General features: G+C 46.4%; 1 protein-coding gene and 1 pseudogene across 5 annotated transcripts; both read right to left on the bottom strand.

Annotated features, from left to right (window-relative positions):
* Positions 1 to 9,904: 9,904 nt before the first annotated feature.
* LOC147706527 (serine/threonine-protein phosphatase 2A 55 kDa regulatory subunit B alpha isoform pseudogene) lies at positions 9,905 to 12,073 on the bottom strand (annotated as a pseudogene). The gene has a single exon (XR_015297662.1). The product of XR_015297662.1 is annotated as a serine/threonine-protein phosphatase 2A 55 kDa regulatory subunit B alpha isoform pseudogene (transcript).
* Positions 12,074 to 123,723: 111,650 nt separating this feature from the next.
* LOC147706526 (alpha-2-macroglobulin-like protein 1) lies at positions 123,724 to 483,962 on the bottom strand. 4 transcript variants are annotated; one of them, XM_086932994.1, is made up of 36 exons: positions 483,807 to 483,962; positions 445,407 to 445,590; positions 440,516 to 440,678; positions 439,682 to 439,734; positions 437,550 to 437,570; positions 406,582 to 406,738; positions 404,043 to 404,127; positions 386,094 to 386,214; positions 371,519 to 371,633; positions 370,581 to 370,690; positions 368,786 to 368,950; positions 361,761 to 361,991; positions 360,973 to 361,036; positions 360,609 to 360,754; positions 351,351 to 351,500; positions 348,353 to 348,559; positions 326,069 to 326,165; positions 272,008 to 272,046; positions 227,184 to 227,304; positions 216,256 to 216,481; positions 215,239 to 215,365; positions 211,834 to 211,955; positions 204,940 to 204,991; positions 203,342 to 203,428; positions 202,324 to 202,500; positions 187,976 to 188,057; positions 184,920 to 185,076; positions 157,093 to 157,167; positions 154,155 to 154,317; positions 147,613 to 147,830; positions 146,374 to 146,589; positions 135,764 to 135,888; positions 131,449 to 131,539; positions 128,460 to 128,528; positions 127,047 to 127,149; positions 123,724 to 123,973 (listed from the first exon to the last, which is right to left on the bottom strand). In XM_086932994.1, exons 1-36 carry the CDS (start codon positions 483,878 to 483,880, stop codon positions 123,945 to 123,947), a joined length of 4,422 nt encoding a protein of 1,473 aa, XP_086789120.1. In that variant the 5' UTR covers positions 483,881 to 483,962; the 3' UTR covers positions 123,724 to 123,944. The 4 variants fall into 4 exon arrangements, with proteins under 4 accessions (XP_086789120.1, XP_086789121.1, XP_086789118.1 ...); XM_086932992.1 differs by lacking the exon at positions 123,724 to 123,973 and adding an exon at positions 125,600 to 125,910; XM_086932995.1 differs by lacking the exon at positions 272,008 to 272,046.
* Between the last annotated feature and the right edge of the window lie 92,754 nt (positions 483,963 to 576,716).

The raw sequence follows: 576,716 nt of genomic DNA, 5'->3' as shown, positions 1-576,716 counted from the left end.
GTCCCAGAGTGTTCTAAAGAACAACTAGAGCGCTAACAGTCTTACTTATGACAAAAGTATGGCACACCAGAAGCCATCTTGATTGGAATGAAGTGGTAAGTCTGAAAACACTCAATTTAAAAAGGAACAACATGAGGGGGTTAATTTTGCCATAGAAAGTATGATTAGTGCTTCAGAAAGAAAAATTAGGGATCATTTTGAGTGACTTCTCAAATCCTCTTCTATTTCATTAAAAAAATTCTGACATGCAGACTGAAACATGCACTTTGAATACCAGCAGCAGACGTCCCTGGTGAGCAGTAGCTTTACTACAGTGATCTAATGTGCAACTAGAGTGCTAACATTCAGAATTTATGGCAAATGTGTGACACATCTGAATGCCTTCTTGATGGAACCAAAGTAAACAATCATTGAAAATGCAATAGATCTCGCCCTCGTTTAAGTTAAAGCCATTCTGTTTGTAATGAGGTGGCTTTTTAGCTTTGCTTTTATTAGTGTTTTTTCAACTTTCATGTAAATAACATGCATCTGTATGCATATAAGTATATGTATGCATGCATTTATGTTTGTATTTATATAGATATACAGATGATATATGTTTATATATGTATGTATATATATATATATTCACTGAAAAAACCATAGGCTATAGACCATATATAGTTAGGAATTAGCATTTACAAAACCTTGAAAATTCACTGAAAAAACCATAGGTTATAGACCATATATAGTTAGGAATTAGCATTTACAAAACCTTGAAAATTCACTAAAAAAACCATAGGTTATAGACCATATGTAGTTAGGAATTCGCATTTACAAAAACGTATTTTACTCACACAAAACCATTTAAATTCCATATATAGTTAGTTGCACTAACTATATATCGCGCACCCGCAATCCACTGCTGATGATGTCACATATTACATCATTCATGACATGGTCAGTGACATCACTGATGACATCACTGATGACATCTCAAATGACATCACTGATGACATCACTGATGACAACATCCAGTGACTGTATGTTTCTGTAAAGTTAAAATATGTCTTACATATTGAAGAATGAGTGGATGTATAAGTGTCTGGATGAAGGATTTAGTAGGTGCATGACTGACTGTATGAGTGAGTGATTAAATGTGTCTCACTGAGTGCATGGGTTAGTGACTAAACTGTCTTAATTTGTGCATCATTATGTCTGTTGTTCTGTAAACTGTTGCATGTGTTGATAAGTAGCTATATGAGTAACTATATGGGTTATTGATTGGTTGCCCAAGTATTTGTATGGGAGACTGAGTGTGTGTGTGGGTGGCTGGGAGGTGTATGACTCTGTGCATAGATGTGTGAGCAGTTGATTCACTAGATGTATGGTTTCAAAAGTGCATGTGGAAACAGCTGTATAGGCGGTTGACTGTGTGCATGAGTGTATTGGTGAGTGAATGGATATCTCAGTGCTACATGTCAAAGTAAGTACATATGTAAAACACAGTACATGTGAGAGTTGACATATATAAATAACTGTGCATAAGAGCCAGTGAATGTGTGAGTGGCTGTATGGATCATTGTGAACTTGTATCAGGGATTGTATAAGAGAGTAAATATGTGTTAGTATATGTTTGAATAAGTAAAGTTTGTATAACTGTATAGTTGAGGAAATGGAGGTGTGATTGATTCTTTGCATGACTGACTAGGTGTGTGAGTAACTCCATGGATAAGTGACAGTCTGTGAGTGTCTGTTTACACTGATTGTATCTAAGGTTATATTAGAGTCTGAAGAGGTTCATCGTATTATCACATGAATTATATCATCAGTGATGTGATCAGTAATGTCAAATGAGATGTCATCAGTGATGTCATCAGTGATGTCATTTGAGATGTCATCAGTGATGTCATTTGAGATGTCATCAGTGATGTCATCAGTGATGTCACTGACCATGTCATGAATGATGTAATATGTGACATCATCAGCAGTGGATTGCGGGTGCGCGATATATAGTTAGTGCAACTAACTATATATGGAATTTAAATGGTTTTGTGTGAGTAAAATACATTTTTGTAAATGCGAATTCCTAACTATATATGGTCTATAACCTATGGTTTTTTCAGTGAATATATATATATATATATAATCCTACTGGCGGTCGCCAGTAGGTGGTTATAGTTAGGACCTATTTTCCATAGGAAATCCGCAACATTCTATTTGGAATAACTTTGGCGCTGGTTGATGAATCTTCGCTAAACTTTCAAAACTAATGGCCAACTCCGTTCCGCTCCTTTCCTGAAAGTCTCGAAATGATTTGTATTGCGGGGGCCGAGAAAAAAGGAGGTCCCAAAATGTGTTTTCCCCATGCAATTTCCCATAGGACCTTTAGCCGCAGCTACAGTCCGAACTCCTGAACGGAATTACGCAAAATTTGGCAGAGATGTAGTCCTCAGTTCAGACTCATACCTTTTTTTTTAAATGGTGTCAATCTGCTCAGTAGTTCCTGAGAAAATTACAGTTAAAATCATATATATATATCTATGGGCGTGGTGGATCCGCGGACTCTGAGCGCACCGTGAGTGCACCATAAGCACACCCTTTCGATCAAGCACTCAATGGTAATTGGCTGTCAAGTGGTTGACAACATTTGCAACCAGGAACTGTTGGCAGCCATTTTGTGCCTCGGTAGAAGCGAGGCTGAAGAAGTCAGTGGAACAAGTGGGCAAAACGTATAAAAGGGACAGGGTAGAAATATCCTGATCCTCTAGACATGTTTAGGGGACACCCAGGGCTCAAAATTGTATTTTTATTTTTTTAAACCCGGCAGGTGTTTCCCAATGGGGCTTCTTTTGTAATTAGCCCTCGGGGGGCCAAGTCCCGGGGGCAAATACATTTTTTTTATGGGGGGCCCATAAGGGCCCCCTAGCCCCAGGGACCGCCACCCACCCTGCTCTCTCTTTCAAAATTCAAACCAAGTTTGCTATGGGAAGGCAGGAGCCGCGAGACTCCCGCCCTCTCATAGCAAACAGCAGTGTGCCCGGGACACTGGAGGAGCCGGACCTGGGTGTTGGGGTCCCCAGGGCCCTCTAGGGCTCCAGGCGGGGGACCATGTAGCCCCCTCCCACAATACAGAAAGCCCCGGGGGTGGTGGTCTCCGGGGCTTGGGGGGGTCGTTAGGGGCCTCCACCTCTAATTTTGCAGGGGGGCGGGCCTTGGAGCCGCAACCCAACCATTTATTTTATAGCCCCGGGGGGTGGCTCTCACTCTTGCATAGCAAACAACCATGTTGAAAAAATCTTTCGGTAAGATAACAGAGGATTTTGAAGTCCATTTTCACAGTTTTTGTTGTAGTTTGCTGCCATTAAAGTGGCAACAATTTTAACGTCGTCTTTGTAAACATGCCCCAAAGTTTTGTAATGTCGACAATCCCATCTCCCATTTAAATAGGCACAAAATATTTATTGAAGTGCATTGTGAATCGTGAAGCAACACTGTCTAATTGTGATCGATAAAGAATTGAAAGAGTTGTGTACTTCTTGTGCTCGAAATGTGCATAGGGGCAGATTTACAAGTTCATTGCATTACTATTGCATCACTTTTAAGATGGGAAAAGTGACGCAAAAGTGGCGCAAGAGGCTTGTAAATCTGCTACACAGTGTTTTGTCTTACTTTGCTTTCCTTTCTGTCATGTAGAGGATCCTGAGTAAATATAACGGTTTCTGTACAGCCAGTACCTTTCAACCCTACCCCCAAACTGCTTACAGCCTGTTACCATAGTAACAGTTCATGGAACACTTAAGTGAGCACAGAGGTTAGAACTTCACCACAGAATGTTGCTAATCGAAACAGTTACTGTGCTGGAGTTGTAAAAGTTTTCCATAGGAAGCGTTAGTCGTAGCTATAGACTCTGGTAAAGAGCTGGTAAAGAGTTAGCCTCAGTATTATACTTCTACTTATAAATATCATTTCTATTTTTAAATATTTTCTAACTATATGAGTATCACACTAAATAATAGTGAAATGTTGCCAGAAGAAGATGTATGTACTTTTTTAAATCAACTTTTATTAGAACAACAAAAAATAACTAGAAACGTAACTTTAAGATAATAATATAATAAATAACTAGAAACATAACTTTAACAAAACAATATAATAAACAAAATGTGATATGGACTCCAATAGAAGTAGGGTGGGTAATCTTCAAAACAAAAATGAAAATAAGTGTTTAAAATTAGATCGATGTGACTGAAGGAGGTCAAAGATTACAAGTTAAGGTAATACTTGGCAATATTTCTTAATTTGCAGGTCTGCATTGTGCCTGATACATTCCACCTCTCTTATAGGCCCGCGTTCAAGAGGTGCCTACTTCATCAGATTTACAGTATGGACGAACAGGTCTTTAAAATGATTCAGAGATGAGATAGAATTAGGTTGAGAGCAAATCATTATGCAGGACAATATTCTTTGGGGCTTATTTACAAGCCCCTTGTGCCACTTTTGCGTTACTTTTCCCATGTTAAAAGTGATGTAAAAGTGGCGCAAGGGGCTTGTAAATAAGCCTCTTTATTTCTATCGCATTTAATCGGAGGCATTGTGTATCTAGGCCACTCTGCTTACCTTCTGTAAACACTGTGGTGAACAGAGTTCACAACTTGAACTCAGCTTTGGTTGTACACTGCAGACTGTCTTACATTCAGCCTTGATTTTTTTTTATCGGCAGAGTGGACAGCAGCGTCCATAACTTTTAAAAGAGAAACGATGTGAGAGAGAAAGAGAGAAAAAACGACATTAAAACTGTGAGAGAGAGAAAGTTATAGATGGAGGAGTTAATACTGGAGAAAATCTTCGTAACTCACCTTTTTGCCTCCGTTGTATGTCCAAGCACGTGCCGGTTCATAGTGCACCCTCTAGTTTAGTGATCTGAAAGATAGTATAGAGTTAGTAATAGCAGAGTATATACAATTGCACAAGTATATTGTTACTTTATGTCTTTGTAAAGACAGGATACTGTATTTCATCAACTTCCACTGTAAGAAGGTGTCTGTGAGCTGTTTTTTTCTCCAAAGTACTATACTCCCACTGCATAGCAGTCAGTTCTCAATACTGCGTACCCAGAGTGTTGCACCCCATTGACTCCCAGAGTCCGGAGGTGAGTGCTTTTTTTTGCGCACTCAGGGACAGATTTACAAGCTCCTTGCGCCACTTTTCCCATGTTAAAAGTGTCACAAAAGTGGCACAAGGGGTTTGTAAATCTGCCCCTCAGACTGTTGTAACCTATCTATTCTCACTGCTTGGAGGTAAATGTATATTCCTACGCAGTCAAGCTGCTGCACACTACCCCCTCTCTCTGTCCACAGATGACTTGTCGTTGTTTCGGAAACAAGCTTCTTTGCTCACCTTGTGCCATTGGCTTGATTCAAAGAGGGTGCACCACGTGTCGAAGCAGCCTTCTCAGACGTTGTTACGATGGCCACGCATCATTGCAGAATGCACGAACGTTGAGCTTTGGAGGTGTTTGGGGGGACGCCAATTTGTGAAACACAACCTGTAAGATAAAAAGGAAGTTAACATTGTGTGTCGTTTCTTTATGAAAGGTCGAGAGGAAGTGAGAGAGTGACTGAAAGAATATTTGCAGCTCACCTTTCTGTCTTCGATGTGTCTTTCACCAAGTGCCGGGACATAATGCACCCTGAAGCTCTACATCTAAATCACAGTAAAAGAAAGATATTTTATTGTTAATTGTTACTATCTTAATGGGGAGTAGAATTACATCGCCCTTTCACACACCTCCCCTCCCGCATTTAAAAACAACTATCTGTACAGTTCCAACTTGTTAAATAGGCTTTGATTTTTGAAAAATTACTATATAAGTAATCTTTTTATTCGGTTGTGAAAGCAAGTGGTGCGAAGTGATACACGTGGTTTCGATCATCACAAGCGTCGAACATTTGATTATAAAAACGTTCCTGCTATTGGGAAAAAATATATAAATGCAATAAGATACGGTATATTGGACTGCGTACGCCTAAATCTCTGCGTTGCCTTTTTGTATCCAGTCAGCTGCACCCCATCAATTCCCTCCGATGCGCACCCAGGTCTCCTTGCTCACCTTTTGGTGGACAGGACACCTTCTACATGCAGTCCCCCTCTGCCACCAAGAAGTCTGACATATGGTGCCGAGTCTTGATATAGTTATGGGAAAGGACATACTCGTGCACCTATCTTCAACGCAGGTTCCTCACCCGCTCGGTCCTTGCGGTACCACTAACTCAGTGACCTAAGAGGCCACGCACGTAGTGGTGGACCGTTGTACTCAGTGGTTCGGGCGTAGTTCATATATATTTCACAGGATGTAGGGATTAAAGGTTCTTGCGCATACTAGCAGTGCCACAGGAGTATTTTTTGTGTATGCCTTAAATAAATCAAGGCTAAATTCCCTACTGTCTGTAGTGTAGATACAAAGCTAAATTCAAGTTGTGAATCCTACTGTCCGCAGTGTACATCGAAGCCACTATTCAGCACAGTTATAGAAGAATGCTTTTTTCCACTTATTTTAAGAAAATCTGAATACATACAGTATAATTGTCTCTGCATTAAGTAAATCAAGGCTGAAGTCCCTACTGTCTATTGTGTAGATGCAAAGCTGAATTGAAGTTGTAAACCCTGCTGTCTGCAGTGTAGATCGTAGGGCGGACTGCATCATCTGTAATCATGATTGAAGTGGAAGATAGAACATGTATGCAGCGTAAATTTTATTATTCAACTAAATCTATAAGTGACATAAAAGAAGGTTTTGAAGGAAGCATACTAAAGGGATATTGTGTAGGGTTTGATAAGTGTTAGACTTAGTTTGGTTTGCACTGAGTTAGTGGTATCTGTAATAACAAGGTTCTGTGGAGCCTGCGATGATGCGCGGTCCGGGCAGGCCGTAATGATAGTAATGTTTTTTGTCTTGTGAATTCTGCCTTAGTAAGGCCACGTGATAATGATTTTTAGTACAGTAATTGTACTAATATGTTTTGTCGATTGAATTTTGCATGAATTCCATTTAAAAGGGACAGTATGTCTCACTGTGACATAAAACTGTTCACTTTTCTTTGCGATGATTTATGGTGCACTGAGTTAGTAGTATCTTTGGCGCTGAGCTTCTACGTATCCTGCAATTATGCATAGTGCAGGCGGGCCGCACTGGGAGGAATGTTTTTTGCCTAGTGAATTCTGCTTTAATAAGGCTAAGGAAGATGACTTGTGATGGTGAGTTAGTGGTACCGAAAGACCTCAGCGTGTGCGTACCTTGCTATGATTCATTATTCTGGGGGGTTGCAGTGGTATAATATCTCTTGTCTACTGGAATGCGTCATTTGAGATGTCATCAGTGATGTCATCAGTGATGTTACTGACCATGTCATGAATGATGTAACATGTGACATCATCACCAGAGGATTGTGGGCGCGAGAGATACAATTAGTACAACTAACTATAACGGAGGAATTTCAATGGTTTTGTATGAGTGACATGTCCAGCTAACTATAACACCCCTGAAGCCTATGGATTTTTCAATTAATTTCTAAGGTTTATTAAATGATCATTTCTAACTATAACCTGCCTGAAACCTATGATTTTTTCAGTGAATTATATATATATCACGGTCGGAGAACCTATCCCCCTGGCCTGGTCTGACCACTTTGCCCTCCCTTTTGACTTTTTGACATCAGGGTGGCCCTCTCCTGGTCCCTGGAAAGTGGAGGTGAAGAGGAACCTTAGCCTCATTAGCAAACATTTGTTTTTGAACTTTTTCAAACACTTTGAACTGGCTAGGTCTCTTGATGTTAATCTAGTAGCTGCTGAGATCTCACGACACTTGTTAGCAGCAATGGACTCCCTTGTCCCTGTTAGCAGTCATTATTCAGCTAGAAAAAAAACCTCTGCCCCCTGGTTTACAGAAAGACTCAGAAAAATTAGACAGGACTGCCGTAGACAGGAGAGACGTTGGCATGCTAATCTTGAGCCATCAGGCAGGAAGCTGCATAAACATTGCCTTAAGGAATATAAGGCAGCCATCATGGAGGAAAAAGGAAAAAAAACTCAAAGATCACAGGGTCCCTGAAATCTTCTAGGGATCTGTTTCAAATAATTAACTCCCTTAATTCTCCTTATGTGGCAGATCCCTCTGAATTCTCCCAAGAGTTCTGCAATAAATGATCTGATTTCTTCCTATATAAGATCACAGACATCTATTCGCTGTTGGAAGCCTCTAACCCTAGGGTTGGTCCTTCTGTTCAGATCGCCCTTCATTCTAGCAATGTCTGGCGGTCAGAAGATTCTCCTAGGCTCCTTACTTTTCCTAGTTTGCTGCTGGACGAGACGGACCGCCTCCTAGACTTAGTCAAATCAGGCTCTCCATTGGATCCTTGCCCCCTTAAGGTGCTAAAAATCGTCCGCAGAGTCAATCTTCCACACCTTACGGCTGTTCTTAATATAGCCATCTCCGAAGTGCGGTATCCCACCATATGGAAGATGGCGTTAGTAAAGCCATTGCTAAAAAAGCCTTCCTTGGACCCGGGAGAATTGAAAAATTATCGACCGATTTCTCTCCTGCCAGTCCCTGCTATGATGTTGGAGATTCATTTAAACGCACATCTTAGTACTTTTCTTAAGGATCATTCTTAGCTGGATGTCTCTCAGCACGGATTTAGAAGCCATCACAGTACGGAAGTCTTCAATACTATCCGTACTAAAGTGGATGAAGGGCACACAAACTTGCTTGTTCTTCTTGACCTCACTGCAGCCTTTGATATCCTGTCTCCCCAGAGGATGGTTCAATGCCTCAGGGAGATTGGGATCGGAGTCTCGGCTTTGAGGTTGCTTTCTTCCTTTCTCAGTGACAGGGCCCAAACCGTGAAATTTGGCCCTTTCTACTCCGCCTCTAAATCCCTGTCTTGTGGTGTGCCTCAGGGCTCTTCTCTGAGCCCAACCCTTTTTAACATTTATGTGCCACACCTGGCAAAGGTTGTAAGATCATTTGGACTTGAGTGTTCTCCTATGCCGATGACACCCAAATCATGGTCTCCATATCCCATAACATCAGGGACTCTGCCCTTAATTTCAAACTCTGCATGCAGGCCGTTTCCTCCTGGATAATGGAAAATTACATGAAACTAAACAGAGACAAGACAGAAGTACTTGTCTTCGGTAGTAATCAGGACATATGGTCTATGGACTGGTGGCCTGTTAGCCTAGGTGCCTGCCCTTGTCCTGTTTCTCATGGAAAAAACCTAGGTGTCATTGTTGACAATTCTCTCTCCATGGAGCACCAGGTTAGTAAGACCATCTCCACTTGCTTTGGCATTATTAGGGTTCTTCGGAAAATTGTTCACTTTCTCTCCTTTGAAGCACGCAAGCAGGCTGTGGTAGCATTGGTAACATCCAGATTGAACTATTGTAATGCCCTATATTTGGGCATTAACAAGGGTCTTGTGCAACGGCTGTATTTGGTGCAGAGGGCTGCAGCCAGACTGGTGATGAATCTTCCAAAATTTCATCCATTCAGTGCCGCAATGAGGTCACTGCACTGGTTGCCTCTTGATCAAAGGATCCTTTTCAAGTCCTTCTGTCTGACTCATAAGGCCTAGGTCCTGATGGCATCAAGTCGATGTTTCAGCGATATGTTCCTAGTAGGCCTCTCCGCTCCTCCAATATTTCAGTAGTTTTTTCTTTTTCTTTCTATTTTTATTGTTTTGTGCCAGATATGGCAAGGAGTGATTACAGTCAGTTGTCATTAAAACATTTGTTCGCAATACAGACCCCCACCGACTCCGAACTGACCCATTTTATGTGCTTTCAGCTGGTTATTCTATTCACCACCACCAGGACTGGGTGGATTGGGAGCTTGAGAAAAGGAAGGAGTCCAGGAGAGGAATGCTACAAGCCACAGCAAGGATGAGCTGTATTTAATAAAAAAAAGGGCGGCCACAAATGATACAGTAATGAGGTTACACAATTAAATCCCATAGCATGACTGAAGGCTTTCACTGGATTTGACGTCATCACAATGGAAGGCATTAAAAAAGTGGAGTAAACCAACGTTGATACAGTCCAATCTAGTCCATTAGGCAAGATGGTGCAAGTAGTCATTAAATTAAAAAGTGCCCTACCCTTACCTAAATGGCTAGCAGACATGGAGAACAGCACAACTGATGGATCATCGGAGCTTTCTCCATGTAGCTATAAAAATGTGTTGTCACATGGCACATTTTTAAACACTGGAAAGGGGTGCCACTATGGACCTCTCTCGCTTTCTTTTACAGGTACAAATTCTAGATTCAACTATCTCAACTATGCAGGAAATGGACCCTCCTGCAAGGATTGCCGCCCCTAATTCACTTTGTCTTGAAATATATACAAGTTGTTTGTAGTAGCAACAGCAATGATGTTTTCCTTGGGATGCCAAGCTGTGTGAAGAATCTTCTTGTTGAAGTCTAAACTGTCAACGCTTATTTCGTCCTTCTTCCTTTTGCCACTTGCACAAACTTTACGTGGTTTCAAAACTGTACGTGGTTTGTTGTTTTCTCGAGATGCTTCCAGGGTAATGTCTCGTTTCGTATTTCGATCAAACATTCTAAAGAAGTTATTGTAAGATCCAGTCATGACAACACTATCTAATCCGTTCCAACAGCACTCAAATTTATCGAAGATACAGTCATTTTCATAAAGTGAGCAAAGTTTACTTCTGAGGTATTCATGCACCTGATAGGTTTCCACAGGCCTGCTCTCCATATTTAAATCCCATATTTTTACTGAAAGGTAATCTCGAGTCATCATATATCGACCGCTGTGACTAAATTTGACATCTGATATGGAGGAGATTATTTCGGAGAAAAAGGATCTGTTGCTGGGATCTTCAGGCTCTTCAAACAGTTTCGAATGCCTGTCGCAGAGTGCTGCTGCCCTCATGTCACACAGTCGAATAGTCCCTTTGCTGCTGCTGTAAACAAAGGTGTTACAATGGTGTGGATGAAACTCAGCAGCAGTAATTACTTCTGTCAGTTCTTCCATGTTGGCAGGCTTAATATCTACAATGTTAAAACTTCTATTGGTAATCTCTAAATGCCACAGATTAATCCGCAAGTCATCTGCAGACAGATATGTTTCATAGTCGCTATTGACAGATATAGAGTTGATGTGATACGTGTGAGCATTAGCAAATATTCTTCGTGGGCTCGCTTCAACCATTAGATCCATAGGCCTCAACACGGGTACACGAAGTGTTGTAACTGTTGAAGGATCCCTGTATCTTCCATCTTCCTCCTTTAAATTGTATCCTTCTGGTCTCTTGTCCCTTTCACTGATTTTCCACAACTTTATTGTTTTATCGTTTGTTGACAATAAAAACTGAGCAGCGTTTTTTTGTGGCAACCACCTAATTTTATTTATTTTTTCTTCAATTTCTAAGCTTTTCAAATAGTCGAATTCTGGTTCGTGACTCTGAAAAGTGCTGTAAACATTGTATTCCCCTCTGCTGTGAGACTGTGTTTTGTTCTCTTGCTCCTGCTGGAAAATGACAACTCTACCTCCCTTGTCTCCTGTTGCTAGTAATTCTCCAGAATGATTAAATTCTACTGTTGAGATAATATCAGCTTCTGCGACATCATCATCTACTGCCCCTTTAACCTGAGAAAAACACCACTGGATATCGTTCCCTCCTCCAGCACCTGCCATGCTGCTGCTGCTGCACGGTGACCCCGCACCAGGGGCGGGGCTGAGGGTGACGGTGCCCGGCCTCCTCCTCTTTCTGCAGCTGATCCTCGGGCCTAGGATGAGCAGGGACCGGGGGGCGCAGGGGTGCGAGGATGCAGCGGGCACTCCCGTCCCTGCTTCCTTAGGAGTGTCTCCTCCGGGTGACTCCTTTCCTGGCTGTCCCTCTGTCAGAATGCGTCCCTTTAAAGGTGCCTGAAAAGGATAGCAGGCAATCTCTTCTCCCGCTCTCCAAAGCTCTTTCCTCGCCGTCTCTCGTAGGACGCCCCACCTAGATGTCCTATCTTCGGCCACCCAGCAGCAGCAGCACCTCCTCCACCACAACTTTCAAAATGGCGCCCGCTCTGTTAGTGCTCCCTAAATTTAGAAAATCCAGGTGGGGAGGTAGAGCCTTCTCATCTCTGGTCAACCCTCTCACACCTGGCTTTTTTCACATAATTCAGTATGAGTGTGTTGTCTACTCTGCTGCCTCCTTTTAGCTGCATTAGCGCCTTGACACCCTTGGGCTTAGTTCGTGCTTTATAAGTCCAATACTTACTTACTTACATATACATATGTATATATATATATATACATATGTATATATATATATATATATATATCACCTACTGGCAGTCGCCAGTAGGTATATATAGTTAGGACCTAGTTACCATAGGAATAACTTTAGCGCCGATTGAGGAATCTGCGTGTAATTTTCCTTAAATGTGCTCATCTATGTTCCGCTCCTTCCCTGAAAGTTTCGGGGGGATTCGTCAAGCGGGGGCCGAGAAAAAAGGGGGGTCCCAAACGTGTTTTCCCCATGTTCATTTCCATAGGGACCTTTAGACACGGCTACAGCCCGAACGGCTGAATGGAATTACACCAAATTTGACAAAATGGTAGGGCATGGTATGCAGATGCGCCTTTGCTATGTTTGGTGAAAATCCCTCCAGTAGTTCTTGAGAAAATTGAATTTGAAATTTTTCAAATGGCATTTTCTATGGGACCTTTAGACACGGCTACAGCCCGAACGGCTGAACGGAATTACACCAAACTTGGCAAAATGGTAGGGACAGGTATGCAGTAGTGCCTTTTCTTTATTTGGTGAAAATACCTCCAGTAGTTGTTGAGAAAATTGAATTTGAGCAAATTATATATCTATATGCGCTCAACATTCTATTGGGAATAACTTTGGCGCCGATTGAGGATGCGTGTAATTTTCCAGAATTTTGGCCAGCTCCGCCCCGCTCCTTCCCTGAAAGTTTCGGGGGGATTCGTCAAGCGGGGGCCGAAAGGGGGGTCCCAAAACGTGTTTTCCCCATGTTAATTTCCATAGGGACCTTTAGACACGGCTACAGCCCGAACGGCTGAACGGAATTACACCAAACTTGGCAAAATGGTAGGGACAGGTATGCAGTAGTGCCTTTTCTATATTTGGTGAAAATCCCTCCAGTAGTTGTTGAGAAAATTGAATTTGAGCAAATTATATATCTATATGCGCTCACCGTACGCGTACGTGCGTGTACCCTTACGTGCGCGAGCGAGTTTCTGATTGGCTGGCAGTCGACTGTCAACATTCCAAACTGTCCAAACCAGGAAGTGTTGGCCACCATCTTGTTTTTCAGGAGAACTGAGGCACAAGAGAGCCCAAAACAAGAGTGGAAAACACTAAAAGGGGGCAGGGTAGAGACTCCCCAACCCTCTAGCCCTTCTCAAGGGGTCCCAGAAGGACCCCCAAGGGCAAAAAAAAAAAATTGAATAAATCGAGGGGTACGCACATCGTACGCGTACCGTGCGCGTACCCCGCGATTTAAAATAATTTTTTTTGCACTTGGTGGTCCTTCTGGGACCCCCTGAGAAGGGCTAGGGGGTCAGGGGGTCTCTATCCTGCCCCCTTTTCGCGTTTTCGCGTTTTCCACTCTTGTTTTGTGCTCTCTTGTGCCTCACTTCTCCTGAGAAACAAGATGGCTGCTCAGGCGGTCCCAGAAGGATAATAACATATATAAACGTTATCCGCTAATAGAATTAGCATTTAAAAAACCTTTGAAATTTATTGAAAAAAATATAGGTTTCATGCCTGATATAGTTGGGAATTAGCATTTAAAAAACCTTGCAAATTCACTGAAAAAACCATAGGTTTCAGGCCTTATATAGTTAGGAATTAGAATTTTAAAAACCTTGCAAATTCACTCAAAAAACCATAGGTTTCAGGCCTTATATAGTTAGGAATTAGCATTTAAAAAACCATTGAAATTGCTCCTATATAGTTAGTTGTACTAACTATATTTCGCGCACCCGCAATCCACTGCTGATGATGTCACATATTACATCATTCATGACATGGTCAGTGACATTACTGATGACATCACTGATGGCATCTCAAATGACATCACTGATGACATCACTGATGACATGCCTTATCTTAAGTGTGTACTACACTTAACCTTAGCGCACTGTTGCTTTATAGCGGGAACCCGCTAAAAATTATAGACACTCTTAATATTGTTTTCAAAAAGAGTCTTTAGTATTTTTTCCACATCAACTAATTATTTCACTTCAACATAAACACAATCATATTTTGTTATAAGTTCAACACAAAAAATGTTAACAACATAACATTTCAAAAGACTTCAATATCAGTTTCTTGAGACTTTTTACATGTTCTCTGTATATGCCCAATGCATTTCGAGCTGTATGCAGCTCTTCGTCGGGGGCCTGTAGAAATGAGATACAATACAATCACTTCAAATCTTTCTAATGCATGACGGAAACTATATATACAATCAAACCGGTTTGTAAAAAAGCAGTCATGGTACTACCAGATAAAGCCATCACCAACACCTCAGTGCATGAAAAAATGCAAATCCACAATGAACTTACTATATCCGCGCTCCTCAAGAGCTCAATCCTTCTGCAAAATTAAAACAAACCAATCTAGCTGATCTTAATAATGAGAATGCTTTCACACCCAAAACAAGAACCAGTGTACCAAACTTATCTTACCTTGAACACCTACTAGTGTTCAAACAACGATATCTTGTCCCCAGCTGTTCGCTGTTCAGCCTGCAAATAACACGAAAACCATGCCTTGTCAGCCGGGATAGATAACCCTGACACAAATGTTAAACTAGCGGAAACTATAAACACCGCTGCCTCGCGCAGCGCGCTCACCTGATTCTTACAAAAACAACGTCCACAATGACCGGAACTCTCTCTTCTCTACGCTCGTCACTCTAAGGGAACAGTGAATGCGGGGCATGTCCGCCTCGCCTGGCTCTATACACGAACAGGCTATCGATAAACATAAAGGGAGGACTAGCGAATCTCACCTCATACCATAAACCAGCGCCATCTTGTAATGGCAAAATAATGACAACCAAGAGTTAGGTGAAAAGAAGAAAATAGAAAAAGAAAAAATGAAAGCAGTGATAGTACCAAAGATGAAATCATTTGCTTTGCATATACCATGTTACAATATCAATTACAAGCATCATACTCTAATGCAGAAACAGAGTTAAGGGTAATTATAAAAAACATGAAAGATCGACTTTTTCATTGAGACCCTTCGGTTCTTGTGATGCTAAAAATGTAATCCAGTGAATTTCTCTCTGGAGGAGGGATCTAGTGAGATCAACCCCCTCATGAATTTTAACAACCTCTAGAATGGAAAACCTTAGCTGGGCTATGCTGTGATTGTTATCATTCCAATGTTTGGCTAAGTTACTTTTAGTGTTTTTGTTCCTAATCGTGCTTTTGTGTTCTGAGATCCTCGTTTTCAGTTTTCTTTCCGTTTTGCCCGTATAAATTTTTCCACTGGGACATTTGATGTAATAAATCAGGTTTTTTGAGTTGCAGTCACCATTATAGTGTAATTTTATCTCTCTGCCAGTTTGTGGATGATGTAGCGATATGCCTACAATTACATTGGAGCAATGTACACAGTTTTGACATTTTTTCATGCCTCTGTTTGTTTCTTCTATCGCCCTTGTTGGGGTCATTAAGAGTTCTTTTAAATTTTTTGATCGTTTGTATGCAAAAATAGGCTTGTTGTCAAATATCCCATTAAAATCCACTTCATTTTTTAAGAGATCCCAATGTTTGTGTATTATTGTTTTGAGCTTCTTGGATGTGGTTGAAAATTTAGAGACAAAAACTTGTCTGTCCTGAAGTTTTTTGGGTTTTTGAATCAGCAGGTTTTCTCTGCTATACGTTTCAATGCGATCTTTAGCTTTCTTCAGCACTTCATCAGGGTATCCTCTGTCTTTGTAACGTCGGTGTTGCAGGTCTAAGTTCTTTTTATATTCATCCTCTTTGGAGCAGATCCTCTTAATTCTCATATATTGAGATACTGGAAGATTGTCTTTGAGATGTTGAGTATGGAAACTTTGATAAAGTAGTGAATTGTTAACGTCCGTTTGTTTCCTGTATATGGTGGTGTGAATTTGTAGGTTATCAATGTTCACTAGAACGTCCAGGAAAGGAAGTTCATTTTCACTGATGGCATAAGTGAATTCAATGTGCTCGGAGCAATGATTTAGCCTCTCAATTTCCAGTTCCAAACTTTGTCTGTTGCCTGACCATAACAGAAAAATGTCGTCAATAAACCTCCTATACAGAGTTGTGTGATCATTCCATATTTTGTTGTTGAAGATGTGATCTGCCTCAAATTTCGCCATAAAAGTATTGGCATATGCCGGAGCCCCGGCAAATCCCATGGATGTTCCATGCTGTTGAAGATAGAACTCAAAAGACCATTGAAAATAGCTGTGGTGTAAACAAAAGTGTAACAGTTCTAAAATAAACACTTTGTTAGCTCTTATAGGGTTTTGTTGTAACAGAGCCCATTCTACGGCTTCCAGTCCAGCCAGGTGGGGAATAGAAGTGTACAATGACTTGACGTCAATTGTACATAAAAGTGTAGGACTCGTCAAGGTAACGTTTTTCAATGTCAGGAGAAAATCATTGGTGTCTTTAGTATAAGATGGCCATTGTTGGACAAATGGTTGCAAAAATGTGTCAATATACTGACCGAGTGGTTCAAAAATAGTGCCACACCCGGTCACAATAGGACGCATGGGGGGGTCTAAAAGATTCTTATGCACCTTCGGGAGCATATAGAGGGATGGTCTCCTAGGATTAGATACTGTGAGAAATTGTTTAGTGGTGGTAGTTATGTGACCTAGATCAAAAGCTTTGGTCAGGATTTCATTGAGGGTTAGTTGTAATTCGTCTGTAGGATCTCTATCCAGTTTTAGGTACGTCGTAGTGTCCTCTACGTGTTCATTCACTTTACGGTGGTACATTGATTTGTCCATAATTACTATGGCACCTCCTTTGTCTGCCTTTTGTATGTGGATATTTTCATTTTCCTGAAGACCCTTTATGATGGATCTGTCATAAATAGAAAAATTTTTCCTTTTCGACTTCTTCAGGTTCATGCTCTCCATTTCATTCAAAACTGAGTTTTCAAAAGCATCCAGAATCTTATGAGATACTGGAGCTTGGAATTTCGATTTCGGTTTAAACTCAAGGAATTCTGGTTCTTCTTTGGCAGTTTGTTCAGGTACCACATTCGTGAAAAAATGTCTGAGTTTGAGGACCCTCATGAATTTGTAGAACGCAACTTCATTTTCCAATTTGTTGGTGTCATACGTTGGAACAAATCCTAAACCTTTGTTCATCAGTCTCATTTCATCATTGGTCAGTTCAGTTTTTGAGATATTTAGAACCAGATTTACCTCGTGCTTCTTGTTCGAACTCCTTCTACCTCCTCTCCTTGTTTTGATTGTTTTTTCTGTTGTTTCCCTGGTGGTTGACTTGCATCCCCTCCCTGGGCTAAAAAAGGCTGGCTTGGAGTGGTAGTTTTAACAGTATCAGTTGACGTTTGTCCAGAGCTTGTTTCTGCAATTTGGGTTTGGGCTGCCGGTCTATTTGCGCTCAATTCACTTTCGGATACTAAGCTCTCTTCTGAAGTTACCACTGTCTTTTTCTTCTGGAATGTTCTGCGTTGGGCATAAACTTCAGCCCATGTGTACACTTCATTTAATTTATAGTCCAAAGTGTCACGTTTAAACTTTCTCGGTTTGCCCTCTTGAAGCTCCTTTTGGTATCTCTCTAGCTTAGAATTTAAATCCTCCAGTGATTTATCCAAGTCTGTTTTATCCATCCGAGACTCCAGATTGTGTTTTATTTCGTCAATTTCATTTGAGAGTTCATGGATAACTTTTGCCAGCTCTTCAATCAATAAAAGAATAAGGTCCAGCGAACATTTGTTTAAGATTGAGAACCATTTCTCCATAAACTCCTTATTCAGGTGGAATCTGTGCAACATTGGTTTTATAGACATCCTTAGGCCACGTGGAATCCTCTTCACCCTGTGGTACTGCACCAGGGTTGATGCGTGTAACTTTTGATTTACCTCACGTTTAGCAAGAAATTCAAGTTGCTTCAATTGTTGAATAATAGTATTGCCTTGCACATTTGAAGATTTGACATCCTGTATCAAAGTATAAATGCTATCTGCTTGTTCAGATGTGTAAGCTAAAGTTTTAGCTCTGTTGTCTGTCATGCTTGAATGCTGAAGAAAGCTAAAGATCGCATTGAAACGTATAGCAGAGAAAACCTGCTGATTCAAAAACCCAAAAAACTTCAGGACAGACAAGTTTTTGTCTCTAAATTTTCAACCACATCCAAGAAGCTCAAAACAATAATACACAAACATTGGGATCTCTTAAAAAATGAAGTGGATTTTAATGGGATATTTGACAACAAGCCTATTTTTGCATACAAACGATCAAAAAATTTAAAAGAACTCTTAATGACCCCAACAAGGGCGATAGAAGAAACAAACAGAGGCATGAAAAAATGTCAAAACTGTGTACATTGCTCCAATGTAATTGTAGGCATATCGCTACATCATCCACAAACTGGCAGAGAGATAAAATTACACTATAATGGTGACTGCAACTCAAAAAACCTGATTTATTACATCAAATGTCCCTGTGGAAAAATTTATACGGGCAAAACGGAAAGAAAACTGAAAACGAGGATCTCAGAACACAAAAGCACGATTAGGAACAAAAACACTAAAAGTAACTTAGCCAAACATTGGAATGATAACAATCACAGCATAGCCCAGCTAAGGTTTTCCATTCTAGAGGTTGTTAAAATTCATGAGGGGGTTGATCTCACTAGATCCCTCCTCCAGAGAGAAATTCACTGGATTAAATTTTTAGCATCACAAGAACCGAAGGGTCTCAATGAAAAAGTCGATCTTTCATGTTTTTTATAATTACCCTTAACTCTGTTTCTGCATTAGAGTATGATGCTTGTAATTGATATTGTAACATGGTATATGCAAAGCAAATGATTTCATCTTTGGTACTATCACTGCTTTCATTTTTTCTTTTTCTATTTTCTTCTTTTCACCTAACTCTTGGTTGTCATTATTTTGCCATTACAAGATGGCGCTGGTTTATGGTATGAGGTGAGATTCGCTAGTCCTCCCTTTATGTTTATCGATAGCCTGTTCGTGTATAGAGCCAGGCGAGGCGGACATGCCCCGCATTCACTGTTCCCTTAGAGTGACGAGCGTAGAGAAGAGAGAGTTCCGGTCATTGTGGACGTTGTTTTTGTAAGAATCAGGTGAGCGCGCTGCGCGAGGCAGCGGTGTTTATAGTTTCCGCTAGTTTAACATTTGTGTCAGGGTTATCTATCCCGGCTGACAAGGCATGGTTTTCGTGTTATTTGCAGGCTGAACAGCGAACAGCTGGGGACAAGATATCGTTGTTTGAACACTAGTAGGTGTTCAAGGTAAGATAAGTTTGGTACACTGGTTCTTGTTTTGGGTGTGAAAGCATTCTCATTATTAAGATCAGCTAGATTGGTTTGTTTTAATTTTGCAGAAGGATTGAGCTCTTGAGGAGCGCGGATATAGTAAGTTCATTGTGGATTTGCATTTTTTCATGCACTGAGGTGTTGGTGATGGCTTTATCTGGTAGTACCATGACTGCTTTTTTACAAACCGGTTTGATTGTATATATAGTTTCCGTCATGCATTAGAAAGATTTGAAGTGATTGTATTGTATCTCATTTCTACAGGCCCCCGACGAAGAGCTGCATACAGCTCGAAATGCATTGGGCATATACAGAGAACATGTAAAAAGTCTCAAGAAACTGATATTGAAGTCTTTTGAAATGTTATGTTGTTAACATTTTTTGTGTTGAACTTATAACAAAATATGATTGTGTTTATGTTGAAGTGAAATAATTAGTTGATGTGGAAAAAATACTAAAGACTCTTTTTGAAAACAATATTAAGAGTGTCTATAATTTTTAGCGGGTTCCCGCTATAAAGCAACAGTGCGCTAAGGTTAAGTGTAGTACACACTTAAGATAAGGCTGGTTATTGTTAGGCACGTTTTAGGGCAGACGTGCCACCTCAGCTGCACGCTTATGTTAAAATTTCTAAACAGCAGAATTAAATAAAATATAAACAAGGAAAACACTAAGTGAGTGCTCCTCTCATCATACAAATATACATTTTGTGAATCTGTCTACAAGGAGTGAGCACCATGGCCTATGACCAAATTTCAAGCATGACAGACAACAGAGCTAAAACTTTAGCTTACACATCTGAACAAGCAGATAGCATTTATACTTTGATACAGGATGTCAAATCTTCAAATGTGCAAGGCAATACTATTATTCAACAATTGAAGCAACTTGAATTTCTTGCTAAACGTGAGGTAAATCAAAAGTTACACGCATCAACCCTGGTGCAGTACCACAGGGTGAAGAGGATTCCACGTGGCCTAAGGATGTCTATAAAACCAATGTTGCACAGATTCCACCTGAATAAGGAGTTTATGGAGAAATGGTTCTCAATCTTAAACAAATGTTCGCTGGACCTTATTCTTTTATTGATTGAAGAGCTGGCAAAAGTTATCCATGAACTCTCAAATGAAATTGACGAAATAAAACACAATCTGGAGTCTCGGATGGATAAAACAGACTTGGATAAATCACTGGAGGATTTAAATTCTAAGCTAGAGAGATACCAAAAGGAGCTTCAAGAGGGCAAACTGAGAAAGTTTAAACGTGACACTTTGGACTATAAATTAAATGAAGTGTACACATGGGCTGAAGTTTATGCCCAACGCAGAACATTCCAGAAGAAAAAGACAGTGGTAACTTCAGAAGAGAGCTTAGTATCCGAAAGTGAATTGAGCGCAAATAGACCGGCAGCCCAAACCCAAATTGCAGAAACAAGCTCTGGACAAACGTCAACTGATACTGTTAAAACTACCACTCCAAGCCAGCCTTTTTTAGCCCAGGGAGGGGATGCAAGTCAACCACCAGGGAAACAACAGAAAAAACAATCAAAACAAGGAGAGGAGGTAGAAGGAGTTCGAACAAGAAGCACGAGGTAAATCTGGTTCTAAATATCTCAAAAACTGAACTGACCAATGATGAAATGAGACTGATGAACAAAGGTTTAGGATTTGTTCCAACGTATGACACCAACAAATTGGAAAATGAAGTTGCGTTCTACAAATTCATGAGGGTCCTCAAACTCAGACATTTTTTCACGAATGTGGTACCTGAACAAACTGCCAAAGAAGAACCAGAATTCCTTGAGTTTAAACCGAAATCGAAATTCCAAGCTCCAGTATCTCATAAGATTCTGGATGCTTTTGAAAACTCAGTTTTGAATGAAATGGAGAGCATGAACCTGAAGAAGTCGAAAAGGAAAAATGTTTCTATTTATGACAGATCCATCATAAAGGGTCTTCAGGAAAATGAAAATATCCACATACAAAAGGCAGACAAAGGAGGTGCCATAGTAATTATGGACAAATCAATGTACCACCGTAAAGTGAATGAACACGTAGAGGACACTACGACGTACCTAAAACTGGATAGAGATCCTACAGACGAATTACAACTAACCCTCAATGAAATCCTGACCAAAGCTTTTGATCTAGGTCACATAACTACCACCACTAAACAATTTCTCACAGTATCTAATCCTAGGAGACCATCCCTCTATATGCTCCCGAAGGTGCATAAGAATCTTTTAGACCCCCCCATGCGTCCTATTGTGACCGGGTGTGGCACTATTTTTGAACCACTCGGTCAGTATATTGACACATTTTTGCAACCATTTGTCCAACAATGGCCATCTTATACTAAAGACACCAATGATTTTCTCCTGACATTGAAAAACGTTACCTTGACGAGTCCTACACTTTTATGTACAATTGACGTCAAGTCATTGTACACTTCTATTCCCCACCTGGCTGGACTGGAAGCCGTAGAATGGGCTCTGTTACAACAAAACCCTATAAGAGCTAACAAAGTGTTTATTTTAGAACTGTTACACTTTTGTTTACACCACAGCTATTTTCAATGGTCTTTTGAGTTCTATCTTCAACAGCATGGAACATCCATGGGATTTGCCGGGGCTCCGGCATATGCCAATACTTTTATGGCGAAATTTGAGGCAGATCACATCTTCAACAACAAAATATGGAATGATCACACAACTCTGTATAGGAGGTTTATTGACGACATTTTTCTGTTATGGTCAGGCAACAGACAAAGTTTGGAACTGGAAATTGAGAGGCTAAATCATTGCTCCGAGCACATTGAATTCACTTATGCCATCAGTGAAAATGAACTTCCTTTCCTGGACGTTCTAGTGAACATTGATAACCTACAAATTCACACCACCATATACAGGAAACAAACGGACGTTAACAATTCACTACTTTATCAAAGTTTCCATACTCAACATCTCAAAGACAATCTTCCAGTATCTCAATATATGAGCATTAAGAGGATCTGCTCCAAAGAGGATGAATATAAAAAGAACTTAGACCTGCAACACCGACGTTACAAAGACAGAGGATACCCTGATGAAGTGCTGAAGAAAGCTAAAGATCGCATTGAAACGTATAGCAGAGAAAACCTGCTGATTTAAAAACCCAAAAAACTTCAGGACAGACAAGTTTTTGTCTCTAAATTTTCAACCACATCCAAGAAGCTCAAAACAATAATACACAAACATTGGGATCTCTTAAAAAATGAAGTGGATTTTAATGGGATATTTGACAACAAGCCTATTTTTGCATACAAACGATCAAAAAATTTAAAAGAACTCTTAATGACCCCAACAAGGGCGATAGAAGAAACAAACAGAGGCATGAAAAAATGTCAAAACTGTGTACATTGCTCCAATGTAATTGTAGGCATATCGCTACATCATCCACAAACTGGCAGAGAGATAAAATTACACTATAATGGTGACTGCAACTCAAAAAACCTGATTTATTACATCAAATGTCCCTGTGGAAAAATTTATACGGGCAAAACGGAAAGAAAACTGAAAACGAGGATCTCAGAACACAAAAGCACGATTAGGAACAAAAACACTAAAAGTAACTTAGCCAAACATTGGAATGATAACAATCACAGCATAGCCCAGCTAAGGTTTTCCATTCTAGAGGTTGTTAAAATTCATGAGGGGGTTGATCTCACTAGATCCCTCCTCCAGAGAGAAATTCACTGGATTAAATTTTTAGCATCACAAGAACCGAAGGGTCTCAATGAAAAAGTCGATCTTTCATGTTTTTTATAATTACCCTTAACTCTGTTTCTGCATTAGAGTATGATGCTTGTAATTGATATTGTAACATGGTATATGCAAAGCAAATGATTTCATCTTTGGTACTATCACTGCTTTCATTTTTTCTTTTTCTATTTTCTTCTTTTCACCTAACTCTTGGTTGTCATTATTTTGCCATTACAAGATGGCGCTGGTTTATGGTATGAGGTGAGATTTGCTAGTCCTCCCTTTATGTTTATCGATAGCCTGTTCATGTATAGAGCCAGGCGAGGCGGACATGCCCCGCATTCACTGTTCCCTTAGAGTGACGAGCGTAGAGAAGAGAGAGTTCCGGTCATTGTGGACGTTGTTTTTGTAAGAATCAGGTGAGCGCGCTGCGCGAGGCAGCGGTGTTTATAGTTTCCGCTAGTTTAACATTTGTGTCAGGGTTATCTATCCCGGCTGACAAGGCATGGTTTTCGTGTTATTTGCAGGCTGAACAGCGAACAGCTGGGGACAAGATATCGTTGTTTGAACACTAGTAGGTGTTCAAGGTAAGATAAGTTTGGTACACTGGTTCTTGTTTTGGGTGTGAAAGCATTCTCATTATTAAGATCAGCTAGATTGGTTTGTTTTAATTTTGCAGAAGGATTGAGCTCTTGAGGAGCGCGGATATAGTAAGTTCATTGTGGATTTGCATTTTTTCATGCACTGAGGTGTTGGTGATGGCTTTATCTGGTAGTACCATGACTGCTTTTTTACAAACCGGTTTGATTGTATATATAGTTTCCGTCATGCATTAGAAAGATTTGAAGTGATTGTATTGTATCTCATTTCTACAGGCCCCCGACGAAGAGCTGCATACAGCTCGAAATGCATTGGGCATATACAGAGAACATGTAAAAAGTCTCAAGAAACTGATATTGAAGTCTTTTGAAATGTTATGTTGTTAACATTTTTTGTGTTGAACTTATAACAAAATATGATTGTGTTTATGTTGAAGTGAAATAATTAGTTGATGTGGAAAAAATACTAAAGACTCTTTTTGAAAACAATATTAAGAGTGTCTATAATTTTTAGCGGGCTCCCGCTATAAAGCAACAGTGCGCTAAGGTTAAGTGTAGTACACACTTAAGATAAGGCTGGTTATTGTTAGGCACGTTTTAGGGCAGACGTGCCACCTCAGCTGCACGCTTATGTTAAAATTTCTAAACAACAGAATTAAATAAAATATAAACAAGGAAAACACTAAGTGAGTGCTCCTCTCATCATACAAATATACATCACTGATGACATCTCAAATGACATCACTGATGACATCTCATTTGACATCACTGATCACATCACTTATGATATCATTCATGTGATAATATGATGCACCTCCTCACACTCTAATATAACACCCAGTGTTAAATACCTAATTCCTAACTATATAAGGCCTGAAACCTATGTTTTTTTAAGTGAATATATATATATATATATATATATATATATATATATATATATATATATACTAGCAGCCCGCCCCAGCGTTGCCCGGGGCAGAAGGGGGCTCGGGGCAGCATTCCAGGCTTGCGTGCACCTTACCTCAGCGCTTGCTCCCAGTCGCTCCAGTCCGCCTCACTTCACCGCCCCCCACTACTCTCACTTAAATGTCTGCACCCTCCAGTCCGCGTCACTTCACCGCCCCCCCACTACACCAAGCCAGTCTACACGCCCCGCTGCAGTCCGCTATCCCGCTCCATTCCGCCTCACTTACCGCTCCTCCCCGCGTACTTCACCGCTTCTCCCCGCGTTTCACATACCTTATGGCGCTGCAGTCTTGCTACGTTCTCCGCTCCTCCATGCGCTGTTGTCCTCCATTCCGCTCCAGTCCGCCTTACGTCACCGCTCTTCCCCGCGGTCCGCGTACCTCATTCCCTCCAGTCTGGCTTAGTTTTCCGCTCCTCCCCGCGCTGTTGTCCGCTCCTCCTCGCATTCCTGTCCTCCGATGATGTCAGCACGCACGTTGTTAGCACACACGGCCGGCGCTACTTCTTAGGGACTACTTTTTTTTTATTGTTTATCGATTAAGTAAAGTTTTTTTTTATATATAGCCTATGTCCATCTACTCGACCCCCCCTTTCCAACGCTGTATTGGGTGTTGCGATTGGTGGTGTACTTATCGAGTTTACCTGGCTCAAAGGACACAGTTCTCTCTTTATAATAGTAGTATAGATATAGATATAGATTCCTGTTTGCCCGTGTTTTATATGTTGTCCGTGAAAGATGTATTTTCCTTTTGACCATATTTAAATGTATGTGTTGTTAAGGTGGCCAAAAGAGACAGGATTGTACTTTTTTTGATGTTTAGTGTTGTTTTTTGTTTTAGTTTTCGTACTAATGTGTGTTGAATTGCTCCTCAGCCTTTCATTGAGCCACACATAATTTTTTTAAGCTGTACTTGTTGAGTGTTCCCCCTTTGTGCGTTATTTATTTTAGTAGAACTGTTGTAATTATTGCAGCACATGTTCTCTTTCCTACATTGGAAGCACCAAGTTGCAAGCGTATCAACGAATTTTGAAACACATCCGGGCCATAGTCAATTCAGACATGAATTATCCTGTGGCACGCCACTTTAAAGCAGTGCATGACAAAAAACTGAAAAATCTGAAGTATACTTTGTTGTGCTCTGTAGCTAATCCAGGCAGGGGTGGTGACCGTGAGAAACTTCTTCGCCAAAGAGAAGCTTTCTTTATTTTATTGCTTGATACCAGATCCCCCAATGGGTTAAATGCGTTTGATGAATTACACCACTATCTGTAATGGCTGTAGTTTTCCTTAACTTTGATCAATGAAATGTGTTCCCTTTGATTATGATTACTCATTTATATATATTATTGTTTTTTTCCCATGTGATATTTTATTTTCACTTGGATGATGAATTACTGCTAAATGGTATATATTGGTGTATATATATATATATATATTTTTTAAACTGTTGGTGCAGGTTTTCACATGAGTTTTCTGTCGCCTATTATATTCCATGCATTTAACATCCTATTATATGGTCTATCTAAGCATTTGCACTTTAGCATTCAAGCATCTCTGAGATAAGGAATTTTGTATTAGGCCAATGATTTTGAATTTGTTTTAGGAACCTCATTTTGCACTAGCAATTGATATTTCTTTTTCTTTGATGTAGTCCTTCTGTTGCAATTATGTGAGATGGAATGGATTTATGTTGGGGTTCCTAAGCGCTAATAACGAGTCGGTTAGGTTTTATTTATATCTTATTGCACTCGTTTGTTCATCTGATTATTTACACTATTGACCACTTGGCCTGTTTCATCATATTAGAGCACTATGCTTTAATTTTGTCTCTGTGTAATCTGCACATTTATGTATCAATGGTGAATATGATATTCAATTTAATGCTTGTTTGCTTCTTTGTAAACCCATGCGGCCTGTTTTCTTAGGCGCTTGGGCTTTTAATCACCATTTATTTCACTGCCTACTCCTGACGCGTCATGTGACCAAGCTCCGTTCGCGGAGCGAAACGCGTCAGGGAGGGCACTTGCTCTTTCATTTTTGCTAAATAAAAAATGCACTGCTGACACCTTATTCGGCGTGATGGCTTGATGATTTAACATCTTGAAACTCATCTTGTGGAGTGGAGGCCTGCGCCCCCTCGAGCCGCTACTTGGAGCGGTTGGGATTTTGCTTGTTCATGTATATATATATATATATATATATATATATATATATATATATATACTAGCAGCCCGCCTGTAATGGCTGGATTTTCTGCTTAGATGAGATCAGCCCCCAGGGGCCCCTATGACCCAGCCAAAACGTACTCACCTTCCCTCCTTAGATCGTATTCACAATGGATAGATATACAGATATATATATATATAGGTCGCACCTAAGGATGGGGAATGACAATATACATGTACGGATTTTCTACAATATCTTATTCACATCAGTTGGTCTCGCGGCCACCCTGACCCAGACCGCTCTACCCTAGGGCAGATATGACACACAATCCGGTGTGTCTACACATGGGCCTGCAGAACCCGATGCTCCCTTTTCCAAACGGCTCGCAATCCGGCAAACCTACACGCTAGTCCTCCCTCCTAGCGCTCTCACTTATTTAAGCCACAATCCTGTGGGTATCCGCGCTGGTAATCCCCCCCAGCGTTCTCACTAACGCCGTATATCAACGACAACCACATTCCTATGAACAGTCATCAAGATAATATTTCAGTTACCTACTCGGGATAAAACTATAATAATGACATTGGAGACGGGTCCCAAATTATATAGTGTACCTCCTGCTCTTGACATCAAAGGTCCACTCACTCCCTCTTTGTTCGATCACCATTTACCTGATCGGGATTTCACATCCGTTCACATAAACAATTTTCAACTAGGAGATACATTTACCAGGATTGAACAGGAACACGAGGCACATGATAATTCCATAAGAATTAGGATATTTATTAACAGTAGACACAAATCACATTACTATGCAACATAACTTCTGCAAAGAAAAGGTAAAGATTAGAGTGCACGCTCTATGAGAAATGGACGGACATCACCTGGTTAATATGAAGTCTGGGCTCGGCAGTCATCTAGGTTCCCTTCTCGTCTCTGTGTCCTGGCTCGCCTTGCAGTCACACCCCAGCCGTCACAAGTACACGTCTGCACCGCTAGGCTCAACCTCGTCTGCTTCCCTCCAGGGCACCGGAACCTTGCTGGTTATTAGCTACCGTCTCTCTCTCTCTCTGTATCAGTGCGCTCCGCGCTAATTCTCGTTCAGTCTTTCTCAGAGAGTTTCGGTCTTAAATCTTTCTCGGACTTCAAAGATGGCGACTGTCCGCCATGAGATAATTAATGGCAGAGATGCTAACGGCTAGATGCCGCCTACGGATTAACTGACCAAACTGACTAACACCTTCGCTAATATCAAAGCCCGTTCCTTCATGGAAATCTACGGCCAGTAACCTGCCGCCCACCAAATTCTTGTACCTCCCCGTACCAAGGACACGTTCCCAGCCGGCCGGCCTGAAGTTGTGTCTTCGGAGTGGAGAAAAATACATTCCTTCGATAAGGGCCAGCCTGAGCCGGTTCTCTCCAAGCGAACAACAGCTTAAAACTAAACATTACACTTCACCTAGAAAGCCTTCTCGAGCTACCGGGCAGAAAGCAAAATGGAGTCTGTCTCGTTTAAGGCCTACGGAGCCCACAATATGCATAACTCCATGGAAAACATCCTAATATGTTAGCAAATGGGCAAATCATGTCTAATACTCATATATCTATCCCCTAACTTAAATTCATAAGCCCTATATTAAGGAAAGTGATACGAAAATGCCCTAATATATGTAAGACAGGGGCCCTGTCTATAGTCCTAATCCCTATGCTATGGGGGTGATAGGCTGGAGTCACTCTCCATCATTCTCCCTCTCAAAAAGAGCCAGAAAAGGGCAGCCATTACACCGCCCCAGCGTTGCCCGGGGCAGAAGGGGGCTCGGGCAGCATTCCAGGCTTGCGTGCACCTTACCTCAGCGCTTGCTCCCAGTCGCACAAACCCAGGCCCCGCTCCAGTCCGCCTCACTTCACCACCCCCCACTACTCTCACTTAAATGTCTGCACCCTCCAGTACGCGTCACTTCACCGCCCCCCCCCACTACACCAAGCCAGTCTACACGCCCCGCTGCAGTCCGCTATCCCGCTCCATTCCGCCTCACTTACCGCTCCTCCCCGCGTACTTCACCGCTTCTCCCCGCGTTTCACATACCTTATGGCGCTGCAGTCTTGCTACGTTCTCCGCTCCTCCATGCGCTGGTGTCCTCCATTCCGCTCCAGTCCGCCTTACTTTACCGCTCTTCCCTGCGGTTCACGTACCTCATTCCCTCCAGTCTGGCTAAGTTTTCCGCTCCTCCCCGCGATGTTGTCCGCTCCTCCTCGCGTTCCTGTCCTCCGATGATGTCAGCACGCACGTTGTTAGCACACACAGCCGGCGCTACTTCTTAGGGACTACTTTTTTTTTATTGTTTATGTATTAAATAAAGTTTTTTTTTTATATATAGCCTATGTCCATCTACTCGACCCCCCCTTTCCAACGCTGTATTGGGTGTTGCGATTGGTGGTGTACTTTTCGAGTTTACCTGGCTCAAAGGACACAGTTCTCTCTTTATAATAGTAGTATAGATATAGACATAGATTCCTGTTTGCCCGTGTTTTATATGTTGTCCGTGAAAGATGTGTTTTCCTTTTGACCATATTTTAATGTATATGCTGTTAAGGTGGCCAAAAGAGACAGGATTGTACTTTTTTTGATGTTTAGTGTTGTTTTTTGTTTTAGTTTTCGTACTAATGTGTGTTGAATTGCTCCTCAGCCTTTCATTGAGCCACACATAATTTTTTTAAGCTGTACTTGTTGAGTGTTCCCCCTTTGTGCGTTATTTATTTTAGTAGAACTGTTGTAATTATTGCAGCAAGTCTAGCAAGTGTTACAGTGTGATTAGATTTTTGTTTTTATGTGAATTTGTAGTTTGTGAAAGCTTTTTCCCTTCTTGAACGTTTTTGAGTCCTTTAATAATATCTCCTTTTAGTATTTGTAATGATGGGTGAAAGTAGTGGCAGTGGTCCACTGATAATGCACAGCATTTGTAAATGTGCAAATGTGAATTGTGTAATGAAAATGGTATTTTGCAAAAGTGTCTTTCAGATGCCTTTAATAATGATATATTTGTTCTTTGGTTCTTATGTGCGCAAGTAGTGGCACTGTTCCACTGGTAATTGCGCGTGAAATTTGTATTTTGTGAAATGTTTTTTCCTTCTAGAAAGTTTTGTACCCTTTTACTAATGTGTGTTTTTGTATTTAGTATGGCCACAAGTAGTTGTTGCAGTGAAAAGTGTTTGCGTTTCAAAATCGGCAAATGTGACATGTGTAATGAAGATGGTAGTTTGTGAAAGTGTCTTTCCTTCTTTTACGTTTTTGATCCTTCGAATAATGTTTCTGTTTAGTTTTTGTGATTATCTGGGCAAGTATTGGCACTGTTGCAGTGATAACGCCCAGTTTAGTAAATTGTGCAATTCTGCAATGTTGTAGTAAGTATTAATTATTGTTCGCACCAGCCGTAATTAGTGAGAAAAGCCTTGTGAATCTTCTCTCGATTTGCTTTCTGTGTTAAGAAATGGCCGTTTTTGTAGTTCCGGTTCATCCCCCTGTGACCAAGTTGCTGTTTGAGGAATGGTTATAGATTTGTTATATTTTTTCGCTGAAGACGTGTGTGTGTGTGTTAATGATTGTGCGTCGTGATTGGTGTGCTGTGTGAATGAGCGCGATGATAGGCAGCCGTCATTTGTAACCCTGCCCCCTGTGTGACATCATTTGTATTGAATGTGCTACGATGGAAGCCACGCCCCTTTTTCTATTTCATCCGACGAAGGCGTCAATGTTGTCAGGGTTAGGCCGAGAAATCTGCAAACGATTTGTGATAGAGCGCACCTCTGTTGTTCGATTTGCATATGCGCGTTATGAAGTCAGTGAAATCGCATTTACGCTATTTATGCAGCTCGAAGGTTCTTTTGAAGTGTATTGGCTTTCTGTGTTAATAAATGTCCGTTTTTAGGTTTCGGCTACCGTCCCACTGCGTTAGCAGTGGGTGGGCGGAGCCGAAATCTTTTGTTAGTAGTACGGGGGCCTGAACATGCCCCTCTTCTCCATTGGCTGGCCTCGTAAATGCTGGCCAGCCATTGGAGGAGAGGAGCGTCACTGAATTCAGGGCCCGCCTTGACGCGATTGGGGGGCGTTTTTCTCTCTTTTTTTAAGTCCCGCCCCTTTGTCCTGGGCCGCGCTGTCATTGGCTGCCGGCCCGGGACACCCCTGTGACGTCATTCCCCGGGCCGCGCTGTGATTGGCTGGCCGGCCCGGGATACCCCGTGACGTCATTTCCCAGGCCGCGCCGTGATTGGCTGCCAGCCCGGGACCTGACTTGTTTTAAAGGCGATGGTTGGTGCTGCAAGACTGGTTAGGTAGAGTTATGTTTCTGCTACATTGGCAGACCACGTTAAAAATGTGTCTCCTGGCAAAAGCAGCAACACTAACAAAATGCCTGAACATAAACAAACTGAAATTGCAATACCGGTTACTTGCATTCACGCACATAAGGAGCAAATACAATTTTGAATGCGATCGGAGTAGACCTTCTTATTCCCATTCTAACTGCAGAATGTGTTTATTTTCACCTAGAGGTTCACTGTCCACTGCTATTTTGTGATAATCCTGGCTCGTACATGCATTTATTTTACTTATGCAAATGAAGCTCTGGTTTGCACTTTCAATTGAATAATCTGATTCGTTTTCATATTGTGGCTGCTGTGTTTACTGAGCTGTTCGTTTTCACATTGGAGATTTGTAAATCTGCATTTTTAGGGGTTTCTCAGAACGGGAAGATTCTGGAGTAGGTACATATTTGAGACTCCAGACTTGTGGTTTGAGAGCTGTTGAACAGGCTACTTTCTGAACGGAACATGGCACTTTGTTGGTCAATGTACATTCACACCGTATACATTTTTAGTTTTTTTTCTGAAGTCAATTATAGCATCTGAGCGCTTGTGGTCCAACAAAGTACTGGGTGGGTGGATTTCAATTAAAGAAACTGTATGCAGGTCCGCCTGCTTTGGCGTAATACACGTTTGCCCGCTCACTTAAGATATGGTAGAAATATTGTGTGTGTGTGAAATTTACTATTCCCGCATTTGCATTTAATATTTAATTTATCACGGAAAATAAAGAACATCTTATTCTGTTTAAAAAATAAAAAAAAAAATGTGTCTCCTGTGTCAAATAATAACCCTTTTAAAATGGCAGTAAAAACCAGAGATTTGATTGGTTTAAGAATTGGAGAAGTGTGCTCCTGCCATGGCAACCCATGCTTGCTGCAGGATGTCGGTGTTTGTGCTGTGATCATGTGGGCTTCTTGAAACTCGACGACTCGACACAGAGGAGTTCTTGAAAAGTAGAGGCTTGCTAACATTGTGTGTCCTCAGTGGGAGTGAAGCCGTTGTCGGTATTGCATTTATTTAAGCGTGTGGGGTGCAGTGCTCGGTCGAGGCAGTCACTTTTCTTTCAGAGAGGACATGGTATACGGGATCGCTTGTGCCCTGTGTTTATTTATGGAAGGATGTGTGACTTCTGGCTAACAATGGCTCATGTTCGTGTTGAGAATCTCATCCACACATGGCACGTCCTACAAGCTAGCGGGGCTCGTCGTGTACATTTTTCGTTATCTCGTGATTTTTGGTTTGGGAACAAGCGTCCAGCGAGGCTTAGGAATTTGCCTGTGTCTTGTGTTCCAAATTTCAGAAGCACAACAGCCCACACACAGTTGCATATGTAAAGTTGTCACGTGCACATCCGGCAGCCATCTACTTTAGTATATACAGTGCAGTAATAGCACCACTGTACATTTTATTGACACTTCAAATAAAGCACAGAGGGTCGCGCCTGCGGCGTTCGTGCAGTTCCATTGTAGGGTAAGAGACTTCCACAGACCAGGATCTCCTGTTTGTATCCGCCTGTGCTGCATAACTAAAAGCCAGCGGCGGATTTAGCTCAGATGCTTGCCAGCTCAGAGCTCTTTGTGATCGGAATTCCCCCTTTTTTGCTCACAGCTTTCAAACTATTCACAAGCTGACCACCGATACAAAGGGTCTCCCGTGCTTAGAATAATATAATACAGAGCATGCACAAATGCAAGGACTCTCAATGTCCACATTCCTGTACAATTATTATTTATTTCTTCGGTCCTTTGGTTTGACCCGCCAATTATCCCTTTTATCTCGTTTAATCCCCTGTCCGTTAGCAGTGGATTGTGGAGTTCATAATTTGTCAGCTGTGCATTAAAGGAAACATAAACACAGATCCTACAGGGGCGTCGAGGTTTCTGGCTTGCTCCTGCAGAATGTGAGTAATTGGGCGCATGATGCCTTTGATGTTGTTCAAGAGAATGGAAATTCCTGATAAACAATGCAAGTGTTAAATTTGAAAGCTTGCAACGTAGGGGCTTGTGGCTTATGGAAATCTGAAATATCTAGTAGCCTCCTAGTGTGCATTTTGGTGTGTGATAAACCAGTTATGTAGGTGCCTGCTCTGAGTTTTTCCCTTTCGTACATAATTGCATACCGACTTGACGTCTTGGCTCCAGTGGCCAGACCGTGAATGCACAGCTTGACACATCCTTTATTAACTGTCTCATCTTAGTGCTTCAAGCGTTGTAAGGTCAGTGGCCTCATTCTTGGTTAGAATGAGCACAAGTGCCTCCCCAAGTAAGCTTGTTTTATACTTCAAAAAGTTAACTTTCAGTAATCAAAATCCACAGGTAATTAAAACTAGTCTTTTTCCACCAGATGGGGTAAAATATTAGGAACACGTCACATTGGAACCAGGTTTTCATACAAGCTCTCACAAGTAAGTTTGAATCCAGAACATCTCTAATGCATAACAAGCCAAATGCCTTCCGTTCGACAAAACAGGGACAAACAGTGTCTATTTTTATGACTATAGGTTCGAAAAATCTACAAACCGAATAAACAGGACTTCACCGCGCAGGAACAAAAAGGTAATCCTATGTTCCTCACAGTGAGAAGCAGAAGTCAAAACAATACAGGAGTAGGCACTAAATGAAGTCTATTTTTATGTTTCACAACACCAGGTACCCAGGTTGCCCTGAGGAAAAACCCGATACACTTAGGACCGGGTTTGGAAACGCGTCGGCTTTCCTAAAGGAGTCATCCCTTTACTTCTTTCACCAAAGGCATATAACAACAGTCCTAGGCCATTGGACATTATTAATATCAAACAATGCCTATGGTGTCTCACAGTCCGAAATAGCCAAAGAAATAGGCACACAGGACTGTCTTTATTATTTCTGGTGTACCTATGAATTGATTGATTGTTTTTGTACATATGAATTTTGCATGTAATTCTTTTTTTGCACTGAACAATTGTTTCACATTTCTCAGAAATATTCTTTTCATGTTTTCACAATAAGTGCATGATGTTTGTGTAAAGGTTATGTTTTAACCTCGTTTTCAACAAAAAATGATTCTAACAATGTAAAAATAACAATGTAAAAATGTGAAAATACACAAAAGCTTAATAATTTAATTAAAAGCTTTGTTGCTGGTAATTAAAAAACAGCATCCAAGTTCGAGACCAGGCACATTTGTCTTTTTCCCAGTTTACAGTGTCCAGCCTGGCCCCGTAGGACAAAAACCCCTGTATTCACAGTACTGAAGCATTGGACGGCGTTTGCTACCATCCGGTTATTTTTGCCTTTAACAGCTCACATTTTCCTTCCCCATTTAATTTTTCCATGTTGCCGACGCGTTTCAAGGCATGTCCGCCTCTTCTTCACGCCTCACCTTCACTTCAACATACATATATGTGTGTGTGTAAGTCCAATTCCTCCAATGCCCATGGAGAAAGAAGGCTGCACTCAGCTGCAGGCATATTTCATCAAATTTATTCAGCCAGAACGTGACAACAAGGAGTGCCACCCCCGATGCGTTTTGGCAAGTCCTTACTCATGGGGTATGTCTGGCAAACCTTTAATCACATGACTGTTTCCTGTTAATTATGCCAAAGGCACTTGTGATAGGCCAACCACTCGGACTCAAAAATGATGCATTATGGTAAATGTTCCAATCTCAAAATCATTATATCTCCAAATGGACATCCGAGAGGCATATATCTGCTGGCATAAAAAACACAGTCCATATTATTAAACCCTTCAATGGGTGCTCTTTGGTCACGTTTCATTAATTACAAACCATGCAGTCCCATATGTTGCCCAAATCACAAGCAAAACATAGGCCCTTTAGGCAGAAATCTGCGGCATCACAGGCCATCCGTGAATGTCCTGGTGGCGCTGTGCTGACATTGACAAGGTGGTGCAGTCCGGTACGTGCGTCAGGCTACGCGGTCAAACATAAATCCAATTCCTCCAATGTTCATGGAGAAAGAAGGGTGCACTCAGCTGTAGGCAAATTTTCATCAAATTTATTCTGCCAGAACGTGACAACAAGGAGTGCCACCCCCCAACGCGCTTCAGCAAATCCTTACTCATGGGGTATGGCCAACAAACCATTAATCACATGACTGTTTCCTTTTAATTATGCCGGAGGGAGGGCAAGGGAGAGGTTTTGGGAGGGGCATACATACACCCACAAAAGAGTAGGCGCCTTGCTAATAACAAGCAACACGTCTAAAGTTGCTACAGCGAAAAAGGACCCACAAGAGGACTAAATGTACTCCAGCTCAGACCTATAGTAAATCTAGCACAACCCATTGGCACTCACATTCTGCAACATCCGCGCATAGCAAATAATGAACTTAAAATAAAACCCATATGAAGCATAGGATTTTAATCTTCACCTCCTGGGCACCACAAGCGATGACGACTTGCTATGCGACCTAACTGAGGAATGGAAAGTTCCAAACCAGAGCCCAAGCCACCCAAACAAACAAACCAGGCTATCCACACACCTTCTTTAAGAACTCAAACATCTCAACTTGTGGGCCCTGAATGAACACTTCCAAAAGGATAACCCCCCAGCGCCTACGATTTACTCATCAACAACTACCTCACACCTTGACTATACATTTGTCACACACCCCTTGTTCCACAACAATTATTCCTGGGAGAAATTGAACTGAGCAATCACCTACCACAAGAAGTCACATTAAAAGCCACAGCTATATATTTAAATCCAGCTATAAAAACAATTGGTACAGAATACACCACCAACTACAAACAAATTAAGTGCAGCTCCACTTCAGCAGAAAAGCTTCAATAATCCACTAAAAACCTCCTTCTCCAAGACCAGAATTCAACAACAAACCCCTTAATTGTATTGGAGAATTTCACTAAGACTTTCAAAGATACATTTGCCATGAGGCTGGAACCAAAATTGGGACACTAGCAAGGAGATCTTTAGTAAACACTAACACTCCTCAAGTCAAAAGACTCAAACGCTCCATAAATCAAACCTTAAGTAAACTCAGCAGAAACCAACAAGAGCCAACCCTGCAGGGAGAAATGAGAAAACTTACGGCTACCCTAAAAAGGATAAAATGGAATAAAATGAGGCAAGAAAATGAAACACTGTGGGCTACTTCATGATTCAAAGAGCAAGAACACCGCACTGTTCTGGCGAACAATTAACACCCTACAGCGCCCACTCCATCAAGGAATAAACTCCCTCATATCATAGGAAGAATGGGCAAAATTTCTGCACTACTACTTCAACAGCCTAGACCCAGAGGGAAAAGAATATGAGAAAGAGATCTGTGTTACATCAGGGGACGATGCACTTCCAGGTACTACAAACAGCAAACTAATGTGGAAAAAGAAATAGTGGGAACCGGAGAACCTCAAACCAGTGGGGAGGAACCTGTCAGCATCACACCACAGCAAATCAGGGGGCAAATAGCCAAAGGGAGGATAGAGGAGGTCCAAGGCCCCAATGGGATTCCACCCATTCTGTACAAGCAAGACCCCCTGTATTAGAGCAAAACACTGTCGCGGTCCACAAATAGATACTCAAGAAAGAAACTATCCCGGAATCCTGAAATGGATCTACAATCTCCCCATCTCTAAACAGGGCAAAAAGGGCAATGCAAACACCTACTGCCTTGTCACCCTGATCGACAACGAGGCCAAATACTACACAGGAATAATCCTGGAAAAACTCAATACCTGGGCTTCAACTAAATCCATTATATGATATAGATTTATGTATTTTAATACATTTAACATTCTAGTATAAGGACTTCTATGTGAATACTGATAATTCAACAGTTTACATATTTATATAGGTATTTTTTATAATATGTGATGCCATTTATATTTGTATATACAGACTAGCAGCCCGTCCCAACGTTGTCCGTGTATGAATTGCTGCCGGCCAGTAGTATATTGTTTTGTAGGATTTCGTTTTGATAGCATTTCTTATCTGTGACAGGCCTGTGAAACGCTCCGATTCACAGTTCACTGCTGATGCGCTTAAGAGTGCGCGTTCAGTAGTGTGTGAACTCGAGTTTCCCTACTTTATTTTTCCTTGCAATATTATATAGCGCGAACTCGACAACATGGCATGAGCACAATTCACCTTACAGAAGAACACATTCATTTGTGGTAGGCATGGGGAGACAAAGCGATTTGCCTGGAATCACAGGATGTTGAGCTGATGCCGAGATTCGAACGTAGCTCCCTAGCTCTAAAGTTCGCAATTCTAGAACTTGTGGCGGGAGGTGTGTCTAAAAGTGTATGTCGGCGCTGGCCATCAATGAGAGAGACCTGTGTATATTTCAAATGGGTGGTGAAAAAATATGAGTATGTTGCTGGAGATGTGGGCCGCCGTGCCACCAATGTACTTACCGGGGGAGGGTAAACACCCATTATTCCGCAACTTTCTTTCCGCATACCATCACTCCGCATACTTTCATTACGAAAGTACCATGACTCCGCAATGCCATTATAACGCATGGCATTACATTTTATATGCTTTTACCACGCATACATTTACAACGAAATTAGTTGTAAATGCATGAATGGTAAAAGCATGTTTTTTTAGAATGTTTGGATAAGGTAAGTATGGGTATAGGGGTATATGTTTTGGGGTACTGAGGTATATGTTTTGGGGTGTTTGGGTATTTTAAGGGTTCAGATATAGTTTTGGGTTATGGGGTACAGGGGTAGTTTTAGGGTTTAGGGATAGGTATGGGTTTTGGGGTACAGGGGTATTTTTAGGGTTCAGGGCTAGGTTTGGGTTTTGGGGTACAGGGGTATTTTAAGGGTTCAGGGCTAGGTTTGAGCTTTGGGGTACAGGGGTATTTTTAGGGTTCAGGGCTAGGTTTGGGTTTTGGGGTACAGGGGTATTTTAGGGATCAGGGGTAGGTTTGGGTTTTGGGGTACAGAGTGATTTTTAGGGTGCAGGGCTAGGTTTGGGTTTTGGGGTAGAGGGGTATTTTAAGGGTTCAGGGGTAGGTTTGGGTTTTGGGGTACAGGGGTATTTTAAGGGTTCAGGGGTAGGTTTGGGTTTTGGGGTACAGGATTATTTTAGGATTCAGGGGTAGGTTTGGGTTTTGGGGTACAGTGGTATTTTGTAGGGTTCAGGGCTAGGTTTGGGTTTTGGGGTACAGGGGTATTTTTAGGGTTCAGGGGTAGGTTTGGGTTTTGAGGTACAGGGGTATTTGTAGGGTTCAGGGCTAGGTTTGGGTTTTGGGGTACAGGGGTAATTTTAGGGTTTAGGGATAGGTTTGGGTTTTGGGGTACAGGGTATATTTATAGGGTTAAGATGGGTTAGTGTTTGAGGGTGTTGGGGTACTTTAAGGAGTAAGGGTGTGTTATGATTATGGGGTGAAGGGGTATTTAAAGGGAGCAGGGTGGGATTAGCACACAATATGAGACATGGCATGAAGGGCGGAACATACCACACGCCCCCAGCGTTTGTCACGCCCCCAGCACACGGCCACAGCACAACGCAGACACGCCCAAAGGGGCTACTTTGCTGGCACGGTTCTTTTACCTTTTACCTTTTAATTGTATATGGTGGGCGTCTGCATAACCTATGTCCTTCTGCTGCAACTGCCCTTTCCAACGCTGTATTGGGTGTTGTGATTGGTGCTTTGGTTCCTGAGATTACCCGCCTCAAAAGTTTGTGCTCTCTCTTTATTATATTAGTATGATAGTATAGATACATGCATATTGGAGATGACCGCCATCACGATTACCATCAAGCCTTTTATAAATATCCGCATTACTCTATTGTTGCCATGACTCAGGGGGACTGTTGCCCATTACTGTATTCAAACCAACATTGAAATTGATAGCACTGACACAGCCCCATACCCAGCACCGCACGAAGAAAGTAAAATTGCATAAATTGGTTAAAAATATCACTCATATCTAGCACATAGCACTTTAAATCGTATTATATTGCACATTTGCACATAGCACTATTACACTTTAATTTTAACAATATTGATATATATGGACAAGGAATACAGACAAAGTGTCTCAGGCTTGGAACACATATAAATTTGTACAACAGGTATATATTGTACTAAACAACAATATTAATTGTGAAGACGTATATATAGGATGGAATACCTATACTAAGATGAATAGATACGCTTGCATATGGAACACAATATGACTATAGTAGGTTAGGCAAGGGTCCCAAGCATTCACAACAGTGTTAAAACAATTTTGAAAAAAACGCACTCCAATATTAGTCCAATTTGAACAAATCTTAACTTGAGGCAAATATATCACGAGTGGAACTCGTAAAAACGATTATGTTACAATTGTATATATATATATATGTATATTATTACTCTCCTCTTTTAAATCCTGTTTTTACCTGTGTTTTCTATGTCTATTGTTGAAGTCAGAATGTGGTATTTCCACACCAGCACCAGTCACTTTAAAAAGATTGCAACAATGTGACCATGTCATGTGATCAAGGCTTTTCTGAAGCCGAAACGCGTTATGACGACTACATTGGAATAAAACTATTTTGAAGCACTGAATCTGTGGTCCGTAGCCATCTGTGGAGAAAATCTACGTATCAACGGAATCAAAGGATATATATATGTATATATATATATATATATATATATATATATATATATATATATATATATATATATATATATACTGAAAGAAACAACATTTAAAGTAATCCATACTTAATATAATAAAGAGAGAGCACAAACCTTTGAGGCGGGTAATCTCAGGAACCACAGCACCAATCACAACACCCAATACAGCGTTGGAAAGGGCAGTTGCAGCAGAAGGACATAGGTTATGCAGACGCCCACCATATACATTTAAAAGGTAAAAGAAACGTGCCAGCAAAGTAGTCCTTTGTGGGCGTGTCAGCATTGTGCTGTGGGCGTGTGCTGGGGGCGTGACAAACGCTGGGGGCATGTGGTACGTTCCGCCCTTCATGCCATGTCTCATATCGTGTGCTAATCCCACCCTGCTCCCTTTAAATACCCCTGCACCCCATAATCATAACCCACCCTTACTCCTTAAAATACCCCAACTCCCTCAAACACTAACCCATCTTAACCCTATAAATATACCCTGTACCCCAAAAGCCAAACCTATCCCTAAACCCTAAAAATATCCCTGTACCCCAAAACCCAAACCTACCCCTGAACCCTAAAAATACCCCTGTACCCCGAAACCCAAACCTAGCCCTGAACCCTAAAAATGCCACTGTACCCCAAAACCCAAACCTACCCCTGAACCCTAAAATACCCATGTACCCCAAAAGCCAAACCTACCCCTCAACCCTTAAAATACCCCTGTACCCCAAAACCCAAACCTACCACGAACCCTAAAAATACCCCTGTACCTCAAAACCCAAACCTAGCCCTGAACCCTCAAAATAACTCTGTACCCCAAAACCCAAACCTCCCCTGAATCCTAAAATACCCCTGTACCCCAAAACCCAAACCTAGCCCTGAACTCTAAAAATACCCCTGTACCCCAAAACCCAAACCTAGCCCTGAACCCTTAAAATACCCCTGTACCCCAAAACCCAAACCTACCCCTGAACCCTAAAAATACCCCTATACCCCAAAACCCAAACCTAGCCCTGAACCCTAAAAATATCCCTGTACCCCAAAACCCATACCTATCCCTAAACGCTAAAACTACCCCTGTACCCCATAACCCAAAACTATATCTGAACCCTTAAAATACCCAAACACCCCAAAACAAATACCTCAGTACCCCAAAACATATACCCCTATACCCATACTTACCTTATCCAAACATTTAAAAAAAACCATGCTTTTACCATTCATGCATTTACAACGAATTTCGTTGTAAATGTATGCGTGGTAAAAGCATATAAAATGTAATGCCATGCGTTATAATGGCATTGCGGAGTCATGGTACTTTCGTAATGAAAGTATGCGGAGTGATGGTATGCGAAAGAAAGTTGCGGAATAATGGGTGTTTACCCTCCCCGGTAAGTACATTGGTGGCACAGCGGCCCACATCTCCAGCAACATACTCATATTTTTTCACCACCCATTTGAAAAATGCACAGGTCTCTCTCATTGATGGCCAGCACCGACATACACTTTTAGACACACCTCCAGCCACAAGTTCTAGAATTGCAAACTTTAGAGCTGGGGAGCTACGTTCGAATCTCGGCATCAGCTCAACATCCTGTGATTCCAGGCGAATCGCTTTGTCTCCCCGTGCCTACCACAAATGAATGTGTTCTTCTGTAAGGTAAATTGTGCTCATGCCATGTTGTCGAGTTCGCGCTATATAATATTGCAAGGAAAAATAAAGTAGGCAAACTCGAGTTCACACACTACTGAACGCGCACTCTTAAGTGCATCAGCAATGCACTGTGAATCGGAGCGTTTCACAGGCCTGTCACAGATAAGAAATGCTATCAAAACGAAATCCTACAAAACAATATACTACTGGCCGGCAGCAATTCATACCCGGACAACGTCGGGACGGGCTGCTAGTGTTATAATAAAGTGAATGTCAGTGACAACAATAATGTTGTGAACTTTAAAAAACACATAGAAATAAACCAGTTATTGTTAGCAGAGCTAACTATAACTTGCACCACCACCATGCATTGCTTATGCGCTGCTTTTGACCTCACATATTACATCAATCATGACATGCTCCATGACATCATTTGTTACATCACTTGCGACATCTCAAATGACAGGCAGCAGACACATGGGAAGAAGTCTTGGTCAGTTGTCTGCTCCTTCCTTGTCTTCACAGCACAGGAGACTCTGTCTCCTCCACTTCAGCTAAGGCATGTCAAATGTCGGAATTAACTGTCCCAGGATGGTTGCCCTTAACATATAGGTGGGGAACAATTTCTGTCAAATTAAAAATGCATGGGAACGTCCTGCCCCTCCGATCCTACCCGCTTAGAACTCTAGATTGGTGCCTTAAATAGCTGAACAGCAGGATCTGAGGCATGCTACCACCTTAAAAAGAAGCACGTGGCTGTTTGTCACTGGGACTGTCCCCCCAACCCCCAGGATATTGTGGCATAGATTAGCAAATTTAGTGCCACAAAAATGGGAATTTAGTGGCACAAAGATAGAAATGTAACAGCATTTTACCTGCAATTTATTATGCTACAGTTAACAATTGCCTCTAAATGAAAACTGTCTGCTCTGTGCCATTGCTACAAGAGGGTGAGTTCAGGTTCAATTGGTTAATGTAGAGGTTCTCCTTGACAAAGATTGTGATTATTATTCGAGGTCGGTCCTAACCCCACCCCCACACCCCCAGATAATGCTCAAATTTCTCAAAGTCGTGTTTTGGCTGTAGGGTGGCAGGATGGGGAATATGGTTTTGGGTAGTGGGGGTGGGGTGGGCTGGCAAGAGCTCTGCTGCCTGAGAGGGTCTTGGATGGGGGAATGGGACTGGGACACTCTCCGGCCCATTTTACGTTTGGGCAGATTGTAGTGGGTGGGATGGAAGGGGCACAAGTGCCTTGGGTGGGGTGATGGTGGGGTGGAGTGCTTTTTAGAAAATACACACACACACACACACACACACACACACAACCACACACACACACACACACACACACACACAGACACACACAGACACACACACACATATATATATATATATATATATATATATATATATATATATATATTTAATCTTGCAGCTAATTGCACTTTTTCTTATTGACGAAAATAAGCCAATTTTCTTGTGATAAGGATTAAAGTTAACAAGCATTGGTAAAAACGTTAGGTTTCGCCTATGTACTTAATAATAAACTGTGCAGGCGAAACCTAAAAACAAATATATCCGACTTCATACCCGAGTTGACTACCGGTACACGGTTCAGTAACCGACCAACATAAAACCTGAAGAGAAATCGTACGAAAGAGCAATTTTTTATATTCAATTACAAAAATAAGCAGTAGATGGCAGTCTTGCCCAGTTCCTCCAATATGGGGTGAGTGTGACGTGAGATCTTCATATGGGCTAGTGAAGGCACACTAAAATAACTGCCCAAAACAAAATCCTAAAATAGAGTTCAAGGACTTAAGCTCACATAAAATGTAGAGTGAGATCAAAGCAATACTCCTTTATAGCGTTACGAAAAGACCAGGAATGTAACACAGCTGTTTCAGTGTGTGCAGCCAGGGAAAGTAAACAAAAAAAATCACTCGAATATCAGCTGTAAATATATTTTGAAAATTCAGCCATTTTTCTCCAATCATCAGTTTATGATTTCTGAAAATATACACATTTTAGTCTGGAATACACAATGTAAGAATACACGTATATTAATTCAACGAATACAAATCTTCAATTTAGTATATTACTTACAGATAGCTGGAGAGCTATCAATAGCTAGCTCACAAGCTACTCATTGGAGAAGCCTGCTATAGCTGCTTCCTGACTCACCATTTCATTTGCTTGCCTTGGGCTCCCTCTCCTGGTGGAATGTGGAACCAGGCCAGCATAAATGACTATTTGTCGGCAGAGAAAGTTGCAGTGGGATCACCGTTCAGCTCCCGAAAGTCACCTTGGCTGGAGACCACAGGCCTCATTTACAAGAAAGTGCAGCACCGCCGGCCCTTTGGCTGCACCACGCTGTGGTACTTTCAAAGCACAGGGATGCAACATATTTACAATAATATGTTGCATTCCTGTGCTCTCCCCTTGCGCTGGTGCACAATGGGCTGCCCTGCGCCGACTCAGGCACACTTGCACCATGATGCAAGGATGATTCAGTCATGGGGATGATTGTTTATGTGCAGGATGGGACACCTTCCTGTACATAAACAATCACCAAAGACGATCTCCTCGTTGTATGTGTGCTGCAGAATGCAGTACACATAGAAAGAGGAAAAAAACAAGGAGAAATGAATACATTTCTCCTCGTTGCGCCTCCACATAGCATTCAGATGCATTTCCAGGTGTACGATTTCTCATAAATCTGAAAGTGTGTCAGGTTCCATGGGTGTTGCGTGGAAACACCCACAGCAACACGCAAAGTGCTGCGTTTAAAGGGGCCATATTTACAAGGACAGGAAAAGCCACACAGGAGCGGTAAAATGCGCCGCTGGTGCGTCACAAAAAGTGACCCACCGGTGGTGCAAGGGACTTGTAAATAAGCTCCCACATAGGCTTAGACGTACGTATCTTGCCTTATCTTTGAAAAGCACTGCTTCATGTGCCAATGTTACATGTGCCATTGTTACATGTGTTTGCTTAAAGAGTGGTTTAGGAATACCTCAGATAGAATTGATTATCAAGAAGAAATGACTTCTAAAAGTATCTGGAGTTTGTAGATCAAAGGAAGAAAATCATTGCCATTTTTTAATCGCCCCTATTTATTTTTTATCAATGTTGATATAATTTATAAGCTGTGCCCCCTCCCTCCTCTTGTCATCACTCATGCCTTCCTGCCCCCACCTCCTTTCCAACCTCAAGTTTGAAAGGAGGATTTTTTTGCTCTTTGGAGCTAAGAGCTAAATAAAAAATCTAAATCTCTGAGCTACAAGAATTTTTTTTTGCTTTTCATAAAAAGTATAACAAGATTATTTCTTGCAGAGAGAATACATTTCTTGAATTCCTATTTTGCTGCTGGCTTTCAAGCGCAGTGAAATCTTTTTCCTGGGGACCTGGCATGCACATGGAGCAGACCTTTCCTTTGATGGAAAGAGCAAATTCTGTTTTACATGAATAGCAGGTAATTATGTCTGCTAAAACTCAGAAAAGACACACCTCTTTCTATTTGATGTATTTGTGCTGATTACTCAATACGGTTTGTGAAAGGAAAGTCATTTCTTAGAAAACAGAAATCGTTCATCCACAATTATTGCATTTTTTGCATTTATTACAATTAGCATTGTACACGCAATAGTTGCACCAGGTTTTTCTTGACAACAATTACCTAAGCTGAAGTAGCTTTATGCAAATGCACACATTGTGAACACTCATATCATTTACTGAGAGGAAGAATCGATATGGGCCTGTAAAACGTTCAGCAACTAGAATAACTGGTTAGACAAACATCTTGAGGCAGATATTAGAAGTTGGAAAAGCCCAGATGTTTGCATCATGTTTAATTCAAATGTTCTCATGTTGTTGCTGAGGTTTCAAGTGGCCTTTAACACTCTGGTGCAGAGGGGTAGACGCTCACATCCTTAGCACTATATAGTGTAGAGGATGTGAGGGTCTCATCCCAGCCTGGGCCATGGACGTCATTTAGGGGTCGCAGCAGCGACCCCTGGCTTGTGCCTTGCTACCTGGCACTGTCTTTGAGCCCTCTGTCTCAGAGGTGGCAAAATCAGTGCCTGGAACACAGGGGCAGCTCGTCCTTATGGACGTCAGTAGGGGCTGCACTGTCTTTGTCTTATGTCAGTTACATTAATACACTAATAGTGTGTGTGTATATATATATATATATTTATATGTATGGTATGTTAAAATGTTTTTAAATGTATGTTGTGTGCGTGCTTGTGGGTAACAGTGTGTTTATGTGAGTGTGTGTGTCCGTGTGAATGTGTGTGTATATGTAAGCATGTTTGTGTGAGCAAAAGTGAAGGTCAAAGGGCGTGTGATGTCACTTCCACTCCCCCAGGCATTTTGGTGAACTGATGTGCATGCTCTGGGGGTCGTTGAAAAACCGCTGGTGCTTGCATCAGAGGCTTCCCCCCACTTTGGGCATGAAAAGGGGTGGAAGTGGTGGCACTTTCATTCGAGCCCGGGTCCTTTGGCATCACGTGATCAAAAATGACAATATATGAGGGGCGCACTTACGCCATTGATGCTCTGGACTCCTGGTTTGAGCAGACAGGGAAGTCTTGCAGCAGGTTGTAGGTCCCCCCACGTAGTCAGATACTATCTGAGTCAGGAGAGTTAACGCTAGAAAGGGGAGACTCTGGGTCTCATTTATGAGGCCTTGCGTCACTTTTACGCCGCTGGTGCGTCACTTTTTGTGACGCACCAGCAGCGTAAAAAATGTGCCTTGTTGCACCATATTACAAAGTGACGCATCTAGGTAAATGCGTCACTTTGTAAACCCCTGCGCTACATTATCCCTACGCAAGGTATGTATGCAGAGGGGCGTTCTGACGCAAGAAAGGGTCATAGAAGTGACTCCGTGAAATCTATAAGATTTCACTGCGCCACTTCTAGGACACAAATGCGTCAATTTCTTACGCCTGCCTCACAGCAGGCGTAAGACTGACGCAGGCCCTTTCACCTGGAGCTTGCCCCATGTAAAAGCAGACATTACTGGAGTTGCGTCCCTTTTGTGACACACTCCAGCAATGCGTCACTTTTGTGCCATACAGATACGTCAGAAATACTGACGTATCTGTAACTCCTTGCGCCATGATGCGTCATACTGTAAATATGACGCATCATTGGTCTCGCAAGGAGGGCGCAGTGAAAAGTGACGCACCGCTGTTTTCACGCAGCGATGCATCACTTTTCATAAATGAGGCCCTCTATTTTTACCAATGGTGTCTCCCCCTGGTGGGTTCCTGCTTGTAGATCGTGGCTGCGATGCCATCCCTGGGCAAAAATCCACAAAAATCAACACTAAGGTGTTAGCCCCCCTCGCAAAGCAGCACAAAGACCGACATGATCGAGTTGGTAATGTTCAATGCATACGTTGTCTATTGTCACACTACCAAGGAAAGACTGATGTCCTTCCCTGAAATTGATTTCAGGGAAGTATCGCGACCAGCGCCAGCCACGTTGCCCGTTTGCTTAAAAATGAGGTTACCCAGTGGTCTAGACACAAGCTCCTGGCCCTGAACGTTAAAATCTGTACCAAGGCACATGGCTGTAATCTGGCATTTGATGTGCCCCCCAGCATGTGCACTGAGTGTAATTGGGTGCTGGGAGTTGCGGGAGATCACACGGGCTCAATGGATGCCAAAAGAAAGCCGAGTGTGTCAGCTGAACAGATTTGAACATGCCTAATAAACTGCAGATCCCTGCCAAAGCATGCAGAGGATTTGGGGTTACTTCTGGCAGATATGGAGTATGAGATCATGTTTTTGACAGAAACATGGCCGAAGGACGATATCCTAGCAGCCGTGGCATTAGCTATTCCATCTGGTTTTAAAATATGCTGCACGAACAGGGAAGGAGATAAAAGAGGAGGAGGAGTAGCGATTATTTTAAAGGATGACTTGGAGATAGCTTCGTCAGCATTGGTGAATATGGATGTGATTGACGGCCTTAATTTTTGCATCAAGACTAACCCTACTATTTCCTTCGCAGACCTGTTAATATATAGACATCCAGACTGCCTGCCAAACATTCACCTAGAACTCTGCAATTACATTGCGCAGAAATCTCTTTTATTGTCCAATTTTACAGTACTAGGGGACTTCAATCTACACGTAATGACCCGTCGTGCGATACAGCTATGCAGGTAGTTTCCTCTCTTGAAGGTGCCAATCTGCCCCAACTTGTCAATCATCCCACTCACAAAGCAGGGCATACCCCGGATCTGTTTTTTCCCCAATATCCTGTCTCTGAAAACCGAAGCCCCGAGCCAGTTGGTATGGTCTGACCATTGCCTAGTTCCTTTCTCCTTTAACCTGACTAAAACCCATCTGCCAGATAGCTCTTGATATTTCTTGAAAAGAAGAGTCCACTGCTCCAGCCAAAGTCACAAAATCCCTGATTTATGGAAGCACGCCACTCTCCTTCCCCTCAAGAAGAAACCCAATGGTGATTCCGGAGAACTGAATAATTACAGACCTATCTCTCTGCTGCCAGCACCAGCAAAGATGCTTGAAAAGGTGGTGCAGATACAACTGGCCAATTTCATCGAGAGCCACGGTATCCTGCACAATACCCAATTGGGCTTCCCTGCTGGTTTCAGCTTAGAGACAGCCTGATAGGGGCGGCGGATTCAGTCAGGATGGCGCTGGATTCAGGGGTATCGGCTATGCTGCTGCGCATGGATCTTTCAGCGGCATTTGAAACGGGGGACCATTGCATACAAGCTCAACGCCTCTTGGACATCGGGATAGAGGGTACAGTCCTGGCCAAGGATTAGTGGTGGATTAGTATTCTCCTATCATCTCAGTAGCGGGATTGTTGTGCTTTTATTTGCCTCATATATTTGAAAGCTGTCAGTGCAAGTACTGTTACATATATTACTGTTCTTTTTGTAGGGCACATTGTACCGTCGGAGTTCAGAGTGTGATACACCATACTGACTGTCCTTATTGATTCGTACCTTGCAACCAACAGTTTAGATGGTTGAGCAAACCAGTTCAAATTCAGGACCAATCAGTTTACGAGTTAGTAGCGACTTTAATGGCCATACATAACACCATTGCTTCGAATGGGCCTTTGTTGATTTGCATGTGCAGCGTTTGAAATTGTTCCATCTAACTTAGAATCTATTTCTTCTATTTCCCACCCAAATTATTGGCTTACTCCATACCTGTTTTTCTTCATAAATTAAATGTGAGACTCTTTTTCTTCACTGACTCCAGTAGATACACATTGCTTATATGTTGCCTGCTTGCTTCCTTTATCCTCTGTTACAATATGTTCCTTTTGCCTCATTATAAGCGCATTACACTCAATGCACTGTATGTGACGGAGGACTGCACATCCACCTCTATCTGCCAAACCCTAAGGTCCTATGTCATTCTGGAAATGATTTTTAGAGATTTTAGGAGAATCTGCCCCTGGATATTTACCAGTTTTCAAGTTTAGACATGCTCACGCTTTCCGAGGCATGAATCACCAACATACCCTCCAACTTACTACATGCAGTAGAAGGAACTGCATTTAGTGCAGTGAGTGCACTAAAGATGCAAGAAAGAGAAGTTCTCCAGCAGCTCAGCTGGCTGCCACTGGGAGGCATTAGTAGAGGTTCATGGGGCTAATTTTCAATATCACTCAAGAATCTGAGTGAAACAGAGACAAGAAGAGAGAGCCTAAGACCAGCCTTGAATTGTTTTCATAGGAATCTCATACAGGTAGAAGAGAAATTGTCTAGGTAGGAGGGACACACACATCTCTGTGACCACCGCCAGTCACGGGATCCTACTTGTGGGCTGTGTGCTACCTTCATCCTCAGCCAAAGCTTTGTAGATAATCCATCTGCCATATTTCAAGTGTGTTTAATCCCATAGCATTGCACAAAACGACGACCAGGACAGACATACGTTTTAACAGAGTACCCTGTCTGCCAAGCCCTCGTATTCCTCAGTCTTTCTGAAAATGCATTTTAGGGATCTTAGGAGAGTTTGCCCCTGAATTTTTACCACAGTTTTTAGATGTAGATATGCTCATCGCAGCTGGGAAATGAGCTTACAACCCATGCTTGGACACCCCCCAAACTTACTACCTGCAGTGAAAGGAGTTAGATGTGGCAGCTAATGACTGCATTTTTGGCAGCAATGTTGCTGCTCAGGGGCCAAATTCGACCTAAAGGAGGTACCTACGAAGCATCGAAAGCCTGCTATGGGGGCAAGGAAGACTAGTCCTCTTGAGCCTAAGCAGGCTGCCATGGCGCGGGTCTATTAAAGGTTCAGTTGGTCACCCACACAATATTAGTTAGTACTTGGATTGAGAAAGAGACCTCAAGAGATAATCAATTATAATTATTTGTGCCTATTCTAGGCGGATGGTCTAGGTAGGATGACACAGAGTTCACTACATCCACCTCTACTCACATACGTCATATAACTTCGGAGCCATAAGAATGCCACACATCAGAAAAAGAAGTTTGCCAGTGCTAGTTAACAGGGTACCATGATGACTCATGCCACACTATGTGGGTGAGAGTCTACCCTCAACGTAATTTTTATCCCATAGTCAATAGAAAAAAAAGCACCACACAAGAGGGAAGTGGGGAAATGTGGTCAACACACCACTAGCGGAAGTTAGTGTCTGTGCTGGAAGTCTCATGTTACCTACCATTGAGTAATGTTACACTATTCAACCTGCTCACAGTTCTTCAGACCATAATAATTCTGTCAGGTATGCGGGTCCTTTCTCTATGGGACATAAAAAGGTTTGGCACTGCACCCAAAGGCAGACAATAGTGACTCCACATTGGGTGTGGCTGGAGTATTTGGGCCCAGGGTGTGCCACAAGCGGCAGAAAACTACCAACATCAGATATTTCTGACAAGTAAGCACTCTGGGTAGTTTAAGTGGCGTGCCTTGCATAGTACACACATGCACATTCCCTTATCAAGATTACACTGCAAACATCAAATGTTGACAAAAATCCCAATTTTCCTCCCATTTCCGTCATTTTCGGTGATCCACAAATTCCTTAAGGCAGCATTCCCGCTCTTCTCATGATGAGGCCGGCCTATGGCCTGTGAGGACTTGACCAGCCCATGAACATCCACATTGAGAGCACATTCACTTCACATGTTTCATCTGTTTCTATCATGTGTGAGAGGTCCAGCCACACACGTCGGATGCCAGAGAAGTGAGGGATGCAGAGTAGTAGATGGTTTCTGGCTTTCCACGAACCTATGCCCCTCTTTCCGTGTCTTACTGATGCATCCTGCTGTCTTTCTTTCTACAAATGTTTGTATCGCTAAACGATCTTCTGTTCTATATACTATGGGGCAGATTTACAAGCCCCTTGCACCACGTTTACGCCGCTTTGCGTGACACAACAGCGGCGTAAACGTGGCGCATCCCTGCGAGGCATTTACAACGTGACGCATCTAGGGAGATGCGTCACATTATAAAGCCCAGCGCCACAATGGGGGCGTTCCGGCGCCTGTGCGCCTCGCAAAAGTGCCTGCGTGAAATCTACAAGATTTCACACAGGCACTTCCGGAACGCTGCTACGTCAATTCCTTACGCCTGCTTGAAGCAGGCGTAAGGACTGACGCAGCATGTTAAGTACTGAGCAGCCCTGAGCATTGCTGGAGCTGCTTCGCGCTTGCAACGTGACTCCAGCGATGCGCCGCCCTTACGTCACGAGATGCGTCACGCATCTGCCTACCCTTGCGCCACGGCGCGCCGCATTCTAAATGCGGCGCATCTGCCGTGACGCAAGAGTAGTTTTGCGTGACGCATTTGTTCTGGCGTATCTCTGCTGATATGCAGAGATGCGCCAGAACTTTGGGTTTAAGTGGCGCTCTTTGTAAAACTAATACATAGATATTGAGCAGACTAAGGGAAATGTAACAATATTTACCAAAAGAGGTGCAGGTGCGGGTTGGTATAAACTGTGCATGTTTCGTTACAGTCACTGTGGGTGCATTATACTGAACGAGGAATTAATCACACTCTGCTGTCCTTCTGAAGGGTTGATGCTGGTGTAGAGAACATCCCATGTGTGGTAGAATTATTCTATGTAACCCCCACTCCCCCCCCCCCACCCCAAATTGATGACTAAGAAAGCATGTCTGTGCAAGTTCATGTAGGGAGAATTCAAGTTAATATGTTAATGTGCGTCTACGCAAATAAAAAGTGTGCTCTGTTTGTGGGGATGTGATTGGCTAGCTTAGCAATTTGTGTGACAATAACAAGAACTGGTGGTTGTTCGCAATGAAACTACATCCCAAGACGTCATCAGACCCTTACCTCGAAAGCCAAAGAGTGAGATGACCTGCATTAACGGTGGACTGGTCGCTCACTTGGGAGAAAATGTATTTTAAAACACTGTTCTCTTCTTTTCTTTCTCTAAGAAGAGGAGTCATTCAGGTGTATATTATGTTCTCTGCTAAAGTCACAAGCATTGTACAGTCTCGAAATATGTGCAGTGATGTGGAAGGGAGAGCGTGAAGTGCTCTGATTTGTGAGGTCTGGCCTAGAGGTAGCTTTAGCTGTTTCACCGGACTCATGTTTTCGGTAAAGTTCCTGATAAAAGTATGTACACATTTACATACCCTAAAGGGCTTTTGCTCAGCTTTCTTCTTCCTTTGATCTGTCCAACTATGCTTTACATTTCGCTTCTGTCCGCCATAGCATATGGCTCTGGCCAATGGTTAAACTCACTTCACCCATTATCTCTCTTTGCACTGTGAAGAACAGTATTTTGCCTAATCACATGTGCACAGTCGTCTGAAGATGAGCGTTCTTGAGTGCCAACGCTTGTGTGTCTAGGCTGTTGGGCTACGCCTTTATTTTTATATTGTATTGTATTGTATTGTAATGTAATTGCATTTATATAGCGCTAACTACCCCTGACGAGGCGTCGAAGCGCTTTTTTGGCGGGTAGCACGCTACTCCGGGACCCATAGAGGATTAGTGTTGAATTAGTATAGTGAAACATGCAAGTACATTTTAAGTGGTGTAAAGGTTAGTCAGTTCTTTGGATTTGGAATGAAAGCAGAAGGATAGAGGAGGACAACGATTTGTATTTATTTATCACTTGTTGACACATTCAGGAAGCCTATAAAGGATTAGTGGTGAACTCATAAGGTGAAATATGAGGTAATTTTAGTGGTGGATATTAGTCTGTTACTTGGAGTGAGAAGGATAGCGGAGGGATAAAAGGGGAAGAAAGATTTGCATTCATATAACACTTGTTACCCCTGATGGGTTTTGAAGCGCTTTTCTGGCGAGTAGCACGCCACTGCGGAACCCATAAAGGATTAGTGTTGAAAATTAGTATAGTATAAATATGAAGTAATTTGAGTAGTAGATATGCTATTCAGTTATTTGGGCAGTATATTAGTATAGTTGAATATGGAATTTGAGAAGTGAACATGTTAGTCTTTTAATTTTGATTGAAAAGGATAGTGGAGAGATAAAAGAGTTTTTATTTTTTTTAGGTCTTAGCAGTAGGAAGAGGCTTTTGGATGAGTGAAAAGGAGTTTTGGAGGGGAGGAGTCAGAGGGGAGAGTTTAGAAATGTTTGTTTTAGGGGATCGGTATAGTAAAAAGAGGTGTCAGATGATGCACGGAGGGGTAGAGCAGGAGAGAGTCTAGAAAGGGTTATTTTGGCGATCATAGTAGTGGTATGGTAAGGCAGCTGAGAGGTCCAAGAGGAGCAGCGGTGCAACCCCGTTGCGGTCCACTGTATTCTTTAGGTCATCCCAGATGGCAAGGAGGGCAGATTCAGTGCCTTTTCCCGGACTGAATCCTGTTTGGAAATCTGAAAGTATGTCATTCTCTTCAATGAATTGTGACATCTGGGCGAACGCTGCTCTTTCTATCAGTTTGCCCAGGAAAGGTCCATCTGTAATGGGTCTGTAGTTGTCAGGGTTCAGGGGGTCCAAGTTTGTTTTCTTCAGTAAAGGTCGTATGTATGACTTTTTGAGTTCTTCTGGAAATATTCCAGTAGTTAAGGAATCGTTGATGATTCTTCTTACTGGAATGGTGCTTGTTTATGCTGTTGGAGTAGGAGCATGTTCTGTTTTGTTGTTGTTTTTGAAGGCATAGGATGAAACAGGCATTATGAAAGGTGGCAAGAGTGGCCCTTGCTTACCAGTTCCACCTGACTCCCTTCATTGGTATTCATTGTAGTTAATACAAAGTCTAGCATGCAGACAAAGCCACACGTATTGGCTTTGCCAGTGATTTTTGTGTTTCAAGGGAGCAGGAAAAAACACAACCCTCAAAATTAAAGCCAGATTCAATTTTTTGCACATTTTTCGGATACTTGTTTTAATAATTCTGTTGATTCTCCAGATATAGTGTAATCTTCAATCAATATGATATGACTATTCATTAATCAAGCCTTTACTAATGCAAAGTAGTGCAGACTGGTGAGGAGTGTACACATGATGGCTCAATCCGGCAAGAGGGGAGGAAACAGTAAGCAGGGGCAGCAGGGGTACTTTTTCAGATCAAGAGATGGGCAGATGGCTCAATAAGGGAAGGACCAGGAGACAGGCGGGGCAGGAGTGGCAGATTTGCTGTGATTGGAGGAGACAAAGAGGCAGTGAGCTACGGTGGAGGTGAGACCACAGAGGTTTGACTACATCCCTCTTGAAAATTTATATAGCGTTTGCTTCTCCTGATGAGGCCTTAGGGCACTGCTCAAGCATTTATCATGCTACTCACAGAATTAGTTTGAATTGCAAATTAGAACTGTTACAGTTAGGTTATTCAATGCCAGTCAGGCTACGTGAGCTCGCTCGCTTCAAAAATAGACAATTATGTTATTCTCCAACAAGCACAAGACACAGAAACTAAGAGTGGAAGTAAGGTGGGTTTGGAGATCTCTTGACATCTGCCTGCAATGGCAAATCTTCTCAAGAGTTGCTTGGGCAAAAGTACTGCACTCCTGCCCGGCAACATTAAAACCCACACACTCTAAGGCGGATGCACTCGCAGATTCACTTAAGACAAGCACTCTTTAAACCAGGCAACACATTATTTGTTCATTATCGTTTTATCAAGAAACTTGTCCGTACAATTGTATATGTTATTTCAACAGAGATGAATAAGCCAAGTTTGGCCACCTCATCACCATTGCAGCATGGCGGGTTGCGTAAGTTTGTCAGTATACAAAGTGTGTTGGGGCTCTATATGTTTTGGGTATCTCTGAGTTACAGCACATGGGCTGCAATTCACTGGTCATGTGGCAGGCCCACAATTAAAGAAAGGGTAGGGGTGGTACAATTGTTCTCACCATCCCAGTAGCTTCATGAAAAATGTGCTGTCCTTCAACAGTGTGGTAAGATGTCGTTGGAGCACAAATGCTGACAATGACCAGTACATTTGGTATTCTTGTTTCAGATGGGGCAGGTATATTTGCTCACGTTTTACTTCCTGTCCTCATATCCAAAAACATTGGCTCACCTTTTGGCACCCTGGTATACCTGAACAAAAGTTATTGGACACAAGCGCTGGGGTGGGGGACACCAGCATGTTGACACAGCATCCGTCATTGCAGTTGGACGGATGGGTTTGCAGGCAATAAGGACAGGGTGATCCACTTTGGTTTAGGTGAGGTGGCTCACTGAGTGTCCTTGTAGGGCATGAGTCAGTGTAAATTCACTCCAGGTCTACATGTTCACTGGCTGGTGCAGCACTTGTAATGGGGATCATCCTAGTAAGGGGGCATACTAGGGCTTAGTCACCCCCGAAAGGACATGCACCAGCTTGCAAATGGTGAGTTAGGGTTTGTAGCACACAACTGGGGTTTCTCATTGGGCACACTGCCTGTGCCTTGTGTCTTCGGCCAGTTTGTTTTATCTTTTCATAGGGAAGAGATATGTGGGGTACCTAATTGCTCACAGCATGGCACATTAAGGTGGGCACAAACCGGGATGTTACCCATTAATGTCGCACACTGTGCTAGCAGTTAAGCAAACTGGAAGTATCCACAGATGGAGCTAAACAGGCGTAATTTATGTAAGAAAGAAGGGATTCATGGCAAATACATGAGGACACACTTGCTTGTTGTCGCTTAGTCCTAGTTCATCAGATAGTTTAGTCTCCCAGGTGTCTCTCAGGGACACACAAGGGCAGCAAGTAACTTGCAGTGAGGCAGTGTGGTTCCAGCAGACCCTCAAATGGGGGCTGTGGCAAAAATCGAAACTGGGACTCTTAGATTCTAACAGTATCATTGTTAAGATACACATGACTTCCTGGACATGCGGTATGTATGTCCCACCCTGAATTTCAAGGTGACTAGAAGGTAAGCTGAAGGCGGCTGTGATTTTGTGGAGGGCAATCATTCCAGGGATAACAAAGTGAGCTAGATTCTACAGCTGGATTGAGCACCAAGGGTCACATGTTCGAGCTTTAGTTCAGAAAGCCTGGCAGGCAGAGGAAGTTGTCACTCCGAACAGAGTGCTGTGACTGCAATAGGGTGTGCTATACGAGCATTGTTGGTTGCCATGATTTAGAAATCAAAAAGGCCGTGCAAATGTCTGGTAAACTGGACCGAAGTATGTGCACGCTGCTCCGAGTGCAGGTTACGGGTTGCTTCAGTTAAGCAAAAAATTCCCGCCCTGATAGCCATAATAGGTAGGCTGGCTGGGGAAGCGGTCACCTAACAAGGGTGCTGTGGCCCATAAATTGGGGAATCAAGATTAAGGCACATGAAGGGCTAGAAGGATTGCAACTACAGGTTGCAGGAGGTGGGAGCCTACATTAGCTTGAAGGGTAATATAGCTATGGCAAGAGTAGAGCTCTGGAGGGAGTTTTGGCTTCATCAGGTACTGACCAATCCAGGCGAACACCAAAGGTTATTTGGACAAAGATGGGGTTCACGTGTCACAGGTTGGAATGGACCTGTTCCACTTGGACATGCCGGAGGCCCTGGAAATGGCAGGGTACAGGTGAGAATATAGCTGTGTTGGTGGGGGGCTCTGGAGGCAACGGGGCCGCCTCCAGAGCTGTGGCGGAGTTACAGGGCAATCTGGAAGCAGATGAGTACAGAAGGGTACCTCTGCGGGAGCACAATAGGGGTGCCAGAGCGAAATCCCAGGAGTCCTCATGCAGGTTCCTGGAAGAAGTCCGTCAGCGCCCCGCTAGTCCTTCGGGCGTTTGTGGGCCTGAACAACCAGGGGCTTGCCTTGCTACGCTCCACCCCGAAAGGGGCGTGAGTAATAAGGGACCAATGTGTCAAGTGATCCGGCAAAGAGGATCACCCCAGAATGTGTAGCAGTGATTGGGTTCGCCACAGTGCAAGTTGGCTCATCAGGCGGGCATTACTGCTGCCTGCCCTTGGATCGCCCGTAAGATAACCCACCATATTGCATACATTTGAATGGAATAAACCTGCAGCAATATTATTCCCAAACAAAAGTTGTGTTCTGTATTCATTTATATCGTCACGCATGCTGGGGGGGGGGGGGGGGGGTGTTGCCTATAAAGGTACTAAGAACTCCCAAGTCCCCAAAAACAAGGCCCGGTGCCAGCGCTCCTCCGCACTGACCTTTTAGCCCCGCCCCCAAACAGTCAGCTGCAGGACAGGGTCAGTAAACTTGCTGTTTGTTGTACCTCCGGCACACTTTGAGCCCTCTCACCACTGGCCCGGCCATAGTAGTTGCATCGGTACACCTCACCCCACAACCCTCACCACCCAAATGATACACAGACACGAAGTTTGGGAGTAAGAAGTTGCAGGTTTATTTGTGGTCCAAATAACAGAGTGGGTTAACTGACAGGCGACCCCCCCTAGGCCCCGCAACCCCTTGTTGCAGGGCGCCTGAAGATGAGCCAATAACGCGGACTCCTGGCCCTGGCCAGGTGTCGATTCCGGGAGGCACCAGCCTCCCACCGGTGGACCTACCGTCCACCTGCCCCGCCCTCCAGACAAGGGAGAGTCAACTCACACCTTGCCCATCCAGGCGGGGCGTTTATTAGCAAACCCCCGGTTGTTCAGGCTTACAACCGCCCTAAGGACTAACGGGGTGCCGTTGAACCAAGTCCCCGAGAAGGGCCCCTCGGCTTACATATGACTCAGTTGTGCCTTGCACTGGGGCTTCAGGTCCTGTTCCTGCGCCTGTTCTGCATGTGTGGGGGGGATCCCTTGTAACACCTCCTGCACCCTAGAAAACATAAATACAACATTAATATGTTCCCCTCCCCACTTCCCCCCTTCCAGCGGGTGAGCGGTAGGGAGGGGAGCTGGAATCCGCGGGCCTCGAGTCCGACGTAGATGGGGGGAGAGGGAGCAGGCCTAGGGGGGGGGGCTAACGGGCCTGAGGCTGGCGAGCGGCAGCCTGGCGACCGTGGTGGAGCAGGGGGCAGCAGAAAAGAGGACGCCGGGAAGGAGGAGCTCCCTTAAAACCTCCCAGGGAAGGGGGTGGGGGCTTGACGTAGCATGACCCGCCTTCCCCGCCCCTTCCCGCCCACGGGCCGTCCTCGGTTCCCTGCGCCCTACTACGGGGTTTGCCCTCCCATGGGGGTCCCTTGCAGGGACCTCGGGCCTCCCTCATAGTAGTTGCATCGGTACACCTCACCCCACAACCCTCACCACCCAAATGATACACAGACACGAAGTTTGGGAGTAAGAAGTTGCAGGTTTATTTGTGGTCCAAATAACAGAGTGGGTTAACTGACAGGCGACCCCCCCTAGGCCCCGCAACCCCTTGTTGCAGGGCGCCTGAAGATGAGCCAATAACGCGGACTCCTGGCCCTGGCCAGGTGTCGATTCCGGGAGGCACCAGCCTCCCACCGGTGGACCTACCGTCCACCTGCCCCGCCCTCCAGACAAGGGAGAGTCAACTCACACCTTGCCCATCCAGGCGGGGCGTTTATTAGCAAACCCCCGGTTGTTCAGGCTTACAACCGCCCTAAGGACTAACGGGGTGCCGTTGAACCAAGTCCCCGAGAAGGGCCCCTCGGCTTACATATGACTCAGTTGTGCCTTGCACTGGGGCTTCAGGTCCTGTTCCTGCGCCTGTTCTGCATGTGTGGGGGAGTCGCCTTGCACTTTATCCACAGCCTTGGGCGTGGCAACCGCTGCGCCCAGGGCCCCCCACTACTTAGCCTTAGTCTTCCTCTATCTACACCCGGCTGACTCTAGCGCTTCGCCCAGGTCTAATAGGAAGATCGCCATACCCACTTTGGACAGATGGACCCCATCAGATTCCCAGCACCCAATGGACTTGGCGTGCAGCAAGCCATGCCTAATGAAACCCACCCCTATTTGTTCGCTGAATTTCCGCATTGCTGCATTGACTCGCCTGCGAGTGACTTCTAACGCCCCTTGCGATACTGCCCCGTGCCAGATAGGCCTGGGTGATATTTCTGACCAGTATATGCTCCCACCTCCATGCGGGAGAGGCGAAGCTACATAAGGGCACCCTCTCCCGGTCCAGCCAAGGGCTCTCGGACCTGCCGCAACTCCCTCGGCGCCATGAAGCCCTCTCTGCTGCTAGCCTGGGCGCTTCTTCTCCTGGCCCCCACAGAAGCCTCCACAGAACCGTAAGACTCGCCACTTATCACTGCAATACAAGGGCTCTATCCAGACATTCAAGGGCGGGTCAGAGAGAAGGGCTGCATCTGTGCCCATTCAGAACTTGGCCTCTCGGAATTCTCCATTTTCAGGACTGGTGTTTCTTTTCATCTAAACTCCGTTAACCCCCACCCCGCCCGGCCTCTTTGAAAGCGCTCTCTAGGATGTGTCAGAGGGAGCTGCAGCCTCCTTGCCAATAAATCGGTTACCCCTCAGCTGAGAGAACACCTTCTGGAGTCGTAAAAGTGATGTTCAGACCACATGCCCATTTAATCTCTGGACTCTCAGCTGAGATATCACTGCAAGGGTGGATAAAAGGGAAGATCCGTCTTGTTATTTCCAGGTGGTTCTCGTGTGGGTCTGAGGTGTGAGTCCTTTCTCCAGCCCCATGAAACCCCCAGACCCCGGCCTAGATTTGCTGGGAGCGTGAACACACGGAACTATTTAACTGCGCATGAATCTGCTCTCCGATAGCATCGCGTGTGTGTAGGGTGGGGACCGCACACAGCCTGTCCTGGCCCCTTACCTACCGTCCCTACCCAGAAGCGTCGTGGGGGCTGTTTTTAAACTTTTGATTTTAACTTTACCAATTTTTCGAGAAAACCCCACATTTCTTCTGCCAGTTTGAAGGGACTCCATACGTGCGGTGTGGGGTGTTTGTTGACTACTGAGCCAATGGAGAAACTGGATTGTGAGCATTAATGAAAACGTAGGCTTCAATGTAGTTAAAATAAACTTGAATATATGGACAATGTAGTGTCACGCCATAAAAGGTGCTGGTGTTTTAGGCAGTAAAATAGAAATGTACAAGTCGATGTGGCTGGGGAATTTGATCAAATGTAAAGCATGTTCTAGCAAACACTGAAATTTGAAAAGAAAAGATGCTTGCAAGCTTGAAAAGCTCACAGGTGTGGGGACGCATGGGCAGCCGGCATGGCCTCTCCTTTCCCTCTCGCTGGGATTCCTGCCCTGCCGCTGCAGATGCTGCCCCAGGCCTGTAGGGGGCGCGCGCTGACTGTCGTGTACTTCTGCCTCGTGCCACGGAAGCCAGCTACGCTGCTGCACGTGCGCATCTGTGTGCAGATGTTTGTTAGCGAAGAGCCTCCCTGCAGTGGGATGGGGGACAGATAGTGCCAGGGGTGGGGGGACAGGATGGAAGGGGCGAGGCGAGGATGCGAGGGGTGTACACTTGCTTCACACACACAGAAAGGGTCCAGTGCAGGCAGCGTCTGTGTGTGACCCCCAACCCTCGCTGACGCTGACCGCATACCACAATAGAATCAATCAACATTTGCATGCTAGTCCCTATGCAAGGGCGCCTGGTGGGTGTTAATCTGTGTGCACATGTGAAACTGCCTTACTGTGTATCTCTGTACAACATGTGCATGTTTATGTGTCTATTTTTTGGAAAAACATGGGGACCCCTACTAAACAAATGAAGTTGCCATGCGTAGGGATAGAAGACTAATTATATAAAACAGAAATAGCAAACATATATGTTTTCAATTAAGAGTACATGTATGTTCTAGGTGCAAAAATCGTCTACCATATAATATAAAAATATATATATTTATTTTATTTACATTTCTTTTTTATACTGATTCATGATTTAGCTCATTCTTTTCTTTTTCAACTGTGTAAATTCAACAATTCTTTAACATTTTTCCTGTATATTTACATTTTATATTCACAGATTGTATACATGTATATTTAGCTCAAATCAGAGAAATATGATGATTGGTAAACAATAATTTTATAAGAACAACTGATAAGTTGATGTCGGCAAGCGGCAGAATAGGAACTAAACTGTTTATGTGTCTATAGCAGTGGGCTCCAAAGTGTAGACCTCGACCTCTGCTGTCCAAGAACAACCCCCACTTTAACAAGCATTTGCAATGCAATTGGTCTTGGCTTTTGGACCTTACAAGCAGTGCTCAGTCTGAGCCTGTGATTTCTAATGCTGAGCAGCTGCACTTAATCATTAGCACCGGCGCTTGAGCACCAGTTAAGGTGACATTCATTTTGGGTAGGCAGAGGTCAATTAAGTGATTCGTCTGGAATCACAGTATGTTGAGCAGACGCCGCGACTCGAACTTGGGGGCATATTAACAAGGAACAGGGAAAATTAACGCTAAGGGCGCTTAGCATTAATTTTGTTAACGCCCGCTATTGCTGGATAATATCGCCTGGTTATCGCGTTATTAACAACGGTAACTGCCTAGGCGATAAAAAATCCAGCGATAGCAGCATTTTGGGAGGTTATCACTGGTAATGCAGCGATAAAACTACAAGGATAGGGATATCCTTGTTGATAGCCCATGGTGGATTTAGCCATGTAATCCACCTCCCATTGGATTACATGGCTAAGTCTGAAAATTAGCAGACGTAAAAAAGCAGCTTTAACCGTGGTTAGCGCAGCTTTTTTTGTCTCTAACAGGATTAGGGTGAAGCTTGATAATAGGAGAAATGTCACTTAGTGACGTTTCTCCTATTATTGTGCTCTGGAACGCCCACTTTGCATCTCATTAGAGATGAAAAATGAAGCGTAGTGAAAAAGGGCGCTAACATGCGATTTTGCATTTTAGCTCCCTGTTGTTGATAGGGCAATATTTTTATATCCGCTTCTTTGGCTTTTAAGGCCAAAAAAGCGGAGATAAAGCCCTTGTTCATATAAGCCCCTAGGTTCGCTAGCCCGTAGGTCATCAGCTCTGGCCATTATGCAACATTCTCTCCCTGCTTGTAGGTTTTGTTGGTTCTGTGGAGAAATGGACTGGTCGAAGCTGCTTCCCGATGAGAGCCCCGGCACTAATGTTTACAAATTAACCACTGCTTATAAGTGTTCGCCAATTCAACACATAACATTTTACGAACAACTTTGGTGTAGTGGGTGTAGTGTCTTTAATGATAAATGATGTCTCTCCAAAGGAGACGCATGTTTCCAATATTTTAGAAGAAAATAAAATGCCAAATTATTTTAAATTTAACTTAATTTGTTTTATTTATTACTAGCAGCCCGTCCCGACGTTGTCCGGGTAGGCTTTGCGAGATGAAAGGTACTCACCAGCATCGCACACCCCGGACACGGGCACTCCAGCAGCATTGTTGCACCTCTGGGCATGTCGATGTCGGGTGTCGGTTCCGCGCTCCTGGCCGCTCCTCCCCGCTCACCAGCATCGCGCACCCCGGACACGGGCACTCCAGCAGCATTCTTGCACCCCTGGGCATGTCGATGTTGGGTATCGGTTCTGCACTCCTGGCCTCTCCTCCCCGCGCTCCTGGCCGCTCCTACCTCTGGGCATGTCCGACCTCGCAGGGTGCCGGTTCCGCGCTCCTGGCCGCTCCTCCCCGCGCTCCTGGCCGCTCTTTCCTCTGGGCATGTCCGACCTCGCAGGGTGTCGTTTCGGCGCTCCTGGCCGCTCCTCCTCGCACTCCTGTCCGCTCTTGGCCGACCTGTTTACTTTACCAAAATGTCCGACCCGTGATGTCAGCACGCACGTCGTTAGCGAACACGCCCACCTCAGAGATGGCGCTACTTCCAAGGGACTACTTTGGCAAAGAACGTACTTTGCCCTTTGTAATGGCAGAGTTTTTGGCTTTATTTAGCAGTGATATAGATCATTAGTCTTGCTCGCATCTAGTATAGGTACTCTTAGCCTGTGTTGGCCCTTTTAAGCCCTTTTTTCCAGATCTAGAAGAGGATAGCTGCTTAATATGCCTTTATTCTTGACTTTAACCTGTCTATTGCCTATTGGCTTTGACATATTAGACACATTGGTATGGTTTATGTAGGTATTCTGACAGAGCTAAGGAGCATTTCACCCCTTTCAGGCCTACAGGCCTAGAGCTAGAGGGAATCCATTTTGATGAAACTGGGAGGCTTTTTAGGGCAAAGGCAATGTTTATAGTTAAGGCTGTTTTGTGCTAGAGGAAAATCCAGTTAGGACTGCTTCTTATCCGAGAAATGTGTTTTTCTCTTGGGCCCAGACGTAACAAGCAGATGGCCACTGCGGTTGCGTGGAAGCCTGGGAGCTGGCACAGGAATTCGGTAGGAGACAGCCCTCCGGTGGAAATTTCCATGAGGGGAGAGGAATCCATAATAGCGAGCTACAGGAGAGGAGGAGTGTTCAGTTCAGTTTTGGAAGTCAGAGCAGCGTGGTGTGCAGTTCAGCGTGGTGCTCAGAACAGCTTGGAGCACAGGACTGCTGGGAGCTCAGAACAGCTTGGAGCTCAGACCAGCTTGCAGAGAGAGAGAGGATGTCTGCTGGGAGCTGCAGAATAGAGTGCAGTTCTTGAATGGAGAAAGAAGGCAGACGATTGCTGAAGATGAGGAGAGAGAAAGCAGTGCAGAGAGCATCAAAGAAGGCTGTCAGCTGGAGCAACTGAACCAGAGGCGTGGTGATGTGGTGAAGGAGGGAGAGACAGAGAGAGCCCTAATCCCACCAGAGGCAGAGAGAGAGCCCTAATCCCACCAGAGGCAGAGAGAGAAATCTTCCTTCTAATAGGTGAGGTAGTCTGAATTAGTTACATTTACACTTTATGTCCAATCTTTTCCCTTTCAGCGGAGTGTTCCTGTTATGTTTAATCTTTTCTCTTTCAAGCGGTTTGTTCTACCTATAGTTTTTGTCATATCTGTGTAAATGTTCATATTATTATAATAAAACAACCCCCAGTTTATAACAAACTGGTGTGTAGCCCCTATTCTTGTTCACTGAAGGTAAATATAGCTCCTAGGTGTTTGCTAGGCACGTGAATGGATGAGTTATCCCAATCAGGTAAGTGGTGATCACATAAATAGGGAGTGAGTGGACCTTTGATGCCAAGAGCAGGGAGTACACTATAATCTGGAACTATATTCAAAGTTATTATTGTAGTTTCATCCCGAGTAGACAGCTGAGATAATATCCCAATATATATATATATATGTATAGGTGTTCATAGGAATGTGGTCGTCGTTGATATGCGGCGTTAATGAGAGCGTTGGGAGGGAGACCAACGTGTATACCCACTGGATTGTGGCTTGAATAAGTGAGAACGCCAGGGAGGATACTGGCGCTTAGTTTCGCAGGATTGCGAACAGTTTGGAAAAGGGAGCATTGGGTTCTGCAGGCCCATGTGTAGTCGCACCGGATTGTGCGCAATATCTGCCCTAGGGTAGAACGGTCTGGGTCAGGGTGGCCGCGAGACCAACTGATGTGAATAAGTGTGGTGTAGGGTATGGATATCCCTAGTAATCAGTGAGTATTCTTAGTATCCCTATAGATTTAGTGGTGTTTTTAATAATATGAGCTTGTATATTGCGAGTTCCCCATCCTCAGGTAGGTACCAGGTGCCTGGATATAGGTGGTCCTGGGGAGGGAAGGTGAGTACGTTCTGGCTGGGTTGGAGGGGCCCCTGGGGGCTGATCCCACCTACTCAGAAAATCCAGCCATAACATCTGGCGTAGTCGAACAGTTTACGAAACCTGTGTGCCTGGCCATGTGTTTAGAGAGTTGCCCATGTGTTGTGTGGGAGTGCCCTGAGCGCCAGACATTACATCTGGCGTAGTCGTCATCTTACGAATCCTGTGTGTCCTTGCCATGTGCTTAGAGAGTTTCCCATGTGTTCTGAGGGAGTGCCCTGAACGCCGGTTCCATCTGGCGTAATGTTGCAGTTTATGTAGCCTGTTAGACCTATTGGCTTGAACAGTTGCAGCGTGAGGAGAGTGCATTACATCATGGCATTTGGTTTATTCAGGGTGGAAGGAATGGTTTTCATCTTGGTGTTTAAACTGTCAGAGTTGAAGGATGGCATTACATGAGGAAGCCAGTTACATCTATGTGATGGTCCAATTGTATAAATGTGTGTAAAAATGCTTTTAAATTGCCCATTCAATTGCTTGCTGCATCTGCTTATGCTGTGCAATGTGAAATGTGTTCATTGTATTATGATCTGTGGAGTTCTTTGAATATAGCTCCTTGTAAATATGACTTGTGAATAGCGCCATATTATTGTGATTTGTGAGGTGCATGTTCTCATGTTGATCTATTGTGTTCCTTGTGCATTGCGCCTTGGAAATGTTGTTTGTGAAAAGTTTGTCTTGTAAATATGGCTTGTGAATAGCGCCATGTGGTCATGGCTTGGACAGGGCATGTTATCATTACGTTTGGCAGGAGGGAGCTGGATCTCTCTCGGGTGCTTGGGGATAACGTTTTGAAAATATGTGTACGTGTCATCTGTGAACGTGAAGAAATGTGCTAATGATTTTCCCATGTATCCATGGATGTTGGGAAATGATTCTGCTTGAGCTGCCAAAGGGTTAATATCTTGAGTTGAGATGGCAGTCTTTATTTTTTACATGCTGTCAACATGCATGGTTATCTGACCTGACTATAAAAGTCAGTGGATTATTTGATGGTTTGATTTTGACTTTTTTTGATTCCTTGGTCAGCCTACGTGCTTTGTCAGTTTCTTGACGGGAAGGTAACATCTTGTGTTTTGAGAAGGGTTCTGTTCATTTCACATTCCTTTTGAAATGCGTCTACGTATTTGTGTGGGTTCACCTTGGAACTGATGTGGTTATAAATCAACCTTACGGAGAAAGCTGTGTTCTTTTAAAATGAGTGAAATGTTAAAAAAAAAATAGCCCGTTAGAATGCATGCTACGAGCTGTTTTCATTAATTATTTCTGTGAGGGGTTTCCATCTAGACAGGAATGTGCTGGTTGCAATAATGACGGGTTCAGTATAATGAATCTTGCCCGATAGTGCATGATAACATGTGCTTTTAATTAGTGGATGGCAACCATGTGCCTTTGAAAGACAAAAAAAAAAATGTTAAAATGTAACATTATTATTTTCCCAAATATGAATTAAAATGTATGCTTTTATAAATGTGTCACCAAAACGTTAAATTAAATCTAATGTTGAAATGTATCTGCATTTTATGTTGTTTTACAAATTTTTTCTCTTTGACAAATGGACCATGTTACTTCGTTTTTTTTTCCCAAATGCAGAATGTATAATCTTGTGTGCAAAAGGTAGTTTCCCCTTTCTAAATAAGTGCCCATATTTTAAATGTCTTGCCTTTAGCTGAATTAGTTGGACAAAAGTCTTTTTCAAAACTGGAGCTTTTTTAATCGGCAGTACACTGTAACAGAATTGTTTTTTGTTAAATTCTAGCTTCCGTTAGTTAGAAAATAAGGCATGAGAAATTTGTTTTTCGACCTTGGCAGACCATCTGGTCTGTGCAGACGAGTTTTTTCATTCTGCAAGTTTCGATCACGTCCCAGTTTGTTATGATTGGCTACAGTTCAATTTTCTTCCGCGAACGGCTTGTTTATTTAAGGGCGGGGTGACCTGGCTCTTCCCTTGGAGTTAGTTAGTCGTGATGGGCCTGGGCGGGCTTCTCTGACTAGGGGAATGGGAGGCTTGCAGTGCCCTGCTGATGCTGTGAGCTCATCATTGGGCGGTAATCCAATTTTTTTTTTTTTCACACTGTAGCCTGGCTCCTGCTCTGAAGGGAGGGGTTGGTTTAGAGAGGCTCATCATATTGCAGTGTTTAAAGTAGCTTCCCACTGTAGCATGGCTCCTGCCCTGAAGGGTGGGACTGGCTTAGTAAGGATTAGGGTATGTTAGGCCCCACACAATGTTATTAAAAGTTAAATTTTGAATGTTTTTAATTAATTAGGATATTTTCTTTTCAATAATGAAAGGCACCCGGGGTGCTTTTTAAATGGAAAATTTTATTTTACAAGAATAATGATACTTGTTCTCTTGTTCCTAGGTTGCTGGGATGTGGTGCGTGCGTGCGTCTGCCCACTCCCCTCCCACTCCTTTTATTGTTTTAGCTTTTTACTTTCATGTTTTTATTTTAGTTTATTATTTTTGGATGATGAAACCAGACCAGACCAGACCAGACCGGAAGGGTGATGGATGGCCGCATTGGAGGAAGTGTCCGGATACCGAGGATGCAGGGTGGTGGCCTACACTGAAGAATTTGGACATTGAATAATCTCTTGGACAATCAGGCCCCACTTTTAAAGCAAAAAATAACATGTCACCTATTATAGTTTTTCTGTTTTCTTCAAAACAGTTTTTGCCAATGAAGGACTTTTTTTCAATGATGGTGCGCACATGTGTTCCACCGTGTGATTTAAAATGTTTTTTGTTGTTCTAAGCTTGATGTTACATCAGCTATCTTGTAGACATGGGGTTTTTTACTGTTCTTACATTTTCACCTTGATTGATCAAAGGGTGGTTACCTTAAAATTTGGATTGTTCTGGGTGGTGTGTCTTTTAGTATGATTATGTATTAATGTTTGCCCAAACTTTGACACAGTTTATCATGTTTATTTCTCAGATCTCACTTTAAATTGACAAATGTCAGCAGGTAGGCCTCATTTAGGCCTATTGTTATTTTCATCTCACATATTAGCCCCTACACCAATAGTTTCATGAGTCATCATTAGCTTAAGTTGCCTATAGTACGTAGGGCTCATTTAGGGCCTTTCTTGTTTTCTCATTAGGAGTTGAAACACATTTAGTTCTTAAGTTGACAATAGTAGGTAGGCCTCATTTAGCCTTAAGTTGTCCGAAGTAGGCCCCATTTAGGCCCCTTGCTGTTTTCATTCAACACATAAGTCCCTACATCACTAGATTTCACCAGTTATCATTAGAAGTTGAGGCACATTTAGTTTGAGGATGCTTTGGTTAGTTTCTGTTGTTATCAGATCCAATCTCAGATATGTTTCAGCATTCAAGTCAAGGGTGCTTTGATTTGTTTTCAGGTTTCTATTCCCTACAATTAAGTTTCAGGTGGAATTTCCTTGAGTTGTCATTGTTTTTAGGGAGTTTTTTAGGTTTTGATTTGTTGATAGATTGTGTTGATGTTTGTTTATTTAGATGTTATTGTTTGTCAGATGTTCGCAAGATAAGGATCTAAGGGTGGATGGCAGAGATATTTAGCAGTGATATAGATCTTAATCTTGCTCACATCTAGGATAGGTATTCTTAGCCTATGTTGGATAGATTATGTTGATGTTTGTTTAGATGGTTGTTGTTGTTTATAAGATGCTCGCAAGATAAGGATCTAGGGTGCAATGTAATGGCAGAGTTTTTGGCTTTATTTAGCAGTGATATAGATCATTAGTCTTGCTCGCATCTAGTATAGGTACTCTTAGCCTGTGTTGGCCCTTTTAAGCCCTTTTTTCCAGATCTAGAAGAGGATAGCTGCTTAATATGCCTTTATTCTTGACTTTAACCTGTCTATTGCCTATTGGCTTTGACATATTAGACACATTGGTATGGTTTATGTAGGTATTCTGACAGAGCTAAGGAGCATTTCACCCCTTTCAGGCCTACAGGCCTAGAGCTAGAGGGAATCCATTTTGATGAAACTGGGAGGCTTTTTAGGGCAAAGGCAATGTTTATAGTTAAGGCTGTTTTGTGCTAGAGGAAAATCCAGTTAGGACTGCTTCTTATCCGAGAAATGTGTTTTTCTCTTGGGCCCAGACGTAACAAGCAGATGGCCACTGCGGTTGCGTGGAAGCCTGGGAGCTGGCACAGGAATTCGGTAGGAGACAGCCCTCCGGTGGAAATTTCCATGAGGGGAGAGGAATCCATAATAGCGAGCTACAGGAGAGGAGGAGTGTTCAGTTCAGTTTTGGAAGTCAGAGCAGCGTGGTGTGCAGTTCAGCGTGGTGCTCAGAACAGCTTGGAGCACAGGACTGCTGGGAGCTCAGAACAGCTTGGAGCTCAGACCAGCTTGCAGAGAGAGAGAGGATGTCTGCTGGGAGCTGCAGAATAGAGTGCAGTTCTTGAATGGAGAAAGAAGGCAGACGATTTCTGAAGATGAGGAGAGAGAAAGCAGTGCAGAGAGCATCAAAGAAGGCTGTCAGCTGGAGCAACTGAACCAGAGGCGTGGTGATGTGGTGAAGGAGGGAGAGACAGAGAGAGCCCTAATCCCACCAGAGGCAGAGAGAGAGCCCTAATCCCACCAGAGGCAGAGAGAGAAATCTTCCTTCTAATAGGTGAGGTAGTCTGAATTAGTTACATTTACACTTTATGTCCAATCTTTTCCCTTTCAGCGGAGTGTTCCTGTTATGTTTAATCTTTTCTCTTTCAAGCGGTGTGTTCTACCTATAGTTTTTGTCATATCTGTGTAAATGTTCATATTATTATAATAAAACAACCCCCAGTTTATAACAAACTGGTGTGTAGCCCCTATTCTTGTTCACTGAAGGTAAATATAGCTCCTAGGTGTTTGCTAGGCACGTGAATGGATGAGTAATCCCAATCAGGTAAGTGGTGATCACATAAATAGGGAGTGAGTGGACCTTTGATGCCAAGAGCAGGGAGTACACTATAATCTGGAACTATATTCAAAGTTATTATTGTAGTTTCATCCCGAGTAGACAGCTGAGATAATATCCCAATATATATATATATATGTATAGGTGTTCATAGGAATGTGGTCGTCGTTGATATGCGGCGTTAATGAGAGCGTTGGGAGGGAGACCAACGTGTATACCCACTGGATTGTGGCTTGAATAAGTGAGAACGCCAGGGAGGATACTGGCGCTTAGTTTCGCAGGATTGCGAACAGTTTGGAAAAGGGAGCATTGGGTTCTGCAGGCCCATGTGTAGTCGCACCGGATTGTGCGCAATATCTGCCCTAGGGTAGAACGGTCTGGGTCAGGGTGGCCGCGAGACCAACTGATGTGAATAAGTGTGGTGTAGGGTATGGATATCCCTAGTAATCAGTGAGTATTCTTAGTATCCCTATAGATTTAGTGGTGTTTTTAATAATATGAGCTTGTATATTGCGAGTTCCCCATCCTCAGGTAGGTACCAGGTGCCTGGATATAGGTGGTCCTGGGGAGGGAAGGTGAGTACGTTCTGGCTGGGTTGGAGGGGCCCCTGGGGGCTGATCCCACCTACTCAGAAAATCCAGCCATAACACCCTTCTAACATATATATTTTTTTGGTATATAGCCTATGTCCATCTGCTTACCCTGACAATTCCAATGATGTATTGGGTGTGTGGATTGGCGCTGTGGTTCCAGAGTTAACCGCCTCAAAGGTTCCCAGTTCTCTCTTTATAATAGTAGTATAGATTATAAAGAGAGAACTGTGAAACTTTGTCCTCCGAACAACGTTTGTACGGGCTATAACAATAGCAAAGCTCTCGCACACAACAAGCAAGGTATAACAATGGTAGTTAAACAGTTAAAAGCATTGTAAGTCTAGAGCCAAATAACAAGACAGTTGTAATTTCGTAAAGTTTCTTGAAGATGGGTATATATTTAATGGTTCCACGACCAGCCGACACGTGTTTCGTCGTGTGGGAACAACTCACAACGACTCTTCAGGGCTGAAGACGCAACCTACACTCATGTAGGTCTGGAGGGGAAATTATCGAATGAATTTGATATCGTCAAATCAGAATAACAATTGTAGAGGCTTGATTAAAATATTCCATTTGGTAGTATAGCGATGATAAGCACATAGAGTAAAAGTGCTGTGCAGGCCGTGCTTAATAAGTGTGCATATTAAGCCCAAAACCGGGAGGGGATCCACCGACAGGTTCCTTATCATGCGGGTACGGCTTGAATCAGGAAATATCAGCAGAGTGGCATCCCTCCTCCTTAGGTTCCCGGTCGCCGTTTTCCAACAACGTTTGTACGGGCTGCTAGTGTTTTAACGAAATAATGCCCCTGAATTATTTATAGTTATATTTGTGAGCATGAGGAAGTGTGATTTTGTGACTGTAGTTAATGGTGCTTTACATTGTTAATGCTTAACTGTCTTGCATAAGGCAGTATTGTCTTGTGAGTGTGAAAGTGGAAGAGAATGCCAAAGATTGTTGTATTTGAAAATGTGCAAGAGAGCTTGAATTTGTGGTGCTATTATTTGTAGTGTGTGCCCCTATGTATGCCTTTAAAAATAGGAAGTGTAATGAATGTTCTTGAACTTGTTTAATTTTGTATTGTGAAGTTTATGTATTGTGTGAATAGTATTTTGCTTCAGAGCAAAGCACCATGAGGATAGCATACAGCAGCTGGTATTGTGAAAGGATATTTTTAATTTGTGAAATTGCAATGTGTGTTATGATGTGACAACCTGTGATGTAGGGCTAAGTGTGAAAGGGTGTTTGTGTTTGTGCTGCAATTACACAGATGAGTGCGAGAAGTGTTTATAGTTGAGTGTTGAAGTAATGTGCGCACGCAGTAACCAAAACATTGTGTTTAGAGAAGCAAATTTTATAGAGGTTTTGACAGAGCAGTGCGAATAGGGAAAGGTGGCTGAATTATCTATCATCCAGCATGTCTGTTTCCTGAAGTGCAATGAGGCTTATTTAATTCGGCATGTTTTTCTTTCAATGTCAGCCCCCTTCTTTGAACCTTTGATGTAGTGGAAATGCTGAAAGTGTGTGTCCGCCTTTGCTTAGCAATTAGAGCGATTCCTCCAGAACGCCTTTGTCCAGCCCCCTGCAAGAACCTTTGATGTATGTTTAAATGTGAAAAGGGTTTGTTTAGTTTGTGCTGCACTTACACTGATGAGTGGGAGAAGGTTTTAGTGTTGCGTCTTTAAATGAGGTGCGCATTTAGAAAAGCAATACTTGTTGTTTTGCAAGCAGCTTTTAAGGTTGTTGCCACGTTAGTGTGCGAAAACGGTACTCGTGAGAGAGCGCAAACTGACCAAAATGTATAAGTACATCACACTTACACGTAGCAAGCACAAGTCATGAAGAGAAATGCCATGAGTGCTGATAGTACATGCATCTATATTCTGAAATGTGTAGTTAACTTAGAGATTTAAGTAGAAGTGGAACTAATGCAGAAAGGTGTGGAACTATATGACTTTATTAGGCATGATTATTCCTGAATCCATGTCGTGTAGCTGCTAAAATGTAAGATGGCATACGGTTAAACGTAGAACGTGGTAGGCCTCAGGGCCGGAGCTGGAAGGGATGGGGAAGGTGGTTCATTTCACGACATGGATTGCACTAATGTTTTAGTAATAATGTTAATGGGCCATGATTTATAGATGTGTTTACTGAATAATAGAATAAGAGTACTAACATGCTATTAATTAATGGAGTAGTTGAATGTTATAATCATTATGAGAAATGCTGTAGGCCTGAAATGTTTTAGTCATTGATTTACACATATTGGTCTGGGCCGAGAAATGTTGCAAGTCTTTGTTGGAAGTCTATGAGAATTGGGATCTTGGCTGTAAAGTCTGTCTGCAAGAGAAAGGGGGGATCCAATTATAAATGAAATGAATAGAGGTCTGTTCAGGAGACGGCCCAGACATGGAGGAGGGTTCCGGAATGTTTTAAGGGGTATCAGCGGGCCAGAGAAGAATCTGAGAAGCAAGGTCAACTCTAACGCACGAGGCCTCATCATGGAAAAAGCCAGAAGCTACACCACGTGAGGGGCGTCTCACGAGGGGCGTCCCAAATATTGTTGTGTGTTTTTGTATTAGGGACAGCACCCCTGGGTGGAGTTAGAGCAGATGCCTGAGGACCCTTTAGAGAGCGGATGGGTAGGCAGAGAGGGGTCATGACTGGAGAACTATAGGTTTTCACCAAGAAACTGAGAGTGGGTGACTTCCCTTGGGGGTCATTCACTGCTGACACCTTTTGTTAGGTTGAGACCTGGTTAAGTAGGGATACCATCTAGAGCAGGGTAGGGACAGCCTATCTTGTGTTTTTCCTCCAACTTAAATGACGGAGAGATCTCAGTATGTGTCGATGCTGATAGCTTTATTATTCTTAGAACTTGTACTCGTAGTCTTCGTTGCTCGTCTGAGGGCTTTCAGAGAGCACATGTATGTAGTTGGGCCTGTGTATCTTGTGAATCTCATTCTGAGATGCCTGTATCTGCAGCTTATTCTGACTATATAATAAATCTTTGAAAGCTAGAAGTTGTTTGTGATCTTTTGGAGCGGAGTCCTTTATTGGGTGAACTAACTTGGTAAGAGATGCACTTTCTTCCCTCAATGACAGGCAACAAAGGTTCAGTCGACCAGATCGGGGTTTTAGATCAATAGTGATAAGGTATCGATCAAAATCTCGCCCTTCCAGTTGGTAGCTATAGAGGATGGTTGCCTTCTTGAGGAAGGTGATCTAGGCCAGGTTAGATTACCCCAAGGCCCCTAGAGATCGATGATCGGAAGAACCGCCCGCCGAAGAAGGTCCGGATGATGTGAGACAGAAAAGCAGCAGTATCGGTCGAGAGTGAGTATAAAGGGTCATGCGTGCTAGATTGCGGTGTTTTTGTGTTGTATCTATGTTGTAATGTCTGGCGGAGTTGAATGCCTGTAGAGAGACTGTGGAACAGGTTGTGAGCGCGCACAACCGGTGGAAATCTTAAGTTCAAAGAGAGCTTAAGTGGGTCGGGTGTGCCGGACACCCAGAGTAATTGTCAACTAGAGTGAAGGGGGTCATGAGGTACCATTGATCACCCGAAAGACCAAGATAGGGGGAACGTAAGAGTGAGTGCGTGAGTAACGGACGCTGGTCGGAGGTTACTGTGTGTGTAAGAAACCTATCAGAGAGACGATAGACATTTCGTCAGTTGTGTTGACAATTACAGATAGGCTGTGGACGTACAGTCGAGGGAAGTGACTGCTTGGTCGGAAGTAGTCATTTTTCAAGGTATGAATGGGACGCATGCATGACCGGGAGGAGAGCTGAGAAAGGAGGGGTGCTGCTGCGAAGCGGAGACAAGTGACGTCAGAAAGTGCCGCGCTGGGATAAGCATGAGCGAATTTTGCGGATCTCGCGTTCGCGAATTTTGCGGATTTGCGGATTCGCAATCCGCAAAATCCGCGAATTCCCGCGAATTTGCGGATTTTTTTTTTTTTTGTGTTCGCCCGTGTTTCTGCCAGTTCGCGAGGGTTTCGTACACTTTTGCAAATTGCGAACTTACCTGTCGGGTCGCAAGTTTCGCGAACTTGTTGTTTCTACGTGTCCAGCCTGTTTGGGACACTCTTCTTCATCACTGCCACTCTCTGTCACCACTGCCACTCTCTGACTACTCATGCCACCCTCTGGCCCACCCATGCCACCCTCTGTTTCATCACCACACCCTCTGGTTGTCCAGTGTACATTATTTTCGGCAAAGCAAAGCACACCTTCCCTGCCTCAAGTGACCTGAATTAATTTGGGGCTGATTCATGTGTCACAGAATATTTTTTTAGCTGGCACCTGCTTCCTTAGTGCGCCCTGATTAGTGATCTTTTGCACTTGCTAAGTGCTTTCATTGTTGCAAAATTAGTTACAACACCTGCCCTGCCCCAACTGACAATAATGAATTAGGGGCTGATTAATGGATTTTAACTTCCAGCCTGGCTCCTGCTTGTCTCCCTTAGCTGTAATTCAGGACCTTTGTGGCATATGTGTAACTATTCTGAGGTTCAGAGCAGGGTCACATAATAGTTTCAACTGGCAACTGAACTCTGGAGGGGCCCCTCAGGAAGCACTCCAGGAAATGGCTACTAATGATGAGCCTGAACTTTTGAACCTGGTAAGTAGTTACTTTCAGTTTTGCTAAAATCGTATTTCTGCAATTTTGCACTTATTCGCGGGGCGCGAACTCACGCGAACAGTGCGAGCAGTGCGAGCAAAATCCGCTGCTCGCGGATTTGCGGATTTTGCGGGAAATTCGCAAATCTCGCGGATTGCGGATTTCCCGAAAATCCGCAAAATCCGCGAGCGGAACGGATTTTCCGCCCACGCCTACGCTGGGATTGGCCGGCCGGAGAAAGACCGCGCTGCGATAGGCCAGCTAGTAAAGCCACGCTAGGATTGGTGGATTGTCATCAGGAAGTAAACAGAGTATTGAGGCTGGAAATTGTGCGTATAATCATGAAGTGTTTTAAATGGTTAAGAGCGGTGTTTAAAAGAGAGAGGCGGAGATCTTATGAAGGGGAAGAAGCCCCGCCGGAGGGTACGCCTGCTTATTATATGGCGGCAAATGTTGGGCTCCATACGATAATGTGGATATCAGAGTGGAGTAAGATTACAGAAGGAAATGAGGAACTGACGTTTCCAAAGTATGGGACGTTCAGATTAGAGGTGCTACATAGATTGAAAGCAGTCATGACCTCAATAAGACCCATGCCTAGACCAACTCAGTTTGAAGCTCTCAATGCATGGATGAGGGCAGCGCACGAGAGGAACCTGAATAGACGACAAGAAAGGGTGAAACGATCGGTAAGGGTAGTGCAGGATGCCAAGTGGGATGCGGATGCTAAAAGATGGAGAGTGCATAACATGGAAGTAAATAAATTGTATCCAGTGTTAGAGATGCCCGGGAACAAAAGCCCCCTAGAGGAAGATGACGAGAGCGAGACCGAGGACAGCCTGATAAACAGATTATTGACAGACAGGCCACCCCCGTATAACAGAGCAGGGGGAGATGTCGAGAATAGTGAGAAAGGGGGGGGCAATGCAGGAGAGCATGGGCCGCTTCCCAGTTCCGATTGGGATCCCGCCGCGAAGAAAGAACTGTCCCAGCCTAGCCAGGTGCAGCAGGTAGTCGGGAGGTTTGTGGTGCAAAGGGCGCCAGAAACGGAGTGTGCCACATCCTACGCATTACCCGATGCACTACAGGTACCTGTTACCATAGGTCCTATAGTATCGATATATGACCCGGAGAGAGCTAGAGGGGAGGAACGGGTACGGAGGGACAGAGAAAGAGGAGAAATGGCAAGGAGGAATGATACGATCAATTCCCCAAGCCAGCCGCCGATACCAAGAGAGTGGAGCACCCCAGTACACACAGCAGGGGATCTGGGGGACCTTAGATGGCCGGTGGATATGAGGGGATCAGGACGGAAATCCTTTCAGGAATTAAACGAGTACATGAAGAAGTGGGATGAGGCAGTAGAGGCTCACAAGAGCATCATAGCTGCAGAAGCCAGAAGAGAAAATCAGGAACAGGATAGCAGAGCCCGGACTCACTGCGGGGCTGAGGAGAGTGGCCCGGAGTGGGACGGGAGGGAGAGGGATAGTAGGGGAGTCACCCATTGGGCCCGGAGCGGAGGTAGATCAGACCTGGAAAACGGGGGCCCAGAGAGCGGGGGGGTGTCTCGCCCAATACATAGTGAAGAGGACAGGAGGACTCGGGAGTACAGAGACAGCTTTAAGTGTATCCACTGTGTTCCCGGCAACAGAGAACAGAATGGAAGTTGCGAGAGGTCGCACCACAGTCCCTGCGATGATGGACATGAGCGCAGTCCAGGGAATATGGGGAACCAGGAAGGATCGTATCAGATACTGAGTGATACTAGGCCGAGAGAGAATGGAGATCGAAGGGAGAATAGCAGAGAGTCCTACTGTGAAAAGAGAGGAGAGAGAGAGAATGGACAAAGTAAGATAGGGGGTAACAGGCCCGTGTTCCATCACCTTCCAAGATCGGATGGCCGAGCATGGGACCTGGAAAGATGGGAGCAAGGGAGAGCACTCCTTAACTCTCCCGAACCCAAACGGAGGGCCCGGAGTTGGGATGGGAGAGAAACCTGTGAACCTCCTTCGAAAGAGATATTGCGAGCCGAGATAAAAGCCAAAAGACTCGATGTCGCCAGCTTAAGGTCAGACCTGGATGACATGGTCGATGGTACCCTGCCCTTAGAAAGAATGGAAATGTATGAGCAGGATGAAATTCTGTTCATGGCAAAGGACGTAACTCGAAAGGCGAGAGCAATCCATGAGAAGTTAGTCGAACTAGCAGGCAAATATATGGTGGACCTGTCAAGGACCAAAGCATTACAGGGTAACCACAGGCTGCATTACTCAGATCGAGACCTAGATGAGAGGAGAACCATAGGACTGAAAACGCACATAAGGGAACTGATCACTGGAATAAGGACGTGGAGGGCATTAGATAAGTGGGAAGAGAGGTGGTCCAAGAAAGGGACCGGCAGGAAAAGCACACTTGGTATGACACCAGGAAGGCCGCAGGGAATAGAGGCATACCCTTTGCGGGAAGTCGCAAATGGGAACTATGTGCATGTCCCTTGGAGTAGGGGAGATTTAGCTGCTTTTACCACTTCCTTCCCCAAATTGCGGGAGAACCCAGTGGAGTGGTACAAGCAAGTTGAGAGATTCGTAAAAATCTCAAAGGTCCTATGGATAGATTTGAACACGCTGTTTGACATTGTAGTGCCAGGAGATTTGTGGACCGCATGCAAGGTTAGCGCTGAGTGGCCCACCACAGAGCCAGAGAGAGATGCTAAGACCAATGGGCCGTCCGAGAGTGTGATGGCAAAATTCGAGAGAGTGATGACATGGCTGAAAGAGAAGGTGCCAATGCAAGACATAGATTGGGTCAAAATAGATCGAACTAGACAGGAACCCAAAGAGACTGTTCATGAATTTTATGAGAGATTGCTGAAGGCGTTTAAACAGTATAGCGGTCTGGATGTAATGGATCCAAAGGACATAGGGCAATTTGTGTCCAAGTTCGTCCTGGGCCTGAGACCGGATATTAGTTTAATGATACAGCAACACTTGATTTGTTGGCAAAATAAACCCCTAGACGAAATACTGAGGTATGCCAGGTACTGCTGTGATGAGATAGACTCCAAGGCAAAGAAGCTAAAGGAGAAACTGATGGTGGTACAGATGCAGGCAGCCGGAAAGGGGGGACAGCAGCAACAGCCGCAAGGAACAGGGACTGGGGGAAAGAAGCAGTATAGTCAGAACAAGGGCAATGAGGAGAATTCCACCTTTAGACCCCGAATAGACATAGCTGCCTTGAAGAAAACGACTCGGTGCCATCAGTGTAACGAGGTGGGGCATTGGAAACGCGAGTGTCCCTACAATGTCGAGATAGGAGAACAGGAGGTAGAGGAGGAGGAGGTCCAGAGTGCGCCTACCAGAGGGGTAACGCAATACCAGGGAAAGGTGCTCAAAGGGGGGGGCCCTCCTCCCCGAGCCCAGTTCCCTCAGCCTCCCAGAGTAGGGACTATGGGTAAGACATATAGACAAATGCCCCTGTTTGTCGGAGGAGAGGAATGCTATTATGTGGACCCACTAACTGGGCAGAGAGTGGAAAGGGAGGACTGCACCCTCGGGGCAGTCTTGGAGGTGGACCAAAGGGGACCCTATGTGGAGGCCGAAGTGGCGGGATTCCCCACGACATTTTTAGTGGACACAGGAGCCACTAGATCCACGATCAGATCCGCCGCAGTTCCAGGCCTGCCCATGTCTGGAGAGACCATACAAGTGGTGGGGGTCGCTAACAGGAGAATGACCAGCCCACTGACCGAACCCGTGCAGGTGAAGATAGGGAAGTACAGTGATGAGCACCAGTTTGTGGTTTGCAATTCTAGTCCTGTATGTCTGCTAGGAAGAGACCTCTTGTGCAAACTAAATTGCACCATATACTGCACACCACAGGGAGTGGAGGTACTGACTAATGATGATGATGCTGACTTCAAAGTCGCAAATTCCAGAATATGTGTGGAATTGTATCCCACCCTGACAGTAGATGAGCTCCCCTGGGATCTGAGAGAGACAGTAGCTCCAGAAGTGTGGGATTTCACTGGGGAAGAGATTGGGTTGGTGAAAGGGGTGGACCCAGTGAAAATTGTAGTGAAACTGCATGCTGAGTTTCCAAGAACACCTCAATATAAATTGACTCCGGAAACGATTGCAGGCATAAAACCCGTGATCGAGTCCATGATTAAGCAGGGAATACTGAAAGAAATCGTGGGTAGTCCATGTAACTCCCCGATTATGGGTTTGCAGAAACCAAATGGGAAATTCCGGATAGTGCAGGACCTCAGAAAGATTAATAACATAGTCGTTTCGTGTTGTCCAGTGGTACCGAATCCATCAGTGATACTGTTTCAGATACCGTTCCAAGCAGAATGGTTCACGGTAATTGATCTTTGCCAGGCTTTCTTTTCGATCCCTTTGGACGAAGAGAGCCATTTTCTTTTCGCATTTAAGCTGGAAGGTCGCGTCCTAACATGGTGTCGTATTCCTCAGGGGTATACAGAGAGCCCATCGATCTTCAACCAGCTTCTGAAGAAAAATCTTGAAAGTCTAGTGCTGCCCCAGAGGTCAGTTCTAGTCCAGTACATAGACGACCTCCTTGTGGCGTCAGAAACAGAGGAGGCTTGCAGGGAGGACTCTATTGCTTTGTTAAATCACCTAGCTGAGAATGGGCACAAGGTGTCCCCGGGAAAATTGCAGTACTGCCTGACAGAAGTGCAGTACTTGGGACACAGAATTGAGAAAGGTAAACGAAAAGTGTCACCAGACCGGATAGAGGCCATCATGAAGATGAATGCGCCCAAGACACAGAGAGAAGTCAGGATGTTCCTAGGGATGGTGGGATATTGCCGACAGTGGATTGCAAACTTTTCACTGAAAGCAAAGCCCTTGCAAAAACTGACGCACAAGGAGGTGAGCGATCCGGTACCATGGGACAAGGACTGTTTGATGGCGTTCCTACAGCTGAGAGAGGACCTGTGTCGTGCTCCGGCTTTGGGAATGCCTGATTACGATAAACCATTCTTGCTTTACTGTTGTGAGAGAGAGGGTTGCGCGCTGTCTGTGTTAGTCCAAATTCATGGGAATGCCCGTAGACCAGTCGCCTATTTCTCGGCTACTTTAGACCCAGTAGCCGCAGCGTTGCCCGGATGTCTCAAATCCGTTGCCGCAACAGGTGTCAGCATTGAGAGGTGTGAGAACATTGTCATGGGGCATCCGTTAGAGGTACACGTGCCCCATTCTGTTGAATTGTTAATGACCAGGACCAAAACACAGCATCTGACCAACAGTAGGCTCACGCGCTATGAGCAAGTTATTCTTGCTGCAGAGAACGTGACCCTCAGGAGATGCTCTGTTTTAAATCCTGCCACCTTGATGCCACTCCCAAACGATATTGAGGATGATGGTGAATGTACAGACCATGATTGCCTCGATGTGACTGAACTATGCACCAAACCAAGACCCGACATCGTGGATGAGCCACTGACTGACCCAGACGAAATTTTTTTTGTCGATGGCTCATGTGTAAGAGACGAAGTTGGGCAGTTGAGAGCAGCTTACGCTGTTTGTACAATTACTGGAGTTGTAGAAGCTGGATGCCTGGAAGGAGTACACTCCGCTCAGGTAGCCGAGATTATTGCCCTGACGCGTGCCTGTCTGGCAAGCAATCAAATCCGAGTCACCATATACACCGACAGCCAATATGGTTACGGGGTAGTTCATGATTACGGGCAGTTGTGGTCTCAAAGAGGTTTCATGACCTCTTCAGGCTCTCCCATTCGCAATGGAGAGTTTGTGCGCCTGTTGTTAGAGGCGTTGCAATGTCCAGCAGGTATCGCAGTTGTGAAGTGCACCGCACATACCAGAAATATGGACTTCGTGTCACAAGGCAATAGATATGCCGACGAAGTCGCGCGGTATTGCGCGGAACAAGGGTACTCCTTCACAGAGGTGGAAGTGGGTGGAATAAATGTAAGAACTGAATTAGCTATGATACTAGAAACTGTTGATACTTGGGACGAACTGAAATGCATGCAAGAAAATGCTCCTGATTTTGAAAAAGAAACATGGCAAAAGGCAGGATGTGTGGTGGGTGAGGCCCATTTCTGGGTCTCACCAGATGGCAGAGCAGTGTTGCCCAATGAGATGGTGAGCCCAATGGCCAGACAAATACATGGTCCCGTACACTTAGGAAGAGACACTATGCTGAGGGTGTTTAGACAGACCTGGTACAACCCTAAGTTCAGAATAGCAGCCGAAGCAGTGTGCCAGCGTTGTGTGACTTGTCAGCAGTTGAATGTAGGGAAAAAGACACCAGTTACACTGAGCCACATTGGGAGGTCAGGGGGTCCCTTCAACCGCATGCAGTTGGATTTTATCGAACTGCCAAGGTGCAACCGCCTCCGTTATATTCTGGTGGTTGTTTGCGTATTCTCCAGATGGGTTGAGGCATACCCTACACGTAGGTGCGACACCCTTACAGTAGCCAAGTTACTGCTTAGGGAGCTCATCCCGCGCTTCGGGGTGCCGGCCTCTTTGGAATCAGATAGGGGAACGCATTTCAACAGCGAGCTTGTGAAGATGATTTGTGCGGCTTTGAACATAGATCAGAAATTACATTGCAGTTATCGACCAGAGGCTTCAGGAATTGTGGAGCAGATAAATGGCACTATCAAGGCCAGAATTGCAAAAGTGTGTTCATCAACATCCTTGAGTTGGCCTGACGCTTTGCCATTGGTCCTTATGAGCCTCCGTAGTACCCCTGATAGAAGAACGGGGCTGTCTCCCCATGAGGTGTTGATGGGGAGAGCAATGAGGTTGCCTTCTGTTCCAACTGCTGCACTGATTAACATCACAGATGATATGATCCTGGACTATTGTAAGGGGCTGTCTGACGCCATTCATTCTGTGTCCCTTCAGGTGCAGGCTGCCGAGGTTCCATCGTGCCCGGTCCCGTGTCATGACCTGTACCCTGGGGACTGGGTCCTGGTGAAAAAACACGTGAGAAGAAGCTGCCTGGATGTTCGTTGGCGTGGGCCCTTCCAGATCATCCTGATCACGAACACGGCTGTGAAGGTGGGAGGCCTGCCCAATTGGATCCACGCGTCACACACGCGGAGGGTTCCAGCACCTCTGGAAGAAACAGCTCCTCTCTCGGATAGACGTCCAGCTGCGGACCGAGAAGCCATAGAGGGGGCCAGCCAAGCTGTAGAGGTGCCAGCGGAAGCAGGGAACGAGTCTGACCAAGCTGAGGACGGTCAGTACAACAGCGAAACCGACGACGCTACTGAAGGAGAAAGTAGCTGGGAGTACGAGTCAGACACTGACAGGTCTGACAGAGAGCGTGAACCGACAAGAAGGAGAAGGAGTAGAAGGGTACGTGGAGAAGCTGATTGGCCGCAAAGAAGGAGCTCTAGTCTGAGGTCAACTCCAGAGAGAACCCTTCCTCCGATATCAGAGGACTCAGACCCGGAAGAAGGTGCTCAGGGCGCTGAAGCACCGGACTTGAGAAGGTCAAGAAGAGTGCGTGTGCCTAGCAGAAGATACTCCACCCCTGAGTGGACATATCTGGCGACAAATGTCTTTGAAACCGGAGACAGGGAGGATCCGAGCGGTGGTGGTGTCCAGTTCTGAGCCCATCGTCACAGTGGAAATACGACTGTTAGTACCCGGAGTCGAACAAGAAGGGTCACTAACTTTCATGCTCCCCAGACCTCCCCGCCTCAGCAAGTTAAAGCACATGTTTCTCACAGAATTGCAATTCCCCGATTTTGGTACAAGGATAACAGACCACGAGGAGCATAATCTTCGTTTGGAAATATTGAACTTTGCTGTCGAAGCTGCAGGCACAAGCCTGATAGTGGATGCTTAAAAGACTTTGTAAATAAGCGAGAAGAAAAGAAGATTACCTAGCGCCCAGGAAGCAGAGAATCTTAGGGACCTTCCCTTGAGTTGATGGAGAAGGGCTAGGGTTGTCTGTATTGAACTGTTAAAGGATTTTTGCGAAGAAGGTTGTCAGCTTCCAGTTGTGTGGTTCTAAGGACAAAAGGAGTAAAAGAGACTGTAAAGGAACGAAAAGAAAACCTTTGTGCTGTGATACGAGAGAGCCATATGGTCTGACGAAATGGAAGCCGGCACCCAGAACCGCAGAGCTAAATGTATAATAGGCACACTAATAGTAGGAGTGATAATATTAATAGCTTTAGTAGTAACCGTTTCCTATGTAAAGGGACATGAGGAAGAGGCAAGGGTAACTGATGTGAAATCTGTAGAGACGCTTACACCTACCGTTGCTGGTGAGAAAGGGGAAAACACTCAAGAGAAAGCGTTATTAGCTGCAGAAGCCCGCAGGTTACACGTAGATGAGTCCCAAGGCGACTTTTGGGCGAATTTTGCGAATCTCGCGTTCGCGAATTTTGCGGATTTGCGAACTCGCAATCCGCAAAATCCGCGAATTCTCGCGAATTTGCGGATTTTTTTTTTTTGTGTTTGCGCGGGTTTCTGCCAGTTCGCGAGGGTTTTGTACACTTTCGCAAATTGCGAACTTACCTGTCGGGTCGCAAGTTTCGCGAACTTGTTGTTTCTACGTGTCCAGCCTGTTTGGGACACTCTTCTTCATCACTGCCACTCTCTGTCACCACTGCCACTCTTGACTACTCATGCCACCCTCTGGCCCACCCATGCCACCCTCTGTTTCATCACCACACCCTCTGGTTGTCCAGTGTACATTATTTTCGGCAAAGCAAAGCACACCTTCCCTGCCTCAAGTGACCTGAATTAATTTGGGGCTGATTAATGTGTCACAGAATATTTTTTTAGCTGGCACCTGCTTCCTTAGTGCGCCCTGATTAGTGATCTTTTGCACTTGCTAAGTGCTTTCATTGTTGCAAAATTAGTTACAACACCTGCCCTGCCCCAACTGACAATAATGAATTAGGGGCTGATTAATGGATTTTAACTTCCAGCCTGGCTCCTGCTTGTCTCCCTTAGCTGTAATTCAGGACCTTTGTGGCATATGTGTAACTATTCTGAGGTTCAGAGCAGGGTCACATAATAGTTGCAACTGGCAACTGAACTCTGGAGGGGCCCCTCAGGAAGCACTACAGGAAATGGCTACTAATGATGAGCCTGAACTTTTGAACCTGGTAAGTAGTTTCAGTTTTGCTAAGATCGTATTTCTGCAATTTAGCACTTATTCGCGGGGCGCGAAGTTGTACTGGGAAGCCGCGAACTCACGCGAACAGTGCGAGCAGTGCGAGCAAAATCCGCTGCTCGCGGATTTGCGGATTTTGCGGGAGATTCGCGAATCTCGCGGATTGCGAATTTCCCGAAAATCCGCAAAATCCGCGAGCGAAACGGATTTTCCGCCCATGCTTACTTTAGGTCAAATGCTTATGCTAAACTTTTATATGAATACGTGGATGCCATGGAGGTTAAGGACTGCTATGTCTGCATGCAGTTGCCGGCGTCTGTAGATGAAGGCATTCGATATCATCACCTCCCGCTGACATATGGCATTACATGTAGCTTGTTGCTTAGTATATTTTATGGGAGAGATAGTTTTGAATACTATTTCTCCAACTATGACTCAGTGTTACCAGAAGTCCCAAATTATAAGCAGATGAATAAATGGGACTACTGGAAGAGTGAAGACAGGTTGGCAAAGTTTTTCATTCCTTGGATTACTTTAGACACTTCACATGCCCGTAGAAACAATCTGACATGTAAGGTGTCAGAAGTCGAGAAGAAATTCATAGGGCAGGTGGATGATCGGAACAGGAGACAAAAGATTTTGAAAAAATCAGGACAATGGAAAACAGATTGGACCGAGGAAGAGAAGGCACACAAGAGAAAGGGTAGTAGTGGTCCAATAGCTTTAGATAGAACGCAGAGAGGAAAGTTATGTCTTCATAGAGCCAAAACGTATTATGAAAACGTATACGTGGGAGAAGTTAGCTGTGAACATGCTTTCAATCTAGAATACTACACTAAGGACTTCCTGAAGGGAATGCAAGTGATTCCAAATGTGTATTTTGTATGTGGAAGAAATGCCTACGTGAGACTACCTGACAATTGGTATGGATCATGTTACTTGGCAATTATCTTCCCCAAAATATATCATGCCCAAGACTTAGAGATCATCGAGGGCAAGGCATCATCGAGAGGAAGGAGAGATGTAGGAGATGCAGAAATGGTTGGAGATGTCTTTGGAGCTGTGTTCCCTCTTTTGGGACTAATCCTGAATGATGTTAAAATTAGACGACTGGCAACAGTCGTAGATAGGTTGTCTGCCAGCACTGCTCAGTCCTTAATGCTGGTAGAAGGAGAGATGCAATCGATAAGGGCTATGGTTCTCCAGAACCGTCTTGCATTAGACGTCCTATTAGCAAAAGAGGGCGGAGTCTGTAAGGCTTTGAAGGTTCAGGAATGTTGCACTTACATTCCAGACAATTCGAAGCCCCTTGAGAAAGTTATTAGGAACATAACTGATATTCACAAGGAGATCGAAGACCTGAGTAGAGAAAATGTCTGGGAAAAGGTGGGCCATGGAATGAGTGAAGCTGGAGGTTGGCTCACCACCTTAGGCAAAAGCTTTGTGTGGTATATACTGAAACCTATCATCATAATATTGATCTGTGGGATCATATTGTGGGGATTGGTGAGGGTATTCAAATGGTACAGAGCAAGAAGGTCAGAGAGGGCACAGAGAGAACAGCTGCAGAGATTGGCTGCCATACAAGATAGTCAGTACAGAAGTCTGAGGGCTCTGGAAACGCAAAAACGAGTTATGCTAGCAATCACTGCAGTTTAAATGTTAATGATGACCCCGAGAGGTCATCAAAGGGGGGAACTGAGAGAGCGCAAACTGACCAAAATGTATAAGTACATCACACTTACACGTAGCAAGCACAAGTCATGAAGAGAAATGCCATGAGTGCTGATAGTACATGCATCTATATTCTGAAATGTGTAGTTAACTTAGAGATTTAAGTAGAAGTGGAACTAATGCAGAAAGGTGTGGAACTATATGACTTTATTAGGCATGATTATTCCTGAATCCATGTCGTGTAGCTGCTAAAATGTAAGATGGCATACGGTTAAACGTAGAACGTGGTAGGCCTCAGGGCCGGAGCTGGAAGGGATGGGGAAGGTGGTTCATTTCACGACATGGATTGCACTAATGTTTTAGTAATAATGTTAATGGGCCATGATTTATAGATGTGTTTACTGAATAATAGAATAAGAGTACTAACATGCTATTAATTAATGGAGTAGTTGAATGTTATAATCATTATGAGAAATGCTGTAGGCCTGAAATGTTTTAGTCATTGATTTACACATATTGGTCTGGGCCGAGAAATGTTGCAAGTCTTTGTTGGAAGTCTATGAGAATTGGGATCTTGGCTGTAAAGTCTGTCTGCAAGAGAAAGGGGGGATCCAATTATAAATGAAATGAATAGAGGTCTGTTCAGGAGACGGCCCAGACATGGAGGAGGGTTCCGGAATGTTTTAAGGGGTATCAGCGGGCCGGAGAAGAGTCTGAGAAGCAAGGTCAACTCTAACGCACGAGGCCTCATCATGGAAAAAGCCAGAAGCTACACCACGTGAGGGGCGTCTCACGAGGGGCGTCCCAAATATTGTTGTGTGTTTTTGTATTAGGGACAGCACCCCTGGGTGGAGTTAGAGCAGATGCCTGAGGACCCTTTAGAGAGCGGATGGGTAGGCAGAGAGGGGTCATGACTGGAGAACTATAGGTTTTCACCAAGAAACTGAGAGTGGGTGACTTCCCTTGGGGGTCATTCACTGCTGACACCTTTTGTTAGGTTGAGACCTGGTTAAGTAGGGATACCATCTAGAGCAGGGTAGGGACAGCCTATCTTGTGTTTTTCCTCCAACTTAAATGACGGAGAGATCTCAGTATGTGTCGATGCTGATAGCTTTATTATTCTTAGAACTTGTACTCGTAGTCTTCGTTGCTCGTCTGAGGGCTTTCAGAGAGCACATGTATGTAGTTGGGCCTGTGTATCTTGTGAATCTCATTCTGAGATGCCTGTATCTGCAGCTTATTCTGACTATATAATAAATCTTTGAAAGCTAGAAGTTGTTTGTGATCTTTTGGAGCGGAGTCCTTTATTGGGTGAACTAACTTGGTAAGAGATGCACTTTCTTCCCTCAATGACAGGCAACAAAGGTTCAGTCGACCAGATCGGGGTTTTAGATCAATAGTGATAAGGTATCGATCAAAATCTCGCCCTTCCACTCGCAGTCAATTACCATACATCATGGCTGTTTCCTCATAGTAAATGCGGCTTTTTCAATTCGGCATGTTTTTCTTTTCATGTCCGCCCCCTGTGCAAACGTTTTATGTAGAGGAAATTGTGCATTTCTCTCCGCTTTGGTGCCTAAATTTCAGTGAGCCCTCCGTCAACGTTTTTTTCCTTTTGATGGTGATAATGTTTTCCCTGCGCGAACGTTTTATGTTGTGCAAAGCCTGAAAGTGTGTCCGCTATGGCGCAGCCAATCTAGTGCTCTTTTCCTCGGACGCGTTTGTGCGTACGACCGCAATAATGGGCAGACTGCGTGAAGCAATGATTGTGGTATTTGTTTTTGTAACATGCGTGTCGGACCAATGTTTAAAAGCTTAGCATACTTTTCGGTGCAAGTACTGTGATATTTTTAGTTAATGGAGTGTGATTGGCTAATTGGGTAAGGCTTTTTTATGCGTGCTCTGACTTGACTGAAAATGATCGCGTTGTGAAGTGGGCTGTGACGTCTGTTACCGCGTCCCTCTGTCCGCGCCCCTTTTTCTTACGAAGCCGCGCCCCTTTGTTTATGTTTGCTCCGAACCCTGCTTTCCGGAAGTCATGAATGCATGGCGTAATGTGTTTGCGAGGTTGTGACTGAAGTGAATACCCAGCCCATGGCACAGATTGAACTTGTAATGTTATTATTTTTATGCATGCCCCTATTACAATGTTACCGGCGAGATGTTTACTTACACATAATGAGGCTCCTCAGTAACACGCTGTTTATGACACCACTGAAGGTTTGTTCATGAAGTCGCCGTGTAAAAACGCTGTTTATGTGTCCACTGGCACCTGTATAAAGGCTTGAAGGTTTCGGTGTGCTTAAAGGTCGCAGCCCCTGTTTGATGCATGGGACATGCCCCTCTGCCAATGTTGCCGCCCACAGGTTTAGTTTGACACGCCCAGCTACTCCCTAACAGCAGAACAACGCCCACAAGGAACTACTTTAGCCCGAATGTAGTTTGCCCTTTGCAATGTATATGTTGGAGAAATGTATAGCCTATGTCCATCTCCTGGAACTCCCCTTTCCAACGCTGTATTGGGTGTCGTGATTGGTGGTGTACTTCTGGAGTTTACCCGCCTCAAAGGTTCCCAGTTCTCTCTTTATAATAGTAGTATAGAGATATATATATATATATATATGATCAAGTAACACAAGGAACACATGATTGATGCACTTATTACCCGGTTTGAGAGATTTGTTTGTGATTCGACGTGCTACAACTTTGTCACATCACTCCATTCTGGCTGCCACTCAACAGTACAAATCCAGTCAATTTAAAACTCTAAAATTATTTGTCAATATACTATGAACTTGGACTTCTGTTTAGAATAACATCTGGCAGAGATTATTTGCGATACAGCCCAGTGTTGCTTCCCTATCGTGCATCACCACACAATAAAGTATACAAAAAAGTGATGGATGGAATGTTTGGATTAATCTCAGCCACAGGTCATTACTCGTGCTGCATCTCAATCAATCGTTATTTTGCAAATCACGCCACCTCAGTTTGTAACCAGTTATTTGCAAATCAGACATGATCCTGCTACAATGGAATTAGCCAATCAGAACTGCCAAGCTAGATCTTTCCTGAACCAGAACACCAACAACTCAGGACCGATTTCACCGTCGTTATGGCTGGGTGCAAAGTGAGGTGGCATGGTGTGTAAAATAACAATGGACGGTAATGTGGCCCGAGTATTTTTGCAGAGGGTGAGATTAATTCAAGCATTTCATCCATCACTTTTTGTTTACCTTAGCATCACTACACATGCCATAAGATTTCATGAAATGGTAATAAATCCTGGAGTTAGAGCAACTACATTTCTACTGTAGTTAATTAGTACTCCAAAAAAGCATTCATAAATCGCTGTAGTTACTCTAAGAATGGCTTCTGGTTTATCCACTGGCAAGGAACATTGATAAAATATGTGGATACATGTGACAATGACAATTTTGAAGAATATGAGATGATATTGTTGATCTGATTAGGAAGACTACCAAAATCCATTTAACATCGAAATCATATTTGACTCTTAACTTTCAGACAACAACATTTTGCAAATACATAAGGTTTTCCATCAATATTATTTTAAACCTGTAGGACTTAACAAGATTGATTGAACCTGAACAGAAATCCTACACAGCTGATAGCGAGAAGCAGATGACATACCACGTTTTCAAGGTACACTAAATGAAATTACCAATATGTTTTTCTTTTTTCAGATTGTATTATCTCCTTCTAAAGTGAATTCCATATTTGTCTTGTTCTTGTACTTATTTAAATAATATAATATATAACTGAATGACACACTTTTCTTATTCCAGAAGTATGTATGACACAATGGCCCCTATTATGCTTTCAGTCAGAGTTGCTTCCGACTAACATCGTCTTGGTATGGGAACCAACCGACCGAAGGTTGGCGGTTCCGAACACCGTATTTTGGTGCAACTGCACCTGCTGCAGCCAAAAACTCCCATTTCTCTAAGGAAGCTTGTGCGGTGGGCAGAAACTTGCAGGGGTTTACAGGGGGGGGGGCACCATGATGCCCCTCTGCCCCTAGCCGGAGGCTGCAGGTAGAAGGGGGCCCTGACATGGAAAGCCTGTCAGAAACCAATATCATAATCTTGACTGCAGAAATGCCGTCCGCACTGGATTTTGGCGGGTTTCCCTCTGGCAGATGGGCTCCATGAGCCCGTCAGAAGCCAGCTGGAATGAGTGAATATGGCGGTCAGAAGTCAAACCAAGGATCTCCGACCGACATCCTAATGAGGGCCAATGTTGTGGGTTTACTATCGGCTAGCCAAAATATTATCTTAATCATATTGACTACTGACATATTATCAAGTATATGTAGGAATATATATGTTTCACTACTCAGTCCAAATCTCTTACCATGAAGATATGTTGGTAGTTGATACCTTGGGCTTAATATTTTGGCATGTTTTTTTTAAAATGGCAATCTTGTGCCATAACACTGAGTTTTGCAATTTCACTTTATTTTTATTCCTTGAGATGTGTTTGTATTAATAACAAAGGAAACAGAAAAAAATCAATGATATTTGACAAAATTTAGGTTCATGGCCCTTGCCATTTGCCCCTCAAAAGCGCATGTTTTTCTAGTTTCAAGTCATGTACTCACAAAAGAGACAATTATTAACTGACTATAAATTTGTAAAACCCTTTGACCATTCTACAACTTGGTTAAGAAAACTTTCATCAATACTTTAATTAAGCATAATTATATTTGCCATATCAAACCGGGGTGAAAAATTATTAAAGATTTCCAGAGTGCTTAAAATGTAGATGTATGGGCCTCCTGCTAATAAATTCTGAAGGCATGATAGAGAGCAAAAAGAGAGGGGTGAAAAAGTTTGAATCAATCAGAATCATTTGTAATTACTCTAGGTGCATTCCAGTCCATCAATTTTAGCTTGACTCCGCCACAGTAAACAGGATCACCCATATGAAAAGAGGGGAAGGGACACCACATATAGGGTTGCCGTTGTATAGATGAGTGACCCTGAACTAAAGCGGTAGTGACCTGCAACTGAAATCGAAATAAAAATTCACTAAATGAGGGGAACCCCTTGAAATATAAAAGGGAATGTACCTTGTACCTTGCAGTAAAATGTGGAAAAAACATTCAGCTAAAGGTATGAAACATTTTTAATCAAAGGGGAAGAGAAACTGAACTGAAGAAAAGAGTGTCCTTAAATCAAAAATGAAGATTCACTGAACTAAAGGGGAAGACAGACCTGTGATTAAACTTGAAGATGTCTTAAAAATTTCAAAAAAGTATAGAATTAATATGAATGAGTGTAATGATTTCTTTAAACATAAGTTACATTTATTCAGAAAATAAAAACCTGTGATTAAAATATTTTTTCACAGCATCATATTTATTTTGTATTGTGTATATATATTGTGTGTATATATATATATATTGTGTATATATATATATATATATATATAATATATATATATATATATATATATATAATATATATATATATATATATATATACACACGTGTGTTTTAACATTACATTACATTGGTATATATTATTAAAAGTTGAAAGAATTCATTCATTTTAACAGCATTTCCAATGGGGTTCTGTTTTTAAAACTCTGCCACCATTATTCTCCATCGAAGGATGTTGCAGTACTAGTGGCTGGACAGGAGTGATGCTAAATGTACTCCAGGTGTGAGCTTCAGTATATTTACTACTTTGATGGGTCTCGTTTGGATGCACTAACTAAACCTCCCATTTAGTAGTGAGCATTTCCTTTTTCCCTGGCACTGGCTCTCACTGTCCCTTTCATATTTAATACTAAATAGTAATCTTATGTGTGGGTGAATCTCCCATTATAAAAGACAGGAGTGGAGGGGATAGAGATATACACTTGTAGGTTTGTGAATTGCATTTTGTAGTACTTAGTACCACTGTAGTACTACTGTACGTACTACAAAATGAAGATTCTGAATTGGGCTCAATGTGTTCCTAACCCACCATGAACTAAGTAAAGTGTTGGTGGGACAGCAAAACTGGTATATAAAACTTCAAGTCCTCTAAGTCCAAAGACAGCATTTAGTCCACTGGATCCTGGCTAGCTATGATGATAGCAAATTAAAGTGACAATGGTAGTAATAGGAGTGGTAATATTGGTAATCAGGTTCATAGTAATGTTGGTGGAGATAATGTTAGTGGTAATTGTTGGAGGCAATGGTGGTGGTAATGCAAACAATATTGGTAGTACTAATAGTGGTGGTGATGGTTGTGGTGGTGTAACCAATGGTGATAATGGTAATAAAAGTGATGATAGGGTAATAATTGGAGTGGTAATGGTGTGATGGCAATTATGTTATTTGTGGTATTAAGGGTGTGTTGGTATGATGATAACAGAACTAGTGGAAGCTAGCTCATGCTTAATAACCAGGACTGTTGCAGCATACAGGCAGGAGTCCTGTATATTCTGTCTGTTTCCCATAAAGTAACTTGCTGTTTACCAACGTCCTGTGTCCCCCTCCACAAGGAATTGTAGATAGCTCACTGTGGCCTTCCATTCCAACTTTGAAGGCAGATTTCAACAAGCTAAGCAGACTTCAAGCTCTTACATATGCCTGCAAGGCCTTCGATTTGCAGTTGGCTAGAAAAACTGTTGAATTAAAGTTCTAGTTAAATACAACCCCCCCCCCTGCATTTCAATGAATTGATGTCACATTTTTAATGCCTGTGATACAGCGGGTGTAGCCCACTTTTTTAAACTAGTAGGCCTCATGACTTCTTTTCAAACTGTTTTGGAATAATTCCTGCTTTTATACACTCTATTTTTTCGAGCATTTTCAGGTGTTTCCCGTTATTGCTGTTCATTGTTTGTGGCATTCTCATCCTAGTACTGCTATTCCGCAATGGATGTTCCCTCTGCGCTCCCTCCCCCGGACCTGGCATTGCTCCAGCACAATCGTTCGCAAATGCAGCTCGTGGAATGGTTCCACTGCTGGCATTGAATGTAGATTGGTTCTCAATAGTCCGTTGTGCCTGCTTAAACTGTATGCAACCTGTATTTCACGGCATCTGGTGCCCCTTTCAATAGGCACTGGACATATGCCTGGCTGTACAGACTCCCGATGCCCTGTATCTTGAACTGCTGATGAGTTCCTTAGTGGCCCATTATCCGGCCTGTCTTTGGGTTTGTGGCCTCGGTCGAATTCGAGTATGGAGCACATGGCCAATGGGAGTTCCTGTGTATCGGCACAGCAATTAGTAGAGCATCGTTTTGTTGAAGTCAACACAGGTTACCCGGTAACAGCGCCTGCATGGGTTGGTGGTAAGGATCTTGTCTGCTCTTTGGAGCTTCTGAGCTGGGCCGCAGACTTGCCTATCTACACGGAGTCAGACCCCATTATGGGGTCCTTTGCTTCTACAATGGCAGATTACATACTGGATTCCTCCAACACGCATTAATTAGATTTTTTCTATTTTCAAATTGCAGTTTGTTAGTTTCCAAAATCGAGTAACTCTTGGTAATTGCTTTGAATTTGTTTATCTTCAGATCTCTTTACATGCTTCCTTTCTGACCAAGGGGAGGTATATGACCCATTGTAGTTTTCCCTATGTTAGCCTAACTGTGCTCATCACAGGCCGCATTTGCTTCGCACAAGTTACTATATAAACATGTTTGCTTTTGTGCCACGTTGTATTTTCACACAGAACTGGCAATTGTTTTCTCATTCTGTTCTTTCCTGGGATTTAGTCTAAACACTGCAGTTAAGGTCCCTTGTTATTTCGTTTTCCTCAGGCACAAGCATCTAGACACAACACAACAATGCAGCTGCTGTTTATGAGCATGAACGCCTTGTCATATAGGTACGCACAGTAATGTATCACACAGAGAGATTCTCTGAGAGATAATTATGGCTTCATCTGTGTTGTAGAACGTCCACCTGTGTACGCTAAGGTAGGGGCCGCTAGAGATCTTTGCTATATAATCATTTTGCTGCTGTAGAAGGAGAAGGGTTGTTGGGCTAACCTGTCTTATAATTTGACACAGCTTTTCATAATATACATTATTCTGACTATGCTGATGGTATTTTTCCTTGCCAGTTGTTTTCTGATTGTGGCACCTATACTGCATTTTAGAGCACAATAGTTTTAATAAATAATATAAACTTCGTTCATGTCTCTGCTATATCTTATTGTGGAGGAGTACAAGTATGAGAACAAAAGGAGGTGTCCTGTCACCACTAGCCCTGAGAGGGTCTGGAGGTTTGTGTTCTGGGGTGTCAATTCGCTTATCTCTCTGGGTATGAGTAGAAGGGCAAGTGAGATACTATAGCTAGTCGGACTCTGGCAGGTTGGCAGATGTATCAACATAGAGATTTGCGAATCTCCAATCGCTATTTGAGATTTGCAAACTGGTATGTATGTAGAAAATCGCATTTTTTTTGGCGATTTCTTAAAATTCCTTAATTGCGATTAGCAAAATGCGAATCACAATTAAGGAATCATTTCCCATTAATTTCTATGGGCCAGGAGGCCCATAGGAATGAATGTGAAGTTATTCTCAATTTACGATGCGCAATTTGAGAATCGCAAATTGAGAATAATTTCAAGGGTGCAAGGGTGTCATGAGGACACCCTGATGCACCCCTGAAATTCACATGTGTGGGCATATGGCGCACATACATGCCCCAAGGGCATCTATGTGCGCCACATGGCACCTTAACAAATGCAAAAAAGTGCTTTTGTGAAAGAAATCGCAAATTACCACCAACTTCAAGTTGGTGGTAATTTGCGATTTCTTAATAAGAAAGCGCACAACTTCGGTGCCTGATACATTGCATTTAAGGAATCGCAACATTTGTGATTCCCTAATTGCAATCGCAAAATAATGAATCACAAACTTGCGATTCCTTATTTTGCCCTCAAATTTGCTACATACATAACATTTAGCAAAAATGAGTTTGCAAACGCCGAAATTCTGCGAATTTTGGCGTTTGTGAACCCATTTGAGCTTCATACATCTGCCCCCTAGTCCCTATCTACTGATGTTCTATGGTCCCAAGCATAGTACACTTCTTCTCTCTGTAGCCATAGCCAACACGTTTTGTCCCATACATTTTTCTTTATTCTGTGTGTACGTAGTGGCAAGTACAGTTGTCTCTATACATCTCCTTATGGAACTGGAGTAAAAATACTTTAATCCTATGTAGGATGTGGCCCTTAAGAGTCCTGTGTGTTGGGTTCCTCTCATGTAGCGTTTTATGCAGCATCTGCAAAATTTTGAAACCTCCACAACACTTTATGGCACTCTACTCAACTCTGACACTGTGATCCATTCTATGCCAATCAACTGTACGCCCTTCCATGCTATCACATTTGACTCCCTCCACGACACTGTACGCTTCTCCATGATACTCCACTTCACTCCTCTCCATGCAGCTCCACTGTATGCGCCTCCACGCCACTCCATAACATGCCACTCTACTCCCTTTATAACACTCCACACTACTCTCCTTTACCTTGCTAACTTTTAGCCAGGCTGAACAGCTGCTATTCCAACATTGCTATAACATATTGGTCAATAATTCAATAGCTCTTGCATAAGTGAGACCGATTGGCTTTGCCAATGCTTGTTGGTTTCACAAGTCTTCCAACAGAAAATGTAATTACATGTTTGTGATAACTAACTTCTGCCTTAAATATCACTAATTGTAATTGTACCTTCTGTTTCCCTTATATGTACACTTTCATGGAATATTCTAGGATATCCCAGGTTATTTGGCCTACCTCCAATATGTTAGTGAAATGTTTAAAAAAATATATATTTGTATTGTTTTTCCGCACATCATATGAAACACATTAACAGTGCACACACAGTCAACCCCCAGTTGTCCTTCCAGTCCATGTTTGTCAACTTGTTGTTTCATACCTATTTACTTTCAGATGTTCACTTGCCTTGCCTAGTAGGATGCACCCTTGGCTTTTATTGTCAAGGCTAGTGTGGGATTTTATTCACAGTTAAAGAGTGCAGGCTTAAGCCAAATAGTGCATCTCCTTTTACAAGATTTTAAACTAAAATCAGATCAACAAAGCTGATGAAAGCTGCCAGCTTAGCGAATACATTATTGTATCTCTGACACTTCTTCATCCGTCCACACCGCTATGTGCTGCATTGTTCAATAACTGCAACTGGGTGGTCATTAAAAACAACATGGAAACACTGCCCACATAGGTTCAAAACAAAGACAACACCCTTTTAACAACTCACCCTACAAGGTGTAGCATACTAGCTATGTAGGATATCTGTTTAGTGCCCTGCGCAGGTGTAGTAAGCCCTATATGAATGATAGAGTACATTACTAAATGAGGACTGGTCTAGTAGTGAAGATAGTAGGGCACAGCTCAGGCACTGCTGGAAGGCTCATAGGAGAAGGAGGACAGATGTATACAATATAATTCAGCTTGAAAATTACAGGACTTGAGGACATGTCATTCATGGTGTCTGTGATGATTGAATAGATAAAATGGTTGGTGTGAAAAGCCTTCAATGAAAGATTAATAAAAGGGCTTGTTGATTACAAATGGTTTTGTTTTTCATGTCTATAAATATAATTCTGGTACATTTCTTGGGGCGCCTGACAGCTGCCATTTGATGCCTGGCCATTTCAGGCACTAGACCTCTATAGGACTACATCAAAGGTGTAATACCAGCAATGAACAAGGTATCACGCAGCCTCTGTGTTCGACTCACTCAATGGAGCACCCTGAAGGCGTCTGACCACCCAGTTCTGGCGACAGGGGTAGGTCACAAGACGCAAATTCCAAGGATTGCTGGACGCTAAAGTGTATTGTCTATGGTCCTGCCGGATACTGATGAGGCATATCCTAAAAAGCATGTAGGTTCCTCAAACTCATAGGTATTGACCTAGGGCCCGATGTAGGTAATACGCATTTTCCGATTTTAAAATACCGAATCGCACCGAATCGGTATTTTGAAATCGGAAAACGAGATGTAGATAAAAAAAAATCGGAAAAATACCTATTCGGTAGGAATCGGTATTGTGATTCGATACGTACCGAATCGGCATTCACCGAATCGGAATTTACCGAATCGGCTACAACCAATTCGGCAAATACCGAATCAGTAATCGCAATACACCCCCATGGCCAAAAGGCCCATAGGAACGCATTGTAAATACCGAATCGGTATTTACCGAATCGGTAAAATCCGATTCGGTAAATACCGAATCGGTGAATGCCGATTCGGCAAGCAAGTCAAACTGAAACCAAAGACAACAGCCAATGAGGTGGAACCACCCTCCCCCACCCTAGCAGGGAGTGGCTACCCAGGCAGGTGCAGCTCATTAAGAACTTTCTGGAGAGGCAGCCTGAGCTGAGCATTCACAGTGAGCAGCAGTGGAAGAAGGATCCAGAGCACTGTGAAACATGGCTAGCAGCACTGAGAGCCAGAAGGCTGGGCACAAGAGGAAACCAAAATTCAGCACCATGGAGCTGCAAGTGTTGGTGGAGGAGGTGGTGAGGGTACACAGGCAGCTGTTTGGGAGGCTGTCCCTCACTGTACCTGAGAGCACGAAGAGGAGTCTGTGGAGCGACATAGGGGAGAAAGTCAACGCTGTCGGTGTCACCCCCAGGAGCCTTGCCGACCTCAAGAAGAGGTTCTATGATATCCGCAGCCTCACAAAGCGCAAAATGGCAGAGCTGCAGAGGCAAGCCGGACTTACTGGTGGAGGCAGGAACCCGGCGCCTCCCCTCACTGACCTGGAGGAACTAGTGGCGACTACCATCGAGAGGGAGAGTGTGGTTGGAGTTGGGGACCTGGATAGCTCAGCCAGAGCTACAGCTAAAGGTAAGAAGCATGTGCATCATGACACACTGTGAGAAGTTGGCCTGGTATATAATGCTCACTAATTCTAGTGATCACTTTGTACCATGCCAAGCAACCCTTATGATGATTGGTTGTAATTCAACCTTGTAGACCAGTTATCCTAATGGTAACGTGGACAAAGCAGTCTTAGGCTAAACTCTGAAAGGCATGTGAAGCCAGCTGTTATACCATACACAACCCCCTTGAATACCAAATGAAAGGGACACCACACAGATATATATTGAAAATATATATTGATTTATTAACTATAAAATCCCCTGGACTCTTTATGAGCACAGAAGCACAAGCGTAAAATCACAAGACAGTTTAAAATACACAAAAGTTGCACAATATGGATGAGCCCTAGGGGCCACCTAAACCATATACTAAATAAGTGGTATAAGAGATACCAGGAGGAAAGTGAAGAGGCCTAGGGCCTTGGGAATCGCTGGAGCTATTCGAGACTGGAAATAACTAAGTCGGGAAAGGCCCACGGGACTCGGGTGCAGTGTTCAAAGTGCACGCACTTCTCAATACAAAGTCTATGGTGCGTAAAAAGCACAAAGTTAGAAAGTTAGGAACCTTCCGAGTGACCTACGGAGCTGAAACTTAAAACACAGGCCCTTGGGATGTGTACCAGTGCAGGAGCACCGGCGGAGCTGAGTTACCTCACCCACAGGAAGCGGGTGCACAGGGTCGAAGATGTGTCGGGTTTCGTCACGCTGGTCGATGGTGCTTGGAGCAGGAGATGCTGCAGGCGGCTCGATGAGAAGAGTTCCGGTGGATCCAAGGGTGGATCTGTAGATGTGAAGACCTGAAAGCAGAGGGGACAGTGTTCAAAGTCACTAGCCAGTGACTGCCGTGGAACCAGAGTGGAACCAGGTGATGTCGGGTGCAAACAGGCGTTGTCGGGTAGCTTCTTTCTGCAGCCACGTGGATACCCGGGGTCGAGGACGTCCAGGAGTCGGTCACGAGCTGTCCCACGTAGGCTTCTCGCTGTTGGCGGTGTCGGCGACCTGATCGGAGCAAACAGGCCTTGGCAAATGCAAGCCACGCAGAAGTTGAAAGATGCTGTTCACTCGGACCAGCAAGGTCAGAGCGGGTGCTCCTTTTCACAGGAGCTTGGGTAGGTCTGGAGCAACCAGACCTGCTGTTTAAATCTTCGGGTTCGTCGCCAAGATGGCCGCTGGCCGCGTGGCTAGTGGCCGGGATGGCGCGTCGAGTGGCACAGTGCAAAAGGGCCCCACGCAGATCGTGGAGATGCTGGGGGGCTGATCTTCGGTGCAAGGGCTGCTCGGTGGTGGGGGTTCTCAGTCCCCAAAGCACAACGTCGAGGATGCCTCAGAAGCTGCGCAGTCAGCTTTACGAGTGTCTTCCAAGAGGTCCGGTCCCACGTCACTCGGTGCCTCCACGGGTCCCTTCTTTGCAGGGACTGTGGATCGGGCTCTGAGAGGTCTGGGAATCTGGTTCTTGTCGGGCTCTGGGCTCGGGCTCCGGCGGGAGGCGGCGGCAAAGCAGACGTCGAGTTGCTGGTTGGTACCTGTGTTCACAGGGTGGTCACTCCTTGGCCACAAGGGAGATTCTTCTTCAGTCTTCTGTGCAGCAGAATGTCGAAGTCCAGTCTTCTTCTTAGTTTAAGTTGATTTCGGGATGATCTGCTGTGCAATGGCACTGCTCCCCCTCTTATTCCAATCTAGGGGGTGGATCACCTACTAGGTCCCTCCTCTGGGAGGAACCAGGAAGGGGGGCGGTTACACCCCCTTTCCTTTGTCCAGCTCCGCGCCAGGACTGGGGCTGGAAGGCCCCAGAACCGGTTTGGGCTGGCCTATGCACGGGGACACCTTGTGTGCCCCGGGCATGTCTGAATCTATTCAGCCCTGTCCTACCCAATACACAAAACCCTGTCTGGGGTGGTACTCGCACCTCCCCAGGCAGGAAACCCTTTGTCCAGGCCCTCCTCGCTGGAAGGACTCCCAGCAGCAGGAGGTCAGACATGTGTCTGTGGTGGCAGCATCCATTTTGTGATGCTGAGGCTCTGTTTAACTTTAACCAGGGTTAAGGCTACACACATGTCGTGTCCCTCTAGAAGGGTGGAATGCTATCCCCGTCGCCAGAACTGGCGAGGGGATAGTATTCCAATTCGTATGACACCTTACTCGACATGTTTTGATAAAGCCAAACCAAAGATAGCATTTAACCGCAAGGATTATAATGCACTTAAGAGTATATGGTATGGCAATATCCCGGAACAGCTTAGGGAGTGGTTCCCGACAGCTGCAGACAGGCTCAGCTCATGCTAGAGCACCATCTCACATATTTCCAAGCACTCTGCCTCCAGGATTGATGAGGCCTTCCATAGGAGTGGCTGATAGGAACATATGTGTCCAGTTTAGGGTTAGGCACAGACATACTGCACCTAAGTAAGAGGTGATTACACCAACTTACCCCAGCTGAGTGATCAGCCAGTTGTGTCAAATATGGAGGCCAGGCCAGGGGTGGCACAATACATGCTGCAGCCCCTGGCAGGCCTTGGCTACACCTATGCCCTGGGTACCTATGGTACACTGTTACAGGGGCCTATAAGGTGAACCAATTCCAATTGTGTTATGCACCTAAGGTACATGGAGTCCATTTTAAGGAGAGAGCAATCAGCCTGGGGCCCTGAATAGCAGAATCCCAGGCCAACTAAGTCAAAAACCAGCTAAACACCAGGCAAAAAGTTTGGGGGTAACCATAGTCAGATATCCACCTTCCTACATAACCCCCCCCAAACGAAAGGAGATAAGGCTATCCTTGACCAGGTAAGCCTATATTGCCTAAGTGGCCATATAAGGAAGTACCAGCTCTGGCTTGGTAACCCCCTGTCTCATGGTCCACTAAGCAATCCCTCACCCTAAGGGTATCGGAGGGTCTCCACCATAGGGAATCTCTACCTGTGGTGTGTCTTTGCAAAGTCAAAGGCTGGTGTTGAGATGGAGTACTGAAGTGAGTTTCCTCTGTAGGGCTCAGCTTCCTCCAATCACTCTCCACCATGTGTGCCTTTCTTTCTCTGACTGAGTTGCACTGTGCTCTCAGGGTCAACCTCTGGTTACCTAAAGCTGGAGGCTGGGTCCCTCTGTTTGGCTTACTGGAGGGACAGGTCAGGTTTGGGCCCTTAGGGTCCCAGGTTTGGCTGTGCCCAACAATATCCATCTGGGGGAGGTCCCTAACTACTTTTAAGGGGGATCCCTCAGGAGTTTTTAAAGCTTGCACCTCACTAGGGCTACTAGTTTCGGTGCCCCTAATCTGCTGATGGGGGTGCTTTATTTGACAGGGGGCCCTTTGGGTCTCACTGTCCTTCTTGTCCTCTGCAGCCCTGGGCTGAGTAAGGCAAGGTAGAGAGGGGCAGGTTACCTGCTCCAGACTGGGTCCCACCTGAGAAGGGTCCACTGCCATCAGAGGCTCTGTTAGGCCAGGCCTAACAACCTCTGGGACAGTTCCTTCATCAGGGGTAAGATCAGTTCCCTGAGGAGGCTGATCCTTTCCTAAAGTCTGGTGGGAGGGAGATTTCTCTTCCTCCTCAATGCTCTCTGTTTGGGTGGAGTGATCCATCATTTCAGGCTTCACTACCCATGTATCAGTTTGAGTTTGGGCTGTGGCCATCACAGCCCCACCAACCTTTTCAGGAGGAGACTCAGTTTGGGTATGGGCTGTTATCAGTACAGCCCTGCTACTCTCTTCAGGAGGGAAGTTATCTAAAGATGGGGCTGAGGTTTGCTCAGCCCTCCCAACCTTTTCAGGAAGGACATCTTGAATTGGGGCTGTAGCCATTACAGCCCCACTAACCTTTCCATGGAGATTTACCATTCTAGAATGGGTTTGCTGTTCAACCTCAGCCCAGGCTGAGATTTCCAAATCATTACCCAGTAGGCAATCTACAGGCAAGTTTGCTGACACTGCCACTCTCTTTGGGCCAGTGACACCTCCCCAGCTAAGATTGACTACTGCCATGGGATGATTGGATTCTATGCCATCAATGTTTGTCACCTGATATTTGGCATCAGGTAAAAGTTGCCTTGAGGGGACTAGACATTCAGCCACCATGGTGATGCTAGCCCCTGTGTCTCTGAAGGCCTCAACTTTCAAGCCATTGATGAGGGGCTCCTGTCTATACTTGCTCAAAGTGTTTGGGCAAGCTGTGAAATTGGCAAACCCCATGCCAGTCTCATAGACAAGAGTATCTGAGTTAGGGGACCTGGATAGGCCAGAGTCCACCTGTCCTCCAAAAGTAAACCCACCCAAATTCATGGGGGTGCTCCCACCACCTGGGGGACCACTGCTAACAGTGACAGGAGGTGTTGGAGCCTTACCTGGAGGTATATTCTCCTTATTGCCATTCTTGGGACAACAGCTATCTGTTTTGTAATGCCCCACCTGTTTACAGGTATGACAATAAGGCTTTTTCTGGGATGTAGAAGTGTCTTGGGACCCACCCCCATTCTTGGAGTTTTGGGGCCCTGGGGAAGTCTTTTCCTTACTTTTATCCCCACCCTTCTCTTGAGGCTTGGTAGTCTCTTTCTTTTGGTCACCACCCTGGTTCTTAGGCCTGATCCTGGTTCTGACCCATTTGTCTGCCCTCCTACCCAATTCTTGTGGGGAGGTCAGATCAGAGTCAACCAGGTGCTGATGTAGAAGCTGATTTTGACAATTACTTAAGATTTGCTCTCTCATAATTAAATTATACAATCCTGTATAGTCAGTAACCTTACTTCCCAGCAACCAGCCCTCCAGAGCCTTAGTGGCACACTCAACAAATTCAGACCAGTCCTGAGTCTGTGTCTTCTGGGTGTCTCTGAACATTAACCTGTACTGTTCAGTGGTTAAGCCTAACCCATCAATCAGAGCACTCTTCAGGACCATGTAGTTTCTAGAATCCTCATCACTAACTGTGAGGAGTCTGTCTCTGCCTCTACCTTCAAAGGAGAGCCACAAGATTGCTGCCCACTGCTCCTGAGGGATCTGCTGTACCATGCAGGCTCTCTCAAGTGCAGTCATCCATTTGTGGATATCATCCCCAGCTTTGTAGGGGGGCACAATCTTACTCAGGTTTCTTGTATCAAAGGACCTGTCTTTATCCTTCTGGATATTGCTGCCACCAGTGGATCCTAATCCACTCTCTCTAGGCTGTCTTGCTCTAGCAAGTTTCTCCTTGGCCAGGGCAACCTCTAACTCTTGCCTCTGGATCCTAAGCTCAGCCTCTCTCATCTTGGCCTCATGTTCCCTTCTCTGAGGGCTAGTCATCTCCTTTCTGGAGTGACCATGAGAGCCTCTAGAGACATGGGAGGTGTTGGATTCACCTGAGTGATGCCTTCTCCTCCTATGGCCCTGGTTAAGTCCACCTGGGGGTCTGAATGGGTTGTTACCTGATTCATTCCCAAGTTGACTTAAGTTAGCCTGGTTCAGTCTACTGACCAGCACCTGACTATCTCTGTCATCATCTGACTCACTGCTTTCCACCTCCTCCTCCTCTTCTTCTTCTTCCTCTTCATCTACCTGAGGAGCTCCAGTGGTGGAGGCTTCCTCATCTACTAGGATGATAGGGGTAGGGGTGTCTACAGTGTCATCCTCTGAAGGATGGCCTCCTTCAGCATTCCCTGTGGGGTTTGCTTTAGAGGTCTTTAGAGCCTCAGACTGATCCAAGAGCTCTCTTAGGTGGTCTGTAGTAGGGGTAGGCCCTGTCTTCAGACCCCTTAAGACACAAAGCTGTCTTAATTCCTTAAAGGGAAAAATAGCAAACTGGGATGGTGCCCTTGGAGGGTCACTCTCAACAGGAGTAAGTCCACTGGACCCCTCTGTTCCAGACATTGCTCTAGTGTGGGTGGATGTGTTGCAATCTACCTACACTGGTGTTTTCCTACTAAACCTATCTAGTAGTTGTAGCTAGGGTGTGCTACTCCCTTTGCTCTACAACAACTAAGTTCAGTAGAACTTAAGTATACTAGTCTTGTTTTATATGTACCTAGCAGGTACCTGTATGATCTTTCAAATGATAATCTCAAAGATTGTAATGGTAAAACAACAGCAAGCTCAGATCCCAATCCGCTGCTCACCAATGTGAGAAGTTGGCCTGGTATATAATGCTCACTAATTCTAGTGATCACTTTGTACCATGCCAAGCAACCCTTATGATGATTGGTTGTAATTCAACCTTGTAGACCAGTTATCCTAATGGTAACGTGGACAAAGCAGTCTTAGGCTAAACTCTGAAAGGCATGTGAAGCCAGCTGTTATACCATACACAACCCCCTTGAATACCAAATGAAAGGGACACCACACAGATATATATTGAAAATATATATTGATTTATTAACTATAAAATCCCCTGGACTCTTTATGAGCACAGAAGCACAAGCGTAAAATCACAAGACAGTTTAAAATACACAAAAGTTGCACAATATGGATGAGCCCTAGGGGCCACCTAAACCATATACTAAATAAGTGGTATAAGAGATACCAGGAGGAAAGTGAAGAGGCCTAGGGCCTTGGGAATCGCTGGAGCTATTCGAGACTGGAAATAACTAAGTCGGGAAAGGCCCACGGGACTCGGGTGCAGTGTTCAAAGTGCACGCACTTCTCAATACAAAGTCTATGGTGCGTAAAAAGCACAAAGTTAGAAAGTTAGGAACCTTCCGAGTGACCTACGGAGCTGAAACTTAAAACACAGGCCCTTGGGATGTGTACCAGTGCAGGAGCACCGGCGGAGCTGAGTTACCTCACCCACAGGAAGCGGGTGCACAGGGTCGAAGATGTGTCGGGTTTCGTCACGCTGGTCGATGGTGCTTGGAGCAGGAGATGCTGCAGGCGGCTCGATGAGAAGAGTTCCGGTGGATCCAAGGGTGGATCTGTAGATGTGAAGACCTGAAAGCAGAGGGGACAGTGTTCAAAGTCACTAGCCAGTGACTGCCGTGGAACCAGAGTGGAACCAGGTGATGTCGGGTGCAAACAGGCGTTGTCGGGTAGCTTCTTTCTGCAGCCACGTGGATACCCGGGGTCGAGGACGTCCAGGAGTCGGTCACGAGCTGTCCCACGTAGGCTTCTCGCTGTTGGCGGTGTCGGCGACCTGATCGGAGCAAACAGGCCTTGGCAAATGCAAGCCACGCAGAAGTTGAAAGATGCTGTTCACTCGGACCAGCAAGGTCAGAGCGGGTGCTCCTTTTCACAGGAGCTTGGGTAGGTCTGGAGCAACCAGACCTGCTGTTTAAATCTTCGGGTTCGTCGCCAAGATGGCCGCTGGCCGCGTGGCTAGTGGCCGGGATGGCGCGTCGAGTGGCACAGTGCAAAAGGGCCCCACGCAGATCGTGGAGATGCTGGGGGGCTGATCTTCGGTGCAAGGGCTGCTCGGTGGTGGGGGTTCTCAGTCCCCAAAGCACAACGTCGAGGATGCCTCAGAAGCTGCGCAGTCAGCTTTACGAGTGTCTTCCAAGAGGTCCGGTCCCACGTCACTCGGTGCCTCCACGGGTCCCTTCTTTGCAGGGACTGTGGATCGGGCTCTGAGAGGTCTGGGAATCTGGTTCTTGTCGGGCTCTGGGCTCGGGCTCCGGCGGGAGGCGGCGGCAAAGCAGACGTCGAGTTGCTGGTTGGTACCTGTGTTCACAGGGTGGTCACTCCTTGGCCACAAGGGAGATTCTTCTTCAGTCTTCTGTGCAGCAGAATGTCGAAGTCCAGTCTTCTTCTTAGTTTAAGTTGATTTCGGGATGATCTGCTGTGCAATGGCACTGCTCCCCCTCTTATTCCAATCTAGGGGGTGGATCACCTACTAGGTCCCTCCTCTGGGAGGAACCAGGAAGGGGGGCGGTTACACCCCCTTTCCTTTGTCCAGCTCCGCGCCAGGACTGGGGCTGGAAGGCCCCAGAACCGGTTTGGGCTGGCCTATGCACGGGGACACCTTGTGTGCCCCGGGCATGTCTGAATCTATTCAGCCCTGTCCTACCCAATACACAAAACCCTGTCTGGGGTGGTACTCGCACCTCCCCAGGCAGGAAACCCTTTGTCCAGGCCCTCCTCGCTGGAAGGACTCCCAGCAGCAGGAGGTCAGACATGTGTCTGTGGTGGCAGCATCCATTTTGTGATGCTGAGGCTCTGTTTAACTTTAACCAGGGTTAAGGCTACACACATGTCGTGTCCCTCTAGAAGGGTGGAATGCTATCCCCGTCGCCAGAACTGGCGAGGGGATAGTATTCCAATTCGTATGACACCTTACTCGACATGTTTTGATAAAGCCAAACCAAAGATAGCATTTAACCGCAAGGATTATAATGCACTTAAGAGTATATGGTATGGCAATATCCCGGAACAGCTTAGGGAGTGGTTCCCGACAGCTGCAGACAGGCTCAGCTCATGCTAGAGCACCATCTCACATATTTCCAAGCACTCTGCCTCCAGGATTGATGAGGCCTTCCATAGGAGTGGCTGATAGGAACATATGTGTCCAGTTTAGGGTTAGGCACAGACATACTGCACCTAAGTAAGAGGTGATTACACCAACTTACCCCAGCTGAGTGATCAGCCAGTTGTGTCAAATATGGAGGCCAGGCCAGGGGTGGCACAATACATGCTGCAGCCCCTGGCAGGCCTTGGCTACACCTATGCCCTGGGTACCTATGGTACACTGTTACAGGGGCCTATAAGGTGAACCAATTCCAATTGTGTTATGCACCTAAGGTACATGGAGTCCATTTTAAGGAGAGAGCAATCAGCCTGGGGCCCTGAATAGCAGAATCCCAGGCCAACTAAGTCAAAAACCAGCTAAACACCAGGCAAAAAGTTTGGGGGTAACCATAGTCAGATATCCACCTTCCTACACACACCCTACCAGACACCTCCCCTTTAGACCCAATGCACAGCCAAACCCCAGCCCAGTACTGCTTCCAACAGACATGAGAAATGCATCATGGTAAATGTAGTCAGCAGAACTAGGCACAAATGCCAGTGCAGAAGCATAATTAAAAGAACTGTGAAACGGAATCAAAGTATTTGAAATGATATGTGCAATGCTTTAATTGTAGTGACTGTAATACATCAGCACTCAATTCACAAATGCTTCTTTATACCTAGGGGCACCATCAGGCGGAGGAGCAGGAGATAGTCAAGCACCAGCACCAGCACCATCTGCCAGTGCGGTGGCAGGGCCAAGCACCAGTCAAGCAGCACAGGAGGAGGAGGCGGATGAGAACACCAGTGCCCTGGAAAATGAGGAGGACCTAGGACATTCCCTCACATTTCTACACTCCCCCGACTATCCGGCACGCCCCCATTGCAGTTCTCCCCAGATAACTCTCCACCACAGAGCCACCCTGCACCTGCCACATCTCCTGCCACGAGTATTATTGTAGCTCCATTGAACCCCATCGAGGGAGCAGCGGGTCAGGCCCCAGCTAGCAACACAGTTACACCTGTGGCACCCCAGCCCACACAGCAGGGCAGCAGCAATCCCCGGAGGCGAACAACATCCAGCAGTGCTCTTCCAGCACGGGAGGGCAGCGTGTTTCAGGGGCTGGAGGGCAGCATGGTAAAGATCCAGCGCATGCAGGCGAAATCCTTCTTGGCCTGCCAGCGCCAGTTGCGGCTGCATAACCTGCAGATGGGAGAGATGGCGCAGGGGTTTAAGACATTTGTAGACAGCAATAAGGAAATTGCTACAGGTCTTGGCCGGATGACCACTGCCATCACGCAGCTCTGTACCAAACTTGATGACCACGAGCACTCTCGCCGCAGGGATGCACGGATGCATAATAGGTCAATCAACCACCTTGCTGCTGCTACCGCCCAGCTATGCCAACGTGGGGCAAATATGGAGGCCAGCCTGACCCAGAACACGGCTGAGGTCACTAGGGGCATGGCCCGCATTACGACCGCCATGGAGGCACTTATAATTTCAAACACTGTTGGCAATCCAGCCCTGGACCTGGGCGAGGCTGGGGACAGCAGCAGCCGCAGCAGCCCGGCCAGCGCAGTGTCAGAGCCGCGCCGGAGCAGCAGGCGCTCTGCTGAGGCTGCTGGACATGCGGAAGGGGGAGAGGCTCATCCCAGTGGGGCTGCTAAGCGCAGCAAAAAATAAGCTTGCCAGGGCGGGTGAGGCAACCCGAACAATTGACATTTAACAACTTTTTGTTTACATTTTCTTTTGTTGCACATCAGTGCAGTAACGTTGTTGCAACATTATTAAATATTTATTTTCCTAACATCCATTGACCTGTCTGTGCATCTGTACTCACAATAGTTTTCTGTAATCTCCTCATGTCTGTATCTGCCATCACTTGGCGTAGACACCCCAGCAGGTTGTGTTTGTGGCACAGCAACGTCGTCGTCATGGTCCTCGTAGTCTGACAACTCCACCTCAGTGCCCTTCTTCACCGCAAGGTTGTGCAACATTGCACAGACAGCTATGATCTTGCAGCAGGTGATGGGGGTATACTGCCTTGCACCTCCACTCTTGTGCAAGCATCTGAATCTGCTTTTCCAGATGCCAAAGGTCCGTTCAACTACATTCCTTGTGCTTTTGTGAGCCCGGTTATACTTCCTTTGGCTGGGTGTAGAGGGGTTGAGGTAGGGGGTGAGTATGAATGAGCGGAGGGCATATGCACTGTTGCCTAGAAGGAAAAGGGGTAACATTACTCACATGCATACATGTATTTCACTTAGCTACTTTGTGTTATGGGGGTCTGATGATGTGTCTCACCTAGGAGGTATATGAAAATCAAATGAGGGAGGTAGAGCTGGTCGTTGGATTCATGCTCCACAGGAATAGTTACATAAACAAAGTGAATCGACTGTGTCAATGATTTGAAATGGACGGTCATAGAACAACTACCCTCAGAGACCGGCCTCTTCCAGAAGGAACAACGTTGGGTGTTCAGATTGGGGACCCATCTGAACGGACTTAATGATGATGTACCCTGGAGTCAATTATCATCATAAAGGACCAACAGTTCTGACAAGGAGTGAATCATGGACACCACGCATGCGCGTGAAACACTCACTACCTTCAGGCATGTACACATGCAGTAACACAACTGCACATGCGCCGTCTATACTGGATCTCTGATGCAGACACTAACCTCAGGCCGGCGCAGGCCGAAACATACACATGAGCCCTGTATGGTCAGGAAGCGGATGCTCCATACATGGTCATACAATCAGTGGCAGGTAACACCCCTAATTAACACACCCTTACATGCACCAATCAGGATGAAAAGGTATAAATACTCAGAACCACATCCTAACTCCACATCAGCGGAGCAGCGTGCGGGGTAAGACGGCGACCAAGGAGTCCTGTGCTTGTGAGTATGATACAGAACATACGACCTAAGATAATCGTCCACAAACGTAAGTGTGACAGACTGAACGATTACAGCTACATTATTATCCACCACAGATAGCCATTGAAGCAACACCCCGGCGTCCTAACTATGCTCATGAAGCCTACAAGAAAGCTTCACAAGTAGGAATACCTCTTACAGTACACCCTAGTACTATATGTGTTTAATGTTGTATGTGTTGTGAGTCCGTTTTTTACAAAGCTTATAAAATAAGCACATGGTATGGTTCCTGGTGACTGCACCTGTTTGAACTACCCGCTACATGGGTAACCATTAGTTGTAATTTTTTGTCTTTCTACAGGTCATTGTGCTTGTAGCAGACCGCTGTAGGCACACTTAGCCTAATATTAAATTTAATATTTCACTTTTCTGTAAATACACAATTTTTAAACAAGACGTGAGTAGGGAGGGGAGGTTGTGCCCCCGTCCTGAGGAAGGAGCTTGTCTCCGAAACATGTCGACAACAACGCACACCAGAGGTCTTGTTCATTATACAACTTAGACCTCAATCTGCACTTCTTTTAACAGTACCAGCCAGAGTCCAGAATAAATTTTTCTTTCACACTCTAGTGCCAGGTACTTTTTAACTATTTTTCTCACTACACACCCCCCACTCACTCTTTGTATACCCCACACACTGGACACCACACATAGTCAACACTGCAAGTGCTCCCGCGTAGTCGTAGGTCGCAGCACGCCGCATCCCGATAGAGGGGTGCGAAGACCCCGATGATGAACCATGACACCAAGGGGCCTTTTGGTGTGTGAGGGGTATTTTTCAAAACTCTGAGTGCTTCAATCACCTTTGATCACCTAGGAGGTATCCTTCACCAAATTCGCCTGCCGTCAGCCGTGCATAGATGCCGCTCTGTTGAAAAATGTAGGAGTTGTGGGTACTCCCTGGGAATTTTGCAACCAGGTCTGTGATGGTGCACTTCGCATTGCAGATCACCTGAACATTGATGGTGTGAGTAGACTTCCTATTGCGGTATATGTATTCTGTGTCAGCAGGGGGGCAAATCGGAATGTGCGTGCCATCTATACAGCCGATGATTTGGGGAAATTGTGCCATCTGGTAAAAGTCCGCTTTTGTTTGTACCAGTTCTGCGTGGGTTGCAGGGAAAGAGATGTATTGGTCCATCCTGTGTATCATGGCGTCAAGGAATTTGTGGAAAAACCTTGACAGGCTGCTCTGGGTCACCCCTCCTACCGCAGCTACTCCACTTTGATAGCTGCCAGACGCAAGCAGGTGTAGGCTGCATAGCACCTGCACGTGCGCTGGGATGGCGTGTGCCCTTGGGGTGGGGTGGTCCAACAGTGGTTTGAGGTCCCTGATGAGCTCCAGAATGGTGTCTGAGTCCAGCCTGTACCTCTGTAGGATCTCTGCCTCTGTGAGCATGAACAGGGTGATCCTCTGTCTGTAGATCTGTTCCTCTCTTTGCCATTCCCTCTCTCCTTCCTGCTGTAGCCGTAGCCGCCTTGCAATGACATAAAAAGCAGCCATCCTGCAAGTTGCAATGCATTTTGGGTCAATTTTTATAGGTTGGAGTTGGTTACCACCTGATTGTAATCCATGGTAAATACCGATTTTGAAATACCGATTTTGAGCCAAAATCGGTATTTCTGTGCTTCCCTACATCTCTCTCTCTGTCCGATTCGGAGATTTACCGATTCGGTTACTCTACCGAATCGGTAGGTTATCCGATTCGGAATTTTTCCGATTCGCTGTCTCTACCGATTCGATACATGGACCGAATCGGTATTTTTTCCGATTCGGTGTCACTACCGATTTGGTACATGTACCGATTCGGTATTTTTATCGAATCGGTATGTTACCGATTCCTTCTGTTACCGATTCGGGGTATTTCCGAATCGGATTATGTCCGATTCGGTAGCCATTCCGAATCGGTATATTTACCGATTTGGACGATTTTCATTGCCCTACATCTCGATGGCTGGATACCGATCGGTAAGGGCCGAAAATCGGTATTTTCGGCCGTTACCGATCGGTAACGGCCTACCTACATCGGGCCCCTAGAGTGTTGCGACGTGGGAGGTACGTTTCACCTCACCAAGGTGTGCAGATATTTTTATTTTCACTCTGGTCCTGAAGAATTGCTGCAGATCCTCCTGACTCCCAAGGCAAGAAACATGTTAACCTATTGAGAGTAGTGGTCTTACATCTAGACACATGGGGCCTCATTTATGAGGCCTTGCTCCAGTTTTGCGCTGCTAATGCGTCACTTTTTGTGACGCATCGGCGGCGTAAAACATGCCTCCTGTTGTGCACTATTTACAAAGTGACGCATCTAAGCAGATGCGTCAATTTGTAAACCCCTGCGCTACATTATACTTGCGTCAAGTATAATGTATGCAGGGGGGGGGGGTTACACCGCAAAAAGTCTCGTAGAAGTGACGCAATGAAATCTATGAGATTTCACTGCGTCACTTCTAGGACGCTGTTGCACCAAAATCTTGCGCCTGCCTCACAGCAGGCATAAGACTGACGCAGGCCCTTTTACACATTGCTGGAGTTGCGTCACTTTTGTGACACTCCAGCAATGCGGCACTTTTTCGCTTACAGATAAATCAGAAATACTGACGTATCTAACTCCTTGCGACATGATGCGCCATACATTAAATATGAAGCATCAGGTATGTCGCAAGGAGTGCGCACTGAGAAGTGACACATCGCTGCTTTCACGCAGCGATGCGTCATTTCTCATAAATGAGGCCCCAAGTCCCTAGACATCCCCTACTCAACAGTTTTTAATCAGGCAGATTACCTACCAGAATAAAATTACTATAGGATTAACTGACCTGTTTTAATCAATGTTCTCACCCCTGCTCTACATCTACACGAGTTCGGCCCCTCACTCATACAGCACCAAACGGCAGGAACAAAAGATCTCTGCAAAAGAGCCCCTCATTGGGTGCCCGTCGGGTATTGCAGCGCCGACCCGACGAGGAGCAGGCCCAATGATGAAGCATGACACCTAGCTGGCTGGGTGTTTGAGGGCCCTAGTTCCGAAAGGAGAAATTCCCCTCCCCTTCCCACCTCCGAGGGTTACCCCCACGAGGTAGTTAGACGTATTTCCCCCTCTGTGTCCTACTCCACTTTAGGAACAGCATACCCTTTCTTTCTACATCTAAAGAGAGGCGTCAGCTGATGATGCAGGAGGTATTCTACTGACATGCAAATGTGTCTTTGTGATGCAACTTTGTCTACTAAATTGTTTTCCTAGTGCAACGACAAGGGAGGAAATGCAAATAAACAATCCTAATATGCCATCCTGTCACTTTCATGTGTGCTGCATCATGCAGCACACATGAAAGTGACAAAATTGCATTAAAAAAATATATATTGTTTATGTACAGGAATGGACACCTTCCTGGACATAAACAAGCCATGGCAATTTGCTTTTTCTATGTGTACATCACAAGGCAGCACACATGAAAAAGCAAAAACAAGGAGAAATAACGCATTTCTCCTCGTTTCGCCGACTTAAGACCAGAATTTACCTGCTCTTAATTTTGGCGCTGCCTCCTATGTGCGCCACCCTTGTACATAGGGGGCAGCGTCAAAATGAATGGTTGTTGCAGTGAAACGCCCACCATAATGCCCCTTTCACGCTAACCATAGCGTGAATGGGGCCTTATGTACAAGGCAGCATTAAGCCACGCTAAGTGGCTTAAAGCAGCATTGTACATAAGGCGCAGCCCCTATCGCCACCACAACGTCAGAAGTGACAACATGGTGGCGAAACAGGCTTGTACATATGCCCCACTTTACCTTTGTGAATCGGACCCATGGAGTACAGCAATGAAATGTAATGTTTCCTTTTTTAGGCATGACCCTGATTGATTCTTCTTTTGTTCTATTAATAATAATCAATAAAAAGCAACTTGGGGAAAAAAAGATCCATGGGGTCTATCCCAGGGACACAGATAGCACACCCACCAGGATGGAAAACATGGATAAACTGAAGAGAGAAGGTGGGTGGAATACACTTAAGGTGCAGAACAAAAGAATGGGAGGATTGGGGTGGTTTCCTGTTGATTCTGGCATAGAGAGCATTGTTGTAATCCAGTCTGCTGCAGACGAGCGTTTGAGTGACAGTTTTTATGGATTTGGGTGGGATCCATCTGAACATCTTTTGCAGCATGCAGAGGGTATTGAAGCAGGACGAGGATACAGTGTTGATCTAGAGGTTCATTGTGAGCTATGAGTCTATTACGATACCGAGGTTTCGTGCGTGGTCCCTCCGGGTGGGGGGCCACCAGGAGTCATCCCAATCTGAGGGGGGAGGAGCCAAGGATGAGGACTTCTGTTTTCTTGCAGTTGAGTTTCAGGCAGCTGTTCTTCATCCAAGTGGCGACAGTTTTCATCCCTTCTTGCAAGATGTGTTTGGTGATGTTGGGTTCATGTTAAGGGAGAGAATCAACTAGGTGTCATCGGCGTAGGAGACACTGTTAAGCCTGTGGTTCCTGACAATGGTTGCGAGGGGAGCATGTAGACATTGTGGAGGGTTGGGCTGAGAGAGGAGACCTGGGGCACACCACAGTTGGTCTCGGTCGGTTCCAAGAGGTAACAAGCATTTGCAATGCAATAGGTCTCGCATTAGGAAAGTTTGAGCTATTGGTATTGTAAATGACAATTTTTGTATTTATGTGTTGGTTTTGAAAACAGCGAAATTAATAGCTTTGTCATTTACAATGCCAATAGTTATAACTTTCGCAAATGTGACACCTATAGCATTTGTAATGCAATATGTGTTGTATTTACTTTACTTTGATGTATTGATATTACAAATAACAATGGCTTTTAATTTTTTTAAATAATTAATACTTAAATAAAAGTTATTGTAATTTATAATGGCAATAGCTTAAACTTTTGTAAATAACTTTTGTGAAGATTATGTTCAGTGTATTTTATTGTGACAAAAATCCAAGAACAGAAGTGAAATATTAACATCTTTTTGTGACATTTGTAATAAAGCTTGAAACATTGAGACAACATATTTGAACCAGTTGTTGTTGAATAGTTGCACAGATTGATGATGTGGTGGCGCTGAGTGATGCTGTGGTGGTGCTGAGTGATGCTGTGGTGATGCGATAGATAGAGTGAGTGCGATAGATAGAGGGAGGGTGATAGATAGAGGGAGGGCGATAGATAGACATATAGAGTGAGGGTGATAGAGTGAGTGTGATAGATAGATAAATATATAGATAGATGGATGGATGGATGGATGGATGGATAAATAGGTAGATAGTTGTGTGTGTGGTTGTGGTTGTGTGTGGATGTGATTGTGGATGTGATTGTGTTTGTGATTGTGTGTGGTTGTGTGTGTGGGGTTTGTGTGTGGGGTTGTGTGTGGTTGTGTTTGTTATGTTTGGGGTTGTGTGTGTGGTTATGTGTGTTGTGTTTGGGGTTGTGTGTGTGGTTGTGGGGCTGTGTGTGTGGTTGTGTGGTTGAGTGTGGTTGTTTGTGTGTGTGTAGTTGTGTATGTGTGTGGGGGGTTGTGCGTGGGGGTTTGTGCGTGGGGGTTGTGTGTGGGGGGTTGTGTGTGGGGGGGTTGTGTGTGTGGGGCGTTGTGTGTGTGGGGGGTTGTGTGTATGGGGTTGTGTGTATGGGGTTGTGTGAGTGTGGGGTTGTGTGAGTGTGGGGTTGTGTGAGTGTGGGGTTGTGTGAGTGTGGGGCTGTGTGTGTGTGGGGTTGTGTGTGTGGGGTTGTGTGTGGGGGGTTGTGTGTGTGGGGGGTTGTGTGTGTGGGGGGTTGTATGTGTGGGGGGGTTGTGTGTGTGGGGTTGTGTGTGTGGGGTTGTGTGTGTGGGGTTGTGTGTGTTTGGGGTTGTGTGTGTGGGGGTGGGGTGTGTGTGTGTGTGTGTGGGTGGGGGGGTCCAGTGAGTAAGTGATTTGAATCATGATCCCATGCTGAAGGCTCTGTGCAGCAAATGGATGACTGTGCAACATCGGGTCACCTGAATGGTCACCGGCGACGCTAGTATGGTTGTGGCACCAACTAAACTGGTGGGCGAACACAGGCAGTCAAGCGGGCACGGCGGGAAACTAAAGAAACATAACTGCCCACCTCATTCAGATACACTGACTTTCTGCCAACAGGCTGTCAGCAATTGGACACAAGAGTCTTTCATTATTGATGCGCAGTCATGTGATGCCACATGAATGATACTGTGGCCGGCCCGGGAGTCTCTGCAGCAACTGTGTAAATGAGCCCCAGGTCGGCTTGACCCACTCGCCTGGCATATAATTCTGCTATGAACTACTGTCTTCTCAAAGTGTACAGGGCAGCACTGTACACTCGCGAGACAGCCAAAATAAAGCCATTTCAGCTTTAAACCAGTCAAGCCCAAGAGACCCAGTCATGAGAGGGGACATGAAGCAATGGTCACCAAAGATGATCGTTTCAGATGGACTCGAGGATGGTAACCTCCATTTTGACTCTAGGCTTCAGAAGGGGTGACTTCCTATGTCTCATAGTGCCAGACAAATAGATTATTTTTACTAAGAGCTGATGTAACCCAGTAAAACACTGCTGTGCACCAGTAGTGAGCTGTACAGGTTGCGTCAAAGGCATAATTATGTGGACAAGTTAGGGCACTCTATAGGAAGGCCAGAAAAAATAATCGGATCTGAAACCTATTCCTTCTGTCTCAAGCCGTGGAAGTGAGAAAAAATAATCGGATCTGAAACTTAGTCCTTCGGTCTCAAGCCGTGGAAGTGAGTCTGTCGAGTGCTACCACTGCTAATAAATGTTATTGTAAGCCTAATAGGTAGATCCGGTGCAAATACGCTTAGAAGTAAATTTTCAAAGAAAATAGACTACACAAGAAATAATGCGATGTTAAGCACTGCACAGACGGGAAAAAATGTGGGAAAAATGTGTTATGCACAGATGGGCGGGAAAGTGAAACAAGCATTTGCCCGCGAAATGAAAAGAAAACAAAAAAGCATTAGACATAGCGTAGAACTTAGGGTAGTAAAACTGCCTCACGCGTTATCCACTGGGTGTATTACGTGTTCTGTGACGAGACCTGGGAGGGCGGGGGCTGCCCGCGCATGCGCGGCATTTCTAACTTTCATTCTGAGAGCCCAGGCCCCGGTTAGAAATGCCGCGCATGCGCATGCAGCCCCCGCTCTACCAGGTCCGGCAGCTCCCGTCGTGAAGAACATCGGCGGGCAGCCCCCGCTCTACCAGGTCCGGCAGCTCCCGTCGTGAAGAACATCGGAAAGGGGCGAACATGCCTAAGGGGAGAGGAGCCCGGTAAGTGGGGGTGTACGCGCGTGTGTCTGCGTGTGTCTGTTGAGTGTGTCTGTGCGTGCGTCTGTCTGTGTGCGCGTGTGTCTGTTTAAGGGGGGGTGCATGTGTGTATGCAGTGTGTGTGTGTCTGTGTATGCGTGTGGCTGTGTATGTGCGCATGCGTGAGTGTAGCGCGCGCACCGCGATGCACGTTACAAGCAGCCAAGACGCCAAAGCGCGCCCACGAGGTCAAATCTCCGGCAGGAGAAGCGCACGCCAGTCTGCTGTCCACATTACCCCCAGAGTGATAACATAAGTTGTCGAGCCGTAGACAGCAAAAGCTTCGCTTTTGCTTTCGTCTAGGCTCGACCTAAAAAGGGAGTCTGACCTGCTGAGTTCTGCTGGTGAGGAAGGAGCGTATCCAGATGAGCCTTACTTCGGATGCCGGCATCGTGGAGTCTGGTGTCTAGGGTGCAGTGGGAGATGGTGTCGAACGCAGCAGAGAGGTCCAGGAGGATGAGGGCTGACGTTTTGCTCAGGTCGAGGAGGGAGCGGATGTCATCGGTGGCGGCAAGTAAGGCAGTCTCAGTGCTGTGGTTGCTGCGTAATCCGGATTGGGAGATGTCCTGGATGTTAGCTTCGATGAAGTTAGCTAGCTGGCTGTTGAAGGCCTTTTCGAGGACCTTGGCTGCGAATGGGAGCAGAGGGATGGGCCTGAAGTTCTTAAGGTTAGTCAGGTTCTTCGAGGGTTTCTTCAGGAGGGGGTTGACTTCGGCAGGGGGTGGCACTCCGGAAGGTGGCGGTCTGAAAGGAGCAGTTGATTGTGCATCGTAGTTCGGGTGCAATGACGGAGGTGGCTCTTTGGAACACCTGCGGTCCCCTGCCCACACCACATCTTCCAGAGTGGATGCTTTTCATGGTCTTCAAGGTGTCTTCTGTCGTGATAGGGGTTCATTTTACCAGGGTCTGTTGGGTGGCGTCGCATTGAGGGGGGGCTGAAGTGGTGAGGAAGCCTTTGTTTTCAAAGTTGTTGTAGATATTGGAATCTTATAGTGGAAGAGGTTGCTGGGTCTGTTGCAGAGATCTTGGAAGGGTAGGTAGTCGGTTTTGCTGCAGGGTTTGGCGAATTACCTGATGGAGAAGAGTTCTTTGGTGCTGTGAGCATTGGTGAGGATTCTGTCTTGGAGAGATTCCTTCCTTGTTGATATGTTGAGCTGGCGCTGTGCAGTGGTGGCTGCTATGTAGACGGCGGGTGTTTCCGAGGTTTTGTTGTTCCTCCTCGTCTTTGAGCCATCTGCAGGAGTGTCTGGATTCTTGGAGTGCAGGGGTGAATGAGCTTGCTTTCTTGAAATGTCAGTGGATAACTTGAGGGAGGAGAGTCTGTCTCTGGAGTGGGAATAGTAATTTTTACCCCTACGCTATCCAACACGTTCCCTACTGTTGCACTCTCTGGAGTTCGAATAGTAATTTTTACCCCTATGCTATCCAACAATTTACCTACTGTTTTTTTTGGGATTTGAATATTAGTTTTATTCCCTCTGATATTTAATATTTGTTGTATTATTTTAGCTAATGTAGTATATAATTAATTGTAAAAATATTACAAGTTTTTTTATTTGTTAAACATAAATATTTAATTTTTATTTATGTTATTGTTTTATGTGTATAGATGTATTAGTAATTTATAATATTTTGTAATACTTGATAATGTATTAAAATAATTATTAAAACGGATTATATGCATATGTTTAATACATGTTTTATTAAATTATATATATTACTTATTAATTTTAATCATAAAATATTTTAACTGTCTTTTATGTATAAGTATTATTTAGTTTATTTTACATATTTTTTTTAACTTAAAAAAATGTTTTAAAAACTATATTTTTGACATTGATATTTTCCCCCCGATATTTTTGTACATATCATGTTGTAGATAGGATGTCTATATTCTTGACATCGATATTCTTGCTCCCATATTTTTGTAGGTCGATTTTTTGACCTTCGACATTTTGTCAGTGATCCATTCCAGGTATCTGTGAGGAAGGCAACGTCGGGCGAGTAGGTGTTAAGAAGTCCAAGATTTCTACGGCATGCTTGTGTAGGGAGCATATGTTGAGGCGGTTGCAGTTGAGTGGTTTGTGAGCGTTGAAGACCGGTAGGCTGGGAGATGTTGCTGGGATACAGAGGTGGGTCATGTTGCGGCAGCAATGAAGACAGGAGAGATGGCCTAGGGTGTTTTTCGGCATCAAGAGCAGGCAGTTGTTGCGCCCGGGGTTGAGATCATGGAGGATGCTGGAGTTGTAGCCGAGGCGGGTCAGAGGACCAGGGTCCCTGGCACTGGTTGTGGTCAGGTTGCAGACGGGCTTGCCTTTGGGGTGCCTGCAGCGCATCACCTGCACGCATCCACTGCGCAGCTGCACAGCAGCCACAATTAAGTAGGGATCGGGGGAGGGGGGAGTTAGCTGGGAGGCGGAAAGGACACACTGGAGGAGGGAAGGGCTGGAGCGACAGGGAGAATACACTGGATAAAAGGAAAGAGAGAGAAAGAGGGTACAGAGAAAGAAGGCAAGCGAGGCAGAACAGCAGAAGAAGCAGCAGAGAAAAAAGGAAAGAGAAGGAAAAAGAGAGAAAAGGAGGGCACAGAGAAAATTTACAATAGAGGCAGAACAGCTGAAGAGCAGAGTCCTCTCCCACTGGATAACCAGGGATGAGGTGCAGGCATGAGCCTGAAGGTTGAGGCGGGCCTTGAACACCCAGCAGTAGTGCGCTCAGGGCTCAGCACTCAGTGGTGAAGCTGCGGGGGGAGTGCGGTCAAACTGAGTAGGTCAGTGGTCTTGCCCAAACAATGAAGACACCACAAGAAGGCACCATGGAATGGTACGAGAATATTGAGGCCTAAATATGATCTGATGAAAAAAATGTGCCCTAAATATGTTTTTCATTAATTTCAACAACTTTATTACTATCACACAGATCCTAAAAAGTATACAGCACAATTTCCTAAAAAACATACACTGAAATGTAGATAGAATAGTGAATAAAAATGCTTAAACACATTAGTACAAATTCAAATTTACAGGCCCCCTGGACAATTATAAAATGCATATGTGCAAAGCTGCAAATTTTATGGCACAAATTGAAGTGCTTAGAATTCCTACAAATACATGCTAAATTTTTTTTAAAAAAAGTTAGATAACAATCTGGTCTAACAAGGCTTTCCAAAACGCAGTGTCTCCGCTAGATAATTTTCTACGCCTAATCCAAAGGGCATGCCAGAATCTAGCAAGACCAAATACAGTAGGTTGTCTAGTATCAGTACACAAAAGTCTTAAGACCACTAGTGATGCCCCCGGCCCACTAAGGAGCATAACGGAAAAATCAATTTTTTACTGAGCGACTGATGGGTCGGGCAAAAGAACAGTAAATGGACTATGGATTCAGAACTAACTTGGCAAGTAGGACACAATTCAACCAAATCGTTATTGCTGGACCATTTTGAACAAAAAAAATTGGTAGGAAGTGTTTTTCAAAAATATCACCATACTGGAGTTAATAGAAAATCTCCATCCAATGGAGCAATACTTTAGGTTTAGCCTTTGAGACCAAAAAGTTTTCCAAAAACTTCACACATAATATACATACCGTTAGCTGGTTTTGGTCCAGCAGGTTTCATCTATTGGTCTGCTGAATTGTCATTTACATGTTGTTTCCACCAATCACAGCATAAAGCACAGTAGATCGGCCCACTTTGACTGCACAAAGCTTATGCACATTGTTCACCTCCGCTTAAAAACAGTTTGTTTCTCTTCAGTGAAAAAGCTCTTTCAAAGTGTTGTATATTATTATCGTAAAAAAAATCATTCTTTTTCTAGCACTTCATGTGCACAGCTAAATGGCAATTTGCTGAGTGATTCTTTCTTATTGTCACCTTCAAAACGAAACTGTGAAATGCATGGCAACACAAAGCATTTTTTAAAAAAAAAGATAATTCATAAAACAGTCACATCAGTAATGTTTTTGTAAAATTATATTGCAAGCATGTGGTGCCACATTTAGGTGACTGTCAGTTTTCTTTTCTTTTAGGACATACGCCTGAAATAAAAAATGTAAACAAAATTACCACTGCTCCAGGATGTCAGGGGGCCAGACCTATTGGCTTTGCCAATGCTTTTTGTAATTGATATTTTGGCCAAAATATTTATGCCATAAAGTACTTTTGTTATCAATATATTCTTGCTTTAATACTGATGTTATTAACCACTCCACAAGTCAAATTACATCTGGCTGGATGCGCTCAGAGCAACGAAAACAACCATTCCAATATGACTGCCACACCTTTGTGAGCATGCGCAGCTGCCATCTCCAAAAAAAACACAAGCACTGGTAAATTCTGCAAGTCTGCACAGCTATGTTATGGGCTAACTCTGTGGGCTTTGACAATGCTACGGGTTAGAACTATTGCCTTGGACGATGCTTCTTTATAATTGTTCTCTTTCCTCCACTAGTGTGTGGATCTGCCCCCTTCGAACCCCTGCGCCCTGGCTGAACCTTCAACGGACCCCAGAATGTAGTTCGTTTTATAGACAACCTGTAAAGTGTCAAAGTAAAGTGCCAGAAAATGAGATGCCGGGAGCCTCACTTCTAGGTGTGATGTAAATATACACTGACAGGGGACAGGCCAGGGTGTACATTTACAGAAATAATTATGTTTCTGTAACACCTGCGATGGTGCTTGGAGAGTCACGCGGTGTTTTCATTATAGGCATTATGCCTATAATGATATTGTAGCACTAAAGCCCACCTTTCTACCCTGCCATTATAGTTTTACCCCAGAGGCTTTTCTTTGCTCGCCTTTATGCTACTGTTACACTGTTCATATAGAGCCCTCTCTTCCTGATCCCCCTAAAAGGCAGACCTCGGCTAAAACATCTACTACGCCTACCGCTTATACGGAAGGGGGCTCTCTCATCAACGCCAGATCATTGATTAAAAACAATATCGCATTTCAAGATTTCGTTACAGCCAGGAACCCTTCGTAGGTTTTTGTTACTGAAACCTGGGCTTCTGAAGCCTCTGGCCCTCACCTTCTGAATGCTATCCCCGAGGGCTATGCGTTAGCCAGACTGGATTCCTCACCGCCCCTCGGCCTCACTAACAAAGAACTTAGGCGGAGTTATAGGGATATCACGAATGCCTCTCTTGTCCCCCTTACGACACGTCACTATCTCTTCTGTGAAGGATGCCAGTGATGCTGCACTGGAACTCTCCAACTCTATCTCCAGAGCAGTAGATCTTTTAGCCCCTGCCTCTTATCGCTATTCAGCGAGGCGGAAACCTTGAGCCCCCTGGTTTATAGAGCCTCTTAGGCTCTAAAGGCAGAGTTGCAGGAAACAGGAGAGACTATGGCGAAAAACTTGGGATCCCACAGATGAGAGAAAAATATAAGTCTTTGCTTGGAGACTATAAGACTAGGGTCATTAAAGAAAAGCAGGCCTATTTCTCTAAGCTAACTATGTCCCTTACCTCTTCTAGGGAACTATTTAAGATCGTCGATTCTCTGTGCTCTCTACAAATTCCTGATCCCATCATAGGTTCTCAAGAGCTGTGTGACAAGATTTCGCAGTTTTTCCTCACTAAAATCGCTAATATCTACTCTACTCTTGAAGTTCAGAGAGATCTAATGAGTTCTCATCCTGTCCCTGCTCAGCCGGCTTTAGAGTGCTGGGCTAAGGATCCCTCCAAGAATCTGACCAACTTCCCTCCCCTTACTCTCGATCAACTTGACTCGCTTTTGAATAGAACTAAATCAGGATCTCCACTGGACCCTTGTCCTTTGAGGGTCCTGAAAGAGTGTAGGGAGACTCTGCTGCCCCCTCTTCTTGAGGTGATGAATCGTGCCATGTCTGAGGGCCTGTTTCCAGCAGTCTGGAAAAAGGCTATAGTCAAGCCTCTACTTAAAAATCCGACTCTGGATCCGGAAACCCTCAAAAATTTTCGACCCATATTTCTGCTGCCTGCCCCAGCAAAAATGCTTGAATCCCATCTTAATCAGCATTTGACTACCTTCCTTGATGCGTCTGGGTTCCTGGATCAATCTCAGCATGGGTTCCGGAAATTTCACAGCACCGAGTCGGCTCTTACGGTAGTGGTAGACAACATCCAATCAAAGGTCGACCGAGGCCAGACTACATTTCTGGTCCTGCTCGATCTGACCGCAGCCTTGATACCCTATCTCCCTCGACTTACAGCTCGTCTGAGGGAGATGGGGGTGGAGGGCCTAGCATTGAGCCTTCTGACCTCCTTCCTTAACCAGAGAGAGCAGAGGGTCAAGCTAGGAGAGTACCTCTCCCCTGCCACACCTGTGCAATGTGGGGTCCCACAGGGGTCGGCCTTGAGTCCGACCCTTTTTAACATCTATGTGGCCCCACTTGCCAAGCTAGTAATATCGCATGGGATGGAGGTGGTGTCATACGCCAATGACACCCAGATCATGGTGTCCCTCTCCCACTCGGTGAGTACCTCTGCGTTCAGCTCCAGGAACTGCATGCAAGCAGTCTCAGATTGGATGATCTTAAACTCACTGAAGCTTAACGGAGAGAAAACCGAGGTCCTGATCTTCGGTAAGGATCAAGACACATGGTCAAGCGACTGGTGGCCCCCTTCTCTTGGAGCCTGTCCTCTGCCTTCAAAATCCGCCCGAAATCTGGGTGTGATTATCGACACCTCGCTTGCCATGACACAGCAGGTCAATAGAACTGTGTCCACCTGCTGGGGAGTTATTAAGATTCTTAGAAAAATCGCAAACAGACTGTGGTTGCTTTAGTTGCATCACGGCTGGATTACTGCAACGCGCTTTATGCAGACATCAATAAAGGCCTTATCCAACGTCTTCAGACCGTCCAGAACACGGCTGCTAGATTTGTCCTGGATGTCCCTAACATCTCCTCAGCCACTCTTGCCAGGAAGAGTCTGCATTGGCTCCCGATCCAGGCCAGGATTTCTTTTAAAATCTTGTGCCTGGTTTTCAGGGCTCTGTCTGGTGGCTGTGCTGAAGCTATAACTTCCCTTCTGGTTCCTTACACCCCCAGTAGAAACTTACGCTCTGCTAGCAAGAACCTTCTATCCATCCCTCGGACAAACCGAGTCAGATGGGGTGGAGGGGCCTTTTTCTCTGTGGCCCCTAAACTGTGGAATGCCCTCCCCTCCGAGCTAAAAACACAATCTTCTTTAGCACTTTTTAAGAAATCCTTAAAGACGTGGCTCTTCGAGGCCTACCCAAAGACACGCTCTCGGACCTAGGATTATGTTTTTGGTTAGGCGTCTTGACGCCCGATGGGCTAAGTTGCGCTATATAAGTTTATTTTCATTCATTCATTAATTTTCACTAAAGTGCATAGACCACATCCTTGCCCAAAAGTGCAAGAGACCTTACCACAGTCAAGATCCCCTTCCCCCACACATCCCCTTCCGAATAGAATCATGAGGCACCACACACACGCTTTTAGAGCGAAACTGGTTTATTTCTTTTTTGAGTTTAAAATGCTTTATTAAAAGGATAAGAACAATGTAAAACAGAAGTACAAAATAGTAGCAGGCAATAGGAAAAAATAACCTGGAATGTAGAACAAAATGCAAAGAACTACAATATCCTATTAATTAAAAAAAAAAAACTGTACTTAGTAACAGGAGCATTTTGGAGAAAACTGGTTTATTTCAAAGTGCATGATTTCCGCTCGGATCATCTCCAGTTTCACTGGAGAGGGAGATTGATGTTATCGAGTAGACAAGGGAAAGGGAGGGGACTGTACAGAGAGGGTGAGGGGGTGAGGTGATGCAACAGGAAGGCTGGGGCTGGGTGGGGCCAGAGGAGAAGAGGCCCAAGTCCACTATTCGGCGGTTTTGCTCGTGGATTCACCTGTAAGGGAGAGACAAAATACAGATCAGAAACTTAGCTCCCAGACGCTACTAGGCACTGCTGGAGAGGTGATGTAAAGGTTCAGTTACAGGAAACCAAGTATAAGCGTGCATCGTCATAAAACCTTCTGTGACCTTACAGTGCTAAATGACATGATGTAAATATTACTGCCAAAAGAACCGTCGTTAAAATGCACAAGAAGCACACCTGTGTTTCAAACATACAGCGCCCCATAGAGGCCACACATGAGACCTGCAGTGAGTGTTATGCTACCTGTGCATCAGTAGCAACTTACACCGTCAAGAGAACTAGTGTAACTTTACACTGCCAGGATACCGCACGTAACTTTACACTGCCAGGATACCGCACGTAACTTTACGCTGCCAGAACACCGCACGTAACTTTAAACTGTCAGGTGAACTAGTCTAACTTTACACTGCCAGTATACCGCATGTAACTTACACTGCTAGCAGAACTGGTGTAGCTTTACACTGCCAGTAGCAGAGCTGGTTTAGCTTTACACTGCCAACAGCAGAACTGGTGTAGCTTTACACTGCCAGCAGCAGAACTGGTGTAGCTTTACACTGCCAGCAGCAGAACTGGTGTAGCTTTACACTGCCTGCAGCAGAACTGGTGTAGCTTTACACTGCCAGCAGCACTGGTGTAGCTTTACACTGTCAGCAGCACTACTGGTGTAGCTTTACACTGCCAGGACACCAGATGTAACTTTACACTGCCAGGACACCAGATGTAACTTTACACTGCCAGGACATCAGATGTAACTTTACACTGCCAGGACATCAGATGTAACTTTACACTGCCAGGACACCAGATGTAACTTTACACTGCCAGCAGAATTGGTGTAACTTTACACTGTTGGACACCAGATGTAACTTTACACTGGCAGGAACCAGATGCAACTTAATACGGTCATGACAACTGGCGTAATTTTACACTGTTGGACACCGGATGTAACTTTACACTGTCCGTAGAAGTGGTGGAACTTAACACTGCAAGGAGAACTAGGGAGAACTGGTGTAGCTTTAAACTTCCAAGATACCTGCTCTACATCATCACTGACAGGGGACCTGATGTTCAATTACAGTGGCCAAAGACCTGCAGTAAAGTCACCTTGCCAGAAGGTGTGACCGAAGTGTACACTACTGTGGTCCCTGGTGCGAGACCTGCTGTGAATGTACAGTGGAAAGAGGCTGACCATACAGTTACACTGGCAGGACATCTGATGCAGTTACACTGCCAGAGACCCGTTGTAAAGGTACTTAACCAAGAGAGCTGGTGTAAGTGACAGTGTCAAGAGACCAGGTGTAGAGATAGGAAACCAGTGTGGAACATACACTGCCATTAGATCTGCTGTAAAACTGCACTTACAGAGACCTCATGTAAATGTTCATTGCCAAGAAACGTGGGGGCATATTAGCAAGAACCTCGTTAAAATTATAGACGTTTAAGCGGCAGGAAACTGCAGGTAAAACAGCGATAATGGGCTTGCTAATATGCATTATAAAATGCCAATAGAAATCCAGGTTAGATGTGCAGGACACCTAACCTGGGCTTCTATTGGAATTCCATTGAACATATTATCAAGCCCATTAGCGCAGTTTTAGCGGCAGTTTTCTGCCGCTAAAGCGGCGATAATTTTATCGCCTGTCTTGATAATATGCCTGTGGTGTACATGTGCAGAGCTAAAAGACTAGTGATTCTAATATACACTGCTGGGGGCTCAAGTATACATGCACTGTGCACAGTGAACTGCTGATGGGGACACTGGAGCAAGTACGGTAGGGAGAGATGGGGCAGGGAAGGGAAAGAAGAACCAGGAGAGGGAGTGAGTAAAACAGTCAAGAGCAGGACCACTGAGGGGGGGGGGGCGTGTTCGACAAGCTGCTGCAGAGAGGACTCTGTTACTGCATTGTCACCTGCAAGGGAAGGAGAAACAATGGTCAGAACAGGCTCAATTAATGGCTGGTCTCATTTCTCAGGGAGAGGTAGATTTGTCAACACTGTCCTGCAAACACAACAAAATCAATGTACCCCCATTACAATTTAGGGGGGGGGATAACACAAAGCAGGGATTACACAGCAAAATGGGCCTGCTTTCCCTAAGGAAAGCTAGCGCCTAGTAAGTACAGCTGCCCCGTGGTAAGTGGGAACGCCTGCCTTATGGGAGGCATTATTTACTTGAAGGGCTCCCCGTCTGCTGGAAGTAGTCATTTCAAAGCATTCTTGGGGAGATATCTATTGTCTAACGCAGTGCACAATTTCACAATGATGATTTATAAAGACATAGGGAGACAGTTACAGGTTGGTAAAGCATAAGCACCTGCGTAAATCAGGGGTGCTTCTTCCAGGCCTAACCCATGGTTCCCCAACTATATAGCGACGGAGAAAGTGCTGGGTTTAGACAGCAGAACCTGAGCTAGCTCCACTATCGGAAACAGCCTTTTCCCACAGGGTTCTCGCGTCGTGGTAACAGGCGGCCATTATTTAAGTGGGGCGGGTTAAGGACCACTAAATCTGCCTGCTTGGGTCAGCCATGGAGGGCAGGTCAGGTATCTAAAACATGGCCGTCCCTGGCAGAGAATTCATTCAAAGGCCTTGCATGAAGGGAGAAATATCTTGTCCATCAGAATAACTGATTTTAGTTTCTGAAGAATCAGCTCCCTTTTGGAGATCAATCTTTAAAAACAATAACTGTTGCAGGCAGGCGTGGACCTGATACTCCGCGTCTTCCCAGAAAGGAGTGAAGCTCACATGGTCTCCTACTATTTAAAAGAACGTAGATCCAGGGTTAGCAGAAGTGGCTTCAACCACTCTTTGACTCACGCCTGACCCTTTGTCCCAACCTCAGTCATGCAGCTGCCTCCTGTTTGCTACTGACGGGCTATGAGGAGTGAAAGGTCTTGAAAGTAGAAAGAACAAACATTGGTTTACATTTCATTTACTTCCTGTTCTTACTGCTGCCTTCATGAACCCCAAGACCAAGGTACCAAGAGCTGTGACCAGGACAGCAGCTCCTACCATTCGCTTTCGCTCATTGACTTCGAGGTCTCACCTTTCTCGTAGTAGTCGTAGACCATCACCGTGGCTGGCTTCATGTCCTTCACCTCATTGTCCTGCTCCAGTGAGAAGCTAAACTGATGAGGGGTCTTGTCAAGCTAACAGAGAAAACACACAAAAAATGTGAGGAACACGTTTACCACAGAAAACCTGCAAGATATTTAATGGCTACAGAGATCCACCCGCACCAACAATTGGGAAAATAAAAGTATTCAGACACCGCTGGTCAACAAGGGAAGGGTATTTGTTAGGCGCATAAGTCGTAGGCATTTTAGCTTGACTTTAGGAGATTCAAATTATATGAGGTGGAAAAAGCCACCTAATAGACCTTTGGATTAAAACTACTTTTAACGCTTTCTCCCTGTAATCAGGAGTCACAGGCTACACTCCGGACTCGTCTTTATAAGCAAAGGCTACTTCTCTCACAGTATTCACCACAGGATGCACCTCACAATGTTTCCCTTGACAACAAGTTTCCATGTAGCAGTAAAATTGAAGATGGACCATTGTGCTAAATCTTGAGGTGACTGAGTCCCCCAGAACTTCACAGCCTCCTGAATTCTAGTATTAAGGCAAACACTCATGATGATGACACTATCTTAAGTCAATACACACTGGACTCATGGCCTGACTTAGAGTTTTTTTGATAAGTAAGTGCAAAATCTGGAAGAGCGTCCACTGGTGGAGTCTACTCCCATCTTCCTGGTGGATAAAAGTCTATTAGTAGAGTCTCTGCAACATTTCGCATGGTCTACAGAAATCAGATGATTTCCCATTGCCTTCAAACTCTAAATCAGGCTGCCAATCAATCCATAATGTCACTGAAATAGTTAATGAGAATGGGAAATGGATTCTGGGAGATGTAAATAATGTTGATACAGTGTAGGTCCTCTCATGTAAACCCTCCTGTTCAGTGTTCCTATAATGTCAAGGCCTTTTAGATTTAGGGCCGATTAACAAAGGTAAACTTAGACCAAAAGTCTAAGTTTATAATTTTCTGTATTCACAAAGGTAAGTCAAGAGTCCACACTCGGGCAGACTTTACGCACCTGGGGCAGAATCTCCACCCAAGTGCGGAAATTCCTCTCCGCACCCAGAGTGGAATCTCCGCACTCGGGGGGGGAAATATCTCTCGGGCAGATCTCCGCCCCGGGGGCGGCGATTCCATCCCGAGTGCTGGCGTCAAGATACTAATCTAAGCTGTTTTGCTTTTTATGTGAATGATCATAATATGATCGAATACATTGCTACAACTACTACTACTCACAACTTACCTTTGTGAATACTGAAAAGTAGTAAAGATAGACTTTTGGTCTAAACTTAGACCAAAACACAAACTTTACCTTTGTGTATAAGGCTCTCAATGTCCAACTGTATATAATAAATAGAAGAAAAGTGCAGCTCTCACCTGATCCAGGTAGATGGTTACTTGATCTGGTCTGATTTCCAATTTCTTAACATCCTTCTTGTCCTTCAGCTGCGAACAAAAAAGCACAGTTGAGTGTATGCATCCCAGGGTCCTTGAGCCCCTCCTATTACTATGCATCTTTTTCACCCACCTGTTTATGTGCACGTCACTACTCCAGGGTGCTGCCACTCTTTCACACTCAATGCTTCCATGCATCAGTCACCTTTGTGGCTATGCTTTTTGTCTCCCTCTCCCCCCTGTTACTTGCTCTCTCGTGTCTTGCTGTCATCTTTCTCTGTCCCATTCTGTCTCACTTTGTGTATCTGTCACTGACTAGATGCGTCTTATATCAATCTGAGACTCTCTCCTCTTTGCTTTCAACACAAACTCAACCATACCCAGCTCTTCCTTTATCAGGAACTAATGTGACATCATACTTTAAATATTGTTTTGGCTCATACACGTATAGTGGCCAAATTTGAATAATAGTGATACATGTGTAAATTCTTCAACAACTTCAGAATATTACTATAGTTATCAGAATGTTTTGGAAATATAGAAGCAAGTTGGATGGTGGAACCTTTCTTTAAGAAGCACCTGACCAAAATAGCCCAATTAATATTTCCCCTCTAAATATCAACGAGGGAGTAGTGTGCACACTGACAACCACCCACCATCACAATGGCAGTTCTATATAGAACTTCGGGATACAGACGTAATTTTAAGCAAAGGTGCACCACAACAGGGACATGTGAAAACTAAGGTCTTCTAGTTTGCACAAAAGATATATACAAAAGAAATTTCTCATATGAAACCGGACAAATCTTTTCTCAAAAAAGATTTTTCTTTATTTATTCCAAATGTTAAAGGACACAGCCGACGCGTTTCGTCCCTACGGGGACTTCTTCAGGGCGAGATAAGTAGAGGAATCTCCTTTAGCGCGACGATGTTGTGTTGGAGAAGTCCAGATGTGACTTTTATGGTCAAATTGAGTGTGGTGGCTGGAACACTGGTTCAAAGACGTCCAGAGTTTCGTATGGTTCAATAAATAGCAAAATATTCTCCTAAAATTCGATAGGGGACCTGCGGTTCCTGGAACTAGCATTCATATGTAGTTTGGAGGAAAAGGGATGTGTGTTGAATAATGGGACATCCCATGGGGTCAATATTTTCAAAGATTGCAGCAAGTCAAAAGGAGTGCTTGGCCATTGATTCAGTGGCTTCAAGCAACATGACCCCTTTCTTGTATTGTTTTAGTTTATGGTATGATGTACAAATATCCGTACTCATTCGAATTCCGCTACAGATTAGTAAAAACAACGCTGTTCCAGACACGTCCGTGGTAGTGTGTCGTCCCCTTCCCGTCTGAACCAGTTCGTATAGAGCCAGGTCCCCTATCGAATTTTAGGAGAATATTTTGCTATTTATTGAACCATACGAAACTCTGGACGTCTTTGAACCAGTGTTCCAGCCACCACACTCAATTTGACCATAGAAGTCACATCTGGACTTCTCCAACACAACATTGTCGCGCTAAAGGAGATTCCTCTACTTTCAACTTCAATGTGTGCCTCATTAGCACACATGAACTTGTAAAACTTAATTTTGTTAAATGATTGCTTATGTGCAGGAAGAACACCAATCTGGAAATAATCATAAGAGGTGATTTACTTGTTCTATTTGTGCTGCAGAATGCAGCATGCATAGAAAGAGGAAAAAAGAACCTCGTTGCGCCTCCCTACCCCTCCCCTGGGAAGTCGAAGCATTCAGACGCATTTCCAGGTTTACGATATCTCGTAAATCTGAAAATGTGTCAGGTTCCATGGGTGTTGTGTGGGCCGTATTTACAAGGCCAGGAAAAGCCACAAAGCTTGGCTTTTCCTGTCCTTATAAATATGGGGCAGCAAAATGCGCTGCCAGTGCGGCACAACAAGTGCCCTTTTACCCCGCAGCAGAATATAATCTCACATTGGTAGGCAAGCGTCTCAGTGAACGGTAAGGATGCATTTGGTTCTACACCAAACTATCATTAACAAATATCATCTTTGTCTTCTACCCTTAGCAGATCCCACAGCTAGTGCTTGAAGAAGTGAAATGATGAAAGATTGCATATAGAAAGCATGTGGAAGGGGGACAACCATTTCTAATTCCACTTGTGATGGAAATAGGTAGAGAAGAGGGAATATTTATAGATATTACCACCCAAGTGCATAGATCTACAGAGCTTATACTTTTTAGGAATACATTAACAAACTATCGCTGACCAAAGGAAGGCCCTTAAACCTAATTTCTTTTGGTGGCAAATATTTTTAAATTGTTTTGGGAAAAACACCGACCACTTTTGCACCAAATAAATCAGTTGAGAAAGAAAATAATTACGAATTTTAATGGAAACGGAAACGGTTACATTTGGGAATACTGCTGCCAATCTCTATGTCTCCCCCCCCCCCCCCCCCCCCCCCCCCCAAGCAGTAAATCTGCATGAAATTCAGGTGCATGATTTTGGGAAATATTGGAATGGCTGGCCAAGCAAATTTAGTTTTTCTGGAAAATTCGCAACATGTTGCATTGATGTGTTAAGGTCAGTGACATGAAAGAGGGCATTATATGTGTGGTGGCCCTGCAAGGAACAGGTTGGAAAGGAAGTTAAATCTCTCATATTTCATGGTGTGTAGAGTAGATGTGTCCACATGATAAAAATAAGAACCAAGCTACAAAATAAAATGTGACAAATGTGACCATGCACTTTTCGGTATCATAATTTTCCACTAGGTGAAAAGCCTGCATGATTACTGTGTGCTCATTGGAGAATCTACCACGGTCATATTTTCAGAATTACTCCCGAGTATTTTTGTGAATGTTGTGACAGTCAGAAATGTGCTCCATTCAGGAAAGGAAATCCAGAGGAAATAGCAAATTTACAACCCAGATTCCGGGAGGAACATCCCCCCACTACCTTTCACCTTGAGCCGTAATTGCCCCATCTCACCTCTCGCACAGAGCTCTTCACGGGAATAAATCCGGACACCATGTCCACCACGATGAGGGCCATGTTCGAAGTCTCCCGGGTTCCGATGTAGCTGTGGAAGCAGAAAGAGGAGTGAGACATTTGTAATGCCATCCTGTTTGGACTCAATCATGGGTCAAGAGTAGACCAGATTAAAATGGTCCTCAAAAATCAAATCTCCCCCACCCTTGCACAATGCAAATATTGGATGAAGGTCTAAGGGGGTTTGGAGCAACACCGACAATCCAACATCTGGCCACTCACAGGAGAGGATTTGTTATGTTATAATTTGTATATATACGCAAGGGGTATTGCATTTACTTTGGAGGAGTCTGCTCTAAATTAACATTGAGTGATTTGTAACTTTGTGTGACAAAAGAGAGCTAAAGAAAAGGGGCTTTTGCCTCAGTGCACACTTTTGACTACCTCGGAGTGTATCACCTAGACTTAATGGGTGAACACTAGATTTAAAGAGAACACTTTAGGGTATTGGCAACGTAGAGTTGTTTTCAGTATTGTTTGGTATGTATATATTTTATGTTTTTCTGTATGGTTTTGTGCAAATTTATTTGTTTGAAGATCGGCCCCACAGTGTATGTGTGCCTTAAATCTACTTAGGTAAAAAAATCTTTGAAGTACTGAAGACTGGAGCTAGGGTAATGAAATGTTCCCGATGTTAAAATAAAAATTGAATATTAATCCCCCCATACCAATCGTTTTTGTACATGATTATTATAATTTGTATAGCGCACTAATACTTATGGGTGTCTAGTTGCTTCCGGTTCAGCATACTGTGTAAGGAAAAACTAGTTTCTAAAAAGCCATGTCTTGAGTAGATAAAGTGGAAGGGAGTTCCATTCCTTGATGGTATTGTAACTGAAACTCCTCCCACCCCAGTTCGTCCTTTCAAATCTAGAGGTGGGCATCAATTTGGCATTGGCCGAGCATAACAGTCATCCAGGATAATTTAATTAGTGCTGTTGATTTCAATACAACATTTAAATCTTTTGACAATGACACTAATACCATCCTTGAAACTGAAGATGAGACCTAGGGTGTTCCATCATTAACTGCCCCCAATAAAAAGCTGGACAGATGCAGTGCACCAGCTATTGACACTCACACTAACATTGGGGCTGAGGGCCTGTGATGGGTGCACCCCCTTTGCTTCTACTGTCCTTTACACTTTAATAGTCCAGGTGCCTTTAGCAGGATCGACTATGTACTGATTGCTCTTCCCCTCTGGAACTTTGGTATAGACAAGAAAGTCATACCTGGGGTAGCTATCGATCATAATGCCCTGCACTGCACATTGAATATACAGCTGCGGCCCGTGCAGGTAAGAGCAGTGGGGCCCGGTTGCGGGATTCCGACGAACGAAGACGAGGGGAAATTAAATAAATCATCAATTTCCCTCATCGTCCGTAAAAATCCCCCCTCCTGGCGCTCCACCGCCTCGCTGCTATTACCTGCACGGACCGCGGCCGATAATATATTCAGGCACTTTGTAAGCATTCCCTTTCACATAGAGTGGATTTTATCCCTTCTAATACCAGGCGTAGAGTGAATGGCTCATTGTTGCCGCTAAGCCCGTTTTAATAGGGCCTTGGATAACGCTCTTACGCATCTTACCAGCTCTATTTGCTCACAACACGCTAACTATGATGCCCTTGATCTTTATGTTTCTGATCCAAACAACTGTTCTGCCTATATGAATATGCGAAGCAACTTAATTGCAAAAGGGATGGCCACCCCTCTAGTTGGAAAGCGGCTGCGATTGTTCCTGTGCATAAAAAGGTCCCTAGGGATTCCCCCAATTAATTAAGTCCTATTAGTCTAATTGGTGAGACCAAAAGATCTTTTGCAGCAGATATTGTATCATCTCGACCACTGGATAGAGGAACACAGTGCTTTGTCGAATCTCCAAGAGGGCTTCAAAAGCCAGGTTAGATTTATTACCATCTACTGGAAAACTGTTCTACTTGAAAAGTGACACTCATACCTGGTGTTTGTGGACTTCAAATCCGCGTTCGACCTAGCCCCCCATTCTAAACTATGGGAGACGCTGAAGAACAATAAGATCCTGTTAGACTTTTGGGCTATATTTATTCATCAGGATATGTACGCCCAAGTCCGCTGGGGGTGAACTGACTGAGAAGGTTTAGGTCCATAAAGGTGTCTGCGAGGGAAGCATTTTTGTGCCCACATTGTTTTCTTTATTGTTTGCGGATGACCCTTTACTTATATCTAAGACACCATCAGGCCTATAAATCTTGATAGATAGATTCCTGTCTTTACGCAATGACCGTGGGTTGGTGATCAATCACCCAAAAACTAAATTCATGGCCATTAGCCCATATCGGTCTTACATAGGTTCCATCATGTTAGAGGGAAAACCTTTGGATAAGGTAAATGAGTTCAATTACATGAGTTTAACATTGTCCAAAGATATATCTTGGTCTTGCCATTTGGACAACAGCTATTTGAAATGAACCCATCAAGCCATAGCTATCATAAGGCTATACAAATCCTCTATATGTAGATACATTTCTCTTGCCCTAAAAATTTGTAGACATCATGCCCCTATAGTTTTAGAGAGACCATTCAACTTTACCAAGTGTTTTAGTTGTGGCTTAGGGATATGGTGGAGGGAGCAACTGTATTGCGTCTCCTCACTGACGAGTAACTTTGGTTCTCCGAGGCAAAATGGTCAACTTAGGGCTTGTGGAGGTGAATCACATCTCGCACTGCGACCCACCCATCCACGATAACTTACCCCCAATCATTTTAACAGAGAACTTCACTTTCTCTCTGCATGAGATTATAGGGAAGGTGTACTACAGCTATGAGCTCAGGTTTTCAGATAAAAACGTTTGTTGGATAATTTTCCAACAGAAACACTTTTTTTTCAATAGTTTTCCACTAAAACATTTAATACTGTGAAATGTATCTGCTAAAGGTAAGGTTTGCTGGGTTGTTTATTGACAAAATCCTAGCTGCGCTCTGTTCTGCCCCACTCTTTTTTAAAAGAGTCCAAATATATAGAAGTAGGCCCATTTCCACATTGGAATCCATCAGATTCATCTTCTCTGTCACTTATTTAATCCAAATTTATGATTTTAACATTTCCTAACCATCAAAGAATCATTGTGCTGTGGACACATGGAAGCGTGGATCCATTGGTGGCAACAGTGAGCGGGAACCCCAACACTACAACAGCCATGAGTATGGTGGAAACTGCTACTACACTGAAAAGATGTTTACTCTGTGGCAAAGAAATGTAGTTTTGTAATACAAAGCTATTTGGTGACTGTTACTGTTAAGTAATGATTAATTTCATCCTAATTATTATAACCTTCTCATTTTAATCTATGTGTCATCACAGTTTCTATTGTAAAGGGTTTCTGAACCAATAGTGATGCTATTGTCAAATGGATATGCAAGGTTCACCAAGCACAGATATATCACCTTGCTGGAGACTGCCTTTAAGGGCCTCTACTAAAAGTAAGCTCAATGTTACTAACCAAAGCAAAACATATGAGGAAGCAGGAGTACTTCTTTCAGTAGTAAAATCCGTCCTCCAAGAATCTTACTCTCAGATTTTAGGATAGAAAACATGAGGTAACATTGGGGCAACCTGCCATCTTTTCCGAACATGGAAGAAACCCCAAGTGAGGCAGGAAGCGTGGGAGATGAACATTCTGCAGGTAGTTTCCACATTAGAATTACAGATCCACCAGGCCTGTCCTCTCCATTTTCTCTATTAAGGTAGCTTTCTAATGCCTCCAGAGAGTCAATGGTGGTTACTAATGTTGCTAAGGCTCTCGAATTGGCACCCACCTCAATAACACTTCACTGGTAACCAGGTGCAGCATTACCTGCACTCTCAGTAACAGTTCATGAATGTGGGTGGGTTTTTGACATTTAACTGTTTTCTAAATGTTCAATTGTTTAGTTATTAGACATAAAAATGATATATATTATAAAGTTTTTCTTCCCCAAGACAAAATGCAGATCTATTTAATTTCTTAAGCAGTTTTACTTATTTCCCTGAGAATAAAGACAAATACAACTATATTTTGCTTACATTTTTTAAACTATTGAAATAAGGGCTTGTAGGGTGGTTGCACCCACAAAAACCATGAAAATTTAAAATTTTACACAATTGCCCAAGTACATTTCAAATTGAAGCTTTACTTAATTCCCCATTTAGATACTTCCTCGACTGCTGGACATTTTCACGATGACTGGAAACCTGGTAAGTATGTGGTATAATCATGATGTAAGAGATTCTCACCTGGCAGTGACTGTGACCCCGAACTTTGATTTTGCTGCTTCTGTGCAACTCTCCGGATCTGTCCTTACAGCCAGCTTGAAAGTGGCATCACTCTTCGGAGGCGGAATGTTGTACCTCAAAGTTGTCTGCCAGGAAAAAAATTTAAATAAGCAAATTGAGTAAATCTGACAGAGCCCCAGATAAAAAAGGGAGGTAGTTTTCAGATTTGCTGCTATTGAGAAGCCTTTTAAAAATATTTTATTAATGTAACTTAAAAGAATCATTGAGTAGTGCGGTCTCATCTCCTTGGCCTTAGATACAGAACAACTTGGAAAATCAAGGTCTACTGTCCACAGAACACCAACCGGCCCATTCAGGAGAACCATTCAGGTCAAGGGTTTTTCTGCTCATGGAAACACTTATTGGTATATTTTATTCTAAATTGATCGAGGTACTACCTGATGATGTAGAGGCATGTCAACACAAGTGGGCTTTGTGTTTCAATTTGTTATTGAAATTTATACATAAAAACACATATTATATTAACTGTATGCATAGTCATACAATAAATATAGAAGAAATCTTTTTATATAAGCATATAGTAAAACTTTCTAAATGATTAATCATGCTATATAAATTAATACATAACAAACATAGATGCAAAGACAAATATGTGGATTTATATTGAGGCCATAAAAGATGGAATTAAGGGAAGGGGGAAGAGAAAGGGAAAGAAAGAAGGGATCACAAAAGAAAGCGATAAAGGGAAAATGTACAAATATGAAGCATAATGCATTGTGAGTATGTTCCAAGGAAAAGAAGGAGACACTCATAACAAAGTAATTATGCTGATTCAAAGAAAGATAAAAAGTAATATTCTTTGCTAAAACAAAATTAAATAAATTACATTATACCATATGTATGTGGATATATTGTTACAGAGCCAAGGGAGATGAAGTAGGAAAAGGAGTTACAAGATAAGAATAGAGAAAGATAATGAAATGGACAATATAGAGAAATGTGCAAACAATAAATGAAAACAAGGTATATTGTGGAGAATGAAAGTGTAAGCAGAGAAACACACATGTATAAATATATATATTAAAAGATACAGAATTCCATATAAATGCTCTGGTGAGTAGCTATTAAAAACAACAACAAATAGTAGATAAATACAATGTATTAGGATTTATAACCACCAATAATGAATAATGAGTGAGAGTAAGAGGAAAGAGACCTTAAATTACTGCATAGATGGGTTATTAACATTAGCATCAGTATTTGAAGTTAGAAAAGGTGACCATACTCAAAGAAAGAGATCAGATTGTTCTCTTCCAGGGGATCCTCATCAATAGTCATAAGCACTGAATATTCCCGCCCATGTGCGGGACCCCGGAAACAATATAAAAATATATATGTAACAAACACATGTCTCGCTCCAAATATATGTAAATACATATATCATTTTTCTCAAACCAATGCAGCTCTAAAACCAACGCTAGACAATGTAAACATTTGTATATGTACAGCAATTAGAAAGGAAACAAAAAACACATTAGGTCAAATAGTCCTTGAACTTTGTGTTTTAATGAGTAAAGACACTCATAATCTCGAAAATTGCTCATAAAAGACATTGTCAGCCATAGGCTGCATTGAAAAGTATTAACACAGAAACTGAAAGCATTTTCAGTTAAAACTGGCACTGTGCCTTTAAGGCAGCCATGACCCCAGGCTTCCCATCATGCCTCAGGGGTGACAGTTAGGCCAGTTGTTCTTTCCGGCTCTTTCAGTCAGGACCCTGGTTAAACAGCTCCCACCTTTTTTTGACTTTGTCAAAAATATTTGGTGTTATCCTTCAATTTTTGTATTCAGTCGACGGCTTTTAGCCTTAGCGAGCTAGTGCTACCTTTTTTGGGCTCAAAAAAGGTAAATTTTTTGTCAAAAATGCCTTCGCTTTTTGATACCTGCCCTTCCTGTGGGAAGAAGAAAGCTAAGACTGATACACATCCTGTGTGTATTCTCTGTCTTCCTGACTCCCATTCTGCAGAAAAATGTGATCACTGCAAGTCCTTGTCAAGTAAAACTCTCAAGGGCAGAGAAAAAAAAATCTGAATTTATGGGCCTTCTGAGAGAGGTAGGTCTCCAAAGAGACAGAAAAAGCGGAGGGCGCGGTCGACGTCGAGAGATGTCCCGATTTGCTCCCCTTCGGCGTCGAAGGTTCCACCGACGACTAGTCAACTCCCCTCGACGGTGAAGACTTCAGCGTCAAGAGTCAAGGTAACTCCGCTGCCGTCAACCGGGCGACGTGCAGCGTCGAGAGAGTTTGCCTTCGAAGCATGGCAGCTCGAGGTCGAAACCTCCGCCGTCGAAGCCTCAGGTCCAGTCTTCGGCGTCGAAGCCTCCATCAAAGCCTAGTCATTGGCGTTCGACGTCGAGGCATCCTCCATCGGCGTCCCATCATCGACGCTAGACGTAGAGGCACCCTCCGTCGGCGTCCCATCATCGACGCTAGACGTCGACGCACCCTCCGTCGGCGTCCCATCATCGACGCTCGACGTTGAGGCACCCTCAGTCGCCGTCCAGCCATCGGCGGTCGACGTCGAGACATCCTCCGTCGGCGTCTCACCATCAACCCTCGACGTTGAGGCACCCTCCGTCGTCGCCAGCACATTGGCGTTCGATGTCGAGACATCCATCGAAGTCCAGTCGAGGGCATTCAGCTTCCAAGCATTCTCCGTTGGCGTCCAGTCTTAGGCGCTCGACGTCAAGAAGGCCTCCGTCGGCGTCACCTCACCAGCGTTCGACGTCGAGACATGGAACTCCAGTGCAGTCTCCTCAGATTCACCATTCATCGGCACAGCCTCAGCCAGTGGTGGCACAACACACCGAGACGCTGAGCCGGCCAGGTCAGTCTTCGAGTCATGGGCCTATATCTCAGAGGTCCTCAAGAACAGCTTCAGCTGCGGAAGGTGACCAGGGCTCTCCAGTGAGCATCAGTCACTCTGCCAAGAGGAAGAGAACTCCAGAACATCGTGGTTCTCACAGTCGCACAACTTCTCCCGTGAGCCTGTCTTCCTCATCATGTGCATCTTCCGGCCCTGATGTGATCATTTATACATCGGGCGGCGAAGGATCTAGGCATTCTCCTTCACCTACTCCACATGGGCGAAAGGATGTAACACCTGCAAGCTCTCCAGTGAGGGACGCCGCACAGCAGACTCCTGCTGTCAGACTTTCTCTGCGATGGTATGCACCGCTACATAACTGGGCTACAGACAAGGAGACAGCGTCTTGATTGCAGCAGCCGATCTCTAGGCCTAGAGAATGGTCTCGCTCTTCGGTGAGGTCCAAAGGAAGATCACGCTCCCCAGTTCGCCGTAGGGAAAGATCACGCTCCAGGATTCGATCCTTCAGGCGTAGATCAAGATCTAGGAGCAGGAGGAGAGAACAAAGATCACCTACTACCTCTTCTCCGACACACTCCCATAGAGACTACTCGCCCACTCTGACGGATTCCCTGCCATCAAGGGTATCTCCGATTGATGAGATCTTCACCTTTCAGGACATACTGGGTAGAGGGGCTCTAAAACTGGGAGTTCCCTTACCAACTCCGCAGGTCAACACCTCCGTGATTTTTGAAACGCTGCATCAAAGGTGGGCACCTAAACCCCTTTTGCCGTTAGTGCCTGGTATTATAGATCGGTAATGGAGGTATTCCTCATTCCAGCAACGGTCAAAGCGGCTCCGGCGAGGATCCTGAAGAAATACAGATCTCCAGAGGAGGACCCTCTTTTTCTAAGAGATGATCCGCCCCCGGACTCAGTAATCATCGCAGCAGCGAAAAAGTCTAGTGTGGTTTCCTCTTCTGCCACTGTACCTCCGGACAAGGACAGCAAGACTCAAAAATTCGTGGGGGAGACGAGTCTGTAGTACTTCGGTGTCTTTTCTTAAGGTTTCCAACGCAGAGGCCCTTTTGGGGCGTTACGAAAGGTCCCTGTGGGATTCTCTACAGCGTTTTGTGGACAAGCTCCCTCAAGAAGACCGTAAGGATTTTGAGGAGATCCTTCTGGAAGGCAGTCAAGTCTCCAACAAAATAATAAGTGCCGCAGCAGACGGGGCTACCCTTGCGGAGCATGGATATGCCCATGGAATTTCGGCAAGGAGATCATCCTGGTTGCGCCTAACGGATTTAAAACCAGAAGCCCAGCGCGCATTCTGAACTTGCCTTTTTCAGGGACTTCACTGTTTGGAGCGAGCACGGACGAAGAGATGCAGCGCATGAGAGCAGAACTGGACACTGAAGGCGGTAGGGCTCGAAAAGAAAAAAGAATTCAAAAAGAATACAGCTCCTACAACAAGGGCTCTTCAAAACAGCGGGTTCAAACCCCTAACTGGCAGAAGAGTCAAGACCAGCAGGGTCAGCAAAAGTCCCAGTATAGAGGAAAGTGTAATTCCAGAGGAGGAGGGAATCAACGCCAGGGCAACAATACCGGCAAAGCCCAGTCAAAGCAATGACTCTTTCCCTCCCCCAGTGCCGTGGACCACTCCAGTGGGGGGAAGCCTTGCGGGTCATTTGGAAGAGTGTCGAAACATCACAAACGACAGATGGGTGTTATCTACATTCTAGAATGGATACCGTCTTCGTTTCAGTCATAAGCCTCCACTTGTTCACCCGATGGCAACATTGAATCATCAGTTATACCTTCTGCAAAAAGAAGTGGCCACTCTTCGAGAAGTCAGCCATCGAGAGAGTGCCAGTGTCTCAAATGGGAAAGGGAGTGTACTCCCGATATTTTCTGGTCAGAAAAAAGGGACAAAAGGCAGAATACAGACCCATTCTGGACTTGCGAACTCTCAAACTGCCCGTCAAAAAAGTTTGCATGTTGGCGCTTCACCAAATATATCCCATCTCAGGAGGGGAGATGGGATGTGCTCGCTGGACCTCCAAGATGCCTACTTTCATGTTCCAATACACCCCAGTCACAGAAGATTTCTTGGGTTCCGGATGGGGACCTCCCACTATCAGTTCAAAGTCCTGCCGTTTGGGTTGAGGTCGGCTCCCCGGGTGTTCACGAAGTGTGTTGCAGTGGTAGCAGCCGCTCTATGCCGCAGAGGGGTCTTCGTATACCCATACCTGGACGATTGGCTGTTGAAAGATCCTTCCCCAGACAGTGTAAGAAGTCAGTTCCAGACTTGCATAGAGCTCTGCCAGTGACTAGGGCTACATGTAAACTTCGGAAAATCAGTCTCAACCCACCCAGAAGATTCACTTCCTAGGAGCTCTGCTAAACTCCGAAGTAGGAAAAGTGTTTCCTTTGGAGGAGAGACAGTTTGATAACCCAGAAATGTCAGCTGGTACTTCGCAGCAAGGCTCAGAAAGTGCGCCGGATTGCCTCCCTGCTAGGGTCGATGGCATTATGCATATTCCTGGTCCCGAATGCCAGACTTCGAATGCGTCCTCTTCAGCAGTATCTGGAGGACAAGTGGGACCAACAATCGGCTCGCTGGGACGATCACATTACTCCGACGCAGCTCGAGCTTCCATTCCATGGTGGACCAAAAGACAAAATATGCAGGTGGGGGTTCTGTTCCATCAACCTCCCCCTGTACAGACACTGATCACGGAGGCTTCCCTTCTAGGTTGGGGAGCGCACATGGGTCAACTACAGATGCAAGGTCTGTGGTCTCACAAGGAAAGTACCTACCACATCAACATGCTGGAGCTGAGAGCAGTCCACCTGGCTCTCAAGGCGTTCCTTTCCTCGATTCACGAAGCTTCAGTTCTAGTACAGACGGACAACACCACCACAATGTACTACTTGAACAAGCAGGGGGAACTCGCTCACGAACTCTATCGTTGGAAGCACAACAGATCTGGCATTGGCTTCTGACTCGCAAGTTGTCCATCACAGCAGTCCACCTCCCAGGAGAGCAGAATGTGAGGGTGGACGCTCTAAGCCGTCATTTCGACAAAAGGGAGGATTGGGTCTTGCATGACGCAGTGGTAGAAGAAATTTTCCAATCCTGGGGTCGTCCCACCATAGACCTGTTCGCGGATGACCAAACCACAAAATGCCAAGACTTCGCCTCCAGGTTCTACCGGCCAGGATTGAGAGGGAATGCTCTTTTGATCGACTGGTCAGGGGAATTGGTGTATGCTTTTCCGCCCCTTCCATTGATCCCGAAGGTGGTGAGCAAGTTAACACACTCGTGCACAACGATGATTCTCATCGCCCCGGCCTGGCCGAGGCAATGGTGGTACACGGACCTGCTTCACCCGTCAGTGACTCCTCACAAGAGGCTACCATGCAGGCCGGACCTGTTGTCCAAGATGGGCGGGAGGATTCACCATCCCAACCTTCCGCCACTGAGCTTGGCAGCATGGCTCCTGAGGTCATACAGTACGGACATCTAGGGCTGCCAGAGGACTGCATGTTCATCCTAAAAGAGGCAAGGTGGCCCTCCACAAGACATTCTTATGCATGTAAGTGGAAGCGATTCTATATGTGGTGTATACAGAATGATCATAATCCAGTTCAATGTCAGGAAGAAGCAGTTCTTCCTTTTTTGTTATATCTGGCTAAAGCGGGTTTAAAGTTTAATTCCATCAAGGTGCACCTAGCTGCTATAACAGCATATAGGAGGTCACCTTCTCAAACCTCTTTTTTCCAGTTGCCATCGGTCAAGGACTTCATGCAAGGGTTGAAAAAAGTATACCCTCCAGTGAGTCCTCCTTCTCCACCCTGGGAGTTGAACCTGGTGCTATCCCACCTTTTGAACCCATTCATAAAGCTACTTTACAACATCTTTCCTGGAAAGCAGCTTTTTTGGTGGCAATCACGTCAGCTCGTAGGCTGAGCGAAATTCAAGCTCTCTGTTCCTCTGAACCCTATATGGTGTTCCATTTGACTAGAATGGTGCTACGGACGCATCCATCTTTTCTTCCTAAAGTGATGTCAGATTTTCATGTAAATCAGACCATTTCTCTGCCCACTTTCTTTCCCAATTTCTCTACTCCAGCTGAGAGGGCTCTACATTCTCTAGACCTGAAAAGAGTTTTAAAATTCTATCTAGATAGGTCTAAGGGTATTCGTCACTCTGATCATCTCTTTGTTAACTATGGATCGATCAGGACAGGTCATTCTGCCTCGAAACGTTCTATTTCTAGATGGATCGTTTCATGTATTAAGCTTGCTTACCAGCTAGCGCAGAAGCCCCTGGGTTTTCCTCCCAAAGCGCATTCCACCAGAGGGAGAGCTGAGACTGCGGCTTTCCTCAATAATGTACCCATGTCTGAGATCTGTAAGGCGGCGACCTGGAGGTCCGTCCATACATTTACCAGACATTACTGTCTTGATTCTGACACAAGAGCAGATACCCAGGTCGGCCAGGCCTCCTTGCGGAATCTGTTTAACAGCTAATTCGGGCTGTTATGATTGGTCTTTTTAAGTTGGGTCATGTACTTCTCATTTACCTGCAGGTGTTTGATGGGTTTGCTATTCTATTCAGTGCTTATGACTATTGATGAGGATCCCCTGGAAGAAAAGGATAAGTTACTTACCTGTAATCCTAGCTCTCTTCCAGGGGTATCCTCATCAAAGTCATAAGCACACCCACCCGCCTCCCCAGGTAATTGAGAGATGTACGTATCTAACTTGACTTCAGGGTTATGCAAAGAACTGACCTAACTGCCACCCCTGAGGCATTATGGGAAGCCTGGGGTCATGGCTGCCTTAAAGGCACGGTGCCAGTTTTAACTGAAATGGCTTTCAGTTTCTGTGCTATTCACTTTTCAATGCAGCCTATGGCGGACAATGTCTTTTATGAGCAATTTGAGATTTATGAGTGTTTTTACTCATTAAAACACAAAGTTCAAGGACTATTTGACCTAATGTGTTTTTTGTTTCCTTTCCTAATTGCTGTACATATACAAATGTTTACATTGTCTAGCCTTGGTTTTAGAGCTGTATTGGTGTGAGAAAATGATATATCTCGCTCCAAATATATGTAAATACATATATGTGTTTTTTACATATATATTTTTATATTGTTTCCGGGGTCCCGCACATGGGCGAGAATATTCAGTGCTTTTGACGATGATGAGGATACCCCTGGAAGAGAACTAGGATTACAGGTAAGTAACTTATCGATCCTGTATGTTGTATATAATACGTTCCTAGGAAGCGGTTTGCATCATGGTCACCATCCATGTTTCTTATGATGGTGGTTGAGACTATTTCCATTGCCGTAATATACAAATTTTGGCTGTAGCTAAGGCTGTGTGTAATAGTCGGGCTTGTGGTTTAGAAAGGGATTGTGATTGACGTGTATCATGCAGATGAATGGTAGCATGCGAAAGTTGAATTTGTAGACAAGTGGGCTTTGAAGCTAGGGCAAAAAGAAATCTATATTATAGATTCCTTAAGTCTTGCGAATCAAGTCCTGATGACGGGGAGGATGCGTACCCATGGCTATTTATGACTTGTATTATACTCCAAGAAAGATCTCCAAATGGGCTACATCTGCGGGGACTAAATGTAACAGATGCAGTTAGTTTGCTGCGAATGCAATCCATATGTTTTTTTCTTGCCCAAAATTAGCTGAATTTTTTTTTGTCTATTGAACGTTTTTTGGGATCAATAATGGGACCAACAGTATGTATAACTGGGGAATTGGTGCTGATTGGGCTTAATTCAGATACCAATGCTCATACAAGATCTAATGCAATTAAGTATTTTTTGTTTATTTGTATGGCAACGGTGTGTGCTAGTATTACAAAGGAGTGGATCAACCTTGAACCTCCGTCTTTTTTGAGTTGGCGGGCAAGATTATTGTCTATATACAACTTGGAAATAGCCATTTATAAGGTTAAGGGGAGAAGAAAGAGCGGAATGGGAGCTAAGATCTGGGCCCCCGTCACTGACTGGATTTAAAGCGCAACTGAGTAGAAGTCAAATTTTTTTTTGTAGTGGATATGGCGTCTTTTCTTGTATTAATTTGGGCTATTATATGTTGAGCTATGCTTATTGGCTCTTTTTTTGACTCTTGTTGCTGCTGCTTCCCTCCTTTTTAGATGCCTTTATATGTGTTGTATTATGTGATGTACTTATTCCTTGCATAAAAAGGGGAAAACCAATAAAAAAAATGTTTTTAAAAAAAGAAAATGCCTGGTGCAGTCCAGGAATCTGACCCATTAAAAAATGGAAACATCAAGTAGCAGATTATGCTGAATCAATAGATTTAACCCAGGAAAAGCCTTGATGAGTCTGTGCTTCTGGGCTTTGATACTCTAGAATCTTACAAAAGAAAGGTTTTGTACATTGTCAGCTCTTATACTTGAAAATGCAGAGCACCAAAGGGAAAACCTAGACCCGCAGATGAATAACGTTCATGGAAATTAACTGAGGGTTTCAAGCTGAGGGTGTTGCAATCCATTGTAGGAAATCTGATGGATCTCATCAAGGAAATCCTGGAAAAATCCAGGACAAGAATCGGACAATAGGAGGTTGTGGTAGAGGGACTCCCTGCAGTACAGGTCTGGATTATTATCCCATTGTGTTTTAAACTTTAGAAAAATCTCAAGAATATAAATGCCAATGAATTGCAGAGAAGTAAATTGTTAAGGATTCATGTACTGCATTTTTGATAAATGGGATTTAATAATTTTCCACAAAAAATGCCCTACAGTGATGCGGGCTCCTAGCGCGTGAAGATCCAGGCTTCATTGCAAGTTTATATCCATATATTTGCATAAACACAGTGCTGAATTTGTAACCAAATAAGTGTTGGGGACTAAACATTCAGCTCAGAAGCCCATGGCTAATGCTACAAAAAGTGGGGGTTCAGAATCCCGAGACATGTTAGTCCTGATTCCACCCCTTGTTTTTTCTATCCTCCATCAGAGAGTCCCTGCTCCTTTATCTCACTATTTCAGGTTCTGTCATCCCTGCTTTCTTTGTCACTGTTTTACTGTCTTTCTCTTCTTCCTTTTCTCCTTTTGTGTTTTCTCTCTCTTGCACTGGGTAAAGGTGTGATGAGGAAAAATGAGCCGGGCCCCAAAACTGAATGTTGGTGGGCCCCATCTGCAACCACCGGCTGAAATTAAGTACTGCATAAACCATAATGGATTCAACATGAAATGTTGACAATTTGTAACCAGAACAATCATCTACAAGAGCGGCTTTTATTCAGGACATGCCTGTAGCCTCATTCAGTAAACAAAACGCCCTATTTGGGAGTGCGGCTGTCTACATAACTTAGCATGTCGCATGCCAACTAATGCTCATCGGCTGGGCTAGTCTACAGAGAGAAGGAGGATTACAGTCTAACCATCAAGAAATATTAGGCCTTCCTTCCTAGGAATCCTTGCACCTCACACTGATAAAATAAACCTATGCTTGAACCTTCTATCTCTTGTCTACAAAAATCTGAGGCTTTTATTCTACAAATGCCTGACATTTCGGGGACTTCTTTCTTCTCCCTGAAGAAGCCTGGGGTGACAGCAGTCCTTCAGCCACATTCCAGAGATCCCAAACTATTCCTCATTCAGAGCTCCTGTGTGGAAATTCCCAAGTTCTCCGGCAGGATACGGTTTATAACAAAACGATCCCAAAATTTGAGTTCTCACTTACCTGCACATACACACAGCCCTTCCCTCCTGCCGATATAGTGTATTCTCCTGGAACCTTTGCGAGTGGTGCTTGCTGCATCAGAAGCCGATTCTTGTTGTCCACATGGAACTGCTGTTGGATCTCGCCCCCACATTTGACAGTCACAGTGACATCTCCCTTTTCGCTGAAGGTGGCCCCGGCATATCTGGCCAGAGCCATGAGAGCTACCACTGTATCCTAGGAACATAGAGGCAACATGGTTACTGGAAAGTGCCCATACACAAGCAGAATTGTTGTAACAGTGACCACGCACCTGGAGTGCAACAGCGCTACCACACTCGCACCTACAGAATAGCGGATCATCGGATGCACTCACACAGATCAGGTCTATTCACCTGTGCAAACACTAACAAGACAATCATTGCTGCAAGCCTCTGCCCACACAATGACTGAGTGGTAGTTCACAATTCTCCTACATCCCCATTAACACATCTTTAAGAACCTGAAAGTGGCAACGCACCAGCACCTACCCACTGGCAGGAAAATGAAAGATTACACATTGTCAGAATGGTGGGAACTGACTAGTACATGCAATATTCTGTGACAAGTGACATCACATTTCTTTTTGGGGCAGCTTTTGTTTATTCTGTGAAACCATCCATGAAGACACAGGTCTCTGCATCAACCACCCATATCTCAGAAAACGAATCCCAAAAGAACTAGACGTAGTCTGTGAGGTAGGGCCACCATTCACTATTAGCTTAGACTAGCATGTAAGCAGTTCATGAATCAGGTAGCTCTCTCCTCTGGAAGACCAACATGACCTACCTATTAACCTGAGCATGGAAAACCATTGCCATCCCATCCTTCAATGCCTTAAAGTGTCATATAGCCAAGACAAACCACTCTTTGCCCGTGAATGATCAGAAGTGTTCAAATAATCCTGCGAGATCACTGTCAGGGTTTAATGGCATGACATTGGTCACAGATCATGTTATGCATTAGTGAGAACATTCATGTTTCGATGGAAGGGAAATTAAACCTTCACCTCTGTGATTGGGAGACCTTTTGAAGAACCAGAGAATTAAAAAGGCAACGTGGGAGCAGAGCATGATATTTAGAGGAAGATGTCTTTGTCCCATTAACAGACCTGCCCTCTATGAAATGTGGTTCAACAACACAAAAGACATCTTATAGATGTGATATTTGGACATTGTTATTTAACGGGGCACTTCTGTTGTCACTGTTTGTGCCTTTTACCTGGGTTGAAGAGAAGCCCCCGTATGGGTTCTGCTGCTTGGAGAGCCAGCTCATGATCTGTGACGCTGTGCCAAGGTCTTCTGTGGACACATGGGATTGGGACATGTACGCCAAGAGCACGTAGGATGTCATCTCCACCTCCGCAGAGGGTGCTTGATACCAATAGGGCACATCTTCTTGCTTGGGTTTGTCTTTGCGCTCCCAGTGGATCTGTCCCTCTGTAAAAATACAAGTTAGAATGCAGGGATTAGGGAGCCCTAACAGTGAACACTACGCACATCATTGACGAAAATTACCATCAAAGAGAGAAGGTGAAGTTTAATTAATTATCAAAGTTGTCACCAAATATGTAGGTTTTTACTTTTTTACATTTTTAATCAACTGAAGAAGTTTCTTTTGATTGGATGCAGTGATTCCAAGGACATCTGTTGGGGAAGATGTGATGTTCTGAGTGTTCCAATCTAGAACTTCTAACCTCTTAGGCACCTCTGTGCCTCCTTATATTGAACACTGAACTGGCATTGTTCACAATCAGCTTGAGAGGCTGAGGGGGAAGAGGGAGGGCTCTTCCTAAATGGCACCATTCTTCATATGGTCCAGTCTTTCATCCTTTGGATATTTGGGTTACATGTACAACAATGCCCCAGACTGAAAAAAATATACTTGGCTCTAAATAATAAACTTGAATCATACTTTCCAATATAAAGTGATTGGTCATCAGGCATCACCAGTATTTGTCTATACCAGCAGTGTGGCACAGGGCCGTATTACAGTTCAGCAGATGAGTTACGCTGTCACACTTGCTGTATTACAAGCGCAGTATATCCAACAATACGGAGCATGGGATATCTGTCATGTCTGTGATAGAGTAACCCTTTCACCAAACTCTGCCACTGCCACCCTAAGAGACTGATTTAGATATCCTGCCCACTGAAATATGAATCCCATAACATATAATGGGATTTATATTTCAACGGACAGGATATCAGTCAATGTTGTGACGGAGTAACCTGTCGGCTGAGATCTACATTAGGCCCTTAGTCTCAATGTTTTGCCCACAATCAATTTAGAAGAACAGAATATAATGTAATAAATAACTTGACAATAAAATGAATTAAAACCAATCAGTAGCACAGGAGTCATGAATTTGTAAACCTTTTAATGAAAAATAGCACCTAAAAATCAAAGCGCCAATAGTCACAGGAACTAGGACAAAGTCAAAAGATATGGCCGACCGTGGTGGAACGTGGATTTGGCTACACAAGGTAGATTGGGTCTGATCTTGGCATAGCTTTGGACTTAGAAGAAAATTTTAATGAAAAATTCCTGAGAAGGTAAAATTCAGCAAGGCAAGGTAGCTGCCAGTGTCTGTTGAAGAGTCATTTTTGGGGAGCCATTGGACGAAGGCACATTAAAAATTCCTACATTCAGACCACGTCACTTTTTGTATGCTGAATATCTCCAGTGGGACAAAGCTGTATACTGTAGCCGATGAGAGTTCCATGAGGTACGATACCCTTCCTGAGAGTAGAAGCTGAACAGAATTTGCTGCTGAACTACTGAGCAGTCAGGTGGACCAACCATGCCACTTTGGTGGATCAGCAAGCAGATCTCCTGTCGGTTCTCAGGCCACTTTTTGTGGAAGATTTTCCATGTCAAAAGGTACATTTTTTGGCTGCTTGGGCATCTTTCCCACCAATTCCTGGGGTCTTGGACTGGATGGATACCACTTGGAGGGCAGGACTCATTTCAGGCAAATTCCAGGTGTGGGTTCAAGATTGTTGGAGCTTGTTGAGTCACTGTAGCTCAGAACAGGAAGCAAGCCAACTACCCCTTGGAATCACTCTGGTATTCCTGTGATCAAGCAGCAAGGTAGGTTACATGTAACAGGGCAGTCCTCCGAGGGTACAAGGTAGGCTTCAAGCAGTCACGCAGTCCTCAGCTAGAAGCAGGGCTGTCCTCTGAACTACAAAGCAAGCCTTCTGGTGGGTGGGGATCCTCCACAGGTCCTGGAGTGAACTGAAGAGTTAGTCTGAGCATCTAATATTTATACGTGTTGCCAGCCTTTGAAGTGGGAGAAACTTCTAGGCCTTTCTAAATCTGATTCCCCCCCCCCCTTCCCCTGCCCAGGCTCCAAGAGGTCAGGGTGGCAAAAGGCTGGTGTCCGCTTTAAAATGTAATTAGGGCAGAGGACAGCTCCACTCCTCCCATCCTGCAGGATGTCCCATTCTGACGTCTAGTCCCCCTCTGCCTCAGTGTTTGGGAGAAATACACAATTGTCAACTGCCTATTCACAAAAGGTTGCAGGCACCAAATGGTTAGGAGAAGAAAATGCCAACCTTCTAAAAGTGGTGTTTTCAGAATTGTGACTTAAACGATCTTTACTGTTAAAGATGATTTTAAAATATACTTCTTTTGAGACCAACTAGGATATTTCTACCTGTTCCCAGTGCAAAGTTGGCACTTACTTAATGTAATAAGGTAACCAAATGATATCCTATGGGAGGGGTATGCCTCATAGGAGTGAAAAACAGATTTAGGAGTTTCTCTACCAGGACACATGAAAACTCAAAGGTACATGTGCACGTTTTTAAATACACTGCCCCCTGCTCTCTGGGCTGTTTTGGGTATACCTTATGGGTGACATATGTTTTAAAAATAAATATTTGGGGCTGGCAAGAGGTTTATCTTGCCAGGTCAAAATTACATTTTTAAACAGCACACACAGGGTTCAATGGCAGGCCTGAGTCATGTTTAAAGGTCCTTGTGCCATCTACCCCTGCGTTAGTTCACCTGTCCAGATTCACCTGCCAGATTGCCCACAGTCCACCACCCTCGGCTGCCTTTGGTTTGTGCCTCCTCTGCTCGTTTTCTGCTAATTATTGTGCCTCTTCACTGCTCGCTCCTGCCCCCCATTAGTCTGCCAATTTCTGCTTGTTTGACCTTTATCTTGCCTCTTTCTGCTAGTTTCTGACCTTTATTTTGCCTCTTTATGAGCATTTCCTACCTCTTCCTGCCATTTCCCCTCTCCCCACCTTGGGCCCCACCATCCTCCTAGGACCTACTTACTGGAGGCCGTAGCATGAACCCATTGAGCAGGTCCCCGCGCAATCTCTTCCTGCGACAATTTTCCTGTACAGCATGCCCACAGTCCGCTACCCTCTGCTGCCTTCAGCTTGTGCTCCTCTGCTTGCTTTTTCCTGCTAATTTCTCTGCCTCACTTCTGCTCATTTATTGCTTGTTTTTTTACCTCTTCTCTGCCCAATCCTGCACTCTATTTTTCGTCCATCAAGAACTTTAAGTCTCCAAGCATTGGAGAATGGCTGATGGCAGGTTGTCGATTTAGTGCTGGAGAAACCAGTTTCCTCTTTGCAACCAAGATGGGGTCCATAAAAGCTTTGGTCAAGGGAAGCAAGTGTGCCACAGGATTTCCATGAGAAGGCTATCTTTGTTCTCCTCCACAGATACAGGCAATTGTAGAACTTCCACAGTTTTGTGCAAAATGGCCATTAAAGGGGCCACCTACTCAGTGAGAGGCCCTGAGAGGCACTTCAGATCGACATTTAGGGACGTTTGTAAGCCTCTGGCACTCTGCAGAGGTAAATAATCACGCGTATCCATACATTATTAGAGACAAGATCAGAATCAGAGCCAGAGAGTTCCTCAAGATACTCAAAGTACTTATCATGGGGCAATAGGCATGGACGGATTTCCCTCCTCAAGCAGTTGATGCCCTTTGTGTCTAAATCTGATCAAAAGGCAATAGTCTTTGGAAACTTCATCGATTTCAGTAAAAAATTCATGCCCAGTGCAGGATGCAGCAAGGATAGGCCTAGAAATTATGCTGATGTCGGAGCAATCGCCCAAACTTTTGGCATCTGAAGAACCAGGGCCAGAACCGGAACCTTATTTAACGGAGGCAGGGAGGGTTGATGGCTGCCGGAGATGGAGCTACCACCAGAAGCTTGGTTCGACTTCCTGAAGACTCCATAGGATTGGAAGGCACACCATAGAGTCAGAACAGGGCAGAATATTGCCACAGTAGCATGTGTGACAGATGTGACCTAAGCTGATCAGCACTGAAACTTCAGAAAAGGGGCTACAAGGCTGGAGTGAAGTCTGGCACCAAATACACTACTACCAATGCAGGCTTTGAGGACTATGTTAAGGCTTGGGTCTGGGAACCCTGCATCTTAACGGAAAACCTCCCCTTCGAACTGGAACAATGTCTAAAAGTGAAACAATCCCTGTTGTGGTGCTTCTTGAGAGATGACTTGTCTTTGTTCTTGGAAGCAGGCCACTTTGAAAACTTAGCTGTCATAAGCAAGCTAGAGAGAGATTTTGAGCAAAACCTGTAGTAGAGTCGGGTTGGGTGTTTTTTGAAGGCCTGCACCATGAAGAGTTTCACCCAGTACTACTTAATGACTTTGCCGGTCATGCGGCCTACTTTTCACATGAACCAGCTATGTGTTTTTGGATGCAAGTACCAGAGAAAGATGTCATGAGGGTCAAACATCAACATCTGATTGTGGAAAGAAGGAGTTGTACCATATAAACCCTGAAATCTTTTTGCATGAAAACATTTGAGGAGTGCAACTCCGGATCCACATCGAAGGTGGTGGAAAAAAAGTAAATGACTTCAGCACACTGGAGTGGTGCAATATACAGCTCTGTGATATCATGTCCTGAGAGGATCTCACAGTAAAGTCGGAGCGATGCTGCTACCTGCCTGCTTGTGAGAGCTACTTCAATGTTTCCAGGTACAGTCTGATTCCTGGGGGATTCAGGAGATGAGAAACCTGCAGGTAGACCTATCTATCATAACTCACATGAAGAGCTTTTAACTTTTACATCTGATGCTGAAAAAGCATTACATCTGATACAATAGATGTATCCCTGGTTAGGTCTAAAAGGATGTGATCATGCTGGCCAATTTACCCGTAGTGTAGAGTCATGGTGTATGGATTCACAAGCCCTGACTGCATAAAACCAGCCACAACCAACTCATTGTACAAAACACATATTGCTTCTGTTATATACAAGAACATCTTGTGCAATTGCAGGGTTTCCTTTATATTCCTTTTCTGGTATGCTAGATTCCATTATATCATTATTTTAATGTAGTTCTTTAATCTACCTTTTACATTCTTGGATGTCAGACCAACACCCTTCTTTCTGTATCTTGTCTTTTCTTGTATGTCTTAGTACATTCAGTGTTATTCGTAACCTGTTGGGTTCCCCTGCTTGTTAAGAATATTGTAAGATCCTTATTTATTTTTCTGCTATTGTTATAAGTTACTTAATAAATATTTGTCACAAAAGATCAATAGGGCAAATTTCTCATGGTATATCAAAACCCCTGTTGCTTTACGCAGCTGTTTGAAAGTATAGTTATTATTCAATAAGGACTGAACTCTCTTGATCATTACTAGTTCCCATTAGGGTCAGCACTCCATAGAACACAGTAGTTCCAGTAGGAGTTTATAATGAGTGCATACATTTCATAGTAAATCCCAGTACACATTTTGCTAGCAAAAACCACCTGGAATTAGTGCAGGAAATATTGCAGGACTGTCAGTCAGTCAAATCACTTTATTTGATACTTAAAAATTTTTCATCATAAAAGCACAAAGATGCACAGTGTGAAATTAAGAGGATACAGCTTTCACAATAAGAAATAGTAAAAGTAATTTGATGACAGACCTTATATTTAAAAACCGGACTAAAATATATATTTCCTAATTCATGAAACAGAGTGGTCCCGCCGCCTAGTCTTCCATGAGAGAAGTAGATATGAGGCCACAGTATAACATACTAGTTCATTAGGAAATGATTGTAAAAAATACAAAGCTGGACGGCGTTGAGTAAAATGGTATTTACTGCAGTACTGAAGAGTTTTGAAGCACAGAAAGGACTTGGGGAGAGGAGAACCTGCGTTTTTTCTGGTTTATTCCCTATTCGGACGTACAAAGCTCAGATTGGAGAGTTAATACCACACCCAGTAAACGCTGTCCTCTAATGGATCGGTATTTAGTGTGTGCAATAAATACCATGACCGAGCCACTTGAAATGAGTCCCTGAATGAGACCATGTTTGACATGGCTAGCCCTTTCAGCTGTTTGGCTGGATCCATTATCAGCAATGGAAAGACAGAAGTGTTCATTTTAATTTCAGTTATAATATGCAATGTTTTTCATTCAAAAAATATGCTACAAAGGCAAATGTAAAACAGATTAATCAAGCATTTTTTTTGGGGGGGGGACCTTATTGAAAGTGTTAATTGAAGAACAAAATAGCGTTTTCCCCATTTAGGCAAAAATCTTTGTCATCTCTAGGACAGGGAAGTGTTATTTCTCTTTTCAGAATTGAGTGTCCAATTTTTAATACATCATTTCAAGCAAAATGAAAAGTCAAATAATAAGAATTTATTGCACAAGTTAAATATATATTTAGGACGCATCGCTCATAAAACCTGCTGTTCTGCTACCTTAAAATGGTTGCGATCTTAATAACTTTTGTGGGAATATACTTCTCCTTCTTACCTGATTTGACGGCTTGCTCATTCAGCTCTGCTATCACTTTATCACGCGCCTCCTTGTAGTCAGCGAGGGTGAAGGTGTAGGCCATCAGAGCTAGTGTGTAGGTATTGGTAACAGTGGACAAAGACTCTTTCAGGTAGGCCAGAGCATTCTTCACAGTGCTGTCCTGCAGGGAAGTAATTGAAGTGGAGGTTGGTCACTTGGACCTAGTGATGCCATCATAGGCTTCCAAATATTTCACCCCAAAACACATCGCCAGCCAGATTATGAATGGGAGATTGCAGAATATGAGTGTCTAGTCTCCTTACCCATTCAGTCTAGGGTCCCACTATATGGAGACTATCTTTGAGGGGGCTGGATTGCGTGTTATATTTCCAGTTACACTCAAATTGTAACCTCTTGATTGACTCAAAAAGATGAAGGGTGGAAGTTCCCTCTCCATCTCCCAACCATTCTTGGCCGCTCTTCACCATGACCACCTCTAGAAGTTAGACGATGCTCAATTACTGAGCTACCCATTTATCTCTTTTCAATAAGTGTGGATCGGTTTAGAGCAGTGTTTCCCAAACTGTGGTCCGCGGACCCCCAGGGGTCCGTGAGACATTCCCAGGGGGTCCGCAGGACTCGAGTGCCTATCGTCGTAGTGAAAAATGAAACGCCCATGTGTCTTCACAGCACACAAGTGCTGTGAATGTTGGCGCAGGGGCGGCGAGACCACAACAATACAATTGGGAGGCGGGGGCAGCGAATTGGCAGTCGGCAGTCAGGGGGTGGGGCCTCAGGGGCACAGCGGCTGGGGAAACAAGTGGAACAGAAGGCAAAAGGGGCATAAAAACAAGGAAAAACGAGTGGAACCGAGGGCAGAAAGGCACAAAAAACAAGGGAAAAACAAGTGGAACAGAGGGCAGAAAGGCACAAAAAACGAGTGGAACAGAGGCAAAATACAAAATACAGAAATATAGGGGCAGCTAAGAACAGAAGGGAAAACTGGGCAAAGACACGGGGGCAGTGAGGGGTACAGAAGGAAAGACCGGGCAGAGAGAGCACGGGGACAATGAGGGGAGCAGAGGGAAGAAAAAGGGGCACGGACCACGTAGAGGCAGCGGGGGAAGACAGACAACAGCAGTCACAGACACAACAATGAAAATACAGGCAATACAATAAAAGCAATAAAGCGTTGAAAGGCACATGTGTATAGGATACCGTTACTTGGCAGGCAGGTAAAAATAGATGCAGCAGGATTTTTGTGCTTTTGTCTGACTGCTCACTTTCCACAAGACCTTGGGTGAATTATGTGTGCTGTAAAGCTTTCATATTCAGACATATCGAGCTCTTATTCGGTGTAGCCTTTGCAGTTTTTTGTTGGCAAGGGACGGGGCAGTGGGCATCCTAACAGGAGAGGGTCATGCCAGGTGCCACGCAAGGCCTCTCTGAAATATGCCTTAACTGCACTGCTCACCCCTTGGTGGTAAAATGTTGTTCTGCTGTCTGTGACTAAAGATTATGTCTAATAGGGGTTTATGGTAATTGGCATAGCATTGTTCCATGATCTCGCTGAAACAATATGCCTCCTGTGCAGATACCTTCCTGCCATCTCTTGCACTTCCTTGATGAACTCCTAATGTAGACCTTGAATTTGCTCTGTACACTGGATTCATCGCTTTGTGCAATATCTTGTTAGAATTTTCACAATATTCGTTGCTCCTTGAGGCATGTCTTTATTATAAAATGCTTCATAATTTTATAATATTTTAGACCTTCTTAAACTGTGAATAGTTAAAAATGCTAATAATTCACAATCTTTCAACCTGTTGCTGTAAGGAAGGGTCACCACTCCAAGGCTCTGGAATGAGAATGTAGAGGTGCTGCTATGGCTGAGAGCAGGAGACTTGTATGCATACAGCAGTGTATTATTTAGTGGTACGTGTCCATGCCAATAGACCCAATTCAGGCTGTCTCCCTCTTGAAATTGCCTCTGCTTCAAAAGGCTTTTTAAAAAGAAATTTAAATTGTACAAATTGCTTGGGGTCCCCGGCTTCCAGTAGTGATTCAGTGGGGGTCCTCTGGAGTCAAAAGTTTGGGAACCACTGGTTTAGAGGAAAATATCATATCCCGAATATTGACCAATATCATGAAGGTATATTTACGGTTAAATATATATATATGATTCCAAACGCTACATATATGTAAACATGAAGATAAGCATACTTTCAAGATAAATAGGTGTGAAGGTAAGAATGTAAATAAAACCATACTTACTTTTATATATTTACCTTATATTGTGTTAGTCTATATTCTGGATACAATATACTGGCTGGAAGATATTTAAAATTCGGTATTGTGATAGAACCATGCAAATACATAAGTTGCAGTTACTGTCAGGAAAAGCTTTAGTATAATAAAATGCCTCCACATGATTAATACAATAACCGCAACAAGTGCCTATTGGCACAAAGGAAATATTAACAGCTTTACATCTACACAACTCAATATGACCTATAATTCAAAAAGCAGCAAAAAATATTTTGGATTTTGAACCATTTTGTTTTTCAAACATTAGCATGTTTGTTTCTCAGTATACTTTACTGGTTTGTTGAATATGCACTATGTGCTAAGAAAATCCGGTCCATTACTTGCATGGTGACCTTCAGTATGGCCATAGTAGACCCTATGAATTAAGCAGTGTGCTGAGCTGCACTTCAGTGCGCTATATCCAGGGTACTGGCCATCTACAAGTATCTCCTGAACTATACCTGGATGAACTCTCCTTTTAGACACTTAAACCCATCTCATCCTGATGGAAAGTTGAAGATTGGCCATAACATTACTAAACCGCGAGGTTCCAATCCCCTGATCAATGTTTCAAAGGCTCTCTTCCATCCTCCTCCTCCCCAAACCAAGGTGTGTCCTAAACCATGGTAAAGACTTGAACAGGACTCACCGTATCGTTCATCCCCAGTTCGAGCATGGCTGCTGTGATGTAGGCCGAAAGAGAGAGGTTATCTGCAACGCCACCCTGTGAGAGACAGAGCACAGTTGTCACATATATAAACACACCTTTTCAGAGTTCTCTCCCACCCCTCCCTTGTCTCAGCAGTAACAATCAACATATTGTGCAGCTCTTGCTTGCATGTTAAATATCTCTAATTCAATTACTGTTGCAAAAGGCTTCTCTTCAAAACTTCTTGGTGCAATACATATAATCTCACCAATCTGTTGAAAATGTGGAATTTTTTGTTCATTCTGGCAAGCAAACTTTTCAGGTAGATGAGTCAAAGTATCTACTTTTTTTTGTAATTTATTTCATGTAAGAGCAAGCAAAGTTTGCCATTTGGCCAAACTAGAGTGGCTCATAGTGACATCCAAGGATTTACAGTGACAGATCTGCACTAAAATCACACAATTTCTATCAGCCATCTTAATAAATGCATGCAATAATGAGAGTCAGTATAGGAAACTGGCTCTTTATATAGTACCAGCAGCCCGCCCCAGCATTCCCTGGGGCAGAAGGGGGCTGCAATTTTAGCCCGGGGCAGAAGGTGGCTGGGGCAGCATGTTGTCGAGCGGTGCACCCGCCCCGACTCCCTCCCGCCCCCCGCTGCGACTCCCTCCCGCCCCCCCCCGCCTCCCGCCCCGACTCCCTCCCGCCCCGACTATTTCCTTTCCTTACCTGACCCGCGGCTCCTCCTCTTCATGTGGCCGCCACTCCTCACTGCACCACTGCACCGCCGCCCCGCCGCTCCTCCATGACACCGCCGCTCCTCACTGCACTGCCGCTCCTCCTTCTTCATCATGACGCACGTCGCGTCGCAGCCAGCGCTAGGTCCAGGCTGGCGCTACTTTCAGGGGACTACTTTGTTTTGAAAATTAATTTTTTTAATTTGCTTTTTTTTTAAATTTATATAGCCTATGTCCATCTACACACCCTGACATTTTCATCGATGTATCGGGTGTGTAGATTGGCGCTGTGGTTCCCGAGATTACCTTGCCAAAAGGTGCAAGTTCTCTCTTTATAATAGTAGTATAGATAGAATAAACATCTTGAAGGTTGGATTCGTTTTTTTCCCGCTGCCTCTGCTGATTGATGGATGACTTGTCATTTGTTTTTCATCTGCGAGGTACAAATATGCAAAACTTGTTACTTTCAGAATTTTTTGTATTTGACCCTTATTTTTTTGTTAAGGTAGTTCCAGTGGGTCCTTGTTGCTATAATCATTGTTTGGCCTCCAGAATTGTAAGAATTGGGTTCACTCGCCACATTGCATTCAAGACGGCAATAATTTAGGCCTCCCACTTTAACATGACACCAACCACCCCTGCTTCTAAATTCCATGACTGCTTTTTGTTTTTCCTCCATGCTGACATCTTTCTACTTATTTTTATGTCTTTCGACTCTATTTCGTGGCGTTTAGAATTACGTCTGCACACAATCCCTTTTTGATTCACCTAACAAATAAATATGAATGACGGTCAACGATAACAGAAACTCAATGATCATGTTCCTCGGTTCTGGCAACTTCTGTAATCGGACTCCTAACCCCATTCCATTCACCACGCCCCACAGTCGGCAGTCATTAAGTACATTGAAAGATAACGTACGGGTGACCGATAAGATGGTTCATTCAGGCTGGCTTTCACAGACACGTTTTGGCATGTTGCTGTTAAAGGCCACAAGGTGGCAGCCCATCCCTAGTTCTGGATGGGGAAAGCTTGTGAACAATGATATAACTGCTGCCCGATTTTCAGAATAAATGAGATCCTAATATAATTTCTGGCCAATTTTAAGAACAAACAATGTCCTCTTAGTATCGCCGCTCCTCCATGACGCCGCCGCTCCTCACTGCACTGCCGCTCCTCCTTCTTCGTCATGACGCACGCCGCGTTGCGTCCAGCGCTAGGTCCAGGCTGGCGCTACTTTCAGGGGACTACTTTGTTTTGAAAATTAATTTTTTTAATTTGCTTTTTTTTAAAAATTTATATAGCCTATGTCCATCTACACACCCTGACATTTTCATCGATGTATCGGGTGTGTAGATTGGCGCTGTGGTTCCCGAGATTACCTTGCCAAAAGGTGCAAGTTCTCTCTTTATAATAGTAGTATAGATTATCAGATTCAGAGGAGAATATCCTGTTTTTGCCAGGTTCTTGCAAACTCATGTTTCGGAGACCCTCATTCACATTAAACTCAGGGTGCGGTATATGTTGATTATCCGCTCTGTTGGTTAGGTGAATAGCATCATCATTGGGTCTTTTATCACTTGACTGCTCAGTTCTCAAAGTGATCTTTGTTCCGCCACCTGGAGGGAACCCATCTGGTTTTGAGACAGTTGTGGTTAGAGAGTGAAGATTAAAATTACCTCCATTCCTTAGTTTGGTCTTTCATTTACTAAGGAAGGGGCAAGATTAAAATGGGTGGGTGGTGCTGTGGCAGAAGTGTTAATGTTCCACCGCCCCTTGTGTTCGGTTAGGGTTGGCCAGCATCTTTCGGCCCTAGGTTGCCCTAACAGGTCTGTGGGCCTTCTTCAGGACCAAAGTCATATGTTATATCAAAATCAGATATATGGAGTAAAGATTCCTGGGGTTCCCTATGAGTGGACAAGGGCTTGCTCTAGAAATCCCAAGGTACTCTTACAGGGGATAGTATAGTTGAGCAGCCTTAGACGTATCAGAGATGAGTGCAAGATATCTGCAAATACACAAAATAGTCAACAAGTGATACGTATGACTCAATAAGGAGATCCAGACTAAATTATCAAAATAACGGGTATCTTTATATATGTTTGGGCACCAGAATCAGTTTTTTCAGGTAAGTATGTTTTTAACAAGAAATACTTTTGAGTTTAAAAAGTCAACACTGCAATTTTTTGAAGCTGCAATGTTATCCTATGGGAGGAAAAGCAAGTGCGGTATTCAGGCACAGTAAGCAAATTATGGAACCAATCTCCAGGAGTTAAGGCGAGTATGGGCAAAGGTCCAAGGCAGCACCAAGGGGGACCAGTCTGGCTGAACCAACAAGGAGACTCAGGTCAAACAAGGCTGGGGGACATAGGGACGCCTTTGGTCATTTTCTCCTCAGGCCAAAGAAGCTGGGTGCAGAGGTGTTTGGCGGTGTCAGATTTTCATCACCGGCAGTGGTCGCAGTAGGGGGTCAGGCACATAGAGGCTTCAGGTGACATCAGACAGCCCACAGTGGTCAAGCCCAAGGTGGGCTTATCTCTGGATGGTCAAGAGACCACACTGACACTGTTGGCCCACTTCAGCTCAGCCTCTGGAGCAGTGTGCAGTGCTACTTTGAGGCATCTGGTTACTACCTCCATCAGCAGTTGGGAGTCCTCACAGTTCTCTTGGGGTGATGGGGAAGCAGATACGCTGCTCCACCGTAGCTCCTGAGACTTGGCAGAAGTGCTGGCAGTCCTCCCAGGCTTTTGGAGGCAAAGCAGCTTGCAGGTTGAGCCAACTTTGGCGCAATCGGCACGAACAGCAGACAAGAAGGCAGGGTTGGCGCCAAGTCAGCTTCTTCTTCTACAGTTCTTGCTTTTCACTACTTTTTGGTCTTCATTCTTCTTTTGACCATCAGAATCTGATTTTCTGGTGCTAGGTGCTCCGCTAAATACTGAATTTAGGGGCATTATGGGAGTGTTGGGTAGTAGCCAATGGTCTACTGACCCTTGGGGTCAATACGCCCCCTATATGATCCCTTCCTGTGGAAATTGGGCATAACTCTCTCCCAGACTGCTAAGTTTGCCATCACAAAGATGGCTACTTCTGAAAAGTCATGCCCACCTCGGATTAGACACCTTAGGGGTGGTACTAGCCTGGGGGTGGCATGCATACCTGACTGGCTCATTTTCCCATCTGTCCAGGTGCCAAAGGGGCTCTGGACAAAGGGGGTCAGTTTCCTCTCCTGTGAGGGAAGCCAGATTCATATTTCGAAGGCAACAGCTCTTTGAAGCTTGCCGGCCTAGGAAGTCTAATCAGCAGGTCATCCTTTGGGAGGGGATGTGACACTCTTCCCGGGCAGGCTTTGTTCCTGACCTCCTGAAAGCAAAAGGCTCTCATCCTAGGTGGTCAGACACTCATCTTGAGTTTGAGTTTAAAACATTTATAGAGCGCACGTTCACCTGGCGGTTTCATGGCGCTGAGGTGTACAGGAACCCAGAGAACAAGAGATCAGGGGGAAAGCAGAGCAAAACAATTACAGTGGAAAGACTTGTGCAAAGAGACAAGTTTTTAACGCCTTTTGGAAATGTGAATATTGAGTAGAACATCTGAGGTCAGCGGGGAGAGAGTTCCAGAAAACGGGGGCAAGTGTGGAAAATTTCGTGCCCCCCCAATTTTTGCCCCTAAAGCGGGGGGCTGCCAACAGATATTGGGAGGATGAGCGCAGCTCCCTGACAGGGGCATAGACTTTGATTTCTGAAGAAATGAAAGCAGGGGCTGCACCAACCCGTACCCGAAAAGTAATGCAGCCCATCTTGAACTGAGCTCGTTCTCGGATAGGGAGCCAGTGCAAGGACTTAAGAAGAGGAGTGACGTGGTGGGACTTGGCCAGATTATAAACCAGGCGAGCGGCCTGGTTTTGAACCAGCTGTAATCGCCGCAAACTGTAAGCGGGCATGCCACAGTATAGTGCATTGCCATAATCGAGGCAAGAGATTACCATCGCCAGGAGTATGAGTTTTAAAGCAGAAAATGAAAAGAAACGGGAAACTTTGCGAATGGTGCGGAGTGAAAGAAAGGAAGAGGACACCACTAGGCTGACCTGGGAGTGCAAAGTAAGTTGGTCGTTCAACTTAATCCTAAGGGTTTTCACAGAAGAGGATGGAGAAGTTGGGGGGGCCCAGGGAGGGGGGCCAAAAGAGAGAGGTCCAGGGACTGGAGCAACCACCTGTCAGAACCAGCTCAGTTTTGTCTGGGTTTAACTTCAGGTGGTTGTAGTTCATCCAGTCCTGGATAAAAATCATAACAGACTGGAACTTAAGCATGGAGTCAGGGGATGGGGACAAATTAAAAAAAGCTGAAGGTCATCCGCATAATTGTAGACGGAGACCTCCATTTGCTGAAGTGCAAAAATAAGAGGAGCGATATACAAATTAAATAAACGTGCACTTATGTTCAGCATACGAATGGAAGGCATGCCAACAACATATTGACATGTGTAAACCGCTTCATGCAAGCATTGCAATGACATAAATTTCAACACATGTAAATATTGCAATTACTTGTATTATAGTTGTTAGCATCAGGTTGCTGTGAATCAGCATAAGCAAGCATTATACTGGCTTGCAACAGGCATATATATCAGTGTTACAGTGGCGCCTGTATATTACTGGAGGTTGGTTGGGAGTTTTTCTTTTTACACCGACGTCACTTCCACTTCCGTTCCTTCCGTTTCTGTCCTTGGAAGGTCTTACCCTGAGCAGTGAATCAACATGGACTAGCGAATGGGGGCTGACAGGCCTCTCTGGTGTTTGCAGCCCATGACGTTTAGAATCTTCTGTGGCGCGGAAGGGCTGGGTTGAGTGTACCGTGGCATCTTCCCAGCAACATTCACCGAGTGTGCATGTCACACACTGTGCCAAAGCTGGTGAAGTCACTTTGCCTCTCATAGATCTGTCTCACCTTGTGCTGGCTGACAAGTCTCCATGGCCATTCAGCCATCCAGGATGCAAGGGCTGTACCTGCCCTTGGAGGAATTGAGTTAGTTGTATTGGAAGAGCCCCCCCTGCCCCATATCTAACCAATTTCAGGATATTTTATATTAAGAGATTTTCTGTAGCTCTGCATGCCACCTTTCCATGACTTTTGAATGCTGCAGATGCAGGAGGAAACTGCACTACCAAGAAACACTCCAGACCGAATAAAGACCACTCTTACACTTTCATTCACTTTCTCAAATACAAGAATTTGGCGACATAGTAACCTCTATGATGGTGGATTAAAAAACAAATCCCACGCATTGGAGGAATAAAGAAGAGGAACAAGGCAACTATGCGTTGTATTGCCTTAATCAGTTGTGGTTGCTCATCTTCATCGTACGTAACAAAAAAGAACCTTACCTAACTCTCTGAAGAACGAAAAGCCAGTTTTTTTGTTGTGTCTGGAACATGGAGTGCAGTAGGAATTTTTGGTCCAGAGTCTTGGGGTTATATGGGTGAAGGACACACACTTTGTTGGCTTGTGAAAGTGGTGGAAAGTTATTAACTGACCATTGGTTTATAGTTTCCTAATTCTTTATTGACTCTTACTACTGATGAAAGTAGGCTTTGTATTACTACACTAAACTCTGCCCTCCGTTCCTTTCTCCCTCCTGAAAAATAACTTTATTCTTCTGTTGTCCAGTCAACTGTTCAATCTAGAAATCCATTGCTGGCAAACAGCTACTTCCTTTTTTAATTTTAAAAAAAAAAAAACTAAATTTTTATCAACATGTAATCTCACATAATTCTTGATTACAGGCTTTCACGTAATGTCTTCCTACAGTTATGCTTTTTCACCAGTTATGCTTTCCGCAGTTATGCTTTTTTGTGCTTGTGTTATTCACATGAGGTATGTTCTTATGTACAATTTTACCACGCGATATGGGCCAATTTCATTCCATGCAAAAGGTGTAATCTCCTACAATTTTCTGGAAAACTGCTGGCAATACATGTTAAAAATAAATCACAATTGTGCCTATCCCGACTTAAAATCATTTTTTTCCATTGAAATAATTGTATGATACATACCCTTCCTAAAGAAGATAAGGCGTTCTTGCATGTTTACATGAATTTACATTTTTCTACAACACTTCATGCTTACAAGGGGGAGCTACCACACCATGATTAGAGCATCTCTTCAGTCCTCATGCACCTCCCCCAACACTTCCTTATAGGTCAATTTCTAATATTCCCTCCACCTCAGAGGTTAATCTATAAAAAATAAGTGCCAGAGCTTTCATCAGAAGGCAGCTTGCCCCAGCCCTTTTCTCCTGTTAGCGCCGCCTAAAACAGAACCAACTACAAACCATGAAAGTGGGGAGAGGGTGCGGCACCATGGCCAGAGCAGTCAACTCCAGAGAACCAGGTTCAAGTCTCAGCTGAACATCTTGTGATTCTTGGCAAATCACTTAATCTCCCCATAAATTAATGTGTCCTTAATTGGGGCTATGCGAAGCGCTGGTGTTGATGATTAAGTGCCGGTACTGAGCATGGGAAACCACCAGCTCAAATTAAGCACTGCTACACACACAAACAAACACTCAGTAACAGCCTCCAAGGAACTCAATGAGTTCTTGGTGGCCTCATCAGGGGTGTGAAACAAATTAATACATTCTAAATTCTGTAGTACAATGTAATGCGATACATGCAGTGGTGTTTGTCAACAATGTAAAAGCATGCACTAGCAGCAATTGGGACTGCAATATGACAATGGCAGGGGTCATCCTTGAAGATTGTTCGTGAATATGTGTAGACACTATAATAACATTTACAGCACAGAAAGGATATCTGAACTTTTCAATGATTAGTGGGAGAAAATTTATAGTACACTGTCTTAATACAGCAACTAATCTCTTGCAACACCCTAAAACACTAAAACGGTGGTTCTTAAGCTGAAGACCAAAGACCACGCAGGGAGTCACAACGGCTACTCAGGAGGCTGAGTAGCCTCCTGAGGAGACTATTTATAATATTAAATAATTAGTTAATAAAGAAATCATAAATGCAAAAGCAAAAATGTTATAATTAAAAAAACACTCCGTAAAATTGAAGGAAATTTAAATATAAACATTAAGTTGGTTTCCTTAGCTTCATTTGTGGGAGCAGTGTAAAACAAGTATCTAGCATGGACAATTGTTGGCCTCAATTAGAGCACTAATATGTTTTGACAATAAGAGAGTATGCATTAGGAGCTATAAAACAAAGTGACATGCTGTAGTCTACCGAACGAGTTACTTACCTTCGGTAACGATGCATCTGGTAGAGACGATTCTAGCAGCAGATTCCTTCATGTAGAATTATCCCCAGGCATGAGACTGGATCCAGAAAATTTTGCCACAGCCTCTCCGTGCGCCGGGGGGGGGGGGAGGACGGCACCACGCGACACCGCCCCTGCGTCATCCACGCATGTGACATCAGCGAGGTCACATAAGTCCCACCCCAGCGCGCCTACGTCAGTTTTCTTCTAAGAACTTTTCCGCGCCACAACACGGAGCCATCAGAAAAGACTGAGAGTATAGGAACAGTGTGCGAAAGAGAAAAAACGATTATGGGGAACACCAGAACGAGCAGTGCCAAACACTGCAGTACCCCAAGCAGGGAAAAAGAATAAGGAACAGAGCATAGCCCTGAACAGCAACCCTGCCAGCACCAAGATAGCCCCCTCCTGGTGGCCCCCCGCCCTGGGCACCGCACCCAAACCGACGGACCATGCACGCAACCTGGGCTTCATCCTGGACTCCTCCCTCTCCATGACCAGGCAAGTCAACGCCGTCTCCTCGTCGTGCTTCAACATCCTACGCATGCTACGGAAGATCTTCTGGTGGATCCCCACCGAGACCAGGAAGACCGTCACCCAGGCCCTCGTCACCAGCCGACTGGACTACGGCAACGCCCTCTACGCCGGTACCACCGCCAAGCTCCAGAAGAGACTCCAGCGGATCCAGAACGCCTCAGCCAGACTCATCCTCGACATCCCACGAAACAGCCACATCTCCGGACATCTGAGAGACCTGCACTGGCTCCCCGTCAACAAAAGAATCACCTTCCGTCTCCTCACCAACGCACACAAAGCCCTACACGATCAAGGCCCGAGCTACCTCAACAACCGAATCAACTTCTACGCTCCCAAACGCCACCTCCGATCAGCCAGCCACGCCCTCGCCGCCGTCCCCCGCATCCGAAGAGCGACAACAGGAGGAAGGTCCTTCTCCTACCTGGCCGCCAAGACCTGGAACTCCCTCCCTCCCGACCTGCGCCTGACCCAAGACCACCTCTCCTTCACGAAGAAGCTCAAGACCTGGCTGTTCGAGCAGTAACGGCACCCCCCCCACCCCCCCAAAGCGCCTTGAGACCCTACGGGTAAGTAGTGCACTCTATAAATGTCTTTGATTGATTGATTGATTGATAGAACACATGGAAAGTGTCACGAAGACATAACAGGACCACAACCTCAACCAATTACAATGAAAGGGAACCAGTTTAGGACAAACACGGCACAACAAGACTCAGACAGCCCCAACACAGAATGTGACAACCCCTGTAAGGAACAAGGGCAGAAGCCCAACCAAAAGACCCCAATCTAGAGGATAACAGATGGACCAGGACCCCTAGCAATGAAAGGGGCAAGAGAGGGGGTGGTAGGCCCAAACCTGGGGCAACTAGAACACAAAGGCACGGAAGTACCTACAAACCGGCCCTTCAAAGCGCCAAAAGGGGAGGAAACAACAAATAAACAGGCCGAACATTCTGCCAGACAACAGCGACAGAATGCATGCACTGAAGACATAGCCACCCACCAGGAGGAAAATGCAGAAGCCCAAGCCAATGGATCCTCACAGAACGGGGAGGAAGGGCGGGCCGTGAAGGAATCTGCAGCTAGAATATACCAGATACATCTTTACCGAAGGTAAGTAACTCCTACATCTGATAGAGACTACTAGCCACAGATTCCTTCACATAGAATAGATACCCTAGGCATACCCAAGGGGAAGGAGGGTCTGCGAGAGGACCCCGCCAGCCCAGCTATTTATAAGAGGGTCTCACAGGGGCCGAGTCCCAAAGACAGGACGAGGAGCCCCGTACCTCAGGCAGGGGGAACCCCCGCAAGCAGAAGACCACCAACCCCGAAAGGGATGCGGGAAAGGAGAAAAGAAGCTGCCCATCCTCGCTCAGCAGGGGAAATCAGGTAAGGCAAAAAAGGAGGCTAAAGCACCCCACACCCATACAGGACAACAAAACGTCTGCCCCAGGCCAAAGGAGGGGGAGCACCGAAGGAGAAGAGCAACCTAGAGACTCCAAGGAGAAGAGGCAGAGCAATGGCAAGCCTCACTCCACTGGAAACATACCCAGCAAAGGGGACAGCCGAGCCTAACACAACCAGAAGGCAAAGTCCAGACAGAAAGGCACCGTCCACAATAAGCAGGCGGAAGCCGAAAAGGGCAGCTCAAGGACACTCAGAAAGAACCGTCTCGCGCCCTGCAGGGTTAGGGAACAAGAACCCTGGGACCAGCTCATCCCACAGGGAGGCAAGGAAGAAGGAGTAGTTTGTCCTGTAACTCCAGTTCTGTAGTAGGGGTATCTCTGTTATAGTCATAATCTAGTGAATAGTCCCGCCCATGTGCGTGGACCCCGGAGCAATCAAAAATAATCTCTTAAGGTGTCCAAAAAAAATGCAGAACTGCACAGACACTTAAGAGAGAATTAAAGACAAATAATGCAGCCTATATAACCAGGCTACACTGTCCAGTACTTGTACTAGAAATTCCACCAAAAATCCACAAACAGCAAAGTCTGTCCAGATTTCCCTTGCTTCAGCAGCAAAAACCCTCTGGAATGATAGAGAGGATGGCATGGACAGACAAGCCCCATAGGCTGCCATTATGTGGCTCAAAACAGGATACTGTGCCTTTAAGAGAACTTTCCAGAACTTCACAGTATCCCAGAATGCACTGCAGGTCCCTTTTATTTTCAGTTTTTTTTAAGGCGTAACACGCCAGACCTGTAGCATTCCTTACATGAATATCTCTCCACCGGGGAGGAGGGCGGGCGCTTATGAATATAACAGAGATACCCCTACTACAGAACTGGAGTTACAGGACAAACTACTCCTTCTGTAGTAGGGGATCTCTGTGTATAGTCATAATCTAGTGAATAGAATGGCAAGCCCATCCCCACACCAAAGCGGCGGTGGAGAAACGAGGAATAACACCACTATTGTGCGAACAGATTTCGCAACGAAGCCTGCCTAACCTGAGCGTCTGCCCTGGCATCAGTGTCCTGGCAGTAATGCTTAGCAAAGGTATGGACCGACTTCCAAGTGGCCGCCCTGCTGATTTCTGCAATTGGAACATTACGGAGCAAAGCAGTCGTGGCAGCTTTGCCCCTGGTGGAATGAGCTTTAGGTTTACCCCCTAAGGTCTTATTAGCCTTTTGGTAACACAGTTGTATGCAGGACACAATCCACCTAGAGATGGACTGTTTAGAGGTAGCAAGACCCGTCCTGACTGATCCATAATTGATAAACAATTGGTCTGACCTACGAATATCCTTGGTCTTATCCAGATAAAATTTCAGCACCCTCCTAACATCCAGGGAATGTAAAGACCTTTCCGCTGGAGATGAAGGATTCTGAAAAAAACGTAGGCAAAGTTATAGTCTGGTTGACGTGAAAATCAGAAATAACCTTGGGAAGAAATTTAGGGTGAGTACGCATAACAACCTTAGCAGCATGACATACAGTATAAGGTTCTTGGCAGCACAACGCCTGAATTTCACGCACCCTGCGGGCCGATGTGATGGCCACGAGGAACGCCGCCTTCCAGGACAGGTGCTGCAAGGAAGCCTTATGAATAGGCTCAAAAGGCTCCTTCATCAATCTGGACAGCACCACATTTAATTCCCATGAAGGCGAAGGAAGCCGGACAGGATGGAACACTTTCTTCAAGCCTTCCAAAAAATCCTTGATCACAGGGATCTGGAAGAAGGAAGTCTGTGAAGGGCATTTCCTGTAGGCAGTCAGCGCAGCAAGATGAACCTTAATGGAATGGACATTAAGGCCAGATCGCGCCAGATGCAGAAGATACGGAAGGATGACATCTTCCTTGCACGTCGTTGGGTCATAATTCTTGGACTTGCACCAGATGCAAAATCTCTTCCACTTGTAAGCATAGGAAGTCCGAGTGGAAGGTCGCTTAGCCTCCTTCAGTATGTCCATGCAATCTTCATGTAGATTCAAATGGCCATATTGCACTATCTCAGAAGCCATGCCGCCAAACTCAAAGACGAGAGGTTGGGGTGCAACATCTGCCCCCCGAACTTCGTGAGAAGGTCCGGCTTGCACGGCAGCCGAATGTGAGGAAGGAGAGACCGGTGAAGCAGGTCCGTGAACCACCACTGCCTGGGTCATTACGGGGCAATCAGGATCATCCGCGCCCTGGACTGGGACAGCTTGATGAGCACCGCCGGAATCAGGGGAATGGGTGGAAAAGCGTACAGAAAGCTGTTCGACCAGTTGATCCATAGCACATTCCCCAGCGTCCCCTGCTGGTAGTACCTGGAGGCGAAGTCTCGGCATTTACTGTTTTCGGCGGTGGCGAACAGATCTATGTCTGGAGTCCCCCACCTTGCGAAGACTTCTCCTAGTACTTCGCCGTTTATGACCCATTCGTGGTTTTCCTGAATCAGTCTGCTCAGTGCGTCCGCCTGAACATTCTGCACACCTGGCAGATGGGTAGCAGTTATAGTCAGTCCTCTGGCCAGAAGCCAGTGCCAGATCGCCTGCGCCTCCTGCGACAGAGTGTGTGATCTCGAGCACCCCTGCTTGTTGAGGTAATACATCGTGGTCGTATTGTTCGTCTGCACAAGCAGAGAGTTGGTCTGAAAGGACGGATGAAAGGCCTTCAGTGCCAAGTGAACAGCTCTAAGTTCCAGGAAATTGATGTGGTACGTGGACTCCGACGGAGACCACGTCCCTTGAATCTAAGTCTCCGGAGTAAGCTCCCCATCCGTGGAGAGACGCATCCGTCACAATCGTCTGAGTGGGAATGTCCCTGTGGAAGGGAACCCCTCTGAGGAGATTCTCCGCTGAACACCACCACTTCAGAGACTGAAGAGCATGCAGAGACAGTCGTATCTTGTCGTCCCAAGACCCTTTCCTCTGATCCCACTGATCCTCCAAGCACTCCTGCAATGGTCTCATGTGCAGACGTGTGTGTGGCGTTAGGAAGATGCAAGAGGCCATCGATCCCAGTAGAGAAGACACCGTCCTCACTGTTGTAGATGGAGTGGTCATAAGAGCCTGAGCCTTCCAAAGGAGTGATAATTGCTGCTCCTCCGAAGGAGACACGCTTGCTGACAGCGTATTGATGGAGGCTCCCAAGTACTGAATGCACTGGACCGGAGTCGGGATAGACTTGGACATGTTTATGTGCAACCCCAGCTTGTTCAAGAGAACGCACGTCTTCTGGAAGTGTGCTTGAGCTTCCGAGAAGGAGGAGGCCTTGATCAACCAATCGTCCAGGTACGGGTAGACAAACACCTTGTTCTTCCTTAGGTGTGCTGCTACCACTGCCATGCAATTCGAGAATGTTCTGGGCGCAGACTTCAGTCCGAATGGCAGTACTGTGTACTGATAATGATTGGCGCCGACTTGGAATCGCAGGAACTTCCTGTGTTTGTGTGCAATGGGCACATGAAAGTACGCATCTTGTAGGTCTATAGCACAAAGCCAGTCTCCCTGTTGCAACTGAGGATAAATCTGATGCAACGACAGCATGCAAAACTTCTCTCTGCAAATCCACTTGTTTACATGTCGCAAATCCAGAATGGGCCTGAATTTGTTCTTGTCCTTCTTGCGAACATGGAAGAACCGGGAGTACAGACCTCTTCCTCTTTGAGACAGAGGTACGTCTTCTATCGCCCTTTTCCTTAACAGGATATCGGTCTCTGCCTGGAGCTCGCGCAGCTGAAACTGCGAGCTGACCGGAGAAATTGATGGAGGCGGGCTGGTGAACCGAAGCCTCTATCCATTGCAAACAATATTCAGCAGCCACTTGTCCTGAGTAATTTTTCTCCACTCTGCCAGAAAAAATTGAACACTTCCCCCCACAGGAGCGGGTAACGGATGTAGGGGAAGTAACCGCTCAGGGTAGAGACCCAGCCCGGCCCTTCTTCGCTGTAGAGGACTGCTGGCCCCCTCTACCCTTCTGGCTCTTCTGGAAAGGTCTCCGGTACTGCTGCTGTTGTTGCTGCTGCTGTCCCGAAGACTGTCCTCGCCCTCTGCCCTGTGCACCGAACCGTCTCTGGAACGGGCGGGAGGCCTTTTTAAAAAAAACTTTATTTTGAGGTTTTGTGCAGTACAAGAAGATAGAAAGGACAGAGCATAGTGCTTACATCCACAACATCTAGAGCAATCATTACATGACAGTATAATAGTATCACATATAAGGAAACATATCAGCAGTCAGTGATGAGTCATGGCAGAGGGGCGGGGTGTCAGGAGACAGCAGAGTTTACAGGGGAACATTACAAAGTAACTCGTATAGAGGTATACAGCAAGCCATAATAGGTGCACTAGGTAATAGAGATACAAATGACATCAGGAAGCAGTGGACTTCCGTTCATACATCCATACATATAGCCAGCTTCATAGTATAAGAGCTATGTACAGTTAGTGTCAAGATGTGCCATTTAGGTGTCAGCATTACAATCATCAGTAGGTCTTGTCCCACTTACGGAGCGGGCATCATACCCGCCCCCTTGGGTGAGCAGGTATGTGGTCAGTGGGCCCCAAATGTCCCTAGGCTTACTGGACACTGGCATGGTCTCAGCAAAAATTACAGACTGCTCCTGGCAATGAATCACATCTGTGAGCCAGTCCTTGAACTTCGGAGCCCTACCGCGGCCCCATCGACACGCCACTTGGCGCTTCGCGAGGAGCAGGGTAACATCTAGAAGTTTCCTACAGCTCTTGGGAATGTGTGGAGTGTGTCCTAGTAGCATCAACAGAGGGTCACAGCTTATCTGCGCACCAACCATGGATTCGAGAGCTCCATGTACTTGTTGCCAGAAATCATGGACCAAGGGGCATTCCCATGACAAATGTAGGAATCCTGCCTGTTCAGCACGACAACGTTCACATCTGTCATCGTCAGACAAGTGGAATTTGAATTTTTTAACTGGCGTATAGTACAATCTTCGAAGGAACTTATAATGGATCATCTTGAGCCTACAACTGGCCGAGATTCTGGCCGTGAGATTACTGCAATAAAGCCACTGCTCATCAGTGAGTTCAGATGCCAGGACAGCAGACCAATGTGACCGAGCCGAACCTTCCAGTCCCGACCTATACGCTCTGATTTGCTTATATATGCCCGACACCAAATGCGAACCATCCTGTGAGCTTAGCATAAAATGCAAGGGGGGGAGAACCTCCGGTTCTCTGGGACAATCAGGCGAATCTCCTTCATCCCCTGCCGTAACCTCATAGTAGAATGCGTCAAGCGGGGTGGGGTTATGAGATTTAAAAAACAGAGCTGCAGTATGGAATTGGCCATCAGTAAAGAGGTCGCCCCAGCATCTGATCTGCAGGAGGCGACAGAGCATCTGAAATCCCCGCTCCTGTAGGAGTTCCAGTTTGGGGTGATATGCGAGAGACATCCGAGTAGAGTAGGGCAAAGCGCAACCTAGCATCTTACTTATATGATTCCAGGCCTCTATTGTACACATAACAGTGGTAGGTGGAGTATCTATTGCTGTCGCAGGGCAATGTATTAGCCCGTTCAAAGGTAGGGGATTTGCTATCAAGTCCTCAACTGCCAATTGGGGCATAAAAGGTGTGGGGATCATCCAGTGATATGCGAAATGTGCCTGCGCGGATACATAGTAAGCCTCAAAGTCGGAGACGTCAAAACCCCCCTGTCGTAGGGCTGGGTGAGTATCGACCACCGAAGTCTCGGGTGCTTGCCTCCCCAGAATAGACGACACACTTCAGTCTTCAATGTTTTGAAGAAGAACGCACCAGGGTAATAAGGAATGTTTAGAAATAAATACAGAAAGCGGGGAAGCACGACCATTTTGAGTAGCGATGCTCTGCCTGCCATAGAGAGGGGAAGGGACAGCCAGCGGTCAAGCGATGTAGAAAGTTTTGCAATCGCAGTACCATAATTAAGCCTTAGGGTCTCATCCTTATCTCGAGAGATCTGGATGCCAAGGTACCGTAAATACGACCGGCACCACTCCAATAGATAATCAAGTGGGAAGTCAGGGACTGCAGCTGTGAGGGGAAAGAATTGCGATTTGGCCCAGTTTATGTGCACTCCGGACAATCCGCCGAAGACTATGAATTCTCGCAGTATAGGGTTCAGGTTCTGCAACGGATGCGTGACAAAGAGCGTCACATCGCCAGCATACAGCAATATGTCGATCTGACGCTGAAAGCATGAAAAGCGCTTTCCCGGTGCAGCTGGCGCACCCGACAATCTAATGGCTCAACTGCAATTACAAAAAGGAGATGGGATAGTGGAAATACCTGTCGGGTGCCTCGCGTTATGGCAATTGAGGGAGAGAGGCGTCCATTAATAAGCACTTTTGCGGTCGGTTGTGTATATAATAAATGGACCCAGGAGATGAACAGTTTAGGAAATCCCATACGGGCCAAGACGGTGAATAAGTACTGCCATTCGACCGAGTCGCAGGCTTTGGTGGCATCCAAAAAAAACGCCGCAATTGGGAGCTCCGGATGCACCGTGCGGAGGTGGAACGGCCAGGGACAAACCCCGACTGGTCAGGCAGTATAATTTTGGTCATCAGAAGGGACAACCTGGTAGCAAGCACATTGGCAAGTATCTTCACATCACACTTTAACAGCGATAGTGGGCGGTAAGAGTCACAGGTATCAGGACTCTTCCCAGGCTTTAGCAAGGACGTGATTACGATTTCTTGCATTGAACAAGGGAGGATCTCATCAGCAAGAGACTCTACAAATACTTCTCGGAGAACAGGTGCCATCATGTCTATATAGGCCTTATAAAATTCGGCAGGCAGACCATCCAGGCCTGGGGCTTTGCCATTTTGAAGGGACATTATGGCATCCCTAATCTCGTCCAGGTCGAAGGGGGCAGCAAGAAACGCCCTGTGTGCATCGCTGAGCCAGCAAAGGGCCACTTCGCCTAGGAAGTCATCATAGTGGACGTCTCCGGTCGTGGATGTTGTATATAAAGCCTGGTAATGTGATGTGAAAACAGTCAATATGCTGTTGGTGTCCCTGACTGCTAGTCCTCAGTCATCAGTGATTTCGAGAATTGTGTTATGGTGTGATGGGTGCGTGTCAGCACTGCCAGGGCCTTGCCGGGCTTATCTCCCTCGCAGTATTGTCTAGCCGTCCAATACCTCCCTCTGAACTTGGTCTCCCTGGCTGCCTCTTCCTCATTATGCGTTAGTTTATCTCTAAATTTCGCGTGCGCCTCAGTATGGTCTCCTGTTACCATCTGAATTTCCAGGTCTTTCAGGTCCCTGTCTAGTGTATGCAACGTGCGTTGTATGTCACGTAGTACTCCGAAGCTTTTCGATATACAATACCCTCGAACCTTAACTTTAAATGCCTCCCAGATAACTTCAACTGAGTCTACAGAACCCTTGTTGCGAGGGAAGAAGGCTGCAATCTCCTCACCGAGTTCCGTGCGGAACGCCGTATCTAATAGGGCTGTTGGTTGTAGCTTCCAATGTGGGCGGGGGTTATCCCAACCAGGCACCTGTAGTTGAATCAGGACCGGACTGTGGCCTGAATAAGTCCTGGGTAGATGCACCGTGTTAGTCAGCCCAGCACTCAATTCCCTAGATAAGAGTAAATAATCCAGTCTAGCCCATGTACCTGTAAAAGACGTGAAGTGAGTGCCCTCTCTCTGGAGTGGGTGTAGATGTCGCCAGCTATCCGTCAGGTCGCCCTCCTCGATTATTCCGGTCAGGGCCTCCCGAGATCTAGGTTTGTAATGTGCCACCCCATCTGCCCTGTCTTGTGCTGGCAGCAGAGCTACGTGAAAGTCACCTCCCCAGATGACATGTTGTGAGGCCACATCCAGTATCTTACCCCACAATGTCGTGAAAAAAGTTGGTGTATCGACATTGGGAGAATAACAATTCACTATTGTTACAGTGTTACGTCCTAGGCGACCCCACATCATAGCAAAGCGACCCTCAGCATCAATTGATTCACCAAGCATTTGGAATGGCAATGTGCGTCTAATCAATATAACTACCCCCCTTGCGTACACAGAGTAAGATGAGAAAGTACGAGCAGCGGCCCATTTGCTGGCAAAAGTGGTGCGTGTCTGTGGCGATGTGTGTCTCCTGTAACATGGCAACCTGTACCTGGTGACGGTCAAGATATGCAATAACATTGCGACATTTCCGTGCATCGTTAAGGCCCCTAATATTCCACGACATACATTTCAACATTGGATCGGGCCCTACCCCTGCCATAACCTGAAAAACATTTTATGATTGCATCATGCCATGTCTCTGTTAATAACATCTTTTCCGCTCAGGCGAAGCACTGCCCCGTACAATCCATTGAACAATCCCTCCCCCCCTGGAAAACAAAACTCCCACGTAAGATAATTCCCATATCCTCCCACTACTGCATCCCAATTATGCCAGCAGCCATCTGTCACCTCCCTGTCTCTCCCTCCCACCCTCCGCAGCAGCCCCAACTCGCAAAGGAGGTATTCATTGCTTCCACCCACCTCCCCACCCTCACAACACAACAATCTCCCATAGTCATACCCATGAAAGGGGTATACCCGTAGAGGGAACAGCATAGAAGGACGCGCAACCATGACCCCCTCCCCAGGCCTCGCATTCTGACCCGCCCTTGGGTGAAGCCGAGGAGGGATAGTGGACCCTGGAGTACATTACCACTGGGAGTAGGTCACAGCTCCAAGTTCGTATGATGTCCCAGAAGCGTACCTCATAGGAAGTACAGTCTCAGCAGCTCCTGGCTGCCATATATTGTCGGCAAGCGCTGTAGTGAAGGTACATTAAGCCTCTTCTTCAGTGTCTGGCGGGTTGTCCTCTTGCTCAGCGCCACGGCCCTGCGTTCCCTTCTGCGCCTTCTTGACTGCCTTTAAATAATCCTCCGCCTTCTGTGGATTCGTAAAGAAGCGTTGCTTCCCTTGGTATGTGACCTGGAGCTTCGCAGGATACAGTAAGGCATACTCTATTTGTGCAGCTCGTAATTTCTTCCTAACGTCAATGAACTTGCGCCTTTCCTCCTGGACCATCGGGGTGAAGTCAGGATAGATAGAAAAGTTTACGCCGTTATAGGAGAGGGATTGCTTCATGCGTGCTGCTCTCAATGCAGTGTCTCGGTCGCGATAGTTCAGCAATTGAGCTATGATGGGCCTCGGTGGCAAACCCGGTTTAGGCACCGGAGCCAGGGATCTATGCGCTCGCTCTACAATAAATTGCGATGAAAACGCCTCCTACCCGATGGCAGCTTGGAGTAGCTTCTCCACGTAAAGTTCCATCCTACCCGTGCCCGTGGATTCCGGAATGCCCGTGATGCAGGTGTTGTTGCGTCTGCTGCGGGCCTCCAAATCCTCATTCTTCGCCGCGATGACCCGCAGCAGGTTGTCCATCCGGGCAAGCTGGGCGGAGTGGGAGGCTGTGGTGTCATTGTCAGAAATGCGTTGTTCAGTGGCTGTTATGCGTTCCTCGTGCTGGTCCTCCTGGTGCACAAGTGCATCCATCCTTGAAGATATCCTGTCTACCCGGTCCACCACTGTTGCGAACCCCTGCCTCATCTCCTGGAGGATTTGCTGCAGTTCATGTCCTTCCGCTGAAGATTCGCCGCCGGCCGCCCCCGCTCTGTTCATGCTGGGCTTCTCCACCACTGCTTTCTGTCCCTTCTTCGCAGCCTCAAGGGAGAGTTTTGGTTGGCGACCATCCTGCCGCCGTATAGTATAACGTACACCCCTCTGGGAGCCGCGTAGATTCTGGTCCTGCCGGTATTGCACAGGAAAGGTGCAGGCCACTATTACACCACCTGGTCAGGTGTCAATCTCCAGCACTAAGAATGAGACTGGCTACCATGCACCTCATGCATTCCACAGGGTGGCAATAAAGCACACTGATCGAGGGGATCACACGTGGCAAGGGGTACACCGGTCACACGGTTCCACAGCAGAGCTACCGGATGAAGTGTACAGTCCCCAATGAGGAAGTAGCACCCAGTGCAGTGTACAGTCCCCAACGCGAAATTAGCGCCCGGCTCAATAGATGACAAGCAGGGAGGACCCGGCGCTGCCCCGCTATGCGGCCGCGAGAAAGCGGCAGATCACGAAGCTGAGTCCTCACCAGGCGTTGCATTCTGTAGTGTCATGCCTCACGATCCACTGTGCACAGTGCTGTTGTAGGGCCTCCGGTGCAACAAGGAGCACCAGTGTAGTCAGCCTGACCTGAAAATGGCGGCGCTAAGGTCCGTAATGGCGTCGCAGCGGGATCGCACTCTGCCGCGGCTGATGCTCACAGTCTGGTGCAATGCCGCGTCCCCTCCTCAACGGGACTAGCAAGGCGTGCTTTGAGACCCAGGCTGCCCAATCGAGGTAAAGGGCCGATGCGGCTTCCAGGGCCCCAGTGCCACCAGACGGGAGCCGGGGATTGCAGCTCCGATGCAACCGCCGTTACAGGTGTCGGAAGGGCACGGGGCGAATCCCGACAGGCAGAGGGGGGCCCGCGCAGCCTTCTCGTGATCTATTAAGTCAGGGCTGGAACGTACCCAACCAGTACAAGCTTCCGAGACTTGTTTCAGTCCTCGGCCTCTCCTGACGTCCGCTGGCCGACCCTCGACGTGCTGCAGAACCAGCGGCAGTTGCAGTCGCGGCAGTCAGGGCTCCGTGTGCGGGGCACTTCTGCACGGATTTTCTTCAGAGTTGAACCGAAGGTGAAGGATCAATGCCGATGCAGAGAAATGTGGTTTTGGAGCCGCAATCACCCCAGTAAAGAATGATTATGAGAGAATATTTCGGTCCAGGGTACAGGAGCCTCACCGTCAGGCGGCCATTCTGTGTGCTCGCCCTCTAGCGCCCCTCACGGGTGGTAGGCCTTCTTTTCTTTTGGCTTCTCCAAGCCCACAGCCGTCAGGGTCTCGGCCTCCGCTTTCATGCGGGCCATTTCATCGTCGGCATGCTTGCCGAACAGGGTTTCCCCTGAGAAGGGCAGATTGGCCACCCGCTGCTGGGCCTACGGCTTCAGTGATGTGAGCCAAGCATGGCGTCGCTGGTTGATCCCATGACAATACCATGGGCCGCCAACAGAGAGACATCTGCAGCCACGCTGATGACCTGGTTCGAAACCAGCATCCCTTCCTTGAGGATCTCCTGGAAGTCCTCACTCTTATCTCTTGGCAGGAGTTCCGTGAACTGCTGAAGGGATTCCCACAGGGCACGGTCATACCGCCCTAGCAGAGCCGCATCGCTAGAGGCCTTCATGGCCGTGGATGCCGTTCCACAAGCCTTCCTACCGGCTGAGTCGATCCATCGGCTCTCCTTACCCGGCGGTACGGTTGAAGACGGGGAGGAAGAATGTAGCTTCCTGGCCGCCGTCACTATAACAGAGTCCGGAACCGGGTCTATCCGCAGAAAAACCGGGTCAGAATCCGGGGCCCTGTACTTCTTTAGAAGTCGGGAGGGAGCTGCCTTCATCACTGCTGGCGTGAGGAACAGTTCCTCCGGGGGCTCTACCAATCCAGGCACTAGGGGTAGTAAAGGTCGAGACAGATGCCTCTTGTGAAGAGTCTCAAATATCACGGATGTCGTGGGTGTTGGAGCAGTCACTGTGATTCCCAATTTTGCTGCCCCCCTCAGGAGAACATCCTGGAATGTGCTGATGTCGTCCACTGGAGACACCCTTCTCCCCGGGGATTCCGACAAGGTCGGTGAATAGGTCCTGGTCCTGGAGGAGTCCGTGCAGGACAGCGATCCACGCCTCCTATGGCGCCGTCTTGACCTGGTGGAGGATCTATGCAGACTCCTCGATCTCATCCTCCGTCCGGAGCGTGATCGGGATCTCCTTGGCTTCGGTCGATCCGCCGGTTCCACAGGGGCGGGCGACCTCGGTTTGGCTGGGGCCCTCGGCAGAGGGGTCACATTGGGAGGAGTCGGTAATCGTGGCAGAGACCGACCTCGGAGGGATTGGAGGCGGCTTGTCTGCTGGCAGCTGAGGTTGAGGTAGAGACTGAGGACGCAGTGGAAGTGGTGGGAGCGGAGGAGGAGTAGGGGCCCGCGGAGGGAGCCCCCTCGGTAATGGAGGTGGGGCGTAACCTGCCACAGGCAGAGGAAGCCCTTCCAGACCCACCTTGCGCCTTCAGCCTTCTTTCTTCAAGGCCCTGAAGCCTGATCTTCTTTCTGTCCTTCAGGGTCCTGCCAGAGAAGCCCTGACAAATAACAAGGGAAGGTAGAGGATACACACCTCATGTGGATCCGATTTGGCCTTCTTCCTGGAGCACACTCTGGACATTTGTCAAATAATGCAGGCATATTGACAACCAAAGAGTGCACCAAAGGATTACCAAGAAGAAAGGCACCAAAAACTTGAACAAAAGTGAAAAAATCACCAATAAACCCTTGAAAAGGGAGAGCTCAATGCTCCAGGGTCCTGCTTGCAGGAGCCGGAAAAAAGAACTGGAAGCAAAAGGGACCTGCAGTGCATTCTGGGATACTGTGAAGTTCTGGAAAGTTCTCTTAAAAGCACAGTTTCCTGTTTTGAGCCACATAATGGCAGCCTATGGGGCTTGTCTGTCCATGCCTTCCTCTCTATCATTCCAAAGGGTTTTTGCTGCTGAAGCAAGGGAAATTTGGACAGACTTTGCTGTTTGTGGATTTTTGGTGGAATTTCTAATACAAGTACTGGACAGTGTAGCCTGGTTATATAGGCTGCATTATGTGTCTTTAATTCGCTCTTAAGTGTCTGTGCAGTTCTGCATTTTTTCGACACCTTAAGAGATTATTTTTGATTGCTCCGGGGTCCAGGCACATGGGCGGGACTATTCACTAGATTAGGACTATACACAGAGATCCCCTACTACAGAACTGAGTGCAAGGCCTCCTGGAAGAAGCGGACAAGGCATGGATGACACCCCGGGGCTGAACTCAAGTCATACCAAGCCATCAGCAAGAGGATTGCATCTGCAACATACCGTAACGCCACAGAGAACAGAGGCCCAAAGGCAAACAACTCCCCAGCGCATAACAGAGCTATATAACAGCTACCACTGCCCCACATAGGGCATGTTACGTCCCAAAACATGGGAACCTCTTGGGAACAAACGTCCACAGCAGAGGGCAACAGAAAATACCTGCAGAAAAACCCTGCAGAAGGCTTATCAAGCAGCCAGAGAAAAAATAGTAGGCATAGTCTCAGGGCCAGCATGGTGTAGGAAACTCAAAGAACAAACAAACAGTCAAGAAGGGCCGCACAGCAGCCAACAGAACCGCAGTCCCAACAAGGAGGACTCGAGTGCCCATGAAGCACAAACACACAACTGGGGTGACCTGCCCTAACGGAAGAACACCCTCAAAGAACCAGATCAAGTCACAGGTCACCGAGGTGGAAAATAAGAAGAAGGAGGAGGAGGACGACGACAAAGCCCCACCAGGAACCACTTAATGGCAGAGTCCGCAGGGGTGTGGAACAAAAGAGCACCATCGAAGGGAAAGTCCACCAGCTGTTCCCAAACATTCTCCGGGAACACACTGTCTCGAAGCCAGGCATGGCGATGAAGGGCAACCGAAGAAGCCATGGCACGACCCAGCACCTCCGAGATGTCCAGAGCGGAGCCAAGAATAAATGCTGCCAGCTCCCGGCCATCCAGCCTCAGAACATCACAGGCACCCTTCTGAGAAGCACAGACATAGGGGACTCCGCAGAGTCCCACAAACATGAAGTGGCCCTAGCCAGGACACACAGCATGTTAAGGGCCCGCAGAGCCGCACTGATTGAGGCGAACATATTGCGCCCCCAGGAGTCCAGCCAGCAGGCCTCCTGTGATGGGGGAAACAGCGTCGGCAGAGAGGGAGAGGCATTCTGCAAAAGCGGGCCCCTGGTAGAGGGGTGGAGGAAAAGACACACCAGATCACCCGGCGCCGGATGGTGGAGGTGCAGAAGGTGTTGGGGCACCGGGTCCCCCGTGGTGGGACGGCCCCAAGTCCCCAAGAGAGAAGAATGGAGTGAACCCTCGAAGGGAAGCAGCAGCTCCCTACCACCAGAGCCCTGATGGAGAACCTCCTGAAGATGGTCCGCGGGGAACTGGGTAGTTGGATCACCCATGCGCAAAATTCCCATAGCCGTGGAAACAGCGCAAGTTAAGGCCGCACCCGCCTCCGTAGGGCCCCGCGGAGGGGAAAGCAGCTCCTCGGTAGACGAAGGCTGCAAGCTGAGATGGCCATCCCCCAAGCCAACCGGAGGGAGGAAGGGCCAGGTCCTGAAAGAAGGAAGAGGGACCGAGGAGTGGGGGACCTGCAACTCCTCTGGCGAAGACCGCAGCTGCGGAGACGGCATGGAGCCGCCCTTAGATGACGCTGGGGAAAAAGCCAAGACGTGTCGGCCCGTCTCTGGGGAGGATGACACCAACAACGTATCGAACCTCCGGAGAAGAGGCGTCCAAGGATGAGTCAACGACCTGACGCCGCCCTTGCACCATACAGTCCGCAATCTGAGGCAGGACTTCGTCGTCCAAATCCAGGAAAGATGCTGGAACGACCTCCATCACAGCGCTCGGCGCAGGAGACCGGGGCTGGGCCGGAGCAGGGGTGGCGAAGGAGCGGTGCCGGCCTAACCTCTGACGAGGCAGCCGCCTGCGTGGAGGAACAAGAGGGACTAGGAGTTCCCCGCCAGCCTCGACCCGTGACGGGACGAGAGGGGCCCTCCGCTGACCCCTGTGGCGCCGCCAGGGCAAGCCGGTGCCAAAGCGGCGTCACCTTGGTCTTAGACAAGATTGCCTCCTGTCCAGCGGACTGAGAGGGGCTCGGGGGGGAGACCCGAGCCCTGCGACCTCCTGCGACACCACATGGACTCCCGTGGGAGTTTACGGCGTAGCAGAGGTGCCGTGGTCCAAAGGAGGGACCCCCAAAGGGCCTCACCCCAACGGGACCACATCCTCCGAGCCTGGATCAGAGCCAGTCGGCGCCGGGGCTGCCGGCGATGCCACGGAGGGCCCCGTACACTGCAAGGGATCCGCTGACATTCCAGGAAGGGGAGGAGGAGAAGCCAGCGAGGTCTGCAAAGCCGCCACATATGTCTCCATCTGGGCTCTAGTTGCCCCCCCCCCGCCGGGAAACGGTGCATAGGGGGACAACACGCAGGCTGCACCCCAACGGAGAGCCCGTGCCCCCAACAGGGCGGAAACCGACCCTTGGGGACAAACTGCACACTTACCGACTGGTGAGCCGTGCTCCTGTGACCTCGAAGAGGGGTGATGTCGATGAGGGAAGTAGTGGGTTCCAGAACCCTCCGCAGGGGCCGGGCGGGGTGATGATGCCGACCTGGACCTGCCGGCCGAATGAAGTTTCATCCGGCGCTCCCGCCGGGACTTCATTTTCAACTGCTGGCATGCCTCACAATTGGTGGAGTCGTGGTGTTCCCCCAAACACCACATGCAGATGAGGTGAGGGTTCGTCGCCGACATCAGGCTTCCACAAGGCGAGCACATCTTAAAGCCCGAAGGCATTCGCACACAGTCCACACACAGGTAGATCAGATATATCACTTTACTGTTTAGAAAACAAATAGAAATATTGAAAAGCTCCAACCTTTCCATTAAAATTAAATTTCAATAAATATATTATTCGTAAGTTGTGTATTTGCTGGACCTTGACTGGTTTCTGTATTTTCTGTATTGTTTTGAGGTTGAAATTTGCTTAGGCAGGCATTCTCAGCTTCCTGTACAAATTCCATGGGGGTCCGTAGAAATAAAAAAGTTAAAACAATGCTGCCCTGAATGGCCTTTTCAAATGTGTGTTTTGTGTCTGAACCTTAGGCAAGTGGTATCATTCCTTGAAGCCTGAAATAACGGTGCATTGATATACATCACAGTGCATTCTTATTACACTCTACTTATATACTAAAATGACGTTGCAATTTTCCTTTATTTGTTTCATTCAACAAGCTTCCATCTATTTCATTCTTAATCTTCCTAGTCGTTGGCACATATCCTCAACAATGTCCTCTCTTCACTCGCTTCCAAATCTCTGATTCACCCATGATCCGGACTTGTCGCTCAAAGAACACATTGGCAAGAAGATCAAAACAGTTCAAACTCTCTCCTGAAAAAGTGTAATGGTTTCCACCAGGAGAAGACTTCAGAACAGTCCTAGCCCTCTCTCATGTTGATGAAGGCAACACCAGCTGAGCAGCATCCCAGAGACCACCATTGCTCCTCGTGTAGACATCCTTCAATCAGCAGGATGGCTCATCTAGGGCCTGGAGCAGACTGATGACCTCAACCCTCATGCTAAACAGTGGTGGCTCCTCCGCTAAGGCGGAGAAGCGTAGCCCCACTACTCACTGAGGGGTGTAAACTAAAAAGTACAATGATAATAACTGAAGTTATTATCATTTTATTTTTCATATGGTCAGGGTAGGGCGGGGCTTGGCTCCCCTGATGTCGAGGAGGAGGAGTGGTTGTGCACTCTATAAAGTGCACATGGATATTTGACCGCCCCTTTGCATTACGCCTGCATGGAGAACATGCCCAGGCCCCCATTCCCTGGCTGAGGGCCGAACCACAGCACTCAGACAATCACAATGCTGCATTGCAGCATTGTGATTGGCTCAGGGAAGCCAGGGTGCTTACCAATCACAAAGCTGCATTGCAGCATTGTGATGGCTGTGGGGAGCCTGGGTGCTTCCTGGTCCCCGGAAGAGACTCACTTGACGTGGGAGAGACGCGGCAATGGAAAGACGGCGGTGAGATCAGGTAAGTGATTTTTTCACGTTTTGTATTCAAACCCTCCATCACCCCACCCCCCTCCACCCAGCCACTTTGTACCTTACTGCCCGCCACGGATTCTAAAGTATTGACAGTGGCTCCCCTGCAAGCCTGGCATCACAAGAAATTCTACACCAAGAACCCTGTTTACCTAGCTGACAAACTAATAAAATTGGTAGGTTAACACCAAACAAGGAGTTTCAATATCACCAGAAACCCTGCAGTATATTGAAACGAAAATGGGATTTCCTAGCCTATGCTCTAGAGCCACATCCCCTCCTAAATTAGAACAGTACCAACCCTACTACAATTCAAGAAGAAACTAGAGGCTCACCTCTTCAAGAAAACTACCTGAGATAGGCTCAGTTCCCACCGTTTCAACCTTTCCTCCCTGGGCCTTGCCCCCTGTACAGGGCATTATCACTAGCCAGCTAGGTTCATGCTTTAGAAATAGAAAAATGCACATACATGAACTCAATTCTCTTTGCTTTGCCATCATGCCTTTCATGAACAAGGACCCAGGTATCTTCAGGTCAAATTGCAGCATGATTCTCCTTCTTGCTCTCTAATTTCTGCCTCTTCTTTCTTTTTAGCTCACCTAGAATAGGTTATTCTCAAATTGTGGGGCAATTGTTCACGTTTCTAGAGTTGAAACACTGGCACTCTTCCGTTTTCTATCCCTCACTGTCCATCTGATTGGTCGATCCTGCCTCAAATCTCTGAAAGCTCTACTTTCCTGCTCCTCTTCTTAATAGACCTACATTGTGATTCTACAGCCCCTTTCCTTCAGTGGCAGCATACCATGCTGGGTGACACTTGTGCTTTATAAACCTCTTTCATCAATAAAAATAATGCAAATCACCTCAGAGCTCATTGACTTAGTAAAGGTACTGGGACTTCATCCACATTCCTCTACAACTCTTCAATGACTTGTAAGACCCTCATAATGGGCAAGAGAAGAGGTCTTATCTTGTACTTGCAAGCAAAATTAGAAGTAATCACTTCCACTTGGCATGCTACTACATTAAAGCCCAAGCAAAGGCAACATTCCTGGAAGAGGTAAGGCACCATTTTATGAAGCCTTCATACCTTCAGAGCGTTGTTTAAGAGTTTGCCGGAACTGTTGAAGCCGCTGCTCTCCACTTGATGCTCCTTGAGATGGCCGAGGGCTTGCTGGATGTACACCTTGTCAATGTATATGTAGTCCTGGGCCTGACCAAAGGACTTCATGACGAAAGCAGTGAGCCTGAGGAGACAGAATGAGAGGGTGAGAATGATGGAACATAGTAGCTATAGAGAGATGGAGGGAAAGATAGGGGAAGGAATGAGATTAAGGAAGGAAAAGTGTGAGAGTTGACAAGGAACATGAAGAAACAGGAGCAATGATCTTGGAGATAAGATAAAAATGTGGCAAATGGTGAAGCCAGGTGGGAAAGGGCGGTTTGTAGATGTTGGGGCAGGATTGCAAAAGGACAGGCAAGAGGGGAGAAAAGGAGGTAAAGAGAATAGAAGGATGACACCGCGATTTAGCTGGAAGGGGATGTGGAGGCAAGGGAATGGCGAATACAGGTAATGATATTCTTGGCGACGATCTGAGAAAAGGGAAGGAGGCAAAGTCCTGAACTAAATGGCGTGTTATACCACAGTGGTTCCTTAATATTGATTTTAGCAGAGCTACCATGACATGATGAGTCTAATGTCTGAGTTACCCTGTTCCCATGTTCAGGAGGATTGGTGTACACAAACCAGCTGTCTGGAGAAGCTTGCAGGCCACTAGGGGAACATAGTTTGTCAGATTACCAACTTTAACGAGCACTAATCTCACACCCAAAGCTTTAGGGAGTGGTACTAGAGTGTGTTGAGATGACTATCAGATCACGGATGCACTATACTGTGAAAAAAGCTCATTGTTGTTAATTCACATATAAAAGGAAGACGGACAGTGAATCCTAGTCGGTGCCCCATCCCACAAACCGGAACCTCATATTCAAGAACTGGCTCCTGTCATGGGAAAGGATGCAGGTCCAGTATTCCTAGCACTCCTGAGGGGCAAACACTGACTAGACAAACTTACTCAACAAGTGCAGTTATGGGTGTAAATTTAACAAAATTTCAGGCACAACAGAAATGAAATTGTGTACTCTTTACCGCCCCCAACCCCCACAAGAAGAAATATAGGGCCAGATTCAAAAAGGGTCTCCGTGCTCGTGTCAGTGGCCCGCACTTGGCGTGGGACTTCCCCATTGGTTTTATTGTGGAGGACCCGCCCTGCCCCGACTGAGCCCCCAGCCACGACTGTGTGGCCTCTGCCACAAGTGGGGAGGCCCTTTGAAAATAAGGCCTAAAGTCTTTACACCTTGTCCTACTGTTAACCCCTCAACATGTGAGATGCTGGTGGACCTGCAAGGAGCGAACTACAGAAGTAAACAGGGCTCTTACAGCTCTATATGCTATGTTTCTGCTGCTTTTATAACTTCTCATAACAAGGGTAGCAATAGGAGTACCAGGGGCATCATGTGCAAGCCAAGGATAGCAGTTGTCACCCCTGGCAACCCACAACAAGGGGCAGCAAAGGAGTTATTGTGGTTTGAAATCACACCCCAGTCCCTGCTCTCTTATAAGCATGTTACCTGCTTCTTCGAGGGAAGGCGCCACGTCACAGGTGGATGGTGAGATGGCAGCAAAGGGCATTGTAATATGGAGCAGGAAGTGAGGACACAACAATCAGGTACTGGAGTGGTTCAAATACCTATAAGGTTTTTAATATCCAAGTATTACACACCGCATTTTCCCATGGGTCAGAGACAGGCGTGTAAGAAAACTGGGCAAGTTTCAATCATCTGATGAAGGAGGTGGATTCTGAAATGGTGCCAAAAATGTGTCTTTTTGCATTACCGGTCACACAGCTACCCCATTGTCATGCCAGGTCAATTTTTTTCTGTTCTATAGCAAATTCAGTTTTTTACTAAATTTGACCAATGACTGTTTTTTGTGTACGAAGACAAGGGACAAATATACAATAAAAAGGTCTGTGCGCCATCATCCTTCCTCAAGTCACTTCTCGTGATATTAGGTGCTAAGAAAATAGAAGCAGGACCTCCACCAGGGAACACTGTACAGATGGATGTTTGGACAAGTGTCCCAAGTCATTTCCTTCAAACATCTAATGTGTGGGTGGCCTTGAAGCTGTTTGCCAGTGGCCTTGGATATGGGCCAGGGGCTGGAGCAGGGCTACCTCCACCCTGTCCATGTGGCTCTTTATGGGTGTGTGACTGTAAACAGGAAGGTGTTACTTATATCTTTCCAGGTGAGATTCACTGTATGTCTAGCTCACATTTGGGATCACTACTCTGGCCTCCCCTTCTTCCCCTGCCTCCCTCTCCTTGCTAGAGGATGTTTCAGAAGTTGGTGCCTTTCCTTGTGCACCATCTTAGCCATTATGCCCATATGCAAAAGACTGCTGTACCTGAAAATTACTGCTTTATTCTTCTCTTCTCCCTTCAGCATCCACCAACTGAATGCCATCTTTTTGATGTTCCCTACTTTCTAGGCACTGTCAGCAGGAATATTTCAAGTTGCCATTCATTCACCCATCCTTTAATGTGTGATTCCTTGCGCTCTTATTCTTTCATTCATCCACGTTCTTTATATATGGATCCATTTCAAAACTTTTATGCATTCATTTTTCCACACTTGTATGTTTCACCATCCAATTATCCATTTCATGCTAACACTCCTATCCACCCGACCATTCATTCTCTTCTTTTTTTATTTATGTCTCTTTACAAACAGATTCATTAAATCTTCCCCCCTTGTCCCTGTACTCATTCAACCATACAAGTATTCATCCATCCTAAAACAATCACTCACCAATTCAGTCATCCATAATCCCATTCGGATTTATTCTTCCATTTATCCAGATTCCTATCCTCATTCATCTAATTTATCACTGGATTCATGTGCAGTTCCATTGATTCATCCACCCACCCACCCACCCACCGTCCCACCCATCCATCCATCACAAGATGTGATCGAAACAGGAGCAACTCCTGACACAACAAATACTGACCATTTGTGAACAAAACTGCACTTCCCTGGCTCACTTTTACAGGTAGGTAGCGAAACAGGTACACAGACGCACATACCAGGTGTTTCCCTCCTGATCGCTTTTGCCGAAGGCGCTGTAAGACCCATCATCGTGCTTGTAGTTGAGCTGCCTCTGGTACCCTGCAGAAAGAGAAATTAAGTAAGGGGCCATATTTCTCATTTTACATTTTTTGAAAGGACATTTATTCTGCTGCCTGGAAGTGACATCACATCCATAGTCATTGGAGGGGAAGGGCCTCAAAGCGGTTTGAGGGAATATGTAAGGAAAGAAAAAAGGCAAGATGTTCTGAAGTATCTTGTGAATGAACCATAGCGACGGGTGTCGGTCGAAGTAATTCTGTAGGTTTATTCACAAAAAACACACGACCATCCCGGCATATCGCCCAGGTAGATTAACGTCTGCCTCGGAAAGACCCACCAGCAGCATCATTGTAGCGACATCCCACCAACATGAGGTTCTGTTGCAAACCCACAAAACTGAGGCTTTCCACCTTTGTCAACACAGCGGACTTTAAGCCTGATTTTCAAGATGACCAATGTGTAAAAGATGCCCCATAGTAATTAGTGGGCCAAGTTCACAAAGCTGGTTTCATCTATGGGTCCGAACTACAGGAGCAATTACTTAATTCACCAGAGTAATGTAGGGGCATATAAAAAGCAGTAGCGATAATCGCTGGCCGTGCTGAGCCAGAAAATAGTTATCGCCGGCTATTGCAGAAAATTATCGCCATGTTATCGCTGTATTATTAACGCATAGCGCAATGGCGATAATTTCCCAGTGATAGCAGTGTTTTCCATGGAACATCACTGGTTTTTCCAGCGATTTTCCATGAAAAACGGCTAGAACCTTGCTGATACGACCCTGTGGTCGTATCAGCAAAATCCACCTCCATTGATAAGTATAGCTAAGTCTGCATTTTAGCAGATGTTAGTTTTTGGCGAAAATAGCGGTTTTCTCCAAAAAATAACGTCTTTTAAAATGCGTGGCCCACTTTGCATCTCATTAGAGATGCAAAGGGAGGCGTCGGATAAAAGGGTGCTAACATGCGCTAATACATGCTATCACCCTCTTGTAAATAGGACAATACTTTTATCTCCGCTTTTTTATCTTTAAATGCCAAAAAGGCGGAGATATGGGCCCTTGTAAATATGCCCCATAATTTGGACCGCTGCTCTCCCCAAAGCATAGCCTCTTAACAATCTTTCTGATTCTCAGACTTGCATCCTTATAATGCTCACATTAAGGAACTTTTCTTTCTTTTTCTTTGAGGGCTCCATGAGAGTGCATGTTTTTCTGGGATCTATCAATCATGTGCTGCTTCTTCCCCACCAAATCCCAGAACTCCTGTCCCAGAGTGCTTCCTGCTGCTCTCTCTCCTCTTTTGCTCTCTCCTTTATGTGCTGTTTTTTTCTTTGACTGGCTCTCCAAATCCCATCGTATTACTCCCTCTTTCCCAACCCTGCCCAGTGCTGCCTCCTCTTTGTCTTTATTAATATTGTTTTTTTTATTATTCTGCCCCATCTGTTGCTCCCCTCATCTGCTGTCTGTTGCTTCCCTCCAACCGCCACCTTCATGCTCCCTTACCTGTGATGTTATAGTTAAATGTTGAAATGAGAGGAATTAACATTTTAAAAAAAAACAAAAAACACTGAAGTGTGCCAGTTAGAGTCTAGTTAATTGTCTTTAACTTGTGCCCCATCAAGTACTGATTATTAACTCACATCACCATGGGACAGTGGTACTTATTAGCAATTTGAACAATACTGTTGTTTAAATCTAATAAGTTCTATCAATGTTGTCATTCAACACGTAAATAGTGATGCAAATAATATGTATGGGTAACTCGCCTACCACGGGTGATGATTAGATAATTCAGGAAGGAGGGGATGGCTTGAAAAGCTTGGGAGCACCAACAAACCTAAGAGTTTTTGGGTAGTCACAAACCTCTGTGTAGCCATTCCCTGCCCTGGAGACTATCAGGGATTTACTCCTATCTAGGGCAATAATAAATTACTCCCACTGTGGGAAAATAACAAACCCAAAATATATCAGGATTTAAGGGAAAGGGCTTCTTCACAGAAAAAAGGTGAAGATCAGGTAAACATTGTGAAAATAAGATATTGCTCCAGTCTTTGTGGACCACAACTGGACAACCTGCACAACTGTCATCAATAAAGGACAGACATCTAGAATGCAAATAACCAGGTGATATCAGGACTTTAATGTTTCACAATAGGTGATCCAATGTGGAGCTGGCCCAGAAGATACACATGGACTAGGGCAAGGAAGGGATGAGTAGGGGGCGCAGGCTGTATAAAAAGTAAAGTCTCCGTGCGGGTCCAGCTCCCAAGATATTGTTTAAAACAGTCTCCAACCTTTTTTGTAGTGAGCGCTACTTCTGATCAGTGAAAATCGTTGTGAGCTACTAGAGTCCAAGCACCTCGCGAATTTCTTTTTAGACACCGACCCATGCCCAGTTTCATTGACTGTAAACCTAATTAACAATTTCACCTCATTGTTATAAACTTTAAAACAATGAAGCCAAATTGTGCGTTTCACATCACAATTATTAATTACCTTGGCTTAAATCATTGTTTTTTAGGCAATTCTGAAAAGAAACTCATGAAATATTTGACATGCTTGTATGCAATGCCAGAAACATCAGATCCACCCAGGGGGCATTGAAGGGATCACCTTTCCAATAAACCTTGGTTAAATGTTAGCACAATGGAGTATTCCTCAAGGTAGGTTTCCTAGAAATTGGCTTTAAAGTCAAACCTTTTAATAGCAGTTTGTCTAATTTTGGTATGCAATCTTACATAGACTCCAATCATTGAAATATCTATTTAGCATGTTTATTCAAATCTACCTTCAAACTTTTTATGAAAGAAGGCATATATTAAGACAGAATCTACTGGACGGAGGCAGGACGGGGAATGACAAATTACAAAATCTCATACACTCCGTCGACTGCAGGGCTCTCCCTCATGTTCGACAAATCCCACAAGCTCAGACACTTCAAGTTCAACTGGGGTTACTGTGACACTACAGGCAGCCTGCAGGCCTGGCCATTAGACTATACCACTATTGCCTCAGTCAGCAGCACTGATGATATTTATCAATATAGATGAAGAAATGCCTCCACATCAATCATAAAATAGCAGCGGAAGCATTCATTGCCCTCTGACGCCAAGCAAGAAGTATCAGCAACAAGCATTTACAATGCAACGGTTTCGCCTTTGTAAAAGTTAGAGCTATTGTCATTGTAAATGACAAATTTTTTTATTTATGTGTTGGTTTTGAAAACAGATAAATAAATGGCATTGTCATTTACAATGCCAATAGCTTAATCTTTCGCAAATGTGAGACCTATTGCATTTGCACCCACACGCACACACACACAGAGCCACCCACACACACACAGAGCCACCCACACAGGAGTGAGGGCGGAGGGATGGAGGGAGAGAGCAGCGTGAATCTCTCCGAATCTAATGAAAGCCCTTCCTAAGCCTGATGTATTGCACCTGGCAGTCACTTGGTCTGCTCTAGCTATTGAATAATTGAAAGGGTCTGATCGGGGGGAGGGGGGACCTTCCCGAGGAAGTGTCTCTACACATGTACATTTCCAGGCGGACCTGCTCGGCTCCCCCTCTCTGGAGCAGCTTTAAGTGTTCCGCTCTTGGTTGTGTGTCTTTCCTTCCCTTGTTTATTCGTTTCCTGTCCCTTGCGCTCTTTCTATGGCGGGCGTTTTTGCGGCGGTGGGAGGCGCTGTCTCTTCTGGTGACCAGAGAGAGCAGACACGTGGGGCACAGATTGAGCGAGGAAAGAGGAGGGGTGAGAGGAAAAGAGACGGCAGGAGGGGAGAGAGAGTGAGAGAACGAGAGAAACCGAAACTGTAAGAGGGAAGAAAGAAAGCTGAGAGGGAAAGATGTGGCGGCGTTTGGTGAGGGGGCTCGGCTCTCCCGTCCAATCGGAGAGCAGCGGGCTCGTTTTCGGTCGCGTTGGTACCAGCAAGGTACGGGGCCCTTCGTCGGGGGTTTACTGATCCCGGCTCGCGGTGGTGAAGCTGCACACGGGTTATTTTAGTGCGCTCTGCTCGGGGAAGGCTCACAAACCTTCAGTCTGCACCAAACACGTGTCGATGGATTCGGGGGCGTTCCCGGCATCGCGTGATGTCGGCAAAAGCCAAAGAATCTCGGTAACGCCCCCGTGTCTCCTCCGGCCATGACGGACGCCTCTCTGTTCCAATGGCTAGCCTCCATTTATGGAGCTAGCCAATGAAACAGAGGGAGGGACTAAGAGTACACACTAAGAAACATAAGATTTCTCTGGAGGCGGAGCCTAACGGCTCCGTTCCCCAGCGAAACCTAAAAAGGGAAGTGTTGCAAGCTTGCAAGAAAACCACAATCTGACTTCCTGCTCTAGGGACTCACAGCAAAACCACTTGCGCCTTCCCCGAAGGAGGGGCGGGCGGTGGGGCCGCGGAGTCCGTGAGGTCGAGTTAGCGCCTCAGACTGCGAAGCAGCGCTGTAGTCTTCTTAAGTCACCAAAAACACTTACAATGCCAGGCTAGAATATACGTGAATACCTTGAATTATGGGTGCATCCCGTCGAGATATCCATCTAGCCTTTTTCACCAAACACGGGCAAACACGTCTTTAGCCCTCTTGTCACTCTTTAACAACGCACGTCACCCAACATAAATAGAAATGATGGTAAAATAATACATGCTCCTGTTACAGCATCAAGACCTCGACAAACTATCTCCATGCTAAAAAAAATCCAATAGAAATACTATGAACTACAAAAATAAAAATACAAACCAAAAATGTGTTCTGCTCAGCTGACAGCTACTACAAGAACAGTATCAAACACATGCTTTTGCAGTGTGTCGAAAAATCAAACATTTAAATAGAGTTACAGATTTGAAATCTTATTGGTATTGCCATATCGAGTACTATCCTATCCCATCGCAGTCTAAATGGCAACAACCTATCCCCATTGCTCATATTTCCTACATCACGTTGTGGGTTAGATACCAAGCCAAACAGAAATTAGGATTACTCGATTTTCGCACAATGAAACAGTGGATTTAGTTCATGCCAAGCCTCTTGATCCCCCAACTAATCTTTTGCCAATTGAAACACTTCACCTTATGTGGGGCGCTGAAGTGCTTGCCTTCATAAGCACTATACTACACCATGTCGGTAGTGTGGATAGAAGGTTGTTCTTTCGGTTTTGATTCCATGTGGGAAGTGCTTCCATGTTGTGCGTAACGACCACTGAGGTGCGGTTATCATGGTATGGGACACAAGGCGTAGCAGTGTGTTGGATGATGAAGCGTAAGAGGCAGACGTGCAGTTATTTGTTTTTTACCATGCTGGTACCTTGGAACTGCTCCATATGTCCCTTTAAAGCGTTTCATGTGATCTAGTGTGGCTATCAGATTAATGTGGCGCTGGCACTCCCCAGGCTTGCCCCTTCATGCACAGGTGGAATATGCGCAAGCAGCATGGCGTTCTGGGGATATACCTATAATCAAAATACACAAGAACTCATTATACAGTCACGCCCAACTGTACTGGTGCTATGCAGTGAGTCACACTAGTATATGCTTCTCTGGAGACATGTTTCCTCACCAAAATGGATCACTGCCCCAAGTCCTCTATAAACCAATATAAGCAGTGCTCCAGGCTTACACAATCCAAGTACAGAGACCAAGCCTGAGCATCAGGTCCAGATCTGGGCATGAGTCACAGCATATTTTATAGTACTCATCTGGAGAATTGTGTGCGGTTCTAGATGGCACACATGGAGCATCATGACCAGTCCTGTGAAATACATCTCCAGGACGATAAAGAGAGACTGGAGACAGACAACAAAAACAAGACAACCATAAGGCCATAAAAGGGACATTCATACGCCAAAAGGAAATATAGAAGACAGGAAGGTACAAAACTGGCACGCAAAGGCGTCAGAGAATAACACAGGACACTATGAGAGTCAAAGTTCAGATGTAACAGCACTAAAGGTCTGCATAGTTATGACACGAACACGATTCAGACAATAAAGATATGGTCACAGGGTCTAGGAAGGATGATGGAGGAACATAACAAGGAAAGGAAGAATAAAGTCGTAAACTACTTATGGTATACTTATAAAGCGAAGGCAGGAAACATGAAGACTTTATGGGGCACCGTACTCTTTTCGTCTACACACTGTGCTACACCGCTACACCTATTTCACTTCCCCTCTCTTTAAACACTACCTCGCCGCTCCAGTGACAACGCCCATTACCTTCTAGTCCACCCACACTGCTCGAGATACCGCTCACTTCTCATGCCCTCTCCTACTACAGCTCCATTCTTGCCTTTCCTCTCCACTCCTCATTCTAATGCCTTCACGAGTCCCCCCACCCATTATGTCATCAACTCGGTGCTAACGCTTTACATGCCCATTTCCTGGACGTTGCCATCTCCTGCACCTTCGCCTCATCCTGATCATAAATGCCTCCACCGCAGCCCTCTAACCAAGTGCAGCACAGAGTTATGACCCCAGTGTTGTTCACCCACCCTGCTGCCCCTCCAGCCAGTGCTGGCCACAATCCCCCCCGTGCCACGTATCCCTCCTCCACCTGGACTGCACCCACGGGGCTCCACTCCCTCCTCTGCTCTCCCCCTCACCTCCTTCTCGGTCGCTGTTACTTCAGACTTCAAACACTTCCGGCACCCACCGCCCTCCCGGCATCCCCGGCGTGGCTTACTAGAGGGTGGGGCAAGAGGGGTGGGTGACAGGAGGGTGGGCTAGGCGCGCAGGGTAATGTGGGGCCGGAGGGGAATAGGAGGTGTGGAACAAGCGAGGGCGTGTAGGAGGAGGAGTTACTGAAATATCATGGGTTGGTTTTATGGTCGGGATATGATACTTTTTCAATAAGAGGGCAAGTGTTGTGCATCAATAACTGAGTGGTGTGGACTGCATGAAGTTACTACGGAATCTAGCATTGTAGACCGAGAGACAGGGTCTGATTAGAGGATTAGAATTTCGCGCTTTGTAATAATCTGCCTATATTTGAAAAATACTGAATAATTATTATCAAAATGCTAAAACATGTTCTTCCCACCAAAGATGGCCGCTTCCAGATCACAGCGACGCTTGTCCCTTTTCCATTCGTACCCTTTAGCGAAGGCGGGATCTCAGACAAGCTCCTCAGCCCTTATAAGGTCTCAAACAGCACTTCAGAACGAAGGGTTTGGCCATCGAAATTACGATTTATTTAGTCACTATGCTGGTACCATCTTGGGAGGGGATCACTTTTCTGTTCCTCCCTCACCAAGGGTTTTAGGTAGTTATTGCGGTTGCGCGCCCGCCATTAAAGATTGGGTTTAAAAAAAATTGTTTCTGATGTCTATTTGCAACATTTTGACGTACTGCTGCACAGTGGACAGCTGTAAGAAATGGTGAAACATACCTAACTAGTACTTTTATACGGCACAGCTACTTCATTTTTCAGGTCCCTCGGCGAGGTCAGGTCAGTCTTCCCCGGGCCCGGCGGTGATCGCGGTGAATTCTCGGCTCCTCCAGTCGAGCGGGCCAATCCAGACACGGCAGAACGGGCGAGCCTCCAAAGCACCCGGGAGTCAGCCTATGGCAGTGCGGCTCCCGGGTCAGCACCTACGAGGACACGGGGGGGGGGGGGCGGGAGAGGAACGGACGGCGGGAGGGGGCGGGAGAGGACACAGGGGGGGGAGGGGGGCGGGAGAGAACACGAACGGCGGGAGGGAGCCCTACGAGGACACGGGGGGGGCGGGAGAGGAACGGACGGCGGGAGGGGGCGCAGGAGAGGAACGGACGGCGGGAGGGGGCGGGAGAGGACACAGGGGGCGTGAGGGGGGAGGGGGGCGGGAGAGAACACGAACGGCGGGAGGGAGGCCTACGAGGACACGGGGGGGGCGGGAGAGGAACGGACGGCGGGAGGGGGCGGGAGAGGACACAGGGGGCGTGAGGGGGGAGGGGGGCGGGAGAGAACACGAAAGGCGGGAGGGAGGCGGGAAACGTGCCGGGGAAAAACATGCCCAGGACAGCAGCAAGCACGGCCCGGCCGGAGGAGACTCGGGGGCGTTCCCGGCGTCGCGTGACGTCGGCAAAAGCCAAAGAATCTCGGGAACGCCCCCGTGTCTGGTCCGGCATTGATGGACAGGCCCCTCGTCCAATGGCTAGGCTCCATTTATGGAGCTAGCCAATGGGACGTGGGGGCGTGTTCCATAGTGCTTACTGTACTCAATAGATTTCTCTGGAGGAGGAGCCTAACGGCTCCGCCCCCCAGCGAAACCTAATAAACGGCTTCCAGTTTGCCAACTTATTTCCAGAGGCGCGCGGAGTTGTTTGGAGGGAAAGTTAATGAACGAGAGAAGACACGGCTGTACTTAAAATACCTCCGGTCTGGAGTGCTGGAGAGGAGGCCGAGACTACTCTCGCACTGGCCTGTCGTCATTTCTCTGCTCATTAGGACGATGGCTTTTAAATCCAGGCGTTTCATTCTCTAATACTGAGCGAAAACGAGAACATTAAGAATTGTCCTCTGCTTTCAAGCTGGTAGCGTACTTATTTGTGTTAGTCAGGGGCGCAACTAGGTCTTAATTTCGGGGGGGGCTAACATGGCAGATGAAGGGGCGTGGCTAATGTTAATCAATGGGGCGGAGCTAAAATGGCAGATAATCAGGATCGGTTAATGCTCAGGTCAAGCCGAGAAAAAAATGTGGTGAATTCTGCATTTGAAACTGGACAACAATTAAAGCACACATTTTTGTTAATTTGATGCATTTATATGCACACACACACACCCACATTTCCTTAAAACCTTAAAACCCTTCAACTCATACCAACCCTAAAATTGCCCCCCTGGCACCCCAAAGCCTATACCTACCCTGAACCCTAAAATTAACCCAAAACCCATACCCACACTGAACCCCAAAATTACTCCTGGCACCCTAAAACCCATTACCACCCTGAACTCTGAAATTCCCCCCTGACACCCAAAAACCCATACCCACCCTGAACCCTAAAATTACCCCTGGCACCCCAAAACCCATACCCACCTGAACCCTAAAATTACCCCTGGCACCCCAAAACCCATACCCGCAGTGATCCCTAAAATTACACCCTTGCCCCCCAAAACCCATACTCACCCTGAATCTTAAAATTACCCCTGGCACACCAAAACACATAACACGCTGAACCAGGGGCGCAACTAGGTCTTAATTTCGGGGGGGGGCTAACATGGCAGATGAAGGGGCGTGGCTAATGTTAATCAATGGGGCGGAGCTAAAATGGCAGATAATCAGGATCGGTTAATGCTCAGGTCAAGCCGAGAAAAAAATGTGGTGAATTCTGCATTTGAAACTGGACAACAATTAAAGCACACATTTTTGTTAATTTGATGCATTTATATGCACACACACACACCCACATTTCCTTAAAACCTTAAAACCCTTCAACTCATACCAACCCTAAAATTGCCCCCCTGGCACCCCAAAGCCTATACCTACCCTGAACCCTAAAATTAACCCAAAACCCATACCCACACTGAACCCCAAAATTACTCCTGGCACCCTAAAACCCATTACCACCCTGAACTCTGAAATTCCCCCCTGACACCCAAAAACCCATACCCACCCTGAACCCTAAAATTACCCCTGGCACCCCAAAACCCATACCCACCTGAACTCTAAAATTACCCCTGGCACCCCAAAACCCATACCCGCAGTGATCCCTAAAATTACATCCTTGCCCCCCAAAACCCATACTCACCCTGAATCTTAAAATTACCCCTGGCACACCAAAACACATACCACGCTGAACCCTAAAATTAACCCCCTCACACCCTAAAACCCATACCAGCCCTGAACCCTAAAATTACCCCTGGCACCCCAGAAACCATACCCATGCTGAACCATAAATTACCCTCTTGCCCCCCAAACCCCATACCCACTCTGAACCTTAAAATTACCCCAGGCACCCCAAAACCCATACCCATGCTGAACCATACATTCCCCTCTGGCACCCCATAACCCATATCCACCCTGAACCCTAAAATAGCCCCCTGACATTCCAAAACCCACACCTGCCCTAAACCCTAAAATTACCCCTGGCACTATAAAACACATACCCATGCTGAACCCTAAAATTAATCCCATGGCACCCCAAAACCCACACCCACCCTGAACCTTAAAATTACCCCTGGCACCCCAAAACCCATACCCATGCTGAACCATAAATTCCCCCCGGCATCCCATAACTCATACCAACCCTGAACCATAATTCCCCCCTGGAACCCCATAACCCATTCCCACCCTAAACCCTAAAATTGCCCCCTGACACCCCAAAACCCACACCTGCCCTGAACCCTAAAATTACCCCTGGCACACCAAAACACATACCCACGCTGAACCCTAAAATGTTCCCTGGCACCCCATAACCCATACCCACCCTGAACCCTAAAATAGCCCCCTGACATCCCAAAACCCACACCTGCCCTGAACCCTAAAATTACCCCTGGCACACCAAAACACATACCCACGCTGAACCCTAAAATGTCCCCTGGCACCCCAAAGCCCATACTCACCTTGAACCCTAAAATTGCCCCCTGGAACCCCAAAACCCATACCCGCTCAGAACCCTAAAATTACCCCCTGGCACCCCAATCCGTAACCCACCCTGAACCATAAAATTACTCACTGGCACCCTAAAACCCACACCCACCCTGAACTCTAAAATTACCCACTACCACCACAAAAAAAAAAATGAACACTACAAACTTACACTACATTTGCATATTTGGAGGGGACTGTCCTCTTTGACGTTTCTATGTATGTAAGTCAAGAACAACATTCAAAGTAACCTAGACATGCAGGCAGTAGGTAATGCTGTACTGAAAAATGCATTAAAGTTACTGGGACTAAATAAATAAATAAAAACTGCTGCCTGCTCCTCTGATACTATACTGTGGAGGCTGGCTGATCAGCAGCACTGTGTCCTGGCATCCAGCCCCTCGAAGGTCTCAGAGTAGATAGGTGGGGGTCAAATGGCTCCTGGATTCTCCTTGCATGGGCCTCCTCTGCTTCTTCCCTGGTGCCCTTGGATGCGAAAATAGAAAGATCCATGGCCCTGTTCACCATTTATCTGGCGAGCAGCGCCTTGGATGTGAATTCCATCCAAGTACACAGACATCAGGGGCAAAGGGATAGCCAGTGCAGGTGATGCTTTTCCTTTGTAAATTAATTCCTGCTGGCGTCATAGCCCAGGGGTTGCTGTCTGCGCACTTGTATGAAATACACATCTATACAAGTGCACAGACAGCACCCCATGGGCTATGACCAGCAGAAATTCCTTTACAAAGGAAAAGCATCACCTTAACTGGCCAGCCCTTTCCCCCTGCTGTGCACTTCACACCCCATGCTCACAAGCGATCAAGTGCTTAGGTGAAATCCCTGCCTTCAGGCAAGGATTTCACCTCGCGGCGCCACCGTAAAGGAAAACAAGAGGTGGGGGCAGGAGGTCACTCACTGAAGCAGAGGCTGGCTGGCTCGGGCTGCTGGGCCTCTCAGAAAGCATTAAAAAAATCATTCTCCGATCGGATGCTATCTTGCACCATTTCAGTGCGTGTAATCTTAGCCCGGGCAGAGGAGGCGACGGGGGGGGCTGAAGCCCGGTGAGCCCAATGGGTGTTGCGCGCCTGACTCTGTGTATGTATTGGTACGCTTACTGGATGTGTTCGCATGTGTTTATGTGTTCATGTGTATTTGTCTTTGTATATTTGTGCGTGCCTCCGCGTGTAAATGGTTTGTGTGTGTCTCTGTGACTGGAGTGCTCACGCACGTGCCCATTAGTTTGTTACGTTGAATCGATGTGTTGAACATATCCCCAGAAGGATGATTGGATTGTCAATAAGGCTACATTTTCCGAACGAGCCCAGCCCTAATTAAAATGCCACACTCTTCCCCCTATCCGAGTAAGGGTCTGTGTGACATGTAATCGTCCCTTTTGCCACATACCGACCAATCGCGCGCTCTCTCCTCCCTCACCCACCACCGCGCCCTGACCCCACCCCCTTCCACTTATCTCACACATGCTGACCTTCTCGCTGCCCTCTCCCTCAAAATAATAGTTATTCTTCTCAAAGAAAGCCTTGCCCGGCAATAAAGCGACAGCTTTGATCCGGGCCCGTCCTCACCGGGCCTCTGGGCCGAATTCAGAGAAGAAACTCTGGCGAGTTATTGTTCACACTCGCTGCGCCTCGGCCTCAGAAAGCACTGATTTATTAGGCTGTCAAGGGAAGCATTGTTCAGGAAGGCAATCAAAAACCACTTACCTCGCTAAACTAAAATTACTGCCTTTTCAGTGGCTAATTTGTATAACTCCCATGGAGGAACTTGGAAAGTGTTTGATGAGGCATAAAATGATGATTAATGAATTTATTGCCCCGGTGCTCATCAAACAGGAGTAGTATATCTTTCTTCTATTGGGCCTTGTGTCTAATGCTAGGTGCCTGTGTAAAGCAAGCCCAATATGATCTCCCTTCAAGCCCCCTTTTAACCCCGTGACCCGGAGGCATATCTTCAAGTAACACAGGCAACATCAGGGGAGAGGGAGGACAAAGGCCTGCTTGATAAAAGGTGAAATGTGGAAAGTTGCTGCAGGGCCGGATCCTCTCAGTTTTCCTCAATTGCTTTGACAGCGGACGTGTGAAGACTTTTGAAAATCAGAGGTGGGGCGAAGACGCAACAAAATGATAAACCTTTGAAAAAGCGCCCGGAAAAACAACTCAACTGCTTTTTGTGTAGGAACGGGTGAGAAAGGGGCAAGTGGAACAGAGTCACGCAGTCGTTATGTATTTTAGGGGTAAGTATGAAGTAACATTCCAAACGCTGTAAGGAAAAGCGTACAGTGGAGCATGGTGTATGCCTCGCAAAAAAAAAATACAACATTATATGTAGGCAGCTAAAAATATATGGGTGGAAATGCATGAACACATCTGAAACAAGGGTAATTAGCACGCAAAGTAAGACCGAGAATCATGGATCCCGGCAGATAAGTGTACATTGAGTGAATATAAATTAAAACGGACGGCGGGAGGGGGCGGGAGAGGACACAGGGGGCGTGAGGGGGGAGGGGGGCGGGAGAGAACACGAACGGCGGGAGGGAGGCGGGAAACGTGCCGGGAGGTGGGGCGAAGACGCAACAAAATGATAAACCTTTGAAAAAGCGCCCGGAAAAACAACTCAACTGCTTTTTGTGTAGGAACGGGTGAGAAAGGGGCAAGTGGAACAGAGTCACGCAGTCGTTATGTATTTTAGGGGTAAGTATGAAGTAACATTCCAAACGCTGTAAGGAAAAGCGTACAGTGGAGCATGGTGTATGCCTCGCAAAAAAGAAATACAACATTATATGTAGGCAGCTAAAAATATATGGGTGGAAATGCATGAACACATCTGAAACAAGGGTAATTAGCACGCAAAGTAAGACCGAGAATGGTGGATCCCGGCAGATAAGTGTACATTGAGTGAATATAAATTAAAACGGACGGCGGGAGGGGGCGGGAGAGGACACAGGGGGCGTGAGGGGGGAGGGGGGCGGGAGAGAACACGAACGGCGGGAGGGAGGCGGGAAACGTGCCGGGGAAAAACATGCCCAGGACAGCAGCAGCACGGCCGGCCGGAGGAGACTCGGGGGCGTTCCCGGCGTCGCGTGACGTCGGCAAAAGCCAAAGAATCTCGGGAACGCCCCCGTGTCTGGTCCGGCATTGACGGACGCCTCTCTGTTCCAATGGCTAGCCTCCATTTATGGAGCTAGCCAATGAAGCAGAGGGGCGTGTTCAAGTCACCCATACTAGAAACTACAGATTTCTCTGGAGGAGGAGCCTAACGGCTCCGCCCCCCCAGCGAAACCTAAAAAGTACCCCCAAGTTAGCAGGAATTACAACACAAATAAGTGTACTGTAGATCCCTGGCTAAGCAAACATTTTATTTCCAAAATCAGCTTTACATTTCCAGTCAAAACACAATCTGCTTTGCCAAAAAACACCTTTTTTTTTTGGGCAAACTGTATTCCCCACAACAAAGTGTGTACACCCAATACCAACTGCATTTATTGAATGCATGGATTGGTTCCCTTAATAACACCTGTCCCTTTCTTTAAGGACTAACGTGCACCATTGCCATTACTGCTCAGAAGGTGCCGTACATGCTGCTGTATCACAATCAAAAGTCTAGGGTCAGGAATGGTCACCTTTACCTAGGATGCCCACCCGAAGCAAAATAATGCCCACGCCCTAAGAGATGCCCTTTACAAGAAACAATGACACATTTATATCAGCCATTCTGCACTCACCGCTCTTCAGGTACTCCTCTGCCTTTTCTTTAATCTCCGGTGTCATCTGATTGGTCCTCGTTAGGTACTGCATGATGTAGATATTGGGGGCAAACTTGACCATGTTCTGCTCGCCACAGCCATAGGGCATGGCCAGGAGTTTGTCGATGTTCTGCAGGGCAGTGCCCATGATGTCACCTATACAGAATAGGGGCAGTGCAGTGATGAGAATGGACGCACACATACAACAGCACTGAACACAAGCTCACAGTTAGTAACACCAATGTAAAGGTTTACGGAACAAACCTATGGCACTAAAGATGTAATGTACTTCAATGTTTATGAGATTGATAAAGGAGGGAACACATGAATCATAAAGAAAGGGAATGAGAAACACGAACAGAAGAGATGAGAGAGGGAATGGGGAAAGAAGTGAAGAAGGCGAAAGAGTGGAAAAGAACGAAAGGGAGTGAAAGAAAACAATCAAGAGGGAAGAAGGGTGTGAAAGAGAACAAATGTGGTGGTGAAGAGAAGAGTGAAGTGTGTGTGTGGGAATAGGAAACAAAAGTTGGATTAAAAAAACAGACAAATAGAAGGGAGTAAGGAAGGGAAAAGGAGGAAGCAAAAGTTGAACTGCTGGCAAAATGAGAGGAGGGAGGGAGGTATAAAAAAGGGAGGAGTGGCATAAAGGAAAGGAAGGTGGCACTGAACCATTAGCCAATGCAATGAGCCATGAAGCAAGGCGATGGGGCAAGAAATGAGGCAACAAATCAGCATATCAGGAAATTCTCTATTGAGACACAAAGGGATGCAATGAAGCAGGAAGTGGCGCAGAAAATACATCTGGATGTAGTGAACCGCCAAGAGAATTTCTAACGTTGGAAGTGTTGCAACAAACTAATACTTCCTGCAATGAACCGTGGGAGAATATATTGAATCATGATGGAATACAAAGAAATAGGATATTGGTACAAGAAGTGATTCAATATACATAAAGTTCAGCAAAAAGGCAAGTCAAGATAAGGATAGTCTTTCCTACCCAGGGCAGATACATGCGCTCGCTCTGAATCCTTCAGAATGTTCTCCGGGAGCTCCAGAGAGACCAACTCTGAAACCTCACCATCTCCTAGAGGAAAAACATCAAGAAACAGCAATATCATATCACTGGTAGAGGCTAGAAACCTTTGAAAGTAGAAACCTAACGCCATGTCTCTTTTTCCCATTCTGTTTCAATTTAACAAACAACTGCTCATTCACAAAAGGCACTTCTTATACCATAACATCTCATTCTTAAATGTGCACTCAAAGATCAACAAAAGTCAGTGGAGTTTTGCTGGTGGGAAAGAAGTCTCAAGGGCCACAAAGACTGAAATGGGTCTCATCAGTGGAATATGGATCCAATTTTGGGTGGTCTGCAAACACTATAAATTGTATTGGACATGTTCATTGCTAGCAGTATCTTGCCAGGAAAGTGACCCACTGTGTTCCCCACGTTTGTTTCCCTTTATTGTCCCCTCCAAGATCCATCCTTGTTAGTTTGTTACATATGCTATGCAGCAGCTGTGGGTCATCTGTTTTTACTGTCCAGATCATTCACAATATGGATTACTCTGCCCATCTTGGGCAGGAGTTTCAACTTTTCAGATTGCATTCAGTTCCAACTATTAAAACGCTTACTCATCCATGAATCTGTGGATTCACTTTTCCATTGGCCCCCCCAATCACTCGTTCGGCCTCTAGCATGCTCACCCCAGTCTTTGATAATTTCCTCTCATTAAACACAAACTGAGTAAAAGTAACGGGCTAAAACATGACCGGCTGGAATGCTTCCATATGTGATTGCCAGTGGTTAGACTATTTGCAAACATTCCTACAATTACCTTTTATGTATTTTGATGTAACGCTCTAAGTGGCCAAGGGTATGCCAGACATGGGTTCTGTGCTCACTGTGCCACAGGAACTGAGATGCATCTGACTGAAGATGCACAACTAGGCTGGATTGTGTGTGTTCCTGTTCAGAGAGGAACTGGCTAGGCAGTCTGGGTTGCACTGTTCCTTCTGGAGCAGGATCAAGGGTGATTTGTGAATGACTGGGTCTAATCCGAGGTGGCACAGTGGGTTAAAAAGGAAACAAATGATTTCCAGTAGTTAGGCTATTCCTCCCATCATCTTTGCATGTTTGATGTCACACCCTAAGTGACCACGTGTATGCTCAGGCGTGTCTCTAAGTTGCCTCCGACTGAAGAGGCCCAACTACGTCGAAAAGGGCTTTAGTTGCCTGTGTTCCGGTTCAGAGAGACACTGGTTAGGAAGTTCAGGCTGGACTGTTCGTATTCGAGCACAACCAATGTGGATGAGCATATGGCTGGATCTAACCTAAGATGGTATAGTGGGCAGAAAACGATTGGTTGGAGTGCTGCCCCAAGCATCTCCTAGTGGTTACACTATTTGCAAGCATTCCTCATCGTCTTTTGAGTGTTTACATTCCCTCTCAATGAGGCAGTCTCCGTTAGTCTCTCCCAGGGAGGAGACTGACCCTCTGCTGCATCTAAAGCAAGCATGCCTTCTATATCTTAGTTGGTTCTGGTGGTGAAGTTTCCAAATGCCCCTCCCACAAAATGGCAGTCAGAGCTTTACCTTGTGCACAGAAGAGAGAGCTGTGAGCCTTCTCCTGCAGGACGCCACCGGGCTGAAAAGACAGAAGAGGCAACAATCAGAGAACTTCCAAGTGAGTCAGCACTAGGTATGGGCGGAAAATCCGTTCCGCTCGCGGATTTTGCGGATTTTCGGGAAATCCGCAATCCGCGAGATTCGCGAATCTCCCGCAAAATCCGCAAATACGCGAGCAGCGGATTTTGCTCGCACTGCTCGCACTGTTCGCATGAGTTCGCGGCTTCCCAGTACAATTTCGCGCCCCGCGAATAAGTGCTAAATTGCAGAAATACGATCTTAGCAAAACTGAAACTACTTGCCAGGTTCAAAAGTTCAGGCTCATCATTAGTAGCCATTTCCTGTAGTGCTTCCTGAGGGGCCCCTCCAGAGTTCAGTTGCCAGTTGCAACTATTATGTGACCCTGCTCTGAACCTCAGAATAGTTACACATATGCCACAAAGGTCCTGAATTACAGCTAAGGGAGACAAGCAGGAGCCAGGCTGGAAGTTAAAATCCATTAATCAGCCCCTAATTCATTATTGTCAGTTGGGGCAGGGCAGGTGTTGTAACTAATTTTGCAACAATGAAAGCACTTAGCAAGTGCAAAAGATCACTAATCAGGGCGCACTAAGGAAGCAGGTGCCAGCTAAAAAAATATTCTGTGACACATTAATCAGCCCCAAATTAATTCAGGTCACTTGAGGCAGGGAAGGTGTGCTTTGCTTTGCCGAAAATAATGTACACTGGACAACCAGAGGGTGTGGTGATGAAACAGAGGGTGGCATGGGTGGGCCAGAGGGTGGCATGAGTAGTCAGAGAGTGGCAGTGGTGACAGAGAGTGGCAGTGATGAAGAAGAGTGTCCCAAACAGGCTGGACACGTAGAAACAACAAGTTCGCAAAACTTGCGACCCGACAGGTAAGTTCGCAAATTGCGAAATTGTAAAAACCCTCGCGAACTGGCAGAAACACGGGCGAACACAAAAAAAAAAAAACGCAAATTCGCGGGAATTCGCGGATTTTGCGGATTGCGAATTCGCAAATCCGCAAAATTCGCGAACGCGAGATCCGCAAAATTCGCCCATGCTTAGTCAGCACTCAGCATGCACTTCAGAGACACACAGTCGTTTGATCAAGTAAAGTACCACTGACTAGCTGGCCCCATCTTTGCCGCAGGGACCCATGTTACACCCCAATAGGGATATGAGGGCCCAGACAGACGTAAGGCCGCCATTAAAAGCCCTAGTATGACATCAGATTCCTGGAGTAAAGTTACAGCCAGAAGGCAGGTTACTGGAGTCTGTGTTCTCAGATTCAGAAACGACGTGATGTCAGGTTTTTCAGAAGGATTCTAGTTTGACATCAGTTTTATAGTGTGATATTAGTCAGACTTAAGTGTCCTGAATCTGGCCCAGAGGCTAGCATCATATTCCTAGAGTAATGCCACATTCTGATATTATGTTCTCGGAGTAAAATTTTAATCTCCTGCCATGCTCCTTAAGTGATGTCAAACTGAGTGAGTGAGTGAGTGAGTGTAACAATTCTAAATCCCACATGTTGACAGACCTAACAAAACAATGACATATTGATATACATGACACATAGCACTAGCTTTTTCCTCTCACTATTTCTCTTTCCCTTGCTGTCTCTCTCTCTCTCTCCTTTAATCTATCTCTTTCTTTCCCTCTCTCACACTACTTCTTTATCTCTTCTTGATTTCCATGGCTAGAATATCACAAAAGAACCATCCCATAAAGGTGTTACATATTCATTTGAAAAACGAAATACCTTACTGAAGTGATAAATAAAAGAAATAGAACACACTATCTTTATTGTTGTTGTAATCAAGTAAATACAAATACATCAAGTGGTTTCATTTAAAATCAGAAACAAGTGAACACTTGTCTTTCAAATCATATTGTCATCATAAATCATAATGTAACTTCTGGTTTTATCGCTTCATCGTAATATTAACAGGATTTGGGAAATCTAATAGTGTTAGCCACCAGTCTTGGATTGTTATTGTTCATAATTCCAAGACAGCTATCAGATTGCAGATAGATGCAGAGTGTTTTCAAAAGGAAAAGTGTCAGGCAGGACACAAAGTATTCTGGACTACACAGTCTAAAGTTTCCAAAGATTTATTAGGCAACGAGGTTCAACCAATCCGTTTTCCTCACGGCCTTGAATACTTATAGTGCACAATTTCCTTATAAAATGCAACATAAACAATAGACATAGAAAACGCCTATGTGAGTTTGGTTCATATAATAGACATGGAAAACATTTGTAAGCTTGATTAATCGTCTGTTATTCTGAATATAGGCAGCTCACGTTTATGGTCACAAAAAAGAGTCGTTCTCATATTACTCATAAATGCACATTTTTAGTCCTATTTAAAGCGCATGCGCGCATCGTCTAGGTATTCCTTTTTTACTGTAAAATAAAACATGGGGAAAATGAAGGGGAAATAATTTACATGTGAAGCCGTAATGGATAGGATAATTTGTCTTTGTTCGCACGTTTACTGCAACCATGGCAGGACACGTGCTCACAAAGTACAATCAACTTTCAGCAGCATAGAGGGCAAAATGCAGGTTTAACGGTTGTATGATGGTACAACGCATGCCTGAAAAACGCATGCCTGTACCACGCAGTCTCTACCATGGCAGCGTCTTTACCATGCATGCCTTTACCATGCAATTTCGTGGTAAGGAAATGGTGGGTAAAGGGACATGCGTTCTGAAAATCATACCCTTGCCCCCTGCAGTGAAAATGGTCCTTTTTCTCGCTGCTCTGAGACCTAAAAATTAAACCCACAGCCTAAAAACTACCCTGACCCAAGCCCCCTGCTGTGAGCCTTAAGAACTGTCCCCTACATCCCTAAACTACCCAGACCCTGCCCCCGCGGACTAAAACTGCCCTCTGCCTTCTAAACTGTCTCTTTTCCCCCCTGCCCTGGGCCCTAAAAAATAACCCAACACCTCAAAAACTACCCCGACCCCAGCCCCCCTGCCCTGAGCCCTAAAAACTGGCCCCTACATCGCTGAACTACCCCAACTCAGCCCCCCTTGCCCTGAGGCCTAAAACTGCCTCCTGCCCTGTAAACTGTCCCTTTCCCCCTGCCCCGCCTTAGCCCTAAAAACTGCTCCACCCTAAAAACTACGCTGACACCAGTCCCCCTCCCTGAGCCCAAAAAACTGTCAACTACAGCCCCCCATTCCCTGAACCCTAACACTGCTCCCTGCACTACAAACAACACCGAACCCCCCCTGAGTCCTAAACCCTCCCCCACTCCAAAGAACCATTCCCCCAAAACCAGGCCCCAGCCCCACATACCTCACCACGTCCTCTGCCGATTCCCCATTGTCCTTCCTCTTCCTTTCTTCCTCTTCCACCCAGCTGCTCGGCAACTAGGCCACGCATTGCCTTAACCATGTATATATGTGTAGTTAAGGCATATGCGTGGTTAAGGCAAGAGTGGTTAGGCATGCGTTGGTCAGACACGCTTGGATGAGCGCGCGTTGTTCCGACCATTTCCCAGGTTTGACAACCAAGTGGCTTAAGTGTTCCTTTCAATGGAAATGCAAGCAGACAGGAGCATCTGCCTAGTGGCAAACAATCACACAAGTGTTAGCCACAACATGATGAATTGTGCGTCTTCGTCCCGACGTCTAGAAACTGAGACAACAACAGTTCATACTGCATAACAAAGGTAAAATAATGACCGCACTGTGCACAATTTTCGCAATACACATCCATCTCAAAACGGCTAGCAGCATCCGCAGCTTCGTAACCTACCGGGAACCTCCTGCTCTTCCCCAAAAGTATTCTCAGTATGAGCAAGATATCCCACAACACAAGAAAAAACATAGGTTTTTTTCTATGTCTATTGTTTACGGTATATTTAATAAGGAAATTGTGCACTATATGTTTTCAAGGCCATGAGGAAGGCCAATTGGTTGAAACACGTTGCCTATTAAATCTTTGGAAATTTTACGACTGTGGAGTGTGGAATACTTTGTGTCCTGACTCAGACATTTTGCCTTATGAAAATACATAACGGTATCTGCATCTGTTTTTCCGCACCGACCCGCTTGTAGGAAGAGACTGGGCTACTTGCGGGAACATTCAAGACAGTGGCTACCATCTTACAATAGACTAAGGGATGGAAAGAGAGAAAGTAGGTGTCAGAAAAAGAATGAAAGACCACCATATTCCCTGATGTCTGTGGTGGGAGGACACCCTCAACCAATAAACAAGCATTTGCAATGCAATAGGTCTCGCATCTACGCAAGTTTGAGCTATTGACTTTGCAAATAACAATGCTTTTTATTTTTGTTTTCGTTTTTAAAACATAAATAAAAGGCAGTGTCAATGCCAATAGCTTAAACTTGCGTAAACGCGAGACCTCTTGAATTGCACATGCTTTTTGATTAATGTGTGTGGGGAGGTTGCTTTCCACAACCTTAACAACCTTAACGGTTTTTAAGGCATAAAGTCAATGATTTTGGAAGCATACTTAACCGAATAAACTTGGATATTGCAACATGTTGACAGTAATGTCAGACAGTAAAATGAACTAATTCCAGTTTGTCCCAGCACCCCAGATAGTGGCGGAGGTGGGGCATCCTGTTAAACCCAACAATCCCACAGTTTACATTTCACCTGCTAAAACGAGTCCCCTCTTCAATACAAACCCAAGAGACACAATACCTTCCCTGGATGTTTTCTAAACTCCCCTCTCTTATCTTTCCCCAAATATTGTCGTGCACAGTACACGTTACACACATGAAGTGTATAATCAGATCAACCAACGGTCCCACCTGCCAGCCACTGGAAAAGAAACAGGGGATAGGTGAATAAATAAAAGCTGAAAGGTCCTATATTGTTAACTGTTTCAGCAGTTTCCAAATAACCGCGTTCATCTAACAGCCACGCCCGCGCTCATTGCTCACTTTGGGACGCAGACTGGGTAGAAATTGCACTTTTATTTGCCACGTATAGCATTCCTTTGAGACAGAAGGCGGCCTGTGGGCATTAAAGCATTATTAATCCTACCTTCGTGCCTCTAAAACAGCTACGGCAGGCAGATGATAAACATGTTTATTCTTGACTGAGTGTCTGCATTGCAGTATTATACCTCTACTGGTACTTTGTACGCTTTTGTAACCTGCACATGTCACTTTTTCCTCCTGTAATGTACCGTTTGCTACCTCTTGTATTTGTTTGCTCACAGTTGTCACTTTTGCCTCATGTAACAAAGTTTGCTTTTGTAATTGCTTCACTTGTAATTTTCTCCTCAAGTATCAGTTCTGTTCCTATTGTGAAGCACTCCGAGGCCTTCGGGTAAAGTCTGTGCTATAGAAAAACGCATTAAATAAATAAATAAATAAAAAATAATACCCATTGCAGTGAGGAGTTTCGTGAGTGTGGACTTGGCGCCGTCTCTGCACATGTCACGGTGTATGCGGCGGCTACTGCCATAGCACAGGGATGCAGGGCTGCTGAAAAAAATCAAAGTGCGCACTGAAAATAAAAAGTGTAAGCAGTGCCCTGAGCTGCTGCGAAAAGACACCCGAGCTCTGGAGACGAGTGTCTGGGCACCCCCTGCCGGCGTGCTACCTCCCCTCCGGCGCAGGGCACCTCGGGTAATGTTGCAGCACACACTGATCACTCCCAAGCCCACCCCACTCCTGGCAGCGCCGCAGTACCTTGGAAGCGCTCCGGCTTTCATCATCCAAGCCTCGGTGCCGGCTCTGCTCAGACTCGCCATGTTTGGCTAGGACGCCTGCACCGTTCGCTGGTTCTCAGCCTGGCTTGGCTCTGAAAGCAACGCCGAATATTGGGAATACTCACTGTTACCTGGCAGCGTAGACTGCCTCTGTGCTCACACAAAGCGATAAACGAGCGCAGGCGGGCCCGCGGCCTTTGTTCTACTTCCATGGCCCTGGTCTGCCCGCTGTCCTCGGGTCGTGCGCAGCTGATATTAGACCCAGGTCATTGTCCGTACTCTTTCCGCGGCGGGCGGGGACGCGCGCACTCGCTCAGTGCATAGGAGGGATGCACTGGTCCTTGTTCTCTTTCACAGCTGTATAGAAGGCTGAGAGGGGGCACGCGCCGGGAGTCAGACGGACGGACGGACCGCGCGCCATGGAGCCGCCGCTGCTGCTCACCGCCTGCTGCTCGGCGGGGCCCGCGCCGACCTCTCCGGTGAGTGCGAGGAAGGAGGGGGGGGGGAACATCTCACCGCTGGGGGGTGGCGGCGGGGATTGGGTGTCGCTGTATGTGTGTGTGTGTGTACGTATATGTGCACTCGTGTGTCTGTGTGTGTGCTCGTGTCTCTGTGTGTGCGCGCTCGTGTGTGTGCGTGCGTGCTTGTGCGAAAAGCAGGGGCTGTGGCTGTGTGTGTGTATGCGAGAAGTGCATGAGGCTTCCAAGGAGAGAAAGAGGAGACAGGAGATGGTGAGCACGCCCGCGACCTGATCCGATTCCGGCTACGCGGGCACATCTCCTGTCTCCTCTTTCTCTCCTTAGAAGGAGAACCGCCGACAATAGGCTCGCTCTGCGACATGGCTTCGCCATGTGTCGCAGGTGCGAGACCTAAAAAGCAGGAAAAACCTGCTCTGGGTGCAAGGCAAATGCAAGAACAGGGAGGAAGGCCATCATATCAGGAGGAGGGAATTGAAATAGACAAGAAAGCTGTCAAATCATAACCAAAGGGCTGACCAAATTCACACTCTTAAGCATACATTAATGTGTTGGTCACAACACTACCTGCAGCAAGACCGCAAAACTGTAAACAATGAACAAGAAAATAAATATAGTCTAATATGGCAAGGACACAGCTGGAGGGAGTAATTTCCCATTAGAACATTTACCTTGACAAGAATGGGCTTGATGATTGTGTCAATGCGCCCTTCAGTGGGTGTCACAGTGATCTCATTACCGCATGCGTCTTTGGAGTCCAAAGCTTCCGTGGTGACCGTCAGGTTCACTTCACCTGAAAAGTGGGAGAGGACACTGGGTGAGATAGGCCGCCAAGGTGACGGGGAGTGGCAGGATCCATGGAGCACGTGAATGGAGAGAATGAGAATGTAAGGTGTAAATGAAAGAGGCGGAGGAAACATCTGAAGGGGATAACAGCATGAGTAAAGTAGGCACATGAAGGTTGAAGTAAAGAAGGAAAGAAGAATGGAGGTCAGGAATAAAATAGCCTGTAGGGCTAAAAATATGATGGAACTGCTGATGTCACATGATGTATTTTGTGTGAACTATCTACAAAGCAATGTGTTATGGTTTTTAGCCCCTTATTAAAAATGTGCATTTAACAATATCATCTCATTGCCCAAAATGCCAAACTGACTTCATGGTGTTTTAACTCTGCGCTCAGCTCAGCTAACTTAACATATTAACTTGCATCATTTTCCAATAATTGTATTTAGATTCAGTTTGTGAGTTGAATTTCCTGTGATGAATATGAACAGGAGTGTAGAGAAGAGGTCTTTCAAAGACAGTCTTCATTGCTTAGATTGCCTGATCTAAGAGACTCCCTTCTGAAGCCACTTTGCCGTACCAGATTCTAAATGTTCTTGGTAACGAGTGGTACTTCCTTGACCGGGTCATTTAATTCATTTGCTGGAGAAAAAAATACAAAAGGCAGAAATTCCCCAAGCAAGTTTTGACTGCAGACCACATTTTTAAAGTTTTAGTTCAATGTAAGAATAGCTAATAGAAAAATAACAGAACAAACCAGAGGAACTAAAATTTGCAGTGATAAAGAAAATTCCTACAAAAACCTCAGGACAGAAATATATAGCAAGAGGGTAATGGCACCCATGAAAATTACACCTTGATTGCATTGTGACAGTGGCTTCGTCCTCATAAGGTCCCCTTAGTAAGTGTGGTTTACCGGAAAAGTAAGTGCGGAGGAGGACGTTGCTGTCCTCTTGCCTTGGCAGATTTTCATGTGGAGTATTTGTGTTTCCTTCATCTTGAAATAGAGTAAAAACCCCATTGGAAGATTGTCCAAAACCACTGGAAAATGTTAAGATTTCTGACATGACCACCTGTGACTCCTCTGTAGCTCCAGGGAGCCATCTGTAATTTACTGCCTGTAGCTCACACAGCACTGGAGAAAATGATCAACCAAGGGGGACACATACTGGGTGACAGACGCATCCACGCCTCCACCACCAATGCGATCGGAAACATGAAAAAACGTTCATCAAGCGCGACCACTGCTCAGCCAGGAGGAGAACACAGTGAGGTGCCAACCCCAGATTTCAAGAGAGACTACAAGTTAGAGCAAATGGCAGCTTCTTAGCCAAGATATGGTCGTGGAGCACCTTCCACGCTGGTCACAGAGGGGCTTCACAAGACCCAAGAAAGAGTTCTGTAAGATTTCTGCAATTCACTCAAAAGAAATGGGTGCATCAGTTGACTTCTTTCCACATACACCGTACCAACGGCCAAAGGGCAGCAGTGAGTCAATGGTGTTAGTTGGCCAGTGAAACTGCACTTTTTCAAGTTTCTAATTCAGGAAGGTTCCCCAACTTCCCTCACCTTCACTATACTAAACAACTCCTGAACTAAAAATATTGGCAGCAAAGTTTTTTCGAGGAGTACGTTTTTTCAGTTTTATACTTTGAACACTACTTGCATAGTGATGGTTCCTAATCATTGACAGTCAGCTGCTCACTGGCATGTGAAGTGCCCCTTGAGGCACCCACACAGCTTCACTATTTCCTGGCACAGAAACCGATATTCCTAAAGTCCTGAGGACGCAGTGTGTGGCTTGACAAAGAAACCGAGGGCTTCTCCGACCAATCAATAACTATGGTAGGAGCCACTCTGATGAACACATCTTTTCTTGAGCTGGCCATTTTTTGTAGCCACTTCTTGGTGTTTTAGCTTTTTCTGTCTATTTTTCCATTGATCTGGATACATGTTTAAGTTTGTTCTACAATGGAGATGGTGGGAGCGGAAGGTGATACAGACACCTTTTCACCATCAATTTTAATCTTATCTCATTGAGAAAATGACATTATAAATAATTTGCAATTAAGTTTTGAAGAAAAGAATGCAGTCTTGTCAAAACTGATTTACAACACATCTCCTGGCTAGTCCTTTCCGTACACAATACATTTATTGAATGGGCTGAGTCAATGTGAGAAATATAAAGATGGATTAGACCTGTCACTGACATGATATTTACATCTGGACCATATGGGGGTGATGTTTGTAGTCACCCCAGGGGGGCCCATAGATAGGGTTTTAGGAGTGATATCCTGCAAGTGAGGACTGACTTTCAGTTGCAATCAATTTAAGTAGCTGTTTGAGACACAATCATAATCTATAGGATCACGTTACTTGAAGACTCCAGATGCGACAACGAGATTCGGGCGCTAAAACAAACTAACTTTGACTTTGGAGAATCAGATAATCCTTCTCCCCATTTAAGGCTAACTTGAGACAGGGTAAATCTGTTCAGGTTTTTCTTTTAAATAGTTTTCAATCTGTGCTGCATTTTGAATTGAATTAAATTACATTTGATAAAGAATAGGAAATCCCCTATATGTTCCTACTGGACATAGATTAGCGGTACCCTCATTCTAGGTGCCCATGGCAGCAGGGTCACCGGCAGCCAGTTCCTATAAACACCACCATGCTTAGCATGGCACTGTGTCTCCATGTTGATGCGGCTGCAAATGGTGGCGGTCTGGCCAATATAAAATCAGTGGGCTCTTCAGCCACCATTCCGTGGGTGCGTTAATGCCTCCTGATAACCCTCAGAATGATGCATGGAGGGAAAAAGCAACAAGGGACAAAGGCAGGAGATTAAAAAGATGAATTAATTTGGTGGGGAAAATGGTAATGATACATTGGGCTTGGTATGATCAGAAGAAATTTAAAGTGAGTGTGAAATGAAGAGAGGCGATGGACTGACTTCAGAGGATGAAGGGGATCAGGATGGAGGAAGTGGAAGGTGAGAAGGATGATTTAGGGAAATAAGATGGGGAGGGTACGAATGAGAGGGAATGAAGAGATGAGAAGCAACTGCTTGCAGGGAACGTCTGAGAAATTAAATGATTTAACGAAGAGATGAAGACTTTAGCTGAAAGAAAAAAAATAACTATGATGAAGAAAGCAGTAAGGAATGAAGGAAGGAAGAAAATGAAGGGAAACAGAAGAGGAAAAAGGAGAAAATTAAAAGATGTAAGAATGGAGAAAAGGAATAAACAGCAGAAGAAAAGAACAAACACTGAAGCAAGAAGTAGTATTACCCAGCTTCATCGCTGTGACCGACCAAGAGAATGTCTTCCCTTCGCTGGGACCGAGACAGGAGGTGTACTCGCTTTTAGGATGGGCTTCCACCTTGAACTCCTCCGATTTCAAAAGATGTATTTGGATCTGCACGGGACCAACACATCACATAAGTCTTTACATTCTCTAGTTGTCCCTAACTGTTGCATCTTTTACTAAACATCAGCTACAGTCCAAATTTCGTCATCTTTCTGCCACATTGATTTTTAGATGACCTTTAATATTTTTTCACTTTCTGGCAACTAGCAACCAACTTGGCCTTTACCTCAATAGTTGATTAATTACCCTTGAATGTGCAGAAAGGGGCCCAAGATATCTCTTAGGGATATTAGACAACATTACCAAAGATATATCTACTGTTCTTCAAAACATTGAAAAAACTAAACTGTCCTTCCCTGAATAACATTGAGACCTATTTAATAAACAATTGGAAGAAAGGAACTAAAAAAAAGGGGATTTGACAAAGGTGACCCTGAAATATTATACATATTCAATATGAACACCAACCAACAGATGTTGGTGAATAGCCCTGTCGGTAATCCTTGCAGCCAATACTGAGAAGAAGTTCCCTTGAATAAGATATTCAATAAAACAACTTAAATAAAAAATCAATTAGGACAATGAAGTTAAGAAAATTGTACACAATTTATTAATATTACAAAATATATTAAAAAACACAAGTGGGCAAGAGCACCACTGTACACAAATAAAAACAAATAAATTGGAGGAAAAAATTGTAAAACGGTTTTTTGGCATACATGGAGATCAAAATCGACCAGCAATATTGATACGAGGAAAGGGGAACAGGCAATCCTTGCAGCTACTGACAGTAATTTTTACTGGAGCACGCCCATCAGTCCATCCCATGCATGATAAAATATTAGGTGCCTCGTTTGCACAAGATACATCTCTGTGAAATCCCCATCGAGGTCCCAGGTCTTGGCCACTTTGCTCTGCCCTGCTCTGTATGTACTCGCCTTTATGGACTCCTTCATATAGTTGAAGACGCTGGCCTTGAGGGTGAAGGTCTCGTCCCGCACCACGGAGTATGGCAGTGAGATCTCTGCAAAGAAGGGCTTGAAAGCCCTCAGCGTCACTGGGGAAGACATCCCAAAACCGATATCCGCCAGACAGAAGGTACTGGCAACCCAATCTGTGATGGTGTCGGGGACGGTGACAGGGACTGTAGCGGTCCCAGACTCTCTGGAATGAGAAAGGGGAAAGGTGCAATCAGAGGGATATCTAGGCCATGAGGTCAGGAGCTAAGAGAGGGAGATTAGTATCAATGTTTTGCAGTGGTGCAACATTAAGTAATGGTACGCCAATCACAGAAGGAACTCCATATCCCATAGTCAGAAGAGCCAGAACACCACATCATTTCCGGCCACAAAGTGCCATGGTCCACATAACTAAGGATAGCACTTTCAGCTTCCTTCGTCCAAGCAACGGCTATGAGTGGTATGAACTGCACAAAATACCACTCTAGCAGTCTTTTGATAAATTACCGCTCATGTTCTGCACAAACAGGTCTCCATCATAGATACCTGGGGCTTATTTAAAAGCCCCATGCGCCACGGTTGTGCCACGTTGCGTGACGCAGCTGGGGCACAACCTGCTGCGTGTTATTTAGAAGCACACATAAAGCCACCCTGCGTAGCTTTACCTGTGCTTGTAAATATCGCCCCTTTTCACGCAACACTTTGTGTGTTAGGCCCTTGGCATGGGTGTTGTTGTTGGTGTTCCCATGCCACACCCATGTCCTCTGATACATTTTCAGATTTACGAACAATCGTAAACCTGGACATTCCATCAAGGCGCAACGAGGAGAAATGTTTTCATTTCTCCTCATTTTTTTCCTCTTGCAATGCGTGCTGCATTCTACAGAATGCATTGGAGGAGGAAACCTCCTCAATTGATTGTTTTGTGCATGAAGGTGCCCCTTTCCTGCACAAAAGCAATCTCCCCACGACACAGCCATCCTTGCACCATGCTGCAGGGCTGCCTGTGCCGGTACATGGCAGCAGTTTGTGCGCCAGCACAGGGGAAAGCATAGATGCAACATATTGTAAATATGTTGCATGCCTGAGCTTCGAAACTACAGCAGCACGGCTCAGTAAAAAGACTTTCAGCACGGCGCTGCATTAGTTTCTTGTAACTCTGCCCCCTGGAGTAAACTCCACACTCTAAAGGAACAAAAATGTATGGAATATTACCAACATATTGTCCTCTATATACATTACCCGTTGCGTTGTGTATGCTTGAAATAAGCTGTACATACAATGTTCTATCGAAACTGCCTTCCGTTTCCCCAATGCAGGGTCTTCTCCAAAACTACTGATGATCCCCGACTAAAATACTGTTGATAAAACTGTCTTCTTACAAAAATAACTGGAGGGTAAATCTGTCTGATGGAATTTGCAGAAAAGCATATTTGTTTGACCAAAACCACAGGGGCAGCAAAGGTGAAGTCAGTTATAAAATGTATGTTGAGTCAATTAAAGTGCAGCATCAGTGGCCCTGGCACCTAGCCACAATGGGTCTAGTGGAATGTTTATCCTCTGGGGATTGCCGGAGTGACCAAGGCTAGTTAGATCACGGTAACATCAGATGAGTATTTAAGTTAAGTGAAAAGTATTGTGAAAGGACGAGGTGAAGAACGTCATTCCTCACTGACAGGTATGAGCACTGTCCTATGTTCAGATATCAGCAAGTTTGTGTGTCCCTAAAGAGGGAAACTCCCAGCATTTTGTCAGTCAAATCAGCTTATTGCAAAAGTCTGTGCTACTTACAGCAGGCCAAGAATCATGCCATTGGCTTGCCACTCATTGATAACAGGAAGGACAGAGTTCCTGACCTGAGAACAATTTAACAAATTCTCATCAACTTGCTTCTGCATAAGAGTGACAACGAAGTCACTGTGTAAGTTATAATGGTAGGAAAGTCAGCATCAAGGTAGGCTATTTACTTTAGTTACTCTTGTGGTCAATGTAGGAAACTGGGTTTTTGTTGCCGTAGTCTCCCCACTTGTTGCCTGGAATTTGATGCACCTTGGACTGAAGTGCACTGGGATCTCGCTAATCAAGTCCCGGGTGCCAGTGTTCTTCCCCAAAAGATGATAACTGGTAATTTGATCCCCCACGTGAACAGGCCTTTAGCACCTCTGTAAGTCCCTAGTAAGTGGTACCTCGGGTACCTAGGGCATAGGTACTAAAGAGGGTCCCTAAATGCTGCAGCATATTATGTGCCGCTCTAAGGGAAACCAGCAGCAAACTCATACAGATTGCCACTGCAGGCTGTGTGACCAAGTTCTCTACAAAGTTAAAACACGACATGACACACTTGTGAGCATTATCCCCGAACTGCATGTAATATTTTTTAGTCTTCCCCAAAAAAGGGATAAATGAACAGGCAAAAAAAAAGGGTTGGATAGAGGGGTGAGGTTTTGGTGCAAGAAGCATCAGTAGGAACAAAAGACAAAAAACAGAGAGAGGGGGCGAGGTCAAAGCAACCAGTGTGTACCACTGCCCTTATGTCCCGCTCCACCCTAGTCAGCAGAATACATTGATGGTCTTGTAACCCCAAGATCACCAACGATTCATTTCAAACATTCAGCTCTGCATCAGGGTGGCAAGTGCCCTTGTCTTTACACAGTACCTTGTCCAGCGTCGACCCCTACACATGAATTCCCTGTATCCATTCAAAGAGACTGTGGTTTAAGCCCTCCTTCAAAGTCAGAGGAACTGCACCACTGTGCACATCAGACCACAGCAGTATCCCTTGCTGATCAGCGGGGATCGTCCAGCAGATCTAAATCAGTACAGGAGGATGCAGCCTAAGGGACCATCTTGATCAGCGCTATGACCTCCTATCGCTCTTGACGCTGTGTCTCCAGGATCAGGGTGCCATCCAGTTGCACCACCACCCTCCCACCAGAGTGCGAACATTGTCTGCACCTGCTTCTCCCGTCTGGGGTGTGAATCCTGGACTTGAGGTATGAACCCTGGACGTCCCCCATGCCGGGCCCCATTTCTGTTCCGTCCCGTGGATGTCACCAGAATTCAATCACTACCCCGATGGCCAACTAATCCCATATCTCTTCTGGTGTCAAAAAAGTGAGAGGTGAAGTCTAGGATAACTTTCAAGTTGGCGGGATACAGCAACATGTACGTTAATCCCATTGCTTTCAGCTTTTGCTTTACGCCACTGAAGGACTGTTTCTTCAGTTGGACAGCCCTGGTGTATGATGTGGTGCACAAACTTCGGGTCTCCCTGTTTTCGGGCCATCTGTAGGACTTCATCACAGTCACTGTAGTTGAGGAACTTAGATATGACAGTCTGGGAGGAGCTCTTGGCTGCAGTGGCAGAACCAAGGATCTGTGTGCTCTCTCCACTGCGAAGAACTTCGACATGCTTGCAATCGAGAGCTCTGCTTTAATCCACTCCTCCAGGAAGACCTCCAGTTTACCACCCTTAGCGCACTCACGGAATCTCAAGAACCTGAGATTACACCTATAGGAGCAACCCTCTGCAACCTTTATCCGTGCCTCCATTTAACTATAGTGAGCTTCGAACCCGGTCACCGCGGCCATCAGCTGGCATCTCAGTGACCTGGCTCTCCACTTCCACTGATCTTTCAGACATTTTACGCAGGTCAGTCCTAAGTAGAATCACATCGAGCACCAAACACTCAATTTTTTCCTGTACTGCAGGCACAGAAGCCTCATTGCCCGCGAGGATCTGAGCACCCGATAAGTTGTTAGTGCCCCGTAGGGCTTTACCTTCCACAGACTGTAGTCCTCCACTAGCACACTGGGCAGTAAATGTGTCCATTTTCATTTGTTGGGTGCCCCTTGTCAGTCTCTCCTTGCCCATATTGCGATGGGGTGTATGCCTGTTATATGTGATGCAGCAGTTATTTACCTCCATCAACCAGGCCCCTCCACTCGCACCACTCAGCCTATGGCCTCCCATTGCCGCCGCAGGCATCAGCAGACTTTGGGGCCATGCCAACTGGTTCTCCTGTGCCGGCAGGCATCCAAGAATCCAGACATGGTGACTGAGACTCAAGCATCGCCTCACCCAATAAGGGATCTCAAGCATGTAGGAGGGCCACCCATGGAACAATATCAGGCACTCATGCAGGCACAGACCAATAGTACTCTGTGGGTGAAGGTGCACCACCAACCTGAGCTCACGCTCCGCCGCAGGGTGTGTGGCCCATCCACGTCTCATCTGCCATCTTCCTAAGGCTGTCCAGTGCAGCAGCTGGAGAAGGTGGGCCAGGGAGAGTGTAAACATTGGGGGCAGGCAATCTACAAAGCTGTCAGTACAGACACACTTCCAGTGTGGGTGGGGGTGGGGAGCTGACCCTCAAAGCCACAGTCAGTAAAAAAGTGGCTCACATTTGCATATTGACTTTTTGCAAAACACTACTTCAGCAAAGTTTTATTAAAAAAAGGGGGGGTCTCTGACAGAGTCACGTTTTCTTAACTTTATTTAGATACAAAAAATGAACGTATTAGTTCACACTGATGACACACCTGAAAACAAGGGAGGCCACTTCTGCTCAGGCCCCCTGCCCCGCTCAATATGCATACATTAATGGGCTAGCCCAGCGAGAGAAAGGGAGTGACCTCTGCCCATTGATAAAAGGGAGGTAATGGACACCCATCTGCCTCCAGAAAGGACACTCGGACACACACTAGGCCGCTGGCGGCATCCGCACAACACCGCCAAATCGGCCCCCAGGCTGCCCAAAGAAGCAGCCCACAGCGGGAACTCGGATACCTAGCCCTCGGCCATAGCCCGAGTGCCCGCCTTACCAATCAGACCCTGGGGACTCGGGTGCCAGGACGCAGCAGGATCTTACTTTAGGGGCCGAAGAGCGTGTTTAGTGCTGCCACTTGGCCATCTTGCTGGCAATATCCCTCCCAAGAACAAGTTAATAACGTGTGCAATTGCTTTGGGGGTAGGCAAACAAGGTCCCGAGGTGAAACAGGGACACTGAGTCGGCACAGGTAGAGGAAGATACCCTCGTATTTAAGGCTCAAAACAACCATGCAAAACTAATTTCATATGGAGGTAGGCTAAACACATAAATGTACAAATAAAGAAATATATATGCCTGTGAGGGCAAGGGGGAAGGGGGTGAGCAAATCTTTCCTAGTCAATATCTTCCCATGAAGAGCAGTGCAAGGGAGGGAAAGGGGTGGAGCCCACTTCTATGTGTGTAGTGTAAAAAGACATTGAGGTAACACAACGAAATAACAGACTTGAATCAAAGAAAATAAATCAGAGTTTGCATGAGGTACAGGGACCCACTCGGTATGCACCTCAGTCTAGGGGGTGGCGGCACCCCTAGAAGGCAAGGTCCTTCACCAAAGCACAGCAGAGGATGGCCATTTGACCTACCAGTAAGAGTGGTGACAATTAAAGCAACATAAGGATTAAATCACATTGTCTGCGGTTTGTGGTGTCCCGGAGGGAAATAGAGCCATGCTGGCGTTGGAGTCCCAGTCAGAAGCTGCACTCACTAAGAACTCAATGGGAGCAGCAGCTGTTGTGTTCGAATGGAAGGCATTGTTGCAATCACGGCCCATCTGCTCTCTGGGGCTTGTTCTGAGGAGGGAACCGCTGTAGATGTCATTGTGGGGGCGACGCCAGGTCAGCACAACTTGGAAGGCCTCCGCGCCCGCTGGGTTGATTGCTCCATTGGAGGATGATGACATGCATTAGGGTAATGCTGGTCCAACCAGTACCATACAGCCTCTGGGGTGACAAAAAACAGTTCGTTGCTCATGGCCGACCCTCAATGGGGCTGGGAATATCAGTGCATAGGTGAGTCCCTCCTTCTTGAGTTGTTTTTTGGCAGGCAGGAAGGATGCCCATTGGTGCTGGACTGCCAAGGTGTAATCCAGACAGAGAGACATGTTGATGATGTCCGTAATTTTTAGGGCATTTTCTCTTGCCTTCTGTAGGACCACATCTCAGTCTCTGAAATTGAGAATGTGTGCAGCTATATGTCTCGGTGGTGCCCCCAGGGGAGGATGATGTACTGGCACCGTAGTTGCTCTTTTCACTGTAAACAAGGTAGAGAATTCCTGCTGGGCAACCTTCGTCTTCAACCAATGTTCAATAAACAACGTGGCGTTGGACCATTCCACCCCCTCCGGCATTCCAGTGATGCATACATTATGAAGGCATGCCTGGCCTTAGGCATCCTCCACTCTGTCCTGCAGGATGGTAAGTTATTGACAGAAGAAATATATAGTGGCACACTGTGATGCTTGTTCAGGGGCTGCCGTAGTTAAGGATGTTTCAGCAAACTTAAGCTTATCTGATAACCTACGGTGCTCATCTCTTAGCAGGCCTAAGTCCGTCGCCAGTGTACCAATGAGGTGCTCAATGGCTGCTCTGGAGTCACTGATTTCTTGGAGGATAATGTCCAGTTTGTCAGGAGAATCCAATGCTGTGGGCGAAATGCAATCCACCAGCGTTTGGGTTTAGGAGCCATCAGAAAGGTTAAGTTGAGACGTCCCCTGGCATGGATGAGACGATGACCTTTTAGATTTGGTGTGGCCCATGTCGAATGGTGCTGTGGGAGACACAAGGACTACTGTTGAGAGTTGTTAGAAATATATATTGAGTCCACGGTGTGCCAGGCTTATGCATTAGGGAATGGTCCTCAAATGCCAGAAAGTCCTGTCAGGGTGAATTAGTATGCTGCACACATTACTGATAGTAGAACTGTTATTAGTGGCAAACAATGGAGAAGATCCCCACCAAATCGGTGGTTCATCCAGGGGAGATGAAAGTAGGTCTAAAATAGCAGCATCTATACGCTCAGGTCATGAGCGTTACTCCAGTATTGGAACTTTCATAGATTCCCATAGCTTGTATCATTCCCAGTCTTCGGAATGGGAGTCTCGGTAAATAAGTATTGGTATCTATGAAAGTTACCAATACTGGAGAACCAAAGTTACAGGTAAGTACCTTGTTTTCATCCTGAGCGCCACAATGCCCTGACCCCACAAGAATAGGAGGAAGCTTCTCAGCGGGGACGTGTTTAGTAAGGAGTACAAAGGTGCTGGAGAGGTCAAAGGCTCACCTGTATTGTCAGTGATGTTATCAGCAGGAGCGTGCCCTAGCAGCACTGCCGCTCCGGCAGGGAGGGGAAGGCGGTCAGCAGGTGTGAACTACCACTCCCAGCGCCAGTATAACTCAAGGAGAGTGTTGCAGAATAAAGCAAATCCCCCGGGCCGGGATCCTCATGCTGCATGTGGGCCCCCGAATGTCCGCCGAGCTGCTCAACAGTCCAGGGCAGCAGAATGGAAAAATCAGAGAGGACCGCCAGTGAGCCCGCTGCCGAACAAGGTGAATCCCCTGGGTCGGTCTTCCTGCTGACTGCGATTGGCGTCTGTGGAAGCCCACGCCACAGGCCTCTCTCATACAGGTTGCTGCTCCTGGGCCCCAGAGAGTTTGCCCAGCTGCTTGATTGTCCAGGGCAGCACAGGGAAGAAACCCAGAGAAGGTCCTTCATGCGTGGCGGCACTCCCAGTGTACCACTACCACGGCTAGGGCGAGTCAAATGGAGCGCAGAAATTGCATAAATTGCTACAGCCATGCCGTGCAGCTGCTAGGCCGTCTTCCATGCAGCTGGTCAGTCGGCATTCGTGCGCAGACTCGCGCTGTAAACAATTTGGTCCCAAGTGCTTCTGAGTGCATAAGGAGGGTGTCCCCACACAGGGATAGTGTTACAGCTCCCCTTGCGACATGGATTATGTCAGATGGTGTATGGTTTTTCGGGCACCCAGTGGGAGCACTAGAGATGTGCGTCTGCCATCTTCGGCGGTAGGCCACCCCCCCCCAGAAGTCCGTCTTGTGGACATATTTTCACTTGCAAGGGATTATACTGGAATTTATTTTAGTGCAAATCGGGCCTTGGGTGACAGACACCCAATACTAGGTTCACTCAGCATGTCCATTCAAGTACTAAATTGGTGCGTGGTCAGCTTTGCCCCAGCTGCCTGACCATGGTGTCAACTGTCCAAGTGTGCCACTTGCCAAAAAAGGACCTTCTCCTATTGCTAGCTCCACAATCTTCACTCCACTCTTGCCAAAGCGAATACCACAAGCGGATATCTTTGTATTTCTTTTTACTAATTCAAGAGGCGCGATAAGCAGGATGTGCGTATTAGAGAAGGATGGGCATCAACAGACACCCCCTTGGCATCACTGCAGAGTACCATTGAAAGTGGGTACTATGTTATTGTTAGCAACACTGTATGTGCACATGCTTACTGGTCCTCAAAACTAACAGGCCTGGACACAGCATTCTGTTAATGGCCTGATGGATCTGGCACAATGTTACTATTTCCTTCATGCATTTTTATCCAGTTTGGGCACCACGGCTCAGGCACAGCAGATTTGAAATGGAAAACATTTCAGCAAAGGTTTGGGCAGCGCTCACAGTAAGGTGGTTTACAGCCTAGATTTTGGACACATCATTATCAGTAGATGACATTACTCTACTTCCTTTTACGGCTTCAGGAACCACTAAGAGTCGCCTTTCGAATGGGTTTAAATAATAATTATATATGGAGTGCCATTTATACTTTAGGCATTTTTTTCTCTGTACCATTCCTCTTGAACCTTTCTCTGAAACTCATCAATCAATCAGGGGTTTTGAAGCATGCTACTCACCCGTGAGGGCCTCAAGGCGCTGGTATGTGGGGGGAGACAGGGGGGGGCATCTCTTGCTCTTTAATTATGGAGCTGGAAGCTGACTTCTGAAGATTCTGACACGTCCTGTAACCACACTGTTCAGGAAAGTCTACAGGCTGCAGGAGAACTGAAGCTCTAGTGTTGGGCGAACGTTTTTGCCAAGAATTGAAAATGCCCAAATCCTCCTTTTCAGGTCTAGCTGTTAGCTGTCTGGTTACGAAAGACTGTTTGTGGGATATACCAAGAACTTGCAATGGACTTACAACCTGCTCACTATTTTCATTGGCTGGCTTTGCCATTCTCATTTGCTTTCTACTTATTTAATGGCTTTCCTTCCTCTTCTCTTTCTTCTCCCTCTTCCGGAGGACAGCCTCTTCACCATCCTTTTGACTGGCTGTCTTGTATCCCATCACTGCTCACTTGCAGGGAACTTCTTTTTTATTTTTCTTAAATTCATCCGAGAGTTTTTTTACTTTACTGACCTAAACGTTGTCCGCAATCTAATATTGGTCACCAAAAACAAAGAAAATGGTGCCTGTGTCATTTCTGTAGGAGGTTGCATTCACAGTGACACATGTGTGCACCTACTTTGTAATGCAATGCATGCACAACCATATGTCTTAATGCATGGACGCGCTTACAGAGTGACGCAACCAGCAACAGCAGTGACACCTTTGCGTCTCTTTTTAAAATTTGCTGAGGTTGCACAGCATCAGCAAACAGCTTTGGTGTAGTGAAATGGTCTACTATATCCATCTGATTTTCCAATACATGTTTTTCATTATGCCAACACAGTGGATTGTGGCTAAAAAATGCCAACCTGGACTTCTCAAAAGAACTGGAAAAAAGGGCAGATTCTTTGCTCAGTAACACAAGAAAAACAAGCAATTGTATGTTGCTCTAGATATTAACAGAACTGACCTACAATAATATCACTTACAGGCTATCTCCTATCACTACATCCTGAGGTCACTATATATTAACTATTCTTAACCCAATGCATACTTACCTTAAGAGAGGAGTATAAGTAGACTTATGAAAGGAAATCATATACTTACCCAACAAAGCAGTGGAAGGTGGATGTAGTGGATGCAACTTTGTCATCCGATCTACTGAATTTTCTATACTGAGCCCACTGACCCTAAACCAAAACAGGTCTCTGTGGTGAGAACCTTGGCTTCAGGAGCCCCTTGTGTCTACACGCTTATGCCATCATGTTCTGTCCATGGCGGGATGAGCAGTTTGTGGATCGACACAGGTACTACCAGACTATTCACGCTTTTTGTCCACTCTGCCGACGGCAGCACGCAAGGGGTTAATACTATGTATAAATCTATATTTATACAAACATACACATTTATATATAGTATGACATACTAAAGCATAAGTCACTATTGCTAATAATAAACCTCAAATCCAAAAATACAATTAAGCAATTTACACAATTATTCAATTAAAAATGTACTCAACAATACAAAACAAATTACCATTAATTAAAATATTTCTAATTTAAATAACTTCCAACCCTATCCCCCTACAATACCAACAACCCACTGCAACATTATAAATAATTAATATTTTTTTTAAAACAACTACATCACGTAAAATTACAAACTACATTATATTAAAAAAATTCAAAACAAATGTTATTGTATCAACAACCATATATAGTACGGTACAGCCGAGATTCTCAGTAGAGACAATATGAGTCAGTATCACATCTAAGCTGTTGACATCCATGATATCAAAACAAAACAGGAAAGAAAAATCATGATGAGCTAAAACGTTAGCCACATTTAATAAGAATTATGCCAAAAAGTACTAACATCTAAAATTAACATAGTAACAAACACATTTAAATAATTTATCAAACATATTTGATAAATTCAAATACAACTATGTTGCTGAAAACGATATTTCAAACAACAGTATCATTAAAAACGATACTATCTGCCAAAAATAAAAATGTTATTAATAACAATATTCTATACCGAGATATTTTTGCATCACAATATTTTTTCTGATGTTTATGTGCCACAATACCTTAAACTCAGTGTAGCACAAAGACTGGACAGTGGCCAATGAAGCAATAATTGATTCCAACTTAAAGAACAGGTCATCCACTGCTAATCAAGAACATGAAATATCATCAACAGATTCTACTGAAGTAAAGATAACATACCCAACTGCTGTCAGGTCCCAGATCCAGGTCTCTGGGAAATGCTTCCGTACCTGCTCTTCCACCTTTGGTTGAGATTCTCTTGGGACATTGGCCTGCGGAAGTGAGCTTTCTGGCATGTAGTCTTAGAGAAAATAAAGACACCTATTGTAACTGAACAGAAGACAGTGATATTTCGCCTCAATGAACCACCTGATAGACCTGAGTGAGATCGAGGTAGGCGGTCTAGAGCATGCAATAAACATCTCTCGCTGCACATTCCTGATACAGTCACAGAGGATTAGACAACATGTTTGGTGTGAAATTTGGGAAAAAATTATTATTGAGTGTAGAAAATGCTTCTCATCCACTCATTCTTTTTAACTATAACTGCCTGTCTCTGCGGGAAATGCAAATGCTACTTACCAGTATGCATCTGTTCTTGGCATGTAGGGCTGCTGACATTCATATTTGTGCATAGATCGCCGCCTAGTGTTGGGTCCGGATGATTGCACATTGTTGTCCTGGAAGAGTCTTCGAAGTATCACGAGATAGGTGGCTCCTCCCCTGGACTACAGTGCGCATGGGCATCGACTCCGTCCCCAGATTGTTTTTAGCCATTGTGGCCAAGATGGAGTGAAACTCAGTGAATGATGACCATGCCATAAAATTATATGTGAAAACTGCAGCTGCTACAGGCGCCGGGGAGGAGGGCGGGCGATATGAATGTCAGCAGCCCTACATGCCAAGAACAGATGCATACTGGTAAGTAGCATTTGCAGTTCGAGGCATGTGGGCTGCTGAATTCATATCTGTGCATAGAATACATAGCAGTCCCTCCATTAGCGGCGGCCGCCTGTGCCAGCTGCAGCAGTTTGGAAAAGTGTCTTGAGAACAGCCTGCCCTACAGCTGCCTGCTGTTTGGAGTGCACGTCTACACAGTAATGCTTGGTAAATGTGTGTGTGGTAGACCATGTGGCTGCTCTACATATGTCCTCTAAGGGAATGTTTCCAAGGAAAGCCATAGAGGCCCCCAACTTTCTGGTGGAGTGGGCTCTTGGTGGAATGCTAAGAGTGCGTTTTGCCTTTGCATAGCAGATTTGAATAAATTTCACAATCCACCTAGCAATACCAGCCTTGGAAATAGGGTTACCTTTGTGATGTGGTGCAAAGGCAACAAACGGCTGCTTAGTTTTCCTAAAATCTTTGGTCCTATCAATGTAATACATTAGGGCCCGTTTAACGTCAAGGGTGTGGAGCATCCGCTCTGCCAGTGACTCTGGATTTTGAAAGAAAACTGGCAACTCAATGGTTTGGTTGATGTGGAACTGAGACACAACCTTGGGTAGAAATTTAGGGTTAGTGCGGAGCACTACCCTGTTCGAATGAACTTGGAAGAAAGGCTCTTGGATTGTGAGGGCTTGCAGTTCACTAACCCTCCGTAGCGATGTAATTGCTACAAGGAAAGCCACTTTCCACGTTAAGAATTGAATCTCGGGGGGGAGGAGCCAAGCTCGCGACCGTGATGGCCGCGTTGTAGCTTGGCTCCGTAGACCTTCTCGCCTGTTTTATTAATCCTGTGCCGTATCCTGCCCCGAGAAGACGTATTTGTGGAAATATGGAAACATGAAAGATTGCTGATTCTTACCATCTGCTCCGGATGCCCCTGGGTGCTGTGGTTCCTGAGCTGTGCCCTTGTTAGCTTCGGAGCCCGAGAGGCGAGCGGGCCCGGACTTGCCTGCGGCTCCCCGACTGGAACGCAGTTCCTGCGCCGGCCCCTGGTGGAGGAGAGAGGTCGACCGAAGAGGCCACTGTGCGGATGGACCGGTGACGACTGACCGGGCCCGGCTGGATGGTCCCGGGGCCTGGTGGGACCTGGTGGCGGGGTGCCGCATCCCACGGACGGGGTTTGACCGCATGGGAGACGCGTCTCCCCTTTGTCTCCCAGCCGGCCATTTTGATACCCTCCGCCCGGACTCGGTGGTCGGCACCCATGGGCCGTGGGCACCGACTACCTCCACTGTTTGGGTGGCCCGCCTCCCTGCATCACTGGTGCTGCTGACTGTCCCCGGCTGGCTCTCGCTGCACCCCGCTGGCAACCGGATCGGGGCTGGAGTGTACGGTGGCCCCGCCGCGCTGACAAGATGGCGGCCAGCGACCTGTATCTTAGATCCGTCGTCGACGGGGACACTGGCCTGCTGCACGGCACGTTTGCTGAATACTGTAGGGGTGATCCTACGATTGGCGACGTCCTCGCTGCCTTGAGTTCCTGGCGTGAGTCCATGATGTTTAATACCGCCAGGCCGGACGGTGTTTTTCTTGGCGGGCTTGCTGACCCGCCCCCCACGTGTGCGGACCAACCGCTGAACTGTGCTGCACGGACCTTCCCGGAGGCTGATGTGATTACGGCCGTCGCTTGTCTGGAGGACTGGGTGCCCGCTGCTCTGCTTTGTCGAGAGCGCTTCCCAGGAGTGGGAATGACGGAGGGACTCCGGCCGGGGTCCGTCCAGGCCTGCCTTGCCGTGACTCCCGGCGATTGTTCGCCTTGCCCTGCTGAGCCGAGATTTGATGTCTGTCCTAGTAGAGCGAGTGCCCCTTCTTGGTCAACGGGGCGTTGCTTGTGGTACCTGCTGTTACTGTTGCTTTTTCTTGCTGGCCCGCTCCGAGACCATCATGACTGGTGCCGTGTGTTGTGGCCTGAAGTTCTTGCTTCTCTCTCCTGGCCCGTCCGCTTCTGGTTCAATGTGCACTCCGTGTCTATGACCCTGGACAGGCAGGGACAGGGTTGAGATTCTCTACATCGGCGGACTACTACTTTGTGCATGGATAAATGGCGTACTTTCGATTGTACAAGTATGATCGCTTCCTCATCATGTTCCTGTATTTGACTTTGTAGCGACTTCCTCTTCTCGTGGGTTCAAATTGTGCACGGGTGGGTGGTGGGAGCAGTTCGTTTTGATTGCATGTCTCCTCTCCCATTCATTTTTAGTTTCTTTTTCTTCCTTTCCTTTCCTTTCCTTCTTTTTTCCTTTCCTTTTTCTCTTCTCTGAGTCTATATTTCGGGACTCGGTTTTGGGCGACAGGCACACTGCTAGGGGGGGGGGTAGGCCCGGCCGTAGCCTCTGCATGCGTGCTGGGTGGGGTGTTTGGGGTGGGTTTTTTGTTTCGTCTTGGTTCTATGGGCCTTATTTTTCTCCCTTCTCTCTTAACTCTTCTTGCTTTTTCCTTTTCATTTGGGTCAGTTTGGTGGTTAGGTGTAGCGCTGCTTATTGTTTCGGCTGTTGGTCTCTCCACTATCGTCAGTCAGGATGTTCCACGTTCATGGGGCGGGTACTGACCAGTATGTATTGTACTGTTTGCTCTTATCCTCAAGTTCTTCTGATGATTCTCTAATTATTGCCTGGTTTGTTGCTGACTCACTGGGATCATTACCCGCCATGTGTTCTCGATGAAGTGACTGCGTCTGATCCTTCTTATCTATAACTTTAAAAATTAACCTCACTTATCCTGTACTCAGTGGTCCCACCTTTTCTCCAGTATGTGATGTATCAGATAATTGCTGCTCCTCGTCTTTGGGACTGCTGAGCTGTTTTGATTTTGCCTTATGTGCTACTACTTGATTTCGCGGCCGGCCTGCATGGTTGTGGGCCCGTACCTGTAAGCTTTGTTGCACAATAAAGGTTTCCAAAAATTTAAAAAAAAAAAAAAGAATTGAATCTCGCAGGAATGTAGTGGCTCAAAGGGAGGACCCATCAGTCTTGTAAGAACCACATTGAGGTTCCATTCAGGAGCTGGTGGAGTCCGTGGTGGAATGACTCTTTTGAGGCCTTCCAGAAATGCTTTGATGGCAGGCACTTTGAAAAGTGAAAGGTGCTGTCTATTTTGGAGGTATGCGGCCATCGCAGACAGGTGAATGCGAATGGAAGTATATGCCAGATTACACTTGTATAGATGGAGCAAGTAACAGATGATGTTCTGAATAGAAGCATCTAGCGGATCAATGTTGTGGTTTGCACAATAGATGACAAACCGCTTCCATTTCGCCGCATAACAGGCTCGAGTAGTGGGCTTCCTAGCCTCCCGAATGATGTCCATGCAATTGGGAGGAAGGTTGAGGTAGCCAAACTCTAGGACTTCAGGAGCCAGATCGCCAGGTTGAGCTGTTGCGGGTCTGGGTGCTGAATGTCGCCATGGCTCTGCGTCAGAAGGCTGGGTGTGAGATGCAGCCTTTGATGCGGTACCACGGACAGTTCTAGAAACGTGGTGTACCATGGTTGGCGAGCCCAAGTTGGAGCAACCAGGATGAGAGTCATCGAGTGCTGCCTGAGTTTGCGTGCCACCAGCGGAATCAGAGGTGCTGGGGGAAAAGCGTACGCAAATCTGCCTGACCAGTTCATCCATATCGCATTGCCCTGCGACTGTGGGTGTGGGAACCTGGCGGCGAAGCTTTGGCATTTTGCGTTCTCCCTTGTGGCGAACAGGTCTATCTCTGGATGACCCCACCTTTGGAAGTACGGTTGGAGTACTGATGGATGTATCTCCCACTCGTGCATTTGGTGGCTGTGCCTGCTGAGCAGGTCCGCCATTTGATTATCCTTGCCTGGGAGATGCTCTGCCATGAGGAAGATGTTCCTCTGAATGGCCCACTTCCACATGCTCTGAGCCAGATGAGACAGCTGCGGAGAGTGCGTGTCCCCCTGCTTCTGAATGTAGTACATGGCCGTCATGTTGTCCATCCGGATCAACACGACCTTGTTGCACAGATGTACTTTGAATGCCTTTAAGGCCATGAAGATTGCCATCAGTTCCAGTACATTGATGTGCATCTTCCTTTGCTGTTGCGTCCATAGTCCCTGCACAGTGTATTGGAGTACATGCGCTCCCCATCCCTGGAGAGAAGCGTCCGTCGTCAGGATAATCTGTGGCACAGGCTCTTGAAACGGTCGGCCCTTGCAAAGGTTTCGTGGATTCCACCAATGCAGAGAGTTGTATGCCCGACCGCTCACCAACACTAGGTCTTTCAACTGGTTGTGAGCCTGAGTCCACTGACGTGCTAAGCACTCCTGAAGCGGACGCATATGTAGTCTCGCGTGCAGGACAATGGAGATGCAGGAGGCCATCATGCCAATCAACTGCATGAACACTCTTGCTGGAAGCGAGTGTTGAGGTCTGAATTTCTGGATCAGCGATTGAATGCTGTTGATCCTCACTGAATTCGGCTGTGCTGTAGCTGCCAGAGTGTTTATGGTCGCACCCAGATACTGCCGTATGTGAGCGGGCTGGAGATGGGACTTTGGGTAATTCAGTGAGAACCCCAGATCGTGCAGAAGATGAATGGTTTGGGACACGTGGTTGGCACACTGCTGGGCCGACTTGGCTTGAATAAGCCAGTCGTCCAGATAGGGGTAGACGTGAATGTTCTGACGTCTGAGATGCGCCGCCACCGTTGCTAGGCACTTTGTGAAAACCCTGGGCGCCGTGGTGACCCCAAAAGGCAAAACCTTGAACTGGTAGTGTTGGTTTTGTATGGTGAACCGGAGGTATTTGCGGTGTGAAGGATGTAGTGGAATGTGGAAGTATGCATCCTTCAGATCCAGAGTTGCCAGGTAGTCCCCTTGTTGAAGCAGTGGAAGAACCTGCTGCAGCGTGAGCATGTGGAAATGCTCCGAGAGGATGTAAAAATTTAGTGGCCTGAGGTCCAGAATGGGCCTGAGGGATCCGTCCTTCTTTGGAATCAGAAAGTACAGGGAGTAAACTCCCGCACCTCTTTCCTGCAGGGGCACGAGCTCTATTGCCCCTTTTTGCAGCATGACGTTGACTTCTTGCTGCAACAAGTGCAAGTGCTCGCCGGACATAGGACGGTTTTTTGGGGGTATGTTGGGTGGAGTGGATGTGAGCTCCAGACAATAACCGTATTGGATAAGAGTTCTGACCCACCTGTCCGTGGTGATGGACTTCCACATGGGCAGGAACTGCTGGAGTCTCCCCCCGACCGGTGTTGCGTGGTCGGGGGGCAGTGACAAGGCGTCACTGTTTGTTGGCGGTGGAGGACCTGGAGCTGTTATTTCCACGTCCTCTGCCTTTGACGTTGTTGCCACGGTATCCACCCCGACCTTTGTTGGTATAAGAAGTTTGGGTGTTGCTCTTGTAGAATTGCGTCGACTGTGAAAGTTGACCTCTTGAGGTGCCTCTATTATTGGAGCGACGAAAGGAACCACCCCGAAACTGCTGGGACTGCAAGGCGCCCATAGACTTCGCAGTGTCGGTGTCCTTTTTCATCTTCTCGAGAGTGGTATCCACCTCGGGGCCAAAGAGGTGGTCTGGGTTGACCGTCTGGTTCAAGATGGTAGTTTGAATGTCTGGCTTGAACCCGGATATCCTTAGCCATGCATGTCTACGAAGTAGAACGCTAGTGTTAATCGCTCGCGAGGCGGTGTCAGCCACGTCCAGAGCGCACTTAATTGAAGCATTGGTGATAAGCTTCCCCTCCTGTATCAACATTTCTGCTGCTTCCTTATATTGATCGGGTAAGTGCTGTAAAAGGGTCTCTAGAGTATCATAGTGTGCCCTGTCATAACGCGCTAGTAGCGCCTGTGTGTTGGATATGCGCCATATGTTGGCTGCCTGCGCAGCCACCCTTTTCCCAGAAGCCTCAAAAACTTTTGATTCCTTGTCTGGGGGAGGAGCATCACCCGTAGTCTGTGAGTTGGCTCGTTTGCGTGCATTGGAGACAACCAGGGAATCCAGAGGCAACTGTCCCTTGATATAAGTAGGATCAGTGGGCGCTGCCTTGTACTTCTTGTCGATACGTGGGTTGATGACTCTTGCCCGGGTGGGCTCCTTGAAGACTTCAGCCGCATGTTTCAACACCCCTTTTAGCATTGGCAAAGTCTTTACAGTTTTTTCAGAGACTGAAAAGGTGTCAAAGAGGAAGTCGACGTCCACTGGGTCAGCATGGAGATCGACGTCGTGATTGGCTGCCGCCCTTTCAATGAGGGCATTGAAAGCTGCAGAGTCCTCTGTTGGGGAAGTCTTGGCTGAAAAAAGCTGAGGCTCTTGTCCCGAATGCGGGTCCCCAGGATCGCCACCAGCAGACCATGGTTCAGTTACATCCTCCTGGTCTGAGTAGACGGGATAGCTATACTCATCCTCGTCGTAGCCTTCACCCTCCTCTACATGGGAATGCGAGGGCGAAAGTTCCTGTGTCTGTGGTGATACGGGCTCCATAGAGGCAGAGGCACCAGCAGAGTCCATCTTTTACTTGAGTGGAATTTAGTAATCTTCCAATTGTGGTTCAGGGGTGATCTTTCTCTTAAGGAGAGAGAGCTTGCCCGTGTTGGCGTCGATGATAACTTCCTGACGCTCCTCTTCTGCCAGCGGTCGTTGCCGTGGGCTTGGGACCACTAACGATGGCTTCGGCGTCGAAGACACTTTCACGGGCACTCCGGCGCCCGGTTTTGCTGTGAAAGCTTTCGGCGCCGTTTTTGGTGGCAAAGTGAACAGAATAGGCGTCGGCGCCTTCGCCGGCTTTTCTAGAGGCTTGGGCGGCACAGGGTCCTTTGGCTCGACTGCTGCGGCCCCCTCCCTAATACGTTCAAGGGACTCCATAACCTTCTTAGTGAACGAGGCGGAGGGACGCACCGTCTCGAGAGAGTCTTTTGAAGCCGGCTTCGAGGTGTCGACCGATGACGCGCTCTTCGGAGTCAACGCCGTTGCCCCCTTGGCCTTGTCGAGTGGAAGCGAGGCAGTGAGGGACTTGGAGTCGTCCTGCCGCTTCTTTGGGTCGAGAGTGGACTTCTTATGGCCGTCGACCTTCTTGGGATCGAGTTGACCCTTATGTGCGTCGACCGTTTTCGGCGCCGATGCAGCTGCGTCGGTCCCTTTAACCTTCGGCTTCGATACAGTAGCCTTCGGGTCGGCCATTTTGGCGTGGCTCTTGAGCTCGACGGCCATCTTGGATTTCTTCGGCGCCGAGGCCTCCGAAGTCTTCGACCCGACCAGCTTGATTTGCGCTTTCGGTTTCGATACGTCTGGCGTCGAGACCGTTGGTTTCACTTTCGGTTTTGGCTGTACCAGGAGTGGCGCTGTATCAATGTCCGTGGCCGGGCCGGAAGGCGGAGCCGTGGGACGGGTATCAAGGCTTTGGGTAAGGCCCGAGGGCGATCCCTCGACCTGGGCCTTATAATGTTGGCTGGCCCCGGAGTCAGTCTGAGGAAGCTCTTCATCCGAGCTATCCTCTACGGTGGCAAGGGCCCCGTCGTCGTCCCCTACCTCCTCGACGACTTCATCGAAATCCTCGTCTTCCGCGTCGTAGTCGTCCTCGACCTCCGACGCCGGGTTAGATTCTGTGATCTCTTGGATAGTGTCGTCCCCGACATCCTCCGCGTCGAAGATGTCTGTAGGAGGTGGAGCCGATCGTTGGGCCACCATTCGCGCAGCTCGGCGGAGCTTGAGTGTTTTCTTGGACCGGAACTTGGAGCAGGCCATACACTTGGCCTCGTCGTGGTCCGGCGACAAACACTTATTGCACTCCGGGTGTACATCAATATGCGGATACTTCGAGGCACACACTGGGCACCGTTTAAATGGACTTCGTTCCATGATGGAAGAGGTTGGAGCGTCGAGTAGGCCCGTCCGCGCCGAAAGCACGCGGAAGGGCAGTGTAGGTTCGGAGCCGAGGAAATAACGAACCCGAACGATAGACAATACCGATGCAAGTCCTAAAGACCTTTTGGTCTCGAGCAAAGTAAATTAACAATTATCGATTCCGACAGAGGGAACCGAAACACATCCGAACCCAATGGCGGAAAAAAACAATCTGGGGATGGAGTCGATGCCCATGCGCACTGTAGTCCAGGGGAGGAGCCACCTATCTCGTGATACTTCGAAGTCTCTTCCAGGACAACAATGTGCAATCATCCGGACCCAACATTAGGCGGCGATCTATGCACAGATATGAATTCAGCAGCCCACATGCCTCGAACCAACCTTTACAACGCAGTCAATACATCGCACCACCTTAACAACACAGTCATTACACAGAAGCATCCATTACATTGCATGCCATTATGATGCAGCCATTACATTGCATGTCACTACAACACGTCATTACAACGCATGCCACTACAACGCATGTCATACAACGCAAAATAAGGTAAGTAACACTTACCCTACAGTTGCATTCACTGGAGAGGGAATAGTAATTTTTACCCCTACACTATCCAACACTTACCCTACTGTTGCCCTAAAAGTAATATGCGCTGTAATGGTATGCGTTGTAATAGTATGCATTGTAATGGAATGCATTGTAAATGTAGTTTCTAAAAATGCGTTGTGATGGCACGTGATGTAAAAATATGCGTTGTAATGGATGTTGCGATGTAAAAACTGTTGTAAAGGCACACATTGTAAATGTTTGCGTTGTATCATCATACATCAGTCTTTTTCTCTCTCATATCAGTTGGTGCAGCTGTCTGGAATAAAGGGACCGATTAAGATGGCGGTCGGATGGCTGGTGGAAAAGGTGGATTGTAATCCCCACGGCAAAGCCTGAGAAGGCATTGCCTCTATTGTGGGGAAAGTGAGTGACCGACCGCCCGACAGGCTCTTTGAGCCGCTCGGAAGCTATCGGTTGGTGTCTGGGCCAATGCGGTCAGACTGACCGGATCCTAATGTGGTGGACTGACCGAGGTTAGAGATGTCAGGGGGGGTGGGGGGGAGGAGTGGCTTGGATGCCGTCAGGGATGGCCCCTCTCCCGTGAGCTCCGTGACGAAGCGGGAGGATCTTCCCAATTTCAGCGTTTTTCATCGTGGCGAACGGCTTGGAAGGCAACCGCTGCTTCGTTGATTATGTCGACCACATTTTTATCCACCTTGTGAGGTTCCCGCAGTAAGGGGCGTGCTTAATTTACCTTTGATATGCTTGAGTGTATTGAGACTCGCGGTCGCCATTTTGTTTTGCCGAGAGTGGCGATTTTCCTCACAGAACGAGGTAGCTTGGTTTTTTCAACGACATGAAAAATGAAAACCTGAATTTATTGCATCCATGCTTCTTAAGGCTAGTTTTTTCTAATACATTTATGCTACTCCTCCTGAATGATTTTTGATGCGTGTTTATTTTCCTCAGCTATTTTTGACTTCCTTGGATGCTTTTGTATGGATATCAAATATATGGCAAGACTTCTCCTCAAATGTCTTCGTTTCTACTATTTTGTGACCTTTATATGTGGGGAAAACAAAATCTGCTAAACGTTCCAAGGTAATGTCTTCTACTTCGGTGGTGGATTACAATCCTTTCAGTGTTCTTCAGGAAAGCATGGCTGAGTCAGACCAGACCTCATTAAACCCACCTGTCTCTAATGTTTCATTACCTACTTCTACAATTTTATCGAAACTACCGGGCATGTCGACACAATCATCTGTGAAGAGGGTCAAACTAGATCCTCCCTCACCAACAGTGTCTCCTCTCCCTATTTCAATTGAGCTAATTCTGGAGGAAATTCGAGCTCTTAAGCCTTATATGGAGGAGACTAATTTACGTCTTCAACAATTAGGCGATAAGGCGATAAATGGTCTCATATGGAGAACAGAGTGGTTCAATTGGAGAGTAAAGTAGACTTATTCCATTCTACCGTGGTACAAGTTCCTTCAATGCAGTCCCAGATTTCAAGTCTTCAGAAGCAAGTTGAAAACCTTGAAAATCGCAACAGGCGCAATACCCTATGCATTTACTGCTTGGTAGAGGGACTTGAAGGTACGAATCCGCTCTCCTTTTTCAATCTTTTCATCCAAGACATTTAGATATCCAAAACTCCCCACCTTTGAACAACCGTTTGGGTACTATCTCACATTCGACAAATTCATTAACTAAACCGAGAGGAGTGATATTGTACTTTTTGGAATATACAGATTTGCTGAGAGTTTTACAAGCTGCCAAAGGTAAAGTTTCTTGGTGAGGTTCCAACCTCTTCTTCTCACAAGATTATGCCAAGGCAACGGCAGATAGAAGGAAGCAATTTTTAGACATGAGACCGGCACTATGAGATATCAACACCAGATTTGGTCTTATACATCCTTATCTCTTTAAAGTCACATATAAAAATAAGACTACCACATATGAAGGTCCCCGCCTCCTTCAACGATTCTTGGGAAATTGCACACAGGAGGACATGGACGTTTCAAGATCCACTGTAAATGTTGATATGTCTATTTTTTGCTAAATTGTTCTGGTTGTTTGTATGATGTATTTGTTACTTTCTCTAGAACTTGTTTTATTTCTTTTTTCATTAGGTTCAACTCTTTCATATTCATTCATGTGACTACCCGTTTGTCTGATGGTATTTTGTCTTCCTCCTGTACCAGTCAGTGGAGTTCCGGTTGATTTACCATCCCTCCTTGTGGCTCCACTACCCCTGATCTTTCTGTGTGATTCTTGGTATTTCATTTTTTGTGTCCCATACATGGTTTTGGTATTTTTCTGTTTATATGGTCCTCTTTCTTGTGTTTTTCCCTCCCTTTCTTCTTCTTTGCTTTCTCTTATCTTTCAATGGCCTTTATCAACTATCTGTATCCTCTTTCTTATATCTTTGTCTCTACCTAATGTTTTTCACAACTAGTTGTATATATCTTTCTATTTCTCATCTTTTCTCTATACTTTATCCTTTATTTATATTCCTTTTTCCATTTGCAATTCTCTTCACCATACCTTCTTTGTTTCAAAGTTATTTCTTATTCTACTTTTTTTATTGTTCGGATAGTGCACCAGTTACAATTATTATCATATATGGTACTGTTCTTAAGTTAATGTTTCGTGATAAATGACTTTAAGAATCATTTCATGCAATGTTAAAGGTTTAGGATACCCTATAAAGCGTCAAAGAGTTTTATCTCATCTTTTTTCTTTAAAGGGAGACATTGTTTTGTTGCAGGAAATACATATTGTTGATAAAGAAATTACTAAGCTAAAGCGTCAATGGGTTAGTCAGGTCTTTGCCTCTCCAGAGTCTGGAAAGCGTAATGGGGTGGTTATTTTATGTCACAAGCGTCTCAGTGTACAAATGCATATTCAAGATGTGGATTGTGATGGAAGATGGGTTTCTGTATCTTTACTTGTTGATAAGATTCCAGTAACTATTGTTAATCTTTATGCTCCTACTGCATCAGATAAATCTTTTTGGCCAGGAGTACTATCTAAATTGATGACTTCTACAGATGATTATTTGATTGTGGGTGGTGACTGTCTAGGATAGGATCGAAAACCATATTACAGACACTCTAAAACCAAATTCATACCTTTACACATGCACTCTCAATTCATATCAACCCTTTCCCAAAGATCTCTTGTCGATGCTTGGAGATTATGTAATCCCTCTCTCCAAGAATATACTTTATTTTCTCCTGCCCATTTTTCTCAATCTAGGTTGGATTATATTTTTATTTCCAATAATCTTGTTCAGAGAGTTATTCATCCTGATATAGGATCTATATTGATTTCTGACCATGCACCAGTCACTTTAGATTTAGAATTCCTTCCTCGGTCGAGGTTTAATAACGCTCTTCTGTCGGACTCACAATTCACACGTGCCTTTGAACAATTTGCTCATACTTTCTTTACGGAAAATTAAACCCCTGGGATTACACCTCAAATTGTTTCGGACACTTTTAAAGCCGCCTCTAGAGACTTTATTATTCAATTTCTTTCTCATAAACAAAAATCAGCCACTAATAAATTAAAATCTCTCCCAGATTAAAAAACTAGATTATTCTTACTATAAATCCCAATCTACGAATACCTTGAGTGATCTTTTAAAGACCAAATTTGAATTTAATCGAATCTCTACAGATAATGCTAATTCTTTCCTCCTCAAGGCTAGTGCAAAATACTATGGTGCTCAGAACAAATCGGGGAAACTTGCGAATTATCTTAAAATTAAGAAAGAACGTACTGTTATTGACTCTATTCTAACACCTTCAAATCAAACTCTATACAAAAGTGAAGATATCCTTTCAGAATTTACAAAATGTTATCAATCCCTATATTCCTCAGAAGTCCAATCGGACACGCAGGATGCCTCTATTTATTTATCCTCCATTTCTGCACCTATACACTCTGATTTAGATTTTTCTTTATTAGAACAAGTTATTCAGATTCAGGACATTTCAACTGCCATTCATTCCATTAAACAAGGCAAAGCTCCAGCACTTGACGGTTTTACTATCGAATTTCTCAAATTTTTCTTCTTTACTTGTACCTAAATTACATCAAGTCTTTATTTTATTTCAACTAAAACATCCAGTGGTACTTTAAGAAAACATTGATTTGCCTACTTCCTAAGGATGGAAAAGATCATTAATTATTTAAGAATTATTGCCCAATTTCTCTAATTAATTTAGATTACAAGATCTTAGCAAACATCCTGGTACGGGTTTGGTCCCAAATTCATTCAACATGTGTCATTACTTTACTCTTCTCCCTTATCTTCTATTTTCGTTTAAGGTCTCTTGTCTCCTTATTTTCCTTTGCGCAGAGTTGTACGGCAAGGATGCCCTCTTTTCCCCTTATTATTTATTCTGGCCTTGGAACCCTTTTTAATAAGAATTTGTTCTAATCCCCAAATTACTGGCTTTTCTTATGGAAATCCTCAACTTAAACTTTCAGCTTATGCCGATGATATAATGCATCTCATTCACAAGCATCTTTACCTGCCTTTTTATTGGAAGTAAATAACTTTGCAAAGGTCTCTGGGTACAAGTTGAATGCAGATAAATGTGAAATTCTTCCCTTAAATATTTATGTTTCCCCTCTGACTTCACTGCATCTTCCTTTCATCGGAACCCTGATAAAATTAAATATCTTTGCTTATTGTTCTACGATTCTGTTAAAAACTCTATCACTTTGAATTTGAATTCCTTATCTACAATCACACTTGATCCCACATCTCGCTGGAATCCCTTATTTTTATCCTGGTGGGGTCGTCTTGATTCCATCAAGATGATGCTTGTTCCCATTATATTATTTTATATTTCTAACATGCCCGTTCATATTCCCAAATGTTATTTTTTTTTAAATCTACTCAATTTTGTGCACATTTTTATGGAGTGGGAGAAAATCTAGGATGTCTTTGTGTAAACTTAAAAAGCCAAAACATTTGGGAGGTGTTAATTTTCCAGACTTCATCAAGTATCATCAGGCTTTCTGTCTTAAACAGTCAGCCTTTTTATGACAAGATAACGATGTTGTGCCTATACCTTTATGGCTGACCTGGAGACATCTTATTTCAGTCCCTTTTCCTTGTTAGAATGTTTATCTTTTTCATCTAAGCCTTCTTTCTTATCTCCCCCAATTTTCAAGGATACATGTAGGATTCGTTCTCCCATTTTTATGTCATTCAAGTCAACTAGAGCGAAATTTTTACCTCCTTCTGTTTGGTACAATGTTTTGATTAAGGTCAATAATAGAGTTATATTTTGGAAAGATAGGTATTCTAAGGGACTGAAACGGGTCTCTCAATTATATCATGATGGTTCCAGTCTTCCCTTTTCAGAAGCTCAAATTCTTTTTTCATTTCCGACCTCATATAACAATATAGTTCACTTATCTCAGTAATACAAATGGCTTATCACAATCTCTTCTGAATAAGTAACTTCATTTTCTTCTTCTCCTATTTGCGAGTTATTAGATACATTATCTTCTGCGTCTCAAATATATAAACATATAACTCTAATTCCAGTGGATAGAGATTAAACTGAAGTTGAACTTTGTTGGGAAATAGATCTTCCATCTATTTTTCCCACTTCTCTTTGGAATATGATTTGGTCTAAAATACGAAAGTCTTCTAGGACGGCTAACACAACTCAAACATTATGTTTTATATATAACAGATTATTTATTTCACCTGTTAGACTCGATAAATTAGACCCTACACTATCTACCAAATATTGGTCCTGTGCTCATCTATTTGCAGATCTTAAACATCTGCTATTTGAATGTCCTCTTATATATGACTTTTGGCTAAAAGTTTAGAAAAAGATTAATTCAATTTTTTGATTCATACTCTCCTTTTAATTGTATTCATATTTTTCTGGGTAGTTCCTCTGATTATTGGTCATCTTACTCTAGTAATTTTTATATAATTGATTACTTTTAGCAGTAGCTTTCCAACAAATTACCAAATCTTTGAAGGATTCTTCACAAGTGTCCTTTCAAGCATGGTGGTATGGAGTATTTTATCACCATAGACTTGATAGGGCATGCATCCACCCTGTTTTGTTAGTTATTACAAGAGATCTCTTATGGCTCCCAATCACTTTTTTGGATAAATCTGCTTATACCGCATGTTTATATAATCCCCAAATTGAAGAAGTTCCTGAACCTCCATGATGCAGTTTGGTTAAGAAATGTTGTCCTATTTTATTATGCTATGTTTTACTCCCCTACATTTTCATTGCATATCACACATTTGTTATATTGTTATCATTGAAGTCTTCCTGCTGGTGTTATATTGTATGTCTTTTTTCAAAATTTATGATTATCTGCTCAATGATTTATGTTGTTCATTGAAATCTTATCATTGCAAATTATTTTAATGAACTTTCACTTTAAACTTAAAAGAGATGTCGGTGGGACCGACGGCACATCAGTGTCGGCCCCACAGACATAATTGGGCCCACATTTTTTAACACTGGTTGACCAACCAGAGCTTGTTTTCTTGCTTGGACTACAAACAGTAGTTTTTTTTAAATGTATGTGGATTAGTCCAAGTAGCTGTCTTACAAATGCCAGCTAAAGGAATGTTACCTAGAAACAATAAAGAATCATCTTACTTTCTAGTAGAAGGTGCTTGTGGATCGATGGTATTGTACATTTGGGTTTAATGTAACATATCTGAATGCATTGTACTATCCATTGTGCAATTTCTGCTTTTGAAATCGTGTTTACATTTTCTAGGGTTCGAGAAAGGAACAAATAACTGCTGTGTTTGCCTAAAGGTTTTAGTCCTATCAATGTAATACAGCAATGCTCTTTTAACATCAAGTGTGTGTGGGCCTCTTTCTGCAACTGTCTCCAGTTTAGAACAAGCATTGGCATAGGCAATAGGTCTTGCCTTTGAGACCTTACAAGTGTTTAGCCAGAGCTATTGGCTTTGCCAAGGTCTTTAAGCTATGGTGTAGGCAGTGTTGCTGTTGTGCAGCATGTTGAAAAGTTATGGGTAGATATTCATTTGCACCATTACATCATAGATAATTGTTTGAGGATTTTACTGTTGAACCTATTGGGTTAACAAGCTGTTAGCTGTCCCTTCTTCTGGACGAGTTTAAATCTTGCCCCTTCTGGGCTTTGGGCAATTGTTCACCTTGGCTATGGTGCTGCTTGACAATTAGCAGGGAGGAGAGATGGCCATGCTTCTACACTGTTTACGGGTCCGTGTGCTAAATTAATTCAGATTCAGTTTGTAATATATTGTTGCATTAACCTTGCTTTTTTTTAAATACAATTTTGGAGTCATGGTGCACGAGTCACTAGGGAAACTGTTTTATAATTGTGGACTTCCTGGGAACTTCTTAAAGCTCTGGACTCTTTCCTACTCCCCCCTATAACGATTCCTCATTAACTCCGGTCCATCCAACCCTTTATCTTTTAAAAACAAACTGTTTATCTCTCGGATCTTTCAGCCTCCGCCCTTGCCTGTAAGCCTGTTCTGTGTCTAGTACCAGCGTCAGACGAACACCTAGTGATTCTTGGCAAATGAATTAATCTACTAATGCCTTAAAAAAATAATGTAACTGCCACTCATGTAAAAGTGCTTCGATACCTTTGGGTTTGTGGTACATAAAACTGCTAACAAAAGATAGAAGTGGGGTAAAACATGAAACCAATTGAGCAGGGGTTTGGCGAGGCACGGAGGAAAGAGCAAAAATGGGCGATGGAGACAGCTCACAAAGGGAGGCGGAAAAAGCAGAGGGATGAGAAGAGAAACTATATTGATATCCATTGAGAAAAAAAAATGCGTCAAACAAACAATATGACCAGTGTGCCCATTTGTTTCACGTGTTACTTTCAAAGAAATTCGTGTAACAATTACAGATGAAATATATTCAAGAACATCCTTTCAAAGATTCCCATGTCGCCCCCCCCCCTCGGGTGTTTCCTGCAGAACCCAGATCTCCAGTTCTTGTACCACAGAGGGGGTCACAATGCCCCCCAAGCCCCAGGCTCATCTACTTGCTGGAGCCTCACAGGTGAGAGATTCTCTCCTGGGGTAGGCGGGGCTGTACTGAAACCAAAGCACTTCAACGAGCCTAGGTAGGAGCTTTATGGTTGAAGGAGTTTAAACCATCCAGGCGAGTCTTTAAAACTTTGGCTGCACCTCCTCTTGGGAGACTTGAATGTGCCTCAAAGCACATGGAGCACGAGGAGCAGAGCTGGAGGTGAGTCTCGGGGGGCACTGGAGTAATTATCTGGGATAACACAGCCCTTTTTTTGATCATACCAAAGAAGTCCTGAACACAAGGTAGGGTGCTTTGAGCTCCGAGGAGCAGGTGAGGAGCTAGACAGGAGCATCAAGCAGGGTCCAGGACTGTGCTCAGAAGGAAGTTAATTAGAAGAAGGTGCCAAGAGACCGAGTGCCTGCCATGACCTATCCGCTCTACCCTTAACAGTGCCTCCCTCCCAGTGCCCGCCTCCAAGCACTTGTACAGCCTGTACTTTGTCCCTTGGGATGCATAGACGGGCCTGGAAGGTGGGCCTGGGAGGAACTGTCATCCTAGAGCCCCCCCCCCCCCCCCAAGAAGCGGCAGTCTCTGTAAACCTGAGTGCAAATGACAATACAAAAACAAGCGCGGCCGCGAAAGACAAGATAACGATCAGGGAGGAATGCAGCTCACAATGCGCGCCGCTGCTCGCTCCAGAGACCCCTAGATCAGGGGAGTTAAAGTTGAGGGAAGGCGGTACATGCTCCAGTCTTGGGCCATTTGCGTGCTTTCAATTATTGAAAGCCACACTCAAAGGCCAATGGGATGTGTGGGAGAAGGCACACCCACACGGAGAAGGCTCTTGGAAGTCTGAAATGATTCCAAGAGCCCTCTTCTAGAGGAGTGCATGCTCTGCTCTAGGCGAAACCTAAAAAAAAGAGGGAGGTCTAGCGTCTTATTTAACCCCTTCCATGCTCATGACGAGCTCAGCTCGTCATGAGGCACACTGGAGCTGTGCTTATGATGAGCTGAGCTCGTCATGAATAATGTAAAATAGCAATTTCCAGCACAGGAGGGGAATTGCCTTAGCAGCCAAGGTGTTAAGTGAAAAGGAGGTACGACTTTTGGAAGAAGCTTTGGGTTCATCCGTAGTCACACCTTGTCTTGGAAAACCTGAAAGTACGGTCCTTCTATTGTGAATGCATGCAATTTGCTAACCCTTGTCAATGATATGATAACTACCAAGAAAGTAACCTGAACTGAACTTTAGCTTTATTCGATTTTTAGGTATAAAATCATAAAAGCACATTACAAAATATATACACAATTACATTTCAAATCGTATCACAGTAAATAACATTACAACTAAAAAATCTTTAAGAAAAATCAGATACCAAATGCACAGTGTATAAAGTAAGAGTCTGGGTATTAAAAACCCCTCAACCCGGAGCCGTTTTGGTCCTGCCAAAAATTTGCCTCTTCGATGATCTTGTGTGGGGATAAAGTGAATCTCTGGGATAAAAGTCAGATAATCTCCAGGTATGTATAGGACCATCTCCTATCTGTGGTTTCCAAGACTGGAGGTAAGGCACAACATTACTGTTTATAAACTTTATCAGAACCAGGTCACCAGATCTCTCTTTCCGGAGCGGACCCAACCATCCCACCCTTCTAACACATTGTATACTACCATCAATGTCAGGGGGTAGGGGTCTATTTTTTGTTAACCAAAATAGGGCCTTATTTCTCAGCTCCTGTTCACTTTCGGTTTTTCCTTTTGTGAGTTCAGGGACCCCAGAAAGGACACCCATGAACGGGGCAGCTTCTGGTGGTAGGTGGATATGATTTGTTCCTCTTTGTATGTTCCTTATCTTGGAAGGTGACCCTTTAGGAGGCGTGGTTACTTTGTTCTGTCCCGACTTATAGGAACAGCTGTTTGCTGTTTTTATCTTGGTGGAGACTTTCTCGGTAGCTTGAGTTAGTGTGCCTGGTGAAGCCCGATGGAGTTGAAGAACACTACTTTGTGGAGTTGTCAGCGGCTTTACAACATCGCGTAAAGGCTGTGGTTGTTTGGGGTCGGCCTTGTTTTTTGGGAGTATCGAGTTTGTCCTAGTCATTTCCTCTATTGCCGCAATCCTGTCCCCAAGATCGTTCATTTTTTCTATTAAAGGGTGTATTGCGGCATTAAACATAGTCTGTATCTGGGCCAAGAGGGTTAATGAAGTTGGGGGTGCAGGTAATGTATTTTCCTTGGCTTGGGAGTCTGTTTGATTTTCGGCTGATCGTTTTCTTTTACCTGAAAAGTCCTGGGGGGACAATATAGGGTTCGTACTGCCTATTTCAGGTGGGCAGGGGGAAGTAGCCAGGAGATTTTCATAGGGTGGGAATGATGTACTGGGGTGGGGGCTTGTGATGGCTGAGGGGCAAAAGGAGGCATTAATATGCTCCGATGTCGACTTAACGGCCGCATACTTAGTTTTGCATAAACTGTTAAGTTCCTTCAAAAATGATAAGTTTGGTGATGTGTCAACAGGCGGTGTTGATTTGATTAAATAATGAACCATCGACCCCTTTGCCAAGACCCTAGTCACAGTGGGAATCTTCGGGGCCCCCGTATGAGACATGTTGTAAATAGCAGTAGGTACCTATGAGGAGTGAGAGTGATTTGGCACAAGAGGTCTTACCTATTATAGGTGCACGGCCAGGGGGAGAGGCCCGACCCGGCCTCTTCTGTCCGATGAGGGCCGTAGAGGGCCCGCCCTTTGCCCGGGCTTAGCCCGGCGCTCCCGCGCGCGACTCGCGATGCGAGAGGTTCTCCTCCCTTTTGGCGGCGCCTCCGGGCGCTCCGCTGACGTCACCTGACCGCCGGGGCACCTGGGGGATGTAGTCCCTTGCCCTCGCGGCGGTCAGGGTGCTGGCGCTATTGTGGCGCAAGATTCTCGTCGGCCGTTCCCCTCACGGCACTTGGTGAGTGTTGGAGGACCTCCCTGGGCGCTCTCCTCCCGCTTGTCTGCTCCCCTGCAGCGCTCGCCACCAGCGCTCGGCTCTCCTCCCTTTTGGCGGCGCCTCCGGGCGCTCCGCTGACGTCACCTGACCGCCGGGGCACCTGGGGGATGTAGTCCCTTGCCCTCGCGGCGGTCAGGGTGCTGGCGCTATTGTGGCGCAAGATTCTCGTCGGCCGTTCCCCTCACGGCACTTGGTGAGTGTTGGAGGACCTCCCTGGGCGCTCTCCTCCCGCTTGTCTGCTCCCCTGCAGCGCTCGCCACCAGCGCTCGGCTCTCCTCCCTTTTGGCGGCGCCTCCGGGCGCTCCGCTGACGTCACCTGACCGCCGGGGCACCTGGGGGATGTAGTCCCTTGCCCTCGCGGCGGTCAGGGTGCTGGCGCTATTGTGGCGCAAGATTCTCGTCGGCCGTTCCCCTCACGGCACTTGGTGAGTGTTGGAGGACCTCCCTGGGCGCTCTCCTCCCGCTTGTCTGCTCCCCTGCAGCGCTCGCCACCAGCGCTCGGCTCTCCTCCCTTTTGGCGGCGCCTCCGGGCGCTCCGCTGACGTCACCTGACCGCCGGGGCACCTGGGGGATGTAGTCCCTTGCCCTCGCGGCGGTCAGGGTGCTGGCGCTATTGTGGCGCAAGATTCTCGTCGGCCGTTCCCCTCACGGCACTTGGTGAGTGTTGGAGGACCTCCCTGGGCGCTCTCCTCCCGCTTGTCTGCTCCCCTGCAGCGCTCGCCACCAGCGCTCGGCTCTCCTCCCTTTTGGCGGCGCCTCCGGGCGCTCCGCTGACGTCACCTGACCGCCGGGGCACCTGGGGGATGTAGTCCCTTGCCCTCGCGGCGGTCAGGGTGCTGGCGCTATTGTGGCGCAAGATTCTCGTCGGCCGTTCCCCTCACGGCACTTGGTGAGTGTTGGAGGACCTCCCTGGGCGCTCTCCTCCCGCTTGTCTGCTCCCCTGCAGCGCTCGCCTTCCATGACAGGAACTGGAGGGGGCAGGAATGCAAAGATTCAAAAGGCGTGGACATAAGTCTTGTAAGTGGCACATTAATATTTCATGCTGGCAGTGCTCAGGGAGGGATAATTCTTTTAAGGCCTTCCATGACAGCTTTAATGACCGATACGCGAAAAAGAGACCTGTGTTTATTTTCCAGGTATGCTGCAATTGCAAGGTGCAGTTGTATGGAAGTGTATGCTAGCTTTGATATTTGTAGGTGTATCAGATAACATCCTATTTGTTGTAACAGGGGTGTATGTGTTGAGCCATACAGTAATGGACAAATCTTTTCCATTTAGCAGCGTAGCAGGCTCTAGTTGATGGATGCTGTGCCTCTTTAAGAATGTCCATACACTCTGGAGGTAGATGCAAGTATCCAAATTATATGACTTCAGGAGCCAAATCGTGAGGTTCAGATGTTAGGGGTTGCAAGGACTGGCTTTGGACCCGTGCGAGTGAGAAAGTCTGGTGCGTTGGAAAGCTTCTCGTGAGGCATATAGCAAAAACGTCTGGTGTCGCCCAATAGTGGAGGTAGCATTGGAGGACTTGGGGGTGGAGTGCCCACTTGTGGACTTGTTGCTGCATTCTGCTAAGCAGGTCTGCCTCCGAATTGTCCACTTCCGGAACATATTCTGCAAGAAGTTGGATGTGAGGGCAAAGATACCAATGTCAACTGTATTGAATGAGTGCCACCCAGCTTTATGTAATACGTTGCAGTCATGTCTGATTGGCAAACAGCTTTCAGAGTTAGTGGTGACAAAGGCTTTTTGATGCTAACTGGATAGCTACAAGTTCTAGTATGCAAATGTGTAGTGTTTGTTGCTAATCGTTTCATGTACCATTGACTGATATCCTCCATATGCTCTCCCCATCCTAAGAGTGATGCATCTGTGGTAATTGTCACTTGTGGTATTGGGTCAAAAAAGATATGCCCATGAGTAGATTGGCTGTGCTCCACCTTTTCAGAGACTGGTGGACCGTGGGTGGAATCCACACTAGATCCTCTAAACTGCCCTTCGCCTGTGACCATTCAGATACTAGACACTCTTGTAGGGGATGCATGTGGAGCCTGGCGTGCAGGACAGTCGCTATACAGGATGCAATCATACCCAAGAGGTGCATCACTACTCTGACTGACAGACCACGATGTGGCTGAAAAAGCTTGTTGGTTCTGGAGATTGAGAACCCTCTGGTCGAATGTATGAAGTTACAACGCGGTCTTTCCATCGTGATACATTTACAACGTGGTCATCGCAAAGCAAGTAGTTAAACCAACTTACGCTAGAGGCGCTGGACTTGGGAATAGTATGATTTACTATTCCAACTCCAGCCTATGTAACAGTAGGAAAGGTGTTGGAATAGTAAATCATACTATTCCTTAGTATATAGTGCCATCCAGCGCAAGTCGTTGTAACAACTTGCGTTGTAATGACCACGTTGTAATGACCATGTTGTAAATGTATCGCGGTGTGAAGACCGCGTTGTAATGGTTGTCTCCCCCTCTGGTCTATGGGATATGGTTTGGCTGTAAGAGTTTAGAGTCGCTCCCAGACATATTTGTATCTGAAGACACTGTAAGTGGAATTTTGTTGCATTGACTGTGAAACCCAATTTGTGTAACAAGCCGACGGTAGTCTGTATATCTTGCAGGCATTTCGGTCTGCTTGAACTCTTTATCAGCCAATCATCCAGTTATGGGAAGACATTAATGTTGTGTCTTCTCAATTGTGCTGCTACAACTGCCAGACATTTGGTAAAGACTCTTGGTTCTGTCATCACCCAAAGGGCAGCACCTTGAACTGTTAATGATATGCACTCACCATAAAGCTGATGTATGGATGATGTGCTGGATGAATAGGAATGTGAAATTAAGCATCCTTACCAAATGGCAGTGTTCCAATAATCTGTATTGATTACAAATTACAAAATTGGTGTCAACGTGCAGTCTTTCTTGGGTATCAATAACTAGTGTTCTTTTGGAACAAACTCTATGTAGTCTTTCAATAGCAGAGATTTTATCTCCTCTTTAAAAAGGTGGGGGTGCTGAAGGTTGAGTGTCTGTGTGAAGGTGTGCTTGGAGGATGTGAAGTAGGTTCTAGGTAGTGTCCATGCCGAACAATGGACAGCACCCACTGGTTGGTTGTTATTTCAGGTCAGAGGCGATGGTACTGCTGTATGCTTCCCCCAAAAGGTGTTGCATGATCAGGGAAAGTTGTGGTGAGTCATTGTTTCGAGGTGGAGGCTCCCTTTCCAGTGTAACCTTAGCCGTTCCCTATTTGACTACCCCATTTGAATCTACCATTATAGTACCCCCTAGCAGTTTGCTGGTGGTATGCCTTCTGTTTGACAGTACTGTGTGTCAGTGGAGGGGTTTTTGGCTGCACACCTGCCCTGAAACCTGTGAAAGGGCTGCTGTCTAGGTGTTGTGGAGTGTGCCCCCCCCCCCCCCCCCCCATGAATTTCACTGTTTGTGTATTTTTCTATTTTTTCCAATTGGGTATCCACCTCTGGGCCAAAAAGCTGTTCTCCATCAAAAGGGACTTTTAAGAGGTGCTGCTGAATCTAAGATTTAAAGCCTGATAGGCATAGCCAAGCATTCCTGTGTAGAATGATGGAGTGAATTCTTCGTACAGGGCAAGGTGCCGCAAATAGTTGCATTGGAAATTAAAGTTTGCCTTCCAACCATAATTTCTCGCTTTACCTCTATTTGTACTGATCTAGGAGATATTGTAACAGTTTGTCAATGTCATCCCATGTTGCTCAGTTATAACATGAGGCCAACTGAATTGGTTATGTGGCAACGATTGGCAAGTCCTCCCGCCACTCGTTTGCATGCTGCATCTATTCGCTACTGTCCTTCTCTGGAGGAGGTGTGTCACCCGTACTCTGGGAAGCTTCCCTTTTGCTAGCTGTTGTGACTAGGGAATCTTTTGTACGATGTCCCTAAATAAAGAGCGTTTCATTAGGTGAAAGTTTGTATTTTCGTTAAATACAAGGTGTTAATAACCTTCAGTTAACTGGGTCTTTAAATATTTCTGTGGAGACTTTAAGCATTGACCCTATCATGAGCAAATACTGCACTGAACACTCAGTATTGGGGAGTGTTTCAACTAAAAAGACTCCTTGCTCCTCTGTGGTGTGTATATGACTTTGTGATAGTCGGCTGGGCATGGTAGCGCACTATGAAAAGAGTAGTGTTGTCTGGTGGGGATGCCTTGGCTGTTGTCTGTTCCATGTCAGGGTCTGGTAGAACAAAGTCATAGGCTTCCCATGGATCTGGACTATCTCGGGGCACTCCCTGATAGTCATCGTCCTGAGTGTACTGTGCAGGGCTGCCGGTATCAATGTCACCTGAGGTGTCAAGTGGCATAGGGCTAGATGTTTTGTGTTCCGTACTCTTTTTCTGGCGAGGAGGCTGGGTTTGAGAAATATCCTGCAGTGTCCTTTTGTGGCTTGATTTTGGTAATTTTCAGCCTCCAAAAGTCTTTTCAGGTTCTTAAGTCCTTGGAGATTTTCAAAGACATTGCCTCATCCTCAACGTTGAATGTGACTTGAACCTTCTGATGTGGCAAATCCGTTTTTTACGTGCTCCTATGGCACTGAAGTCATTGTCATGGATGACTTTGATTCCAATGTCTTTTTATGCCTCGATGATGCTTGCATGCTCGACGTCATATGTGTAGTCGACTCCGATGAATTTGCCTGCACCGAAGAGGTAAGTGGCGCCAATAGTATACTCATCCAAAGCTATGAGGGCATCAATGGCATTGTCAGCACAGAATGTTGCTTTGGCTTTGAGGGCTGAATGTCCCCTTCAGTTTTGTCCTGTATGCCCTGAGCCCAATTGAGTTCAACACCATCATCCAGTTTCGTCTCCATTGGGCTATTGGTGTCGATCTTCGCCCGAAGGCTGTGGAGAACCAAGGCGGTTTTGAATGGACATTTTAGGTAACTGAGATGTGTGGGTGGGTCTGATGACCAGTGCTGGTAGTCGTGGGATCTTCATGGAGCTCTAGAAGTTGTGATGAGGGTTAATCCTTTCTTTGCTGCTTGTGTCTAGGAGTGATTCTTCCGCAGAGAATTCTCCCTCGCACCATCTCTTTGTTGTGACATAAGCAGTGATCACATCGAGAGCGAAGCATTTTCTTGTTCTTGGACAGATTGCAGACTCTACAATCCTCTTCGTTATGCTCTGGCGACAGTCATAGGTTGTAAATGTTGTGCTGAATCGAGTACACGTACTTCGCCCCATACTGTTGGCACTTTTGAAAGAACCTGTCTTTTTTCCCATCCATTACCTGAAGTTGAGCATTCTCGTGGCATGGAGGAAGAGGTATTGCCAAGGCAGTCACCTCTGTGGAGTTTTAAAGAATGTCGCCAGATACAATATCATCGATTACCAATGGTGTTGTTGTTTGATTTCGTTCCATTGTTTCCAAATCTTGAGGACGACGAAGTTGCACAGAGCTCCAGTGCTATATGTCGAGCCCGATGGCAGAAAAAAAAATCAATCTAGCAACGGAGCGGTTGAGCAATTCGCATTTATTTGAAGAGGAGGAGTCTCAAAGTCATGTCGGCAACAAAGAATTCTTTAAAAAAAACAAGTTGTAAAGTTCGAGCCCAATGCTAGTTGCCAGTAGTGTGAATGGTAAGGTTATCTGCAGCCAGCACAAGCTACGAATATATCTTTTTGTTCTCAAAAAGCCAACATTGCCAGAACAGTCTCCGGAACTTGAGGGAACTACTTTGAGTGTGAATGAATTCCTTGTGCCATGGCTGAATGCCATTCCCCATGCTGAAATGAGACCCATGAGCAAAATAAAAATGTGAATGACACAACTACAGACCAATGGGTGAAGAGGGCAGGCTGACAGGTGTACACGTCAGCATATTGTGTGTATAATTTAAAAAAAAAAAACAGGTTCTACCTAACCCCAGACCTAAATCGCAGGATATTGAAAGAACACCGATGCATTCATCATGGAACTGTTAGGTGGGGGTAACCGTCACAACTAAGTGGAGAAGCCGAGGGTGTGGTATAGGTGTATGTCCTGTAAAGAAATGTGCCTCCAACTGATGATGGGCAAACGGACGTAGCAAACGCAGGGGGCATCTACTTCATATCAGCCGCTGTTGCACCCTCATTTTAGGCACATGGATAGTCAGATTTTAAAAGACAGCCCAGATAAAGCAATAAGTCACGCAGCATAGATGGAAACCAATTACTGATGAAAGTGGCGTGCAAAAACTGGTTTATTACAGACAGGTACAAAGTAATTTAGAGTGCATTCCCTGAAGCTGACAGTGCGGTGGCTATTAGTTGAGGAAGTCCTGACAATAACACAATAATGCTGCTGCGAGTCTTGTTTCCTGTAGAAATGTTTAGTGCCAATTTATATTTGGAAAGCCTCATAATAACCATGAACACCTAGGCTATCGTAGGCTATCGTAAGCAGTTTCTCCTAACATGCTGCATACATGCAGGCTGCTATTTTTGCAGAGGTGTTTTTACTGAGGTGTTTTTACTGAGGTTCCTAGGGTGACTAGATGGCTCCATTTCAGCAGGATGGCAGTTTTCTATTTATGGACTTTGCTTTTACATATCAGTGCATTCTGGGAGTTGTAGTCTTGGTTCATTTTAATCGCCCCAACAAAACAGATTATGATATGTAAAAGCAAAGGCAAGGAATGGAAATATGGCATCCCAGGGACTTTGAAACATCTGGTAAATGGTTGCCTCGTATATTTTCTACACTGCACTTTCTGAGCATGCACATGCCACTCTTTGCAGATGTTGACATGATGGTTTCCACTTTTTTTGCGTATATATTTATTTGTTTCCGGTATTCAACACAGGAACGCGCACAATTTACATCTTAAGCTGCCCCCTTGTTCGCAACGGTGCTAATAGGTCGTAAAAGGAACACGGCACCGTTGCAATAATTGCCGAAGGATTGCTGGGACAAAGACACACTGCCACTGCTTTTTCACTAAACGACTGAAAGTGTCTGGCAATCAATAAAGGAACGCGTCCGACCTACATCTGAAAAAGCTGCCTCCCTGTTTACAACAGCGCGAACATTTTGCAAAAAGAACTCGGCATCTTTGAAACACTTGTTGAAGTAATTTTGAGAAAAGAAACATCTCGCAACCTGCATCTCTTCTAACATTTGACAGTGTCTGGCATTCAATACAGGGACAGACACGTTTAAATATGGAGGCAATGAAAAACAAACGTGCAGACAAAATAGCTGCTATGTTAACAACAAAAGGCCGGGGAGAACCTTCAATTAACATGGAATCGGCACAACAATCAAATACCGATCCAACCGGGAAGCAGCTCTTCACTGCCATTGAGAAGGAATATAAAAAAGAAATAAGTGAGAGCTGGGAAGCCTTAACCCTTCAAAAATATCTGGAGGTAGAAAGGATACCTCGGGGTTTAAGGATCTTTACCATGCCTACACATCCAGATACCAGAATCGACATGTTAAAGGACTGGGGACAAAATAACACCATGTGCAGTCAAAACATGATGCGCATATTAATTAAATATGCGGAGATGGATTTGGAAGAAATATATTCCTCAAATAAAGACCTGGAACAGAAAATATCCATGAAAGAGAAAAAACTGAATCTGAGAAATTACGTAAAGAAATGGATGACCGACTAGAGAAATATGAAGATGATATTCAGCAACGCAAACATCGTAAATTTGCTTGCGATGAGGCCGATTACAAAAATTGACAAATTCTTACATTTGCGAAAAGATTCCAAATACTTAAGACAAACTACGATAAAAAATGCCCAAACCAACGGGTGAACCTGGGAGTGAATCAGACATAAGTGGCAGTGAAAATGAAAATGAATCCACAACTGGCAAGAGTACACCGACCACCTCTCTTCCTCACCTGTCTTTTTTAGAGGAAATGCATCTAGTGAATCTAGACCTGAGCATGTCATACAACCAAGGCCAATACAAGAGCAGGGGCAGAGGCAGAGGCAAAGGAGTTGGCAGAAGCGATACAAAGTCTTCAGAAGTAAAAGAAAAACAAGCATTTACAATGCAATGGTCTCGGCATTATTAAAGGTAGAGCTATTGGCATTGCTGATGATTTTTTTTATCATAAATAAATGGCATTGTTATTTACAATGTCAATAGCTTAAGCTTTAAATAAATGGCATTGGCATTTACAATGCCAATAGCGTAATCGCTCGCAAATGCATGACCTATTGCATTTACACCCACACAGAGCCACACACACAAAGCCCCCCACACAAATACAGGGCCACCCACACAGAGTCATTCACAGAGAGCCACCTACACAGAGCCACCCTCACACACCCTCACACAGACAGAGCCACCCACACAGACCACCTACAAAAAAAGCTATCTACACAGAGCCACACACACACACATACACGTGTTACCATCCTTGTGGGGACTATGTGTGGATACCTGCCTTGTGGGGACTAACCTTTCCCAATGTTTTAAAAATAAACCAATAATGAAAAAATTTTAAGAAAAAATTCATAATACAGGATCCTGCTTCAAATTTGAAAATAACTTGTTATTTAATCACGCGCACAGAACCATCTTTGTGGGGACTTGAACATGTGTTACCATCTTTGTGGGGACTTGCTGTATAATTATCATTTGCTATTGAATACAGTCATGCACATATGGCTAAATGTTTATTTTATTAGTAATATATGCAAATAACATCATAATCTTTTCATAATTCAATGACTTTAATATTCTATGGGTACACAATATATGAATTGTGTTAATAAAGTGCCAGAAATTAACATATAGCAAGATTACAGAAGGGAATTTAAAACTGTATGCAACTCTTTGATTAGTGCTCAAATTCTTAAGAGACAAGTAGGAGTGGGAGTAACTTGCATTACTTTTTGTAGCATCATTATACGTAATTACAGCAAAATTATGCAAAATTTTGCTGAATCACACAAGGGGCATATCCCAGCATTTAGCATTTTTTTCAGAGTGCAAAATGCACAAAATGGACCTGATGTTGTATTTCATGCTAAGAAAATAGCTAAGAAAATAGTTCTAAATGCAACAGAAACCGAACAGCAGCAGTCCGCATCCACTCATGCTTGCTATATTCGTTGTTCCGATGCTCCTGCAACAGAATGTCTGTGCCAAATTACTCATAAGTACACGAACGGGCAGATCAATGTGAAATTGCTGCAATTGCTCTCATATTGTGTAGAGATTATCATGGCCACATCCATACAGTGATTGTGTGTAAAGATAATTGTATTCAAGTCCCCACAGTGATAGTGTGTGGTTACTGTGATTTTCAAGTCCCACAGAGCTACTGTGTTATTATAGTAATATTCAAGTCCCCACAAAGATAGTGTGTGATTATTGGAATGTTCAAATCCCCTCAGTAATAGTGTGTAGTTACATGGGACATTCACGTCCCAACAGGGATAGTGTGTGGTTATGAAGATTTTCAAGATCTCCCAGAGATCATATGTGAAGGTAAGCATGTTAAATTTCACACAAAAACAGTGTGTGGAGATAACGTCTCCACACAGATTGGACCTGATTCACAAAGATAGTTTGTGATTATAGTTGTGTTCAAGTCCCTACCAACAGTGTCTGGAGAACATCATGATCACGTCCATTTAACAATCGTATGTGAAGGTAATGATATTCAAGTTACCACAGGGATAGTGTGTGATTACAGCGATGTTCAAATCCCCAGAGAGTTAGTGTGTGATTATAGTGATGTTCAAATCCCCACAAATATAGTGTGTCATTATAGTGATGTTCAAGTCCCCAGAGAGTTAGTGTGTGAATATAGTGATGTTCAAGTCCCCACAAAGATAGTGTGTGATTATAGTGATGTTCAGGTCCCCACAAAGATAGTGTGTAATTATAGTGATGTTCAGGTCCCCACAAAGATAGTCCCCAGAGAGTGAGTGTGTGATTATAGTGATGTTCAAGTCCCCACAAAGATAGTGTGTGATTATAGTGATGTTGAAGTCCTCACACAGATAGTGTGGGATTAAAGTGATGTTCTAGTCCTCACACAGATAGTGTGGGATTATAGTGATGTTCAAGTCCCCACAGAGATAGTGTGTGATTATAGTGATTTTCAAGTCCCAGAGAGATAGTGTGGGATTATAGTGATGTTCAAGTCCCCACAAAGATAGTGTGTCATTATAGTGATGTTCAAATCCCCAGAGAGCTAGTGTGTGAATATAGTGATGTTCAAGTCCCCACAAAGATAGTGTGTGATTATAGTGATGTTCAGGTCCCCACAAAGATAGTGTGTAATTATAGTGCTGTTCAGGTCCCCACAAAGATAGTGTGTAATTATAGTGATGTTCAAATCCCCAGAGAGTGAGTGTGTGATTATAGTGATGTTCAAGTCCCCACAAAGATATTGTGTGATTATAGTGATGTTGAAGTCCTCACACAGATAGTGTGGGATTAAAGTGATGTTCTAGTCCTCACACAGATAGTGTGGGATTATAGTGATGTTCAAGACCCCACAGAGATAGTGTGTGATTATAGTGATTTTCATTCCCAGAGAGATAGTGTGGGATGATAGTGATGTTCAAGTCCCCACAAAGATAGTGTGTCATTATAGTGATGTTCAAGTCCCCAGAGAGTGAGTGTGTGATTATAGTGATGTTCAAGTCCCCACAAAGATAGTGTGTGATTATAGTGATGTTGAAGTCCTCACACAGATAGTGTGGGATTAAAGTGATGTTCTAGTCCTCACACAGATAGTGTGGGATTATAGTGATGTTCAAGACCCCACAGAGATAGTGTGTGATTATAGTGATTTTCAAGTCCCAGAGAGATAGTGTGGGATGATAGTGATGTTCAAGTCCCCACAAAGATAGTGTGTCATTATAGTGATGTTCAAGTCCCCAGAGAGTTAGTGTGTGTTTATCGTGATGTTTTTTTTTTTTTTAGGTTTTTCTAGAGCGCGTAGTCACCCAGCGGGTATCCCAGCGCTGAACCTGGTGCTCCTAAGGGCTGAAGGTCGGGAATGAAGACGGCTCAAGGGAAGAGTAAGGTTTTAAGAGATTTCCTGAACCGTAGGAGATTAGGTTCAGCTCTTAGATTCGAGGGGAGTGCGTTCCATTTTTTTCCCGTATTGACTGAGAAGCGGCGGCCGCCAACCCGGGCCTTCTTCACCCTGGGGATCATGATGAAGTTTCCAAGTTCGGATCGGAGCGCTCTCGTGGGTCTGTAGGGTGTGATCCAGTTGTTGAGGATTGGGGGGCCTGTGTTGTTCAATACCTTGAGGGCCAGACAGAGGGCCTTGAAAGTTACCCTTTCCCTGATTGGGAGCCAGTGCAGCTTCCTCAGTGCAGGCTTGGCTGATGTTCTGGCTGGGGTGTTCGTCAGAAGTCAGGCTGCGGCATTTTGGGCTTTTTGCAGAGTTTGGAAGGTGGATTCCGGAGCTCCCAGATAAATGGCGTTGCTGTAGTCCAGCCTGGATAAAATTAGGCCTTGGATCAGCAAAAGACGCGACTGGAATGGCAGTAAGGGAATTACCATGTTCAAGTCCCCACAGAGATAGTGTGTGATTATAGTGATTTTCAAGTCCCCAGAGAGATAGTGTGTGATTATAGGGATGTTCAAGTCCCCACAAAGATAGTGTGTCATTATAGTGATGTTCAAGTCCCCAGAGAGTTAGTGTGTGATTATAGTGATGTTCAAATCCTCACACAGATAGTGTGGGATTATAGTGATGTTCAAGTTTCCAGAGAGATAGTGTGTGATTATAGTGATTTTCAAGTCCCCAGAAAGATAGTGTGGGATTATAGTGATTTTCAAGTCCCAGTGTGTAATTATAGTAATGTTTAAGCCCCATAAAGATAGAGTGTGATTATAGTGCTGTTCAAGTCCCCACAAAGATAGTGTGTGATTATAGTGATTTTCAAGTCCCAGTGTGTAATTATAGCAATGTTTAAGCCCCATAAAGATAGAGTGTGATTATAGTGCTGTTTAAGTCCCCACAAATATAGTGTGTAGTTACTGGAATAATCAAGTCCCCATAGAGATAGGGCAACGTTTTTGGGATGTTCAAACCCTCAAAGAGATAATCTCATGTCCAATACTCCACACAAATAGTGTGTGACGATAATGTTCTTTTTTTGCAACTTTTTTTATTGATTTTACAGATTGTTGCTAATACCACTGTATTCCAGCCACCAACACTGATGTATGAAGAGCTCATACATTTATTGCACAGAAGGAATACGAAGAGACATATAAAGAAAAAGGACATAAACGTAACAAACTATCTAGACCCGCACCATCCGTCCTGAACATTCTAGGTCGTAGTTTAAGCAACCCTATGCTAGAACTATTTAAACAAAACAGAATTCAAAGATATGCAGTGCTAAGAACTAAAAATAGTATCACCAGTAATATACCCAATGTTCCATCACAATAAACATACCTTCGCACATCCACCACAGTACGAAAGTATAGGTAGAGCATGTGTTACATACCCAGATGTACAATATATGCCAGTGCCCTCCTCTGTTGTCCTACCTCTCAGTCAAAATGATAGTGACCTATACCTATGCCTGGGGTGGAAGGCGGAAAATGGGGGATGAAAATACTGTTTAATCTCCACACAGATAGTGCCTACCAGATAACGATCCTTAAGTCTCCACTTCAGGCCCTCACATGATTTCAGATTATAATGGTGTTCAAGTCCTTACTGACAGAGGGCCAAATTCACATAGGTAAACTTAGACCTGATTTCTAAGTTTAGACCTGAAGTCTAAGTTTAGACCTGAAATCCAAGTTTAGAGCTGAAATCTAAGTTTAGACCTGAAGTCTAAGTTTAGACCTGAAATCCAAGTTTAGAGCTGAAATCTAACTTTAGAGTTCAGGTTGAAACTTAGACTTCAGGCCTAAAAGGAGGACCTGATTCACAAAGGTATACTTACAGTTTCCTGTAAGTTTACAATTGTTAGCTATTTACAAATATATTTTTCTAGTAGCATCTTCAAGACTGCTGAGTCCCCCCTTAAAAATATAGAACTGTCCTATCTTGTCATGTGCACAGACTCCACAGTTGTAAAGATACTACTTGTAAAATACATTTTTGAATAGCAAGCCTACACAAACTTACACAAAATTGAACGTTTACCTTTGCGAAACAGGCCCTTAGACTTCAGGTCTAAACTTTGACTTCAATTCTAAAGTTATACTTCTGGTATAAACTTCGACTTCAGGTATAAGTTTACCTTTGTGATTTGGGCCAGAGTGTCTTGAGATTTTCATTGTCAAGTCCATATAGTAATAGTTTGTAAAGGTAAGGATATTCAAGTCCCCACAGAGATAGTGTGTGATTCTAGTGATGTTCAGGTCCCCACAGAGCTAGTGTGTGATTATAGGGATGTTCAAGTCCCCACAGAGATAGTGTGTAATTATAGACATGTTTAAACCTCTACATAATGGGTAATATTAGTGGTGTTTTCCTTCCTAGGGAGTGTGTGAAGATAGCAGAAGATCGAAAGATGATGCATCGCGAACACTTTCCTACATTGACCAGAGTCCTTAGGGGCGACACCGCCGGTGTGTGAGTAGTGTGCGACCCCACCCCCATTTGTAACTTTAAAGCTCCCTTGAGCAGCGGGCTGACGAGCCTGGGATCCCGCACCTACGCGCCGGAGTGGTACTATACCTGGCAGATATTGGCAGCCATCGGCAACCCCAGAACACTGCCTATCCCTGCTGATGAGGGGTAATACCCCGAAACACATGTCCAGGGATGGCGAAGACAGCGAAGATAGCAGAAGATCGAAAGATGATGCATCGCGAACACTTTCCTACATTGACCAGAGTCCTTAGGGGCGACACCGCCGGTGTGTGAGTAGTGTGCGACCCCACCCCCATTTGTAACTTTAAAGCTCCCTTGAGCAGCGGGCTGACGAGCCTGGGATCCCGCACCTACGCGCCGGAGTGGTACTATACCTGGCAGATATTGGCAGCCATCGGCAACCCCAGAACACTGCCTATCCCTGCTGATGAGGGGTAATACCCCGAAACACGTGTCCGGGGTGGCGAAGACAGCGAAGATAGCAGAAGATCGAAAGATGATGCATCGCGAACACTTTCCTACATTGACCAGAGTCCTTAGGGGCGACACCGCCGGTGTGTGAGTAGTGTGCGACCCCACCCCCATTTGAGTGTGTGAAGATAATCATGTTCACATCACCAGAGCAAAAGTGTGTAGCTATGATATTTAGTCCCTACACAGATCGTATTAGAAGATAATCATGTTCAAGTCCAAACAAAGATCATGAGAGGCAAGAGTGGTGTTCAAGTGCCCACAGATGTTCAAGTCAAAGATAGTGTGTGATGATAATTATGTTCAAGTCTAGAGCCAGTGTTTGATTTCAGTAATGTGCAAGTCTCTATAGAATTACTGTGTAATTATAGTGATGCCATTTAAAGTTAAGTCAGATTCAAGTGATACCTTTACCGTATTGTGTTATGGTAGTCATGTTCAAATTCCCAAAGCCATAGTGCCCAATTCAGAAACTGTATTTTTCAGTATGTATAGTAGTACTATAGTAGTACTGCTTACTAAATCATGCAATTCAAAAACCTATGGAGCCCATTCACATAAATATGCGCACTTTTGAGCAACTTTATTGCTTTGGGTTCTTCACTATTTATAAGTGTAATGTTACTCAAAAGTCCTCACCTGCAAAATTTATAGGCTGTAGCCTAATTTATGAGTTTAAAATTACCACTTGTAATGTTAAATACATTGGAGAAGATCTCCACCATTAAGGTTGAGGTCTCACAGGGTAAAGTATAGGTAAAATGTTTGAAGTGTATTTAGTTTTGAAAAAATAGAAAAAATATGTGCGTTAATTAATAATGTGAATTAATGATAATTAATTTTATATATTTATTTGAAACATAAAATGTTATAAACAATGCCACAGAATTATTAACTTAATTTTAAATTAAACATTTAAGTATTTTTAATTTTTTTAATTTAAAAAATATTTAATCTGAAGTTTAATTATTAAAAAATCGCACTAAAGTAAGAAAATGTTATGGATTTAAATTATTAAAGGCATAGTATATAATTAAATAACAGTAATTCAATTATGTTTAATAAACATTAGTCCTATAATAATCTTGATATTTACAAAAGATTAATACATTATTTTAAATTAAATTAATAAATTATCTTCATTTTTAAAACTTTGTTAAAAAATACATAGAGTTTAATTATATTTTAAACAGTCATCCTGCATGTCGCATCGATTCCATGGATACACGAAACTTCAAATAAAATATATTATTTTCAAATTTGACAAGGTGGCCCTTTTGCAACTCCCCCCCCTACCCTCCACCCAACAAGGAACAGGGGTCAGGGCACCCCTACCCAACTCTAGTATCGTATTTTTTTTCTCGTTTTTAGGACTCAGATGATGGGTGCAATTTTCCGTCCGGTTCAGCTAGTCAATCAAGGTGCGTGATTCACCTTGGGGATCCACTGTTCCATCGTGGATCATAGCATTGTTAAATACATATACATTTGAGTTTCTTTCTTGTAAATTTTGGGTAATTCCGTTCAGCCATTTTGGCTGAAGCTGTGTCGAAATTTTCTTTGGAAAACTGCATGGGAAAAACATGTTTTAGGAATCACCGTTTTTCTCACCCCTGTTTGATGGATCACCTTGAAGAAGCTGAGATGGAGGAAACGTTTTTGTGGGAAAGTTTCATAAAGGTTAAGCGCCAAAGTTATTATTAAAACAAGAATCCATATCCTGTTCCTATGGATACATGTTCCTATCTATATTAAAAACAGCACTGCCCACAATATTTATGTATTCAAATATATTTTCGTTTTTAATATTTCTATTTTGCTTTAAAAAACGTTTTGTGCTTTAGTATCACTATGTAACAACACTTGCTAAGCTGTACAGTGATTGGCTGCTTTTCTTGGCTCTCCTGTTCTTGCCACGAGGCAAATTCCTCTGATGGTGGCCACCGAAAGAGGAATATACAGGTGGCCATTCTAAAGGATGTTTATGACTTTGGCGTTGGGGGACTGGACCGCAACGCCAGCGCCCTGCTCCGCACCTCCAAAGTCGACCGCCGGCTGCTCGCCAGATTAGGAGTTTTCTCTTGGTATGGTGGTGTTCCTTTGGTGTTCCCACTGCACCTCAATAGAAACACCAGAAACCCACTGATAAGGCCAAAAGAAGAGATACAGTGCCATATTATAACACAGAACCATCATTGATACAAAGCAAACTCTAAAGGCAGTAATAACCAGGTACAAAAGTGAAACTTACATACTAGCATGAATAAAGGAAGTTTCACATGACCTCGAATTAGGTGCGACAACCCAGGCCTGGGTGAGAAACTTGTGTGGACAGCAGACCCTGGCATCCAGTGAAATGAAAGCCAGTGGTCTAGTGACTATTTTAAATGGCTCTAGAAGGGAGAATGAAGTGTAATGCAGCGTTGTTTCTAAAACCACCACCGCCTTTCAACACTCAGTGGAGGCTGTCAGGGAACGTGGGTGGTGATTTGTGGGGGAAGTTTGAAAAATAAATAAATACATTTAAAATACACTTACTTTTTAAATGCCCACGGTCTCTGTCGTGTTGGGGCTCTTCTTGGTGAGGTCCGGACCAGGGAGCATCCAGGCTCCCCATAGCCAATCACAAGCATTGCGATTGGTGTGACTGAGACAGGGAGCCTGCGCATGTTCCTCACCAGGCTGTGCATTACAGCCTGGTGAGGAAGATGCAAAGTGCGCAAGACTCTTTGTCTGGGCCATGACAGCCGGCCGAATAGTCATGCCCACTTGGAGTGTGCAAACCACTACTTCCCATATGAACCCAGCCCCACTCTAACCCAGTCTCATTGCAAATAAGAAAATATAATAATAACAAGGTTATCATTTTAATTTTTTTCTGCTCTGCAAGCAGTGGGGTGACGCTCCTCCGCCTTAGCAGAGGAGCCGCCCCTGTAAACACTGCCAAGAAAGAGCACCAGGTGAACTGCATGGATTGAGACATTCGATGACTTCATAGATGCCCTGGCAGTAGATGATAAGAAAATCATTAAATATTTAAAGAATCTTGCATGTGACAGAGTACAAAAAGTGCTGACAATCATCTTGCGATTCAGAAAAGGGGGTGGTGATGAACAGAGTGTCTGAATTAAGCAGACCACTCTTACCCAGTCCAAAGATCAGGGCTTGATCCATCACCGTTATTTATCTCACTGCACCATCCCAGCTCAGAACCTGGCTATATGCAAATCAGTCTGTCCCTGGCCCAGTGCATCATGGGAACAGGGCAGACTAAACTACCAAGCCAATCCTTCACCAGAAAGGAGACAAGCTACCGGGGACCGGTTTCTGGCATTTCAGCCTTCTTCGGCCCGGCTTGCTTGAATCCTGATGGTGCAGTGAGAAAGGGACTCATGTCTGAGTATACCCTGCCACACCTATAGTGGCCAAAAACGATTCAGAAAAAGGGGTGGTGATGAACAGAGTGTCTGAATTAAGCAGACCACTCTTACCCAGTCCAAAGATCAGGGCTTGTTCCATCACCGTTATTTATCTCACTGCACCATCCCAGCTCAGAACCTGGCTATATGCAAATCAGTCTGTCCCTGGCCCAGTGCATCATGGGAACAGGGCAGACTAAACTACCAAGCCAATTCTTCACCAGAAAGGAGACAAGCTACCGGAGACCGGTTTCTGGCATTTCAGCCTTCTTCGGCCCGGCTTGCTTGAATCCTGATGGTGCAGTGAGAAAGGGACTCATGTCTGAGTATACCCTGCCACACCTATAGTGGCCAAAAACGATTCAGAAAAGGGGGTGGTGATGAACAGAGTGTCTGAATTAAGCAGACCACTCTTACCCAGTCCAAAGATCAGGGCTTGATCCATCACCGTTATTTATCTCACTGCACCATCTCAGCTCAGAACCTGGCTATATGCAAATCAGTCTGTCCCTGGCCCAGTGCATCATGGGAACAGGGCAGACTAAACTACCAAGCCAATTCTTCACCAGAAAGGAGACAAGCTACCGGGGACCGGTTTCTGGCATTTCAGCCTTCTTCGGCCCGGCTTGCTTGAATCCTGATGGTGCAATCATCTTGCAGCCTAATGCAATTGTACAGTCAGATAAAAGAAGTGTTGGGAGCCAAGTTTAATCCGCTGCCGAATATCAAAGGTAAATTTTTAAACAAGCAAGACAACAAGCTAGTAATACGATGGATGGATGTATTGGGAGACTTGATGTGCTTATCAAACACTGTAATTTTAATGAATTTAATGAGGAAGAAGCATAAACCTTGGAGTCAATTATGACTGTCTTTCAGAAGATTCATGTTGAGAGAGACGCTCAGTACTAACGGCTGCAAGTGCCGATGACAGTGCGGACCAACAAGCTGCTTATATGGATGCTGGAAGGGTGAAAAGTTCTTCATAGTTGTTCATGAAAAGTGAACAGAAGCACATGGTAGATGCACACAAGTTGATGTCTCCAAAGAAGAAAAATATGTGTTTCCGAAGTGGGTTTTCATTTCATCTTAAAGGCAAAAGTCCAGCCATAAGACAGACATGTAAAGGTTGTGAGAAAGAAAACCACATCATAACGGTGTGCAAAGTGAAATAGCAACCATGTACGTCACAGTGAGAAGAGAAAGTGGATGCCGGAAGGTTCCAGAAGAATTTTTGCCTTGCCCACAAGGCCAAAAAGCAACATTAGGTATGACAAGTAGAAACCAGACAAAGAAGATAGTCATCAAATTCATCCTACAGAGGCTCTTCAACATCATTATCAAACACTGATAAAGAAGCTGGATGTGCATTGAAGATATCGATCAAGGAACAACAGCCACATGTAGGTTTGGCTGCCTGAAAGAACAAATGACAAAGGCAAACCACCAAATGAAACAACCAAATTCATTTGGACACTTCCCCAAGATAACAATTAAGGTCAACGGTTACCCCATAACTATTATTATAGACAGTGGTGCTTCAATTAACAATGCCAATCTAAAAGTTTAATAGCTTGTCTCCTTTGCCACGCCTCCTTTGGGACGAAGGTATACACTTGGGCTGCTTCTAAACCATTGCAGAGTCAAGGGTCATTCACAGTGACAGTGCAACATAAAGCAGTTTCAATGCAAGGGCCAATTCATGTTCTTCGAGGGACTTTGTCTAGTGAATGCATACTCAGTTTTACCACTGCTGCTGACATGGGACTGATATCTCTGAACTACAGCCTCCACAATCAATCTGAGGTTGTGAGTTAGTTCCTGTTGTTTCAGGGCCTAGGAAGGCTCAAGACAATGAAAGTGCGACTTCACATTAATGAGGACATTTGCCCGGTAACCCAGCGGCACCGCATAGTCACTCTTCACTTGCAAGAAACGCAGTAAAAGCATGACATCATTGAGTGCTCCACCGGTAGTCCTCCATGGGTTTTGCCTATAGTGGTGGTGCCAAAAAGGGACAGTGGAAGTGCTGTGTGCATCTGTGTTGATATGCTCCAGGCAGATAAAACAATCAAGAGAGAAGGACATCCTTGCTAACACATAGCGGACACGATCATGAAACTGAATGGTGTCATAGTCTTCTCCCATCTGGACCTAAACAAGAAAAAAGTTGGAAAAAAACTGGAGGTACATCACTACTTTTTCGACTCATTTGGGTTGTTCAGACACAAAAGAATGAGCTTTGGAGAGTCGTCAGCTGCCAAAATATTTCAGGATGTTATATGTTGAATATATTTAAACCTGTCATGCATGCTTTTAATTACAGTGATGACATACTGGTATTTAAGTCAATGCAAAAGAAGCATGATAAGGCTCTCACACAAGTGTGCCGTTAATTGCTGATGCAGGTCTCACTTTGAATGCAGCAAAGTGTGAGTTTCACAAGATAAAACTTAGTCTTTAGGCCCATATTCTCTGATGGGGTAATGACTCCTGACCCAGATGAAGTGCAAGCACTGTCAGCTACTTGCCCCCCACAAGATGTCACTATGCTGCGATCCTTCTTACGCATGGACAGTTATTGCCCAATATACATTTGTGACTTTGCTTCTGTGAGTGCCTCATTAAGACACTTGACGAAATGAGATGCCCCTTTCCAGAGGTCTGCTGAATGTGATAAAAATGTGAAAAAAATTAAACATCTGATTGAGAATGCAACCAAGATGGTCTATTTTGACCTCAAGTTACATACCGAGGGCCCGATTCACAGAACTAACTTAAGACAAAATCCTAAACTTACTACTTTTGGTATTCACAGAAGTTAGGATTTTGTCTTAAGTTTGTCTTAAGTCTGTCTTAAGTTTGTCTTAAGACAAACTTAAGACAAAATCCTAACTTCTGTGAATACCAAAAGTAGTAAGTTTAGGATTTTGTCTTAAGTTAGTTCTGTGAATCGGGCCCTGAGATCACAGATGCAAGCCTGGGTGGGCTTGGGCCAATTCTTGCTCAACATAATGGGCATCTGAATGCTCAGAGTCACATTGTAGCCTAGGCCAGTTAAAGCCTGTTTGAAACATTGCGACCTATTCTCAGCCAGAGAAGGAGATTCTGGATGGCGTGTGGGCCTGTTAACATTTTCATGTGTTTCCTGGCGCCGGGAAACCCACTGTGGGTAGCTGTGCGCAATACAAGTTCAATAAATAAATAAATAAATTCTATACGGAAAACATTCCACTATCATTACACACCACCAAACGCTGCTCACTATTTTTGAAACCCAAAAGTCAAGATGCTCTCTCGCATTGAGAGTTGGGGGTTGTGACTGAAAGAGTATGACTATGCAATTGAACACAAGCTGGGTAAATATTAGAACCCTGCTAACCACTTTTCCCGAGTACTGTTACATCTGCACAGTCCAACACCCTAAATGGCTAGGGGTACATTAACTTCATCCTCTCCAGAGCTAAGAAAAAGTGTGTTTAAAAGTAGCACTTTCTGAAGGTTAATTGTCTCAGTACTAAGTTTGAGCTTAACGCTGCTGTTCGTCCTTCTTAGTCAAGGACATTGATTTGCTTAGATCAGTCAATTACAATTCATTTATTATGATTTGTAGCTCCAAACAGTTCCACATAAAAACATATATCAAATTTGCCAACTCAACCAACACTTAAAAACAAGATAAAATTACAAAGCATCAAAAATTCGATTTTCATAAAATTCATAGTTGCATGTTAAATGAAGAGGTGCAATATGAGCTCTAAATCAAGTTCAGAGTCCTTTCAAATACAATCTAACAAGGGCTGGACGAAGCAAATTATACCATTTGATTCTTAGACGACTTTGAGTACGCGATTACGAGGATGCTAAAAATGTTTGTTAAAATACATTTAATTCAACAGGTATTAATTAAAAAGCAAAGAGAATAAAAAGTTCTGTATTTCAGTAAACAGTACACAATAACAATCAGCAAAAAAGGTGACAAAAAAGTGTGAATGATAGAAAATAATAACAAATACCAAAATCCTCAAAATTTCCGTATACAGTACATAGTAACTAACAGCATAAGGGGTGACAAAAATGTGTGAAAGCTCGAACATAATAATGATAATTCTGTTTACATGCTCAAATCCTAACGGATACAATTTGCATGGCTAATAGATATTCAATTGTACATGACAGAATTTGTAGCAGCATGCAAAGAGATGAAAGTGCAAGTGGGCTACTATAGCACCGATTTAAAAATAAAAAATAAACTTTAAAGTGCTACCTTCACATAGTTAATTTGAAACAAATCATACCGTTACCTTTCTAATGATTATAACAGTCTGATCTGAAATATATTTTTTAATTGTTTAAAAAAGCTAAAAGAAATTAAACAAACTGGTTTGGGGGGAGGGGGAGCAGAAGACAGTCCCGGGCCTCCTTAGCTGTGGCACAGTTATACTTCAGGAAAAAAGGTCTTAGATACCGAAATTGTGAAGAATGTAATAGGGGACAAACAAATAGGACATGATTTATGTCCTGCACACCGAAACCACATAGGTAACAACGTTTTTCCCGATTTGGAAAACCCTCCCAAGCTCCTGTTAAAATTCTTAGGAGCAAATTCAGCCAGAGCAACAAGATTGTTCGGCACACTCCATGGGGGAGATTCGGTATAACATAGGTTTGGGGCTCTTTATAAATACTACTCCCCACTATGAAGTTATTGTTGGAATGCACTGCACACAGTGCAGTATCTCTTTTGCAAGAGACGTCGTGAATAGATTTAAAACATTTTAGTTTTCAAAACTTTTTTTACGAAGAACGCCTGTACAGCCATTCTCAAAATCAAACAAATGTATGGCGTTCTTGTAATTCCTAAAGAGAACGCTTTTTCTCTTCAAGGTGTGAAAAATGTCCTCTTGAAATGCTACCCGTAAAGTGTTCCCAACACTGTTCAAAAGTGCATTGCTCCATCTTAAGCACGCACCCATAGAGAACACGTTGGTGGAAAGTAGCCTAAGTTTGAGCCGAATCGCCGCTATGGGGACTGCGTGATTCAGATTCCAAATTTGGCACCAAATACGCGTCTCTGCTTTCTCAAAAGTATCCCACCGCTGTTCATCTACGGTTTCACAAGCATAACTCAACACGGGAGGGATTTTAGTTTTATAAACTGATAGACATGTGCAAAGAGTTTATTCTCGCAATATTTATACAACCTACCAACTGCAGAGGCCTGGGAGATTGCCTTACCTCTGCATTGGTCAATGTGATCACTGCTGGAGCAATTGCTTGTGAAAATGCTCCCTAAATATGACAACAAGTTTGTCTTTCCGTGAGTACCAGTGCAAATTTTTCCTGACTTGGCATCCCCTATATCTAAAAAACATAATTTTGTTTTTTGAAATATTTATTTTTAAAAAGTAGTCCTCTGAATAAAATGCTAACTCAGGGAGTCGCCTTTGAAGTCTGATTGGATTTAGGTCTAGCCGAATGGCGTAGTCAGCTAATAGCAGGCAACTCAGCTTCATAGTTCCTAATTGTGGGGGTCCCCTTTGCAAAGCCCTACCCTACTCAGCAAATCAATAATGTAAAGAGAAAAGAGAAGGGGAGGCAGTAGACAGCCTTGCTTCAGCCCATTGTGAGTCTATTTTACTTGACAAACCCTGGGTTCCACCCATCAGCATCTGAGTCCAAGTGGAGGAGTGCAATGCGATGACTAATCTAGCAGGTGCATGAGAATCCCCATAGCCGTCAATGTTCTCCATAGTTTTCCCTGGTCGGCCCGGTCGAAAGCCATGGAGAAATCTATAAAAGCCACATATAAAGGCATACCCTTGTTCATTGGGTATTTTTAAATTAAAGTTTGCAGAGCAGCAATATTGTCTGGGGTACCACTGTGTTTGTGGAACCCAGCTTACCACTGTGTTTGTGGAATCCAGCTTGCTCTGCAGGGAAAAAAACGTTTCCAAAGGTCGAGTCTTGAAGGAGGAGGAGTATGCTCTTGGCAAACAACTTTCTGGTTGCATCCAATAGTGTGATCTGCTTAAAGCCAGCAGGGGATTTTTTTGGTCTCTTTTTATGTAATGGAATAGTCCCATGTGCATAACGGTAAGAAAATACCAGACACAAAAATTGTGCCCATGCAGCGCCGTCCTGTTTAATTATAGCAATTGGTACGTCATCAGGGCCCATCGCACCTGAATACCTTGCCCCTTTAATAAAACCCTCTGTTTCATTACACGAGAAGGGGCCCATAATCGCTACCCATCAAGGAATCAAAGGCAAAATCTGGATTTCACCAAGCCAAGGGATTTAATGCACATAGCTGAGATATGAATGTTGGCTTTCTTCTTAATCAGATATTAAAATGGGTTTTGCTTTTGTTCTGTCATCGCAAAATTCTGCAGTTAAAGCCCAATATTTACACGCATCACCGAACTGTGCAAACTCCCTTAATTTTATCCAATTCTCATTTTCCACCCTTCCATGCTCCAATGCCAATTTTCTTTTTCTTGCCTGTTTTAATCTATTAATTTCCCTATGTCTGGACATAGAAGACTGCTTAGGTTGTACCCTTATTGGGGCATTGATCTAGCTATTTAGTTTTTTAACCTCCCATAATGAAGCCACTACACGATTGGAGCTGCCAACTTGCTTTTCGCTTCCACACGATCTAATTAGGGCCAGTATCTTCTCAAACCTAGAGATGTGATTTTCCTGACTAGATCCAGGATACACGCTTTCAACTATCCTCCTAAGACATGGGAGATATTTATTAGACGAAAATGTAGACCCATCAGTTCTGTTATATAAAATGCTATCATCCCCTCGATTCCAAGGTTCCAGCACCTCAAGTTCCTTGTTGACATCCACTGACAGAACTCTATCATCGCTCATGTTTGTTAGCAGTACCTTAAATTTCGTACATTTAGCAAAGAGTTGATAGGGAACCATAATATAGTCAATCAATGAGTGCCCATGCGGACCTTGAAAAGTAAAGGAGGCAGGAGAATCATCTAGGAATCTGCCATTCAATATCACAAAATCACATGTTCTTGGATTATGCAAAATGTAATAAGGCCAGGCAATAAAGATTATGGAATGGACCACACATCCTCCAACTCAGGGTTAAAAAAGGCCATAGAGAAGCAGTTAGAAACTTTAGCATTAAAATCACCCACCATCAATATCATAGTGCAGTCTTCGGAAATACTTGTCTTCTGCAAAAAAGAAAAAAATAGATTCAACCAGGGAGTCAGTTGCCCTCCCAGGCGGAATGTATACATTTACTAAACAAGCATTTGCAATGCAATAGGTCTCGCATTATTTAAGTTTGAGCTATTAGCATTGTAAATGGCAATTGTTTTTTGCTTTATGCTATAGTTTTTTTTTACATAAAAAGCTACATATAAAATATGTTTTATTAAAGTTATTTATGCAGTATCTAAATTTTGTTTGCATAAAACAGTATAATAATATCTTAGTAAAAAAGTCAAATATTTTAATGGAAATTCACCAAATGTTCATTTATGTGTTGGTTTTGAAAATAGCTAAATTAATAGCTTTGTCATTTACAATGCCAATAGTTATAACTTTCGCAAATGTGACACCTATAGCATTTGTAATGCAACATTTGTATTTACGTGACTTAGATGTATTGATATTACAAATAACAATGGCTTTTAATTTTTTTTAATACTGTGGTGGTTCTGAGTGATAATGTGGTGGTGCTGAGTGACTGTACTCACTGTCACTCTGCACTCACTGTCACTCTGCACTCACTGTCACTCTGCACTCACTGTCACTCTGCACTCACTGTCACTCTGCACGCACTCTGCACTCACTGTCACTCTGCACTCACTCTGCACTCACTGTCACTCTGCACTCACTGTCACTCTGCACTCACTCTGCACTCACTGTCACTCTGCACTCACTGTCACTCTGCACTCACTGTCACTCTGCACTCACTGTCACTCTGCACTCACTGTCACTCTGCACTCACTCTGCACTCACTGTCACTCTGCACTCACGGTCACTCTGCACTCACTGTCACTCTGCACTCACTGTCACTCTGCACTCACTCTGCACTCACTGTCACTCTGCACTCACTCTGCACTCACTGTCACTCTGCACGCACTCTGCAATCACTGTCACTCTGCACGCACTCTGCAATCACTGTCACTCTGCACTCACTGTCACTCTGCACTCACTGTCACTCTGCACTCACTGTCACTCTGCACTCACTGTCACTGCACTCACTGTCACTGCACTCACTCTGCACTCACTGTCACTCTGCACTCACTCTGACTCTGCACGCACTCTGCACTCACTGTTTCTGCACGCACTCTGCACTCACTGTCACTCTGCACTCACTGTCACTCTGCACTCACTGTCACTCTGCACTCACTGTCACTCTGCACACACTGTCATTCTGCACACACTCTGCACTCACTGTCACTCTGCACTCACTGTCACTCTGCACTCACTGTCACTCTGCACTCACTGTCACTCTGCACTCACTGTCACTCTGCACTCACTCTGCACTCACTGTCACTCTGCACGCACTCTGCACTCACTGTCACTCTGCACGCACTCTGCACTCACTGTCACTCTGCACGCACTGTCACTCTGCACGCACTGTCACTCTGCACGCACTGTCATTCTGCACGCACTGTCATTCTGCACGCACTGTCATTCTGCACGCACTCTGCACTCACTGTCACTCTGCACTTACTGTCACTCTGCATTCACTGGTCGCGGGGGATATAGACGTCGCCTACTCGTCCATACTTCTCGAAAACTCTTCGAAGTGTTTCGGGCGACGTCCTGTAGGTAAGATTGTCCACCTTCAAGGACGTCATGCCTCCTACGTCAGGCGGCGGCCTGCCGTAACTCATCTCCAGGGAACCCGTGAGAGGCGTCGGGCGGAACCTTAACTATTAAGAAGGTGAAAGTCAGCAGGCGTGGGCGCCTACACTGACAAGAGCTTTGGCCAAAGTTAGTTAAAATAAAAAAATAACCTGAATAAAGTAATTGAGAAGTCAGGCAGGCCGGGGGCGGTACTGCGGGACACCTCTGTGACGTCATTCCCGGGCCGCGCTCTGATTGGCTGCTGGCCCAGGACCTGACGTGCAACCAGGAAGAGGAGCCGGCAGCAGGAAGTGGCGTGAGCATTGCGGCCCCGGGGCTCCCGTGACCAGGAAGGAGCCCTGGATACTGTTTCCCTTTAAGTCCCGGTCCCGAGATGGGGGACCGGGTGAAGACCCACGGGGCGAAGCGGGCGCACTGAGGAGGCGGGGCTCCCATGTGGAGAGAGAGCCCCGCCGAGCGCTACCACCGCCCGGCCGGAAGTGGCGTGAGCATTGCGGCCCCGGGGCTCCCGTGACCAGGAAGGAGCCCTGGATACTGTTTCCCCTTTAAGTCCCGGTCCCGAGATGGGGGACCGGGTGAAGACCGCGGGGCGAAGCGGGCGCACTGAGGAGGCGGGGCTCCCATGTGGAGAGAGAGCCCCGCCGAGCGCTACCACCGCCCGGCCACAGAGAAGCCTTCTGTCTAGCAGCGGGCCCCCGTGATGTGGGGAGAGCCTGCAGCTGCGGAGGAAGGGAAGGTGCCTGGAGACCCGGGGAGCGCCCGCCAGACACCGGTGAGTGGAGCCGGGAGGAGAGGGGCTGGTGTGTGTGGAGGGGTCTCTGTGTATGCGTGTAGGTGCGGCGACGGGGGGTGTGCCTGTGTATGCGTGTGTATGTGCGCATGCGTGAGTGCTGTGTATGCGTGTGGCTGTGATGTGCGCATGTGTGAATGTTGAGAGCCTGCAGCTGCCGAGGAAGGGAAGGAGCCTGGAGACCCGGGGAGCGCCCGCCAGACACCGGTGAGTGGAGCCGGGAGGAGAGGGGCTGGTGTGTGTGGAGGGGTCTCTGTGTATGCGTGTAGGTGCGGCGGCGGCGACGTGCCTGTGTATGCGTGTGTATGTGCGCATGCGTGAGTGCTGTGTATGCGTGTGGCTGTGATGTGCGCATGTGTGAATGTTGAGAGCCTGCAGCTGCCGAGGAAGGGAAGGAGCCTGGAGACCCGGGGAGCGCCCGCCAGACACCGGTGAGTGGAGCCGGGAGGAGAGGGGCTGGTGTGTGTGGAGGGGTCTCTGTGTATGCGTGTAGGTGCGGCGGCGGCGACGGGGGTGTGCCTGTGTATGCGTGTGTATGTGCGCATGCGTGAGTGCTGTGTATGCGTGTGGCTGTGATGTGCGCATACGTGAATGTTGGTGCGCGTGCAAGCAGCTGAATCCAGCCGGGGAAAAGCGCGTGACAGTTTTTTGTCCGTCATTCCCCCGTGTCAGCTCGCTATAAGTCTCCAGCCTGGACGCATCCTTCGGATGCGATTTCCAGGCGAGACCTAAAAAGGGGATGCATTCTGACTAAGCCCGGGCAGAGCTGGTATAGTACCTCTACTCTGAGTTCAATGGAGTCGGGCAAAAACTCAGTGGAACCCCGCTCCGTGCCTCCAGCCCCCCTAATTAAAGTTTTTTTTTTTTAAATAAGATTTTTTTTAAATACACTTACCTTTATACACGGCATCTCCAGGCTGCCCTCCTCCTCCTCGCTATGGTTTCTGCCAACCCCTACGTCATACGTACATTGTGGTAGGACTGCGCTTGATGTACGTATGGCGTAGGGGTTTGCAGAGACCACGGCAAGGAGGAGGAGGGCAGCCCGGAGATGCCACATATAAAGGTAAGTGTATTTAAAAAAATCTTATTTAAAAAAAAACTTTAAACTTTTAAAATATTTATGTGGGGGGGGGTGGAGGCCAGGAGCTAAAGGTGGGGCCTAGGGCTCAGAACTCTTCTCCACTGCAGAGTAGGAGTTTTGCCTACACTCCACGTTCTCCACGCAGAGTAGGCAAAAATCCACTGGGCCATTTCTTCATCTCCTATGTCTTTCGGGCTCTTTGAATCTCAGGTCCTATAATATTAATCTCTCTTTTTTCTGAGGAGCTACCCACCGAAATTTTGATATCTTTCGGATTTATGACACCCCTTATATTGGAATGTGTACTACCTACCTCCTGGCAATCTTTCCTGTGGGATTTGGGAGGAGCCACGAAATAGTCCACATATGGAAGTGCATCTATCCCTCTTTTCCTAAAATAATCAACGTTAGCCAGCACTAGCATTGCAATTATCCCTAAACTAAATGTGACACAAGAATTTGGGGGACCACTACTAAAATCAGCTCAATATCTTTACTTATTACTAAGTTTAAGTCCTATATATCTGATAGCAACTGCAGTAGCTACTGCAGCAGAGAGCTTCTGTTTGTAAGAGCTGTTTCTGTATCAAACCAGGGAGCAAAGATCAGAAGAACAATAGTTACTTACCTGTAATCTGTGGTTCTCCAGTATTGGTGTCTTTCATAGATTCACATGCCTGAATCATTCCCCGTCGTCGGAGTGGGAGTCCCACAGTACATAAAAAAGCAGTAATATGCTATAATTACATTGAAAAAAACACTAATTCCCAACCAGGAAGTAAAGTAGCCCAAGCTACCATAGAAAAAACTTCCACCCTCGTGACTATCCTAGTCATTATGTATAGTCCAAAGTCCAGCCAATCAGGCGCCAGCACCCACCAGAACCTTCTCCCCAGAGGCTCAGGCTCTCAGATTTTCTCGCAGGAGTGTAGGTAGAACCCTTATAGCCTAAAAGCCTCTGAGGGGAGGTGGGCGGGTTGCATGTGAATCTATGAAAGACACCAATACTGGAGAATCACAGATTACAGGTAAGTAACTATTGTTCTTCTCCAGTATTAGGGGTGTCTTTCATAGATTCACATGCCTGAATCAGAGTAGCTAGCAGTACATATCCTTGCTGGGCAGACGCTAATGAAGCCAAGCTTGTCAGCAAGTAACGCATATAACAATGCAAAGTGAAAATACATATATCGTATTAAGCATAACATAATGCAATCATGGAAATATGTGTGAACAGAACATAAGAAGCGTCTGACAGCAGAAACAAGGAGGTGGGAAACAGAGGTTCACCTTAGTGAAACAGATTCCGTAGAACAGCTCGACCCACAGAAGTATCAGCCTCGCTGATCGATTCTAGACAGTAATGTCTGGTAAAGGTATGGCGACTAGCCCAAGTAGCAGCTTTGCAGATCTGCTGAAGAAGGACTCCAGCAAATAAGGCCGTAGATGAAGAGACCGCTCTTGTAGAGTGCGCTCTGGGCGCTGACAGTAAAGGTCTCCCAGCCTGTGCATGGCAAAAGGCAATGGCAGCAGAGATCCATCTTGAAATAGTACGAATCGCACCGTAGGTAATGAACAACTGGTCAGAAGTGCGTAGAGTAGATGTCCTTTGTAGGTAGAATTTAAGACATCTTTTAATGTCAAGCGAGTGTAACGCTCTTTCCGCAGGTGTTTGCGGGTCTGGAAAGAACGACTTAAGAACAATAGGTTCGTTGAGATGGAAATCCGAAGGTACTTTCGGAATGTATTTTGGATTTGTGCGAAGTATCACAGAGTCACTTGTGAATTGCAGGAAAGGATGGTGCACCGTGAAAGCTTGGATATCACTAACCCTCCTGGAGGATGTTAAAGCCAAGAGCAGTGATACTTTCCATGAAAGGTACTTTAAGTCGGCCTTGTGGATGGGCTCGAATGGGTGATGCATGAGTTGAGCTAGGACCACATTTAGATGCCACGAAGGAGGCGGACGGCGTACAGGAGGGAACATTCTAAAGAGGCCTCTGAAGAATTGTTGGATAATCCTTGCTGAGTACAGAGAATTGGTCCCATCTTGTCGATATCTGGATATTGCAGCCAAAAACACCTTTAAAGTAGCATGAGACAGACCTGTTCGTGCTAACTGCAGGACAAAAGGAAGAATTTCCTCAGGTTTTGCTGAAAAAGGGTGAACCCCTGCTGAACGGCACCAGAAATCAGAAGCGCATCCATTTCAGACTGTATGTCTTGATGTAGCAGGCGCTCTAGCCTTGGCCCACACCTCTTTACAGTCCTCCGGGATGTTTAGGTGTGCGAACTCACGGTGTTCAGGAGCCAGGCTGCTAATCTCAGAGATGCTGGGTCCGGATGGAAGACTTGTCCTTCCTGAATGCTGAGCAAGTTCGGAACTGGATGTAACTGAATTGGCTTGCACTCTGATAGTAGGAGGAGCTTTGTAAACCAATATTGGCGCTGCCATCTGGGCGCAATCAGGATGAGTCAGCAAGGTTCCTTCTTCATCTTCCGCAGAACCTTGGGGACTAGTGGAATCGGTGGGTAAGCGTACGCAAACGTCAGAGACCAATTGATGGAGAACGCATTCCCCAGAGAGTTCTTGTGGGGATGCCAGCTTGCGAAGCTTTGGCATTTGCTGTTGGTCCTTGTCGCAAATAGATCTAGGTCTGGCCAACCCCACTGATGAAATATGTGTTCCACTGTCTCCTGGTGAAGCTCCCATTCGTGGGTGGTGACCGTTGTTCTGCTGAGCGCGTCCGCGAGGATGTTTTCTGTCCCTGGAACATGCACTGCTTGCAGATTTACATTGTGATGAAGAGCCCATGTCCATAAATCCTGCGCCTCTTGAGACAGGAGAAGAGATTGTGTTCCTCCCTCCTTGTTGACGTAGTGCATGCTTGTTGTGTTGTCTGTTCGTATCAACACATTGGCATCCTGAATGATGGCACAAAACGCCTTGAGTGCAAGAAAAATGGCTCTCGGTTCTAAACGGTTGATGTGCCACCGTTTTTGCTGCGCAGTCCATTTGCCGCTGATCGTGAGGCCTTGTAGATGTGCCCCCCAGCCCTCGAGGGACGCATCTGTAGTGATGGTTAGACTCGGTGCTTCTTGAAGGAACGTGCACCCCTGCCTCAGATGACTCATCTGTGTCCACCAGAGAAGAGACTTCTTCATGAGTGGTGTGATTTGAATGAGGTCCTCGAAAGTGCCCGAAACCTGTTGCCACTGTAAGGTCAGTTCCTCCTGAAGCGGCCTCATTCGGAGCCGGCAATTTGGAAGTAATGGAATACAAGCCGATGCCATCCCTAGAAAAGACTTGTACAGTCGGACTGAAGCTGACTTTCTTTGCATCAGATCTTGTGCTAGCCAACTTATTTTTATCTGTCTCTCTTTTGAGACGAAAGCTCTGAGTTAATGAGTGTCTAGAGTCGCTCCTAAGAAGGCCCTTCTTTGAGATGATTGCATTTGAGATTTGCTGAAGTTGATTGTCAGGCCTTGAGACTAAAATAGGTGCAGACACTGTTGTAGGTGTTGATGAGCGGTTTCGTGAGAACTGGCCTTTATAAGGCAGTCTTCTAGGTATGGGAAAATTTGTATTCCCTCCAGCCGGAGGTGCGCAGCCACTGGAGCTAAAACTTTCGTAAATACTCTTGGGGCTGACCGTAAACCAAAGGGAAGGACCCTGAATTGGTAGTCCCTGCCAGCCACCCTGAAGCGAAGGAATTTCCTGTGGCGAGGAAGAATGGGGATGTGGAAATATGCATCCTGGAGATCTAAGGTGACCATGCAATCTCCTGCTGCTAGAAGATGTAATATTTCCTGAAGCAACAACATCCGGAATGTCAATTTCTTTAGATATTTGTTCAGAGCGCGAAGATCGAGGATCGGGCGCCACTCCCCGTTCTTCTTCTTTCCCAGGAAGAACCTGGAGTAAAATCCCATTCCTCTCATCTTCTGCAGAACGCTCTCGATCGCTCCTTTTTGTATCATCACCTTGATTTGGGCAAACAGCTCTTTCAGGTGAGCTGGAGGCGGTCCTTTTGGCAGAATATTTGGAGGGAATTTTTTGAATTCTAGGGCATGGCCCCTGGCCACAATATCCAGGACCCATTTGTCTGTTGTTATTAACTGACAGTTGGAGTAAAATTTCGATATTCTTCTGCCAAGTTTTTTTTGAGGTTGGAGAATTGGTGGTGGCAGGTGAAAAGACTCATTGGCGCTTGTCTTTGCCGCGGTAGTTTATCTTACCCCTGTTTTGGGTGTAGGTTGATCTTTTCTGCCCATAAGACTGGTAGCGCTGTGTCTGATAGCGCTGGTTACTTTGTCTGTATGTGGATTGTTGTTGGTATCCACCCCTATTGGAGGACGTCCCTCGTCCTCTTGGTTCTCGAAAGGGCGGCTTGTGGAATTGCAGGGTGCCCAAGGATTTTGCTGTTTCAGTATCCTTTTTAATTGTTTGTAATGCTTCCTCTACTTTGGGTCTAAATAAATATTCGCCATCGAATGGCATGTCTAAAACTCTGTTTTGGACTTCTTGCCTGAAAGAAGTTGAATGTAACCACCCCTGTCTGCGCAGGACAGCAGCTCCTGCTAACTGTCAAAATCCTGTAGATGCGACATCTATAGCTGAATCGATAATCTCTTCAGTGATTCTTTGGCCTTCTTGAAGAATTTGAAGTGCTTCAGCTTTGGATTGCTCAGGGAGGAGATCGATAAATGGTGCGATGTCAGACCACATTTGGCGGTCGTACCGCCCCATAATGGCCAATGCATTGGCAGCACGAACAGTTGTTGCAGCCATGGTGGAAACACGCTTTCCGATTGAGTCTAGGCGTCTGCCATCCCTGTCCGGTGGTGCCGTAACTGCAGAGGATGGATTTCTGGCCATCTTCTGGGCAGCCTGGACAATTACTGAGTCAAGTTTTGGATGTCCGATCAGACATGCAGGCGATTTTTCAGGGGCTTTATACTTTTTATCTATGCGTGGCAAGACCGGAGGAATGGAGGCCAGCGTTGACATTACCTTGATCCCTTCTTGCCAGATGAAATCAATGATGGGTATTGTTTTTATCTGTCGTCTGGGCTGATCCTTGAAATCGTACAAGAAACAATCTAGCTCCGTCTGTTCCATCTGTATAAGAAAGCGTTTGGTTGCACGCTCCATTAGTAAGTGAAAACTAGCCACATCCACCGGAGGGGAGGCCGACGTAGTCTGAGGAGATGTAGAAGGAGATTGTACTTGATAGTCATATCACTCCGACAAATCTTCCATTTCTCCTTCTTCCCTTTGGTCTTCATCCTCCGAAGACTGCGGAGCTCCTTCTTGAGTAGGTTGTGATTGTGAAGACGGACGCACCGGTGGAAGCACGGGTGGAGGTGCTTCAGAAGTTGGAGTTGTCGGCCCAGAACCTGCTGACTCTGATGGTGGGAACCTCCTATAGTAATCGTCCAACATATATTGTAAGTTGGATAGCAAAGCCATAGGCACTTGAGCAACAGGGTTATCTTCCACTGCTGTCGATATATGAACAGGAGATTGAGAAGCATCATATTCTTCTTCTTGAAGTTTGATATGCAACTCCGATGGGCTAGTTGCTTGTCCAAATGTATTCTGGACCATCTCATCCTCACTTTCAGTGTCCAAAAGTTGGTCTGGCACTTCAGAAGACACCTTTTGAGGTGAAATACGAAGAGGTGAAAACTGCATTGCTGTTTCACGCATTTGCCCCGATGCTTGTTGTGGTGTTAGAAACACTGTCGACGGAGACCAAACCTGTAGTGCCGTGCATGATGATAATTGAGGCGTCGACGGAGGATTCCCTTCCAATGGTTTTGTTGTCGACGAGGCATGCTTCGTCGACGGTTCCTGTTTCGTCGACGGGACACTCTTCGTCGATGGGACACTCTTCGTCGATGGGACACTCTTCGTCGACGGGACACTCTTCGTCGACGGGACACTCTTCGTCGACGGGACACTCTTCGTCGACGGGACACTCTTCGTCGACGGGACACTCTTCGTCGACGGGACACTCTTCGTCAACGGGACACTCTTTGTCAACGGGACACTCTTCATCGACGGTGTTACCTTCATCGACGGTGTTACCTTCGTCGACGGATCAATCTTCGTCGACGGTGTTACCTTCGTAGACGGTGTGGAGCCCGTCGACGAGCTTGTCGACGATTTCTTTTTCGTCGGCGGTAGAGCCTTCAGAGGAGTTGACGACGAGGCGTCAACGACGGACGTCGACGGTACAGGCCTCACAGAGACAAATACCATAGTTGGAGACGACGTCGACGATGACATAATCATACGAGGTTTAGGTGAGGAAAAAGTTACTGTCAATGTCACAGTAGTCGTCGCTCTCATCGACGAGGAGGTTGAAGTGGACATCGCCGTTTGAGGAGATAAGGACTGTGGTAAATTCCTCACAGATGACTAAGGAATCTTGATGGTAATTCCCTTTTTAAGGTCAGAAGTGCTCTCCATGCCTTTGCTTGTGGGGACAGCCTTGGATGTTGAAGGCTTATTTAGTCCCTTAGTAGGTGGTTGTTTTTTAGTCACCTTTGCCCTAGGTGATGACATTCCTTCAGGCGCAGGCCTCTTCCTAGAGGCTGCAGTTGAACCAGAGGCAATGCTGCCCACCTCAGATGCAGGATTAGAAGAATCCTTTAGTCTTTTCAACCACAGAAGTAAACGACCCTCTCTATCCCTGAGAGTCTTTTGAGGCATGGTTCTGCAGATCTTAAAGTGAGAGGGCTGATGATCTGGTTATAGGCAATAGATACACTTTTTGTGTGGAACTTTTTTCAAAAAGCTCAAGCTTACCACAACAATCACAGGCTCTGAAGAGAGACTTCTTAGAAGACATCCTTGAAAGTAGTTCAAATTGAAGTTAGAGTTGAGAAAACTGAGCAGAGCTCAGGGAGACTCCCTTTCACACGACGTGCGGTAGAAAATCTGAGAGCCTGAACCTCTGGGGAGAAGGTTCTGGTGGGTGCTGGCGCCTGATTGGCTGGACTTTGGACTATACATAATGACTAGGATAGTCACGAGGGTGGAAGTTTTTTCTATGGAAGCTTGGGCTACTTTACTTCCTGGTTGGGAATTCGTGTTTTTTCCAATGTAATTATAGCATATTACTGCTTTTTTATGTACCGTGGGACTCCCACTCCGACGACGGGGAATGATTCAGGCATGTGAATCTATGAAAGACACCCCTAATACTGGAGAATTTTAGTTGCTTGCCCAGAATTATTTCCTGCACATATATTATTGCCTAACCTTAGGTCAGTCCCAAACACGCCTTGTATGGAAAGCAAGGTCGGGACCCCCTTACAAGAACCTCCCTTGGCCGGGATCAATCCATACTGGAAGGGGACTCCGGCCAGAAAGGATGGAGGGGACATTAGCCATGGCCCATCCTAAACCTGGCACAGTGACATACGTTTGTACTGTTAAACTCACTAAATCTTGGTATTTCCTGATACCTCGGGCACTACATCCAGGTTGATTTGTTCTGTAAAACACTCCCATGTGTTTCCCACTCCCCCCTCATCTCATTTGAGTATTCCTCTATCTTCCTGCCCTTCCCACTCGCCTAATTCTTTCCATAAAGGATCAACTGCCAAAGTCGTAGGGAGAGATTTATCCTCACACCCCAAATTTTTGCCATCGTCAGATTGTAGGTCTAGAATCATTGCTACTTTGAGGCAGATTTGAAATATTTGACTCCTCAATTACCATAGGAAACCTGAATTTTCTGCGGCTTATGCCTTGGAATATCCCGGATCCTGTTCTTCTTCTCCCTCCAACCTTTTAATCCATTACTTACTTTCGAAGGGGCACCCTCTCCAAGGAGAACCACATCTAAACTATCCATGGGCTGTTTGACATGGAGGGGGTCGGTTAATAATTCAGTCAGGCAGGACAGGTTAGGGCTCCCTTTTTTAAAAATAAGGTACTTCTGTAATGGATTCGTAGGCACGGTTACATTTGTGTTGCCCCCGGTACTGATGTTCGAAATATCCCCAGTCCATTGTTTTTTAGAGGCAGAGCTTACCATGGAACTACCTCTAAATGGTGAGGTGGAAGAAACCCCCTTATCATCCGGAAACCTCAACCTGGATTCGAAGCTTAGTCTGGCATGCATGGGGTTTTGCTTCAATGCCCTTTTCTAGCCTACTTATATTGGGATTGACAGAATTCAGCTTCTGAACCCGCATTAAAATTGGTGAAAGGACATCCAGTATATGATCAGAATTATTAGTGGATTTCTCCAAGGATAAACTAGACGAGAGAATCCGCTCTAAAACATAAAATACCTCAAGAACACCTATTATTTGCTACGTTTATTATTTTCAGAAAATCATGTACCCCTTTATCTGGCGACACCTCTGATACCTTCAGATTTGTCAAATCTGATCAATACACACGGGACACCCTGGAGGAGGTGTTACTGTACAGAGTTGGCATACAGGAGCAACTAGCGTGAGTATCTGATGACAGTCTCTGTACCAACTCCCTAGCGACTGGCATTTTCAAGTTGGCCCACATCAGTATGTCATTGTCCAGCATTGTATAATCCTCCAAGTCACCAGGTTCAAGGCTGCAGTCTACAGTCTGTGACATGTGGGGGCATTTTAAGGGAAAGATGACCAGGAGATTGCACAGCGTTGTTCGAAGGACTACATTTATCGACAGTGAATACCAGCATTTTTTCGGCAGATTTTATATCAGGTTGTATCTCAACATTTTCCGTATCTTCGGCCACATATAGTAGAGAGCACTCATCAATGGCCTCTGTTAATGAAGGTATTGTAGTTACTCTCCCAATATTTTGAATAAAAAACTTGGGGAAATGTGGAACAGTCCGCTCTGAAAGACTGGGGCAGACACCCACCTCGTCCACACAAACTACCCTGGAGGCCAATCCCGGTCCCGGGACCTTATCATTTACCACTGTGCCCCTTGCACAGCGGGATAGGATTTCAGATGTAACAAGTGACTCCGGGGTTTCCTTTGCTTGATGGTTTTAAGTAACTTGAGAGGACTAGAGTGATCAGCTGGCACTAATGTGGACCCTGGCGATCCTGTGGGTGATCCTAAAGAGACAATTATGTGCCCTGAGCGAAAACATTTTGAGGGCATTACCAGCAAATTATATTATTATTAAAGCTACTGGAGTCTAATGACTCCAGTGACTTTTTGGTAGTGGCACCAGGTTCAGCAGTAACTCCAACTATGGAAAAGACCATGGTACTACAGGGAATACAAGGAGCTGCTGAGGGGGTGGCAGGGACCAGCGAGGACCACCTGACTCCGCAGCCCACAGCAAACAAGATGGTACAGCAGCAGAACTTTTGAACTGTTTGGGCTGGAAACTATATTTTTTCTTTTATTCTGCAGATTATGCATCTGATCATGGATTATGTGGCAAATGCGGCAAATTCATAACTGTCTGGAAAACGCTTTTACTGCTGCAAATATTGCCTTTCTCAATAAAGAAGTCTCAACTTTTACAAAGTTTCAGTAACTTATATGGCACAGCTGCTCACCAAGCTAAAATATAAAACCCCCCAAAAATGTATTAGTAATCACATGAGCAAAAACTAATGCATTTACCAAAGCTTGTTTAAAATAGCAGAGGCTTGAACTAGTAGAGGCTTTTTGCAAATAGGATGTTGATTAATTTCAGAAACGCATCCGTCCTCAAAAATACACAAAAGAGAAGGTGGTGATAATTTCGAAATGTTCAAGGAAAAATAAGGCATAGAAGCCACATCATGAATTTAAAGAGGTTTTTCTTGTGAAAACGAAAGACGCATTGGTGTTAAACCTTCTGCTTCATTGCAGGTAAAGACGCTGTTCTGCTCAACAAATGCACTTGTACTGGGGTGCTTAGCTCTTATTAAATCGTGAGGGTGCCTTAGCTATTCACGATTTTGTTGCATGACCTTGATTGATGCAAGGACTTTGCAGCGCGTGTCTGTCTCTTTTCCAAGGCACAGACAGATGAAGTAATTTGTCCATAAACACAGGAGGATGAGCAAACACCGGGACATGAACCCGATTTCCAAGTTCCAATGTCGGATGCTCTAGCCTTTATAGGAATAAAGATGCTCAGCATTTACTGAACGATACTTCTATAAGTTTTTGTAGTGAGTAGAGGCACAAAAAAGCCTTGTCCCGATTTCAGCCTTTCAAGCGAATCGCAGCTACTTCTACTTGCTCCCGGCCTCGAGCTCTGTCTGCTAAAGTAGCAAGGTGTGTGTATTATGTTGTAGGAGGTCCCATCCCCCAATGTCTGACACTCACGACCTGGAGGTGCTTTCAGCAACGTTGGTTACTTGGCCCTTTGTTATGCAGATGTGTGCCTTTGCACATCTTTGGCTGACCAAGGAAATGCCCTGACGCCCTTTCCTTCTCTTTGCACTGGAACACTGGCCAGAGACTCTGGGATCGTTTTTTAACAAGAATCGAGTGAACCACGTCATTTTGAATGTCAGCACATATCAAATAAGACTCGGCGCTTGACAAGAGGAAAAGTTGTAGTTTTAGACATACCCATTAGCTGGGAAATATGTATGCTTATACTATGGTGCATCATGCTTCTACTATTCACCTTTCATTAACCTTCTTCCTAGAGCATTTCCTGGCACTTCGAAAATATTCTTTTAAGAAATGCGAAGATGCATTGTGTTTGACAGAAATGATAACTTAAGCCCCTCCTCAGTACATGTAGTAAAGTTAATTATTTATTGATGTTTAAAAAGCCCACCGTTTTTATGTACAGTGTGCTGCTAGATTTTGCCGTTTTTTTTATAGCGCTGCATGGCTGCTCATCTCAAAGTACCTTATTTAATCCACCCGAAAAGAAAGAAAGCCCACACTGCCATGCCAAAGGTTGCAACAAAGGCAGGAGGTGAGTTCCAATAGGGTGGCAGAAGTGAACACTTAACTCGCTGAGCTGCCTCTCTCACCAACTTTCAGTGCGTCTTTAATACACTGATTGCTTCGGTAACAAAGTGCACATTGCAATAAAAAACATAACAAATGGTAATAAATCATCAATAATTCTTTACTCTAAAAGGTCTCAAGTCAGGGGGCACTGAAATATCAGTCAATCTGCAGAGGTTTGGGAGAAATAAGATATGTGAGAATAAACCACACAACACCCTGACCCTTTTGACATACGGCGTAATGTAAAAATAGCTTTTCAAATAAAAATGGCTACATAAACTCGGTCCAGTCTCTGAACAAGTTTAGATTTTTGTTATTAACGTTAGCAATAACAGCACAAAAATTCATGTGGGTACGCTTTTAATGGCCAATATTAACAGACAGCCTTCGGACAACATTCAAAAATTACTACACATCCTTATGATACAAGCTGTTGATGTTAATATTTTAAGAGGTATCACAGCTGGAGTCCACCTACTGTTCCTGTGGCTAATTTCCAACTATACCTATTCCATTGGTCTTTTGAAAGTGAGCTCAACAATGCACAGTAGGCCACAGAATCCAGCATAACACAAACTACTGTTGAAGCAGGCACAACGATAAAACTAAAGGTAAAAACATTATGGTTGATTTACACCTTCCACATACCTTTAAGTTTTGGTCACTACATGTAAACACAGGCATTGCCACATGTTTTATACAAGCGTTGCATGCACAAATGCTGTTTACTACAGTAAAACCTACCCTACTGGGTTTGCCACTGCACAGAAAAACGAATTACTTTCTGCACAGTGCACACACATCAGATAAAGAACTGAATGTGACAATGTAATGCTTCATTACTTTTCAAATTTAAAATAGTCCCTGGTGTATTATAATGGAAGCATTTACTGTAAGGTGGAATACTTTAACAAGTAGCCAATAGTATGAGGTGGGAGACTGACACTCCTCTGGGTAGAGCCAAAGCCCACAATATGTATAGTTGGAATAATTGGTAACAAATAGGGCTTACAGAGAGCCGCATGGTCAAGCTAGATCTAAAAAAGCCACACACAAAGGCCACCTTTGCATAACACACAAAATGACATTCTAGAGGCTAGTAGGAATGTATCCATGGGCCACAGTGGCTCCTTGAAGGATGGCACTAGGAAGGAAGCTCAAAGGGGATAAAAAAATACTTATTTCTTAACCTCCTTGAAGGACTTGTGCCGCATGCATGACAGTCACTGTACTTATTGGAGAAGCCTGTGTCACTGCCAGCACAAATGCCTAAGCTTTGTGCCACACATTTACAGTTTATGAACAAGTAAATAATGGCTCAGCTGTTTATGTGTTCTGCCTTTTACAACTGTCCTTTCCTATGCTGGAGGTTAATTGTCAAAATACAGGTCTCTTCAATAGGATAATCCCTGCACCAACAGTAAATATCATTTAAAAGCTCACAAGTTGCGCGATCAGACTACTCTTTCAATCCCATCATTCCACACAAAATACTACATGGCTTTTGAAAGAACTAGGGTTGAGTGGTGACTTATTAATAAAGATTAAGCTCAACAAGTCACAATCACATGAAGACTGTAAGGCAGATTAGCATTTCTGTTGGTGGGACAGAGTGTGAGTCCCACATGCCATTAAAGGAATTTTCATGAATCATACGCTACTATCAGAAGAGGTCACAATTACCATGAATTAATCATTAGTAAAACATAGGCTACAGAAAGGGCGAACAACCAAATTAACAATACAAAGAACTTTAGTGAGGGTAAATGTGGAGGTACACAATATCGTTTAAATCCAAAAATAACGTTGACATTTTATTATGTAAACAGCAGGCCTACTGCCCCTATCCAATCCTCCTGTGTCCCCATCATTTGAATAATAGCCGATCTAATGGGCACACTTGCTTCAATATCCCACCTCCTGTGCTACTAAGCTCTTTATAACACCCTGTAATACAGAAATAACGCCTCGCAAACACCTACAGCAACTTCACACACTAAGCAGCCACCAGAACAAATTGAAAACTCTCACCAGAGAAGATACTGCTATGAACATGCAGACCATTCACTCGGGGCCCCAAAAAATCCATGCCCCCACTGCATCTACAAACTTAGAGCACTGCCAATCAACACTGCCCTCACTCAGATCATCACCTCCATCACATGCACCACATGACAGGAAGAATTCAGAAGTCAAAACCTTTCTCAAGAAGCCATCAACTGACCGGAAACAACTGAGCAACTTCCACCCAATCTCCCAGCTGAAAAGAAAATGGAAAGCCAGCCACAAAGTCACCGCTAGAGCCACCTGGAAAGCCACACTCAGACACTACTACCAGCAACTGAGAGACACCAAGAAACAAACACTTGCTGTATATATAGCAGGAAGCTTTAACAGCTGCAAGGAGATCTTCTCGATCATCAAGCAATTCACCACACTCTCTGCCTCAGCCAACAGCATCACCCCTCTCAATATCTCTCGACGAACTGTCAAACCTATTCCATTGAAAAATCGGAAACACCTACAACAACTTCACACACAAACCATACTCCAGCGATCTAATTCTCAGCCAGCCCATCACTTTCCAAAATGGCCACCTGAACGAATGGAAAACTCTCACCAGAGAAGATACAGCAACAATCATGCTGACCATCCACGCGGGGCCCCAACAAATCCATGTCTCCACTGCATCTACGAGCTTGGAGTACTGCCAATCAGCACTGCCCTCACTCATGAACACCTGCATCACATCCACCACAAGACTGAAAGCATGCAGCAGTCAATGCCCTTCTCAAGAAGCCATCAACGGAACAAAACCAACTGAGCAACTTTCAGCCAATCTCCCTGCTCCCCTACCCAACCAAAGTGATACAGAAGACCATCAAAATGCAACTCACAATCCACCTCAAACTATAAAACCTACTGTGCAACACTCAACCAGGTTTCAGAAATAAACACAGCATCAAAACAGCCCTCATCACAGCCACAGATTACATCTGGATCTGTATGGGCCAAGGAGAAACAACAGCTCTCACCCGTCGTGACCTCTCTGCAGCATTGTGGCTTCCGGCACAGTCTCCCACAACACACTCATCAGAAGACAACAAGAGATCAGAATCCAACGTCCCACACTCAGTCGGACCTTCTCCTTCAACAACGAAAGAACCCAAAAAGTTAGACTGCCTTCCCTTCGGAAACTAGGAACCTGATCTGCGGAGTCCCCAAGGATTCAGCTCTCAGCCCAACCCTGTTCAATATCTGCATGACATCACTTACCAACATCATCTGAGCCCAAGGCATCACCATCCTCTCCTATGCCAATAACACCCAACCCATCCTTTACCTGAAGGACATAACGACCTCCACCAGGGCCACCTTCACCTACTGCACAACCTTGGTAGAGGAATGGATGAGAACCAAATGTATAAAGATCAGCGCAGATAAGACAGAAATACTGGTGTTTGGAAAGAAGACCTCCCCATAGGACCACACTTGGTGGCTGACAGGGCCAATAGTAACACCCAACAACCATGCCAGAAGTCTGGGGATCATCCTGGGTGACAAACTCAATATCATGGCACAAGCCAACTCATTGAGTACTACCTGCTTTAACATCCAACATATGCAACAAATAATCTTCACATGCACAATAGTATTCTTCATGCAAGCACTCATCGAAAGAAGGCTCTAGTATAGCAATGCACTCTATGCCTGAATCGAAAAGCAACTCCCACACAGACTGCAGACCATACAGAACTCTGCCGCAAAATGCATACTCAACCTCCCTCACCGCACTCACATCTCACCTCACCACACTCACATCTTACCTCACCGAGCTCCACTAATTACCCATTCACAAACACAGCCAACTCAAACTCCTCATGCATACTCACAAAGTTCTGCACAACACCGGACCAGCATACCTCAACACTGCATACAATTTCATCACCCTACCAGACCCCTACATTCAGACTCACTCTCACTTATACACCACCCCTGTGTCCACAAAAGCAGGTTGCTTGTTCCCCTTCATTGCACCCAAAGCATGGAACAACTTCCTACAACACATCAGAGCCTCCCCCTCACTCCTCACTGCATGAGTTCTGCAAGAAGCTGAAGCCCTCACTCTTCAAATAACGCTGCGGGGACCACATGCATGTTCAAGGCCTGGATGCCTCGCAGGTGATTATTGCGCTGTACAAATCAATGTAACATAACATAAGATTATAGCTCTCACTTCTCAAAAATTATTCACAAACCACCTAATGTGGGCAAACAGCAGAACTGGATCAGGATAGAAATCAGTGTCCTAGGAGAAGTGAGGCTCAACCCATCTAAAAGCGGTGTGGTGCGTGAATAGAAACTAGCACCACACACTAAGACACAGTTAGGGCTATTTTAAACAGCAAGAGTAGAAGGGATGATTATCTCTGATGTACATCATATCAGGTAGGCTGTACCTCAAGAGATTTTGAGAACCCTGGTGGCTAGGGAAAAGGGAATACTGGGACCTTTTCTTAAGGTTGTTCATGAGTCATGACCTGTGAGGGCACGAAGAAGAGCAACAACTTGTTGTTGACTCTTAGGAGAGGTATAAAACAATCGTTTTAGCACTTTCAGTCATTTGAGAGTGAGGTAAACAAAAACAGTAGAATATTTGCTAGCCCTTACACGTTTTCAGCTTAAGATTCCTTACATCTTCTTTCACCATCAGGGGAAAAAAGGAAGAAATACTAGCGTTGTAAGAAAAGAAACAGATATTGTCTATTATAAGTGGAAATTGGCTTCTAGGATTAAAAAACCTCACCAAAGAGCTTCAAAAGGATCCCTCGTAAATCAAGAAATCTGATGAAGCAGAGGCAGAATCCACTTATGCATAATGCCACGGTTTAGTAAGGCAGGGTTTCTTTGATTCTCTTTTTGTTGCGTTCGTTTACTCTCCTCCTACCTGTTTGTTTTAGTATGTCACAGCTTTTTCTCCCTCCACACTTTTGTTGGCACATTTTCCCAAAAGTACCGTCTGTAGTAATGCAATTGTTTCCCCACAGTTCTAATCTGCATTAATCTGGAGAATTACCTTTTAAATCATAAAAAGAGAAAGTAAACACCTTCCACCACTGAGTACGTCAAAGTGTTTAATATCTTCTATTCACAGTTCGCAAATTCTGAAACACCTGTATCCTAGATAGATTGTTTATTTCCAATTAGATATTGAACAGAAATGTGATATGCATATACACATGGAATTTGAAGGGGACTCTAAATTCAATATTTCAATTTTCTTTTTTTGATCATGACATTGCACTGATCTCGAGGCTGTGATTACCAGAGTCTCTGTTTGGTGTGCCTCAGTTGCAGCTGCTATCAGGATATAAAGTCAGTCACATCCAGTGCTGCTGCTCTGTAAGCTACATTTCAAGGTGCATGCTTTTGCAGCCCCTCTCCCTCTCCATTCTAGGAGTTTTTATGCTCCACGTCTTTTTTTATGCTAATTGACTTTTTGTGATGCATGATTGTGCATCTGCGAGTGGCCATACAGAGGCCCTGCTTTGGACTATGCTCGGGATTCCTTTCTGTCAGTAGTGCTAAAGGATAGGTTGGGTTTTCAAGTAAAATTTGATTTCCTTATATATTGTTGGTATTTCCTTTCAAATGGGCAGAAGATAATGTATTAAATGATGGAGTGCAACTTTGATGTTTAATACTTCTGCTTTGCCCTAGCATGCTTTAACTTCTTTGCTTTTCGTATTTAAAGAATCATGGGGCTTATTATCAAGAAAGGGCTTTACATTATCGCCGCTTTTATCGGCAGGAAACCGCCGATAAAGCGGCGATAATGGGCTTGATAATATGCTTTATGAATTCCAATCGAAGCCCATGTTAGATGTGAAGACATATAACATGGGCTTCGATTAGAATTCCATAGAGCATATTATCAAGCCCATTATCGCCGCTTTATCTGCAGTTTCCTGCCGATAAAAGCGGCGATAATGTAACGCCCTTTCTTGATAATATGCCCCCATGTCCTTCTATGCAAGCTGCAGAATCCATTTTTTTCTCTACCAATATTGTTGATGTTACTAAGGTTTGCAGAAAAATTGGTGGCCGTTTCTCATTTATTTATCTGCACCATGAATAAATTCACATGCACTCAAACTGAATTACTTTCAACCTGTTGCAAATCATCAAAAGAGCTGAACAAGGTGCTCGGTTGCCCCACTGGAATTTTAGCACTCATTAGATCCATGATGTAAAATGACCTTTATATGGACTATTGCTAAAAGTAAAAAAGCATTAGCAGGGTAGCAATGCTCGCAGTAAACATTTGTATTAAGTTGCAAAATGTATGCCAGCTTTGTGGTGGGTCCTTGACCAGACAGAGAGGTACAGGAATTTTAAAAGGTTTTAACAGCTGCAAGGAAAAAGCATCTGTTCCCTCCCAAAGGCTGTATTGTTTGACTGTGACACTGACTCTAACATGCTTCTTGTACCAGGCCCTGGATTAGATGCCACCAGGACGAAATTTGTTTTAGGTTGCTCTCTATTGCAGCTGTTCCCATATATGGCCTAATAGCTTAAGCAAAGCAGACATGGCCAAAACAAGCAGCTTTGATCAGGGTAATCTCACTAGACCAGGGGGCTTAGAGGAGGGACATAAATAACATTGAGCGTTGTGAATAATGCCGGCATATACATCTTTATGGTGATTTCTATTCATAAAGAACGGCATTTACATAGTCCTTTCCTTTGAAACGTCTGTGCCTCGGCTGTGCTGATCACACACTGCTTGAAACAGGGGGGATAACATATTTCACCAGGCATTCTTTTCTTTTATTTAGTACTTCCTTTTCTTCGTCGGTAAACAGATTGTTGAAATGTAATACTATTGGGATTGTCCGAATTTAATACTATTGGGACTGTCCTAAAATTCTGACTTGAACAAACTGCAGCATGTAATAAATATTGCAAAAGAAATTATTCAAAGCGCCAATCTAGTGTTTATCTGGAATGTCGTTTTTTGTTATTCAGAAAATCAAGAGCGCAGACTTCATTTGGTCTTCGATTTCGCACAGTGGCAGCTTAAGATGATGCGTTTTGCCTCTAATTGTGTTTGTCATGTTTTTATTCTGTAGCCTCTTCTGTAGGTCGCTGCAACTTGAGTTTGCAACTGGCACAAGTGTGTTTGAGAAAAAAAAGCTGTATATCTGCTTGTACAAAGAAAACCAAAGCATAGCCTTCTGATCCACAGGTATGGGCGGCTTCCTCCGAAAAGACACCAGAGGCCTTTACTTACTGACCAATAGAGCAGCCTCGTGTGCTTAAACTGACGTAATCTGACCCTTTCTAACATAGACGTTCACAGCGTTCAATATTGAAGTCATTTCGAAATCGAACGTACCAGGATATTTTAGATTTGATGACTTTTGGATTGAGCATGATTGTAGGTATTAAAGGAAGACTTTTATTACCATTTTGTTACAGAACACGGCTGTTATTTAAAGGGTCAGTGATGCTATGGACAGAAAATATTTACCATGCTTTACATGAATGTTCTGTACTACAGAAATATACTTTATTATGTTGTAAATTAATTTTAATTGCTGAAGAGAACTGGATAAATGCAAGGAAGTAAACAATCCAGAACAGCAAAATAATACAAAGGTAAAACAAGTACGGGAAATCCAAGCGGCCGGGAAATGCTAGCGCTGGGAAATGCGCTTTCCTTTGTAGTGAAGCAGGGGGCCGGGGAGTGGATCCCTTTGAAGTAGCTCACGGCCTCACGGCCGTGAAAGTGAAAGCAATTAGGGGGGAGGTGGGAGGGAGGCTGATGGCTTTGATGTGGATGCGCGTTCCACACTAGTAATCAACACGCACTGTCCAAAATCCGCGATGGTTTCAGAGATTGGATTGCCTACTATAATTCTCAGCAACAAGGATTGCTGGGAGCAATGCTTTAAGTCGAGACCTAAAAATGCATGCTAAATTGTTACAAACAGCATAACAACCATGTAATAAACAGCATCACAATTTGCTGTGCATGACAACCTGCAACTCCTGATATAGGAGTAAAAATTACTAATATTGACCACCTATAGAGCATTGAACTATCCTTCTACAAGTCACTTCAGCCCTTTGGGTATTAGCCCAATATAATATCTATACCATACCATATGTCCTGTTCATCTCCAAACCTAAAACCAGGGCCAACTTAAATTTGCATTACCTATCTTATCACAGAACATTTTTATTTTTAACTTCTGGGGCTCTATATAGTAAATGTGTGCAAAAGGTTTGCATTTTCAAATGATTCTTACGCATGTCTTAGTTTCACTTCTTGCACTCTGCTATTGGAAAAACATTTTTGGTGCCTTGTATTTCTAGAGCGCAGCATAGATAGACTGCTTGTGTGCGCTAAATATATCAGCACTAGTGCAATGTGGAATTGTACTACCAACTAGTTTGTGTGCGGCTATTCCACATTATCTCTGTATGTTAGGGGCAATGGGTTGAATGCTAAATACAACATAAGAAGTAAAATTGGGGTTCGCTAAGGACCAATGCTTTTAAAGGTTGTTTGTATTTTCTTTCCTTTTCCTCTCAATTTTTCTGGCATTTTTATTCAAAGAGAATGTGCACGATTACAACAATTAAGAATATTTTCGTTATTTTCGACAGCTTATGGAGCCACAGTTAGACATGAACTAGAACCCAGGTGGCCTCTGTGCATTAAAATAATTTCAAACACGGGGGACTGCAATAGATCTGCTTAACTGTCATTACAACGAAACCAACGATTAAACAAATATTTGTCTCTAACACAAAGTCATTGCGACATACTAAAGGAGTCACTACGTTTTTAAAATTATATTTGCATGATCTTACTACAGACCACATTCCCTACAGGATGTATATACACCTGCCAGACTTCCCTGTGAAACTCACTTTACACTGCTGCTCCATCTTAAAGTCCTGCTAATGCTTGGAGATTCCAGCCGGGCCGAGGGGGAGGGGAGCAGTTGCTCGCCAACTATAGATATGTGCCCTGCAGCTTAGCCCAGGTGAAGAGAGGCGCTAATTACCGCTTTGTTAACCCCTTCGATGCTGATGGCGAGCTCAGCTCGTCATCAGCCACGGGGGGCGTGTGCGGATGACGAGCTGAGCTCGTCATCTTACGCGGCTTTTAGAAAAAAGCCACGTAGGGGAAAAATAACCGCCGCAGCGATGCGGTTAAGCGTAGCTGCCCCACGCTGGGGCTCGGGCGCTCATCATCTTGGAGTCACTTGCAAACAAATTCAGTTTCAAGGAATCCTAGCATTTTAAACGTCGCAACCTACAAAAAAGCCCAAACCCCTGCAGGAACATACCTGGGATGTGTAAACGAAATTAATCATATTTCTTTCTGCAGTATATTTCCCTTATGAGATTAGAACATCTCAACAGCAAAAGATAAAAATAATTCCGTTTTATTTACAAAATATTTGTAAAATGAATTAACAGAATGTTTAACGGCCCTTCAAGAAGGCATTCCATTAGTCTTTATATTTTAACTTTTCACACGCAACAAATCCTGCCATTATAAAGTGGGGAGTACCCCGAGGAAGGGAGGTAGCATAATTATATCACATTTCATTTAAAAACTACAGATCATTAAAAAACTGATCCAATTTTTACCTGTTAAAATAGTGTGTACTGGGCCCTTTCGCAGTCCTATGGGTTTATGGAAACCCACTGAACTGCAAGCAATTTAATTAATTTGACTGTTATCCTGCATCTTATTCTTTATATTGTATAAACTGATAATCTAACTGAACTAGTACAGCGTTTTTGATTTTTTTCAAAAAGCAATAAGCTGTATTGTATTTCCTGTTCCTTGTGTTATACTGCATAACACTGAGATAGCTCTGTCCCTAAAATTACTGTAGTATAAACATATGGTATCCCAACTGGTATTATTTGAAGACAATTATAAAGGATATGTTAACAAACATTATCAGAAAAGACAAAGGAGATTCGTTCTTGATCATAAATGTGCTCATGGCATCATATTTATCCAAAACAGGGAAAAAGGCAAGTAACAGTTGTATCAGCACTGTAAACAGTTCAGTTAAAACAACCCTATTTGTACTTGGTGCTCAACTGGTGCTAGTGATTTTACACGGTGGCGACGCAAGTGACAAAGGGATTAGCAAAGAACGGCGCAAGGTGACTGGTGCATAAATATATACAGTGATTAGATTAGTCAATATGGTTCCAACTGAATTGTGGTCTTGATTGGTTCTATTTTGGGCTATAGATTTTAGATGAACCATATTGCATGATGCGCCTCGGATTGCGCTGGGTGGTCGACGGCGTTTCGATCCTCTTGAATTGGGATCTTCCTCAGGACTGGGTTGAGCGATTGGTAGTGCTGAAGGCACAGTGAGCGGGATTCTTGAAGAGAGACAAGTTCTCATAGGACGGGAAACCAAGCCTGGAATCGTTGAGTAATGGTTGGCGAGCGGGAACTGGGCATCGATCTGGTCACGATCAATGGAAGGAAAGCAAATCTGTCGGTCGGGAGCATGAGGGAAAGAAAGCAGGAGAGGCGTGGAGTAGTTGTGAATCCCCTCGTGCACCTGGGTAAATCAGGGTTAAGCTGGCTCGTCTGAATGGGAATCAATCGAAGTTGTCAGGACAACTTCGATTGATTCCCATTCAGGCGAGCCAGCTTCACCCAGCGAGATTCAATCTCCTACCTTCGATCACTCTTGGATCGATGCCCCGCCCGATGTGATTAACCCTGGTTTACCTGAGTGCACAAGGGGATTTACAACTACTTCACGCCTCTCCTGCTTTCTTTCCCTCACAAGGCCCTATGTATTGCCTTCAAGGCCATTCATAACACAGGTCCGGACTTTCTAAAGGAAGCCTTTTGCGCCCACTTACCTAGCAGAAACTTACCATCCTCAACCGTAAATCTCATAACGATTCCCGCACAAACAAGGTCTCCTGGGGAAACAACGATTCACTGTTGCCATGGCCAGACTGTGCAACACCCTCCCTCAGCAAATTAAATCCTGTCCATCGCTGCCGGCTTTCAGGAAGCTAATAAATAGCAATGAGCAGCACACCATTTCACTACTGCCTCTCCCGTCTACAGCGCCAAGACACCCATGGGTATTTACACGCTCTACAAATTGCTTAAATAAATGAATAGATAAATATAAAACTTTATAAATAAATAAATGGTGAAGCAACAGAAGCAACTTCTCACATACTTCTGAAAATGCCTCATTCCCACTACTGCTGTGCTTGTGTCACTCCACTTTGAATCACTTTACATGAGCACCAGTTAAGTCATGTACAATTTCTTTAGGCACAGGGAAATTAAGTGATTTGAGCAGAATCACAGGATGTCAAGCTAACATCAAGAATTGAGTTTGAAGTTTGCAGCTCTAGCATAACGCCACATCCTCTCCACCCTTCCAACTTGAAGACTTTCTCACTCATAAGGCAGGTGGTAGAGCACAGCCTATGCTACTGCAGTATGTTGTAGTTAAACTAGTATGATCTTGGAAGGCACACTATATTTAAATACGCAGGAAGGGCAAATTGAAGTGGACATCAACATGAAGGTGCCCATTTTACAGCAGAACTTTGCACCTTAGCTGAAGCACTAAGTCAAAACAGTAATAAGCTGGATGCCAATGCAGTAGTAAGGGCACTGTGAGCCCAAATGCAAGCTAGGGATTTGGTCTCCTATCCGCCTCCCCTTTTTTGGATTTTAAAACATACCCACTATTAGGGTGAACCAGGACTCTGTGTCTCTGCACCTACTTTACTACGGTTGATATATGTCAGAGTCTGCATTTTATAACTGAATAAGGCCAACGAGGCTCTGACAACTTCTTTATGTACTGTGATGAATAGTGGCAGCGTCAGTGATTTTTCTTTTCCCTACCCCCTCCGTTGATAGTGTTGACCCCTCACACGCCCCCACCCTACTGCCAGCAATTAAAATAAATGTCATGATGTGGTCTGTTTTGGCTGCATCATAGTGCTTTAAATTAATTTCAATTTCATCAATGAGGCAGAGCAGGGAAGCTGCTGTAAAACAGGGCAAAAAAACTATCAAAGCCAGTAGCTGTGTCGTAGGTAACACCTGTTGGCTTTGCTAATGCTTGTCGTATGACTGTTCTTCACCCATCTATGGGAATGAAGCTGATTTAATTTGTAAAAGCATTAGGAACAGTTTTAAAATTAAGCAATTCAATTAAATGTAATTTTGGCAATAGTTAAATATATTTTTTAAGAATGTCACTAATGTTCTAAGAACATGCTTTTTCTGTTAAAATTAAACTTCCCATTGCTGTGGGCATGACATTACTGCAGTTCAGCATCTGAGAGAGAATAACTGTTAGCACAAAGCAACTCTAGGCACTCACTCATCTAGCCATCATCTTAAGAACGTATTCCAAAGTGCATATTAATATGTAATCAAATTTGTAAAAAATGATCAGATCAGTTTATATTGTATCATGTTTTAATGCACCATCATTCTTTAATTGCAGATAAGGATCATACCACAATAGTGATGTAATCTGGGATTCAAATCATATCCAAATTGCTTGTAACAATGTTTAACAATTTTTAAACTCCAATAGTCTGACTTCAAAATTTTCATGTAAATAAAGTTTTACTTTATTAAATGGGGAAAATGTTACTTTGCATGAAAAATATGTTTTAACCCCGGGGTTTGCAGCTTTTCCTTTTAAATATCTGTGCTTTCTGCTGCTAACTTGTGTTCCTGGTGAACAAAGTGTGTTTAAATGCAAAGTGTGTTTAAGACTGCAGTACCGCCTCCTGTCTATGGGGGCAGAGGGAGCAAAAATATAAACACACTTTCTGAAACACAGGTCCCCACAAGACAATTTTTTTAAAAGTTGTAAAAATTGACACAGATGTTCCTAAAGTCATTTTTTATCATTTAAAGGACATTACCTTGAAGGGGACCTGGGTTCAGGTCCCCACAGTGCAATCAAGTCCCCACAGCGTGAGTGTGTTATCACACCCAAGTCCCCACAAGGATAGTAACACAAACCCACACACACACACACAGAGCCAAACACACACACACAGAGCCAAACACACACACACAGAGCCAAACACACACACACACAGAGCCAAACACACACACACACAGAGCCACACACACACACACACACACAGAGCCACACACACAGCTCACAGCCCACACAGCTCTCACAGCCCACACAGCTCTCACAGCCCACACAGCTCTCACAGCCCACACAGCTCTCACAGCCCTCTACTCTTCACACACTCTGGAAAGGTGAGTCTGAAATAAACAGGAGGCAAACAACCAGAAACACGAAAAGGTGTAAAGGCCCCCTATTCTCTTGTGACACCAAAGGCAGATCAGTTTGCAGAAAAGTGTATTATTCCATACACATCTTGAACCCACACAAGGTCCTAAGTACAAGCAGGTCAGCCAACAAGGATGTCAGTTGTGTAAGCATGAGTGAAAAACACTGCATCATTAACAAACCAGTATGCCGCCCATCATGTAGTAAAGAGGATTTCTGTAATGCTAGCGAGCCTGGAAAATGCTCTGAAGGATAAAAGACTACATAAGCCCACTAAGATTTGAAGCTGCAATCTGCAGCTTGCACACAGAAGCCTGCATGCAGCAGGCACATAAACTAAATTAACTGAGTCTGTATTAAACACTAGACAGGACACAGGAATACAGAGCAGACAGGACACAAGGCTGGCGTGTCACAGAAACAGGAGGCAGGCATGGCACAGAAACAGGAGGCAGGCATGTCACAGAAACAGGAGGCACGCCTGGCACAGAAACAGGAGGCACGCCTGGCACAGACACAGGAGGCACGCCTGGCACAGACACAGGAGGCAGGCAAAGCACAGACACAGGAGGCAGGCAAAGCACAGAAACAGGAGGCAGGCAAAGCACAGACAAGTACAGACTAAGTACAAGCAGGTCAGCCAACAAGGATGTCAGTTGTGTAAGCATGAGTGAAAAACACTGCATCATTAACAAACCAGTATGCCGCCCATCATGTAGTAGGAATATGCTACTTACCAGTATGCATCTGTTCTTGGCATGAAGGGCTGCTGACATTCATATCTGTGCATAGATCGCCGCCTAGTGTTGGGTCTGGATGATTGCACATTGTTGTCCTGGAAGAGTCTTCGAAGTATCACGAGATAGGCGGCTCCTCCCCTGGACTACAGTGCGCATGGGCATCCTCTCCATCCTCAGATTGTTTTTTTCCGCCATTGGGTTCGGATGTACTTTCTTGACTCCAGGTTGGAATCGATATAAAACTCTTTTCGCAAGGCCAAAAGGCCTTCGGGGCGTCGGTATGGTCTCTCGTTCGGTGCCTAGTACTTGATCCAGTTCTTCGAACAGGACGTCAAAGGCCGTTTGCCTTTTTCGACACCTAAGGCCCCGACGACGATCGACGATGGAATGGAGCCCGTTCAAGAGATGCCCCGTCTGCAACTCCAAATACCCTCACATTGATGTGCACCCAGTGTGCAATAAATGCCTATCTCCGGACCATGACGAGGCCAGCTGCATGGCCTGTTCTAAGTTCCGGTCAAAGAAGACACTTTGGCTTCGACACGCCGCACGACAGTCGGTGCAGAAAACAGCGCCCGACCCGGAGAACATCTTCTAGGCTGATGACGATGTGGGCGTCTATGAAGAGGATCCTGACCAGCAGTCGGACCCTGCATCAGAGCACGACTCTAACTATAACGAGGACGAAGAAGAAGACTACGTCCATGAGGAAGACGTCGTCGAGGTAGGAGACGACGCAGAGGCCATCGGAGCCGTCGATGACGACTCGAGCGATGAGCAAGGCCCACCCGCAGGGCCCAATACTGACACTATACTCTCTAAGGCTCAGGTCGAGGCATCGCCGGAAGGCCTTAGCCAAGATCTTAACCTGCATTCTATAGCCCCGCGTCAAGGCCCGGCTAAGAATACTTCTAAGGAGCCATCGGTCGATCAAACACTCCCAGCGGTAAAACCGAAACCGACAGATGCCAAATCGAAACCGAAACTGCTACAGACAGTCCTCGGATCGACGGCCTCGGATTCGTCGGCTCCAATCAAATCTAAGAGTGTCATCGGCGTCGGCCCGAAAACCGGGGGTCCGAAGCCTGTCTTTGCGGTCAAGCACGTCGCGCTGACGCAGTCGACGTCGACGTCCAAAGATGGCGACACTGGCAAAGGACTCAAGGCTAAAAAGGCTATCGATCCTAAGCTTACAGCCTCCAAGCCAATATTCAGCAAGGCCTTCGAGTCGATGAGTAAACCCGACCCGAAAGAGCATGTTGCGTCGAAGCAAAAGAGCATGCCTGCTGCGCACCGGGAGCTCGAGTCGACGCAAGGCCGCAAGCAAACTAGTGATCAGACGAAGTCGGTCGGATCGAAGACAGCGCCACCCTCGAAGAAGGTCGGTTCGTCTCCAATGCTTACTCCACCAATTAAGTATGGACTACCCCCGACCGCTCTACCCAAAGCGTTCGAGCCACAAAAGGGCACCGACACAACCAAAAAAGTGTCGATGGTTTCAAGGACGCAGCCCGTTGAGGAGGATGTGGTGTTCCAAGCACCCTCCTATGACAATCAACTGAAATTGTTCATCGACTCGGATTCTGGCAGTCTCCTCATTTACAAACGGAAAATCATTCCATAAAATCCTTTATAGTCATACAAAATCCCTCTCAAAAGGAAAAGGGATTCTGCCACCTCACCTGTTCTTTTTGAAGCTGTGGAATCCTATGGACAAGACTATGCCTATTCTCCCACACGCACCAATGAGGATATGGGAGAGGGATACAATGAGGATGACTTTACTTATCCTGTTGACACAGATCAGGAAGAACCTCAACCCTGGACTGACCCTGGTGAGCCACACACCATGCCTGACACTCAGTCCTATACCGACAAAACTTCGCCTACTGAAAATACTGCTGCGTTTAACGCATTAATTGAAAGGGCAGCCATAAACCATGACGTGGAAATCCATGCTGACCCAGTGGAGGAGGACTTTCTGTTTGATACTTTCTCAACTTCAGAAAGATCAGTAAAGACATTGCCTATGCTAAAAGGTGTCCTTAAACACGCTACTGACATTTGCAAGGAGACCACAAGGGCAAGGGTTGTAAACCCAAGGATTGAAAGGAAGTATCGGCCTGCGCCTGTGGACCCTACGTACATCAAGGGCCACCTCTCATTGGACTCCCTCGTGGTAGCTAATGCTCGTAAAAGAGCATGGGCATCCTCTCCATCCTCAGATTGTTTTTCGCCATTGTGGCAGAGATGGAGTATAGTATAGTAAGTGATGACCATGCCTGAGAATGATTCTGAGTGCTACAACTGCGACAGGCACCGGGGAGGAGGGCGGGCGATATGAATGTCAGCAGCCCTACATGCCAAGAACAGATGCATACTGTTAAGTAGCATATTCCGTTCGAGGCATGTGGGCTGCTGAATTCTTATCTGTGCATAGAATAAATAGCAGTTTCCTCCTTAGCGGTGGTTGCCTGTGCCAGCTGCAGCAGTCTGAAAAAGAGTTCTGAGAACAGCCTATCCTACAGCAGCTTGCTGTTTGGAGTGTACATCTACGCAGTAGTGTTTGGTAAATGTATGTATGGTGGTCCATGTGGCTGCTCTACATATATCTTCTAGAGGAATGTTACCTAGGAAAGCCATTGATGCCCCTAACTTGCGTGTGGAATGCGCTCTTGGGGGAACTGTTAATGTGCGTTTAGCCTTCTGAAAACAGATCTGTATGCACTTAACAATCCATCTGGCTATACCCGATTTGGAAATGGGGTTGCCTTTGTGCTGTGGAGAGAAGGCAACGAACAGTTGCTTAGTTTTCCTGAAATCTTTTGTCCTGTCTATGTAATACAGGAGAGCTCTTTTAACATCCAGTGTGTGCAGTGCTCGGTCTGCTACTGAATATGGATTTGGGAAGAAAACTGGCAGTTCTATGGTTTGATTAATGTGGAACTGCGACACCACCTTAGGCATAAATTTAGGGTTGGTACGCAGCACTACCCTATTAGCATGAATCTGTATGAAAGGCTCTTGAATTGTTAGGGCTTGAAGCTCACTAACTCTTCTTAGCGACGTGATTGCAACCAGAAAAAGCCACTTTCCATGTTAGAAACTGTATCTCACAAGAGTGAAGAGATTCAAAGGGTGGTCCAATTAGTCTGGTGAGAACTATTTCAGATTCCAGACAGGTGAAGGAGGGTGCCTGGGAGGAATCACCCTTTTGAGACCTTCCATAAAGGCTTAATGGCTGGCACCCTGAAAAGAGAAAGATGCTGTCTGTTTTGAAGATAAGCTGCCATTGCAGCCAAATGTATCCTGATGGAACTATATGCTAGATTGCATCTGTAGAGATGCAATAAATAACATATAATGTTTTGCGTGGACGCATCCAGCGGAGTTATGTCATTATTGGAACAGTAAATGACAAATCGCTTCCATTTGGCCGCATAGCATGCCCTGGTTGTAGGTCTTCTTGCCTCCTTGATGATGTTCATACAGTCAGGGGGCAAGTTGAGGTAGCCAAACTCTATGACCTCAGGAGCCAAATTGCAAGGCTCAACTGTTGCGGATCTGGGTGCTGAATGTCTCCATGGCTCTGAGTGAGGAGACTGGGTGTGAGGCGCAGTCGTTGGTGAGGCACCACAGAGTTCTAGGAACGTGGTGTACCACGCCTGCCTTGCCCACGTTGGAGCAACAGGGATGAGCGTCGTGGAGTGCTGTTGCAGTTTGCGTGCCACTAGCGGTATGAGCGGTGCTGGGGGGAAAAGCGTATGCAAATTTGCCTGACCAGTTCATCCATATCGCATTGCCCTGAGACTGCGGGTGTGGGAACCTGGCGGTGAAGCTTTGGCATTTTGCGTTTTCTTTTGTGGCGAATAGATCTATCTCCGGATGACCCCACTGCTGGAAATATGGTTGGAGCACCGAGGGGTGTATCTCCCACTCGTGCATTTGATGGCTGTGCCTGCTGAGCAGGTCCGTCATCTGGTTGTCTTTGCCTGGGAGATGTTCCGCCATGAGGAACATGTTTCTTTGAATGGCCCACTTCCACATGCTCTGGGCTAGATGAGACAATTGTGGAGAGTGAGTGCCTCCCTGCTTTTGGATGTAATACATGGCAGTCATGTTGTCCGTCCGGATCAGCACGACTTTATTGCACAAATGCAATCTGAACGCCTTCATCGCCATGAAGATTGCCATCAGCTCCAACAGATTGATATGCATTTTCTGCTGCTGCGTTGTCCATAGTCCCTGCACTGTATACTGGAGGACATGCGCTCCCCAGCCCTGGAGAGAGGCGTCCGTCGTCAGCACTATCTGTGGTACAGGCTCTTGGAACGGTCGTCCCTTGCAAAGGTTTTGTGTGTTCCACCAATGCAGAGAGTTGTATGCACGACCGGTCACCAACACTAGGTCTTTTAGATGTCCCTGAGCCTGGTTCCACTGTCGTGCCAAGCAGACGCATGTGTAGCCTCGCGTGAGGGACTTTGAAGATGCAGGAGGCCATCATGCCGATCAGCTGCATAAATACCTGCGCTGGGAGTGAGTGTTGGGGCCTGAATTTCTGAATCAGCAATTGCATGCTGTTGACTCTGGCAGAGTTTGGTTGGGCTGTTGCTGTCAGAGTATTTATTGTCGCCCCTAGATACTGTTGTACATGTGCGGGTTGAAGATGTGATTTTGGGTAATTCAGTAGAATCCTAGACTGTGTAGGAGGTGAATTGTGCGGGACATGTGGCTGGCACATTGCTGGGCTGACTTTGCTTGGACAAGCCAGTCGTCCAGGTAAGGATAGACATGGATGTGTTGTCTCCGAAGGTGCGCAGCCACTGTCGCCAAGCACTTGGTGAACACCCTGGGGGCAGTAGTGACCCCGAAAGGCAGGACCTTGAACTGGTAATGCTGGTTGTTTATGGTGAACCTGAGATATTTCCTGTGTCCTGGGTGAATGGGAATGTGGAAATATGCGTCCTTTAGGTCTAGGGTTGCTAGGAAGTCCCCCTGACTGAGCAATGGTAGAACCTGCTGTAAAGTTAGCATGTGAAAATGTTCTGACAAGATGAACTGGTTCAGGGGTCTGAGGTCTAGAATGGGCCGGAGAGACCCGTCCTTCTTTGGGATCAAGAAGTAGAGTGAGTACACCCCTGTACCCTGCTGTTCTAAAGGCATGAGTTCTATTGCCCCTTTTTGCAGCATGCAGAGTACTTCTTGCTGCAATAAGTGCATGTGCTCTGCGGACATAGGACGGTGCCTTGGGGGTATGTTGGGTGGAGTGAAGGTTAGTTCTAGACAATAGCCGTATTGGATAAGTTCTCTCACCCACCTGTCTGTTGTAATGCCTTTCCAGACCGGCAGGAACTGCTGAAGTCTTCCCCCGACCGGTGTGGGCAGTGACAAGGCGTCACTGTTTATTGGTGGCGGAGGATCTGGCATTATTATGTCCTCGTCCTCTGCCTTTGGTGCTGTTGCCACGATATCCACCCCTATTGTTCTTGTTATATGGTGTCTGCGTGCCCCCTTTGTTGTATTGGGCTTTGCTGTGATGCTTGACCTCTAGAGGCTCCCCTGTTACCGGAGCGACAAAAGGAACTGCCCCTGAACTGTTGTGACTGCAGAGCCCCCATGGATTTCGCTGTCTCAGTGTCTTTTTTAATATTTTCAAGGGTCGTGTCTACATCAGGACCAAAGAGAAAGCCAGGGTTAACTGGCTGATTGAGTAAAGTTGTTTGTATCTCTGGCTTAAAACCAGAGATGTGTAGCCAGGCATGCCTTCTAAGCATAACACTTGTGTTGATGGACCTAGCTGCTGTGTCTGCTGCATCGAGCGCACACTTGATGGATGCATTGGAAATTAACTCCCCCTCCTGTATTAGCATTTTCGCTCCCTCCTTATAAGCATCAGGCAGGTGTTGTAGTAGCTGCTCTAACGTGTCGTAATGTGCCCTATCATATCTGGCTAATAGGGCCTGTGTATTGGAGATCCTCCAAATATTTGCCGCTTGAGCCGCTACTCTCTTGCCAGAAGCTTCTAAGATTTTGGATTCTTTGTCCGGAGGGGGAGCATCACCACTTGTTTGAGAGTTCGCTCTTTTACGAGCATTAGCTACCACGAGGGAGTCCAATGAGAGGTGGCCCTTGATGTACGTAGGGTCCACAGGCGCAGGCCGATACTTCCTTTCAATCCTTGGGTTTACAACCCTTGCCCTTGTGGTCTCCTTGCAAATGTCAGTAGCGTGTTTAAGGACACCTTTTAGCATAGGCAATGTCTTTACTGATCTTTCTGAAGTTGAGAAAGTATCAAACAGAAAGTCCTCCTCCACTGGGTCAGCATGGATTTCCACGTCATGGTTTATGGCTGCCCTTTCAATTAATGCGTTAAACGCAGCAGTATTTTCAGTAGGCGAAGTTTTGTCGGTATAGGACTGAGTGTCAGGCATGGTGTGTGGCTCACCAGGGTCAGTCCAGGGTTGAGGTTCTTCCTGATCTGTGTCAACAGGATAAGTAAAGTCATCCTCATTGTATCCCTCTCCCATATCCTCATTGGTGCGTGTGGGAGAATAGGCATAGTCTTGTCCATAGGATTCCACAGCTTCAAAAAGAACAGGTGAGGTGGCAGAATCCCTTTTCCTTTTGAGAGGGATTTTGTATGACTATAAAGGATTTTCTGGAATGATTTTCCGTTTGTAAATGAGGAGACTGCCAGAATCCGAGTCGATGAACAATTTCAGTTGATTGTCATAGGAGGGTGCTTGGAACACCACATCCTCCTCAACGGGCTGCGTCCTTGAAACCATCGACACTTTTTTGGTTGTGTCGGTGCCCTTTTGTGGCTCGAACGCTTTGGGTAGAGCGGTCGGGGGTAGTCCATACTTAATTGGTGGAGTAAGCATTGGAGACGAACCGACCTTCTTCGAGGGTGGCGCTGTCTTCGATCCGACCGACTTCGTCTGATCACTAGTTTGCTTGCGGCCTTGCGTCGACTCGAGCTCCCGGTGCGCAGCAGGCATGCTCTTTTGCTTCGACGCAACATGCTCTTTCGGGTCGGGTTTACTCATCGACTCGAAGGCCTTGCTGAATATTGGCTTGGAGGCTGTAAGCTTAGGATCGATAGCCTTTTTAGCCTTGAGTCCTTTGCCAGTGTCGCCATCTTTGGACGTCGATGTCGACTGCGTCAGCGCGACGTGCTTGACCGCAAAGACAGGCTTCGGACCCCCGGTTTTCGGGCCGACGCCGATGACACTCTTAGATTTGATTGGAGCCGACGAATCCGAGGCCGTCGATCCGAGGACTGTCTGTAGCAGTTTCGGTTTCGATTTGGCATCTGTCGGTTTCGGTTTTACCGCTGGGAGTGTTTGATCGACCGATGGCTCCTTAGAAGTATTCTTAGCCGGGCCTTGACGCGGGGCTATAGAATGCAGGTTAAGATCTTGGCTAAGGCCTTCCGGCGATGCCTCGACCTGAGCCTTAGAGAGTATAGTGTCAGTATTGGGCCCTGCGGGTGGGCCTTGCTCATCGCTCGAGTCGTCATCGACGGCTCCGATGGCCTCTGCGTCGTCTCCTACCTCGACGACGTCTTCCTCATGGACGTAGTCTTCTTCTTCGTCCTCGTTATAGTTAGAGTCGTGCTCTGATGCAGGGTCCGACTGCTGGTCAGGATCCTCTTCATAGACGCCCACATCGTCATCAGCCTAGAAGATGTTCTCCGGGTCGGGCGCTGTTTTCTGCACCGACTGTCGTGCGGCGTGTCGAAGCCAAAGTGTCTTCTTTGACCGGAACTTAGAACAGGCCATGCAGCTGGCCTCGTCATGGTCTGGAGATAGGCATTTATTGCACACTGGGTGCACATCAATGTGAGGGTATTTGGAGTTGCAGACGGGGCATCTCTTGAACGGGCTCCATTCCATCGTCGATCGTCGTCGGGGCCTTAGGTGTCGAAAAAGGCAAACGGCCTTTGACGTCCTGTTCGAAGAACTGGATCAAGTACTAGGCACCGAACGAGAGACCATACCGACGCCCCGAAGGCCTTTTGGCCTTGCGAAAAGAGTTTTATATCGATTCCAACCTGGAGTCAAGAAAGTACATCCGAACCCAATGGCGGAAAAAAACAATCTGAGGATGGAGAGGATGCCCATGCGCACTGTAGTCCAGGGGAGGAGCCACCTATCTCGTGATATTTCGAAGACTCTTCCAGGACAACAATGTGCAATCATCCGGACCCAACACTAGGCGGCAATCTATGCACAGATATGAATTCAGCAGCCCAAATGCCTCGAACAAGAGGATTTCTGTAATGCTAGCGAGCCTGGAAAATGCTCTGTAGGATAAAAGACTACATAAGCCCACTAAGATTTGAAGCTGCAATCTGCAGCTTGCACACAGAAGCCTTCATGCAGCAGGCACATAAACTAAATTAACTGAGTCTGTATTAAACACTAGACAGGGCACAGGAATACAGAGCAGACAGGACACAAGACTGGTGTGTCACAGAAACAGGAGGCAGGCATGGCACAGAAACAGGAGGCAGGCATGGCACAGAAACAGGAGCCAGGCAAAGCACAGACACAGGAGGCAGGCAAAGCACAGACACAGGAGGCAGGCAAATCACAGACACAGGAGGCAGGCAAAGCACAGACACAGGAGGCAGGCATGGCACAGAAACAGGAGCCAGGCAAAGCACAGAAACAGGAGCCAGGCAAAGCACAGACACAGGAGGCAGGCAAAGCACAGACACAGGAGGCAGGCAAAGCACAGGAGGAAGGCAATTTACAGGAGGCAGGCAATATACAGGACTGACACACCAGAGGGTCAGATGCAGACATAGCAAACGGGGAAGGGATGGTAGAGATACACCTGGCAACCAGTGCACAGCGCTAGCAAGCTTGCCAGCCAGGACAAAGACACATTTGGCAGCCAGGGCACAGGACCAAAGGGAAGAATGGACATTGTGCAATGAATAGGATTACTGTTAGACCTGGCACCTTGGCGTGAGTTTCCCTTCCACTTTTTGCTGGTGTGCCTCCGATGTTTTGCTGGTTTTCCGATACTCAGGGCACTGCACCACGGCCGACCCGTGCCGCAGTGCAAGTGCTCCCTACTGTAAATTGTACATGTGATTGATGTCCATGATTGGTGCATTGGATTTACTATTAGTCCCTAGTAAAGCGCACTAGGAGTGCCAGGGCTTGTAAATGCCAATACTGCTAGTGGGCCTGCAGCGCTGGTTGCGCCACCCACAGAAGCAGCCTTAAGATGTGTCTAGGGTCCGCCATTGCAGACCCTGCGTGCAGTCTCGTACTGTCATGCCGGCTGGGCAAGTGCACCCACTCGCCAGCCCCTGAACCTTCCCTTGACTTCATGTTAGTCACCCCTATGGTAGGCCTGAGGGCAGGGTGCATTGTAAGTGTAAGGTAGGACAAGCCCTGATGTGTGTGGCATGTCCTAGTAGTGACTTACAACTAAATTCGTATTTCACTATTGTAAGGCTACCTGCTTCCTTTAGGCCAGAATGGGCTGCTGGAATTATTACACTCTATAATCCCAGCAGGCCCAAGGAGCATGGTAGAGAGTCGTGTTTAGTATGCCTGAACTCAGGATAATGAAATATTTCTTTTAGTAAAGTTTATTTTAATATCCTGTGTTTGCAAATGCTACTTTTAGAAAGTTAGCATTTGCTTGCCTAACCATTTCAGCCCGCCTCTGCTGGTATGTGGATCTGACTGTCTGGGATGTGTGAGTGACAGGGCTGGGGGATGACAGGCGGTGAATGCGCAGATTACACCTTAGTGGGAGGCAGGAGTGACTCTTGACTCTGAATCTTGCTGTGCTCTGCCACCACAATGCTGGCTCCACCCTCCTGGGGAGCGACTGATGACTCAGCCGACACCTGGCCCAGGAAGGGCGAAGCCCCATCAACAAGGTACTTCTGGCTGCCCCTGTCCACACAATGCTGGCTCCACCTCCTGTGGGGCGTCTGACTTGCCTGCCCCTCACACTGAAAGCAGAAGCCGGATTGCACCCAACAAGGTACTCAAGGACTGAAAGTGGCTATGCAAAGGCCCCCCTGGCCTGTAAGAACAAAAGAAATGCAGTATAAAAGTAGGAGCCCTGCTCCTTGTAACTTAGATCCTGTTTGTGCTACAGAAGGAACTCTGCCCGATGAGAAGGACCTGGAAGGACAAGGAAGGGTGCTGACTCTTGCCTGTGTCTGGTGCCTTGCTGCAGAAGGAGAGGAAAAAGGAAAGACTACAAGAAGACTTTTGCTTTGTGAAACTTTGTGCCAAACTCTGCTGAAAGATCTCCAAGGGCTTGCTGCTGAACTTGCCTCCTGACCAGCGCCCCAGGACCAGTGGGCGCTACATCCTGAAGAAAGCGACTGTGTGTGCTGCTTATCGCTGCAGTACTGACAGAGGGGTCTGGGAGCGCTGGGCAAGCCTGCCACGCTCCCCGTAATCCAAGGCATCGTGACCAGGGCCCAAAGCAACAGCGAGAGCAACGTGAGGTCCAGCCGCCGCTGGTCCGAACACCGTGACCGCATCTGCACCGGGAGCCCGAGAGCAAAGTGAAGGAGGACCCGTCCAGTCCAAGCTCCCGAATTGACTGCGCTTCGAGCCGTCAATCCACCTGCGAAGACGGACAGCCGCCCTGTGATAACCCCCCTCTGGTCGATAGCCTGCCGACAGCTCAGCTGTGAACGCACAGCTGCAACCGGCACTTTGGCTGGGTACGTCCTGCACTTGGGGACCGTACTGCCACTTGCCGCCACCACACAGCCGCCGCCTCCAGGGTCGGAGCGAACGACGAAGGGAGGACCCTGCCGCCACTGAACACCGCCGCCCCGGATGACCCGTGACCTGCCCGGCTGAGAGCCGCAGCGAACAGCGACCCCGGAAAAGCAACGCAACGTGGGACAGCTCCCCTGGAAGCCGCCCGCTCCACAAGAATTTGAAAGGTACTGTGTTGTATCCTCACGGTGCGAGCGTCCTGCAACTCGAGCTCGCACCGCGCTCTCTGCTCCCAACGCGAGCCGCCTCTGAACCCGAGGCTCGCACAGCTCCTGGTCCTCGAGGCCCGATCTCCTCTTTGAAGCGAGCAGAGACAGCGGAAAGCGCATTGAGGCGCTACAAGACACTGAACCTTACTGAACCTGGGCAGAAGGCCCAAAAGATTGCTTATTGCTACGAAAGAACTGTGGCAACCTGAACTGAGTAAACTGGAACCGCTATTGAAAGTTTGACAACTGTATTTACAAACCTGCTTGAAATCTATATAAAGATATATATTTTTACAAATACAGTTTGGTGTCATTGTGTGGTGGGTTGGTTGTGATGGTGTAATATTGCAAATGTTTAACCCTATGTGCCCCAAAGATTAGCCTAAGACTGCTTAAGCCACACTACCTAGAGGGTAAGCAGAGGTTGTCTGGAAGGTAACCCTCAGCCCTGACGAGGAAGAGAGAGTCCCTGCTTGTCGCTAGTGCTACACTGCGCCAACTAGAGTCTCGCCCTTCCTACATTGGACGCAGCGGTGAGGATTTTCGAATTTACATTTGCAGTGTTTATACCTTAACTTCTGACCATTGCACAGTGATTTCAGTCCAGTTACTTGGCCACAGGTTTTGTTGTAATTTTGCCGAGAGAAGATCCCTAGTGAAGAAACCATGCTGGGCACGAAGAGCCTGGATGGAGCAGAGTCTACGACCTCTGAGATGTTGGAGGTGGAATGGGATGCAGCAAAGCTGGACAAATACTCAAAGAATGAGCTGAAGTTTTTTTGCAAAAAACTCAAGGTTCCGCACGCCGGTTGCAAGAACAAGCCAGAACTCTACAAGGCCCTGAAAGCCTGGATAGAGTCCAGAAAGTCCCCGGAGGATCAAGATGCCCTTGAGGATCAGGATGCCACCGAGGAGCAGGGGGCGCCTGTGGATCTCGAAAAGCAAGACAGCGTGCACAGCTTGGGTAGAGGACTGTCGCCAGAGGAGCTGGCGGACAGGAAAGAAACGAGGGATCATGAAAGAAAGCTGGCAGAATTAAAAATCCAACTGGAGCTTGAAACCAAAAGAATGGCGCTGGAAGAGCGAAAGCACCAAATGGATTACGAATTAAAGATGAGGGAGATGAGTCTAAAGGAGAGAAACTTGGATCATCCTCCCTCTGGTGGCAGCACAACGCCGGTGCAGGTAGAGTCAAGAGTGCACATCCCCAAGGATGTAGTTAAAGAGTTCTTTAAGGGGGATGACATAGGACAGTGGTTTAGGGCATACGAGGTAGCCATGTCCTCCCACCGGGTCCCTGACAAGGATTGGGGAGCGGGGTTGTGGGGAAGGTTCCTTAGCGAAGGGCGAGATACCCTGCTAGATTTGCCCGTTGAAAACCAGAGATCCTATTCCCACATGAAAGAAGCTTTAATGAACAGGTACGGGCTTACCCCTGAAATGTATAGACAGAAGTTTAGGGGATGTACTAAGCGGCCTGGGAATACGTATGTGGAGTATGTGACTTATTTTTGCAGAGCACTGGATGGTTGAGTGAAGGGTAGCAAAGTGAATGATTTTCAAGGTCTCTTTGATTTAATTGCATGGGAGCACTTGTCTGATCACTGTTTTCCTGAGTTACGCCAACACCTGATCGATAGCAAGCTGTCCAACCCGAGGAAGCTTGCTGAGGAGGCGGACCGCTGGCTCAGCACCAGGGTCCACAAGGGTCCAGTGGGAGACTCCGCCAAGGGTGGGCAGGGTCCCCAGCAGAAGAATGGGGGGGACAAGGGAAAACAGAAAGGGTTCCAAAAAGGCCCCCAAAGTAATCCCCAAGGGGACCAGCAGAAAGGTTCTCAGCCTCCCCCACCCCCAAAGCAGAATGGGGCCCGACAGGTAGACCTGTTCCAAAGGGGCCCTTCAATTGTTTCAAATGTGGCGAGCCGGGGCACATATCCAGTGACCCCAAGTGTCGCCTGTTTGGAAAACCCGCACCCACTGGTGCTCCGCCCCGTCAAGTGACTAGTGTTCACTTAGGAGAAGAAGTGATGGTCCCGGGGGGTGGAGATCCCGTTCAGATGACCCTAGTCTCACTAGGAGACAGCGAGATGGTCCCTACAAACTACCTGCCCTCTAACACTAAGAAATATGGGCAGGTGGTGATCATCAATGGTAGGGAAGCTGAGGCTCTTAGAGATACAGGAGCCAGTGTGACTGCAGTGAGGCAGCACCTGGTGTCTCAAGAGCAGGTTGTACCCCATGCCTACTGTAGGGTTATCAATGCTGATAATTCAGAGAGTCAGTGTCCGATGGCTCAAGTTCCCTTCGAGTGGGGGGGGGGGGGGTCTCTGGTACTCTGCAGGTCTGTGTGAGGAAAACCATGCCTGTTGACTATTTGCTAGGGAATGACTTGGAGCACTCCCCTTGGGAAAAGGTGGAGAAGACGACTCACCTGAGGATGGTGGGTCTACCTGACTGGGCGTGCGTGACCACCCGGTCGATGGCAGCCAGTAGGGGTGATCAAGAGGTCCTGGGGCCTGAAGGAGAGGCCCAGGAACCGGCCTTAGGGAGAAGGCGCAGGGGGCGCGGGAAACCGGCCCATGAAGTTCCCACGGTCCAGGAGGAAGCAGACCTTGAGGGGGATGCCCTGGAGCCTACAGGGGAACAGATTGCTGAACTGGGGGACCTGCCTGAGCTGACCCATTGGCAGCAAGAAGGAGGACCCTCCAGGGAGGAATTCTGCAGGGAGCAGAAAGAATGCCCTTCTCTCGTGGGTATGCGGCAGCAGGCTGCAGACCAGGCCAATGGTGTTCAGGCCAAAACACATTATGTGTACTGGGAGAACGACCTCCTGTATTCAGAGCCTAAGGCTGCTGAACCTGGGTCAGCCCGTGTGCTGGTGGTACCCCAGAAGTTCAGAGCCTTCCTACTGGGGCTGGCTCACGATGTGCCTTTAGCAGGACATTTGGGGATGGACAAGACCTAAGACAGGCTTGTCACCCACTTTTACTGGCCCCAAATCCACAAGAGCTCAGACGCTCATTGTAGGACCTGTCCGACTTGCCAGGCAAGTGGGAAGAGCGGAGGGAAGAACAAGGCTCCCCTCCAACCCTTCCCTGTGGTCGGTACGCCATTCCAACGAGTGGGTATTGACATTGTTGGGCCTCTGGACCCCAAGACAGCCATGGGCAACAGGTTCATCCTGGTCTTGGTGGATCATGCCACCCGGTACCCTGAAACCATCCCTCTGAGGACAGTGACGGCCCCCGTGGTGGGACGTGCACTGATGGGAATTTTCTCACGAGTAGGATTCCCTCTAGAGGTGGTGAGCGGCAGGGGGACCAACTTCATATCCAAGTATATGAAGTCCCTTTGGCAAGAGTGTGGTGTAACTTACAAGTTCACCACGCCTTACCATCCCCAAGGAAACGGGTTGGTTGAGAGGTTCAACCGAACCCTGAAAGGCATGATCATGGGCCTGGAAGGTCCAATGAGGCGTAAGTGGGACGTCCTCTTACCATGCCTGCTCTTTGCATATCGCGAGGTACCACAGAAGTCCCTAGGGTTCAGCCCCTTTGAACTGCTGTACGGTCACCCCGTGAGAGGACCACTGAGTTTGGTAAAGGAAGGCTGGGAGCAATCTCCCAGGAAACCTCCCCAGAATGTATATAGCTACATGCTGGCCTTCAGAAACCAAACCAGGCGCTTCAGACAACTTGCCGAGGCAAATCTGGAAGCAAGTCAGGAGGAAATGAAGCAGTGGTACGACCAGAATGCCACTCTGGTCGAGCTTCAGCCTGGACAAGAGGTGTATGTCCTGGCCCCAGTGGAACCCTGTGCCCTTCAGGATAAGTGGACAGGTCCATTTGAGGTTGTGGAGCGCAAGAGCCCAGTGACATACTTGGTGGACATGAAGACGCCCAGGAACCCTTTGAGGGTCCTACATGTCAACCGCCTCAAGCCCCACTTAAGAAGGTCCGAAGTGGGCATGTTGTTGGCAACTGATGATGGAATGGAGGAGGAGTCGGAGCCTCTTCCTGACCTCTTAGTGGCCTGTGAGAAAGATGGGTCAGTGGATGGAGTTAACCTCTCACCCACCCTGACCCCCGAACAACAGGAAGACTGCCGCCAGTTGCTGGGGCAGTTTCCAGATCTGTTCTCCCTGGTTCTGAGTGTCACAGATTGATGCGTCCATGATGTGGACACTGGAGACAGCTTACCTGTGAAGCATAAGGCTTACAGAGTGACTGACAGGGTCCGGGCCTGCATCAAGGAGGAGGTCTCCAAGATGCTTGCCCTTGGGGTGGTTGAGGCTTCCAGCAGTCCTTGGTCCAGCCCCGTGGTCTTGGTCCCAAAGGCTGCTGCGCCGGGAGCCACACCCGAACTCCGGTTCTGTGTGGACTACAGAGGACTCAATTCAGTCACCAAGACTGACGCGCACCCCATCCCCAGAGCTGATGAGCTCATTGATCGGCTAGGGGCTGCCAGGTTCCTCAGCACGTTTGATTTAACGTCTGGGTACTGGCAGATCGCCTTGACCGATGGGGCAAAGGAGAGGTCAGCATTCTCTACACCAGATGGGCATTTCCAGTTCCGGGTTATGCCATTTGGAATGAAGAATGCCCCTGCCACCTTTCAGAGATTGGTCAACCAGGTGTTGGCTGGGCTGGATGAGTTCAGTGCCGCCTACCTGGATGACATCGCGATGTTCAGTGGTACCTGGCCAGAACACCTGCGACACCTCTGGGAAGTGTTGATGGCCCTGCGCAGAGCAGGCCTCACAATCAAGGCAAGCAAGTGCCAGATTGGGCAGGGTTCAGTGGTGTACTTGGGACACCAAGTGGGGAGTGGCAAAGTGGCACCCTTGCAACCCAAAATTGAGACCATCCTGGCTTGGGAACCCCCCAAGACCCAGACGGCAGTGAGAGCCTTCCTGGGGCTCACTGGGTATTACAGGAGGTTTGTCAAGGGCTAAGGCACGATTGTGACCCCCTTGACAGAGCTGACTTCGAAGAAGCAGCCCAGGAATGTGATTTGGACTGACACCTGTCAGAAGGCTTTTGACACCCTGAAGACTGCCATGTGCACGGCGCCCGTGCTCCTGGCTCCTGATTTCTCCAAGGAATTCATAGTGCAAACAGACGCTTCAGAGCATGGTGTAGGGGCTGTTCTTTCACAGATGACTGAGGAGGGCTTTGACCAACCCGTAGCCTTCATCAGTAGGAGGTTACTTCCACGGGAAAGTAGGTGGAGTGCAATAGAGCGAGAAGCATTTGCTGTGGTCTGGGCGCTGAAGAAGCTAAGACCCTACTTGTTTGGGTCTCACTTCCGAGTTCAGACGGACCACAGGCCCCTCAGATGGTTGATGCAGATGAGGGGTGAGAACCCGAAACTGTTGAGGTGGTCCATTTCTCTACAGAGTATGGACTTTACGGTGGAACACCGCCCTGGCACAGATCACTCCAATGCTGACGGTCTGTCCAGATTTTTCCGCCTTAGTGATGTGGAACTCCCTGGGGAAGGGTAGTTCCCCCCCACATTTCAGCTGGAGGGGACACATGTTAGACCTGGCACCTTGGCGTGAGTTTCCCTTCCACTTTTTGCTGGTGTGCCTCCGATGTTTTGCTGGTTTTCCGATACTCAGGGCACTGCGCCACGGCCGACCCGTGCCGCAGTGCAAGTGCTCCCTACTGTAAATTGTACATGTGATTGATGTCCATGATTGGTGCATTGGATTTACTATTAGTCCCTAGTAAAGCGCACTAGGAGTGCCAGGGCTTGTGAATGCCAATACTGCTAGTGGGCCTGCAGCGCTGGTTGCGCCACCCACAGAAGCAGCCTTAAGATGTGTCTAGGGTCCGCCATTGCAGACCCTGCGTGCAGTCTCGTACTGTCATGCCGGCTGGGCAAGTGCACCCACTCGCCAGCCCCTGAACCTTCCCTTGACTTCATGTTAGTCACCCCTATGGTAGGCCTGAGGGCAGGGTGCATTGTAAGTGTAAGGTAGGACAAGCCCTGATGTGTGTGGCATGTCCTAGTAGTGACTTACAACTAAATTCGTATTTCACTATTGTAAGGCTACCTGCTTCCTTTAGGCCAGAATGGGCTGCTGGAATTATTAAACTCTATAATCCCAGCAGGCCCAAGGAGCATGGTAGAGAGTCGTGTTTAGTATGCCTGAACTCAGGATAATGAAATATTTCTTTTAGTAAAGTTTATTTTAATATCCTGTGTTTGCAAATGCTACTTTTAGAAAGTTAGCATTTGCTTGCCTAACCATTTCAGCCCGCCTCTGCTGGTATGTGGATCTGACTGTCTGGGATGTGTGAGTGACAGGGCTGGGGGATGACAGGCGGTGAATGCGCAGATTACACCTTAGTGGGAGGCAGGAGTGGCTCTTGACTCTGAATCTTGCTGTGCTCTGCCACCACAATGCTGGCTCCACCCTCCTGGGGAGCGACTGATGACTCAGCCGACACCTGGCCCAGGAAGGGCGAAGCCCCATCAACAAGGTACTTCTGGCTGCCCCTGTCCACACAATGCTGGCTCCACCTCCTGTGGGGCGTCTGACGTGCCTGCCCCTCACACTGAAAGCAGAAGCCGGATTGCACCCAACAAGGTACTCAAGGACTGAAAGTGGCTATGCAAAGGCCCCCCTGGCCTGTAAGAACAAAAGAAATGCAGTATAAAAGTAGGAGCCCTGCTCCTTGTAACTTAGATCCTGTTTGTGCTACAGAAGGAACTCTGCCCGATGAGAAGGACCTGGAAGGACAAGGAAGGGTGCTGACTCTTGCCTGTGTCTGGTGCCTTGCTGCAGAAGGAGAGGAAAAAGGAAAGACTACAAGAAGACTTTTGCTTTGTGAAACTTTGTGCCAAACTCTGCTGAAAGATCTCCAAGGGCTTGCTGCTGAACTTGCCCCCTGACCAGCGCCCCAGGACCAGTGGGCGCTACATCCTGAAGAAAGCGACTGTGTGTGCTGCTTATCTCTGCAGTACTGACAGAGGGGTCTGGGAGCGCTGGGCAAGCCTGCCACGCTCCCCGTAATCCAAGGCAACGACATCCCCCCAAGCATCGTGACCGGGGCCCAAAGCAACAGCGAGAGCAACGTGAGGTCCAGCCGCCGCTGGCCCGAACACCGTGACCGCATCTGCACCGGGAGCCCGAGAGCAAAGTGAAGGAGGACCCGTCCAGTCCAAGCTCCCGAATTGACTGCGCTTCGAGCCGTCAATCCACCTGCGAAGACGGACAGCCGCCCTGTGATAACCCCCCTCTGGTCGATAGCCTGCCGACAGCTCAGCTGTGAACGCACAGCTGCAACCGGCACTTTGGCTGGGTACGTCCTGCACTTGGGGACCGTACTGCCACTTGCCGCCACCACCACACAGCCGCCGCCTCCAGGGTCGGAGCGAACGACGAAGGGAGGACCCTGCCGCCACTGAACACCGCCGCCCCGGATGACCTGTGACCTGCCCGGCTGAGAGCCGCAGCGAACAGCGACCCCGGAAAAGCAACGCGACGTGGGACAGCTCCCCTGGAAGCCGCACGCTCCACAAGAATTTGAAAGGTACTGTGTTGTATCCTCACGGTGCGAGCGTCCTGCAACTCGAGCTCGCACCGCGCTATCTGCTCCCAACGCGAGCCGCCTCTGAACCCGAGGCTTGCACAGCTCCTGGTCCTCGAGGCCCGATCTCCTCTCTGAAGCGAGCAGAGACAGCGGAAAGCGCATTGAGGCGCTACAAGACACTGAACCTTACTGAACCTAGGCAGAAGGCCCAAAAGATTGCTTATTGCTACGAAAGAACTGTGGCAACCTGAACTGAGTAAACTGGAACCGCTATTGAAAGTTTGACAACTGTATTTACAAACCTGCTTGAAATCTATATAAAGATATATATTTTTACAAATACAGTTTGGTGTCATTGTGTGGTGGGTTGGTTGTGATGGTGTAATATTGCAAATGTTTAACCCTATGTGCCCCAAAGATTAGCCTAAGACTGCTTAAGCCACACTACCTAGAGGGTAAGCAGAGGTTGTCTGGAAGGTAACCCTCAGCCCTGACGAGGAAGAGAGAGTCCCTGCTTGTCGCTAGTGCTACACTGCGCCAACTAGAGTCTCGCCCTTCCTACAATTACCAGATGACGACATCAGGCAGGCCACGTGAGCTGTAGTCCTGTGACTTACCTTAACAAACCATTGTTTTCGTGCATGTCAACCCCAGCACTTCCATTAAACGGAAGCAAGACTACAATTTCTGGAACACACCCATTTGTTAAATAAAGCCTGGGGTCTGAAAAGGGTGCTCTGGGATCATCAAGTGTCCCCAATGGGCGAAGCCAAAAGGGCAGGTTAAGCTGCTTGTGTATTCAGTTTTAAAAAAGTGTGCTAGATTAAGAACGTGTAGTGGGTCACTGTGCCGAGCCTGTGCGTCACAAGCTTCGCCCTTTCAGAGAATTTCATCCTTCCTGTCCTGACTCTGCTTATTGTGACAGAATAGATAGCTTGTTTTTGGCACTGCGAGTCTTAGGTAAAGTGGGCGCAGTCATTTCCAGGAATTGCCTGTATCTCGGATTCATTATATCTCAGAATGGTCTGTAAGTAAAGGGTTACAGGTAAATTCGGATGCCTGAACCCCTGCCGCCTGAGCCGTGTCTTTGTTCTAGAGCAGACACTAGGAGCTGCGTTTGTGAGAGCTGGGCTCACTCGCAGAGCACAGCTCAGATTGTTGGCCAGGTAACCAGACATCATTTTCAACATAATACAGGTAATGGGGGAAGGATCCCGGGCGCGAGGACACGATAGGAACAAGAACCATAGAACGAATGGGCGGGTCGGGGGTGCAGCGGGAATGGGAGGGCACGACTGAGGTCACTGTAAGGGGCTGGTATGGTTCCTGGGGTGGGATGGAAGGCACCAAGGATTTTAACAAGAATGAATCACAAAAGGGCAGGGGGTGGCACAGAAGCCGTGTTATTAAGAGGGTGGATAGGCACCAAGAAGGGAGGGGTTGCACGAACCAAACCCCTTCCAGACGTGCAAGTGGTCTTTGTCCCTCCCATGTCACCTGCGCAAATCACTTAATATCCCCCTGCCTAACAAAATAAATGTTGCTATTTTTAAACAAGGGAACCCGTATAGGTAGCAAAGGACCCCGGGTAGTACTAGTTTTGTATTAAACAATGGTCCTTTAACTTAAACAATTTATGTTAGAATGAGCACAGACTAAAGATAAAGGCTTTATCTTTAGTCTGTGCTCATTCTAACATAAATTGTTTAAGTTAAAGGACCATTGTTTAATACAAAACTAACAAAATAAATGTGTCCGTCTGTAAAACAACTGGTGCTAATGTAAAGCGCTCTGATACCTTCGGGTCGAGTCTGCGCTATATAAAACAAGCAAGAGCCATGTGGAGCCCACCCGCACTGGGGAAAAGGCCCGTGGGCCGGAGGTGAGCCCAGGTGCTGTGTATGGCCCCAGGGGGTCGCGGATGCCAGGAGCGACCCCCCTTATGACAGCAGCGCCAGCGGAGTCCACCCGCGGCCTGCCTGCACCGTCCCCCGCCGCGCCGTGTGTGTGAAGTGCGGCGGTGGGGTGAATAAACATTAAAGGAGAGCTGCCCAGATTAAGGAGAGGCCAGCGGAGCCCACCCGCGGCCTGCCTTTAGCGTACCCTGTCCTTCGCCCCGCGCAGCGTGTGAGCAGAGGAACTCCTGCGGGCGGGGAGAGTGAAAGTAAAAATAAACTGAGCCCACCCGCATGAACTACACTACATCAAGCAGATCCTACCCGCTGTGATCGCTAACTTTGCCCCACCTGTGAAAGCGCCAGGCCCTGGGGAGGGTGAAAGGGGAACAGTGCCAGCACCCTCCCCCGCCGCGCAGCAAGTAAGCTGTGAAGCTGTGGCGGCGGGGGTGAAGAAGTTTGAAAGGGAGCGCCTGCAGCGTGTGAAGAGCTGCTAGGCGCCATGAAGTAAAAGGGGATCCCACCCGCATCAAAGTGCCGACGAAGCTATACCCTAGCCCCCCCCCCCCGCGAGAGAAGCAGGAGAAGCTGCTGTGGGCAGGGAGCGGGAAAAGTGAAAAGAATTGAGCCGGCAGGTGCTCACCCCGGATAGCGCAAAGAGAAACCACTCAGAATGCCATGCGCTTTTCATTGCGTCCCGCACACTACACTCCCGGGATGCTTCCCTTAATGATACAGAGAGGGGGTGAGGCTCGCCAGGGGAGCAGGCAGACAGAAATACATACCGGACATGCACACAAGTAACGAGGCACAAACAGGGGGGCAGAGGCTTACCTCATGTCCTGGTAGACGCTGCTCGAGCAGCAAAATGGTGGCAGTAAGCTTCCGAATTTTTCGGAATCGGGCGTGGTTTTGCTGTTTTGAGTGACAGACAACGTCACTGTCTAAAGAACAGCAAAACTTACGCCCCCAAATCCGAAAAAGACGGGGCTAAATCGGAGTGACGCATCTCTCCTCCAATGGCTGGCCTCTGTTTAGGAAGCCAGCCAATGGAGGAGAGACAGGGCAGGGAGGCGGGTTCAAAAGCGCTACTAAGGGACATTAATTCTCCGACCCCAGACTGCGCAAGCGCAGCCTTTAGGTCCTCGACCTAACAGACTATCAAGAACCAAAAAGATTCTACCCATTGAGGAATCGAACCAAGAAGACCTAGAAACTGAAAACCTAATCATCAACCTATCCGACCATTGCCTCACAGAACTTGAGAAGAAAGCACTAAACAAAGGACTCTCCTTCTGCCCTGAACAACATTTTAATTATACTGACACTAAAATTGACTTATACAAATATGTGAGGAAATTGAAACTTGCCAAAATACACATCAACAAACGGATTCCTAATAACAATTTTCCAGGAAAAAGTAAATCGGATGTCTTGCAAAACTCAGACTCAATGACAATTGAGGAAATCCCACTCCTTAAAGATCTATATGAACTAGAGCAGAACATTGAGGAGAATGAGGACTCAGAACTAACAATATTAGAGTCAATGGACATTACAACAACATCGCATGAAACTAGTGGTTTAAAAAATAAATCAAAATTTTGTCCGCAACTATCACCGGGAAAAAAAATAGATGCATTTTCCGAAGCACTAATGTGCGACTTGGAAAAAATTTACAAACTGAGAAACCGAGGCAAAAGAGAAAATATGTCCAACAATGAACATCTAGCATTACAAACATTGGCTAAAAATGACAAAATCATAATAAAGCCAGCCGATAAAGGAGGGAATATTGTCATCCAAAATACAACAGATTACATTGTTGAAGCATATCACCAACTACGAGATGAGAAAAAATACAAACTACTCAAAACAAATCCAATACAGAAAAAGATTGAGGATACGAGACAGCACTTAGACGAATGGCGGGAAAAAGGATTAATAAATAATGAATATGCATTTCTACTCAAGGAGAAACCAACTATCCCTACAATCTATTTCCTGCCTAAGGTTCACAAAACCTTAATAAATCCTCCAGGGAGACCTATTGTTTCGTCTTGCGACTCTATCTATGAAAACATCTCCTCATACATTGACCAATATTTAGCACCAATGGTTAAAAATTTACCATCACACATACAAGATACTTCTGATTTCCTGAGAGTTCTTTCAAACATAACTTGGAATCCCACATACCTACTCGTCACCATTGACGTAGTCTCTCTATACACGTCTATTGAACATCCAATAGGGTTAGATGCATGGGCCTACTTTCTAAAACAAAAAAATATTGGAGAACTAGAACATTCTGCCATGCTACTAACCATGATCAAAACATGTCTGGAAAATAACATCTTTCTATTCAACCATGAGCTATTTCACCAACTTTGCGGATGTGCTATGGGAATGTCTTTCTCCCCCAACTATGCAAATTTAACTATGGGTTGGTGGGAGAAGGAATATATATATATTTCTTCCCACTCTTCTTACGAAAGAAAGATTCACACTCACGGGTACTTTGAAGAGGTTATCAGTTTTATTTTACAATTTCAGGTTCGCACAACCACGCATTTCGGTGTCTGCTGACCCTAAGGTATCAGAGCACTTAACATGAGCACCAGTTGCGTTACAGATGAACACATTAATTTTGTTAGACAGAGAATTCGCGATTTTCCCAGAACCACAGTATGTTGAGCGTCCCTGCTGAGACTCGAATACCATTCCCCAGCTTGGAGGTTGATTGCTCTAGTCTTGAGGCCACATCCTCGCCTCTCAGTCATCTATTGAAAGAAGCTTGCAACAAGAGACACAGGAAATTTGTTCATGGGCAGCACCACATAATTAAGAGTGGGTGGAACAAAATGTGATACTGCAAGGGATTTCCAATTGGTAGTTCATGTTTCCTCACACTGGCACAGAAAAATGTTCTGTGGAGCTTTATTCTGAGGGTGACCAGTTATGCAAACAAGCCAATAGGTCTGGGGTTGGCTGGCAGCTTTTTGGCTTTGCTAGGAAGTTTCTAGGCCCTGCTCAAAGAAGATAAAAGCAACAGCTGCCAAAATCAAAACTATATTTTGGTTTAAAAAATAACACATTGCCAGAATAGTCCCTTTCACTGAAGGTGAACTACTTTTGGCCTTAGTACGATGTCAGGCAGACGAAACATTGTTGCAGAAAGAAACCAACCGTAGTATTTTGATGAGACTGCCCATAGGGGGGTCGTAAACCTCCATTTCTCAATGAAAGCTTGTGCGGTGGGCCGAAAAGGCCTGCAGCACAAGCTCACATTGAGAAATGGAGGTTTTGAAACATACCTGCCTGCCACACAGTGCACCGATGTTGAGGGGGCACCATTGGTGCCCCCTATGCCATAATGCAGAGGGCCAGTTGGGGGGGGAAGGTGCCCTGCTAGAGGGCCCCAAAGTCCGTTTTTGACTGCCAAACCATGTTGGAAAGGTCAACATAGATTGGCTGTCGGAAACCGACATCATAATCCTGATGGCGGAGCCGAGCCTGGCTCCGCTGTCATTATTGGGATTACTATTCCACTACTGTCCCGACGGGTTCATCAAAATACAGTGTTCGGAGGGAAACCCAGGATGGAGGGAAACCCAGGAGGGAGGAGAGGCTCCGACTGGGAGGCTCTACGCCCGACATCCTCATTGGACCCTTAGTGTGTGAATGTTTTCCTTGTTAAAGGGCAGAATGCCATCACACAGTGAAGACAGTCAATATGCTGTAGTGGGTGGTAGAGAATTGTGAATGACACAATTACAGACTAAAAGATAAAGAGGACTGGCTGAAATGCCCCGATAAGTATTTTATACATATAATTTTCCAAAAATCAAAACGGCTTACCTAATGCCAGAAGTAATGAAAAAACATAGAACATAGATAACATTATAGACACATATTTAAAAGTTCACATAGAATTAATAATGTGCCAGTTTGCCACAACACTTCCAAATAATGCTGTTAATAAATAAGCCGCTCAGAGGAAGGTTTGGACATTGCTGAAGGCACCTTTGTAATAGGATAGATTTTTATTAAAATCCTGCCTTGCTTCAGGAATGAGATAAAGCAGCATGTCAAAGGAGACTGTGAAGCAATTACTCTCTGTGCAAGGTGTGAGGAACTGGAAAGACAAGTGTGGAGCAGTGTGACATTATTTATATCCACCTGTGCCACCTCTCTTCAAAATAAAGACATTAATTTATCTGAATAAAAACTGGTGGGACAGATCCTGAAAAACCAGGGACCATCCAGGAAGATGCTAGACATCTGGTCACCCCATCTATTCTTCAGATGGACCGTGGGCACATTGCCCTCTTGGTCTCAACATGCCTATTTTGGGTAGCATGGTCCCTGCTGATTGTAGAGCAGGGAATCTGCACTCACAGACCACGGCTTGCACAGGTTGCGAGATACAGAAGACAGGTCTGCTTACCATGGATCTTAAACATGTATGCAAGAGCAACCGCTAGAAGGCCTCCTCTGGATTGAGAAACAAGAAGAGATGTAACAGATGGAGGCAACGAGCAAGGAAGCACAAGACCACAGCAGTGGGGTGAGGCTTCGGCTCGGTTCGAGGGGGGTTCATGAATGTGTGTGTGTGTTTGTGTGGTGGCAGGACTTTTTGATTTTTTGTGGGTATCTGTGTACAAATGGAAAAGTGTGCTTTTCAGATGTTCCATTCACAAAATGTCCTGGTATCATACCAGTGCGAATGGACCACCTTCTGATCTGTTTGGAAGAGCCATCTAAATCACAGTCGCCACTGGGAACAAGCAGATGTTCAAATATACCTTCTCTGCATATTCTATTTTATTGTATATGTATGTATGTAATGTGTATGTGTGTGTTATGTCTGGTGTGGTTACAATGCCTCCTGCCAGACCGGTAAAGCTGTCTGTAGGTGTAACCTTAAAAAGATGTTTATCGTATGAAGCAGAAAGTGATGGAGCAACGAGCAGTGAATACAGTGATAGAAGGAGAGAAGAGATAGGGGATACTTACCGTATAACATAGGAAAACGGTTAGCCATACCAGGGTGATCAGTACATTTCACTGGCTGCCGAATGTTAGCGTTGGTTATCATCTTTATTCCCATGGCCTGTAGGGAAAGATGAGTGGATTCAGAGGGTGAAGGAAAATGTTACTTACTCCATAAGCATCTGTTACTAGTGTGTAGTGCTGTGGAGTAACATGCTTTGCATACTCCTGCAATCTAGTCTTGGGCTCAGACTTTTGCAGGTTGTTTCTTTGAAGAAGTCTTTCGACTCATGATGTATATGGACTTCTGTTTTTTGGAAATATTCATGGACATCAACTTCGTTGCTTTCTGCTTAACAGGTGAGTAGTAGGGAGTGGTGAGTGAACATAATATGATGCACATGTCTATTGCATGCAAAGGATAGTAACTGAAAGAAACAGATTAGTGTTCAGAGTCACACATCTGGGGAGGAGGGCGGATGTACGTGAATTTACTGCACGCTATGAATAGATGCTTAAAGAGTAACATTTTTCATTCATACCATGCATTGCTGTAGATACACATGGTCTACATGGACTGTAAAGCAAAACCCTTCCATAAGCAGTGGCTTGCATGTGGATGATGCAGGTGTCCTAAATAAGGTACTTAAGACAGTGTGGCTAACCATAGCCTGTTGCCTGGCTAGAACATCCACACACACTAGTATTTAGTAAATGTGTGTGGGTGTGGAGGTGACCAAGCAGTGCCTTGGATATGTCATCTAGGGGAATGTTTCCCAAGAAGGCCATGCTTGCAGTCGTCTTCTGAATAGAATGTGCCCTGGGAGTGATAAGCAGTGTTCTCTCAGCAATTTGATAGGAAGTTTGGATACACTTGACCATTCATCTAGCAATTCCTGCCTTAGATGTTGGTTGACTCTTGAGGGGTTTTTCAAAGGCTACAAACAGTAGGTCTGCTTTGCCAAAGGTTGTGTTCTTTCTATGGTGAGGCATACTTGACAACTAGAGTATGAAGTGATCTTTTCGCCACCCAGTCTGGTTGGGGAAGGAAGACTGGTGTTGCAAGGATTCTAATCAGAACAGGACGATGCTTGGGACCATAGAACATCAGTATGTAGGGGACTGAGTCACCACACCACATTGGTATCTATGAGCCAGAGTACGACATGCCATAGTGCCTCTATTGCCCTCCTAACCTTTCCAGAGAGATAAGCGATTGGCAACCCCAAAACATAACACTCTCGGCCCTCTCAGGGATCGTGGTAACAGGGACATTCTCTTTCGTTCTCTCACTGGTACTTGTAAGATGCAATAAATGTGCTAAAATTAGAAAACAAATGCATGTCAAGGTCATCAGCATGCTTAATAAACCATATACAATAAAAAATGCCCTGTCATTTTATCTGACAGATCTGCCTAAACCCTATCCTGCTGCTAAAGCTAGGTGGTTATAAATTTTAGATCTCTGGGCTTAGTGGCAAACTCCATACCTTAGCATACATAGATAGATGAATGTTCTGCGTCTTGTCTCAGGACCTATGCTCTGTGTCTGTTTTCCAGAACCCTGTCCCTAGTTATATGACAAGATATGTGTACACCAAACAGCAGCTGCATGCTCCTAATAGGTCTAGGTGCTAGTGTCTGACCAAAGAGAACAACAAGGGGCAATGTTTGACCATGCCTAGGCTATTCACACTAAATCCCAGGAAAATAATAACATGCAAAAACATGTGCTGGTGTAGCGATCATGGTTCATCCCCTTAGAGGCAGAACATTGGGCACTCCTTTCCGTTCCTTTCCTAGCCACAGTATGAATGTGAATAATTCCTATACTTCCCGGAGACCACCCGGGGACGAATGGAACACAAGGCACTACAACCCCCAGAAGCCTTGTGTTCCCCGCACCAGAAGCAGAAGCTGCGGACGGAGCTACAAGGCTCTCCTGTTTACAGGATCAGAGCTGGACAGTCTGATTCCAGGCTGGTATGAGCATTGACAGCGTGAGGCGTTTCTTAATGGGACTATTTCTTAGTTTGTCCCTGTTCCGCCTTTCCTCATCAAGCGGTTTGAAGGTTTGAGTGCTGCAAACAGAAGGTATTTGTTTTCCCGCTTGTTGGCCAAGCCACCGTACTTGGTGCCAATATCGGCCCAGACCCAGACCTTTCTTCATACAACATACCCCTCCACCAATAACCGACACGACACAAGTTGATGGAGAAAGTTGTTGCAGCTTTATTAGCACATACATTATGCCAACATGTTATCTTACGGGCGATCCAAGAGCAGGCCGCCCCTCGCGACCCGCCCACCTGATGAGCCATAACCCCCCGGGGTGTTAACCGCGGGGGTGTTGTCAGTTTTGAGGGAAGGTCTAACCCCTCCCCTCGGCGGACCTCTATTCCGCCCCTTGCTCACGCCCCCCCCCCTCGGGGGCGGAGCCTTGTGGCAACCCCCGGTTGCTCGGGTCTACAACCGCCCGAAGGACCAACGGGGCGCCGTCGGTCCTCCAGGATCCATCACAGCGTGGCTCTCCCTGGAGGATAATTCTGTTCTCGCACCCACCAGTGCTCCTGTAGAGGGTACCCCTCTGTACCTTTCTGCATTGGATCGCCCTGTAACTCCGCCAAGGCTCTGGGAGTGGCCACCGCCGCCCCAGAGTCCCCCCCCACCAACTAGCTTCCTATTAGTACAACCTGCTGCTCCTAGTGTCTTCCGCTATACCAACCAAAGATCGCCATATCAACTTCGGGTAAATGAACCCCGTCTACATCAAAGCACACAGTGCATTAGGCCAGTAGCAACCCAAGCCTGATGAAACAAGTTCCTCTGCTTCATGCCACTCCCAAGTTGTTGGGCAACACTATCCCCTTCTCCTTTGCGCCAAGGACCTAATGCCCTGCAATTGCAATCACCGGCCTCCCTCGGCTCAGGCAAGGACAAGGACAAGTCCGCCCTCCGGACAGGGAACTGTGACAGTGATGTCCATGAACTTCACAACTAACTGCCCACTGTGCTTCTCAGGTGTCCATCTAGTACGCCATCCCTCAGTCTCACCTATTCTGTACAGCTGGCTGACCAGCCACTAACAAGCCTCTATCAGGTAAACGACACCACGGCCACTGGCCTGGTGTCCCCTGTCTAGCATATGGCCTCACACCCTTACTTAGACCTACTGGGGACATCTTCACCATCCAGGTCACACCAGTCGGCTCACTCCCATGACGCCGACCCTACTGGAGGCTAACCAACTCCTCGCCTGTTCAGCCTCACTGGAAAGACACGTACTTTCAAACCCAAGGTAACCGAATTGTAGGACCCTCACCTCTCAACTATGCCTGCTAACTGCGTTCTGGTGTTGGCTTAAAACACTGTGTAGAGGATCTCTTCATGTTTAACACTTGAACAAGACGTCCCCCTGTGCCTGGCCTTCGATGGACCCTATGAAGCTTGTAACAAGCAGCCTATACAACTATATATACACAAGTAGTGCAACTAGATGAACTAATCCTTCCTCTTACGTCCTGGCATGTGCACACTGCCGGAGGAATCCTTAATTGGAACCTGAAAACAACTAATTAAATACTATCTAGGTGAAAGCTCACCCAAGCACCTAGCCACGGGCCCCCCATTACGTGTCAACCCCTGTTGATTTTTGCTGCTAAAATCGCCTGCCCATTTCTGGACCCTTCACGTAAATCCAGCCTCAACCAATCGCTTACATGGCCCGACATTTGTCAACCTGTGTCCCAAGAACTAACAAGTTAGAGGCTTACTGTAACAGCCTGATTCAAAGTGGAGGCATAGCCGAGCGGTCTTAGAGGGATCAGACTGGAGGAGGTATGTGAGTATGTGAGTGGCTAATGCAGGCCCTACATTCTGTGTAACCTGATAATGCACCCCCATAGTGCCAATGGCCAGAGTAAATGAAACTGGCAGTGATGTGGTACAACTAAGTGATTGTCTCAGCGTGGGCCAGGATGCAGCAGTTAATGTGCGGCTTGTGCAGGCCCAACTAATCTGCCGGGCTGTCTAGCTAGTTCGGGTAATGTGCTGAATATTGCCTGGTGTATTGCCACCTGTCAAATGCCTCCCTGTAATATACAAAAGGAGCACTATACTTACAACAGTCAAAGCAGCTTCTTTGCCCAAGGTAAGGAAGCCTCAGTTAAAGCTTTCTTGCATAGCCAGCCACGAGCTAGCCACCCTTTTCAGGGCTACACGCGTAAGACCGCTATGTGTGACATTTCCATGATTTCAGTGCACGAAGAGAGACATTGGAAGACTAAGAAAGACACATTCTTGCTAGCACACAACATTGAAGTTGATGGAGACCCAATGTCAGAAATACGCCCATCTGACCCACAAGGTTCTGGGCAGACCACGGATATAAGGCTGCTTTAGTCGGACATTCCCTAGCTGGAGTGTGCATGTGTGAGACAGTGACCTATGCACGAAACCTTGGGCGTAAAATTGCCTGGACTTGAAAGAGACTGAGTAGCTCCGATGGGACAGCGTATCACACAATTACACAGTCAGTCAGAACTGCCTGGCCCCGTGAGACCTGGGATTTTAAGAAGTCCTCCATGTACCCCACAATGAGGACCCGACCGGTCTTCAACCATATTACCCATGAGGGTACTTGTCCAGTCACCTAGGAGCTGTGGCCCGACAGGAAAGTAAAACTTGGTAGCTCTTTGGTCATAGCCTAATGTTGTTAAACAATAACTGTGGGTATTGTGGAAGAAAACATTCCACCCTTCTGAATTAATCAGACTGTACCAAGGGAGTAATCCCAACATGGGTTTTCCAATGTGCCACAGGTATCAAGCACCCACCAGTCCCTCAGTGGATGGGGCCTCTGTTGATCAACAGCTAATAAATATTAGCGAGCAAACGGCACAGCAATCCATTAATGCACAAGAGATGCCCAAATGATCCAGTTGTTTAGTTGAAAATACATTCTCAATTCTCTGTCCCATGAAATGCATGATCAGTCCTTGTTATGCCGCTGCACCCAGAGAGAGCACCAATTCTTGCGCCGTAAAACACATTGCCCAGACTCAACAGTAAGCGAGAACATCCAATTACTGCACCGGGCTACCTACTATGTCCCGGCTCCCCGCGAACTACCAATTTATTATTTTCATGTGTAATTAGGCGCGTTCCCCCATGGATACTAATGACAACTGAGCAGAACCTGGGAGTCCCAGACCCTAGCACACTGCCCCAGTGTGCTATGATCCTTATACCTGTTGATAATTCATGTAGCCCCGCCTATGGGTAGGGATGTTCTCCAGCGCGGTTCCTGCATTGAAGACAGAAAACATTGATCAAAAGCACCCCCCCCACCCCCATCCACAATCCGCATTCTCAGCAATGAGACATGGCCCTCACTGCCTCACACGCTACCCAGGCCGGTTGGAAGTTACGAGCACTAATTTGTCCGCATTACCTGCACACTTTCAAAATTGAATTTGTCATCTCTATTATTTGAAGGGAGACCTTTCAATAACGAAATAATTTTCTCCTTGACTTTGGAGGTGTCTTCCCAAGTAAAGACGCCTTGAGAGTGTGCCCAATATGGCCGTGTAGACCTATAACCTAGTGTGGTCCTCTATAGACGCATGCACCAGTCACCAATCTCTGGTAACACACTTTGCTACCTTTCTAGTCAGTTGTGTTCCGGCGCTAGCACGTGTTGCACCAATGCCTCATAACGTTCTGACTGTCTGCTAAGAATGTACTAATGTACCGCACTCGTACTATTTAAGCCATATAAATCAGCACACCTGACCCATTCTCTTCCTGCAGTGCCCAGATTAGACCTCTTCTACTATCCTCTCATGTAGTCACCTTGCTACGCGCAACTTCGCGTTTTCTTAATAATGAGATCACCTATGGTAGTGTCAGTTCTGTCCCCCTATTAAGTGTTCTGACCCATCTGGCCAAGGTTGTGCTAACTGACGCCAGGAGCATGGAGCTGCAGAGACCTGCAAACCAGGTTCCTATCCCCTCTGTAATAATAAACAGTCTAATCGGCGGCAAGCATCTAATTGAATCATAGATCCGTCATTAATTCTTTACAGATGGGATAAATCTATGTTTGCTCCCCACGAGTTCCGCTTCAAGATGTGAAGAGTTCATGTACTAATAACCATATGCAAAGCAAATACATCCTTGTGGTCCCACGCTGTTGTGGGTTAACTTTAGATTCCTTGATAGCAATATTACCATCGCCTCAGCACAACATACCAGAAATGATGGATGAAGGCACAAATCCGGCACCACCCATCGTACACTCTTAAACTGATCAATGATGATACTAACCATCAGATATTAACAGATCGAATTCAAAGTTGAGCTATCTACATTGCATGGCTGTATGTGATATTGAGTAACTTCTAACTTGTCCCCCTACATTACTTCCAGCAACAAGCCGTCCTCACGGGCCTTCCAAACTGACCTCAAAGTTATCCCCCTATGAAGGCACGTCTAACTTTACTTCATGCCCTCTCCAATATCTAAATGCAGACCTTTCAATAATGACATTAAATTTCACTTGACTATGGAAGTGTCTGCCCAGTGTGTTCATGTTGTTGAAATGTTATCATTTATTGCAGTATAATCTTACTACCTGTGCTTGGTACACGTATGCAACATGCCCATATACAATACTCCTGTAACACACTGTATGCCAGCTTTGACGATGTGTTTGCTTCCGGTACTTGCACAAGTGCCACCGTCGCCGCATAGCGTTTTAGACTGTCTGCCATGTGTCGCTGTAATTAACCTCTACTTGACTTTCAGCGCTTAGATACCAGTCCCCCAGTCACATTAGCCCCTTTGTGATGTAGGTTGGTAACACCTGTAATGTATTTCTCCAATCCCAACTCGACAGGAGCAACAATGGTATATCAACTCAACCTTTAGGTCAGCTCCCTGATTTACTCCAAATTTAAAACACAACTCTCCTACCTCTATCTAGGAAGCTGGAAAGAGAGCTCCCTGGGATGGGAAAGTGTTGACCTTAGGTGGAAAATAGCTCAACATGTGTAACTATGGATGTAAATTACAAACCCAACTGGAGCATGGATGTTGCATCAACTCAGCCTTTAGTTATGCTCCCTAATTCGCTCCAGACCTAAAACCCGACTCTCTTACCTCCATCTAGCCACGTCGCAGTTGAGGAAAAAAGTAAGACCAATTCACCCATCAGTAACTCATCCTTGGGTAGCCACCTAGGCTACCTGATCTAAGCCGTGGGTGTACCACCTTAGCTAACCATAATAAATCCACTAAATATGTACTACTAATTGAGGTAGTACCAGAGATGTTCCAAATTCCATTACTGTTAATTATTATTTAGAGTACTTCGGTCAATCACGAATATACCCAAAAGTGTCAGAGCATAGCACTATCAAACCAGATAAGTTGCCTGAGATAACTGATAGAGGAAAGGAACAAGCAAAATTAGCAAGCCGTGGAGTTGAAGCAACACCGGCAGAAGGCACACAATCTCAAGTGCAGCAAGTACAGACTGTACAAGCCAAAGTAAGAATAAATAGGACTACTTTTTAAAAGGCAAAAGAACTTCCTGGGGAGGAAACCTGCAGCCAGTATCCATTAAAACCGGCCCACTGCCCGCAGTGGGACAAACCAAATTACTCTGCGCTTTCGTCGTGATGTGTGATCCTACACTCATCTGGATGAAGTCCTGCAGTAATAGAAATTGAAAGCAATCAATACCTCTTAACCGCCCCCCCACCACCCACACTGCCCCGTTCACTCTATGTTGTCGACCTTCACTTTGCTGCTCTCCTGCTGAAAGACAAAAACAACACATAAAATTCCCCAAGCCCGCCCCCCCTCCAACCCCCACGCAAAGAACAAGGTCGCCCGTAAGGAGGAGGGAGGGGTAGGAGAGCGCGCATATCACACGCATGCGCGCTATTCGACCAGCGGCCCAGCGCGACCCGGAAGTCCAGCGGGTGATAATAGCGCTACCTGGAGTGTGCCTTCTCTTCCAGCAGTCCTGCAGTGAGACGAACAAATGTGTCAATTGCCCCCGCACCCCCCCTCCCCCGCATCCACATTGCACCGGAAATATAAAGTCCAACATCTGCACCAAATTCGGCGATCCCCTTCATAACACAAAAACCAAGATACATAAAGCCTGCCTCTGAGAACAATGACGTGTCAAGTTATCAATCAATGACACTTATAGAGCGCGCTACATACCCGTAGGGTCTCAAGGCGCTGGGGGGGGTGGGGGGTGCCGCTACTGCTCGAACAGCCAGGTCTTCAGCTTCTTCCTGAAGGAGAGGTGGTCTTGGGTCAGGCGCAGGTCGGTCGGGAGGGAGTTCCAGGTCTTGGCGGCCAGGTAGGAGAAGGACCTTCCTCCTGTAGTCGCTCTTCGGATGCGGGGGACGGCGGCGAGGGCGTGGTTGGCTGATCGGAGGTGGCGTTTGGGAGCGTAGAAGTTGATCCGGCTGTTGAGGTAGCTCGGGCCTTGGTCGTGTAGGGCTTTGTGTGCGTGGGTGAGGAGGCGGAAGGTGATTCTTTTGTTGACGGGGAGCCAGTGAAGGTCTCTCAGATGTCCGGAGATGTGGCTGGTTCGTGGGATGTCGAGGATGAGTCTGGCTGAGGCGTTCTGGATCCGCTGGAGTCTCTTCTGGAGCTTGGCGGTGGTACCGGCATAGAGGGCGTTGCCGTAGTCCAGTCGGCTGGTGACGAGGGCCTGGGTGACGGTCTTCCTGGTCTCGGTGGGGATCCACCAGAAGATCTTCCGTAGCATGCATAGGATGTTGAAGCACGCCGAGGAGACGTTGTTGACTTGCCTGGTCATGGAGAGGGAGGAGTCCAGGATGAAGTCCAGGTTGCGTGCATGGTCTGTCGGTTTGGGTGCGGTGCCCAGGGCGGGAGGCCACCAGGAGTCGTCCCAGGCGGAGGGTGAAGAGCCCAGGATGAGGACCTCCGTCTTGTCAGAGTTTAGTTTCAGGCGGCTGGTCGTCATCCACTCGGCTACCCCTTTCATCCCTTCGTGCAGGTTGGCTCTGGCGGAGGCGGGGTCGTTGGTCAGGGAGAGGATCAGCTGGGTGTCGTCGGCGTAGGAGATTATGCTGAGGTTGTGTTTGCGTGCGATGGCCGCGAGGGGGCTCATGTAGACGTTGAAGAGGGTGGGGCTCAGAGATGATCCTTGAGGGACGCCGCAGATGACTTCGGAGGCCTCTGACTTGTACGGTGGTAGGCGGACTCTGTGTTCTTCCGTCGAGGAAGGAGATGATCCATTCCAGTGCCTTGTCCTGGATTCCGATGTTGCTGAGGCGCTGTACTAGGGTGCGGTGGCAGACAGTGTCGAATGCCGCGGAGAGGTCTAGGAGGATGAGGGCCGCTGTTTCTCCGTTGTCCATCAGGGCTCGGATGTCATCGGTGGTGGCGATGAGGGCGGTCTCGGTGCTGTGATTGGCTCGGAAGCCGGACTGTGAGGGGTCGAGGGATCCATTCGTCTCGAGGAAGGCGGCCATCTGCTTGTTGACGGTCTTCTCGATGACTTTGGCTGGAAACGGGAGGAGCGAGATAGGGCGGTAGTTCTTGAGTTCGGTGGGGTCCGCTGTTGGTTTCTTGAGTAGAGCGCTGAGCTCGGCGTGCTTCCAGCTCTCAGGGAAGGTGGCGGTGTCGAAGGAGGTGTTGATGATGTCTCGCAGGTGGGGTGCGATGACAGCGTCGGCCTTGTTGAAGACGTGGTGAGGGCAGGGGTCGGTCGGTGATCCGGAGTGGATGGAGTTCATCGTGCGGATGGTGTCTTCGGTGCTGATCGGGGTCCAGGCGTGGAGGGTGGTGGTGGGGGGTGGTTGTTCGGTCATGGTGTGCGTTGGTTGGTTGTTGAAGCTGCTGTGTATGTCCGCGATCTTGTTGTGGAAGTATGAAGCGAGGGAGTTGCAGAGGTCTTGCGATGGGGTGATGTCGTTGTTTCCTGCGCTGGGGTTGGAGAGCTCTTTCACGATGTTGAAGAGTTCCTTGCAGTTGTGTGCGTTGTTGTCCAACCGGTCCTTGAATGCTGTTTTCTTGGCGGCGCGGATCAGCTGGTGGTGCTTCCGGGTGGCAAGCTTGAAGGAGGTCCTGTTGTCCGGTGTAGGTTCCCTTCTCCATACTTTCTCGAGGGCTCAGCAGTTCTTCTTGGAGCTCTTGAGTTCGTCGGTGAACCAAGGGGCTTTCTTGCTGCCGGGTCTGCTGGGCGGGGTTCTCAGCGGGGCGAGCTCGTCCGCGCAGATGCTGATCCACTTCGTGAGGTTGTCGGCGGCCTGGCTGGGGTTCGCTGAGCTGGCAGGAGGGTGCTGGCTCAGGGAGGTGGCGAGCTGGTCTGCTGTGATCTTGTTCCAGCTTCTGCGGGCGGCCTGTTGCTGGTGGTGGTGGGTCGTCGTTCTCTTGAAGGTGAAGTGGACGCAGCTGTGGTCCGTCCATTGAAGCTCTGTGGCGTGGCTGAAGTTGACGTCTGTGCTGGAAGAGAAGACTGCGTCAAGTGTGTGTCCGGCGAGGTGGGTGGGGGTGGACACCAGTTGCTTGAGTCCAAGATTGGCGAGGTTGTCGAGCAGGGTTCTGGTGTTGCGGTCGTTGTTGTTCTCCAGATGGAAGTTCAGGTCCCCCAGGAGGATGTAGTCAGCGGAGGGGAGGGCATGCGGGCTGACGAAGTCGGCGATGTCCTCGCTGAATTGAGTGCGTGGTCCCGGAGGTCGGTAGATCAGGGTGCCTCTGAGGGTGGTGTTCGGGTTGGTGTGGATCTGGAAATGCAGGTGTTCGGCGATGGTCAGGGTGTTGTCGGTGCTGGTCGTGAGACGGATGGTGTTCCTGTGGATGATGGCGATGCCTCCTCCCATCTGGTTGGCGTTGCGGTCCCTCCGGACGATCTTGTAGCCCTCTGGGATAGCGATGGCGATGTCGGGAGCTGAAGAGGCGTTCATCCAGGTCTCCGTGAGGAAGGCAACGTCAGGGGTTGTGGCGTCTAGAAGGTTCCAGAGTTCGATGGCGTGTCTGTGGACGGAGCGGGTGTTGAGCAGGATGCACTTGAGGTGGGTGCTGCTGGTGTTCGACTTGGCGGGTGCTGGTGCGAGGCAGGTCCGGATGCAGGTGAATTTGCAGGCGTGGCAGCTGAAGGGTCCGTGGGTGCGTCGTGGAGTGGCTTGGTGGCAATCTGGGAGTCGGCCGGTATTGAGTGCGATGAGGGTGGCGGCGGAGTACGTCAGGCGGGTAGGTCGGGGTCGTCGTGGGCCAGGGGTCCTGGCGCTGGTCGCGATCCGGTTGCGGACGGGCGCAGACGGGCTTACCTTTGGCGCGCCTTCGGCCCGCTGCGCGTGACCACTGCGCGTTCGCACGGTCGCCATATAAGGCGAAGTGCGCGGGTGGGCGGAGCAGCTGGGAGGCGGGAGCGGGGTGGGAACAGAAGGAAAAAAGGGGCGGGGTCAGCGGTGGTGGCGGGAGCGGGGAGCGGGGAGGGAAGGCGGAGGGCGGCGAGGTAGGCGGGCAAACAGGAAGGAAAACGCTAACACGGGCAAAAAAAAGATTAAAATACAGGCACAAATGAACAACACAACGCTAACACGGGCAGAAAATATAACGGAAAAACAGGCACAAATGGCGAACAAAAACAAGGCAAAAACCAAAACAAACAACAGCCGAGACAACCGGCAGCGAGGCAGAGGGCAAGGCGCTGGGGCACACGCAGCAGCTGGTGGCCGTGCGGCACGGGGGTGTCCCACAAGTGGATCACACTCACCTGCGTCGCACGGTCGCCATATAAGGCCAAGTGCGCGGGTGGGCGGAGCAGCTGGGAGGCGGGAGCGGGGTGGGAACAGAAGGAAAAGAGGGGCGGGGTCAGCGTTGGTGGCGGGAGCGGGGAGCGGGGAGGGAAGGCGGAGGGCGGCGAGGTAGGCGGGCAAACAGGAAGGAAAACGCTAACACGGGCAAAAAAAGATTAAAATACAGGCACAAATGAACAACACAACGCTAACACGGGCAGAAAATATAACAGAAAAACAGGCACAAATGGCGAACAAAAACAAGGCAAAAACCAAAACAAACAACAGCCGAGACAACCGGCAGCGAGGCAGAGGGCAAGGCGCTGGGACACACGCAGCAGCTGGTGGCCGTGCGGCGCAGGGGTGTCCCACAAGTGGATCACACTCACCTGCGTCGCACGGTCGCCATATAAGGCCAAGTGCGCGGGTGGGCGGAGCAGCTGGGAGGCGGGAGCGGGGTGGGAACAGAAGGAAAAAAGGGGCGGGGTCAGCGGTGGTGGCGGGAGCGGGGAGCGGGGAGGGAAGGCGGAGGGCGGCGAGGTAGGCGGGCAAACAGGAAGGAAAACGCTAACACGGGCAAAAAAAAGATTAAAATACAGGCACAAATGAACAACACAACGCTAACACGGGCAGAAAATATAACAGAAAAACAGGCACAAATGGCGAACAAAAACAAGGCAAAAACCAAAACAAACAACAGCCGAGACAACCGGCAGCGAGGCAGAGGGCAAGGCGCTGGGGCACACGCAGCAGCTGGTGGCCGTGCGGCGCGGGGGTGTCCCACAAGTGGATCACACTCACCTGCGTCGCACGGTCGCCATATAAGGCCAAGTGCGCGGGTGGGCGGAGCAGCTGGGAGGCGGGAGCGGGGTGGGAACAGAAGGAAAAAAGGGGCGGGGTCAGCGGTGGTGGCGGGAGCGGGGAGGGAAGGCGGAGGGCGGCGAGGTAGGCGGGCAAACAGGAAGGAAAACGCTAACACGGGCAAAAAAAAGATTAAAATACAGGCACAAATGAACAACACAACGCTAACACGGGCAGAAAATATAACGGAAAAACAGGCACAAATGGCGAACAAAAACAAGGCAAAAACCAAAACAAACAACAGCCGAGACAACCGGCAGCGAGGCAGAGGGCAAGGCGCTGGGGCACACGCAGCAGCTGGTGGCCGTGCGGCACGGGGGTGTCCCACAAGTGGATCACACTCACCTGCGTCGCACGGTCGCCATATAAGGCCAAGTGCGCGGGTGGGCGGAGCAGCTGGGAGGCGGGAGCGGGGTGGGAACAGAAGGAAAAGAGGGGCGGGGTCAGCGGTGGTGGCGGGAGCGGGGAGCGGGGAGGGAAGGCGGAGGGCGGCGAGGTAGGCGGGCAAACAGGAAGGAAAACGCTAACACGGGCAAAAAAAGATTAAAATACAGGCACAAATGAACAACACAACGCTAACACGGGCAGAAAATATAACAGAAAAACAGGCACAAATGGCGAACAAAAACAAGGCAAAAACCAAAACAAACAACAGCCGAGACAACCGGCAGCGAGGCAGAGGGCAAGGCGCTGGGACACACGCAGCAGCTGGTGGCCGTGCGGCGCAGGGGTGTCCCACAAGTGGATCACACTCACCTGCGTCGCACGGTCGCCATATAAGGCCAAGTGCGCGGGTGGGCGGAGCAGCTGGGAGGCGGGAGCGGGGTGGGAACAGAAGGAAAAAAGGGGCGGGGTCAGCGGTGGTGGCGGGAGCGGGGAGCGGGGAGGGAAGGCGGAGGGCGGCGAGGTAGGCGGGCAAACAGGAAGGAAAACGCTAACACGGGCAAAAAAAAGATTAAAATACAGGCACAAATGAACAACACAACGCTAACACGGGCAGAAAATATAACAGGAAAACAGGCACAAATGGCGAACAAAAGCAAGGCAAAAACCAAAACAAACAACAGCCGAGACAACCGGCAGCGAGGCAGAGGGCAAGGCGCTGGGGCACACGCAGCAGCTGGTGGCCATGCGGCGCGGGGGTGTCCCACAAGTGGACAAGTTATCCAAGCGTAACACGTATAGTTCATAAGCGCACCGACGCCTGCATGTCGACATCGCTCTACTTAATTGCATAACAGCAAAATTGCTAAAGGGAACCCACCTGACCACCAGGATCGCGACAGCTAAGAATCCCCATTCCCTTCCGCGCTGGTAACGTGGGGGGGGTGAGCACGCACGTGGGGGGATGGGGTGAGCACGCACGGGGGGGAGGGGGTGAGCACGCACGGGGGGGAGGGGGTGAGCACGCGCGAAGCAAAGACTGGCCTTCGGCAAATAATTAGCCTAAAAAAATAATTAAAAAAAATAAATCCAGCGTGGGCCCCAACCACGAGGATAGGGACCAGCGAGGCCGCGGAGCAAAGAGCGAGCACAAGGCAGGAGGAAAGAAACTCTTTGGGCCCCGACTGCAGACGCCGCCCCCTCCCTCCCGACACGGGAGCAGAGGGATTAGCAAGGGGGCCGAGCCCAGCCACCCCCGTGACCCGCCGCCCGCCCCAGGAAGAAGAGGAGGCCCAGGGCCGGCGCGTGCAAGACAGCAGCACGGAAGGTAGGAGAAAGATCGCGGAGGCTCGTTGCCGACCCAAAACTGCCCCAGAGTTAATGCTTGATGTAAAAGTGATGCTGGGTGCGAAATAACGGTCGCACACGAGAGGGGGGGAGAACGTAACGGAACCATGGGCGAGGGGGGGGCTCCCGCCCGCCCGCCAACTCACAAGGCCCCCAGGAATCCCCGGCCCCTTCCCCCACACGAAGAACAAAATGACCGCTGCAGCAGCAGCCTACCTCGCATCCCCATCAGCACACCAATCCCTCCCCCCCCCCCAACAAGAGCAGCTACGCAGCGCAGCAGGGCGACACACGACACATGTGAGCCCCCCACCCACCGGCCCCGCAGAACGGACCCCCGCGCACTCCACTTCGAAAACAACCACCTTTAACCCTGCCACGAACGCCCAAAGTCCCTTCTCACCTCATGCGGAAAAAAAAAAAACAAAAAAAACAGCAATGGGCAGCACCCGCTCGAGGTCAGGGGAGGGCGAGGGTCACGCGAACAGCAGCCAGGGACAAAGAGGGCGCTTGACCCTCGCCCCCAGGACTATATAGCCCTGAAACCCCTCCCCCCCATGACCGGAAGGGACATCACAGGGGGACCACTGGTCCCCCCAACCACTAGACCGCTCAGGGTCTGTGCCATCCTATGGCACTAAGGGTGGCCGCCCTCGAAGGTGGCCACCTTTGGTGTCCCGGGGCAGCCTATCATTGCGGCGTTTCAGCCCTTCCACGGGCTGAGAGGAAACCGGAGCCTTTCGAGTACTGCAGGGAGCTGCAGGTTTCCCGGTCCCTGAGCTGGAGCCCGGGTGAACGTCCTCTTCAGGTAATTGGGTTTAGAATTAGGAAGAACAGCGCAGGAGCGCCTCTACTTGTTCTCCACATTTTCATAACAGTTTGGGAGCATACCCTTGCTGATTTTGGTTATACTTATAACCGCAGGAGCGCTTTAGTTTTGGAGCATACCCTTGCTGATTTGGTTATACTTTATAGCACAGGAGCGTTTCTGTTTTGGACAACAACCTTGCTGATTTTGGTATTGTGGTTTCATTGGTTACTGGTTTCTACACCATTTGCATACAGTACTTCCTTGATGACCTTCAGGGAAAGCAGGAGGAGGTTTCTGACTCTATCCTTTTATATTTGGTGTTGAATTCTCCTCTGCTTTCAACAGAAAAAAATACTATGTTATACTTGTGACAATATTCTGCCTTACGTGATGTGTGAAAGGTTTCTCTCTGCTGTCGCCTAACCTCTGGTACCTTGTCTCATCCTTATATGCAGTCCCCCCTTGTAGAAGACTCCTACACCTCTGTGATGAACGTCTGTATCTGATGAAACAGAAGCAGGACTACAGGAGCTGTCTACATAGAAGTGTTTCCTATTTTATCCACTACTCTTTTCCCCGGGGTGCATTGACGCAAAGCCGTGTTTACATCACTGTGTGTGGGTGCGTTCAGGGGAAGAAGGAGGGCTTTCTGCGGATCATCGTTCCTGCTGATGACCTTCCGAGGTTAGTGGTTGCATGGTATTGGTACCACTGGCATCGCAACAGCTGGTTCTGTGTGAGAATACAGTTTGGCACAAAAGCAAGCATGGTATTTAATAACATGAATGAAACAAAAGTGACCTACAAAGTGCACTATTAGGCTAAGATAGGGAAAACGACAATGGGCCATACAAGAAACTCAGGACACTGCTAGCTCTATGGTCTGGTTAAAGTGGAAAGGGGACACCACCCTAGGAAGGAAGTTAAGGTTTGTCCTGAGCACTACTCTGTCCTTTTGGACTTGGATGAAGGCGTCTTGTATGGTAAGGACTTGCAGCTCACTACTGTGTTGCAAATAAGTTATCACACCTAGGAAGGCTACCTTCCATGAAAAATATTGGAATGGGCAATAAGGAAAGGGCTAAAACGCACTGCGCGCCTTATAAGTTCAAACTGCAAGGCATGCAGTCAAAAGTTTATTATCCACACGTAGAAAAGTCCATATATCACAGTCTTGATGATAAGTAGAATAGTTTGACAAATTGTTGGCACGTAGGTATGTCTGTGGTGGCTTTGAGCATAGGGAGGAACTGTACTGTGCACAAGGTCTTAGTGAGAGTTCTCAGGGGGAAGTCCTCTTCCCCCTGGAGGACAAGCATGTCCCTCTTATTGTATTTGGATGCCCTTTGTATAATGTTATGATACACTGTGGTATCATCTGGGGGAGGGATGACTAGCTGGGTAGGGTCTAGGTCTCTATCACCCCTGGAGTATCAAAATTATAGTTGTCCAACTGACGAGTCGTCAGTGGGCATCAGGTCAAAAGGTGCATTGCAGGTGTCAACTTCCCTCCTTGTAAGAGTGGGACGATTGTATTGTAGAAGTGATGTCCCCTTTTGTGGCTAAGTCTCTGGTGGTTTGGGGGCAGCTTAGTGTTGATTTTGCCAGTCTCTAAGTGAATCAGTATACATTTGTGGTATGTATCCAACTCCCCTTGCAGCTGCAAAGTGTGCTTTGGGGGCCAAAGAAGTTTGAGACTGGGTTTGGCACTGCCGTAAGTCTGGCTGTCAATGGAGGCAGAGAGGCCTTCATTCAAAACGTCCCCAGACTAGTGGAGTATCTTCAGCCTTGACAAGAAGCTGGCTTTATACCTAGAGGAGGGGTCATTGTCAGCTCTGAGACTTCAGCCAGTAACAACCACAGCCCGAAGGTGGTGGTAGCCCTCTGGCTTTTTGTATGCAACAGACTAGACACCTGACCCCCTTGGGAGCAGTGCTGTGCCTCAACTCTGGAGCCATAGAGCTGGACTGATATGTATGTCATACTCACAGGACAAGTTTTCGTCTGTGGCTGTGAGGCACCAGAGTCAGTGGAGAAGACTGGGTGATGACTAGAGGGGCTGAGCCTACGAAGGGCCGTGTTACTCTGCTTCAACACTGCCTTCCACAAAGCTGTCGGGCATGTCATTGGACGCCTGCCTCTGCATCCTTTGGGGTGCACATGTCCGCTTGAGTCAGCACTGAAGAGTCTTCTGTCACTGGAAGGTGAGGCAAGCATTACATATCGCGTTGTCGTGGTCGAGGGAGTGGCAGAGATTACACAGTTCCTGGTCGGTCCACAGAAATTTCAAGTAGCACTGCGGACAGTACTGGAAAGGGGTCCTTTCTTTATTGTGCATGCATTCTTGAAGACAAAGTCTTCCAGATGAGATGAACGGAGTCTTGGGAAGGGGTCTACGTCCTTGGCGGTGAGGCGTCCTTGGAAGGCCATTGGCTCTGGAACAACGTATTGAAAGCTAAGTGGAGCCAAAGATCCACTGTTGAGATGAGTTTCTTTAACACTAGAATATAGAACAACTGTTGGTCAAATGAAAGAGCTGCAAGTTGCCAAACACTGAGATCTGTCAGCATACGTCCGAACCTGATGGTGGAAAAAAATGATCTAAAAGGAAGTCGATACCCATGTTCATTGCAGACAAAGGGAGGAGCCACTGTACCTCGTTACTAGAAAGATTTCTTCAAAGAAAACAACTTGCAAATGTCTGTGCCCAACACTAGATGGCAAGAGTATACAGAGCATGTGTATTTACAGCGACACATGCTACAAACAAGTTGTTCTTGTGACCGTATCATTCCATTCTTCTCAATCAGGCAGAGGTATAGTCTCTTGCCAGAGACCCTTTAATTGGGCATGGGTCAGTACGGACTGTTATGACTGACTCTCTGCATGTAACTCTGTCAGTGACAGTATGAAGCGACCATACTCTTCCACATACTGTCCCCACATTAAATGATGGCTCAGACACTCGGAGTGAGAACAGTGTTAGTGAGTGTAAAGTGATGTAGAGATGGCTCCCTGCAACCAATGAGGATCCTGACACACTTTTAGTAAATGTGTAAAGTGATATACTTTATGAAGGGTCTAACACGGTTAGTGAGTGTGAAGTGATGTACAGATGGATTTCTGCACTTAGAGAGGGCTGTAGCACTCTGGTTGTGCCTGTGAAGTGATGCACACTGCACCCGGCACTCATTGAGGGGTGACAGTGTGAGGTGCCATATAGGGTATTCCAAAACTTAGTGACAGCTCTACCTCTGTAGGTGAGTGTGAATTGATGTACAGAGGGCTCCCTCCACTCAGCAAGAGCAGAAACATTCCCTCTGAGTGAATGAAGAAATGTACAGACTGTCCCGTGCACTAAATTGGGGGTGAATATGCGAAGAGATGCAGAGATTGCTCCCTGCATTCAATAGGAGTTGACTTTGCGAGGAGATTACAGACTGCTCTCAGCATTCAATGAAAGTTCACTGTGCGAGGAGATTACAGACCCTGCATTCAGTGAGACTGGACTGTGTGAGATGCACATACATCTCCCTGTATTCAGCGTGAGTGCAGTGTCTGAGGAGATGCAGAGATTGCTCCTTGCATTCAGTGAGAGTTGACTAAATGAGGAGATGCAGAGATTGATCCCCATATTCAATGAGAGCTGTCTGTGTGAGGAGATGTACAGCTGGCTCCCTGCATTCAGTGAGAGTTGAGTGTCCAAGGAGATGCAGAGATTGATCCCTGCATTCAGTGAGAGTTGACTAAGTGAGGAAATTCTGAGATTGCTTCCTATATTCAATGAGAGTTGACTGCGTGAGGAGATGTACATCTTGCTCCCTGCATTCAGTGAGAGTTAACTAAGCAAAGGGATATAGAGATTGATCCCTGCTTTCAGCAAAAGTTGACTGTAATGAGATGGGCAGCATGCTCCCTGCATGTAGTGAGAGGAAACTAAGGGAGGAGATCCAGAGATTGTTCCCTGCATTCAGTGAGAGTTGAGTGTGTGAAGAGATTTACACCCTGATATCAGTGGGGGCTCTAACGCTCCATCAGAAGGTAACAGTGAGAACATTTTCAGACTGCCCCCTGCATTAAATTAGGACTTTTAGTCTTCCTCTGAGAATGTGAGGTGAAGCACAACGCACTCCCTCAACTCACTGAGGCTTTTGTTGTCTGTGGGGGCCCTCGAAAGTTGAAAACGAGATATGATGTACAGACTGCTCTCTACACTCAGTGTGGACTTTAACACTCCCTCTGGGGTAGCAGTTGGAGGAAGTGTTCAGCCTTCTCCAATGCTTCATTTGTGCCGGTATTTGCAGGTGCTGGGCACTCACACTTACTTATGATAGCTTGGTGGTGCTATCTGTCTATTGTTGTACAGACTACATCAGTTTAAGAAATAAATACATATTTAAAAAACTATTCTATAGCGTTCAGGCCACTCTTACCGCTTTGGGTGGCCTGAAATTGTCCAAACTGTCACATTAATAGGAGTGTGATGTTTAGTAGGAAGCTTTAGGACGGCCGTTATAGTTGGTAGTGTAAGCTGCACGGCCCCCTGAGCAATGCCTTGGGCCCTGGCACTTATTGATTTACAAAGTAAGCACTGGTCTGCCCTCTGCATTCAGTGAGGACATTTACACTCTTTCTGTGGGTGAGAATGTGAAGTGGCGCACTCACTACTCCCAACACTCACTGTGCGCATTCGCACTCTTAAGATAAGATTGTGATATGATGCGCTGGCTGCTCTCTGCACTCAGGGGTGATAAAATTATGTACAGACTGCTTCCAGGCTCAGTGAGGGCTGTAAGACTCCATTTGTGGGTGGCAGTGTTTGTTAGTGTACAAGCTGCTCCCAGGGCTCAATAAGGGATGTGAGACTCCATTTATGGGTGGCAGGGTTTTTGAAACCATCACTGATCTTTTGAACTCATCACTGACTGAAGCAACTGTACCCAGTGAATGGAAACACGCTATGATCCATCCTCTTTTAAAGAAAGCCGGAGCTGACCCTAATCTGCCATCCAATTTTCGCCCTATTTCATTGCTGCCCATCTTTGCCAAAATATTAGAAAAGCACGTCCACCGTTGCCTCACTGATTTTATCACCACTCACGACCTACTACCTTCCCATCAGTCGGGATTCCGTTCAGGATTCTCCACCGAGACCACCCTGTTGGGCGTCACCGAAAACATCCGCCGTTTGGTTGATCAGGGCGAAACAGTAGCACTTGTGCTGCTTGACCTCAGCGCGGCGTTCGACACCGTGTCGCACGTGGTCCTCGCCCAGACACTCCATTCCATAGGCATCAGGGGCACGGCTCTCGAATGGATAAAATCATTACTGAAAGACCGCACATTTCAAATTTTTTCACAAACCGCCTGTTCTGATATCATGTCATTCGAACATGGAGTACCACAGGGATCAATTCTTAGTCCGTTACTCTTTAATGTATACATGAGCCCCTTAGCAAAAATAGTGGAGGAAACAGGACTGCTTATGTTTTGGTATGCAGACGACTCCCAGCTGCTTTTCTCTCTTACATCAGCTGACCCGAACACTTCTTCCTCGCTACATCTCGGACTCAGTAAAATCTCAGAATGGATGAACAAATTGTTTTTTTAATTGAACAGCGGTAAAACGGAGCTAATTTTGCTGGGAAAGAACAAAGGGCTATGGGGCCCTCAACATTGATCATCTGAAATGGGTACCCCCCCCACCCCTGTTTCACATGCTCGCAATTTGGGCGTCATCATTGATGACTCGCTCAATTTACACAAGCGGTGAAAACTTCGGCTACCTGTTTCACCATACTTAAATGGCTAAAGAAGATCTGCTGGATGCTACCTGAAAACACCAAAAAGACTGTTGTCAATGCTCTAGTAACATCAAGGCTTGACTACGGAAACGTTCTGTATCTGGGGGCAAATAAGATCACAGTCCGTAGATTACAGACAATTCAGAACGCAGCAGCAAGATTATTATGCAAAATTCCCTTTGCGGAGCCCACTACAAAATACATAAGAAAGCTCCACTGGTTAAAGGTCGAGAACCGAGTTAAATTTAAATCTCTATGCTTCATGCACCGAATTTTCACCAATAACGCCCCCAAATACCTGCAAAACCTAGTGCGCCCCTATCGTCCCACCAGATCTCTTCGGTCCTCTATGGCTAATCTTTTCGAAATTCCAAAGTTTAGATTGTCACGCATGGGTGGCAGGTCCTTTTCATTCTTTGGACCATCACTTTGGAATTCAATGCCGCTGACATTACGATCGGAGCTGAGCTATGTCAAGTTTAGGAAAGCCTTAATGACCTGGCTATTCGACATCTAGCAGGCTATAGCCCACTATTATTGGATCTGTTGCGCCGGGAAACCCTTTGTTGGGTAGCTGTGCGCCCTATACATGTAATAAATAAATAATAAATAAAAGTGTACAAGCTGCTCCCAGGGCTCAGTGAGGGCTGTAAGACTCCATTTGTGTGTGGCAGGGTTTGTTAGTTTACAAGCTGCTCCCAGGGCTCAGTGAGGGCTATGAGACTCCATTTGTGGGTGGCAGGGTTTGTTAGTTTACAAGCTGCTCCCAGGGCTCAGTGAGGGCTGTAAGACTCCATTTGTGGGTGGCAGTGTTTGTTAGTTTACAAGCTGCTCCCAGGGCTCAGTGAGGGCTATGAGACTCCATTTGTGGGTGGCAGTGTTTGTTAGTCTACAAGCTGCTCCTAGGGCTCAGTGAGGGCTGTAAGACTCCATTTGTGGGTGGCGGGGTTTGTTAGTTTACAAGCTGCTCCTAGGGCTCAGTGAGGGCTGTAAGACTCCATTTTATGGGTGGCGGGGTTTGTTAGTGTACAAGCTGCTCCCAGGGCTCAGTGAGGGCTGTAAGACTCAATTCTATGGGTGGCGGGGTTTGTTAGTGTACATGCTCCTCCCAGGCTCAGTGAGGGCTGTAAGACTCCATTTGTGGGTGGCAGTGTGTGTCAGTGTACAAGCTGCTCCTAGGGCTCAGTGAAGGCTTCAAGACTCCATTTGTGGGTGGCAGTGTTTGTTATAGTACAAGTTGCTCCTTTCACCCAGTGAGGGCTTTGACATAAGTGAAAGTGTGAAGTTACACAGTGCACGCTCAACTTACCTGCACCAAGCTGTAGACGTCAGGGTCCCTCTGACGTCTACATAGCATACTGGAGCGCCTTCTCCGGGATGATAATTGCTGACCCAAATCAGCAGGACGGGGCATAATTCCAGGGACGAAAGGGTAGTCTGGGCCGGGCGATTCCATTGGGTCCTTTGTTTGGTAAGGGTAACCCCCAAAAAATCTAGGTCGAATCATGTTGAACACCTAAAGGAGAGGAGATAATGGAACTCACTATGACAAAAATAGAACAGATGTTTTTCTGGGAAGAAAATCTGTACAGTAAAAGGTGAGTGGCCATGAATTACAGGTCCAAGACTCATTATAGGACTTATAGTGACATTATGAACAGAATGATAGAAAGATGAATGCTTTATTGAGGTCCCAAGTACAGGGAGATATGATCAAAGGCTGGTTATTAACAAGACCCCAGCAACACTTGTCTTTAAAAGATCATTTTAATTTACAGGCTCCCAAATTAACATTAAAAGCCTAGAATACTGCAGTATGCATTGTCTGGTACACTTCAGTGTCCAATATACAACAGCAATAATTTTCTGTTCATTATACTAAAGTTAATCACTTCGAACTTTTGTCAATTTGTTTCTCCATTTAAAGATAGTGTTTTCCATTTTATGCTTCTATTTTAAAAGTACATATTAGGCCTGATTCACAAAAGTAATCTGAGACAACATCCTAACTTTACTGCTACTAAATGCCTTTTGTGAATACTGAAAGTCGTAAAGTTAGGATTTTGTCTCTGTTTAGTAGTATTTAAGTTAGGAATCCTAACTTTACTACTACTAAATGCCTTTTGTGTATACCAAAAGTAGGAACGTTTTGATTTTGTCTCAGATTACTCTTGTGAATTGGGCCCATTGTCTGAACCATGTATTTTGTATAAGTTTCTCTTAGAAATCATCAAGTTGCAAAGAGCAATGTTGTCCGTTGCCAGGCTGTTTGGAAAACAGTAATATACTTGACCAGGTGCAGGCCGGATTCAGACTAAACAGCAAATTTGCAACTTTGATTATCTTCATTTAGCCTTAAACACAAGTAGGCCAGCTTTGCTGACAATGCGGTTATCTTTCTGGATTTGTATGCCTTCTCCCAACCATTCCCTTTTATCGATTCAGGAAAGTGGGAGGTATTTTTCCAAACTGGCTTTGAAAGATAGGACCTAAGCTGTCACCTTGGAGAATCACAGATCCCACTCTAAGGATACAAAACAAGCACCAGTTCCTTCTATCAGCCCTCTGCGGATGAGTATTATTGTTAGACCTTCAACTATGATCATTAGTTTCTTTGAGTTTGCGATCTTCCATAGGTGGACAATACCAGCTTCATCTTTTGAGCTGAGGGCAGGGCCTCAGTTGAAACTGTCCAGGAGAGCTTTCGGTGTTCTTTAATGGACATAGCCAAATGATTGAAAGAGTAGAAGTTACGGTGCAATGCAGAGGTCCTAGGAGTTTACAGTAAAAACTACCTTTTGTCCAATCATTGGAGGACTACTATAAAACGTTTCCCTCTGCCAGCTGAGGCGATGGTGAAAGAGGTTGAGATTGTATCAACTGTAGTATGACTTTAAAGCCTCCAACGAATCAATCAACAGCTTCTTGCATTGAGGGTCCCAAAGAAACGGTTGACTGTGCAACTTATGGATTTATTGGACTATGGCAAGTCTCTATAGGTTGGCCTGCCTCAATCCCTAACCAGGATCCTGCAGACAATACAGTTTTGCAGCCAGGTTAGTTTTGGACATTGGTTAAATGATGGGACCCTGTGTCCACTCTCCCAATCTTCATTGACCGCCCTTTATGGAACATCTTTTGTTTTAAATCCATGTGCATTGCACAGAGAGCATTCTATGATCAAGGTCCCCACTTCCTGCAGTTCTGACTTCTGATGTGTGCACCTTCAGGTAATCCAAAATCTGCAGCTGCTTATTTGTCTAGCATATTTGTTGCAGCTGAGTAGATGGATGGATTTTTGTTTGCAACTCCCTTGTCACAAGGAGTCAATGCAGTTATGCATAATTTAGGACACGGTTTAATATTTGGCCCAAACTTTTCATTTTGACCAGCAGTCTGTAGAGTTAGTTTCGCATATCGGTGACTCGCTAGCTCCACCATAACTCTCTGGGTCACTGTTTGTGCTTAATAAAAAATAAAAATCAATATTAATACATATTGCATAACCAATTTTTGTTTGTTTTATATACACTTTGCACAGAGTGCTGAAGGAACTCATGGAACTGACTAAACTGAATGGTGACTTTTTTTATCTAATAGACTGCTGTGCTAAGAGAGGAGAAGGGATGGGAGTGATGAAAGATGAAAAGGATGTCAGATTAAGGGAACGTATAAAATTATAGATGGGTAACTGAATAACAGCAATGCTTTTCCCTGAGCGATTTTGAGTGACATCATATATTCAAAAAAGTTAGGCCTTTATTGGCACTTAGAACATACTACTGTCAAAGACTTGGAAGGCCTTCAAGGTACTGACCGCAGACCAAATGAGTGACTCTTACTTGATAACAGAGGAAATTCTGCTGTGATGTACAGGTGGAGTTATGGAAGCAAGCATCCGGTCTGTCTTTTGGTGCTATTCAACTATCCTGGTGGAAATTAGGGAATATATGATGGTCAATTTGGCAAATAAACCATTTCCTGCAATACTACAATATAACATAGAGACCTGGAATTCTCTTCTAGCCTGAACACTAGTGAGAATGCATCCTTTTGTTCCTCTGAGATGTGGAATCCTCCGCAATAGCTTTCTTGGGTAGAGGAATCATGACCTCAGGTGTGAGCCATTCTAAATGCAAGTGTCCCAACACCTTCAGAGGGATGGAGGTCTGCGAAGAATGGAATTCCATGGTGTTTGTTGCGGACTTCAACCCTATGCCTATAATATGCTCATGGCCTCTTTTCTGAATTCAGTATCTTTTGTTGACAGTGCCAACAGGTTGGGCTGGAGCAGCAGCATTACTCACCTTTTCACTTGTGAGCTCCTCCTTGGGTTTCATCAGTACTGTGCTCTTATCCACAGCGCGGACAGCGCATAGAGAGCCGGCAGCCGAGTGCAGGTGAAGGGAGATATCAGCCCCAGGTAATGCCTCTTCTTGAGAGAATCCCAAGGTCACCTACAAAAACCCAACACAGAAGTCAAGAGGCGTCCCTTTGCCTCCGCATAAAATAGAAATATGACAAATTAGATTCCCAATACCCTTAAGTATGGTCGATCAACCTGCGTATTTTCCAACTGTTATTTAAGCATAATATTTATAATAACAACTATTTCAATATGTATGCCCCAATGCTGCTGTTTAGGTCTTCCAAAAATAATGAAAAAGGTAGTACTATCAACCAAGTTCATACTACCGCTGAGATACCTTGATCTTTCATTGGGATTGAAGGGTGGAGCATCATGGAAAGGGCATTTTTTCCATTGACCATCCAGGCCCAATTCAATCCTACTGTTTCTTCCTTGACCACTAACTTTAGAGCCTATTTCCCTTTCCTCTACCTCCCACCCTTTCTAAGCAGGTCTCAGTAGTCTTCTGTGGCTTTTGAATGGTAATGATTGGCCTTAAAATTGTCCTATGCTCCCAGCAAGACATTTTTCCTGGTACCTCTAAGGATGTCTTTACGCAAGCGCCCCAACAAAGGCTGAAATAAACTAGGTTTGACTGCCTGGCTGACCTTATAAGGTCTTGTTGGCCAGGGAAAGACTTTGGGCCTCTCCTGCGCCAGACACCAACCCAGGACTCCTTTGTGCGTATCCGATCCCAAAAACTCCAAAGAATATGTACGCGTAGACTTGGCCACACACCTACTGCTTTAACAACTAAGGACAAGAGCATCAGTTTCAGAATTGAGCAAAGGCTGCTTAACTGGGGGTGAACCTGAAGCGTTGATATGCCAACATCAGCTGTCCTCATTGTTTACTGTGGTCTGAAGCCAAGTCAATAAGCAACCATGGAAACTTTTAAAATTGACCGATTCTCAATGTGATGCGCTGGCAAAGTACAGGCAACTGAGAAAGTAACACTGTAGGATGTGGTCAACAGTGGATGTATGTTCGCCAGGACTCATGAAAAGGCAGTTGTCACTAGCCTCCCAGACAGGCAGCAGGTCCAGATCCCATACCTTAGGCCTCTATAAGAGAATCATCCTTCAACAGTCATCAAATAACCTCTCCATGTGCAATTTGTGAAAACCACAAAAAGGAATGGGTTTTGAAACACCTCACCTAAAGAACCCTGCCCATACCTATGCAGGTGTCTGATCCTAGCCAACCTTTTAAATTAGAGTGTCTGCATGGATTTGGAAAGCTGTCTGGATGCTGTGCCTTTATTGCCAGGGTCCTCCACCTCCCTTATTGTCATGAACACTGCCGGAGTTTGTGAGTGGTCAGTTGCCACTCTGGTGGCAAGGAACTGCCTTCTGTGTGCTTGCATCTGATAGAGCTGCTCTACAGAAACATGGATCAGGGATCACCACTCCTGCACAAAGGTCTTCTCCAAATGAGGCATAGGATGAGTCTTCACTGCCTCACTGGAATTGTAAGGAAAGAAGGGATGGTGCTGGGGCTAGAGTGCATTCATGGACATGGGAGCTAATGATACCATTGGAAGCTGCCAATGTCTTGTACTGAGATGCCCAAATAGCAATGCCTGGATACCTGGTACTGTGGGAACTGGCAATATCTCTTCCAGATCTGAAACTGCCAACCTCTTTTTCTTTTGGTGCTTGCGGATACTGGTAATACTTGTTAGCCGGCACATGAAAATGGGCATTCTTGTTAATGGGTGCCTAGTATTGACCATAACTGTTCTTGGTGAAATGGTCAGTAGCTATCACAAGGCTCTTAAAATCTTATCATCCAAAATACGATTGCATGTGGTAAGTGCAATACTGCAATTCTGGGCACACAGAACTTCCCACAACCGAGATTGAGCAAATGAGGTGTGCAATATCGAACACAGAGCCTGTGGAAATTATTGCTTGAGATTTGCCTGACTGAGAATGTTGTTTAAAAAGAAGATTTCACTGGAATAATGTAGGCCATCTTCTTTAAACCCCTAATGATTCGACTAATGTTGCTTGCCCTGTAGTGGTGCAGCACGGGGCCTGTTGAAAGCAGGGAAATGCAAAAGAAATGCATCCGATTACTGTTGTTTGGGTAGTAAAATATAACAATTAGGGTAAAGTGGGCCATTCAGGCCTCTGAGTCCTTCAGCCTTATGCACCACTGAGAGTTGATCCCACCCACCCAGTGTGCCAAGGTATGTGTTAGTTAATCAGAATATCTCATCCATTTCAAGGGAGTTAACAAAGGTTTGCCTTGCATTATCCCAACTTGTATCTGGTTTGCATGTAAAATAGAAATGTCTCTTAGCACACTGCAAGAGAAGATGCAGAAATTGGTGCTCTGCCATAGCCATGAGCAGGGGACCCCCATTGGGGGCATGGGGTGTTCTGATCTCACCAGGGTAATTCAGACAGCAAAAAATTCCCCAACAATACCCAAACTACACCCCTGTTCCCTCTGCATGGACTGCCAGGCAAAGAAAGGGATGCACTGCAAGGGCTTGCTATTTGAGAGGGGTACAGGCTAGCCAGGAATCTTCAGAGACTTCAGTTTAATGCCATCTTTATGTGGCAAAGAAAGGAAGAGAGGACTGTGTAACCAACCAGCTGTTGTGGTGCTGGTTTTACTTGTGTTGTGGTTAGAGGTTCGCCCTGTTGTGGTGCTGGTTTTACTTGTGTTGTGGTTGGAGATTTGCCTTGTTGTGGTGCTGGTTTTACCTGTGCTTTGGGTGTGGGTTAACCCTGTTGTGGTGCTGATTTTATGTGTTTTGTGGTTGGAGGTTTGCCATGTTATGGTGCTGGTTTTACTTGTATTGTCGTTGTAGGTTTGTCCTCTTGTGGTGCTGGTTTTCCTTGTGTTGTGGGTGGAGGTTTGCCCTGTTGTTGGCCTGATTTAATTCTGTTGTGGGTGGAGGTCCACCCTGTTGAGGTACTGGTTTTACTTGTGTTGTGGTTGGAGATTTGCCTTGTTGTGGTGCTGGTTTTAGTTGTGCTGTGGGTTTGGGTTAACCCTGTTGTGGTGCTGGTTTTATGCGTTTTGTGGGTGGAGGCTTGCCCTGTTGTGGTGCTGGTTTTACTTGTGTTGTGGGTGGAAGTTTGCCCCGCTGTGGTGCTGGTTTTACTTCTGTTGTGGGGCAGGTTTGCCTTGTTGGGCTGATTTTACTTGTGTTGTGGGTGGAGGTTTGCCATGTTGAGGTACTGGTTTTTCTTGTGTTGTGGGTGGAGGTCTGGCTTTCTGAAATTGAAGAGTAACTAAGGGCATCATTTACTGTTTGGCGGACAGGACTCTATTACAAACATGATCGATATCACTTCCACCTTATTACAAGTGTACTACATGCCTAATTACAAGACTACTACATCTAAATGCACTTGTGATAAGACGGAAGGGATATCCGCCAGTCTAAATCCGGAATCAAGTGATTGTTCTATTTGCCTATTTACCAAACAAAAGAAGAGGCTTGGGAGTGGATGGTTTGGGAAGCGATGTGCTCTAGCTCAGAGTGCACCACTTTGTGTTCCACTTTGAAGCGGTTAGGCCAAAGGCTGACAATGATGGGCACAAACTTGTTTTGCTTCCATTTGTCTTTCTTTTGATACTAAGTAGAAAATAACCTAATTGTAGTACTCAGTCAGCATTGCCCCAATAATAATGACTATTTGCACAAATAGAGGAACAGGAAAAATATTTAATTAAGGCAACAGGTTGAGGCCTTGAATTAATTGCTTGCTGACAATATTTGTGCATGATCCGAATGCCATAAGTTCAATTAGTGGAAGGACTGACTCACCTTCGTACTTGTCCATGTGGATTAACGGAGTATCCCTGAATTGGACCATAATGAAACCTGTTATGGCATGTGTATCATAATGGAATTACTACTTTTAACATCACCTGTGTTGAAGTAGTCCCTAATGCTTTGCAAGGCAAGCATTCTATTGGAAGCGGAAGGATTAATTTAAGTAGCCAAAGCATCATGTGAACGAGACATACTCCAATTGGCTGAGCCGATACATGATATGACAATCATTGCTAATAGAGGCTAATCCAAACAAGCATTTGCAATGCAATGGTCTCGGCATCATTAAAGGTAGAGCTATTGGCATTGCTCATGACATTTTTTTTTCTTTAAATCAAAAATAAATGGCATTGTCATTAACATTGCCAATACACAGCACTCTGCACTCAACAGCACACAATGCTCTGCACACTCACTCTGCACTCACTGCTCTGCACACTCACTCTGCACTCACTGCTCTGCACACTCACTCTGCACTCACTGCTCTGCACACTCACTCTGCACTCACTACTCTGCACACTCACTCTGCACTCACTACTCTGCACACTCACTCTGCACTCACTACTCTGCACACTCACTACTCACTACTCTGCACTCACTACTCACTACTCTGCACTCACTACTCACTACTCTGCACTCACTACTCACTACTCTGCACTCACTACTCACTACTCTGCACTCACTACTCTGCACTCACTACTCTGCACTCACTACTCTGCACTCACTACTCTGCACTCACTATGCACTCACTACTCTGCACTCACTACTCTGCACACTCTCTCTGCACTCACTACTCTGCACACTCACTACTCACTACTCTGCACTCACTACTCTGCACTCACTACTCTGCACTCACTACTCTGCACTCACTACTCACTACTCTGCACTCACTACTCACTACTCTGCACTCACTACTCTGCACTCACGACTCTGCACTCACTACTCTGCACTCACTACTCTGCACTCACTACTCACTACTCTGCATTACCACTCTGCACTCACTACTCTGCACTCACTACTCTGCATTACCACTCTGCACTCACTACTCTGCATTACCACTCTGCATTACCACTCTGCATTACCACTCTGCATTACCACTCTGCACTCACTACTCTGCACTCACTACTCTGCACTCACTACTCTGCACTCACTACTCTGCACTCACTACTCTGCACTCACTACTCTGCACTCACTACTCTGTACTCACTACTCTGCACTCACTACTCTACACTCACTACTCTGCACTCACTACTCACTACTCTGCACTCACTACTCTGCACTCACTACTCTGCACTCACTACTCTGCACTCACTACTCTGCACTCACTACTCACTACTCTGCACTCACTACTCTGCACTCACTACTCTGCACTCACTACTCTGCACTCACTACTCTGCACTCACTACTCTGCACTCAGCACTCACTACTCTGCACTCAGCACTCACTACTCTGCACTCAGCACTCACTACTCTGCACTCAGCACTCACTACTCTGCACTCAGCACTCACTACTCTGCGCACTCACTACTCTGCACTCACTACTCTGCACTCACTACTCTGCACTCACTACTCTGCACTCACTACTCTGCATTACTACTCTGCACTCACTACTCTGCACTCACTACTCTGCACTCACTACTCTGCACTCACTACTCTGCATTACCACTCTGCATTACCACTCTGCATTACCACTCTGCATTACCACTCTGCACTCACTACTCTGCACTCACTACTCTGCACTCACTACTCTGCACTCTGCACTCACTACTCTGCACTCACTACTCTGCACTCACTACTCTGCACTCACTAGTCTGCACTCACTACTCTGCACTCACTACTCTGCACTCACTACTCTGCACTCACTACTCTGCACTCTGCACTCACTACTCTGCACTCTGCACTCACTACTCTGCACTCTGCACTCACTACTCTGCCTTCTGCACTCACTACTCTGCACTCTGCACTCACTGCTCTGCACTCACTACTCTGCACTCACTACTCTGCACTCACTACACCGCACTCACTACACTGCACTCACTACTCTGCACTCACTACTCTGCACTCACTACTCTGCACTCACTACACTGCACTCACTACACTGCACTCACTACTCTGCACTCACTACTCTGCACTCACTACTCTGCACTCACTAGTCTGCACTCACTACTCTGCACTCACTACTCTGCACTCACTACTCTGCACTCACTACTCTGCACTCACTACTCTGCACTCTGCACTCTGCACTCACTACTCTGCACTCACTACTCTGCACTCACTACTCTGCACTCACTACTCTGCACTCACTACTCACTACTCTGCATTACCACTCTGCACTCACTACTCTGCACTCACTACTCTGCACTCACTACTCTGCATTACTACTCTGCATTACCACTCTGCACTCACTACTCTGCACTCACTACTCTGCACTCACTACTCTGCACTCACTACTCTGCACTCACTACTCTGCACTCACTACTCTGCACTCTGCACTCACTACTCTGCACTCACTACTCTGCACTCACTACTCTGCACTCACTACTCTGCACTCACTACTCTGCACTCACTACACTGCACTCACTACACTGCACTCACTACTCTGCACTCACTACTCAGCACTCACTACACTGCACTCACTACTCTGCACTCACTACTCTGCACTCACTACTCTGCACTCACTACTCTGCACTCACTACTCACTACTCTGCATTACCACTCTGCACTCACTACTCTGCACTCACTACTCTGCACTCACTACTCTGCACTCACTACTCTGCATTACCACTCTGCACTCACTACTCTGCATTACCACACTGCACTCACTCTGCACTCACTCTGCACTCACTACTCTGCACTCACTACTCTGCACTCACTACTCTGCACTCACTACTCTGCACTCACTACTCTGCACTCACTACACTGCACTCACTACTCTGCACTCACTACTCTGCACTCACTACTCTGCACTCACTACTCTGCACTCACTACTCACTACGCTGCATTACCACTCTGCACTCACTACTCTGCACTCACTACTCTGCACTCACTACTCTGCACTCACTACTCTGCACTCACTACTCTGCATTACCACTCTGCACTCACTACTCTGCATTACCACTCTGCATTACCACTCTGCACTCACTCTGCACTCACTACTCTGCACTCACTACTCTGCACTCACTACTCTGCACTCACTACTCTGCACTCACTACTCTGCACTCACTACACTGCACTCACTACTCTGCACTCACTACACTGCACTCACTACTCTGCACTCACTACTCTGCACTCACTACTCTGCACTCACTACTCTGCACTCACTACACTGCACTCACTACTCTGCACTCACTACTCTGCACTCACTACTCTGCACTCACTACTCTGCACTCACTACACTGCACTCACTACACTGCACTCAGCACTCTGCACTCACTACTCTGCACTCACTACTCTGCACTCACTACTCTGCACTCACTACTCTGCACTCACTACACTGCACTCAGCACTCTGCACTCAGCACTCTGCACTCTGCACTCACTACTCTGCACTCACTACTCTGCACTCACTACTCTGCACTCACTACTCTGCACTCACTACTCTGCACTCAGCACTCACTACTCTGCACTCACCACTCTGCACTCACTACTCTGCACTCACTACTCTGCATTACAACTCTGCACTCACTCTGCACTCATTTAATAGGTCTCACCGTTTTCTGCATACTTTTGTGAGAGACTGTTCTATTTCCTTGTCACTATTTCGTTCCATACTTCGTCTTTTGTTTGTAAAATTCGGGTACATTTCCTGTTTGTCTCCAATGCCGTCGTTTTGTTTAGTCTGCAAATTCTTCTTTCAAAGAGATCTTTTAAAAGTTTACATCATAAAAACGTCTCGCAAAACATAATTTCAGGCCGCCTGCCACATTACACAGTAGGAGGCACTTTAAATATAGAATTGAGTATGCCCCCGGAATGCCGCCGCGGCCGCCCCGGAAGTCAGGCACGGTCGCCTGTGACGGGGCGGGGCCACGTTCAGACCGGAAGAGGAGGCAGGCGGAGTCGTTGCGTCTCGCGGCCCGGGGCTCCTGTGAGCGGTGTGGAGCCCCGGGGCCGCGCCAGCAGGAGGTTGGGCGCCGCGTGCTGAGCAGAGTCCCCGACATTGGCCAGGTAAGTTCAAAAAAAGGCTGGGGGGGCTTGGTGCACTTGGGTGTGTGTGTGCGTGTATGCTCGTGTGTGTATGTATGCGTGCGACGGTGACGGCGGGGGAGGGAGGGAGGGAGGGAGGGGGGGGCCTCGGTGCACGTGTGTGTGTGTGTGTGTGCGCGCGTGTGTGTATGTGTCAGGGGGGGTGTCTCTGTATGTATGTATGTATGTATGTATGTGCGTGCGTGCATGGGCGCTTGTGTGTGTGTATGCGCATGCGTGTGGGGTGCTTGTGCTTCCCAGGAGACAGCGCCTGGCCACAGCGCGCGTTCCAGTTACAAATCGCCTGGAAGGATGCGCGTGGCCAGGACTGTCTCCTGGGAATGATAGTCGCTGACAAAAGATCTCGGCGGAGACGCGCTTCCGCGCGTTGAATTTGAATTTGAATTTAAAAACATTTATATAGCGCACTACTACCAAGCGGTTTCTTGGCGCTTTAGGATTACGAGGGGGATGGCAGGAGCGGAGGGGATCAGACCTTGTAGGCTTGGGCAAAGAGCAGAGTTTTAAGACCCTTCCGGAACTCTATGTAGGAGGAAGTCAGTCGGAGTTCGGTCGGGAGGGAGTTCCAGAACGCGGGGGCGAGGACTGCAAACTTTGTTCCTCCGGCCTTTTTCTTACGGAAACGGGGGATGGTCAGCAGGGCCTGATGGGAGGAACGGAGCTCTCTGCCAGGAGAGTAGGGTTTGATGGCGGAGCAGATGAACTCCGGGGCGGTTGACGCCGAGACCTAAAAACAATGGAGGTACCAAAGCCCATGGTATGCATACTAAAAGATAGTGAGTCTCTTTGAGAAGTGTGCTGTAAAAGATAGACCTAAAATATCTTAGACACTGATGTAAGTGAGGATAGAGTTAAGAATAACAGACCTCGGGTGAGACTGCATCTACAAGTGCTTTGACCACACAAACACCCCTTCCCCCCTCTCCCCCCACCACCCTTTTGGAAAGGCTATAAGTTACATCACAAAGAAGGTAGACTGTGTAGATCACCTCCTCTCATTACCCATCAACTCAATTGTTTTCAAAGTTTCTGTTTCGATAAGATGATTTTTGGCGAGGTTTTGTAAAGTGTGGTTAACATATCTACTAAATTAGCAACATTTTAAAGTTGTGTAACATTTATTGTGTGGTGTAGGAAAGACACGGAGTGCTCACCTCATTCTTGAAGCACTTCACTACGTTGAGATTAGTTGTGGCAGCAGCGACCTCGCCGTCCTCAAAGATGGTGAAGACCAACACCTTGGCCAAAGGTGCGAACTCTGTGCTTATAGGAAGTTCAATGGCGAAGGTGCCTTTAAGAACTGCGATGAGGAGTGAGAAGATAAAAGAGAAGGGGGTGGTTAGATGGTCATCTTCAGTCAAGGGATAATCATAAGAGACAATGGACTATGCACAAAGTAAAGAGGAGAAGTGCATAGATCGGTTCAATAAGGAGCTTTCTATCGCTGTCCAGTCAGAGCAGGAAGGGAGCTGTGTAGAGCTCACAACAGTGAACAGAGTAAAAGGCAAAAATACCTACCATGCTCTTTGTCAACTGCTATCTTCTTATTTCCTTCGTGAATGATTCCTCCTTTGGATGAAACCTGGGGGAGGGATTGAACCAGTCAGCATCGGTGTTCTGGTAGCGAGAGCCATGATACAGGTTACTGATGACCCCAGGACTATGCTTCCAGGCCCAGATGAACCCTGGAGACACTTGACTGAGGTGGCCTAGTATCACCAGATGATCAGACACATGCACGTATGTCCATTACCCAACTCACACAAGGTCTCATGACTGACTATTCAAGCTGTCATTTGTGAGGTTTAAAGGATAAACAGGTGGTCCTTACCAGACCTGCAACCATCTCAGACACTCATACACTACAAGCCCTCATGTGCACCTTGCATTATGGGGCCAATTGACATCTAGTGGATATTAGGAGAGTTGAATTGGATGGAGGGAGGAGACAATGCAGCAGCAGTTTGAGCTTAGATCTTGCATGAACCACATAGCAATTAAGATAGCAATGTCGTTTAGTGGCTAGTCAGGGTATGACATTGGTTAAGGACCTTTGGGAGAAGACAAGAACTGAAGCAACAGTGAAGCCTAGTAATCTGTGTGCCACTGGCTGTGTTACTAGATGTAGAATCAGACTTTAGCTCCCACACCTCACAGAAAGACAGGGAATTATGTGGGCTACCAGCATTACAGCTTATATTTTCAGCTTTGTGGATCCTATTCGTTTATAAAACAACAATCTCCCTGTGTCAGCCTCATCTCTCAATACAACCCCATTTCATCAAATATATTTCCCAGGACATTACCAGGTAGAACAGGTCCATGTGTTCTGCATGCTCATGTAGCTCGTTTCGCTGGATGATGTAGTCCACTTGCAAGTCCTGTGTGTGACCGCAGGGCAGCTGTCCCCGTGCAGAGTGTATCTTCAGGAAGCTCTTACTCTTAGAGTAGAAGGGTTTCAGCCACATGTCGGCATCCTGATAGCGGGGCACCACTTTTCCATACTCCCAAGGTTGCTGCTCCAGCTTGAAGCTCCCCTACATAGAACAGAAGAAGAAAAATACTTAACATCTCTGCACTTTGTGAATATGTAGGAACTACCAGTGATGCACTTCAGTGGGCGGCACTATGTATTACACTGCTGGGACTTCCAATGCCTTGCAACAGATGCAATGGAAGATGCAGTTTCCTACATCTGCAAAGCAGGGAAAGGCTCTCCTGCCTGGTCCGATGTGCAACATCTCCAATTTAAACCTGTGAAAGCATTGACACATATTTTAGTCCTCTGCCAAACCTATAGATACCTGTTATAAGTGCACCAAGCTACTCAATGTCCACTAGGTGGTGAAACTGTGCACAGAGACCAGGGGTTCCGCAAAAGTGTACAGGGCTCAATGTGAAACCCAAAGTGCTCTATTAGTGGAAGTGTGGGTGAGCAGCCTGAGGCCTAACGCAGAGGAGTGTAAGACATTTATTGCACAACAATGATCAATAATGGACACACCACTGAAGGAGATACAGATCAATTTTAGAAAAATATACTTTGTTTGTATTTCATTTTAAGACCACGATCTTTGTGATTAGGTAAGTATGTTTTTAATTAAAAAATAATTTTCACTTCCAAAAATCGACCCTTCGAAACTTTTCAACACAGTCCAATGTTATCCTATGGAGAAAACAATATATTGAGGTCAAACAGGTAAGTATCAAACTTACAGTCCCAGGTTGCAGAGGTCAAAATCGGAGTTCAACCCAATGCTTTCCAATGGAGACAGGGATGCCTAGAGCCACACTGCTTGCAGGTAAGTAGATTGGTTGCAAGGGCCAAGCTTTGGGGGTTGGATTAAGCACGGGGCCACAAAGCAGCACCAAACATGCAGCACAAGTGGCACAGGGGCGGCCAGGTGCAGGGTGCCAATTCGACGTCAGAGGCCAATGCTTTTCAATAGGCCTTCTTACCGGAGCCGGTCGCAGTTGGTAGGAGCCTCTGAATTCACAATGCAGGCACCTTTGTGGAGGGCAGGAGAGGTCAGACAACACTGGATACGAGGTCAGGATCGCCAAGAGACTTCATTGCACAGGTGAACCACTCATACTCAGGTCGTGGGCATCAGATGCAGAGTGAGTAGGAGACGCAGATCCACCTGGATCCGGAGTACTTGGAGTAGGTTTCTTCAGCACAGGCCCGCTGTGCATGGAAGATTGGAGTCTTTTTCGAAGGCAGCAGACCTCCCAGGGATTTCAGATGTTGCTGGTTGCAAGACTGGTTGTAAGATCACAGAAGCTGGAAACAGGCCATCCTCTGTCTTCTCTGCAGGGTCGTCTTCTTTTTCTAAGCCCAGGCGGGTAATTACGCTTCGCCAGAGGAGGTTGCGAGTTTTGCCTACTCCCCGTTCCATTGCAAAAGCGGAGTTCAGGCAAAACTATGACTCCATACAGAGCATAGTTAGCCAGCCCCTCCACCCTCCCAAAGTATTTAAAAGTAATTAGAAAGGCACTGACCTGCCCCGTGGCTGCCGCCTCCTCGACATGGCCGTTCTACCTCCTCCTCGCCGTCCATCTTCACTGATAAGTTGATAACCCCTACATTGTTCGTCTTGCGAGTGCGCATGCACACATGCAAGACGTACAACGTAGGGGTTATTAGTGAAGAAGGACAGCAAGGAGGAGGTGGGAGAGTGGCATGTGGAAGAGGCAGCCACAGGGTAAGTAAGTGCCTTTTTATTTACTTTGGGAGGGGGGATGGCGCGGAGCGAAGTTCCATGGAGTTTCTTTCCAACTCTGTTGAACTTCGTGTAGAAGCACTACGCCTGCTCCTCCCAGGGTTACTTTTTTCTTAGGTTGTCACAGATCTAGTTTCTAGGTTTGGGGGAGCCACTTAAATGTAGTATTTAGGAGGAGTTTTAGAGCAGTAGCAGGCCAGGCCAATGGGCACCTTATCTGTGGTGACAATACCCTCTATTATGCCACCCTCCTCTGGGAGGGAGGCAAAAATCTAGTACTGATTGGAGGGGTCTCCCCATCTTTAAAATAAAGGGGTTTGAAAGTTGGGTTTTTCCCCACCTGAGGGGTGGGATTGGCAGTGGTGGGCACACCTTCTGTTCTTTTGAATCTTTCCTGCTAATTGTTCCACTCAAAGTGGAGGTGTAAGCCAGGGACTGCCATCTGCTGCTAGCAGCAGAGGAGGAGAGTCATATTACAAAGGTGGCAGGCCTTTGAAGCTTCTGCACTGGCCCATCCTGGGGGAGTAGATATGACACCTCTGCCAAGACTGTGCATTATTTCTTGTTCCACAGAGCAGGGGCTTTATACCCATGGGTGCAGAAATATATCCGGGGGTGGCTGGCTGCCTACAGCCAGTCAGAGACCACACCAGAGTTGGTAGGGTTGGATGTGGCACCTCTGAGGCACTCACGTTAAGTTCCTAGCCAATGTACTCTATGGCTTCCCTGGCACATTCAATATTAGGAAAATGGGCCTCAATAGGGTAAGGGCATATCTGCTCATGCAGATATACCTTCACCTGTGGTATAGTGCACCCTGCCTTGAAGTGGTGACTTACCTATGCCTGTAGGCAGAGCTGGTTGGCAAGGCACCCAGACAGGGTGCCATGTCGACTTTGTCATTTTTTTCCCTCACAGGCGCATGCAAGCTGCAAAGCAGTGGCAGGGCCCAGGGAGGGGGATCCAGAGGACCCTCTTCAGCTCCCAGGCACTAGGTACCCAGGGTACCATTTACTAGGGACTTACAGAGGGTAGAAGTACCAATTGGGAGTTTGTTTTAGGGAAAAAGCACTGGCACAAGGGACCTGATTGGCAGGAGCCCTGTGCACTTCATTTGAAACCACATCAAAACCAGGCACAACCGGGGGCCTAACCATGCTAAAGAGTCACTTTCTCCCAAATGTCATTTTGAAAGCAGAGATTTGGGAAGCATCTCACTCAGCACAAGCACTTTATTGCCTTAAAAGAAATAACTAGCCTCAAAGCTTTTACTATCACTCCTGAATTTCCTAACAGTTGCTCTAACAGTGTACAGAATTATGTTCAATACAAGACAGACCTGTTTTGGAGGTGGACCCCTAATCTTGAAATATAATGTAGTATAATCTAACATAATATAGTATAGCATAGTATAATATACTATAGTATGATATAATATAATGTACATATAGCTTCTCATGAGCAGTGGCGTCCTATCTTCATCTTTAGAGAGATCCTCTTGTTTGGAACCCTCTCAACCATGAAGTCCTCAAACGCTTCTTTTAGTAAGGGTGTCTCCTGTGGGTTGTGAGTAGCATCAAAGTATTGAGGGTAATGCTTCAATAATATGAGGCATGGAGTTCGGTAATGGTATAGTCGGTGACCGTCAGGGAAACGAATCAGCAAGACGGTAAGGCACCGTTAGTGGCATTTGTTTGCTGCAAACTGCTTGCATATTAATGACCCTCAATACTTTGATGCTACTCACAACTCAGAAACAGACATGGTCTCTTTAAAAATGACCTCCACGGCTAATTACAGCCTTACTGAAGGTCACGGTCAAATGCATGACACCATGCCTCAAAGTGGTTCCTGAAGCACTGCTTCACACTACTCACAACTAAGACTTGGACCTACAGTAATCCCGGTAACTGTAAATAACTGAAGCCAAGCTGTGGCTTTTGTATAAAGGGAATTACGTATCCTTGCCATGATTGAGAAGTACCCAGAAAATTATTAAGAAGGACTTCTACTATTCGGGCACCCTCATTGGGTTGCTCGTCCCCAGATTCTCTGTCCTGAAGAGAACCCGTACCATGAGAGGGTTGAAACGTTGTTGACTATTAAAAATGGAGAGCCCCAACAAACCATATAGTTGTCCTTGTAGAATTGATTGTATTACATCTCCAATTGGCTCCTCTTTTATTTACCAATAACCACCGCCACAAGTTTTCAAATAGCACCACATATATTTCACTGGTTTTGTTATGGTCATTTCACTGGGGTTCACAAATCACTTTGAAATGTGAAAATGTATAAAATATAAATACACAGACAGTAATATTTTATGCCATTTTGTATGTGAAATACTGCTTTGTGAAATAAATAATACTCACTTCGGCTGAAGTGACTACAAAACATTTTGGGGCATATTACCAAGGAGGGCGATAGGCGAATATCCCCACGTTAGCGCCCGTTTTCAGCCGCTAAGCGGCGATAATTCTATCGCCCTATTAACAAGCTGTCGCTAACATCAGTTAGCGACAGCTTGTAGGTGATAGCGAGCGGTTTAGGGCTCGCTTTGCATGTCAGCGATATTTAATCGCTAATGACATGCAAAGTGGGCGTACCCAACCCGTTAGCGACTGTCAGCAGTCGCTAACGTCGCTATCGCCTATTAGCAAGGCAGGCGTAGCGATGGAAATATTCACGCTAAGCGCGAATATCTCCAAATACTAACACCTAACCAGACCAGTTCTTAGCCATGTTATCCAATGAGAGGTGGATAACATGGCTAAGAGCATTTTGTTGCTAATGCGTCAATATCGCTGTATTCTCAGCGATATTCACGCATTTCGCTGCTATCACCTGGATTTTTATCGCTTTTGAGATAAACCTTGCTAATAGCAAGTTATCTCACCGATAAAAAACGGTGTTGCGCGGCGATAAAAATATTGCCGCTAACCCTACTTAGCGATAAATATCGCTATTTGTTGGTAATATGCCCCTTTGTTCTGTGGGCCTTTATCGTAAAACTTTGTGAAAATGTTGGTATGCCTTATTGAGTTAAGGTTTCATTCTGTTCTGTTTGAGTCAAGCAGGACATACTAATTGCTGCAAAATTTATAATTATGAAAAATTAGTTCCTTGTGAACATTGTTTCTGCTTATTAGCAATACCAGGTTCGCAAGGACATATGGATCGCTCTTTTTTCTTTGTGAGAAATACAAATGCTTAATAGCATTGCAAAACACAACATTAGTACAACTTGCTCCAAACTGCTAATCAAATCAGCCATAGATAGCTACTGCTCTCCATTCATCCAAATTACCTATGATATCCGTTTTGCTGTACCTGCAACTTTAATTGATTAGGGGGAATTCATTTGATATTGGGGACTCACGTATAGGAGTCTGACTGATGAAAATAATCTGTCATCAATTATTGTGTCATGAGAGGGAAGAAACTGCATTAGAAGCATTTTAAATTGTTTGTTGCATATAAGGCTTGCAAAATGCATTCAAGGAAAATGTGTATGACTATAGCACAGCTACAGCAATATACAAAATTTCATTGTGTTGGTAAACATCACTGGTAAAGATGATACAATGTGGAGAGTAGAAAAGACTGTCAGTACTTTTTTTTTTTTACTTTGCAACCATGGCAATGGGTGCTGGTGCAGAGTTTTGAAAAATCATGCTTTTATTGGAAAATTAAACGCCTTTCCTAGAAATAAGTTTTTCGAAGATGAGGAACTTTTAACGCGATGAATTTGGAAAGGTAATTACCTTCACAAAATTTTGCTTGTGCCTATTTAATTACACACCACTAAGTAAGACAAAGTTAGTGACACACCTAATTTTTGTAGTTCTTCCGGTTTACAGTTATGGCAAAAAGTGGAACTCCGCTTGAGAAGTACCACATGCCAAATCTACAATTTTGGAAGGCAATATATATCTTAAAAAGTTTAAATCAAATACCAATAAAAGTTGTGCACCTGCCAATGACAGAAAGCAGCCCTACATTTCTGCAACTTTTTGTTTGCTCATTGGGTGAATATTACTAAAACTGTGTGCAGTATCGTTTAGACCAAGGTCCTTCACTTTTCAAAATTATGAATGTATCCGTGTCTCTTGCTGGCTTGAAATGAGATTTAAAGTTATCTCTGACAAAATTATATTTTGTGTTACATTGCGAGGACATTTCTGTAAAGGTGTCAAAGTTATAGATATAGCTTACTTTTATTAGTGTAGGGAATACAAACAAACAACCAGGATGTCTTCCTCACACATAGTAACTTTTATAGCACTTCAACTTGATCTTATGCAGAGAAAATTAACACAGTGACCTCTAATGTTAAAAGGAAAAGAGACGGTGTGGCAAGTTTGTTCCCAGAACGAAGTAGCATGTTTTTGGAGACAAAAACAAAGTCAGAAGGAGTTGGTTAGAGTTAATTAAATGTTTTAGACATGATGCTGATTTTCTAACTCCCAAGTAACTGTTATCAAACATATCTATGTTTTTTAAATTCTAAAAATCTTGTAAGAAATTTGCAAAACAAGTTTCTATTTAAAAATATATACATTCTTGAGGGAAATACCAAAGACTGTTGATTGTCTATGTATTTGTCAACCAAATGCAAGGGAAATGATTTTCCTAACATCGTGAAGTTCTTTTCTCGACTTTTAGGGGGGATTGAAACTTGCCAGAGGCTGCAGTTCATGATCTCCTAACCTCTGGATTCTCTCGCCATTGTCACTAAGGAGCAAGTTTGTTGGGGACTGACCACCTCAAAATGTGTGAACTCATTCTATGGGTGACTCAACAGGACCAATCAGAGGTATTTAGAGAAGCTAACTCACACTCAAGTTGACTGAGAAGTACCAATTGAAGATATTCTGGGAGAAGAACTTTCCCTCAGGTTGACTGAGAAGGACCAATCAGAGGAATTCAGGGAAAGAATAACTCACCCAAAGGTTGGCTGAGAAAAAACAATTGAAGGTATTCAGGGAAAACCATTTACCCAACAGTTGACTTGGAAGGACTAACTGGAGGTATTCGGGGAAAAGAATGCACCCTCTGATTGACTGAAATGGAGCAATCAAAGGTATTCATTGAGAAGTACTTACCCTCAGGTTGACTGATGAGGTCCAATCGGAGGTATTCAGGGAAAAGAACACCCTTCCGGAATCATCAGTCTCATATGATTGGTTCAGTCGCTGCATACCCCACTCACTAAACAGGTAGATGGTCTGACCTTTCATTGGGGTGCCATCAGCACTGGCTAGCTTCATCTGCAATAAGAGAAGAGACGAGAGAATAGAAAGTGGCTTTAAGAGAAGGGTCAAAGGGAGAAAGGTGGGACTGAGGAATAGAGAATTGTTAGACGGTAGAACTGGCAGGCAAGAAAGGAGGAAATAATTTAGGTCCAGGAGATGAGGAGAGACTGTCAGAGAAGGAAAGACAATGTAGGTAGGAAGCTGAAGAAAGTGAGCTGTGAGACAGGATTGAAACACAGGTGAGAGGATAACAAAGGAGGTATTTGAGGGCAGAGGGATGGTACCACGTTTGAGAGGATAAAGGAAGGAGATTAAAAAAAGGACAGCACAGAGGGAGAGAACAGCAGAGTGATAAATGAGACATAAGACGTGGGAGACAAAGAAAAAGGTATTTGAGAGGACAAGAGAGGCATTGATGGAGGATGCATGGGAAGGGGGGATGAGGAGAGAAGACATTAGATGTGTGAGAGAGAAATGTGTCCGGTGATAGAGAGTCTAAAGATATGAACAGAAGTGAGAAGAAGAAAACATTTTTTTCTATTAAAGGTGTCAGTGACTATCTGAAATTTGCACTTATATTTCATGACCACGGTTTGCGAAATCCAATTTCTATCCAACTTCCACTCCTGCAAAGGCACTTCAACCGTAAAGGTTGTAGTATACACAGTGCCAATGCTGACTGTAGGAAGTGTGCTCCAATAAGAATGCATTGCTGTACATGATTATTCGGGTAGAAGCAACTTGTGTGTTCAATCATTGATGTGAAGGGTCCTTTCTCCAAGTCAGTTTTAGAATTCAAGACTGCAACACAAATTCAGGGCTCACAGAAAATAGGCCTCATCTCATGACAGGAGGGTTAGGGAGTTACATGCCTCAAACCAGAAAGTACTCAACATATATTCTGAGACCTTTATTTATTAATATTTCCATTACTGATATTCGAAAAGCACCAAGACTTTTAAAGCATACAGAGCAAAATAGTATTTGCATTCAAATAGGCTTTTTATACTTTGTATAGTTTATACATTTTTAGAAACATTTTTTGCAAGCAAAATGTATTCCTTAAGAGGTGGGATGCAGATATAAGAAAAAAGATGAAGACATATTTGACATTAGGGTGAAGACGGATAGATGAGAGAAGATAAGGATGGGAGATTGGTGGCTAGAGTGTGCAAGAAGAAAGGTGAAATGGGTTTAAGAGACAAATGGGATGGAGACTATTGAGAAGGACAGGTGAGAGTATGTGGAAAAGATAGGTGAAGAAAGTCCCAGATGTGAAAAAATGAGGTGAAAGATGTGAGGCAGAGAATACAGACACATGAGGGAAGACAGCGGGTGACAGATGTTGATGAGGAGGTATATGGAGCTGTAGATGTGGATGAGGAAAAAGAGAAGCGCTGTGAGTAAAGTGGATGATGAGAGAAAGGTGCTGAAAGAAAGATAGCAGATATAGAGAGATCAGTGATATGATAGAAGGTCAAGGTAAAAAGTGTTTGAGTGGAAGAAGTTACAGATTTGAAATAAGATAGAAGAAAGACAGATGTCTCAAAAGGAAGAAAGACAACGCAGGAAAGAATGAAACAGGTTGAACAGCTGTGTTGCAAAGACTGCTTCGTCCCATTCCTCCAGTTGTTTTCCTACATACCCGGCCAGTGTAGGGTATGCCTTTTTTGTAGTAATCATCTGTCCCTTTAAACGTCACAGTTGCAATAACAGAAGATATAGTGCATGACCTGGATCCAGAGAGAGTCACATCTGTAGAGGACAAGAAGTCAGTCATGAGGAATCACCCGGAAAAACACTCAAGAAGACACTCAAATGAATCATATATCCAAGGTGTGTTTATTCAATCTAACATGACCTGGGAAACAACCTTTACAATGCAACTTTTACAACGCATTACCATTACAACGAAACTTTTACAAAGCAAGATCCATTACATCGCATGCCATCACAACGCAGTCATTACAACGCATACCATCACAACGCATACCATCACAACGCATACCATCACAACGCATACCATCATAACGCATAGTACCCTTACACTATCCAAAACTTACCCTACTGTTGCACCCCCTGGAGTTAGAATAGTCATTTTTACCCCTACACTACCCAATACTTACCATACATGCAATGTAATGGTATGCGTTGTGATGGTATGCATTGTAAAGGTAGTATGCGTTGTAATGGAATGCGTTGTAAAGGTAGTATGCGTTGTAATGGTAGTTTTTAGGAAATTTGTAATGGCATGCGTTGTAATGGAATGCGTTGCAAAGGATTTTGCGTTGTTAAAAATGCATTGTAAAGGCATGCGTTGTAAAAGTATGCGTTGTAACGTCATACATCCCATGACATTAATCCCAAAGTTGTGGCCTATAAATGTGCCCATGAGCAGCGGAAGATGCTTTTATCGCCACCAAAGTTATAACTTTCTGCCTAGATGCCCTAGCCAACATATCTACTATGAAACTTAAGCTGCCTAGCTCCTGATTATGAATCCTGGCTCAAAACCTTGGTCTACAGACAAGGTGTTTTTCACCTGAGCTTCGGGAACAGGTTCATTTGTGGTCTGCAACTTACCAGTGTCGTCTTCAGTCACGGAGCCCTCTACATCGAATGTCATCGTATATGAACGTTCTGTCATGTTGAAGAAGTCCAGCTCCACTTTCTTAGAGAAGCATCCAGACCTTTCAAGCTGAACAAAAGTCAACATATGAGAAACTATTCAGCTTCAAGATAGGAGAAGCAAACATGTGTTGATTTCATACAGACCATTGATCAAAGGGGTTGTGGAACAATCCCTAAAGTGTCTGAACAATGGCTCAGAGAGGGGGAGCATGCATGCATCAACCTCAAGTAGGGAAATCATAAGCATTGAATGGCTTGTGGAAAATGTAGCTGACCGCTAAATATATGTAACAAAAAATACATGTAAGGAAAAGAGACTGGACTCGATAAAAGAAGGATAAGTTACTTACCTGTAATCCTAGTTCTCTTCCAGGGGTATCCTCATCAAAGTCATAAACACAGAATATTCCCGCCCATGTGCGGGACCCCGGAAACAATATAAAAATATATATGTAAAAAACACATATATCTCGCTCCACATATATGTATGTACGTTTATCATTTTTCTCACACCAATGCAGCTCCAAAACTGAGGCTAAAACAATGTAAACACATATACATGTACTGCAATTAGTAAGGAAACAAAAAACACATTAGGTCAAATAACCCTTGAACTTTGTGTTTTAATGAGTCAAACCACTCATAAATCCTGAAAATTGCTTATAAATAGACATTGTTAGCCCTCAGGCTGCATTGCAAAACAATAGCATAGAAAATGAAACCATTTTCACCAAAAACTGGCACCGTGCCTTTAAGGCAGCCATGACCCCAGGCTTCCCATCATGCCTCAGGGGTGACAGTTAGGTCAGTTGTTCTTTGCATAACCCTGAAGACAGGGCTAAACTACAAGATTTAAATAGTACCAAATCTCATTTACCTGGGGAGGCGGGTGGGTTGCTTATGACTTTGATGAGGATACCCCTGGAAGAGAACTAGGATTACAGGTAAGTAACTTATCCTTCTCTTCCAGGGGATCCTCATCAATAGTCATAAGCACTGAATAGAATAGCAAGCCCATCAACCACCTGCAGGTAAATGAGAAGTACATGACCCAACCAATCATAACAGCCAAATCTTTAGCTGTTAAACAGATTCCTCAGGGAGGCCTGGCCCACCTGGGTATCTGCCCTCGTGTCAGAATCTAGACAGTAATGTCTGGTAAATGTATGGACAGACCTCCAGGTCGCCGCTTTACAAATCTCAGACATGGGCACATCATGCAGGTAAGCCGCCGTGGCTGCTCTACCTCTAGTAGAATGCACCTTAGGAGTACCCCCTAAAGGTCTCTGCGCCAATTGGTAAGCAAACTTGATACACGAAACGATCCACCTGGAGATAGAGCGTTTCGAGGCTGCATGACCAGTTCTGATCGATCCGTAGTTAACGAACAATTGATCAGAATGTCGAATAGACTTGGACTTGTCTAGATAGAACTTTAAAACCCTTTTCAGGTCCAACAAGTGCAATGCCCTCTCAGCTGGAGTAGAGGGATTAGGAAAGAAAGTGGGTAAAGAGATAGACTGATTGACATGAAAATCTGATACCACTTTCGGCAGAAAAGAAGGATGCGTTCTAAGCACCACTCTGTTCAAATGAAAAACTGTATACGGTTCTTTAGTACAGAGAGCCTGAATTTCGCTCACCCTACGGGCTGACGTAATCGCTACCAAAAAAGCCGCTTTCCAGGAAATATGCTGTAAAGTAGCTTTATGAATGGGCTCAAAAGGAGGGCCCATCAATTTCGATAGGACTAGGTTCAGCTCCCAGGGCGGAGCTGGAGGCCGTACAGGAGGGTACACCTTTTTCAGACCCTGCAGGAAATCTTTTACTGCTGGAAGCTGAAAAAAAGAAGTCTGTGAAGGTGATCGCCTATAAGCTGTAATAGCGGCTAAATGCAACTTAATGGAGTTAAACTTCAAACCTGCTTTAGTCAGGTACAACAAGTATGGGAGAACTGCTTCTTCCTGACTCTTTACCGGATTGTGACCATTCTGCATGCACCACATATAGAATCTCTTCCACTTGCATGCATAAGAATGTCTTGTGGAAGGACATCGTGCTTCTTTCAGAATGGACATGCAGTCCTGTGGCAGTCCTAGATGGCCATACTGAATGACCTCAGGAGCCATGCTGCCAAGTTCAGTGACGGAAGGTTGGGATGGTGAATCCTCCCGTTCATCTTCGACAACAGGTCCTGCCTGCATGGAAGCCTCTTGTGAGGAGACACTGATAGGTGAAGTAGGTCCGTGTACCACCATTGTCTCGCCCAGTCGGGGGCAATCAGGATCATTGTTGTGCACGAGTGGTTCAGCTTGTTCACCACCTTCGGGATCAGCGGAAGGGGTGGAAAGGCGTACACAAACTGCCCTGACCAGTCGATTAAAAGAGCATTCCCTCTCGTTCCTGGTCGATAGAACCTGGAGGCGAAGTTTGGGAATTTGGTGTTTTCGTCGTCCGCGAAGAGATCTATGGAAGAACGACCCCATGACTGGAAAATGTCGTTTAGCACTTCGTCGTTGAGAACCCAGTCTTCTTTGTCTTCGAAGTGCCGACTTAGTGCGTCCGCCCTCACGTTCTCCTGGGAGATGGACTGCCTGAACAGACAACTTGCGAGCCAGAAGCCAATGCCAGATGCGCTGAGCTTCCAGTGACAGAGTCCTTGAGCGTGTTCCTCCCTGCTTGTTCAAATAGTACATCATGGTGGTGTTGTCCGTCTGTACTAGAACCATTTTCTCCTGAATCGAGTTTAGGAACGCTTTGAGAGCCATGTGAACCGCTCTCAATTCCAGCAAGTTGATGTGATAAGTGCTTTCTTTGGAAGACCACAGACCCTGCACTTGTAGAGGACCCATGTGCGCCCCCCATCCTTGTAACGATGCATCCGTGATGATTGTTTGTGTTGGAGGAGGTTGATGGAAGAGAACTCCCACCTGCATGTTCTGTCTCTTCGTCCACCACTGGAGGGAAGATTGAGCTACCTCCGACAAAGTGATCCGATCGTCCCATCGATCTGAGTGTTGGTCCCATTTGTCCTCCAGATCCTGCTGAAGAGGACGCATCCGAAGTCTGGCGTTCGGTACTAGAAAGATGCAGGAAGCCATCGACCCCAAGAGCGAGGCTATCTTCCGCACCTTCTGAGACCTGTGGAGAAGAACTTGCTGGCACTTGAGGGCTATCGAAAACTGTCTCTCCTCCGAAGGAAACACTTTTCCTACTTCGGAGTCTAGCAGAGCTCCTAGGAAGTGGATCTTCTGAGTGGGCTGAGAGACAGACTTGCTGTAGTTGACATGCAGTCCTAGACGCTGACAAAGTTCTATGCATGTCCGGAATTGATTCCTTACATTGCCTGGAGTTGGACCTTTCAACAGCCAATCGTCTAAGTATGGGTATACGAAGACTCCCCTGCGGCATAGAGCTGCCGCCACCACTGCGACACACTTGGTGAACACCCTGGGGGCCGACTTCAACCCAAACGGAAGGACTTTGAACTGGTAGTGGGAGGTCCCCACCCGGAATCGAAGGAATCTCCTGTGATCTGGCCGTATTGGTATATGGAAGTACGCATCTTGAAGGTCCATCGAACACATCCAATCCCCCTTCCTGAGATGTGGATATATTTGGTGAAGCGCCAACATGCGAAACTTCTCTTTTAGCACATGCAGATTGAGTGTTCTCAAGTCCAGAATGGGCCTGTATTCTTCCTTTTGGCCCTTTTTTCTGACCAGAAAATACCTCGAGTACACTCCTTTCCCCCTTTGGGACACCGGAACTCTCTCGATGGCTTCTTTTTCGAGGAGTGTCGCTACTTCCATCTTTAACCTTTGTAGCTGGTGGCTTGATGTTGACATCGGGGAAACGGGTGGAGGTAGACGATGGAAACGAAGACAGTACCCATTCTGCAGCGTAGACAACACCCATTGATCTTTTGTAATGGCCTGCCACTCTGTCCTGTGATGCGCAATGCTTCCCCCCACTGGAGTGGGTAACGGCGCTGGGGGAAGTGAAGACTCATTGCTTCTGCTGAGATTTATTGAAGCTGTTGCCTTGGAGCTTATTTCCATTTCCCTTGGAATTGCCTTTGCCTTTGTACTGTGACTTTTGTTGGCCCTGCTGGTTCTGGCCTTTCTGCCAGTGAGGGGTTTGAACCCTCTGCTTCGAAGAACCTTTGTTGTTCGAACGGAATTTCTTCTTGAATTCTTTTTTCTTCTCAAGTCCCACGGCTTTGAGGGTATCCAACTCGGTCTTCATCCGTTGCATCTCCTCATCTGCACTTGCTCCAAAAAGAGATGTGCCTGAAAAAGGAAGGTTTAGGATTCTGGCTTGAGCCTCTGGTTTCAATGCTGTGAGGCGTAACCAAGATGTTCTCCTTGCTGTGACTCCATGTACATAGCCATGCGCAGCCAGTGTTGCCCCATCTGCTGCCGCTCCTATAATCTGATTGGAGACTTGACCGCCCTCCATCAGAACCTCCTCGAAGTCCTTTCTATCTTCCTGAGGAAGTTTTGCAGTAAATCTCTGAAGTGAGTCCCACAGAGCCCTGTCATACCTGCCGAGCAGGGCTTCCGCATTGGAGACTTTGAGGAAAGAGGCTGATGTGTTACAAACTCTTCTCCCCCATGAGTCTTGCACTTTGCTATCCTTATCCGGAGGTACCGAAGACGAGGAAGCTACCGCATTGGATTTCCTAGCCGCCGTAATGATTACTGAATCTGGCGGGGGATCAGCCTTGAGGAACAGAGGATCCTCCTCCGGAGGACGATACTTTTTGAGAATCCTCGCTGGAACGGACTTCACCGTTGCTGGAGTGAGGAAGACTTCGTTCACAGGTTCCATTATACCCGGAACCAACGGCAACAACGGTTTGGGTGCTGTTCTGTGTTGTAGGGTTTCAAAAATGACAGTCGTCTTGACTTGTGGAGCTGTCATAGGTACTCCCAGCTTCAGTGCTCCCCTGCCCAAGATATCTTGGAACGAGAAAATATCTTCAGTTGGAGATACTCTCGAGCGTGGGCTGTTTGTAAGGGTCGGGGAGTACTCCCTGTGAGATCGTGTTCTCGAAGAACTTGAAGAGCTACGTGTTCTCCTGGACCTAGATCTTCTGCTTGAATGCGTTTTAGAACGCTCTCTGTGACTAGAATGTCTCTTACTTGAGTGCCTAGAACGAGACCGTTCTCTGCGGGGAAGAGGTTGGTCTCGATATCGTCGTAGGCGATCTGCCGTCTCCTTGTCCTTTGCCCAGTGGTGAAGAGGCCTATTCCACCTTGGGGAAAGATGAATCGAAGGAGATTTGTGGATGGGATCCCTCCCTGGTGAACGTGACCGTGGAGGTTGATCCGTTCTATCCTGTTGCGATCTTGCAGGGGATTTGGACCTCTCCCTATTCGATGCGCCGCTTTGTCCATCCGAGTATCTGCCACTCCGAGATGATGAGGAAGATGAGGAAAGACTCACTAGAGATCTAGAGGAAGACTTCGATCGAGATCTCTCTTCTGCAATCCTCCGTCTCTTGGTAGGAGGATCCTGCACTGGAGACTGTTCCACCTCCGCAGCCGATGCTGAACCTGGAGAACCCAACTGTGGCCCTAAGACGTGAGCCTGGCCCAATGAGTCACTTTCCTTGTCCTGAACCACCTGTCTCAAAGGTGACCTCTCCTTTGATCTTGCAGGTGAAATGTTCTCTGGCTGCGAAGAGCTCCGTTCCCTGGATCTTTGCTGATCCATCGACGGTGGATGTATCGACGCCGAGCGCCGAGCAGGAAGACATTCTCTCGACGTCGACCGTGATTTCTCTAACGTCGACCTCGGGTGGCGATGACTGTCCTTCGACGTTGAAGGTTGTCTGCTCGACGTCGATGGAGGCTGTTTCGACGCCGATCGCCGGTGTGTCGACGGCGACTGGGCGTGCCTCAAATCCAAATGCCGCTCCGACGTCGAACGCTCTTGACCAGGCGTCGACGTTGGCTGCATCGACGTCGACCGATGATGTGTCGACAGTGGCTCCCTCGACGCCGAACGACCATGGCTAGTCGTTGACGGAGGATGACTCGACGTCGAACGCCGACAGCCCGGCGTCGACGGAGAAAGCCTCGACATCATATGGCTCGCCGTCGAGCTCTTCCGCTTCGACGGTGACCTATACCTCGACGCTGACTGTAGCGGAGGTACCTTAGATGTAGACGCTGAAGACATCTTCTTCGTCGCCGTCGACTGCTTCTCCAACGCCGATCCCGACGTCGAATGTGAGCCAGTCGGGGCTTCTCTCGACGTCGACCGCGCCTTCCGACTTTTCTGCTTCTTGGGAGATCTTCCTCTCTCAGAAAGCCCATAAACTTGAATCCTCTCACGTTCTTTAAGAGTCCTGGAAGTCAAAACCTGGCAGTGCTCACAGGTTTTAGAGGAATGAGATTCTGGTAGACACAGGATACAGACTGAATGAGTGTCAGTCTTGGCCTTCTTCCTTCCACACGAAGGACATTTGTCAAAGAGAGAAGGCATCTTTGACAGGAAAAACACCTTTTTTAAGCCTAAAAAAGGTTTAAACAACACTCTATGTCAAAAAGACGTTGAGTGAAAGCAAAAATAGTAGATTTCTTGGAATATTTTATGACAGAAAGTCAAAAAGAAAGGAGCTGTTTCACCAGGGTCCTGACTGAAGGAGCCGGAAAGAACAACTGACCTAACTGTCACCCCTGAGGCATGATGGGAAGCCTGGGGTCATGGCTGCCTTAAAGCCACAGTGCCAGTTTTTGGTGAAAATGGTTTCATTTTCTATGCTATTGTTTTGCAATGCAGCCTGAGGGCTAACAATGTCTATTTATAAGCAATTTTCAGGATTTATGAGCGGTTTGACTCATTAAAACACAAAGTTCAAGGGTTATTTGACCTAATGTGTTTTTTGTTTCCTTACTAATTGCAGTACATGTATATGTGTTTACATTGTTTTAGCCTCAGTTTTGGAGCTGCATTGGTGTGAGAAAAATGATATATGTACATACATATATGTGGAGCGAGATATATGTGTTTTTTACATATATATTTTTATATTGTTTCCGGGGTCCCGCACATGGGCGGGAATATTCAGTGCTTATGACTATTGATGAGGATCCCCTGGAAGAGAAAAGGGGGTAATCTGCACTGCAGGTTACCTATCGCAGGGCGGTGCAGATTTCAAATTAAAAAAAAAAAAATTCTCATAAAAAATTAACTATGTTGCTTACTCTGTAAGCATCTGTTCGTGGCATGTAGTGCTGTAGATTTGCATGCTCTGCATACTCCTGCCATCTAATGTTGTGTCTGGATGTGTGCAAGTTGTTTTTCTTCAAAGAAGTCACTCGAGTCAAAAGACAAAGTTACTCCCCCTCTCTGTGATATTGCGCATGGGCATCCACTCCATTGTTAGATTGTTTTCCCGCAGTCAGGTGAGAACGGAGTGCGAGTAAGTGTTAGTAAAGAGATGCCCGTGCATATGATAGTGTAAGTAGGTACTGCATTGGCCACAGGTGTCCAGGGAGGAGGGTGCGAGCATGTAACTCTAAAGCACTACACGCCACAAACAGATGCTTGCAGGGCAAGTAATATCATCAGTTCAATGTTATGTGTGGCTATAGATGCACACATTCTGCATAGACTATAAAGCAGTGCCCTCCAGAAAGGGTTGGCTAAGCTATGGGTGTTGCAGTTGTTTAGAAAAGGGTAAGTAGGCCTGCCTGTCCTACATTTGCCAGTTGACCTGCTAATACATCTACACAGTCTTGTTTAGTGAAAGTATGTGGGGTTCACCATGTAGCTGTTTTACAAATCTCAGCTATTGGTATATTGCCTTGGAAAGCCATAGATGCTCCTATCTTGTGGGTAGAGTGTTCTCTAGGAGATGTGAGCAAAGTTATTGAACATGTCTGAATGCATTTAAATATCCATCTTTAAATACCAGATTTTTATATGAGCTTTCCTATGTGAGGGGGCAAAATAGCCACAGAGGTACTTGGTTTTACGAAACTTTAGTTCTGTCTATATAGTACATTAAAACTCTTTTAACATCTAATGTATGAAGGGCCCTTGCTGCAACTGAATCCGATTGCGGAAAGAAGACAGGTTATTCAACTCACTAATTTAGGTGAAAAGCAGAAAGTACCTTTGGACGGAATTTTGGGTTAGTTCAAAGGACTACCCTAACTATGTAGCTGGACGAAAGGTTCTTCCAAGGTTAGTGACTGGAGCTCTGACACATCTAAGAGAAGTGATGGCTACCATAAAGGCTACTTTTCAAGATAGGAATCGGAGGCGGCAAATATGCAAAGGTTGGGATGGTGGACCCATAAGACTGGTGAGGACTTTTTTAAGTCCTCCCATAAAATGCTTTAATAACTGCTGTCTTGAACAATGATAACCATTGCCTGTTTTGTAAGTAGGTAGCTACTGCAGCTATATGCAGGCATTTAGAAGAGTATGCTAGTCCAGAAGTCCGCAAATACAGTAGCTTGCAGGCAATGTCTTGAACAGTTGCATTAAATGGGTCAATGTGTTTCCTACGGCAGTGGAAAACAAATCATATCTATGTTGCAACGCAATACACCCTTGCTGTGGGTTTACGGGCTCTGAGAATGGTCATAAATTCTGGTGAGAGATTAAGGTAAATGAATTCTATGACCTCAGGAGCCAAATCGCAAGTTTGAGTTCCTTTGGATTGGGGTACCTGACTTCTCCTTGATTCTGAGTGAGAAGATCCGGATTGATAGGAAGCTTCGCATGCAGCACTACTGAAAGCTCAAGTAGTGTGGTGAACCATGGTTGTCGAGCCCAAGTGTGAGCTACCAGAATGAGGGTGAGAGATGTTTGCCTGAGCTTACGAACCAGAAACGGAAGTAGAGGGAGAGGTGGAAAAGCATAGACAAATTACCTGACCAGTTCATCCATAGAGCATTGCCCTTGGATAATGGGTGTGGGAGCCTGGAGGTGAAGCTTGGGCATTTTGCATTCTCTGCGGTTGGGAACAGGTCTAACTGTGGAAACTCCCATTTGTGAAAGTATGGAAGGAGGACTCGGTGGAGTTCCCACTCGTATACATGTTGCCGCATAATGCTGAGGAGGTTGCTGAAGTCATTGGCTGTCACTGGGAGGTGTTTTGCTAACAGGTGAATGTTGTGGCATATTGGCCAATGCTGAATCATCTGAGATCGGCGTGATAACTGTAGGGAGTGTGTCCACCTTGTTTTTGTGTATAGAACATGGCTGTTGTGTTGTCCATCCAGACCAAGACAACTTTGCCTTTCAGGTGGACTAGAAATGCTTTCAATTCAAGGTGAACTGCCTGAACTCTAGGTAGTTTATGTGGAGACTCTGGTGTTTGATTTCCCAGAGACCCTGCACTGTAGGATCCTGTTGGTGTGCACCCCATACTGTGAGGGATGCATTAACCATGAGAATGATCTGGGGAACAGGGTCGAGGAATGGCCACCTCTTTGTGTATTCCACTACTGCAGAGAGGGTTGTGTGCGACTCTCACCCAACACTATATCTTGTAATTAACCCTGTGATTGAGACCATTGACTCGCCAGACATTCTTGCAGCGGACGCATGTGGCACTATTGAAATCCAAAATGCCATCATATCTAGTAGTCGATGAACTGTTCTGACTGTCAAGTGTTGATTGAGGTGAAACTGATGTAGCAGTGCTGTGATGTTGTGAATCCTGACTACATTTGGGTAGGCTGATCCCCGCTGTGTATTGAGAATAGCCCCTAGATAAGGCTGAATCTGTGAAGGCTGAAGGTGTGACTTTTGTATGTGATTTTAAACACCAATTGATGAAGAAATTGGAGAGATCAGAGTGTGTTGCAGACACAACTGAAGAGTACTGGCTTGGATGAGCCAATCGTCCAGACATGGGAAGACATGAATACTCTGACTGCGTAGATGTGCTGCAACTACTGCTAGGCATTTGGTGAACACCCAGGGTGCGGTAGTGACTCTGAATGGGAGCATTTTAAACTGATAATGTGTTCCCGCTATCTCGAACCTGGGGTGTTTGCAGTGAGTTGGATGTATTGGGATGTGAAAGTTAACGACGTTGCAGACATAAAGTCACCCTGTTGTAATAGAGGAATCACAGCCTGAAGAGTTGCTGTGTGGAAGTGTTCTGAGAGGATGTAATAATTTGATGGCCTGCGGTCTAACATGGGCCGGAGTGAACCATCGTTTTTGGGAAAGAGGAATAGAAAGTATATGCCTGAACCTTGTTCTGGAAGAACAGGCTCTAAGGCTCCTTTTTGCAATAGAGCCTCTGCTTCTTGTTTGAGCAACATTTGGCGTTCTATGGAAAGTATGTGCCTGTAAGGTGGGATGTTTGGAGGTGTTTTGATGCGCTCCAGACAATAACCATGTTGGATAATATCCAACACCCACTGATCCGTTGTCCTGGTTTTCCAGGCAGTGAAGAAAAGTTGTAGTATTCCCCTGACAGGTGTTAAATGGTCGGCGGAATAAAAAGTGAGTCACTGTTTGGAAGTGGAGGGTTTGGTGCGAGGAGAGGCAACCTGTCCACGCCCTTTATAATTATTTCCTTGATATGTGCCTCTATAATATCTCCTTGAAGGGGAGGTCTGATGCTCTTGTCTTTAGGAAAAGGTAGAGGCATCTGATGGTATTGTCTTGGTGAGTGGGGATTTGAAGCAACCCCCATGACTCTGCAACCTCAGTTTTCTTCTTCCTTTTTTCTAATGTTTGATCCATTTGGGGACCAAACAGATGTTGGTCAAGAGGGACCTTGAGGAGCGTCTGCTGTACCGCTGGCTTAAAGCCAGATATGCATGGCCAAGCATGTCTATGCAGCAGTATGCTTGTATTCATCCCCCTGGCAGCTGTGTCCGCTGAGTTGAGGGCGCATTGGATTGAACTATTTGAAATTAATTTACCCTCCTGGACAATTTGGTGGCCTCTTTTCTTGTACTCCTCAGGGAGATGTTGAAGGAGTTACCCCATTTCGTCCCAATAGGACCTGCCATACCTCGCCAAGAACCACTGAGTGTTGCCAATTCACAAATGGTTGGCTGCCTGTGCTGCCACCCTTTTCCCCCAAAGCATTGATGAGTTTATACTCTGTCGAATGGTGGGGCATCTGCTAATGTCTAGGAGATGGCCCTCTTGCAGGCATTAGATATCATGAGTGAGTCAGGGGAAAGTTGGCCCTTGATGTTAGGTGGATGAGGGTGCAGCTTTGTATTTGTCTACTCTTGGTGTAATAGTATGTGCCTGCACCCGATCTTTAAAGATTTCTTCTGAGTGACGGAGCAAACCCCTTTAGCATGGGCAGATATAGACATGCCCCAATGGTAGAAGAGTGTCTCAAAGAGAAATTCATCCTCAATGGGGTCTTTGTGCAAAGGGGCCTGGTGATATGCACCTGCCCTAGCTATAAGTTCCTGGAAGGAGGTTGCATCATCCGGGGGTGATGGCTTAGCTGGATAACGGTCTAAATCATTATCCCCGGGAGGGGTCATTGTCGTAGTGGACCCATGGATCTGTGGATTGCTTATTATTATTCTCCCCTTCCCCCTGATCCCCACTGTAAGTCTAGGGGAAGCCCTGTGGAGTAATGTCTCCTATATGACTAAAGAAGTGATGTGATGGAGGCAGTGAGTCTCAAGAATCAGTTCTGGTGCCGAAATGGATAGTTTTGGTGCCAAACTTGGTCTTTGTTTCAGCGAAAAGGTGGTCGGAGCTGAAACAGCAGAGGGTGGGTTACTCAGAGCCGATGAGGCAGATGGTCATTTCAGCACTGAGATTGGTCGGCTCAATGCAGTTTCAGGAGGTTTTGGCCTGGCTTTTGTTGGAGGTCTGCGGGCGGGGCATCCTTAGCAGATATTCAGTGCCTACCATGGCCTGTTGGCAGTGGTGGTTGGGAGCCGTCCTGAAGGAAGGTCCTGCAACTGTAGGCTGTATTGTATTCCAGGGTCGGATTCGGAGTCTGGTATGGAAAGAGCCTAATCCTCTGCTGCTGAGACCTCACGCAGTTCTTCCTCTGCCCGTTTGACATTGTTTAGGCCAAAGATGTTGGGTGTCTCTTCCAGATCTTTGTGCTGCATCTTTTTCTAGCGCTCGCAACAGTTCTGCAACATTTTCTTTGATTGAAAAGATTGACAGGCCTCACAGTAATCCTCGTTGTGGTCGGTAGATACACACAGGTTGCAAACCTGGTGGAGGTCTGTATGCAGGTATTTCATGTAGCAGTTGGGACAGAATCGAAATTGATTTTGGTCCATTAGCAGCACATAGTTGGCCGAAGCCAATGAGATGATAAAACAAGGCCCGAATGGGCGTACCCCCGAAGGCCGCAACTGGAGAACATCGAATTCACAACTGAATAATTGCTTCTGTTTTCGAAAGATGCGAGTGGAACTTGAACAAAAACAGTACCGATGGGTATGGAGGTAAACAACAAAGTGAAGGGCGCACAAGGACAGGCTTAAACTGGAGCGTCCAGGACCACGTCCGAACCCGATGGTGGAAAGAAAAATAAACAATGGAGTCGATGCCCATGCGGAATACCACAAAGAGGAGGAGTCACTTTGCCTCGTGACTCGAGAGACTTCTTCGAAGAAAAGCAACTTGCACACATCCAGAACACTAACTGGCAGGACTATGCAGAGCATGTATAACTACAATCACACAATCCATCGAACATATATATCACTTTTCCCATAAGAAAATCCTGAAAAAATCCCCTTCCCAGCAAATCTGCATTGTGATTTACTCCTATCCTTGACCGGAGTAAATGCCTGACCCTTTCTGGAGATGGAACGGGTTGAAGAAAGGTTTGTGAATACTCACAAATGTGTAAGCTTGTGCATGTTCATGTGAATGTGTAAATGTGTTGTATTTGTATAGCGCGAACAGTAACCCGTAAGCATCCCGGTGCTTGTACTCCTACCACAAGGGAACCCCTCCTGGCTTTTCCTTGTGAGGTGTCCACTCCTGGGCATCCCATGGTGAAACCAGGCATCCCTTGTGCATCGGGGGCCCCGTTGTGGAGACTAAGCAAGCTATTGCCCAGAGTTGCAGCGTGGGGCCCATGCTTAGATTCGGCACTGAGTCGAGAATATCCGGTCAGAGGAATTTAAGCCCGATCCCGCCGAGGCGGGAATCGAACCCTGGTCCCTGGCCAGCGTTCTGCATCAAGGTCTACCGCTCTAACCATTGAGCCACACTTCTCCACTTCATAAACCCACAGGTTAACATCCATTCCTGTGCAAACCCTCACGAACACAAAACTGTCTTTTAAGTCGCTATACTCTGGTAAAAAAAATCTTCTTGTACGTTTAAGTCAAACGTGCATGCTCAAATAGATTTAACATTCTATTGCAGAGTGTCACATTACATAACCTGAAGGAATAATACACATATTTTCAGGTGTTTATCAGGGTATTTTCAGGTGAAGATGAAGCTCAACAGTGCTATTTACTGGCTACTTTTTTCAGGTGTTCGGATCGACTGTAGGGCAACCAAACACTGTTTGTGTTAAATTATCATATGGGCCGGGCCTGTAAATTAATCTCCAAAAACCCACCAGAGGCAAGTGAAGCAACGCTTTCCATGGAGTCTGACCGTGGCCTCCGGCATTAGGGTCATTTCTGGTGAAAATCCTTAGTATGGAGAGCAACGCCTCAAGTGAATTTCTCCACCATTTTCATAGTATGGTGGAGTGATCCCAGCCAGAGCATTTTCCTCAGAATTTAGCAATTTCCGACAGCACCCAACTATAATCCGGCTCAGTGAGGTGCTACCTCTCATCGCTCCAATAGTGGGGCACCACCATGAGGTGGGAAAGGAGGGTAAAGTGAAACACAGCCTTAAAAATAAGGAACTTTAAAAAATGGGATCATGTTTTAGGAGTCTGGAAAATCAAGGAAACTCTTTAATTAGGGCAAACTGCTTTTTTAACTAAACTATTGGCATGCTGCCTGTACCAAAGGGATTAAGTAGTGTGGGGTGAAGAAAATTTAGATTTAAAAACAATGATACATTCAAATCTAGTCCACTTTGAGATAGGTTTTACTTCATTGAGCTGAATTTAGTGTATTGTATTTCGCATTTATTTATTTCTCTATCGTTTTTATCTGTTTCATGATTTTATCTTGGTCTGTTACTTTTTACTTTTCGCAATTGTTCCAAATTTTTAAATAAAGCTTTTTGAACATAAAAAAAAATAGATTCAACTTTGTGCGGACAACAGCGCCATTCCAGATGGAAGTTCTACAGTAATATCACCATTATTAGACAATTCTGAGGATCTTTCTGGACGTAGCCGAAATATAGGCCATACAGATGATATGCAGGTCAAATGGAAGACGGCAAAGAATAGGGCCAAAGAATGACAAAACTCTTAAAATAGCCAAAGAGCAAGCTGTGCCCTTTGTAACATCGTATTCGCGGCTATCAGCCCTGAAGACACTGCTGCCTGCAAATGCCATCGATTTATAATCTTTTCTCCTCTTCCTTCTCAAAACACTGACCCTCACCCTTGCCCCCTTACCTTGCCTGTCATTGTCATACACAGATCTAGGGGGCGTTGGGAGGAGCTCCAGCGGTAATAATATGGCTTGCGGCACACGGTAGCACTGTACCGTCCTTGGACCGGCTTTCCGTAGGTGTACCTGTCAGCAACAGAGAGCAAAGGGAGTAGAAGCATCAGTCAAAGGAGTCTGGGAAAAACAACAGAACAACCAGATGGCAGTGATGCCTGTAGCATCCTGCTACAATAACCACAGACACTATGGATTGCTAATACTGGAGCTTTATTATTGCACATCCATCCTGGTCCCTGTCCCTACTCTAACTGTCCCTGGTTCCTGTTCTCCGGCTCCTCCTGTTCCTGCTCCTCCCTCTGACTCCACCCCCCAACCACTAGACTACATCCCACAATACTACATCTCCCCCTTTCTTAACAAAATGAGCTTAATGTCCTCAGCGTTCGCAATTCTTCAATCCACCACACGGGTTGGCGGACAGCCTGTTCTTCAAGCCTCAGTAGTGTCAAATCCGCGGTGGGCTTGACTTTGGTCAATCTTTCTGTTGTCTTAATCGGGGCATTCTTGATCACGTTGCGTGTGAACTGTCTGCTCTCACATTCCGCAGTCAGCATGTCTCCTTCCAGTGGTGTAACTACTGTTGGTTCAGATGCTCGATCTCTTTCATGAGTGAATAATGTTCTGGTCCTCTTTCGAGCACCCGCATCTATTTTTACTTCCGTTTGTCTTGTCCGGTTGAGGGCAACACTGTCCTCCAATTCAGGGTCATGTATACCAGACAGTATGGTGCTATCTGATGAGACTGTCTTGGCTTGGTTCAGTAACTCATTCACCGCATTTACTTTTACTTCCTTTTGTCGAGTCCGATTGAGGGCAACATTGTCCTCCACTTCAGGGTCATGTATACCAGACAGTACGGTGCTATCTGACGAGACTATCTTGGTTTGATTCGATAACTCATTCACAGTCTCGGGTTGTCTGGCGGACTCGTGAGCTGTCTGTGCATAGGCATGTTTCTCTCTTATCTGATGACCACTCTCTACTGACACGTCCGGTTTTCCTTGCGGAGTGGCTGGCTGGTCCCTTCCCGTCCGGTGACCAAGGTCCACTGTCTCTGTCTTCCCTCTGTAGGTCCTTTGAGTCAGCCTCGCGGACCCCTTCAGGGGTGACGGTGTCTGATCTGTGTCCAGATATCCTTGTGACTGACATGACAGATTGTCTTGTGGCATGACTGAGTGTTCAGAGTCCCTAGTGTGTGACGTGTTGCTCTTGACGTGAAGGGTGTCTTTTGGTTCCATGGTGCGTTTGAGTGGTTGACGCCATGACTGTTGTTGGGACCATGACTCGGTCAATTCACGGGATTGAACAGATGAGCACTCTGGGTCAGAGAAGTCTCTTGTCGACTTCCAGGATCGGACAGACGTGCTCTCTGAACCAGAGGAGTTCCTGGCCATGGACGTGCTTTCTGGGTCAGAGAGGTCTTTTGTCGACCTCCAGGATCGAACGGACGCGCTTTCTGAATCAGAGGAGTTCCTGGCCATACTCCTTTTGAAGCGTTCCGTTGAGGGTGTATCGGGTAATGGATGTCTGGAATGAGTGGGCTGTGACACGTTGTTCGTTGACTCAGGGTTGTCTTTAAAGCGATTCTCCAGGCGCCTTCGCCGACTTGTCTTTGGCATTGTTTCATTTGAGGAGTTGCTCAACAACCACGTGCTTGTTCTTTGTGTTTGCTCTTGAGATTTTCCATCTTTGCCTTTCTCACATGTCAACGACGTCTTCTCAGTTTCTTCGTTGTCCTCGGTGTCATTGATGTGTTGGTCTTTTCCTGTTCGTTGTTGGGGAGGGTCGGTCCGTCTTATGCGACCTATTTCTTCTTCACGCTTACTTGGTGCTCGGATACCCATGATGTGGGTGTGATGTGTTCTCCTGCTGGATGATGTTCCTTCAGACTCCTCTTCACAACTTGACGAAGAGTGTTCCTGCGCCGACTTCCGGTTTTGACCATTTGGAGCTCTCCTTCTATAGTTCGTCTTCCTTACTCTCTTGTTGTGTAAGTTGCCATCTTGTCCAGAGGTGCGATCTGTCCCACTGGACGCTCCCTCCTCGTCAGACTTTGAATGACATCTTGAGGGTGAAGAACTCCTTGAGGTCGTCCTTTGACTGATTGACTCGGAGTAATTCTTGTCACTGTGTCTCTCCCGTTGGCCAGACTTTGAATGATATCTTGAGGGCGAAGAACTCCTTGAGGTTGTCCTTTGACTGATTGACTCAGAGTACTCATTGTCACTGTGTCTCTCCCGTTGTCTTTTCATTGGTCTGCCTTCCCTCTCTCTATTTTTGATTTGTCTGCTTTTCGAGTTTCATCTGTCCAGGCGTCTTGATAATTTGCCTTCAGATTCGGGACCTTTGATTTGTCTCTTGCCTTGACGTGCATTCCAATTTCAGCCTTCCTGATGATTTCCTCTAGCGACCACTTTCCTCGCAAGATCTTGAGCTTTGTGTCGGGGTTTGCGCAGCCTTCAATTATCCGGAGTCGAACTGCGTCCTCATTTGTAAAGGTGTTGAAGTGGCAGCCTTGTACCAGGTTTTTCAACCGAGTGATGAAAGTAGGCAGTGGTTCACCTGGTTCCTGCCGAGCTGTGTTGAAAGCGATGCGCTCTCGATCCACTTCCGCTTGTGCGGAGAGGCGGGCACATAGCTTCTCTTGGAGTCTTTTATAGATGTCTGTGTCTTCTTCGGAAAATGTTTCGATTGGGCATCGGCCCTCTGGACCCACCAAATGGAGAAGCAGCATTAGACATTTCCTCTCTCTTTGTTCACCATTGGCGTCCAGGAAATCACTCAATGTGGCCAGCCATTGGTTCCGTTTGAGACACAGACTCCAGGTGTCCGTCGGCACCCCTGGGGTTGGTACTTTAATGCAGGGATTGAACCGTTGTGCTATTTCTTCCCCCGCCATGAGAGGAGGATTTTGATGGATCATATTCGCAGGGCGCGGGCTGTTCACTCGTCTTCGTAGTTGATCTTCTTTAGTCGAAACCTGCGGCCTGGTCATGTGCTGGGACGTTGGCAATGCTTGTTTGGCCTTCGCCAGTACTCGTTTGGTCTTCGCTAATGCTTGATTCTGTTATGTTCGCCAATGCTTGTTGATCTGCGTGTATCAATGCTTGTGTCTCTTTGCATGGATCAATGCTTATTTCTTTGCACGTACCAATGCTTGTTGATTTGCATGTGTCAATGTTTGTCTAATTGCAAGTATCACTGCATGTTTGTTTGCATGTATCAATGCTTGTTTACTCTTAGCCAATACTTGTCCTTGCAGGCATCAATGCTTGTTGACTTCCTTTTACCAATGTTTGTTTACTTTGTTCTTGCCAATGTTTGTTCACTTTCTGGCTGTTGCCTGACTCCAAGATGGCCGCCTATGAATCACACAGGGTATGTCCTTGAAATCCGCCTGACTCAAAGATGGCCGCCGCTATGGGAATCTCGTTTCCCACGAGATCTTGGTCTCATTCAAGCCTCCAGACTCACGTCTCTTCACTCGGCACTCACCGGCAGCCGATTTCTTCAGGCAGCTCACCTTCCGCACCTCTCCAGACGCTCCTCGGGCACCGGAGCAGTCAGACACGATCCAGGTGAGCTCCCGATTCTACTTCGTGGCTCGCAGGCGATGGCTCACGCATCAGGGGTGAGCTTTTCTTCCGTTTTGGCGCGAACAGCGCTCTCACTTCTGGGCTCACCCACGGGGCTTCCGCAGTGCTCCAGGCGCCCTCTTGCAACCAGGGCATTAGGCAGGATCGGGGTGGGCTCCCGATTCCTCCTTACTTTAAATTCTCGCTTTCCTTCGCCGGCACCGTGCCAAACCTCACGCATCGGGCGTGAGGTTTTCCGACCTCAGATCTCCCTCGGGCTCCGCGTTCAGCGCTTTCAGCAGCGCTTGGCAGGCGGTCTTCGTGGGGCACCGTCCTCCACGCTGAGGCACTTTCTCTTCTCTTTTGGGGCTTGGCAGAGTCAGAGTGGGCTCCTGACTTCTGCTCATGCAGCACTTACTAGTCTTTGCACGCTTCCTGCGTGAGTCGCGTTTTGGCGCGAAGGGGTCTCTTCTTCTTCGAGCGTTTTAACGCTTGGTGCCTCGGCTCCCTCTTGGATCCCTCTCAACTGCTGGGGTAACAGGGTCACCTGCTACTGGCTTCTTGTTTCAGGCAGCAACTTCGTTTTCCTTGGTTGGCGTTTCCTTCTCCTCGAGGCTGCCTGGGGACAGGGCTCTCTTGTGGGGTTCTGTGGGCTAGGTTCAAGCCCATCCCACCCTCGTCGCCAGTTGTAGCATCCTGCTACAATAACCACAGACACTATGGATTGCTAATACTGGAGCTTTATTATTGCACATCCATCCTGGTCCCTGTCCCTACTCTAACTGTCCCTGGTTCCTGTTCTCCGGCTCCTCCTGTTCCTGCTCCTCCCTCTGACTCCACCCCCCAACCACTAGACTACATCCCACAATACTACAATGCCATAACACCTGCTGTGGGTTCAGTGCTAGTCACTGGCATTGCCTTTTCTATAGCCCAACAGTACGTTCACCGCTGCTAACTATATCTACAAGATATTATGCATATTGTAAGGGGTTATCGGAAGAGAGGGTAAGCATGACTTAGCCTCACATAACATCGGATATGTAGATGTAAAGTATATGCTCACCCTTTTGGGTCATCTTGGCTCTCATGTTCTTTATTAGCAACTCAGCAGTACTCATTTTATTAACCTCTGAAGGATAAAAGTCTGGGTAGATCCACAAGAACTTTAACCTTTGCTATGAGCTCATACACAGATTCCTCAAAGGGATGCATTAGTCCCCTGAGCCACCAGTCCTGGTTATGGACGAAGATGGAGCTCTGACTTCATGTGCAACATTCACCCCACAGAAATAGTAAAACGATGTTGATGGCTCAATGCAGCAGACATTTTTTAGTCTGCACACTCTTCATACAATTAAAAAATTCATCTTTGTTCTTGCATTTTGTAATGAGTCACCATCACCACTAGGTGGTACCCTGTGTCTTATGCTTTGCCTTGTGGAAATGCCACTCCAGTACCCACCAGAAGAGGAAGAGATAAGGGATCCAATGGTACTAAACAGATTATGACTAGTTTTCGATCAGTGTTCAAAGGGGAATCGGAATCCGTTGGGTATTGCCAAGAATGTCATCTTTCTGCAGTCTGGGTTCTCTGGCTTTATGGGGTTCTTGTAATCTGTAGTGCAACCCCCTTTGTTTGTCCACATATGCCAACAGATACAAGAGCCACACCAACAGATGTCCTATGATTGTCTTCCATTTCCACTGTTGAACCTCGGAGACAAACGAGAAACAGAGCAGAAAAGCCCTCTTGCCCCACCTCGCATCGGCAGGTTAGGCTTAATCACAGGACGGAAGGAAATCAGGACTGCTCCATCTCCACATAGTGCAGCTGTCCAAAGCTCTCCCATCTTCCTGCTTCTCTTACAGTCCAGATCCAGTTTACAAACTCTCGCCACCGATTCCAACCAACTACTAAGAACGGGTGGAGTGGGCTTGAGCAGTTTATGCAGATCTCCCTCCTTGCCAACAAGATGAAGATGTATCTGCCTAAGCGATACACACCAGTCCATCTGATTGCGCTTTCCAAATAGGATCAAAAGGGGGCACACTAGGATTTGACCTCCCATAATCCCAGAGATCGCTCTCCGCCCTCCATCCAAAAAAACACTTAATATGGGGCAAGACATGAACATATGAATATTGTCTGCCTTTTCCTTACCACACCAATTGCAGTAGGGGAAGGACCTACAAAATATGTGGCACGTCTTTTGGGGTAGAGTATATTCTGTGTGAAGTTCAAAGGTGGTTCTTCACGAGCTCAGCTGATGTAACTGTGCAGTAAAGAAGGTGTAAAGAGACTGCCAAATATCTTCTAACTGCTGATATCAACCCCAGGGATTGACAAGGATCTAACATCTCACCTCTCCGGCCTTCACCAGCTCCCAATACCAAATAGAAATTTCCTTCTTTATTGGCTTAGAGTCTTGTAACTTTCCCTACAAACCCCATCTCCCCTTACTGGCCTATCCATGTCCAGACCTCCAGGAAACCAGTTGCATGTACTTGTAACATGACAGAGTACCCTTGGATTCTGCACTTAACACCACCCACAAAATGAGCCCAGTACCACCCTGTAGCTGCCCCCCGCAATTAATGCCCACATTATTCAGAGGGATGCTCAGTTTGTCCAACTAGAAAGGAGGAGTACCTCGGGAGTTCCAAATTGGAGAAAACTCTGAACAGTAATCAACTCCCAAAATGTTCCTCATACAATAACAAACTTCCAAGAAGGCCTGCAGTACTTTAACGTAAAATCTTTTTAATCAGAAAAAGCTTAAGGCTTTACAATAAAGATATACACTTTTTATAAATTTGTTTGATTTTAGAATTCTACACATGGTGATACTAATGTTTGTATTAATTGTATGGCATATGATATGATAACGGATCTAGGTTGATCACAATCAAGGGAAATCTTCTCTTCTTTGGGCTGCAGTACTTTAAGCCAGAACTTCTTGAAGTAATTCTAGTCCCTGAACTTGTACGGGATATCATCCTGCCCTATTGAGTTCAACGGCCTTGCATGGATTGTACCCCTACTAGAATTATCTGGGTTCACCAAGACCATTCTGCACTTCCTAAATTGGAAGGAGAGGTAGTAAATAAAAACGCCTGGCAATGCTACCCCACCCTTAACCAACTTCCTTCTATATTTCTTCCAACTAAGTCTAGGACATTTAGAGGCCCAAATAAAGCGGTCTATCCTCCCTTGTATCTTATCTAAGCTGTCCCTAGAAAAAGATAAAGGGATGTTATCAAACAAGTAGTTCAGCTTGGGGAGGATCACCATCTTCACTCGAGGTTCCCCCTGAAAACCTACCTACTAGTAGTGTGCTGACTGACTCGTCTTAGCCACCCCACCACCAAAGATGAGTTTCTGACCCCAAGGGGTGAGTGCCTTTGCTCTCAGGAGGTAAGGAACAAAGCCTCCTCCCACAGGATGGCCTGTGAATTAGCATTCCAAGGCAGAGAACTTCAAAGAGCCTACCATCTTTGGTATGTAAATCTGGCTTCCCTCACAGGAAGGGCCACACTGGGAACTCAAGGCAGCCCTGACAATTTTCTTGGACCACTCCCTAGGGAAGCTCTGCCTGGCCCAGGAGGCTGGAAACGCTTGCTGCTTTTGTTACTGGGGGTCGATATTGCAGCACCACAGCAAAACTGGACCCCAGTAACAACGTTTGCCCTCACCGCTGCAAAACCGGCCCCCACCCTTCCAGTCTCCTGGTGAAACACCTGATGCATAGTACAGCCAGTCTGGCCCTCCTCACAGGAGAGGATGCAGATCCCCTGTGTCCAAAGCCCCTTTGGCACCGGGACAGGCGGGAAAATTAGTAGTCAGATAGGCAAGCTTACCCCCAGGCTAGTACCACCCGTAAGGTTAGCGACCTGAAGTGGATACGACTTTTCAGAGTCTGCCATCTTGGTGAAGGCAAACTTAGGGACTCTGGGACAAGGTTATACCCACTTCCCACAGTAAGTGGTCATACAGGGGGCATAGTGACCCCAGGGATCAGTAGCCCTTTGGCTACTACCCTAGACTCTCTAAAGCCCCTCAAGTTAGTATTTAGGGGAGCTCCTGGCACCAGGTAATCAGATCCTTCCAACCAAAAGAAGATGGACCAAAGAACCATGAAAGCAAAAACTGAAGAAAAACCAACTGACTTTGTGCGGTATGTTTACCTAATCAACAATTGTGCCAAAGTCATCTTATTCTGGAAGCTGCTGATCTTCCAAAGTCCAAGAGGACTGCAAGCACTTCTCTAAAGACTAAGGAACTCCAGTGGAGCAGTGGAACTGCTTCCCTGCATCCTGCAGGCACCCAAAGAAACCTGAAAGGACCCAAAGACCGTAAAAACCCAACACCGGCAAGCACAACTACCCCCGTCACTCCAGGCCCAAGTTAAAGTTGGACAATGGTGCCAAAGTGGTCCCCCAGCCCTCCAGAGACAAAGTCCACCTTGGACTTGCCCTCTGTTGACTCACGGACGTCACCTGAATCCTCCATGTACAGGCTCACTCTACAGTGACTGCTCCTGGGGACAAAAAACGGACACCTAAAGACACCTCCACACCCGTCACCCCTGGCCTTCAGAGAAGACCATCAAAAGTGTCCCCATGTCTACTAAGATGGTTGGTTTAGCTTGAATGCCTCCCCTAGTCCAAACCTGCAGCCTCTTTTCACAAATACCGATCCCCATAGACTAACATTGGGCACCAGGTGCTGTATTGGACCTCTGTCCCCGGCCGCCCCAGTGCCGCCCAGTGTGGCCTCTTGGTACTGCTTTGGACCTTGCCCCATACTTACCTTAAGTCAAGAAGATTGGTCTCGTAAGTCGATATACTCTAACTGTATGCCATATTTGTTTTTCCTCCCGTAGGATAACATTGCAACCACTGAAAAATGTACGGTGTTGTCTTTTAATACCTAAAAGTATTTCTCTTGCAACACGTGCTTACCTGATTGCATTGATTCTGGTGCCTTAATATATATATTAAAATATGTGTTATTCCTATAAATGGGTGTGAATCTCCTTATTGAGTCGTGTGCATCATTTATTGACTGTGTACGTATTTGCAGATGTCTAACACTCCTCTCTGATAATCCTAACACTGCTCGACCACACTTCCCCCAGAGAACCACCTTGGGATTGTCAGAGCAAGTCCCTGTTGTGAGAAGGTGGCCTGATATGCAGTGCTCACTATTCTAGTGAACGCTATGTATCAGTCCAGCAACCCTTATTGATGATTGGTTGTAAGTCAACCTTATAGACCAGCTATCCTAGTAGCATGGATACGAGCAGTCTAAGGCTAAAGACTCGAGAGGGCGTGTTAAGCCAGCTGTTATACCACACATATACCCCTTGAACACCAAGTGAAAGGACACCACACAAGTGTTATGAAAATAAACAGTGTATTTATTAAGATCACAACAGCCCTGTACTCTTTATGAGGACAGGGGACTAAGCACAACACAAAACTCTTACGAAAATACTTAAGTTAGCACAGTATATACAAATGCCCGAGGGGCACGGAAAACCATATACTCTGAAAGTGGAATGCGAAATTACTAGCAGGTAAGTACAGTACTAATAGGCTTTGGAATCGCTAGGACTTGACTATAGAATCGTTAGATTACTTCTAGGAGGCCTAGGGGACTCGGGTGCAGAGTGTGCACTCTCACGCGTGATGCGGGACAAAGTCTATGGTAGCTAGATTTCACAAAGTTAGTGTTCTCGGGCGAACCCGACCTGGTAGGAGGAAAACGAAAGTGGATTCTGACCCTTGGATAGTGAGGCTATGCTGGGGCACCGAAATGCCGAAGTTACCTAGCCCAGGGGCTGCAGCTGCATATGTCTCAAAAGACGTCGGGAATCCTCGTAGACGGACCAGGAGCCTGGAAGAAAGATGCTGGCAGGTGACCAGTGAAGAGAGTTTGAAGTGATCCAAGCCTGGATCTTGAAGATGGACGATACCTGAAAGCAGAGGGGACCAAGTTCGTGACTACTAGCCAGTAGTCAGGTGGCACCAGGAGGGCACCGGATGGTAGTCACCTCGACTAGGTGAGTGGGTGACGCTGTGCTCTGCAGATCTCACGGACCAGGAGGCGTTGTCGGCGACCAGGATGGAGGAGCGAGCTGTCCCACGATGGATGAAGCTGTCGGCGTCGCTGGACCCAGGATTGGGCAACAAAGCCTTGGCAAATTCAAGCCCACGCGGTGGACCTAAAATGGCGTCTGGAGTGGACCAGGAGGGTCCAGGGTGCTTCTCTTGTGGAAGGAAGCAAGGGCCAGTCTGGAGCAACCAGACCAGCAGCAGTGATGTCGTCGGGCGTCGTTCAGAAGGCCACAAGCCAGCCGGCTAGTAGCCAAACAACGCGGTGAGCAGCAAAAAGCAGAAGGGCCCCACGCAGATCGTGGAGATGCTGGGAGGCTGATCTTCGGTGCTGGAGCTGCTCAGGGTCGGGGCTTCTCGGACCCCAAAGCACTCACCAGTGGAACACTCGGCGGGCTTGCTGTAAAGAAGTCGTGCAGTCTTGGCGATCGTCGGTCCCTCGAGGTCTCGTCGCACTCACAGTTCTCAGCTCGGCTGTAGAGGTGAGTAGAGGTCAAAGGTGCCAGGGAAGCCGGGTCTCGTCGAGCTGGGTCGTCGGATTCCTGAGGAAGGACTTGCAGCAGACCGCAGTGTTCTTAAGATGGTGCCTGCGGATGCAGGGTGACTACTCCTTAGTCACAAGGGAGAATCTTGAAGAAGAAATCTTGATGTCCTTTCGCAGAAAGTCGTGTCTTGATTCCAAAGATGATCTAATTTGAACAGGGGGCCCGCTCCTATCTTTATACTAAGAAAAGGGGCTGACCCGGTGACTAGGTCCTGCCTATGGGTGGGACTAGGAGGGGGGTGGTTACACCCCTCTCCCATGCCGGACTTCCCCCAGGCCAGGGGCTGGTGTGCCCCTGGAACTGGTTCTGACCGGCCTATGCGTAGTGAGCACCGGGGTGCCACTCAGCAGTCACCTTCCCGTAAAGCCCTGCCTACCCAGGATACACAAAACCCTGTCTGGGATGGTGCTAGCACCGCCCCGGACAGGAAACCCTTTGTCCAGGCTCCCCTCGCTGGAAGGACTCCCAGCTGCAGGGGGTCAGACTCGTGTCTGTGGTGGCAGCATCCATTTTGTGGAGCTGAGGCTTCGTTTAACTTTAACCGGGGTTCACAGTTACATACATGTCGTGTCCCTCTAGAAGGGTGGAATGCTAACCCCGTCGCCAGAATTGGCGAGGGGTTAGTATTCCAATTCGTATGACACCTTACTCGACATGTTTTGACAAAGCAATACCAAAGATAGCATTTAACCGCGAGGATTATAATGCACTTAAGAGTATATGGTATGCGTTATCATGGAGCAGCTATTAGGACTTGGTTCCGCAAGCTGCAGACAGGCCCAGCTCATGCCAGGGCACCATCTCACACGATTCCAAGCACTCTGCCTTCAGGATTGTCAAGGCCTGCCATAGGAGTGACTGATAGGAATCTGTGTGTCCATTTTTAGGGTTGGATATAGGTATACTATATCTACAGCAAAGGGTGATTACACGACTTTGCCCCAGCTGTCATGCAGCCAGTTGTGTCAAATTTAGGAGGCCAGCCAGGGGTGGCATAATACATGCTTCAGCCCCTGGTAGGCCCTGGGTACACCTATGCCCTGAGTTACAGGGTCTAATAAGGTGGCCCAGTCCCAATTGGAAATGTCCCTAAGGTACATGGAATCCATTTTAGAGAGAGAGCAGTAGGCCTGGGGTCCTGATTGGCAGGGCCCCAGGTCGACTATGTCAAAAACCAGCTAAAACACAGGGCAAAAAGTTGGGGGCAACCATAGTCAGGAGGTACCTTCCTACACCTGTCCACTCATAAGGGAATACCAGGACTCTTTGCAAAGTATATCTCTTTTTGGTATACTACATAAAGAGCTATCTTCCTACACAGAGGATAACTTGAGGAGGGTAAGGAAGGAAATTGAGGCAATATTAGCTAGATGAGGGCATCTCCCTTTGACCCTGTAGTGCAAACCCTGGAACAATGTCCTTTATCTGTGGTGGCGAAGGATGTGCGGTCTTTGACTAGTATGTGTCAGCCAAGCGATATCAGAAGGTATAAAACAGGGTGCTGCATCACCTTTGGCGAAGGGCTCGAAGGGAGAAGGGCCCCTGATATTATCAGTGGGAATGCAACAGCCGTGGGACATCAGGCGCTATAAGCTATGGTAACCCAACCCCTGGGACAGCTTCAAGCATTATAAGGCCTATGTGGCTTTAGTAATCTGCCAAGCACTGAATCTTTAATTACATTTTAGGGCAAATTCAGAAATGACTAGTACTTGTTTTAAACAAAGTAAAGAGAATGGCTAATTATTGCCCTACAGATGGAAGGCAGTGAAAATTTCCAGAAAAAGAAGATTGATTTACATTTCCATAAATTAACATTTCAGAAATAATGAATTTCTCATTAAGTCAAATCATGGTATATTGTCTCAGCACAAAATAATTAGATAATATTTTTTTCAGAAAATTAAAAAAACAAGTATATAGGCCTAGAGCTGGCTTACTCAGTCCCTGCACTCAACTCCTCACTCTTCCAGTCTTCACACAAACAAGCAGTAGTTTTACACAAAATATTCTTTTTTTGAAAAGAGGCAGTTTCTATGACAGGTTTCAGAATGGGAGGCATTTTAACATAACCTCTGAAAAAAAACTCTTGTTATATTTTAAAGTTGTTATAAAGAGTCGAACCTGAAGTATCGTGTGTCACATTACAGAGCTTAAGAATATGAGTGGATTTTTGTTCAAAATTTGACAATTCTGCATACAGAGTTACCAACTGTCCATAAATGTCCGAAATATATACATAGCTTGACAGTTATATGGCAGTGATTTTAATGATTGTGCACGTATAATCTAAAGTGAATAGACAAATAAAATAAGTTGCCTTTCCATGTATCATTTGAAACTGCAGACTACCATTGTAAATATTTAGGGGCAGACTTACAACTTCTGGCGAATCCCTGCAAATCAGCAGGGATGCACCAAGAAAGATACGTCATGCAAAACTACCCGTGCGCTACCATGGATGCGCTGCATTTACAATGCGGCGTGCCGTGACGCATGGATTGGCAGATGCGTGACGTATCTGCCGGTGTAAGGTTGGCGCAGTGCGAGTCATGTCGCGGGCGCGACACAACTCCAGCACTGTTCCAACCCGGCCTGTCTCCAACATACTACGTCATGCCTTACGCCTGCTTCAAGCAGGGGCAAGATTTTGACGCAGCGGCATCGGAAAAGTGACTGAGTGAAATCTTGTAGTTTTCACTGCATCACTTTTCCGAGGCTTTCCTCCGACGGAACGCCCACACAGCGACGGAACGCCCACATGAAACCTGACGCAGGTTTCATTTGGCGGAGTGCTTTACAGCGTGACGCGTCACGTTCTAAATAAGTTGCAATGTGGCGCACGGTTTACGCCACAGCTGCGTCATAAAAGTGACGCAACGGCGGCGTAAAAGTGTCACAAGGGGCTTGTAAATCTGCCCCTCTTTATCTAACCCACTGGTACTCAACTGATCCACCTAAAAAAACCAAAATGCTCCTCTGATGGCATTCAAACTCTTGTTCATCAGGTTGTACTCACTTTAATCCTTATCAGCAAACACAGTGTTCAAATAACATTCAAATAGGTATTTCATGAATTGGGCAGACATCTTTGTCCCTCCTTTATTATTTAACCAGAATATAGGGTGAAACAAAGGTTGCAGGTATGATGCTGCTCCAGTTTAATTATACGTTTTTTTATTTAGCAGTGGCTGTCATATACATGTCGAGTGCGCTAATAAAGCATCACAAACCACCACTAAGATGCATAGATTTCCTCATAACTTTCACAAATTTTCATTGCCTGTTGGGGGAAATCTGTTCCATTTTCAGAGGACTTTAAAAGTGTTTTTCTCTCATCCATCTCATAATTACACTATTCGTTTTTCTACTGTGTGTGTATTAAATTATATTATAAAGAAATGTTAAAAGTAAAAAAATAAATCATTTGCCCTTTGCTTTTTTTCTGGCAAAAAAGCTGAAAATAAACAAAGGTTACGAAGCTTAATGTTGCAGGAAAAGGAACGTTGTTTGGTTTGTAATACTTCATGTGACCCATTGTCACAATTTTGTATGCAGGTGTAATTTGGGGAACCTTTACCTCACTACTGTTGAGTAACCTGCAAGGAACAGATACGGAAATGATACATTCGTGTAAATAACTACAGTGTGGTTGGAGCAGTGCCCACAGCCTGACGTTTTGAACTTGCAGCCCTTCCCTACGTGGCCCATGAAGTGGGTTTCTGGTAGTTTGATCTTTTTCTCTTTTGACCTCCATGCTCCACAATCACGTGCACACTGAGGACCACTGAGTTATGGATTGAGGGCAGGAGCAAGGTTCTGCTGTCAGGACAGGCGCACCACGAGTACCCTCCGTCGCAATGGATTGGGATGCCGCCAGAGTGATCACCAGTAGCGGAGGTCATTTCGAGCATTCCATCCATTATTGTATATTTCGATGCCCCAAGTGCGCCAGGTATGCCCAGACATGGGAATAATAAGGTTTTCTGTAAATTCAAAAAAAAATTTTTTAACGCAATGACTGATTTGCATATGGCTCGGTGCAACCCGAGGTGGCGTAGTGGGTAAAAAATTATGGGTTGAGATGCGGCCACAAGCAATCACCAGTGGCTGAGATTAATTCAAGCATTCCATCCATCACTGTGGTTTTTGATGCTCCGTAGTGATGGCAGCTACTGTCAGGTCAAACAGATTGCCCACAGTGGTCTTCAAACTTTTTAATGCCGCAACCCCCCAGTGGGGGAAAAAATCATAGGGCTCACCTCAACATTTTTCACAATTATTCTATTAAATTGTATCCATTAAAAGTATCCACAATGTGCGGCTGTGAGTTTTGAAGAATATTTGGAATCCCTTCCCCTTTGACACATACTCCCAGCTAGGATGTAAATGACAAAAGATGTTAGTGATGGCCCATTCCAGAGCATAATGCTTCTTTTGGCCAGAGCGTGGAGCACACCCTGGGTTCACCTGAGGCCCCCGTAGGGCCTGCCCCCCAGTTTAAAGACCCCTGCCCTAGAAGGACAGTTGCACAAGTATGTTAATTGACAGTGGCAGGACAGGACTTGGTTGGCCTGTTGGCCTCACCTGTTAAAAAAGTTAGTACAATCTAATTTCTGGCCCTTTACTGCACTCAGCGCGCATGGTTAGGCACACATGCATTTCTGCGTGTGTAATGTAGGTTGAGCTAAGAGTGCAACAGTGTCATCAATTTGGGATCTCCAATGTAAGCAAGGTGTACAAAATGGACGTTGGAGGAAGCCTGCCAGACTAGTGATGCTTATTGCGGACATTACTGAAACTCGAGATATTCTACAGACTTGACTGCGTGAAACTGGAGACAGTGTTCCCTTTATCAGAGCAGGGTTAGACTTTGGCCAGGTCCTGCCCTTCCCTTTAACTATCACCCATATCAAGATGATGGGTGATGTGGACGCCTGGCGGTGCAGTCCCCTAAAGGCTGATGAGTGTAGAGCGTGAACTATTCTCTCTTTTAGGGTCTTTCTGAATAAAGAGATTGCACAGGTCACCCCTGTTTCCGGCTGTCTTTTCAAAACAAAGAATATGGCGGTCCTGTCTGGGGATACACAAATCACAGCAGTGCCTTGAACTAGTCCCAGACTGAGCCCGGGGAATACAAAAGCTCTGCGTGTTACTGTGGTATGAGAAACAGACTGGAAACCTGGGTCAGCATTCCAGGACTTCTTGCTCATCTATGTAGACAGCACCCTGTTTGTTGATGTAGAATCTTCTGAGATCAGAACTGATGTACTTGACAGTCAACTTTCCAGTCAGGTGAGGGGACCTACCTTGTGACGTCTGCGACTTTTTGCTGGCGGTGCTGAGGATCTACCTTTGAGGAGAAGGAGCCTGCTATCCTGAGAGAGTGATACTTGGATTGTCCCTGCAGGAGGGGTCTGCTCAGAGAACCCAACTGTGCCTGCCTTGTGGGAACCTGGTCAGAGAGTTGCACAAGAAACTAAAGACAACCACTGTCTTTTGAGGTATCAATGGATAAACCTTGCTGTAAGGATCTGTAGTGACCTTCAGCATCTCTTACACTGAAAGAGAATGACCTTGCTGCACCAAACTGGATCTTAAGAGCATCTCTGCTCTCCTCCCTTGCCTGGGCGATTTTGATGGGATTGCCTGATTGAAGTGACACTGATCATTAACCATTTACAGAACTTTGCGCATACAGGAATCTCCCGTCACCAAGCAGGTCCTCCTTCTCGCTCACAAAAGCGCAAAGAGCTTTACTTAGGATAACCATGGCCAGTGGTTCTATGACCGAAAGAGCAAAGGACCTGATTTAGATTTTGGGGGACAGGTTACTCCATCACAGCGATGATGGATATCCCATCCACTGAAATAGAAACCCATAGGATATATTGGAATTTATATTTCTTTGGAGTGGATATCCGTCACCATTGTGATGGAAAAGCCTGTCTGCCAAGCTCGAAACCAGTGTAGCGCTGCAGAGTCTGCTCAGATGACTTTTGTACCCATTCACCATTGCAGCCCGGCAATACTAAAGAACAAATTCCTAGAGTCAACTTTAGTTCCCCTGCGATATACAGAGTCATTGCCCAGCAGTGCCCCTGATTTACACAGTATTCATGTGGAATCCTCTCTTGTTTACCTGGGGGTTTGTTTGGGCCTGTAAGTTGTGCATGAAGATCTGGTACTCTGCATGGCCAAATTTTGATCGCCCGGTGAGAATGCTAAAAACAAAGGTGAAGAGGCGGGCCATGCAAACAAAAGAGCAGTAATACCGCAGCTGCAAGAAAACAGTGCTCTACTTGGATTGGTTGCCTTGCACTGCATCACAAAGTCAACAGATCGACTTGGGACCTCACGTGCGTAATGACTGCCAGTTATATTTGCCAATGTGGGGGGAACAGCCAATCGCGATAGAACGCAGTGGCACAGAAAGCTTACGGGTTGACCTTCAGGGTCAAGGAAAGGGCCGAAACGGAATCATTTACTACACTTAAGGCCATATCTGCCTAGTTCGCGTAAGGTTACCGTTCCTCCCCACTATTAAGCTCTATTCATGTTGCTATATATATATTTATATGTGTGTGTATTTATATATATTGCCCATGATGTGTAGAATGAGTAGCTTTTTCTTACAAAGTTAGAATAATGCTAGAGCCATCATATTATTGGGAGTTTTTTGTGAGATGCTGAGTTCTGAGTCTCTAACCTCACACTACCTCCCAGGATACGCCTACCAGTGTTAAAACTGCTCCCCTGAGAGTTAAGAGCTAAAGTGGAGTACTTAGTGCCCAGATTTCAGGCCTTAGTAAGTCCTTCGAACACGCAAGAAGCAATCAAACTCAGTAACCTCAGTTTGGTCTAGTACCCCTTGCGTATCCAAGGGGTCACAAACTGGTTGTGACAAGAACCAAACACCAGCTCAAAAATATTACAAACATCTGGATTCCTTGTGAAAACGTATGCTGAGCAAAGGCAAGGACAATGAGTTCATGGAGAATCCACACTGGTGCTCTTGAGAAGAAAGGAAAACAGTACATTCCATGGAGTGTGTGAAGGACAATAATCGGTAACGTCACAAAACACCATGCTAGCATATAAAACACCTTTGCACGCCCCTAGTGATGCATTTCAAAATGCTCAAATAACTGTCAGCCAATGTTTTCTTACCCTTGTGCTGGTGCTCTGTTTCTGTAATGCAAAGATGCATGCCATGTAAGAGCTGCCAGGTTAGCAACTTGTTGGCTTAGAAGTACACTCACAAAAAATATTCAGTCTCAGGGAAGAGGTGTGGCGCAGCGGCCAGGGCGCCTGACAATGACCACGGGGTTCACGGTTCGATCCCCGGTGCCGGCAGCAGGTTAGTCCAGCACCATGTGACACTGGGCAATAGCTCGCTTAATCTACCCGACGGCCCCCAGCGCCTTGACACCCTCGGGTAATTGTGCGCTTTACAAATACTGGATTTAATTTCAAACTGACTACCTCAGCTCCAGTGAAACATGTTCTAAAGTCAAAGCTGAAATTTGGCACATTCCAATGCAACGAGCAAAGAAGTTCAAAACACAGGTGCATACACAAAGAAACAGGTTTCCCTTGCACCAAGGATCATACACAGGGACAGCTGGGATGGAACACAACTTTACTTCCTCACCTGGCACACAACTGCATCTTCAAATAGTCATCTAAAATGCTGACGACTTTGGGAAGCTCTATTTGGACCTCAAACCTGGGCAAGACTGAAAGGGGTGAGAAAGAGGAGTTTGACCATTAGGAGTGAGTTTGTGTACATACATATCATGGCACACAAACATAAAGCACAGGCTCATCAGCTTTCCCTAAATTGTGATCTGCTATAACTTCATTACAACATAAATAAATAATAGCTTTCAGGGAGCCCAAATCATCATAAGATTTACATTTTATTTTCACTCTGCATGATGTAAATTCCATAATCTCTTAAATGTCGTGAAACATTTGGTGGGTTTCCAGATTCATGATATTCTTTAACATATATGCACTAGTGCGGGACCCTTCTCCACTCCTAGACATGTCTGCCTGATGCTGCCTCTTTCTAAGACCTGCACAGACAGAAACATCTCATTCTCATGCAGCAACATGCACACTGGTGAGGCACTATGCATCCCTCTACTGGCAATGTGCAGTGAAGCCATACAACAAACTAACTTAGTGATAGATCTAGAATAGGGTAGTAACAGAAAATCCTTACATTTTTGTACGAAATTATATATCCGTAGCAGAATTCATCACTGGAATTTCCTCCACCATAACCTTTCCATAGAAGAGGAAATTCTGTTGATTCATTTTCCTCTAGATTAGGCACTTATTTCACAGATAGGAGACATTTCCCTTTCCTCCAAACGTGGGTTGTTCATGTCTGTAGGCAAACATGCTTTAGAAACCCAACAAGCAAAGTCTACAAGGCCTCTTTCACTCGAACAAACTCAAAATACATGTCAAACATTTAACAAACAGAGAAAAATGAGAGCCGGACAAATCACAACTTCTGACTAAATGGCAACTTCACAGACCAAACATGAAGAGGAAGAGTCTATGGCATGCAAAAGGATGGAGGTTAGAAGAACAAACGTGGCGTTTGTGAAGACTTGGTCTAAGTTAGGAGCAGAATTGGAGCCAAAATTAGAAGGGCCAATTAGGTGCCTCTTTTACACATGTTATCTGGGCCCACACATCAAGCCGTGTATAGGTCATGTTTCACTTAATCCATTTTTGAAGGATGAAGACACCCCAGGTGAATCCAATGGATCTCCTAAACTATTGGCCAATATTCAAGCTGGTATATGCAGGCACATCTCTGGCAGCAGCAGTAATGAATGAATTACACTTCAAATGGAAAACAGTGACGGACTGCGATTCAGTCTCATTCACTAATCATTCCTCTGGGCAGTATTCCATTCTCTTGTTTTTCGTTTGCCTATATTATTACAGGAAAGGACTAACCACAAGCCAATCAGTGTTGGCCTCGCCCCAGAGTGGCATTTCAGAGCGAACGTCTAGGCCGCCTCTTCTCTGAAGAGGAACACTAGCGACTGCAGACATGTTTCAGTCTTGTTAAGCTTCATCAGGAAGGTGAGCCCCCGTGGCACAAAAAGCTTAATGGACAGCAAAGAAGTAATGAATGAATATGCTTGACCAAACTGCCCTTATGGTCAGATTGCAAAACTCCAGTTCCTAGACTAGTCTAGGTGACTTTTGCATGAAAGATCCCAAGTAATTACCATGGTTCTAATGTAGTCTCTATCTAGGCATCTAACCCTCTTTCTCTTGGGAACTGCCCAGTATAAGATTTACGAGTGAAGAATCTCTAATGGACTCTAATCTCATAATGGCACAATGAACCACTGGTGACAGGATCATTAGCTATTTAGATATTGGTGATCTGTCACATTATCGGCATGGTGCACCAGGTGATCTCCCAGCAGTCTGTTGTGCTCTAATAGTTTCAAAAGAGACTTTCCCTTTGATCAACTTGATTTGGCCTTCTTGTTACTCTAAATCCAAAATAACCAGACATGCTTAAGCAATCTCTGGAGGATTTGCTAAACAGCACAGTTTGCTTTAGTTTATGTAACAAAAATTACAATAATTTTGCTTCCGGGCATGCTTTGAAATCTCATGTGTTGGAGTAATTCAGCTTCAGCTGTCGCAAGCCCACAGGAACTCAAGAAGCAACCTCATGGTATTTGGGTTAGTTTGGCCTATAGGGCAATCAGGCAGTGTCTGATGGGCCGGTCTGACTGGTCAGTGTGTGGGCATTTTTGGGGGGTATTTGTGTGCTGGTTTTATGGTCTGCTGTGCCAGTATTTCCTTTTGATTTGCTGGATATTGAAACAAACATTGCCAGGAGAAAGCTCATATCCATGTAGTGTTCCATCCCTTGCAAAAACACTTATAAGGGCATGTGTTTACAAGATCAAAACTGCCCCAGTTTGCAAACATGAGCCACTTCTTTCAGCTTTCTAATTCACTAATGTGGCTGCATTAATTTTGGTGCCCGGGTCTATTTTCTGTTCGAGTCCGACATGTGGTCTAAAAGTACTTTAATGTAACTTTACCAAGAAAATCACTTTGGTGTAGGACCTTTTGAGCACATTTTACTGCCCAAATTTCCAAACCAACACTTTCTGCCTGAATGCTCCATAATACGTTACCATATTCCTCCACTTGGAAACGATGCGTAGCCGCATCTCCCACACTAATAACGTAGGTCCCCTGAGGAGGCTCGCTTGACAGCGGGATGGACAGATCAACGATGCCATGCTTCGGAACCACTTCCAGCCACTGACTAATGCGGTTACTGTTCGGGTCCTGAACAAACATACACATGAGGAGTTTAGGATGGGAGAAATCTAATGCAACATGTGATGCTCACAGACTTGTCCACAGGAAAAGGTATTTAACATGCAAACTGTTTCTAATCCAAAAACTGCACACTCATATGTATAAACAAAATATGAAATGCCTATGTAAGTATGTAATGAACTGTTCAAACAATAAAGAAGGAACTCAAGGATAATCAAGAAGAAAACAGTTGCCTATTTGAAGAATGCCAGGAGGTCAGGAAAATGATAACTGAAAAAAGAAATATTGTTATTTAGCATGCAGAATGGAAGAAAAGTTCGGTCAACATTTGAAATGAAATGTGAAGGAAATAAAACAGCAAAGGGGGTATGCAATGAGGACAAGAGGAACCACACAAAGAACGCGGACAAAAAAACGACTGTATTAGTAAATGTAATATTGAAAGAAGGAAACAGCAAAGGAGCTAGCAGGATAGTTAGGAAGCTGCATAAAAGGAGTAGCAGACAACCAAAAAAAAAAGAAGATGCGCAAAATCAAAGATTAGGAAAGACAAAACTGAACCAAAAACAGGTGCTGGAACTAAATGATTAGAAAATGTTATTCAATAGATCAAAACTGAAAACAATGTGGATAAACCACACTTTAAAAAGAGGAAATAAAAATACATGGCTGCTAAAGAGGAGTGCAAAAGCGGATTACAAACATTCATAGGAGATACATATTAGTATAGAATGTCAAGAACAATAGAGACCAGGCCAAACCAGAAAAGGTTATGAAGAATGCAATCAAGTGTATAGAAGAGAAGGCCATCGGCGAGGAACAATACAGCAAGAAGAAAAGGAGACCTTGAGTGAACCGAATAGAACAATGCTGGGGATGTACAGCAATAAAGAACATTGCAAGAAATACAGAGAATATTTAGACGGGAGTGCCATGAGTAGTAGAGGCCCAAATAATAACGAAAATAAAACCATGAAACAAGAAACAACACTTGTCTTGCCCGAGAATTTAATTGTATCCCAATTTAAGAACACTATAAAATGTTTGATACTTGAAGAGAGTACCTTCATTGACATGTACATGTTTTGAAATAGTATAATAAATGGTAACTTCTAAAGAGCTGATATTCTGAAGTTAGTCTTAAAAATATGCCTGGCAAAAATAAAGTCTTATTTCTGGTTCTATAGCATAAGTCACAGCAGTTCCTTCAGAATTTAATAAGTAATACTTCAAATACTTTTATGTTTCAAGAAATGCATACACATGCGAAAGGTGTCCATTGCCACAAGAAAATACATTTTTTTTAAAGGGGCAATAACAAATTTGTGTAATTAATTTTATGGAAGTAAAATAATGATATTTTGAATGTGGATACAATGTCAGTTGCACCCAACAATGGTGCTTTGGGTAACATACGAAAGTGATAGCACAGTGCTTGTGAACAGTGCAAGTAAGAAAACAGAGGATTGCAAAAACTCAGGGTACATGGTGTTTGCTACTGAACTTTCAGTTATCAAATACGCTGGTTTAGACTTCAGTGGGATTGAAGCAGCTCGGAGAGACCAATGGATCACTCGACTGCATGGGTACTCATAGTACGGCCCGGCAAGCTTTCCGTGGCGGCCCGTGGAGCATGAGACATCGTACCCGTGTTAAAAAAAAAAGAAATCCAAGAGTGTCTGCAAACACGGTTGCAGAGACACACTGAGAGACTGCTGCTCTGTGGTGCTGGGCGATTCATTCCAGGGGGCCAGAGTGGGGCTGCAGGGGCGCTAAGAGGTGAACAAAGCCCCATTCACATGCAAATGGTCTTTTTAAAGACCTGTGAAGTGCTCCGGTGGGGCTGTGTGTCTGTGCGCGCTGGGGATGCTGTCTCAGCCCGGTGACACAGGCAGGGTGAGATGACAGAGGGAGGTAGAGGGACAGGGACAGAAGGAGAGGGAGGGAAAAGGAGACCGAGACATGGAAACAGAGAAAGGGAGACAGACAGAGGGAGGAGGGCGACAGAGGGAGAGAGACGGAGTGAGGGAAGGAGAGGTGGAAGAGGGGGAAGGGGAGCAGAGGGAGGGAGATAGTCAGAGTGAGTGAGACAGTCAGAGTGAGAGAGGGAGATTATATATTAATAAGTTTTTTTTTTAAAGTTTATATAGCCTATAACCATCTACACACCCTGCCGATTTCTACGGTGTATCGGGTGTGTAGATTGGTGCAGTGGTTCCCACGTTTACTTGCCTCAAAGCCTGCAAGTTTCTCCTTTATTATAGTAATATATATATACTAGCAGCCCGTCCCGACCTTGTCCGGGAGCAAAAGGCTTCCCCGACCCCCGCCCGCCCCGACATTGTCCAGCAGACCGGGCCCCAGCCTGCCCCGACCCCCACCTGCCCAACCCCCGCCTGCCCCGACATGGGTCCCCTTACCTCAGCCGCCGCTCCTCTCTCCTGTCCGCTGCTTGCACCGCCGCTGGCCTGTCCGCTGCTCCTCACGTCACCGCTCCTCCCCCGCACCATGTCCGCCGCTCCCTTACCTCAGCCGCCGCTCCTCCAGCCTGTCCGCTGCTCGCACCGCCGCTGGCCTGTCCGCTGCTCCTGACGTCACCGCTCCTCCCCCGCGCCATGTCCGCCGCTCCTTGTGGCGCTCCTGGACGCCGCTCCTCCCCGCGCTCCTGACGTGGGCACGCACGTCGCGGCCGGCGCTACTTCGGAGGGACTACTTTTTTTTTACTCTAAATTTTTTAAATAACGTGTTTTTTTTACATTTATATAGCCTATAACCATCTACACACCCTGGCGATTCCAACGGTGTATCGGGTGTGTGGATTGGTGCTGTGGTTCCCGAGTTTACCCACCTCAAAGGCTGAAAGTTCTTCCTTTATTATAGTAGTATAGATATAGATAAAATCATGTTTATGTATAGCTGAACTTATTTATATAGGAGCTTTTTCTGACAACTTATTAGTCACCTGTTTATTTGAAAAGCCTACTACTTGGATTGCTTTTCCCAAGAGGGGATAGGTTTGAAACTTCCAATGATCTAGCTGTGGAATGGGAATGCCCTGTACCATCCCAAAAAGATATGGGATGGCCATTAACTTCTCCTTCTACATATTGGGCTTTCTTGTTTTGCTGTAGGACTGCACCAAGCATACAAACAGTCTCCCTTTCAGGCACCATCATTGTGCCTCACTCAGTCTATAAGTAACCTCGAATGTACCTGTAAATTATGGAAAAGCTTCCCTAATTACTGATTGTTTCAATTGATTGAAATTGAGCTAGAATTTGCTGAAATATAAAACTCTGTGGAAAATCCCATCACGTTATTCTGCTTTTGAGGTTGTAGAACTGGAGCTGACTGCATAATTCCACTGAACTGCCTTGTCTCTGTCATCCAATTTGAGTTATATTTTGCTTCAAGATATTAATTTGAGGCACCATTTGTGCAGGAGGTTTAGTGTTGTTTTTTGTTTTAGTTTTCGTACTAATGTGTGTTGAATTGCTCCTCAGCCTTTCATTGAGCCACACATAATTTTTTTAACCCCTCCCATGCTTGTGACGGAACCGCTCCGTCACAAGCCACGGGTGAGCTGTGCTTGTGACGGAACGGTTCCGTCACGGCCCGCTCGCCGCGCCTGCGCGGCGCTGATTTCGCGCCTGCGCTGACGCTTTGATGGGTGGGCGGGTTCGTGACGGAACCGTTCCGTCACAAGCACAGCTCGCCCGCGAGCCGTGACAGAGCGCTTCCGTCACTAGTATGGAGCCGCCGCGCGGGTGCCCCACCCCCTTAGCGCTGCGGCGGAATAGCCGCCGCAGCGAAGGGGTTAAGCTGTACTTGTTGAGTGTTCCCCCTTTGTGCTTTATTTATTTTAGTAGAACTGTTGTAATTATTGCAGCAAGTCTAGCAAGTGTTACAGTGTGATTAGATTTTTGTTTTTATGTGAATTTGCAGTTTGTGAAAGCTTTTTACCTTCTTGAACGTTTTTGAGTACTTTAATAATATCTCCTTTTAGTATTTGTAATGATGGGTGAACGTAGTGGCAGTGTTCCACTGATAATGCACAGCATTTGTAAATGTGCAAATGTGAATTGTGTAATGAAAATTGTATTTTGCGAAGTGTCTTTCAGATGCCTTTATTAATGATATATTTGTTCTTTGGTTCTTATGTGCGCAAGTAGTGACACTGTTCCACTGCTAATTGCGAGTGAAATTTGTATTTTGTGAAATGTTTTTTCCTTCTAGAAAGTTTTGTACCCTTTTACTAATGTGTGTTTTTGTATTTAGTATAGCTGCAAGTAGTTTTTGCAGTGAAAAGTGTTTGCGTTTCATAATCGGCAAATGTGACTGTTGTGCCTCTCATCTTAATGTTATCTCTGTTTGGAGTGTTATGCCAGCATGTATTCCATGTTCTCTCTTACCTGTATGGTTCCATGTTCTTCATTCTGATCCTGGCGGTTGCTGAGGCAGGATGGTAAATACTTGTACTGCTGTGCTTGCTGAATAAACTCACCTTTACCAACTCCTGGATCTCGACTCCTTCACTTCATTTTGGCGACGCTTCGGCCTCCTACGTCCTCGAGGAGTCTCATTTTGGGAGCCTGAATAGCTTTTTGCCAACCACGTTCAAAACCCTATCTCTAACACCACCGCTTTGCCAACCACGACGAATTTCAACCGACAAACAACTTTATTGTGTTATTTAACACAGTTTCTCACGCAGTACCTCTAGTTTTCACATCTTCAAGCCAAACTATTTCAACAGGAAGCCTATTCTTTTCAAATACAAACCAAAGACAATTTATTTCAAATACAAACCAAAGACTACATTCCTGTTTACCTGCCTCAGCTCTAATCCGCAAAATTAATACACAATAAGTTTGTACACATACAATTTACATGGCTACTACTGCCAATCATACAATTTCTCCTCCACCTGCCTTTCTCATTGAAGGGGAGATTCCTGCTACAGAATGGGAAGAATGGCTCGGATTTTTCGAAAACTATCTTGAAGCCATAGATGGCCTTAGGTTTCCTGCGACTAGGAAGAAGGCTATCTTATTAAATTCCTTAGGCAAAGCAGGACAGCACGTTTTCAAATTTTTGCCAGAACTCCTAAATGATGACGGCGAAGCTATTGATAATCCCTACAATGAAGCTAAATTAAGGTTAGAAAAATACTTTGGAAAGCAAACTAATATCGTCATGCAAAGACATAAATTCTATACTGCTCCTCAGAAAGGCAAAGAAACAGTTGATCAAATGGTTGCTCGTCTTAGAGAATTATCCCTGAAGTGTGACTTTGGAGCCATGACTGACCAGATGATTCAAGATCAACTAATAGTGCAGTGTAAAAACAAGCGCATGCAGCAAAAACTCTGGGCAGCTAAGAACCCTACGTTGGTGGAAGCCATCACAATCGCCAAAGTCGTCGAGGAATCTGACAAATGCATGGAGGAGATGCGGATTCTGGAAATAAAGAAAGAAGAGACTGTCAACGTTGTCTCCAAGTCTGATAAAGATCCAGCTTCTAATGTTGATAAATTTAACCCTAAACCTAAAACTTTTCTTCCCAAGTCTAGATCCACTTATAATAATAATCCTGGTGGGAAGGTGAAATTTGTGGGATGCTTTCGTTGTGGAGATATGTCTCATGCTGCTGATTTTCAGGGTTGTTTTGCTAGAGACAAGACCTGCCGTAAGTGTGGTAAGCGTGGTCATATTAGCAAAGTGTGCAAATCACCTGCTTTTAATAGAGTCAACTTTGTTGAAGATGATACCTCCTCTCAAGAAATGTTCTTATGTGTAGATGGTGATGCTGATGATGATAATGCTCATTTTGTCTTACAGAAGCCAAGAGCTTCTTTTATCCTCAACGATGTTCCCGTTACTCTCATGGTCGACCCGGGCTCAATGTTTTCCATTATACCTTACAGTATGTATAAGGAGCATTGGCCGACTGCACCGCTTTTACACAGTGATTTTATGCCAAAAGGTTATACAGGGAAAATAATTAAATTAAAGGGAGTCATGGATGCTTCTTTTCACTTCAAAGGAAGATCTGCTTTGGGTAAGGTTTACATTTCTGAAGAAGGCCCAGCTATTCTTGGCTGGTTACAACAGTATGACTTACATATTATTCTCGACCCAAGGTCTGTTGATGTAGTACTTGCAGTCGATGATTTCTATAATATTGACAATGTTCTTTCCAAATTCACTGATGTTTTCCGTCCTACTTTGGGTAAATTGAAAGGTTACCTACATGAAATTAAAGTTAAAGAAAATGCTTGCCCAGTTAGACATGCTTTAAGGAGAATTCCCATTGCTGTTAGGAAGGAGGTAAAGGAAATGCTTGATGACATGCAAAAGCAAGACATAAATGAACCGGTGGAAGCTTCTGAGTGGCTTTCGCCAGTTGTCGTCACACAAAAAAAGGACGGTAAGCTCCGTTTTTGTGTTGACCTTCGTTCCCTCAATCAGAACATTATAGTTGACAAATTTCCCCTTCCCAACATTTCAGAAATGGTTTTGCTAATGGACAAGGTTCGATTTTTTAGTAAATTAGACCTAAGGTCCGCCTACCATCAAGTTGTGTTACACCCCGACTCGAAAAAGTTTACTGCTTTCGTTACAATTGAAGGGGTGTTTCAATTTAAAAGGTTGCCTTTTGGCCTAGCCTCTGCGGCAAGCGTTTTTCAACGTGTTATGCATTCCCTTTTTAGTGACTTAAAGCATGTCCACTTCTTCCAAGATGACATATTGATTACAGGCATTGATGAGCTTGAACACAATGCCAATTTGTCAAAGGTTTTGCAAATTTTATCTTCTGCTGGTCTTACTTTGAGAAAAGACAAATGTCAGTTCCTGTTAACCGAAATTGACTACTTGGGGTACACTATTTCTCAGAATGGTATTAAGCCGAAGGAAGATCTTCTAAAAGCAGTCAAGTGTGCCCCTATTCCTACTGACAAAGACCAACTCAAGTCATTTCTTGGTTTAGTGGAGTACTACTCAAAATTTGTTTCCAATTTTTCACATAAAACTGAACCGTTACGAACATTACTTAGGAAAGGTGTGCACTTTGAGTGGGGAAGTCTACAGTCTCAAGCTTTTGAACTGGTCAAAAGTGATATTATCAATGCAGGCATTTTGACAACTTTTGAACCTGGTAGGGATACCTATGTTACAGTTGATGCTAGTGCATATGGTATTGGCGCAGTGCTATCTCAGAGGTGTGGTGGAAGTGAGAAAACTGTAGCGTTTGCCTCCCGCTGCCTGAATGCTTCTGAACGCAACTACGCTGTCATCGAGCGTGAAGCTCTTGCCGCTGTATGGCGCGTTTCGCACTTTCGTACCTATTTGTGGGGTACGCTGTTTACTTTAAGAACTGACCATAAGCCCCTTCTCAAAATCCTGTCACCAGGTGGGGCTAACAATGGTTCTCCCCGCTTAATGAAGTTTGCTGCCAAGTTGCAAGACTATACTTATAAGTTAGAGCACATCTCTGGTTGGAGGAACACACAGGCGGATTGCTTATCACGTCTTCCTGTTTTTTCGGAGTGTCTGGGTGAGGATTTGGAGGACGAGAGTGTCTGTTTAATTGCCGCCTTTGAGGATGCTTGTTCTTCTGAATTCCATTCTATCTCTAGAGAAGAGTGGCATCAGGCTGTCTTAGAGGATGCTGATTTTGCTGAGTTGGTTGATGCTATACGTTTTGGATGGAGAAGGGAAGGGAATGTTAAACCTTCTCTGCGTTCATTTGTCAAACTGCAAGAAGAGCTGAGGTTGGGTGTTTCTGATGATCTGGTGTTACTTGGTGAGAGGTTTGTCCCGCCATCCTCTCTTAGGAGGAACATCTTTTGTTTAGCCCATGAGGGACATCTCGGGCAAAACATGACCCTTAAAAGGGTTAAAAAAGACTTTTGGTGGCCTGGAGTTGACGATGATGTGCGTAGGTGGGTTGAGTCTTGTCTTCTGTGTAGGGAGAGTGAAAAGAGAATGAAGATCTCCTCTCCTCCGCAGGGCTCTATTGTCAGCTCTTGTGTTTTGCCTTGGGATAAGTTATGTTTGGATTTCATTGGTCCCATGGATTCCTTACCTGCTGATTGTAGGTTTGCTTTAGTTCTTGTTGATGTATCCTCTAGGTGGTTGTGTGTAGAGTTTATGAGGAATATCACCACAGATGCTGTTATAAAACAGTTGAGATCTCTTTTCCTTAAGGAGAGCTTTCCGAAAATCCTCGTTACTGATAATGGCACCCAACTCACATCGTCCTCTATGCATTCTTTCTTAATCAATCATGGAATTCAACACGTTTGCACTTCCCTTTACAACCCCCAGGGCAATGGATTGGTGGAACGAATGAACCGTTTGATTAAGGGTACCATACAGTTGTCTGTACAAGGACAGAAGGATGTACGCAGGGCGGTAGAAGATATGGTGTGGTCTTACAATATCACAGCCCATGGAGTGACTGATTTGGTTCCGTTTGAGTGCATGCGTGGGAGGACTCCCAGAACTAAGCTGGTCCCGCAGTGGCTGTGGGAAGGTAATGTTGCTTCTAAGGTGGTTCCTGGAAAGGTGGGTAGAGTTGAAGTGGGCGACTTGGTTAAAATCAAGTTAGGACGTAGGGAGTTTGGCATGAATAAGTTTTCCGATCCTATGAGGGTTAAGGAAGTACACAAATGGCATGTTGTGCTAGAGAATGGGCAAAATTGGAATTTTCGCAGGATTGCCTTGTACGCCAAGAAGCAGGTTCCTGATGAGAAAGTGGTTGAGCAATCATCCAGAGATGTGTCCTTGAAGGATGATTCTCTCCTCAGGGATTCCCAAGTTGTTTCAGGTCCTTCTCAGGGCACATGTCACTTGCCAGACTCTTTCCCTGTTATTCCCACTTGTTCCAAGAAGTTTCTTTCTGCTCCTCGGTCTACACAAGGAGTGCCCTCTAGTTTGAGTCGCACCTCCCATGGAAGGACTCTTTGGGTTCCTAAGAAATTTGATGAATTTGTCAGATATTAATTTTTCTCTTTCTTTGTTCTTCTCCTTTTCTGCTTCTCCTCTTCTTTCTTGTTCTTTCCCTTTCTTTTTTTTTTTTTTATTTTTTTAGTGTTTTTTTTCCTTTAAGGGGAGGAGATATGTTGTGCCTCTCATCTTAATGTTATCTCTGTTTGGAGTGTTATGCCAGCATGTATTCCATGTTCTCTCTTACCTGTATGGTTCCATGTTCTTCATTCTGATCCTGGCGGTTGCTGAGGCAGGATGGTAAATACTTGTACTGCTGTGCTTGCTGAATAAACTCACCTTTACCAACTCCTGGATCTCGACTCCTTCACTTCAGTGACCTGTGTAATGAAGATGGTAGTTTGTGAAAGTGTCTTTCCTACTTTTACGTTTTTGATCCTTCGAATAATGTTTCTGTTTAGTTTTTGTGATTATCTGGGAAAGTATTGGCACTGTTGCAGTGATAACGCCCAGTTTAGTAAATTGTGCAATTCTGCAATGTTGTAGTAAGTATTAATTATTGTCCGCTCCAGCCGTAATTAGTGAGAAAAGCCTCGTGAATCTTCTCTCGATTTGCTTTCTGTGTTAAGAAATGGACGTTTTTGTAGTTCCGGTTCATCCCCCTGTGACCACGTTGTTGTTTGCCGAATGGTTATAGATTTGTTATATTTTTTCGCTGAAGACATGTGTGTGTGTTAATGATTGTGCGTCGTGATTGGTGTGCTGTGTGAATGAGCGCGATGATAGGCAGCCGTCATTTGTAACCCTGCCCCCTGTGTGACATCAATTGTATTGAATGTGCTACGATGGAAGCCACGCCCCTTTTTCTATTTCATCCGACGAAGGCGTCAATGTTGTCAGGGTTACGCCGACAAATCTGCGAATGATTTGTGATAGAGCGCACCTCTGTTGTTCGATTTGCAAATGCGCGTTATGAAGTCAGTGAAAGCACATTTCCGCTATTTATGCAGCTCGAAGTTTATTTTGAAGTGTATTGGCTTTCTGTGTTAATAAATGTCTGTTTTTTTAATTCCGGTGCATCCCCCTGTGACCACGTTGTTGTTTGCCGAATGTTTACAGATTTGTATTTTTTTTTCGCTGAAGACGTGTGTGTGTGTGTTAATGATAGTGTGTCGTGATTGGTGTGCTGTGTGAAGGAGCACGATGATAGGCGGCCGTCATTTGTAACCCTGCCCCCTGTGTGACGTCATTTGTATTGATTCCGCTACAATGGAAGCCACGCCCCCTTTTCTATTTCATCTGACGAAGGCGTTAATGTTGTCAGGGTGACGCCGACAAATGTGCGAAAAATTTGTGATAGAGTGCACCTCTGTTGTTCGATTTGCAAATGCGCGTTATGAACTCAGTGAAAGCGCATTTCCGCTATCTATGCAGATGTATGTTTCTGGTGAAGTGCTTACCTTGCACAGTGAAATGTAAAATCGCTTGGCCTATGTTTCTTCTTTGTAATGCGCCCACGTTTTTTCTTTCACACGCCCACGTTGTTAGAGACGGCCACGCCCACGCTAACTCCCACAAGGGACTACTTTCCCACTTTTTGCATTTTTGCTTTTTTAATGCTTATGGCGTCCACATCTATATCCTATGTCCTTCTGCTACATTTCCCCTTTCAAATGGTGTATTGGGTGTAGTGATTGGTGCAGTACTTTTGGAGTTTACCTGGCTCAAAGGTTTGTGTTCTCTCTTTATAATAGTAGTATATATATATATATATATATATATATATATATATATATATATATACACTACTATAATAAAGTAAGAACTTTCAGGCTTTGAGGCGGGTAAACTCGGGAACCACTGCGCCAATCTACACACTCGATACACCGTTAAAATAGTCAGGGTGTGTAGATGGTTATAGGCTATATAAATGTAAAAAATAAACGTTATTTAAAATATTTATATATTTTTTCAAAAGTAGTCCCCCCCAAAGTAGCGCCGGCCGTGACGTGCGTGCTCACGTCTGGAGCACGGGGAGGAGCGGCGTCCGAGGATCAGTACTATAGATTGTGCCTGTACGTGTTGCAAAGAAGCTTAGCGACTACATCTATAATAATTCAACCTGTTGAACTGAAACGTGAAATTTAAGAGCAAAAGCATTGTGGCTATCCGGTTTAGCTTCTATTTTTATAAAGTACACACGTTTTTTTTCTTAATGGCAACCATGATGCAATGGTTTTCTTGTGAGATAACTGGAAGCCAAAATACGTAATCCCCGCAGCCTTGTCCCGGAGTCCTGGAGCGATCTATACATCGGCAGCGGCTCGGTCTGACCTCAGAGTCTGGGGATGGGGCCTGACACCAGCGGCTTCCACCGCCGAACACCAGACGTGAGTAACTGCCGCAGCCCCGGAGCCAAACCTGAAAGTCCATGAAAATTCATAACGCCGAGATTTGAGAACATGGGTGATGTCATGATCGAATTCCATTCAGATCAGTAAACCGGCCTCCATTCGGAGTTATGTATTTTGCAGAAGTTCAGGTCCCAGGCCAGGACCAGGAGTGAAAGAGCGAGCCTGTTTCCTTCCCGAAGCTGCCCGAGTGACAGGGCTGGCAGCCGGAGGACGCCCTGAAGCACGAGCGGCAGAGTGAGTGCTAGGAAAATGAACATTGACAAATTATGCGCAAACACCTCAAAGCTTCAGACCTACATGATGCTTAGCCGCAAACAAAAAAGACTCTGCCAGCCCCTGGCGGGCTGCAACCAAGCTTGAGAGAGAATATTTTAAAAAGATTTTTTTACAGTGCAGTTCATTGACAATTTAACCATCTGTCTTGTACATTATAAAAAGCCAGAAAATGAGCCTCCAACTTTAGGTACACTATCATAAATCTTCAAATACATTAGGGTTAATGTTCAAGAGAGCTCATAAGTGAAAAATTCTTCACAAGGGGAAGTATTGTTTTGATGCAGCAGCTTTAGAGTATAGAGCAGTTTTGGCAAGCGATGAGCTCAAGAGGATTGGTTAAAATGTAGGATGAAGATTTCTGAAAAATGAAATCATTGCACTAATGCCTTGGCTTAAAGGATGGAATGGGGCCAGGGGCAGCCAGACAAACGTAACTGCGATGAGTGTTCAGGATGGTAAAATGGAACTCAAGGGGAACAGAGGATGGAAAGGAGTCCAGAGCACTCTGCACACATTCATCAGAAAGAATATTAGTACTAAAGTCTCTTTTGCATTACTAGAAAAGAATGATGAGAGAAGCCCAGGAAAAAAATCAAAAACTGATGGTTGTAGGAATATAGTCAACATGTATGGTAGAGAATGGTAAACTGAAACATCTATCTATACTACTATAATAAAGCAGAAACTTTTAGGCTTTGAGGCGGGTAAACTCGGGAACCACTCCGCCAATCTACACACCCGATACACCGTTGAAATCGGCAGGGTGTGTAGATGGTTATAGGCTACATAAATTAAAAAAATAAACGTTATTTCAAATTTTAGATTTAAAAAAAAAGTAGTCCCTCAAAAGTAGCGCCGGCCGCGACGTGCGTGGTCACGTTAGGAGCAAGGGGAGGAGCGGCGGACATGGCGTGGGGGAGGAGCGGTGACGTCAGGAGCAGAGGACCGGCGGCGGAGGAGGAGCGGCAAACATGGCGCAGGGGAGGAGCGGTGGTGCGAGCGTACAGGCGGGAGCAGCGCCGGCGGAGGTAAGGGCACTCATGTAGGGGCAGGCGGGTGACGGGCCGGGCGGGGGACAGGACGGGCAGGGACGGGCCGGGCGGGGGACGGGACGGGACGGGCGGCGGTCGGGGAAGCCTGAGGACAAGAAAGAGGAGGCAAACGGTGCACTACAAATGTCAGACAAACGGTGCATTACAGGAGGAAAAAGTGACGTGTAGCCAGAGGGGTTTTAGATGCTGTAAAAGTTTGAGCCACCTCGGCTTCCGTACGATAATCCCATGCTCTTCTCAATGGGACTCTGTGCTCCGCCGTTAACAAAGTGCGCAATGAAGGCCTACACACGGTCAGGAGAAAAACAGTACCCCCTCGAACGAGGCCACCTTCTGTCAAAAAGGGGAGAGTTTGCTCACATAACTGTCAGCGGTGAATATGTTATTGTTTAGATGCATTTGCTTCACTATAGGAGATTATATTTATATAGGAATATTTCCTTCACGAATACCTGCGTCCCTTGGGTGGAGTGGAGCAGGCCCGGACTGGCCGTTGCGGGCACTGGGCAATCCCCCGGTGGGCCGCACGGGTGGGGGCCGGTTTGGGACCCCTGGGGGCCGTTTTTGTTACTGGGCCGTTTTGCTGCAAAAACGGCCCTGTAACAAAATCGGCCGAAAACCGGCCCTGGCAGAGAGCGCGGCCGGCCCCCTCCCCCGGGAGGTGGGGGCCGGTCGAGCACTTTGCCAGGGCCGGTTTTGTTTCCCAGTCCGGCCCTGGAGTGGAGGGAAGGGGGTGGATGACGTGTGCACGAGGAAAAAGTGACGTGTGCAGGTTACAAAAGTGGGGTGGGCGGGGGCCCTGAAGCAAAGTAAACTACAGGAGGAAAAAGTGACGTCTGCAGGTTACAAAAGCGGGGTGGGAGGGGGCCCTGAAGCCTAATTGCTCCCGGGCAACGTCAGGACGGGCTGCTAGTTACTATAATAAAGGAGAAACTTGCAGGCTTTGAGGCAAGTAAACGTGGGAACCACTGCGCCAATCTACACACCCGATACACCGTAGAAATCGGCAGGGTGTGTAGATGGTTATAGGCTATATAAACTTTTTAAAAAAACTGATTTAAAAAAAAATAGTCCCCCCAAAGTAGCGCCGGCCGCGACGTGCGTGCTCACGTCGAGGAGGGGCGTCAGACCAGCGTCAGAGGACCGGCGGACATGGCGCCGGGAGGGGCTGTCACGTGAGCAGCAGCGGACAGGCCAGCGGCGGTGAGAGACCAGCATCCACAAGGTTACAGAGGCGGTGCTTTCATTATGCCTCCCTTCACTCTATCCTTTTTCTCCTTTTCTGTATCTACCTCTCCTCGGCTCTTTTCTCCCCCCTTCCTCTTTGCCTCCCCATATCCCTCTTTCCTCGCCTTGCCTATTTCCCCCATCTCCTCTCCCTACCCCCAGCCTGCTAACAGCACTTTATAGCTGTCATCAATTAGTGCGGCAAGTGCTGAATTATATAAACCGCCTGTTGCCGCGCTCAGCGGCTGCAATTGCACCTGAGGAAATAAGCCAGTGCAGAGAACATCAAAGTCTCTCCTTCCCAGTCTGAGCAACACAGCTGCTCGAGGAGGGGTGTTGGACAGGCCACGTGAGAGGCTTGCTCCCTCCCCGCATGACCAGGCCCGAGCCTGGCTCTTCAGGTGTTACACGCAACAACCACCCGTTTCCCGTCTCATATGGGACCCCTGCCCTGGACATCTCCCCATCATGGGCCGATTCCCTACCGGCCCTCTCGCCCGGCCTGGGCGCCATCTTGGACACAGCACCACGAGGCCGCGTGGCCTCCGATCGACCCCAACCCTGGGCCTGGCCAGGCCCGACATACCGGCACCACCATCCACCCAGGAGGTGAGCGGACTACTTGGCAGGTCAATGGGAGAAAGAGGTGTCGATGGCTCTCCCCTCGCCAGGTGCCGATCGCCCCAGCTCCCCCGGGCGCTGGCTCCACCCCCCTGCTGGGTGTCTGGACTCCCTCATCCTGGACCTCCCGACCTCCAAGTGCGAGGGTCCGAACATCAAAGGGCGCCAGACCTATAACTGGGGCAGCTCCAGAGCAGGAAGGCAGTTGTATCCTGGAGTCGAGAGACGCAGTGAAGAACTCATCCTTGACGGACTACTGGCGCTGCCGTAGCCCTGCCTTGCGAACTATCGACCTGCCTGCTGGCGCTGCCGCAACCTTCTGAAACCTTCATCGTCGTCGGGACCTGCTGGCGTGGCCGCGGACCGTTGTAACCACCACCTTCATCGGGACCTGCTGGCTCCGCCGCGGACCGTCGCTACCTTCAACCACCCCGGGACCTGCTGGCTCCGCCGCGGCCCGACCATCTAGAACGCCGAGCTCGAGGATTGTGAGCTATTTCATCTACCAGATTGGTAACGAGACTGTCCCGCTACCCCTTTTCCCAACCAAGAGACTAGACTAGAGGGGACCCCTGAGTCCAGACCTCCTTGTACCATTTCACCGTACTTGAAGTCTTGCTTATAAAGAACGTTAAACCTTATCCTTGTGTGGTGTACCTCTGTGGGGGGGGAAAGTTACTTGTCTGTACGATCGCTGGAGACGGCTCTCCCCGGAGACCTCTCCCCTTGTCCTCGGCCGACCCTCCAGGTCCCGTCTAACATTGGTGGCAGCGGCGCGATCCAAATCGACGCGTAATCGTACAGAGAGTAGCTCACCCCACAACAAAACCACAATGTCAACCAAAGAAAGCGGATCCACCGAGAAATTCCAGATGGAGAAATTGGAAGAATATAGCCATCGTGAGTTGAAACAATTCTGCATGGAATTAGGTATCGCTACCACCGGTCTGAGTACTAAAGACGATTTCAAGCACGCCATCGAGTCATGGGCAGAAACCGGGGCCGTCAGACCCCCGGACCAAAATGTCGCAGCAGCAGAGAAAAACACCGCGGCTCCCGAGGAGCAAAGAACGGGTCTCTCGCAAGATGAGATCCAAGAACGAGAAAGAAACCGACTACATGAGCTAGAAATGGCCCGGCTCAAAATGGATGGCGAACTCAAATTAGCCGAACAAAAACTGAACCTGGAACACCTGCGGCTCAGAGAAGAACGGGAAGAGAAACAGAGACAAAGAGAGCTTGAAGAGAAGAGACTGGCGTATGAACACGAGCGCAAACTAGCTGAGATAGACTTACGCAAGCAGAACAAAGAAGTAGGGGTGCCCGAGCAACCGCGCACCCCGGGGGCAACAGAAAAGAAGGTACACATCCCCAAGGATGTCGTTCGAGAATATTTCCGGGATGACGACATACAGCAGTGGTTCAAGGCCTATGAGATCGCTATGACCTCCCACCGGATCGATCGCAGCGACTGGGGAGCCGGTCTATGGGGGAGGTTCGTCAATGAGGGCCGCGATGCCCTGCTACAGCTTCCCGACCATCTGATGACCTCCTATGACCACATGAAAGCTACCCTCTTCACCCGCTATGGGCTCACACCCGAAATGTACCGCCAGAGGTTACGAGACTGCACCCGGATTCCGGGTACAACTCGGGTGGAATACGTGAACTATTTCAGCCGAGCCTTCGAGGGTTGGATCAAGGGAAGCAACGTAACGACCTATGAGCAACTCTTCAATCTCATGGTATGGGAGCATCTATCAAACAACTGCTTCGTCGAGCTCAGGCAGCACCTCCTCGACAGTAAATTGACTGATCCGCGGCAGCTCGCCGCCGAGGCTGACCGGTGGGAAATTACCCGAGTGGGCCGAAATGGGTCACATGAACCGAACCGGAACAACCACGGTCAGCACCGTCCCTGAGGAGGAGGAGGGGGCCAGGGCCGAGGAAGAGACAACGCCCCGGCCGCTCCCGCTACCAGCACCCCACCCCCGGCCAACCGGGGCAACACCCCGGCGCGGCCGGGATACAGAGCCAATGTCACCTGTCACCGATGCCAGCGAGTCGGCCACTACGCAAACGACCCGAATTGTCCACAGAGCCAGACTCCGAGACCCCGCCAGATGGCTGCCGCCGCCCTGGGGGAAGAACAAATCTCCGAAGAACACGAGGAATGTGAGCAAGAACACCAAGAATGGGAACCCGCCGCCATGGTTCTAGCGTGCCTAGGGGGAAGAGACATGGTCCCGCGGGTCCCCCTACCCGCCAACACCCGGAAGTACAGTCAGTGGGTGAACATTAATGGACGCCGGGCCGAAGCCCTACGTGACACCGGGGCCAGTGTAACGGCCGTCCGCTGTCACCTGGTGACCCCAGAACAGATCCTGCCGAACGTTCTCTGCCCTGTCCGTTCAGCCGACAATTCGGAGAGTCTATGTCGGATGGCCTGCGTCCCCTTCGAGTGGGGAGGAGTCTCCGGCATGTTGAAGGTGACGGTCCGAGATGATGCCCCCGTAGACTGTCTCCTGGGAAATGATCTTGAGAGTTCCCCGTGGGCCGCCGTAGAGAGGAGAGAGCACCTGGGGATGTTGGGCATCCCGGACTGGGCGTGCGTAACCACCCGGTCCATGGCTGCCCGTGCCACCCCCGACCCGAAGAACCTGAATGGCCGGCACCTCCTCCCCCGGTCGCTCCAGTAGAAGACACCGACCGTGCCGTCCCCCCAGAGCAAACTCCCGAGGGGCTCGTTCAGCCTCAGGACCTTCCCGGCCTGGCTCAGTGGCGTCAGGAGGGGGGGCCCACCCAAGAACAGTTCCGCCACGAGCAGAAGACCTGTCCCTCCCTCGAGGGACTCCGCCAACAAGCCCTCGCCCAGAGTGCAGGGGATACCGCCGGAACCCATTGGGTCTATTGGGACAATGACCTGTTGTACAGCGAACAGAGAATCGCAGAGTTAGGGGCCAGTCGAGTGCTAGTGGTGCCCCTACGCTTTAGAGACTTTTTGCTAAACCTGGCCCACGATGTCCCCCTGGCTGGCCACCTGGGTCAGGACAAAACCTACAGTCGCCTGGTGACTCACTTTTTCTGGCCCAAGATGAGGAACGACGTACTCCAGCACTGCAGGTCTTGCCCCACGTGCCAGGCCAGCGGGAAGAGCGGCCGCAAGCTTAAAGCACCTCTGCAACCTTTCCCGGTGGTCACCACCCCGTTCGAGAGGGTGGGGATAGACATTGTGGGGCCCCTGGACCCCCGTACAGCCCAAGGACATCGGTTCATCCTGGTACTGGTGGACCACGCCACTCGCTACCCCGAGGCTGTTCCCCTGCGAACTGTGACAGCCCCGGTAGTCGGCCGGGCCTTGATGGGGATCTTCTCCCGGGTGGGCTTCCCCCGAGAAGTCGTCAGCGACCGGGGCACAAACTTTATTTCAAAATACATGAAGTCCCTCTGGCAACAGTGTGGGGTCACCTACAGATTCACGACCCCCTATCACCCCCAAGGAAACGGACTGGTTGAGCGGTTCAACCGCACGCTCAAAGGAATGATTGGGGGGTTGGAAGAGCCCCTCCGTCGCCAGTGGGATGTGCTACTGCCGTGCCTCCTCTTTGCCTACCGAGAAGTCCCCCAGAAGTCCCTTGGCTTCAGCCCGTTCGAACTCTTGTATGGACACCCGGTGCGTGGGCCGCTCAGCCTCGTCAAAGAAGGCTGGGAAATGCCCCCTCTGAAGAACGCTCCAGATGTTTTCAAGTACCTCCTAACCCTCCGCAACCAGACCAGACGGTTCAGGGAGATGGCAAAAGCAAACTTGGAGGCCAGTCAGGAAGACATGAAACGGTGGTACGATCAAAATGCCTCCTCCATCGAATTTGAACCCGGCCAACAAGTGTGGGTAATGTCTCCCACCGAACCATGCGCCCTGCAAGACAAATGGACGGGGCCCTTCAAAGTAGTCGAGCGCAAGAGCCCTGCCACCTATCTCATCGATATGGAATCTTCACGGAACCCTCTCCGGGTCCTCCACGCCAATAGACTGAAACCCCACTTTGTGCGCTCGGAGCTCAGCCTCCTGATGGCAACAGACAGCGGAGCCGAGGAGGACTCCGAACCACTTCCTGACCTCCTACGGACTCAGGAGAAGGACGGCTCCGTGGACGGGGTCCGACTCTCGGAGGCCCTCACCCCGGAACAGCGCCAAAGCTGCCGAGACCTCCTGCTGCAGTTCGCTACCCTGTTCTCCCTCACCCCAGGGGTCACCCCCTGGTGCTTACACGACGTGGACACCGGAGAGAGTCCCCCTGTCTGCCATCAGGCCTACCGCGTACCAGATCGGGTACGGGCCTGCATCCAGGAGGAGGTGGCCAAGATGCTCACGCTCGGGGTCATCGAGCCATCAGACAGCCCCTGGGCCAGCCCGGTGGTACTGGTCCCCAAAGCGGCCGCCCCCGGCACCACGCCTGAGCTCCGGTTCTGCGTCGACTACCGGGGCTTGAATGCGGTCACCAGAACAGACGCCCACCCCATTCCCCGAGCAGATGAACTAATCGACCGCATGGGAGCTGCCCGCTACCTCAGCATCTTCGACCTGACAGCGGGCTACTGGCAGATCGGTCTCACACCCCAGGCCCAAGAACGATCTGCCTTCTCCACCCCTGATGGCCACTACCACTTCAAGGTCATGCCATTCGGCATGAAGAATGCCCCAGCATCCTTTCAGCGGCTAGTAAACCAGGTCCTGGCGGGACTCGAAGAATTCAGCGCCGCCTACCTGGACGATATCGTTGTGTACAGCCGCCACTGGTCCGACCACCTCCACCACCTCTGAGAGGTGCTACAGGCCCTCCAACGAGCTGGCCTCACGATCAAGGCCAGCAAATGCCAGCTTGGCCAGGGGTCCGTGACCTATCTCGGGCACCAGGTGGGAAGCGGTCTGGTGGCCCCTCTGCAACTCAAGATCGCTGCCATCCAGGCTTGGCAGCCCCCCATCACCCAGACTGAGGTCCGCGCCTTCTTGGGACTCACAGGCTACTACCGGCGGTTCGTGAGGGACTATGGTAGCACTGTGGGGCCCCTCACGGAACTCACATCCAAAAACCAACCAAGGAAAGTCAACTGGACCCCCGACTGTCAAGCGGCCTTCGAGAAGCTGAAGGCCGCCATGTGCTCCGCCCCTGTGCTCCAGGCCCCCGACTACAGTCAGGAATTTATCGTCCAAACGGACGCCTCCGACCATGGCATTGGGGCAGTCCTTTCCCAGCTGAACCCCGAAGGACTTGACCAGCCAGTGGCTTTCATCAGCAGACGGCTCCTGGCCCGAGAACGATGCTGGAGCACCATCGAGAGGGAGGCCTTTGCCGTGGTGTGGGCCCTCAAAAAGCTCCGGCCTTATCTCTTCGGTACCCACTTCCGGGTACAGACCGATCATCGGCCCCTGCAGTGGCTAATGCAGATGCGGGGGGAAAACCCGAAACTCTTGCGTTGGTCCATCTCCCTGCAGGGGATGGACTTCACTGTGGAACATCGACCCGGGCAAGACCACGCCAACGCAGATGGCCTGTCACGCTTTTTCCGCCTCGACGAAGAGAGTCCCCAAGAGGATGGGTGACTCTCCCCGCCTTCAGCTGGGGGGGACGCATGTTGGACAGGCCACGTGAGAGGCTTGCTCCCTCCCCGCACGACCAGGCCCGAGCCTGGCTCTTCAGGTGTTACACGCAACAACCACCCGTTTCCCGTCTCATATGGGACCCCTGCCCTGGACATCTCCCCATCATGGGCCGATTCCCTACCGGCCCTCTCGCCCGGCCTGGGCGCCACCTTGGACACAGCACCACGAGGCCGCGTGGCCTCCGATTGACCCCAACCCTGGGCCTGGCCAGGCCCCGACATCCCGGCACCACCATCCACCCAGGAGGTGAGCGGACTACTTGGCAGGTCAATATGAGAAAGAGGTGTCGATGGCTCTCCCCTCGCCAGGTGCCGATCGCCCCAGCTCCCCCGGGCGCTGGCTCCACCCCCCTGCTGGGTGTCTGGACTCCCTCATCCTGGACCTCCCGACCTCCAAGTGCGAGGGTCCGGACATCAAAGGGCGCCAGACCTATAACTGGGGCAGCTCCAGAGCAGGAAGGCAGTTGTATCCTGGAGTCGAGAGACGCAGTGAAGAACTCATCCTTGACGGACTACTGGCGCTGCCGTAGCCCTGCCTTGCGAACTATCGACCTGCCTGCTGGCGCTGCCGCAACCTTCTGAAACCTTCATCGTCGTCGGGACCTGCTGGCGTGGCCGCGGACCGTTGTAACCACCACCTTCATCGGGACCTGCTGGCTCCGCCGCGGACCGTCGCTACCTTCAACCACCCCGGGACCTGCTGCCTCCGCCGCGGCCCGACCATCTAGAACGCCGAGCTCGAGGATTGTGAGCTATTTCATCTACCAGATTGGTAACGAGACTGACCCGCTACCCCTTTTCCCAACCAAGAGACTAGACTAGAGGGGACCCCTGAGTCCAGACCTCCTTGTACCATTTCACCGTACTTGAAGTCTTGCTTATAAAGAACGTTAAACCTTATCCTTGTGTGGTGTACCTCTGTGGGGGGGGGAAGTTACTTGTCTGTACGATCGCTGGAGACGGCTCTCCCCGGAGACCTCTCCCCTTGTCCTCGGCCGACCCTCCAGGTCCCGTCTAACAAGGGGGCTTCGGGGGGGACTGCACAGCGCTTAGAAGCAACAGGAGGACTGTGCGCAGCCACAGCTACCAGAAGACTCTGTGTCAGAACAGTGTCCGTCCTGTTCTGTCCCTGAGCAAAAGAAGTCATTCTGGGAATTGTAGTTTTGTGTAATGTCATCTGCACACCGTGGGCTTAAGTTTGAAACTACAATATGTTGTTAAAGGAACGTCCGGGAGTGGAAATGTAGGGTCTTAGAGAAATTTTACAAAACTATGCGAGGCCTCTACAGGACAGAGGCAAGTTGGGGAAGAGCAACACAGAGGCAGTGTATGATGCGAAGGGTTAATAAGGCAGAGTGCTGAACATGTAGAGGTAAAAAACATAGGACAGCTAGCTGTACGTGGAGTGCATAACACCCAGATGCCCGAGGTGTAATTGTAATTGCATTTATAAAGTGCTTGCTACCCCAGATGAGGCGTTGAGGTTAGTGGTGGCTGATACGGGGCAGTGGTGGTGTGTGTGTGTGGCAGGGAAGTGTTAGAAACAAGCATTTGCAATGCAATAGGTCTCGCATTAGGAAAGTTTGGGCTATTGGTATTGTAAATTACAAATTTTGTATTTATGTTTTGTATTTGAAAATAGCTAAATTAATAGCTTTGTCATTTACAATGCCAATAGTTATACCTTTCGCAAATGTGACTCCTATAGCATTTGTAATGCAATATGTGTTGTATTTACGTGACTTACATGTATTGCTATTACAAATAACAATGGCTTTTAATTTCTTTTCAATAATTAATACTTAAATAAAAGTTATTGTAATTTATAATGGCAATAGCTTAAAGTTTTGTAAATAACGTTTGTGAAGATTATGTTCAGTGTATTTTATTGTGATGAAAATCCAAGAACAGAAGTGACATATTAACATCTTTTTGTTACATCTATACTACTATAATAAAGGAGAAACTTGCAGGCTTTGAGGCAAGTAAACGCGGGAACCACTGCGCCAATCTACACACCCGATACACTGTAGAAATCGGCAGGGTGTGTAGATGGTTATAGGCTATATAAACTTTTTAAAAAAACCTTATTTAAAAAAATTCATTAAAAAAAAATAGGCCCCCCAAAGTAGCGCCGGCCCAAACGTGCTTGCTCACGTCGAGGAGCGGCGTCAGAGGCTCGGCGGACATGGCACGGGGGAGGAGTGGCCACGTGAGCAGCAGCGGACAGGCCAGCGGCGGTGAGAGACCAGCGGAGAGGCGGACATGGCGCGGGGGAGAAGCGTCGGCGGACAGGCGGTGAGGAGCAGTGCGGTGAGGACCTGTCAACTCAGGAGCGGAGAATGAGGTAAGCAGGCGGGTGTCGGGCCAGGCGGGCGACGGGGAGTTACTAAAGGCAATGTCGGGGCAGGAGGGGGACGGGGACTAACACCTCCAGGCGAGGGTCGGGCCAGGCGGCAGGCAGGGGACGGGGCGGGCGGGGGCACGGGCTGCTGGGCAATGTCGGGGCAGGCGGGGGTAGGGGGAAGCCTGAAAGCACCCGGACAAGGTCGGGACGGGCTGCTAGTATATATATATATATATATATATATATAGTATCCAAACCTTCATTCGTCCAGATTAGAAACAAGCATTTGCAATGCAATAGGTCTCGCATTAGGAAAGTTTGAGCTATTGGTATTGTAAATGACACATTTTTTATTTATGTGTTGGTTTTGAAAATAGCAAAATTAATAGCTTTGTTATTTACAATGCCAATAGTTATATCTTTTGCAAATGTGACACCTATAGCATTTGTAATGCAACATGTTTTGTATTTACGTGACTTAGATGTATTGATATTACAAATAACAATGGCTTTTATTTATTTTTTATAATCAATACTTAAATAAAAGTTATTGTAATTTTTAATGGCAATACCTTAAACTTTTGTAAATAACTTTTGTGAAGATTATGTTCAGTGTATGGGTTTGCGGTTGTTGATCTCTGTAGCTGGACTGAGACAGGAACACCCACAAACCCTCTCCTAGTTCTGAATGCATCATTACAGAGAGTCCTCCACACTGGCAGAATGTCCACACGTGCACTTTGAGTGTAAGGATGTCCGTCAAGCCTGATGCAGGTCAGGGTTGGGATTTTCATGCACAAAGTTCTTATTTAGCTGCACCCACACTGTGCTTCTCTGCAGAATCTGCCCCTGACCCTCTACCTTCCCTTCAGGTCCCAATCTGCTCCTGGCTGCCTCACATCCTCCAACACCCCAGAATACAAGCTACGGACCAGTCTCATGTTCTCCAACATGTACCAGCCCTTCTTGCGACCATACACGTGTAATTCAGACATAGATGTGGTCTTGCAAGGACATGGAGTGGTTGGTTGTGGGACCAAAAGACCTGTGAACTCATCTGTGCTTTGATGCTTTGACACTTTGCCATGTGTGTGTTTCCATGCAAACGTGTGTTATCTTTCGTCTGAACTTTCTATATTTACCACAATTTGTAGCGCTTAGAACCAGATTAAATGTGGGGTGTAAATGCTATGCGTGCTGTTATTTTATAATCATTTGTATAGTTAATGGCTGAGGTATGCATGAATTCACTGCAGACGTCCGCACGCGTTTGGGATTTCTTTGCGGCTGGAGTCGTGGGGGGCAGGTGGCATTGTGTCGGGTCAGTGTAAGGAGGGGCCTGGGGCATGTAGTGCTTAGCGTCAATCCCTGTTGCTTCAATGAGACCACCCTGCCCCCCACTGAGGTAGCTCACACTGTGCTCGCGTGTGCAGGTCTTTGTGTCTGGGTGAGCCAGACGTAAGGCTTAGCAGATGACCGCGTCAGAGAGGGATTGCTTAACTGTGTGCAGGCTCTTTGTGGCTACTTTTCTGCATCAAAAAAAATGTGATGTGTTGTTGATCTTAGGAAATCGTCATCGGTTGGGTGGAGAGCAGAGATCAGTGCAAACATGGTTACTGTACTTTTGAGCTCAGCTGAACTCGCTTGGGAGCACACCTGAGGACTGACGTGGGGGCTAAGCTGAGGACTGACGTGGGGCTGGGCTGGTCCTTACCCTGCAGCGGGGAGGTCAAACACAGGAGCAGGCTCGTCTTTCGATAACTCCGAGCACCTTTGTGGAGCCGGGATGAGAGCCAGTGGCAAAATTCGGGTCCCGGCTTCCGAGCTCGACTAAACATTGTGATCCTGCACAGTTCATTTCGGCTCCTTGTGTTGTAAAATCTCGGCTATTGCCAAATGAACAGTGTGCTCCTGGCAACTCTAGAGCAAGTCCCGCGGCGACCCGGAAGCTCTTGGCCGGCCGGCCAATCCGGTCGCGGCCGACCGGAAGTCCCGCCTCCCGAGCTGCCGGCGCATGGAGCGCCCTGCCTGTCCGAATCAGCCCGGGTCCCCAGGAGGGGGCCGGGGAGAAGGAGGAGTGTGGCGCCTGTTGCGGGGCTCCTGGACCTGAGGGAGCCCCGATTGTGAAGAGGAGACGAGACGCGCCGTGAGGCAGGCCGGCGCGACAACAGGAAACAGCGCCCCGGTGCCGAAGGAGGGAAGAAGAGTCCTGCTGCCGGGCCCTGCAGCTGAGGAGAGCCGCCGCACAAAGGAAGCCGGTGAGTGGGTTGCTGAGCGGGGGGAAGCATGTGCGCGCGCGAGTGGGGGGGGGGGAAGCATGTGCGCGAGTGCGGGGGGGGCGGGCTTTGTATGTGTGTGTGCGTGCGTGTGTGTGACTGTGGGGGGGGGAGAGGGGGGTGTGTGTGAGCGAGTGTCTGTGTGCCTGTATGTGTGTGCCTGCGCTCGCCTGTGTGTGCGTGCGTGCATGCAGAGGGGTGGGGGCTGCCTGCCTGCGTCTGTGTGAGCAAGGGCTGGGTTACTCTGCGCATGCGCGGGTCAGACGCGCGCTCCCGCAGTGAAAACTGCGAAGGAATTACGCTTGTGTCAGATTGGTGTCCACATTCCCAATAACGGGCCACAATAGGTCTGAAGCAGACACCCTCAATGCTCACGCATTGAGCGTAGGTCTGCTCGACCTAAAAAGGCACTGACTCCGTGGGTTTCACGAAAAGGGATTTATTCACCCTGCAAAATGGCTTTACGCGTTTCGGCGGACACAAGCCGCCTTGGTCACAACACCTTTGTGCTAAAAGAAGACAGTTTATATACACACAAGCGCCACTCGATGGTCAGAGCAACTTGATGACGTATTTTGTTTACATCTGTTATTTCTATGGACATAGAAACAGTCATTGCGTGCAATAGTGATCGTCAGTGGGCATTGTTTACACATTATCGAACCCGATTCATTGCAAGTGCATTATTGTAGCATAGTACGAATATTACTACAAATTCATTTGAATCAATTTGAATAAATTATATTGCACAGTTATACCCAAATCAGCAATACGACATACATTTCTATGTATGCAACGCAATGTGAATGTCTGTATATACGCAGTCAATGAAACAAATCAATGTGAAAGTGCAAATTACATAAACACTGGCTGTGAATAAGTGCCTAAATGAAACTTGATAAACCACTGTGAGATCTTATTAAATATTATCAAGTTACTGTGCCTAGACCAGATTTTGTCAAAAATTCATCCGTGTGTTTCAAACAACCTTTTGCAATTGGCGAACAAAGCTTTATATCATAGAATTGAGCCCTTGTGGGCATTCCGACAGTTCAATGTTCCTCACAACCTTCACATTCTATCCTGGTCTAGGACTATTTGGTCTTAAATTGATGGCTTCTCTATGGGTGGTTTATCTATTTCAGTTACATGTGCTCTTAACCTATTGAACGTAAAAAAAGTGCCTTGTGTTTGTTTTTTAAAAAAAGATAGTGAACATGTGCTGATACTTTACTATTGCATTAGTATCCTCACTTTTAAGGTTCAGTGGAGTGGGATACGTGTATATAGCATGGAGCTAATATGTTCTTATATCTGAATTGCAGGACCCTGGTCATTTTTCTAAAAGGATATGGTGTTACAAGTGTATGCTCAACGCTTCGTCAGAGTTTAATCCATTTGGGGTCTTACTGTCCAGGAGAATTATGTATCTAGACTCTAGTCTCCTAAGTGCCAGGAGCCTATTGCCTCCCCTGACATTTTTGTTAATACTATCGATCACAAAGTATTGCAGATCTTCTGTTCTCCCCTTATGGAAAGCGTTAATGTGGCGAGCCACCGGATAGCTTTGATCATCATTGGTCACTGCCCTTAAATGCTGTAAGATTCTTACATGGACAGGATGTAAGGTGCTACCCACATAACGTTTTTGCAGGTACATTGGAGTACATATATTGCATAGTCTGTTTTGCAATTGTAAGCCCCCCTCAGCTCTAGTGGTGTTCTTCTTAGAGGAAGACATTAACTCCGTATTGACATGCTTTGCATATATATATATATAGTTTGTATATATATATATATGTATATATAGTTTGTTAGCTCAGTGGACGAAGGCGTCCGCTGCAGGGACCTTTGTTCAACCTCATGGTCAGTTTTTTTCTTGTTGCTCTATCCTCGCACCCTCCCCCACTGACCCCGCCCCCACCGGTGCGGCCCTCAGACACAAACCACACTGTAAATTTGGCCCCTGAGAGAAAGTTTGCGAGTACCCATGCTCTCCTGCATCGCAGCTTAGCACCTCGTCTATGGAACCGGCGCATCCCCGCCACTGCCTAGAAAAGATTGATGCATCGCTCGACTTGCGAGATCAGCATCGACGAGTCTCACAATACATCTTGTGTTGCAATCAGGAAAGGTACTCTGTTCACCGGGGCCAGCGTGGGTCCTGTAGTTGGCCTACTCTCCATCTAAATTAGCCTGAACTTTGACTTTGCCCAGGTCCAGCACGACCAGATAACTCATTTTTGTGTCATTTGTTTCTAAGTGCTATACTGCTTTCATTCTTCTGATATTCAATAACTCCACTTCTACACTTTGGATTTTTGTTATTTTCATCGTAAATTGTGATCTATTTTTCTAAATCTGTGTGGAGTTTTTTTAGTGGTAATTTCATTGTGTTACTGTTTGCAAGTTGCACAACTACTTTACACATTGCCTCTTTATATAAGACTGACTACTCTGTGCCAAGCTCTCAGAGGGTGAGCACAGGCTTTCTTTCAGTATGTATCTAGCTTACCCTGACTGGGATCGTGGTTCTTGCTTAGATGGGGTGCATGCCCCTGCCAACCACAAACACATTTAATAACAATAGTAGCTTAATTTCCATCAACATATCCCATGGCAAAATTCCAGAAGCTACATTGAACTTGGGACAGTAGTGGTGTGGGTCATAAAAGTTTTTGAATTGGCCGTCTGAACATACTTTACCAGTTTGGTGAGCATGGGTATTAGACTGGTAATCACTTAGGGTGTGAACGTCCTGATTCGGTTTCTTCAATAAGTTGAATATTAAGCCTCCCTTCAAAGATGAGGGAACAGAGCATAGGGTGATGGAGTACAAACTTTTGTTCAACCCACATTGATTTGGGAAGAGACATACTAGTGGTCTCCAACCACTATTTATTCCCTTTCAATGTATTTCTACCCTCAGCAGATTATCACATCGAGATGAACAAAGTCTGATGATATAACCCCTTTAATAAAACATAACTATCTCCTACTTAATGTACAGATCACTGGAATAAATGTCTTGAGTAATACCTACGTACCTCAAAGAGAAAATGTCACTGCGTGGAGGCTCAAAGTTCACAAGAAGTAAACCACAACACCCTCACCATTCCTCAACTAAACATTTCTATTTCTGAAACACTGATTCCATGATATGCACTCATACCTTGGAGCCGTTTTACAGAAAATAATCTGTGTTTACCACTGGCTGGTGGCCATTAAAAAAAAAAAGCACTGTTCAAAACCTACATTTGGAACAAACTATCCCTCTGGAATTGAAGTCTAGTAGATTCTCATGCTTTTCGCTGTCTTTGTGGTTTCCCTCTTGTACAACTCCACTACCATTCAGATCTCTATGTATGCGGTGAAGCCCACACTATCCTATTACTACATACAGATACACGAATACCGGGCTTCTGTGGAAACACTTTCATTTTATGTAATAAAAAGTGGGTTTAGAGGCTCAAACCTTTTCTGCAGTGAGAGCTACTTCTGATCTGAGAAAATCATTGTGAGCTACTGAATACAAAACAACTTGTACAGTGTTACCAGGCACCCCCATTCCCAGCTTCATTTATTTTAAGCCTCATGTCCGTAGAGCCAGATACTATGGTTTGAGCAAAATACTTGATTTATGGGCACTATGAAAGGGCTGGCATGTGTGTCAGGGAGAGTGTGGCCTTTGGGGATGTATGAGCATGTGTGTTCATGAATGGGATATATTTGCATGGGTGACTGAGAGTCTGCGTCATATGTACTTGTGGCACATGACATACCTTTCACCATATGCAGCCCCGTTACATGTGTGACACAAACTTACAATCATTTGTTTATGGGAGAAATTTAAAGTGCAGAAAATTTTTCTGCAAAAATGTTCATAATATGGAACATTTTTCTGCACTTTAAATTTCACTCATTTAAAAAACATTGCTGTATTTTTTAGTTATACTTAAGGCACAGTGTCTACTGGCCACTGGGAGTAAGGGGATTGCTGTTTGTAAATGCACTTTGAAATGAGAGAAAATTAAAATGAAGAGTTTATTTAATCATTAAGGTAACTTCCATTTTCATTTTCTCCCATTAAAAAGCATTCAGAAACATAATTTTGTTCACAGCTCCAATAATGAGTTGACAAGTACTTTTAATCAAGAGTTAAATACCTCAGTGCTTGAGTTGTTCACCTCTGTGCCCCAGTCGGGGTCATACATCTGACTGAGCACTGCTCATTACCAGACCCTGCAATCTGCATCCTGATGATAATAATGTAAAATAAACACAGCCTTCCTTCAACTTTAAAAGGATAATATGACCCTGTGCTCATTTAAAAATGAACTCAAGGCTGTGAGCTACTCTGAAGGTGACACAGATCTACCGATAGCCCACGATCCACTGGTTGAAGACACCTGTCCCGTCCTGGATTTAATTGCTCAGGCATTGATGCTTTTTTTAAACGCGTGGATGATAAAGTGAGTCCACAAAGGGGCCTGCTACTCTGAAAGAACATGAATTATGACAAAAGGACACTTTTCCGTAGCTGGATGAATCCATAGGACCAGATTCACAAAGATTTTATCAAAAAACACGTACTCCTTACAAATAGTCAGAAGTTAAGTAAATTGGCAAGAATGCAGATTGTGTATGAATATCTCCTATCAACATAGGTAAATGTGCAGGCACAAATTACACATTGAATACAATGGGTCTGATTCACAAAGGTATACAATGACCTAAGTCGTTCCTTTACCAATGTATTGTTTATTGTACTAACATCAAACCCACAAATAGCACATTGATTTTGTGAAATAGGCATAGGGATTGAAGATATGTTCTTTTTTAGGTCTTGCTACAGACAAATTTAGCTTCGCATCACCGACCTATTGTTTCCAATACATTGCATATACTTAGAATAGAATTTGGGACAGACCCTTGCTCATGATTGAGTGGCTTTGTTGTTTTTTTTAGGTCTCTGATCTTGATTTGATAGCTTTCTTCCCTATTCATGGAATTGTCTCATGCAGGAGCATATCAGACTCGGAGTATTCTCGCTGCATGAGTTTTTCCTTTTCGACTTGAAGGGGTATTTGTTTCTTTCCCTTTCAGCACTCCATGAGAGTGCATGGTTTTCCTTGGTCTCCCTCTTCTGTTTGTCCTGCCTGACAACCTTGACTCTCGCCTCTCGTCTTTTGCTCTCTCCTTCCCTCTCAAGCCATATTACTTCCACGTTCAGCTTTTGTTTATCTAGCACCTAAGTCACCATGCTCTGTTTACTATCCTTCTCCTGCACCCCCAATCATCTGTTCCTCACTGATGTCCCCCATTCTCGCTCCATGCACAGATTCTCCACCAGCAAGTAAACAAGCAAGGTGTCTCTGGGAATGGAAATATCAGTTCTGCAGTTTGCGGACCTGGTGATTCTGTGCCCACAGACAGCCGGAATTGGGTGTGGGGAATTCCATTTGCGTGAACTTCCACAGCTCAGAATAAGGGGATTACTGTAACGGTGGAGAGAGATGCACGATATTATGAGTTCCACCAAAGGATTAGCGCCTGGATACCATTTAGATTGACTAGCTGTGCTTTATAAACCCTGATTGATTGATTGATTGATTGAAATCTAGGTTATACAACCGTAGCTTTTATCCATCTCCGACCTCTAACACCCCTGAAACCCAATTCCTAATCAAAGAAGAGAGCAACATCATGGTATAAGACCCACAATCCAGCTCTCCATCCACTGGCCATTCCTTGTGTCTACCTGCCAGAAAGTCACCGGACTCATTAATTCAACTAACCATCACAACGGAATCCCTTTGTCCTCAATAGTGCTTTACGGCAAATCAGCTGCCAAACTCCACAAATGCGGCATAAAAAAAAATACAAATTCTGTAAAAAAGCAACCAAGACATACCAAACATAATAAATCTAACAGGAGGTGAACAACTAAAAAGGCATGATAGACAAAGCAGACATCTTAAAAGTGCTTACCTGGATTTGCACGAGTGAGTACTGAAAGAGAACAGAGGAGATTGTTAGAAAGAAGACAGTTAAATCCATTTTACTTTCCTAATTCAAGAGGTGTCCTTGTATGAAGTAAAATTGTGCACAAACTACTGAGCCCTCAACATGGCGCTTATCTCACTTACAAGCTATGATAGATTTGAAGCCTGAGTAAACTATATCCTTCCTAAACCACCATACTAAGGAAATTTGCTAACCATAGAAATATTAACAAATAATGCCAGTAAGCCAATTATATCTAAGAAAACTTAAATGTAGCCATGTGGAAAATGCTATTTAAAAACACTGTCATTTTCTGTATTTGTTGTGTTTAGAGGTAGATCGAGAGAGAGTTGTACAAAAAGAATAGAGAAATGGACCGTTGTTTGAGGATCAGAGAGTCGTAGGCTTTATGTCTGCTCTAAGTATGCAACTATTCAGAAAAGGGGGTGGTGATGAACAGAGTGTCTGAATTAAGCAGACCACTCTTACCCAGTCCAAAGATCAGGGCTTGATCCATCACCGTTATTTAGCTCACTGCACCATCCCAGCTCAGAACCTGGCTATATGCAAATCAGTCTGTCCCTGGCCCAGTGCATCATGGGAACAGGGCAGACTAAACTACCAAGCCAATTCTTCACCAGAAAGGAGACAAGCTTCCGGGGACCGGTTTCTGGCATTACAGCCGTCGTCGGCCCGGCTTGCTTGAATCCTGATGGTGCATTGAGCAAGGGACTCATGTCTGAGTATACCCTGCCACACCTATAGTGGCCAAAAACGATTCAGAAAAGGGGGTGGTGATGAACAGAGTGTCTGAATTAAGCAGACCACTCTTACCCAGTCCAAAGATCAGGGCTTGATCCATCACCGTTATTTAGCTCACTGCACCATCCCAGCTCAGAACCTGGCTATATGCCAATCAGTCTGTCCCTGGCCCAGTGCATCATGGGAACAGGGCAGACTAAACTACCAAGCCAATTCTTCACCAGAAAGGAGACAAGCTTCCGGGGACCGGTTTCTGGCATTTCAGCCGTCGTCGGCCCGGCTTGCTTGAATCCTGATGGTGCAGTGAGCAAGGGACTCATGTCTGAGTATACCCTGCCACACCTATAGTGGCCAAAAACGATTCAGAAAAGGGGGTGGTGATGAACAGAGTGTCTGAATTAAGCAGACCACTCCCTTTTTTAATCATTTTGTCCACCATAAGCGTGGAAGGGTATACTCAGATGTGAGTCCCTTGCTCATTGCACCATCAGGATTCAAGCAAACCGGGCCGAAGACGGCTGTAATGCCAGAAACCGGTCACCGGAAGCTTGTTTCCTTCCCAGTATAAGAATTGGCTTGGTAGTTTGGTTTGCCCTGTTCCCATGATGCACTGGGACAGGGTCAGACTAATTTGCATGTAGCCAGGTTCTGAGCTGGGATGGTGCAGTGAGCTAAAAAACGGTGATGGATCAAGCCCTGATCTGTTGACTGGGTAGGAGTATTCTGCTTAATTCAGAAACTCTGTCCATCACCACCCCCTTTTTTGAATCCTTTTGTCCACCATAAGCGTGGAAGGGTATACTCAGATGTGAGTCCCTTGCTCATTGCACCATCAGGATTCAAGCAAGCCGGGCCGAAGACGGCTGTAATGCCAGAAACCGGTCCCCGGAAGCTTGTTTCCTTCCCAGTATAAGAATTGGCTTGGTTGTTTGGTTTGCCCTGTTCCCATGATGCACTGGGACAGGGTCAGACTAATTTGCATGTAGCCAGGTTCTGAGCTGGGATGGTGCAGTGAGCTAAAAAACGGTGATGGATCAAGCCCTGATCTGTTGACTGGGTAGGAGTATTCTGCTTAATTCAGAAACTCTGTCCATCACCACCCCTTTTGTGAATCTAAGTATGCAACTAGACATTACCAGCGGGCTTCGTACAGTTGTTTTCAGTATGTTCACACTCCATAGAAGTATGAACCAAGGTAATAAGATTAGTTGCACTGATCTCTTGAGTTTCTTCTAATTCAGAAGTTCTCACTGGCTACTGGAAAGGTGTTTCTAGGCAGACACCCATCTGACACATTTAATTGACTCTTCTTTGCCCATGAAGAGCATCGCATTGCTCAGCTCAGCATTACTTACCAGCTTGTTCTCTGCAATAAAGTCCTCGTTCAGAGTCACAATGCGAAACTTCACTGTAAAGGCAAGAAGTGAGCGTTAGTGGGTGGCTTTTGGGTATGATAATCCCCACACCTTCAGATCAGTTCAAGTGCACCTTCTTCCAGAGTATAGGAGTGTGTCTCACCGCACTTCTCTCAGAGTGGTTGAGGAACATGACTTATTAGTTTAGCTGGAGGTTGGAGCAGCCACACAATACTGTACTCAATTCAATTCACTGAGCTTTTGCCCATTAGTTAATTTGTCTTAATTACTGAAAAAAACATTGTGAATTGGACCCCAAGTAACGCATCCACTTTCTCTTTTTCACTGCCACACCATGTTAAGTGTCATTGATTGTCCATAATCATACAAGTGTATTAACCTCAACTTTCCACTTCTTTCATCAGGGTTTCAAGCAAGTTTTTCTTTACTATTTACCTCCCATCCTCCTCATCTTGTCTCTCATTTTCCCTCCAATGATTCCTTCAATCATTGCCTGGCCCTTTATTTCCTCTCTGAACATCATAATCCCTTCAATGTCCGTTTCTTCTGATTGTTTTTTCCTTCACTGTTGGTATCACTTGTTTTTTGACTCATGTTTCAGTACTACTTTTTAGTCATCCTTCCTTTTGCACTTTTCATCTTTCAAAAGTTCTGAGTTTGCAATTTTCCTCACAATCGCTCCACTCCATTCTCTTTCCTTCGCTTATATCGCTACACTGTGTGAGCCTCGAATGGGTGGAGAGCTTGACCTCCTCAAAACTCCTAACCAAGTTCTGTCTGGAAGTCAAAAGGGAGAAGATATCTGAGGTGTACCTGTCTGTCCCGGCTTGTACACGGCCTTGTCGGTCTGCACAAATGTCCCACTTTTGACAGTCCTCAAAAGCACCTTCTTCTCGTTTTCCAGTGTGTGGCCCTCAGACTCAACAGAAATGCCCACTTGCCCAACCTCCTCGGAGCCACCAGCGGGAAGCGGCACCTGTAAGGGAACAGAACCATATCACACATGAAAGATTTCACTGCACATTCTATCAGGGTATGATTGACAGGGGCTACAAAAGAGTAAACTTACTCAAAAGTGCAGTTGGTGAATTAGACCCTATGTGAATTCTACATGCAGAAAAACCTGAAGGCGTGGTAACTACAGCAAAGCCTAGAATCCTGAATTGGAAAGAAACCGATGTCACATGGTATCACAAGAGACAATACCACATCAGGTACAAACTCATACCATCGAGTGCAGTTTTTGTTGTGAGCTGTGTTTACCATCACCAAAATAAGGATTTGCGCAGAACTCAAAAATGCTGCACTCTGTATAAACACAATCTTGCTTCTTCAGTAAATCTAGTTGCGGTACTACAGCAACAGGACAACGCATGAGGCGAAATGTGAACCCTTAAAAGTTGTTTTAATATAATAATAATTAAAATGATGATAGATTCGGATTAGTTTTTATGTAGTGATTCAAACTACACTTTTTACCCTTTGAAGCACTTTGAATAATAATTGCCACAATGTTATTTTTTCTCAATTTTTAAACCTCTGAAGGATGAAATGCTGAGCTGGCTCTGTCAAGATAAAACTGCACAGCCTACAGATCAGGCCATATGTCAACGGCAAGCACTTTGACATGTTTGGCTATCTTGCGAACTATAACATGTTTGAATTCTCATCGTGGAACAAAACTAATTCCATACAGATTGCAAAACCTTTTTGTAGTTTTATAGAGAGCTATTTTTGCGCAAGGGCATTTGAACACTTTACAACAGAACTAGAAAACGTCACACCTTTGATGGTTGAGGCTGTTAGATGAGGTGATTTTCCCCAAATGACTGGATGTTGAGCTGAGGGTGATATCGATCTGGGTGCCCAGTTCCAAAGCCGGCGGCTGCACTCACTAGGCCGCCACCCTCCCTCAACTTAACTAAAGATGTAAAATATGACAATTAGATAGTTGTAATTAAAAAAAACAAGAATGTATTGGAAAATGCTTTCTTGTTTTTTAAATACAACTATCTAATTGCCATATGTTACTGGATTTCATTTCACCATCATTCCTTTTTTTTGCTCGGATCATTATTTGTTGAAGAGTTGGTACTCGAGGGGAAAAGTTCCAGACTATGAGTCGACTTGAGTTTTTACATCAGCGAGTTGTGAGCCTGTGGAGTGACATGGCATAGTTAAACACTATTTAGTCACAAAAATGCCTGAAGGTTTCTTTTCATAATTTGGACCAGTTTTTGTCAAAAGCCGATGAGACAGAACATGAAGGAGGTTAGAGAGACCCCTTTACCTAAACATTTAGAGAGAGAAGAAAAAGTGGAGATCAGGACCTCTGCAGACAGTGTGTGAGTGACACCAGCTCATGACCGAAGAAAATGGTCAATTCAGTGCTTGATTTGTAAAAGAATAAGTGTCAGGGCGCTCCTAATGGCCATTGCCTCTTGGACCATCCATTGCCACGGACAGTACTGCCAACGACAGTACAGAGACACCTATTAACCATCACACGCATACAAGTATGACACTTCAGACTATTCCAGGCCCCCAAAGCTATACGAATGGATTGAGTGGCAGGTATTAGTGATTTGTAATTAATATACAATTGTTGTTAAGCTCAACTCTAAATAAACAAACAGCGCCACCATGTGGCAGACTGTCATAAGAGCCAGTGTTAGCAATTAACTGCAGGTGCTGAGCTCAGGAAACCACTGGCTCAAATTAAGCACTGGGTCAGTTCCTCATGCGCCTGTGCATAATCACAATATTCCATACAAAATACTATGCTACAGTAATATCACTGTAATTGCATCACAATGGCTTGGGGAATCATAATACCTTCTACCTTTAAATTATCTGTACCCCATATAGTTAGGTCATTTGTGATGTAACTATTAGGCCAAGGGTCAGGTCTAGATGTGCAATTAGACTGAACGTATATACTAACGAAATCATATAGTATATTAGAACATTGGAATGTTGGAATCTCCACTGAAAACAATGGAGGAGCTCCGGGCTTATAATGACTGGTATAAGCCCGGAGCTCCAACATTCCAATGCTTCTTTGTTCGCAGCTGTGGCTGTGAACAAAGGCTTCAGGGAGCCTGAGGGAATTTCAATCCCCTTGCGCTCACTAAAGCCTTTGTTTAATTTGTTAGAGCATTCTGCCCTCTAGTAGCAGAATGTTCTAATAGCCTTATAGCCCTTCGTAGCTGGGCTATACCGGCTATTAAAGTCCCGCTGCCTTGTTGAAGTCCCTCGCCTTTGGCTTGGGCCTTTTACGCTGCAGTGGGCTTTTAATAGCTGGTATAGCCCGCTACGGCGGGCTATAAGGCTATAGTATAATGGAAGATTACATAACTGTAGACAATAGAGTGGTAAAATGAGTAGCTCCTACTAAAAATTATTTAATTATGTGTGATGTATTGATGAAAGGTAAATGCTAAATAATTCTGTTGTATCTGATATGCTGTCATACAACCAGGATTAAGAAAATTAATCGAGTCAGGAGGACGATCCCCGGAAACGAACGAGGAGTGAAGCTGGCACATGATGGATGCAACCACAGAGTGAATCTGGGTGGCTGAGGGGCCCAATTCACAAAGGGACTTACGTGTAGGAAAGTTACGAGTGCGTAGTCTCCACACTCGTGGTGGAATTTCCGCACTGTTATGTTGTGTGGATTTCTAAAGCACGGCTAATTATCTGTGAGGGTATCCAGGTGCTGACTAGGGCAAGGACACGAGAAAGGTGGATGAATTGAATTATGACTTTTTTCTTGAAGAGACAGGTCGTGAGCTTCTTTTGCAAGTCCACGAGCGAGGGGCGGTTCTGAGGTGTAGCAGAAGATCGTTCCAGGATTTCACAGCGCGGTAGAAGAATCGTCTGCATAGGGGTGCATGTGGTAACCCGGAGGCTGACCAGATGTGTCTGGTCGGTTGGTAGAAGTTGAGGCATTGGTTGAGGTATGCTGGTCTGATTTTGTTGAGGGCTTTGTGGGCGTACATGAGCAGCTTGAATCTGCATCTTTGCTGGATGGGGAGCCAGCGGAGTGCGATGAGGTGCAGTGAGATGTGGGCGTTGTGGAATGTCCAAGATGAGCACTGGGGATGGAACTCCGCATGGTGCGCTGCATAGAGTGCGCTGTGAGGAGATTCTGCCGTGAATGCGATGATTCCACCATGAGCGCAGAGGCTCCGCCACGAACGTGGAGACTCCATTCTCATAACTTTACTACATGTAAGTACATGTTGTGAATCGGGCCCAAGAAGTGTGATGCTGCTCATGAACTGTGAAGCCCTCGTGGGTTAGGCCCACGTGCAGATTCAGAGAGAGAAGATGCTACTGATTTTTGCTGGAATGAGAGTGTGAGTAAAGGAGTATATACTGCTCAGTGCATACTTTAAGAACCTTAGAAAACGTACAATTTATGGGTAAACAGAAGGAACAAATTCTGTGGAAGTCCCTCCCCTGTAGGGCCTAGAAAAAGGAAAGGATGACAGGATCAGAATCCTTGAAACACGGAAAACTAATTCTGCTGAGAATATCTTGGGGTTGGCAACTTTTTGTACTGTTTTGCTGCAATTTGCCAATGGTGAGCTTTTTTGAAGACTACTTGACTCATGCTAAAGAATAAAAGCACATTTATTTATATAAACCCAGCTAAGGTGTATAAGTAACTTGTGGATAACAGTGATACAGCAGTTCTCTTTCATAGTCTTGGTCATTGTGTATGTAATAGTGTGAGGCAAGTTTGTACATATTTAGTTTAACATATAATTGCACGAATACACAAACTTCTAAGAGATTTTGGAACCCGCGGCATAGTGTGGGTGCCTCTTGGATACAGTTGGTGCGTCTGCGGCATCTGCAAAGTCTGTGACCACAGATAGATGTAAAGGCCCCTAAACAGCACACACCCAGGCTCATGGAGATCAGCATCATTCTGGAGCTGAGTTTAGTCTTAAATCAGAGCAGCTAATGTTTACATTCACCCAGAGCTGAAGTAGATAAGAAGATTAGCAAAATCAAAAAAGTAGTTTGAAGACGATAAAGAGATGTAAGAGGTTTATCATGGACATAAAGATCGAAAGGTACCTAGATGACCGGAACATTCTATGAGGATGGCTTACTTTGTAGAAATGTAAGTGCCAGGGCCACATCAGGAGGCTAAAGTGGCATGCTCCACACATTGCTCCTGCTAGTACAGTCAATGCCAGTGCCAACACAACTGCAAGCCATCACACTCCTGTAGGTGTGACAATTCAGAATATTCCAATGTCTCAAAAGCTATAAGAAAGTCTTGGGTACAGGCATTAGTCTTTTTAATGCATGTTGAATTAATAAACAACTGTTGTTGTGCTAATAACTAAATTAGACAAACAGCTCCACCATGTGGCAGACTGTCATAAGGGCATAAGTGTTGACAAATAAGTGCTGGTGTTGAGCACCGGACACCACCGGATCAAATTAAGTACTGTCTTTAGGTATGCACTATGAAGTATCTACCACTTGTGGGTAAGGTGGTGGTTCACCTACATGTACGTTCAGACGTTAACCTTTACCTTGGACCTTGCAATTCTAGGCAACTAGCGGGGATTCAGTACTATAGCTGTGTCAGCTTTTAACCTCTAGGACCTGGACACTGCCGACCATACACTCACAGTGCCTCCAGCCCCCTCCCACCCACAAAGCCTGGATACTGTACCTGGAAAGAGACACATTTGAAGTATGTGGAGGGTTCAACTTTTTCGTCAAGGAGGGTTAGGTTGACCTCCTGCAGGTGAAGTTTGACTGTCACATGTGCAGTCCCATTGAGGCCGTTGAGATGGACGCAGGCCCGTTCTGTGTGCGGAAAGCGGATCTGTGCCGGGATCAGTACTGCATAGTGCCTGGAAGGGAAGAATTCAGAGGTCAAGGGTACTGTTCTCACTAGTACCATAACACTCCCCTTTGCTGTTTTAGGGCCCTCCCTCACACTCACATCTGTTCCATTAGGGCCCTTCCTCAGTCTCCCTTTCTCGGTCCTTCATCCTCACCCACTCACTCACTCATAAACATGGTATTGATTTAGTTCTTCAAAGGTTGGATCTGAGATGCACAGACAAGGGAGCCATGGGTAGCCTTTAAAAAGGGTGCTGGAATCAACCACCCTATGTCCACATATTCTGGTGATTCTGCGATTGCAGTATTCTGATTCTAGGACAATGCTCATTACAATATTGGATGTAGGGGGTTGTGTGTGTATCAAAGAATTACGCTCTCACTTTATTGCTCCCTATCAAATATTGACTCTCTTTCACTCGTCTGTCTTCTTTGCATCACACATATATCATGAGCAATAATAACGAAGGTGTTTCACCAGCGCATGTAGGAAAGTGTGCCACCAGCACATCTAGGAAGGTGTGCCACCACCGCGTGTAGGAAGGTGTGCCACCAGCGCCTGTAGGAAGGTGTGCCACCAGCGCATGTAGGAAGGTGTGCCACCAGCGCCTGTAGGAAGGTGTGCCACCAGCGCCTGTAGGAAGGTGTGCCACCAGCGCGTGTAGGAAGGTGTGCCACCAGTGCGTGTAGGAAGGTGTGCCACCACCACGTGTAGGAAGGTGCGCCACCAATGCGTGTAGGAAGGTGTGCAATCAGCACATCTAGGATGGTGTGCCACCAGGGTTTGTAGGTTGGTGTGCTACCAGCGCATGTAGGTAGGGGTGCCACCAGCATTTGTAGGAAGGTCTGCCAACAGCACGTGTAGGAAGGTGTGTCGCCAGTGCATGTAGGGAGGTGTGCCACCAGTGCGTGTAGGAAGGTGTGCCACCAGTGCGTGTAGGAAGGTGTGTCACCAGTCCATGTAGGGAGGTGTGCCACCAGTGTGTGTAGGAAGGTTTGCCACCAGTGCGTGTAGGAAGGTTTGCCACCAGTGCATGTTGGAAGGTGTGCCACCAGTGCATGTTGGAAGGTGTGCCACCAGTGCATGTAGGATGTTGTGCCACTAGCACGAGTAGGAAGGTGCGTTACCAGTGCATGTAGGATGGTGTGCCAACAGCACGTGTAGGAAGGTGTGTCGCCAGTGCATGTAGGGAGGTGTGCAGGAAGGTTTGCCACCAGTGCGTGTAGGATGGTGTGCCACCAGCGCATCTAGGATGGTGTGCCACCAGCGCATCTAGGATGGTGTGCCACTACCGCATGTAGGAAGGTGTGCCACCAGCGCATCTAGGATGGTGTGCCACTACCGCGTGTAGGAAGTTATGCCACCACCGCGTGTAGGAAGGTGTGCAACCAGTGCGTGTAGGAAGGTGTGCAACCAGTGCGTGTAGGAAGGTGTGCAACCACCGCATGTAGGAAGGTGTGCCACCAGTGCGTGTAGGAAGGTGTGCCACCACCGCGTGTAGGAAGGTGTGCCACCAGTGCGTGTAGGAAGGTGTGCAATCAGCACATCTAGGATGGTGTGCCACCAGGGTTTGTAGGTTGGTGTGCTACCAGCGGATGTAGGTAGGGGTGCCACCAGCATTTGTAGGAAGGTCTGCCAACAGCACGTGTAGGAAGGTGTGTCACCAGTGCATGTAGGGAGGTGTGCCACCAGTGTGTGTAGGAAGGTTTGCCACCAGTGCGTGTAGGAAGGTGTGTCACCAGTGCATGTAGGAAGGTTTGCCACCAGTGCATGTAGGAAGGTGTGCCACCAGTGCATGTAGGATGTTGTGCCACTAGCACGAGTAGGAAGGTGCGTTACCAGTGCTGTAGGATGGTGTGCCATCAGCACGAGTAGGAAGGTGCGTTACCAGTGCATGTAGGATGGTGTGCCAACAGCGCAAGTAGGAAGGTGTGCCACCAGTGCATGTAGGATGTTGTGCCACTAGCACGAGTAGGAAGGTGCGTTACCAGTGCATGTAGGATGGTGTGCCACCAGCACGAGTAGGAAGGTGAGTTACCAGTGCATGTAGGATGGTGTGCCAACAGCGCAAGTAGGAAGGTGTGCCACCAGTGAGTGTAGGAGTGTCTGCCACCAGCGCATGTTGGAAGGTGTGTCACCAGCATGTGTGCCACCAGCGCATGTAGGATGGTGTGCCACCAGCGCATGTAGGATGGTGTGCCACCAGCGCATGTAGGATGGTGTGCCACCAGCGCATGTAGGATGGTGTGCCACCAGCGCATGTCGGAAGGTGTGTCACTAGCACGTGCAGGAAGGTGTGCCACCAGTGCACGTAGGATGGTGTGCCACCAGCACGTGTAGGAAGGGTGCCACCAGCACGTGTAGGAAGGTGTGCCACAAGTGCATGTTGGATGGTGTGCCACCAGCACGTGTAGGATGGTGTGCCACAAGTGCATGTTGGATGGTGTGCCACCAGCACGTGTAGGAAGGTGCGCCACCAATGCGTGTAGGATGGTGTGCCAGCAGCATGTCTAGGATGGTGTGCCACCAGCGTATGTAGGTTGCTGTGCTACCAGCACATGTAGGAAGGTCTTCCACAAGCGAATGCAGGAAGGGGTGCCACCAGCATTTGTAGGAAGGTGTGCCACCAGTGCATGTAGGGAGGTGCACAATAATGTCTGGCTTTCTTCCTTGGCAATTTGCCTTCCCTCATCTCCCTCTTGTGCTCTGTTGATGGCGTCTCACCCCACCTCCAGGGACTGCACATTTCTCCATTCATGGTCACTCATGGTTCAACAGACGTTTTCCTGTTTTATTATGGATTCTATTTTTTCGGACAACCTATCATGCTCCCCTTCTATCAAATATGTTGTAGAAGCATGACACGCCAGAGAGGCTGGAGCAGATTTGGAGACTTGGAACTCTCCTTTAGGGTACATAGACCTAGCACAGGCTTGAGAAACTAGAGCTATCCCTTAGGTTGAGAGCACCTACACGTTCTGGTTTTAGAAAGATCTGTCCCTTAGGTTAACACATATACAGGAACTGGCTTTAGAATGAAGGTCTGTCCCTTAGATTGAAACACTTACAAACTCTGGCTTTGGAAAGTAGTTCTATCCCTCAGGTTAACACATGAACAGTCTCTTGAAACAGGTTTATCCCTTAGATTATCAGCACGTAGAGGTACTGGCTTTGGAAACAGGTTTATCCCCTAGGGCCTAGGTTAACACATTCACAGGCTCTGGCTTTAAGGACAGTTCTATCCATTAGTTTAACAGCATGTACCAGCTCTGGGATTAGAAACAAGATCTATCCCTTAGGTTAACACATATACAGGCTCTGCCTTTAGAAACAGGTTTATAACTTCAACAAATAGAGGCTCTGGCGTTAGAAACTAGTTTATCCCCCTAGGTTAACATATCACCGGACGTTGGCTTTAGAAACGGGTTTATCCCTTAGACCTATACAGGCTCTGGCATTAGAAACAGGTTTATCCCCCTAGATTAACATATGCACAAGCTCTGGCTTTAAGGACAGTTATATCCCTTAGGTTACTGGCATGTACAAGTTCTGGGATTTGAAATAAGATCTATCCCTTTAGTTTAACACATATACAGACTCTGTCTGGAAACAGGTTTATCCCTTAGATTATCAGCACGTACAGGCTCTGGCTCTAGAAACAGGTTTATCTCTTAGGTTAACACATGCACAGGCTCTGGCTTTAAGGACAGTTATATCCCTTAGGTTACTGGCATGTACAAGTTCTGGGATTTGAAATAAGATCTATCCTTTAGTTTAACACATATACAGACTCTGTCTGGAAACAGGTTTATCCCTTAGATTATCAGCACGTACAGGCTCTGGCTCTAGAAACAGGTTTATCCCTTAGGTTAACACGTGCAGAGGCTCTGGCTTTAGAAACAGGTTTATCCCTTAGGTTAACACATGCACAGGCACTGGCTTTAGAAACAGGTTCATCCCTTAGGTTAACACATGCACGGGCACTGGCTTTAGAAACAGGTGTATTCCTTAGGTTAACACATGCAGTGGCTCTGGCTTTAGAAACAGGTTTATCCCATAGGTGAACACATGCACAGGCTCTGGCTTTAGAAACAAGTGCATTCCTTAGGTTAACACATGCACTGGCTTTAGAAACAGGTGTATCCCTTAGGTCAGAGGTCTTCAAACTTTTGTAGGTTGAGCCCCCCCAGCCGAATTGTTTTAGATGTCGGCCCCCACCCACCACTTGACAGAAATTTCTGAACTCTGGTACACTAAATATTCGACTGCCACCCGCATATCCCGGGCCATATCCGGCAAATAATGTTCAACACAATAAGAGTGTTTAGTAAACTGCAGGATTGTGAGTGGGTGTGGTTAAATGACAGGCTTTTTACACAGCTCAAAAACAATTTTCCAAGATAAAATGTGTGCAAATTGTTTACTAGGATGCTTTATTTTACACAAGACAGATTGATAATAACACCCCTAACGTTAATGTGAAAGGTGTGCCTATTTTTCACCACAGAGACAGTCAATCTGTGGATGGATTTTTGCTACTGCCATCCTCAGGCTTTTCTCCACATCCAATAAATTTATAGCAAATAATATCTGTGAAATCCTCCAATTTCTCATTTGTGACGCCAGTTTTGGTCTAAAAAAACGTTATGGTTGTTGCATGAAACAAACACATTTCTCTGCAAATAGTAATACTCTCCCACATCAATCACATTCAAAAGAAATCATAAAAACTGGTATTCACAAGAATCTGTTTGGGAATTATTCCAGGCCATCAGGGCAAAAACAACAGAGCTGTCTCTATCAAGGAGTCACCTGAAAGGCTGGATTGCAGTGCATGTAAATGTGTACTTTTGGACGAAAACTTGATGGGGCACGACATGCCCATATTGTGTACAGGGGGCAACTAGACCCAAACTTCGGGGGGGCTAACACTCTCAGCCAGGGATGGCCATAGCACTGGTTGCTTACAGTGCAATAGTATTTTTGGTATCCCCTCCCCCATTTCCTCCTGCTCCATGATTTCCCTCACTACCACTCACCAACAGTGCACCTCATTCTCTATAGCACCTTTCTGACAAACATTTCAATTTTTTATAGTACTACTCATAGTTTACTCAGACTTTGTAGCAGGCACATTATCCCTCTGCGCTGTGTGGGTGGCAGGAGTGCCCATGTGAGTGCACAGTGAGTGTTGCATCAATGTGAGAGTGAGGTGAGGGGAGTGACTGCAGGGTGAGTGAGGTGACCATATGAGTTTGGGTGCAGATGCAAGTGCAGAGTGGAATGAATGAATGTATGTTTAGTGATGGGCTTGCTTGAGTGACATTGCAGATTGAGCAGTGTGAGGGACAGGTGACTGAAGTGTCACATGAGTGCAGGGCGAGTAGTGTGCTCGTGTGACTGCAGGGTGAGGTACAGGGCGAACAGCGCAAGTGCATTGTTAGTGCAGAGTGATCACTGTGAGTGCAGGTTGAGCTGGCGAATGCTGTCAGTGCATGGGGATCAATGTAAGGGCATTGTGATCGCTGTGAGTGCAGGGTTAGCGTGAAAGTGAAGGGCAAGAATGAGGAGAGAGTTGTCTTAATGCAGGGTGCATTCCCAGACACTTGAGATAACTCAGCATGTTATTGATAGCTGTGAAGGGTTTCAGATACAAGTTAAACTATTACTATTGTAGCATTAACCAGGGATTGAGGTTGGAGGAAATAAACAATGTGCTGACCTTGCAACAAACTTTCAGTTTTTGATTAGGGTTGTCAGCTCATTATTTGGATGTCCCAGGTGGTACACAAATAAGCAGTTACCTAAAGCTGTATTTTCAGTACTTACCTGTGCGTACTTTGAACAGCAAATATAAATAGAAATCACTTTTAATTTTCTTCTAGGGTTGCCTGAATGATCCTTGACTGATAATTAAATGGAACAAAGACAGAAAAGTCACATTACAAATGAATACAAACTTCTTTATAACCTGTATGTAGTATCAAGACAAGCAATTTGCAGGCTCTTTAAACCACACATGGCATTTTCTTTTGGCAACTTGAAGCCATTTGAGCCCTGTGGAAGTTGTGCTCCTGCCTGTGTCATTTTAAAAGAAATGTGGTCTCATTTCTGGGGAAAGGAGGGGGTTAAATTCCTAGGGCTGAAATGATTCAGCTGTAGTGAGGCAAGGAGTCTCTGCTATGAAACCAAACCGGAAGGAACAGAGTCCACAGTGGACTGTGTTCATTCACTTTCGGTTTTAGCAAAGGAGACACCTTGCCTCCCACTGCAGCTTAAGCATTTAGAAATTAACCAGCTCATTGGAAAAGAGATTGTTCGGGCAGTTTGAGCAAGGGCTCCGTTCTGGAAGGTTATTTCTCCTTCTGTGACTTTGGTAGTTTTATTGGAATCAAGGTTTGCTGTGCTTGGTGAACGACTGCGGCACCTCCTGAAATTGTCTTTTATTATGAATTTGTAAAATTCTTCCTGCATGCTGTTGTCAAATTGTTCTGCTGTGCTCAGCCAGTGCTAAGTTGTTGCTGTTTTTATAAGTTCTCTGGAATAAAAGATCTCTAAATTTTGTGTCTCATTGCAGGTTACTATGCAAAGGCAATATACCGGAATGTATATCAGTTACACATATCTGGTATTTGAAATTACTTATGGGTGTACATTCAGTTCCGGGATTGCGTTGGTTGTGCCCCCATGTGCTGAAGTTTTACTATGTTACTTTGCTAGTCTAAGTAATGAGATCTGGAAGATGCTGAGCCTTCTTTAGGACGGTTAGCTGGTGGAATTACACAAAGAATGAGCATGTCATGCCCCATTGATTTCCCCTCCCCCCTCCCTCCAACCCTCCGTTACTGTTGAACCCCCGGCCAATTCCTCCCCAACCCGCCCCCCACCCCCTTCCAAAAAGCCCTCTTATCTGATATTGATTTTATTTCAGCAGAGTCTTTCAAAGCCAGGCGACGGATAAACTCAGGAAACAAAAATGAAAAGGCAGCAAGCAGTAGAATGCAGGAACTTTAAGCACTCGTAGCACAGTACAGGATAAACAAAGGTAGGATTTTACAGTGGAGTGCGCCCCCTAAGGGATGGTGTGGCGCGCCCCACAGATTGAAGAACTCTGCCTTAGTTTAACACATGCACAGGCTTTAGAAACAGGTGTATCCCTTAGGTTAACACATGCACTGGCTTTAGAAACAGGTGTATCCCTTAGGATAACACATGCACAGGCTCTGGCTTTAGAAACAGGTTTATCCCTTAGGTTAACACATGCACAGGCTCTGGCTTTAGAAACAGGTGTATCCCTTAGGTTAACACATGCACAGGCTCTGGCTTTAGAAACAGGTTTATCCCTTAGGTTAGCACATGCACAGGCTCTGGCTTTAGAAACAGGTATATCCCTTAGGTTAACACATGCACTGGCTTTAGAAACAGGTGTATGCCTTAGGTTAACACATGCACTGGCTTTAGAAACAGGTATATCCCTTAGGTTAACACATGCACTGGCTTTAGAAACAGGTGTATCCCTTAGGATAACACACGCACAGGCTCTGGCTTTAAAAACAGGTGTATCCCCTAGGTTAACACATGCACAGGCACTGGCTTTAGAAACAAGTGTATCCCTTAGGTTAACACATGCACAGGCTCTGGCTTTAGAAACAGGTGTATCCCTTAGGTTAACACATGCACAGGCTCTGGCTTTAGAAACATGTTTATCCCTTAGGTTAACACATGCACAAGCACTGGCTTTAGAAACAGGTTTATCCCTTAGTTTAACACATGCACAGGCACTGGCTTTAGAAACATGTTTATCCCTAAGGTTAGCACATGCACAGGCTCTGGAAACAGGTTTTATCCCTTAGGTTAGCACATGCACAGGCTCTGGAAACAGGTTTTATCCCTTAGGTTAACACATGCACAAGCACTGGCTTTAGAAACATGTTTATCCCTTAGGTTAGCACATGCACAGGCTCTGGAAACGGGTTTTATCCCTTAGGTTAACACATGCACAGGCTCTGGAAACAGGTTTTATCCCTTAGGTTAGCACATGCACAGGCTCTGGAAACAGGTTTTATCCCTTAGATTATCAGCATGTAGAGGCACTGGCTTTAGAAACAGGTTTATCCCTTAGGTTAACACATGCACAGGCTCTGGAAACAGGGTTATCCCTTAGGTTAACACATGCACAGGCTCTGGAAACAGGGTTATCCCTTAGATTATCAGCACGTAGAGGCACTGGCTTTAGAAACAGGTTTATCCCTTAGGTTAACACATGCACAGGCTCTGGCTTTAGAAACAGGTTTATCCCTTAGGTTAACACATGCACAGGCACTGGCTTTAGAAATATGTTTATCCCTTAGGTTAACACATGCACAGGCTCTGGCTTTAGAAACAGGTTTATCCCTTAGGTTAACACAGCACAGGCTCTGGCTTTAGAAACCGGTGTATCCCTTAGGTTAACACATGCACATGCACTGGCTTTAGAAACAGGTGTATCCCTTAGGTTAACACACGCACAGGCTCTGGCTTTATAAACAGGTTTATCCCTTAGGTTAACACACGCACAGGCTCTGGCTTTATAAACAGGTTTATCCCTTAGGTTAACACATGCACATGCACTGGCTTTAGAAACAGGTGTATCTCTTAGAGCAGCTTCTATGTAACAGCTACAACCACATAGCGGGGACACCGGTTCCCTGATCTGCCCTGGATGAGATAAGAGGGTATCATCCTGGAGCAGCTTCTATGTAACAGCTACAACCACATAGCGGGAAACAGGTTCCCTGATCCGCCCTGGATGAGATAAGAGGGTTCTCATTTTAACTTGGCTTTAGAAATAGGTTTATCCCTTAGGTTAACACATGCACAGGCTCTGGCTTTATAAACAGGTTTATCCCTTAGGTTAACACATGCACATGCACTGGCTTTAGAAACAGGTGTATCCCTTAGGTTAACACACGCACAGGCTCTGGCTTTATAAACAGGTTTATCCCTTAGGTTAACACATGCACGGGCTCTGGCTTTAGAAACAGGTTTATCCCTTAGGTTAACACACGCACAGGCTCTGGCTTTATAAACAGGTTTATCCCTTAGGTTAACACATGCACATGCACAGGCTCTGGAAACAGGGGTATCCCTTAGGTTAACACATGCACAAGCACTGGCTTTAGAAATATGTTTATCCCTTAGGTTAGCACATGCACAGGCTCTGGAAACAGGTTTTATCCCTCAGGTTAACACATGCACAGGCTCTGGAAACAGGTTTTATCCCTTAGGTTAGCACATGCACAGGCTCTGGAAACAGGTTTTATCCCTTAGATTATCAGCACGTAGAGGCACTGGCTTTAGAAACAGGTTTATCCCTTAGGTTAACACATGCACAGGCTCTGGCTTTAGAAACAGGTTTATCCCTTAGGTTAACACATGCACAGGCTCTGGAAACAGGGTTATCCCTTAGGTTAACACATGCACAGGCTCTGGAAACAGGGTTATCCCTTAGATTATCAGCACGTAGAGGCACTGGCTTTAGAAACAGGTTTATCCCTTAGGTTAACACATGCACAGGCTCTGGCTTTAGAAACAGGTTTATCCCTTAGGTTAGCACATGCACAGGCTCTGGAAACAGGTTTTATCCCTTAGGTTAACACATGCACAGGCTCTGGAAACAGGTTTTATCCCTTAGGTTAACACATGCACAGGCTCTGGAAACAGGGTTATCCCTTAGATTATCAGCACGTAGAGGCACTGGCTTTAGAAACAGGTTTATCCCTTAGGTTAACACATGCACAGGCTCTGGCTTTAGAAACAGGTTTATCCCTTAGGTTAACTCATGCACAGGCACTGGCTTTAGAAATAGGTTTATCCCTTAGGTTAACACATGCACAGGCTCTGGCTTTAGAAACAGGTTTATCCCTTAGGTTAACACAGCACAGGCTCTGGCTTTAGAAACAGGTTTATCCCTTAGGTTAACACACGCACAGGCTCTGGCTTTATAAACAGGTTTATCCCTTAGGTTAACACATGCACATGCACTGGCTTTAGAAACAGGTGTATCCCTTAGAGCAGCTTCTATGTAACATCTACAAGCACATAGCGGGGACACAGGTTCCCTGATCTGCCCTGGATGAGATAAGAGGGTATCATCCAGGAGCAGCTTCTATGTAACAGCTACAACCACATAGCGGGGACACAGGTTCCCTGATCCGCCCTGGATGAGATAAGAGGGTTCTCATTTTAACTTGGCTTTAGAAATAGGTTTATCCCTTAGGTTAACACATGCACAGGCTCTGGCTTTAAAAACAGGTTTATCCCTTAGGTTAACACAGCACAGGCTCTGGATTTAGAAACCGGTGTATCCCTTAGGTTAACACATGCACATGCACTGGCTTTAGAAACAGGTGTATCCCTTAGGTTAACACACGCACAGGCTCTGGCTTTATAAACAGGTTTATCCCTTAGGTTAACACATGCACAGGCTCTGGCTTTAGAAACAGGTTTATCCCTTAGGTTAACACACGCACAGGCTCTGGCTTTATAAACAGGTTTATCCCTTAGGTTAACACATGCACATGCACTGGCTTTAGAAACAGGTGTATCCCTTAGAGCAGCTTCTATGTAACAGCTACAACCACATAGCGGGGACACAGGTTCCCTGATCTGCCCTGGATGAGATAAGAGGGTATCATCCAGGAGCTGCTTCTATGTAACAGCTACAACCACATAGCGGGGACACAGGTACCCTGATCCGCCCTGGATGAGATAAGAGGGTTCTCATTTTAACTTTTATGTATTTTATTCACATGCACTTCACTTTGTTTTTGGCCCCGACGAAGCGCCAATGACCTACGGGCGATAAAGGCGCGAAACATGTTGACCTCGACTAGTGACACCCAGGCATAGTGGGCCTTGTGGGGTCAGTCATTTTTAAGCAGTACTTTTAACTGCCAAGGGTTACCTAGACAATCTTGTCGCTGCTTCCATACCCTTGATTTTATTACACTATCATGTTCGCACGTAATTGATTTACCCTCCCTTACCCTTCCCCACACACCCGCATGCAACATCCGGCTAATCCTCTAAAAGATCTCCGACAAAATGACCCTTCGGGGACCCGTAGGGAATTGCAGCGCCGGCCCTACGAGGAGCAAAATTGCCCGATGATGAAGCATGACATCCTCCGGGGTGTGTGAGGGCAGCAGAGGATGAATAATGTCTTTCCCTCTCCCATTAGGGTACTTTTTACCTAGGATTACTTTCCCCCATTCTTCCCTGTTTTTAATGCATGGGTGACTATTTGCACTCAGATACGTGGGTAACTTTTGTACCCTGGTATAGGAACTTTGTCCTCTTATTGTGAACAGATTTGTTTTAGGAGCATGGACACTGGACCTTTGTTGGCTCCTTGGTCCCCCCCATCTCTTTTGTTTAACAGCCGAGAGTATTTACCAACAACGTGAGGGAGGGGTGACTATCTCCCCGAACTGGTCAATTCTGACCCATTCTGGGTTTCTCCCCCTGGGCAGCTCTGCCAAAACCCCCCCCGCCCGTAAGGAGCGGGATTTTCCCAGCGGATAAGGAACTGTCTGTGCTTTGTCTGTGCTCAGTGCAGGGGCGGCTTTAGGCATGTGCAAGTTGTGCACCTGCACAGGGCCACCAAACCCCATTGGCCACCACACCAATATATATTTCCTTAATATAATAATCCTCTGAGGATGGATACATATTTGCGTGGCGGCCCCTGGCAGGGATTTGGCGGGCTCCGGCTCAGTTCCACTTCCAAACACCCTGACCCCCGCCCTCTTCACTGGCCTCCCCGCTCCGCCCTGCCCGGACCCCCTCTTACGGGCCCCCTACCTACGCTCCCTGCCTAGGGCCGCCATGAGCCTAGAGCCGCCCCTGCTCAGTGGCTTGGACTCCCCGCTGTGGGTCGGCTGTGGAAGTGGAGCACGGGGAGGGCGCACAGGGAGGCTGATTGATTCACAGGGCTGGGGCTGGGGTGTCCGGACCTTATCTGAGCCCTGCCTGCTCATCCTTTTTTTTCAGCCTTAATGAAGGCCTGGGGTGGAGCATTGGAGAGCTGTGATTGGGTCCCGGGATCAGAGAGTGCTGCAGACCAGAAGTACTGAGGTCCACTGGCTGATAGTTGTGGGCAGGGCTTTAAGTGGAATTTAAAACGTGGGGGTCTCTGAAAGGGGCGGGGCATTTATAAGTAGGGGCATGACTTAAGTATAATATATTTACATTTGCTTAGAGTGCCACCCTACCCACTCACTTGCATAGAATCTCAGCAGTAACAGACATGCCTGATTATTGCTCTGGGCACACTGCCGAGAGGCCAAGGATTGGATGGCCACGTATTCTGAGCATCGTTTTGCCCTTGACAAGCACAGAGAGGATCTCGCGCTGCCTTCAGCCACAACTTAATTGTGCTCCATTATGAACACTTGGATAAAAAAAATGTAAATGTAGTGCTTATATAGCGCACTCAATTCAGATTATGCCCTGGACAAAAGTAATAGGCTGCCTGAAAAAAGCAAAAACGTTTCACACGTGCTGGAAAAAAGAAATACTCGTAAGGAATGCAGAGTTAAATAAAGCATGTGAAGTATAAGCTCCCCCTCCCTCTCTGTGTACGCCTTTTTTAGGTCGAGCCTGGGCAGTGCATGCGCTGCTGCGATGCACACTTTGTTCGTGTATGGACTTGAAGCCTCGCCTACTCACCGCCCATATTTTTCATTGGCTTATGTCAATGCCCTTCGTAAACATTAGCTTCTGATTCGTTACTAGGCTTGTGAGTCCCTCCTTAGTACATCCTTGTCTTCATTTGTAAACTCCCATAAGGACTGAACTTTTACTGTGTCCTTACTGTATAGCTTGTTTTAACCCTTAGCAAGAACTCTTTGCTTAATTAATGTAAACATAGCACACGGGTGCAAGGCATGATGCTGTTGCACGGCGCCCATTTTATCATAAAAAAAAAAAATATATATATATATATATATATATATATATATATATATTTATGCACGGGTGCTGCGCATGATCACAGTGACCGCTTAATTTAATATGCAGGGGCGCCGCACATGATTTTGTTGCACGGCACCCATTTGATCATTATTTTTAATATATGCACAGGCGCCGCCGCGCATGATCACAGCACCCATTTAATATGATATGCACGGGCGCCGCGCATGATCACAGTGCCCCCTTAGTTTGATATGCACGGGCGACGGGCAAGGATTTACAATGCAATAGGTCTCACATTTGTGAGAATGTGAGCTATTGTCATTGTAAATGACAATGCCTTTTATTTACGTGTTGGTTTTTGAAAGATAAATAAAAGGCATTGTCATTTATAATCCCAACACCTTAAACTCTCGCAAATGAGAGACCTATTGCACTGCAAATGCTTATTTAAATTTCTGCGGGTGTTCATGTGGGACTCAGGACCTTATCCCCTGCAGTTGGCTAGTTGAAGAAACATCTCTTCCTCTGTCATGCTCTCCTGAAGTTTCATTGGACAGTATTCTGGAATGTGAGGAAGGCACAAACCAACCATGAAACAATCTATGTCTGAGTCGCTGGACCTTACTCGGGAAGAATAAAAATCCTAATTATAGTCTCAAAGTGCTGTAGGTTTGTCTGTGTCTTACTTCTAAGCACCCCTTCGACATTTTTATTCTTCCTGCTTTTTCAGCCATACAACTTCTTTACTAGCCTTGTTTCTCATGCGCATAACACCTTCTCTGTACCTCCCATTCTCCAAGAGTCATAAACACAAGGAGAATGATCGTTTATTCCTCTAGATAACAAACATTGACAATGCCAATAGGTCTGGCATATGAATGAAAAAGCCTGCTGTGTCACTGTTGGGTTTAGACACCCAATAAGTCACCACTGCCACTCACCTTTTCACTCATGCGTTTATTCATACACCAACGGACTCATTCTTTCATTCACCCTCTGACACAACCACAATTAATCAAAAACAAACTCAACAACATATGCAAGGTAAATTAAAATAATACAAGTAGAAAGAAGAAACAATGCTGCCGTCTAAACGCGACAGGCATATGCTCTTAATGAACCTAAACATAGCAGCTGGTGTCCTTTTCCAGTGACATTATACAAAGTATCTAATTGTTTTACAGTTCCAGCATGGCTGTCATATTTACAGTCAATGTGTGGCCATTTTTGAATGGTAAAACAATGATACACTATGGATAACAGCATTCCTTAATGGTTGTCTGGTTTAGAGGAAGTGGCCACCTGGGATGCGGAGCACTGATGTGGAAAAGAGCAGCAATCTATTGGTCCATTAGCTCTGACTGGAGAGATGGGGTTTCCTCTTAAAAAGAAAAATGAAATGTAAAGAGGAAAAGCAAAGAGATGCAAGGGTAACTATTAAATAAGAAAATTGATAGTTAAATGACTGGCCAACTAGACATCATACTTAATCACACTAATTTCCAGGCAGATTTGAACATGTAATTATAAAATGCTGTCATTCACAGGGCATAAGAGCCAATGATTGACGTGTACTGAACCATTACCCCTTGCATTTCAGTGTCATGGATGGAAGCAGAGTGCAAATGGTACTTAGACAAAGAAGTAGCTGAAGACAGCTGACCCAAAGGCCCTTTATGTATCTGCATGCATCTATGGTCATATATAAGAAAGTATTTATTAGCTAATGATTTTTTTAATACAAGATCTTGGCTGACAGCTAAGCCTATCAGGCCTTAAAAGCAATTATAGCAAGAATTATTACAGTTCAAATCTTCTATCCCACGGATTTGTCAAAGGGGGTGACCAACACTAAAATCTTTACCAACAAAGGAAATCTGTGAGATTTCATGTAGCAAAATACCTGCTTGTAGGCTTTAACACATTGCAAAAAAAAATCCACCCATAAAGGCCTATTGGCTTTAATATAAGTATTACATGCTAAATAAATCAGGCCTCCTGCAGTTGTTCCAACATTTCATAATAAACAGATTAAACGTTTGGCAGCGGAAATACCCTTTTCTAGCTAACCAATTAGGGCTTTAGCTGTCACCATAACCAACTCAGGCCTGCTCTCTAAACTTAAGTTTCCCACAAAAAAAACATGAGGCATACAGTCATCAAAAAGCAAAAGCAAACAAAATTACAGTTGGCAAATCATAACACTATCTCTTCTAAGAGGGCCTAGGAAAGATTCTCACAGTGGAAAACTTCTACCATGAGGGGTTTTCAGAGGAGGCAACCAATACCATAACCCTTGCCTACTAGATAATCTGTGAGATTCCAGGTAACAAAATGCTTCTCTGCAGGCTTTCATACTGAGAATAAGCAATCCACACTTTAATGGATTGCTGTTAACATATGCTTTTTATAATCGATACATCAGGTCTACTGCCTTTATCATAACATTTCATAATAAACTGCCTTGTAGGGTATAAACTTTGCCCCAAGACAAGAGGTGCAATACAAGCACTCTTTGGTGGAAGCTCACATTTTCTTCCCAATTAAATCCTGTTCTCAGGGGAAAAACACGTGGACGGGAGCGTAAGCCCCACTCTCAGTAGAACTCTCAAAGCTTTTTATATTGTTGCTCACAACAAACTGCACTGTCAAACAAGACCTGAAAAGTTAGATTGTTTTCTGAAATGTAGGTGTGTCTCCAAGGATGTCCTAAACCCTTGCAGAATTTCACCTATCTAATGGTTTCAGGACTGGACGATTTCATGAGGACCTGATCTGCCCCTGACGCAAAAAGTTAATCAACCAATCAGTCAAGCCATCAGATTAAACTGTAAACAAAGTGCGCACAATTTATGAAATAAAGGCATGCATTTTCTAAGAAATGGAAAAATAAGCAAGGCCTAACTTCACATCTAAAAAGAGCAGCTAAAAGTGTAACTGATGACGAAAGTGACATTCCATTATAGTTGATCAATAAAGGTTTTAAAAACTGTTGACATAAAGATAAAAACATATTGCTGTCTATCAAAATATATGTATATTTACCATTCATGTTGCCGCTGTGGGGATGGGAAATCAGGAAGCCAACCTGAACTCGAGGACCGCTAACTTTAGTGGTCAGGCTGGCTAATGATCCATGCAAGAAAAAAGCCTCATCATCGCCCAAATAATTTAAAGTTAGGGAGATGGAGGACTTCTCTTATAGGTAATCCTAATCTCTTCTTCAACATATAATGGCTAAACACTTCAATGCTTGCATGGGAGCTAAAAACATCCCACTGCTGTATATAATCAAAATCAGACTGCAGGTCTTTGTGCAAGTTCATCTGCCTTCAAACTGACCTGGCCCTTGGTCTCTCGCTCTTTAATGTCTCCCTCAAACATAGGATGGAGATTTTATTTTGAATGCTAGAATCCAAAGAGTGTGTAAATCTAACTCGGCATGGCCCTACCAGATCATGTCATGGTATGAGCCCAGGCTCATGAATGACCCTTCAATGACCGAGTTGGGTGGAAGATGTTTCAAAGTGAGTCTCTCGATGACATCCAGGAGATTGTACGGTTATAAGCCAGTAGTTCTGCACCATACTGAACCTGGCCTGGTACTTTACCTCTGAAAGCTGATAAATGGGATATAGTAAATAGTCCCCATATTCGCGACTAAACTTTGATAATCGCCCAAGGTTGTCATAGACTGGACAAACACCTCATATAAATTCGCTGCCTAGATTAGGGAAGCAGAACATTTTAAGCCAAACTATTTATATGCAAGTTCACTCTCCATCAGATTTCCTCTAAACTGCCAGGAGTATAGCCAACAATTTTCCCCAAAATGTTACTGTGAGGTGATTATTAATGCAGTATTCACGCAGGGTGATCTGCTTTCTTGGCAGACTGATTTACTAAACCGTCTCCATATAGAAGACATGAGATGTGGATTCTGACTAGTCTAGGAGAAAAAAGAAGCCGTTTCTTTTAAAATAATAGGTAAGTCTGTCCCCGGATAGGGCAAGGGCCAGCACACAACCCCGACAAGCCATTGTGCACTTGAAACATTTAAAGAGTTGGTCTGTGGGTCCACATTCACCTGTACTCAAATATGCAGAACACAAGGAACCGGAATATATCCTGAAGACATGCTCCAGGCAGTCAACATTTTCCAGAGTTGCTCTCTGCCAATCAGGACACAAACCACCCGGGAGTAGAAGAAGCCACAACACCCAATTCAGCCTCAAAAATGAAAACCTCAGTCATGATGCACCCAATCGCGCTCACAGATTCCACTTGTAAGGTGGGTGTGGCACATACACCACAGTTCTGTCATCTGGTCAACACACCACTGAACCGTGGCCAAAACATAACTGCCTTTGAGGCATAGTCACTTCTTTGAATCCTGGAACAAGAGTGATCTACGTGAATACACCCCTTTCCTCTAGTGCCTCTGATGAACCCTAGAAGCTGACCTTCATTACCCACTAGGTGTGTCTCCTGCAGTAGTATCAGTCATATCTGAGGGTCAGTGTCGTCATTATTAAAAACAAAGGCAAGGACACATAACGCAAACATACAAGGCTGTTCAAACAATACACAACTGTAATATATTGACAGGGGAGATGCACAGCAATTTATCAGGGCAGACAAGCACGCAGTAGGGATACAGGACTGGGAAATGGTGTGAGGGAGCCAATTACACTGGAGGATCCATGAACAGAGGCGCAGCCAGGCACCCAACTCTGCAGTCAGGCTAACTACAAGTCTGCATGAAGTTCAGACTTGGCTTTTGTAAAACTTCCCTAATGCTAATAAAACTGAGGTCCTGATAGTGGGCAACAACATTGAGCACAGGCTAAATACACTCTGGCCTGTGAAGTTTGCTCTCTGTTAAAGACAGTAAAGCCTCTAGGAGTTTATGCTGGATCAAGATCTCTCCCTCAATGCTCAGATTAACACTGTTTCCTCAGCATGCTTCTAATCTTTAACACTCTTGAGGAAAATTGATGCATACCTTCCACATCACCTTTATATGCAGATAGTTTCAGCATCGGATTCATCAAGAGTTTACTATTCTAGCAAAACTTTTCTGGGCCTCTTCGAGGCCTCCTTAGTTAAGCTTCAGAGGATACTGAACCCCACAGTACGGAATGTAAGACGTTGCGTACATTCAACTATACTATTAAGCCTTTTCTAAACTCCAATGGCTACTGATTGAGCTGTAGATTGTCATAAAGGACAGGATTTTCTGTGAAGCTGAGAAATCACATCTTGCATGATTCATCCACTGCATCCTTCTGAAAACCACGCGCTCCAACCAGCAGATCCTACACTCGGTCCCCCATTTCAAACATTCTTGTGAGGGCGGCATTTGCGGGTCCTCAACTCTGGAGTAACCCACCTTTACAAATTAAGAACACTGAAACCTTTCCTTCAGAAATTCCTTAAAAACTCACCTTTTCTGCTAGATTCTTCCTATCCCTTGGTATTACAACCTAACATGTTTAATGTTTTCTCCTATGTGCCAATATGCCTATGTTGGTTAATGCATGCTTAATAAAATTAGGTGCAGAACTTGTGTGACTTGGTTCAAGGGGGCTGCCAGAACAGTCACTGGTAACTATCAGCAGATGGCTCATGTTGGTCGCACTACTGAAGAAGATCTGAAGTGTCCTAAGCAAGTAACAAGGCTATTGTTCCTGTGAACTCCCAGTTGTGTCAGACTTATCTTCAACTCTTTATACGTTGTTGCAAGCTGCCTTCTGCTTGCATAAACACATTGGTCTAGTGCTGTTGGACTCATTATTGGGCATTGATTGTGCCAAGGCCATACCATGAACATACGTGACCAAACATACTGACTGACCTTCCTGGACCATAAATTGCAATGGGTAACCACAGAAATAAGGGCGCTCAGCAAATCCAGGGTCTGTAAAGTTATAAGTACAGTGGTGCTCTGGGAAGAGGAAGTGGTTACCTACATCCACAAGCAGTTCTACAAAGTAAAACTTCAAACAAGAAAATACCCTCCCGAGCACTCAAAATAATCAACAAAATATTGCGAAGTCACAAAAAGTTCCAAAGACTTGATTAGCGCACACTTCCAAGGTCACGTCCAAAATCAAATTCCAGGATTATATTCCAGATATTTATTTCCTTGTAGTACAAATCAGTCCAATAATCAACATGAATCTTCACAGTGATGCAGCCAACACGTGTTTCGTCGTGATTATTTGATCACAGAATGACTTCCTCAGGGCTATTTCAGTACAATCCTCCTGTTCCAATTAATCTTCCTTCTATGGTTGTATCCAAATAATTAGTTCAGAGTAAGTTCCAATATTGTTTTTTCCAAATATCGGTTATCTTATTAATGGTGCATAATTTCCACAATGATCCAATTGTAAGGTTCAAATCCCCTCTCTTGTCCGCTCTGCTAGTAAATCCAATTATCGTATCCAATTCCAGACTGTCCTAATTCCTATATGGCCACGTAAGTACAAAAGTTATCAGATGTCCAAATGCGTATCCATCTTGCGTATCTTTGCGGTAGACCTATGGATAACTTTTAAGTGTAGAGCTGTAACCACACTACAATCAAAACCTTGAAGCTGGAAGCTATTTACACATCAAAGTACCACAACATAGCAGACATCCTCAAGAGGTTCACTTATGCTAGTAAAGGATAATAGATGCAAAAAAACAAGCATGGCTCCCCTGGAACATATGGAGAAAAAAAAGAAAATACCACACAATCTGCCACAGGCTACTGTAGGGTCTTTGCATGTCTGCACTCCTGTCATGCTGACCCAAACAAGTAGTGGCTGAAGGGGGCTGACCCAAAGAAGCAATGGCCGAAGGGGGCTGACCCAAACAAGCAATGGCTGAACAAGAAATGATGAAGGGGGCTGACCCAAACAAGCAGCGGATGAAGGGGGCTGACCCGAACAAGAAATGGATGATGGGGGCTGACCCAAACAAGCAGTGGATGAAGGGGGCTGACCCAAACAAGCAATGGATGAAGGGGGCTGACGCAAACAAGAAATGGATAAAGGGGGCTGACCCAAACAAGCAGTGGATGAAGGGGGCTGACCTGAACAAGCAATGGATGAAGGGGGCTGACCCGAACAAGCAGTGGATGAAGGGGGCTGACCCAAACAAGCAATGGATGAAGGGGGCTGACGCAAACAAGAAATGGCTGAAGGGGGCTGACCCAAACAAGCAGTGGATGAATGGGGCTGACCCAAAGAGGCAGTGGATGAATGGAGCTGCCAAAGACCCACCTGCAAATGTTGCCCTCTTGTTGGTTGTTGGGTGTTGTGTTGATATTAACTCTAGCACACAGCTGAAGCTGTCTGCAGAGAAACCTAGAAATACGTTTAATATAGCACTAAATACCACACTTCCACTGGACACCAATGAAAGTGAATAGAGCAGGCCTACTTCCACACGCAGACTGCTGGAGATGTATACTATACACTCACTTTGTTGCACACAAAACATACCAGAAGCAGGCACAGAACACCAAAAGTGCAGAGCTGTAACCACACTACAAACAAAGCCTTGAAGCCGGAAGCCATTTACACATCAAAGTACCACAACATAGCAGACATCCTCAAGAGGTTCACTCATGCTAGTAAAGGATAATAGACGCAAAAAAGCAAGCTTGGAAAAAAAACAAAATACCACACAATCTACCACAGGCTACTGCAGGGTCTCTGCATGTCTGCACTCCTGTCATGCTGACCCAAACAAGTAGTGGCTGAAGGGGGATGACCTAAACAAACTATGACAGAAGGGGGCTGACCCTAACAAGCAATGGCCGAAGGGGGCTGACCCAAAGAAGCAAATACTGAAGGGGGCTGACCCAAAGAAGCAATGGCCAAAGGGGGCTGACTCGAACAAGCAGTGGAGGAAGGGGTTGACCCGAACAAGAAATGGATGAAGGAGGCTGACGCGAACAAGCAATGGATGAAGGGGGCTGACACGAACAAGAAATGGATGAAGGGGGCTGACCCAAACAAGCGGTGGCTGAAGGGGGCTGACCCAAACAAGCAGTGGCTGAAGGGGGCTGACCCAAACAATAAATGGATGAAGAGGGCTGACCCGAACAAGCATTGACTGAAGGGGGCTGAACCAAGCAAGCAGTGGCTGAAGGGGGCAGACCCGAACAAGCAGTGGCTGAAGGGGGATGACCCAAACAAGCAATATATGAAAGGGCTGACTCGAACAAGCAATGGCTGAAGGGGGCTGATCCAAACAAGCTGTGGATGAAGGGGGCTGACCCAAACAAGCAATGGCTGAAGGCGGCTGACCCAAACAAGCAGTGGCTGAAGGGGGCTGAACCAAACAAACAGTGGCTGAAGAGGGCTGACCCGAACAAGCATTGACTTAAAAGGGGCTGACCCAAACAACCAATGGCTGAAGGGGGCTGACCCAAACAAGCAGTGGCTGAAGGGGGCTGACCAAACAAGCAGTGGCTGAAGAGGGCTGATCCGAACAAGCATTGGCTGACGGGGGCTGACCCAAACAAGCAGTGGCTGAAGGGGACTGACCCAAACAAGCAGTGGCTGAAGGGGGCTGACCCAAACAAGCAGTGGCTGAAGGGGGTGACCCAAACAAGCAATATATGAAGGGGCTGACTCAAACAAGCAATGGCTGAAGGGGGCTGACCCAAACAAGAAATGGATGAAGCGGGCTGCTCAAAACAAGCAGTGGCTGAAGGAGGCTGGTCCAAAGAAGCAGTGGCTGAAGGGGGCTGACCCAAACAAGCATTGACTGAAGGGGGCTGACCCAAACAAGAAATGGATGAAGAGGGCTGACCCGAACAAGCAGTGGCTGAAGGGGGCTGACCCAAACAAGCAATGGCTGAAGGGGCCTGACCCAAACAAGCAGTGGCTGAAGGGGGCTGACCCAAACAAGCAATGGCTGAAGGGGGCTGACCCAAACAAGCAGTGGCTGAAGGGGGTGACTCAAACAAGCAATGGCTGAAGGGGACTGAGCCAAACAAGAAATGGATGAAGCGGGCTGCTCCAAACAAGCAGTGGCTGAAGGAGGCTGGTCCAAAGAAGCAGTGGCTGAAGGGGGCTGACCCGAACAAGAAATGGATGAAGAGGGCTGACCCAAACAAGCATTGACTGAAGGGGGCTGACCCAAACAAGAAATGGATGAAGAGGGCTGACCAAAACAAGCATTGGCTGAAGGGGGTTGACCCGAACAAGCAATGGCTAAAGGGGGCTGATCCAAGCAAGCAATGGCTAAAGGGGGCTGTTCCAAGCAAGCAGTGGATGAAGGGGGTTGACCCGAACAAGAAATGATGAAGGGGGCTGACCCAAACAAGCAGTGGATGAAGGTGGCTGACCCGAACAAGAAATGGATAATGGGGGCTGCCTCGAACAAACAATGGATGAAGGGGGCTGACCCAAATGAGCAGTGGATGAAGGGGGCTGACCCGAACAAGCAATGGATGAAGGGGGCTGACCCGAACAAGCAATGAATGAAGGAGGCTGACGAGAACAAGAAATGGATGAAGGCTGACCCAAACAAGCAGTGGAGGAATGGGGCTGACTCAAACAAGCAGTGGTTGAATGGGGCTGCCAAAGACCCACCTGCGTATGTTGCCCTCTTGTTGGTTGTTGGGTTGACATTAACTCTAGCACACAGCTAAAGCTGTCTGCAGTGAAACCTAGAAATGTGTTTAATATAGCACTAAATACCACACTTCCACTGGACACCAATGAAAGTGAATAGAGCAGGCCTACTTCCACGCACAGACTGCTGGAGATGCACAAACAAATGCTGTGACACGCCGCATGTGAATGCCCATCGATACAATCCTTCTGGTCCTACGTAGGTTGGGTCATGGTGCCTCTATGCCTCTGAACCTAACGCTTACTCCCTCTACTATTATTCTCCATGACCTGCGGCACTCACCAGAGCTATCAAAACCGCAACAACATCTCTTTCACACGGTGATGGCCACAGCTAAAATATGCATTCTCCGGCAGTGAAGGTCACAAACGCCGCCATCACAGGAGGCCTGGCTAGTGGCCATGATTCACACTGCTTCCCATGAATGAGTCATCTATAATCTACAAGACCAATCCGATCTGTTTCTACAGACATGGGCACCCTTCTTGCACCCGGAGGAAGATGGAGTGATAGGACATACAGCAGAGGGCCTGGACCCCCTCTCATACACCCCCCCCCCCACTTACATCGTCTGCGTAGTGTACTCCATTCTCTCCCTCTATATTCTGAAAGTGAGCACTCCTTCTCTATGGCCTCCCTCCTACCACACCCCACTCCCCCCTGTACTGCTCCACACCCTCCCTAGATCCCCTCCCCCCACCTGGCAACATAGATACGTAGCCCACTAGACCCGTAATAAACGGACCACCCACCCACCCTGTGACCTGAGAAGAAGATAACTGCTGCTGCCGTGTAGCTGCATTAACTCTGTCCCACCCCCGTATACACCCACCTCCCCACCCTCTACAGCCTGCAGCCAGACTGGCAACTTCATACACTCCCATCGCCGCTGGTGGACACAGCATAAAAGGAAGCATAAAAGGACGCTACCTACTACTAGCACCACCCCCATCCCACCTATACATCCTACCACACATTCCATCTCCACACCCTCACATCCCAGCAAATACAGACGACCTCATGACTCCCAGCATCACTCCTGCTCCCCCTGCTACTGTTGTGTCTAAGGTGGTCCTCTCAGGGGCATGCTCGCCCCCCCTGAAATTGTGGATAGGTGCAACCCAGGAGATCCACGGGGATGAACAAGGGAGAGACGACCCACCTTTGGGGGTACGGATTCCCGACATCTGCTGATGTTCCACCTACAACTGGACATGGAGGTATCCAGACCTCACAACCCCATATGGATATCAGTGTCACCCGGGACAATGTGCAGAGGTGTGAACTGCCCCCGCCTTACCCCCAGGTACTCATGCCCTCCCGGCCAAGGCAGGTGCCCTTTTCCCACCCCCCTACCCCCAACCCCCCTCTCCCCCTTTTAGTTTGATGTATTATCTTTATAAGTTAATGTTACACACAAATCCTCCATGTTAACATTGCATGTGGTTCCTGCCTGTATCCAGAGGATGGTGTCCCTCTAGGCTGTATATCCTCATTATACCTTCAATAAATGTATTTATTTATTTATTTATTTATGCAATTTATTTAGCGCACAAATACCCTGAGGTGTCTCGGCGCTGTAAATAAAGAATTGCAACACAAAAAAATAAATACCACACTTCAGTTGTTACCAATTGCTGTAAAGTGCTGCAACATCCTATTTATGCCACTCAATTTACTCAACTTAGAAGGATGCAAGGCTGAGCCTGTCATGCTTAGACTCAAACTCATATCCCCCAGAACATCAAGAAATATAAATAATACTCAAGTGACAGCTTAAAAAGTACAAAGTAGAGTATAAAGAGTGCACATGGACAACGTTCAAGGAAAATATAGAGAACGTTCAAAGTGATATAAGTGATCCCTAACTTTTGCACTACTATCTGTAGCTGATTTTGCATTTAGTCCAGACATATTTTGATGACATCCAGATATACCCACAGACTTATTTTATGAATAGTTTTATTATTTTATGAACTGTTGCTTCTAGCATCTCTTTTGTTTGTGCTGTTTAGGATGCTGGTTTTGACAGTATAAATTTATTTTATTAGTCCTAATTATGTCAGGTATTCCGTACATAATTGTATATTCTCCACAATAAAAGAATTAACAACTACTATACCCACATGTAGGTGGAACCTGGCCTCAATAACACCACTGAATCGTGCGAAGGGCTGTGGGTGAAAAAATGATATGCAAACTGTGAGAAACTAAATGACAACATTGTTGGCAGTGAGGCTGAACGCCTTTAAATCCATTCGAAAACCAGTGGAAAGGAAAAAAAAGTTGGCAAAAGGATTAGAGTGAATGAAAAGCGGACAGACACTCTATGATTTACTGTAAATTCACGAAAGATGGGCTTGAGGACAAAATCAGTGAGACGCTTCCAGTACTACAAAATATGAAATTCTTCAATTGAGTGCCCAGAAAAGAGTAGAACCGGCCTTGTGTTCCCCCAGCTCCTGGTGGTAATGACTGATGGAAGAGGTCTCAGCCACAAACGTATGCGCAGGAGTTGTATCAAGTGATTGTGTGAGCCCTCAGTGAGAGCCTGCATTATCCCACTTTGTGAATAGTTGTGTGTTGCCCTACAGTGGCAGGCGGCCATGTAAACAACCCCACAGAGTGTGGCGGGCAGCCACCTCTGTCGGTGTGACTCCTCCGCCAGGGTGAGAGTCACACGGAGCATACCCTGGACCCTGTGGACCAGGGAGGAGACCTATGAATGTCTCCACATGGTGAGGGTTGATGTCCATATAATACGTGTGTACATCAGGCCAGGATGCGAGCCCACACTTGCACTGGTCAGAGCCAATCTCGAAATAGATACAAGACTGAGTAAGGATCTTATATATGGGTGAACAGGGACATTTCATGATTTTGCGGCTTGCAACCCAGCTCTTTCAATGTCACCTGAGCCCAGGTCTCTGCAACCTCATGCCTTTCTCGAGTAGCACAACTACTATATAGGATTTGGCATTCTCTCCCTCTCTGTCACCAGAATCCACCACATTTCTCAGAGTTTGCCATTACCCAACATTTTTAAACAACAAATTTCTTAATATTGTTTAATAAAGGTACCTTTCTTGTGATAAATACAATATAAAACTAAGCCTGTACCCTGGATACATAAGTCACAGTCTGATGAGGAAATCTGAGAAAGGAGTCATGCTATAATCAGCCTTCTCCCAAAAGAAATGCTGATTAGAATATTCTTTCTAGTTGCAGAGGCGACTCAAGGCTGTAACGCAGGACAAAGACCATAGAGACTGCAGGGACTGCACAACTGTCCACCGAGCTTCAGTGAATGTCTACCCAGGCGCCCAACACTCTGTTTCCAAAAATAATGTATTTACATTCCATGCATTAAACCTTTCCACACCATGCCACATGCCAGGCAAGTGCTCGTCTACCCAACCTTACTACACTCAGCCTAGCACTGCAGCATACACACCTGTGAAGGTGGCAAATTATACCACGACGATGAGTTGCAATAAACATAGGAAGTTTATTAAGTATACACCTTTACGAGCTCAGCCACAACAACTTCAACGGAAGCAGTACCGCTCTGACCTCCGGGCGCTCGCCTTAGAACGCTGGTCGCGGTGACATTCGAAGTGATGTCACCGCGAGCAGCACCATTACGTGCGGAGGTGCCGGGGGGCGAGCAGATGGGAGATACCACACATCCCCCTCCCCAGCGAAACAAAATATATGAATGCAAACGAGGAACACAGAATTGCAGAGAATCACATCATTACATATTGATCAAAACGTCTGGGGGGTCTGGTCACTCTCCGGTTAGACCTACCACCCGGGTGGGGAGCCGGCAACGGCTACTTGGCGTCTGAATCTTTGCTCTCCACTGTGTTGTCTTCGCCCACCTTTCCCCTACAGGGATCCTGCCCGGGTGGGTGAAATCTCACTACTCTACCTAGGTTCCAGATCTTCCCCTCCTGAGTCTTCACAGCATTCCTGAACAATTTAGTGATCTTGGTGGGGCTACTATATCCTGACCAACTTGCTCTACCGGTGGGAGTCCTGATCTTAATGTCATCCCCTACCTTGAACCCGGCCTCCTGTGTAGAGTTGAGTCTGTCGTATCTTTCTTTTCTCCCCACCATGGCCCCCTCTTGTTTCACCAAACTCTTAGCTTCTTTTGAGCGGTCTGACCATCCCTTGTGCCACCTCATCCACCCTGGGGATAGCTTGGTGTTAGGTGTCCTTGCACGGAGTAACTCGAACGGGGTGACTCCCGTCGTTTGGTGCGGTGTGAATCTGTACGCTTCTAATCGCCTCCATGCTTCTTCTTTCCAGCTTATGCCACTGGCCTTGGCTAACTGGATACTCTCCTTGAGGGTTTTGTTAAATCGCTCGACCATGCCATTTGTTTCTGGGTGATACAAAGCGCAACGCTTGTGTTTGATTCCTCTCTCTCCAAGGAAATCTTCCATTTCTTTTGAACATAATTGCACCCCATTATCCGTGAGTATGCTGCTGGGTAACCCTTCCCTGATGAACACCTCTTCCAGGAACCCAACGACTGTTTTAGTAGTGACTTCACCTACTAACCTCATTTCGGGCCACCTAGAATACAAGTCCATGAGCACCAGGATATACGGCGTGCGCAGCTCCCCAGACAGTGGGCCCACGATGTCCAGTGCCAACTCCTCCCAGGGTCCTGACGGTGGCGGCCTGCATACCATTGGGGGCGTCAGTTGCTTCAAGACTTTGTCGCTGTTGCTGCACGGAATGCAGTCTCTAATTTTCCTTTCAATGGCAAGGTCCATGCTTGGCCACCAATAGTTCTCTCTGAGTCTTTGTTTTGTCTTGGTGATACCCATGTGTCCTTCGTGGGCTATCTCAACAAGGTTGTCTCTCACCGACGCGGGTGGCACTAGTCTCGTCCCCCTGAACAGACATTCATCTACTAGCTCATCTTTGACAACCCAATATGGCCGCAGATTTTCCTCCCGTTTATCTTCGTGTTTCCACCTGTCTTTTATTCTTTTGCACACCTCCTCCAAGATCTCATCTTCCTTCAATGCGGTTTTCCATGTTTCCTCTCCTACTGCTCTCTGGATAGCGCAGACACTTTCCATCTGATGTTCATCGGCTTCATCTTCCACCTTTCCTTGCTTCTCCTTCGCCTCATTTTCACTGACAAGTCTTGACATACAGTCTGCTGCAAAATTACGCATTCCCGGGACGTACTCGACACTGAAGGTGTATTCTTGGAGACCGACCACCCAACGCCTGATCCTACTGGAGATGGCATCCAGGCCTTTTTTGCTGAAGACTTCCACCAACGGCTTGTGGTCAGTACGAAGAGTGAACTGTGTGCCCCACAGGAAGTCTCTGAATTTTCCCAATGCCCAGGATTCTGCCAGGGCCTCTTTTCGATCACCGAGTAGTTGTTTTCGGACTTCTGGAGTGACCTTGAGGCGATAGCAATAGTTTCTTCTCCGTCTTTGCCTACTTGAGTGAGGACTGCTCCCAGCCCCTTAGCGCTTGCGTCGGTAGTGACCACAGTCGCCCGGTTGGGTATGTACGACTTTAAGCTGGGGGCTTCTGCAAGTGCCCTCCTTACATCTTCAAACTCCCTCTGACACTCCTGGCTCCAGTTGAACTCCGTCTCTTTCTTTAGCAGCAGCCTGATGGCGTAAGTCCTTCCTGCCAGGTTCCTTATGAATTTTCCGTAGAACCCCAACATCCCCATAAATGACTTGATTTTGTCCTTGCTTGTGGGGGGCGCCAAATTTACAATGGTGTTTTGTAGCTCAGCTTTGGGACATATTCCTTCAGCAGTCACCTTGTGTCCCATGAAATCCAGTTCTGCGCAGCCAAACACACACTTATCTCTTTTTACCGTTAGTCCTTGCGACCTCAATCTTCCCAGCACGCGTCTCAGCCTCTCATCATGCTCTTCATGGTTTTTAGCAAATATAAGCACGTCGTCCTGGTAACACATGACACCTGGGATGTCTTTCAAGATGTTCCCCATGAGTCTCTGAAATACGGCGGCCGCCGAGACTAACCCAAAGGGCATCCTTTTGAACTTGTATGCGCCCATAGGTGTCACAAATGCTGTGAGTTCTTGTGACTCTTCGTGTAGTTTTATCTGAAAGTAGGCCGAGGTGAGATCGAGTGTGGAAAACACCTTTGCTCCCTCAAGCATGCTCATCATTTGGGTGATGTTCGGCAGAGGGTATCGATCGACCACGACCTCCTTGTTCAATGCCCTCAGATCGATGCAGAGCCGAACCGACCCATCCTTCTTCTTTGCGGCCACAATGGGTGCTAACCATTCCGTCGCTTCCACCGGTTCGATGACTCCAGCCTTGCACAATTTCTCTAGTTCAGCCTTCACCTCTTCTTGGATGGCGATGGGAAGCTTCCTGACCTTGGCCACGACAGGCTTTGCGTTCTCTTTCAATTTTATCTTGTGACAGTAGTTTTTTAAACATCCTAGCTCCTCTCTGAACACTTCTTTGAACTCGGTCACTACGTCTGTACTGTGTTCCTGTATCTCCTGTATCAGGATCTGGGGATTACTATTGGGATTGAGATAGACCCCCAACACCTTCTGTGCTTTCCACCCCAAGATGTTATCCCCAACTGTAGACACATACACTTTGGACACTGTTGTCCTGTTCCTGTAATCAATTTTTTCTAAAAAAATAGCCTTTCATAGAGATAGGGCGACCAGCATATCCTCCAGGCCTCAAGTCCATCTTTCTCAAAATTATCTTCCCTTTGGACACACGAGAGAATTCTTTTGCATTAATAATTGTCATCCTAGAACAGGAATCGAACAATGCTCCTAACACAGTGCTCCCCACTTTTATGATGTCTTTTGGGCTGCTGACCTGACCCTCATCAACCTGCACCACAATTTCTTCGCACGTGGTGTCATTAAGACCTTGGACCTGCATCCCTTTAACCTGCACTACAATTTCGTCACAAACTACATTCGTCCTGTCTCTACTCTGTCTACTGAACCCTTGCCCACTCTTGCAATACTGCTTGAAGTGACCTTTCTTGCCGCACTTGTTGCATGTAAACCTGAGGGCGGGGCACTCTTTGTCATTAGCTAGATGCCCCTGCTTGCCACATCTATAGCAGGTGCCCTTGAATGATCCTCCCAATTTGCTCTCCTTCTGCTCTCTACCCGCTACCTTCTGGCCTTTGATCACCGACACAGCCTCACATTCGGTCACCACTTCACTGACATTGGGTTTATCTTCGCTTCTTTTCTCCCCAGTGTCTTGCTTTATTTCCTTGACACACTGTACCATGTGCTCAACCTGTTTCGCTATAATAAGAACCTCCCTCAACGGTGGGTCATCCTTAAGCCATAACTCTTCACGCACACGCTCCATCCTGCAAGCCAATACAAACTGATCCCTGATCCTTTCCTCACTTGCCCCTCCGAACTTGCATGTCGCTGCTAGCTTCCTCAATTCAGAGACAAAATCTTCAATAGAATCCCCCTCCTTCTGTGCTCTTTTCCCAAAGTGGTACCTCTCCATAATGGTGCTCGTCTTCGGGAGGTAGTGTAAATCCAATTTCTTTAGACTTACTTCTAGCTCATTAAGACCCCTCGCTTCCTGCGTCCCTAAATCTGGGAGGTGATCTAAAACCTCTACTCCTTCTGCACCTAGGTAATATGCTAATAATGCTACCTTCCTTTCCAGGCCAAGATTTGGCTCACACACAGTAGCATAATTCAAAAACACTTTTTTCCCATTTTTCCATTGGATAGTGGTATCACCTGGGTTAGTCAGGAAAAAAGGTGGAGGGGTCACACCCTGCATGGTATATTGTCACTGAGCGAAAAGGCAGAACGAAAACCAAAAGAGCAAGTGTGGGTATATAGTGTACACGTATGGCAGAATGTTGTTTTCAGTCAATAAATATAACAAAAATGCATTATATACATTTGCACTCAATACTACTTTTGCATTCGGTGAGCATATAAATCAATAGATAGGAACAGTTTTGAGTATACCAGTAAAAGTGGATATCAGATTTGCACACAAAATGACACCATTATTCTTGTGGGATTTCACAGTACACTCTCAAACCGCAGTGGAAGGCCCAAGTTTTAAACTTATTAGTCCCCTTACAGTGTCAAATGCAGACAGCACCCCCTCAGGACAGAATACCACAGGCTAGTTTCAGAATTTACTAAGGCTGAAGCCAAAACCCAAAACGCAATTCACGACGGGGTGGGCGCAACTGCTTTCCTTCTAGTAGGAGTAAAACACCAGAGGGAGAAGTGTTGCTACACTGCCAGTCTCATCAATGCGTATTACAGGGTGAGATGATGGCTGAAAGAAAATCGTACAGGCACTCTGACAGCTTGCAGGTGAGGACAACAAACGCTGAAGGAGAGTGGAGGGTAGTTAGGCAAACATCGCGCTGCTACAGTCACTATTTCAGGTAATTTTCCCACAATGCGGAAACTTCAAACCATCCTGTGCATCTCTTTTTCTTTCCCTCTGACGTTGGCGCTGCACTGCATCTAAGTTGGACGTGGGAGCACCCAGTATGCTTCCGTGACTGACTGTCACGAGCCCACACCAGTCCTCCCTCGAGGGTGTTTGACAAAGCGCACCCGGCTCTACCTGCCCACTGACAGTGACCAGCTGGTTGAAGAAACGACTTAGCCGGCGCTTCACAGAATGTCAGTCAGACACCCGCTGTAGCAGCCGCTCGCTCGCTCACAAAATTCCCCGTCACAGGTTAACTACAGGCAGTTTGTGCTTGCGTGTTCACCACAGCGCGACACAGACAGCTGCTCCTCCTCACGCTCCTTGCTCGCGCTTCCTTGTAACGTTGATCAGCTACTCGCTAGCATGTTCGCCGCACACGTTCCTCTTTTCCCCCAGTGACCGTTCATCAATCTCAGGAGAACGTTGAAGGGCAATCACAACACGCCTGAGGGCAGATGGCGAGCGTTACCTTATTTCCTTGAAGCGGAGACTGGTACCTTTCAACAGTCAGGAACGTAGCTGTTCTTTTCACGATCACCAACTCTGCGCTTCAGTCAGCACGGGATCGCTTACTTGCAGCCGCCCTTCATACTTCAGTCTGTCAAGAGCGCGTCAACCTGCTTTATAATACCAGCTGCTCCATCCGTTCTACTTTGCGTGTTGAGGTCGTAGATCTCACGTGACCCTCGTCGCCAGTGTGAAGGTGGCAAATTATACCAGGACGATGAGTTGAAATAAACATAGGAAGTTTATGACCTTTACGACCTCAGCCACAACAACTTCAACGGAAGCAGTAACGCTCTGACCTCCGGGCGCTCGCCTTAGAACGCTGGTCGCGGTGACATTCGAAGTGATGTCACCGCGAGCAGCACCATTACGTGCGGAGGCGCCGGGGGGCGAGCAGATGGGAGATACCACAACACCCTACCAATCACAACAGAAAATCTCAAATCTTGCAGGCACCGTCCAGCACAGAGGCCACATTTTAAGGATTAAACTGGGGCACTGGACTCCACATGTAACACAACGCTCTTCTCAGCACACTCTCACATGCCCAAGCATACCACACTCTGTCCAGCACACAATCCCACAACACAGGTGTGCTTATTCTGCCAGGTGCACCCCGCAATGTCATTTGCACAACACGCGCCAACCACAGACTGCCACCTTAGGACACTCCACACCATGACGAGCACATATTCGTAGACTCCACTAGACCACATTATGCCCAGCACAGGTTCCAGCACAACAACATGCCAACCATATCCCAGCGCAGATAACCACAACACACAATACACCACCTTGCTGAACATAGGTTCCCACACAACATGCTCAGGTCAGCTCAAGACTTGTGCATGCGTCTAATGAAATCACAGCCGGCCCAGCCCGCTCTGATAAACCAAAATCACGCCGCTTTCTCCTCAGTGGACACTCATCCACCTAACCATACCCCAAGCTGCCCAAAACATCCGTCTCATCCTCCCAAACCTGATTCAGCTGACCATGCACACAAGTACCCTGTGATACCTCAGTTAGACCAGAACATGATCACACAACCTACCACACATCATCACCACAGCACATGCTCAAAAGTGCCATCACATCTCAGTCAGCCCAGCAAACCCTCAAACACTACCTGGCCACAGTCAGCCTGGCAAATACTCACACAGGCCAACACACCTGTCTCAGCTAACCATGCCCCTGCTACCATATCTCACTAGCCCCACACCTCCTATGCATGCCACATTCCTTCGTGCTTTCTAGTCCTCGCTATACACTAACACTGCTCATCACACGTCAATTCACCACACGTGTTCTACCTTTCCATACAGCTGCTCCCCACTTGACGGGCTTCTAACCCTCATACACATGCCCAGATGTGTAAATCAACCCCTACAGTCACAGCGATGGAACCTGCCATCTGACACTCCTCAATGCAACCACATCAGCAACCCACTCTGCACACCCACAATAAAGGCAATGTACTCCAGGTTTGGACTGGTTTGTGGGACAATCAGGCAGTGCCCAACAGGCGGGTGTTACAGGCCAGTCCGTGGGCCCTTCCTTTGGATGTAGACTGGCCTGTTTTATGGTTTGCTTGGTCTGAGTTTACTGGTATTTGTCCTTGATATTAAAACAAACATTGCCTGCAGCAAGCTCATATCCATGCAATCTTCCATACCTCGCACAACACGTATACAGCCTGGCTTTACAAGTTAAAAAATGCCCCAGTTTGAACACATGGGCCACTTTTTAGCTATTTAATTCACTAATTTTATGTTCTGTCCCAGACCGACCCTGATGTAACCAGTATCTCCGCAAGCTGACCATCCACACCCAAATACAAGTAAATACATCTTAGGTGGTCTGCTGGTAGTTTCAAAGCATGGCAGGTAGACAGTCAGTTCACCACCACAGCCAAACCTCAAGGAAACAATCAGAAACCCCCATCAGAAAACTATAGCAAATGCATTTAAATATGTGACATCTTACCACAAAACACAATACCCATCCTTAAAATTATGTCCACATTCTGTCCACGGGCAGCAGTTCTTCTCCATCCGACAGCCCATCTCTACTTTTGTTTCTTTCCATAGTTTCACACTAACCACATTAACTTACTTCTCTCTGAATTCCTCCATGCTTTCTGTAGGACTCCTCCAACCCTTCATCATTCCAGATGAACACATAAGTGCTCGTCTGTGGTCCAACAAACGTGTCACAGCCATTGCTAACGTACTGCTCTCAACACAGCATCATACAACATTCTGGGTGCATCCAGGGGCTGCACATATCCAGACACTCTCCTAGCAAAATGTAGATAAACACCAGCATCAGACACCCTCAGTAAAATCCCTTCCTCAACCCACCAGTCGTAGCACCAGGTGCATCCACCACCAAGAACCACATGGGCAACATTGTCCTACACCTAAATCCTCATCAACAACCATACAGACCTCTCTGACTCACAAACCAGTCACAGTGCATTCTGCCTCGGGTACCTTAGCTGCTGCTGTTAAATTCCTGTTCAGTTTACAAACACCATTGTGGCCTGTACTATGTTTGCGCCCCAAAAATCGCATTCTTATTCTGATTTCTAGACAGCAATAACCCAGAGGATCAGAAAGCAATGAGACGCGTCAATTTATTCTAATAAATAACAAGCACGACCAGAGAGCTGTGGATTGTCACAGTCAACACAAAATCACTAAAACCTATTCCTGTTTCCAATCTACGACTACTCCTACATTGCAGACTTTACTACAGCAACACACTTTCCATCCACTTCATCACCAGACCAACCTGATCAAACCACACCTTTCTAGTCATCACTATCCTTGTTCAGCCATTCCCTTGTCTCCTAGACTTACCCAGGCTTCCAGAATGAAATATCACAAACCATAGAATTCAAAGGCACAGATGAAAGCACAAAGAAGCCACACAAGAAATCCTAAGAGAAGGAGATACAGGAAAGCCTTAAAAAGATAAGTAAGAAAGTTCAGGACGACAGGAGAGAAAATTCAGCGGTGAGTGAGGATACGTTCAAAGATGACAAAACAGAAAGGTTGAGGATAAAACGCTAGAGAGCCCTGTTGTAAATTCATACTTAGCTCTATATGGCTTCTTGGAGTCTTTAGTCCTTTCTTTGTGTTTCTATCTTCTTACTTAGCTGTGTTCTATCTGGTGTGGGGATTCTAGCCCTGGCAGTTGGTCTGGTCAGCTGTGAGGCTTTGTGCTCTGCTGTCTTATCTTATTCTTTGTAACTTAATAAATCCAACTTAACTACTGGAAGACGTGTCCTGCTGCTTACTTAATTCTATTTACTACATTTTGGCGACGTTTGAAGCTGACCAGACCAGAGGCAGATCAAAGGAGAAGACCAGGAAGACCAGAGCACTACCTCACCAAAAAGAACCCACCTAACTGCTGCAAGAAACAAGAGGAAAAGTCTTAAACCGGCGTACGCAAGAAAGTCTGAAGAAATTAGCCGCAAGTTACAAGAGGAAATCAACAAAACAAGTCAGAAGTAAATCCTGTGAAGCGCTTGAAAATCAGTTTGAAGCAACTGTGAGTAACTGAGTTTTGAAAAGACATCCTGATACTGCAAGTAGTATAGCAACAGTTAATTTTATTATCAGAGGTGTAGAAAATGTCAATTAGAGCTGCTGCCAGAAAATTAAAGAGAGAAACTTGAGGAAAACCAAACCAGTGGTTTGGAAACCTGTTAAAATATCGACTGTGTTTCAAGATGATCTGTTAAGTACCAAACACAGCTGCTGTTGAAGGCACACTCTAAGGTGACAGGTCAGAGGAGTGGTTGACATGTGTGGGATGTGCACATATCTTTGTAACAGACTCAATTTAAAACAAATTTATGCTTGGCACAAAGTACTGTTAGTCAGCCGTGTGATCCTTCTCCTGCGCTGCCTTCTGCACTCTGATGACGTCTTGGAATTTTCGTGTCTCCTGGCATAGAAGCAGCGCGTTTCTTGTCCTACGACGTGTTCAACGTCTAGCGTCTTCCTATTGGTTGTGTCATCGCGTGTAGCGTCATCACGCGATGTGCTGCATCACAAACGTCAGGAAGCCATCTTATGCCTTTGTCGGTGTTTCAGTAACTCAACGCGATGGGAAAGACGAGGTGCGCAAAGAGAGTGAAGGAGGCAGGCAAGTCACTGCCCATGCCAAGGGTAAATGTAGCCCAGCTCATTCATGGTGAGTGAAACACGATGAACGGTGATAATTAACAAAATATATTTAGGTCCACGAGTGTTCTACATTATATTTTACAAACATCGTTTAGACAACTTCGTCATTTTGGAAGCACGAGATAGCTAAATCATATTAAACTGAGATCCCCTGTTCTTGAAAACAGTGCCATCTGTTGTTTTTCAAAGTACTTTATTTGTGGTTTTGTTTCATTTACCTGCTTTTCAAAGCCAGACGATATGAGCCAATACAAGTGTTCTATTTATCGAAACAAAGAGGAGCCTCACTATTTAGTCATGGTGGCATCTTTACAGCTACTGGGAGTTGTGCCTTGAGAGATTTGATTTTTGTGATAAATACATGCAGGGCTATGGTTGTTTTCGGTGATGTTAAAAAGCGTATTAAAGTAAAGTCTCAGATGAAACACAAAGGTGAGAACACACCATAGATGTGAACATTTAAAAGAAAAGTAGTGTAACGGATAATAAATTGGAAAACTGTTAAGCAGCCACCATCAACTTCTGGTTAGGGTAATTCATTCAATTCCAGCGTTTGAGAGAGTTGCTTTTAAGCAAGTAGATAAAAAAATCTGAGTTGAAGTCATAAAAGAGATGCGCAGAACCAAGACATGGGAGAGGACAAAAGACGTCCCAGGTCTCGAACCAGGAGGGGATAATAGTCCCGGAAGTGGTCTCATGTGGAAGTGGGAGTGCCATAGTAGACCTAGATGGAGACTCCTGTGGTCAAAGGATACATATGTACTGAAAAAAACTAAGGAGAGTCGAAAAAGTGAATTCCAGAACCCGAAGAACCAAGAAATGGGTGGGGACAGAAGAATGTCCCTGGACTGGAAGGGGACAAGGTCATTTCCAGGACCCGCTGAATCTAGAGATGGGTGGGGACAGAAGAATGTCTCTGGAGTGGAAGGTGACAAATTGGACTGGAAGGGAACAAGGTAAATTCCAGGACCCGCTGAACCAAGATATGGGTGGGGACAGAAAAATGCCCCTGGACTGGTAGGGAACGAAGGAAATTCCAGGACCCGCAGGACCAAGAGATGGGTGGGGACAGAAAAATGTCCCTGGACTGGAAGGGAACAAAGTAAATTCCAGGACCCGCTAAACCAAGAGATGGGTGGGGACAGAAGAATGTTTCTGGACTGGAAGGGGACAAAAGTTCCAGATTTAGGACTGGGAGAGGACAAAGGATGTCCCAGGACCGGAGGAGGAGTACTTGGAGTGGACAGATGACGTCCCTGGACCGGTGGAGGATAAAACTCCCACAACCTGTGCCGGGAGAGGATGAAGTGAGTCCCAAGTCCGGCAGGGATCACGACCGTGGTTTGTGAAGGACTAGAGCTTGAGAAATGAAATTTAAGAGATTTCGGAAGCCTGAAAACAATCTGAGGCTCTTAACCTGAAGTAAAGACCCAGAACCTTGACACCTGGTTCAGAATTAAGTTTTGGACTGAAAGAAGTCTAAATCCAAATTTTCTTCGGGAGTATTCTTCCAGAACTGTTCTACCTTCTAAATAGCGAATATCTGCGATGGACAATTATTATTGGAGAAAGTGAACTTTTTGGTGGCCACAATGATGGAGCGTAGAGAGTGGACTGGCTCTTCATTTTTGTCTATTGAAGGGGAGAAGGTGGTCATAGTGATCTTTATCTTATTTCACTTCTTGATCCAGATTCTATTCTCCCTGTTCTGGAAGTTCATGAGGTCTTCGACCTCCTAAGTGTTATACGTTTTCTTCTTCGTGTTTTCCATGCTTTATCTTCTTTTGTGTTTGAGGTTTTCATATGTGTTTTGTTTGTAAGGGGGAAGATGTGTTGTAAATTCATACTTAGCTCTATATGGCTTCTTGGTGTCTTTAGTCCTTTCTTTGTGTTTCTATCTTCTTACCTAGCTGTGTTCTTTCTGGTGTGGGGATTCTAGCCCTGGCAGTTGGTCTGGTCAGCTGTGAGGCTTTGTGCTCTGCTGTCTTATCTTATTCTTTGTAACTTAATAAATCCAACTTAACTACTGGAAGACGTGTCCTGCTGCTTACTTAATTCTATTTACTACAAGCCCAAAAAACGAAAACGTTGGAAGGTCCAAAGAAGACAGTAGAGAGAGCTCAAATTATTGAAAAAAGACGTAAAAAGTTACTTAGAGAACAATCAACGAAGACAGTAGAGAAGGGGCAACTTAGAAATACAGTGAAAGGCCAGAGAAGACAAAGACAAAGTCAAATAAGAGAAAACGGAAAAAGAAAAAAGCTCAAAAACAATAGAAAATAACTCATAGGAACAATTTAAAGCCAAAAAAAGATCAAACCAACTCGTAGATACATGTTCAAAAGAGACAGGAAAAACCCTCAAAGAAGACACAAGAGACATCTGGTGAGAGGACACACTAGGTAGTGAAAACTCACGGCGAGGCTCTGGATCCCGAGAGCAGGTTCAGCAGCAGGAGGCAGGGAAGGGTGCCCAGGGCCCAGGCATTCATGGTGTCAGGAGGGGCAGCCAGACTGAGCCCTGGCCAGAACCTGTCCTCATATACTGCCCCAACTCCCACGCTCGCCCACAGGTGCAAACACCAGGGCAGGCAGGAGGGGAAGGCAGCAGGAAGAGGGCAGGAGCTGCTAAATATTGACCCAGCTCCTGGCTGGCAGGTCCCAAGGACTTCCTGGGTCCTACAGGGCGATTTCAACAAAGTCAACAAGAGTCTGTTGTCTGATGACCTTTTTGTGAGAAGGGCCACGAGGTGAGGGTCAGAAAGGAGGTCCCTGCTAGAAGCCTTTGGCTATCTTTGTAAGTCTGTTGTAACAATTGAGGTGTAGCTGTGCAGTAATATTGTGTACACCAGCATGGTGACGTTAAACCATAGTGTGTGTTGTAAATGTTCGTAAAGTATGCACCATCTGCCAAAATCATGAAAACACAAATCTACAGTCAACAAAGAGGCTCCACCGTTGCTGTATTCAGACAGTTTTATCCAGAATATGTTTATTAGAAACCATAGCACATAAATGCAATGCAAAACACGAGGCCTGAAATTGTGGGGTTTTAATGGCACTTGCTTCTTGTAATCATAGTTTCCCTGTAGCGAGTACGTGTTGCCTTAGTGGTGTGCCCTGCTGTGGTTCTTGCAGACACACTGGCAGTCAGCCACCTTTCTTTGACTATATTCGTCCCTGCAACCTTAGCATCCCTCACATAAGTTGAAAGGAGGAGCAGATGCAGTTGTAGGAATGCACAATGACCGTCTAGATTGCACTGTGGCCACAAGCTAGATTCCACCCAGTCACCCAAAGCTGCTCTTTTCTTCCGCCTGAAGTTCAGCACACACCTGGGAGGTGCTTCGTTGTCACCAATTAACAGAGGGTAGAGGGGATGGGAGAAGCCACCGTGGAAAAGGTTCCGCATGGGCCCTTAAGGCATCGACCACCAGTTTCCAATGAATGATGCCTGGGAGAGTTCTCACCAGCATCACAACTCATCAATGGGTGGAGCTCTTAGGGCCAAAAGGCAAAGGCAACTGCAACAACATTAATGGTGGGCGGCCCCAAAATAGGATTTTTATGGCAGTGGAGAATTCAAAGACTAACCACCTGGTTCTGCTTGAGGGTAAAGAAAATGAAGTACATCTCTCTCAGCCCATTGGTTTCCTTTTAAGGAGAGAATCCAGTTTCATATTCGCCATAATACGACAGTGCACACGCGGCCACATCACTGGGTTCGCTCTCTCTCTTCATTAAAATTCTGACATTTGGTTCGCCCAGAGAAGTGTAAAAAGGAGAGAGGTAGTACGCCTGAATGAATCCCAGATTCCGTTATTACACTATATTGCTTTCCAGTACATCGTTTATTGCCCACCGTGCCTCTCCAGACAAGGAGTAACCATAGGGTAATGAGCCTTGGTCCTGTTTCAATGAAGGGAGAGCAGCGCAACTGCCAGGCAAGGCCCCCTCTGAATGGAAACACGACGAGCATCCGCGGATCAGCCTTGGTGGTCCTCATGGGTGAGGCAGCTAGAGTCCCATGGCACAGGGAAAACAGGATCCAGTTGGAGGCATCTCACTGAGAAAATGCAAACCCAAGCCACTGGGCCATCCCTGCTTGTTGTGTGGGCCAATACAGATGGAGACCACATCCTATTCGAATCAGCATCACATGAGAAGCGGTTCTCCTTCTATGTCCCGTTGAGACAACTCTGCTCTTCAGCTCTCCTTCTAGCTAGCGTGCCCCGCTTCTTTCGTCGAAAGCTGGGCGGTTGCTCCTTGGCTGTCAAGGCTGCCCAGGCTTGGAATGCCCCTCCTCTGTCATTGCGCAATACCCAAGACCCGTTAGCCTTCACGAAACTTTTAAAAACGTACCTGTTTCCGTGATGAAGGCGGTGTAGTTCAGTGACTCTTCTTGGCTCCGCGCCGGGACACTCCTCGGAGTAGCTGTTGTGCGTTGTAAGAGTACTTAACAATAACAATACCAATGGTCTTGCTCCAGTGGGAACAGTCACTCCAAACTGCTCTTTCACATCAGCTCTGAATGGAAAGGAAAGCAATGCTAGATGGATTCCAGCCTTGTTGGGCCTCATCAGTGAGGCGTGGCTTACATTGTATGGGACAGTAACCTTGGACCTCACCTGCGCATATGCTATGTCTTTACAGAGAACCCTTTCAGCTCCTGGGCTGCACCTGGTGTTCTTCACCTGTATTTTCAAAGGATAACTGGGATTCTTTTACACCTTGCTTCCTAAGATTTCAAACAATGACCTTCATAGTTTGTAGTGGGGCGGCGGAGTCGCTGGAGGCTGTAACACCAGCCATTCCAGCATCTCCTTCACCTGATGTCCCTACAAAGAATCCATCATTTGTGACCTCTTACTCAGAGTTCTTTGAAAGTGCGCTTTCCATGCTGCGTGACTAGACTATATCCTCAAAATGGAGGAAATTAAAGCAAGTTACTGTAGATCTGGAATGCTTCAGAAAAAAAGACAAGTACTACATTCAGCAATTTGTTCTTACCTGGACTTTGAGTTAAAGTTAAGAATGTTCATGTAAAAAGTTATGGAATAACCCTAGTATACATTTAACGACACTTGAGAATTGACTCTGCAAACAGAGCTGGTATCACTTCATACTACACGCTGTTGCATAGAACTTTCACTCATCATCTACCAAATCCATCAATTCATCAGACATAAAGGCCTGCTTGCCCAGAACTGGCTTCGCCCCAAACCTACAATCCTTAAAAAAGTGCCAACCTGTTCTCCTGACTTTAGGCTGACTCTGGATCTGCCCTACTGGCCTTTCAAGTGTGTCTTCCTGCTCTCCTGGGTTTGCATTGACTCGGTTGCAGCCCTAGCAGCATTACAGAAGAATGGACCACCTATCCAGAATTATCCTCTAGGTAGTAGGTGACTTGGCAGGAGACATGCAAAAGGGTCTTCTTAACTCTTAAAGATCTTCTGCATGATCACTTCTAGGATTAATCTAGCACATTCTCAATCTGGATCTTCTGAAACTCTTCAGAAAGTGCCAGGGTTGAACATTTGTTGGTAGTTGAGTTCTCATGCTCAAGGCAGAGGCAGGATTTTGAAATGCTACCGCCAAAGGATAGCTGATTTCTGGGGGAAGGACCAGTCACCTTTTTTATATTACCCATATAGAGAGGCATTAAATAACTTTTTTTTAAAAATCTTTTGTTAATCAAATGTAACTTTGCATTTGCTAACAATGTATGTCTCATACCATCTACTAATATTCCTATGTTTGTAGGTAGAGGAACCATAAGTACTATCAACTTCACCCTTGTGACAGGCCATTTATATCCTTATGTCTCAGATTTTAATGTTATTTCTAACTGTGCATGCGACCATAATCCTAATGCAATGAAGATATTTGTTGGTTCGGGTCCACCAAAAGAATTTGAGACCGTAGACAGCATAGAGGCTGGTAGAAATAATGGGTTGAAACTATGTATAATGTTGAACTGAAATTTGCGGATAATGTACAAGATGTCGTTCAATCATGTAATGTACTTTTGATTGCCTTCAATAAACAAAGTTTAAAAAAAAAAGAAATAATGGGTTATGGATCAAATGGAGTAGAGTTAATCCTACACAGTTCTTATCTGCTCTTATTAGCCAGAATAAAAAAAATTATGACATGTTTAGCGGAGACACCAAAGTTAGGTTCTCCATCAATGCCATTTGCAGCTCAGCCTTTGCCGGTGAGTACTAAAACTGTGAATTAGGATAAGCATTGTGATTGAATTTATCAGGCCTGTGCACAAGATCAGAAATATTTAAAGGCTGCTTTACACTCAAGCCCTAGACATAGAACAGCCGTACAAAGATGGAGAAAGTATAACTGCTCTCCAAGCTAGGAAAGCCCGAGAGTTTTGTACAGGACAGTCAGATCAGAGATAAGACTACATTTGGAAAAACTATTGATTCTGCATTTTTCATGGAATCTATAGTGTCAACTGTTGATTCCTTGGTTTGAGTGAATAACCTTTGTAGCATCCATCCTCAGACCCAGGAGCCTAGCTTTGTAAAACCAGAAATTGATCACATTATAGATACCAATGCCCCTTCTATCTCTTTAGAGCTGTCTGAAGTGTGCACTACTAGTAATAGGAGCCCTTCTGGTGAAGCCCCAGGGCCAGACAGCTCCCATTGGATATTTGTGAGGAGAATATTGTCCTTTGGGCTCCCCTCCTAACCAATGTTTTAAAGGTGGCAGCTGGTGGGGACTTAGGGCTGGGCGTAGTTTGCAAAGTAGCGTTGCGTGTAGCTACGCAAAGTGCACTTCGCACTACGCAAGCTACTCGGAGCACTACGCAAACTGCATAGTACCCTGTTCACACTGTGCAAGATGCCGTTTTCAATGATTGCACAGTGCGGACAAGCATCCGGCACTGTGCAATCATTGAAAACGGCATCTTGCACAGTGCGAGCTGTAGTTTTCTACCGCTCAAGTAGATTTTTACTCGAGCAGCAGCTTTCTCAACGCGGACTGGTAGTTTCTCATCGTGAGCGGTCGCAAGCATACGCGACCACTCGCAATGAGAAACCTGATCTCCCCACGTTGAGAATCTCGTGAGAGGTTTATTTTCCACACTCGCGATCGGCAACTTGATGTTGCTGATTGTGAACGAGGAAAAAGTCTCGCCGGGATGTCATTTTGCTTGCTCGCAGTCGCCAACTTGACGTTGAGGACCGCAAGCAAGCAAAAAATGACCGCTGCACTATGCTACGCTACGCGTGTTTGCACTGTGCTACGTGCAGTTCGCATAGTGCGAAGTAGCGCAAACTTCGCAAACTACGCGAGTGTAGCGTAGTGCTTTGCCCAGGGTTAGTGGTGATGTTCCTTCCACGTTGACTCAATCTATAATATTCACAATTCATAAAAAAGGGAATACAAAAGATGCCAACTGCTAATGGGCCAACTCTTTAATATATTCTTCAGTAAAGTTGACAGGGAGAATATTATGAGCTAACTTGGTATTATGGGAGGAAGAAAATTCTTTATTGTCGGATGTTCAATTCTGATTTAGGAAAGGATTGGGTACAGTTTAACAATGTTTAAATTTAAGTTTCCTGATTAGCAAATATAGTAGCGGCCAAGAAGGGATTTATACACTTGGCATTCATGGACCATACCAATGCATGTGACTGTGTTAACCAATCAGAGGTATGGTCCATCATGAGTTCATTAGCCATAGATAAAGTTAGAAATACAATTGTGAGTTAAATGAGCAGTAATGCTATTGCTAAGGTTTGTTGTGGTGCAAATGGCGAATAGGATTAAAAGGGGGTCAGCAGGGATGTGTTGCCCCTTTCTATTTGCACTCTACACTGGCGACCTAGAAAAGTTTTTAGTAGCCATTTCTAGAGATTTGCCTTTGATAGGTGCCTGCCCAATGCCTGTTTTATTATACCTGTACAAATCTGTCTTGATGGGAACATCTAGTGGTCTTCAACCAGTCTTAATTGCCTTTATTTAATCACTGGACCATTTGGACCTCAAAGCAAACGTAAGTAAACCTTTCACTATGGTCTGTGGACCTGGAGCGACAAAGGTGCGTCCTCATCCTATCCCTTGTGTTGGGGTTAGCAGGGTAGGTACATTCTCGTAACTGGGCATCCAAATCGTTTGTTTTAGCACTCGGTCCCCATCTGAGGAATGTACACAGCAGTTTGGTAAAGCGACAGGGAGGAGCGGTATTCAGATTTCTTACAAAGCTTGATGCAAACCCCTTAGGGAGACTTGCACTACTTTATAGGAGCAAAAGTCCTTCTGTTGTAGGTCTGTGGGGCCATATAGACATTAAAGTTGTACAAAGAAAAGAGAATCCTTTTCTAAGAAGACTGCTGGCAGTCCTGCAAAGACGCTCAACATATTTGTGCCACAGAGGGCTGGGTCTGGCCTATTCAGGGGATATGATCAAGATCAATCAATCAATCAATCAATCAATCAATGCATTTATATAGCGCACTACTCACCCAGAGGGTCTCAAGGCGCTAGGGGAGGGGGGTCCGCTACTGCTCGAACAGCCAGGTCTTGAGCTGCTTCCTGAAGGCGAGGTGGTCCTGGGTCAGGCGGAGGTGGGTCGGGAGGGAGTTCCATGTCTTGGCGGCGAGGTAGGAGAAGGACCGTCCCCCAGTGGTGGCTCTTCGGATGCGGGGGACGGCGGCGAGGGCGTGGCCGGTCGATCGAAGCTGGCGTTTGGGAGCGTAGAAGTTGAGGCGGCTGTTGAGGTATCCTGGGCCATGGTTGTGTAGGGCTTTGTGTGCGTGGGTGAGGAGACGGAAGGTGATTCTCTTGTTGACCGGGAGCCAGTGCAGATCTCTCAGGTGCCAGAGATGTGGCTGCGACAGGGGATGTCCAGGATGAGTCGTGCTGAGGCGTTCTGGATCCGCTGGAGTCTCTTCAGGGGTTTGGCGGTGGTTCCGGCGTAGAGGGAGTTGCCGTAGTCCAGACGGCTGGTGACGAGGGCCTGGGTGACCGTCTTCCTGGTCTCGGTGGGGATCTATCGGAAGATCTTACGTAGCATGCGCAGGATGTTGAAGCACGACGAGGAGACGGCGTTGACTTGTCTGGTCATGGAGAGGGAGGAGTCCAGGATGAAGCCCAGGTTGCGTGCATGGTCTGTTGGTTTGGGTGCGCTGCCTAGGGCGGGGGGCCACCAGGAGTCGTCCCAGGCGGAGGGTGAGGATCTCAGGATGAGGACTTCCGTCTTGTCCGAGTTCAGTTTCAGGCGGCTGTTCTTCATCCATTCGGCTACCTCTTTCATCCCTTCGTGAAGGTTGGCTCTGGCGGTGGCGGGGTCGTTGGTGAGGGAGAGGATCAGCTGGGTGTCGTCGGCATAGGAGATGATGTTGAGGTTGTGCTGGCGTGCGATGTCTGCGAGGGGGCTCATGTAGACGTTGAAGAGGGTTGGACTGAGCGAGGAGCCTTGAGGGACGCCGCAGATGACTTCGGTGGCTTCAGATCTGAACGGGGGGAGGCGGACTCTCTGTGTTCTTCCGGCGAGGAAGGAGATGATCCACTCCAGTGCCTTCTCCTGGATTCCGACGTTGCTGAGTCGCTGCACTAGTGTACGGTGGCAGACAGTGTCGAAGGCCGCGGAGAGGTCTAGGAGGATGAGGGCCGCTGTTTCTCCGTTGTCAAGCAGGGCTCGGATGTCATCGGTGGCTGCGATCAGGGCGGTCTCGGTGCTGTGGTTGGCCCGGAAGCCAGACTGCGAGGGGTCGAGGGATCCGTTCGTCTCGAGGAAGGCGGCCAGCTGCTTGTTGACGGTCTTCTCGATGACTTTTGCAGGGAACGGGAGCAGCGAGATGGAGCGGTAGTTCTTGAGGTCGGAGGGGTCGGCTGATGGCTTCTTTAGTACAGCACTGAGTTCGTCGTGCTTCCAGCTCTCCGGGAAGGTAGCGGTGTCGAAGGAGGTGTTGATGATGTCCCGCAGGTGGGGTGCGAGGACAGCGTCGGCCTTGTTGAAGACGTGGTGAGGGCAGGGGTCGGTCGGAGATCCGGAGTGGATGGAGTTCATCGTGCGGGCGGTGTCTTCGGTGCTGATCGGGGTCCAGGCGCGGAGGGTGGTGGTGGGGGGCGGTTGTTCAGTGGTGGCGTGCGTCGGTTGAGTGCTGAAGCTGTTGTGTATGTCCGCGATCTTGTTGTGGAAGTAGGAGGCGAGGGAGTTGCAGAGGTCTTGCGAAGGGGTGATGTTGTTGTTTCCGGCGTTGGGGTTGGAGAGCTCTTTCACGATGTTGAAGAGTTCCTTGCTGTTGTGTGCGTTGTTGTCCAGTCGATCCTTGAATGCAGTTTTCTTGGTGGCGTGGATCAGTTGGTGGTGTTTTCGGGTGGCGAGCTTGAGGGCAGTCATGTTGTCCGGTGTAGGGTCTCTGCGCCAGGTTTTCTCGAGGGCTCAGCAGTTCTTCTTGGGGCTCTTGAGTTTGTCGGTGAACCATGGGGCTTTCTTGCTGCCGGGTCTGCTAGGCGGGGTCCTCAGGGGGGCGAGGTCATCTGCACAGTCGCTGATCCACTTCGTGAGGTTGGTGGCCGCTTTGTTGGGGTTCGTTGCGCTGGTGGGTGGGTTCTTGCTCAGGGAAGTCGCAAGTTGGTCGGCTGAGATCTTGTTCCAGCTTCTGCGTGCAACTTGTTGCTGGTGGCGGTGGATCGTTGTCCTTCTGAAGCTGAAGTGGACGCAGCTGTGGTCCGTCCAGTGGAGTCCGGTGGCGTGGCTGAAGGTGATGTCCTTGCTGGATGAGAAGACGGGGTCGAGTGTGTGTCCGGCGTAGTGGGGGGGGGGTGGTCACCAGCTGCTTGAGTCCGAGGTTGTCCAGCAAGGTGGTGGTGTTGCGGTCGTTGTTGTTCTCCAGGTGGAAGTTGAGGTCCCCGAGGAGGATGTAGTCAGCGGAGAGGAGGGCGTGCGGGCTGATGAAGTCGGCGATGTCTTCGCTGAATTGTGTGCGTGGTCCCAGGGGTCTGTAGATGAGGGTGCCTCTGAGGGTGGTCTTGGGGTTGATGTGGACCTGGAAGTGCAGGTGCTCGGCGGGTGCGAGGGTGTCGTCGGTGTTGGTCGTGATGCGGATGGTGTTCCTGTGGATGATGGCGATGCCTCCTCCGGTCTGGTTGGTGCGGTCCCTACGGATGATCTTGTAGCCGTCTGGGATGGCGATGGCTATGTCGGGCCCTGAAGAGGCGTTCATCCAGGTTTCCGTGAGGAAGGCAACGTCTGGTGAAGTTGTGTCGAGCAGGTTCCAGAGCTCGACGGCGTGTCTGTGGACGGAGCGGGTGTTGAGCAGGATGCATTTCAGGTGGCTGCTGCTGTTGCTCGTCTTGGTCGGTGCTGGTGTAGAGCAGGTCCGGATGCAGGTGAACTTGCAGGAGTGGCAGCAGAAGGGTCCGTGGGTGCATCTCGGGGTGGCTCGGTAGCAGCCCGGGAGTCGCCCGGCGTTGAGTGCGTTGAGTTCAGTGGTGTCGTAGGTCCGGCGGGTGGGCTGATGTCTGCGGGGGCCAGGGGTCCTGGCACAGGGCACAGTCCAGGCCCGGACGGGCGTAGACGGGCTTACCTTTGGCGCACCTTCGGTGCTCAGTCGGCGCTCCCGCTGTGCGCGTCCTGTGCGCGGTCGCTCTGGGGGCGTCATAAGTAAGGAGCCGGGTGGGCGGGTCAGCTGGGTGGCGGGAGCGGGGCGGCCAATGGGCTGGTGGTGGGCGGGGCCACAGGGAGGCAGCGGCGGGACCTCTGGACGGCGAGCGGCTGGATCGCGGTACCAGGGTCAAGTGTGGGAGGTATCCTAGGCACAGGCACAGGAGGCAGGAGCGGCAGGCGTGGGAAGCGGAGGGGGTGACCAGGCCTCGTTAAAGGCGCAGCGGTCACTCCCTAGCTGACCCCGTGGTCCCCTAAAGTAAGGAGCCGGGTGGGCGGGTCAGCTGGGTGGCGGGAGCGGGGCGGCCAATTGGCTGGGGGTGGGCGGGCCGCAGGGAGGCAGCGGCGGGACCTCTGGACGGCGGGCGGCTGGATAGCGGTACCAGGGTCAAGTGTGGGAGGCGGGGTAGATCCGGGCAGCCCAGCGGCGGCTGGGTCGCACAGGCACGGAGGCAGGCAGCGGCAGGCGAAAGAGCGGGAGGAGAGGTCCGGGCGGCCCAGCGGCGGCTGGGTCGCTCTATCCTAGGCACAGGCACAGGAGGCAGGAGCGGCAGGCGTGGGAAGCTCCTGATACTATTATGGCCCTCAGTTTGGTCTAAACTTGAGGCAGTATTTAATTGAGTAGGATCACAGGCTTGCTTATCTCTTGATATACATATTTTCAGGAGCATTAAAGCTGTGGTTGTCTTAACATAATTACCTTGTTCATGCAGTGTAATCGCTGTTCTGGAGTCAATATTTTTGTAGGTCAATATTTGTGACCTCAATGTTAGGATGTACAGCTCTAGCTGTGTAGATTGACAGGGCAGGGAGTTATATAAGAAGGACTAAAGCCCATAGGCCTGCCTGCATGTACAGTTATAAGCTTGACTACTTTCTTTGCCAATTAAAAAACCCATAAGACAAGCTTCACGTTATCATTTAAAAATGCTTTTAAGATCATCAAACTTGTTAGTTTCACTTAATTTCTGTTATAGAACAATCATTTTGCCTCGTCTACATGTTGTAGACCACTACATCTAGACACCATTCTCTAAATGTAATCTTTTTTTCTTATTTGTAGAGCAAGCATATACAACATGGGCAAAGTCAATAGGTCTTGCCTTTAAAAACTGAGGGTTATGGATTTGGATAACTACAACATAGTGAAAAATATAATTTAAAAAAATCAGTATGGCCAGTTGTGTATCACATGTGGATGCACAGGCAGTCAGCTTGAAATGTTTTGGCTTTGTGACAAATGCTCATTCCAAGATGTTTTTCGGTTTGTCATGAGGCACCGGAGTTTTCTTAATGAAAGATCATTTTAAGAGCTGCCCACTAAATTGTGGATATGGGGTTGTGATGTTAGGGCACATGTGTACGCTTTGTAACCTACCAGCAGACATTTTGACTTTTCTTGTAGGTTTAATTTTTCATTCTATGATGGCCGATGGCCATTTACAAATGAAATGTTAAACTACAAAATTTAAGTGCAGGAGCACAAACATTAAGGAGCCACCGTACCACACTAGAAGAGTTGGCATCCCCTGGTTTGTCCTGTTTTTATCCTGCTACTGCTGCTCATTGTCTGCAAGTCATGTGGCCATTGATAGCACTCAGAGGGCCTCAATTACAAGCCCAGTGTGCCGCAGGTGCACCACTTTTTTTGACGCGCCGGCAGAGCAATCCGTGTCCTTATATTTACAAGACCACGCAAAGTCACCCTGCGTGACTTTTCACAGCCTTGTAAATTGGGGCCCTTTCATGGATTACTCTGTTGCTGTGAGTGTTCCCTCGCAGCATCCATGGAACCTGACACATTCCCAGATTTACAATGTTTTGTAAAGCTATGAACGCATCAGAGTCCTACACCTCCCCAACCTCCCCAGGGGATGCGCCGGAGTGGTGCAATGAGGAGAAATACTTTTATTTCTTCTCGTTTTTTGCTCTTTCTATGCGTGCTGTAATCTGGCACAATGAGGAGAAATACTTTCATTCCTATCACTATGATAGGTGACACTCCTAAAGTTCAAAGCAGTGTGCTGTCAGCACTTCATTTCCGACCTCCGTACGGAGGTTGGAAATGAAGTGAACACAAGAAATTAGAACTTGGATTGCACTACATTTTTGGGAGACTTAATGCGTCGTTTTAGAGTAACTTCGGACTTTTGAGGAGTGTGGAAGACACATTGAAGGTTTTTCAATGAAGATAATTGCAATCTTGGAATAATAATGTACCAACTAGAAGTATATGACAAAATGATCCTGGAACTTCAATAACCATCAAAAGATTGGAGCACTAATTTACTACCCTGAGGAAGCCTTATTTAGGGCGAAACGTGTTGGCTGCACTGTTGGCTGTATTATTCCACAATCTAACGCCATATGTGGTCCAAAAACTCATTAAAAGATCATAGTCAATATCATCAAAGAGTCCGGATTAATTAATCTACTGTGCATTGTGCATTCTGAAATATGTATGTTGCCTCTCTGTGGTTTTTTAAGTGTACTATAATTGTGTGGTCTGTTGGAAGTGGACCAGGGAGGTGGGCAACTTTGACTAAAAGTATATTTGTGACTTGTGTATAACTAGGCGGTGCAGCTTTTGATTATCCCTTGCTGCCGTCTTTTCTGCTCTTTCGATTTTGAAAATCAAAAACCAGGAAAGGCCAGACACAGAAGAAGGAGTAAGGTATTTAGGGCCCGATGTAGGTAGGGCGTTACCGATCGGTAACGGCCGAAAATACCGATTTTATGCCCTTACCGATCGGTAAACAGCCATCGAGATGTAGGGAACGAAAAACATAAAGAATCGGAGTGAAAACCGAATCGGAATGAGTACCGAATGGGAAAGAATCCGATACGTACATACCGAAAATCGGATATGTAACGAATCGGAAAAACACCGATTCGGATGCAAAGACCGATTCGGTCCATGTACCGATTCGTTAGTGACACCGAATCGGAAAATCACCGATTCGGTCCATGTACCGAATCGTTAGTGACACCGAATCGGAAAATCACCGATTCGGTCCATGTACAGATTCGTTAGTGACACCGATTCGGAAAATTACCGATTCGGTCCATGTACCGATTCGGTAGAAAGACCGATTCGGACATGAGCCGAATCGGAAAACATGCCGATTCGTATGAATCGCCGATCGGGAAATTCCCCGATTCCGACAGTTGGGGAGATGTAGGGAGGCACAGAAACACCGAAATCGGCTCAAAATCGGTAGAATTCACTCGGTATTTACCATGGATTGCAATCAGGTGGTAACCAACTCCAACCCATATAAACAGTCCCAAAATGCATTGCAACTTGCAGGATGGCAGCTTTCTATGTCATTGCGAGGCGGCTACGGCTACAGCAGGAAGGACAGAGGGAATGGCTAAGAAATGAACAGGTCTACAGACAGAGGATAACCCTGTTCATGCTCACAGAGGCAGAGATACTACAGAGATACAGGCTGGACTCTGACACCATACTTGAGCTCATCAGGGATCTCAAGCCATTCTTGGACCACCACACCCCAAGGGCACACGCCATCCCTGCGCACATCCAGGTGCTATGCAGCCTACACCTGCTAGCGTCTGGCAGCTATCAAAGTGGTGTAGCAGCAGCAGGAGGGGTGAGCCAGAGCAGCCTGTCAAGGTTCTTCCACACATTCCTTGACGCCATGATACACAGGATGGACCAATACATCTCTTTCCCTGCAACCCACGCAGAACTGCTACAAACCAAAGCTGACTTCTACCAGATGGCACAATTTCCCCAAATCATCGGTTGCATAGATGGCACGCACATTCCGATTTGCCCACCAGCGGACACCGAATACATATACCGCAATCGCAAGTCTACACACACCATCAACGTGCAGGTGATCTGCAATGCAAAGTGCACCATCACAGACCTGGTAGCAAAATTTCCAGGGAGTACCCATGACTCCTATATTTTCCAACAGAGCGGCATATATGCACGGCTGATGGCTGGCGAATTTGGAGAAGGATACCTCCTAGGTGAGACACATCATCAGACCCCCATAACACATAGTAGGTAGGTGGAATACATGTATGCATGTGTCTAATGTGACCCCTTTCTCTTCCAGGCGACAGTGCATATGCCCTCCGCTCATTCATACTCACCCCCTACCTCAACCCCTCCACACCCAGCCAAAGGAGGTATAACCGGGCCCACATACGCACAAGGAATGTTGTCGAACGGACCTTTGGCATCTGGAAAAGTAGATTCGGATGCCTGCACAAGAGTGGAGGTGCAAGGCAGTATACCCCCATCACCTGCTGCAAGATCATAGCTGTATGTGCAATGTTACACAACCTTGCGGTGAAGAAGGGCACTGAGGTGGAGTTGTCTGACTACGAGGACCATGACGACGACGAAGCTGTGCCACTGACACAGCCAGCTGGGGTGTGTACGCCAAGTGATGGCAGATACAGACGTGAGGAGATCACTGAGAACTATTTCTGACTGAGTACAGATGCAAAGACAGCTAAATGTTGCTTGGAAAAAACAAATTTTAATAGTGTTGCACCACAGTTGCAGCACTGATGTGCAACAAAAAATGGAGTATGGTAAATAAAATAAAGTCCAAGGTTCTGGTTGCCTCACCCGCCCTTGCCAGGCTATTTCTTTGCCCGCTTGCCAGACCCACTGGGGTGTCCCTCAGCCCCCTCTGAATGCCCAGCAGCATCAGCGGAGCGCCTGGTGCTCCTCCGTGGCTCAGACGCAGCGCTGGCCGGGCTGCTGCGGCTGCTGCTGTCCCCAGCATCACCCAGGTCCAGGGCCGGATTGGAGGCGGTGTTTGAAATTATCATGGCCTCCATAGCAGTGGTGATCCGGACCATCCCCCTAGTAAGCTCAGCCGTATGCTGACTAAGGACAGATTCCTGGTTGGCGCTGCGATGGCACAGTTGTGCCGTCGCCGCTGCAAGGCGGCCCATGGCGCGGTTCAAAACCCGGGCATCCCGCCTGCGCACCAGCTCATGCTCCTCCTGTCTGCTAGATGAGTGGGTGATGGCAGTGGTCAGCCTGCCTAACCCTGCTGCCACCTCCTTGTTCGATTCCACGACGGCCTGGAATCCCTTGACCAACTCTCCCATCTGCATGTTGTGCTGCAGGAGCTGGCGTTGGCAGGCCATAGTGGATCTTGCTTGTTGCCTCTGAATTTTCACCATCTGTCCCTCCAGGCCCAGGAATACACTGCCCTCCCGTGCTGGTGCAGCAGTGGTGGTGATGGTACGGCGCCGGGCACTGCTGCTTCCGGCCTGCTGAGTGGGCTGGGGTGCCACTGGTGGGGGTGTGAAGCTGGCCGGTCCCTGAGCCCCTGCTCCCAGGACAGGTTGAACAGGTGGCAAGGCCACGGTTGTGGCAGGAGCTGGTGTAGGCGGAATGTTGTCCCTTGTAGGGGAGTTCTCTGGGGAGAACTGCAAGGGGGGTGTGCTGGCCATTACTGGGGAGTGCAGTGCATCGAAGTCAATGACCAGGACTCCCTCCATACCTAGCCCTGGGGTGTCTCCTTCCTCCTCCTCCTCCTGGCCAGCCTGGCTGGTGCTCGGCCCTGCGACTGCAGTGTCGGACGGTGCTGCTCCCTCTGATGTCACTGTTGTTCCGCCTGATGGGGCCCCTAGGTACAAAGAAGCATTTGTAAACTGAGTGCCGATGTATTACAGTCAGTACAATTATAGCATTCCACATGTCCTTGCATCTCCTTACACTGTGTCACACTGTTTCCTGTCTTGTGATTCTGCACTGCCATATTTAGCTAACTTCTGCTGACTACATGTACCATGATGCTTGTCTCTTGTATGTTGGTGACAGTACTGTGCTGGGGTTTGCCTATGCATTGTGTCTAATGGGGAGGTGTCTGGTAGGGTGTGTCATGATGCGCATGCTTTTTACCTGTAGCTGTAGCTCTCGCAGAGCTGTCCAGGGTCCCGATTCCACTGACACTCTCCCTCTCAATGGTGCTGGAGACCAGGTCCTCCAGCTCGGTGAGGGGTGGCGCCGGGTTGTTGCCTCCTCCAGTGAGTCCAGCCTGCCTCTGTATGTCAGCCATCTTCCTCTTCGTGAGGCTGCGGATGTCATAGAATCTCTTTTTCAGTTCTTCTATGGACCTGGGGGTGACACCCGCAGCATTCACCTTCTGGGCGATGTCGGCCCAGATCCTCCTCTTGGTGCTGTCTGGCACGTTGAGGGACAGCTTGCCAAACAGCTGGCGGTGCACCCTCACCACCTCCTCGACCAGCACCTGAAGTTCGGTGGTGGTGAACTTCGGCTTCCTCTTCTGGGAGGACTTCTGGCTTCCTGACTGCTCTGCCATGTTCTCCAGTTCAGTTGGCAACCTCCTACTCCCACTGCTGCTAACTGTGAGTGTTGAGCTCAGGCTGGCTCTCCAGAAACTTCTTAATTAGCTGCACCTGCCAGGGTTGCCACTCCCTGTTTGGGTGGGGGAGGGGGAGCCACCTCATTGGCTGAATCGGCTTTTGCCGAATCGGCTTTTACCGATTCGGTAATATCCGAATCGGTAAAATCCGATTCGGTATTATCCGATTCGGTAAAAGCCGAATCGGTTCCTTCAATGCATTCCTATGGGCTTTTTCGCCATGGGTGTGTTTTCATGGGTACGAATCTATGATTGCCGAATCGGATTTTACCGAATCGGCATTTACCGAATCGGTATTCGCCGATTCGGGACTATCCGATTCGGTGGTAGCCGAATCGGTAATTTCCGATTCGTTGTTAGCCGATTCGGTACTTTCCGATTTGGACCGTGCCGAATCGGAACGTACCGATTCTCATTACCGATGCCGACCGATTCGGTATTCATTCGCTTTTTTTTCCCTACATCTCGTTTTCCGATTTCAGTATACCGATTCGGCCCGCCTCGGTATTTTGAATTCGGAAAATCGCGTTTACCTACATCGAGCCCTTAGTCTTACTTCTCTGTATGCCTTCCCTGACACTCCCTCTCGGTCTGCATCGCAGCTGCTGGCAATATTGGATGGTTGTATGGGGCGATACACTGCGATGATCCGCCTGCGGTGAGGGTTCTTATTGTCGCATTGGGAGAGAGGAATGCAATATTTACTGCATGAAGAGACTATCATCATCAGTGTGAGTATCATCACCACGGACATAGACTCTGCCACAAATATGATTTTGCATCTTCCCAGCTGCTGCATGTTGGGGCATTATTATGTGCACGAGTGGGGGTTACTGAACCTATGCCTGCAGACATGGTGTTGCTAATTACTAACTAGAGGCTAAATAGGAGGCATATTATGCAGTTTTTAAGGGACACTGTGTTTTTTAGAGGCTGTTATGGCCACACACTATCCTACAGTGGGAGTCAACACTCACGGATTAAAATTTCCCACAGCTGATAATCGCTTATATGAAACCGACATTGAAAAAGGCAATCAGCCGAAACGTGTCTGCTGAGTGTTTCTTGCACTGCACACGATAAGAATTTTTTGAGCATGGTGGTGTAATAAACTCACAGGCTGTGCAGCCAAGCTATGTAGGAGCGCGTTCTTGAACCGGAGTGGGTTTTGGAAGAAATGTGTGTCCAAACTGCCGGAGCTGGAAGTTGACACGCCCTCTCGATCTGGTGCATTGCAGCTGCTCCCAATATTGGATGGTTGTATGGAGCGATACACCGCGATTTCTCGCCATATAGTAAGGTTTCTTATGGCTGATTTGGGGTGAGATGATGCGGTATTTATTGCGTGTAGGGACGCCGCCAGTGTGAGTATAACCGCCATGGCCGTAGACTCTGCCACAGATATCATTTTGCAGCCTGTAGGCTGACCCAAGTCGGGGCATTACAATGTGCATATGGGTGTTGCTAATCACAAGGCTGGGTTTACGTAACATTAGCTATAGGTGGACTTCCACCCTGAGCCCCCTCCTGCCCTCCTCCCCACTCGGTCTCCCCTCTGATGGAAGCATGCAGCTGTCCTCCTCCTGCTCCGCCTAAAAGAAGAACACAAATTACCTATATAGTTTTTTGGTGAAACCCAGAGCATATATTTCAGTTCTTCTTTGCAGGTTAGCTCGAACTTGCGCCCCAAAACTGGAATATGTATTTAAAATGAAGAAAAGCATCGGAACTCCTGGAAAACTCCCTTGAAAACTGGGACTGTCCTGTGAAATCCAGGATGTCTTGGTCACACTAGCCTATGGCTGATGATCACATTTTCGTAAAAGTTAGGCTTTAAAATGGACTGTTTGACTCCACTTCCTTCAAAATTTTCTTGAGTGGAAAAAGTGCATCTAATCCCCCACCCTACATCTGCTCTGTCAGCCTCCTGCGCTCCTTGGGCCTCATTTATGACAAAAGACGCATCGCTGCGTGAAAGCAGCGATGCGTCACTTCTCAGTGCGCCCTCCTTGCGACATTCCTGATGCGTCATATTTAATGTATGATGCATTATGTCGCAAGAAGTTACAGATACGTCAGTATTTCTGAATTATCTGTAAGCGCAAATGTGACGCATTGCTGGAGTGTATCACAAAAGTGACGCACCTCCAGCAATGCGTCCTTTCACATGTTGCAAGCCCCATGTGAAAGGGCCTGCGTCAGTCTTACGCCTGCTGTGAGGCAGGCGCAAGATTTTGACGCAACAGTGTCATAAAAGTGATGCAGTGAAATCTCATAGAATTCACTGCATCACTTCTACGACCCTTCCTTGCGTCAATACGCCCCCCCTTGCACACATTATACCTGGCGCAGGTATAATGTGGCGCAGGGGTTTACAAAGTGACACGTCTACCTAGATGCGTCACTTTGTAAATATGGCGCAACAAGGCGCATTTTTTAAGCCACTGGTGCAACAAAAAATTACGCATCAGCGGCATGAAAGTGACGCACAGCCTCATAAATGAGGCTCCTTGTGTCAGGCTCCTACTTACCCTGCTTCAGGGTGTTAAACCCGGTCAGCACCTGAAAACACACTAAGTCAGGCGCCCACACTTCTCTGGCAGGTTCCTGCACGCTTCGGGACAGGCTGCTGCGCCCCTTGTGTCAGGCTCCTACTTACCCTGCTTCAGGGTGTTAAACCCGGTCAGCACCTGAAAACACACTAAGTCAGGCGCCCACACTTCTCTGGCAGGTTCCTGCACGCTTCGGGACAGGCTGCTGCGCTCCTTGTGTCAGGCTCCTACTTACCCTGCTTCAGGGTGTTAAACCCTGTCAGCACCTGAAAACACACTAAGTCAGGCGCCCACACTTCTCTGGCAGGTTCCTGCACGCTTCGGGACAGGCTGCTGCACTCCTTGTGTCAGGCTCCTACTTACCCTGATTCAGGGTGTTAAACCCTGCCAGCACCTGAAAACACACTAAGTCAGGCGCCCACACTTCTCTGGTAGGTTCCTGCACGCTTCGGGACAGGCTGCTGCGCTCCTTGTGTCAGGCTCCTACTTACCCTGCTTCAGGGTGTTAAACCCTGTCAGCACCTGAAAACACACTAAGTCAGGCGCCCACACTTCTCTGGCAGGTTCCTGCACGCTTCGGGACAGGCTGCTGCGCTCCTTGTGTCAGGCTCCTACTTACCCTGCTTCAGGGTGTTAAACCCTGTCAGCACCTGAAAACACACTAAGTCAGGCGCCCACACTTCTCTGGTAGGTTCCTGCACCTTTCGGGACAGGCTGCTGCGCTCCTTGTGTCAGGCTCCTACTTACCCTGCTTCAGGGTGTTAAACCCGGTCAGCACCTGAAAACACACTAAGTCAGGCGCCCACACTTCTCTGGCAGGTTCCTGCACGCTTCGGGACAGGCTGCTGCGCTCCTTGTGTCAGGCTCCTACTTACCCTGCTTCAGGGTGTTAAACCCTGTCAGCACCTGAAAACACACTAAGTCAGGCGCCCACACTTCTCTGGCAGGTTCCTGCACGCTTCGGGACAGGCTGCTGCGCTCCTTGTGTCAGGCTCCTACTTACCCTGCTTCAGGGTGTTAAACCCTGTCAGCACCTGAAAACACACTAAGTCAGGCTCCCACACTTCTCTGGCAGGTTCCTACACTCTTCGGGACAGGCTGCTGCGCTCCTTGTGTCAGGCTCCTACTTACCCTGCTTCAGGGTGTTAAACCCTGTCAGCACCTGAAAACACACTAAGTCCGGCGCCCACACTTCTCTGGCAGGTTCCTGCACGCTTCGGGACAGGCTGCTGCGCCCCTTGTGTCAGGCTCCTACTTACCCTGCTACAGGGTGTTAAACCCTTTCAGCACCTGAAAACACACTAAGTCAGGCGCCCACACTTCTCTGGCAGGTTCCTGCACTCTTTGGGCCAGGCTGCTGCGCCCCTTGTGTCAGGCTCCTACTTACCCTGCTTCAGGGTGTTAAACCCTTTCAGCACCTGAAAACACACTAAGTCAGGCGCCCACACTTCTCTGGTAGGTTCCTGCATGCTTCGGGACAGGCTGCTGCGCTCCTTGTGTCAGGCTCCTACTTACCCTGCTTCAGGGTGTTAAACCCGGTCAGCACCTGAAAACACACTAAGTCAGGCGCCCACACTTCTCTGGCAGGTTCCTACACTCTTCGGGACAGGCTGCTGCGCTCCTTGTGTCAGGCTCCTACTTACCCTGCTTCAGGGTGTTAAACCCTGTCAGCACCTGAAAACACACTAAGTCAGGCGCCCACACGTCTCTGGCAGGTTCCTACACTCTTCGGGACAGGCTGCTGCGCTCCTGGTGTCAGGCTCCTACTTACCCTGCTTCAGGGTGTTAAACCCTGTCAGCACCTGAAAACACACTAAGTCAGGCGCCCACACTTCTCTGGCCGGCTCCTACACTCTTTGGGCCATATTTATCAAGGGTTTGTATCTCGTTTGCACCACGCAATGTGGTGCATGCACAACGCAAATCCTAAATTGCGACTTATCATGCCATGCAAGACCACTACGCATGACCCTCGTGGCTCGATAATTCAGGAGTAAAGAAACGCAGTGCAAATTGCTGTGCTGCATTTCTCTGCCCTGGGAAGGTGTTCCATGGGCATTGCATGAGTGTTCGGCTGCCACTCCCATGGATGGTAACACATTCCCAGATTTACTATTGCTGATAGACCTGGGTATGCTGCGTTCTGCAGCACACATAGGAAGAGGAATATGCCTCTCAGGATTGTTTTTGTGCAGGAAGGTGCACAAAAACAATCCTACCTGCAACGGAGGCACCCTGCCACGCCGGTGCAAGGGTGCCTGAATTGGCGCTGTGCAGCCCATTGTGCACCAGCGCTGGTGAAAGGACTGGAATGTTCCTTATTGTATTTAATATGGCGAGTTCCTTCCTTTTCCTTGTAACACAGCGCAGCAAGGTTACTTGCTATGCTGCATTACTTTTTGATAAATAGGGCCCTTTGTAGCAATCTGTCCTGCGCTTTCCATGCCAGGCTCCTCTATCACAAACTAGGCCAAATTTACAAGCCCCTTGCTCCACTTGTGCGTCACTTTTTACCATATTAACACCTTAACCGCGGCGCTTTTTCCGCCGCGATGCGGGCGTTCTAAAGGGTGGCCGACGGCAGCACTAGGGGGGTAGTGCTGCCGTCGGCCAACAGCTGACGGCAGCACGCAAGGGGTTAAAAGTGACGCACCAGCGGCGCAAGGGGCTTGTAAATAAGTCCCTAGGTCTTTGACAGAAGCCTCTGAAGCACACAAGATGCGTGGGGGGAGAGGATGTATACCCAGGGGAGGATTTTAATTTTTATTCCATAGGATTATTTAAATTGACTTTTTATGTGTGATAGAACAAGATGTTTTATGGCCAGTATAAAGCCACACTTTTCAAAAAATCTGAGGTATGTTGTTTGAGTACACACGTGTGCTAGCTATGGTTGATGCAGGCACTGTAAATTCTGTTGCTGGAGTTTTGGATTATCCTGCAGAAATACAAGTTGGACAGGAAAGCTATGCGAAGGCCAAGCTTGCCTCTCCCCGGAGATTATCTGAGAATATTCACACTGTCAGCTCTTTTCCACTCTTACAGCCTCACTCACACCAGCCCACTCAGAGAAAAAAAGTCTGGATGTGCTGATAAGTGTGTTTGCGAAGCAGCAGTAGCCAGGGTGCCATGTGCCCCAGTTCAAGCAAGGAAAATTGGCCTCTTGTAGTAAAAACAAGCTATCATTTGTGTGCAGTGGACCCAGCAGACCATTGGTCACTGGTGCCACTGCACCTGCTGCACTGTTGATACCTGCACCCTAGCTGCATCGCCACTTATTTTCCTCTGAGTGGGAGTTCACCTCACCTGTGCTGTATTGTCCTGGCCCCCCACCTAAGACTTCCATTGGAATGTCTAGAACAGGCTTCCTACAATCTTGAAAGTTGATCTATATGTACACGTGAATATAGATAGACCGGTGACCACCTGCCTGTTTGCTTTTAAAGTTTCAGGGGCATATTTACAAGTCCCTATCGCCACCTCAATGAAACTTTTAGTGACGTTGTGATGGCAATATGGGCTTTGCCTTATTGAAAATAAGGCACCCTTTCATGCCGTACTTAGCGTAGAAATGGCGGGCAATGGGTGTTGGGGTGGGCGTTCCACCGCAACACCCATTGATTTTGACCCTGCCCCTATTTACAAGGGTGGCATAAATAGGAGGCATCGCCAAAATTAAGACCTGGGAGAACCTGGTCTTAAGCAGGCGAACGAAGAGAAATGCTTTATTTCTTCTTGTTTTTGCTGTTTCCAAGTGTGCTGCGTTGTGCAGCACACATAGAAACAGCAAATTGCCATTGATTGTTTATGTGCAGGAAGGGACACCTTCCTGCACATAAACAATCTTCCCCTCAACGCAAACGCCATTGCACTATGGTGCCAGGGTGCCTGCGTTGGTGCTAGGCTGCTAAGTTTAGCGCCATCGCAGGGGGAAACGCAGGGCGGTACCACATTGTTGTAAATATGGTGCAGCCCTGCGTTTCTGAAGTGGCGGAGTGCGGTGGTAAGCCAGGAAGGCTAACGCCGCACTCCGTCACTTTGTTGCACATATGCCCCTCAAAGTTTTTGTATTTTTAATATTTACTAATGCTCAGGAAAGCTTTGTAAATCGCTTCTATTTGCATCTGCACCAGGTCGCAGTTGTGGGTGAAACATGTTGTACACCCACGGATGTGATGGATGTGCCTGGATTTTATGGATGGATGAAGTCGTGCCTCTAAGTTTTCCTTCTGGAGCCATGCAGCCTTTCTCCCTGCTCCTCTGGTGAAGCAGCATGCTACTCGCCGTAAAGCGCTTCATCGGCTCGTCAGTGGTAGTAAATGCAATTACAATTACAAAGGACCAATGACATCTTTCGTGGTCCATTTTGGATGGAGGGCCCTGCGCCTATGTTCAATCAGTGACCATTGGTAATCCCTCAGGACTGGAGACTTGGGCTGAGAGATGAAAAAGTTGTTCAACTGTTAGTACTTTGGTAACAGCAGCACTGAAGTCTGTCGAGTAAGGTACCTGGATGCAGCTCACTCATGGAACTGAGGAAAGAGGGCAGACTGTGACTCTGTTAGGCAGCAAACCTGCCACAACAGACAATGGTAGCTGTCCATTTATTCTCTCCCTCTGAGAAGCATATTTACAATATAATGTCGGAGCACGGAGCTGCACTAAATTTGGCAGCGCTGCACTCCGACTTTTCCAAAATGCAGGGATGCACTGTATTTCCAACAATACGGCGCAGCCTGTATTTTCCCTAGCGATGGCGCTAAAATTAACTGTCTAGCACCAATACAGGCACTCTTGCACCATTGTGCAAGGATGTCTGCATTGCAGGGAATGATTGTTTATGTGCAGGAAGGTGTGTCTTCCTACACATAAACAATCATGAATGGCGTTTTGTTACTTCTATGTGTGCTGCAGAAAGCAAAAACGAGGAGAAATAAAAGTATTAACACCTCCTCTTGCATGGCATTAGTTTATGGCGTTGCCTCAGATTTGCACATCCTTGTAAATTTGGGGCTGTGTCAAAAAGATATGGGTGCTCTGATGGAACGCCCACAGCAACACCCATTGCACGCCCCTTTCAATATAAGTGATGTGTGTCAAGGGGTCATATGTACAAGGCGGCATTAACCCACAAAAGGTGGCTTAACGCTGCTCCGTAAACATGAAGAAGGGCATAGCGCCACCAGAACATCGCTAGAAATGACGTTCTGGTGGTGCTATCCCCTTGTAAATATACCGCTGAGTCTTGCTTGGAGAGACACTGTTTCCTACATGCTTTGGCTTGCTAATTTGTGCTGTGTGGCAAAAAACGCATGTTCGTTTTTTTCCTAAAATTCATTTATATTGGAGACTTGGTGATGTAATTACCTTGAAGCAATCAAACGGAATGCCCCAAAATATGCATTATTATGCATTATTACACGAAATGCTAAACTGGAATTTTGTGCCATTTCTTGTAGCATGAAATACATCCCTACATCCATTTGGAATAGAAGGATGCATCTTACCTAAAAATATAGCAGAAGATCACACGTGGCATAAACACTCACACCAGTGTTCGTCAATCTTTAAATAGAGTCACTCGAATCCCTCTTTACCTACCATAAAGCATTTCTCAACGTCACCAGAAAGTTTAAGTAACTGACTTCACATAATTCCAGTGAGATGTTCAAGCCCTGATCTGAAGCTACAACATACAGAATTCATCCTCTTCTTCAAAGCCTGCAAAGAAGCCTCAATCCAAAAGTGGCTTGATACCCAGGCTGATTCCCTCTGCACTCAGACCAAAGGCAAAGCTATCTTAGCTTCATGGCGGACTTTGTGCAAAGTTCACATCACAAACCAGGTACAGGCGGACACACACCACATCTCTCTCCTGCCTGCGTCATAATCTAGATTACGGGTACTCAGGGGCGGCTGGTGACATTTGAAAGTGGTAGGGCGTAAAATGATTGGCATATTGCGCCGTGAGCCCAGACCACCATAAGAGAAAATTTTGAAAAAAGAGAAGAAAAATTGTGCACTTTCAAGCAAATTTGAGAAAGCAGGAAGGTTAATAAAGCAATTGCCAGCAGTCAGCAGACAGTCACTAACTCACTACACGCACCAGCACGAGGTCTAGTGTGACTGTGTGCGCCGGTGACGTGGGCTGTGCTGCGCCTGGGACCTCACCACACACACAGCCATGGCCAATCGCTACTGCATGGCTTCACTGAAGTCACACAGTGATTGGCCATAAATCTGTAATGACAGGTACACAGGTATTACTGCACAGTAATTTCCACAGTATGTAGAATGGTAATATGTAAAGACTGTAGAAGTGGGTGCCTTCATTCCTCCATCTCTCCCTTCATTCTCTGCTCAACCTGCCCTTCTTTCTGTACTTGGCCTTTCCATCCTACCTTCTCTCTTCCTTCCTCCTTTCCTCTCCTCTCCCATCCCCTACCCCTCTTCTCCTCTCCTCCTCTGCCGGTCACCCTCCCCAGCCCAGCCCGCCCCTCCTCTCCTTAGCTCCACTTCCTTCATGTACTCTCCTACCCTTCTCTACCCTTCCCACTACCCTCCCCTCCTCCCCTCCCCTCAATTCTCCTCTCTCTACTCTTCTCTCTCTTCTCTCCTTCTCCTCCCTCCCTCCCTCCCTCCCATCCTGTCCCCTCCCCTCCTCAGCTCTCCTCTCCTTCTCTTCCCTTCTCTCCTTCTCCTCCCTGCCTCCCATCCTGTCCCCTCCCCTCCTCAGCTCTCCTCTCCTTCTCTTCCCTTCCTTTCTTCCCGTTTGCAGAAGGGGCCCTGGCACTCCTCCCGCAGGCCTCATGGTCAGTTTTCCAGGCCTCCTCCTAATGTTCCGTTTCGCGCTGACACGAGTTTTATCATAAGAGGTGCGAGCCGGCAATTAGTCTGCGCGAGTGTTGCAATGAAGGACAGCATAAATAGAATAACTTCAAGTGTGAACTTTATTGCAAGATAGAAAAGTTGAGGTGGTCACAGTGACGACGTGACGAAGCCAGCCAGCAGTCAGACTCAGCAGACAGTCACTGAACTCACTACACGCACCAGCACAAGGTCTAGCGTGACTGTGTGCGCCGGTGACGTGGCTGCACTGCGCCTGGGGGTGGGGGGAACATTAGTATTCGCCCTGATGCCCATTTAGACCCGGGGGCTGCCGCGGCCCTGGCGGCATGAAGCAGCACCCTTGGGTCCCTTGTAAAGGTGGAAGCCTGTGCTCTGCGCATGCTCGGGCTGGTTATAGCCCTGTGCCACTCAAACACGCTGCCGCAGCCCAGCCGGTGTCGCCCCACCCCCAGGCTTCAGCAGCGTGACGCGTGAGGTGAGGAAGGAGTCGAGGACGGAACGTCAAGGTAAGGAGCATTGGCAAATACAATTTCATTTTGCCTGCTTAGCGTGCGTGCGTCCATGTGGCTTAGTGGGGCTATGCCCAATGGACGCACCGCGCCTGCGGGTACTCACAAACATTTTACCAAGGTCCGCAAAGTTTAGCATTTGGTGTGACCGAGGGCTGCACTGATCCCAGCGAGGGAGGAGGTGTAAAGTGGGTACAGGGGAAGCGAAGCGAAGCATGTATATCTAGTGGCTGAACTCAATTTCGCAATGTGAAACCAGAAAACCTGGGATCATTCCCAGCTTCTCCACTTGACCAAATTGTGTGACCCTGGGCAATTGTTTTATTTCCCTCCTTTTTCTTCTTTGTCACATATAAGAGGACCCTGAAATACATGACTTCAGGATGCATGCTGTACAGAACCACCTCCTGTGCTTGGATGTAATCACTCATGGCATTGTTGTCAGGGTGGAGCAGGGAGGGGTGGGTGTGGCGGAAGCATGAACGTCTCTAAATTCATGTTTAAAAAACATCACTTTGAAAAAATACTTCTGAATGCACTGCTATAATTTGATTGACTAAGGTGAAATGGTTCTAAAGGTAAATAAAATACACTTTTTGAATTTTGTAAAGGCTAGCAATTTTTACATGTTTGCTGTCTTTAAAAATTAGGGTGTTCCTAAAGTTAAGTGTCTAGTTACTTCCTTTTGTTTAACTGAATTTATCCTTAAATAAGTGCTTGCTGTATATTTAATATTTTTTTTAATGTTGCCGCTGGGTTAAGTATACAGCAGCCCAGGGGATCGCATGTAAAGGTCAGGAGGGCCGCACGCGGCCACCGGGCCGTACTTTGAGTATCAGTGATCTAGATCCTGAGAGCAGACAACAGAACCACCAAGCAAGCCTGGGACCTCTTCACTCTGGACTGCAGCAGCACCATCCATACAGGGGCCGACCTTCATCTCTACCTCTGATGAGAAGCATCATCCCCTTTACTGTACACCTCCGCATAGGAGTCAAAAAGTCTGTTCTCATATTCCCCATTCTGAAGGATCTGCAGTAACTGCCACCTCAAGCCTGCATCATCTCTACGTTCTGCTACATCAAATTCAAAATAGTAACAAGCAGAGTTATTACCTGGCAGAAAACCTGGAAATCTCTGGGTGCCAAGGAACCAGAAGAAACCAGCACCTCATCCAAGGTCGCAGTTTTTTGCTTTGACACATTTCTGAGAAATTCACAACTTTTGTGACAATGTCTCTTTCCTGTCTCCATATGGTACCACGACAGAATATCGAATCACAAATATCGAGTTGATAAAATATCTTGGGTCAGAAATATAGACAATATCTCGTGGTCAAGAATATCGACTTCAGATAAGTGTTTAATATCGTTTGCAAAAATATAGTTGTTAAAAATATATATTTTTTTTAATGTGATGTATTTTAGTATATATTGTATATGTGTGTGTTGTATTTTTTTGTATAAGAATTGTTTGTATTCTTAATATATGTGTTACATTTTTATAATCTCTCTGAAAATTGACAGGAGGTTTCTGCTAGGCCCGGATTTTGTGAAATTATTCATCACTCTTGGTATTAACACACAGATATCAATCTTTGGTGCAATTTTCTCAAGACCATTTCTTCATGCTTGAATGTCATTTGTCACTAATGCATCAAACTATTACCGCCCTGAAGAAGTCCAAGTTTTTACTAGCCGAAACACGTTGGCTGATGTTTTTATGAATTTCAAATGAATCTACAATAAAGTGAAGAAACACAACTGGATCGTGTCAGAAGTTGATATTCTCAAATTGTTCTATATCTCATTGTAACACATGATCTCTTCATTTTAAATGTGGTGCAGCTCTGTTTTTGTTTGTATATATGATATCTTGCTGGTGAGGACGGCATCTTCGGGCAGGGGGTGCATACAGAGAAGTGCACACAAGGATAAGCAAAATATTATCCAGTAACATAACTAAGGGTAATTAGTGATGAGGGTGCTTTGGTACCTTTTTAGGTCCGCTGCCCATTTTTCAGATGTTGCTGTGTTAAGTAATTTGTACCTCTCCGCTATCCAACACTTTCTATCAGTGAACCCTCCATACTTAAAACGAACTAAGTGGTTCTGAATGAGATGTAATTTGCAGAAATCAGTTGTTAGTGTTCTGCAAATGGGGAGTTTGCAGAGAAAACAATCTGCTAAAACTTTACAGCTTGGGTAGGTTTGAGAAGAGTGAAAATGATCTCCTTGATGAGTAAATTAGATCCCAAAACGAGCCCAAAACATTGCAGGAAAATATGTAATCCGGTGAATTCACTAGGGAGAAGTACAAAAATATGGAAAATGGGGATTTTTGCTAATGGAAATAAATCTCTCACCCAGGGCTACAGGCCATCGTGGATGCTTCCTAAAAAATACATACCAACACCTGTTGACCTGAAATTATTTCCTCCTTACCTGCCAGTCGATGAGAGAAGCCACCATTTTCTTTGCACCTCGTACATTTGTCTGTGCACCATGGCATTGTCCAGAAGAAGGTTCATTGGCAGATTCATAAAAAAAATAAAAGTATGCATGGAGATTTCCATCTTATAAACATTCCCAGAAGTATGCCAGGAAAGCTGGGCCAGGGGGAGTTTTCCGGGCATTCTTTTGGCAATGTCATGTGACCCATTCCCTCCTATGTCTGATATAGACTTGTGAATGGGGGCATAGGACTCCCTCTGCAAAAGCACACTTTTTTCTTTGGGGAAAACATTGTTCCACGTCGAAAAAGTTCTTCCTCTACATCATCAGCAAATCTGGGGGTGATCAGTTCCTCTTCCTATTTTGAAAGGGGCGTTACTGCAACTTGTGGGTGGACTAATTTAACAATCAAGTACACAATGTGAAGCCGTGAGAACAGAGGGGCCTATTTATGAAAGGGTTTGCATTACGCTGCACTACGCAACGTGGCACATGCATGATGCCCTACACCTATAATAGAGGAGGTTTTTCTACAATCGATTACATATTAGTTTCATATTTCTATGTTTCAAGATTATGTCGCTTTGAGGTTGTCCAGAATCCCCTAAGCGATCATTTTCCGCTACGCTTGATTGTTACTTTGCCCTTAAAAAAGGTCTCCAATATCAATAAGGACAGAGAGGACATGGTCGAATTGAAATTAGATAAAACTAATTAAAATGGTCAAAGGTGGACCCCGCAGAAATAACTAGAACACTTGTGGTAAATTGTAAGTCAGCGATTGAGGTCTGCCTGTCTGGGTCAGCACCTCCTGCAAGTATTGTAGCATCCTATGTCGAAATATCGAATGCTCTTAAGAAACTATTATCTGTACAATACCGTAAGAAAAATAAGGACTAAGGTTGGTTTAATTCAAGATTTACCCAAGCATATTCCAATATAAAAGTGGAATTACACAGGCAACCTAGAATAGCGGGTAACATCAGACTTGCAAGATTGGAATACAGACAGGCAGTAAAGGAAAGAAAGAACACCTTGAGAGATGAAGCATGGGAAGCCATACACACAGCATCAGTATTGAAAGATAGTGCAGCTTTTTGGAGGGCCGTGAAGACACCATTCCTAACTACACCGGTGGGCCCATCAATAGCAATTGCTATTTCAGAAGAGGAATGGATCACCTATTTCTCACAGGTATATAATGACATTGACACTTCCTGTATTATTTCTGATGATGATTTAGAGAGTAATTACTCTAATGTCAATCTAAATTAAATTTCACTCTAGATGAAGTGAATAGAGCTCTGCATTGGAGTAAGAATGGAAAAGCACCTGGCCCAGATGGCATCCCAATAGACCTGTTCAAATGTAATATTTCGCTTTGGGGACCCATTATAACGCAGGTCATTAATGCCAGTTGTCAAAGTCAATTACCAGAGACCTGGGGAGTGTCAATAATAGTTCCCATTTTTGAAAAAGGGGATCGCCATAATCCAGGTTGCTATAGACCAATCTCCTTATTAGATTCAATGGTGAAAGTGGTGGGACACGTGATTTTAGAGCGCCTGCAGGATTGGTCAGAATAAAATAATATTTTAACAGATTGTATTGTATTGTATTGTAGCATACTTGTATAGCGCAACCTGTCACCACCAAGGGCATCCTGGCGCTTTTGACCCATGATCCAACGAAAAACAGCAGCTCAACCTATCCTGGGAAAAAGATGGGTTTTCAAAGCCTTTCTAAAGGCTAGAAGATCTTCAAGGCTTCTCAAGGATATTGGCAGGGAGTTCCAGAGTTTGGCCGCCACTACTCTGAACGAGCGGCCACCCATTCTCACTCTCTGGAAACGCGGAACTACCAGTAGCCTTGACGACGAGGAGCGTAAGGCTCGAGGTGGACAATACCAGGCAAACATTCGCCGCAGAGGAATAGGGCCCAGGCCATGAATAGCCCTGAACACAATACAAGCTGCTTTGTAGCGCACCCGCTACACAGATCTAGAATATGGCTTTCGAAAGGGGCTTGGAACCATGGAGCAGTGTTTAAATCTGGCCCTGCTCATAGGAAAGTATACCAAGGCAAGAAATAGCAGATTGTACATGGTTTTTGTAGACTTAACTGCGGCTTTCGATTCTGTGAAACATGCAAGACTGTGGGAGGTCCTTGAGGATTTGAGAGTATATCCCCAAATTATTGCTTTCTTAAGGAACCTTTATAGTAGGGCGTCAGCTAGTGCGCGTTTTGGAACAGGGGGGAACGTACAGCTACTTTTCCCGTTAGAAGGGGGGTGAGGCAGGGATGCGTGCTGGACCCCTTTCTTTTTAACTTGTATACTAACGGGTTAGGAGAAGCATTAGTAAGAACTACACATGACCTTCCCCATGTTGCAGGCAGACCTATCCCGGCACTCCTTTCTGCGGATGACGCAGTTATGTTGGCAAGAACCCAAATTACTCTCCAAAGGGTCCTTAAAGGATTCTCTGTTTTTATGAAGGATTTAGGCCTCAGTATTAATATTTCCAAGACATACATAATGAGATGTGGCCGTGTGTCCATGCGAGCGAAAGATATCTTTGTAGAGGGACAGAAACTGTCCTCAACCAAGAGCTTTTCATATTTGAGTGTGTTGTTTAATCAAAACGAATCGTGGGCTCACTATAATTGTAAAAAAAACTGATGCTTATCCGGTCATCGAACGCCCTGGTAACTTTTTATAAGAAATTGGGCCTGGAAACCCCCTGGGGAATTGACACAAATCTACAAAGCAAAGTGTATCTCTTCCACAATGTACGGAGCCGGGGTGTGCGGACTAGCAAATACCACGCAGCTGCAACAAGTGGAGAATTCTTTTTAAAGATTTATATTATCTGTCCCTCCTAGTACATCATCTTTTGTCTGTCATGAAGAACTGGGCCTCCCCTTTATATCTGATTTAATTAAAATAGAACCGATATTATTGTGGCATAGTATCTGGATCAAGGAGCAGACACAGTTAAATCGGGATATTCTTGCTGATTGTCTTAAATTAGACGGAGCCTTAAAAATACCATGGATCAGATTTGTTCATGATTTAATGAACGACTTAGGACACCCAGAATATTTTACCGATCCAAGTTCTTTGCAGATGATTTCAAGGGAAACATTAAAGAGGTCAGACTGTCTAGTGAACTGTCGAAGCCTACTGTTAACCAACATCAACTTATTTTAACTACATTTGGAATGGAGCCATATTTGTCATTTGTTACTGTAACTTATGATAGAATGTTATTGGCTAGATTTAGGCTTAATATATTTCGTAGACTGGTGTCGTGGCCTAAAATTAATGATTGGTCTAGACAGCTCCCATCGTGCCCTTGCGATAATCACTTATGCCAGTCTACCATTCACTCCGTTCTTTTTTGCAAATTTTATTCAGAATTAAGGAAAGTGTTGTTAATTCCACTTTTAAAAACTCATGGGCTAAGACAATGTCGCCCTGCTTTTTTAAAACTTCAGCTGTTGGATAACAAACATGTAGTTTGGAGGCTTGCTATATTTTTAAAGAGAGTATTCAGTTTAAGGAAAAGTCTAACTACTACTGATGAATTATAACTGTTTGTTTTAACTGTTTTAAAACTTTTTTGTACGAATTGTATTTATGAATGTGTTTGCCCTATAATACTGCTGCTGTTCCATAATTCTCCAGTATTGAGGTGTCTTTCATAGATTCACATGCGTGAATCATTCCTCGTCGTCTGAGTGGGAGTCCCACGGTCCATAAAAATAGCAATAACTATGCACATAATAATCAAAAACTTTGGTAGCATAAAACCAGGAAGTAAAGTAGCCCAAAGCTACAAGGAAAAAACTTCCACATCTATGACTATCATAGTCATTATACATAGTCCAAACTGCAGCCAATCAGGCGACAGCACCCACCAGAATGTTCTCCCCAGAGTTCCAGGCTCTCAGATTTTCTACCGCATGACGTGTGAAGGGAGTCTCCCTGAGCTCTGCTCAGTACTTTCTTAATTCCTCAGGAATTTCTTCACTTATGATGTCTTCTTCAAAGAAATCTCCATTCAGACATTGTGAGTCTTGTGGTAAGCTCCGGCTTTTCTCTGGAAGATCCCCACAAGAAATGCATTTACTGCCTTTACCCGGATCATCAGGTGAGAGACTGCAAGAAATGTAGGACCTTCCCTCAGAAAACCCTCAGGGACAGAGAGGGGTGTCTACTTCTGTGGCTACAGAAGATTAAAGATCAGGACAATCCAGTTTCTGAGGTGGGAAGTGTTGCCTCTGGTTCAACTGTGTCCTCCAGGAAGAGGGTTGCTGATGAGGATTTGTCTTCTCCTGGGGCTAAGGTGTTGAGAAAACAACAACCCTCTAAGGGTTCTGAAGTGCCTTCCACCTCAAAAAAGGCTCCTCTACCTTCTAAGGGCAAGCCTCTGCTTTCCACGCCCCCTAGAAAGACTGTGAAATCTCTGGTTTCAAAACGGCCTTCTGAGAAGGATTTACCTCAGAAAAAGACCACCTCCTGATACTGTACCTACAGCTGAGATGCCTCTAGCTCTGCTGAACAATCTTCAATATATGTTAGACAACTATTATCACCGGTTTCCTCCATCTGAATCGGCAGAGTACATTCCACCGACACCTATACCTCAAGCTTCCACCTCAGCATTCAGGTCTCCTAGACCGCCTTCTCCGGTGCCATCACATCATTCTCCTGATGCAAATTCATCTGATGATGATAGGGAGGACGGAGAAGTGGATGATAGATCTCTTATGTCAGAGTGGGATGAATACCAAATTCAAACTCCATCTCCTTCAACTCCAGTTCCCACTAATTCTCCTCCAGTGGACATCAGTGGCTTCCACCTCTTCATGGAAAGGGCAACGCAAAGGTTCCTTCTGCCCATGGAGACGAAGAAGGATGAATGCTTCCTTTACGATTTCAAGGATCAACCAAGGAAGCAGATGTGGACTATCCCCATTATCGATTTAATCTGGAAGGAAGGATTGAAGGTCATGACAACTCCTGCTTCTATCCCTCCAGTTTTGCCCCGGCTCGACAAAAAGTATAAAGCGCAAGACAATTCACCAGCATGCCCCATAGGTCAACCAAAGGCTGACTCTGTAATTGTGCAAGCTGCACAGAGACGGACTATGAATCCTTCTTCTCCAATCACAGCCCCCCTTGACAGGGATGGCAGACAATTAGACTCAATTGGAAAAAGGGTCTCCACCATGGCAGCGACAACAGTCCGTGCGGCTAATTCACTAGCCATCTTGTGTCAGTACCATAGGCAAATGTGGTCGGACATTTCGCCATATATCAACATGTTACCAGAACCTTCAAAAGCTGAAGCTTTAAAGATCCTACAGAAAGGGGAACGTATCTCTGCGGAGATTTAGACAGCTAGCGGGAGCCGCTGTTCTGCGTAGACAAGGCTGGTTGAAGGAAACATTTTATCGCCAGGAGGTTCAGGCAAAGATTATCAACATGCCATTTGATGGAGAGTCATTATTCGGCCAACACGTGGAAGAAGTCCTACAGACCATCAAAAAGGACACCAAGACGGCCAGATCTCTCGGTACTTTGCAATTTCGTAAGCCGCCCTTTCGGGGTGCTAAAGGACGTGGATCATTCTCTAATCGAGGGGGCTACAGCCAACAAAGATCATATCAATCATATCAGGGAAATCAGCGATACTAGCCACAGAGACAGCAGTCGTACGGACAACGTAACACTTCCTATTCACAAAATAAAAGGAAGCCCTCCTACCGCGGACTGGATTCAAATAAGAAACAATGAGAGCCGGCACCTGCCACCTCTTCTGCCGCAGTCCCATGTAAAGGTTGGAGGAAGAATCTCCCAATTTTACTCGAACTGGTCCGCAATAACATCGGACAAGTGGGTCCTGGACATCGTGGCCGGAGGACATGCTCTAGAATTCGAAAAATTTCCTCCAAATTTTCCTCCAAGAGGCCCACCTCCAGCTCATCTCAAAGAGCTGTTTTCCCAGATAAATTTGATGATACAAAAAGGAGCGATCGAAAGGGTCCCTCAGCTACAGAGGGTATCAGGATTTTATTCAAGATATTTCCTGATAATTAGGAAATCGGGAGAATGGCGTCCCATTCTCGATCTTCGCTCCCTCAACATATACTTAAAGAGTTGTCCTTTCGGATGTTAACGCTTCAGAAAATCCTCAAACTCCTGTCGGCGGGAGCTCACATGGCCACCCTCGACCTCCAAGACACGTACTTCCATGTTCCAATTCTTCCCAGACATAGAAAGTTCTTACGGTTCAGAGTGGCTCTCAGGGACTTCCAATTCAAAGTCCTTCCTTTCGGACTACGGTCAGCACCCCGGGTGTTTACCAAGGTTCTAGCACCGGTAGCTGCACACCTCCGTCTGCAAGGGATTCAGATCTTTCCTTATTTAGACGACTGCCTTATCAAGGCAAATTCTTTTTCAGACACAGCCACCCACGTCCAGAGATGTCTGTCCCTATTTCAATTGCTAGGTCTCTCTATCAACCTTGACAAGTCCCATCTTGTTCCTTCGCAAAGACAAACGTTTTTAGTGGCAACGTTGGACACACAGCTGACCCAGGCCTTTGTCTCAAATGAAAGACAACAAAAGATATGCAAACTGGCTCACATATTAAGATCAAAAAGGTCTTTTTCAGTCCGGCAGTTCAAGTCATTTTTAGGAATGATCTCTTTTTGCATGCCCTTGATACCCAACTGCCGCCTCAGGATGAGGCCCCTACAAGAAGAACTCAACCACCAATGTTTGTAGGTTTCGGGATCGTTTGATGATCTCGTTCATATCACTCCTCGGATGCGAGAAGCCTTCCTCTGGTGGACTCGGAAAAAGAATGTGGAGAAAGGATGCTCATTCCTACAAGAAGCGCCAAATTTTACCATCACCACAGATGCGTCTCTCGAGGGGTGGGGAGCACATCTTCAAAGGCTAACTGTCAGTGGCAAATGGTGCCTCCAACAACGGAAGTGGCATATCAACCTGCTGGAATTGCGAGCCATCTTAAAATCCTTTCGAACCATCATTCTTGGAGCCTCAGTACTAATTTGGACGGACAATACAACAAGTATGCCTACTTGAACAAGCAGGGAGGAACAAGATATGCCCTTCTCTCTCAACAAGCCCAAGAAATCTGAGGCTGGGCGATACGGCACAGGATCAGCCTATCGGCGATACACGTACCATGAGTTTCCAATGCCTTGGCGGATTCACTCAGCAGACCCACAGCATCCACTCATGAATGGGAACTACATCAGCCGACGGTAGATCGAGTCTTTCAGGAGTGGGGTCATCCTGATCTAGACCTATTTGCGACCAATCAGAACAGAAAGCTGGATACCCCACAAGGAATCTCAGGAGAATGCGTTTTCGCTGAATTGGTCGCGAATATATGCTTACGATTTTCCTCCGATACCGTTGGTTCACAGAGTTCTCCGGAAGATGAAGAGAGAACCTTGTCGCCTGATTCTCATTGCTCCCAGGTGGCCTCGCCAGTTCTGGTTCACCAAACTTCTCCTATCAGAATGCGAACCCATTCAGTTTCGACCAATACCGAACCTCCTGTCCATTCAGAACGGACAGATCTGCGCCCCGTACCCTGGAGCCTGAACACCTTGAATTCGCTCATTTAAATATTCTTGCAGATTGTAAGGAAGCTTTAGCTAATGCTTGCGCGCCTGCCACGATAAAGACATACAGGCTTAAATGGAAAAGATTCTGCATATGGTGTCAATCTGCCAATATTCATCCGATTCACGCAAAACATGAGCAGATTTTACCATTCTTCTTACATTTGGCAAGGTCAGGCCTTTCTCATTCCACTTTAAAGGTGTTTTTGGCGTCCATTTCAAGGTTCCGGCAAAATTGTTCCAATTCTCTCTACTCAGCTAGGATCATACAGCAATTCTTTAAAGGGCTGTTTCGTATGTTTCCTCCTATCTGGCGTCCACCTCCATCCTGGCATCTCAATGTGGTACTAGCGCAACTCATGCTACACCCCTTTGAGCCTATTCATAGAGTAGATTTCAAGTTTCTATCCTGGAAGGTGTCTCTACTATTGGCCTTAACTTCAGCTAGAAGAGTCAGCGACATTCAAGCTTTCACCATAAATTCACCTTTTCTTCAGTTCACTTCCAATTCAGTAGTGCTACGCACTAATCCCAGTTTTATGCCAAAAGTGCCCGCAGACATTCATCTCAACAAGCCAGTCATTTTAAAGACTTTCTTTCCTAATCCGCAATCCCCTGCGGAAAGGGCGTTGCATACCCTTGACATCAGAAGATGTCTCAAATTCGATTTACAACGGACCTCTCCTCTCCGATTCGGAAAACTGATCAGTTGTTTGTTGCCTACGGAAAAATACGGCAAGGACATTCAGTGTCAAAACAGACCATAGCTCATTGGATTTCTCCGGCTATTGACTTCTGCCATCAACAAGCTGGAAGACCTTTGCAGATAACTCCAAGAGCACACTCTATGAGGGCGGTCTCTTCCTCTTCTGCTCTCTTTGCTGGTGTTCCTCTTCAACAAATTTGCAGAGCGGCGACTTGGTCCAGCAGACACAGTTTTACCAAGCACTACTGTTTGGATGCTGCCAGCAATGCTGATACGTCAGTGGGACAAGCGGTTCTCCGCAATCTTTTCAAATAAGGTGAGCCTGCCTCTGTTCTTCCCTCCTCCTCTGTACTGCTTCTCAGACGCTTACTATCATGCATGTCATATAATAGCATTGCCCTATGGTTGCAAGCTTGCATGTCTTTATGCGTAGTTATAGCATTTCCTGTATGTTATTGCATATGCTCTCTATACACATCTTTATGTTACAAAAAGCGTCTTCCAAGCATTATTTGGGTACTGCTATCTACTCTGATTCAGGCATGTGAATCTATGAAAGACGCCCCAATCTTGGAGAAGAACAATAGTTACTCACCTGTAATCTGTGGTTCTCCAGTATTGGTGTCTTTCATAGATTCACATGCACCCGCCCACCTCCCCTCAGAGGCTGGTTTATGCTCTTGGTTACACTCTTGTGCGAGAAAATCTGAGAACCTGAGCCTCTGGGGAGAACATTCTGGTGAGTGCTGTCGCCTGATTGGCTGCAGTTTGGACTATGTATAATGACTATGATAGTCATAGATGTGGAACTTTTTTCTTTGTAGCTTTGGGCTACTTTACTTCCTGGCTTCATGCTACCAAGGTTTTTGGTTATTATGTGCATAATTACTAATTTTTGTTTGTACCGTGGGACTCCCACTCTGACAAATGGGAAAGGTTCAGGCATGTGAATCTATTCAAGACACCAATACTGGAGAACCTCAGATTACAGGTAAGTAACTATTGCTCTTCCTTTTGATTGGAAGTAATGTACACTTTTTATTTGTGCTTTTATGATTGTGCATTTGTAACAATCGAATAAAGCTTTTTTGATGATGATGATGCATGATGTAAACCCAAACTGCGATTTATGAAGCCACTCAAGGTCACTTTCCGTGGCCCTGAGCGGCTCCATAAATCAGGAATAATGCAACATAAATTGCTGTGTTGCATTACTTTGCCCTGTGAAGGTGTTCCATGGGCATTGTGTGGGTGTTCCCACACAACTCCCATGGATTTTGATGCATTCACAGATTTACCATTGCTGGTAGACCAGGGAATACGTTATAAAGATACGCCTTCTCAGGAGAGGTGTAATGAGGAGAAATAACTTTATTTCTCCTTTTTACTAGCCCTCTTTCTACAGAACACATGGAAATAGGAATATACAAGAGCAATCCTGCATGCAACGGAGGCATCCGTGCACCATGGTGAAGGGGTACCTTCATTAGGTGCTAGGCAGCCAAAATGGCGCCAGCGCTGGGACAAAAGCAGGAATGCGCTGTATTCTTTTAAATATGGTGCATTTCTGCTGTTTCCCTGTCACACAGTGCAGCCAGGTGACTTGCTGTGATGCGTGAATGTGTTATAAAAAATCTCCAGAGCTTGTGAATGACCACAAATGTACGTGTTTGAGGGCCTTCCAAAACTTGCAAGGCAAACCCGGCCTTGTTCTGTCCACTTCCTGCTACTTGCGTGGGATTTACTACTGCGGATTTCTCCAACTCATGGCAAACAAACCTGCAGCAGGAAGTGCATTTAGTGACTTCCAGGAATCCTTTTGTAAATTCTTGTAAGGCATAGATGAGGCATTTTAGGCCATGAAATTACATTAATGGCCGGAATTACCTTTTGTGAGTTGGGCCCATTGTTTTCTGGAGATGACGTTTAATTCTCAACCATTTTGTTTTAGAAAATATTCCTTGATTGTGACGCGAATGGGGTGAAATGAAAACATTTGCAGTCTTATGCAAGTTGCAAAGTTTTCCATAGAGCTTCCCACGGGTTGCTTAAAACACTTTACAACTACAATGCCCACTGGTGGGCAAGAACCACATCCAAACACACTACTGTAACTAGCACCTATGAAACTTAACTGGGCTAGGCAACTGGGTAAGGCAGGCCAAGGCCAGAAATCACGGGCCATCTACCCCTACAAACCTGCCAAAGGAGGATGCGAGCATGAAGTTAAAAACGTAGCTAGCACTCATGTGAAACCTGGAAACCCCAGTGAGTAGGCAAGTGGTGGGAGTGATTGGGGGCTAAGGGTAAATAAACAGGCTAATGCAGCCTGTTGTCAGTGAGGTGCAGGAAGAGAGTCTGTAGTGTTCTTAACCATCCGTTTAATTGCCTCTTCATTCATTTATCCATCCCACTAAAACACTTAGGCCCCATTAGGATGGCAGGTGGACTTTGCCCGCCCGCCAATCTCGCGGAAAACGGGACTGCCTGTGAGCTGCGCGGCGGTCCCGCACTGCATATTAGGATGCGCCCACCACAGTGGCGGGCGCATCATGCATATTTAACATTGTGGCGGGGGGTGCTCTCAGCACCGCCTGCCACAATGCTAAAAATGCATGTATGCATTTGCATAACAAAGCGGCAGGCACCGCGCAGTGCCTGCCGCATTATGTATACAAATGCAGGGGGGTACCACAGGTACCCCCCATGGGCAACCCCCAGCCCCCCTGCACCATGGGGGCCCGCAGGGGGCCCCAAAGTGAAGACCGCATGCCTTTCCGTGGCGGAAAGGCACCTGTTTAAGCCCATCATAATATGGCTGGCGGTGTCTAATAGACACCGCCACCATATTAAATGTTTTCCGCCCCGGTTGCAAGGAGACCGGGGCGGAAAAGTGGCAGACGGTTTTTCCGTCCGCCACGTTCCCCCCCGCCATCCTAATATGGTGGGGGGAATTTAGGTGCGGATGGCGAGCAGATTGCCCCCACCAGGCTGGCGGTAGCTACCGCCAGCCTGGCGGGGGCCATCCGCCCGCCATCCTAATGGACCCCTAAAACTCTTTACCCATCCATCCATCATCCATACATCCACCAACTTGAGTAACACCCATAAACCATTGATGAAAAGGAATAACCTTATTTGGTCCTGTTAGCCAACCTACTGGCAAATCACCAGGTAATGAGGAGAAGTCAACATTCAACACAATCAGGGCACACCGGCTCACGCAGGTGTGAGTCAGGTTTGCTGAGTGGTTTTTTTTAAATTTATTTGTCTGATCTCTGATGCACCATTTAAACCCAGGCTGTGAACCCACTCAAGAGGCCACCTTTCGCCCACCATCAGTCAATCATTAAACCCGGTGAGGCCAAAAGCCTTTGCACAACCCACATTTACCGTAAAGAGCTCTCTGGTCTGCCAGGTCCATGTGGACTTGTACCGCTGCGTCCAGTGTGCAATCATCAGGGGAGACGAGTTGTGTGGGTCTGTGGTGATCAGCAGATAAACTGCGATGAGAGAAGAGAAAGGGATTGGGGGCTTGTAGTGAAGCCTGCCCGAGCTGAAGCACTGGGACACTAAGGGGCAGATTTAAAGCCCCTTGCGACACTTTTGTGCCACTGTTGCGTCACTTTTGTAACGCAGCAGCACCGTAAAAAATGCAGCCAATTTACAACATGACGCATCTAGGGAGATGCATCACATTGTAAAGTCTGCATCACATACTTGCGTCAGGTATAATGTATGCAGGGTGGGCAATCCCACGCAGGAAAGCCTCGTAAAAGTGACGCAGTGAAATGTACAAGATATCTCTGCGCCACTTCTAGGATGCCACTGCGTCAAAACCTTATGCCTGATTGGCATAATGAGTGATGCAGTGTAGTGAGAATAGGCCTCAATATGCATTGCTGGAGTTGCTTCGTACTTGCAACACGACTCCAGCAATGCATGACTTTTGCACCAACAGATGCATCAGAATTTCGGACTCGTCTTTCATTCCTTGCGCCATGGTGCATTGTATTGTAAATATGGCACACCCATGGTGGAGCAAGGGTATCGCAGGCTGGCGCAGGGAAACTGATGCATCTTTACAGATGCGTCAGTTTCTTGTAAATCTGCCCCATATTGTTAAGGATCTGGTTAACAGCTGGTCTTATGGATCATTGTACCAATGAGCTTGACCCCATATCCACAGGCTCGAATCTTGCCAATGCCTTTCTCCTTCTGATGTCCATAAAAGTAAATATCAGCTTCCTTAAAGCACAATTCATCTGGATAACAACAAACATCTGTTAACTAGGGCCAAGAAGTCCCATGGGCTGAACATGCATTTGACAAATACAACTGTAAAGTTAATTTTAAAAGGAAGACAGGTAAACAAATTTAAAAAGCCAAAATGTATATAGATGTAAGTACATTACTAAAACCATGAGCAGAGGGAAACCTCACCTGTAGGAAAGTGAAAAACCCTCTATTTTTGATAAATACATTTACATCAACATCAAACACCTTCAATGCTGTCAGTCTACTGTTGTGCTTTACTGTAATCAGATACCATTGCATATGAAGTGTGGACATATGAGTGGGACAGGAAGGAGGTTTTCAATGTGTCAACCATGAATGGCAGCATAACAAGATGCCCATTAATAGCTCTGGCAATTCCAGCCACTGAAGATGGCACCACCGGCATGAAGGGTATCGCCGTGAGCTGGAAAAATGTACAATTCTCAGGTGGACCCTAGGGATCCCCACTTAGGAATGGAAAATAAAGGGAAGAATTAGGTTTGAGGCATCTGAATCCACCAGTTATTCCAATTCTTCTCTGCTTTTTTGTCAAGAGATTAAGCTTTATTTTAAGAGGCGGATAGTCTTTGGGATACTGAATATCCTGTGATTTTCCCACAATACTTTTAATTCTATCTGGCTCGATAAACACTTACTTTTCACAATAAACATGTCAGGCTTATTGCCTTTATTGCTACTTTTCATAGTAAACAGATGAGGCGTACAGCCAACTCAGTCCGTCTGTATTGAGCGTAAGCCTCCCCACATGGCATAACATGCAATACCAGCTCTCTTTTTCAGAGGAATCACACGACGTCTGCCCAATCAAATGCTGTACTCAAGAAAACCAACAAATGAACGGATCCTAAGATGCTCTCAGTAATACTTCTGAATGGTCTTTTTCTGTTTATCACGTAACATCAGGCAACAGATGCACTTGTTTAGCCAGATCTAAGAGGCACCATCACCATTCCATTATCCACATGATCTTCCTTTGAACAAAATACTGTTTCAATTCCAGTTTCCAGAAAGACACTTCATATATAGATCATTGCTGCCATATCAGATCACACATATCGCATAACCCCCACCTATCCTCATTGATCATTCCTACTCACCGGTGGATGTACATGTGTGGTATGGTATTGTGCAGGCTGCGCCTGGGCTTTTTGGCTGGACCTTCCAATCCCCAGCAGACGCCAGCTGCTTCTGCGACAAACTCTAGCGGGAGTGAGCATTTCCATACTTCTTAATGGCTTCCTCAGATCTAAAAGCAGTTCACCGGGGTGAAACTCATTGAGTGGGGATGTCCTTGATCCAAATGGCCAACTTAGGGGCCGATTAGGATGGCGGTGAATCCGCATCCTCCGGGCCGGCAGAATCCACCGCCGGCCTGGAGGATGTGGATTCACCGCCGTGGCCACATAAAACACCCACCGCCAGATTAGGATGGCGGTGGGACCAGCGGTGGATGGCAGGTCCGTCCGCCGCTGATCCGCGGGGTGTGGAGGGCTATTTGGTGGCGGTGTCTGCAAGACACCGTCTGCCAAATTAGTATGTGCATTTCAACATGCTTTTCCACGGCGGCTTTTCCGCCGTGGAAAAGCATGTGGTCTTTGGTGTTTGGGGGCCCGTTGCGTGCCCCCAGGGTGTCCCGGGGTGGGGGGTGCACATGGTTTACATGCACAAAGCGGCAGGCACCGCGCAGTGCCTGTCGCTTTGTGCATGTAAATGTAAAACATGCTTTTTTAACCTTGCGGCGGCTGCTGCTTCAAGCAGCACCCGCCGCAAGGTTAAAGATACAGGATGTGACCGCCAGGGTGGCGGTCACATCCTAATTGCACTGGAGGGACCGCCGCTGCCCCTGCGGACGGTCCCTGCACCTCGGGGGTCCGTCTGTGTTGGACTTGGCCTTTCCCCTGAAATTTTTCGCTTTTGCCCCCCTATTCTGAAAATGTCTCCCCCATGGGATTAAACCTGTATAGGCCATGAGTGGTGTGAGACACCTTGTTAATATGTGAAGTCATGTAAGGGTGTGAGCACTTGTAAATTCCCCCCATTGTAAAATGCACCTGACTGAAATGTTGTGTTTTTAAAATGGCTGCCATGGCTGTGCATTGTGCCACCTGACTGCAGGAGGTTAGCAGTCTAGTTGTTAGGTACCCAGCCACCCCTGCTTTTGGAGGTAAAGCCTGGCACCCAGGGTGCTCTACTCCTCCCTCTGAGCCAGTTAGAACTAGTTCGCCTGTATGAGGTGAGTTAGCGGTCTATTTGTCTGGTACCCAGCAATCCCAGCATTTGAAGGGACCTTCTAGAAGCTTCCAGCCTTTCTGGTATAGGGAGAGCAGTAGAGATGTGATGTGCAGAGACAGAGCTGGGACAGGAATGTGAGGGGACCTGCTGCAAGGGGATACCGCCACTTGGGCCTGTGTGCTGGACCCTGCACCCATCTAAAACCCCTCTACTGTCCCCAGGGCTTGTAAAGCCCCACTTCAGGAGTTAGTTCAGGCTGCCGTGTGGGAGGAGGGCCACGCTGCAGTGGGGATGGTGAAAGCTTACCACCCTGCTTTGATGATGCCCCCACTACCTGCTGACCTGGCCCAGTAGTGCTACTGCTCTGTCCCCCGGGCCCCTGAGGAAGGAGGGCCCCCCTAGGTCCCTGGAACTGCCGGGACCCTGCGCTATGCAAGCGCTGCACCAAGAAGCGCCGAGAAGGGAAGGAGTGTTGTGGACTGGACCCCCCAGGAGGTGAGAAGAGTTACCCTGGGACCCCTGGACATGTTACTGGGACTGTCCGCCCCCCCTTGCGCTGTGTGCCTGGAAGCGCTGGCCTGTAGAAGACTGTTTGTGTCCCCAGAGTGCTGTGACCAAGACTGCCCTGCTGATTGCCTGCCAAGCGCTATAATCTGGAAAGCGCTGTGCTGCAGAAGCGCTGTATGGGGAGGATTGTACCCCCAAGGAGCTGTGCTGTGAGGAGCTGCCTGTTAAGCGCTATAACTTCAAAGCGCTGGAGAAGTGCAGATGGCCCTTTGAGCCCCAGGGCCCTGAAAGCTGTGTGGCCCGAGTGGCCTGCGCAGGATTGAGGAGCTGAGAACCAAGTGTAGCCGGTGAGTGGGGCCTTGGTCAGACTGTGAGGAGGGTAGAGGGCAACGGGGCACAGGGTCGGTGTCCGCCCCCCCATGACTTGGAATATTAGAGACCTTGGGATGGAGCCCAAAGTGTGAGGGCCCCCCCCAGTTGGCCCTGCTTGGATGGTAAACATACCCTGAACTGGGTGAAGTGCGAACTGGTGTAGGCTGGATGTCAATGCTTTGCCCCTGGGTCCCCCAAGGAGTTATTAAAGCCCCAAGAGCTAGGGCCAGGACTTATGTTAATGCTGGGTTGATGTTCAGGCCGATGGTTTCGTGCCCAGTGTGCTTATGGCCTAGTGTTAATGCCCCTGTCAATGGTGGGCATCCCCATGCGTTATACTGCTGAGGCCGACTGCCCCTCTAGGGAAGTGTTAGTCGCCCGAGAAGATATTTAGGGTTGCCCTAATGAAATATTTATTCCTGCCCAGTGACCAGGTCATAGGAAACGTTTGATTGGTTGTGACCGGTTATTTCCGTTACTGATGCCAATGTATGTTGATGTTTCACGCCTGCTAGGTGATCTTACGCTGATTCCAGGCGGTTATACAAATAAGGTTGTGGGCCCCTGCGGATGTTATTTACCTGCCTAAGTGAGCCAAAAGTACGCACTGGTGAGGTGCGCAATGCGTTGGATGCCCAGGGAATTGCTCAGGAATAATGCGCCAGTGTTGATATGCTTATGGTTAAATGCCTAATGTCACAGCGTAATGTATATGCCTAAGGTTCTATTGCATACAAGGTGCCTACTACCCTGATGAGATGGTCATCCCCCTGGCCTAAGGTGATGAGACCGATATCTAATGTTGATGTGCCCTTTTACTGCAGGTGTCCTGCCCCGTGCTGGCCTGACGTGTCATTCCAGGCCCCGGTTTACATCCCATGTTTATGAGAAAGCCTGCTGCTTTATTACAGGTGCTCCTGTCTGTTGGGATTTGCTGTGATGCCATGAAGTTTTCCTTTACAGGGGTCGGGTTGGAGTTATACTGCATGGGGTGTCCTGATGCTAAAGTTGTACTTTGTAGTTACAGTCTACTGCTAAGGATGAGAGCCTGAGTTGGCCCCGCCATAGTGACCCCAGGTTTAATGACAAATGTAATCACCTTCTTCATTTCAGCCATGGACTTACGGACTCAGCCCTTACTTCCCATGTAAATAATCCCCCCTGATACACTTGGCTCTGGTGCCAGTTGGCGCCGTGTTGTGATACCACTGTTTATGCATTTTTGCCTTGCAGGTTGGAGATATACTAAACTACTTATTTTTCCAACTCAAGCTGGTGTCCTGCCTCTTTTGTGGTGTGCCTGGTGTGTCGTCTGTGGGTACTGCGTGAGTGCTTCACATGTCCTCCGAAGTTTGGCCTGCCCGCTTGGTTTCATGCTACCCCCTTGGAGATTTGGTAACCCCATTTCTTACATTGGTGGCAGCGGTGGGATAGGACTTGTGTTTGCGCAGTACCACAGCGGCCACGGGTTAACCACAAGTAGAGCTTTGAGAGTAATCACAACCTTTTGTGGGGATTATTGTTGGCTGAATATTGTTTGCTGTATTGCTTCCTCCTGAAAAGCATTTGCAATTGTGTCCCCTTGTTTCACTGTGGGTGTATCCCCGGAAACCTCACCACAATGGGGTTGGTTTACGATGAGGTGGAACTGATGGAGTACACCGAGCAGGAAGTGATAGATTTCCTCAAGGAGAGAGGGATACCCCCAGTAGGAAACAATAGAAGAAAATTGTTTCTTTATGAGGCCCTCAAGAGGGGGAGCCCTTAAAGATCGGTGGGGACCTGTCTGATTACCCCCCCGAGTATTTGAAGGGTGGATTCAGTAGAAGCCAGTGGGAGGGCTCCCAATCTGTAACCCTGGAGGGTAATTACCTGGATGGAGAGGAGGAAGAGTTTGACAGGGAAGAGACGCCAGTAGCTGATGAGGACACCATAGATAGGGAGTCTCGCACTGGGTCCAGTCCCCGGGGCACTGCCCCATCCCTTTCCCTGTCCCCAGAAGAGTGGGTAGATAGGAGGGAAGAAAGGGAACATCTGCTAGCGCTGGAGAAGCTCAGGTTTGAGCAGGCCACGGAGTTAGCGCAGCTGAGGATTCAGGAGCAGAGGCTAGAGACCGAAATGGTCCTAGCCCAGGAGAGGATGGCAGAGGCGGAGAGGGCCTTTGCCAGGGAGAGTGTAGCTCAAGTGGGTAGATTGTCCCCTGAGAGTGGTTTTAAGAGCCTGGATACACCTGTGAGGGTGGGATCCAGTGGTGGCAGCAAGTGTAGGTCCAGTGCAAGGAGTCCCATTCCCGAAGCCCAGGAGATCGTGCCTGATTCCCAGGAAGAGGGGGACGGGTTAGTGTTCAGGGGCAGGGGAAAGCTGTCCCATCAGTCCTGGGGAGAGTTTGAGGAGGAGTGTTGGACTGCACTGGAGGATTGGGTGGTGAGGAGAGCAGTGGAGGATTGGGAAGGGCTGTGCCATGCAGTCATCAGAGAGCACATGCTGAGGAGTTGTTTCCCAAGTCTGCGTCACCATCTGCTGCAGTGCGGGTTCTCAGACCCCAGGAAACTTGCACAGGAGGCAGACCTCTGGTTAAGTGCCAGAGTGTCTGGGAAGGCTGAGGGGAGTGATCCTGAAGGGAGTGGTGCAGGGATCTTCCGACCCGGCGAGGCGGGAGAGGTGATGAAAAGCCCAGCTAGGTCCCAGGATAGTGAGAGGGTTGTAGGGCCTCACATCCCATCTATAGGAGGGAGTGAGATGGGGAGGTGTCCCGAGGTGCCCCAACCGCAGTCACAGGGCCTGAAGAGTTTTTTTTGGGGAACTCCAGGTTGGGAGCCAAGGCTGTCCTGATGTGCCATCCAGAGGGAGGGATCCCCTTATGTCAGGAGAACCCGGAGCATCAGTAGCCAGAGCTCCAGTGGTTCGGGGGTCTGACCAGTCACAGGGTTTAGATCCTGGACTGGGGTTCCAGGTTCAGGGTTTTCCGGACCTGACGGGCGGGACATCTGTGTTCAGAGTCCCCCCAGATTTGACTCCCAGGGGTACTTCTCCCGCTGGGAGGGTGCGGAACTCTGGGAAGGGGTGCAGAGGGAGGAAGGTCTCTCCTCTGTCACCGGCTCAGCCACAGGGCGCAGATCCCGGGTTGGGTGGCCAGGTTGAGGGTTTGCCGGACCTGGCGGGTGGGACATCTGTGTTCAGAGTCCCCCCAGATTTGACTCTCAGGGGTACTACTCCAGTTAGAAGGGTGCGGAACTCTGGGAGGGGGTGCAGGGAGAGGGAGGACTCGCCCCTGTCACCGGTTCAATTTGAGGGTTTTGACTCCAGGTTGGGGAGAGAGTGGTTGTGGGAGGGTGTCCCCAGGCGTAGGAGATGGCGGAACCCTAGGAGGAGAAGTAGGGGGAGGAAAGCCTCGCCCCTAAGGGCTGGTCAGCCTGAGGGTGTAGACCCCAGGTGGGTGGACCAGTGGCAATTTGGAGAGAGGAGAGTGGTCCAGGAGTACTACAAGCCTGAGGCTAGAGCCTCCCACTCTATGAAGAAACAAGGGCCAGAGACTTTTGGGTGGCCTAGAGGCCAGCCCTGGCCACGTCCCACTAGGGAACACCAGTGGGGTGGTTTTGTTGGTGAAGGGAGGGTTGCGAGAGAGAACCATTGGGTTCCAGAGTGGAGGAGAGACTGCAGGTGCTCCTGTAGTTGCAGGCCTGCGTCCACCTTTTCCCGCCCCAAGCAGGGAAGCCCATCAAGGTATTGATCGGTCTACCCTGACTTTTGGCTGGGGGGGGGAGATGTGTTGGACTTGGCCTTTCCCCTGAAATTTTTCGCTTTTGCCCCCCTAATCTGAAAATGTCTCCCCCATGGGATTAAATCTGTATAGGCCATGATTGGTGTGAGACACCTTGTTAATATGTGAAGTCATGTAATGGTGTGAGCACTTGTAAATTCCCCCCATTGTAAAATGCACCTGACTGAAATGTTGTGTTTTTAAAATGGCTGCCATGGCTGTGCATTGTGCCACCTGACTGCAGGAGGTTAGCAGTCTAGTTGTTAGGTACCCAGTCACCCCTGCATTTAGAGGTAAAGCCTGGCACCCAGGGTGCTCTACTCCTCCCTCTGAGCCAGTTAGAACTAGTTCGCCTGTCTGAGGTGGGTTAGCGGTCTAGTTGTCTGGTACCCAGCAATCCCAGCATTTGAAGGGACCTTCTAGAAGCTTCCAGCCTTTCTGGTATAGGGAGAGCAGTAGAGATGTGATGTGCAGAGACAGAGCTGGGCCAGGAATGTGAGGGGACCTGCTGCAAGGGGATACCGCCACTTGGGCCTGTGTGCTGGACCCTGCACCCATCTAAAACCCCTCTACTGTCCCCAGGGCTTGTAAAGCCCCACTTCAGGAGTTCAGGCTGCCGTGTGGGAGGAGGGCCACGCTGCAGTGGGGATGGTGAAAGCCTACCACCCTGCTTTGATGATGCCCCCACTACCTGCTGACCTGGCCCAGTAGTGCTACTGCTCTGTCCCCTGGGTCCCTGAGGAAGGAGGGCCCCCCTAGGTCCCTGGAGCTGCCGGGACCCTGCGCTACGCAAGCGCTGCACCAAGAAGCGCCGAGAAGGGAAGGAGTGTTGTGGACTGGACCCCCCAGGAGGTGAGAAGAGTTACCCTGGGACCCCTGGACGTGTTACTGGGACTGTCCGCCCCCCCTTGCGCTGTGTGCCTGGAAGCGCTGGCCTGCAGAAGACTGCTTGTGTCCCCAGAGTGCTGTGACCAAGACTGCCCTGCTGATTGCCTGCCAAGCGCTATAATCTGGAAAGCGCTGTGCTGCAGAAGAGCTGTATGGGGAGGATTTTACCCTCAAGGAGCTGTGCTGTGAGGAGCTGCCTGTTAAGCACTATAACTTCAAAGCTCTGGAGAAGTGCAGCTGACCCTTTGAGCCCCAGGGCCCTGAAAGCTGTGTGGCCCGAGTGGCCTGCGCAGGATTAAGGAGCTGAGAACCAAGTGCAGCCGGTGAGTGGGGCCTTGGTCAGACTGTGAGGAGGGTAGAGGGCAACGGGGCACAGGGTCGGTGTCCGCCCCCCCCATGACTTGGAATATTAGAGACCTTGGGATGGAGCCCAAAGTGTGAGGCTCCCCCCCCCAGCTGGCCCTGCTTGAATGGTAAAAATACCCTGAACTGGGCGACGGCCTGAAGTGCGAACTGGTGTAGGCTGGATGTCAATGCTTTGCCCCTGGGTCCCCCAAGGAGTTATTAAAGCCCCAAGAGCTAGGGCCAGGACTTATGTTAATGCTGGGTTGATGTTCAGGCCGATGGTTTCGCGCCCAGTGTGCTTATGGCCTAGTGTTAATGCCCCTGTCAATGGTGGGCATCTCCATGCGTTATACTGCTGAGGCCGACTGCCCCTCTAGGGAAGTGTTAGTCGCCCGAGAAGATATTTAGGGTTGCCCTAATGAAATGTTTATTCCTGCCCAGTGACCAGGTCATAGGAAACGTTTGATTGGTTGTGACCGGTTATTTCCGTTACTGATGCCAATGTATGTTGATGTTTCACGCCTGCTAGGTGATCCTACACTGATTCCAGGCGGTTATACAAATAAGGTTGTGGGCCCCTGCGGATGTTATTTACCTGCCTAAGTGAGCCGAAAGTACGCACTGGTGAGGTGCGCAATGTGTTGGATGCCCAGGGTATTGCTCAGGAATAATGCGCCAGTGTTGATATGCTTATGGTTAAATGCCTAATGTCACAGCGTAATGTGTATGCCTAAGGTTCTATTGCATACAAGGTGCCTACTACCCTGATGAGATGGTCATCCCCCTGGCCTAAGGTGATGAGACCGATATCTAATGTTGATGTGCCCTTTTACTGCAGGTGTCCTGCCCCGTGCTGGCCTGACGTGTCATTCCAGGCCCCGGTTTACATCCCATGTTTATGAGAAAGCCTGCTGCTTTATTACAGGTGCTCCTGTCGGGATTTGCTGTGATGCCATGAAGTTTTCCTTTACAGGGGTCGGGTTTGAGTTATACTGCATATGGGTGTCCTGATGCTAAAGTTGTACTTTGTAGTTACAGTCTACTGCTAAGGATGAGAGCCTGAGTTGGCCCCGCCATAGTGACCCCAGGTTTAATGACAAATGTAATCACCTTCTTTATTTCAGCCATGGACTTACGGACTCAGCCCTTACTTCCCATGTAAATAATCCCCCCTGATACACTTGGCTCCAGGGGCGGTAACAAATGCCCCCGCAGGCCCCGCGGTGGGGGGGGGCCTCTTTCCTCAGTTAATTAAGGGGTCCTGGCCCCCCACCTCAGCTCTTCTGAGAGCTGTGAGAGAGGCTCCCCTGAAAGCAAGTGCAGGCTGCAGCCTGCTCAGAGCCCCTCGCCCCCTCCCTCTGACTGAAGCAGTGGCGTAACGAAACTTGAGGGGGCCCCCCTGCAAAGAATATGGAGGGGGCCCCCCATACTCCGGATTCAGTCAGGAGCCCTCAGGTCAAGGGCCTGCTGCGAGTGCACCAGTGGCGGCCGGTGGATCCCAAAAGTGGTGAAACGAAAAGCAGAGATCCAAGCCGAAGGAGCAAGTGAGCACAGCAAGTATACCAAAGTGAAAGAGGAGTTCCCAGGGCTGTCCTTCCCAAGTCGGCCCCCCAACCACTCAAATCTCAGCTCCAAACAAATTCAGTCATTTGTCTCCAAAACATCAGCCCGTCGGCCCATGAAAGCAGACACGCCCTGCCACCAAACACTAGCTTTGCAACAACCCAGATTCCCTAAATCAAGAAGTCATCTGCTCTGTGAAAAAGTTCAACCACTGGCATGAACCACTGCAACACATGGATAGACTCTGCCCTGAACATCTATGTATCAAAGTCGCATGTCATATGCACCAATCCCATGCCAAGAACCACCACCATCAAGCCGAAGCTAGCACGAGGGCTGTGCACCACCACGCAATCAGACAGGAACCACCACTATTATGCCAGGGCCCGCGTTCCACCCGGCCGGGGCACCACCATACCATGGGTGAGCACATTGGGCCGACATGTACCACCACCATGGCAGGGCCAACACTATGTCATGTCATTCCATCTATCAAGTACACAATCATGGAACATCGCTGGTGTTGAAATGGGGCAGCTCTGCAGAATCTCACTAGCGGCCGCGACAAGCTCCCCTCTCTAGCCAGTGATAGCCCTTTCCACACAAAGGCATGTCGCAGGTACTATGTAAAAGAGAGAACAAGACATGAATTGCTTCCTTGCCTGTCTCTAACAGTCTACCCACTCCCATCACAGCCCCCCCACAGTACACAAGGTCACCCACATGTCGCCTGTACCCCTCCACAGGTCAAATGCATATCAACCATCCTGGAATGGCTACCCACCTAGAAAAGTAAGGAAGACATCACAGAGAACAAAAACAGCTTGACTCATATGCGAGATGCAGGGTCTGCAATAGGCTATGGGGCACTGGCGCAGAGCTCCCTGCAGGACAGCCGAGGTCACGACTTCAGAGCCCACCGCGTTTACTCCCTGCCCCATGCCAATTCATGGTCTATGTAGTCCAAGCCCATCTACGCCCTGTAGTATTTCATTGTCTTCCATTCACCACTGTCCACCCACTGTATTTACACCCTGTATTTCATTCTCTCGTACACCGCTGCCCATCCACTGTATCCACACCCCGCAGCACCTCACTGACTCGCATCCACCACTGTCCACCCACTGTACCTACACCTCACTGTCTCATACACCGCCGTCCACCCACTGTATTTACACCCTGCACTTCATTGTCTCTCACACACCGCTGTCCAGCCACTGCATCTATACCCTGTATCCCATTGTCTCCCATACACTGCTGTCCACCCACTGCACCCACACCCTGCAGCACTCAATTGTCTCTCATACACCACTGTCCACCCACTGCACCCACACCCTGCATTTCATTGTCTCTCAAACACAACTGTCCACTCGCTGCATCCACACCCTGCAGTGCCTCAATGTCTCTCATACACCACTGTCCACCCACTGCATTTACATCCCTTCATATTTCAATGATTTCTTCATGTCTCTCTTTTCTCAGCCTCCACTAGCCATCTTGGAACAACAAAGTCACAATAAACTACAGCAAAAGAAACATACTTTGGCACAGTCAATAGCTCTGCAACCAACGTCAGACCCATTGGCTTTCCCAACCCTTATTAGATATGTGACATCCCACATGGATCCTCCCCTTCCGACCCACAATGTCCTTCCCTTCCCATGTGTGTCCCACTCTCTTATGACTCGGGCGACAATTTGCTACACTCCAGGCCCATCCACTTCCCCGAATATATCTCTATCATTCTTGGCACACTGTTGCTGCTCTGTGGGCTCACTCCACGCCCCACTAGACTTTAACCACCAATCCATAACAGGCTCTCTATTGGATTCTTCAACAAAAAAAAACATTACCAATTTGAACACCAAGAAATAGAATTCATAGGAAAACAAACAAAACAAAAAGTGCACAGCATGGGCGGAAACAGAGTACCCAAAATGCATAAAAAAAAAAAAGAGAAAATGTGCTGTGGAACCAGGGAACGACCCTCCCCAACTCCATAGCACTCCGGAGGCCCCCAAAATGTGAGCCTCTCAGCCAAGCTGGAGTCAGTGGCGTAGCACGAGCCCCACGCGCCCAGTCTTCATGATTCAACAAGCGTCCTGCTGGCGAAAGTTACAGATCTGTGCGGCTTAGCTGCTTTCAATCCACGCTGCTGCTGCTGCGCCCTGACTGCTGAGTGTTAGAGAGGTCGAAACTTCGCCACACATCATCCACAGCCAAAACCTTACCTGTGAAGCGGAAGCAATTCCAGGGGCCTCCCAGGTCCGCTTTTATTTCATTTCAACTGTTGAATTCATCATCTTGGCCCTCGGCGCGCGCAGCAAGAAGTGAAAGTCCCTGGTGGCCCCGCCCGGCCGGGGCCCGGGCATGCGCGTGTGCACCACCACTCCACCATTACTAACCAATTGGAGGCACGTCGGGACCAATACATAATGAAGATGCTGTGCGGCTGGCCGTGGCGTGCGCTGTGCGCACCATTTAATTTATGATTGAACTTCAATCATGAATTAAATGATGCGTGTGGCGTGCGCACACAGAGTCAGACTTGAGGCTTGTTGGGCTGAGTTAGGGGCCCCTGTTTGGAGCGTGGGGGCCCGAGGCCCCCCCGCACTGCGGGTCTGCGGGGGCCTGTGTTATGCCCCTGGACTGAAGAGAAACAAAGTATCAACATTGTTTCTCTTCAGTCAGAGCCAGAGGCAGGCCGAGACAAGGGTGGGGGCCCCAGAGACAGCAGTCTCCACTGCTCCTCTGAGGCAGCACAGAGCAGGGACCGTGACAAGGAGGGGGGGGGCGGGGGCCCCAGAGAGCAGGAGACAGCACAGAGCATGGACCCTGACCAGGAGAGGGGGGGCTGGGGGCCCCAGAGAGCAGGAGGCAGCACAGAGCAAGGACCCTGACAAGGAGGGGATGGGGGGGGCTGGTGCACCCAGAGAGCAGGGGGCAGCGCAGAGCAGGGACCCTGACAAGGAGAGGGTGGTGCTGGGGGCCCCAGAGAGCAGGAGGCAGCACAGAGCAGCGACTCTGACAGGGAGAGGTGGGGGCCCCAGAGAGCAGGAGGCAGCACAGAGCAGGGGCCCTGACAAGGAGAGGGGGGCTGTCGGCCCCAGAGAGCAAGAGGCAGCACAGAGCAGGGACCCTGAACAGAAGAGGGGGGGGGGGGTTGGGGGCCCCAGAGAGCAGGAGGCAGCACAGAGCGGGGACCCTGACAAGGAGAGGGGGGCTGGGGCCCCAGAGAGCAGGAGGCAGCACAGAGCACTGCTCGGGGCCCTTACAAGGGTGGGAGTGGGAGCCCCCAGAGAGAGGATTCTCCAGGGCAAAGCTCATATGAGAAGGGATGAGGCAGCAAAATGGTGCCCTCAGGTAAGCACTCTTGTTAGAAGCACCATGTGGGTGTCCGCAGAGGGAGACAAGGGGGTCCGAGAAGGGTGCAAGGCAGAGGGGAGAAGGGTGCAAGGTAAAGAGGAGAAGGGTGCAAGGTAGAGAGGAGAAGGGTGCAAGGCATGGAGGAGATGAGTGCAAGGCGGAGAGGAGAAGGGTGCAAGGTGGAGGGGAGAAGGGTGCAAGGCAGAGGGGAGAAGGGTGCAAGGCAGAGGGCAGAAGGGTGCCAGGTAGAGAGGAGAAGGGTGCAAGGTAGAAAGGAGATGGGTGCAAGGCAGAGAGGAGATGGGTACAAGGCAGAGAGGAGAAGGGTGCAAGGCAGAGGGGAGAAGGGTGCAAGGCAGAGGGGAGAAGGGTGCAAGGCAGAGGGGAGAAGGGTGCAAGGTAGAGAGGAGAAGGGTGCAAGGAAGAAAGGAGATGTGTGCAAGGCGGAGAGGAGATGGGTGCAAGGCAGAGAGGAGAAGGGTGCAAGGCAGAGGGGAGAAGGGTGCAAGGTAGAGAGAAGGGTGCAAGGTAGAGAGGAGAAGGGTGCAAGGCATAGAGATGGGTGCAAGGCGGAGAGGAGATGGGTGCAAGGCAGAGAGGAGAAGGGTGCAAGGCAGAGGGGAGAAGGGTGCAAGGCAGAGGGAAGAAGGGTGCAAGGCAGAGGGGAGAAGGGTGCAAGGTAGAGGGCGAGAAGGGTGCAAGGCAGAGGGGAGAAGAGTGCAAAGGGGATGGTGATAAAGTAAAAAAATGTGCCCCCCCCCCCTCGGAAACATTTCTGTGGACGCCCATGGCAACACACACTACTGAGAGTGGAGTGAGAGAGAGAGTGGAGTGAGAGAGAGAGTGGAGTGAAAGAGAGTGGAGCAAGAGAGAGAGTGGGGCAAGAGGGGGAGTGGAGCAAGAGAGATTGGAGAGAGAGAGAGTGGAGCAAAAGAGAGAGTGGAGCAAGAGAGAGAGTGGAGAGAGAGAGTGGAGAGAGAGTGGAGAGAGAGTAGAGAGAGAGAGAGGGTGGAGAGAGAGAGTGAGAGTGGAGAGAGAGAGTGGAGAGAGAGTGAGAGTGGAGAGAGAGAGCGAGAGAGAGGGGAGAGCGAGAATGGAGGGCGAGAGTGGAGAGCGAGACCGGAGAGCGAGAGAGAGAGAGAGAGAGCGAGAGAGAGGGGAGAGAGAGAGAGAGTGGAGAGAGAGAGTGGAGAGAGAGAGTGGAGAGAGAGTGGAGAGAGAGTGAAGAGAGAGAGTAGAGAGAGACAGTGGAGAGAGACAGTGAAGAGAGAGAGAGAGAGAGTGGCGAGAGAATGGAGGGAGTGTAGAGAGAATAGAGAGAGTAGAGAGAGAGAGAGTAGTGAGAGAGTGGAGAGAGAGAGTGGAGAGAGAGAGTGGAGAGAGAGAGTGGAGAAAGAGAGTGGAGAGAGAGAGTGGAGAGAGAGAGAGAGTGGAGAGAGAGAGAGAGTGGAGAGAGATAGAGAGTGGAGAGAGATAGAGTGGAGAAAGAGTGGGGAGAGAGTAGAGACAGTGGGGAGAGAGTGGAGAGAGAGACAGTGGAGAGAGAGTGGAGAGAGAGAGTGGAGAGAGAGAGAGCGTGGAGCAAGAGAGAGAGTGGGGAGAGAGTGGAGACAGTGAAGAGACAGTGGAGAGAGAGACAGTGGAGAGAGAGTGGAGAGAGTGGAGAGAGAGAGAGAGTGGAGCGAGAGTGTGGAGAGAGAGAGAGTGGAGCAAGAGAGAGAGTGGAGAGAGAGAGTGGAGCGAGTGGAGCGAGAGAGTGGAGAGAGAGAGAGTGTAGGGCGGAGAGTAGAGAGAGTTGAGAGAGAGTAGAAAGAGAGAAGGGAGAGTAGAGAGAGAGAAGGGAGAGAGAGAATGGAGAGGGAGTGGAGGGAGAGTGAAGCGTGGAGGGAGCCAGTGGAGAGAGAGTGGAGAGAGATTAGAGAGAGTAGAGAGAGTGAGAGACAGTGGAGAGAGATTGAGAGAGAGAGTGGAGACAGAGAGTGAAGAGAGAGAGTGGAGACAGAGAGTGGAGAGAGAGTGAAGAGACAGTAGAGAGACAGTGGAGAGAGATGGAGAGAGAGAGAGTGGAGAGAGTGAGTGGAGAGAGAGAGAGTGGAGAGAGAGAGAGAGAGTGGAGAGAGAGATAGTGGAGAGAGAGAGAGAGAGAGAGAGAGAGAGAGAGAGAGAGAGAGTAGAGAGAGGAGAGAGAGTGGAGAGAGAGTGGAGACTGACTGACACAGAGTCTGAATACTGACTGACGGAGAGACAGACTGGCTGAGAAACTGACAGAGAGAGAGAAATAGAGAGACTGACAGAGAGAGAGAGAGAGAGACCGAATGACTGACTGACTGACAGAGAGAGAGAGAGAGAGAGAGACTGACTGAGCGAGAGAGACTGACTCATTGAGAGAGAGAGAGAGAGAGAGAGAGAGAGAGAGAGATAGAGAGAGAGAGACTGTGATGGAATTGGGGTCACAGTGTGTATGAAGCTATGCAATGCCTTTTAAGATTACTATTGTCTACTAATAAAAATGTATTATCAAAATGTGCTCTTTGTAGTTACACCTGCTTTTGAAATACTGCATTGTCGCTTTGTCTAATGTTTTAAAACGGAAACCAGAAGGAGCAGTGGATGCACTTTTGTCAAAACTGAACGATGAGTGGGCCCGATGTTATATATCATGACATGAGTCTGCATCAGAAAACCCACCAAAAAATGGGCAAACTACCCCGGACTACTGATGGCAGGGGCCCTGTAATGAATGGACCACCACCTATGATAGCCTGCTGGCAGACTAAACTCAACCTTTAACTCCACCATCCAGTGTTACTTATAACGGCTGGATTGGTGACAGTGGTGGATCAATAGCCCCGCATCCCCTGCAATATGACGGGTCGCTGGCCTGAGAGCTCTAGACTGGCACGGAGAATGGGAGGGGGCCCCCTCCACGTAGTTTGCAGGGGGGCCCCCTCAAGTTTCGTTACGCCACTGCTTGGCTCTGGTGCCAGTTGGCGCCGTGTTGTGATACCACTGTTTATGCATTTTTGCCTTGCAGGTTGGAGATATACTAAACTACTTATTTTTCCAACTCAAGCTGGTGTCCTGCCTCTTTTGTGGTGTGCCTGGTGTGTTGTCTGTGGGTATTGCATGAGTGCTTCACATGTCCTCCGAAGTTTGGCCTGCCCGCTTGGTTCCATGCTACCCCCTTGGAGATTTGGTAACCCCATTTATTACAGTCCGCCATCCTAATCGGCCCCTTAGTTAGGGTCTTGGGTGGTGGAAGTGAGATTTACTCCTGTCAATGGAATTCATTAACTTCTAGTCCCCCTAACGGGTAACGCCTGAGAATTGAATTCAATTGGTTTGTGAGACGGCCACTCTTGGTTAAAGTTCTTATGTTTCATGGAGTCACCTGTCCACGTTATGAGACTAGAGTGCTTTTGGTGCCAGGAAGAGGTTGGAGAAGCTATTTGTATGTCATGAGTCCAGATATTACAGGACATCACGAAATTCAGTTTAAATAATCACTCTTTCACCTAGAATCTTCCAGGAGCTTCAGGGCCAAGATTTACCAACATGTTGTGGTTGCGCCACTTTTTCTGTGCAGCCACAAGGCAACATTCTAGTCCAGATTTACAAAGCCGTGGAAGGGCCAACTTGTGCGGCTTTTGTAAAGGAATATAGTGCAATGCAATAGCTTGCGTTGCATCGTGTTACATTTCCTTGTAGTAGGCGTTATATGGGTGGAGCATGGGAGTTTCCATGCCACCACCTATGGGATTTGAGGCAGTAAACCTGGGATTGCATCAAAATCCTGCACCTACCATGGAGAGGCATATCGAGGAGAGATATGTTATTTCTCCTTGTTTTTCCCTCTTTCTTTCTATTGTCTTTCACTTGCTTTTACCATTCTAGTTCTTTACTCTTTCCTTACAATCTCAATCCTTCTCACTTTGTTCTTCTTTTCTCCTTGTCCTTCTCTTCCTCTTTGTTTTTCTCTCCCCTTATGTATTAGTTTATGTCCTTGATCAACGCCACACTTTCTTCCTCTTCATTTTCACACATTCCTTCCTTCTTGTTCACTTTTCTCCTCGCCCCTTCTCTCTCCTTTTGTGTTCTACATCTTGCTTTTTCCTCTGTGTTCGGTCTTTATTTCTCCCCCTCTGTTGCTTGTGTTTCTTTACGTTCTATATCGCCTCTCTCTTTCCTCCTCTGTCTTTTTCCTTCTCTTCTCTCTCTCTCTCTCTCTCTCTCTCTCTCTCTCTCTCTCTCTCTCTCTCTCGCCTCTGATCTTTCTTTTCTGATGGATTGCTGTTTCTCTTTATTCTCTTTTTTGCTTACCGCTCACTTACACTTTTTTCTTCTTTCTAGATTCCATACAGATGCACTTCAAGATGTAGGGGCCCTTGGCCTGCATACATTCTTGGCCCTCCCAAAAGGAGGATGCGCACTTAACAGTGCTTGAAATACACAAACATAGGACACAGAGTGCCAGTAAGTCCACATGTCCAGAGCAGCAACCGGAATGGCACAGGTTTTCAAGTAGTAGCAGAACTACGGTGTATTTCAGCTCTTTCTTTAATATTTTACATTGACTCTGCATTTTGTAAACATACGAACTACTCTACAAATATTCAGATAAAGCTGTTTATTTGTAATCACAGCACTTAACTGCGTTTGGAAACCACAGCCGAGGAGGCCTCTCTTTGATGTTTGTGCTGGGCATGGTTACATTCATTTCGCCTCTACTTTATTAATGCATTTAAGATATAGATTACTTCTGATGACGCAGTCCGTACATTACAGTTACACAATGATTGTAGAGCTGACACGTGTCATAGATGTGGAGTGCCCTTAACAACAGATGCAGTAGCAGTGTCTGTGCCAGGCCCAACTCCAGGCCCAAACTGGGGCAGCCATCTACCATAAGCAGTAGTTGGAATTAGTGAAGGGTCCCAATTGTGGAGTGGTGTGGCTCACTGGTTAGAGGCGGCTGACCCGAGAGCAGAGGACGGCCCGGGACCAGGGTTCAATTCCCGATGCGGCAGGGTTGTGGACCAGGGTCAACAGACTTGATAATTCTCATCTGGGTGCCTACTCTAACCAGGGATCACACTCAGCAACTCTGGGCATTAGCTTGCCTCATCTCCACAGCGGCCCCCCACATATGCCGGGGATGCCTGGTTTCACCTTGGAGATACCCAGTAGGGACCACCTCACAGGGAAAGCCAGGACGGGTTCCCCAGCGGTCTACTGCGCAGAGATACTCCTTCAGGAGTCGATTCTAGCGCATTACAAACCCACAATTAATTAATTAATTTAAAGAAGATATCTGTTAGCCAGGTTATACAAAAGCATGGAGTTGTCGGGCCTGAGAGTTTGATGGCTGGGGTACTGCATCACAACATTTATGGATATCCGACCTGCCTTATAACAAGGGTCTTAGAATATAATGACAGGCAGGATATCTACAATCTTTGAGCCATAGTAACCCGTCCGCTAAACTCCTCAATCTTCAGACAAAATATCAAGGTATCGGGTTCCAAAGATCTTGATACAATCTAGGCTGCAGCTTCATACCAGATAGCTGCCCTTGAGATTGACGAGCTGTCCCACGTGTTACACTTATATCTCAAGCTATGGACAGCAACCATAAACCTCAGGTAATGCAGGTCTAACAGGCTAAGACCTCAGACAAAACATCTAGCCAGCAGATTTTCCAGATCTCACATAAACCATCCCCTGACAGTAGACATCTCTTGTGCTATGCATCTAGCACAGACTCATGTGCCAGACAGCAAACGTATCCTCCAGGTTATACAAAACTTACAAGGTTAGGTCTCTGATACAAGAGCTATTGCCTAGATGACAGTCTCTTAAAGTTTCAAGCATCTATTAGCACATTTATTTCTCTCACTGTCTATTTTGTACAGATATAAGCCTCGTCGGACAGAGTTATCACTCAGGTTATTGAGTTTGGGCAGTTGTCAGTAAAATTATTCCCCAGGTTGCTCAGCTTTTTCCGGCTCTGACATCTGACAGCTGATCAATTCTTGAGGTTAAGGAACCCATACAGGCTCAGAACTTCACAAGGCTCTAACTCACGTTACACACATTTTACAAGCTCATTTGTATGAAAACGGAGTCCTCCCTCATGAGGTCAGAGACCTTCCAGACAGATGCGACAGTCTCAGTCATAACATCAGATCAGTATCCATCAGGTTATCCAGATCATACAGGCTCACGCTTTGGACAGCACTTACCACTCATGTAGAATGATCTCACAAACTAAGGTCTCGTCAGTAAGCATTATATATCAGTTTATAAAGATAGTATAGGTCCAAGGAATAGCCTGCAAAGGTATAACGTATGTTATGTATGCTTACAAGGTCAGGCATCTGACAAAAGGCATGGACATAGCAGTTCAGCAGAGGTTAGTAGCACCCTGGAGGGACTGGCACTGTACCCTGGAGCAGTATTCTTGGTACAGCAGCAAAACTGACCAAGTTATGACAGCCCTCTTGGAAACATATATACCTTACATGTGATCCAGTTCATCCCTGCCTGAAAACAGATTACAAAGATCTTTCAGTGTCATACTTACGAAAACAGGCAACCAAGATCTTACAAGTTCAGGTACATAGCCACAAAACTGTTTCTGAAGCTACAGAGGACTTGCAGGCTTAGGCTTTGGGCAGCAGAGATATCCTATAAAGACAGCAAATGTAGCAGTCAGGTCACAGAACCTTTCCAGATTCAAGCTTCTGACAGCATGGCTATCCCTTAGTGTAGAAAGATCTTAAAGGTTAAGATCAAAGACAGAGCATCCATCATTTTACAAAGATCATTGTTGCAATGCAAAGCTTTCACTTAGAAAAGGCATGCATTATAGGGTCAGGTATCTGTAAACCTGCCACTTGGGGTCCACTTGGAGGTCCTTCTTTCAGAGCTATCTCTATGATTACACAGATCTTCTGCTTATGGCCAATGACAGTATTGCAATCTGTTGACTTACGAGGTCTTTTAGGATACATTTTCAGGCAGTAAAGCTATCCCTCATGTTACGCAGATCTAACAGGCTCATGAGTATTAGAGCAAACCTATGGTTCAGGCTACTATTCTGGAACACTATCCAGTCACCTGTAAGATAATTGTCCTCAGTTGTAACAAACTGTTTCAATATCGTATTGAGACACCATTCTGGGCAGTAGGGCTTTGAAGGTTTTACTTTTATGCACAATCAAAGCTTTCACAAACAATAGAGGAAAGCGTGTTTTTATTATTTTATACTTTTGCAAGTTTGAATTGCTACAAACAGCAATCACTTACCATTCTGAATGTTTATCAATCGATGTAAAAGCGAGCAACGCAAAACAGATAGTATACAATGATTAGAATGATATAGCACAATACAGATAGTATATGACTAGAATGATATAGAACAATATATGTAGAACATGATATATAGGGGTCAATTAGCATGGCGGGCGGATGGCCACGGTCAATATGGCGGTGGCGATCCACCTGCCGTTTCCGCCTCACATTTTCCCCGCCATATCACGATGTCTGTGGGGACCAAGGCAGATGGGAAGACCGTCCACCAGTTTTCCGCCAGTAGGCAATCTGCCCGATTGCCTACTGTGCGGAAAAGACATCCAATATGGTGGCGATGCCTTCTAGGCACTGCCATCCATATTACGATGATGGCGGTCCCATGCATTTCCATGGCGGAGACTCCTCCATGGAAAGGCATGCAGGGAATGCCTTTGGGGGCCTGCTGCGGGCCACCAGGGGGCTGAGTGGCTGCACTTGGGGGGTACCCATGGTAACCCCCGACATTTGCATGCACAAGGTGGCAGACACCATGCGGTGCCAGTAAAATGTTGGCGGGTGCTGGAAACAGCCCCGCCCGCCACAATGTTAAATATACAGGATGCGACCGCCATGGTGGCGGTCGCATCCTAATTGGCGGTGCGGGACCGCTGCACCACTTGCGGCCGGTCCCAGCCATCCTAATATACCCCATAGTATGCAATGATAAGAATGATGAAGAATAATACTGATAGTATACATCAAGTAGAATGATGTAGAACATTTCAGAAAGGGCACATTGATTATAATGATGTAGAACAATACAGGCAGTATACAACCATTAGCATGTTATAGAACAATACAGATGGTATACAACGATTATCATGATGTAGATCAATACAAGAAAGTATATGATTATCATGATGTAGAACAATACAAGATATTATACAACAAATAGAATGTGGTAGAACAATACAGACAAATTAATGTTAAATATATTAAATAGTAAAATTAACTAAAAAATGTATTTAGATTTAATATACATTTTAACAAATACAATAAAAGTAATTTAATTTGATAAATATTTAAACGTACATATATAACATGTAATATATATATATTTCCTTTAAAACAATTAATAAACTATTAATTTTAATTTATTTTATAGTTTCATAAATATATAAAAATGTACAAATACATATATATATATATATATTTACATAGACTTATAACATAAAATCTAAAAAAAAAGTATGTTATAAATTAAAACAATAAAATATTTAATAGTCTTTAAAATAAAATTTTGCATTCCATTGATTGCAACAGTAGGGAAAGTGTTGGATAGCGGAGGGGTAAAAATGACTATTCCCACTCCAGTGAGTGCAGCAGTAGGGAAAGTGTTGGATAGCGGAGGGTTAAAACTTAATGTTCCCACTCTAGTGAGTGCAACAGTAGGAAACATGTTGGATATTGGAGGGGTTAAAATTACTATTCCCACTCCTGTGGGTGCAACAGTAGGGAAAGTGTAGGATAGCGGAGAGGTAAAAATTACTATTCCCACTCCAGTGGGTGCAATAGTAGGGGAAGTGTTAGATAGCTGATGGGTAAAAATTACTATTCCCACTCCAGTGGGTGCAACAATAGGGAAAGTGCTGGATAGCGTAGAGGTAAAAATTACTATTCCCACTCCAATGAGTGCAACAGAGGGAAAAGTGTTGGATATCGGAGGGGTAAAAATTATTATTCCCACTACAGTGGGTGCAACAGTAGGAAAGTGTTGGATAGCGGAGGGGCAAAAATTACTATTCCCACTCCAGTCAGTGCAACAGTAGGTAAAGTGCTGGATAGCGGAGGGGTTAAAATGTATATTTCCACTGGAGTCAGTTCAAAATTAAAAACAAACAAATGAACAACAAAAACACAAAAGATTTTAAAAAACAAAAAATATATGTATTGAATGTAATATTTTTTTTTCTACCCTATAACACCACACAATTCACAACCTACATTAAACATTTTTTTTAAAGTACCTCTATAATTAACATAATTATAAATTTAAAAAGAATTTAAAACAAATAAAAATGTATTTACTCCCAAATGTTACCCCTATAAAAACAAAACGTACAAGCAAAATTATGATAAACACTTACCATAAATATTTATCAATTAATAAATTAATATTAATAATCAACTAATTATTAATTAATTAAACATCAAGTACTTTCCACCCTCTACCCCAATAAATACAACAACCCATTACATATTCTGTTTTTTTGTCCCGCCTATCACTCACCTCGAAAGAAGTGGGTCGTTCCCATTTGCAGAAGCTTGGGGATTAGCCGCTGCATCCAAGCTTTTAGAATACTTAAAACTGATCTTTCTCCCCTTATTGTTTTCGCAGTATCTAAATTTCTGGCAGCGATGTGGAACATAAGGAGGAAATTTGAGAATTCTAGGGGAAGTGGTAATCTCTGATAACTGTGTTGAGTCCCTGAATGTCCCTCTTTTACCTAGTTCTAGCTCCTAGGGATTTGTTGTGATTATTCATTTAGTACATGCATAATGACTATGTATTTATACCAATGACCGAAATGTCCTTGATGATATATTCTGTTTTAACTGGTTAATTTTTAATGTTTATGTTTTATATTGTAAATCCTTTTAAATGTGAACTCTTTTATGACATCATTGTCGAAATAAAGATGATAATGAATGAATGAAAGAACTATTTTTTATAGACATTTTTTCTAAACAAAAAATGATTTATTTCATGAATGTAATATTTTTTTCTACCCTATAACACCACACAATTTACAACCTACATTAAACATTTTTTTTTTTTTTTTTTAAATTTTTGAAAACCTTTATTGTGCATAAGAAAAAGTAACAAATACGGGCCTACAACCACCCGGCCGGCCACGAACAGCTGGATAGCACAACAGCATACATTATGGCGACACAGTACTGTAGCAGAATTGCAAACAATTGACGGAAGATAGACTGAAGGGTATCGCCGCACCGTGTCACAGGATGACTGTAGGTTTAATTTTAAAGTTTTTGATATGCAACTATCAAGATCAGGTCGTAGTGTTCCATACTAATAAAGAAGATAAGAGCAGGGTCCATGTAGACGGGACTTGACTTCAGCGCCTGTGTCAAGCAAGTCTCAAATCGGAAATCAAGTCCCCGCCAGGCAGGATGGCCACACAATAGTTATGTCACATAGCAACACCCAAAACCCAGTCGCCTAATCACTGCCACCCTACACCCAGCACTCTCATACATGGACAAGAAAGTGAAAATCATAAAAGAAACAAAACAGGTCCCATAGAAACTAACAAAAAATGAATGATAACCCCCCACCCTACACACATGCAGAGGCTATGTCCTACCCCCCCCCTAGCAGCGTGCCTGTCGCCCCATAAACCCGAAATTTAGAAAGAAGAAAAGTCGGAAAAAGGAGAAAGAACAGCAAGAAGTGCAGATAAAGGAAGAAAGGAGACGAAAGGAAGAAGAAAAAGAAAAGGAAAAACGTCACTCATGACATTCAGGGAGGGAGAAAAGAACAAGCTAATCTACCACTCCCCGAAAGGAAAAGGTGGGGGGAGGAGCCCACTAAACATCAGAATTCCCGGAATCCCAGCCGTCCACTGCGTACCCACACTGAGACCTCTCATTCCAAAAGCGGCTGCGCTGTATTTAATTGCAACGACAGGAGTGAAGGAAGAAATCAGTACACGACATGTGCATCCAATACTCATAAAAGCTGCCTCCATCCCCGGCCAACCCGCACAAAAGCATAGCGTCAATAATTACCCCAAGAACGACATGATAGCGGGCGCACATCAAGGCTAGGCATTAATGATTACCCTTTAGTCCCCGGGCCCGGACATAACCTCCCTTCCACCACCAAAAATCACACCAATACAGGATAAAGACAAGTTCAATTGGGAAAGAGGCTGCAATTACAAATCAGTCAGTATTACAAAACGAAAAACAGTCCAGGTCACCGCCAGCCGATTAAACTAGCCGAGATGAGGGTCCCCATCAACCCTGGCCCGATCGACGAAACATCTCCAGGCACGACCAGTTCAACGGAAACCCGTCCGGCAGAACAAAGGAGCAAAATGGCCGCTCCCGCCGGGAAAGGTGCAGAAGAGAGGAAGATGAGCGTCCCCGGTCTCCAATTAAGTCAGTGCCCAGGATAACGAGCCCCCCCTGCCACGTAGGATGTCGCTCACTCCGGCGACACTGGAAGGGGACTCCGAAGGCTACGCCCGCCAGGGGGGCAAACAGCTGAGAGGGCACCAAGCGAAGCCCCGATTTCAATCGGTCTGGCAGAATCAAAGGACCCGGTGTGAGGGAAAACTGCGTAGCAGTAGTAGCATCGGCAGGGAGGCGCGCAACATTGTAGCCAGGATTGTAACTGTCTTCCACACGCTCTTGTAGCAACACTGTAGTCGTTGGAAAAGCACACACAGGCAATAGAGATACAGGCAGTCTCGGCCGTTGTAAGGAACTCACAGCTTCATCGATCTTATCCCCCAGTTCCTGAGCAGTGCGCCGCCATGTTGCTCGTAGGTCAGCGAGGGCATCGAGAACATCGCCATAGGTCGGGTCACCCTGCCACAGCAGCCGATCTTCACTGCCCAGCGCCGCATCTGAATCCTCGCCCGGGTCAATTGCAGGCAGGTCCGCGCAGGTTGGGAACAAGGAACCAGCTCTCCGTTCCCGCTGGAGGGCGTGCGCCATTGTTGTCTCTCCCACGAAGTCAAACTGGAGGGAGAGGGGGCGACTCCGTTATGGAGGGCAGCCGTCGTATCCCGGGGGGGCAAGCAGCTCTCAGCACGGAGGGTCCTGCACAGTGAGAACCCACTCAACAATCAGGGGCACCCACAGCGCGCGACCAGAAGGGCGCCGCAAGATGGAGACCGCTCAGGCTAAAGGCAGTGCAGGAACGGAGAGCGAAGAACAAAGGGATCTCGTCTCCCCGGCACACACTCATCAGCCGGCTGGAGTCGCTCCTCACTGGACAGGAGGAATTCTTTCCGCCACTCGTAGGCGGGTCCGTCCCATACGCCGGCATCTCCACAGTCCGGCCGCCCGACAAAGAGCCCCAATGACCTGCAGCGGCAATCGGTTTGAGGGTCGCGGGCAGCCCCGGTGAGTGGCTGGTCTCGAAATCCTCGGCCAAAACGGCCGGCGATGGTCGCAAATGAAAGCGACTGTCCACAGCGCACACAAGTAGTCGTCCCAGCGCGGAGCAAGCAAGGATTGGTGCCAGGATATCCAAGTGGAGCAGACGGCCTCGGGAGCCGGGCGCTCACACGTCCGTCCCGTCCGCCATCTTGGCTCCTCCTCATTAAACATTTTTTTAAATGTACGTCTATAATTAACATAATTATAAATTTAAAAAGAATTTAAAACAAATAAAAATGTATTTACTCCCAAATGTTACCCCTATAAAAACAAAACACACAAGCAAAATTATGATAAACACTTACCATAAATATTTATCAATTAATAAATTAATATTACTAATCAACTAATTATTAACTAATTAATTAAACATCAAGTACTTTCCACCGTCTACCCCAATAAATACAACAACCCACACCTAAAAATCATTACACAATTTCCATAACTAATTTAACATTACTAAATTAATATCAATTAACAACTACTTATCAAGGAATTTAAAAGAATATATTTCCCAACCTTTACCACTATAAACCCAATAACGTACATCAAAAAATAATTACACAATTGCCATATTTTAATTTTAATTAATTAATTTGCATTAATTAGCAAACAATTATTAATTAATTATACATAAATTACTTTCCACTCCATTCTCCTATAAACCCCACCACTGACTCCCAAAGAAATGATACAATTAACATAATTAATTACAAATTAATTAATAATAATTAACAACCAATTAATACATATTTTATAATAAAATAACTCACAATGAACACTGTAAAATATAAATTAAATAAATAGTAATACATTAAAAATATTAAATCATTTATTATATTTAAATTACTTCCAACCCTATTCCACTATAATCCTACAACCCGCTCCTAAAAAAATGACACAATTAACATAATTGCCAATTAATTAATGACAAGTAATAACAACTAATTAATAAATAATTAATAAATTAATTCCCACAATTAACACTATAAAATCTAAATTAAATAAATACTAATAAATAAAAAATAATCATTAATTTATTATAATTAAATTACTTTCCACCCATTTCCCCTATAACCCCACAACCCGCTACACAACTTAAAAACGCAAAATTTAATTAAGATAAAATTAATAACTACTTAAAATGTAACACATATATTAAAAAACGAAACATTCTTATACAAAAAAACAGATCACATACTTTTAAAAAACATATTAAAATACATAACACTAATTAAAACATCAATATTTTAAACAAGTATATTTTTTAAAATGATATTAAGAACTTCAATATTTCCAAAAACAATATTTCTTACCTGCAAGCCGATATTCTTGACCACGATATTCTTCCTGTCGATATTTCTGTATCACGATATTTAAAACTCGATATTTGTGTATGTCGACATTTTAAACTCGATATTCTGTCTGTGCACCAGAATAGGTAGGGTGGGAGTCGGAGAGCAAGAGGCATGACTGGATGGCAGGGTGTCATCTGGAATGTTGAGATGTGATGTTCCATAAACAAGCACTGCTGTTCTGCAGACTGCGAAGCTGCTGTTCTTGGTGTGGCTTCTAAGTATAAACTACTCTTGAAGTAAGATGCTTTACCGTCTCATTCTTTCATGGGGAGCAAGAATTCACCCATCATAGCCTCATACACCGACTAGACCACAGCTACTCCATCCAAAAAACTACTTGCAATGCTTTCTACGGGCTAACAGTAATGGTCAGCTGCTAAATGTAGAAGCGATCAGAACGGCTGCTGTTCGGTTTGAAATGCATGGTGGACTGGGATGCAGCCCAGAGCAATTTCTAGTGGCTGAGATTTATTCAAGCGCTCCATCCATCACTTTCTTCTTCTTGTTTTACCTCTGATAGAACGCCGCTGACATACAGGAGACAACTACATGTTGCTGGGCAGATGCCATGGCATGCGAAGGCGCTACGCGCCAATAAAAGCTGCGAGGCAGAGATACACTGGCAAGCCTTACAGTGGACTATTGGACCCACCCTCAGATTCCTCTTTGCACCAAGAATGCCTGTGTATCTAGATGTTGCAACTCGGGTGACCTTGGAGGTCTCTAGAACATGTACAACTTGGATGAAGGCGGTGCAGCTGTCTGGGAGCATTCAGAACTCCCCCCTCAACGCTGCTTCAATAAGAGGGCCAGACTACACAAGGAGCCCATGACCTGGACTCAGCTTCAAGCTGCAGAACCTTTCGTGTCACTAGCACCTTTCACTCCAAAAGGCCTCTACTGCTAGCCTGGGGCTTCGGGTTGTATCACCCACCAGAGCTCCTGCTGAACCTTAGGACAGAACTACAGTAAAATGCAACAAGCCTGCTATTCAACGGCGTCAGCTTTTGGTGTTGCCTCAGATTTACAGATCCTTGTAAATCTAGGGCAGTGTCAAAAAGCAATGGGCGTGGCGGTGGAACGCCCACAGTAACACCCATTACACGCCCCGTTCACGCAGACACCTGCTTGAAAGGAGAATGATATTTTCAAAGTGTGGTTAAGCCAGGCAAAGTGGCTTAATGCCTCATTATAACAAATACAGTGAAACTGTGTTTTCTTTCCTGAGTTCTCATGTACTGTACCAGACCAATTGCTACATTTTTGTTAGTGACGACCACCTGCCTGGGTAACCGTCCTCATGAACTTGCACATGTGCCCTTGATAAAGGAGTTTTATTTAGACGCTTCACTTACTGGATTGCTTAAGGTCTGCGTAATTGTCCCACCTATTTGCCCACATTTTGTGCCTTCTTTATGTCGGCTGACACTCATCCTATACGAACTGACCGATGAACTGAGTGGTCTGACCAAATGAGGTGACTCCAGGAGGTGCCGCCCCTGGAACTCTAAGAATATAATATCGCCCAATTTAACGGACGTTTGGGCTTGCACTTTTTGCTAGTTTGCTGGCTGATACTGATGGATGGGCTGCTGTATATCTCCTAAAGGAGATTTTGCGGAACTTTACCGGGCAATCTTGATTTAGCTGATGCGGACTCTCCTGGCTTCCTTTCCGAACAGACGCATATGTCTTATGTTTCTTAGCGGTCTCTTCCTTTCCTGGGCGACTTATCGAATTGGCGTATTCCATGTCCCTTCCTGAACTCTTGAGCTTTGGTATATCTATTTAGAATTGTCGGAATTGATTACGATTTGATATAAATGGATGATGCATTTATTTCTTATTCTTTGATAAACTATACTAAAGTGTCCATATCGACTCAGCTATCATGAGTTATTCCTTTCAAATTTAATGTGCATTCCTAATTTGAGTTTGATAATGATCAAGAGGGATCATATTGGGGAGCTCTCAGAGCATCAAATACTAATGGTATTATTTATTTTGTATTGCTTTAACCGAAATTTAAGTGTGTATGTTTGTGGCTCTCTCACATTTTTAAGTAGGTTTGGGCTTGCTGTGGTAATTTACATGAGCTTAATTTCTAGTTTGTAGTTCAGTCATCCAACTCCAGGTCCTCATTGGATGACTGCTGGGTCCCTTATATTCAACATCCTTCCGGGACAAAACAAGGCCCATCGGAGAACTGAGAGAGTGGTATAAATTATTGACAACAGGAAAATGAAAGGAAAACCATAATTGTGAAAACGATTTGGGCCCAGTAAATGCTACTGCAACTAGCCACCCTTGACCTCCTACCAATCCCCCTTCTTTCAGCTTCTTTCAAAGCCTGCATTCCAAAATTACAGATTTTGGGAGAGAAGAGGAACTGAGATCAGATTAACTTCTACATTTTCCAAGGTGGAAAGAGAACCTTAAGAAACCCCCACACACATTTGGGGTACCATTGACTGTTATACGTCAAGGAGAGGAAAACATATACATTCTTTATTTTCGTTCCTGTAATTCTGGACACATTGTTAATTGAAACTGTTTGTCCTTGCTTGCCAGATTCAAATGCTTCGTCATTTTTAAAGATTGTGGTTTTTGTGTACCCGGTGAGTCCCCATACCATGGTAAACACATACCCAGGGAGCTTTTAATATAGCGGATGGTACGTTGGCAGTTTTAACTTTTAGCTGCAGGTATCAACCAATTGTTCAGGTTGACATGAGACCTCCCCCTCCTCATCCACATGATATATGGCTGTACGATACAGAGTAACCACTTAGGGACTGACAATGTACAAGATTAAAAAGCATTCTTTATTGGTGACATGAGGGCAATAGTACTCTTTTCTACATGCGTCTGACACTACACATGTAAGACGGCGGGAGCGTCTAATTGTAGTGTTATTTCATTACATAGCGTTTATTGCTACTAGGGAGAGCTTAAACTGGGCAACACATTGCTGCTGTACCCAATGTTAACATGATTCCAGTGGTCATTTGCTCATCGAGATTAGTATTGCTGTTAAGGGGAACGTGGTATGCTTCACCGGGTTTGAGTTGGTGTTATTAAATGAATAGGCATCAGGCATGCCTTAGGATCCTTTGCATATGGGGAAGGGTTGGGTCATTTATACGAGTACACGCCGAAGGTAACTCAACACCATGGGGTTTCTCGAGCACGGCCAGCGGGCTTGGATGTCTTTTATCTATTTCCATGCAGGTATCGGTCAGAGGAGGACGTCGTGGATCACTGCATGGCAGCCATCTAAGCGACCTGTGTTGTGGTTTGGCACGTGTACAAAGTAGTAAATTGATGGTGGGGCGTGTATTGTTGCAATTTACTTAACGTCATTGTCCATCATGGCGTGTAAGGTCCACACAAAACTGTCTGGGTGGGGTGTACATAGCATATCCTACGAATTACATCGTTAATAACTGATGTCTATTAGCATCAATGATCAAAATGAGCATATTGCTGGTGTTTCGGAATTAGTGTCTTCATCCATCATTCCTGACATATTATGCTGGTGCGAGGGGAACCATGCTATTAAGGAATTAAAAGTTTAACAGGAACATTGCGGGTCTACCAGGAGGAATTGGGCTAATGCCTTGGAGCCGAACTCTTGGGGAAGAAGAAAGTTTCTACAAGAGCTGATAGTAGAAGAAGTCTGCACTTGACATTACAAGAGGAGAAGGGATCTTGGGTGCCTAGTACATTAGCGTATATAGTACAAGTGAGGTACATTCTAGGCAGTCAGTCTGACGTAATATTCAACGTTATTTAAGCATTGGGGCAACTTGTGCAAACTTCGGATCAAAACAGACTGTTAGCAAGCTATCTGTTACCAGAATTTGGTAATGGGCGCATGCGACAACAGAGGATCCACTCAGTTAGAGGGATAATACTGCAAGCATGGGCAGCCTCGCTTGGCATCAGAACACTTGGGTAGACACCTGCAGAGCCAAGGAGAGGAGTGTTTCGTTTATGAATGGACTTCATTCATTATTAAGAGAGAACAACTTATTGTGGAAGGGTGCAGGTAATGCTGACCAATTAGTGCTCGTAATCACAAATGGCCTGGGTAGCGTGTGGGGCATTGAGGGCCATGTTTCAGTGCAGAGAAGGCAAAGCGTGGATCGGGGGGGGGACAATTTAATCAATGTTTTCTGTCTCTATGCAGGAACCGCGCACGAGAGCCGCCCCACCCACTTGGCTGCCACCTGAATTATCAACAGGTATAAGGGTCATAGCACACTGGGGACAGTGTGTTGGGGTCTGGGATTCCCATGCTCTCCCCAGTTGTCATTACTATACGGGGTGTGGGTCGGGTGCTGGTTTCACTCATGGGAGTAATACATGGATAGTAAACTGGGAGCAGGGACTTATTAGGCAGCCCTGTGCAGAATTGGATGTCCTCTCTCACTTGAGTCTGGGCAATGTGTTTTACGGTACAATGAGTGGGGTGTTCGCGTGCATTTAATGCGAAAGCAAATGGGAAATGTGTGTTCAGCTCAACAACGGGTTGATTTGGGCATATAATGCATCTCTTTGGCATTAATGGTTTGTTGTGCCGTTTGTTCTCTTATCATTTATTAGTAGTTGAACATACGAGGCCCCATCCACTGGGGGACGGGAGGGGGCTCTGATACCTGTAGCACATCGAGAAACCCTTGTTGGGACCACTTCCTTGGCGCAGGCTGGTCAGTTCAGGATGGTGGAATTTTGTCTTATTCCCCGATACCCACAGTGATGGTTTAACAACATTAGGCATTGACCAAACAGCGACAAAGGCTTATTTGCCTGTCGGGCTACAGCTCCTGGGTGAATGGACAAATAACCTCATGGGCAGAACGGTAGACGACTGGGCGGGTCCGTATTGTGGGTATATGGAGGACTTCTCTTAAAATCTCCGGTCTCACGGGGCCAGGCAGTTCTGACTGACTGTGTAATTTTGTGATACTCTGTTCCATTTGAGCTACGCAGTCTCATTCAAGACCAGGCACTTTTACGCCCAAGTTTTCGTGCATAGGTTGCTGCCTCACACATGCACACTGCAACCTATGGAGTGTCTGACAAAAGCAGCCTGATCCTTGGTCTGCTTAGAATGCTTGCAGGTCTGAGAGGCGCAATGCTGCCATTGGGTCTCCCTCATCTTCAATGTTGTGTGCTAGCAAGAAAGTGTTTTTCTTAGTCCTTCAATGTCACTCATCATGCACTGTAATATGAAACGTCACACATAGCAGTTTCACGCGTGTACCTCTGAAGGGGGTGGCTAGTTCGTGGTTGGCTATGCAAGAAAGCTTTAACTGTGGCTTCCTCATCTTGGGTAGCTAAGCAATTCGACTGTTGCAGTGGAGTTCTGGACTTTTTGGTTCCGTCCAGAGGTGTCAGGGAACAACACCCAAAGACCCCGGAGTTCCACCTGCCTTGGTGCGCAAATGAACAGAAACACGGGCTTCTCGATGGTGGCGTCAAAGACCAAAGGTTTATTACTGCAGGGACACAGAAGTCACAGAAACCACACATGGGCAGATTCTAGGAGCCTGTTCAAATTGTACAAAGAGGGTTGCTCCTTATATACTAAATTTTGGCCTTCAGGCGAATTCTTCACATGTTGGTACATTCCCAAAACCTTTGTGTCCTAAACAATAAATATTTGGCGTTACACAGGAACCGTCGATAAAATCTGATACCAAACATCTACGAAGAGGGGTTCCCACTAGTTCATCACAATCCCTTGTCAATATTGCATTCAAGAGCCGGACCGCCTCATCGTAAATTTCGTTACCTCCCCCTAATAAAGATTCAGAAAGAAAGAAACGGAGCCAGGTGTGGAAGATAGGAAAGCGGGATAAGAGATGTTTGTAGGTTGTAAATGGGCAAGGCTACCGGCTTCGGCCGCCTAATCGTGATCAGGACAATGGACACGAAGACCAGTTTAGCAGGACTGGCCTCGGGCAGAGGAGGCAGCCTTTGTCGAGTCATGCAACTACAGCGTGATCTGGGTTAAGGTGCACGTGTCATGAAAGAGGTAAATCTCCGGCTAAGGCTACGTGTCCTTAATCGAAATGAAGTGATCAGAGGTTATTGCGTATGTGAGGGCAAGAAATACAAAATGGCTACCATGATCTAAGATGGATGCCGTGGGTAGATCAGAAATGTGTTCATAACAGGAGTGCTCTTGCTCGTAGCATAGCGAAAACACCAGGATATGCTAAATGGATCATTTGCGGTTCGCTGATACCAATATTATGTATTTCCGACAATATTGAAAACATGGGTTCAAATCGTCACGGAACCTCAGACCCTCCTTTTGCCCTTACATAGGCAATTACTCAGTCTATGTCAGAATCTAATTCTATGCTCATCAGGTCAGTGACATGCTGTTGTATCATCATCCTTTCTCGTGCCTTTTCTCCAAACGCAGGTGGTTTCCTAAAACAAGTTGCAGCACAGAGACTACACAGAGCAGGACCACACTGGATAATCAGGCAGCATGAGAAGAGGAATACTAAGATGACACCAATGACCATTAGAACCTTCCATCCCCACGCTGAGATCAGAGTCCAAAACCACTCCATGAAGGACCAGTTTCCCTTGTCTACGTGTATAGAGTCGGAAATCTTGTGTAGCTTAGAGATCGCCTCGTATACTGTTGGAGCATTATTAGGAATAAAGACACAGCAGCTCGATTGGATCATTCTGCATACCCCACCTCGATCTGCAAGTATAACGTCCAAAACCATACGGTTCTGCAACGTCATGAGTCTATCCGCCTGAAGCTCAGCTGTCAAATTGCTAAGGGCACCAGCAGTTTCGGTAATAGTAGATTCAACTACCCGTGTTAGCTGACGTATGTTTCTACTATTGGCCATAGGCCCCCAGAACGGAAGGAAACCTTTGAAGAAGTCTCCCGCTTCCTGACCAGCAGTATCTTCCTTGCTGAAGACACCTCTCGCTACTCTGGTTTTGTGGTAATCAGATGAAGCAGTGTATGTCGGAGGTAACAGTCGAGCAATATAACATGAACCTGAAAAGTCGGCAGGCAACCATGTATAAGCTCTGTCTCGACAGATGAAGTAGGTACCCCTAGCAGTAAGAAAGGCAGGGGAAGAGTTAGCCGGAAACACATAAGTCTCTACGCACTCACTCCTCCCTAGCTGAGCTCTCGGATTCCTCCCATTACCTTGCAAACAGACCTGACCTCGGTGAGGTACGACCCAGATTGGAGTTGAGCTTTTACGCTTGCTTTCTCCCAAACTAAGGCGATACTCTGAAGAATTCCAACTCAAATATACTCGCAATTCGTCTCTAGGGTATGATGGAGTATTATTGACGTCCTTGATCATGTCAATAATTCCCTGGACTAAAGCTTTGTTGGCAGAGTTATATTTAGTGGAACGTGGTGGACGTGGAGGATAGGTTTCAAGGGCATAAGCAAAGATGGTTTGAAGGGCCTGAAATGATCCATTGTAGCTGAAAGGCAAAACCAGATAGGGAATACCTTTATCCATAGTGTGGGGTATCAAGCCACACACCCAGCAGTCTGTAGTGTTAACTACCAGTTGGTGTTGGTGCAAGAGCTGTACAAAAGTGTTGTTAATGAATTCTGAGCGTCGAGCTTGCTCATGTTCAGGAAACGAATGAAAAGAGTGTATAGAGGAAACAGTAGAAGTAACAGGATCAAGGGGAGGTACTGTAGTAACTGGCACAAAAATCAAACTTATACCGAAAACGATTCCACCCACCAACGTTATCAAAACAATCAAGAATGTAATGGCACATTGTATCAAAAAGCATTTGCTGTGAAGGATTCTGTAAAGTCTGTTTCTGCGAACATAAATCACATTTTCTCGTTGCAGCGCAGGAAGCTCCATCTTCTACAATCCGCTCGCGACCACTGATGATGTGTACGTAGATGAAAATGCCTCTATCAGCCCTGGGAGTTCCCAGAACCAACAGAAAGATCGACCTTGTGTCAGACCCCCGCAGATTCAGCTAGGCACATAGCCACGACCCTACGGCTACCCAGACGGCAAGGCAATTTTTAAAAACAATAAAACAATAGCAAACTTCCTGGCTGAAGGCAAAAGTTCAAAATTTCAAAATATCACAATGGGCAGTTGCCTGCTTTATTTGTCCATATTACGAGGTCGTAGATTGTATCTTTGCTTTGCTGGTACTGTTTGATCGGCAAATAGTGTATCACTGGTAGCTGTTGCAGTGTTCAAGTTCGCAGATGACAGAGTTTTTTCTGATGCAGGGGACAAATGCTCAGAGTTCAAAGGAGTCTTTTCAGGAGGAGAGTCAGAGTTTGGAGTGTCAGTGATCAATTCGGCATCGCTGAAAGGGATGAACTTTGGCGTGCGTTCAAATTCGGAAGCACCAATTCCCTTCTTCACCCAGTCGTCGTAAGGAAGTGGCAAAGGTACACGCTTAACATGAGAGGCGTGCACCCAATGCTTGCGACCAGCTACACGAACTGCGGTTCTTGTCACAAGCAGGACCTGGAAGGGGCCGATGTATCTGGGCTGAAGGTTCTTCATCCTCGCGAAATTTCTTATTACCACTTGATCGCCGGGTTTCAGCTGATGCCCTGGACTCTCCGGAGGCTTTGGCAATGCATCGAAAACCTGTTGGTGAATAAGACTCAATTTAGCAGTCAAGTCGTAAAGGTAGTCTATCAACATAGGATATTCTAGAGAACAAAACTCCTTAGGCCTCGGCACACCCCAAATATTTGCCGGGCGGCCAAAAACGATTTCGTAGGGGCTAAGCCCCACTCTAGAATGTACAGTTGCTCTCGTTGATAACAAAGCCAAAGGAAGTGCGTCTGGCCAGGGTAAACCTGTGGATGCTTGTATTTTAGCTAGTTTTGGTTTGAGGGTGCTATTGTAACCCTCCACTAAACCAGCAGACTGGGGATGGTTCGCACTGTGGAACTTCTGTTTCAGACCTAGGCCGGCACACACACTCTGCATAACTTTCCCTATAAACTCACTTCCGTTATCTGACCATACAATCCGTGGCATACCGAATCTAGGGAAATATTCTTTGAGAAGAATTTTGGCAGTTGATAGGGCAGTATTGTCCTTTAGTGGGTATGCTTCAATCCACCTGGAGAAAGCACAGACTACCACCAGGACGTATTTCAAATTATTACAGCGATCCATGTGAATGAAGTCTAACTGAATCACTTCAAAGGGGCAGGAAGGAGGAGCGAAGTGACCAGCAGGAGTTGGAGTTCCCTTGCCAGGATTATGCATCAGGCACACCATACAATTTCTCACCACTCTCTCTGCACACTTACTGATTCCATCATTCTTCCAGACTGGAGCCAACATCTTACAGATTCCTTTAGAACTTATATGCGCTACTCCATGCGCCATCGTCACCACTGCAAGCACATACGCATCAGGCAACATCCAACGCTGTTGTTCTGTCAAATCAATCCAACACCCATTCGAATCCAACTTGCCCGTACTTTCTCTCCATACACGTTTTTCCTCCTCAGTTGCCTCTTTCTGAATCTCTTTCACACTTTCCATTGTATCCTCACACATTCCAGACTCAGCAATCCATCTTGCAGACATAGCAACATACATTCTGCTCATCATGTCTCTAGCTGTTTGTTTAGCGGTTTCATCAGCAAAAGCATTCCCACGACCAACATCATCCGTGATTGCTTTATGAGCACTGCACTTTACAATCGCAACTTCAGTTGGCAAGGTTAGAGATTCTAACAAGTCGTTAACTAGCTGACCATGTTGAATCTTAGTCCCATGGGACGTAATGAAACCTCTTTCTCTCCACAAACGGCCAAAACTATGGGCCACGCCAAATGCGTACTGACTATCTGTAAAAACATTCACTCTCTTTCCCTTAGCTAAAATACACGCTCTTGTTAGAGCTATTAATTCTGCAGCTTGGGCAGAATTCTGACTCACTCTTGCAGTCTCCACAATCGTCTTCAAAGTCGTTACTGCGTAAGCAGCAGTCACATCACCATTCTCCAGTTTAAAACATGACCCATCCACATACAGTGTGCCATCTGGATCTGATAATGGAGTGTCCTTTAAGTCAATACGTCCTTTTGTCTCTTCCTCCGTTCTAAAACAACAATCATGTGGCTCGGAATCACTCGACTCTTGATTAGCCGGCAACAGCGTTGCTGGATTCAATACATTACATCTTTTGATCTGAATATGACTCGCTAGTAATGTCAGCTCGTAACCAGATAGTCTCGCACTGGTAAGGTGTTGTGTCTTGGTTCGGTTCATGAGTGTGTCCACTGCATGAGGAACCATGACCACTAGCATGTTGTTCACGTACTTCTCTCTGTGTGCGTGGAACACTCATCTGCGTAATTGCTTTTATTCTCTCTGGGGTCAACTTCCTTCCCTCCTTTGACAAGAGATGACCTAGGTAGGTCACTTCTTGGCAGCAGTATTGCATTTTCGAAGGTGATACCTTGTGATTTAAATTAGACAAATGATGTAATAACGAGATCGTAGCTGTTTTGCAAGTTTCCTTGTCATCGGCAGCCACTAGAAGATCATCTACATACTGTACTAGAGCAGAACTTGGAGGAAGGACAAAGGAATCTAACTGGCTTTTTAATGCTTGACTGTAAATAGATGGGCTCTCACAATAGCCTTGTGGAGCGTGTTTAAATCTGAAACTTCGACCTCCTAGACAGAAACCAAAAATATCTCTGCTTTCCTCGGCTATCGGAATGCTGAAAAAGGCATTCTTCAAGTCGATGACTGAAAACCAAGTAGCTGTAGCAGGAATCAATGTTAACAAGGCGGTGATGTCTGGAACCACAGGGAACTGCGGGACCACAATCTTATTAACTTCTCTGAGGTTGATAACAAACCTATACACTGGAGGCTTTGTAGGATCAGTTCGTTTCAAAATCGGTAATACAGGACTGTTACAAACATTTCCTCTAGTTTCTTCAATCACACCTTTCTTAATCAAATCTTGAACAATCAATAAAAGTGCACGCTCACCTTCACTAGATATTTTGTATTGAGGAATTCTTGGAAATTTTACATTTGCTTTCAAAGTTACTACATATGGTGGTATTTCTAAGAGGCCTACATCATTAGGACCAGTCGCCCAAAGAGAATCAGGGAGTGAACGCAGCTCTGGCGGGAGTGCATCCATTGACAAATACATCGGAGAGGTGATTCTTTTACCCAATGTAAGCTGTACTCCTTCCGGAGAACAGTATAATGTCGCATATAGTCGTTTTAACAAATCTAAACCAAGCAGATTTTCATTACAACCTGTCGTCAAAATCAGGGGTGCTTTCAAGTGACACGGTCCAACAGAAATAGACAAAGGACCAGATATGGGGTTGTAAACAGGGGCGCCTGAAAAACCTACAGAAACATTCGTTAAGCCGGACAAAGGTGCGCCAGGGAGTTTCGCATGAATGATAGAACTTTTTGCGGCACCAGTATCCAACAGAAACGGTTCGACTACACCTGATGTTGCTACTGCGACATAAGGCCCACTCTGATCCACTGGAACTGATACTACTCCCTCTCTCTGTCCATGGCTGTCCTAGTACCCATTTTGCTGAAATCCCTCATCCACTTCACAATAGTCTTCAACAAGATATTGTTGAGATCTATTTTGCTGAGTCGACTGGCCATTTCGTTGATCAAAGTGATTGGAAGGACGATCATTCGTTTGTGGAGGCATAGCACCTCGCCCTCGACCTCTAGAATTCTGCACAAAACCACCACGACCTCTCTGGGCTGCTGCTGCATTATTTTGCGCTAAGCTCGGACATTCATTCTTGTAGTGACCCTCTTTCTTACAGTACGCACACTGGTTCCACTGATATTGAGGTCTCGGTGAACTATAATCTGTCCTTTGATACGAGCCGTGTTGCGTATTAGTCTGATTCATGCGAGGCGGATATGCCTGTTGCAAAAGAACTTTAGTTTTTAAATCTTTCGTTTTCTTGTCTGATTTCTCTTTTTCCTCTTTATCCCTGTTTTCCTAATACTGTGCAGTTGCAAGTATTTGCGCAGTTGTAGAAACAGCCCACGCACTCTCTGAATCCTTTAATTTATTGCATAATTCAGGTAACAAATTATGCACAAATTTATCGACAAACAGTCTCTGTCCTCCTTCTGTGCTCATATCCTGACCACTATGATCTACAAAAGTCTCTTCGAACCTGGTGAAAAAGTCGGAGACACTTTCGTCTTTCTTCTGCCTGCATGCTGATAACTTGTCCCAATTAACACGCAATGCGGGCATCAGAGTCTTCATTAAGTCGATTATTCTACCTGGAAGATTAGCAATTAGGGGTTCGGGTTTTGCACCACCTGTTTGCTGACCATCCGCTGCAGTGATAGCTGCCCAATCACCACCTAAGGCAACTTGATGATCCTCTCTACGAATTTTAGCCCAAATTGGTTGCGGAACTACATTGCCAAATAACATATCGATGTCCGCTAAGTTCATTATACAAGCCTCAACTGTCTGTGTTAATTCCTTATAGTACCCAGCAGGATTCTTACGCGGATCTGGCAAGGCCTGCTTCACTGCTAGCACTTCGGCTCGCTTCCACGGAATGTGTATCCACACCCTTTGGAATTGCGCCGGAGCGGCTACAATACCCCGAACATTGTCAGCTTGCACAGCTTCGCGCCAAATTGGAGGAACCTCCCTCATTGGATATTGGCGACTTAACTTCATCTTGCTTTTCTCTAAATCTCTCGGTGAACGAAGTGATGGATCATTCCTGTAGCTTAAAATCAGTTCCATCGCTTCTTCTATATTTTCACCTACTATCATTCCTGCAGCAAACTCTTTCTGAACCTTAATTAAGTCTTCTAGATTTGATTCAACATCATCTTCTTCTATCTCCTCACGTAACAGCGAGCACATCTCATCAAAGACATACCGTTGCGTTGGTTCTTTCCACTGCATAAATGTATCTAGCACATCTCTCGTACTATATCTCCTACTCTTCGAAATCCATCTGAGAGCCGTGGAATCTAAAATTCCCCGTTCCTCAGTACTTGGAAGCTGACTACGTCTCTGAACAGAGTCAGAAGTAGGAGTCTTGATTAAAGTTTTATAGAAAGGAGACAGAATATTAGAAACAGAATCAGTGATTCTTCGACGGACAGAAAGTGGAGTCAACACACTCGCAGACGTAGAAAACACAGTAGAGGTAGGAACAGATAGCGGAACAGTAGGAGTATCGAGAAAAATAGTTTGTGGAATAGTAGGTGTAAGCGAGACAGATACAGGTATAGAAGTCGGCAACCCAGGAAGAGGAGGAGCCGTAGGAACATTCACATTAACCACAGGAGTTACAGGAACTTGATTCTGAGGGGCAGGAGCAGGAATACCAGGTTGTCCAGCAACCGGCAATTGAACATTCGGTACAAGTGGAGCCGTAGCACCTTGTGCATACGGTGGAGGTGACCGTAACAGATAAGACAGCAGAGGATCGTTTTCAGGATCCTCTAGTATCTTAGCTGTTTTCGATGGCAAGGCAGGATAGCACTTGTCAATCGCTAAATTATGCTCTCTTATGGCCGCCTCTATGGCCTTCTCACACTCGTTATCTTGCAACTGCTTAGTTGCTTGCTCTAGAGTTAACTCTTCTTGCTCTTTCTGTTCTTTCTTTAACCTTTTCATTTCTCTCTGTTTGGATTCTTTTCGCCAGTAACGGAAAGAATCAAACATTGCCGGCCGGGCTTTCTTCCTAAACAATTTCGCTTCTAAATTGTCAAGAATTTCGGGTTCAAAACTACCATGCAGTGGCCAACTAAGGACACCATCTTTCTCAGTGTATCGGACCCACACCTCATTATAAGATATAGGACCCACACCATGTTTACAGTACAAGTCATATAGGGGAGTCCCAATCGGAGGAACCAGACATGAGTCCTCCAATCGTGAGTCACTGTTACAACCGAAACAAGACAACATACAGTTTCTCCGACTTACCATTTTTCAGACCGGAACACAGAACAAACAAAACAAGAAACAGATATGTGCACCTGAACCAAGAACTTAGGCCTACCAAAACGAACTGATGTATCGATACCCAAACTAAACCAAATAGATTATCGTAACCAGAACAATCAGTGATAATCTTACGAAACCAAACCAAACCAAGAATCGAAATTTTTTTTTAACAACCCTCACAAAGTAACCAGCTAGCAACCACTAAATACTTAACTGAGGCACTGAAGACGTCACCAAGGAGAAACCCGTCACGTTTCGCTGTACTAAGGACTGCACCTCGGGTCCAAGACAGGGCGACGGTCAAGGCAACGGCCCACTGCAGCCGTCCTGAACGGGAACCCTCGTGGAAGAGAACTTCGGGCCACTTTTGCGATATGCCGGGATCGATGAAGTGGGGCGCCTCCCTCAGGAATCTTCACACGAAGCTTCTCGAACTCTTCAGGCTTTTGGACCGGTACCGAATGACGTCGCCCCACGTTAGGCGCCAATTGGAGTTCTGGACTTTTTGGTTCCGTCCAGAGGTGTCAGGGAACAACACCCAAAGACCCCGGAGTTCCACCTGCCTTGGTGCGCAAATGAACAGAAACACGGGCTTCTCGATGGTGGCGTCAAAGACCAAAGGTTTATTACTGCAGGGACACAGAAGTCACAGAAACCACACATGGGCAGATTCTAGGAGCCTGTTCAAATTTTACAAAGAGGGTTGCTCCTTATATACTAAATTTTGGCCTTCAGGCGAATTCTTCACATGTTGGTACATTCCCAAAACCTTTGTGTCCTAAACAATAAATATTTGGCGTTACACAGGAACCGTCGATAAAATCTGATACCAAACATCTACGAAGAGGGGTTCCCACTAGTTCATCACAATCCCTTGTCAATATTGCATTCAAGAGCCGGACCGCCTCATCGTAAATTTCGTTACCTCCCCCTAATAAAGATTCAGAAAGAAAGAAACGGAGCCAGGTGTGGAAGATAGGAAAGCGGGATAAGAGATGTTTGTAGGTTGTAAATGGGCAAGGCTACCGGCTTCGGCCGCCTAATCGTGATCAGGACAATGGACACGAAGACCAGTTTAGCAGGACTGGCCTCGGGCAGAGGAGGCAGCCTTTGTCGAGTCATGCAACTACAGTGTGATCTGGTTTAAGGTGCACGTGTCATGAAAGAGGTAAATCTCCGGCTAAGGCTACGTGTCCTTAATCGAAATGAAGTGATCAGAGGTTATTGCGTATGTGAGGGCAAGAAATACAAAATGGCTGCCATGATCTAAGATGGATGCCGTGGGTAGATCAGAAATGTGTTCATAACAGGAGTGCTCTTGCTCGTAGCATAGCGAAAACACCAGGATATGCTAAATGGATCATTTGCGGTTCGCTGATACCAATATTATGTATTTCCGACAATATTGAAAACACGGGTTCAAATCGTCACGGAACCTCAGCAGTGAAGTGCTCCTTTGTAAATTACAGGGATGCAGTTGGCACAGCGGCTATATACCAGGCAATATTCAGCACTTTACCTGAACGAGCTGGATAGCCCTGCAGATTAGTGGGCCGGCATAGGCCTCACATTAACCGCTGCATCTTGGCCCACGCTGAGACAATCACCAGTTGGACCACAGCATTACCAGTTTCCTTTACTCTGGCCCTTGGCACCATGGGGATGCATTATCAGGTTGCACAGAATGTTGGGCCTGCATTAGCCACTCACATACCTCCTACAGTCTGATCCCACTAAGACCTCTCAGCTCGGCAACCACTTTGGATCGGGCTGATACAGTATGCCTCTAACTTGGGTCACATGTTGGCACTTAGTGGCCATGTAAGCGTTTGGCTTGGCTGCTTTTACGGGAAGGGTTCGTTAGGGGCCAGGCAATTTTAACAGCTAAAAAGCAACAGGGGTTGTCACGCAGTGGAGGGCCCGTGGCTAGGTGTTAGGGTAAGCTTTCACCTAGATAGTATCTACTTAGTTGTTTTCAGGTACTAAAGTAAGGATTCCTTTGGCAAGGTGCACATGCCAGGAAGTAAGAGCGAGGAAGGATTAATTCTCTTAGTTGCACAACTTATATATACAGTTGTATAGGCGGCTTGTTACAAGCTACATAAGGGTCCATTGAAGGCCAGGCACAGGGGGAAGTCTTGTACAAGTGTCAAACATGAGGAGATCCTCTACACAGTGTTTTAAGCCGACACCAGAACGCAGTTGGCAGGCATGGTTGAGAGGTGATGGTCTTACATTTAGGTTCCCATGGGTTTGGAAGGTAAGTGTCTTCCAGTTAGGCTAAACATGAGAGGAGTTGGTTAGCCTACAATAGGGTCGGCGTCAGGGGAGTGAGCCACCTGGCGTGACCTTGATGGTGAATATGTCCCCAGGAAGTATAAGTAAGCGTGGAAGGCCACTTGCTAGACAGGGGACACCATGCCAGTGGCAGTGGTGTTGTTACCTGATAGGGGCTTGTTGGTTGCTGGTCAGCCAGCGGTACAGAATAGGAACAGTCTTGGGGATGGCACACTTGATGGACACCTGTATGCACAGTTGGCAGTTATTTGGGAGTTCATGGACATCACTGTCACAGTTCCCTGTCCAGAGGGCGGCAGAAGTGAGAAGGAAGTTTGGTTGCGTGCCAGCTTGGCGGTGCTGAGGAAGAGAGCAGACTTGCCCTTGCCTGAGCTGAGGAGGCCGGTGCTTGCAAGTGTAATGCAATAGGTCCTTGGCGCCAACGAGAGGTGGATAGTGTCACCCGACTACTTGGGAGTAGCCTGAAACATAGGAGAACTTGTTTCATCAAGCTTGGGTCGCTACTTGCCAAATGCACTGTGTGCTTTGATGTAGTCAGGGTGCATTTACCCGAAGTTGATATGACGAGCTTGGGGTGATATAGCGGAAAGCACTAGGAGCAGCAGGTTGTACTAATAGGAAGCTAGTAGGTGGGGGGACTCTGGGGCGGCGGCGGCCACACCCAGAGCCATGGCGGAGTTACAGGGCGATCCAATGCAGAAGGGTACAGAGGGGTACCCTCTACAGGAGCACCGGTGGGTGCGAGAGCAGAATTATCCCCAGGGAGGTCCACGCTGGGTTGGACCCTGGAGGAGCGGCGGCGCCCCGTTAGTCCTTCGGGCGGTTGTAGACCTGAGCAATCGGGGGTTGCCACAACGCTCCGCCCCCGAGGGGGGGGGCGTGGGCAAGGGGCGGAATAGAGGTCCACCGAGGGGAGGGATTAGACCTTCCCTCCCAAACTGACAACGCCCCCGCGGTTAACACCCCGGGGGGGGTTATGGCTCATCAGGTGGGCAGGTCGCGAGAGGCGCCTGCTCTGGATCGACCCGTAAGATAACCCAACATGTGCATAATGTATATGCTAATAAAACTGCAACAACTTTTCGCCATCAAACTTGTGTTGTGTCGGTTATTGGTGGAGTGTTGTGTTGTATGATGAAAGGGCTGGGCCGATATTGGCACTATGATTGGCTGCCCCGGGACACCAAAGGTGGCCACCTACGAGGGCGGCCACCCTTAGTGCCATAGGATGGCACAGGCCCTGAGCGGTCTAGTGGTTGGGGGGATCTTGGTCCCCCCGTGATGTCACTTCCTGTGTCTGGAGGGGAGGGGTGTCTATATAGCCCAGGGGGCGAGGGTCAAGCGCCCTCTTTGTGCATTGGCCGCTGCTTGCGCTGACCCTCGCCCTCCCAGGCCTTGACCATGAGCGGGTACTGCCCGTTGCCTTTTCCCTCCTGTTAGACCTGGCACCTTGGCGTGAGTTTCACTTCCACTTTTTGCTGATGTGCCTCAGATGTTTTTGCTGGTGTCCGCCGCTCAGGGCACTGCGCCACGGCCAACCCGTGCCGCAGTGCAAGTGCTCCCTATGAAAAGTATAACTGTGATTGGTATACCTGATTGGTTCATTGGATTTACTATCAGTCCCCAGTAAAGTGCACCAGGAGTGCCAGGGCTTGTAAATGCCAATACTGCTAGTGGGCCTGCAGCGCTGGTTGCGCCACCCACAGAAGCAGCCTTAAAGTATGTCTAGGCTCTGCCATTGCAGAACCTGCGTGCAGTCTGGTACTGTCATGCTGGCTGGGCAAGTGCACCCACTTGCCAGCCCCTAAACCTTCCCTTAACTTCATATTAGTCACCCCTATGGTAGGCCCTAGGGCAGGGTGCATTGTAAGTGTAAGGTAGGACAAGCCCTGATGTGTGTGGCATGTCCTAATAGTGAATTACAACCAAATTCGTTTTTCACTATTGCAAGGCTACCTGCTCCCTTTAGGCCAGGATGGGCTGCTGGAATTATTACACTCTATAATCCCAGAAGACTCAGGGAACATGGTAGAAAATAATGTTTAGTATGCCTGAACTCAGAATAATAAAATACTTCTTTTAGTAAAGTTTATTTTAATATCCTGTGTTTGCAAATGCTACTTTTAGAAAGTTAGCATTTGCTTGCCTAACCGTTTCAGCCCGCCTCTGTGTATCTGACTGTCTGGGATGTGTGAGTGACAGGGCTGGGGGATGACAGGTGGTGAATGCAAGGATTACACCTTAGTGGGAGGTAGGAGTGGCCCTGGACTTCTAATCAGCTGTGCTCTGCCACCACAATGCTGGCTCCGCCCCCCTGGGGAGCGACTGATGACTCAGCCTGCACCTGGCCCAGGCAGGGCGAAGCACCATCATCAAGGTACTCCTGGCTGCCCCTGGCCACACAATGCTGGCTCCGCCTCCTGTGGAGCGTCTGATGTGCCTGCCCTCACACTGAAAGCAACAGCCAGCGTACACCCATCCAGTGCTCAGAGACTGAAAGGAATTATGCAGAGGCCCCCCTGGCCTGAGAAGACAAAGAAAATGGGGTATAAAAGTAGGAGCCCTGCTCCTTGTAAATTAGATCCTGTTTGCGCTACAGAAGAAACTCTGCCCGAAGAGAAGGACCTGGAAGGACAAGGAGGAGTGCTGTCTCTGGCCTGTGTCTGGTGCCTTGCTGCAGAAGGAGAGAAAGGAAAGACTGAAAGAGACTTTTGCTTTATTTTCGAACTTTGTGCCAAACTTCTACAAAGATCTCCAAGGGCTTGCTGTGGAACTTGCCCCTGAACTGCGCCCCAGGAACATTGGGCGCTACCCCCCCCCAGAAGGAAGAAGCGGCTGCCTGAAGTGATCTGACCCTCCAGCGCTGATTCAGGGGAGCGGAGTGCGTGAGGAACCCTCCCCGCACATTCCACGAAGCAGGGCGTCCCCCGTCCACTGAGCACCGCGACCTCTGCTTGGCCGACCCCCAGGAAGCAAAGTAAAGCCCAGCCGCACTGGGCCGAGCACCGTCAACTGTTGGAGAAGCTGAGCCGGGGTCTGCAACGTAAGGAGGACCCGTCCGGTCCGAGCACCACGAGCTGCTGGCCCCCAACGCCGCAGCCCGTAAAGTAAAGACGGACCCCCGCCCCGCTTTGACCTCCCCGCCGTGATCGCACTGGAAGAAGCGCCCGCTGCTGTGAAGTGCACAGCTACGAGCGTCCAGCAGGAGAGTACGTCCCGTTGTGTTCAACCCGTACTCCTGCCCGCACCATCTGCAGCCGCTCCCCCTCCTGGGTAGAAGCGCACGCTGCGGGTCCGTCTGTCCTGCCCCCACAACGCATCGTTGCCTGAGGAGCCCTGCGCCTGCACCAGCCTCGAGAGCCGCAGCCCGCATCACCCCAGAAGACACCGTGACGTGGAAGGACTGACCCCGCCGCCGTGCGCGTTGCACCCCCACCAAAGAACAAAGGTATTGTTGTGCTTCGCCTCGCACACCGCTGTACGTGTGCCTGGGTACGCCTCAACTGCACCTGAGCCCGTAGTGTGCGCTGAGAGTGTGCTGTTCTCTGAGAGCTTGTGCGCACCGTACCCTGCTTGTACGCCCTGCACTGCCAGCTCTGACTGTTCACGTCTGGTGTAGGAATAGAACTGTACGCCAGTAGTGCGCTTCAATTTTGAACTCTGTCCGTACACTGCTATTGTGCATTGAGTACGCTCCTATCTTGCTGAGAACAGTGCGCTGACAACACGGTGGATGGTACGTCTCGTACCTGCCCTTCAAAGTACTCTCGACGTACGCCAGCTCACGCGAGAAGCGTGAGGTTTAGGAGGGCTTGTCCCAAGAGCCGTACACAACGTACCAAGAGCGCTACGGAGCGCACAGACCTGAAAGGAAGTGAGAAAGCATTCAGAAGTGCATGTAAAGACTTGAACATTACTAAAAAGAACTGTGGCAACTTAAACCAAAGTAAACTGGAACCGCTATCTGAATTTTGAAAGACTGTATTTACAAGCCTGCTCTGAAACTATATATAAAGATATATTTTTCCTAAATACTGTTTGGTGTCATTGTGTGGTGGGTTGATGGTGGGTGTATGTGACATGGCAATTGTTTAGCCTTGACTGCTTGCGCCACACTACCTCGAGGGTAAGCAGGGGTTATCTTTGGAGGGTAATCCTTCGCCCTGACTTAGAGGAGAGGGTCCCTGCTTGTCGCAAGTTCATACCTGCGCCAACCAGAGACCCCCAATTCTAACACCTCCCTTCCACTTACCCTGCTTTCGGGCAGTAAGTGTGGGGGGGTTTGCTATTAATATTACTGTCTTTGTGTTGCAGGCGGAGTTACAGGGCGATCCAATGCAGAAGGGTACAGAGGGGTACCCTCTACAGGAGCACCGGTGGGTGCGAGAGCAGAATTATCCCCAGGGAGGTCCACACTGGGTTGGACTCTGGAGGAGCGACGGCGCCCCTTTAGTCCTTCAGGCGGTTGTAGACCTGAGCAATCGGGGGTTGCCACAATGCTCCGCCCCCCGAGGGGGGGGGGGGGCGTGGGCAAGGGGCGGAATAGAGGTCCGCCGAGGGGAGGGGTTAGACCTTCCCTCCCAAACTGACAACGCCCCCGCGGTTAACACCCCGGGGGGGTTATGGCTCATCAGGTGGGCAGGTCGCGAGAGGCGCCTGCTCTGGATCGACACGTAAGATAACCCAACATGCGCATAATGTATATGCTAATAAAACTGCAACAACTTTTCGCCATCAAACTTGTGTTGTGTCGGTTATTGGTGGAGTGTTGTGTTGTATGATGAAAGGGCTGGGGCTGGGCCGATATTGGCACTAAGTTACTTGCCGTTTGGTCTTGCAGGTCACAGCCCTTGTACTGCTAGCCGGGCGCCCGCCTCTGCCATATATTTCCTCAATTTGGCCAGCTCAGATTGGGAAGTGCTGGTAAACAGTGCTGATACTGCTTCTGCACTTGTCCTTACCCCTTTTAAACAAAGCATAGGCTTTAGCAACTTGCGACGTGGTTGTAACAGGGCTGGCAGCAGCAAACCAGACCCCTCTCCATGCTCGCAAAGTCTACACTTGACTATGTGTGCTAAAGATTTTCAGCCAGGATTGAGACCTAATGTTGGCAGTGGCACTAGCCAGGCCCATTGGATGTCTTTTAGGCACTTCCTTCCTAGTGCTTAGTTTATATATGGTTGTATTCCATTTGCCTCATAAAATAAGATTAAGCTTGGCTGCCATCTGGTGGCCGGATAATAGGACATATCTGCTTCCCGTGATACCCGGTAGATTTGTGTATTAATATATTGCATTCTTTATGGCACAGCTCATACCTTCTTTGAACCGATTTTCTGTTGCCAAGCTTCTCCACCACAGTTCCCAGCGCCTTGAAACCTTTGATGGGTGAGATGTAAGCACTTTACAAATACCAATTTGTAATATTATTATTCATTGCACACGGACGCTGTTCTCCTGGCCTGGATTTTTAACAACCTAATCAACTCTGGGAGGAGTCATCCCGGTTCACGTGACGTCGAGCAATCAAAGTGAACAAACTCACTCGGGCCTGGCATGGAGATGTCTGGCTGCTGGTTGCTGCTGTGAACAAGCATTTACAATGCAATGGTTTTGCCTTTGTTAAAGTTAGAGCTATTGCCATTGCTCTTGACATTATTTTTATTTATGTTTTTTTAACATAAATAAATGGCATTGTCATTTACAATGCCACTAGCTTTATCTATCGCAAATGACACACACAAACACACAGAGCCGCCCCACACACACCCCCACACAGAGCCCCGCACACACAGCCCCCCACACACACAGCCACACAGAGCCCCCCACACACACAGCAACACAGAGCCCTCCACACACACAGCCACACAAAGCTTCCTACACACACAGCCACACAGAGCCCTCCACACACACCAACACAGCACAAGCAGGCAACAGGGGCAGACGGAGGCACAAGCAGGCAACAGGGGCAGACGGAGGCACAAGCAGGCAACAGGGGCACACAGAGGCACAAGCAGGCAACAGGGGCCCACAGAGGCACAAGCAGACAACAGGGGCACACAGAGGCACAAGCGGGCAACAGGGGCACAAGGAGGCACAAGCGGGCAACAGGGGCACAAGCAGGCAACAGGGGCACGAAAACGGAGGCACAAGCAGGCAACAGGGGCAGGTGGAGAAAACACAATTTTCAACAGCCCACTTGGCTCTGCAACAGTTGCCTTTGAAAAGCAATACGGCGTAATGGGCATGATCAAATCCCGTCCCCTGCATAAAAAAAACAACAGCCTGAGGCGACTGCTAACACAGATGTAGTACAAGGCATTACACGGCAAGGGTGCTGCTGCCGGCAATTATCCTGGTATTTAAACAAATCTCTCTCTCTCACACACAGAGCCGCCCCACACACACCCCCACACAGAGCCCCGCACACACAGCCACACAGAGCCCTCCACACACACAGCCACACAAAGCTTCCTACACACACAGCCACACAGAGCCCTCCACACACACCAACAGCACAAGCAGGCAACAGGGGCAGACGGAGGCACAAGCAGGCAACAGGGGCACACAGAGGCACAAGCAGGCAACAGGGGCACACAGAGGCACAAGCAGGCAACAGGGGCACACAGAGGCACAAGCAGGCAACAGGGGCACACAGAGGCACAAGCAGGCAACAGGGGCACACAGAGGCACAAGCAGGCAACAGGGGCACACAGAGGCACAAGCAGGCAACAGGGGCACACAGAGGCACAAGCAGGGGCACACAGAGGCACAAGCAGGCAACAGGGGCACACAGAGGCACAAGCAGGCAACAGGGGCACACAGAGGCACAAGCAGACAACAGGGGCACACAGAGGCACAAGCAGGGGCACACAGAGGCACAAGCAGGCAACAGGGGCACACAGAGGCACAAGCAGGCAACAGGGGCACACAGAGGCACAAGCAGGCAACAGGGGCACACAGAGGCACAAGCAGACAACAGGGGCACACAGAGGCACAAGCAGACAACAGGGGCACACATGTGCAAAAGACACCCACAAGCTGACAGCCCAATTATCTTGAGCCACAAAATGTATACAGACCCTTAATTCAAATGTCATTTTTAATTTCAAAATTCCCACTGGCCAGCAGATCACGTTCTGCTTCAGGATCTTAGAAATCTCGCATCTCTTGCCCATCCACAGTAAGAAAATGGTGGCCCACCCTCCAATTAAATCCCGTTACTTTATGGGAATTCTTTGGACATGGGGGCTTTTAAAACCTCTTCAGGTTACACTTCATATCGTTAGAACATGGTTCACACATTTTATGCCTCAAAAGTAGATTCATTGGGGGTGGCGTTGCCAACAGCATGGCCGGTAAAGACTCACATCTCCGCTCCGGAGAGATGATCTGAAGCAGACGTTAGGAATTGCCTGAAAAGTCCCGATTTCGGGGTAAATAGCCGGCGGAAGGTCTAGACGCCACTGGAGGACCGACACAGGAATACAACCGCCTAGAACCTGGAAACACGGGGGCAGTGATGTAAAATAGATGTAAGATCCACAGGCACAGGTAAGCTTTAAATGAGCTTTATTGCAACACAGAGATAGTAGGTCAGCTCCAAGTCCAACCAGGGCTCCAACTGCCAAGAAGGCAGGGGAAGCGCTCCAGAATGCAGAACACAAGAAGAGATCTAGAGTGCAGGCTCAAGGGAGAGCAAAGCACTGTACAACATATCTCCTCTCCTTGCAATTAAAAGAAAAGACAAGAGCAACAGGAAAGGAAATGCTAATGTACATAGTCATCCAAATACATAGGTGGGCGTCGGGAGCGAGGGCTCCTCAAGCAGACATCAGATAAAGAAGAGGAAGGAGGAGCAGGAGTACAAGGTACGGAAGGAGAAACAGGAGTAGTAGAACTGAAATCAAGTACAGACCTATTGTGGTAGGTACACGAGGAAGTGGAAGCATCACCACCACCCACTTCCCCCCGACTAGCTGACAGTGGCAAGGGAGAAGCAGGACAACCAGAGGACAATAAGTAGCCATTACAACCATCTACATTGGCAGGAGGCAGGTCATCAGAAGAAGAAGCTTTACGTTTCTGGTAGAGAGCTACTCTCCGGTAATTCCAGCTCTCACCATTGGATAGAACAATGAAGTTGGGAAAAACTTTCCTAACCTTGTAAGGACCTCTAAATTTACTAAGGCCCTTAGCGAGTCTGCCCGGTTTAACTTTGACCAAGTCACCCACGGAAATGGGCGAGGAGGCACTGTCACGGACCAAAGGAATTTCACTGCTAGAACTCAGCCAAGAAGGGGTCAATTTGCTTGCTGGTGAGCGACCCCGCATTAGCTCAAAAGGAGACTTCTCACCAGACTTGTGGGGTGTGGAGCGGTAAGCCCAAACCAATTCCTGGACACGCTCATTTGAAAAAGAGCCAGACTCCACAAACATCTGAATCACGCCCTTAATCAGGCGATTCACCCTTTCGCAAAGGCCATTGCCCTGTGGGTTGTAAAGACTCGTTTTCTGATGCCTGATGCCACAATCATTAACAAAAGAAGTCATCTTAGAGGACGTGAGTTGCGTCCCGTTGTCAGAAATGAGAACAGAAGGATACCCCTCGTTGTTAAAAACACCCTTCAAAAACTTAATGGTAGCATCTGTAGTGATTTCCCTTACAAACTGTACACACAACCATTTTGAAAAACAGTCGATAAGGACAATTGCAAACCGGTGATCGGTAGGAAGCTCACACATGGGGCCTATGAAGTCAATGCATACACTATGCCAAGGAGTATTAGCAAAAGAAATCTTGTGAGTGGAATGGGAGCCTAAAACTTTGAGGCGCTTCTCACCCTCCTTACAGAAACTGCATTTCAATACACAATCCACAGCGTCATTATCAATAGAGGGCCACCAGAAGTTCAATTTGACACGACGTTGCGTGAGACTTTGACCCAGGTGTCCCTCATGGGCCAAGTCTAGAATTCTCTTTCTCAACAAAACAGGGGGAACAAAACGATCACCCCTCATGAGAATATCTTTACCTTCTAAGGACAGTTCATCCAAAATTTTTA

The sequence above is a fragment of the Lissotriton vulgaris genome, chromosome 7 (assembly GCF_964263255.1).
Source record: "Lissotriton vulgaris chromosome 7, aLisVul1.2, whole genome shotgun sequence".
NCBI classification, from domain to species: Eukaryota; Metazoa; Chordata; class Amphibia; order Caudata; family Salamandridae; genus Lissotriton; species Lissotriton vulgaris.
Note: the sequence above shows the minus strand (reverse complement) of the source record. Positions and strands in the feature narration are given on the sequence as shown.

Coding starts and splice junctions, on each gene's coding strand:
- LOC147706526 (XM_086932992.1), bottom strand. CDS start 483,880: ATGAATGCCTGGGCCCTGGGCACCCTTCCCTGCCTCCTGCTGCTGAAC. Junction 439,735..440,515: donor GTACAAGCCGGGACAGACAG/GTACACCTCAGA, acceptor TTGCCTTTACAG/TGAAGTTTCGCATTGTGACT. Junction 272,047..326,068: donor CCGTTTTCCTATGTTATACG/GTAAGTATCCCC, acceptor TCTTTTTTGCAG/AAGACAAGTATTTCCGAAGA.